Source organism: Bos indicus, chromosome 14 (genome assembly GCF_029378745.1).
Source record: "Bos indicus isolate NIAB-ARS_2022 breed Sahiwal x Tharparkar chromosome 14, NIAB-ARS_B.indTharparkar_mat_pri_1.0, whole genome shotgun sequence".
Lineage (NCBI taxonomy): Eukaryota > Metazoa > Chordata > Mammalia > Artiodactyla > Bovidae > Bos > Bos indicus.
In genome coordinates this window covers 37,102,317-37,679,032 of record NC_091773.1, presented here as the reverse complement: position 1 = coordinate 37,679,032, position 576,716 = coordinate 37,102,317, and the positions used below count along the sequence as shown (strand labels likewise).

At 39.6% G+C, this 576,716-nt stretch overlaps 5 protein-coding genes, 1 long non-coding RNA gene and 2 other non-coding genes across 18 annotated transcripts; 3 read left to right on the top strand and 5 right to left on the bottom strand.

Moving 5' to 3' along the window:
- Positions 1 to 2,993: 2,993 nt before the first annotated feature.
- On the bottom strand, positions 2,994 to 21,309 carry LOC139186928 (uncharacterized). The gene is made up of 2 exons (XR_011570608.1): positions 10,906 to 21,309; positions 2,994 to 6,597 (listed from the first exon to the last, which is right to left on the bottom strand). It is a non-coding gene; the product is annotated as an uncharacterized lncRNA (long non-coding RNA).
- Positions 21,310 to 52,548: 31,239 nt separating this feature from the next.
- Positions 52,549 to 85,483, bottom strand: LY96 (lymphocyte antigen 96). Its single transcript, XM_070802713.1, has 5 exons — positions 85,221 to 85,483; positions 69,619 to 69,708; positions 63,941 to 64,069; positions 53,623 to 53,675; positions 52,549 to 52,680 (listed from the first exon to the last, which is right to left on the bottom strand). Exons 1-5 carry the CDS (start codon positions 85,330 to 85,332, stop codon positions 52,582 to 52,584), a joined length of 483 nt encoding a protein of 160 aa, XP_070658814.1. The 5' UTR covers positions 85,333 to 85,483; the 3' UTR covers positions 52,549 to 52,581.
- A 6,879-nt stretch (positions 85,484 to 92,362) lies between these two features.
- Positions 92,363 to 100,401, bottom strand: TMEM70 (transmembrane protein 70). The gene is made up of 3 exons (XM_070802712.1): positions 100,099 to 100,401; positions 98,692 to 98,797; positions 92,363 to 93,222 (listed from the first exon to the last, which is right to left on the bottom strand). Exons 1-3 carry the CDS (start codon positions 100,399 to 100,401, stop codon positions 92,765 to 92,767), a joined length of 867 nt encoding a protein of 288 aa, XP_070658813.1. The 3' UTR covers positions 92,363 to 92,764.
- A 5,842-nt stretch (positions 100,402 to 106,243) lies between these two features.
- ELOC (elongin C) lies at positions 106,244 to 129,850 on the top strand. Of its 3 annotated transcripts, XM_070802711.1 has the most exons (5): positions 106,534 to 106,603; positions 107,934 to 107,980; positions 117,251 to 117,304; positions 119,322 to 119,465; positions 125,458 to 129,850. In XM_070802711.1, exons 3-5 carry the CDS (start codon positions 117,301 to 117,303, stop codon positions 125,646 to 125,648), a joined length of 339 nt encoding a protein of 112 aa, XP_070658812.1. In that variant the 5' UTR covers positions 106,534 to 106,603; positions 107,934 to 107,980; positions 117,251 to 117,300; the 3' UTR covers positions 125,649 to 129,850. The 3 variants fall into 3 exon arrangements, with proteins under 3 accessions (XP_070658811.1, XP_070658810.1, XP_070658812.1); XM_070802710.1 differs by lacking the exons at positions 106,534 to 106,603; positions 107,934 to 107,980 and adding an exon at positions 106,244 to 106,430; XM_070802709.1 differs by lacking the exon at positions 107,934 to 107,980 and having other exon boundaries at positions 106,456 to 106,603.
- Positions 129,851 to 159,675: 29,825 nt separating this feature from the next.
- UBE2W (ubiquitin conjugating enzyme E2 W) lies at positions 159,676 to 229,598 on the top strand. The gene is made up of 6 exons (XM_070802708.1): positions 159,676 to 159,792; positions 190,279 to 190,370; positions 196,018 to 196,120; positions 210,601 to 210,756; positions 214,349 to 214,424; positions 222,421 to 229,598. Exons 1-6 carry the CDS (start codon positions 159,691 to 159,693, stop codon positions 222,432 to 222,434), a joined length of 543 nt encoding a protein of 180 aa, XP_070658809.1. The 5' UTR covers positions 159,676 to 159,690; the 3' UTR covers positions 222,435 to 229,598.
- A 35,331-nt stretch (positions 229,599 to 264,929) lies between these two features.
- STAU2 (staufen double-stranded RNA binding protein 2) lies at positions 264,930 to 572,588 on the top strand. Of its 9 annotated transcripts, XM_070802699.1 has the most exons (16): positions 265,615 to 265,705; positions 272,473 to 272,538; positions 289,074 to 289,184; positions 293,605 to 293,735; positions 305,177 to 305,336; positions 314,961 to 315,096; positions 375,535 to 375,694; positions 376,897 to 377,004; positions 379,051 to 379,263; positions 384,053 to 384,190; positions 393,673 to 393,804; positions 406,835 to 406,895; positions 435,101 to 435,408; positions 452,451 to 452,564; positions 570,248 to 570,336; positions 571,499 to 572,588. In XM_070802699.1, exons 3-16 carry the CDS (start codon positions 289,145 to 289,147, stop codon positions 571,590 to 571,592), a joined length of 1,884 nt encoding a protein of 627 aa, XP_070658800.1. In that variant the 5' UTR covers positions 265,615 to 265,705; positions 272,473 to 272,538; positions 289,074 to 289,144; the 3' UTR covers positions 571,593 to 572,588. The 9 variants fall into 9 exon arrangements, with proteins under 9 accessions (XP_070658807.1, XP_070658805.1, XP_070658802.1 ...); XM_070802701.1 differs by lacking the exons at positions 265,615 to 265,705; positions 289,074 to 289,184 and adding an exon at positions 265,027 to 265,045; XM_070802700.1 differs by lacking the exon at positions 289,074 to 289,184 and having other exon boundaries at positions 265,614 to 265,705.
- TRNAS-GGA (transfer RNA serine (anticodon GGA)) lies at positions 459,636 to 459,707 on the bottom strand. Its single transcript has one exon. It is a non-coding gene; the product is annotated as a tRNA-Ser (tRNA).
- TRNAG-UCC (transfer RNA glycine (anticodon UCC)) lies at positions 497,350 to 497,422 on the bottom strand. Its single transcript has one exon. It is a non-coding gene; the product is annotated as a tRNA-Gly (tRNA).
- Positions 572,589 to 576,716: the final 4,128 nt, after the last annotated feature.

The following is a 576,716-nucleotide window of genomic DNA, read 5'->3' as shown; positions in this document are numbered from 1 at the left end:
CACGTGCCTAGAACGCATGCTCTATGACAAGAGACGCCACTGCAAGGAGAAGCCTGTGAACTCAAACAAAGAATAGCCCCAGCTTGCTGCAACTAAAGAAAGCCCGTGTGCGGGCAAGGAGACCCAGCATAGGCAAAAACAAATAAATAAAATGAAGTGTAATAAAACAATGTATGCCTATATATCTTTATGATGGAATACTATTCATCAAAAAAAAAGAAATGAACTCCTGTTACACTCATCATGGATGACTCAAAAACGTTATACTGGGTGAAACAGCACAGTCTATATAATTCCATTCATATGAGACCTGGAAAAGGAAACTCATTTATAATGACAGAGAACAGACCATTGGATTGCCAGAGCACCAAAGGACACCGACCAAAAAGAAAACAAGGAACTTTGTGAGGAGGGTGGGTAATGGAAATATTTTATATCTTGGTTTTAGTATCGGTCACACAAACGCATATAGTTAATCAAAGCTCCTCAAACTGTATACTTGAAATGGATGTATTTTACATAAATTATTTCTCAATAAAGTTGGTTTAAAAATACTAGCAAACTGAATTCACCATTGAAAAAAAAAATTCATTCAAAACAAAGCAAGAAGATTCTCAAGACCAAGTTAGTTGTGGTATGTGAGTAAAAATTAGCTTCAGTTCAGTTCAGTCGTTCAGTTGTGTCTGACTCTTTGTGACCCCATGAATCACAGCACGCCAGGCCTCCCTGTCCATCACCAACTCCTTAAGTTTACTCAAACTCATGCCCATCGAGTCGGTGATGCCATCCAGCCATCTCATCCTCTGTCGTCCCCTTCTCCTCCTGCCCTCAATCCCTCCCAGCATCAGAATCTTTTTCAATGAGTCAACTCTTCGCATGAGGTGGCCAAAGTATTGGAGTTTCAGCTTCAGCATCAGTCCTTCCAATGAACACCCAGGACTGATCTCCTTTAGAATGGACTGGTTGGATCTCCTTGCAGTCCAAGGGACTCTCAAGAGTCTTCTCCAACACCACAGTTCAAAAGCATCAATTCTTTGGCGCTCAACTTTCTTCACAGTCCAACTCTCACATCCATACATGACCACAGGAAAAACCATAGCCTTGACTAGACGGACCTTTGTTGGCAAAGTAATGTCTCTGCTTTTGAATATGCTATCTAGGTTGGTCATAACTTTCCTTCCAAGGAGTAAGTGTCTTTTAATTTCATGGCTGCAGTCACCATCTGCAGTGATTTTGGAGCCCAGAAAAATAAAATCTGACACTGTTTCCACTGTTTCCCCATCTACTTCCCATGAAGTGATGGGACCGGATGCCATGATCTTTGTTTTCTGAATGTTCAGCTTTAAGCCAACCTTTTCACTCTCCTCTTTCACTTTCATCAAGAGGCTTTTTAGCTCCTTTTCACTTTCTGCCATAAGGGTGGTGTCATCTGCATATCTGAAGTTATTGATATTTCTTCCAGAAATCTTGATTCCAGCTTGTGCTTCTTCCAGTCCAGCATTTCTTATGATGTACTCTGCATAGAAGTTAAATAAGCAGGGTGACAATATACAGCCTTGATGTACTCCTTTTCCTATCTGGAACCAGTCTGTTGTTCCATGTCCAGTTCTAACTGTTGCTTCCTGACCTGCACATAGGTTTCTCAAGAGGCAGGTCAGGTGGTCTGGTATTTGCATCTCTTTCAGAATTTTCCACAGTTTATTGTGGTCCACACAGTCAAAGGCTTTGGCATAGTCAATAAAGCAGAAATAGATGTTTTTCTGGAACTCTCTTGCTTTATCGATGATCCAGCAGATGTTGGCAATTTGATCTCTGGTTCCTCTGCCTTTTCTAAAACCAGCTTGAACATCTGGAAGTTCACGGTTCACATATTGCTGAAGCCTGACTTGGAGAATCTTGAGCATTACTTTACTAGTGTGTGAGATGAGTGCAATTATGCGGTAGTTTGAGCATTCTTTGGCATTGTCTTTCTTTAGGATTGGACTGAAAACCGACCTTTTCCAGTCCTGTGGCCACTGCTGAGTTTTCCAAATTTGCTGGTATATTGCACTTTCACAGCATCATCTAGTGTTAGTTGAACAATTAAAGTCATTTACCATATTAACAAATTAAAGGAGAAAATATATGATTATCTATAGAGAGGTCACAATAAAATTCAACAATCATTCAGTGTTTTTGGCCACACCACATGGCTTGCAGGATCTTGGTTCCCCAGTCAGGGATCGAAATCAGGTCCTGGTGGTGAAAGCGCAAAGTCCTGACCACTGGACACCAGGGAATTCCAAACAATCATTCATAATTTTTTTTAAGTTTGGTGACCTAGGAACAAAAGGGAGCATCTTTATTCTGATAAAGTGGATTCACAAAAAACCAACAGGAAGTTTTTAGTTAGTATCAGCCATAAATATACATGTGGGGGCTACCATTTTATAGTTAATGTAATTTGCTCTATAATTCAATAAGCATTATTGGACCTACCAAATTCCAGATCCAGGGTTCAAGGAAATATAATTTATAGATCCTGACTTCAGGGATAGAAAAAAAATCTGGTGATGGAGTCTTAAGCAAAGTCATTTAAGAAACATCCTCATTTGGAGTGAGATTTAAACATATTCACTTGATTTATATTTTTAAATTAAAGTGTAATTGACTTACAATATTATACACAATATATTACATATACTCAATTGTTCCACATAGTGATTTGATAGTTTTTACACAACAAAATGACAGCATGAGAAGTCTCATTACCATCTGTCACCACAGAAGTTATCACATTACTGACTATGCTATACATTACATCCCTGAGACTTATTTAAAATACATCCAGAAATTTTATTTGATCCTCCCAGAGAAACATGCACAAAAATGAATCAACACATCCACACAAAACTTATTCATTTTAAATGCAAAGCAACATGTGATTAATACCAAATGGTGATGACCAATATTTATCTTGTGCCAGGCAGTAGAATGAATCCGAGCTACAACAATGAACCAGAGTTAGGAGGTTTTATTTAATGAAATCATGTCATGCTTCAGGGATTCAGTTTGTCATACAGGAGAGGTAAAATTGTCTCCTTAATTATATTTTATTCTCTACATTTTGTGTTTATCACTCAAGATTTGTATTATTGAATAGGTTTTCCACAATGCACAGTCTCATGAAAAATTCAGTAGTTCATTAAAAGCTGAGAATTTTCACATCAAAATTTCTGACTTAGGATATAAATGTATTATTTATAGAGATGCATAAAATTGTTTTCTCAGAAGAATATTCAGAAGAGGGAAACAGAATCAGTTGATTTTGTCACAAAATGGGGAGAGACTGGCTAAACATGCACCAGCCTCTCATTCCAGAACATGACCTAAAATGAGTTTAAGGAAATTGTCAGCTGCGGTCAGTTGTGAACAATCACATTGTTAATCACTCAGCGTCTCTCTCCTTTGAGTCTCTTCTCTGTTCAAAAAAGCATGATCTCTGGGCCCCAAGCATTTTGCATTTATCTTTCCTTCTGGCTTCTGCTTTGCAACACTAGGCTGAAATTGTTCTCTGTAAGATCGCCAGTGGGGGCATCCCTGGTGGCTCAGACTGGGAACCTGCCTGCAATGCAGAAGACCTGGGTTCAATCCCTGGGTTGGGAAGATTCGCTGGAGAAGGGAACAGTTACCCACACTCCAGTATTCTTGCCTGGAGAATCCCATGGACAGAGCCTGGAGGGCTACAGTCCATGGGGTCGAAAAGAGTCAGACACGACTGAGCAACTAACAGACACACACAAGATCACCAGCAGCACCCTAGCTAGCCAGTGGTCTCTTTTCAGCCTAACCTCTGGCTAATTTCATAGCTGGCTCCCCTTTTGTTACGCCTTTCCTCACTTAGTGATAGCTTCCCAGGTCCCTCTCTGGTTCTTCAAATATTCAGCTCAGGTTCTTCTCTCCCAGAGGGAATCTCAGGGACCCTGTGGCTTCAGCGACATTGGACAATGATGGTTCCCACCCCTAATCCCCAACTTTCTCCTGCTTCTGTTCCAGGAAATGCCACCTCTGAATGCCCAAAACGGAAGGCACTCTCTCTCGCCAAATCCCTTCTTTCACCTATGCCTCACCATGGTTAATATGGCAGCGTATCTGAATGCCAAGGCTCTGGGCTCAGAATCCCCGGCGACATTTCCATCTCCCTTACCACCAACAGATCCAAGGGCTCTCAAGTTCTGCCAGGTGGGCTCCTGAGCGTAACTAAGTCTGGGTGCTCCTCTTCTTCCACTGTTTCTTTTCCTTTTTCTTTACTTACTTCTTTGGCTGTACCGGGTCTTGGTTGTGGCACACAGGATCTTTTGTGGCACATGGACACAGGCTCCAGATCGTTCAGGATCAGTAGTTGCAGCATTGGCTTGGTTACACTACAGCCTGTGGGATGTTAGTTCCCCGACCAGGGATCAAACCCACATCCCCTGCAATGCAAAGCAGATTCTTAACCACTGGATCACCAGGGAAGTCTCCACTGTTTCCATTAAGCCTCCATCCTCTTACCCAGACTGCTTGCCTAGACTGCAGCTGCTGGTCACCCTGCCCCCAGCTTCTTGGCTTCAACCCCTTCTGCCTCCAGAAAGACCTTTTAACACAATAATCTGAGTACCTTCTTGGTGCAATGGGCAGCACATTAGTCTCATAATGCAATCATCTCTTCTTGTTCCTTCACTGCTTTGCTTGAATCTCTCAATGCTTCTCTAATGACAGCAGGTTAAAGTACAAATTCCATAGTATAAAATATGAGGCTTAAAAAACCTGGATTCCACCTCTTTTTCAGCTTCGCTTCATGCTTTTGTCCTCCACACGTCACCCCCACATGAAATACAAATGCACATCTACCTCTGCCACCCCATTATGGTGCTGCTGCTACTGCTGCTAAGTCGCTTCAGTTGTGTTCGACTCTGTGCGACCCCATAGACGGCAGCCCACCAGCCTCCCCAGTCCCTGGGATTCTCCAGGCAAGAACACTGGAGTGGGTTGCCATTTCCTTCTCCAATGCATGAAAGTGAAAAAATAAAGTGAAGTCACTCAGTCGTGTCTGACTCCTAGCGACCCCATGGACTGCAGCCCACCAGGCCCCTCCGTCCATGGGATTTTCCAGGCAAGAGTACTGGAGTGGGTTGCCATTGCCTTCTCCCGCCCCATTATGCTAGGCCACACTGAACTCTGTGATACTCCCCAAAGTCAGCTTTCTCCTTCACGCCTCAAGCGCTCTTCCCTAACATCCAGGGTCGCCAGATTTAGCAAATAAAAACCTAGGCTACCCAGATGGATTCGAATTGTCCTATATGTCTAAGTATTTCACATAAACCATGTTAACAATTTCACCTTTGTACTCACCTTTATATCCCCTATGATAGGTAATATTGTCTACCTCATACCAGTCAGAATGGCCATCATTAAAAAGTCTACAAATAACAAATACTAGAGAGTGTGTGAAGAAAAGGGAATCCTCCTACACCATTGGTGGGAAAGTAAGTTGGTGCAGCCACTATGGAAAACAGAATGGAAGTTCTACAGAAAACAGAATTACCGTAAGATCCAGCAATCCCATTCCTAAGCATAAACCTGGACAAAACTATAATGTAAAAAGATACATGCACCCCTATATTCACAGCAGCTCTACTCACAATAGCCAAGACATGGAAATGACCTAAATATCCATCGGCAGATAAATGGATAAAAAAGGTGTGGTACATATATACAATGGAATTCTACTCAGCGATAAAAAAAAAGAATGAAATAATGCCATTTGCAGCAACATGGATACAACTAGAGATTATCATACTATGTGAAGTAAATCAGAAAGAGAAAGACAAATGCCATGTGATATTGCTTATATGTGGAATCTAAAATGTAGCACAAATGAACTTATCTACAAAACAGAAGCAGACTCACAGACACAGAGAACAGATTTGTGGTTGCCAAAGCGGAGAGGGTGAGGGAGAGGGATGGAATGAGAGTTTGGGGTTGGTAGAGGCAAACTATTACATTTAGATGGATAAACAGCAAGGTCCTACTGTATAGCATAGGAAACCATATCCAATCTCCTGGGATAGACCATAATGGAAAAGAATATGAAAAAAGAATGTATATATGTGTATAACTGAGTCATTTTGCTGAACAGCAGAAATTAGCACAACAGTGTAAATCAACTATACTTCAGTAAAAAAAATAAAGAAAAAGATAAATAATGTTACTAAAATTCATTTTATAGACAAGGAAGCTAAGGCATAGACAAGTTACAGAACTTGGCCAAGGTTGTATAGTAAGTGAGGAGCACCAGAATTTAAACCCAAATAGTCTCACAGCAGATCCCATGCGATTAATCTTTCTACTTTGACAGCTGCTTCTGTCTGCACGGTGGAGGTGGTTTATGTCTGCATGGCGGTGATTTAGTCATTCAATCGTGTCCAGCTCTTCCAACTCCATGGACTGTAGCCCACCAGGTTCCTCTGTCCATGGGATTTCCCAGACAAGAATGCTGGAATGGGTTGCCATTTCCTTCTCCATCTGTTGGTATAGTACTTTGCAATTCTCTTTTTTCTTGTCCTTGTGTGATATCTTAGGAAAAGATAAAATATGACCAAGACTCATGCACCACTGTACACAAGAAATACAACACTTAAATAAAGCTGAAACCCCCCAGCTGCATTTCCTTCCCCTGGTAAACATCATGTTTAGTTGGTCCTGATCCTCACAATTTGTGTATATGTTGTTTACAAAATATAATATTATTTTGTATTTTTAACATATGGTCATGTGGTATATATTCATCAGTAATTTGCATTTTTCTCTCCTATTGTATTTTTGGGACTTAGCTGTGTTGACACATATAGTCTTATTCATTAATTTTCACTGCTGCATAATTTTTCATTGAATGACTATATCACAACTTATTCATTCTCTTATTAATGGATATTGTTGCCAATTCTGGGTTGTTTTTTTTTCTTGCTTTGGCTTTTATTTTATTTTGTTTGTATGAGTGTTTGGTTGATTCTGATTGCTTTGGTTTTTATTGACTAGCAACAAAAGCTTTTATAAACTTCTTGCACATAGCTCCTTAGGCAAGAATTTCTCTTTAGTAAGTACTTAAGAAAGGAATTTCTCTTAAGAGTGAGTATGTGCATTATTATATTGGAAGTCCTAGCTAACAGAGGGAAACAAGAAAAAGAAAAGCCACAGGGAATAAAAAGGAAGAAACCAAAAAGCCAGTATTTACGGTCAATCTAGCTGACTATACAGAAAATAGAAAATTTAATAAGAGAGTTCAACAAAAATGGCTAGCTCGGTCATATCCCACCCTTTGCCACCCCATGGACTATACAGTCCATGGAATTCTCCAGGAAAGAATACTGGAGTGGGTAGCCAGTCCCTTCTCCAGGGGATCTTCCCAACCCAGGGATTGAACACAAGTCTCCCACATTACAGGCAAATTCTTTACCCACTGAGCCACCAGGGAAGCCCAAGAATACTGGAATGTGTAGCCTATCCCTTCTCCAGGGAATCTTCCTGACCCAGGAATCAAACTGGGGTCTCCTGTATTGCAGGTGGATTCTTTACTGGCTGAGCTACCAGGCAAGCCCAGAATTTAATAAAAGAGTTCAACAAAAATGGCTAGATATTAGCTCAATGTTTTAAAATTTATTATATTATTATACTATAGCCAAAAATAATTAGAAATATAAATTTTAAGAATAGGAATAAATTTTACAAAAGATGTATAGGGCCTTTAGTGAAGAAAATCATAAAAATTACACGATGCATTGTATAGCTAAATAAATAGATACACTTCCCTGGTTGTTCAGTGTTAAAGAACTCACCTGCCAATGAAGGAGATGAGGGTCCGATTCTTGAGTTGGTAAGATCCCCTGGAGAAGGAAATGGCAACCCACTCCAGTATCCTTGCCTGGGAAATCTCAGGGACAGAGGGCCCTGGAGGGCTACAGTCCATGGGATTGCAAAGAGTTGGACACCACTTAGCTACTGAGCATGAGCATGAAACAGATTCACAATATTCATGAATAGAAAGACTCAATAGTATAACGTTAGCTTTCCTCAAAGTAATCTGTGAATTCATTGCAATTCCAATCATACTTGCAACAGATCTGGGAGAAAACTTGTGCAGTGCATTTATTCAACAAAGAATGGTATATCTGAAGTATATAAAGAGCCACACAAAATAGACATAGTGTTGTAAGTAAATTATACTTCAAAATTAAATAAACAAACAAACTTATAGAAAAACTGATTAGATCTGTGGTTACCAGAGGGAAGGGGGAGATGCATGAAGGCAGTCAAAAGGTACAAACATCCAGGTATGATGCAAACAGGTACTAGGGATGTAATACACAACATGATATAGAATTAACACTGCTGTATGTTATCTAAGAAAGCTGCTAAGAGAGTAGATTTTAAGAGTTCTCATCACAAGGGGAAAAAATTTGTATGTATGTGAGATAATGGATGTTTACTAAACTTATTGTAACAATCATTTCATGATGTACATAAGTCAGATCATTATGCTGTACACCCTAAAAAGTGCTGAATGTCAATTATATCTCAATAAAACTGAGAAAATTTCTAATTAAAAAAAAAGAATCACACAAGACAAAGTAAATAGACAAACAAAATCTTAGGAATATAGACAGTATATGTGGTGGTTTAAAATCTGCTCCCAGATTCTGTCTATATTTCCTTCAAAAAGTAGAGCTAATTTCCTTCTCCTTGAGTGTGAGTTGAGTTTGATAATGCATTTCAAACAAAAAGAATAAGATGGGAATGAAGGGAGGCTTGTGTGTTATTTCCATGACTAGGTCATAAAAGGCATCACGATTTCTCTGTTATCTCTTGGGTTACCTGATTTGGAAGATGCTAACCACTGTATCAGAACTGGACATGAAACAACAGACTGGTTCCAAATAGGAAAAGGAGTACGTCAAGGCTGTATATTGTCACCCTGCTTATTTAACTTCTATGCAGAGTACATCATGAGAAATGCTGGACTGGAAGAAGCACAAGCTGGAATCAAGATTTCTGGGAGAAATATCAATAACCTCAGATATGCAGATGACACCACCCTTATGGCAGAAAGTGAAGAGGAACTCAAAAGCCTCTTGATGAAAGTGAAAGTGGAGAGTGAAAAAGTTGGCTTAAAGCTCAACATTCAGAAAATGAAGATCATGGCATCCGGTCCCACCACTTCATGGTAAATAGATGGGGAAACAGTAGAAACAGTGTCAGACTTTACTTTTCTGGGCTCCAAAATCACTACAGATGGTGATTGCAGCCATGAAATTAAAAGACGCTTACTCCTTGGAAGGAAAGTTATGACCAACCTAGACAGCATATTCAAAAGCAGAGACATTACTTTGCCAACAAAGGTCCGTCTAGTCAAGGCTATGGTTTTTCCTGTGGTCATGTATGGATGTGAGAGTTGGACTGTGAAGGAGGCTGAGCGCCGAAGAATTGATGCTTTTGAACTGTGGTGTTAGAGAAGACTCTTGGGAGTCCCTTGGACTGCAAGGAGATCCAACCAATCCATTCTGAAGGAGATCAGCCCTGGGATTTCTTTGGAGGGAATGATGCTGAAGCTGAAACTCCAGTACTTTGGCCACCTCATGCGAAGAGTTGACTCATTGGAAAAGACTCTGATGCTGGGAAGGATTGGGGGCAGGAGGAGAAGGGGATGACAGAGGATGAGATGGCTGGATGGCATCACGACTCGATGGACGTGAGTCTCAGTGAACTCCAGGAGTTGGTAATGGACAGGGAGGCCTGGAGTGCTTCGATTCATGGGGTCGCAAAGAGTTGGACATGCCTGAGCGACTGTATTGAACTGAACTGAACCACTGAGTCATGAGGACAATCAAGCAGCCCTAGGGAATGGTCCATGTGGCAAGGAAGTGAGGCATCCATCCAATAGCCATATGTGTGACCCATCTTGAAAGCAGATTCTGCAGCCCCAGTCAAATTTTCAGATGACCACACTCCCAGATGACATCTTGACTGCAACTTTATGAGAGATCTTGACACAGAACAACATAGCTAAGCTACGCCCAGAATTTTGACACTCAGAAATTATGAGTTAATAAATTTTTGCTCTCTTAAGCTGCTGTATCTAGTAGTAATAAGTTGTGTAGTAATAGATAACTAGTACATGAAGTTATATAGTAACAGCATAGTGACTACAAAGCCAAACACCGAGTCAAACTGTCTAGATTCAAATTCTGGCTTCACTGCTGACTAATTATGTGACTGTGGGAAGTGACTAGCCATCTAACTACCTCAGTTTACTCATCTGTAAAGTGGAGATAATGCCAGCATGCCACACAGGACTACTGTGAGGATTAAGTGAGTTGATGCAATAAAGCATCTGGAAGAATATCTGGCACACAGGAAGCATTCAAGAAGTGTTAGCTGCTGGTATCAATTTACAAAAGAGTAAATCTGAATGTAAATTGGATAACCAACCTCATTAGGAAAACAAAGTAAAATCACCATGAGACTTCCTTGTTCTGCATAGAGTTAGCAAAAAGCATACTCAGCCTGAGTGATGGTAATTGGGCATCTTCACCGTAGGATAATTTACCAAGATGTCTTACTCTGGTGTGAACACATTTTTTGTGAGCACGTTATACTTCAATTCAAAATTTTAAATTAATAAATAACACAATACACACACAAAGCCAATACTCTCCCTCACTCTACCCTTACCCCCAGAAATGCTCTGTTAATATGGGCGAATATTGGCAAAGATATGGAATACAAGAACTCTCACATCTTACTGGTGGAAGTAGAAATTGGTATAGCTATTTTAGAGAGCAATTTGGCAATACTAGCAAAGCTGAAAATTTACAAGTAAGGTTTTACCTGAGTGATAGGATACAGGCTTTCACTATCCATTTTTCTGTATCTTCTTTAAACTTTCATTCCTGTCAAGATGTCAAAGTGGGGGAGAAGGAAAATATTCAACCCAGCCATAAAATTCTGTGACCTGGACCCATTTATATTCTTAAAAAGCCTAACATAACAGAGAGGAATGGTTATTGTGCTGCCAGCCTCCAGGACAGCATGTAAAACATGCCTGGCATGCTGAACACTTTGTTATGGGCCTCTGAAAAGGAGAATTCCTAGATAAAACAGTAATCAGGGATTTTTTAAAAAGCAGAAGGACTCAAAACCTGAAAAGAAATTAAGAATGAGTTGTATTAGGGGCAGGAAAGAGAGTAGAAAAAGAGGTTGTCTTATAAGTAATTCAGTATTTAAAACAATTTTTTTAATTGTGGTGAAACATATAAAATTAGCCTTTCTAACAGTTTCTTAAGTGTACAGTTCAATGCCACTAATTATATTCATAACGCTGTGCAACCGTCACTACTATCTATTTCCAAAACTATCCATCACCCCAAACAGAAACTCTTAAACATTAACCATTAAATAATAAATTCTCCTCGCTTCTCTCCACAGCCTCTAGAAACCTCTGTTCTACACTCTGTATCTATGAATTTAATTACTCTAGGTACCTCACATAAGTGGAATCATGAATTATTTGTCCTTTTGTGTCCAACTTATTTCACTTAGCACATTATTTTTAAGGTTCACCCATGTGTAGGCAATGGCAGCCCACTCCAGTACTTTTTGCCTGGAAAATCCCATGGGCAGAGGAGCCTGGTAGGCTGCAGTCTCTGGGGTCGCGAAGAGTCAGACATGACTGAGCAACTTCACTTTCCCTTTTCACTTTCATGCATTGGAGAAGGAAATGGCAACCCACTCCAGCGTTCTTGCCTGGAGAATCCCAGGGACCGGGGAGCCTGGTGGGCTGCCGTCTATGGGGTCGCACAGAGTCGGACATGACTGAAGCGACTTAGCAGCAGCATGTGTTCAAAGGCAAGCTCAGAATTCCTCCTAATGGTTAAATAATATTTCACCTGTGAAGTGAAGTTGCTCAGTCGTGTGCGACTCTTTGCAGTCCAATGGACTGTAGCTTACCAGGCTCCTCCTTCCATGTGATTTTCTAGGCAAGAGTACTGGAGTGGCCTGCCATTTCCTTCTTCAGGGGATCTTCCCGACCCGGGGATCAAACCTGGGTCTCCCATGTTGCAGGCAGACGCTTTACCCTCTGAGCCACCAGGAAGCCCAGCAGGCCACATTTCGTTTATTCTAGTGAGAACCTACTGTATAACACAGGGAGCTCAGCTCAGTGCTCATCTATCGATGGACACTTGGGTTGTTTACACCTTTGGGCTATCATGAATAATGGTGTGATAAACATTGGTGGACAAGTGTCTGCTTGAGTCACCTGAAGTAAAGTTGGTCATGAGTTCCACCTAGGGGTGGATGTTGAAGACGGGTGAGCCTATGAGGTGCTCAGGGGTCAAGGACGGACTCAACTTTATTCATTCAGTTGGTCAGTCTTGGAACAACTAGTTATCAAACACCACAATGCAAGAAACTGAGGTTCAAAAGTGGGGGAAATCAAACACTGTTCCCTCCTCTCAAAGACTTTATTCTCTAGGTACTAAACAAAAAAAAGATGATTTAAGAGTGAAAAGTAGAATAATTAGTGATGCTGAGCATCTTTTCATGTGACTCTTAGCCACCCGTATGCCTTCTTTGGAAAAAGGTCTATTTAGGTCTTCTGCCGATTGTTTTATTGGGTTGTTTCCTATTTTAATATTGAGCTACATTAGCTATTTGTATATTTTAGAGATTACGACTTGGTCAGACACTACCTTTTGTAAAACAGATAACTAGTGGGAACCTGCTGTATAGCACAGGGAGCTCAGCTCAGTGCTCTGTGATGACCTAGAGGGGTGGGGTGGGGTGGGAGGGAGGTTCGAGTCTTTATGACCCTAAGGACTGTAGCCCAACAGGCTCCTCTGTCCATGGGATTTTCCAGGCTAGAATATTGGAGTTGGTTGCCATTTCCTTCTCCCAGGGATTTTCCCAACCCAGGGATTGAACCCATATCGCTGTTGTCTCCTGCGTTGGCAGATGGGTTCTTTACTACTAGTGCTACCTGGGAAGTGCCAAGAGGGAGGGAATATATATATACACACAGCTGATTCATTGTACAGCAGAAACTAACACAACATTGTAAAACAATTATACTCCAATTTTTAAAAAAGGAGTGAAAAGTATTGTTGTGATATAACAACCAAATTGAGGGTCAGGATGTCTGGGGGTAGTAAATTTTAAGCCAAGACCTGAAGGCTGAGAAAATTCCCAAGAGAAGCAGGTGAAGGTGAACGTTGTGTCCAACTCTTTGCAATCCCATGGACTGTAGTCAGGCTCCTCTGTCCATGGAATTCTCCAGGCAAGAACACTGGAGTGGGTAGCCATTCCCTTCTCCAGGGGATCTTCCCGACCCAGGCATCTGTTGTCTCCTGCTTTGGCAGGCGGGTTCTTTACCACTAGTGCCACCGGAAAATCAAAGAGGGGTAACATAATGTTTCAGACAACAGGACAATAGGAATAGGAATTATTCACATAGTACAGCAGGCAACAGGAATACCTTGTGTGAACCGGAAGGTAGAGAGAGCAAGGTTCTTCAGAAGAACGTTCAAAGGCTCACCATGACTAAACACTGAGAACAAAGAGTAGTGGTGGCAAAGATTCCAGAAACAGTAGATGCAGATCAAAATCTGGGGCTTAGGTGAGTGGAAAAGCACTGAAGGACTTGAAGGTAGAAGGATGAGAACCTGATCTGTAAAGCAGAGATGACTGTGAAGGCTGAGCCCCAAAGGAAGATGTGGCTGCATATCTGGCTTGGGCAAGCAGGTCACAATGATCTCCTTCCCCGTTGTCAGGATTGGCCTGGCTGTGGATGGGTGACCAAGTTCTGCCCAGAGAGACACAAGGCAAAGTCTCATAGGGGAGCTTCTGAGAAAGATTTCCTCCCACCGGGGGGAAACAACGACATGTTCCTGTCAGAATTCATCACCTGAAACTCATCATGAAGAACATTGGAAAAGCCCAAATCAAGAGACATGGGAACAACTGACCTATATCCAGGGATCATCTGGAAACAAGTGTGAAGAGGAAAGCTAACGTGCTAAGGAATGGAAAGATGGAAATCTTCTGGGTTCCTAACAACTGTGTTTTGCTACTGAATTAACCAATCCTAGAATCTAACTTCAATCAGAATTTATGCGGTTTAATGTTTAAGCCAGTCCCAAACTTTTCTATTTCATAGTACATATTAAGAAGTGATGCTCATGTGACACACTTGGGTAGGCAGATGAGGATGCTCGTGGCTAGAGGTAACTGTCTCCAGGGTCTCCAGGCCGCCCCAGGCTGCCACCTGGTTGCCCCAAGGACTAATTGGGTCAGTATTTCAGAGCATCTGGAACACACTTGCTGTGCGCTATTGTTCTAGGCACACTGGTTGGCAAATACTGTCTTAAGCCACTATTAGCTGGTCTTTTTATTCCTTGCAGCTCAAAGCATGACACTATCTGGCTGACAAATACTAAGCATTATCCTCTTAGCAACCCAGCTTAAAAACTCGAGAGTCATCCTGCACTCATTCCTGTCCTTCACTCTCACTTCCCTTATATTTTTTGTCCGGGTGCCTCCTTGAAATCTCCACCTTCTGCCCCTCACTTCACCCCTGCTGCTATGGCCTTCATCCAGGTTACCACAAGACTCAGTTGTCCCCCCTCTAATCTCAACGCCCTTTCATCCATTCTAACATGGCCAATGATCGCTCTAAAATATAGGTTACAACTCTCCTTTAAATCATTGCTTAGGTCCCATCAGTCTCAGTCTTATGTCATGTTCATTTGTGATGAGGGCCATAGATAATTTGTTAAGAGGGAGAATACTGAAGTATGGTGATGATTTGCTATTTAACATGACTTAGAATGTATTCCAATTTGTCCCAGTTCTGGTATTTGTTTTACTTTCTGACATGCTCTCCTGAGTTACTAGAAGAACACTGAGAATTTCTGCAGCAACTGTTTACCTTCCCAACACCCACGCTGGAAGAAGGGGTGGAAGTTAGATGAAGAGAATGATTTTAACCTTGAAAAAGAGGAACACTTTCTGTGGGCTATGAGTGAAAGAGAAACAGGATGGATAAATATCCAAAGATTTGAAAAAAGAATCAGAAACATCTAAACTTTGAAAGGCTTAATCTTTTCAGAAAAAAACAGGTCTTTGTTGGGTCGAGAGAAGAAACACTGGATATCTTGTTTGACCTCCAATCTTCTCCACCTGCTCTGAGCCTGGGAGGCTGAACTGTGTAAACTCAGTCAGCAACACTTGTCTCCAAATAGGGATGGGGTCAGCCAATGACAGACCTTGCCAGGAGATGCAGGGGTGGAGTAGACTGAAGGTGGTTATGTTTCCCCCAGCTCTCTCCCTGCCTGGTACTGCGTGTGGGCTATGTGCCTGTACCCAAGGCCATATATGTTGCCAGGCTGCCTCTCCATGTAACTACCCTCCCAGTGTTCCGGTAACCATTTCTTATGGTTGTATCTTCAGGATTAAGGTGGCAATAGCTCTCCTACTCTCACTACCTCTGAGATTCTGCACTCTCTCCCATTGGTTTTCTTAAATCTTGCACACGGCTTCTATGAAAATCCTTTTGTTAAACTTTTAGAGTTGGTTTGAGAGTATTATCTGTTTCTTGCTGGGTCCACCAGTGATTTTAAGTCACATAATGGGGTTTGGGTCAGGCTGGAGGGGAGTGGAAAGTTTTGAAATGGTCATAATAAAGAATCTTATAGGAATCTGCTAAGCAAGCCTTGTGAATGCTTGACACACAAGCCTCCTATCTTTGGGGAAGGAAAATATTTAAGAAACCAGTGGTTTGCTGACTGAAATAATCAATTACCAATAAAAATTAAATTTTATAATTATTAATCAATATTATTCGTCACATATTATTATATATGCTGCTGCTGCTGCTGCTAAGTCGCTTCAGTCGTGTCCGACTCTGTGCAACCCCATAGACGGCAGCCCAACAGGCTCCCCCGTCCCTGGGATTCTCCAGGCAAGAACACTGGAGTGGGTTGCCATTTCCTTCTCCAATGCAAGAAGGTGAAAAAAGAAAGTGAAGTCGCTCAGTCATGTCTGACTCTTAGCGACCCCATGAACTGCAGCCCACCAGGCTCCTCCGTCCATGGGATTTTCCAGGCAAGAGTACTAGAGTGGGATTATTATATATGAATGACCACCAAATGAGCAATAGTTTTCACTGTATGCCTACTGAAGTTAGCTGTGTTGACACACTTTTCTCTGATTGTGTTTCCTCATCCATAAGTAGATGATCTCTAAGGTTCCTTTTAGATTTCAGAATTCTGTGATGATATGATGACAGCATTGAACCCGGGAATAGACGAAAACAAGGGAGAGAGATGAGAAAGAAGTGGAGGTGGCGAGGAGGAACCAAGAGCATATTCCTCGTGTGTATCCATGAAGCTGCTGACAGCCAGTCCCAACCCTGGATAGTTTCTCTTCTCTACATGTTGATAGCACATGACCTGTATCACAAAATCTCACACTCCATCATGTGACTTTATGCCACTGTTTCATCTCTAAACAGTATAGACATCAGTTTACCCTTGCCTCTGTGCTTCCCCAGGCTTCCCTGGGATCTCATCTGGTAAAGAATATGCATGCAACACAGGAGACCCTGGTTCAATTCCTGGGTCAGGAAGATCCACTGGAGAAGGGATAGGCTACCCACTTCAGTACTCCTGGGCTTCCTTGGTGGCTCAGATGGTAAAGAATCTGCCTGAAATGTGGGAGACCTCGGTTTGATCCCTGGATTGGGAAGATCCCCTAGAGAAGGGGACAGCTACCCACTCCAGTATTCTAGCCTGGAGAATCCCCATGGACAGAGGAGCCTGGCAGGCTACAGTCCATGGGCTCCCAAAGAGTTGGACACGACTGACCAACTTTCACTTTCACTCTTCACTATGCCTCCCCACTCAGCCACAAGCTCATCAAAAGTAGAGACTACATAATATAATTCTGTATCCAGTGCTCCCAAAGCGCAATATATTTTTGCAGATATTCAATATATGTTTAATGAGCTAAAAGGATGAATACACACTGACTGATTTCCATGTATTTCTGCCAAGAACTTTTCCCACACACTTCCAGCTTCATTTAATTTTTGTTTTCATTGTAATGTTTTTATAGGAGAAAAAAGTAGATGGCATTTGGGGGCTATTTTGTAAATATTTATATTTACAAAACTAGTACATTAGCTAGGATAAGCTAGGAACTGGTTACAGGTGTGTGTGTACATGTGCTCACTCATGTCCAACTCTTTCTGACCCCATGAACTGTAGCCTGCTGGGCTCCTCTGTCCATGGGATTCTCCAGACAAGAATACCGGAGTGGGTTGCCATTTCCTCCTCCAGGGGATCTTCCTGACCAAGGGATCAAACCCACATTTCCTGCATTCTTTACGGCTGCACCACTTGAAAAGCCCAGGAGGTGGTTACAAGTAAACTCAAAATTCCAGTGGCTTAACACAAAGGAGCCCATAGCTCAAGTAACACACATGTGCTGCTGTTAAGTCGTTTCAATCGTGTCCGACTCTGTGCAACCCCATAGACGGCAGCCCACCAGCCTCCCCCATCCCTGGGATTCTCCAGGCAAGAACACTGGAGTGGGTTGCCATTGCCTTCTCCAAAGCATGAAAGTGAAAAGTAAAAGTGAAGTCGCTCAGTCGTGCCCGACTCTTAGCGACCCCATGGACTGCAGCCTACCAGGCTCCTCCGTCCATGGGATTTTCCAGGCAAGAGTACTGGAGTGGGTTGCCATTGCCTTCTCCAACACACACATTTATTCCCTCACAATTCTGTAAGTTAGTAGACCAGTGGGCTCAGCGACTTCCCTTCTCTGGGTCTCTCAAGGCCAAAATCAAGCTATCAACCAGCCTGAGCTCTCACCTGCAAGCTCTGGGGGAAATTCGCTACCAGGTTTATTCAGAACCCTGCTTCCTTACTAGCTGTCAGCCAGCATCACCTTTTAGATCCTGGGGGCTTCTCTCCATTTCTTGAGCATGGACCCCTACCTTTCAGGGTCAGCAATAGTGCAGATTCTCAGGTTTAGGGTGCCACTGATTTCCTGTTCTGCTGCTACTATTCTGCCTCTAGCTAGAGGAAGTCCTCTGCTTCAGGGGCTTCTGTGATTCAATTGGACCACACTGGACAAACCAGGATAATTTTCCCTATTTTAAGATCTGCCACCATCACGTCATGGGAAATAGATGAGGAAACAGTGGAAACAGTGTCAGACTTTATTTGGGGGGCCTCCAAAATCACTGCAGATGGTGATTGCAGCCATGAAATTAAAAGACACTTACTCCTTGGAAGGAAAGTCATTACCAACCTAGATAGCATATTGAAAAGCAGAGATACTACTTTGCCAACAAAGGTCCATCTAGTCAAGGCTATGGTTTATCCAGTGGTCATGTATGGATGTGAGAGTTGGACTGTGAAGAAAGCTGAGTGCCAAAGAATTGATGCTTTTGAACTGTGGTGTTGGAGAAGACTCTTGAGAGTTCCTTGGACTGCAAGGAGATCCAACCAGTCCACCTTAAAGGAGATCAGTCCTGGGTGTTCATTGGAAGGACTGATGCTGAAGCTGAAACTCCAGTACTTTGGCCACCTCATGTGAAGAGTTGACTCATTGGAAAAGACTTTGATGCTGGGAGAGATTGGGGGCAGGAGGAGAAGGGGATGACAGAGGATGAGATGGCTGGATGGCATCACTGACTCAATGGACGTGAGTTTGAGTGAACTCCGGGAGTTGGTGATGGACAGGCCTGGTGTGCTGTGATTCATGGGGTCGCAAAGAGTCAGACACGACTGAGCGACTGAACTGAACTGAACTGAACCTGGATTAGAACTGCCAAGTCCTTTTTGCCACGTGACACGCTCCAGGCATGAGAGTGTGGACACAAACCATACATGGTGTGGTTTATACATGTGCCACACACTGTCTTGGTGTTTTACATACATCAACTGATTTGATCATCACAAAAACCAGACGATGTGGCACTTTGAATATCATAACCATCTTGAAGGTGGGGACTAAGGCAAAAAAGTTTAAATAACTTGCCTAAGGTGACACAGCTTGTCGGTGGCACTAGTGAGTCTAAAACACCAGGGACCCTGACTCGCAAGGCTGTACCCTTTACCTGAAACCACATTCCCTCTATCTGGGATATATAAATGTATCCTCTCTTTGTGTCTACATCCATGAACATGTGTTGTCACAAAATGTCAGAGGACCACATGGATGGTTCAGATTTCTAAAATCATCCTGGGCTCAGCCAGTCTCCTGACTGGCTTTTCTTGGTATATTCAACAAAATTATATTTTTCCTAAAATTCTTAATACAGTAGTTGTTTAACTAAAACTATTGTACATCAAACTTACATTTACAAATAGCCAATTTGCCCAGAATGGCATTTATTAAAAAACTAAATAAGATAATTACTCATTTGTGCTTGCTGCGTGCTAAGTCACTTCAGTCGTATCCAGCTCTTTGTTGGCCTATGGACTGTACTCCACCAGGCTCCTCTCTCTGTCCTTGGGATTTTCCAGGCAAGAATACTAGAGCAGGTTGCCATTTCCTCCTCCAGGGGATCTTCCTGACGCAGAGATCCAATCTGGGTCTCCCACGTTGCAGACAGATTCTTTACCATTTGAGCCACCAGGCAAGCCCCAACTAATCACTTACTTAATCTTAAAAGAGCAATTCCCTAAGAAATATATGCTGATTGTAAAGAGATTATAAAATTTGGCTTTTAAATACACGTATATTAAGACTTCCCCCAAATTAAGGAATCTATTTCTAGTGTCAAGGAAAAAAGTTTTCTAAGGCTTACATATGGTCATAAAAGATTCCTGGATGTCCTTTCAGTGGAATTCTGGTGTAGCATATTCTTTTCATTATCTATTAGTGAGTAACACGTGACCCCGGAATTTAGCAACTTAAAACACCTATTTTTTTTTTTTTTCCTGTGGGTCAGGAACCCAGGAGAGGATTACCCAGGGGGTGAGAGCTCAGAGTCTCTCATGAGGGTCCAGGGAAGATGCTGCCAGGACTTTGATTATCTGGAGACTTGACAGGAGCAGCAGATCATTTTAAGATGGCTCATCCATAAGCCTCCCTTTAGAGCTGCCTCAGCATCTTTATAACATGGTGGCTGACTTTTCCAAGAGAGAGTGACCTGAGAGGGACAGAATCAGGTAGAAGCTCCAGCTCCATCAGAGAAGCATTATGGCTCCAACTACAGGAAAGACCCAGAACAGACAAATCCATAGAGACCAGAAGTAGCTTAGTTGTTGCCTGGGGCTGGGAAGGTTTGAATGAAATGGGGAGTGATTGGGTACAGGGTACAGGGTTTCTTTTTAGGGACTGATGAGTATGTTCCAAAATTTATTGTGGTAATGATTGCACAACTCTGTGGATATACTAAAACCCGCTGAACTGGATATTTTAAATAAGTTAACTGTGTAATGTGTGAATTACAAAATTATATGTAAATAATGCTGAGAAGGAGGAGGAGGAGAAAAGAGACAGAGGAAGAGGAGGAGGTAGAGGACGAGGAAGAGGAGGAGGAAAAAGGAGAGGAAGAGGAAGAAGACAGTTGCAATGTCTTTTATGTCCTGACCTCAGAAATTACACACTATCACTTCCATCGTGTTGGTGGTCAAATCCAGTCCACACTCAAAGGGACGGGAATTAAGCTCCACCTCCTGAAGGAAGGAGTATCAAAGAATTCATAGGCATGTTTTTAAACACTATATAGACCCTCCCTAGATAATTGATTCTGTATGGTCATCTGTCTATTGATTCATCTATCTTTCAACTCTGTAGAAATAAAAGTTAAGATATAAGGCACATGTTCCTGTACATAGCAATGCAAATGAATTTTGCCAATAGAGGTACAACTGATTTCCCCTCTGTAGAAAGGATGACCCCCAATTATTTCAGTTTATTGGCCTTTAGTTTTGCATCCTGTACTATACTCACTTCAGAAGTCCCGATTGCCTCTGCATTTCTGTCCTTCAAATTCCCTTTGAACTGGTTACAACGTCTTACTGGTTCTCTCATTAATTAATGTATTGAATAAAATGTATCACATATTTATTTTACATTTGCACAAAAGCCATACCTTGTAACCTTTTGAAAATTATAATTTAGTTTTACTATTCATGTATGCACCCAGCTCTTTCTGCCAAAATTATCGTGGAGGGGCAGAGACTGGAACACTCTCAACATTACACAACACAAAAGAAAACAAGAACATTACCTTGGCTAAGAGGTTACACATGTCCAAGTTCCTCTATTCCTAATCTTCATTTAATGTGTATCCAGAGCCATACACACTTTCAGAGCTTATCAGATGTTTGGGATGATAAAATTGCTGAGAAAGAAAATACAATACCCATCTTAGGGTCTCAAGTTTGAGAGGAAAAGTAACTTACCACAACTGTTATTTTGTCTATAATTTACTTCCAAATGCTTCAGCATAAATAAGGTAAAACATGAGTGTTTTTATTATTCCTATTAACTTTTGCTAGCTACAATTCTTGATTGTTTCTATATCACATGATTTTCATTTTGAACAAGCTCAATATATGAAAATCTAGGTTTTTCTGAAAAATAAATGGTATAATGAGAATTTGAGATTCTTCATTTTGCAAAGGATCTAACAAGATTTGATTCCCTTCAAAAGGAAACTCTAGCTTCATTTACAATGTGATTTAACTCTCAAAAAATTAATATAAAGAGAATATGAGCAAAGAAAGGAAGTGAGAAGGATGAAATGTTCAAGGAATGATGAGTAATCCAATTTGGCTGGAATGAAATGTGTATGTTGGGGAGTGCTAGAGATAAGTCTGTGAAGGTAATTTCATTATAATTAATCATATATAAAACTCACACATGATTGTGTCTTATTAGGTTACATCTGCTCAGTCTCAGAACTACCTTATCAAAAACACAGATGCAAATCCAATTACGAATGTACTGATAAGTAAAGTAGGATTTTTTTAAATTGCTTTGTTGCTATAACTCAGATATAAAGGGCACATATCTTAATTGTACAAAGATTTTAAAATATGTTTACTTCCTTATAGTCCCTACTCAGATTGAAATACAGAACATTACTAGCACCCCCAAACCCCTCTTCATATACTCCAGTTAACACTCTCCCATGAAACAAAAAACAAACAACCCACTATTCTGACTTGTATCACTACAGATTAGATTTCCTGTTTGTTCTTGAGCATTGTATAAATGGAATAACACAGGGTATACCGTTCCATGTCTCCTTTCACTCGCTTTTCTGTCTGTGAGATTCATCTGTGATGTCGCAAGCAACCAGTTTGGTTCTTACTGCTGTGTAGGCACTCTGTTATATTAAAAATATGTGTTTATACACATATACACACTCAAGCACACACACACAAGGGGCTTCCCGGGTGGCGCTAGTGGTAAAGAACCTGCTTCACAAAGTAGGTAGACATCACAGACCTGGGTTCGATCCCTGGGTTTGGAAGATACCATGCAGGAGGGCATGGGCAACCCACTCCAATATTCTTACATGGAGAATCCCATGGACAGAGGAGCCTGGCGAGCTACAGTCCATAGGGTCACAAAGAGTTGGACACAATGGAAGCACCTTAGCACATACACACACAAATACATCATAAATTATTCTTCCATTCAGTGGTTATTGATATTTGATTGTTTCCAGTTTGAGACTATTATAAGAATATTTGATTATTTCCAGTTTGGGACTATCATAAAGCTGCAATGAATACATGTCTTTTGCTGAACTAAACATTCATTTGTTTGGGGCATATACCCAGGAGTAGAGTAGAACTGCTGAGTTATAAGTTGTACATGATTAGCTTTAAAGGTATTCTTACAATATACTTCCCGCCAGTAATATGAGAATTCCAAGTGCTTCATGTCTTCTCCAACACTCATAATTGTCGATAAGTTTCATTTTAACCATTCTGGTGAAGTTATAATGGTATCTTATTCTGGTTTCAAGTTGCATTTCCTAAATATGGCGAGCACTCTTTTGTGAAGTGCCTGTTCATAGAATGTGGATTTTACGCAAAGTTTCCTAAAGAAATAAAGGTGTGAGCTACGTTATACAACATAAAGGTAATTGACAAGGAGATGGAAAAGCAAATGTTTGGTCAACCAATATTTGCTGGGCCAGGCAGGGATAGTGGGACTCAGAGAGGAATTTTAACAGACCTTGCTAGGTTCCTCCCTGTCCATACACCTAGTTCATATATATATTAATAGTATGTATATATATGATATATATATACCATATATATATATGGCTCCCCTTTTTGGAACAAGTCCTCTATCCACATTCTCTAGGCAGTTAGAAGGAAGGTCAAAGTTTCTTCTTGAGTCCGTTGGGCCTTGATTGTTCTCAGCTTGAAATAATCTGCATATCAATACAACTTTGGGGGGCAGCAAATTTTGCTCCCCTACAGTAAATTGATAGCATATTAAAAAGCAGAGACATTACTTTGCTGACAAAGGTCTGTATAGTTAAAGCTATGGTTTTTCCAGTAGTCATGTATGGATGTGAGAGTTGGACCATAAAGAAGGCTGAGCGCCAAAGAACTGATACTTTCAAATTGTGGTACTGGAGAAGACTCTCTTGGACAGCAAGGAGATCAAATCAATCAATTCTAAAGGAAATCAACCCTGAACATTCATTGGAAGGACTGATGCTGAAGCTGAAGCTCCAATATTTTGGCCATCTGATGCGAACTGCCAACTCACTGGAAGAGACCCTGATGCCGGGAAAGATTAAGGGCAAGAGAAGGGAGTTACAGAGGACTCATGGTTAGATAACATCACTGACACAATGGACATGAATTTGCGCAAACTCTGGGAGATAGTGGAGGACAGAGGAGCCTGGTGCACTGCAGTTCAAGGGGTCTCAAAAAGTCAGGCATGACTTAGGACTGAACAAAAACAACAGTAAATTGTAATTGTCCTTGTGTTCTTCTATTGACAATAATCACACTGCTCGCTATTATTTTACATGCTACAGGCCCTCTTCAGGATCTGAATTTACAATGCTTCATGCTGATGCAATTGATGCCAGAGAAGTAAGTCTCACATGAATCAAGCTCCCATCACTCCCAGGTAACTCATTTTCTAGGTGCGTTCCTAGAACCATGTGGAGCCCTTGCTACCACTCTCTTTCCAACTGTAGTTGAACTTAATGCTTCAAGTCTGTCCCAGAAAGAATGCCTGGTTTCCAGGTCCCACTGCCTAGAAACAGCATTTTCCACTTCTTGTCTTTTTAGCCCTTCTTCCTTCCAATACCAGAGGAGTAGTCTTCCATCAGTCTAGGAAATGAAGGGTCAGAAATGGATCAGCCTAGTCAGGGCAAGCTGGGCTAAACTGGAAGAAGCTAGTTACAGCTTTCCAGGTACATCTATCTGTTTATGAGGGGCTGCAGCCAGTGCTTTAATAATATTGTGATGGAGGCAGTTATGTCACAAGTCTCTTTTCTTAGCCCCTTTTATGTGCTACCTCCACTACCCCCTGCCCTGGTGTACCACACACACACATTCCGATGCACATGTTCATGTGATTATCCTCTTATTGGCCAAAATTGCCCATCTACCAAAATCTCCTCCCCATCTCTGAAATAATCTTCTCTCCCCAACCATATTACCAAGTCTTTTTTTTTTTCTTTTCCCTTTCTGCATATTCAGCCTCTCTAAACATCCACATGAGTAAACTTTACTCAGTCAATAGTTGAACTTCAAAACCCAGTTATTTGAATGGAGAAGTGAGCAAAATTGAACCCTGCTAAGATTTTGACATTATGAAAGAGAAGCTTCCTAAACTACATGACTAGTGGGAAATACAGGCTCACTGGGTCATCTACAGTTAGGCATGTTTCTGAGCAGCCACTGAACAGTTTATTAAGAGGTCACTCTCTGTGGTGCCCAACTTACAGCAGGAGCAAACTGCTGAGCTCCTGAGTGCTGATGTTGTACTAGGTATCTGCACATAGAAGCCTGGCTCCCACTCTTGTCTGAAAGCATGCTGTTCTCATCAGCAGTAATGTCAATACCAGACCTGCTCCTGAACACTAAGCAAATAGAAGCCTGTCACTTCCCTTCCATGGAATTATTGCTTCCTCTCTTGGCCTTCAGAATTATAATTAAATCTTATACAGGAAAATGTGTCTTCCGCACATCAGCCACATTTGTACTCATATTTAGAACAACCTCTCTTCTTCTCTCTGTTACCCATAATACCTTATAAGTCTTGTATGTGTGCGTGATTTTTTTTGGCCATGCCGCATGGCTTGTGGGATCTTAGTTCCCCCACCACAGACTGAACTCTGACCATGGTTTGAATTCAGGCCCTGACAGCGAAAGTGCCGAGTCCTAACCACTGGACCTCAGGGGATTTCCCAGGTCTTGTGTATTTTTAAAAGGACATTGCTAATAGAATTGATGGTGGTGGTGATGTTTTGGTGATGGTAATGGTGCTATGATTTCATTAGTAATTAATTAATTAGTAATTAAATTAGTAATGAAATTCATATTTCATTAGTAATAATATGGCAACAATATTTTTTAAATGTTAAAATAAGGACTTCCCTGGAGGTCCAGCGGTGAAGACTCCATGCTTCCAGTGCAGGGAGCACCAGTTGGAACCCTTATCAGGAAACTAAGATCGCACATGCTGAGCAGCCCAGTCAAAAAAAAAGTTAAAATAGTAGTACTAAAATCTAAATCCTACCACCCTTGATTATTTCCATTTTTTTCATATAGCTTCATTCAGTGTGTCCATATTAAATATAGCATTTTATATTGTTAATACTTTTATTTATTTCTTAATAGATGAAAAGTAAAACATCTGTATCTAGTATTGGGTGGTGTGGGGATAGGTGATTATGGGTAAGTTGGCTGTCGTTCACACCATGTCTTAGTTAGACTTATTCAGTGATCAGTACAACATTTATCTTTACTGACTGCTGAAACACATGGATATTCCTTCAAATAGCAATTTAAAATACCATCCCCAATGTGTGTGTTTCTTCCACACCATCAAGAAACTAATTTAATTCTCAGAGGACACAGACAAAGTAGCCCACAAATTTAATTCAGTTCTAACACTATCTGCCTGGAGAGAGCATCAGATTCCACAGGTTAGTAGCCAAGTCCAACCAGACTGCACCCACTTCATATGCCACTTATATATCTAGCTTATTACCTGTGCTTCTGACCAATGGCTGTAAATCAGAAGTTCCCACAACCTCCTCCTCAGTTTGGGTTAACTTGCTAGAGTACCCCAGAAAACTCAGGAAGCCAGTCTACCTACTAGATTACAAAGGATATTAATGGTTTTTACAAAGGATATTAATGGTTTTTACAAAGGATATTAATGGTTTTTACAAAGGATATTAATGTATATGAATGAACAGCCAGATGAAGAGATTACACAGGGTGAGGTCACCAATCCAGGACCTTCTGCCCCTACAGAGTTTGGAACTTGAAATGTAGATGAGTTCTGGTTCAAAAACCTAAAAAGTTCTTGGAAGCCCTTCTTTGGCATTTTTATATGGTTTCATTACTTCAGTTCAGTTCAGTTCAGTTCAGTCACTCAGTCGTGTCTGACTCTTTGCGGCCCCATGAACCGCAGCACACCAGACCTCCCTGTCCATCACCAACTCCCCAAGTCCACCCAAACCCATGTCCATTGAGTCAGTGATGCCATCTAACTATCTCATCTTCTGTCATCCATTTCTCCTCCTGCCTTCAATCTTTCCCAGCATCTGGGTCTTTTTCAATGAGTCAACTCTTCGCATGAGGTGGCCAAAGTATTGGAGTTTCAGCTTTAGCATCAGTCCTTCCAATGAGTACCCAGGACTGATCTCCTTTAGAACATGATTAAGTCACTGGCCACTGGACCTTGGCCAACCTCCAGCCCCTCTCCCCTCCTTTCCAAAGGCACTTCATTAACATAAGCTCAGGTGTGGTTGAAAGGGGCTTTTTATGAGTATCAAGACACCTTAATTGCTCTTGTTGTTGTTGTGTTGTTCATGTCTGACTGCAACCCCATGAACTGTGGCACACCAGGCTTCCCTCTCCGTCACTATCTCCCAGAATTTGCTCACATTCAAGTCCATTGAGTCAATGATGCTATCTAACCATCTGATCCTCTGTGACCCTCTCCTCTTGCCTTCAATCTTTACCAGCATCATGGTCTTTCCCAGTGAGTTAGCTATTTGCATGAGGTGACCAAAGTATTGGAGCTTCAGTTTCAGCATCAGTCCTTTTAATGAATATTCAGGGTTGATTTCCTTTAGGATTGACTGGTTTGATCTCCTTGCAGTCCAAGGGACTCTCAAGAGTCTTTTCCAACACCACAGTTCAAAGGCATCAATTCTTCAGTGCTCAGCCTTCTTTATGGTTCAGCTCTCACATCCATACATGACTAGTGGGAAAAAACCATAGCTTTGACTATACAGACCTTTGTCAGAAAAGTGATGTCTCTGATTTTTAATGCACTGTCTAGATTTGTCATAGCTTTCCTTCCAAGGAGCAAGCGTCTTTTAATTTCATGGCTGAAGTCACCGTCCGCAGTGATTTATTTCTTTTAATTGCTCTTAACACTTAGGAAATGCCAAGGGTTTTAGGAGCTCTGTGCCAGAAATGAGAGGAAGACCAAATATATTCATAGATTTCTTATTATAAATCATAACATCACACCAACTTTCGAGATTCTAAACAGGAAATGTAACCTTTAACTCTTTGCTACTTAACTCTTGTGGAAAGCTCAGATTTGTGAAATAGCATTCAGGTAGAATTGCATGAAAGCATTACAGTTTACTCCTCATCAAGTGAGTGCCTGAATCTGCTGCCTAACTTTGACTAAAATCTACTGTGTTAAACTCTTAGTGCACTTCAAAGGATATTGTTAGAATTTGTCATTTCAAATCTCAAAACAGGAAGTATAAATGGAAATACATGAAAATGTATGTAATCTCAAAAATCAGAGAAATTTCAACAGTGAGATGAATATTTTTACTTACTATATTAGCAAAAAAAAATTTTTTTAAGTAGAGAATGAATTAAGGAAATTACAAGTGGTTTGGTCTGGCTGGAGTGTCAGATGTGACACGGGAAATAGCAAGAGGGAGTCAGAAACCCAATCTCTTAATTCATTCAGGCAGTCAACAAATATTTATTAAGACCTTCCTATATATCAAACACAGGGATAGATGATGAGAACAATGGTGAACAAAAACAGATATGGTCTATGCTCTTCTAAAGATTATGGTCTGGTGGGATAGACGTCAATCAAATAATTGAAGTAATTAACGTAGCATTGAAGTCAAGGTTGGGTGTTATGCCATGGGGACCACTAGGTGGCCCCATATCCATTCACTCCATCTATAGGAACAGATCTCCAGGTTCATCACCAAAGCATACGGCAGCCAAAATAAAGGCTACTTTCCCCAGCCATCCTTACACCTAGGCGTGGCCACATGACCAAGTTCTGATCAGTGAGAGGTAAGGAAAAGTAACAAGGGCAACTCCTGAGTCATGCACTTAAAAAGAGTGATTGTACCCTCCCCGCCTTCATCTCCCTTCCAGTGGCTGGAATGTGAGATGGTGGTACATCATTTTAGAGCAGGCTGGTAGCTAACAGTCTAGAGACATCAGCGCAAGGAGCTAGAATGATCCTGGGATCCCGAGAACATGGAGCATCTAGACAAGTCCTGGGCTACATAGGCACACGCTGTATTGTAAGCAAAAAATAAACTTCTATCATACTAAAGTCATCAGAATCTCTGTTTCAGCAGCAGATCTCAATCCTAACAAATATGTGTTCTAGAAAAAAGAGACTTCCCTGGTGGTCCAGTGGTTAGGACTCTGCGCCTCCACTGCTGGGTGTATGAGTTTAACCCCTGTTTGGGGAACAAAGATCCCATGTGCCAGTACAGTTCGGCCAATAAAAAATAAGCTGAAAAAAATAAAATAAAAGAGAGTTCTCTGAGGAGACATAGCCAGGACCTATGCAGGGTCTGAGAAGGTGGGTTTATATGAAGAGTTGAGGTGAGAGCTTAGGTTGATGGATGGGTGGATTTAACCAGCTGGGGTGGGGTGGTAAAAGTGACCTGGGCAAGGCTCGTTTAAGACACTGGAAGAAGACCACTGTAGCTGCAAAGCCTTGAGAAAAAAATGGGTAAGAATGATGGCGAAAGCTGATACTGGGTTTTATAGGGCTTGAAAGCTGTATCAGAAATATTGATCTTTAGCCTAAGAACAGCTGGAAGTCATTAAAATGTTCTAAGCGGGAGAATAAGATGATCAGATTTGTGTTTCAAGCACATTGCTCTAGTTGGGATTAAGGTTAGTCTTAGTGTTTGGGTAATATTTTAATAGTTGAGGGAATTCCCTGGCAGTCCAATGGTTAGCACTCAGTGCTTTTGCTGCCGTTGCCCAAGTTCAGTCTCTGGCTGGGGGACTAAGATTCTTGTAAGTAGTATGGCACAGCCAAAAATGGAAAAAAAAAAATTTGCAATAGTTGAGAGGGAAATTATGGTGCCTTTGCCTAGTGCTGCAAACCCTGTGAGCCCAGGGTTTGCACACAGAAGACTGTTCATGGCAATGTTGTTTGTAGTATGCAACATGAACAAGTTACAGTTGCTTGCAGCAACGAAGTGAAGGGGTCTCAGAAACATCCTGCTGATCCAAGAACAGACAGAGGTAAAAGAACACGTACAAGGGAGCTCATTGTGTGTTCTGTGATGGCCTAGAGGGGTGGAATGGGAGGGTGGGAGGGAGGCTTTAGAGGGAGGGGTTATACATATATGTATGTGACTGATTCACAGTGTTGTACGGTAGAAACTAACACAACATTGTAAAGCAACTATATTATTCCAATAAAAAATAATAAAAATGAAAAAGAACACACACTGTATAATTTCAATCATATGGTTCAAAAATAACCTACATCAAATCTAAGGTACCACTGATGGTAGTACACACCATTACTTTATGCTTTTGTATTTTTATTTTATATTTCTTCTCCTAGGAAAGAAAAAAAAGCGCTGCCAATTAAACCTTGCCAGGGCATCATTATAAGCACATCTCCACTTCAGATATTCTCAAATACTGGATTCAGTAGTGTGAGGTATATGGTCTAGTGGTTCATACATAGGTGGCAAAGCTAAAAAGGAAAGCAAAAACATTATCACAGAAGTCAGGATAGTGGTTCCTTCTTGGAGAGAGGGTGGGTTTTGTAACCAAGGAAGGGCACATGGGAGTGTGGAGGGTGCTGGAGAGCAACAGCATTGCATTTCTTCATCTAGAGAGTAATTTATGAGCGTTCCTTAAACTGTGTACAGATTTTATACATTTTTCTGCATGTGTGCTGTATTTCACAAGCAAGAAGGAAGGAAGGGAGGGAGGGAGAAAGAAAAAAGAGCTAGAAAAGTGGGTAAGACAGATGGAGAATTAGAACTACATTGAAAGATGCAGTAAGTAGGAAGGGCATGAGAACAAAGAACCTGAGGCTGCAGAGCGACGGACAGGTAAGAGGGGTCAAGTCTAGAAGCAGAAAGACCAGTTAAGCAGAGAGAGATATTTAAGCCTGGTCTAAGTAGGGCTTCCCTGGTGGCTCAGAGGGTAAAGCGTCTGCCTACAATGTGGGAGACCCGGGTTCGATCCCTGGGTCGGGAAGATCCCCTGGAGAAGGCAATGGCAATCCACTCTAGTACTCTTGCCTGGAAAATCCTATGGACTGAGAAGCCTGGTAGGCTACAGTCCATGGGGTCACTAAGAGTCGGACACGACTGTGACTTCACTTTAAGTAGCAGCATGAAAATAGAAGAAAGGAAGCAAATGGGAAAGATGCCTGAGATTTTAAATGGACTTGACTCTGACTCAATATATTGGTTGACTGAATTATCTTGATTATCAGAGCCATCCTCACAGCCATCATTTGTGGGGAGATTACTGCATCTCAAACAAGGGCACTTTAATGCATTGCTTTGTTAGTCTTCACCACCACCTGTGCTGGTCAATATTATTATCAGCTGTATTTCAGAGTTGAAAATGGAGGCATTTGTCACACAGTTAGTGGCTGAGCCAGGATGCGCAGCCAGGCCTGACCAGTACTCCCAGTTTCTTTACCAGTTCTCTTACTGGACTCAGGGAGCAGAAAGCTTTTCTCTGTGTCTTGTGCACAAAGATCATGTTACCCGGCATGATGCTTTACCCAGCTTTCAAAACTAGGCCAGCAATTTGATCCGCTGAGATCGTCCATCCTTCAGTCACAACACACTGAGTCTCCCTACTATTTCTAGTGGAGAAAGGCGCCTGGTCAGCTCTGTGCTCACGCATAAGCTATGGGGCCAGAAGCACTTGTGAGGGCAGACCGTTTGACTTGCCTCTTCGGCTGTGTGGAGAAGTCAAATGGTAAAATACAACTAACACATCTAGACTTATTTAAGTCATGATATATAAGCAATAGTGAGTATTTTTAAACGCATGGTCAAAATCAAAACTTCAATGAGATACCACCTCACACCAGTCAGAATGGCCATCATTAAAATGTCTACAAATAACAAGTGCTGGAGCGGGTGAGGAGAAAAGGGAAGCCTCCTACACTGTTGGTGGGAATGTACGTTGGTACAGCCACAATGGAAATCAGTATAGAGGTTCCTCAGAAAACTAAAAACAGAGATACCATATGATCCAGGAATCCCACTCCTGAGCATATATCCAGGCAAAACTATAATTCAAAAACATACACGTACCCCTCTCTATGTTCAGAGCAGTACTATTCACGATGGCCAAGACATGGGAACAACCTCAGTGTCCACTGACAGGTAACTGCATAAAGAAGATGTGTTACATACATACAGTGGAATACTACTTAGCCATAGAAAGAAAATAATGCCATTTGCATCAACATGGATGGACCTAGAGATTGTCATACTAAGCAAAGTAAGTCAGAAAGACAAAGACAAATACCATATGATATCACTTACAGGTGGAATCTAAAATACAATACAAATCAACATATCTACAAAACAAAAATAGATTCATAGAGAGAGAGAACAAACTTGCCAAAGGGGTGCGCAGATGAGAGGGAACCATTGGCAGTTTGGGATTAGCAGCAGCAAACTATCATATACGGGATGGATAAACACTGTATAACACAGGGAACTATATTCAATATCCCGTGACAGACCGTAACGGAAAACAACATGAAAAAGAATAGATGTATGTATAACTGGGCCACTTTGCTATATAGAAGAAATTGGCACAACATAGTAAATCAACTATACTTCAATATAAAAACTTTTAAAACATAAAAAATAAAAATAGAATGCGTGGTCATAGACAGTGGATACTCATTAAAATGAAAAAAAAAAAAACAAAACAGTGCTTATCTCAAAAAAAGAGGCCAAATGATGTTGTTTAAACCCTCTGATTCTGTGCTGTTGTTCCAGGGGGCTCCTTAGGGACAGGAACTGGGGGAGAAAACTGGTTCTTCCATTAAATTAGAACAAAATCTTTTCATGTAGAAAATCCCCAGAGGATGAATGGGTCAGGAAACATGCTCACCAACCCCAAAAGCCCACGAATTTCTAACACACAACAAACACACAAACAGCCATGTAGGAAAGGAGACAGAGTATTGCTGAAAGAAAAAAGGTTATGAAGGCAAATTCGTAACTTGCCCTTCACCATTTAGCAAAGCCTTCTTTAAGAACAGGCTTCCCTGATGGTTCAGGCGATAAAGAATGTGCTGGCAATGCAGGAGACCTGGGTTCCATATCTGGGCTGGGAAGATCCCCTGGAGAAGAGAATGGCTACCCATTCCAATATTCTTGCCTGGAGAATTCCATGAACAGAGGAAAGAACAGCCTGACTTTCTTAGTAAGGGTTTCCTGGTCTTTATTATTGATCATACAGTACGAAAAATACATTCAGGAGAGCTTCCTGTCTATTGTTAGTATGGAAGTGGTTTTTCTCACATGTTCATGGAAGATACAAATAGAAAACACTTCCTTGGCTGCCACATCTTCACAGCCTTGTCAGTTCAGAAATTAGGATAAAAAAGTGATGCAAGTTAATGTGGTTAATTCATGACTGTTAAATGGAGTCTGTGCATCCTTTTTCTTTAAATCACCCTGCCTTACTGACTAGGGAAATGTGCCCCTAATACGTGGCAGAAGTTCTGGTGGATGTTCTGGCAAGGTGTGCCATCCAAATTCAGTAACCATGAAATGACCCATCCTATTAATAGGATTTTGTCAGACGTTGGCTAGGAAGGTGATCCCTATCTGTCAACGCTGACATGCAAGTTCCTATCATGGAGTTGTTCTGGACATCTTCCGCTCACCTCTCCCTTCTCCACCCTCCTCTGTGCCCTGGGAGCTGACCTGTAAGGATGAAGACAGCTTGCTTCCTTGCTTTTTGGTTCCTCTGTGTTCAGCCATCAGGGAGCCCCACTGGGATCTGAGGGAGGTAGCAGGGTGCAGCCCCTCCCTGTGGGATTACTTCTGGCTAGTCTCGCTGCAGAAAGGATGTAGGGGAATCTCAGCTTACATCAGACAGAACTCTGCCCCCCAGTTCCTGTCCCTGGTCCCCTATCCTTAACCTAGAGCTGTAACAGAGCCCATCTTCTTCTAGCCCTGGAGTCCTACACTAATCTCCATGGTCTCCCCACACCTGGGCCTCTGTAAACTGTTTCTTTACTAAATTATCCTAATTCAAATGCATCAAGTTTTCCACTGGGACCCTAGCATAAGCGCTAAAGGCTTTTCAAGTTTCTCATTAATTTATTCACACTTAGATAACATGTTCTGAATAATAGACCTAGAAATGCAAGTGTCTATGTTTAATTTTGAGTCACTGTGCTACAAATAGAAAGGAACATTCTCTTTATTCTTGTCATTGGCATTTTTGGTAGCCTTTGTGTTTTTATTTGTTTTCATTTTCGCCTGTTGTTCCCCGAGGGATTTTTATTTTTAGGTAGTGTTAGTGCATCAAGCCACTCTTTCCCATTTGATCTTTGCTTGATTCACTTTTTATCCTCTCTAATTTCTGAACTGACAAGACCCGTGAAGGCATGGCAGCCAGGGAAGTGTTTTCTATTTTTATTCTCCATGCACAGCACTTGGCACTGAATGGAACTCAGGACAGATATTTTGAATGAATGGAGAATCACATCTATTCCTGATAGCAGTTATTAGGGAACAAAGATCACCAGACAGTACTCTTCTTAGAAAGATGAAGAGGTGTGTCTGGGTAGAGGGCAACAAGCATATAACAGCTTGTTCAGGGATGATCCAAAGCTGAGACACTCTTGGACTTATGCAACTGGCCTTGGCAGGCGGATTCTTTACTGCTGAGCTACCAGGAAAACCCCATTGCCTTGTAATTCCCCTTTAAAAATGCAAAGATGACCACTTTTTCCCCCTCTTTGCAAATTACTCCACTGAGCAGTCATGAATTAACCACATTAACTTACTTTTAATAAAAAAGAAGAAATGGCTTCTGTCTCCTGTATTTCAGCTGTCTTACACTCAGTGGATTGTCAGCTTGAAAAATTTCTTTTACACTTTTAACATTCTGCTATTCTCTATGAATAAAACTTTACTTTAAAATGGAAAGTGAGGGTTTGGGTTCATCTCTAATTTTGATTCATATTCTATAAACTCTCTATGTATAAGAACATTTAATACTCAAGTTAAAATTAGAAACTATACAATTCTTTAAGAGGTTAAATCATGTTTTACGTTTTCCTGTGCATCAAGCATACTCTACATACATTTAGGAACTTGCTTCTTTTTAAACTTCGGGTTGCCCTGGGTCTTCGTTGCTGCACCTGGATTTCCTTTAGTTGTGGTGAGTGGGGGCTACTCTTTGTTACAGGCTTCTCATTGCAGTGGCTTCTCTTGTGGAGCACCGGCCCTAGGGGCCTGGGCTTTAGCAGTTGCAGCACACAAGCTCAGTAGTTGTGGCACACGAGCTCAGCTGCAACTTGCCTTTTACTCTTAATATATCCTGCAAATCACTTCCTTTCAGTTCATAGAAATCCCTTTCATAGAATTCTGTCATATGTATATACCACGTTTATTCAACCAGTCTTCTATGTTTGGTTACTGAGGTAGTTTCCAATATTTTCCAATTACAAAGGATGCTGCAACGAATCACCTTGTGCATTTATTCTTGTATTATTGGAGACATGTTTATATTGAATCTACCCAGAAGTAGATGGCTGGGTGTGTTTCTCCTGTGCTCTGTTGCTAAGTCATATCTCTTTTCAGCCCCAGGGACTGTAGCCTGCCAGGTTCCTCTGTCTTTGGGATTTCCCAGGTAAGAATACTAGAGTGGGTTGCCATTTCCTCCTCCAGAGGATCTTCCTAACCCAGGGATCAAACCTACATCTCCTGCATCGGCAGGTTGATTCTTTACCACTGAGCCACCAGGGAAGCCCCTGCTGGGTTTGTTAGATATTGACAAATTCCCTTTTGTAAGCCTGGTGTCATTTGCCTTCCCAGCAGCAATGTTTCCTCCTAGCCTCACTAACAGAATATATCATCAAGCTTTTGAATCTTTGCCAACCTAAAAAAGGGAGAAATAGTATCTCAATACAGTTTTATTGTAGGAAAGGAGACCCCTCCCCAGGCCTAAAACCGGGCTCTTGTCTAAAACTAGGAAATGAACTGTCCGAGAAGACACATGTGCTGACAAAGCAAGAGATTTTATTGGGAAAGGCCGCCAGGGCAGAGAGCAGTAGGGTAAAGGAAACCAGAACTGCTCTGCCACATGGCTCGCAGTCTCGGGTTTTATGGTGATGGGATTAGTTTCCGGGTTGTCTTTAGCCGTTCATTCAGACTCAGAGTTCTTTCTGGTGGTGCATGCCTTGTTCAGCCAAGATGGATGCCAGCAAGAAGGATTCTGGGAGGTGGTCAGACATGTGCTGTCTCCTTTTGACCTTTCCTGAACTCTTCCAGTTTGTAGTAGCTTATTAGTTCTGTTTTCCTTACCAGGATATTCTGTCTTAAAACAACTCATGCAAATGGTTACTATAGTGCCTGGACTGGGTGGGCGGTTTCAATCAGTGTGCCTACCCTAACATCAGTTCTCCTGGGTTCTCTTACCCTGCTGCTCTCTGCCCTGGCGCCCTTTCCCAATAAAATCTCTTGCTTTCTCAGCACATGTGTCTCCTTGGACAATTCATTTCTGAATGTTGGACAAGAACCCAGTTTCGGGCCCTGGGAGGAGTCCCCCTTTCTGCAACAGTTTTAACTTCAGTCTTCCTTATAAGTGAGCATGAACATTGTTTTATATCTTTATAGGCTTTTTTATATATGTAATTCATGAATTTATTCCTAAAAACTTGAAGCACCCTTTTATGTGGATCACAACAAACTGTGAAACATTCTTAAAGAGATGGAAATACCAGACCACCTTACCTGCCTCCTGAGAAATCTGTATGCAGGTCAAGAAACAACAGTTAGCACTGGACATGGAACAATGGACTGGTTCTAAATTGGGAAGGGAGTACATCAAGATTGTATATTGTCACCCTGCTTATTTAACTTATACGCAGAGTACATCATGTGAAATCCTGGACTGCATGAAGCACAAGCTGGAATCAAGATTGCCGGGAGAAATATCAATGATCTCAGATATGCAGAGGACACCACCCTTATGTCAGAAAGCAAAGAGGAACTAAAGAGCCTCTTGATGAAAGTGAAAGAGGAGAGCGAAAAAACTGGCTTAAAACTCAACATTCAAAAAACAAAGATCATGGCATCTGGTCCCATCACCTCATGGCAAATAGATAGGGAAACAGCGCAAACAGTGATAGACTTTCTTTTCTTGGGCTCCAAAATCACTTCAGATGGTGACTGCAGCCATGAAATTAAAATACACACATTCCTTGGAAGAAAAGCTATGACCAACCTAGACAGCATATTAAAAAGCAGAGGCATTACTTTGCCAACAAAGGTCCATTTAGTCAAAGCTATGGTTTTTCCAGTAGTCATGTATGGATGTGAGAGCTCAACCATAAAGAAAGCTGAGCGCCAAAGAATTGATGCTTTTGAACTGTGGTATTGGAGGAGACCCTTGAGGGTCCCTTGGACTGCAAGGAGAGCCAACCAGTCAATCCTAAAGGAAATCAGTCCTGAATATTCATTAAAAGGACTGATGCTAAAGCTGAAGCTCCACCTGATACGAAGAACTGACTCATTGGAAAAGATCCTGATGTTGGGAAAGATGGTGAAGGCAAGAGGAGAAGGGGATGACAGAGGATGAGATGGTTGGATGGCATCACCAACTCAATAGACATGAGTTTGAACAAGCTCCAGGAGTTGGTGATGGACAGGGAAGTCTGGCGTGCTTCAGTCCATGGGGTCGCAAAGAGTTGGACACAACTGAGCAACTGAACTGAACTGAACTGAACCATCACCCACAGTGGGACTTCCCTGGCAGTCCAGTGAATAAGATTTCACCTTCCAATGCAGGGGATGTGGGTTCAATCCCTGGTTGGAGAAATAAGATTCCATATGCCTTGCAACCAAAAAACCAAAACATAAAACAGAAGTGATATTGCAACAAATTAAATAAAAACTTAAATAAATATATGTCCCTGTAAAAAGCATACTGTATACTTGGTAGGTTTTTTTCTTTTACTTTTCTTAATGTATCATACCGTATACGTCTGTCTGCAGCATAAACATCTTTTATGAAGAAGTAGAATACCAACACTATTTCCAATGTTTTAAATTACAGTGTACTAAATAAATATGAGTTTTACTATTTTTGCATTTGCATATATATTTATAAGCCACAAAATTTTCAATGTTTTGATTAAAAGTTCTTATTGTGGTATAAGACACAAAACATAAAGCTTACCATCTTAAACACTTTTAAGTGTACAATTGGGTATATTCACATTGTTGTGAAACAGCTCTTCAGAACTTTTTAATCTCACGCAACTGAAAATATACACATTAAACAATTCTCCTTTTCCCTTTGCTAAACTCCTGGTAACCACCAATTCCCTGGATTTTAGTTACTTTAGATACATCATATAAATGGAATCATAGAGCATTTTTCTTTTTGCAATGGGTTTATTTCACATAGCATGTCTCAATGTTCATTCACGTTATAGCACCTGGAAGATTTCCTTCCTTTTTAAAGTTGAATCACATTTCTTTGTATGTACATACCACATTTTGCTTCTCCATTCATCTGTTGAACATCTGAGTTGCTCTTGCCTATTATGAATTAATGTTGCTCTGAATGTAGGTGTGCAAATATTCTCTTTGAGACTCTGCTTTCATTTCTTTTGGATACATACCCAGAAGCAGGATTGCTGGATTATATGATAGTTCTATATTTAATTTTTTAGGAACTTCTTTACTTTTTTCCATAGTAGTTGTTACCATTTTATAATCCTGCCAAAAGTGCAAAAGGATTCCAGTTTCTTCACATTCATAAATAATGTCACAAATAACACATTTTTTTTTTGTTAGTAGCCATCCTAGTGGGCGTGAGGTGTTCTCTCAGTGTGGTTTTGACTTACATTCTCTGATGTAATCCCGTTGACCATCTTTTCATATGCTTGTGGCTATTTGTATGTCATCTTTAGGGAAATATTCAAATCCTTTGCCCATTTTTAAATCAGATTGATGGAGTTTTCGTTGTTGAATTGTAGGAGGGAGTACTTTGTATGGGTTTCCCAGGTAGCTCAGTGGTAAAGAATCCACCTGCAATGCAGGATATGCATTTTCAGTGCATGGGTCAGGAAGACTCCCTGGAGAAGGAAATGGCAATCCACTCTACTATTCTTCCCTAGAGAATTCTATGGACTGAGAAGCCTGGTGGGCTACAGTCTATGGAGTTGCAGAGTCAGATACAACTGAGTGACTAAACAACAACAATAACAACAGCAAAAACAGTACTTTACATATTCTGACTATTAACCCCTTGTCAGAAATATTATTTGCAAATAGTTCCTCCCATTCATAGGATGCCTTTTCAGCCTATTGACTGTGTCTTTTGGTGCACAAAGGTTTTTAAGATTATCCCATTTTTCTATTATTGCTTTTGTTGCTTATGTTTTTGGCATCTTATCCAAAAAATCATTGCCAAGTCCAAAGTAACGAAGTTTTGCTTCTACGTTTTCTTCTGGTAGTTTTATAGTTCTAAGTTTTGCATTTAGTTCTTTAATACATTTTTAATTTTTGTCTATGGTGTAAGGTGTGGATCTAGTTTCATTCTTTTACACGTGGACGTCCTGTCCTTTCCTCTTTAAGTAGTTTTGGCATCCTCATTGAAGGTCATTTGACTGTATAGACAAAGATTTATTTCTGGGCTGTTTATTCTGTTCTACTGGCTGATTTATCCATCTTTATGCCAGTACCACTGGAGAAGGCAATGGCACCCCACTCCAGCACTCTTGCCTGGAAAATCCCATGGACGGAGGAGCCTGGTGGGCCGCAGTCCATGGGGTCGCTAAGAGTCAGACAAGACTCAGCGACTTCACTTTCACTTTTAACTTTCATGCATTGGAGAAGGAAATGGCAACCCACTCCAGTGTTCTTGCCTGGAGAGTCCCAGGGATGGGGGAGCCTGGTGGGCTGCCATCCATGGGGTCGCACAGAGTCGGACACAATTGAAGTGACTTAGCAGCAGTAGCAGCAGCATGCCAGTACCACACTGTTTTTATTACTGTGGCTTTATAAATCATTTTGAAATAAGGAAGTGTGGAGTCCTCCTATTCTGTTCTATTTCAAAATTATTTTGGCTACTCAGGAACTGTTAATATACCATATAATTTCAGGAGAAATTTTGCAGCTTAATTTATTAATATTTCTTGGAGATTTATCCATATTAGTACATCTATGTCTACATCAATCTCATTCTTTTAAAATGCTGTATAATACAAATAAACAGAGCCATGATTTACTTCAAACATTATCCATAATGATTGTCACATTGTTTCTTTCACTGCTTTTGACTAGGAGTGCTTAAGAGTTCCTTAAATTTAAAATAAGTCAGTGGGCTTAGGTGCTTATTAATGAAACAGTCTTTTTAATGTCATTTTTATCTGAATATAAACATCAATTCATACTTTTAAAATTTTATTTATTTTTAATTGGAGGATAATTGCTTTATAATATTGTGTTGCTTTCTGCCATATATCAACATGAATTGGTCATAGGTGTATGTATGTCCCCTCCTTCTTTAGCCTCTCTCCCACCTCCCACCCCATCCCACCCCTCTAAGTTATCACAGAGCTCCCTGTGATGTAGGAGATAGATACAACTGGCCTCCTGTTTACATTTCATGGGGCACAAAGAAATAGGCTTCACCCTGGATACTTACAACTGTTAGCATTTCTTGAGACAAGAGATAGGTGGGCTCCAGTTAAGGCATTTACAATCAGCCTCCTGTTTGCCCTCTGAAATGGAAGTAACAACAGAAACCGGGTAAATAGCCAGTGTTTGTCTCTTGTAAACACCTTAAGTAATAGTCATGGCAAGGACAAAGAGGGGCAAAATGCTGTGTGAGTAAAGGATTAAGAGATCTCCTCCTCTTTTAGGACAAGGGAGACACTACACATGCGCAGAAAGGCTCCTTGTGGGTCAAAAAGTCAAGGGATAACACCAGGCCATAATGAGCCTTGCTCCTCCCAGAAGCCTTTGCTTCGAGATCCATCCTGGCTGAAAGGTGCATGTGCAACCAGGGGAGGGTCCCAGGGTAGGTCAGATGTGGAAAAAGAAACCAGATAATTGGCCTGAAGGAAGGCAAAGACCCAGAAGAACTCACCTTACATAAATGACTTAGCCTCTTCTTCACTGCACTCCTCTTCACTTGGGGAGATGCCCACACTCTTTCTCTCTGGGTGTGCATCTCTGCCTTGCTTTTATCTTAGCTAAACAAACCATTTCTCTGTATGCTTTCCCACTTGTTGTTGTGCTACATCTCTAATAATAAACTTTGCACCTGCATTTACAGTTTCTACTTCTGTGATAAATGCACTTTTCACTAGGGGCAGAGATCCAGGGAAAAATAACTCTAGCCTCTAGCCCTTGCTGGTCTGGTGGTTAGGATATCTGGTTCTCATCCAGGCTACCCAGGTCTAATTTCTGAGCTGGGAATTAAGAACTTGTTTTATTCCACTACTCACTGCTGCCTTGCTGAGATCACCTGTGTCATACAGTAAATTTCCACTGGCTATCTAAATTTACATATGGTAACAATACATACTTATTATAGAAAACTATGTGCAGAAAGATACAAAAACAAAAAAAATCTAAAATATTCATAAACCTACCAAAATGATAGGCAACACCTCACAGATTTGGGAGATTTACAATACAGAGATTAAATCCTAGATCTTCCATCTACTGTGCAACCCTAGGCAAGTTACTTAACTTCACTAAACACAGTTTCCTCACCTATAAAATAAAGACAATCTACCTCTTGGGATTTTGTGAGAATTAAATGAGATAAGAATTTGTTTAGGGTTTACCACTATGTTCTACATCTATGCTATATCCTATACTATTGAATCTCTAGGGAAATGAGTAACTAAATTATGGTACATCCAAACAATAGAAACTTATTCAACCATTAAAAATAATGAGGTAGCTCTCTATATATACTGACTTGGAAATATTTCCCAGATTCAAATTAAAAAACATATGTAAGTAATTTCATATTTAAAAATGTGCATGTTTATATAGTGAAAGTTGCTCAGTTGTGCCTGACTATTTGTGACCCCATGGACTACACAGTCCATGGAATTCTATAGGTCAGAATACTGGAGTAGGTAGCCTTTCCCTTCTCCAGGGGATCTTCCCAACCCAAGGATTGAACCCAGATATCCTGCATTGCAGGCGGATTCTTTACCAGCTGAGCCACAAGGGAAGCCTGCATGTTTGTACACACATATATATATAAATGTATATAAGCCTGAATATTCATTGGAAGGACTGATGCTGAAGTTGAAGCTCCAAAACTTTGGCCACCTGATGCGAAGAGCTGACTCACTGGAAAAGACCCTGATGCTGAGAAAGATTGAGGGCGGGAGGAGACAAGGATGACAGAGGATGAGATGGTTAGATAGCATCACTGATGCAATGGACATGAATTTGAGCAAACTCCACGAGAAAAGAGAAGGACAGGGAAGCCTGGCATGCTGCAGTGCATAGGGTCACAAAGAGTAGGACACGACTTAGCAACTGAACAACAATATAAAAATAGTTTGCATAGAGTAATATACATATAAAACTAAAGTCTAAAATGTGACCCACTAAACTGTAAAAATGGTTTTGGGGAAGCAGTGAAGAGAAAGAAATGAAAAGAGAAATTTCACTTGCTTTTTGCATTTATGAACTATGAAACTGTTACAATGATACACACTATTTTGCAATAAAGAGGCTTACTTTTTTTGTTGTTTTTTTACTCTAAAGAGAAATTCTAACTGTAATAAGAATTAATATCTTTCAATTATAGAATTGCTTCACAGAACATTCCACCTGTTGTTTTTTGAAATTTGACAATTCCTTATGAAGAACAATTTAAATTAAATACAGCAAATAGGTCATCTAAAACCTTCTAACTAGGCTCATCTTAAAGTAATATCAGGAGAGGTTTACATTAATGCGGCTCTGCAGGAGGACTTGTGAGACTGACCTGAATCTTCTGACCTACCTCAAGAAATCAACTTTGCATAGGGTGAGCACCATCTAAGCCTCTCCTGGCTTTTGTTAACCTGGGCCTTCTGGCTCGTTTGAAATGAAGCAGAGCAATCCATGTAAATCTCCTAACCTCAGGTGCCCAGGGCCATACAAATTAACCATTACGATCATGGTCTTTTCTTAATCCTAAAGGAAATCAACAGTGAGGGAAAGGTTACTTCCACAAACTGTGGGACTTTCCATTGAGAAATGAAATATTTCCTGCCGTATCAGTAAATAAGAATGTCAGAGTCATCAGCGATTTCAGCCCTCCAATATGAGCCTAAGAGCACTCAGGAAGGAGAAAAATACCTGCAGTCTAACAGCCATCAGATTGCAGCCACTCCCAACAGTGAACCCAAGGGAGTTCCAAAGGGAGCAGAGGATACCGGCCCCAGGATAGTTGAAATGCATATGAAAGAAATGATTTTGGTAACCCCAGAAGCCTGCCTCTTCCCATACTTAGAAAAGCGCTACATTTTTTAAACTGGGATATATGAAATGAAATGAAAGTGAAGTTGCTCAACGTGTCCAACTCTTTGCAACCTCGTGGACTGTGGCTTAGCAGGCTCGCCTGTCCATGGGATTTTCCAGCAAGAATATTGGAGTGGGTTGCCATTTCCGTCTTCAGGGGATCTTCCCGACCCAGGGATCGAACCCTGATCTCCCACATTGCAGGCAGATTCTTTACCATCTGAGCCATCAGGGAATCCCTGGAATATATGGTTTTCTTTAATTAACAATAATCTTTCAATGTTCAGATTACTTGCCCTTTGTTGCAAAACTTCCATATAACCTGCCTCCTCCCCTCACCTCCTCTGAGCATTTCACTCAGGGTTACTTGAGATGCTTTTAGGATTTTAAGTCCCCCACACTTAAAGTCCTAAAAATTCCCACCAAATAAAACATATCTCTCAAATTTTAGGTTGTGATTATTTTTTAAGACAACACCATAAAAGTTACGATGCTGTCATAAATTAATAAAAGAATTGTCATTTTCAGTATTTCCTTGAATTATGTTTGTAGATCAAGAAGAAGTTTCTAAAAACAATTACATTTATGCACTGGAGAAGAGATGAAAATTAAGAAGAACCAAGAGCATCTTTTAAAATAACTTCAGAAAGCTAGCACAATGTAATAGCTGCAGATTACTTTATAACTTTACAAATGAAATTTACTCTTTCACAGGCAACATGGAAATCTCCAGGAATAATTCTTATAAAACTCAATTGAGGAATTCATTGGAAAGTGAAACCAATCAGTTGAAGGGGGCAAGGGAGAAGATTAGTAGGAGAAATATGAGCTCATAAAATAGTTCAAATGCAGGGAAAAGTTCAGCCTCATAAACTTTTATTAATCATGGAACATATGGGACAAATTGAAATCTGAGACCAACTAAGCCAGTTTGTTGTTGTTTAGTAGCTAAGTTGTGTCCAACGCTTTTGTGACTCCATGAACTGTAGCCTACCAGGCTCCTCTGTCCATGAGATTTCCCAGGCAAGAATATTTGAGTAGGTTGCCATTTCCTTCTCCCGTGGATCTTCCCAACCCAGGGATCAAACATGCCTCTCCTGCATTGGCAGGTGGATTCCTTACCACTAAGCCACCTGGGAAGTCCAGCTAAGACAGTTGCTGCTGCTACTGCTGCTAAGTCACTTCAGTCATGTCCGACTCTGTGTGACCCCATAGACGGCAGCCCACCAGGCTCCCCCATCCCTGGGATTCTCCAGGCAAGAACACCGGAGTGGGTTGCCATTTCCTTCTCCAATGCATGAAAGTGAAAAGTAAAAGTGAAGTCGCTCAGTCGTGCCCGACTCTTAGCGACCCCATGGACTGCAGCCTACCAGGCTCCTCGGTCCATGGGATTTTCCAGGCAGGAGTACTGGAGTGGGGTGCCATTGCCTTCTCCGACTAAGCCAGTTAGGATAGTATAAAACACAATGAAGAAATTCAAAGGACAATTATACTGAAAATCCTAAAATGACTCCAAGAGAAAGAATAAAAAGTCAATATCTAAGCAATGTTCTTACAAGTCATTTACTTTTTATGAGCAATGAAATAGCAGTGATAAGCAAAAAAAGTGATGTCTGATGACCTTACAAAATTTTCTTTTAAATGGCATTGCTAATAGAAAGGTGCTATCTGGTTGACAGATATAGTGAAGAGTTGTTTGGACCACTCTGACCATCCAGGGCCAGCTGGATGGTTCCTGGGTCGTCAGGGTGCCACATTGGTCCTAGATGAGAGACAAATAAGCTTCTATCTGACTAAACTCACTGTTACATAGGGTCTTTGCCCAAGGAGCCAATCTTGGATCCCAACTAGTATTGATGAAGTCTGATTTACTGAAGAAATTGAAGGGTTATTTCACCTGTAAAACAAAGAATTGTGCTCCCAGAACATGGTGTTCTTACCAAGACATTACAATCCAATTAGCTGGACATTTCTCTTCAAAGTTATCATCCATGCTGCAAGAGAGGTTTGTAAATGAGCTGTCAGTAAAATCAAGGTGACTCCCCAGCATCCATAACTCAAACTGAAAGACACCTAATGACTTTATATATATATTTATATTTATATTTAAAATAAATATGCAATGTACCAGTAAGGGATTTTATATATATTATTCCTTACTAGTCCATTAAAATTAGCTCCTCTCTTAGATTGTCCTATTTATGTTTGGGGCACTGTGATTCTCCCTCATCACACAAACTTGAAAACTCAATGGTCTTTGAATTCTTCTCCTTATGCCCTTATAATAAGCAGTTGCTGCATATGTTAAGACTGTGTTTGGGTTTGGGTTACATGTAAGTGAAAGTGAAAGTCATTCAGTTGTGTCCACTTTGTGACCCCATGGACTATTCCATGGCCATGGAATTCTCCAGGCCAGAATACTGGAGTGAAGTAGCCATTCCCTTCTCCGGGGGATCTTCCCAACCCAGGTTTCCTGCATTGCAGGCAGATTCTTTACCAGCTGAGCCACCAGGGAACCTTGGCTACGTGTAAGAGGAACCCAACTAAGGTCTTCAAAACCAGAAGACAGGAGTGGGCAGTCTAGAGCTGCTATGACATCCAACTCCATAACAGTATCAGAAACTCAGGCTCCTAGTTGTCAGCTGCACAGTTATTAGCATGTGACTTTCATAGAGCTTGAAAGATGCTGCTTCCTATCTGATACATTCTGTGTCTGTCTTAGCCTAGGAAAGAGAGAATGAAGCAAGATAGAATTGCTCCTGCGTTATTAGGTTCTATAAGCCCAGAGCATAGAACAATAACCAAAACAAAACTCCTGCCCTCAGTGAGTATATTTTAGTGGCAGAATCAGATGATAAACTAGTAAATAGATATTATATGCTGTGAAATCTAGAGAAGGTAGCAGAAAGTGAGTTCAATATTATATGGACTGATCAGGGAAAGCATCTCTGAAGAAGTTAAATTTGAGCAGAAAATTGAATGAAAAAAATGAATACATTATGTGACTATCTGGTAGACATTCCATGCTCAAGGGAGGATGATTGAAAAGATCTGAGATTTAAATGTGTTAAACATTTTGGAGGAAAAGAAAGGAAATCATGCGGCCAGAATCAAATGAAAGATGCCGAGAGAAGTAGGCCGTGAAGTTGGAAGGGTGGACTTGGAGACAAGAAGATGTCAGGTCTTATGGTCCATATGGAAGGGTTTCATTCGAAGGATGACTAGATGGTCCACTGGAGGGTTTGGGGAATGAGAGACAAGAGTAGAATAGTAGATGTCAGTTAAGAGGGTGATTGCAATGGCCCAGGAGAGAAGATGTGATGGATGTGGTGAGACAAACATGGAGGTCATGAAGGAGCAGGGATGGGGGTCAGGAGTACGACAGCACAGCAGTGCAGTACTGTCTCCTGCCTCACCTCCATCAATTCTCTTTTTTACCTTCTACCTCCCAGCTGCACCTGAAAAGAAGATGAGAAACCTAAACCTGGAGCCAGACTGTCAGGACCCAACCCCAGTTCTGCCACTTACTAGGTATACAACCTTGCCCAAGTTACATTAATTTCTGTGCTGCTTCTCTATATGTCCCATCTGTAAAATGGGGATAATACTAATATCTATCTCTTAGATTGCTGTGAGGATTAATGCTTTTTTACTTGCAAAATGTCTATAAAAGTGGCCACCATCTGGCATGATAAACATCAGGAACTATTGGCTGGTCATATCATTAAACATTCTCAACATCTTGAATATGCTGAACCTCCCTCACTTCTAAACCTGTCACTTCTCTTTCCTATGCCTGGAATATAGAACTTTAATTTCAAACTCAACTTCCAACTCTCAGCCTCCAAGTCACTGCCTCCAGGAGACCTTTTCCTATCCCCTAGACAAGGCAATGGCAACCCACTCCAATACTCTTGCCTTGAAAATCCCATGGACAGAGGAGCCTGGTGGGCTGCAGTCCAGGGGGTCAAGAAGAGTTGGACACGACTGAGCAACTTCACTTTCACTTTTCAGTTTCATGCATTGGAGAAGGAAATGGCAACCCACTCCAGTGTTCTTGCCTGGAGAATCCCAGGGACAGGGGAGCCTGGTGGGCTGCCATCTCTGGGGTCGCACAGAGTCGGACACAACTGAAGCGACTTAGCAGCAGACTAGATTCAGTTCTCCTCTTGTTTCTTGCCCTATCACACTATACTTCCCCTCCAGCAATGACCCCCGCATCATATTTTACAATAGTCACTTGTTCTGTTGTAAGATTTTCCTACTAGATCAAAAACTGTGAAGAGAAGAACCATTCTTATTTGCTTTGTTTCCATGTATATCTTTAAAGCCAAGCACAGTGCCTGGAAAACAGGAGGCATTAACTAAATACTGAAGAAGTCTATTCACCTAGCAACCTTCTAATATTAGCAAAAGTCCCCAAAGCAGAGAATGTAGTAACCACACACCAGAGCCACATTATGACTTCCCTGGATCCTACCGCTTTTGTTTTCACAGGCCCCCATTCTGCATTAAAAATACATATATTAAAAAGTATATTTTAAAACTGCCTTGGCATAAAGATGAATATAACCTGGACTAGATTCATTATTATATATTCATTGTTATTATACCCATTTTTAAAATTCTTATTTTAAGGGAAATTAAAATTTTAAAACATTTTTGAAAGCCTAGGCATTGTGCCCAGTATGCATAATAGGTAAGTTGCCACACAGTGTCAGCAATGGAAGGATTAAAGCCATAAGAAAAATGAAAACAAACTGTAGATACAGAGAACAGAGTAGTGGTTACCAGAAGGGGAGAGGTGGGGAGGGTGAAATGGTAAAAGAGGTTATCCATATTCACACAGATGGAAACTAAACCTTTGGTTAAGAGCAGACTGTAGGGTATACAGAAGTAGACATATAATGTTGAACACATGAAATATATAATGTTATAAGTCAATGCCACCTCAGTTTTTAAAAATTAATTCTAAAAATAAAATTTAAAAAATAAAACAATGGAGAAAGCCAGAAGGGAACAAAGGGAGGGATAAAATCTGAAATTAGGCTGACTTCCAGGATGAGTCAGACCATGTAGCTATAAATTAACTAGAATGCTTTCAGCTGCAAGTAATAGAGTTCTGATTCCAACCCATTAAACCAATAGCAGGACTGTTCAGAGGTAGGCTGGGTCTGGCTTAGTTAATCCAATGACTCAAGTGTCTGCAGAGTTTCAGGTGCTTTCTAACTCTCTATTCCTCTGTCCAAAGTACTGGCTTCATCCAAAGTCAGGTTCCCCTTATGGTCATCAGATGATTGTCAGCACAAATGGAGGCAACATCCTTCTGGCTTATATCCACTGAGACAGACGAGGAATTCTAGTTCTTCCCTGTAGTCTGACTGAGCCAACTTCAGTCAAGTGCCCAAATGGACCGATAATTCCCTGGAGATCACCCCACACTAGCTGATCTAGCAAATCAGGATCCATGGAGCCAGGACTACAGCATACACCAGGCAGCATCAGGGAGTAGGGAATATCTGATCACCGATTTTGCAGCTCTGGAATCCTCTCAAGAGTTCAACAGTTACAGAAAGAGCTATCACACATGAAGTACATAAAAAATATTTACATCAAGCATATAAAGAATTTACCTCAAGTACTAAAAAGGTCAAGGGATCTTTCTGGCAAGGAAGGATCTTAAAGGGGAAGATTTATGGAAGTGTTTTTAGAGGAAGCTATGCTGTGACCCTCATCCCCAAGCCCCTCCCCTTAAGGGATGAAATAAGAGGTGGGTAAAGACCTGCCCTCCTACCTCAAACCTTGGTGAGTGGGGATTACACAGGGCACCACAGAGAGCATAGTCAGTTCAGTTCAGTCCCTCAGTCATGTCCGACTCTTTGTGATGCCATGGACTGCAGCACGCCAGGCTTCCCTATCTATCACCAACTCCCGGAGCTTGCTCAAACTCATGTCCAACAAGTCAGATATGAGTCCGACCAACCAATGCCATCCAACTATCTCATCCTCTGTCATCCCCTTCTCCTCCTGCCTTCAATATTTCCCAGCATCAGGGTCTTTTCCAGTGAGTCAGTTCTTTGCATCAGGTGGCCAAAGTATTGCAGCTTCAGCTTCAGCGTCAGTCCTTCCAATGAATATTCAGGACTGATTTCCTTTAGGATGGACTCATTGGATTTCCTTGCAGTCCAAGGGAGTCTCAAGAGTCTTCTCCAACATCACAATTCAAAAGCATCAATTCTTCAGGGCTCAGCTTTCTTTATAGTCCAACTCTCACATCCATACATGACCACTGGAAAAACCATAGCTTTGACTTAGACGGACCTTTGTCAGCAAAGTAATGTCTCTGCTTTTTAATATGCTGTCTAGGTTGGTCATAGCTTTTCTTCCAAGGAGCAAGTGTCTTTTAATTTCATGGCTGTAGTCACCATCTGCAGTGATTTTGGAGCCCAAACAAACAATGTCTGTCACTGTTTCCATTGTTTCCCCATCTATTTGCCATGAGGTGATGGGACCAGATGCCATGATCTTAGATTTTTGAATGTTGAGTTTTAACAGTATGAAAAGGCAAAAAAAAAAAGGAGAGAGAGAGAGAAAGAGCTTAATAATGACCCCCAGATTTGAATGGCACAAGATTGCAATCAATGTTTGGGGACCCTCTATTGGTGATATTATCAAATCACAGACCCCCACATTGCAAAATCCAAAAGTCAGCACTCAGTCTTCATCTTATTTAACAGATGAGCAGATCAAAATCATTGAAAGAGCTTCTTCACCTGACTTCCAACAGGCTAGCATTCCAGGTTTTCTCTTACTTCCATGGCCACTCCCTCTCTTCTGCTGACTTCTCCTAAACCTCTCACCCCCACCCCCGATGAGAGAGAATCCCAAGGCTCAATCCTTGGACCTCTTATTTTCTCTGTCAACCCTTCTCTCTACATGTTGGCAACTTCCAAATGTCCATCTCCATCTCCAACTCTCTCCTGAACTTCAAATTCATTTATCCACTGCCTTCCCAAAGTCTCCACTTGGATTAATAGGTATCTCAAAGTGTCCAAAACAAAGTTCTTGATTTTTCTCCCCTAAAACATGCTCCTCCCTGACTTCCCCATCTCAAGTAATGGCAACTCTATCCTTCCATTTGGAATCATCCCTGACTCCTCTCTTTGTTTCATACTCTACCATCCAACTCATCAGCAGAAGTATTTTTGGAGTTGTCTCAACTTTCAGAATATATCCAGCTTAGATCATTTATCACCACTTCCTCCATCACCTTTCACATGGATTACTCAAAATCCTCTCAACTTCCTCCTCCTTCCTTCCCTACTTAGATGGTCGCAAGAAGCTCCCTGTTTTTTCCCACATCTAAGTAGACAGCTGCCTTTTTAAAATGTGAGCCAATGTCATTCTCTCTCAAAGAAACCTCCAGGAACTTTCCATCTCATTCAGAGCAACAGTCAAAGTCCTAAGAATGGCCCATCAAACTCCACAGCACATGCCTACCACCCCCAATACACACACCTCTCTAACGGCATCTCGCCATATGCCCTTCGTGTGAACAGCTCCCTGTTCCTCCTCAAGGAAGAACACACTCCAACTCTGGGCCCTTGAAATCAGCTTTCTCTCAACTACAAAGCCTTTACTTCTAAAAAGCCACATGGGCTGCTCCCTCATCTCTTTCAAATATCATCTTCTTGGTGGGGCCTTTCCTGACCACCCTATCTGAAAGTAAAACCATATCACCTCCCCACCTCCATCCCTACCCTCTTCCCTGCTTTATTGTTGTTTACGGTGCTTAGCACACTGTGTTTGCTTCTAAAGTAACTTAGTTGCCAGTCTCTTTCCACAAAAATATAAACTCAATAAGAACTGGAATATTTCTTACCTGGGTTGTTAAATGCTGTACCCCAGCATCCAGCCTGACATATAGCAGGTGCTCAATAAATTTTCGTTAAATGAGTGCGTGAATACTGTTCTACAGATAATGTATTATTTGAATATTTTATAAGAAGAAAATGTTTGTTTAACCATTCAACAAATATGGATTCAGAGCAAATTCAAGCTTAAGTACTATGCTAGGTGCTAGTCAAGAGTGGTAAGCAAAACTGAGCTGACTACCCTGCCTGTGATGACAAAAAGAGTGTTAAGAACTGGAGGAAGTAACCTAGGTCAACAAAAGCATTATCACAAAGTAAGCCAGCCCCTGCCTGGATGAGGTAAAGGTGGGTGGAGGAAAGGGATCTGGGGGACCAAGAAAGCCACAGGAGATTCAAAGCCTGGCTCCACGTGACACAGTTTCTGTACAGTTTTACTCAGGACTGCCCCTGCCCAGTATCAAAAGTGTAATAGGTGTACTGTATGCTACCTGATGAGAATTCCCTGAGAAAGTAGCATCTGAGCCAATGAAGATCCACACCTATTACTGATAGGGGATAAGGGTCAAGTAGGGTGCATGCATGTAACTGAAGCAGAAGGAACTCTGTGGGTGAAGGCTCTGGAGTAGGAGGGAGTATGGCACATTCTCGAACACAGAGAGCAAGGGAAGGGTGATGGGAAAAGGGGCTGGGGAGGGAAAAGGGGGGGAGGGACTAGCAGACCCTCCAAAAGAGTCCAGCTTTAGCCCAAACAGGATCAAAAACCCCGTTTAGGAGGGGCTTGTTTTTGTTTTCTTCCGTGTGCGCCATGAGCTGTATTTTGAAAGTATTATTGAAACTGCCTCTGTGAAGGATAACTTACCTGAGGTACCTGACCAGGTGTAGGGTGGTCAGTCAGGAGGCAGCAGAGGAGTCCAGTCAACCAATGCTGGCAACTTGTTCCAAAGCAGATGCAGAAATTGGAGAGAAGTTGGGCAACTGGAGAGATTATATTTATTACCTGTGTGATACAGGCTGAATTGTGAATTCTCATAATTCACAAGCTGAAGTCCTAACCCCAGTACCTCTGAAGGTGACTAGATTTAGAGACAAGTAAGGTAAAATGATGTCACTCGGGTAGGCCCTAAACCAATGACTGGTGTCCTTGTAAGAGATTAGGGTCACATGCCCAGAGGGAAGATGATGTGAGGACATAGGGAGACAAAGGCCATCTACAAGCCAAGGAGAGAGGCCTCAAAAGGAACCCAATCTGCTGACAATTGGATCTCAGATTTATAGCCTCCAGAACAAAATAAATCTTGTTTAGGCCACCTAGTCTGTGGTATTTGCTATGGCAGACCTAGCAAACAAATATACAGTGTAAAAAATATTTTAAGTGAAGAATAAAACTTTTGAAAAACAAAAGCAAATACTTGATTTATTCTAATTGAAATCAGGGTAATGTATGATAGTAAAGTTCAAGCAAAAGAGCTTTTCTTCAGTGTTCCCCTCGATGGCTTCTGTAATACAGTTGTACTGTCCCTAAAATGAAATACAAGTAATATAAAATGTTAGATGCTTCTATCTTGTAAGACTTTTATAAGAATTTTGTCTTACTAGCAGGAAGCTACTTAATACTTTCTCAGTTTTCTAGACTAGCCTATGAAATTTTCAAACATTAGAAATATTGATAATTTGAAACAAAATAGGTAAAGAATATGTATTATTAATGTTTATTTTAAAATAGTTAACCAAAAGTGAAATGTACAAAGTTTCATTGCACTTCTAATGCAAATATCTAACATTGCCCATCATTATTACTCATGGCGGCAGTTACTGAGTTACACACAATGGTCACAACAATGCTTTCACCCAAAGATCACTCATCATATTAACAGTGAGCATTTGCATTACTTTTAGCAATATACGTTGGAATTTAAAAAGAGTTTTCTTGGGCTTTCCTTGTGGCACAGTGGTAAAGAATCCACCTGCCAATGCAGGAGACATGGGTTTGATCTCTGGTCCAGGAAGATCCCACATGCCACGGAACAGTTAAGCCCGTGTGCCACAACTGCCGAGCCCACGTGTGTCAACTACTGAAACCTGCATTAGGGCCCACACTCCACAACAAGAGAGGCCGCCAAAACGGGGCACCTGCACACTATGACTAGGCAGTAGCCCTCGCTCGCTGCAGCCAGAGAAAAGCCTGCACGGCAACGAAGACCCAGCATAGCCAAAAGTAGATAAACAAAATTATTAAAAAATAAATAGAAAAGGTTTCCTTTGGTGTAAGTTTTCTATTTTTCCATATTCTACAGAAAGAATAAATAGCAAAATATACAAAATCAACAAAAGTTAAAAAAAAATTTTGAACATCTTAATTTTGAATCAATATTTTTAGAAGTTGTGGATTGCTTTTCTCAAATTCTTAACACATCTGTTACAACAAAACATTAAAGAAGTACGAAACGACTTGAACAATACCTTAGAAAATCGTATTCCCCTGAAGGAGAATTGTATTGTTGTGTTCACAGTCTCTGCAACCAAAATACAAAAAGTTATTGGCAAATATTAGGTAATTTTGTTTTTTTGTAGTATGACATGCATGCAGGAGATGTAAGAGACACAGGTTCAATCCTTGGGTCAGGAAGATTCCCCTGGAGGAGGGCATGGCAACCCACTCCAATATTCTTGCCTGGAGAATCCCACGGACAGAACAGCCTGGTGGGCTGCAGTCCATAAGGTTGCAAAGAGTCAGACACGACTGAAGCTACTTAGCACACACACACAGTATGATATGTACCTTTTATAATTTTACTACTGGCAAAAGTAATCCAAGCAAAATTGTAGAGAAACAACAAATCTTATCCCCTGTCTATGATTCCCCCGTGGCTTCCTCTGCCACCCTGAGCCCCTCTCAGTATCAGCCTGTATCTCATCCCCTAGTGGACACAAACTTGTAAGGCCCACTGGTCTCAGTAATAAATGAATGATGAACAAGCTAGTGCTAATATGCTTCATCCCACGTTACACGTGTGCATCTCTGTTGTTGCTGCGTCTCAGCACGAAATGATAAAGAAAAATCTTCCTAAAGGTGGAGGAGAGTTTTGGGAGGCAGCCAGGATATCAAAGCTCCTTTCAACCCCACCACTGAGAAGCCTAGGTATATAGTCACTGTTGAAATGCATAGTCATGGGCCTGGCCCTGCAGAAGCTGTGGGAAACAGTTAGAAATTCAGGGAAAACCACTGACCCGGTCAGAAACAACAAAGGAGTGAACTTAAAGGGCAGGGATAGAAAGAAAAATGCTTTGAATCTCTAACAAAAGCAACAGTGACCAAAAATCTTTTTTAAAATTTGAATTTACTTATTGTTATCTTTGGCTGTGCTGGGTCTTCGTTACTGCACAGGCTTTTCTCTAGTTGCAGTAAGTGGGGGCTACTCCCCAGTTGTGGGCATGGGCTTCTTAGTTCAGTGGCTCCTCTTACTGTAGAGTATGGGCCCTAGAGCATGCACATTTCAGTAGTTCACACACACGGGCTTAGCACTTGTGGCACATGGGTTCTAGAACATAGACTCAATAGTTACGGTGCACGGGTTTAGTTGCTCTGAAACATGTGGGATCTTCTGGGATCAACAACTGAACCTGTGTCTCCCACACTGGCAGGCAGATTCTTTACCACTGAGCCATCAGGAAAGCCCCAAAAATCTTTTTTAAAGTAATAAAAATAGCCAAATGCAAACTATAATGATTACTGTTCTCTGAGTTGGCTAAAGACAATCCTTAATAGCAAATGATTGGATAATGTCTGCATCTGTACCTTCTTTTTCCCAAATAAGGATTTATTTATTTGCTTCTGGGGGTATTCTTATTAGGGGTGCTCATACATTGAGAAAATTGGCTCTTGAATTCAGTAAAGTGACCATATCTTAATGATCTTAGGATCTTTTATTCAAGATTAATTGAATTCAAATTTAATAGTTCAACAAATATTTATTGAAAGCCTACTCTGCACCAGGAGAGACACGCTTAGTACAATACCATCCTTCCCATCAAAAAGTTAAAGTCTCCTGGAACACAGACATGCAAATAAACCAGTACAAATTCACCGTGTGATGAAAAGTGCAGTAAGGATGAAGGCAGGATAGTTTTTTATTAAGAGTGATGCTTCTGCGGCCTGACCTGCTTGAGTTTGAATCCCAGCTCCTCAACTTATTCAGTATGTGACCTTGGGCAAGTCACTTAACTTGTCTGTGCCTCAGCAAAATGACAATGGATAATAATGTCTATTTCATAGGATTACTATGAGGGTGTCGAGTAAAAAAAAATGCACAACCTATAGTTGAGAACTATATTTTATGCAGTAGACATACTGAGGACTTAAGCCCAGAAGATGGCCTCTCAGATAGCTCAGAGGGACTGCTCCAAAGAGATAAGGGAGGAGCGAGAATACATAGGAATTCTTGCAAAAAAAAAAAAACACCGAGGTAGTTGGAACATCAAAAGATTTCTATTAAAGAAAATCTAGACATCTCAGGTTCATGAATTTAGCACTTTTCTATGTATGGGAAGATGCTCATCGAATCTTTCCTTTGATATGTACCTCAGACATGCCCTAGATCTGAGGGCCAGTATCATGGGCCAGTATCTTGTTTTCTCCATCCTCAATCCCCTCACAGTCTACTTTAGAGGGAAGGGGTGGGAGCAGCTGCAGTGGCTGATGGCTTAATGGCCACAATATCCTCTGTTTACTGATATGGCAGGTGACATTCTTTGTAGACAAGAGCTATAGAAGTTAATACATGTAAGTGCTCAGAACAATGTCTCATTAAATATTATTAACATTCAAATGTTATCTATTATAACATTAAATGTTACTCCTTTCTACAACCCTCAGAGCATCTTGTGAATAAAAATGATGATGGTATTGTCAATGATGTTGTTAATATTCTCATTGATGTTAATGTTATTATGACAATTGAACTGACATAAAAAATGGGAAGGTAGGTAGGGGGTATATTCCAGGTGGTTGGGAAAAGAGGAGCAAAGGCAGGAAGGTGAAAATCAATATTCTGATAGTTTACAGGTATGCCTGAAAGGGGCTCAGTGTCATTAAAGCAAAGAAGCAGCAGGAGTGCGAAGAAGTAAAATTGAAGAAGTTAGCATGAATTGACTTAGACTCCACGGGAAGAGAATGGTGGTGATGGGGAAACAACCAAGGGTGTGAATTAGTCAGATTTTGTTTGGAGAGTTGAGTCACATGACTGTACAGTAGCTGGACTTAAGGGGACACTGAAAGTCAGGGAGACCAGTCAGAGCCCAGGAGGCAGTGATAACGGTGAAGAGACAGGAGGTAAAGGCCCCTCATGACCTCCACCTCAGGTAACCTCCCTCATCATGCTCTACCTAGTTATCCTGCTGCTTTCCTTGAGAGCACATACTGTAAAATGAACCTTATTTCATTCTCATCTTTATCTTCTTTCATGACTTGGTGACCATCTTGTTTCCTCCACTGCTCTACAAACTCCATGAGGACAGGGGCGGTACTTTGGTCACTTCTGAATTTCCAGCTCTTGGTACTACCTGGTCCCTGCATACCTGGCTCTAAGACCAGTTTCATAATTTGCAAGGCTAAGCACAAAATGAAAATAGGGACCCAGGGACTTCCCTGATGGTCTACGGGCTAAGACTTATCGTGTAGGGGGCCCAGGTTTGATCCCTGGTCAGGGAACTAGATTCCACAGGCCACAACAGACCCAGCACAGCCAAATAAGCAATTAAACATATTTTTTAAAAAAAAAGAAAGTGGGAGGGGGTACTTATTTAGAAAGCTGGGGAAACATCCATTAAAGATACTAAAATATAAAGTTTTTCCTTTCTTTCACAGTCTCTCTTTCTCCCTATAGATTTGCCATGATACTTTTTAAATCTTTTTTTCTTTCAGTTTTACTGAGATATAATTGACACAGCACATAAGTTTATGGTGTAGAGCATAATAACTTAACTTACACATGGCACTAAATAATTACCACAGTAATTCATCACCTCATAAAACCAGAGTTTTTTTTTCCCTTGTGATAAGAGCTTTCAGGATCTACTCTCTTAGCAACTTACAAATAAACCACACAGCAGTGCTAACCACAGTTACTGCCATAGTTTTAATTTGCTATTTAATCTATTCAAAATAAAACAAAATTTTAAATTATTAGCATGAATTTTACCATTCCTCATTATATTGTATAATATCAATTGTAAACACAAATATCAGAGCATTTAACTCCAAGGCAGAATCACTGAAGTTTCACAATTTGTATTTCATGGCTCATGCCCAGAAGGTGCCTGAAGCTGGTGAGAAGAAACTGTTACAAGCCAGACTCAGAAAATTCAGAAGGAGGTTGAGAAGGTCCTCCAGGCATAGAAGAATCTGAGAATGTTCCCTGCACCAGTCGCAAGGTAAATATAGAAGTTCACATGCACCCAGGGGCTGCTCCATAATGATGGGAGATGGCGTGAGGGTAGGGGAAACCTGTGCAAACTGTAGCCCTGACAACTGGTTGCCTCATACTCCAGAGGAGGGCAGGGAAGCCAAATAAGGCATCTTTCTCTACCACAGGCCTGCAGACCCACACATGACCCTCAAAGGCTTTGCAACCTCCATAAAATACCTCCATAAGTTACCTGCTGTAGGGGAAACCATCTGGTCCTCATCTAGTCACCCACTAAACAGTGCCATGGTGCAGCCAGTCCAGGTGGGGTGGTCACTGCCATACCCCACCCCAGACACTGCATGACACTGTGCCTGACCCTGACCCTCCCAGCTCCAGGCCTCCACCAGGGGTAGAGGGTAACAGATGCCACCAGATGGGACAAGATGGGGGATGCCAGGAAGGGACCAGGGTGCTAACAGGGCAGTGAACAGCAGGAAGCCAAGAACCTGTCCGGGGTAGGTGGGCACATATACCACTGGCCCATCACACTTTGTGTACAAAACACACACTCAAAGATAAAATGACTAAGAATCTCAAGATTGCAATCCCAGAATAGTAAAGCCCAAATGTGAAGACCTCCTGAGTATACGGCCCTGGTTGTGAAGTGAACACTGCCAGCTTCGTAAGAGAGAGTGATGGATGGGACTACAGTTTGAGGAGGAAATCAAGAGTAGCTTCCAAGGGACTCTTCTGATGGTTAAGACCCCGTGCTTCCACTGCAGGGGGCATGGGTTTGATCCCTGGTCAGGGAACTAAGAATCTGCATGCTGCATGGTGCAGCCAAAAAAAAAGTAACCCCCAAATTTCTATTTGGGAAATTTGCCTGAATGTCTACCAGGTCAGGTGAGAAGGAGCTCTAACCTCTTCTGTGGGGCAGCCCTCTTTTTCAGCTGCTTTTATTTCCAAGAAAGATATATTTCCCATTCTCCTCTTATAGGGAGTTAATGTGAAGCCTCTTGAAGAAGCCAAGACAGAAACAAGGCAGAGTCAGAGACAAGGAAGACAGAACCTCAGCTTAGACCCTTCTCTGCTCTTCCCAAAAGGTACCACGTAGCTCACTGGTGGTCCAGTCCAGGTTTCCCTGCACCTATGCAGCACATAGGACCCAAGCCTCAGATGGTGTTATGGGTTGCAAAGTGTCCCCCCAACAGATATTCAAGCCCAAACCCCCAGTACCTTGAGCACAGACTTATTTGGAAATAGGATTTTTGCAGATGGTCAAGTTAAGATGAGGTAATTAAGGTGGGTCCTAACTGAATATGACTGTGTCCTTATAAAGAGGGATAATTTGGACAGGCAGACCAACACGTATAGAGGGAAGACCACACAAGGAGACACAGGAGAAAGATGGTCATCTACAAGGCAAGAATCTCCTCAGGCCCCCTGAGCTAGGAGGGAGGCCTGGAACAGATCCTTCCTAACCAAGAGGCTTCAGGGGAAGCACAATCCTGCCAACACCTTGGTCTCTGACTTCTAGTTCCAGAGCTGTTAGACCATAATCTGTTCTAAGCCATCCAATTCTTGGTACTTTGTTACAGAAACCCTAGCGAAATCCTGAAAACAGGGTTGCTGCTGCTAAGTCACTTCAGTCGTGTCCAACTCTGTGCGACCCCATAGACGGCAGCCTACCAGGCTCCCCCGTCCCTGGGATTCTCCAGGCAAGAACACTGGAGTGGGTTGCCATTTCCTTCTCCAATGCATGAAAGTGAAAAGAGAAAGTGAAGTCGCTCAGTCGTGTCTGACTCTTCGTGACCCCATGGACTGCAGCCCACCAGGCTCCTCCATCCATGGGATTTTCCAGCAAGAGTACTGGAGTGGGGTGCCATTGCCTTCTCCAAAAACAGGGTTAACAGACATTAAATTTAAAATGCCTTTGAAATATCCCCTTATTTATTCAAAAATGTGTTTTTGAAAGAAATGAAGATGTGTGTGTGTGTTTATGTGTAAGAAGTGGAAAGATTATGTGTAATTTTTATCTTCAGTTCAGTTCAGTTCAGTAGCTCAGTCATGTCCGACTCTTTGCATCCCCATGAACCACAGCACACCAAGCTCCCCTGGCCATCACCAACTCCCAGAGTCCATCCAAACCCACGTCCACTGAGTTGGTGATGCTATTCAACCATCTCATCCTCTGTCGTCCCCTTCTCTCCTGCCCTCAATCTTTCCCAGCATCAGGGTCTTTTCCAATGAGTCAGCTCTTTGCATCAGGTGGCCAAAGTATTGGAGTTTCAGCTTCAACATCAGTCCTTCCAATGAACACCCAGGACTGGTTGGATCTCCTCGCAGTCCAAGGGACTCGCAAGAGTCTTCTCCAACACCACAGTTCAAAACCATCAATTCTTCAGCGCTCAGGTTTCTTTATAGTCCAACTCTCACGTGCATACATGACCACTGGAAAAACCATAGCCTTGACTAGACGGACCTTTGTTGGCAAAGTAATGTCTCTGCTTTTGAATATGCTATCTAGGTTGATCATAACTTTCCTTCCAAGGAGTAAGTGTCTTTTAACTTCATGGCTGCAATCACCATCTGCAGTGATTTTGGAGCCCAGAAATATAAAGTCAGCCACTGTTTCTACTGTTTCCCCATCTATTTCCCATGAAGTGATGGGACTGGATGCCATGATCTTCATTTTCTGAATGTTGAGCTTTAAGCCAACTTTTTCACTCTCCTCTCTCACTTTCATCAAGAGACTCTTTAGTTCCTCTTCGCTTTCTGCCATAAGGGTGGTATCATCTGCATATTTGAGGTTATTGATATTTCTCCCAGCAATCTTGATTTCAGCCTGTGCTTCCTCTAGCCCAGCATTTCTCTTGATGTGCTCTGCATATAAGTTAAATAAGCCGGGTGACAATATACAGCCTTGACATACTCCTTTTCCTATTTGGAACCAGTCTGTTGTTCCATGTCCAGTTCTAACTGTTGCTTCCTGACCTGCATACAGATTTCTCAAGAGGCAGGTCAGGTGGTCTGGTATTCCCATCTCTTTAAGAATTTTCCACAGTTTATTCACTTGCCCATATTCTCTATGTATCACATCCTAAAAATGTAGGACCTTTGTAACAGCAACAAGTCGTTGAGTATTTTCCTTACTCATTTGATTTGCAAATTTTCAAAGGTCTGTTGATAACATCAGTGCTTCTTAAATCGGAATGTCCTGATCTCTAGGCCCATGTACTTAGCTGCCAAGTGAGTTTCTTTATCTGAATGTTCCCAAATTCCTTGAGCCCAACATGCCAAACCAGAACCCACTGTCTTTCTCTTTAAAAATCTGTCCCTTCCTTTTACACACATCATTTCCAATCATGGCACTTCTATCCATCCAATCAACACCCTGGAGCAGTTCTTGATTTATTTGATGTTTACCTGCCACATCAAATCAGTCAGCAGTCCCACCACTCCTGTCTCCCAAAATACACTCTTTCGTCTCCTCTTTACTCCCAGGGCCTCCTTCATGGTCCCTTACACAGCCTCCCAGCTGCATTTCCTTCCATCCAAGTTTCTTACCTCAGCCAAAACCCACCTCCTTCTGAGACAGGCTGGGACCTGGGAACCTTTGCTGTAGTACCTACACCTGGACAAATATCTCCTCTAGAAACAAGACAGACAGAAACTATACGGGACTAAAAATAATTGCAGGCATGCACAGTTGGGGCAAATTATGGACAATAGGATACAAAAAGGCCAAAAAACCCAACTGCCACTTCTGAAGAGCCAGGAGCAAAAACAGGATGTTGGGAGCAAAAACAGGGTATTCTGCTTTTGTCCCCTGCACTCAACACCACCAAAGGAGTAGGCAAACTACGTAAGTAACTCCTCCGTCCTACCCCAGTGTGTTAGGTGCTCAGTCGTGTCTGACTCTTCGCTATCCAATGGACTGTAGCCCACCAGGCTCCTCTTGTCCATGGAATTCTCCAAGCAAGAACACTGGAGTGGGTAACCATTCCTTTCTCCAGGGGATCGTCTACTCTCACTGCATATAAGGAACCAGCTGGCCCCTCCTCAGAAAGTGAACAAAGCAATTTGTTACTTATTTTCACTTCCCCTGGCTGCAACAGGAGCCCCAGTGAGGACTGCCCGAATTTCCTGCCTAGCCTCTTATCTTGGCTAACACTTCCACAGGGACACTAGTTATCTGCAAAAACGGAAATCTCCTTGGGTCACCCCTACCCACTAACAACAAGATTAAGGCTGGTATTTAACCCATGACTTACGCTACCCTGGCCCCTTTTCTAGGTTCATCTCCAATTTCCCACAAATACATTCTGCTCGAGCTACAAAAAAGCTACTCTCCAGGGACTTCCCTCGGGGTCCAATGGCTAAGACTCCAATTCAGGGGCCCTGGGTTTGATCCCTGGTCAGGGAACTTGATCCCACATGCCACTACTAAGACCCAGTGAGCCAAATAATTAAATATCAACTTTTTTGAAAAAGCTACTCTCCAAATAAACTGTATTCTTTCCTGGCTAAACAAGTTTGCATATGCTGTTTCATCTCAGGGTATGTCCTTTTTTCTTACTCTCTAGGGTTCTTAGATTTAAGACTCTAATAAAATAGTCTCTGAAGCCTCATGAAGTTCTCCTGTCACAGTAAATTGATAACTATGCAATTAAAACTAAGAGCATATAATCTACTAGCATTTATGACATTTCATTGTAACATTTGTTACCATGACTATCTTTCCCAGAACAAGGTGACCTGAAGAAAGAGAACCTACCCATAGACTTTGAATCACCACACCCGAAATCATGATTTTCTCAGATTAAGTTCAACAGATGTTTGTGGAAGGAAAGGAGGGGAAGTGGGAAGAAGCAGGCAGTCTGGGTTGAGTCTGATACATCTTCAATCATAAAAAAGTGAGACTTCGAAAATTCATATAAATGTCAACATAATCCCACAGAGATTAAGTAATTGTAAAACTGTTGTATGAGAGAAAAGGACACTTTATAAACAGTAATCTGCCAAGAGAATATCTTTCACTCTTTTGTTGTCATTGTTGCTTTTTTGGTGTTTTTTGGGGGGTGGGGTGGGAGGTGGGGTGGGGGGTGGGTTTTGGCCATGTCATGCAGCTTGTGGAAACTTGGTTCCCTGACCAGGGATCAAGCACACGCTACCTGCAGTGGAAGTGCAGGGCGCTGACCACTGAACCACCAGAGAATTCCCAGGGATTTCTTTCAAAGAGAAAGAAAGTATGGTCCAGTGGAAAAGCAGTTCTAGAGGCTACTCCATTACCAGATCTCCAAAAGACCAAGGGCACATTGCTGAACCACTGCAGACATTGGTTTCCTCCCTTATAAAAATGACAGGACTATAAAGTCAGGAACAAAAATGCATACTTAATCACCATAATTCTTGAATTCTCACACTGAGCACTCTACTAAAAATTTTTTTAAACACAGATTCTCTAATTTTATCCTTAAAGCCACATAAAATAGGTTTCCTTGTCCCCATTTCTCAGAGGAGGAAAGTGAGGTTGAGAGAAGTTAAATAACACCCAAGGCCACATTGCTGGTCGGCAGAACAGCTGGGACACTGGCTCAGGTCTTTATAACTCTGAACCCAGACTCATAACAATGCCACCTCCACAATCTGTATGTGGCGTGGGGGTGGCAGACAAGTTAGAGATGAGGAGAGATGGTTGGTTGGGAGACACATTTTAAAGCTTCATTTGTGTAGCAAGAGATTGATTCACTTAGAAACATTTTGTTTGGGGAAGGGGGCATGCTGCTGTCTTTTGGAATCTTAGTTCCCTAACCTGGGGTAGACTTTTCTAATTGTTTATGCTTTCCAATTTTAAGTAATGTGAAAATATAATATATAGAATTTTTTAACTATTTAAAATACTACCTTAAAAATTACTATGGAAAAATTCATAGGTTTGCAATAAGTGATCTTTAAGGTCCTAAACTTTGAAATTTTATGATTCTGTGACTAACTCCAGGTGAGAAAGAGGAAGAAAAGACATTGAAGGAATCATTGTAACTGCATAGAAGAAGCTGCTGTGTTTTTATGAGAAATACTAAATGCAATGTTTAGAAAACAAGAGCCATAACGAAAGGTAAACGTACAGTGTTAATCTAAACAAGGTAAAAATTTTAATATCTCTTCAAACACACCGAAATAAGTGTCATCTTAATAATAATCCAATAACATAATTGTAAAATGTTGTTTAGCCTGCTAAAAGAAAAACATTGGGTGGAAATGAACAATTATTATTAGAAAAGGAACTTCACATTTTTAAAGTATTTAATTTTCACAGCACTCTCATAAGACATTATATTCTATTCTGAGAGTAATGTGAATTGAATGCTTACCTCCCTTCAGAGCTCTGCAAAAGGAAAAATCATCATCATATCCTCGGCAAATAACTTCTTTGCGCAATGGGAAATTCATGGACTTAGTAGATAGATAGATATTGAAATACAAGCTCCTTATATCTCTTCCTTAAAGAGAAAAAAAATTCATTAGCCCTTCAAATAAGGTATTTTTTTATAAATGCTTAATAACCAACACTGACTGTATACTTAAAATATGCCTTGTGCTTTTCCTACATTATTTCACTTAATCATCATAACTACCCGTAATATGGATATCATTATCCTATTTTGTAGATGAGAAAACTGTAGTTCTGAGAGGCCCACTAGTCGATTGTAATCAAATAGAATGTTCCACAGTGAGAATTATCTGTGCTATGCCAAACAATAGAAGAATCTATATTTTTGAGAAAACTATCAAACTGAAAATACAAAATTTCCAACTGTTGTCACAGTTTCACTAGGAGATTCAAAAGAAAGGGAAGGGAGAGGAAATAACAATTATAATCAACTCATGCCCATGTTTTAGTAGTTTTGATGAAAGATTTCTTGGAGGATAAAATTGAACCCGTTGATTACAACTTAAATAGATGAACTTTTTATTATTTCCTTATGAATCTCCTTATTACCAATAAACATGGAAAATTCCAAGAAGAAATGCATTTGGCTCATCTCTTCTAAGTTATTCAGTTGGCCCAACTGGACAAGATGTACAATCTTTTTTATAATGAAAACAAGTATTGTAACCACTACTTTGTGGAAAATACTTTCCTAATAAGGTCACCATGACTCATTGCAGCCATAGTAAAACAAAAATTTTTCTATCTTTACCTTGAACTTGACTATGCTTAACAGAACTGTCACCTCCTTTCTCAAAACACTGTTCTTCCTTTTGTGTTGGTGCTGCCACTCTCTCCGTGTCGTCCTTGAACTATTCTGACTCCTCTCCCCAGTCTAGCTCATTGACTCATTGTTCTTAGGGTTTTAACTTCAGTGCTTCTTAATTTCACACTGCACACTCTTCCCAGCTTTAAATACCACAAAGGGTAATAACTTCTAAATCATCGTGTTTTGTTTCAGCTTTTCTTTTGAGCACCTGTCCTCTGTGCTCATTCAGTATCTCTACTCAAATGTCACTTATTACCACCCCCAATAGATCTCAAATTGATTTCCTCATCTTCATTACCAAATCATCACTAGAATTCTTAATCCTGGTAAATTCTACTGGCCTCCCTGGTAAATTCTACTGGCCTCCTTTCATCCCCATTACCACTATCTTAATGCAGGTCCTCATTACTCTGAGCCTATAGTACCAGCAAACTTCCTTGTTGGTCTCCATTTCTCTACTTCCAGGGTTAAATGTAGAGAAGGAGAACATCATACAGTCTGTTTCAAATAGTGGCCCCCATGGTCCACTCCATGGACTTGGACCTGAACCTTTCTCAAAGCAGGAATGACTATGGAAGCTGAAGACCTGTTTCCATGGGGGATGTCTTGAGATAAAGGCACATGGTAGCATGGCATCCAATGATGATGCAGAACAGAGAACCTTCTTCCATTTGTGTGTGGAACACACTGGTTCTACGCTTCAGTGATTCCAAGAAAGAAAGTGTTGCTTTGACATCTCGATACTTTACATCTTGAGAAGCTTCTTGCTCTTAGACATCACTGTGGTCATGTTAGAGTTCACGGTGGTCACTGTGAACAGTGGTTGAAGTGAAGTATCACTTGCGTGCCTCAGCAGATCAGGGATATCAGTATGGATATTGGAGTGAGAGATTGGGACATGGTGGCTCTTGGGGCTTCGGTGAAGAGGACTTTTTTTGAGGTCACCTATCGGAGAAGGCAATGGCAACCCACTCCAATACTCTTGCCTGGAAAATCCCATGGACGGAGGAGCCTGGTAAGCTGCAGTAAGCTGCAGTCCATGGGGTCACTGAGGGTTGGACACGACTGAGTGACTTCACTTTCACTTTTCACTTTCATGCATTGGAGAAGGAAATGGCAACCCACTCCAGTGTTCTTGCCTGGAGAATCCCAGGGATGGCAGAGCCTGGTAGGCTGCCGTCTATGGGGTCACACAGAGTCGGACACAACTGAAGCCACTTAGCAGCAGCAGCATGACAACTTTGGGAACTTCTGGAAATAACTTTGAGGAAGGTGTATGATCCAGCTGTATTTGTCAATTAGTTAATAGTGACACACAATTCTATTAGCAAGGCTACAAAGTCTTAAAATAAATAATTTCCATTCCTAACCTATTTTTGGTTCAAGATTACAGTTATAGCTCTTACTGAATTTAAGTAGAGATAGGGCCACAAAAATATGGTTGATTTCTATTAATATGGCCCACAATTTCACATAGATGTTCTAGTGTATTCTAGGGAAACGCGGGTCATAAAAAGAAAGCATTATAAAAAATATGACCAAATAATACTTTAATTACTGAATTAATATAATGTTACATAAATGTCATATCTACTAAATGATTAAAGTATTTGTGGTGGCCTTGGAGCTGTACTGCTCAAAACTCCCTTCCAAAGAATCTATGAGGAGGAGGGCAGTAGGCAGATAGCCTCCAGCTACTGCACTTTCAGAGACCAGACGCTCACAGTCGGCTCCTGTAATGACGGTGGCACTAGAACCAGTCCACTCCAGCCTGTCATGGGACACGTGTGACATGGAGAAGGCTCCCCACTTACCTTGCTGATGGTGTCTCAAGGATTCATTTTAATCTGATGATCATCCTATCAAATTCTCCTTTCTTCTCTCTCATTTCAAAACTATTAGGCCAATCCAATATCTCAGTCTGAATCTTCTCCTTGCCTGCTCTGGCTTCCTCTTTCCTTTACTGTTCATAAGAATTTCCCTCCTCCACCCCCATACCCTGCAAAAAATCCCTTGTATGTCTAATTCTTTCTTGGTATCTGAGTTTCAGAGAACCCTAAGTAAAACTGTGTTGTATTATTATCACTTGGATCTGGAAGGTCTGCTTCCTGTGTCTAAGGGCAATGGGCTTACTTGAAAATGAGGTCATTCATTATGTAAATAATCACTTCTGCAAACACACACAAATACCACAAAGGCATCTGTGGTCTGTGGGGTAGAGCACACCACACAGACCAGAAAACAAAACCTGAGAAAAAGAGGAAGAAATTGTAAAGCTTTCATTGGGCAAAAATTTAGATTATTTTAGGGGATTAAGGGATACACGCTACTATGTGTAAAATAAGCAACAAGGATATACCATACAGCACAGAGAAATATAGCTATTGCTTTGTAATAACTTTAAATGAATTATAATCTATAAAAGTACTGAAACACCATGTTGTACACCTGAAATTACTATAATATTGTAAATCAACTACACTTTAGTAAAAAAATAAGTTTAGATTATTGCTTTCACCCTTGGCTAAGAAAGTAGAGCAAACAGTTCATTATTATTTCCTCTGTGCTACCACTAAGCCTTATTGCTATCATTTCATTTACGGTGATATATTATCTCAGAGAAGGCGATGGCACCCCACTCCAGTACTCTTGCCTGGAAAATCCCACGGGTGGAGGAGCCTGGTGGGCTGCAGTCCGTGGGGTCGAGAAGAGTCGGACACGACTGAGCGACTTCCCTTTCACTTTTCACTTTCATGCACTGGAGAAGGAAATGGCAACCTACTCCAATGTTCTTGCCTGGAGAATCCCAGGGACGGGGGAGCCTGGTGGGCTGCCGTCTGTGGGGTCGCACAGAGTCGGACACGATGAAGTGACTTAGCAAATAGCAATAGCAAAATATATTATCTACAGCTCTGTCTCTCCTACTGCACTGAGAGATTCTTGACGGTCAAGAGAATGTCTTATTTATCAATGAATTCACAGTACATATCATAATATTTGAAATAAACTACACAATTACTAAGTATTTTTAAGTGAATAAATTAATGCAGAAACACAGTGTCAGGATACAGGTTAAATGATTAGATGCAGGAAAATTAAAATGTAAGTTTATTGTCTATCATTTCTGGATTCTCAACTACCCTTTTTCCTATAAGCTGGAGAACTAAACTCAGGAATAAATGTTTCTTAAGCTTATATATATAAAAGCAATTTTTTAAAGTATAAACTCCAAATATAAGCTAGGACGTAGATGATAATGGTGATGATGAAAAACAATAATGACAATGATGATGATTACAACTGAAGTTTCCTGGGATCTTTACAGGCCACAATTGACTGGTAGGAAAGGATGAAAGTTGGTTTAGGGGGATTTTTTTGGCTATGCTGGGTCTTCACTGCGGCACGTGGTCTTCCTCTAGCTGTGGCAAGCAGGGGCTTCTCGTTGCAGTGGCTTCTCTTGTTGCAGAGTATGGGCCCTAGAGGCATACGGGTTCACAAGCTCTAGAGCACGGATTCAGTAGTTGTGGTGCACAGGCTTAGTTGCACGGTGGCTTGTGGGATCTTGTCTGACCAACCAAAGATCGCACCCGTGTCTCTTGCATTGGCAGGCAGATTCTTAACCTCTGGACCACCAGAGAAGCCCCAGGAAGAAAGTTTTGTGTATTTTCATGGAGCCTTAGATCCAGCCCAATGCTATCACCATCATCCAATTAACTTTTACTAAGATGATAGCAAATAAAATCATAAAGAGGAAAAAGAAGAAATAACACAAAACAAAACAAAGAGCATTGCTTCTTTTCATATCATCATCACCGTATTTTTTTTTTTAAGTTCACCTTTTGGGAAAAAAGAAGTCCTGGATTGCTGCTGCTGCTGCTGCTGCTAAGTCACTTCAGTCGTGTCCGACTCTGTGCGACCCCAAAGACGGCAGCCCACCAGGCTCCCCCATCCCTGGGATTCTCCAGGCAAGAACACTGGAGTGGGTTGCCATTTCCTTCTCCAATGCATGAAAGTGAAAAGAGAAAGTGAAGTTGCTCAGTCGTTTCTGACTCTTAGCAACCCCATGGACTGCAGCCTACCAGGCTCCTCTGTCCATGGGATTTTCCAGGCAAGAGTACTGCTCATATACAAATCTTTGACTAATGAAAACCCAACTTTACTTATCAGCTGAATAGCTAATAACTGACCAAGGATATAGATAGTAGATGGTTAGAAGTTTCAAATTGTTTCCATTTTTACCATGCCATTATATAATCCCTCCACATGAGTGTGAGCAAGCCTAGTGACTTGATTCTAAAAACTAGAAAATAGCAAAGATAATAGGGTGGCACTTTCATCATTAGGCTATATAAGACTGTGACTTCTATCTTGTTAGCTAACTGTCCCCCTTGTTAATTTCAAGGACACAAGAAACTATGTTGCAGAGGCCCAGAGGGCAAGGAACTGAAAGCTGGCCAACAGCCAGATGGAAACTGAACACTGTCAACAACCACCTGAGCTTAGAAGTGGGTTCTTTCTAGCTGAGCCTTCAGAAGAAACCCTGGCCAACATCTTAACTGCAGCCTTGGGGGAGAGACCTTCTAAAGCTGACACAGCTAAGCCATGGCCAGACTACCGACACACAAAGACTGTGAGATAAAGAATATACGTTGTTTTAAGCCATTACAATTATGATAATTTGTTACATAGCAATAGAAAACTAATACACGTACATTTAGAACTTCATCATTTATCACTGATATTTATGGAGCCCCTTTAATTGATCTACAAGAACAAAATTTTGGACTTACTTGGAATGTAGTAGAGATAGAGTATTCCACGGCTTCCCTTCAATGTTATACAGGGCTCAGAACGTATTGAAACAGGAAATTTCAAGTTATCTAAATAGAATAAAGAAAATGTCAATAAAATTAAAATAATTTTACGTCATTTATGATAAGTATTCTGAATATCAGGGCCCCCTCCTCAAAACTACCTTTTCCATTAAAATTTTATAATGAGCAAAATTGAGAGTAGTTAAAAATATCGTCATCCCCAGAAGAGTGAAGTCAGCCAGAGGGCAGATAAAGTCTTCCTTCCCCCTACAAACACACCAATACAGCAATAATTTATAGACAATTTCCCTTTGTGAGAAATCAGAAACCAGCCAACAGTTTCGTGCATCCCGGAGAATGTAAAACCAGACTCACCAAGTCAATAGTGAGGTTCAAGACATCTCTCACCAGAGACACTGCTCCTGGCTTAGCATAATGAGGAAGAGATACCCTACCCCTTAATTTCACTCAGAAGGGAAGAGATGGTTTATGCATTCAGAGCCCCAAATTTTCCAAGGAGATCCCCAGTGGACTAAATAAATAAAGTCTGAACAGTCTTAGAACTAGTAAGGAGACTGAATCAGTAACTGCAAATTTCCCAAAGAAAAGTCCAGGGCCAGATGGCTCCACAGGAGAATTCTACCGAACATTTAGGTCAGAATTAACACCAATTCTTCTCAAACTGTCCCCCCAAAAATGGAGGAGAGGGCACACTTCCAAACTCATTTTATGAAGCTAGCATTATAAAGCCAGACAAAGACACCACAAGAAAAGAAAATTATAAGCCAACATCCCTGATGAATTTACATGCAAAAATCCTCACAAAATACTAGCAAACTGAATTCAATAGCACATTAAGAGGATTACACACCATGACTAAAAGGCATTTTTACCTGGGATGCAAAGGATAGTCCAATATACAAAAATCAATTAACCGATATGCCACATTAATAGACTGAAGAATAAAAATCACATGACCATCTCAATAGACAACAAAATTCAACACCTTTTCATGATAAAAATTCCCAACAAACTATAATTAGAGGAAATGGCCTCAACATAATGAAGGCCATATATGAAAAGTTCATAGCTAATATCATACCCAACAATGAAAAATTGAAAGATTTTCCCTCTCAGATCAGGAGCAAGACAGGGATACTCACTCTCAACAGTACTGCAAATCCTAGCCAGATGAATTACATAAGAAAAATAAATAAAAGGCATCCATACCAGAAAGGAAAAAGTAAAATTTTCTGTTTGCAGATGGAAAATTTTATATAAAGAAAACCCTAAAGACTCCATTAAAAATTGTCAGAACTAATAAAAAAAATTCAGTAAAGCTACAGAATACAATATCAAAATACAAAATACCAGTTGCATTTCTATATACTAGTGATGAACTATACAAAAAGGAAATTAGGAAAACAATGCCATTTACACTATCACCAAGATTATAAAATATCTAGGATTAAACTTACTTAAGACGGTAAAAGACTTGTATGTTGAAAACTACAAAACATTGATGAAAGAAATTAAACAAGGCACAAACAAATAAAAAAAAATCTTATGTTCATTGGGCTTCTCTTGTGGCTCAGCTGGTAAAGAATCTGCCTGCAATGCAGGAGACCTGGGTTCAATCCCTGGGTTGGGAAGGTTCCCTGGAGAAGGGAATGGATACCCACTCCAGTATTTTGACCTCGAGAATTTCATGGCAGAGGAGCTGACAGGCTACAGTCCATGGTGTTGCAAAGAGTCAGACATGACTGAGCGACTTTCACTTCACTTCCTTGTTTAGAAGAGGTAATGCTATTAAAATGTCCATTTTATGCAAGACAATCTATAGAATCAATACATTTCTATCAAAATCTCAATGACTTTTTTTTACATAAATAGAAAAAACAACTCTAAAATTCATATGGAACCATAAGGATGATAAATTTGAGAAAGAGGAACAAATCGGGAAGCATCACATTTTCTGATTTTGAACTATATATCAAAGCTATAGTAATCAAAATAGTATGGTAATGTCAAAAATATGGCCATATAGACCAGTGGAACTGAACAGGGAACCCAGAAATAAATCCACATATATTCTGCAAACTAATCTTTGACAAGGATGCCAAAAATGCACAATATTTAAAGGAAAGTCTCTTCAACAAATGGTGCTGGGAAAACATGCAAAAGAATGAAACTGGATCTTTATCTTATACCACAAACAAGAGCCAGTTCAAAAGGGATTAAAGACTTAAACATAAGATTCAAAACTATAAAAACGCTAGAAGAAAACACATGGGAAAAACTTCATGACATTGGATTTTACAATGATTTAATGGATATGACACCAAAACAAAGGCTGCAAAAATATAAATAAACAAGTGGGACTATATCAAACCAAAAATCTCCTGTACAGAAAAGGAAACAATCAACGGGGTGAAAAGGCAGCCTATGGACTGGGAGAAAATACTTGCAAACCATATATCTGATAAAGTGTGGGTCTCCAAAATATATAAGGAATTCCAAAAATTCAATTGTAATGAAACTAACAATCTGATTTTTAAATGAGCTAAGGACTTGAATGTACATTTCTTCAAAGAAAATATACAAATGACCAACAGGTATATGAAAAAATGCCTGTCACTAAGCATCAGGAAAATGCAAATCATGAAACCACAATGAGATGTCACCTCGCTCCTCTTTCTTGTTTTGATAGTAGTCAGATTGGCTACTATCAAAAAAAGTTGAAAAGGATGTGGAGAAACTGGAATGTTTGCACACTGCTTGTAGGAATGCAAAATGATACAACTGCTATAAAAAACAATATGGAGATTCCTCAGAAAAAAATTGAAAATATTACTACTATGTGATCCAGCAAACCTACTTCTGAGTACTTATCCAAAATAATTGAAATCAGGATCTTGAAGAGACATTAGCATTCCTACATTCATTGTAGCACTATTCACAATATCCAAGGTGTGGGAACAACCTAAATGTCCATCAACAGATGTATGCATAAAGAAAATGTGGTATATACATACAGTGGGATACTATTTAATCTTTTTTAAAAAAGGAAATTTTGCAATATGCTACAATATGAATGAACCTCAAGGACATTGCTGCTGCTGCTGCTAAGTCGCTTCAGTCGTGTCCGACTCTGTGCGACCCCACAGACGGCAGCCCACCAGGCTCCCCTATCCCTGGGATTCTCCAGGCAAGAACACTGGAGTGGGTTGCCATTACCTTCTCCAATGCATGAAAGTGAGAAGTGAAAGTGAAGTCGCTCAGTCATGTCTGACTCTTCGCAACCCCATGGACTGCAGCCTACCAGGCTCCCCCATCCATGGGGTTTTCCAGGCAAGAGTACTGGAGTGGGTTGCCACCGCCTTCTCCGTTATGCTAAAGGAAATAAACCAGTCACATAAGGACAAATACTGCATAATTCCATGTATCTAAAACAGTCAAATTCATAGAATCAGAGAGTGGCTAGTAGTTGTCAGGGGCTTAGGGGATGGAGAAATGGGGAGTAACTAATCACAGGCATAGAGTTTCAGTCAAGCAAGTGACTAAGCTCTAGAGATCTGCTATACAACTTCATGCCCACAGTCAACAATAATGTACACTCAAAAATTGAAGAGGGTAGAGTCCATGTAAAGTGTTCCTACCACAGTAAAATAAAATTTAAAATTCTGTACAAATACAAATACCAAAAAAAAAAAACTCCCTATAATGTAAATAGATTAGTGTTTTAGTGCCCTTACATTGGTCCTTATATTGTTAAGGTGTAGTTTGAAGGTAGTGAATTACTTTAAACTGTGTGGAAGTGGGTGAACTCCTCAAAACATATTTTCATAAAATTACTTGTTCCATTTTCATACTTTTTAGCCTGTTCTTTTCTACATTGCTCTTCTTTTCTCTACTCTCCTCACCTTTTTGTATGTTTCACTGGTTAAAAATAGAAAATACACATCAAGTAGAGTTCTAGTAAATGTTAAGAGACTGAATACATGAATGAATGAATGAGTTAATAAACAAATCTTCCTAAATAAGAAATTTCAAGAAGAACTTATAAAAGCACCGAGGAGGAGGAGAAAGAGACTAAACCAGTTTTATTTAATTTGCCCCTAAATGCAACCCTTAAAAATTAATGTTAACATCTCTCATTCAATGAATTGAGTTTCCCTGCAATAAAATTCTCACAGAAGGAGCTATATTAACAGTCATTTCACCAAATCATGGATGTTGACAAATACTTGATGAAAGATGCTCATTCCTGGGACAATTACGACCAAAGAAAAACACCCTGAATTTGCAACAGCACTGATGAAATTTGAGGGCATTATGCTGAGTGAAATTAGTCAGACAAAGAAAGATAAGCACTATATGACTTCACTTTTATGTGGAATCTGAAAAACAAACAAACACAGAAAACACACAAAAACCAACTCAGAAAACAGACTTGTGGTTGCCAGAAGCAGGGGGCCGAAGGTGGGAGAAATGAGTGGAAGGGGTCAAAAGATACAAACTTCAGTTATAAAATAAGTAAGTAATGGGGATATAATGTATAGCTTGGGTGACTATAGTTAATAATACTATTTTGCATATTTAAAGGTTACTAAGAAAATAGATCTTTTGGGGGCTTGTGGGAGGAACATGCTTGTGGCATTCAGATTCTTGGTGCCCTAACCAGGGGATGAACCTGGGTCACCACAATGAAAGTGCTGAGTCCTGAACACTGGACTGCCAGGGAATTTCAGAAAAAAAGGTAGATCTTAAAAGTTTTCAGCATAAGAAAAAAGACTGGTAACCTATGTGAGGTGTGTGTGCTAGGTCACTTCAGTCATGTCCAACTCTTTGCGATCTTATGGACTGTAGCCCACCAGGCTCCTCTGTCCATGGGATTCTCCAGACAAGAATACTGGAGTGGGTTGCCATGCCCTCCTCCAGGGGATCTTCCCAACCCAGGGACTGAACATGTGTCTCTTATGTCTCCTGAATTGGCAGGTGGGTTCTTTACCACTAGCGCCACCTGGGAAGCCCAACTATGTGAAGTGATGGATGCTAACTAAATTTATCATGGTGTTCACGTCACAGTCTATACAGATATCAGATCACATTGTATACATGAAACTATTATAATGTTATATAGCAATTATACCTCAAGTTTTTAAAAAATGCTCAGAAGTGAGTGAATAAATACTAATTCTCAGTCGCTAAGTCACGTCCGATTCTTTTGTAACCTAATGGACTGTAGCCCACCAGGCTCTTCTGTCCATGGTATTTCCCAGGCAAGAATACTGGATGGATTACCATTTCCTTCTCCAGGGGATCTTGCTGATCCAGGGGTCTCCTGCTTTGACACCCGGGTTCTTTACTGTTGAGCTACCAGAGAAACCCAACTGAATAAATATTGTGCATCTATTTATTGAATTAATGTAAAGTCATTAAACCCCTGGTGACTCAGATGGTAAAAAATCCACCTGCAATGCAGAAGACCCGGGTTCGATCCCTGGGTTGGGAAGATCCCCTGGAGAAGGAAATGGCCACCCCCTCCAGTATTCTTGACTGGAGAATTCCATGGGCAGAAGAGCCTGGTGGACTACAGTCCATGGGGTCACAAAGAGTCGGACAAGACTAAGTGACTAACACTTTCACTTTTCACTTTCAAAGTCATTTAAATAAATTTTTAAGATATTTAATGATATAGAGGTTTGTGGCATACTATCAGGTTTTAAAGCTGCTGGTTACCCAACAATATACCCAATATGATTCCATTTTTACTATTTTTAACATGTTATTATATATCTAAAAGAATATTTACCAAAATAACAAACTGTTCATAGTGGTTAACTCTTAACTGATTGACTTATGTGCCTTATTGTCTTCTTTTCCACCTAGATTTTTGAAGGTTTGCATAATTAGTATACTTATTTATTTTCTTGCCATTGAAAAGGTTGACATGGTATTGAATCAACATGGGCACTTTCATATGCATTGCCAAGCACAGTGCAATGTGTCTCTTCTTTCTCAGTGATAAGCTTGTAGAAAACCATCAAGACCCTGGAGTAAAGCTGGGAACAAGTTAAAAGCAGTGAATTACCAGTACCAACTGTCATAAGGGCAATTCTCTACTTTCAGTTAAGGTTCCTAATGTCTGAAGTTGGTCTGATTATGATGAAACTATCAAGTCAATCCAATCAGACAAATGGTCAGAATACCCCTATTGGTGCTCAGTATTGAGCCAGCACCACAGCAAGGCAGGGTGGAGTATAGAAATGTAACCTTAATCTTTACATCAGGAAGCCTAAGATTTTTCTAGAAAGACAAGACCACCATACATTTAAAAAAAATTAGATGTAAGAGTCAAAAAAAAATCACATAACAGTGTATAATAAGTGATTCTTCATTTATTTGCAAAGGTTTGGGAACTAATGGAAAATAGTTTTATTACTTTAAAGTCACCATGTTTATGGTAAAATTCTACATTTGGTTTAATAAATATAGAAAGTAGTGACCAGGTCCAGCATAGAATAAGAGCCTCTAAGTTCCCCTGCAAATGTATCAGCATTGCTAATCCATCGTAGCACTTTTCCCCTGAGTTCTGCCTTAAGAGTCCTTCTTAACATCCCAGGCAACTGCAGTTAGCACATGAAATGAAATCAGTGCCACTCTGAGTGTTGGCAGTAAGTACCACTGGAGATCACAAGAGAAAGCCTTGGTTGGAGTTGAACTATCACAGCACTTCATTTTACTCCTTTAACAGGATTTCCATTACATAAATACGCAGTTCCTTCTGACAGGAATGCCCTTGTCCTCATCAGTCTGTAAACTCCTTCATATGCCTTCAATATGTACTCAAATATCAACAATTCTGTTAAACCTTCCTTGACTCCTCCACACCTTCCCAGCCCAACAGCCACAAACACACTGTCATTCACAGTACTTGATCATCCTTGAATGGTCATTCAAAATGTTTACTACAGTTATTTGCTCACACATCATTCTTCTTCGTAAAAATAGTGCAAGTCTTGAGGGCAGGAAGCACGTCTCTATTCATTTTGCATGACTCTGGCACATAGCACACTGTAAATAATAAATGTGTGCTTATTCACTTCTTAGCACCAAATATTGCTCTAGGCACTACAGGAACAATGAACAATTGATAAATGCACATTCTAGTAAAGAAATCTAACCCGGCCATGAGAGAAAGACTGAGTATGTGGTAGGGACAGAGAAGTTGGGGGAGTGGCAGTGGGTAGAGATACCTCAACTATAGTATCCATTAAGTGAGTGACAGGAAGCAACCAACTCTGTGGACGCTGTGATCAGGAACGCAGACTCAGAGGTGACAATGACTTTGATATGTTCAAGCCACAAAAATAAACATACATGCATATATATACAAATAATGTTTCATGAGATACACATAATAGGCAAATTCACAGAGACAGAAAGTAGAGTAGAGGTTATCAGGGACTAAGGGGAGGAAGAAATGGGGAGTTACTTTTTAATGGGTACAGAGTTTCAGTTTGGAATGATGAAAAATTCTGAAAATTGGTGATAGTTGCAAAGCAATGTGAATGTATTTAATATCATTGAATTGTACACTTTAAAAGTGTGAGTTTTATTATGTTGGTAATACAAATAATGATAGTAATAATAATAATATAGGTCAATGTAAATGGAAAATAATGGGGGGGTGGTGGGAATCATAGAAATCAGACAGGTAGGCAGGGCCATCTTGAAGGGTCTTAGAGGCCTTGGTATAAAGTTGGGGTTTCACTCTAACTGTAGCGAAAAACCACTGGGGGTTTTAAGCAATCAAAATAGTCTTATGTAACTTATTTACATTTTCAAAAGATCTCTCTGGTCTCCATGATGAGAACTGATTGTATGGGGGAAGGAATTAAAATGGAGAGAGGCCAGTTTAAGAGGATGTTGCAGAGGCCAGAGAAAAGAGATGAGGATGGCATAAGTGGTGAGCAGTGGACAGTGAAAAATGGTTGGCTTTAATTATTTACAGTGGCCAAGACATGGAAGCAACCTAAATGACCACTGACAGAGGAGTGGATAAAGAAGATGTGGTGCATAAATACAATGGGCTATTACTCAGCCATAAGAAAGAAAGAAATGATGCCATTTGCAGCAACATGGATGGATTTAAGACATTTATTAAACTAAGAGAAGTGAGTCAGACAGAGAAAGACAAATATCATATGATATCCCTTATATATGGAATCTTAAAAAAACCGATACAAATGAACTTATTTAAAAAATAGAAACAGACTCACAGACTGTGAAAACAAATTTATGATGACCAAACGGGAAAGGTAGGAGGGAAAGATAAATTAGGAGTTTGGGATTAACATATACACATGCTATAAATAAAACAGATAATCAACAGGGCCTACTGTATACAGGGGATTCTACCTAATATTCTGTGATAACCTATATGGGAAAAGAAATTGAAAAGGAATCAATATTTGTATATATATAACCAAACTACTTTGCTGTACCTAGCACAGCATTGTAAATCAATTATATTCTGATATAAAGTAAAAATTAAATTTATAAAAAAGGTAGTTGGGGAATTCCCTGGCAAGCCAGCAGCTGAACACATACATGCACCAGTGGTTAGAACTTAGTATTTTTACTACTGCAGCCAGGATTCAATCCCTAGTTGAGGAACTAAGATCCCACAAGACAAGCAGCACAGCCAAAAAAAAAATGTAGTTGGCTTTAAAATATGTTCTGGGGAAAATGAAAATGGAGTCATTGATAAATCCAATGTGAAAGTTACAGGAAAGAGATAATTAGGGATACCTCTGGTCTGGGGGCTAAGGAATTAGGTGGATAATGTCATGAGGAAGATTTCGGAAGAAACAGATGTGGAAAGGAGTATAAATGAAAAGTCCTAGCTCCAAACGGCTATTAGACTTCCCAGTGGAATGCTGAGTCTGTAGAATAATAGACGAATCCTGGTGATATGTATAGTTAACCTTCCTACTGTTACTGAAATGCAAGTCCATGCACCCAATGCACAATGAAGCCAAATAATACAAAAACAGTCTGAGTGTTCATTGGAAGGACTGATGTTGAAGCTGAAACTCCAATACTTTGGCTACCTGATGCAAAGAGCTGACTCATTTGAAAAGACCTTGATGCTGGGAAAGATTGAAGGCAGGAGGAGAAGGGGACAACAGAGGATGAGATGGTTGGATGGCATCACCGACTTAGTGGACATGAGTTTGAGTGAACTCCGGGAGTTGATAATGGACAGGGAGGCCTGGTGTGCTGCAGTCCATGGGGTTGCAAGGAGTCGGACACAACTGAGCGACTGAATTGAACTGAAGTAAATACAAAAACGTTGGAGTCTGGGGCAGAAAAAAGTTTACGGCAGGACTATGCAAGGAGACGGGTGGCTCATGCCTTTAAAAATCCCAATTCCCTGAAAGCTCTCAGGAAAGCCCTTTTCTAAGAAAAGAGAAGGAGGGTTGTGGGTAGTTGTTGCAAAGGTCTTAGTGTCAGAGCCTTTGCTCTTCAGGTCAGGTAATGGTCAGGTAAGCATGTTCCTATAAACCTCCATCAAATGAATGTGATTCTCTGTCCTGACAAGAAAGGCCAGGTCCCCAGACAACTCCTACCCCGCCGAAGTCCAGTCCTGGCTGAGAGGAGGCGAATCTCAGCTGCAGGCTCCCTCAAGGCCAGGTCCCCAGATGCTGCCCAGCCGCCATCGCTGAGGGAGGCAAACGCCCAGAATCCAATCTGCCCTCAGGCCGCCCAGGCGTAGGGGGCAAGTCCCCAGACTGCATCCCAGGCAGACGGCTGCTGCCTCGAGGCCACAGGGATGGGGATGCAGGAGAGGTTCACCGCTGCTTCAAGGCCTAGGCCTGGCCAGTGCGTGGCCTTGGTGAGGACTCTGGAGCCTGGCAGGACACAGCCACCAGCCTGTTCCTGGGTCCCAGCTCTCACTCTGGCCCAAGGCTGGGTGGGCTAGAGGGCCCCCAAGGGAGAGGGGAAAAGGCTGGGATCCGCCTCTTACCTCAGACTCAGCCAGACAACCGCCACTCCACCGCCTGTTGGCTGAATGGACCACTAATGGTCACTGGTTGATTTGGTCACTTGGAGGCGGGGCCATTGCGGCACCGACCAATGGCTGAGCAGGACCACTAACGGTCAACTCAGAGGCGGGTGAGGCAAGTAACCACGAAGGCCAACCGGCCACATACCAAGGGATGCACACAACAGTGCTCTATTACACTGTGTGTGTGTGTGTGTGTGTGTGTGTGTGTGTGTGAATTCAGTCGTGTCCAACTCTTTGTGACCCCATGGACTGTAGCCCACTAGGCTCCGCTGTCCATGGGATTCTCCAGGCAAGAATACTGGAGTGGGTTGCCATGCCCTCCTCCAGGGGATCTTCCCAACCCAGGGACCGAACCCACAATCTTCTGTGACTACTCCAATGCAGGCGAATTCTTTACCGATGAGCCACTGGGGGAAGCCCTCTATTACACTAACACCCATAAGTAAGACAAAAGTCAGGAGTTCCTTGAGGATGCCAGCTATATTGGTTTTTTTTTTTTAATATTTATTTGCCTGCACCAAGTCTTAGTAGCAGCATATGGGATCTTTAGTTGTGGCATGTGGGATCTATTTCCCTGACCAGTGATGAAACCCAGGCCCCCTGAGTCTTAGTCACTGGATCACCAGAGAAGTCCCATACCAGCTATAACTTAATATGCCTCTTCAGCATTCCTCAGCATAATAACTAAAATAACTAAACATAATGCCTATTAAAGACATTAATAAACTGAATTAAATTCAACTTACTTGACTAGTCTCTGTAAGGCAAGTAGGACTTTTAATGGACCTCAAAGGTTTCCAAAGAACAGAAAGATACAGAATATTTCAGGTTAGAGAATAGTAGAAATATAAATAAAGGTCAGTCAAGAGGCTGGCCTGCCTGGAGTCGGGAGCTAGGGGGAAGAGAGGGAAGATCAGATGCCAAGATACACACAGTTAGCTGGGAGGACCATGCAGCAACCACATATCCAATCAGTCAGCAAGTCCAGTGGCTCCATCTTCAGAAGACAGTAAGTCCCCTACATACGAATAAGTTCTGTTCCAAGAGTGCATTCATAAGTCCAATTTGCTCTTAGGTCCAACAAAATTAGCCTAGGTACCCAATTAACATGATTGGTGATAAAGTACTGTACTGTAGTAGGTTTATAATACTTTTCACACAAATAATACATAAAAAGCAAACAAAAAATAAAACATTTTTTATCTTGTAGTATAGTACCTTGTGGAGAAGGCAATGGCACCCCACTCCAGTACTCTTGCCTGGAAAAATCTCATGGACGGAGGAGCCTGGAAGGCCACAGTCCATGGGTTTGCTGAGGGTCGGACACAACTGAGCAACTTCACTTTCACTTTTCACTTTCATGCATTGGAGAAGGAAATGGCAACCCACTCCAGTGTGCTTGCCTGGAGAATCCCAGGGATGGCAGAGCCTGGTGGGCTGCCGTCTATGGGGTCACACAGAGTCGGACACGACTGAAGTGACTTAGCAGCAGCAGCATAGTACCTTGAAAAGTACAGTAGTACCATACATCGGCTGGCATATAGGAGCTGGCACTGAGTGAACAGGCAAGAAGAGTTACTGAGGACGGAGAGGAGGTGGGAGACATCAGAGCTGAAGGAATGTCAGCAACAGGAGATGGAGGGAAAGCTGCAATTTCACTCATGCCTGACATTGATGGAACACATGTTCGCATCTCTGAAAGTTTGCAATTTGAAGGTTTGAATGTAGGGGACTTCCAGCACCAACCCCACCTCATCACCTCCACTGCTCCCGCTCTGGCCTGAGTCACCAATCTCTCATTCACTTGGACTATTGCAAGTCTCCCCACAGGTTGTCTGCTTCCACCTTTGCCATTTTACAGATTACCAATCCATGAGACAGACCAAGCTTTGCTCACAGTAAAAGGTAAAGTCATCTCCTGACTTACAAAGCTGTCGTTCCTTTCCCGTTCCCTTCTATGAGGTCATCTCCTACTGCTTCCCCAGCACTCACTCCATGGCACCCACACTGGCCTCCTTGCTATTCCTTCCTCACCACCTCTAGGCCACTGGGCTTGCTCTTTCCCCCACCCCTTCCCCTGGGTATGGTCGTGGCTCACTCCCTTTACTATTCCTGTCCTGGCTACGTGTCACCTCCTCAGTGAGGCCCTCTTTGGCCATCCTAACTTAAAATGCAACCCCCACTCCCATCTTTGCACTCTCTATCCCCTCCCTCACCTTACTCTTTTCTCATAGCAGTCACCACCATCTGACATGCTGAATATTTCACTGATCAAAACTCCAGGAGGGCTGGGACTTTTGTTGTTCACTGCTACATTATCCTCAATGTCTAGAACAAGCACATGCCAGATGCTCAGTGAATACTGGCTAAATTAAATAATCCATGAATTCCTTACATTTCAGGATGACCTACAGCCAAAAACACATTACAACTGAGTCTAACAACTCTAGGCTACAGGACAGTGCCTGTCCAGGACTGTGTGGACTGACTCGCACAGCCATGTTTTCTGCCTTTTCCAGAGTTGGAGAATAAAACAGCCAATTATTCCCATTTCTGTATGTTGCGGGCTGAAATGTGCTCTCCCTAAATTCATATGTTGACATTTTAATCCTTAGAAGCTCAGAATGTGACTGTCTTTGGTTGTTGTTTAATTGCTAAGTTGAATCTGACTCTTTTGCAACTCCATGGACTGTAGCCCACCAGGCTCCCCTGTCCATGAAATTTCCCAGGCAAGAATACTGGAGTGGGTTGCCATTTCCTTCTTCAACTGTCTTTGGAGACAGTGCCTTTAAGAGATGATTAAATTAAAATGAGCCCATTAGAGTAGGCTCTAATCCAATGTCATCAGTAACCTTAGAAGAAGAGGTGATTTAGACATACAGGGAGTCCCCAGGAATGAGCGCACACAGAGAAAAGGTCATATGAACACATGGCAAGAAGATGGTCATTTACAAGCCAAGGAGAGAGTCCTCAGAATGAAATTAAACCTTGAACTTGGATTTCCCACCTCGAGAACTGTGAGAAATAGATTTCTGCTGATTAAGCCACACAGTCTGTGCTGTTTAGTTACAGCAGCCCTGGCAAACAGGTACACCATGTAAGCCCAGTAGTTAGGCCAAATGGGAATCATGCTCACAGAAAGGACTGAGTTATTGTCACCAACATCCTGACAATAACACTGGAGGGATCAATGCTTCTAACACATGATCCGCTTCCATGTTGGCACAGATGAGGAGGGTCAGAGAGGCCTGGCAGCCAGGAGAGTCTTGCTGTAGCTGTGTGCCCCAACCTGCTCCCCATGATCCCTACATCCGTGGGGCAACAGAAAAAGACCATGAAATTTCTCAGCATTGGAGAGAAGCAGGTAAGATCCCTCCTCAAGGGATTTCCCTGGTGGTTCAGTGGCTAAGACACCAAGCTGCCAATGCAGGGCACCTGGGTTTGATCCCTGGTCAGGAAACTAGATTCCATATGCTGCAACTGAAAAGAACCTACATGCCGCAACAAAGATCAAAGACCCCGAGTGCCACAACTAAGACCCGCCTCAGCCAAATAAATAAATAAAATAAATTTTTTTAAGAAAAGAAGATCCTTTCTCAAAAAAATCAAATTAAAAGACAAATTGAGTTAGCGTTACTAGAAGATTAAGAGTTAAATAAATTGGGACTTCCCTGGCTGTCCAGTGGTTAAGACTTCACCTTCCAATGCAGGGAGTGTGGGTTCAATCCCTGGTCAGGAAGCTAAGATCCCACGTGCCTTGAGGCCAAAAAACCCAAACATAACAAACAGAAGCAATATTGTAATAAATTCAATAGAGGCTTTAAAAGTGGTCTACACCAAAAAATATTTTTTTAAAAAAGCTAGATAGATAGTATAAAGTGTTACATAAATAAAGGCCATATGAAACACAGCACAGAAAAGGTGGTATAATCAGTGTGTGTGGAGCAGAGAGAAGGTTCTGTCTTTGGTTCTCTCAGCACGAAAGCAGAGAGAAGAGGGCTGAGTGCACTGAGGAGGTCCTGGGACACAGGAGTGTGAACTGACCTCCCGGGATGGGGAATTTTCAGGGATAAGTTGAGCAGGAATTCAGTACAATCACAAACAGGAAAAAAGCCATCAGTCTGAGACTGGTCACACACTTAGACTTTGTTCCCACATCTGGGATTACTTCTAATTCCCCAGGAGTAACTTTATATTAATATTTGCCAGAGTGTATTTGGCACACTCAAAAAATTAGAGAAAATAAAACTGAAAATTGGGAGATTAAATAGATTTATTTACTGCAGAACTTCTCAGAACTCAAAGTACATTTGTAAATCTCCCCCATATGATTAGACCATAAATCCTTTTTTCCCATGAGAATTTCAACTAACCAGTATTTTCAGGAGCATCCCTTTAAGACTTCCTGATATTGCTAGTCGGTAGAAAAGGCCAACCAACCCATGGTGCTTTGGTGTAAAGCACCAAACCAAAACAGTGGTCAAGCTCCAAAGCTGTGCTTTCAGACCAGCAGATATTTGTAGAGAAAGGGGGGAAGCAAAACAAGATAGAACAAAACAAACAACAGTGATCCAACCAGTGAATAGCATTCGACTGTGGCTGATTTCTTTTTTTAAGTAATTAATGTTATTGTTTCTATGTGGCTCTGGGCTGAAAATTCTACCTCAAAATAATCCTTGCAAAATGGGTTTGAAAATCACTTTCACTTTACAGATTAAAAAGCTGGAGCACAGAGAGGCTGAGACTTTGCTGACGATCTCACAGATAGTAACTGACAGAATCAGCCTTACACCCAATTAGGGAGGTTCTACCAAAAGCCTTTAACACAACAGCCTGGAACACTTGAACACGCCTGTTATACACCCAACACGGTGCTAGAGGAAAAAAAAAAAAATCAAAGCCTGGAGATAGAACCAATTCCAAGAAGCAGCTAGGACTGTTCTACCTTCTCAAGAAGAACCAGTCAATCTTATGTTAGTCACTCAATCGTGTCTGACTCTGCAATTTTATGGACTATGGCCTGCCAGACTCCTCTGTCCATGGAATTCTCCAGGCAAGAATACTGGAGTGGATAGCCACTCCCTTCTCCAGGGGATCTTCCCAACCCAGGGATGAACCCAGGTATCCTGCATTGCAGGCAGAGTCTTTACCATCTGAGCCACCAGGGAAGCCCCCAGTCTTGGGCTGAGACAAAAATCTCAGAAGCAGATGTTCTGCCAGAACAGGGAAGAATCTGAAACTGGGTTCAAGGTAAAGATAGCTGACCAAAGGAAAGGACAGAAGTGCTTGGAAGTCAAGAGAAACGCAGTTCAGAGACTCATGAGGTCTATGATGGATGGAGAAAATCCACAGAGGGCAGGAACCAGACATCCCTTTTGCTGCCAGCAGCCTCCCCAAAAGCTGGAACACACGGTCGTTTCCTGTGTCCTGGTGACAGCAGAGGAAGGTTCCTGTGAAAACACCCTTGGAATGGTTGACCTGTTTTCGCCTTTGTACTTACCACAGTAGTCGTACCAAACGGTGGCGTCAGAGGAGTTGCAGACCCAACGATTCTCCCTAGGTTCAGTAAATATGGAAGAAAACAGGGTGGAAAAAAGCACAAATGGAAACATGATTCAATCTCTCCAAAACTTTAAAAATGTAAGGAGAATCTGTAACTAATCTTCAGACTCTTCCCCTTTATTTTTAGTAAAGGGAAAAAAATGTAACTTAGTCATCAGTCACATGATTTGAGTTCCTATCCAACTGTTTCCTCTTTTGAATGTGTGTGTGCGCGCGTGTGTGTGTTTAATATTTGAGCACTTCCTGCGAGAGGAGAGGAAAATGATTTAGAATGTACTCTTCGACCATGTGATACAAATGAGAGCACAGAGCTTTAAAAACAAAATGAGGTACTTCCTGGTCAATAGTAACAAAACCTGTCTTCTTTAGAAACTCAAAAGCCCAGCACTCTTTATCCCTCTGTGTTGCTTGCTATTCTCCCAAGTTCTTTTTCTTTTTTCTTTAAACCCTAAGCACACCCTCCTATTCTTTCTTTATTTATGGCTGTGCTGCTTGGCTTGGAAGCATGAAGTCCTAGACAGCCAGGGAATTCCCTCCCGCACGATCTTTATACATCAATTCTTACAGCCCAGAGAGCAGGACCGTCAGCTCTGAACTGAACAGTGTTCACGCACAGTGTTTTTGCTCGGCGACAGGTTGAGCCAAAGGGTAGAGACTGGCTGGATGAGACCTCAGACACAGGACACTAGCCAGAGTCCTGCATTATGGGCATGGGTCCCACCATGCTTGAGAATGCCCTCACTTTAGCCAACTACAGGGAATTTCAAGGGAATACCTTGAAATAGTCATCATTTTGGGTGTGGAATGTATTTCATTCCAAACCTCTCACTCTGCTCTAGAAAAACAGCTAACCCTTTAGATACTTTGCTACCTGAAATCCTTTAAAGGACAATGGCCTGTGGATTAGTAGCCAAAAATAGCATAGAGTCAGAGCCTTCAAATTTACAAGTTTAGAGGAAAATAATCATATTTGTAAAAGTTTTTTTTTTTTAACTGAGGCATGGTCCTACTTTACCATTTGGTTTTTTTAAGGCAAAAATTCATGGGGTAGGGGTTGGGCTAGTGAAATGGGGAGTTGCTCAACTGGTATTGTTTCAGGTTGGCAAGATGAAAAGTTCTAGAGACCTATTGCACAACAAGGCAAATACAGTTAACACTAGAGTCTTTGTTCCTTTCAGTGTGTTCTGAGAGGACTAGGAGCCTGCATGGGTGTGTCCTCTTTCTTCCCCCGACTTTTAAAATACATTTTTATATTATGGAAAAAACACAGAAAATTTACCATCTTAACCGATTTTTTTTTTTTTTCTGGACACACTAGGTATGATCTTAGTTCCACTAAAAGGAATAAAGACTCTAGAGAAAGTGCTGTTTCAGGTCTGAGGCAGAAAAGGTATAAGAAGATCATATACCTAGAACATCTTACTGTATTAGATAACCAATCTGATGACAGTCCCATTGACCAAAGAATGGTTTCCTATTGCTGTTGTAACAAATAGCCACAAATTTAATGCCTTAAAAACAATACAAATGGGGGCTTTCGTAGTGGATTAGTGGTAAAGAATCTGCCTGCCAGTGCAGAAGACATGGGTTTGATCCCTGATCTGGAAAGATCCCACACACCACAGAGTGACTAAGCCTGTGTGCCACAACTGGTGAGCCTGTGCTCTAGAGCCGGGGAGCCGCAGCTATTAGCCCATGTGCTCTAGAGCTGGTGCTCCACAAGAGTAACCCCATGTCCCTGCAACTAGAGGAAACCTCGCAGCAACAGAAACCCAGCACAAATCCCCCCCCAAAAAATGCAAATGGGGGATTCCCTGGTGGTTCAGTGGTTAAGATTCTGTACTTTCACTGCTGAGGGCCCAGGTTTGAACCCCAGTTGGAGAACTAAGATCCTAAAGCCGCCTGGAGCAGCCAGGAAAAAAAAAATCTCTTAAAATTCTGAAGGTTGGAGTCCAAATCAGTTTTTAATTAATTTACTTATTTTAATTGGAGGCTAATTACTTTACAATATTGTAGTGGTTTTTGCCATACATCAACATGAATTAGCCATGGGCACACATGTGTTCCCCATCCAGAACCCCCCTCCCACCTCTGTCCCCATCCCATCCCCCAGGGTCATCCCAGTGCACCAGCCCTGAGCACCCTGTCTCATGCATCAAACCTGGACCGGCGATCTGCTTCACATATGATAAGATACACGTTTCAGTGCTACCCTCCCAAATCACTTTCAGTGGACTAAAAGCAAGGAGTCAACATACCTAGTTCTTCTGGAATCTCCAGGGGAAAACGATTCATTAACTTGCCTTTTCAGCTTGTGGGCTGCAATCCTTTCATTCCTCCATCTTCAAAATTCAGCACTGCATCATCTCTGCTTCTGTCATCACATCACCTTCTCCCCTGATCTCCTGCCTGCCTCTTATAAGGACCCTGTGATTTTACTGCAACCATTTGGACAGTACAGGACAATCTTCCCAACACAAGATCCACCTATAAAATCCCTTTTGGCATTTAATGTAACATTCATAGCTTCCAGACTTAAACATTCAGCCTGCCTGTAGACTGTATGATCATTAATAAGACAGTAACTTTGGTGTATTGAAATACATCAAATATATTCAAATCCATGAGCTCATAATACTTGTTTAAAGTCTAATCAGCCAATGGTACTAGGAAACTAATTGTATTTTGAAAACTGATAAAGGGAAAGAATCAAGCATTTATCCTGACCTTTCTATGGAGATTGAACTACTGGTAACCAAATAGTACAGAGAGGCACGTTTCCCTTGCCTTCTCATGCTCTTTTCTCTTTTAGAAGTATTAGAGCTAGTACATGAAAAAGGAATGATAGAATAGAACCATTTTGCAATATCTAATAAATTAGTGAACTTAGAAAACACATCAGAGGTTGCTAATATCACAAAGAGAGATAAGAACACATCGTATACCTCTCAATGGATGAACAGGGTGGTAGCCAATCTCTAATACAGCCCCCAAATATCCTTACTTCTTGGTATGCAAATTCTTGTGTAGTCCCCTCCAACAATGAATAAGGGTGACTGAGTAAATAAGAAAATATTGCACAATGATAAAGTGCAACTTCCAAAATAGATCATAAAAGCCTCTACCTTGTTCTCCTGGATCAATTGCTCTGGGGCAAACAGTAGCTCTATGGGCTTCCCTGGTGGCTCAGAGGATAAAGCGTCTGCCTGCAATGCAGGAGACCCAGGTTCGATCCTTGGGTTGGGAAGATACCCTGGAGAAGGAAATGGTAACCCACTCCAGTATTCTTGCCTGGAGAATCCCATGGACAGAGAAGCCTGGCGGGCTACAGTCCACGGGGTTGCAAAGAGTCGAACACGACTGAGTGACTTCACTCAAACAGTAGCTCTAAAGAGAGATCCATGCAGTAGGAAACCAGATCTCCTCCCAAAAGGCCAGCACCATGTATAGATGTGAGAGTTGAACCATAAAGAAGGCTGAGTACCGAAGAATTGATGCTTTCGAATTGTAGTGCTGGAGAAAACTCTTGAGAGTCCCTTGGACAACAAGGAGATCCAACTAGTCACTCCTAAAGGAAATCAACCCTGAATATTCATTGGAAGGGCTGATGCTGAAGCTGAAGCTCCAATATTTGGGCCACCTGATGCCAAGAGCTGACTCATGGGAAAAGACCCTAATGCTAGGAAAGACTGAGGGTAGGAGGACAAGGGGCAACAGAGGATGAGACGGTTGGATGGCATTATTGACTCAGTGGACATGAGTTTGAGCAAGCTCCAGGAGATAGTGAAGGACAGGGAAATCTGGCGTGCTGCCCTTCATAGGATCGAAAAGAGTCGGACAGGACTAAGCAACTAAACAACAAAAAAATGTGTCAGTCACATATGTGAGCCACCTTGGAAGCAGTTCTTCAGATGACAGGAGCATCAGCTGATATCTTCACTGCAACCCCATGAGAGAACCTGAGCCATACCCACTCAGCTGAGTCATTTCCAAATACCCAACCAACAGACACTGTGCAGTTGTGTTTGTTTTAAACCACATTTTAGGGGCAATTTGTTATACAACAATAGATAATTAATACAAACATCAGCTATGAATTAGTTCTTGTCTAACTAATCAAACCTCAGTCTAATGAAGCCTAAAGTCCAACTACCAATTTATAGCAAATACAGTAGACAGAGAAATATTAACTACACCTTGGGAATATAATAAAAAAATCTAGACTGTGAAAACATGTATAGGACGAAAAACTCAGTTTATTCAACAGATGACGTGCAAGGGGAAGAAAAAAAGAAGATATTCCCTGCTGGTCCAGTGGTCAGGATTCCTCACTTCCGTTGCTGGCCGTCCTGGTTTGACTCCTTTTTGAGGAACTAAGATCCCACAAGCCACGTGGCACAGCTTAAAAACAAAGTGAAAGAAATAGAAGGGCCCACGGATTAGGAGTCTTAAAAGACATTTCAAAAGTAGGTGTAAATAAGGTGAGAACTTTACTTAGATCTTAATCCAAACAGAGGGGGGAAATTATGAAACAATTGGAAATTGGTAGACTGGATATTTGATAACTTTGGGATTAGGGACAGCTTAGGTATAATGGTATTGCTATTTAAGTCCTTATCTTGTAGATAAGGGGCTTCCCTGGTGGTTCAGACAGTAAAGAATCTGCCTACAATGCAGGAGACCTGGGTTCAATCCCTGGTCAGGAAGATCCCCTGGAGAATCAAATGGCAACTCACTCCAGTATTCTGCCTGGGCAATCCCATGGACAGAGGAGCCTGATGGGCTATAGCCCATGGGGTCACAAAGAGTCCGACACAACTGAGTGACCAACACTTTCACTTGTAGAATTACAAAATTAAATATTTAAGAAAGAAATGCTATGATGTCTGCAACTTGCTCCCAAATAAAAGTAGAGGGCAGGAGGTCTAGAGGAAACAATACTGACCACAAATTGGTAATTGCTGAATCTGGATAACCATCCTTTTTCTGAAAAAATCCTAATACAATTTTAACAAACGAGTCATTCATAACTAATGACCATTTTGTTACTTTTGCTATTATCTTTCAACGTGATGTAATTATTAATATACCGAGGGGAAGGATTACATTTTACTGTCAAGGGTATGCTATCTGATGTAACCCAGATGTTCAAAGGAATCACCTTGTCTTCTGAGACTCAAATAAACCTTACTCAATATCCTTCCCATAGATTGTAGGAGATTCATCAGGGTCTCAATCTTTCCAGCATTACTCTGCCGGGGGAGGGTAGTAGAGTGGCATGGAGGGATGTGCATGTATTTTCCCCTTATCTTGGCCTGAGTTGCTTCTGCAGACTTATTTCACTGATGAATCATCATGGTATCCTACATATGCTGATCCTTTTCTAAGCTTGGTCTCAGTCCAAATCGTGCCCTTGAGAAGACATCTTTCTCATGCAGTCTTTTAAGCAACCATGCTGTCCTCTGAGGAATTATTCTGATACTAACAAAAATAAGTTTTTTCACTCCACTACACAGGAGACAAAATGACTGCACGTATACAGGACATTTCGGAGAAGGCAATGGCACCCCACTCCAGCACCCTTGCCTGGAAAATCCCATGGACGGAGGAGCCTGGTAGGCTGCAGTCCACGGGGTCACAAAGAGTCGGACACAACTGAGCGACTTCACTTTCACTTTTCACTTTCCTGCACTGGAGAAGGAAATGGCAACCCACTCCAGTGTTCTTGCCTGGAGAATCCCAGGGATGGGGGAGCCTGGTGGGCTGCCGTCCATGGGGTCGCACAGAGTCGGACACGACTGAAGCGACTTAGCAACAGCAGCAGCAGCATACAGGACATTTAAAGAAACAGGTATGATGTACTCAAAACAAATTATGAAAAAAGTGACCCTCAAGAGAAAACTTTAAAATGTTAACAGTGCTGTTTTCTTCTATGTATCTAATGTTTGATAATGAGTATTTGACTATGGAATACCTTTTTACAGAAAGATATAAACCACATTAATTGTTAAGACAGCAACACATGTATACCTAGGTGACAGAGGACAGAAGGGCAGGCAGGCAGAGAAGTCCAAGCAGAGGCCAGAGGTGGTGGCAGCCTGTTCATCTCTGAGAATACAGCCCGCCCTCTACTAGGACCACAGGCTGGCTGATACTAGCAGAGGGCAGGCTCTAAATCTCAGAAAGAGCACTTTGCTACCTTAAGCTGTCTCCTGTAACCTTCTAACAACTTGACACTTCATCTTTCCAAGAACTAGTGATGCTCCTGACATGACTGAAGCGACTTAGCAGCAGCAGCAGCAGCAGTGATGCTCCTACTGCTTCTCCATGCACTTCCCTCACACAGAAGGAAATCATAAAAATTAGATTTACTATTGTAGCAGGTGATAGGAGGCCTTGGGTAGCTCTGTAGACTCAGTGTTCACCTCCCTCTCATACACAGTTAAGCCATAAAGATTAGATTAACCATCATGGCAGGTGATGGCTATTACACAGCTTTATACAGACTGGGTGTTTTGTTCCTAACTGTGACTCTGGCAACTTGCCCAGTACCCAATGCATTCTAGGCACATAATCAGCATTACCAATCTAAATAACGATGTGAGGCCATTTGTTCCTGGCTGAAAATCCTTCACAAGAACCAACTTTCTACAATTAGAGGTAAAAATCTTAAAATGCCAATACGTGGTAAGTTAGCATGAAGACTGCTATTTTATAAAAGGTACTATCCATCTGTATGGATACGATCGTACCAAAGTAGATAGGATTTTCCCTATGTGTGATAGAGTGTACCAAAGGAGAGTACATGTGGAGAGACAAGCAGAACCACTGAAGACAAACTCCTCAGGTAACCACTTGCCTTCAAGCTAACCACACTCTACTGTATACAATCTTTAAAATGGGCAGCCATGTCAGAGAAGATAGGCAAAAACCTGTATTCAGAGCCAAAGGAAGCAGATTAACACTTGCTTTCTATAACGTGTGAATTTTTAGAGTTTCTACTGTGGGAAAAGGTAGTATCTATATCCTTAGAAAAGTTCATACACAAAGGAAAAATAACTTTCCCACATGCTTCTGATACCCAATTCCCAGGTGAGACTCATTTATTATATAAAATTAACCATGCATACATCAGCATATACATGTATTTCACACCCTTTTAAACAAAATGGTAGAATGTTACATGTTTTCTTTTTCAAACATAACTTTTTTTATTATAAAGGAACACAAGTCTCTGAATTAAAAGTTCTGATACAACTTAAATTATTTAACAATCAGTCACTAACAAAATCAAACATAAAGGCAATTATCGTACACTGGAACACAAATCACGTTTAAGCACAAACATAAAAATAACAAACTCAAGACTTTTCCAGCAGTCCAGAGGTTAAAACTTCACCCTTCCAATGCAGGGGGCATCAGTTCGGTCCCTGGTAGCAGAACTAAAATCTCACATGCCATGTGGCATGACAAAAAGCAGACTCATTTCTCTTCTTTAAGCTGTTTCTTTTCACTGGCTTCTTCCAGATCAAAAGTGAATGGTTTGTCATAACCCATTAAATGGTTATAGTCTTCAGGGTTTGGAAAGAGTGCTGGATTAACTAACAATGATTTCGTTTTAGCATAAAACGTAGTAAACACATGCGTGCTGTTTGGAATCTTCACATCATTCTGGTGAAATACTGTACTTTTTTCCGAAAGTACAACACTGTAAGTAATGGCTTTGTAAGTGTCTGTTCTGGCCTCATGGTACAAGCGAATGACATAGCCTTTTGTAAGAAAGTGAAGCAGTGCTGGAGTGATCACTGTAAAGCTTCCTATGGTGCCATAAAATAAGATTTGCAAAGGGAGACTTCCAAATATAACATTATTTTGTGCAAAAATGTATGGTAGAAACGCAAGGCTGATCAGACTTGTAGAGTAAGAAAAACACTTCACACCTAAAGAAAGAAAATAGGAGAGGATTAATACCATCCCATTAATTCTTCTTTCTTCCTACCATATCATTACCAAAACAACAAAACCAAAACACCAATATAGTGCTTATTATATTCCAGGCTTTATTTTAAGCACTCTGCATATTTTATTCATGAAATCTACAAAAAATTCCTGTAAGATAAATGTATAATTATCATCATCACCACTCCCATTTAAAAGATGAGAAAATATCAGGCACTTGCTCAATGTCACAAAGCTACCAAATAGCTATGTGAAAATGTAAAGTCACCAGTCATGTCCAACTCTTTTCGACCCCATGGACTGACTATAGCCCACCAGGCTCCTCTGTCTATGGAATTCTCCAGGGAAAAACACTGGAGTAGGTAGCCATTCCCTTTACCAGGGGATCTTCCTGACCCAGCATTGCAGGCAGACTCTTTATCGTCTGAGCCACTAGGGAAGCCTCACCAAATAGTGGTGTTGGGATTCAAACCCAGACAATCTGACTCTAGGGTCGAGTCTGTTGGCTATTAAAATGCACTACCCAATTAAAGATTTAATATTACTCAAAAATCCTTATGAATACTATAAAACTTACTCCAGTCAGCAGATAATCAAATAAAATGCTCCGTTAACAAGTACTTCCACAGATCTAAAACAAAATGCTCAAATACAGGCCTAACTTTATCAGGCTAAGTGCCCAACATTAAAATAGCAAATTTAAAAACAAAAACTCCCCACTGGTGGTTAAGAAACGTGTGGGAGAGGTAAAATTTCCTTATCAAGGAAAAACACTCAAGTTAAAATAGTGACATATTTTTACTTAGAAAGATTTTTTTTAAATCACTGACTTCTGAACTATATATTTAAAAATGGTCAAAATGGTAACTTTTACATTATGTTTACTTTACCACAGTAAATAAATAACTTAAAATGAAATTTTTCTTACTTTGAATGTATAATTTTAACATGATTGAACACCATCTGTTTGGAAAATGGACAAGCTGAAATCCTAGATGAGCTGATTATAAAGTTAATTTGGAACAACAAAGGAAGCAAAAAAGAGAGGGAGAGTTAGATACTAAAACATTAAAATAGTGTTGTATAGGCTCAGTACTGAACAGATCAATGGAACAAAAGCACAAAATCTAGAAACCTCACTGCGTATGGAAATTTAGTGTAAAGATATAATTTAAAACTAGTGGTGCTGGGGCAACTGGATAGCCACACAGAAAAAAATAAAATTCAATTGATCCCTCATATCATATACCTGGAAAATTCCAAATAATCCAGAGATCTAGGTGTATAAAATAAGAAAGCTATAAGAAGCCCTGTGAAGGCCTTATATACCTGTGAAGGCCTTATAATCTGAGAACAGAAAAACTTTTCTAATTATGACTTAAAATACAGAGGCAATCAAGAGGAAAGTTGATAAATCTGATCACGTTTTTAAAATGTACACAGACATAAATACCATAAACAAAATAAAGAAATGAATGAGAAAAATACTACAAACTTGTATCACAAAGGATTAACATACCCAAGATATAAAAGGTTGCCAGTATATGAGAAGAAAAAGATCAACAACCCAATAAACAAATGAGTAAGTTCAATGAAACAAAAAATGCACATGGCCTTTAAACAGATTGTGTGTGTGTGTGTTTTAGTTGACGCTCAGTCATGTCTGACTCTTTGCGACCCCATGGACTATAGCCCACCAAGATCCTCTGTCCATGGAATTCCCCAGGCAAGAATACTGGAGTGGGTTGCCATGCCCTTCTCAAAGGGATCTTCCCAACCCAGGGATAGAACCTAGGTCTCCTGCACTGAAGGCAGATTCTTTCCCATCCGAGCCAGCAGGGAAGATTGCAAAAGATTAAATGATGCTAAACTTCTAACATAAGAAACATGTGATTAAAACCACAGTGAGATATTACTTTTCCCCCAAATTGGCAAAAACAAAAAAATCTGATACCATACATGTTGATGAGGCTGTAACACAACAGTCACTCTCATACATCACTGCTGGTTGAAGGCTTCTTGTTTGTACCAGTAATCTAAAAATAATTTCTTCTTCTCACAAGTAGTTGTCATGACATTGGTACAAATGGGATTTAATGGGGACCAGACTCTTGAGAGTCCCTTGGACTGCAAGGAGATCCAACCAGTCCATTCTGAAGGAGATCAGCCCTGGGTGTTCTTTGGAAGGACTGATGCTGAAGCTGAAACTCCAGTACTTTGGCCACCTCATGCGAAGAGTTGACTCATTGGAAAAGACTCTGATGCTGGGAGGGATTGGGGGCAGGAGGAGAAGGGGACGACAGAGGACGAGATGGCTGGATGGCATCACTGACTCGATGGACGTGAGTCTGAGTGAACTCCGGGAGTTGGTGATGGACAGGGAGGCCAGGCGTGCTGCAATTCATGGGGTTGCAAAGAGTCGGACACGACTGAGTGACTGATCTGATCTGATCTGATCTGAAGCTGTCTTCTGCAGAAAAACCACCTCTTGTTTCCCCATTATTCTTTTCACACTATAGTAGTATGAGTGGTATCCCTCAAATTCACATCCACCCAGAACCCCAGAATGTGACCTTATTTGGAGACAGGGTCTTTGCAGACAATTAAAAGTTGAGATGAAATCATCCTGGATTAGGGTGGACCCTACATCCAATGTGAGTGTCCTTAACAGGGCAGAACAGGACAAGCAGAGACACAGAGAAGGCCTTGTGAAGTAGCAGGCAGAGACTGAAGTTATGCAACTACAAGCCAAGGAACACAAAGGATGGCTGCGAGCCATCAGAAGCTGCAAGAGACAAAGAAGAGTTCTTCCCTAGCGCCTTCAGAGCATGTACATGCCAACACTGTGATTTCAGACTTCTGGCCTTCAAAACTGCGAGAATAAATTTTTGCCGTTTTAAGCCACGAAGTGTGTGAAAATGAATTTTAAAAGCCCTAGGAAACTAATACATACATATACTTTATTATGCCTGGTGGTGGTTGTGGTTTAGCCACTAAGTTGTGTCGAACTCTTCCAACCTCATGGACTGTAGTCCACCAGGCTTCTCTGTCTATGGGATTCTCCAAGCAAGAATACTGGAGTGGGTTGCCATTTCCTTCTCCAGGGGATCTTCCTGATCCAGAGATCAAACCTGCATCTCCTGCATTGCAGGCAAATTCTTTACCTACCGAGCCATCAGGGAAGCCAAGCATCAGTTGCTCAGGTTGAAGTAATTGCTATTTCTAAACATATTCTGGGTTTTCCCATCCTGATGCCTTTGCTCATACGACTTCCATGCATGGGATGTCCCGCTTTCACACCTCTTTATGTTCAAATTCTACTCATCTTAAAATGAGAATACAATGACATCAGTAATTTTTGTTGCTGAATTAACAAGAACTGCCAACTCAAAGTCCCCTCAAATGTCTTTACAGTAGGATCCAATTTGGTAGTTTAAAGAATTTCCAGGAATGGTACCTCTATGTCAATGCCTCTCACTCAGTTTTACACAGAAAAATTATTAATTCCTGATAAGCATATATAATGACTTTCTATTTTAATATGGAAGGAACTCAAACATCAAATTCTGCTACAATTCTAGAACTTTGAATACCATGCAAAATTTTGCTGCTCCACAAATATTGTATTATAACCATACTAAAATTAGGAGGCTTCCTAGGTGGTGCTAGTAATAAAGATCCTGCCTGCCAATGTAGGAGACATAAGAGATGTGGGTTCGATCCCTGGATCAGGAAGATACCCTGAAGGAGAGCATGGCATCCCCCTCGAGTATTCTTGCCTGGAGAATTTCATGGACAGAGAAGCCTGGCAGGCTATAGTCCATAGGGTTGCAAAGAGTCAGACATGACTGAATCAACTTAGCACACACACTAAAATTAATTCGTATTTATATTCTCTTCAGTTCAGAACTGAGTCAAGCGGGGACATGAAATAAATGGATAAACCTTCCCTTCATTTGAATGAATGGTGTCTGTGTTCATAAAGAAGGGTATCATGGGGGTCACAGTTGACACATCTCAAGGGCATCAATCCAGGTATCCAAGGCTCAATCCAGAGATTGACACAGGCTCAAAGACCAACTCATGTTGTAACTTCTGAAGAAATTACTACCATCCAAAACTGATTCTTCAACAACTCCTCCCAACAGTGACTATAATCAGTCTTTATTCCCAAAAAGTTTTAAATTAGCTGAAGTTGTATTTTAAATATACTCAATTTTAATGTCACACACACTTGGGAACTTACAGATTTTCAGGTTAAATTTCAGACAACCAAGTAACATCAACATGATCAAAAACACACATGTCAATGGGGCACTGAAATCTTGTGGCTGTAAGGTAATCCTCCAAATATTTCAGGTTATACTTTTTTATATAAGGATTATTGAAATGAAATACCACCTCAGAAACCTGAACAAACCACATACCTACATTCTTCGTTTCTAAATTATCCCATACTACATACTGAATTATGACCTAAGGAGACAAAACAACTTTAAATTTGTAGTTATTTAATACACTGTCTTTTCCTACTCCATAACTCCCTACCTACCATGTGCAAAAGTCACTAAGTAAATACATTTGCTGAAAATTCTAAGATCTAAAAAATGTAGACTTAATATATCTTTGAATCATAATTACTCTATAGAGTAAATGTCTACTCACCCAAAATAACTACTAAGTATTCATTCATATTTGCTTCTCTGAATATTCAAACATTATATAAATATACGTTTTGTTGCTAAACATCCTGAGAGGTGACCAAAGGATGAATCTTTGTGCTCAGTCATAAGACCACAAAGTCGTAAGAGTCTTCAAAAACCTTTTAAAAGCCTCCTAAAGGGACTTTCCTGGTGGTCCCGTGGTTAAGAATCTGCCCTGCAATGTAGGAGATTCAGGTTCAATCCGCAGTGGGGAACTACAATCCCACATGCAGGGAGGGCAACTAAGGGGACTGTAGATGCAATTGCAGGGGGCCTGCTGCAACTACTGAGACCAAATGCAAGAAAAGATCCCACATGACACAACAAAGATCCTGAGGCAGCCAAATAAATAAATGAATAGATAAATAAAAATTTAAATTTCCTAAAAATGCAAAGGTCTCAACCTCCAAATCCTTTATTAAATCTTATAACCTTTCCTCTGTCTTGCAACTGAGGTGGTGGCTCAGGGATAAAGAATCCGCCTGCCAATGCAGGAGATGCAAGAGACATAGGTTTGATCCCTGAGTCAAGAAGATCCCCTGAAACACTGGCAACCCACTCCAGTATTCTTGCCTGTGAAACCCCATGGACAGTGAGCCAGGCAGGCAACAGTCCATGGGGTCTTAAGAGAGTCAGACAGGACTTAGCAACTAAACAACAATAAAAATAGTAAGTATCATATGCTCAGAACCTTTTTTATATTCAAAAGGTTGAAAAAAGGAAGTACCCTCATTTATGATTACCCACCAAATACTGTTCGGGCCAAATTCCCAGTATAAATCAGCCTTCCATCTTCTGATTTGTCAAGCTGTGTATGTGAACATCGAACACCTCTTTCCCAACAAACAGGTATCTATTGAAAGAGAGACCATGATGTGAGTGCATAATAAATTGCATTTTAGACCAACTTTTAAATTTTTTTAAGTTTATTTTGAAAAATATAATAAAGAGAATGTCTCATATGGGGTGATTTAAGGAATTCTTCCAAATAATCTAGAGCTAAAGAACTCAAATTGAGTAACAGAAAGGCTTTCCTTAATCCCACTCACAAGTAGACACTGAATTGGGAGTTTAAAGACCTACGTTTGCATGCCAGCTAGAAGCTTGTTAGATAAAGTGTGACCGTAAACAAGTAAAAAGTTAGTGGAGTAGTTTCTTCTATTGCATGTCACTATCACTCAATTGCAAAGATTTAAATACATTAGTTTTTGTTTAAAAAAAAACACACATCACTTTATTTAAGCAAAACACTGCAGATTCAGTGTTTATAAAGCCCAGGTAGTTTTTAATACTTCTAAAATATTTATACCACAGCTATTATTAATATATATATATATATATTCTTTCCCCAAACTCTTTATATCCATTCCTTGTTCCTTATAAGGAAAAATTTCCACTTGAACTCCTACATCAAATTTCACAGGAACAAGAGTTCCCAGAACCTCTGAAAATGACTTTCACTACACACCCTCTTGAAGATGTAAAAGGCATGCCTAATTCCTTTAGGCTGAAATTTAATTAGATTTCAATTCCCGCACTGGCTTTCCAAGTTTCGGCATGTTTGCTAATCCTAATATTTTACAGGGCAGGATTAGGAGACAATTTATTCAGATTAAAATAAGAAGGATTAACGTCTTTATCCCGTTTCCCGCCCGCCCTCCCCACCCCCCACCCCCCACCCCCTGCCAGGGAGCATAGTAACTCCTAAAAATAGGGCCACCTAATAAAAAATTGAAAAAACTCAGAGGTTCTCCGAGTTTTTTCAGTTCCATCTCCACGTGGCACATCTAACTTCCTTGAAGATTAGTTCTTACAAGCTTGCGCTCAAGGACAGAAAAGGCTCAAGGACAGAAAAAACTGAGTCCTCGCTGGATTTGCAACCATCTGTAAAGTGACTGGAACCGCCCAGAAAATAATCACTTTCCAAGGGGCACTTGGATCCGCGGGTGCTGTGAACCCCGGGATGCACCGGCCTGGTCCCGAGGCCCAAACATACTATTCCCGCCAGCCTGGGACTGGGCTCCTTCCGTACAGGAGCCGCGGGGCAGTAGGGGAGAAGCTGCGGGGAAGCCGGGCTCCCCAGGCCGGATGCTACTTCCACCACCCGCCCCCCTCCCCGCCCTCACACGGGTCCGAAGCCCTCTATCCGCCGACCTGGGCTCGCACCCGACGCAGAACAGGCGCGGCAGCCGACAGCCCCGTGCCCCCGACGCGCCCTGAGGAGCCTCTGCAGGAGGCCGCCCTCGAGACAGCCGCCCTGGGGTCTCGGAGCGCGCTGGAAGCCCACAGCGCTGTCCTCTTCCCGCTGAGCCGCAGTCCGGCCGCCCACGGGCCGCCCAACGCCAGAAACAGCATCCCACACCCAACCAGGAAAGGCGACCGCACTGCGGCGGCACCGCGACACCCTAAACCGCGGCTTCTCACCAGTCCCGGCTGGAATGAACCGCGCAGGCGCATCCCCCAGAAGGCCCACCGGCAGGGTTGGCCGCCGGCGCGTGCGCAGAACATTCGGCACGCCTGCAACGTGCCCAACCTCGCGCGTTCCCTCCGCGCTGAGCTCTGCACCGGATCAGACCGTTGCTGCGGGGACCAGCACACGCCCAGCTTCCATGCTGCTTCCCCTTGTCGGAGTGTGGGGTTCTTTATAACAGTGTGGAAGAACTGAAGGGAGTGTGTGTGTGTGTGTGTGTGTGTGTGTCTTTATAACTGTGGAAGAACTGAAGGGAGTGTGTGTGTGTGTGTGTGTGTGTGTGTGTCTTTATAACTGTGGAAGAACTGAAGGGAGTGTGTGTGTGTGTGTGTGTGTGTGTGTGTGTGTGTGTGTGTGTGTGTGTGTGTGTGTGTGTGTGTGTGTGTGTGTGTGTGTGTCTTTATAACAGTGTGGAAGAACTGAAGGGAGTGTGTGTGTGTGTGTTGGTCGCTTAGTCGTGTCCGACTCTTTGCGACCCCATGGGCTGTAACCTGCCAGGTTTCTCTGTCCCTGGGATTCTCTAGGCGTGGACGGAGATGCCAGGCAGGCTAGAGTCTTGGCCTCTTTATAACAGTGTGGAAGGATAGAGGGGAGAGCCATGCTCAAAGGACAAATCCTGGAAGCCCGAGTTAAATGTTTCATTCTCCTGGGTGTCATTTTCTAGGCTCCCTTAAACATTTTCTTTATGGAAAATGTTTCTAATCTATTGGCACAGAGGAATAATACATTACACGTTTGCACAAAAATGAATGGTAATTTGATCCAACCAATGAGTTGGTAGAAGATAAGTAGAATTTGCTCATTGTTGATACTTGTCAAATTTGTTTTCTGAAATCATTCTTATTCGTGTACCGGATAGTTTATTATTTGTTAAAGAGGTATTGAGTGCCTTGCCTATTGCCAGGACTAACTCAGAAGCTGAGGCTATAAAGATACTGAATAAAACTGGGAATCCACAGCGCTTTATGTTGCAGGAAGTAGAATCCCTTCCAAGTTAGGAGAGAGGGCGCTTGTCTAACACTGAAATGAATTGCCCGAGGACACGCATGAACTGGGAAAGCAAAAGATGATTGGGTAGGGGCATCTGGGTGGAGAGCAGTAGGGTAAGGAAACCCAGAACTGCTCTGCCATGTGGCTCACAGTCTGGGGTTTTAAGGTGATAGGATAAATTTCCAGGTTGTCTTTGGCCAATCATTCTGACTCAAGGTCCTTCCTGGTGGCTCAGGCATTGCTCAAGGAAGATGGATGCCAGGAAGAAGGACTCTGGGAAGTGGTCAGACATGTGGTGTCTCCTGACTTTTCCCCAACTCTTCTGGTCGTGGTGGCTTGTTAGTTCCACGTTCCTTACCAGGACCTCGTGTCATAAAACAGCTCACACAAATGGTTACTATAGTGCCTGGCCAGGGTGGGCAGTTTCAGCCAGTATGCTTCCCCTAACACATAGTGAAGGCAACCCTAAAAAATAAGTTGAAATATAATGTTTTATTATAATTGAAATATACCAATTTATGAAATATTACAGAAGCCCAAGATGCAGAATGATTAATTTAGCCTGAGAAGGCCCAGAGGTTCAGGTTCAGCTGAGTATCGAGAGATGAGCATCCAACTAGTCAATACGCTCTTTTGTTTATTTCAGAACCATATGTTTTACTCAAAATGTTATTTGCATAAGAGAGGAACAAACTAATAGTCTAAACTAGTACCACCTTCACAACTCCAAATCCTGTCTACCTTTTTCTGGGTATCTAGAAGGATAAAATAATACTATCTCTTTATGGATAATTTCACTTTCTTTTTTGTTTCGTTTACTGAAGTATAGCCAATTTACAGTGTTGTGCTAATTTGCCGTACAGCAAAGTGACTCCATTATACACATATATACATTCTTTTTCATATTCTTTTCCCTTCTGGTTTATCCCAGGAGACTGGGTATAGTTCCCTGTGCTATACAGTAGAACTTTGTTATTTATTCATTCTAAATATAGTAGTTTTGTCTGAGCGTGTTTTATAGATATGTTCATTGGTGCCATATATTTGATTGCACATAAATGATACCATATGGTATTTGTCTTTCTCTTTCTGGCTCACTTCACTTAGTATGATACTCTCTAGTTCTATCCATGATGCTGCAAATGGCATTATTTTGTTCTTTTTTTATGAATGAGTAATATTCCTTTGTGGACTTCCCAGGCGGCTCAGTGGTAAAAAATCTGCCTGCAATGCAAGAGATGTGTTTTCCATCCTAGGGTTGGGAAGATCCCCTGGAGAAGGAAATGGCAACCCACTCCTGTATTCTTGACATGTCGTTTCCATGGCTTGGCTATTGTAACTTTATTTTCTTTATCTTCTGCTTACCTTTTAACGTCTCTTGACTCTCCTGGGGGGTCCAGTGGTTAAGACTCTGTGCTTCCAATGCAAGGACTGCCAGTTCTATCCCCAGTTGGGGAACTAAGATTCCAGATCACCTGAGACCAAAAAAAAAAAAAAAAAAACCAAAATATTCTTTAGTGTAGTGCATATTACAAACATCAATTAGCCATTCTTGTACTGATACATATTTAAACTTGCTGTTCACATAGTGTTTTTTAATAGTTTTAATAGCTTTAAAAAGATAAACTGAGGCACGCTAAAATTTGAGAGTTTATTTGAGCAAAACTTTATTCCAATCGTACATCAAACTTGAAACAGTCATGAGCACTCCACTGACAGGAGCTAGAAGATGATGCACATGCAAAGCAAGGAAATTATTTGATTGTTATAGCTTATGCTGTTGCATTATTTGAGAAAAATCTCATTGGATGTTTTTGATTGGTTGTTCCTACTTTTGAGGTATTCACAGGATTGAATATGGGGTTGCTCATTAATCTACCAAGACATCAGAGCCATCTCAGTCTAATGCCTCTTTGTATGATTACTTCAACAATATATTAAGAGAACCTGAATTTTTATCTTCTGTTAAGCTTAGTTTCTTCCTACAGAAACTGTGGGCAAATGGAAATACTACTTGGTCTGCTCAGAGTTTCTAAATAGCTGAAATGAGATCATATTCTGAAATTTTTGTGCTATAGAATTATATGAAACTATTATTCATGGTTAAAGATTTCCCAGTTCTAGTAGTTCAGAGATGTTTTTTAAATATATACTACTTGAGTGGGATTTTAGAATGATACTAAGGCTGTTTACAAAATAATCCTTGATTTCCCCATTCATACCATCTGAGAGGGTTTTAAGATGGAGGCTCATGGAAAAATTGAAAATGGGTATCCCTTGTAGAATGTATGGCCACCATTATTACATGTAATTTTTGTTGGGTTTTTAGCTGTCTTTCCTTCCCATCCACCACGCCTTTTCCCCTCCTTTAATTTAAGCTTAAGGACAGAATTGTGTGATGGAAAAAAGAAAAGAAAATTTTTGGTAAAGCCAGTATTTGATAAGAACCCTAAATACTTCTTTATAGTGGGTTGGAAGTTAAACCAGGAGAGTCTTTTAGCAAAAGAATTTGTCAGTAGATAATCAAGAACTTTTAAAATGTTCATATTCTAAAGAAACGGAAACATGGTCAAAGATTTCTACAGATCCTGAATACAGCATTACATAAAGTGACTTAAAAATGAAAATAAGGTCAATGTCCAACATTTAAGGAAGTACTTAAGTGACTCACGGTACATTTAGACAATGTAATTCTATAGACATTAAAAATGATGTTGTGGAGATTTGGGTTACAAAAGTGTGGGTTATTGAGGTTTGTTAAGTAGGAAAATAAATAGTATAAAGAACCATGTAAATACATGTAAATATAGTCTACGTAAAAGTATATTAAAACACCAAATGTATCTGCAATTTCTACATTTTTATAACCATGTATTATACATTTACTATATGTAAATAATAAATTATTATTTACATAATAAATAATGCCCTAAGTAAATTTTGCATTTTTAAAAAACAATCCTTGACTAGATTTTAGCCCTAAATCTGGCATTAGTTAGCCTCAGCATCCTCACCTGAAAAATTCTATCATTCTCTAGGCAACTAACAAAGGCAATGAGGAAAGGGAAGTTTTAAGGGGAGAAAACAACACTCCTGAAGTAAAGGAGGAAAAGTTCAGTCGAAAATGAGCCCACAGCCTCCTCTTCTTAGCCCATTGCCTCTCCTCTGAGCTGCTGCTGCTGCTGCTAAGTCGCTTCAATCGGGTCCGACTCTGTGTAACCCCATAGACAGCAGCCCACCAAGGCTCCCCCAACCCTGGGATTCTCCAGGCAAGAACACTGGAGTGGGTTGCCATTTCCTTCTCCAATGCATGAAAGTGAAAAATGAAAGTGAAGTCACTCAGTCGTGTCTGACTCTTAGCGACCCCATGGACTGCAGCCTACCAGGCTCCTCCATCCATGAGATTTTCCAGGCAAAAGTACTGGAGTGGGGTGCCATTTATAACCAAAAAACCTTAATTATTTTTGCAAAGGCTGGGAAAAATTAACCTCCAACAGTCTGTCCGGTATTGCTTTTGCAACACTTTTTAATCTGCCAAATGAAGTAAAAGTGTCTTTCAGGCAAAAGTCACTAATTAGGTCAACAAACTCTGGGTCGCCTGTGTTTTCCTTTTGTGGACATCATTACACAACAGTCCTAGTTGAGCAACTTGCAATGGTGAGAGTCTTGGCCCTACATTCTTTTCATGCTTCAGTCCGGTAAACAGAGGGCGAACTTTATTTAGCTGTTTCACTCTTCCTGGAAGGGTGCCTAAATTTCACCACAGGAAAGCAGATAAAGGCGGCTCTGACTTATGATAGTTCAATTTATAATTGACTTTATGATGGTGAAAAAGCTGTAAGATTCAGAAGAAACCGTACACAATTTGGAATCTTATTTAATCTTTTCCTGGGCTATATGCAGTATGAAAGATGCAGTATAATACTCTCTCCTCGGTTTTGAAGCTTCTAATCACTTACCCAATCAGGAGGGTAAACCACCTATATATTTACAATCATTCTGTTTTTAACTTTCAGTACAGTAATCAATAAACTACCTGAGATAATCAACACTCTATTGTAAAATAAGCTTTGTATTTGATGATCTCTGCCCAACTGCAGGTTGGATATAAGTAGGCTAAACTGTGTTGAATAGGTTACGTTTATCCAGTGCATTTTCCACTGATATTGTCAACTTCCCATGAGTTCTCAGGATAGAACCCCATCTTAAGTGGAGGTAAGATCTGTAAAAAGGATAGGCAGATGGGAGGAGTGGGGAGATGGTGCGCCGAGGAGACAGCGGGAGAGAGAGCAGAGGAAGGAGAGGCAGAGGGGGCGTGCAATGACAAAGATGGTGTCAGAAGTGGGTACTGGTGGCCGTAGTTTCTGTGAATGATTGCCTGGGGGGGAGACAGGCGACGGGGTGAAGGCCTCCGAGTGGGGGTGGGGGGCGTGGTTGCTTTCAGTAAACACTGAAAAGTACCGGGAAGAGAGGAAATGAGGCCAGCGATTTCGCGAGCTGCCGAGATGCTCTTCAATAAGCTCTGCAACTTTTCACAAAAGACAGAAAGTGCTTCATAAAGAGCACGGTCTTGTTAGCACAGAAACCGCACCCCCACTTTCCGACCTTTCTTCTGCGGACGTCTGCTACGTCTAGGCTTACCCGCAAAGGAGGGGTAGGGACAACCTCCAAAATTACCAGACTCTTTAAGACTCGGCGTAAGAAACTACAAGTTCCAGGTTGCAGCGCTGACTCCGCCTAACACGGCAGTACCCGCTAGAGAAACTACAAATCCCAGGATGCAATGGTGCCTCGGACCCCCGACCTCCTCCACTCCCAGCACCGCTTCAAGGATGAGGTCCCTTCGGAAATCAGATTAGGGTCGGCGCTGCATGCTGGGAATCAGAAGACCCAAAATAGGATTGGCTGAGACTTTTCCCGGCACCGCCGTCCTCGTAGGCTGGCCCGTGGAAGAAGGGAGGAGGGCGCTGCGCACTTCCTGTAGACGCCGGCAAGCAACGGCCTCGGAGCGTCTCCGCCTCACCAGGTACTAATCTCCCGCGCATAGAAGGCATCTGTGACCCAGCGGAAGTGATTCCTCTTGCTGCCCCGGAACCCACGGCGGCAGGCAGCTGGGGGTGGGGGGGCGGCCCTGGTGTAGGGGCTGTGGCGGTGCGCGGGGACCCGGTGCGGTGGCTGCGGTAGCTGCGGAGCTGACGAGTGAGTCTCGGGCTGGGGTGGGAACGGAGCTCTGGGCCCGCGTGGCGGACGGGGGAGGCTCGTACTGAGTGCTCTCGCCATCCCACTTCCCACCCCTTCCCATTTGGGCGGGGAAGGAACGGAAGCTTAACCTTGCCCTGCCGCTTCGGCTCCTGGTTTGGGGGAGGGGAGAGGAGGGCGGCGGGACGTTCCCTGGCGCCGCTCGGTGGGCTTGGAAAAGGGAGGAAGGAGGGGCGGCGGCTGGCGAGACTGGGCCTCTTCTGGGTTGAGCGTGAGGAGGGTGGAGTTAGGAACATGGCAGCCCTGTGGCTTTTCCTTTTTTGCTTTCCCCGGGTGCACTCAGGTTCGTCCTTTCCTTGGAGCCGGTCCCCACTCACAGAAGAGGGCCTTCGCTCTTTCCTGTAGCGGGACCCCGAGAACTTTACTTTCGGGGCAACTTGTTGGGTAATCTCTGCCCGACTTGGTGGTTTGGGTCTGTCGAGCATCTGCCGCCCAGTCTTATCTGATGGAGGCCTCCAGTGTCAAGTACGGTGGCCATTAAGTTTCTCCTGTGGACCTCTTTAGTTTATGGAGTTCGAGTTACTAGTGCGAGCATTTCTACTCTGCGTCGCCTTCAGTATAGAAAACAACCGAAATCCTTTAGAGTTTTAAAACCTTATTTTCAAACTACCAAATTTGCTTTTTCATCGCCAGGTAGTTTTCCTGTTTTGTTTAGTGGACTAAAATGAGACATCTCCGATCTCGTTTACATTGTAATTGTGGTATAATTCATGATGTTAAAACACCACTGTTCACACGTGGATTCATTCATTTCGGAGATACAATGGCAAAGAGACAACTATGGCCCCTGTCATCGTGGATATTAAGTGTTTATTGCCAGTGATGATTTTGGCCTCTTAATTTTTAAATGACTGTCCTTTTTTCCTTAAGTATGAGATCGACCTAATAACCAGTAACTACCATTCCAAGTTATATATATATAAATTTATTTCAAATGGAAGATGCTAGTTTCATTTCATTATAGTAATTCTGTAATATGATTAGGCAATAGTTTGTAGTCAGAAGTTAGAGTCAGTTCTATATATCAAGTTCTAAAGTATTTGTATCCTATAAATTGCTTTTTTGGTTTTTTTTTTTTTAAATAAAAATGGGAAACAGGTAATGGCCTAGACCAAGCTGGGTTTGTTTTTGTCTTGAAGGAACTCCAGCACACAACCTGTTTCGACACTTCTACAAATCAGAAATACACTCAAAACATGAAAAAAATAGAGGCACTCAACCACACATTGAAAACAAGGTGTAACTGTTTATCTTTTTTTTCTTTTTGTAGATTTTTCAGTATTAGAAAATATCTGAAAAGTCTTTGTATTTACACTGGTATGTATTAATGCATTTTAGCTAATCCGTCCTAAATGTTTACTGTTCTATTATTAAATAAGATCAGAAAAATCTCATCAGTGATTTCAAGCTTTGGTGATTAAGAAAACTACAGTGCCATTCACTCAAATATTTATTGAGCATCTTCATCTTCTATATGTTAGGCACTATACATGAAGCCTGCCCTCTTGGAGCTTGAGGAAAGAGACTGTACATTAAGTAAGCAAACATAGTTTCAGATGGCGATAAATGTAAAGAGAATATAACTAGATTTAGAGTTAGATTAAGTTAGGGTGACTAGGGTGAGAGTGTGTCATTTTGAAAGAGAAGTGCTCAAGGAAGACCTGCTTCTCTGAAGACTTAAGGTTTTGCCTGGAGACCAAAATAATGAAGAGCTGAAGGAAGAGTTTTTGAGAGAGCAGTAACTGCAAATGCATAGACCTTAAGAGAAATGAACTTGACCCATTACAGTACTTAGAAGGTCATTGTGGCTGGAGCGTAAGGAAGAGTGATGGGAGGTGAGAACAGAATGGTTAGCAAGCAGTAAATGAAATGGAACTTTATTGTCTTTGTTCTGTTTGTAATGAGAAGCCATTAGGGGATTTTGTATAGGGGAATGCTTTTGATGACTAACTGCTGAGTGGCAAACTGAGTTGGAGGAAAGTGGAGAAACCAGCTCCTAAGGCAGCTTGTAGTAGTTCAGTTGAGCTGTAGTTGAGCTGTAGTAGCTTGAACTAGAGATGTAGAGTTGGAAGTGAGAAGCGGTCTGATTCGGAGTATAATTTGAAGATGGAGCCAAATGGGTCTTACTAACCCCAGGACAAAAAATCTGGAAGAATCACCTTGTTTTGCCCAAACATCTGGGAGAACAGTAGCACCATCTCCTGGAATGAGGAAGACTGGGGAGGGTGCACTGGTTTCTAAGGGATAAAACAGGAGTTCTGTATAGAGTGTACTAAATTTGATAATTTTATACAGCTCAGAATATGTGCAGTAGTAGGCAATAGAATACCCCTACTGTTGCTCAGAGCGGAAGTCAGGCTCGGGAGATAATCCTGGAGTCGTGTTTTATTGGTGGTACTTAAAACTACAGACCAGAGGACATCAAGAGTATTAATGGAGAAGAAGCAGATGGCTGGGAAGGGAGCACTCTGGTTAGAGGAGCAGTGATGGGAACCGAAAGGCCAGGAGGGTGTGGCATCTGTAATACTAATGGAAGAAAAGAGGTTGGAGTCAACTATAAAAGAGTAATATGAAGATTAAAAATTGACCTAGTGACTGAGTAGTTGAAATCTGACAAGAGCACTTTGATTGGACTAGTAGTCTAAAAAGACTGATTATTGTGGGTTATGGAGAAGTGGGTGGTCTTGATGATGTTACAGCATTTGATGTGTTGATGGGAATAGGGGTGGAGCAAAGTTCTTGGATCACTGTGGTAGGAAGGATGATTTTTATGCAGCTTTTGAAACAGGAAAATGGACAGAGTATATGGTATATAGGTATGCAGGTAGGATGAAGGTGGAAAAGACAAGGCATTTGAAGTGATTTGTTCTGTTTTCTTGGTGACATAAGTGAAGTGGTTAGGGTAGGGAGGAGAGGAATGTGGGAGGTTTAAGAGCTGTAAATTTTCTGAGTAGGAAAGCCAGTTAATAGTTAGTTAAGGGGATTACTGTGATACCAAGTCCCTGTTTAAAATAGGTTTAAAATAGAGACCAGTCAAAATGGTTGTGACTTTTCTTTAGCCAGTTGAGCTTTTTTATTTGAGGCCTGAGCTAGGTGGAGAATTGGGTTTGGCCAGGATTGGGATTTTGGGTGGGTTAACTACATCAGAGGAGGGTCAGGGAGTTAAGTATAAAGACTGTGAGGTGTGTATGGTGCCAGTCCTCATGTTAACAATGGAGTGAAGCAAGCTCTGGCTTTCCTTTGTATTTGTTTTTTATTTTTAGTCCATCGTTGAAAGGTTTTTATAGTGCATAGAATGTATAATTGTTGTTTAGTCATTAAGCTGTGTCCCGCTTTTTGGGACCCTGTGGGCTGGAGCCTGGCAGGCTCCTCTGTCCGTGGGATTTCCCAGGCAAGAAGACTGGAGTGGCTTGCCATTTCCTTCTCCAGGAGATCTTCCCAACCCAAGGATCGAACCCGTGTCTCCAGTATTGGCAGGCTGATTCTCTACCACTAAGCCACCAGGGAAGCCCTTTTGCTGTTGCGTTTTAGACTAAGACAAAGGAGTTTGGACATCATTGCCTGAGAGGGAGATTAGATTGGTTACAGGGTGTGGCAGACAGGACAGCCTCAGTGGAACACACAGCGCTCTGAAGCTCTTGAGTTCTGTGCTGTGTGGGAGCCACTCTGTTTAATAAAGATGAGAAATTGGGAATTATGGGCACTTGTAGAGGGAGGGTGAATTTCAGATGGGTTCAGTCATAAAATAGTAGAGCTGGAACGGACTTTAGACACAGTTTAGTCCAGTTTCCTCATTTGGGAGATGAAGAAACAGAAGTCTTATTACTTAAACCTATCTGAGTCTCAAGATAGAAAAAAAATGTTTTTTCTTTTTTTAATGTTTCAGCTGTGTTGGGTGGCCTGTGGGATCTTAGTTCCTCTATCAGGGATTGAACCCATGTCTTCTGCATTGGAAGCTCAGAGTCTTAACCACTGGACCACCAGGGAAGTCCCAGAATGAGCATTTTATATCATCCTGAGACATAAATTCAGCAACACTATAAGCATATTCTAGGCAAAATATTCTAATGTCTTTTTACAAACTAGAATTGTGTAACTTCTGTCAATTTGTATTAATGGCCAAAGCCTCTCTAATAACATTAGATAATTTTTGGTTAATGTAATTTACTTCATTTTTCAAATCAGTCATATTCTTACACATTATTGTTAAGAACAAATTATCAGGCTGACTGACCATTGTTTCCTTCAAAAGCAGCTTAGTTCCACATACTTGTTTCTTTTTAAAAAATCAGTTTTAAATTATAGTTTTCTAAATGACTAGAGATAACTAGTACTTTCAGACATGTATTTCAGTGCTCTTTAAAAAAAAAAAACTGAAGTGTCATTGACCTACAATAATACATTAGTTTCAGATGTACAGCATGTGCTGTGCTTAGTCGCTTAGTTGTGTCCAGCTGTTTGTGACCCCATGGACCGTAGCCCACCAGGCTTCTCCAGGCAAGAATACTGTCCATGGGGCTCCTCCAGGCAAGAATAACTGCAGTGGGTTGCCACGCCCTCCTCCAAGGGATTTTCCCTACCCAGGGATCAAACCCAGGTCTCCCACGTTGCAGGCAGATTCTTTACTGTCTGAGCCACCAGGGATGAGTCAGTATTTCTATACATTACAAAATGATCACCACGATGATAAGTCTAGTGCCATCTGTTACTATACAAAGATGTTAAAATATTTGACTGTATTCCCGATGCTTTACGTTTTATCCACGTTTCATGACCAGAAGTTTCATGACTGGAAGTTTGTTACCTCTTTTTTTTTTTTTTTTAATTGAAGGATAATTGCTTTACAGTATTTTGTTGGTTTCTGCCAAATATCGACATGAATCAGCCATAGGTATATGTATGTCCCCTCCCAAGTTTTGTGCCTCTTAATCTCCCTTGTCTGTTTGACTCATTCCTCCACCCAGTTCCTATGTGGCAACCACTGGTTTGTTCTGTGAGTCTGGTTCTGTTTTGTTATGTTTGTTCATTCATTTTGGTGTTTAGATTCCACATGTAAGTGAGATCATACAGTTTTTGTCTTTCACTCTCTGACTTATTTTACTTAGTGTGATATCCATCTTGTCACAGATGGCAAGATCTCATTCTTATGACTGAGTAATACTCTTTTGTATGAGTAATCTTGAATTGTGTATGTCCTGTCTTTATCATCTGTTGATGGGCACTTAAATTGCTTCCACATCTTGACTATTGTAAATAATGCTAAAATGAATGCAGGGGTGCATGCATTTTTTTGAATTAGCATTTTTGTTGACTTTAGAAAAAATCTGCAGAAGTGGAATTCTGGATCTATGGTAGTGCTATTTTTAATTTTTTGAGGAACTTCCATGCTGTTCTCCGTAGTGGCTGCATCAATTTACAGTCCTACCAATGCTGTGTAAGGGTTCCCTTTTCTCCACATCCTTGCCAGTGCTTGTTGTTATTCATTGTCAAAAATAAGGATAGCCATTCTGACAGGTCTCAAATGGTATCTTATTATGGTTTCAATTTGCATTTCCCTGGTGATTTTTGATGTTGAGCATCTTTTCATGTGTTGTTTGGCTGTCTGTGTGTCTTCGTTGGGAAAATGTCTATTCTGGTCCTCTTCCCATTTTTCAGTTGGGTTGGTTGGGGGTTTTTTATTTTGAGTCTCATGAATTCTTTAAATATTGGATTGGCCAAAAAGTTCATTCTGGTTTTTCCATAAGATGTTAGTGAACTTTTTTGTTGTTGTTCAGTCACTCAGTTGTGTCCTCCTCTCTTCGACCTCATGGACTGCAGCACATCAGGTTTCCTTGTCCTTCACTATCTCCCAGAATTTGCTCAAACTCATGTCTATTGAATTGATGATGCCATCCAGTCGTCTCATCCTCTGTCACCCTCTTCTCTTTCTGCCCCAGTCTTTCCCAGCATCCGAGTCTTTTCCGGTGAGTTGACTCTTCACGTCAGGTGGCCCAAGTATTGGAGCTTCAGCTTTGGCCAACCCCATATCTGGGGTGTTAACCCCTTATCAGACATACTGTTTACAAACTTCTCCCACTCAATAGGTGGCCTTTTAATTATGTTGACAGTTTCATTTGTTTTGCACAAGCTTTTTCTTTAATTTGCTGCAGTCCCATTTGTTTACTTCTGCTTTGTTTTCCTTGCCTAAGGAGACATATCCCCCAAAATACTGCTAAGACCAGTGTCAAGGAATGTACTGCCTATGTTTTCTTCTAGGAGCTTTATGATTCAGGTCTTACGTTTTAAGTATTTAATGCACTTTTGAGTTTATTTTTGTATATGGTGTGAGAAAGTTCAGTTTTGTTTCTTTTGCATATAAGCTGCCCAGTTTTCCCAACATCATTTATGGAAGAGGCTGTCTTTTTATCACTGAATATTTCTGCTGCTTTTAACATAGATGAATTGATCATGTAACTGTGGTCTCATTTCTGGGCTCTCTGTTCTGCCATTAGTCTGTGAGACTGTTTTTACATACTGTTGGGATTACTGTAGTTTGTAGTATAGAGAAAGAAATGGCAGCCCACTCCAGTATTCTTGCCTGAGGAAGCCCATGGACAGAGGAGCCTGACGGGCTCCAGTCCATGGGGTCGCAAAGAGTCAGACACAACTGAGCAACTAAGCATAGCATAGCATGCCTTCTGCATCATACATGTAAGACTCCATTTATCGCTGAGTGGCTAAACAGCAGCACAGCAGCTTGTAGTGTAGTTTAACATTAGGGAATATGTCACCTCTGACTCTGTTCTTCTTTCTCAGAATTGTTTTGGCTATTCAGGGTCATTTTTATATATTTTCCTGCAGAAAACATGAGTTTAATAGGTAAGAAATCATTTATTTTTCATAAATGGCATAAAACTATACCTATCATTCTTACCTGCTTTTAAAAAAGTTAAGTTTATCTTAGTGGTATTTCCATGTTATTACATACATATATTTAACTTAATCCTTTTCACTGCCCCAGAATATTTTGTAAGTTTATACTATTTTTGTTTCATATTACCCATTTCCCCTCCTGTTCAAATCATGGTTCTTAGCAAGTTTGTTTTTTTTTTCTCTTTTTTTTATTTTTTAACTTTACAATATTGTATTGGTTTTGCCATGTATCAGCATGAATCCAGCACAGGTATACACGTGTTCCCCATCCTGAACCCTCCTCCCTCCTCCCTCCCCACACCATCCCTCTGGGTCTTCCCAGTGCACCAGCCGCAAGCATCCAGTATCGTGCATCGAACCTGGACTGGCGCATCGAACCTGGACTGGCGACTCACTCGTTTCCCAAATCATCCCACCCTCTCCCTCTCCCACAGAGTCCAAAAGACTGTTCTATACATCAGTGTAATATTTTAGTTTTCATGTTTCCTTTGGAACCAAACATTTTTATAGGGGTCTGTGAGCTATTTGTATTTTTTTCTTCTGATATGTTTCTAGAGTTCAGTGGGTGTGTGTTTGTTTGTTTTAACATTTGGTTCTTTAATTGCTATTATATTCTTGTGAGTAATGCGTTAGACATCTACAGAGCTGTAGATTTGCAGCTGTTGCTCTCATCTACTTAGCTAATCCAAGCAAGTCAGCTGAAAAACTGTTAGAACTAGTAAGAGAGTTCGGTTAAGATGCTAGAATACAAGATCAACTTACTGAGTTTAAAAGGTTTTCTTTAAAACACCAGCAATAGCCTTTCAGAAAGTATAGTATAAGACAGATCTCATTCATAATGGGAACTGTAAAGTGCTAAAAGTAGACCTAACAAGAAATGTGTGATCACAAAATGGGGACTTGCCCAACTCTTTAGCAAAAGCATATTTATCACACTATTGTAATTAAAACAGTGGGAATATTGGTCAGGTATAAACAAGATTGATGGAACAGAATACAATCTAGAAATCCGTGTAATATAGTGTATGATACAGCGTATGATAGTAATATAGTAGTAATATAGTGTATGTAGTAATATAGTGCATGACAAAGGTAACATTTCAAATAAGGGATGGGCTGTTAAAAGATCTTTTTGGTGTTCAGTGACACTAGGCTGAAAACTGGCTTCAGTACAGGCCTTAGGCTCACCAGAATTTCTGTTTTTTTACCAAAACATTAAAAAAAAAATGCTAAAAGTAATTTTATATATGACTCTCTAAAACACAATGACATCAAGCCTTTGTTCATGTCTTCCACTGTTCATGTCTTCCACTGTTTAATCACTTCCTTTTACCTACCTAATTCCTATTTTGAAACTTGCTCAGTTACAGAGTAAATGTTCACACTGAGCTTTTGTAACCCCAAACTTAGATTTATATAGGTTATCTGTGGGTTAAGTCCAAATTTAATCATTTCAATTATTTTAACTTCTTAGGTATCAGAGTCTACTCTTGTTGATGTTGATTTACTCTTTGTTAGTCATGGGGAGCTCCCTTTCCCACTCAGCCATTAACCCTTGTATAAATTATGGAATTTATTTACTATATTAAGAAGTCCATAGAAAAACTGTTGCTACCCAGAAGGCTTCTAAGGTGTGACTTTTCATGGTTGCTTAGCTACTGCTAGTTAAATAAACATCCTAAAGCTTTTACTCTGGAGATTTTTTAAAGAAAAGTTAGCACTTGAAATTCTACCTTTTCTAGCATTTTTTCCTTTTGTGTGTGTGTGTGTTTGTTTTTTAGGATGAGTACAAAGCAGTATGAACAGAAGAAAGTAATAATGACTGAAAAATTCTTTAAATTGCTTACTATTATTACCATAAAATGAACAGAAGAAACTAATAATGACTGAAAACTTCTTTAAATAGCTTACTGTTATTACCGTAATGACATAGTACTGGAGAAGGCAGTGGCACCCCACTCCAGTACTCTTGCCTGGAAAATCCCATGGACGGAGGAGCCTGGTAGGCTGCAGTCCATGGGGTCAAGAGTCAGACATGACTGAGCAACTTCACTTTCCCTTTTCACTTTCATGCATTGGAGAAGGAAATGGCAACCCACTCCAGTGTTCTTGCCTGGAGAATCCCAGGGACGGGGGAGCCTGGTGGGCTACCATCTTTGGGGTCGCACAGAGTCGGACACGACTGAAGTGACTTAGCAGTAGCAGACATAGTACTGGTTTTAAATTTTAAATAACTTATCTAAGGATTTATATCGGCACCTCTCAGCAGTAGTCGAAAAGAAGTTTTAATAGGAGCCGAAATTTATTACCATGGCTTTATGGAATAATGGAAGGGAATGTGGGCTCTAAAGCAAACCTATCTAGGTTTAAATTCTCATGTTGCCACTTAAGCTGTGGAAGCCTTGAGCAAGTAGAGCAGCCTCTTAGTGTTTGCTAGTCTCTACAATGGTAATGACAGTTTCCCTGTGGAAGTATTGTTTTAAAATAAGATAACGTATGCAAGGCATTTAGTGCAGTGTTTATACTCATTAGACCCTCAACTTGGTAATAATGTTATATTGCCTGCTTTAGACATAGCCCTTTAAATATCTCCCTCCATTCTTGGAGAGGGTTCTAGACTAACATTTAATTTTTACTCCTACTTTGTCACTACCTGGAACGAATCATTCAGCCTCGCTGTACGTCAATGGTATCATTTTTTTAAGGTGAGGGATTACATAGGTTTAGGGCTTCCCTGGTGGCTCAGATGATAAAGAATCTGCTTGCAATGCAGGAGCCCCAGGTTTGATCCCTGGATTGGGAAGATACCCTGGAGAAGGGAATGGCTATCCACTCCAGTATTCTTGCTGGGAGAATTCCATGGACAGAGTAGCCTGGAAGGCTACAGTCCATGGGGTTGCTAAGAGTCAGACACAACTGAACAACTAACACTTTACCTTGACATAGGTTTATTGGTCAGAAATTTCTTAGAGAACAGGGTAATTAGAATATGCTGTTTTCCTGGCAATGACATAAAAATAATGGGACAAATAAAATCTTCTTTGAAGAAATGCTGTTAAAATACAAATTGCTGAAAATATGAGCTCTTTTCCTTTAGCAGTTATTTCTTTTGTAAAATTTAAGATTTCTCAAGAATTAATTTTAAACTCCTTCACTGTTAAATCTCAGAACTTTGGTAGCCTCTGTGCAGAATGGATGGAACATGTATTATAGATGTGCACGCTTACCTAAGAAGAGAGCAGGCCTTATCTTTTTTATTCTCATGAAAGTCACATCCTTGGGTTGATCATGTTGTCATTCATTTAGCAAATACTTGCTTTGGTGTCTACCAGTGTCTAGCAGATATAATATACAAAGATGATTAAAGCCAAGAGTCTCTTTCAAGTTCAGTTCAGCTCCTAATGAACAACATCTGTATGTTTAAACTGTTGTCAGAATAGTTACCTTAAAAGAGTAGGAGACAAATCTGTATTTAGAATTCCCTGTCCTGCAGGTGATCATCTTCTCAGATGTTCAGAAACTTGATACTCTTCCCTATTGTGGTGACTGGGAAATTTACCTAGCTGAGAGAGACCGAGTCCTTGCACTTGTAACACGAAATGATGTATTAAATAATAATGGGCGAAAACATGTTATTCTGGCATTGATCTCAATATAGCATTGTTATATTTTCAGGAAACTACTAAAGTTCCTGTGGACGCAAAGTAGAATTTCATAAGAACATAATGGGTAAGTTATATAAAAGTAATTTTGTCATTCAATTAGTTGAAGCTTTCTTCTCAAAGATAGACCTTCAGAGTCGGTGAATGCAAGTAAGAAAATAGAGTGGATTGAAAATTAGTTGTTCGTATCAACAGCTGTGTTTACTATATATTTCTGAAAGCCAGATCAGTAACATTATTGTGCCAGATTTAATTTGTGATTGCTAGTGAGTAATTGTTACTTAAGAAATTAGAAATTCTCCTAACGACATTGAAAATGGTTTTGTTTCCAAAAAAAAAAAAAAACCCAAAACCACTAAACGTATAAATTTAAATACTTGATAATTATTTTTATTTTTGTTCTTAGAGGTTGGCAAAAACTGCTAAAAATCTGTATGCTTGAATAGTCGAAGATTTAGAAGTTACTTGCATTTTTGAGTCCCCCAGCTTTTTACTATGAAAAATTGTAAGAATAATACACTGTGGCCTTTACCAGTTAATGTTTTGTCATATTTGCTTTTCCTGTGTGTGTGTGTTTATATACCCACATATACATACAAAAACACACATAAGCCTTTTTGCCTGTATTATTTATTTAGTTGTACATGTAATACTCAAGGAGCCTCCCATTTGGTTCAGTGGTAAAGAATCTGCCTGCCGATGCAGGAGCTACAGGAGACTCTGGTTCGATTCCTGGGTTGGGAAGATCCTCTGGAGTAGGAGATGACAAACCTCTGTAGTATCCTTGCCTGGAGAATTTCATGGACAAAGGAGCCTAGTGGGCTGCAGTCGATGGGGTCACAGAGTTGGCCACAACTGAACATGCAGCACATAAAACTCCATACTAAATCCTTAAGCATACATCTCCTAATTTGGTCCATATTCAAAATTTCAGTTTCTTCAATAGTGTTCTTCACAGTTTTTAAATCAAGGATCCAGTCAAGGATTACTTACTGTATTTATTTATCTCTTTGTCTCCTTTAAATAATTTCCTACTTTAGAGATTGGGTGAAGAGTGAAGTCTTTCCTGGCACATTTAAGTTTAGATTTGTCTGAATGGTTCCTCCCAATTATATTCAGATTAAACAATTTTGGCAGTGGTAGAACATAAGTAATTTTGATCTTTATTAATCTCAGTTTTAGGAATTTGTATTAACAGATGAATGAGTAAATGTATGTTTGTAATTAAACAGTGCTTCAGCTTCTATACTTCTCACTAAGGCTTCCTGAGTTTTTAGAATAAGCCTTAAGATGTTTTCTTTCAAATATTGGTAATCATAAAAATTAAATTTCTGTCAATACAAACTTGTAAAATTATGTATGTGAGAAAAGATTGTAAACAGATGTATAAAAGTACATACTCCCTCAAAAAATTATATTGCACAAACTCCTCTGGCTAAAGCCAGCATGGTGGTAGTGGAGGTAGCTGCTAGCTACCTCACCTGTGCTTTGAATTTTTAAAAATACTTGCCTATATTCATTACTTCAGTATTCATGCAATAATTTAAACTGAGCAGTAAAATGTTTTGATCATTTTTTAAGTAAAGAAAGCCCTAATTTTGAGAATATGGGCTTGTCAGAAGTTGCACTCACATGGCCTACAAACATCTATTCCAAAACACCGTATGCATTTTATTTTTAAAATGAATATTTCAAGTGACAGGTTTAAAGTTTTACTATTTGAATGTTTTCTTTTAGTCTTAAATTCGAATGTGCTGCTATGTTCACAAATTGTTACTATTCCCTTGAAAACACTGGTACATTTTCATCTAAAGTAAATATACTTGGGAGTTCCTTGATGGGCCAGTGGTTAGGACTCAGCACTTTTCACTGCCATGGCCCAGGTACAATCCCTGGTTGGGGAACTGAGATCCCACAAACTGTGTGGCCAAAATATTTAGAGACTAGTTATACAAGAAGTTAAAAACTTTAAAATCTCGGGAAATGGTCCAGGTCTGAACTATTCAAATACTAACTTTGGTAAACCTGTTTGTTTTTAATCCATTTTGTGAGTCAGAAATCATTTTACTACTTCCTTACTTTAGATGGAGAAGAGAAAACCTATGGTGGCTGTGAGGGCCCTGATGCCATGTATGTCAAATTGATATCTTCAGATGGTCATGAGTTTATTGTAAAGAGAGAACATGCGCTAACATCAGGAACAATAAAAGCCATGTTGAGTGGCCCAGGTAGGTACATTTCTTTATTTCCTCTTAATATACTGTATCTTCACTTTCAGTGTTTGATGAGTGTGATTTAAGTTGAATTAAATAGCTCATAACATTAAAAGAGAGAACAGTTCTAACATTAAAAGTTAGAACAATAACTGTTCTAACATTAATTATTGCATGGTTATGTTGCATTCTCTGGTGGCTCAGATGATAAAGCATCTGCCTGCACTGCAGAAGACCTGGGTTCGATCCTTGGGTGGGGAGGATCCCCTGGAGAAGGGAATGGCAACCCACTCCAGTATTCTTGCCTAGAGAATTCCATGGACAGAGGAGTCTGGCGGGCTACAGTCCATGGGGTCGCAAAGAGTCGGGCACGATTGAGCAGCTAACACTTTCTCTACGTTGCATTGGGGGGAAAATGGCATCTGCTATTTCCTGTTTTCAGTCATTTACTGCAGTTTTATTAAGACCAAATTGTTTATTTTGTAACAGGAAGGATCATTTTCCCTATGTTAGTTTTCCATGGTGAGTTCACCATAGAAGGACTGTGGTGATATGTGCTCCTGGTTACATGTGAAGTTTATTTAAGTTACTGCCTCCCAAATACCTATTCTTTTTTTTTTTTTTCCCCAAATATCTATTCTTAACATTTTACCTCAAGAAAGTTTTTCTTGAGGATTGGAATTTCTGGAGCATACAGTAATTCTATGCTTAACTCTGAGGAAATGCTGAACTGTTTGCACTGTGGCTGAACTATTTTACATTCCTACCAGCGGTGTTTGAGGGTTCTACTTTATCCACATCCTCTCTGACATTGGTTATTTTCTATTTTTCTGATTCTAGCCATCTTAGTGAGTGTGAAGTGGTATCTCTTTACATTGTCGTTTGGATTAGCAATTCCCTAATGACTAACAATGTTAAACATACCTTTATGTGCTTTTTGGTCATTTGTATATCTTCTTTTGAGAAACATCTGTTCAATTCTGTTGCCCATTTTTTAATTGACTTGTGTTTGTGAGTTGTTAAGGGTTCTCTATAAATTCTGGGGGGCTTCCCTGGTAGTTTAGCTGGTAAAGAAATCAGCCTGCAATGCCAGAGAACCCAGTTCGATTCCTGAGTCAGGAAGATCCCCTGGAAAAGGGATGGGCTACCCACTCCAGTATTCTTGGGCTTCCCTGGTGGCTCACCTGGCAAAGAATGTGCCTGCAATGCCGGAGACCCCTGGGTTGGGTTCGATCCCTGAGTTGGGAAGATCCCCTGGAGGATGGCTTGGCAACCTACTTCAGTATTCTTGCCTGGAGAAACCCCATGGACAGAGGAGCCTGGTGAGCTACAGTCTGTGGGATCGCGAAGAGTTGGACACAACTGAGCAACTAAACACAGCACATAAATTCTGGTCACTAGACCCTTACCAGATACATAATTTGCAAATATTTTCTGTATTCTGTAGGCCGTGTTTTTTCTTGATAGTATCTTTTTCTGAGAGGATTGCTGCATTGGATCTTCACTGCAGCACAAGGAATCTTCGTTGCGACATGGCAGATCTTTTGTTGTAGCACAAACTCTCTAGTTGTGGCATGTGGACTTAGTAGACTCAGCAGTTGTAGTGCCTGGGCTTCAGTGCTCCACAGGCGTGTGAGATCTTAGTTCCCCAGTCAGGAAATGAACCTTCATCCCCTGCATTGCAAGGCAGATTCTTTTTTTTTCTTTTTAAACTTTTAAAATCTGTATTGGGGGATAGCCAGTTAACAAACAATGTTGTGATCATTTCAGGTGAACAGCAAAGGAACTCAGTCATACGTTTGCATGTATACATTCTCCCCCAAACTTCCTTCTCATCCAAGTTGGCAAGGCAGAGTCTTACCCATTGGACCACCAGGACAGTCCTTTGATAGTGTCTTCTGATGTACTAAACCTTTTTTATTGTGATGAAGTCCGGTTTATTTTCTCTCGTTGTTTGTGATTTATGAGTCCTGTCTAAATATCCATTGCCAAATTCAGTGTCATGAAGATTTACCCTTATGTTTTCTTATGAGCTCTGTAGTTTAAGCTCTAACATTTAGGTCCTTGATATTATTAATTTTTTATATAGTATGAATCAGCTTCATTCATGCTTGTGGACATCCCATTACTGTTTGTTGAAGAGACCATACTTGACTCCATTGAATGGTCTTGGCATCCTTGTTGATATCGGTTGACTGTAAGTGTGTAGGTTCATTTCTGGACTCTCAATTCTTTCCTGTTGGTATATGTATCTATCCTTATACCAGTATAGCACTGTTTTGATTTCTGCAGCTTTGTAGTAAGTTTTGAAATTAGGAAGTGTTAAGCCCCTTTTTCTTTTTCAAAATTGTTTTGGCTATTTGGGATCCTTTGCAATCCCTTTTTTATATTTTTTACTATGGAAATTTTAAAACATAACCCAGATGTGGAGAAAATAGCATAACATACCTTCCTGTACCCATCAACCAGCTTCAGTAGTTATCAGTATTTTGCCAATCTCGTTTCATCTATTCTGACTTTTTTTTTAAGAGTATTTCAAGCAAACTCCTGACATAATGCCATTTCACTTGCAGAAATCTATGATTGTTCCCCTGCAAAACTCTTTTTTTTCTTTCCTTGTCTTACTAGAGACAGGTTATTTGTATACTGTCGACATCCAGATTAGACTTAAGTCATGTTTCATCTTGAAAACTCAAAATTAGATCTCTGGAGGCTTGATTAAAATCCAGTTCATCTCTCTAACAAGAGTACTTTATAGGTAGAAGTCTTGTATTCCTGTTGTATTGTGTCTTTTAGCAATGCCAAGACTGGTTAGTGGGTTCCAGAGTTATCAAGCTGATTGGTCCATGAGCAGTTCCCCAGTCAGTCTTTCATATAATAGTTTTAGCATTCACTGGGGCTATTGCTGAAATTTACTTCATTCAGAATTATAAAACAGGGATTTTCTAATTCTGTCGTTTCTTCTACATTTATTACTTAGAATTCTCCAATAAAGAACTCTTTGGTTACCCTGAAATACAATCTGTACAGGGGGGAAAAACGGATAAACACTTAATTTTTTTTTCCCTTGTAATTTTTCAGAGTAGCAAATTGGTTCTCCAGCATCTTCCAATAGTAAAGAATGTTTGTTTTGTTTGCATGTATGCATATATATTGGATATTTTTCAGTCCTGTGCAGTCATTTTCACTGATGTTCAGATTGCTCCATTTGCTCCATTTTTACGCCACAGGGGGCACATCAAGTTGGCTTCTGCGTCCTTGTGACATGGCTTTATTAGTCTTGGATATCCACTGCTTTCTGTAATAACAACAGTTCTCAGGTTCATTTTGTACATTATTTCTCAATCCTGAAAGCAACTTTTTCTAGAGAGCCCTGATTTTTTTGTTTTTGGTTGGTTGGGTTTTTTTTTAAGTGGAAAATGGTACTTAGAGACCCCACTGTGGGTGCTAGCGGCACTTGTTGCTCCCGAGTTGCATGGCTTTAGACTTTTCTACGAGACAGAACGAGGATGTACTTGAGGGGGGAAATTCATGAATGCCAACAAAATCTTAGTTAAAACTTAAGATTAGAGAATTTTGGCTTATTTTGTAGGCCTGATCTCCTTTAACTTAAAACCAATTTTCACGTTTACGTGAAAAGGAATGTAATGCTGATACATGCACCTTCAAAACATTATACTGAGTGAAAGAAGCCAGACACGAAAGATCAAATGTTGTATAATTCCATTTGTATGAAGTATCCAGAATAGATGATTTCGTAGAGACGGAAAGTGAATTGGTGTTTTCCAGAGACCGGGGGTGGAGGGTGGGAAATAATTGCTTAAAGGGTGTGTGCATGTGTGCTCACTTGCTCAGTCGTGTCCTACTCTTTGTACCCCGTAGATCATAGCCCAGCAGGCTCCTCTGTCCATGGGATTTTTCAGGCAAGAATACTGGAGTGGATTGCCATTCCTACACAAGGGATCTTCCCAACCCAGGGATTGAACCTGGGTCTCCCACACTGGCTGGAGAATTTACTGCCACCTGGGAAGCCCTGCTTAAAGGGTACAAGGTTTTATCTGGGGTGACAAAAATGTTTTGGAACCAGATAAGAGTGGTTGGCTGCTCAGCACTGTGAATCTACTCTGAATTACACATCTTAGATGGGGACTTTTATGTTATGTGCATTTCACCTCAAAAAAAAGCACTAATGTGATCTGGTGTCAAAGGCTTAACAACTGCCTATTGGTAATATTTCATGCATATGTCCAAGCAAGAGAGTTGTAGTTATTGGGAAAGAAAAGCTAACTTCATTGCTGTGAATTATTTGTTGGCTCCTTCTCTCCTTTTTCCTCAGCCTACCCCTAACCAATAGACGTTAATAGAAAACTTTTAAAATGCTCTCTTCTCAGAAAGTACATTTTCCTGTCTTTTTTTATTCAGTGCACAGTGCTAATGCTAGACGGTCAAGAAAATATTTTATCCCAATAATAAAGGGTAAATTATCTTAAGTTTGTATAGCTAAAGAAATTTTTAGAGATCACTAAAAAGAATTTATGAACTGTTATTAAAGAGAAATATAATGGCTTATGAGATCTCATTAACATGGTCATGTTTTTAAAAACTAAAGAGGAAAACAGTGGATTTACTTCCTTGAAAAGATTTTTTTAAATTAGTGTTTCACTTATTGTTTATATTTACATGGCAACATAGCACAGAGCTCCTGATTATCCATAAATACTCGATTCCCTAGACTTGTGGTCCCCAACTTTTTTGGCACCAGGGACCAGTTTTGTGAAAGACAATTTTTCCACAGACTTGGGGGCTGGGGTGGGGGAGTGGTTTGGGTATGATTTGTGTATTACATTTAATGTGCTCTTTATTTCTATTATTATTGCATCAGTTCCCCCTCAGATCATCAGGCATCAGGTCCTGGAAGTTGGGGACTCTTGACCTAGACTAAATCTTAATAGTATTTTTTTTTTGTTTCTGCTCAGAAATCAGAGCTAGCTACTTCATTTGATGCAAGTTGGGTTTATCCTTTTTGCACTGTATTAGTCTGCCATAACAAAATATCAGTGACTGGATGATTTAAACAGAAATTTAGTTTCTCACAGTTCCAAAGGATGGGAATAAAGATTTGGTAGGGTTGGTTTCTTCTGGGGCCTCCCTCCTTGCCTTGTAGACAGCTGTCTTCTCCCTGTCTTCACATTGTTGTCTAACCTCTGTGTGTCTGCAACCTAACCTTCCGTTCTGATAAGTGAAAGTCCCTCAGTCGTGTCTGACTCTTTGCGACCCCATGGACTGTAGCTTGCCAAACGCCTCTGTCCATGGAATTCTCCAGGCAAGAATACTGGAGTGGGTAGCCATTCCCTTCTCCAGGGGATCTTCCCAACCCAGGGATTGAACCCAGGTCTCCCGAATTGCAGGTGGATTCTTTGGGCTATAAGTATATATTTTACTTTATAAGATAGTGTCAGGCTGTTTTCCGAAGAGGTTTATACTGTTTTACATTCTATCTGGCAATGTCTATAGAGTTTAAGTTTCTTGCCATATTTTATTTTGGGGAATTTTAATTTACTTTATCTCTTTCTCCATATGTGTACGTGTGCATGCACAGTCATCTCTGACTCTTTGCAACCCCACGGAATGTAGCCTGCCAGGCTGTCCTGTCCATAGTGTTTTCCAGGCAAGAATACCAGAGTGGGTTGCCATTTCTTACTCCATTCTCCAAATGACTGGAAGTTTCTTGGTTTGTTTTACTGGATTAGCACTTTGATGATAAAGTTAAGAATTTTCAAACAGCCAAAATTCTCTTTGCAGATGAACAAGGTGGAAGTCTAAAGTCAAAACATGACATGAAAAGTTCTGATAAGGATACCAATTAAGTTGGTCCAGGGCCTTAAATACTTGTCTCCAAATATAGTCCCATTTGGAAGTATTGGGAGTTAGGAATTTTGGAGGAACATAGAAATTTGGAGGAAAACACAGTTCAGCCCATATATCACAAATTCCTTTTCTTTTCCAGGTCAGTTTGCGGAGAATGAAACTAATGAAGTCAATTTTAGAGAGATCCCTTCACATGTGCTATCGAAAGTATGCATGTATTTTACCTACAAGGTTCGCTACACTAACAGCTCCACGGAGATTCCTGAATTCCCAATTGCACCTGAAATTGCACTGGAACTGCTGATGGCTGCGAACTTCCTAGATTGTTAAATAAAGTAAATTATAATAATAAACTGTTAACTCTTTTTCAGTATTTAATACCTGTAGTTCAGTTAGTAATTTTTTCATATATAGCATGTTGCCTGTGTGCAGTTGAACTTTAAAGTTCATTGCAAAGCAGATTATCTTCTGTTCTTTTGCATAGCAATCAGAGTTGAAGTTTGTTTGCTACATCAACGAATTAAGGACATTTTCACAAATTGAGAAATAAACAAATATACCAATTCGTAGGTGGTTTTGCCTTATCCTTTGGATGTGATTTTTTTTAATTAGAGAAGTGATGATAAAATAAATGCTGAAATTTAGGCATAAATTGAACACGTTCTACAGGTAAATAATGGGGCTACATATTTTTATGTTTTTAGTGTTTTTTTTAAAAAACCTATTCTGATCTTATAGCTGTCATTAGCATTACTAGAGTTATGCAATTGCATATAATTGCATTATAAACATGTTTATAACTTAGCCAAAATACTGATTTTTATAACTGTCAAAGACATGAGAGTTGAAATTTCTTATGTGTCTTTTGATAAACTGCAGTATTGTTTTAAGTGTATCTTGTCTTTTTGTTTATTGCTACAATTAAAAAACTTTATTTAAAATCAGTTTGGAAGAGTACTAGGTACAGCTTTTGGAGCAGGGACTTTTTGAACCATAGCCACATGGTCAACAAGTAAATTACACGTGCATTTGGTTTCATGTACATTGTGCATTTCGGCCAATCCAAAGTACTGTACTTTCACTGACTATAAAGTTTCCTTTACAATATTCATTCTTAAATAGTCCCTTGTAGGTACACTTCTCATTATTTAAATATGCTTTAAAAGACTCCTGAACTTCATCTAGATCCTAAGAACAAGACTTCTCTGAACTATTTTAGTCTTCCTCCACTCGGCTGAAATGTTATAAAATACTGAAACCTGAAGAGATGCAGTGCAGATCTTATAATGCACTTTGATAAGGTTTATCATCTTCTTTTAATGCATTTCCCAGTAGACAGGATGTCATAATCTGGGTCTTCTGCTGAAGTCAAACTTAGAAGAGAGGCCTTTCAGCTTCTATACTAAGACAAAATTTTTTTAAGAACTATAAGAGTGTCTCTGCTTAGTCATGGGAAAAGCAGCACTAGAGTTGGATTTACTATAGTCTTTATCTTAGTAGCAAAACAAAGCTGTCACTACAGGGTCTATAAATTAAAACCTTTAGCTTCTTTGAGACTGGTTTAATATGGACCAGTTTTTCTGGAACTTGCAAAGACCACAAACAACCAAGATCTATAAAAGTAATTTTTCCACTTAGAAGACCTAACATTGTACTTTCCAGCTTATTGAAAGCAGTTAAATATAAATGTTAATTGCATATATTTTAGTAACTTCTTAAGACATACTGGTACATATTTTAGTATAGAAGATTATCAAGTACAAGAATTATATTCTGCTACTTGGTGACAAATAATGCCAATTATAAACCTAAGTGATGATCTTAAAGGTCAAGGTAATAGCTAGAATAAAGTTTAACTTTGACCCACTTTAGTAGGTTACTTTGTATGTTAGATCCAGAAGTAACCTCAAATTTAAAATATTGAAAAAGAACTGAAAGATTAGGAAAACTGTGTATCTTGTGGCAAATGACACTTGCATGTTAATAAAGATTATTGACTGAAAGGTTTAATGAACACTTGGTGTTTGATCTTTTTAGCCTTAATTTTCTGTTTTTCTGAGGATGTATGAAACTATTTGCTTCAGTACATCTGTCACATGACTGAATAGTAGGAATTTTTATTTGGTTAAATTTAACAGATGATTTTATATAATATTGAAACCTTAATGGTTTTCTAACCTTGGTAATTAGTTTACTTTTCGAATTATGTGCAAATCCCCGATATTTTTTTCTGCACAGAGAATAGCACCACAAAATCCTCTTGTTTTATTCAGTTAGTATTTCATTTTGTATTGTCTAGATTATTTATGCTTTTAGATTGCTTATCTTTCTTACAATTATTATTGGCAGATAACAGTCTCCTCTTGAAGACCTGTTAATATTGAGAGATACAGTTTACTATAAGCGGTAAATTTAGCTCTTGTTAAAATAGACGTTTAGAGACATCATGCTATGTATGGAGCTGTCATCTTAGCTCTGAATCATGTTGCTGAATTTATTATTCTTTCAAAATAGTACAGATATTCTGAGAAATACTGTAAAATTGCTGTTAAAGATTGAAGAGTGTTTAACCCTCATAATTCCTACCTATGTAGAGGAAAATTCGTACAAATTAACAAAGCTGGGATATATTTAGACTTCGCAGTGCTAAGTTGAGCCTCTATTTAGTTTTATCTAATTTTGGTAAAACATAAGATCTGGAAATCAATAGATACCATCAATTTTATATAGTGTTTTACTTGCAATTTTAAATCTGGTTTAATTCCAGGCCAGTCATTTGTGCTAAGATTTTGTATTCCTATTAGATTAAACTCTTAAGTATGATACCCAGTGGTTTGTTGGTTTAAACAAATTATGGGTCTAAAAGATTCTGGTAGATCATAGCACCAAACTAAGAGTTAAAAAGTCTAATGTCTTGTGCTGATAAGCCATGTGATCTTGAGCAAGTGACTGGGTCTTAATTTCACATCTAGGAAATTAGGAGACCACACATCGATAAGGTTATGTTGGCCACATTTTTTAATGAACAAACAAGATTGTGTTTGTTGATGTTGCTTAAATCTAAAATTGTAACATTCAGAAGATCAGAAGAATTAGAAAAAAGCTTTCTTGCTGCATTTTCTAAGTAGCAGTCTATAAATTTCAATTTTTGCTGCTTTTGATTAGGCATTAAATATTACACATCAGTACTAAATAAGTTACCTAGATTAATTTAGAATCCTTGTTTTCTATTGCCTGCTATATAAAGAAAATTCCATTTTAGCTATGGTCATCATTAACTTTGTGATACAAAGGGAAATTTATATGCTGTTCCCCTAACAGTAATATGCAATGCCAGGTCAATCCAAAATTCAGTTTTCATTTATGCTCAAGTTTATTAATTTATCCTGAATTAGTTACATAATTTTTTTACTTGCGCCATGTTTCTTTAGCTGAAAACAAGACCGTTTCAAAATGCCTTGTAGAATACTCCATTTCCTTTCTCATTTCCTCCCCCTGCACACACACATTTTTTTTAATTTGGAAAATTTTTAAGTTGCTTTGAGGTAGAACTTCCTGGTCTTAATGTAGGACACAACTGTATCAGTATTTGGAGTTTTCCCCTTTCTAGATGCTTACATCATTTTTAATACAAAAGTGTTACATTTATCTAGATATATATATGCTAAGACCTTTATTTGTGACAGCATCTGTTGCTTCATTATTTACAGAAGTATGCATAAGATGATAGGTTGTGATAAGAAAAATTCAAATTTCATGACTTTTTAACCAGAATTGTCTAAAATTTTTCCGTTTGAACCTTTTATATCATGAAGTAAAGCTTGTGATAAAATCTGTCTATGCATACCAACTGGCCCAGGTCCAGTGTTATGATTTTTTTTTTAATACATCAGAATTTTAACTAGGCATATAAAATCTTGATGCAAATTTACAAATGTATTTTTCTTTTGAATTAGTATATACTGTATCATTTCTGCTCTTGAAAACTTCAAGAGTCTGTGCATCCATCTCAAGTATAATTTTGAATTGTAAAATACATTTTCTTCAGACCATTAAAGACCATTTTTGTCTTTCCATAATTTTATACAGCTGTTTTTGAAAATGCATGTTTCTTTCTTTTCCTATAGCCACCATTTGAATCAGCCAATATATTCCTTTTTGATTTTTGTTTTAGTGAGGATTAGTTAGGTTAGTCCAAGGTTACAGGCTAATTTACAGTGCGATTCTAGACCCAGATCATAGTTCAAATTAGAACAAACATGGTGCTTAGATTCTAGAAACATCCTATGAATGCTACGTTCAGAAAAGTCATTGTATTGAAATAATATACAGAATATTGAAATGGTGGAATTAGGATAGGGAGTTAATGCATGCGATGCATTAAAATAATAAATGCTTATAATAAATGCTTTTTAAGGTATATGACATTTCTATCCAAATGAACATCATCCTTCACTTAGTAGGGCTATTGTTGCTCAAAAATGTTTCTGGAACTGACTTCAGAGCTTATAATAAATGTTCTTTTGAATAGCCTCAGTGTTGGGAGATGCTTTTCTTTCTTTTTTAGATTCTTTTCTTTAAATGTTTTGCAACAGTCAGTGTTTTTGATCTAAAACTACTGAATAAAGATGAGTGGCCAGGCAGAAGATACATAATTAAAGGAATTAAGAGTAGCTTTCTCATGCAACCAGTTACCATGCCAGCAGCATGTTGCTAAGTCGTTTCAGTTGTGTCCAACTCTGTACGACCCCCTAGACGGCGGCCCACAAGGCTCCCCCGTCCCTGGGATTCTCCAGGCAAGAACACTGGAGTGGGTTGCCATTTCCTTCTCCAATGCATGAAAGTGAAAAGTGAAAGTCGCTCATGTCCGACTCTTAGTGACCCCATGGACTGCAGCCAACCAGGCTCCTCCATCCATGGAATTTTCCAGGCAAGAGTACTGGAGTGGGGTGCCATCGCCTTCTCTTGGGGTTGTCCAAATCCGCATGGCATGTCACAAAGCCAAATTTAAGAAAGTGGCCACATCAAAGTTGTGATTAAAATGAGTTTTTGTTATCTTACAGTGTAAGACATCATCTATGTTATTTTGTTCAATGCACCAAGGTTTACTACAACATCATACAGTTTCTCTGTTATGGGCAAGAGTATGATCTATCTGATAAGTACTATTTCATCCTTAAACACTGAATGAAAACCTGCATACCTAAAGAATGGAGTCCATGAAGTTCCATTGACTGGTGGAATCACAATACAAAAGTCATAAAAAGCCAAGAGCTCCTTAAAACTGATGAAGTCACAATTAATGTGATTATTCATATGTGTAACTATACTTTTGTGCTTTTCCTAGTGGCAATTTTTGCTTTATGTATATCAGCTAAAAACTAGGTTATAAAGCAACAAGGAGGGCATTTTGTATTTTGTGGGGATGTTATCACTTCCAGTGCTTAGCAGGCTGATTTAAACATGGTAGATGTTCAACGTGTGAATGCTAAGTCACTTCAGTCATTTCCTTCTCCAGGGGATCTTCCTGACCCAGGGATCAAACCCGAATCTTAAGCCTTCTGCATTGGCAAGCAGGTTCTTTACCACTAGTGCCATATGAGGTTATTATTTACAGCAAATTTTAAAGTTGTGATTGCATGAGTTTCTAAGGAAAATATAAATTGTGAAAATTAAACCGAGACAAACTCTGAATAACCATGAGAGGAAAATGAAGTAGTTGTCAAGATATTTCTACCAAAGAAGCATAACATTCTATTATTCTTACAGTTAAGTATTTTTTAAAAATCTTCAAGGAGCATGATTCACACAGTAAACTGTTCTAACATACAATAAAAAACAGCAAATTTACAAGCCTCTGTTACAAAGCTAGTATAATCCTGATAGCAAATTCTGAGATAACATAGACCCCCACCTTAAAAAAAAAAAAAATCCTATAGACTATAACACAGGTATATAGAGACAACAATCCTGAATAAAATACTAGCAAATCAAATCTGGACTGTCATCAGAGAATATTCCACTGTAATTGTTTAAGAAAGCAAAGATGGTTTAAGGTAAGAAAATTCATTTATACACATTTACTGAAGGAAAAATGTAGGAGCATTTCAAAAGAGGTTTAAAAATAATTTGGTGAAGCATCATGTCCATGCCTGATTCTAAACTAATACACTAGGAATAGACTTTCATTTTTTGTTTTATTTTTCAGCTGCATTGCACAGCAAGCAGGATCTTGGTTCCCCTACCAGGATCGAACCCATGCCCCCTGCTTTGGGAGCACAGGGCCTTAACCACTGGACCGCTGGGTGAGTCCCTCGTTTATTATTTTAAAACAACCTCAAGCTAAAGTTATCACAAAAAACATTGATCAGAGACTCATTAAAAATGAGGACCAATGAACAAGTGTGGCTGAGGATGTGGAAAAAAGAGACTCCTCATGCACTCTTGGTGGGAATTTAAATTGTACAGCCACTAGGGAAGACTTGGAGGTTCCTCAAAAAAACTAAAAATACAACTACTGTATGATCTGGCATTTCCACTCCTGAGTATTCATCCAAAAAACAGTAACTCAAAAAGGTACATACACCCCCATGTTCACTGAGGCATTATTTATAATAGCCAAGATATGAAAACCTGTGTCCACTAAAGGAATGGATAAAGAAACTGTGGTATATAAATACAATGGAATATTATTCAGCTTTTAAAAAGAAGAAAATCTTGCCATTTGCAACATTATGGATAGATCTAGCGCATTATGCTAAATGACATAAGGCAAAGACAAAAAACTGATCTCAGTTCATTCAGTTCAGTCGCTCAGTTGTGTCCGACTCTTTGCAACCCCATGAATTGCAGCACGCCAGGCCTCCCTGTCCATCACCAACCCCCAGAGTTCACTTAGATTCACATCCATCGAGTCAGTGATGCCATCCAGCCATCTCATCGTCTGTCGTCCCCTTCTCCTGCCCCCAATCCCTCCCAGCATCAGAGTCTTTTCCAATGAGTCAACTCTTCGCATGAGGTGGCCAAAGTACTGGAGTTTCAGCTTCTGCATCATTCCTTCCAAAGAAATCCTAGGGCTGATCTCCTTCAGAATGGACTGGTTGGATCTCCTTGCAGTCCAAGGGACTCTCAAGAGTCTTCTCCAACACCACAGTTCAAAAGCATCAATTCTTCGGTGCTCAGCTTTCTTCACAGTCCAACTCACATCCATACATGACCACTGGAAAAACCATAGCCTTGACTAGACGGACTTTTGTTGGCAAAGTAATGTCTCTGCTTTTCAATATGCTATCTAGGTTGGTCATAACTTTTCTTCCAAAGAGAAAGCGTCTTTTAATTTTATGGCTGCAGTCACCATCTGCAGTGATTTTGGAGCCCAGAAAAATAAAAGTCTGACACTGTTCCCACTGTTTCCCTATCTATTTCCCATGAAGTGATGGGACCAGATGCCATGATCTTCGTTTTCTGAATGTTGAGTGTTAAGCCAATTTTTTCACTCTCCTCTTTCACCTTCATCAAGAGGCTTTTTAGTTCCTCTTCACTTTCTGCCATAAGGGTGGTGTCATCTGCATATCTGAGGTTATTGATATTTCTCCCGGCAATCTTGATTCCAGCTTGTGCTTCTTCCAGCCCGGTGTTTCTCATGATGTACTCTGCATAGAAGTTAAATAAACAGGGTGACAATATACAGCCTTGACGTACTCCTTTTCCTGTTTGAAACCAGTGTGTTGTTACATGTCCAGTTCTAACTGTTGCCTCCTGACCTGCATACAGATTTCTCAAGAGGCAGATCAGGTGGTCTGGTATTCCCATCTCTTTCAGAATTTTCCACAGTTTATTGTGATCCACAGAGTCAAAGGCTTTGGCATAGTCAATAAAGCAGAAATAGATGTTTTTCTGGAACTTTCTTGCTTTTTCCATGATCCAGCAGATGTTGGCAATTTGGTCTTTGGTTCCTCTGCCTTTTCTAAAACCAGCTTGAACATCTGGAAGTTCACGGTTCAGGTATTGCTGAAGCCTGGCTTGGAGAATTTTGAGCATTACTTCACTAGCGTGTGAGATGAGTGCAATTGTGTGGTAGTTTGAGCAATCTTTGGCATTGCCTTTCTTTGGGATTGGAATGAAAACTGACTTTTTCCAGTCCTGTGGCCACTGCTGAGTTTTCCAAATTTGCTGGCATATTGAGTGCAACACTTTCACAGCATCACCTTTCAGGATTTGAAATAGCTCAACTGGAATTCCATCACCTCCACTAGTTTTGTTCGTAGTGATGCTTTCAAAGGCCCACTTGACTTCACATTCCAGGATGTCTGGCTCTAGATGAGTGATCACACCATTGTGATTATTTGGGTCATGAAGATATTTTTTAAATGATCTCACTTATATGTAAAAACAAAACCCAAGCTTACAGAGAGCACATTGGTAGTTGGTAGAGGTAAGGGGTGGGGAGTGAGCAAAATGGGTGGAGGGGTCAAGAGATAAAAACTTCCCATTATAAAATGTCATGGGAATGTAATGTACAGCATGTATGTAGTTAGTAATATTATATTGCTAAGAGAGTTCATCTTAAAAGTTCTCCTCAAATGAAAAAAATTTTTCTGTGTATGGTGAGAGACAGTAACTAGATTTAATGTAGAGATGATATTGCAACATATACAAATATTGAATCATTATGCTTTACACCTGAAAGTAATGTTACATGTCAATTATACATCAAAATAAAACACATAGGAATACTTGCTATCAGTACACTCTAGCATTTCTTGGAAATATCTGGACAATGTTTTTTTAGTTTTTTTTTTTAAGTTAGGTATAAATCAGTTCAGTTCAGTCACTCATTCGTTTCCGACTCTTGTGACTCCATGGACTACAGCATACCAGGCTTCCCTGTCCCATCACCAACTCCCAGAGCTTACTCAAACTCACGTCCATTGAGTTGGTGATGCCATCCAACCGTCTCATCCTCTGTCGTCCCCTCCTCCTCCCACCTTCAATCTTTTCTAGCACCAGGGTCTTTTTCCAATGAGTCAGTTCTTCGCATCAGGTGGCCAAAGTATTGCAACTTCAGCTTCAGCATCAATCCTTCCAATGAACACCCAGGACTGATTTCCTTTAGGACTAACTGGTTTGATCTACTTGCAGTCCAAAGGATTCTCAAGAGTGTTCTCCAACACCACATTTCAAAAGCATCAGTTCTTAAGCGCTCAGCTTTCTTTATGGTCCAACTCTCACATCCATACATGACTACTGGAAAAACCCTAGCTTTGACTAGATGGACCTTTGTTGGCAAAGTAATGTCTCTGCATTTTAATATGCTGTCTAGGTTGGTTATAGCTTTTCTTCCAAGGAGCAAGCATCTTTTAATTTCAAGGCTGCAGTCACCATCTGCAGTGATTTTGGAGCCCCCAGAAATAAAGTCTCTTACTGTTTCCATTGTTTCCCCATCTATTTGCCATGAAGTGATGGGACCGGATGCCATGATCTTAGTTTTCTGAATGTTGAGCTTTAAGACAACTTTTTCACTCTCCTCTTTCACTTTCATCAAGAGGTTCTTTAGTTCCTCTTCGCTTTCTGCCATATGAGTGGTGTCATCTGCATATCTGAGGTTATTGATATTTCTCCCGGCAATCTTAATTCCAGCTTGTGCTTCTTCCAGCCCAGCATTTCACATGATGTACTCTGCATGTAAGTTAAATAAGCAAGGTGACAATATATAGCCTTGACATACTCCTTTCCCAATTTGAAACCAATCTGTTGTTCCATGTCCAGTTCTAACTTGCTTCTTGATCTACATACAGATTTGTCAAGAGGCAGGTCAGTTGGTCTGGTATTCCCATCTCTTGAAGAATTTTCCACAGTTTATTGTGATCCACATAGTCAAAGGCTTTGGCGTAGTCAAGAAAGCAGAAGTAGATGTTTTTCTGGAACTCTCTTACTTTTTCTATGATCCAGCGGATGTTGGCAATTTGATCTCTGGTTCATCTGCCTTTTTTTTAAATCCAGCTTGAATATTTGGAAGTTCACGAGTCCTTTTCATTATAGGGGACTGGAATGCAAAAGTATGAAGTCAAGAGATACCTGGAGTAACAGGCAAATTTGGCCTTGGAGTACAGAATGAAGCAGGGCAAAGGCTAATAGAGTTTTGCCAAGAGAACGCACTGGTCATAGCAAACACCCCCTTCCAACAACACAAGAGAAGACTACACATGGACGTCACCAGATGGTCAACACCAAAATCAGATTGATTATATTCTTTGCAGCCAAAGATGGAGAAGCTCTATACAGTCAGCAAAAACAAGACTGGGAGCTGACTGTGGCTCAGATCATGAACTCCTTATTGCCAAATTCAGACTTAAATTGAAGAAAATAGGCATAAATACTGGAAAAGAGTAGGAAAAAATATCTGCAGGCAATATAGAATCTCATAGAAAAATTCCAGAAGTGTGAACTGAAAAATTCTGAAATCTAAAAGAGAGAAGTAGAAAATGTAGTGGGCATTGTGGAATGTTTTGTTTTGTTTTGGCTATACAGCATAGAAATCCCCACCCTGGGTTTAGGAAACATCCATTATCTACATCCAGGTGAAAGTGGCGCCCCCACATACTGCTACAGAAATCGAAAAAGTGACTTCTTTCCTGCCTCCTGCCTGCCTGGGCATAGGAACATGACCAAGGAACCCTCCATGTCCTTCCAATAATTGCCTTTTCTACTTAGGCTTTCAGTTGAGAACTACAACTCTTACAGAAATTGATATTGACGGTAGGTTGCAGGCAACAAATCCTCCAGAAAATGGGGGATCTAATTTTGATTATCTTGCTCAGGTAGAGCCAAAAGTGGGAACAATTCCACAATATTCATAAATGAGAATCTGAAAGCCAAGAGCTCGGGAGGGTTAAATAGCTATTTGAGTTACTTCTTATCTATTGAGAACAGGGATTTGTGAGCATTCAATGCACCGATCAAAGAACAGAATAGAAGACAATGGGTTTTTATTTTTTATTTTTTTATTTGTTGGCCAAGTGGCATGCGGGATCTCAGTTTCCTGACCAGAGATCACACCCATGCTCCGTGCAGTGGAAACTCAAAGCCCTAACCACTGGACCCCCAGGGAATTACCCAAACATTGAAAATCAGTGGTGTGAATTTATATAGCCTGAGAAGTGGAATGGCTGCTTTTAATGATACCGGATAGCTTAAAGAAAGAATATAACCTCAAATGCCTCAGATTTCATTTCAGGGCACAGCAGGATCCTGGGAAATATCTAGTATTCTGTTCTTTAACCCCAGATAGCTTTCCGATCATTGTAAAACCAAACTTAAGATTGGTCCAATAAGTTGCTAAGTTACATGTAGTTTAGTTAGTACTTTGGCCACCTGATGCAAAAAGCCGACTCACTGGAAAGTATCCTGATACTGGGAAAGATTGAAGGCAAAAGGAGAAGAAGGTGGCAGAGAATGAGATGGTTAGAGGGCATCACTGACTCAATGAACATTAGTTTGATCAATCTTTGTGAGATAGTAAAGGACAGGGAAGCCTGGCATGCTGTAGTCCATGGGGTCACAAAGAGTCAGACACGACTTAGCTGAACTGAACTTATCTCAGTACCATGTAAAATTTAGGATACTGATTGAGATAAGGTGGTACCTTAAGAAAATGAGCAGGGGGTCATTTTGAAACCCTTATGATCCTCCTGGACAGTTAAATCAATCTGCCACCATCTTTTGGAAAGAAGCAGGGTCTCCGCTATACCTGAAGATACCCTCTGGGGACAGGTAATTCTCATCTCACCTGTCATTGTTTCAGACTAAGACTACAAATGGATCCCTGAGGACTCCTAGAATTCAGCATCGAAGTTATCAGAAGATTACTGCCAGTTCCTTGAAGACAAGACCGCTTGGAGCTCAGATCCTTCAGAAATAAAAGTTCAAGTCACCCCTCTGGGTAAAACTCCAGCCAGAAGGTCTGCTGCCTGAAGGCAAAGGAAACATGGTAATGGAAGAGGGAGATCATGAAAATCTGCTTCAGCCTTACTGTGAAGGTTGCTCAGTCATGTCCAACTCTTTGCAACCCCATGGACTATACAGTGTATGGAATTCTCCAGGCCAGAATACTGGCGTGGGTAGCTGTTCTCTTCTCCAGGAGATCTTCCCAACCCAGGTCTCCTGCATCGCAGGCAAATTCTTTACCAGTTGAGCCACCAGGGAAGCCCTCAGCCTTACTACTCATTCTACTACTACTGCTGCTGCTGCTGCTGCTAAGTCACTTCAATCGTGTCCAACTCTGTGCGACCCCATAGACGGCAGCCCACCAGGCTTCCCCATCCCTGGGATTCTCCAGGCAAGAACACTGGAGTGGGTTGCCATTTCCTTCTCCAATGCATGAAAGTGAAAAGTGCAAGTGAAGGCGCTCAGTCGTGTCCAACTCTTAGCAGCCCCATGGACTTCAGCCTACCAGGCTCCTCCGTCCATGGGATTTTCTAGGCAAAAGTACTGGAGTGGGGTGCCATTGCCTTCTCCTACTACTACTACAGCCTACTTACTACTCATTTACTCTACTTATGTAGAAATGACAATTACAAACTCTCCTTTATATTCTTCTCTGCTATGTCCTGCGTATGTTTATATGTGAAACCATTTGGGTCTCATTAAGGGATTTCCAAAGACCTCCAGCACCAGAGTCCTTTATATCTCAGAGCAAAAAAGAATTCAGCCAAAGGCAAAGTGAGAGATAAGAAGTGATTAATAGGACACTTGTGAGGTTTACAAGCAGGCAGGCAATGGGGTTGCTGCGCCCTAAGAACTTACTGGGCTACAGTTTTATAATCAAAGGAAAAGTGAGAAAGAAGAACTTCTCTGTCTTTTTCGAGCAGGTTGGGCAGGAAAGTTTTCTTGTCCCTACATCATTAAGCTGCTGCTGCTGCTGCTAAGTCACTTTAGTCGTGTCCGACTCTGTGCGACCCCATAGACGGCAGCCCACCAGGCTCCGCCATCCCTGGGATTCTCCAGGCAAGAACACTGGAGTGGGTTGCCATTTCCATCAAGCTAGGTCCACAAATTATAATTTTTTTAATGTGTGCAGAGAGTGTGTCCTAGGGACCATTAGCTTACTGAGCTCACCGCACAGGATGTGGGGCTCATGCCATCATCGTTTCATTATTTGGGAGCATGTCTCCTGCTTCCGTTGCATGGTTTTGTTAACTTAAGCAAGCCTGCTTGGTTTTGTGGTGAAGCAAACCTGCTTTCTTGAGTAATCATTAGCTTACAGGGGTCTCTCATCTTTTTTTCTACTCACAGTCTCCTAGTGGGATTCACCAGTTAATCATCTACTATGTCCCTTTACTCTGTCTCTATCACATGTGTTAACTAATTCCCTTCTTTTTTTCCCCCTGCTGCTGCTGCTGCTAAGTCGCTTCAGTCATGTCCAACTCTGTGCGACGCCATAGACGGCAGCCCACCAGGCTCCGCCATCACTGGGATTGCCAAACAGGCAAGAACACTGGAGTGGGTTGCCATTTCCTTCTCCAATGCATGAAAGTGAAAAGTGAAAGTGAAGTCGCTCAGTCGTGTCTGACTCTTAGCGACCCCATGGACTGCAGCCTACCAGGGTCCTCCGTCCGTGGGAGTTTCCAGGCAAGAGTACTGGAGTGGGTTGCCATTTCCTTCTCCGTTTTTACCCCCTACCATCTCCTTTTTCCACCTAAGTGTTAGTTGCTCAGTCGTGTTTGACTATTTTTGACCCCGTGGACTGTAGCCTGCTGCGCTCCTCTGTCCAGGGGATTTTCCAGGCAAGAGTACTGCAGTGGGTTGCCATTTCCTTCTCCAGGGGATCTTCCCAACCAGGGATCAAACCTACATCTCCTGCACTGGCAGGGGGATTCTTTACTGTCTGACTCATGAGGGAAGCCCACAATTAAGGCCTTACAGAGGTTTAACTTTATAATTAGTCCTTGATGGGGTCACAAGAGTACTAGACAAGAAACTGATATCGTTTAGAGATCTTAGATTTTTTTTAACTCAATACTTGGCTAGGTAGTTGCTCCTCTTCAGGAAAGGAAGGGTTATTGCTGATTTTTCCCAGTTTTGTTAAGATATAATTGACATACAGCACAGTATAAGTTTATTTATTCATTCCACTGTTGATGGACATTTAAGTTGTCTCCAATTTGGGGCTGTTACAAACAATACTGCTATGAAATTTTTGTACATGGCTTTTAGGGCTCATATATACACATTTTGTGTAAAACACAGAAGTAAAGTTGCAGATTCGTAGAGAATGCAGATGTTTGATTTTGCATGTTTTTGGTTAACGGTTTCCTAAGTTGTCCCAATTTATGCTTTCACCCAGCACTGTATGAAAATTCTGGTTACTCTACATTCTTACCAACCAACACTCAGTACTGACATTTTTATTTTAGCCACCCTCCTGGAGGTGTAGTTGTATTGCATTTATTTAGTTATTCTCACCCATGCACCTGTGCACTTGGTAAGTCACTTCAGTCGTGTCTGACTCTTTTGCAATCTCATGGATGGTAGCCCACCAGGCTTCTCTGTCCATGGGATTCTCCAGGCAAGAATACTGGAGTGGGTTGCCATGCCCTCCTCCAGGGGATCTTCCCAACCCAGAGATCAAACCTGAGTCTCTTTAAGTCTCCTACATTGGCAGGTGGGCTCTTTACCACTAGCGCCACCTGGGACGCCACGGTCAATTAATCGATGACAAAGGAGGCAAGACTAAGCAATGGAGAAAAGAGAGTCTTTTCAATAAATGGTACTGGGAAAACTGGACAGCTGCACATTAAAAAAAATGAACATAGAACATTTTTTAACACCATACACAAAAATAAACTCAAAACGGATTAAAGACCTAAATGTAAGACCGGATATTATAAAACTCTTAGAGGAACAGATAGGCACAACACTGACATAAATCATAGCAATATCCTTTTTGATATGCCTCCTAGAGTAATGGAAATAAAAACAAAAATTATTATCATTTGCCACACTGCTGGCATGTGAGATCTTACTTCCCTGACCATGGATCAAACCTGGGAACCCTGGAATGGAAGCACACAGTCCTAACTGCTGACAGCCAGAGAATTCCCTGACTGGAGGTCATATTGCTCACCACAGAGATACACAGAAAAAGGGCCTCAACCTCAACTGATTCTCTATTCTCAGGATTTCCTAGTGATTTCGATTGAGGTAGATTTTACAATTTTCATTTTTAAAAGGCATGACAGATGACCTGTGGGAAACTAAATCCTCAAAATATATTTATATATATTATATATATAAATATATATATATATATATTTCTTCTGTCTCTACCAACTCCCCTATTTTCAAATCAGAAACCTGGGATGCAACTCCTTCCTTGTCCCACACCTGCCACAAATCTCAGTCCTGTCTGTTCCCCTTCCAAAACATCTTAAGGAATTAATATCCTTTCCCTACATGCTCTACTCCAAGCTCTCATCCCTTACAAATAGCCTTCTTTTCTGATCTTACCTGACCAAATCTGTTCAGCCACCAGAGCAGCCATTTCAAAATACAAATCTGGCCTCACCATATCCACTTGAAGATAACTTGTATTTGCCAAATGGTTTCTCAGATAAAGTCCAGGCTCGCCAGCCAACAAAGCCTTCCATGACCAGATCTTGCCTGCCTCTTGTCTCCCACCTCCTTCCATCAATTTCTGCTGGGTGACACCAAAGTGCTTGTCATCCACTGTAGACACCATTTACATGGTTCATGTTCCCTCTGCCCGGCACACCTCTTCTGTTCAGCTCTGCTCAGGCCTTAGCTCTTGCAGGCAGTCATCTTCAGCTCCTAGGCAAGCTCAGGTGCCCCTCAGTTATAGCACCAACATAGCCAGGAAGTAGCCTTTTCCATATTCTTTCAAAATCCCCTCTTTCATCTGTTTCCCTGTTTGCAAGTGATGTAAATAAGGTGACTATCATCTTGCATCCCCAATGCCTGGCATTCAATATATGCTTTGGGGACAAAATTGCCACATTTTTAAACATTTTGTTAAATGTCTGAAAATTCACCAATTAGATCTATTTAGGGGCATCAGATATTCTTAGCACAATGTAAAGTCTACCCTCCCTATCAGGTTTCATAGTTTAAAATGAATCAGTTTGTTTAGAGTTACTTTCATTTTAAAACCTCACTGGTATGGGTCATTAAGAGAATGGATTTGGAAGGACAATAGGTGCACTAGTTAAAGAACTCAATCTGTAATGCAATAGAGTTAGTTTTCAAGGTAAAGTTCTGACTCTTCAGAAGCTGGGTGACTCTGACAAATTACCTAGCCTCACTAAGCCTGTTTCCTCTCCTATAAAATGGGAATTGTTTTATGTCCCTTACAGTGCTGTGTTACAGATTAAATCACACAGGAAATATAAGTGCCTCTCATGTGCCTGTGTGGCACATATAAATATTCAATCCCAGGCAGCTGTCCTTGTTATTCTCAATAAGGGCAGTTCTGGGAGGATGCCATGTGGAGAAGCACACTGAGTAAGGCAGAGAGAGACAAGATTTCAACCTTGAATGCTTGTCTATGGCAAGTTCAGTTCAGAGCAGTTTGTCTAGTCTCTTCCATGTTCACAAAGTGGTATGAAATTTGGGAATCTTGGTATGGGTATTTCTTAGTCACTGTCATACACCCCGTTTCTCATCTCTACCCAACATCTCATCTGTTCACTGCACAAAGAACAGAGTAATTCAGAAGAAAAGCTAGGCATTGGACTTCCCTGCTGGTGCAATGGATAGGAATCTGCCTGCCAATGCAGGGTTTGCTCCCTGGTCAGGGAAGATTCCACGTGCCATGGAGCAATGAAGTCCATGTGGCAAACTTCTGAGTCCACGCTCTAGAGCCTTCGAGCCGCAACTACTGAGTCCGTGTGCTACAACTACTGAAGCACTCGTGCCTAGAGCCTGTGCTGTGCAACAAGAGAAGACACCACCATGAGAAGCTCATGCACCACGAGAAAGAGTAACCTTCATTCGCTGCAACTAGAGAAAGCCTGTGCGCAGCAAGGAAGACCCAGTTCAACCTTCCCACCGCTGAAAAAAAAAAAAAGGCTGATGCTGAAGCTGAAGTTCCAATACCTGCCACCTGATGTGAAGAGCCAACTCACTGGAAAAGACCCTGATGCTGGGAATGATTGAGAGCAGGCAGAGAAGGGGATGATAGAGGATGTGATGGTTGAAAGGCACCACTGACTCAACAGACATGAGTTTGAGCAAACTCTAGGAGATATTGAAGGATGGGGAAGCCTAGCATGCTACAGTCCATGAGGTCACAAAGAATCGGACATGGCTTAGCAACTGAACAATGAACAACAGGCTTCGCCTCTCATCAGTGGGTACTGTATACTTTACCAAGCCCCTTCACATCCACGATCATACCTGCCAACACATGCTGACATTTTTATCCCCATTTGGCAGATGATGAAACTAAGGTTCAGAGAAATTTAAGTGACCAACTGCAAGTCACAGAACTAAGAGGTAATTGAGTTAGAATTCACAGTCTAGCTCTTCGGAGGTCAAGTCTAGTGCCTTTTTGAACATGTGTTAAATGGTGATCAGGCAAAAAGGAGCAGAGAAAAAAGAGCGGGGGTGGGGGGGCAGGGGATGAAATAATGGGGAAAGGAGGCAGGAGGTAGAGTCAAGATAAGATAAGTAGATAAGAAAGAACTGCCAGGCAGGGACAGAATCACCAAGGCTGCTGTCCCTCCTAAGCAGCCATGTGCGTCTGTGCTAAATCACTGAGTTGTGTTCAACTCTTTGTGACCCCATGGACTGTAGCCCACCAGGCTCCTCTGTCCATGAGATTCTCCAGGCAAGAATACTGGAGTGGGTTGCATGCCCTCCTCCTGGGGATCTTCCTGACCTAGGGATTGAACTCAAGGCTCTTACCTCTCCTGCATTGGCAAGTGAGTTCTTTACCACCAGTACCACCTGGGGAGCGCCCTAAAGCAGTAGAGGAAGGATATATATGTGTTTGGGCCATGACAGCTTAATAAGCAAGTGAAAAAGGACAATAGGAAATATGATGTGTCTTGAGAACAAGATGGCGGAGGAGTAGGTGGACATGGAGTCCATCTCTCTCCATGGATACATCAAGAATACACCTTCAGACACAGAAGTACATGCAGAACACCAGCTGAGAGCGGACAGGAGCACCTGACCAGTGGAAAAGAATATACAGAACCATGCAAAACTTGGTAGGATGAAGGAACTAGGGGGGAAAATAAGAATGTTAGTAGGACTGGACCTACCCTCAGCAGGTGGGGGAACTGAAGCAGGGGTCCGATCCCCACATCAGGGCAACTGTCTGAGTCAGAGGAGACACATTTAAAGCTGAGAGTGAAACAGCTAATCTGTGGCAGCCTAAATGGAATGAGAATCGGACAGTCCTTGTTGCAAGCATGCATACCCTGAACAGGGAGGCTGGTCCCCTGGAAGGCACAGCGGCTGGGAGCTGGAGATTAGGGATTGTGGAGCCATCCCAAGGTGAGGGCTGCTGTTGACTGTGGAGAGACGGATCAAGGGGATGTGAGGGAGGAGATCGTGGTGGGAAATGCCTGTGGAGGAAAGCTGGGCAGCCATGGAAGCAAGGCGATACTGCTGAGTCACGCACAGAGGGCGGAGCCATCACCATAGCCTCTCTTTCCCCACACGCCAGCATCTGGCATCTGAACAATAGCGAGGCTGGCCCATCAAATGTGCCTGACACACTGAACTACAGAGTAGGACCCCAGCCAGTGGGGCCCTCTATGTGCCTGATACGCCAAACAACAGAGAAGGACCCCAGGCAAAGGAGCCCTCTAAGTGCCTGAACAGGCAGAGCTGCAGAGAAAGACTGGCTAAAGAAGTCTTTTGATCGCCAGCTACAAGAGGCTTGAAAAAAGACTAAGATAGGGCTGTAACTCCTAGGGCAGAGGCAGTCCATGTCCCTGCACACTTTGTGCCACCAGGGTACCCACAAGGCAAGCAGCCATGCCACTTTCATGCTCAACTCTCATGGGGGCACAGCTGCCACAGGCAAAAAAAAAATCTTGTGTCTGTGTGCACAAGGTCACTTCAGTCGTGTCCAGCTCTTTGCGACCGTGTGGACTGTGGCCAGCCAGGCTTCTCTGTCAGGGGATTCTCCAGGCAAGAATACTAGAGCATATTGGCCAATAGTGGTTACCATACCCTTCTAGAGCACTGTCTTTCCTGCTGCCCTAGCCGCCAACTCCCCTGAGTACTGCCAACTCCCCTGGTGCTACCAGAACCCCTGCGACCCAGGCAGCTGCACCACCTCCACACCTGGCCCTCACAGGGGCAAACCCAAGTCCTCCAGGGCACCCTCAGGAGCAATCCCCAGTGGGAGGCCCACATGCAGAGGTGCAAATAAAACCACAATTGAAACCCAGGGGCAGTGTGGCTAAGGAAGACGACTCAAACCCTTCCCACCAGCTGTACAAACTGCAGATTAAATCCACACAATCAAACTAAGCAGACTCTGTGTCTATGGAATACATAAAAGGACATTGAGAGTGCCTACAAAAGAAAGTGCAGAAGTTCTGATAGCTGTGGACACTGGAGGCAAGAACACACAGGAGTAGGACCAGATTAGAATCTGAGCTGTCCCACAGCAGGTCCAGAGATCAGCACAGTGTTGGAGGGCATCCTAGGGAGGGGAAGTGGACTGTGATTCCCAGTGAGGGAAAGGACTCTGACAGCAGTGACTCAAGAGAAACATTTATTTTTCTTATGTTTTGACTTGTTCTGTAGATTCTTTTGGATGTTTTTTTCTTTTTCTTTTTCCCCCCCAGCTGTTGTAGTTGTTGGTTTTATTGGCATTATGAAATCTAATTAAGCTTTTGAGCCTTTTCTTTTTTTCTTCCTTTTTTTCTGTCACATTTTTTATTGTTATAAACCTCTGTCTCTACATTGGGCTTTTGCAGGTCTTTGGAGTTTTCCTTTTTTTATTTTTTCTTTTCTCTTTTTTTTTAATCTTAGTTTAAAAATTTTAAACCTATCATTATTTTTCTACATTTATTCCTTTGTTTGCTTTTCCTACTGTTCTTTTCCCCTTGAAGTTAGTCTTTAATGTATATAAATCTTCTTTATCTACTTCTATTTAACTTTGTATATCTTTCTTTCCTTTCCTCTCAACATATTTGTTAGTTTTATTTTCATTGCTTTATTCCCCAGTTGGGACCTTGATTTAGTTTTATCTTCCAGTTTCTGCTTTAGTTTGTTTTGTTCTTAACTGGTATATATAATTTTTGGTTTCGTTTGTTCTCAGGGTCAATGTATTGTACTTTATTTTTGTTGGACTGTTTTGATTTTGTTATGGGTGTATATGTGTATATTCAGTTACACTTTTTATTGTTGTTATAAACCTCTGCCTCTGTGTTGGGTTTTTGCAGTTCTGTGGAGTTTTCCTTTGTTTTTTTTTTTTCTTCTTTACTCTTTAATTTTAATTTTAAACCTATTATTCTTTTTTCTACATTTTTTCCTTTGTTTGCCTTTCCTACTGTTCTTTTCCCCTTGCAGTAACCTTTAATGTACATAAATCTTCTTTATCTTCCTCTATTTAACTTTGCATATCTATTTCTTTCTTTCCTCTCCTCTCAGCATATTTGTTAGTTTTATTTTCATTGCTTTATTCCCCAGTTGGCACCTTGTTTTAGTTTTGTTTTCTAGTTTGTGCTCTAGTTAGTTTTGTTCTTAACTGCTGGATATAATTTTGGGTTTCGTTTGCTGGGTCAGTCTATTTTACTTTATTTTTGTTGGACTGGTTTGATTTTCCTAATGCTGTATATGTGTATATTCAGTCACACTTTTTATTGTTGTAAACCTCTGCCTCTACATTGAGATTTTGCAGTTCTGCGAAGTTCACCTTTTTTTATTTCTTCTTCCTTTTTTCTTCTTTTCTCTTTTTTATAATTTTAAGATTTAATTTTTTTAAACATATTTTTTCTACATCTATTCCTTTTTTTGCCTTTCCTACTGTTTTTCCCCCCTTGCAGTTATTCTTTAATGCATATAAATCTTCTTCATCTACCTCTATTTAATGTTGCATATCTATTCTTTCTTTCTTTTCTTTCTTTACTTTCCTCTCAACATATTTGTTAGTTTTTTTTTTTTGTTATTGCTTTATCCTCCACTTGGAACCTTGCTTTAGTTTTGTTTTACAGTTTGTGCTTTAGGTAGTTTTGTTCTTAACTGGTAAATATAATTTTGATTTCCTTTGTTTGCCAGTTCAATCTACTGTATTTTATTTTAGTTGGACTGTTTTGACTTTGCTTATGGGTGTATATGTATATGTGTATATTCCATTATTTTAATTATTATTTGCCTGATTTTGTAACTGCTATTTGTCTGAGTTTCATCTTTGGTTTCTAGTTTTTGGGTATTTGTTTTAATCTCACTTAATGCCATAACAAACCACTCCTGAAATCTTCATTCCTGACCAGAGATCAAGCCCTGAGCCTTTGGAGTGGGAGCACTGACTCCAAGACCCTAGACTACCAAAGAACTAACCCTCAGTGCAGTTCAGTCACTCAGTCATGTCCAACTCTTTGCGACCCCATGAACCACAGCACACCAGGCCTCCCTGTCCATCACCAACTCCCGGAATTCACCCAAACCCATGTCCACTGAGTCGGTGATGCCATCCAACCATCTCATCCTCTGTCGTCCCCTTCTCCTCCTGCCCTCAATCTTTTCCAGCATCAGGGTCTTTTCAAATGAGTCAGTTTTTCACATCAGGTGGCCAAAGTATTGGAGTTTCAGCTTCAACATCAGTCCTTCCAATGAACACCCAGGACTGATTTTCTTTAGGATGGACTGGTTGGCTCTCCTTGCAGTCCAAGGGACTCTCAAGAGTCTTCTCCAATACCAGAGTTCAAAAGCATCAATTCTTCAGGACTCAGCTTTCTTTATAGTTCAACTCTCACATCCATACATGACCACTGGAAAAACCATAGCCTTGACTAGATAGGGAGTATCAAATAGAACTCACATTAAGGAAACAACTTGAATACAAGACCCAGCGTAACCTGACCACCAGTAGCATCCTGTGCAGGACGCCTCATTTAAACAACAACAAAACCAAAATACAAACCCAGTCATCAGCAGACAGGATTACCACCTCACTCAGTCTTGCACATCAGAGGAAAAACAAACAAGCAAAAACTCAGCACAAATCTCACCCTATAAGAAGCTTACACAAACTACTGGACCAAACTTAGAGGGGCAGAAACCAAAAGGAAGAAAGAATTCAACCTTGAAGCTTGGGAAAAGGAGATTGCAAACACAATAATTAAAAAAAAAAAAAAAGGTATAATGAAAAGGTAGAGAAATACTACACAAATGAAAGAACAAATTAGAAACATAGAAGTCCAAATAAATGAAGAGGAAATGGGCAAACTACCTGAAAAAGAATTCAGAATAATGATAGTAAAGATGATCAAAAACCTTGAAAACAAAATGGAGAAAATGCAAGAATCAATTAACAAAGACCTAGAAGAATTAAAGAATAAACATACAGAGGCAAACAACACAATTACTGAAATAAAAAATACTCTGAAAGTAATCAATAGCAGAATATCTAAAGCAGAAGAACAAATCAGTGAGCTGGAAGATAAAATGGTAGAAATAACTTCTGAAGAGCAGAATAAAGTAAGAATGAAAAGCACTGAGGACAGTCTCAGAGACCTCTGGGACCATATCAAATTCACCAACATTCGAATTATAGAGGTCTCAGAAGAAGAAGAGAAAAAGAAACAGTATGAGAAATTTTTTGAAGAGATTATAGTTGAAAATTTCCCCAACATGGAGAAGGAAATAGCCAATCAAGTCCAAGAGGCACAAAGAGTCCTGTATGGAATAAACCCAAGGAGAAACATGCCAAGACACATACTAATCAAACTAACAAAGACTAAACACAAAGAAAAAATATTGAAAGCAGCAAGGGAAAAGCAACAAGTAACATACACAGGAAACCCCATATGCTTAACAGCTGATCTTTAGCAGAAATTCTGCAGGCCAGAAGGGAATGGCAGGATATATTTAAAGTACAGAATAGGAAAAATCTACAACCAAGATTACTGTAACCAGCAAGGATCTTATTCAAAATTGATGGAGAAATAAAGAGCTTTTCAGACAAGCAAAAGTTAAGAGAATTCAGTACTACCAAACCAGCTTTACAACAAATATTAAAGGGACTTATATAGTCAAGAAATACAAGACAAGGAAAAATGTCTACAAAATCAATCCCAAACAATTAAGAAAATGGCAATAGGAATATGTACATCAATAATTACTTTAAATATAAATGGATTAAATGCTCCAACCAAAAGACACAAACTGGCTGAATGGATACAAAAACAAGACCCATATATATGCTGTCTACAAGAAACCCACTTCAGACCTAAAGACACATATAGACTGAAAGTGAGAGGATGGAGAAATATATTCCATCTAAATGGGAAGCAAAAGAAAGCTGAAGTAGCAATCCTCATATAGAAAAAATAGACCTTAAAATAAAGATGATTACAAGAGATAAGGAAGGACACTACATGATGATCAAGGGGTCAATCCAAGAGGAAGACGTAACAATTGTAAATATCTATGCACCCAACATAGAAGCACCTCTATACATAAGACAAACACTAACAGACATAAAAGGAGACATTGACAGTCACACAATAATAGTAGGAGAGTTTAACACCCCACTCACACCAATGGACAGATCATCAAAACAGAAAATCATTAAGGAAACACAAGTATTAAATGATACATTAGATGAGATGGATCTCATTGATACCTTCAGGACATTTCATCCAAATGCAGAATACACCTTCTTCTTAAGTACACATGGAACATTCTCCAGGATAGACCACATCTTGGGTCACAAATCAAATCTCAGTAAATTTAAGAAAATTGAAGTCATATATAGCATCTCCTCTGACCACAATGCTATGAGACTAGATATCAATACAAGAAAAAAAAAAAAAAAACTGTAAGAAACACAAACACATGAAGATAAAACAATATGTTTCTAAACAGCCAACAGGTTACTGAAGAAATCAAAAAATTTCTAGAAACAAATGACAATGAAAACACGACTGCTCAAAACCTATGGGATGCAGCAAAAGCAGTTCTAAGAGGGAAGTTTATAGCAATACAATCCTACCTCAAGAAAGAAGAAAAACATTGAACAGACAACCTAACTTCACACTGAAAACAACTGGAAAAAGAAAACCAAAAAAAAAAAAAAAAAACCCACCAAAATTAGCAGAAGGAAAGAAATCATAAAGATCTGAGCAGAAATAAATGAAAAAGAAATGAAAGAAACAATAGTAAAGGTTAATAAAACTAAAAGCTGGTTCTTTGAGAAGATAAACAAAATTGACAAAGCTTTAGCCAGACTCATCAGGGAAAAAAGAGAGAAGAATCAAATCAACAAGATTAGAAATGAAAAAGGAGAGGTTACAACATACAATGCAGAAATACAAAGGATTATAAGAGACTGTTATGAACAACTATGTGGCAATATAATGAATAACCTGGAAGAAATGGACAGATTCTTAGAAAAGTTCAATCTTCCAAGACTGAACCAGGAAGAAATAGAAATTATGAACAGCCCAATTACAAGCACTGAAGTTGAAGCTGTGATCAAAAATCTCCCAAAAAACAAAAGCCCAGGACCAGATGGCTTCACAGGAGAATTCTATCAAACATTTTGAGATAGCTAATGCCTATCCTTCCAAAACTCTTTCCAAAAATTGCAGAGGAAGGAACACTTCCAAACTCATCCTACAAGGCCACCATCACCCTGATACCAAAACCAGGCAAAGACAACACAAAAAAAGAAAACTACAGGCCAATATCACTGATGAACATAGATGCAAAAATCCTCAACAAAATTTTAGCCAACAGAATTCAGCAACACATCAAAAAGCTCATACACCATGATCTGCTGCTAAGCTGCTAAGTCACTTCAGTCGTGTCCGACTCTGTGGGACCCCAGAGATGGCAGCCCACCAGGCTCTGTCGTCCCTGGGATTCTCCAGGCAAGAACACTGGAGTGGGTTGCCATTTCCTTCGGTTTATTCCAGGGATGCAAGGATTCTTCAATATATGCAAATCAGTGTGTGATACACCATATTAACAAATTGAAAGATAAAAACCATATGATAATCTCAATCGATGCAAAAAAAGCCTTTGACAAAATTCAGCACACATTTATGATTAAAACTCTTCAAAAAATGGGCATAGAAGGAACCTACCTCAACATAGTAAAGGCCATATATGATAAGCCTACAGCAAGCATTATTCTCAGTGGTGAAAAACTGAAAGCATTCCCTAAGATCAGAAACAAGACAAGGGTGCCCACTTTCCCTGCTACTATTCAACATAGTTCTGGAAGTCCTAGCTATGGCAATCAGAGAAGAAAAAGAAATAAAAGGAATCCAGATCGGAAAAGAAGTAAAGCTCTCACTGTTTGCAGATGACATGATACTGTACATAGAAAACCTGAAAGACAGTATCAGAAAATTGCTGCTGCTGCGTCGCTTCAGTCATGTCCGACACTGTGCGACCCCATAGACAGCAGCCAACCAGGCTTCCCCTCCCTGGGATTCTCCAGGCAAGAACACTGGAGTGGGTTGCCATTTCCTTCTCCAATGCATGAAAGTGAAAAGTGAAAGTGAAGTCGCTCAGTCGTGTCCAACTCTAGCGACCCCATGAACTGTAGCCTACCAGGCTCTTCCGTCCATGGGATTTTCTAGGCAAAAAGTACTGGAGTGGGGTGCCATTGCCTTCTCCGTCAGAAAATTACTAGAGCTAATCAGTGAATTTAGCAAAGTTTCAGGATACAAAATCAATACACAGAAATCACTTGCATTTCTATATACTAACAATGAAAAATCAGAAAGAGAAATTAAGGAATCAATCCCATTTACCATTGCAACAAAAAGAATTAAATACCTAGGAATAAACTTACTTAAGGAGACAAAGGTAATGGGCTTCCCTCATAGCTCAGTTGGGAAATCATCTGCCTGCAATGCAGGAGACCCAGGTTCAATTCCTGGGTCGGGAAGATCCCCTGGAGAAGAAAATGGCAGCCCACTCTAGTATTCTTGCCTGGAGAATCCCATGGACAAAGGAGACTGGCAGGCTACAGTCCACAGGATCATAAGAGTCAGACACGACTTAGCGACTAAACCACCACCACCACCAAGGAGACAAAAGAACTGTATACAGAAAATTATAAAACACTAATGAAAGAAATCAAAGATGACATAAACAAATGGAGAGATATTCCATTTTCCTGGGTAAGAAGAATCAATATTGTGAAAATACCAAAAGCAATCTACAGATTCAATGCGTTCCCTATCAAATTATCAATGGCATTTTTCACAGAACTAGAACAAAAACTTTCACAATTCATATGGAAACACAAAAGACCCTGAATAGCCAAAGCAGTCTTAAGAAAGAAGAATGGAGCTAAAGAAATCAACCTTCCTGACTTCAGCTTATACTACAAAGCTACAGTCATCAAGACAGTATGGTACTGGCACAGAAACAGAAATATAGACCAATGGAACAAGATAGAAAGCCCAGAAATAAACCCACGCACCCATGGGTACCTTATATTTGACAAAGGAGGCAAGAATATATAATGGGGCAAAAACAGCATCTTCAATAAATGGTGCTGGGAAAACTGGATAGCTCTATGTAAAAGAATGAAATTAGAACACTTCCTAACACTATACTGCTGCTGCTGCTGCTCAGTTGCTTCAGTTGTGTCCGACTCTGTGCAACCCCAGAGACAGCAGCCCACCAGGCTCCCCTGTCCCTGGGATTCTCCAGGCAAGAACACTGGAGTGGGTTGCCATTTCCTTCTCCAATGCATGAAACTTAAAAGTGAAAGTGAAGTCCTCAGTCGTATCTAACTCTTCGCAACCCCCTGGACTGCAGCCTTCCAGGCTCCTCCATCCATGGGATTTTCAAGGCAAGAGTACTGGAGTGGGGTGCCATTGCCTTCTCCTCCTAACACCATACATAAAGATAAATTCAAAATGGATTAAAGACCTAAATGTAAGACCAGAAATTATAAAACTCTTAAAGGAAAACTTCAGCAGAACACTCAATGACATAAATCAAAGCAAGAGCCTCTATGACCCACCTCCTAGAGTAATGGAAATAAAAACAAAAGTAAACAAGTGGGACCTGATTAAACTTAAAAGCTTCTGCACACCAAAGGAAATTATAAGCAAGATGAAAAGACAACCCTCAATGGGAGAAAATAATAGCAGATGAAATGACTGACAAAGGATTAATTTCCAAAGTATACAAGCAGCTCATACAACTCAACACCAGAAAAACAAACAACCCAATCAAAAAGTGGGAAAAAGACCTAAACAGACATTTCTCCAAAGAAGACATACAGATGGCTAACAAACACATGAAAAGATGCTCAATATTGCTCATTGTTAGAGAAATGCAAATCAAAACTACAGTGAGATATCACCTCATACCGGTCAGAATGACCATCACCAAAAAGTCTACAAACAATAAATGCTGGAGAGGTGTGGAGAAAAGGGAATGCTGTTGCACTGTTGGTGGGAATGTTAATTGATACAGCCACTATGGAAGATGGTATGGAGATTCCTTTAAAAACTAGGAATAAAAGCACCATGTGACCCAGAAATCCCACTCCTAGGCATATACCCTGAGGAAACCAAAACTAAAAAAGACACATGCATCCCATGGTTCATTGCAGCACTATTTTTAATAGCTAGAACATGGAAGCAACCTAGATGTCCATCGACACATGAATGGATAAAGAAGTTGTGGTATATATACACACAATGGAATAATCCTCAGCCATAAAAAGGAATGCATTTGAGTCAGTTCTCATGAGGTGGATGAACCTAGAACCTATTATAGAGAGTGAAGTAAGTCAGAAAGAGAAAGATAAATACCATATTCTAATGCATATATAGGGAATCTAGAAAAAAATGGTACTGAAGAATTTACTTACAGAGCAGCAATGGAGAAACAGACATAGGGAACAGACTTATGGACATGGAGATAGGGGAGGAGAGGGTGAGACGTATGGAAAGAGTAACATGGAAACTTACATTATTACCATATGTAAAATAGATAGCCAACAGGAATTTGCTGTATGGCTAAGAAAGTCAAACAGGGCTCTGTATCAACATAGAGGGGTGAGATGGGAGGGAAGTTCAAGGGGGAGGGGATATATGTATACCTATGGCTTTCACTTTTCACTTTCATGCATTGGAGAAGGAAATGGCAACCCACTCCAGTGTCCTTGCCTGGAGAATCCCAGGGACGGGGGAGCCTGGTGGGCTGCCGTCTATGGAGTCGGACACAACTGAAGCGACTTAGCAGCAGCAGCATGGCTGATTCAGGTTGAGGTTTGACAAAAAACAAAAAAACTCTGTAAAGCAATTATCCTTCAATAAAAAAATATGTTTTAAAAAAAGAAAAGCAAGGAAGCAAATTAAAAAAAATATATATATATAAAGAAATATGACACAATAATGGGTTTTTTTGTTTGTTTTGGCAAGGAAAAGGATTATCTGGAAATCTTTACAGAAACCATTTTACAGATGAAAAAAATGTAGACCCAGGGAGACACCTGACCAGCCTTTGGTCTCATACCATTAATGGGAGAGCCAGTCTGAAGGCCAGCCAGGACTTACTGTTATGGCTGTGTTAAAATATTGAAATGTTCCTTTCTGTTTTTAAGCAGTTTTTAGTAGGGTATAATTCACATATCATAAAGGTCACCCAGAATAATTATTCAATAGTTTCCAGTAAATTTATACAATTGAGCAACTATCACCATAATGCAGTTTTAGAACATTTCTGTCACCGCCAAAAGAAAACACTGAAATACTTTCATGTTGTTATTTAATCACCAAGTCGTGTCTGACTTTGTAACCCCATGGACTGTAACCCACCAGGCTCCTTTCTTCATGGGATTCTTCAGGCAAGAATACTGGAATGGGTTGACATGTCCTTCTTCAGGGGATCTTCCCACCCAGGGGTTGAACCCGAGTCTCCTGTGGCACCTGCATTGGCAGATGGATTCGTCTCCACTTAGCCATCAGGGAAGCCCATGAAATATATCTATAGCAGTTAGTTAATAGCCACTGCCCTCAGACCCCCAAAAGAACCTCCTTCTGTGGTCTTGGAATCCCCCCACACCTCACTATGATCCAATTACAGATACCTGGCCCCCAGGGCAGGGAGCATCCACACCCTAGCTTCAGCACTGAGCAGTTTCTGTTATGCGTGGTTGGTACCTGTGCCGCATCTGTTGTTAAATAAGTTGAGTTATCCCCTCTGAGAAGGATCAGGCAAGTGGTCAATCTTTTCTGGTTCCTGATCCAGAGCTCTGCACACAGCAATCTGCTTTTGAGAAAGACTAGAAAATAAACCAGTGAATGGAAAGCAAACAAGTGCTCTGTGACATTATGTGTACATGAAAGGCAGACAAGTTTTGCAAAGGGCAAAGGGTATCCATCATTGCCTCTTCAGTAAAGGCGTTCTTACCTTGAGGTTGACACACCTCTGCCAATGGATGTATTTCTGGGGGGGGGGGTCAGGTAACCCCTAAACTACAAATTTTATGAGTATGAATATTTTCTTGTCAAGTGGGTCCATAGTTTTCATTCGGTTATTTATTTATTTTTAGCTGTGCTGGGTCCTCGTTGCTGAGCGGGCTTTTCCCTAGTCACAGCAAGCGTGGGCTACTCTCAAGTTGTAGTGTGAGGGCTTCTCATTGCAGTGGCTTCTCTTGTGGAGCATGGGCTCTAGGGTGTGCGGGCTTCGGGAGTTGTGGCTCGAGGGCTCAGTAGCTGAGGTTCTTGGACTCAAGAGCACAGGCTTAGTAGTTTCAGTGCATGGGCTTAGTTGCTCTGAAGCAAATGGATCTTCCTGGACCAGGGATGGAACCCATGTCTTCTGCATTAACAGGTGGATTCTTTATCACTGAGCTGCCAGGGAAGCCCTTCACTTGGTTTTTAAAGGGCCCCCTGTCCCCCTCAAAAGGATAACTTTCTAAGAGGTCTAGGGGAGAAGCAAGGAAGAAAGGTGCTCGAGGTCTACACATCTGGGAAAAAGAATTCTTGACAGAAAGGCTTGGGGGAAGGGGAGAAAGTGAAAACAAAGTTTTCCTGAGAGTCACTCTTATTTACAAACCAGGCATTATATAAATCAATTGTTTCTGACATGTAGAATAGGTCACACATACAAACCATCTGTTATTTTGTTAATTTTCTTTGTCTCTTCTTAGGAGATCCACATGAAATGACTAGTTTAGAATTATAAAAAAAATACACTTTTTTAGATATGCTTTTCTTTTTTGGCTGCACTGTGCAGGATGTGGGATCTTAGTTCCCCAACCAGGGATCGAACCTGAGTCCCCTACATTGGGAGCCCAGAGTCTTAACCACTGGACAGGGAAGCCCCAAATATGCTTTTTACTCTATCACTCTAAATTGTGGATTTGGAGTTTTTGATACTTTTTGAAATCCCTTTTATAGCTCAATTGCATTATATTAGCATTTTAAAAATCTAGAGCTCAATTCTTCCTTGGTAGCTCAGATGGTAAGGAATCTGCCTGCAATGCAGGAGACCAGGGTTTGATCCCTGGGTCAGGAAGATACCCTGCAGAAGGGAATGGTAACCCACTCCTATATTCTTGCCTGGAGCATTCCGTGGACAGAGTTGCCTGGTAGACTACAGTCCACAGGGTTGCAAAAAGTTGGACACGACTGACGGACTTTCACTACTAACATTTTAAAATTGTTAACTAAAGCACCCCAGTATTTCTACATAAATTACAATGAAGCCAAGTTCCTTCTTCATTTTACAATTTATAAAAGTAATTTTTTTAAACTCAAGATAGTATGTCATTTCCATTGCATTTCATCTTAGACTTTAAACAGTATCTTAGACAAATCATTGAAAATTTAGATTTCCTCTGATAGGTGCATGGAATTTGAAATCTGGAAAGAAATCATGAAGATTATACAGTCTGACTTGCTCGTTTTATTGATAAGGAAATAAACCCAGGGGGGTTAAAAACCTTGACCAAGCTTGCCAATGACAAAGCTCGGACAAGAATACAAGCCTTGGATTCCTGGCTTGGTGCCTTTCCCAACAACCAATAAACAAGCTGCTGGTTGTTGAACTGCCTCTGTTTCTCTGGTGAGATCACCCAGTGGGAGACTAAGAATAAACTACTCTGGAGAGACACAGACTCAAGTAAGGACAAGTCGACTCTGCCTCTTTACGCCCCAACAAGCATATTCTCACAGGACTGCTCCTAACTCACCAATCTACTGAATCTCTAGAATTCAAACATTCATAAATCATGTGACATTATCAATATTGCAGGATTTGCCCACTGATCCCTCTCTGGATCCTTCAACTAATTCATCAATTTGTTTTCCCATATTTCTTTCCCTTTTCTGCAAGAAAGTCTAGTTGCTTTTAGTCTTCTGTGTTATAGACTGTTTCTTTTCCTTGGCTGGGAAGACCTCAGGCACATATACAGCTTGTGTCCCTTCTGGTTTTTTTCTTACAGGAAAGTGGAAGTTGGGGTAGTTTGTGAGATGAAGGAGAATGAGCTCTTTGAACCTGATGATCATTTCTTTCTTTCTTTTTTTAATGTACAGGTCTTCAATACACAGTTTGATAAGTTTTAAAAAAATTTTATTTATTATTTATTTGGCTGTGACCAGTCTTAGTTGCAATGTGCTGGCTTCTCTCTGTGGTACTTGGGCTCAATAGTTACCCCTCAACACATGGGATCTTAGTTCCCTAGCCAGGGATCAAACCGCATCACCTGCATTGGAAGGCAGATTCTTAACCACTAGACAACCAGGGAACTTCCCTGACGGTCATTTCTAATTGCTGTGGAAATTTAAAAATGAACATCATTATCAAATCTAACACAGTAATTATTCCTTACTATTATATAATACCTATTTTATGTTTAAATTTCTCCAGTTGTCTCCCAAATACCTTTTATACAGGGGTTTGTTTGAATCAGGATCCAAACAAGATTAACATACTGCATTTGTTTAATATGTCTCATGTCTCTCTTACTGCAAATGATGCTATTAAAAAGATACTTTAAGGGTGAGGGAAGCTTTATTGTTGCTGAACTATTTTCTGAAGAGACTGTACCAATCTTACTTGTTTAGAGTTTATAAGAGCTCCATTTCCTTTCCTACTTTTGGAATTGTCAGGCATTTTATCTTTTGCCTATCTGACAGCAAGCCCCACTCTGTAAAGAAATGAAATGTGTGAAAAAAACAAACAAAACAGAACAAAAACTGAAGAAATGAGATGTGAGTCTGGTCCTCAAATGTTGTATAATCATTTTAGATATAAACATTTCATGTTTCCTGGAGATAATGATATGTTCCCACTCCATCTGATAGTCACTGCTTTAGCTCCTGAGTACATCAGGATCTTTTATGTACCAATGAAAGAATAAAGAAGATAGTGAGGTAATTATGTCCTATTTAATATTTTCTAGAAAGATATGACTGGTACTGACTTTTCCCTCCTGTGACAATCTTAACACATATAACCCCCAAGGGGCCAGATGTTGATTTTATTGTGAGGAGTGTTAAGACTCCTGTAGTCCCTTTTCTTCCTTATTAGTATTTGTCATGGCAAGGTGTTGATTCTGATGATGTCATAATGCTTTGTTTGTGGGGTTATTTAAAGTCACTCACACCTTAAGAAGAATCAGCTTTTTAAGTGAACTGCAGGTGGTTACCTTTGATCTTCTAAGATCATAGGGATAAAGATCTCCAGAAGAAAATATATCTGGAAAAGCTCTCATGATATGAGATTTACTCAGCTGAAATGTAGGCAACACAACAGGGCTGACATCTAATATGTTCCTCGGTCATCCTTGGTTGCCGAGAGCCTCCAAACATTCCTCAAGGGCATAGTCATTTTGTACAACAAAGGGGAAACCGGTCCATTTCTAGGAATCAGGTGGAAGTTTGAGAGAAAAAAGGTATATCAATATAAATTCCTCTTCAGTGATGAAGAATAGAGTGTTTAACATTATCCCATAGAATAATTAGTGTATTTTAAGGATCTTTCCCCGTTTTGAACACGTTTTACGTTAGAGAATTTCACAGAGAACATTGTGATATAGAGTGGGAAGGATAGTGTCCTATGTTGCCCTTATATTTAAATCTTATATACATTTCTAAAAAGAACTTCAAGTTAATGATAGATTTTAAGGTTTCATTCTGGTAAAGTAAAAGCTTTCTACTCAATGTATCAGCCACCTACATGGGAAAAAAAAAAAAAACAAACAAACCAGGAAGTGCAAACCTTTGGCTTCCATTTTCCTGTTATAAATCAACAACATCTTCAGTTCTGGAACAGCGTTTAAATGCGTGGCTTCTTATAAACGCTGGGAGAACTAGTGCATTTCCAGAACAAATTCTGTGTATTCAGCTCTCCCTACTCAAATACATTCCTGCGTCAAATGACCACAAAATTGCCCACCATGAAACAGGCTTCAGAGGAGTCTAGAAGTGATACAAGTGTATACAAGTGTATATTGTAACATGACACTGATACATTAAAAACAATTTCACGTCTAGGGTCAAATCGCTATAGCCAAATGTCAATGCCATTAGAACAACTACTACTGACACACGGGAAGTTTCAAACTGAGGGTCTAGGGTTATGGGGAGAAACTGTACAAGAAAGAAAAACTTCAAAATGTTCTCTCTCCCCTCAGGCAAGTTTCGGCTCTACAGATCTACCCTTTCATTTAAAATATCCAAGTGCTGTTCTGTCCCCAATTCTTATCCTATTGTAGAAGGAAATCTGTGTCTCTCTCTTCCCCAAATTAGGAATATGAGAAGCCTTCCGGGTCCGTAAAGAGCAGAAAACAGCCCAGCAGGAAGTTTCATCTTGCCCAAAGCTGTGAAAGTGGGCATGGTGGTGTGGAAAGAGAATACGAAAGGTAAAATCTGTAAATCTTAACACCTGTGGTTGGGAAAACAAAAACCTCACGGGCCTGGATATCATCAGGATCTCGGGGTATAGACAGAAAAAAATAACAACCGTGGTTCGGGTCAGAACCCGGGCAGCGTTTCCTAAGTGATCAAGGTAGACAGTGGGGTCTGGTGGAGGCCGGAGAGCTCTATGCGACCGAAGGTAGGGACAGCGCCATTCACTGTGCCCTCGCTTGCCCCTCCCCCGCCCGGGCGCCTAGCCCGCCAGCCAATCCCCTGGCGCTATCCCCTTCCCATCGGAGGCCCCGCCCCCCGCGCCCGGGATGCTGGGGCCCCGCGGCGTGACGCGAGCACGGCAGCTCCACCCCCTGCGTCTCTGGCCTCGCCGGCCTTGGGGGGATGGTACCATCATGGCGTCAATGCAGGTAAGAGGAGTTTGCAGCATCTGGGCGGGCTCCGTTGCCGCGGGGAGGATGAGAGCCTTTCCTCCGGGGGTGTGTCTGGGTCTGTGGGGCACCCGGGCGGGCTCCAGAGCGGCCCCGGAGACCGGTCCTTCCCACCTTCAGGGCGTTGGGGAGGGGTGAGAGGCGGCGAGAAGGGGGGGGTGGTCTCGGTCGGTCGAAGCGGACACCAGCCGGCCGGGAAGTTGGGGGATAAAGAAGGCTAAAGGGGAGGAAGGGGCGAAGTTTGATGTTGGCTCCGCGGCGTTGGTCTCGAATCACCTACGGCTTACACGGACGACTGTCGCCTGCCTGCCTCCGGGCCCAGGGATGCCTTTTCCACCGCGGTCCCCGGCTGGGCGGAAACAGCTGCTCTCGCCGTTGTCGCCGGGGCAGGGGCGGCCCCGAGAGGGGCTGAGTGTGGGGAGCCGAAAAGGCGTTCCGGGAGAAGGCGGCTGTTCGCAAAGGCGTTTCGCGGCCTCGACTCAGGCCTCCCACGCCCGGCCTCCTTGGCTGCTCGGTCCCTCGACTCTCCTTTTGACTCTTAGTCCTATGCCCCAGGGGTACCTTCCTCTGTCAGCCTTCTCACTCTCAACCCACAGAGGTCCCGCAGCTCATTTTCTCACTCGCTGAAGCTGCCCTGAACCCCTCAGAATCATTTGCCGTCTAACTGGCTATCTCCCCGAAGGACGGATCACCAGCCCCCTATACCTCCCGGGATAGCTCACCCTCCAATCTTTTTATTTCCTACAGTGCCCCACCCTTGCGGTCGCGGTTAGGCTACAGCCCTTTGCCCTTCTTCCCCAGACCTTAGTGGCACCTTAGTTTGGTAAGAGGCGTTTGTTAACCCATGTTATAGCTACCTGACTTGGCAACGCGTGGTTTTCTGGTTTTCCAACTTAATAGACTCTTTTTTCTTTTTCCAAATCCAAAGAGTTGTGTGGTTTTTTTTTTTTTAACAGACAAAGATGGCATCCACAATTGCAGTTTTGTAGAGATTAACTCTGCATTATCTATAGCTTGCATTTAATTTATAGATGAAGACTAGCTCTGTCAGAACATAGAGAAGGCAGAACTCCCCTTTGAAGTGTCAGCTGAGCGCTTTTTAGTTTTAACAGCATCTTAAAGAGACCACGTTTTTCTTAGAAGGATTTTATATGCTTTTGTTTCTAGAAGAATAAGCAAGTTTCCTTATCCCCCTGCCGATTTTTTCTCTTTTTAGGCGAGAACAGTGCTTTTCTTTTAGCTCTTTTCTGAATCTTCTTCCTCTTTTGTGCACGTATTTGCTTCGCATTTACTTCTCTGCTTTTGTGTTATCTGTCCCCTTTCTGCCTGTTCTCCGTACAAGACTCTTTTTACCTTTGCTTCTCCCTCTGGACTTTACTGCAGAATAGAAAAAAAAAAAAAAAAAGCAATTGTATATAACATTCCTAGTTGAAGAGATGTCATGAAACAGTCCAGAGAAAAAACAAAAACAATTTCAGGAAACATTATACTTTACCGTAATCTCCCCAGAGACGTTAGAGAGGTTTCGTCATTTGAGGCCAAAAAAGGAACGGTAGAACACGAGTTGAATAGTAGATCGGCTATGTGACCAATTTAAGATTATTTGTGTTAAGATTAAAACCATTCTCTTTAAGAATAAAAGGATTAAAAATCCACAGTACTAGTGATGATATTTGGCAGAGGAGTATAGGGATAACTGATTTGCTGATTAAAATTAGACCTTTAGTGTCTGGAAAAAAGCAGATTTCAAAACTGAGTGAGTACAAAACTTAATGTTGATAGTCTGGAATTTTACATGGCGACTTAAGCAATAGACACAATACTTGGCAGTGTAATATTGCATTTTTCTGTGTCCCAAGTACCTCTGTCTTTTCACCCTTTATTCCTTTATGTCTTCTGATTAGAGGAATGGAAAACTGGTATTTTCCCTTTTAATTAAAACTAAATTCTTCCTTTTATTTGTATTTTAGAAGTACCTGATACAGATTCTCTGGTAGTATCTTTTTATTTTTTAAGTTTTTTATTGAAGCATAGTTGATTTACAATATTTTGTTTCAGGTGTTCAACATAATGATTCACAACTTTAAAGATTATTCTCCATTTATAGCTATTAGTAAATATTTGCTATATTCCCTGTTCTGTACAATATATCCTTGTAGCTTATTTATTTTATACATAGTAGTTTGTACTTTAGCTTGTACCTGTTAACCTTGTCTTCCAATGTCGCTCCTGTCACTTTCCCTTTACAGTGGTAACCACTAATCGTATCTGTGAGTCTGTTTCTTTTTTGTTATGTTCACTAGTTTTACTTTTTAGGTTTGATATGTAAATGATATTCTACAGTGTAGAATATTCTATAGAGAATATTCTATTTCTCTGATTTATTTCACTGAGCATTATACCCTCCACATGCATCCATGTTGTTGCAGATGGTTCAGTCTTTTTTTATGGCTGAGTAATACTCCATCATGTGTGTGCGTGCACGTGTGCACATGCATGCATCAGCATCTTATTTATCTCTTCATTGGTTGATGGACACTTACGTAGCTTCCCTATCCTGACAACTATAAATAGTGCTGCTGTGAATATTTGGCTGCATGTATCTTTTCAAATTAGTGTTTTCGTTTTCTTATACATACCCAGTAGTGGATCATATAGTACTTCTAATTTCCATCTTTTTGGGGACCTTTCCTACTGTTTATGATAATGGCTGTACCAATTTACATTCCCACAAATAGTGTGCAAGGGTTCTCTCTTCTTTTATGTCCTCTCCTGATAGTATTTGAAAAATATTTAGTATAGATTAACCAGGCTTTTTGAAACACAGCACTTCTCTGTGTGGTTATTCTTTGTCTTTGCACAAAATTTTTTCCTGACCATCTTAATAACAGAGTTTAACTCTTCAAGACAAATAAATTATACATCAAACAACAACTAGGTTATATTTGTTCATTTACGCATGAGTTATTTTTTGAGGGCCCTCAATATCAGGTATTCATCTAGGTGCTGAGGATACAGCGATGAACAAAAGCAGATGAGGTTTCTGCCTTTGTGGATGTAATAGTCTGGTTATGGATGATGGGTAAGAAGAAAATATTTAAGTTAATTGCTATTATGTTAGACGGCTATGGTGCTATAGAGAAAACTTGTGGAAGGAGGCTACTAAATGTTTTTTGAATTTTAGTTAGAGTTCTTAGGAAAAAGTAAGCTATACATGAATGCTGCTTTAACCATGTCCTTACCTAAAACGTTTTCAGTAGGTTTCTTCATCTTACCCACACCAGGGTATGACTGCTGATGAAGAGGTTACTTAACCTGTAAGAGGAACTGTGTTTTAAAAGTATGCATATTATGCAAATGTATATAAGACTTACTACCTGTATTGATAAAGATGAAATAATTTAGCCGTAAGGATCATCAGGATAGCAAGTAAGGGTGGACTTTCAATTTCTTTTTTGGAGAGTATGTTGTTTTGTCTTTTTAAAAAAATTTTATTGAAATATAGTTGACTTACAACGTCATGTTAATTTCAGGTGTGTAGCATAGTGATTCAGTTATACATATCTATATGTAGATAGATAGAAAGGGCTCCCCACGTGGCTCAGTGGTAAAGAATCCATCTGCCAGTGCAGGAGACACAGGTTTGATCCCTGGGTCCGGACCGTACCCTGGAGAAGGAAATAGCAATCCACTTCAGTATTCTTGCCTGGAGAATCCCGTGAACAGAGGAGCCTGGCAGACTACAGTCCATGGGGTCGCAAAGAGTTGGACATAATGGCACCCCACTCCAGCACTCTTGCCTGGAAAATCCCATGGATGGAGGAGCCTGGTGGGCCGCAGTCCATGGGGTTGCTAAGAGTCGCACACGACTGAGCGACTTCACTTTCACTTTTCACTTTCATGCATTGGAGAAAGAAATGGCAACCCACTCCAGTGTTCTTGCCGGAGAATCCCAGGGATGGGGCAGCCTCATGGGCTGCCGTCCATGGGGTCGCACAGAGTCGGACATGACTGAAGTGACTTAGCAGCAGCAGAGCACACCTGCACATAGTGACTAAACAACAACAACAGCATGAGATATACAGTTATATCTGTTGTTTTTCAGATTCTTTTTGGAGAGTATGTATCTTAAAGCTGACATTGTAACTACTGTAGTATACTCTATGGGTGCCTTACAACCTTTTTTTACATTGTAGCACACATAGAAAATAATTTTTGAATTGCACACCAGGGTGGATGAGATTGTTGGAGGCTGGAAGCACCTGGCTGGGCAGCTCACAACAAAACATTGGGAATGAGGATCAGTGTTCTGGTACACCCATAATGCTGGGTAAACTTCTGCTCCATTTGCTAGAGTTGTTCAACATACGATTCGAGATTATGGTTTTCAGATTTCTGTGAGCCCTTTGAGATTTTTTTTTCCTAGTTTTGCTTTTTTTTTTTTCTTTGATTTTTTCCCTACTGTTTCTTCCTAGAACAGACACAAATCACCAAGTAAGATATGGTTAGATTCTGTTTTAAGAAACGATTTGTTCTTCAACATACGATTCAGGATTGTGGTTTTCAGATTTCTCTGAGCCCTTTGAGATGTTTTTTTTTCCTATTTTTGCTTTTTTTTCTTTCATCTTTTCCCTACTGTTTCTTCCTAGAACAGACACAAATCACCAAGTAAGATATGGTTAGATTTTGTTTTAAGAAACCATTCTTAGAGAATGGTGGGCTCATGATGGTACTTAAACTTAACAGGAGTTGAATAAGTAGATTTACATTAATTCTGATGATTCTAGAAATCTTAAACTATTAAGTGGAAAGTTGGTCATACCAGTTGTTTAGATTTAGCATTTTAGGGACTTAGATTATTTGGTACAGACTTTCTTAGAGTATTATTAGAGTGAATTTTTTATGTGATTCAAAACATTTCTTAAAAGTGGAGCAATATTAGGGCGTTCTGTTTTCAGCTAAACCATAAAGTTGTATTTTTTGTGTATGTTTCTTTTTTTATTTTGTTCTTAATCTTTTTTTTTCTTCCCCATGGGCTCATTTCATATTATGAAATGATTAATTAATTTTGCCTCCTGGATATATTTTCTGATTTTAGATTTTAGCTGTTTCATTCAGACTTCTTTATGTTGGAAGTTTTTTAGTACACCTGGTATACTTTTCTAATTTGACCACCTAGATTTATTAATTTTAGATAATAAGCTACCTTTGTTTTATGTCTAAAGATCTTAGAACGTCACTGTATAGTAGTTGATACTTTAGCAGTGATATAATTGAGAGAAATGATCAGTTGAATTACTCTGTGGATTTTCTTCATTTTCTTCCTCTTTGTTAATTGAGTCTTATACTGACTCTTGATTTGGCTAGATGGAGGGAAATTGATTTTGAATATGTGCTTATTTTTAGATGACTTAGAAACAATAAATTACTTCGGGTTATTCACGACTCTGCATTGTTGTTTACTCAAATTGTTGGTTCTAGCGATTGAGGGAGAGAGTGTGGGTTCTTGAAAGTGAAAGTGTTAGTCACTCAGCCACTCTTTGTGATCCCATGGACTGTAGCTCACCAGGCTCCTCTGTCCATGGAATTCTCCAGGGAAGAATACTGAAGTGGGTTGCCATTTCCTTCTCCAGGGGAACTTCCTGACCCAGGGATCAAACCTGGGTCCTCCTGCGTTACAGTCAGATTCTTTACCATCTGAGCCACCAGGAAAGCCCCAGGGAAGTGATTGAGAGATAAGAGTATGAGTTCTTTCTGACATTATTATTATAGTCATATTACTTGACAATTAGATTCCATATGACTATTTGTTGATATCATCATGAAGGGTTACAGCTTAATCAAAAGTGAGAAAACTGACTGTCATCACGGATCCTGAGGCTTACTAAGCACTGGAGGCTTGTGGAGTATACCTAGAATTATAGTACCTGAGAAGGTTGGCTAGATATTGGCCGGGAATGGGGCCAGCACAGAGCTGTTGGAGCAAGTGCTGAAGGAAAAGGGAAACAGCAAAGAGTAGAATTGAAGATGTTCTGTGTCAGTGATAAACTTAAGTAGATAGTAGACTTCACCGAATAAAAGCATAAAGCTGGGGTCATTATCTTTTCTTAATTCTCACAGCAGTCATTGTGGTATTTTTCTTTTTGTTATTAACCAGTTGTTGCTTTACAAGATGCCTTCTATTTTTTGTCCTAAAAGTGTTGGTTTGGATCTCTTATTTTAACTTTTTAGGTCTCTTCCACTTCCTTGGCCATAGATTCGATAAGAACCAAAAAAAAAATCCTCTCTCATTGTCCCCTAAATGTGCACATAGTGATTACAGTGCGTGCTTGTCCATCACGTGACACAGCAGATTCTGCGTTAATTCTATTTTAGAGAAATCTAATAAACAGTTCTCTTAATAGAAAGGTCGAGTACCTATAAAGAAATACTTTAAAGTTCATTTTTATATTACATGTATATTCCCCTCAAAGTTGGCTGATTTTCTTGATTTATGTGTGCCATAACTTTGGTGTTTTTCAAAGTATTTACATTCTCTTTGGATTCTTACTCCAGCCTTGTAAAATGGGAAGTCAAATCCCATTTCAGTCTAATAAATAGAGTGATTTTTGATAAATAATCACTTATTTGAGTGGAGAAGGCAATGGCACCCCACTCCAGTACTCTTGCCTGGAAAACCCCATGGACGGAGGAGCCTTGTAGGCTGCAGTCCATGGGGTCCCTAGGTCGGACTGGACTGAGCAACTTCACTTTCACTTTTCACTTTCATGCATTGGAGAAGGAAATGGCAACCCACTCCAGTGTTCTTGCCTGGAGAGTCCCAGGGACAGGGGAGCCTGGTGGACTGCAGTCCATGGGGTCGCACAGAGTCGGACACGACTGAAGCAACATAGCAGGAGCAGCAGCAGCACTTATTTGAGAAGTGACTTACCCAAAATTGTATAGCAACTGAGTAGTGAAGCTGATGCTGTTAAGATGAACATACTAACAAGTTTGATCTTGTAGAGAAATCATGGAGATACTTATTTAACTCTTTAATCAATAATTTACCATTCACTAAAATATTTTATTGCTTCTATAGCTAAGAAAATGAGAGGGAAGTGTTCCTTATATTTTAAAATATAAAGTTACTTTATCAAAATTTTTACAAAGGTTCTGTATGCATATACTTGATTGTTGAATAAAACTATAATGGCAAACCTTTAGTGTTCAAAGATACTCTTTATTCTTAAGGAGAGTTTTTAGAAGGATGACCTGGCACTTTTATTTTTTAAAAATATTTTTTCTTATGATGAGAACTAATTTTACTTTTGGCTGTGCTGGGTCTCCCTCGCTATGTGGGCTTTTCTCTAGTTTCAGAGAATGGGGGCTCCTCTAGTTGCGGAGCGCAGGCTTCTCTTGCAGTGGCTTCTCGAATTGCTGAGCAGGGGCTCTAAGGACTGTGGGCTTCAGTAGTTGCAGTTTCCCGGCTCTAGGTCACAGGCTTGTTAGTTGTGGCAGAGGCTTAGTTGCTCCGCAGCATGTGTGGCATGTGGGATCTTGCTAAAGGATCGAACTTGTGTTTCCTGCATTGGCAGGTAGATTCTTTACCACTGAGCCACCAGGGAAGCCCTGGCATTTTTTCTGAAAATACACTTCTACATAGTATTTATCTAGGTTGAGCCTTTGCTTAGATGAATTTTATTGCATCTTTTATATCATTGTCTGCTTCATTGTTTTATCTGCGTAATACTTGTTCATGTTTGTCGGGTATTTTTAAAATGTCTCTGTTTGATGGCCTTTATTTGTGAATGCTGTTTTTGGAGTACCAGCAAATGGCGCATGCCTTTGAGTTATTTTTCTCCTGAGAAAAATTGTATTCTCATTCAGTTACTTTTATAAAAACTTAATTAGAAAAAAGCACCCAGGATCTAGAATCGAAAGACCTGGATTCAGGCTCTGTTTCACTGCTTAACAGCTGTGTTGCACAAAACCCAGTGTGTAGTGTAGTGATTAAGACAAAAGTAGTTGAGCAGAGAGGTAAGCATTTGTAACCTTCCCAAACCTTTCTATAGTATTCCTCATATGGTGCTTGGCAAAACTTGATTCTTCCAGTTGTTCAATTAGAAACCTTGGTTTCATCCCACTTCATAGTCAAACCATCAGCAGTTTCTGTTGAGCTCTACCTTCAAAATAAACAAGAATGCAGCCATCTACTCTTCTGCATCATTGTGTGTGTGCGTGCTGAGTCGCTTCTGTTGTGTCCAACTCTTTGAGACCCTGTGGACTGTAGCCTGCCAGGCTTCTCTGTCCATGGGATCTCCAAGCATGAACACTGGAGTGGGTTGCCATGCCCTCCTCCAGGGGATCTTCCCAGCCCAGGGATTGAACTCATGTTTCTTACGTCTCCCGCATTGGCAGGCAGGTTCTGTGCTACTGGAGCCACCTGCATAATTACCTGATGTAAATCATCATCATCTGTCATCTACATTATATCAATAGCTTCCTAACTGGTTTCCCTGCTTCTGCACTTGTTCCTTTACAGTCTTTTCTCAACTCATCATTTAGATTCTTTCAAAACAAAAGTCAAATGTTACTTCACTCACATCCATACTGTGGTTTCCCTATTTTATTGAAAATACAAGCTAAAATCCCTGTTAGTGATCTAGAAAGGCCTTACATTATCTCTTTCACCACGCTCCACCTTGCCCTCCTCACTTCTCTGCAGCTATATGGACCTCCCTTTTGTCTTTGCTCCTGTTATTTCCTCTACTTGGAGTGCTGTTCTCCACTTATCTGATGGCTCACTTCCTTTTTTTGTCTCAAATCTTTTTTCAAATGTAGTTTTCTAAGAGAAGCCGTCCTTGACCACCCAGTACAAGATAGTCCTCGCATCCCTGGCATTTGCAGTGCCCCTTAACCTGCTAAATTTGATCTTTATATGCCTGGCATATTGTTAATTAATATACTGTTTCTGCTGGACATACCCCAGTGCCTGGCATGTGGTAGACCTTCAGTAACTGTCAGTGGAATAAGTACAGGTTTGAATTCAGATAACCTGTGTTTGAATTCTAGCTCTGCCACTTAAAATCTGTGTAACCTTTTTTAAAAAAACCCATCATATGGGGTAAAATTACAAATCACTTCATGCCATAGATCTTTGGAATTGTTTGTGAGTTATATCTTATAATTCTGTAGGCCTCTTTATTTGTGTAAACTACCTCTGTCAGATATTCACTTAAAAAAATTTTTGATTCCTGGTTCTTTGTTGCCTACCAACAAAGTCTACCAAAAAAGCAGATTTCCTTTATATGAAGTCTCTCCTTGTGTTTACACACCACAGGGAGCAGAAAGGAAGTACGATTTCTAATCAGCGTGTATTCTTTGCCAGTCCTCTTCAAAATTTGAGAATTAGCCAAGTAAAATTTTGAGCCTTCTATATCAATTTTAAATGGCAAGTTCAGTTTTTTCCCTTTTTTAATTGAAATACAATTCATGTATCATAAAACTTAACCTTTTTTTAAAGTATAAAAGTCAGTGGCGTTTAAAACATATTCATACCCATGGTCACGAAAAGAATATATTCATAAACTCACCCCTAAAAGAAACCTCTTAGCCGTTATCAGTCACTTTGTTCCCAGTGTATCATGTTACCTGGTCCCCTTCTTCCTCTGTCCCCACCCTTGGAAATCACTAGTTTGTTTTCTATCCTTATAGATTTGCCTATTTGGGGCATTTCATATAAATGGAGTCAGGCAATATACGGCCTTTGGGACTGGCCTCTTCCACTCAGCATAATGTTTTTGAGGTTCATCCATATTGTAGCTTGTATATCAGGACTTGGTTCATTTTTAGGCTAATAGTCCATTTTATGGTTATGCCACAGCTTGTGTATCCATCAGTTAATTGACATTTGGTTTGTTTCCTGTTCCTGTCAGTTAATTGACTATTTGTATTATTTCTACCTTTTGAATAATGCTGCTGTGGGTATTTATAAACATGTTTTTGTGTGGACATGTTTTATTTGTCTTAGGTGTATACCTAGGAGTGGAATTGCTGAGTCATTTGGTAACTTACGTTTAATGTTCTAAGAAACTGCTGGACCTTTCCGTGTCTGCTGCATTGTTTTACTTTCCCATGAGCAGTGTGCAGAGCTTCCAGTTTGTACATATTCTGGCTAATATTTGTTGTCCATTTTTTTAACTGTAGTTGTCCTAGTGGGTGTGAAGTGGTATCTCATTGTGGTTTCTCTTTGCATTTCCTTAATGACTAATATTGGACATCTTTTCTTGTTTTTATTGGTACATTTCTTGGAGAAATGTCTATTCAAATCTTTTGCCATTTAAAAAATTATCTTTTTATTGTTGACTTGTGAGAGTTCTTTCTTTGTATATTCTGAACTTATTAGACATTTGATTTGCAAATATTCTTTTATTCTATAAGCTATGTTTGCACATTCTTCCTGGTATCCTTTGAAGCATAAATATTTTTAATTATGATGAAGTCCAGTTTTTTTCTTTTTTCATTTGTATTTTTGTTTTGTATCATTACTTAATTCAAGGTCATGAAGACTTGCAGTTTATTATACTTTTCTTCTGAGAGTGTTATGGTTTTAGCTCTTACGTTTACATCTTGATTTATTTTGAGTTAACTTTTGTATACAGTTTGAGGCATATTTAGCTTTATAGCATTAATATGGCAGGTTGTTTTGTTTTCAAAGTTGTATAGATCCATGATGAGGATCCATCAGGTTTGATAATACTCAACTGGATTCAAGTTATTTCTTTTGGTGAGTGCAGCTACTATCTGTTTTTCAGATAAGATTTATATTGTAGCCCTACTACTAAAAAATGTGATTGTAATCCTAATAAACTATTACTAAGAATATAGTCATATGTTGACTTTTACTGTAATTAAAATAGACATATATCAACTTTGGTTTTTAAACTTGCAAAAGCATTGAGCCACTGGACATTTTTAGAGGTCATCTAGTCCAACCATCATACCTTTAAATCATTGCTGAATTTTGTGATTAGTGATCGTTGGTAAAATGTTTACTTTTGTACTTCATGGAAGGCATACGTTGAGCAAATTGAGTATATAGTTCTTTTTTAGTATATGGATTTTATATGAGAAAAAATGTTATAGAAAAAATGTCCCTTAGATAGAAGAAACCAATTTAAAGATTGTAGTGGAGAAAATTATGTAGCTGGGCATATTGGTGCCATCTTTGCTCTTCATATTGCTTAGTGGAAACCTCATAAATTCCTGTCTTTTGAGCTACCTTGATTTGATATTTCTACAGTCTATCCACATGATTCATGGATTCTGTACTTGTGAATCCACCTACTTGATAACATTTATTTGTAACCCTGAAATCAATCTCATGGTGCTTTTGGGGTGATTTGCACACATGTGCAGAGTGGGAAGATTTGAGTTGCTGGGTGTGCATGTGCCCTGCTCAGGTGAAACAGAGCAACACTGTCTTGTTTCAGCTGTTATATAATAAACAAATATCCTTCCTTGTATCTGTTGCCACTTTTTTCACATTTTTGTGCTTTTGGTGATTTCACTGTTTAAAGTGGCCCTCAAGTATACTGGAGTGCTGTTCAATCTTTCTAGTTCCAAGAAGACTGATGTGTCTTATTCAGAAAATCTGTGTATTAGATAACCTTCATTTAGGCATGTACTGTTGCCCTTGGGTTCAGTGTTGAGTCAGCAATATATATTAAGAACTCTTTAAATAGGAGCACACAAAAACTAAGGTTATTATTAATTGGTTGGATGTGAGCAGAGGATTACAGGAACCTAACCCTGTTTTCCCCTGGGAACAGTGGTTCACTATTTGCTAATTAAGTATTTGCTGTGACTTTATAGAATGTTACTACTGTGAATAATGAAAAAAGTAAAATGTCTATATTTTGATTTAAATTTCAGTCCCCCTTTGATCTGAAATGTGTTGAAGCCATGTTAAAACTGGTAGAATGTAATGTCACTCTGGTCAGGTTCCTTGTTTCCCTTCTTCCATTTTCTGCTTTAGATACTGTCCCTCAGTTGTTGGTGGTGGTGTTGTTTTTATTTACCCACATAGTGCAAGTCAGTGATTTTCACTGTTGGAATTATGTTGAAGACACCTAGGGAGCTTTAACAACAACTATCCCCAGAGAGTAATTGGTCTGGTGTTCATCCTGGATATTGAAATTTTTCTCAACACCTTGTTAAGCCTTATCTGCTACCTAAGTTGAAAACTTATCTAGCTACAGTGGGAAATTTTAGCTGTGCAAATTATGTAAATTGTATAAGATATAATACTTATCCTTGGGCCAGATTTAGCGTTCAGGAGATGGTAGACCTTTCAAAGTTGATGCCTCTGGAGAGATCTTTTTAAGAACCAAAGTTGAGACTAAAACTGTTTTATGTTCCTGGCTGATTAGGGTTCTATCAGAAAACATGGGTTTTCTGTATATCAGAGCAAATGTTGACTACCTTGCAAAAATCTCTTGTTCTGATGGCTACTTTATACAAAGAAACAAAATATCTGCTGTAAGAGTTTTTCTGGAGGAGGATTAGTAAAGGAAATGCGTTTGAAATGTGGCTGCTGGGAACTTGCCTCCTGGATGCCACAGGCCAGAACTAGGAGTTCACATGCCTCCACTGAACACCCTGCATGCTGCAGCCGAGATCCAGTGCAGCCAAATACATACATACATGTTTTTTAAAAAAGAAGATGTGGCTGCTGGGTGACCCTCCAGGCTTAGCTGTGAGCTGAGTGATTCTTCTGTGCCAGTTGTGTATCTGGACAAACACATTTTATATCAGGAATTTTGGGAGTTGAATGTGAATAGTTACCAATCTAAGGTTGTTGGGTTTTGGGTTTGTTTTGTTGTTGTTGTTTTAAATAATCTTAGGGGTCCTATATTAAAATGTAAATAGCCCTTGGAACATTAGTCTTGTTTTTAGTCTTTTGGCCATTATTGTTATCCAGTAATGCATAACATCATGCAGCTCCCATGTTAGGCCTATGCCAAGAGCTTTTTGTCTTAAAATCTCAGAGAATCAGGCTCTTTATGATTCTGGGGCCTGAGTCTATTTTTTTTCCTGTCTTTAGGTTGAACTGGGTATTACTGTAAACATGTAGATTCTGTCAGTAGCTTTTACTTGCTATGAATCCTTAGCAGCTCTTAGTCTCTTTTTATAGTGAGCTTCCGCTTTGCATTCTGGGTAACTTTCACAGTTCCCAATTTTGTTTTCTCATTGTTCCTGAGTTTTTTGTGTGTGTTTTTTTTTTTAGACTTATCTAGCTAAGTTACATACTGTTTCTACTGTCGTTTTGAATTCACGTTTTACTCAAAATCTCCATTAGTTCTTTAAAACTTTGTACCTGGCGTCATGAATCCACCGAACTTAGTCTCAGTCTCACAGCTGTACACACTTTTTTACCTCGTATGTCCTCATAGCACTCTTTACCTCTTTCATAGAGTTTTTCACTTCCGCCTTGTACTTTTATAAAGGCACTTTATTGGTTTTTAAGTCACTGAGGGCAGTGTGCTACTAGTAGTAAGCACTCAAGTAAAAGTAAAGAAATGCTTTTTTCAAAATAGGTCAGAAGTGATATCAAAACGTTGCCTTTTTGCCCTATCCTTTGTTTTGGCTTCTGCCCTGGCCTAATTAGGGCTTCCCAGGTGGCTCAGACTGTAAAGTATCTGCCTCCAATGGGGAGATTTGTGTTCGATCCCTGGGTTGGGAAGATCCCCTGGAGAAGGGAACGGCAACCGACTCTAGTATTCTTGCCTGGAGAATTCCAGGGGCAGAGGAGCCTGGTGTGGGCTACAGTCCATAGGGTCGCAAACAGTCAGTCATGACTGAGCATCTAACACTGGATCAGTTAAACTAAAGAATAGGAAAAAGTATATAGTATTTTAAATTAATGTTCATTTCCTGTTAATTAAATGCATTGTTTCAACTAGGTTAATGTTTGGTTTGTAACTCTTTACTTTGAAGATAATGTTTCAGTGAAAGTCTTATTTGTATCCCCTTCTCCCCCCCACCCTCACCCCCCACCCAACCATGGTAGGTTTTTCCCCTTAAGCTTCCAATCTACAACATTTATTTTGACAACAGTAATCTTAGGTCTTGCTTCATGGAGACTAAAATTATGTGATTGCCCTCTCCCTAAGCCCAACTATGTTGTGTCTCAGGATACTTCTTCTCATTTCTGGAATTGTATTCCTTTTCCAGTTGTATTCCTAGGGTGTGTCTAGGTGTGGATCTGTCTGTCTCTGCCTGTGGGAGGAGAAAGTATGAGGTTGTATGGGTGGAGGAGTTTTGGTGTAAGGAGTCTCATTCTCTGAGAAGTAGCAAAGAACAGAACATCTGTTGATGTCTGAAGTTCAGGCTGGGCTTCTGATCAGCCTTATTACACTTAAACACAGTGTTGGCTTAAAGAAGACACAAAACCTGAGAGTTGTGAGTTTAAATATTATTCAGGGTTTCACTGAGTACAGTAGCTCAGGAGATAGCCACTCAGCTCTGAGGAAACTGCTCCAAAGAGGTGGGGGAGAAGCCAAGTTATGTATGATTTTTGGCTAGGAAATATTAATGCATGCATTCGGGCATATGTCTTGGTAAAAGATGACTGCTAATCACAAAGAACAGATATACCAAGTGATGACTTTTAGTGCTTGTCTCTTTATGGAAAGATGCAAGAATCTGGCATCATTGCAGTTCTTCCTGAGGGCCTGTTTTATCCAGGGAACAGAGTTCCTTATCCTATTTTTCACTCTGAATTCCCCTCAGATTGTACTGTTGCTGGGCACACCTTAACACTTGTAGAACTGGGTGGTGAACATCAAGCCCTTTGTTCTTTGTGTATGGTAGTGGTGGTGTTTTCCTAGTGACAGAGCTTTACTTCAGATTTTTTAAGTTTAAAATATAATGGAAGAATTGGTCAATTTGGACTACGTCTACCAAAAACAAAACAAACATTACCTCAAAAAACAACCCCTATGAGGATATAGAAGCCCAGTTCAATCTTGGCAAGCCTCTAGTTTTCATATTAATGACAGTGATGGAAGTACTAGAGAAAGCCAGGACAGTTAGTGGCATTGCAAAAGTAGCATTATTAGCTACTGCTTCTTCCTTTTTTGTATCACCTGTTCTAAAATAGACTGTTGGATTGGGTTCTGACTGAAACCAGATTTTCCTATATAGATACATTGAATTTTTTTTTTTCTTCCTTTTTTGGCCATGGATCTCAGTTCCCTTACTAGAGGTTGAACTCAGGCCGTGGTGGTGAAAGCCTGGAATCCTAACCACTAGGCCACCACGGAAACCATGCTCCCACATTAAATAAGTTTTATTAACTTACTTTAGATCCTCATAAACTGGCAAAAATTAAGACTAAATTTTAAAAAAACTCAGCAGCTCTTCTTTTTGTAATTGGAAAAACAGTTGAAAGGTACATAATCTCTTAAACTAATATCGTAGAATGCCAAAATTGATTTTATAAATTATAGTCGTTTATACTTTCATATTTCTGCATTCCTTATTAGAGTGAATCTTGGTATAAATACATTTGATGTTCTCTTTAATTTTATTTTTTTTTCAAGAAAGTAGAGTTTCGTGTTATTCTGAAAAAAACCTGGTTGTTGGTTTTATGAAAAAAATAATTGTAATGGCCTTGTATTGTAAGTTGTTGACTTCTGAGTTTGTTTGGAGTAAAAAGATATATGTAGGGATATGAATGTATATAAACAACACTGCTCACATTAGATGAGGATATTATGTATCACACAGGATTTATAATACTGAGAAGTGCTTAAAACCATAATGAGAATATTTACATCATTTACATTACATTGTAAAACTACAGAAAAATAACTATAGGTATATATGATTGAATTGGACTGAACAGTATATGGAGGAAGCTTTAACTTGTGAAAATTGAAATAGAGTAACCTGTGTTCTGGAATTTTTGATTTAAAAGAACTCAGAGATAATCCTTTTTTAAAACGAAAAAATGGACCCAGAACTTAGGTAACTTCCCTAGATATGATACTTAGGGTATACTTGCAATTTGGGAAATGGTCTCCCTAACTTAAATTTATTATTTGTGCTTTCAGATAACTCTACTTGACAGAATAAAAAATGTTCTTAAATTATCTGTAGTATCTTTTATTTATCTAATATGGATTCCATTGCAAAACCAGATTTTATGTTCATTGAAAAATGTTGAACCTAGAACAGTAAAATTGTAGGAGGAATACAGTACATCTTTAAAAATATGTATTTGTTAGAAGAGTATGGTAACATTACTCAGTATTATAACTGAGTCATACTCAGTAAATTATAAATAACCAGATGTGTGCTCCTTTGAGACTAAATCTGCAAGAAGGATATATCCATGTAACTAAGATCCATCTCGTCTTACAGCTTACAAAGAATCTTATAAAATCTTTTTGAAGTTGTAAAACTTAAAAGATAAAAGCTGTGGAAGCTGCCCTTTGGTATAGAGAGTTGAGCATCAGTATTTGTTCTAACAGTATGTTGCGCTCTAAGTAGCCATATTCCTGTGTCCACACTTTCACCATTACAAGCTGCGTGTGTGCTGCTTCCTCTCCCTTGCACCCCCAGTTTTGTGTTATTCTTTAAGGTAAATTTTCAAGAATGGTGTTACTAAGTCATAGAATCTGTGTTTTCTAGCTTTCAAAATATCTGATGATAGTGAGTTGAAAGTTGTGGCATCAAAAGTACCAGAAATTTTTGCTGTGTGAGTACCTACAAAAAGAAGGCCCAGCAAGTAAAATGTAAGAACCATAGCAAAAATAGGAAGAGAAGCCAAGTTCGGCATAATAGAATCAAAGAGGGAAAGCTCTTCACATGAAAGATTGTAACTGATAAATCTGTGAAATAAGACCTCCAGTAGATTTAATCAGCAAGTGGCTTGAACTCTCAGAAGCTTGCAGGAATTGAAGCTTTAATTGGATATGTTAGAGGGGAAGTAGAGGCAGTGGATATTGGCTCACCCACTTCTTTCATGGAGTTTTACAATGAAAGAAAAGGAAGAAATTGACAGAAAATAAATCATGGCTCTTTTAAAGCTAGGAGAGACCCAGTTGATGACTGAAGGAAGGGGTTATGGACTGGGAAAGAGTGAAGTTACTAGAAACCACCTTATTGACTCTGAGAACAATATCCTGGATGAGTTGGTAAGGCATGAGGTCCAGAGAGAGGTGGAAGGATTCGAGAAGGGGAGAGAATCTTCTTTTTCAGTTGAAAGAAAAGCTGAAGTTTGTTATTTAAAATATCACTCCAGGGAATTCCCTGGCAGTCCAATGCTTAGGACTCAGAGCTTTCACTGCCAAGGGGCTGGGTTAAAAGAAAAAAAAAAAAAATTCCCCCAAATAAATGAAGTTGATACATATTTTCATGCACTTTCTAATAAAGTTCTTTCTACTATCCTAATTTTAGGATATTTTTATTTCATATCTTTGCTTTAGTTGCTATCTGTAATTTTAATACTGCCTTAGTGTGTTTATTTAAACTTTTCAAAATATTGTTATATTTGCTGACCCATCTCATTCTGTTAGCCACAATCCACAATCTCAGGTGGCTCAGTGGTAAAGAATCCACCTGCTAGTGCAAGAGACGTGGGTTTGATCCCTGGGTTGGGAAGATCCCTTGGAGAAGGAAATGGCAACCCTCTCCAATATTCTTGCCTGGGAAATTCCATGAACAGAGAAGCCTGGTGGGCTACAGTCCATGGGGTTGCAGAGTTGGATGCTACTGAGCATGAGGTAGATATTTAATTATATAGAAATTAAGACAGAATATTATTTATCCAAAGTCAAACGTACTATACGCTCCTGGAAAGCAGATGTTGAGTGTTCCAGTTGAACATACTCCTTTTAGCACTTAAACTTTTTCTTCCCCCTCCTGGGATGCTCCTTGTGGCTTCTAGGATCTTAGTTCCTTGACCAGGGACTGAACCCCAGTCCCCAGCATCGAAAGTGTGGAGTCCTAACTACTGGACCATGCACTTTTACTCTTAAGGCTTGACTTTTGCTTACATTTTTAACAAATAAGTAACCAGTTCTATTACCCTATATCCTAACTCTTGCCTCATGTGATAGATCTGCAGTTTGGTTTGTAGGTCAAACCAGACTTTGCACTCAGCTTATTTATTTAAGACTTGAGGGCTTCTCTCGTGCCTCAGTGGTAAAGAATCTGCCTGCCAATGCAGGAGACACAGGTTTGATCCCTGGTCTGGAAGATCATACATGTTGTGGAACAACTGAGCCTGTGGGCACAATTACTTAGCCTGTGCTCTAGAGCCCAGGTACCACAACTACTGAAGCCCGCGTGCCCTAGAGCCCATGTTCTGCAACAAGAGAAGCCACCTGCACACTGCAACAAAGAGTAGCCCCTACTCCCTACAACTAGAGAAAAACCCACCACAAATAAATAAATTAAAGGGGAAAAAAAAGAGTGTGTGCCAAATCATGTATAATCTACATTCTCACTATATAGTTGTCTTATGCTTTATGATATTTTATTTGCCTCAGTAGCTTTATTAATAGTTATCAGAATCTCTGAATGTAGCCCAGCATAGCCAAATCTGAAAGGTAAAAAATTTTGAATTGTACATTTACAAGGAGGGAGGAATTTAAATATTCCTCCCCTGTCAAAAAAGGTTACCTAAAATGGGACCTTGACTCTATCAGACTTAATGATAATTACTGCTTTTCACTTAGAGCTTGAAATGTAGTGATCACAAGGGCAGGACAGTAGACTCTCAACTGTATTTTATTTCATCCAGAGTCAAGGTTTCTGGGTAGCTTAAATATTTTATTTAGAGTGTTAATTTCCAGAACACCAGACAGATAACTTCTGAAGTAGCTTGAGAAATTTGGATATGATTTTATCATTGTAAACTCATTGCCTCCTGGAGCCAAGCTGCTTTAAAGTATATATCATGGATCCATTGGGCCTATGGTAGAGAGGATACCTAGCCTAAAGAGTTCATTTAAAAGGAGCAGCCAGACTTCAGCTCTGGTTGATTCAGTTGTTTTTGTCTGTCCTTCTGAATGTTCTCAAGAAGCTTGAATCTGCACATCCAAAACTGATTTTAATCTCATCTGCCTCCATCCCCACGTAGACTAGCTTCCTCTACCTGTTCCTCCTGCTGTGTATGTTTCAAATTAATATTTCTACCATCACTTAAGCTAACCTGGAGTCTTTTTTTTTCCCTCCTTCTCACTTCTCTTGATCATTTACCACTAAATCTTGTCTGTTCTGTATCTTGGTTGTTCACTAGTAATGTCTCAACTTCTTATCCTTCGATCAGTTTTCAGTTTGGCCTCCTGGGCTTCATTCTGTCTTAAACTTCTCTAGTACATCTGCCACACTGTTTTCAGTTATAAGGGTTTGAGAGGGAGAGGGAGATTACTGTCTAAAAAGCTACTCTCTGTGGGTGGAACTAAAGAGCCTGTACTTGTGCTAAGCTGCTGGAGATACTGGTATGAGTTCCTGCTACTTCGTAGAACCATGCACACTCCTGGTTCTACAGCTGCCTGGTCTTGACTTCAGTAGGAGGAGACTCATTCACTTGGGTGTATCAGAACCAGGAAAGAATGGGAGGGGAAATGACATTTTTCTTCTCCTTTTGTCTTGTGTTTTTTTCCCCCCAGTACCTTCTGTTGGCAGAGTGAAAGACAGGGGAGTCTGGCAAAAATAGTTTATAGGCTTTTTTGTCTCTATTACTTGGAGAGATGTTAATAAAATCTCCTACTATGAAGGTAGATTTGTTAATTTTCCTTTGTTTTTGAAGCTAAGTTGGATATATTTATACTTTTGATGAACTGAACCTTTTACCATTATGTAGTTTGTTTTTTTTTAAATCTCTGTTAGTATTTTTGGTCTTAAAGTCAATTTTACTTGATACTTGTGCAGCTATTATCAACTTTTCATTTGACCTGATGTCTTTTTCTGTCCTTTGATTTTGAACCTTTCTTTGTCCTTACGTTTTAGTTATGTCTTTTAAAAATCACAGAAACTATATATTTTCACCATCCATTTAACTTTTAACTAAAGAACTTACCCATTTTTTAATGTTGTTCTTGTTTGTTGTTCAGCTGCTAAGTCATGTCCAGCTTTGCAACCCATGAACGACAGTACTCCAAGCTTCCCTGTCCTTCACTATCTCCTGGAGTTGGCTTAAACTCATGTCCATTGAGTCAGTGATACCATCCAACCATCTCATCCTCTGCTGCCCCCTTCTTCTTTTGCCTTCAGTCTTCCCCAGCATCAAGGTCTTTTCCAGTGAGTTAGCTCATCACATCAGGTGGCCACAGTATTGGAGCTTCAGGATCCATACTTCCCGTGAATATTCAGGGTTGATTTCCTTTAGATTGACTGGTTTGATCTTCGTGCTGTCCAAGGGGTTCTCAAGAGTCTTCTCTAACGCCACAATTTGAAAACATCAATTCTTCCATTCTCAGCCTTCTTTGTGGTCCAACTGTCACATCTGTGCGTGACTACCGGAAAAACCATAGCTTTGACTATACGGACCTTTGTTGGCAAAGTGATGTCTTTGCTTTTTAATATGCTGTCTAGGTTTGTCATGGCTTTTCTTCCAAGGAGCAAGTGTCTTTTTTAATTTTGTGGCTGCAGTCACCATCTGCAGTGATTTTGGAGCCCATGAAAATAAAATCTGTCACTGTTTCTGCTTTTCCCCTATTTGCCATGAAGTGATAGCATATATAAGTATATATGTATATAAATATATATATAAAAGTATGTAGTGCAAACATGGGTAGCCACTTCTCTATTTATACTGCTAGGAGGGAACTACTATAAAATGGTTGGATGTGCTTGCTTCTGGTCTTTTCCATATGCATTTATATGATGTTTGTGTAACTCTTGCTTTTGTTTTAATATAAAGAAATTACATGTATTTTTGAGGCTTGCTTTTTTCCATTTCAGTATGTTTGGGGATTCTTCTGTTGGTGTTAGTACACAGAAATCCACATCATTCTTTTTCTTTTAAAGACATAGCTTAAAAAAAAGTTATTTATTCATCTATTTTTGGCTGTGCTGGATCTTCTTTGCTGTGTGCAGGCTTTCTCTGTTTGCAGAGATTGGGGATTACTCTTCATTGCAGTGCTCTGGCTTCCCATTGTGATGGCTTCTCTTATTGCAGAGCACAAGCTCTAGAGTGGGGGCTCAATAGTTGGAGCTCACAGGCTTAGTTGACCCACGGCTTGTGGGATCTTCCCAGATCAGGGATCAAACCCATATCTGCTACACTGGCAGGTGGATTCTTAACCACTGGACCACTAGCCAAGTCCCACATCATTCTTAATGATTGTGTGTGTGCTTATGTATGCTGAGTTGTGTCTGACTCTTTACAACCCCATGAATTGTAGCCCATTGGGCTCCTCTGTCCATGGAATTTTCCAGGCAACAATACTGGAGCCGGTTGATGTTTCCTACTCCGGGGGATCTTCCAGACTCAAGGGTCAAACCCACATCTCTTAAGGCTCCTGCATTGGCAGATGGATTCCTTACCACTAAGCCACCTGGGAAGCCTAATGGTTGTATAGTCTTACTTCTATATGCCACAATTTGTATACTTATTGATAGGCACCTATATTGTTTCTGGATTTTGCATACAGTGAAGCAGTCAGCATCCTTACTAATTAAAAAAAAAATTTTACTGAGGGAAAGCATTATGTGTCAGGCACAGTTTTGTGGCACAGTGGTAAAGAATCCACCTGCCAGAAAAGATGGAGCTTCAGTTCCTGTGTTCAAAAGATCCCCTGGAGGAGGAAATGGCAACCCACTCGAATATTCTTGCATGAAAAATTCCATGGATAGAGGAGCCAGGCTGACTGCAGTCCGTGGGGTTGCAAAGAGTCGGATAGGAGTGACTGACACATACAGTTTTGGATGCTAGGATTACAAAGGTAAATAGTAATCTCTGCCTTAGAGTTGCTTACAGTTATACAAATGCTACAAGAACATAAAGTAAATTGGGGATCTAGTGCTTTTCCAGCTAGAAAAATCTTTATTGCATCAGGTATTTTATGCTATTTCTTCTGAATAACTTCTCATTTGGGTCTTATTACTTTTTTAAGTTTCTAGATTCTGAAAAAAGAATTGTTGCCTCAGTGGATAGAATTTATATTCCCCAGGATATTTTGTTTATTTCTGCCTGTTGCCTGGGGTGTTACTTCCTTGACCACTTGATTAAATTCTTGCCTTAGGTTCTCTGCGGGAATTCAGACAGAGCCATGTGGGTATCTGCTTGAGATTCAGACATTTCATGGGAGACATTTTTTTCTTCTTCTAGCCATTGCTAAGTTCTGAACAGGCAGATTTCATTGTTATCTCTTTCTGTGCCCTTTATCTTATTCACCATTGGTTTGAGGGATCATAGTTTTATGCAGGTCTTCTGAGAGATTCCATATTTCTTGGTCTTGCACCCCTTGGGTTTGGTAGAGAACTCCAAAATGAAATCCAGCCCTGATCGTTTGAATATTTCAAAGTTCCTGCGTTCATTTGATTTTTGTTTTCTTTGGAAGTATTTAGAGTATCTGCATTGTGCTAGAAATAAAATTCTGTTTAGTCTTTTTATTTATCTGGCTGTGTCGGGTCTTGGTAGCTGCACAAGGGATCTTGCGTTGTGTTGTGCAGAGTCTTTCACTGTGATGTGTGGATTCTCTAGTTGTGGCCCTCGTGCTTGGTAGCTGCAGTGTGAGCTTAGTTGTTTGGTGAATTGTGGGATCCCAGTTCCCCAACCAGGGATCAAACTCAGGCCCTTGGCAGCCCTAACCACTGGACTGAAAGAGAATTCCCAAAAATATTAACTTTAAAATAAGAGTGAACACCTTGATTTGTTGAAGGCTACCCATTTCCTAAAAGGCTACCCATTTCCTTAAAGGGGGGAAAGTTTCAATAAATAAATGTTAGAATTAAGAGCTGTAGAAGTATACTAAGGAAAGGAAATATTTTCTTAATTTGCATGAATCAAATTCTACCGAATTTTTAAATAAGGTAAAATCATTTCAGTGCTGTGTCATCTCACCCTTTTTCATTTGAAAAAAGAAAAATGTTGTAATTGTTTAATATCGTTGGGGGAAGTAGTAATTTATTAGTGTAATGATATTAATTGATGATAACAATGATGTTACGAAGTCACTAAGTCATGTCCGACTCTTTTGCAACCCCATGGACTGTAGCCCACCAGGCTTCTCTGTCCATGGGGTTTCCCAAGCGAGAATACCTGAGTGGGTTGCCATTTCCTCCTCTAGGAGACCTTGCCAACCCAGGAATTGAACCCTCCTCTCCTGCATTGCAGGTGTATGCTTTACTGCTGTGCCATGTTAATGTGTATGATGTTCTAATTTTTTTCCATCATACCCTCCTATTGTTTATTTTCCACCTTTAGTTGATTGTTAGATAAAATTAAGAGAAAACATGTTGGGCATTTTAAGTACAGTTGCATTAGCAATCATTGTCGTATATCTCCACATTTTTAATGTTTTCCCCCCTTTAGTTTGTATTTCTTCCTACCCTAAATAAGGATTTCTACCGTTTAGTTTCTCAAAATGTCACTTTTAAATAAAATTTAACAAGATGTGAGACCTAACTCTCCAACGCCTTAGCTTGCTCCATTTTTCGTCACATTTTAATATACCACACATGTACTTGTTTTTTAATTATTTATTGACTGTCTCTTCCTTCACTAGAGTTTAAGCTTTACACAACCAGGGATCTTGTCAGTTTGTCCATTGATACATTGTCATTTTTAGTATCTAAGAGGGATATATTATTTTCTTTTTTTGATTGATAATGTCAGAGTATCATTTAAATATTTTGTACCTTGGTTTCAACATGTATTAGTGTTGGATAGTACTTAACACAAACCCATTAGTTTAGAAGCTGAGCCGTTTTCTGAATGAATGAACTTTTTAGGATGCTGTTTAAAATAGTCCTTTTTTTGTTTGTTTGTTCAGAGTATTTCACTGAGTGTGGTATTCCTCAACTTGAACAGTGTTGTTCACTATCAAACAACTATAGTGGTACTTTTTTAATACAGTAATACCCATCATCCTCAGCTGTCTGAAAAAGCAAAAACTTGAACTAATATATAAAGCACTAGGATTGATGAAAATGATCAGGAGCCGAAGAGGCAAAGATGGCCTCATTGGGATGAAACTTCATGGCTTAGGACCATGCTTCACAATGTGGTCTGTGGACCTGTTAATTACTGGGCTGTGCTTTTCATTTTTATGAGGACTTGGTAAACTTGTTCCTAATTTCTCCAGTTAGTCTCAACAAGGAAGTATAGTCTGGTTTAAGAGCAAACGAAGCAACAAATGTTAGTCAGTGTTAATGCCATCACTGAAGATTAGTTGACATGTGTTATACCAAAAAAAAATGTAATGTAGTCACCAAAATAAGTAAACCTTTTTGCTTGGTAAGGGAGGTTGTGGCTCCAAAGTAGAAAACAGCAAGTAAAAAAAAAAAAAGAAAACAGCAAGTAAAGGAGAAAGAAAGAGAATGTCTGTGCTTAGAGGTTAAGTATTAATGACAAGTTACTGATAATCAAAGAGCAGATGACAGTTTACAATGTGAGAACTGGGGCTATCAAGCTACTCTAACTATATGCTGAAGGGTCAGGTGGGCTTGTAGACCTCACTGTTGTCTGAGGCTGTCACAATAATCATTATTAACAGGTTAAATTATTTTCAGTACACATAATGTCAGGGATCCGTATTAGAGTTTAGAGTTTTACTACTTTCATTTAAAATTTTTTGATATTTAAAAGTATTCATTTTTATCCATTATATATCATTCCCTGGTCATTCCAGGGAAGTACATGGCATATTCAAACTTGGTTTAACATTATGGGTCTATACTGGGACGGGCATTGATAATATCAGTTGGGGAAAATGGAACAGGGCTGATTAGAATATATAGCGATTACTGTTTTGTTGTGTGTGTTTTTTTTTTTTTTTTTGCCATGCTGCACTGCATGCAGGATCTTAGTTCCCTGATGAGAGAGTCAGCCTGTGCCCCCTGCAGTAGAAGCATGGAGTGCTAACCACTGGACTGCCAGGAAGTTCTCACAGCAATTGCGGTGGTTTTTTTTTTCCATTTAAAAGAAAATACTATTTTTGATGGTACCGGATCTTCATTCCTGTGCACGGACTTTCTCTAGTTGTGCGAGTGGGGGCGCTTTGTTGCTGTGTGTGAGCTTCTCGTGGCTGTGGCTTCTCTTGTTGCGGAGCTCAGGCTCAGTAGTTGTGGCCTGAGGGCTTAGTTGCTCTGGCAGCATGTAGAATCGTCCCGGACCAGGGGTCAAACCCATGTCCCCTACATTGTCAGGTGGACTCCTACCTACTGTACCAACAGGGAAGTCCTGATTACAGTTTTTTACTCTATTGTATAAAAACTGTGGCTTGAGCTTTTCAAAGGCTTTAAGTCTCATAAAGCCAAAAGTAATTATGTATCTGTTTTATTCTTTTGGGCTTTTTCTGTCCTACACTTGACCTTTGGTGTGAAACAGCTGCTGTAGTGATTCTTGGAGTGGTGGTAGTGGAGAAGAGGGGGTGTTAAGCTCCTGGGCTGCCTTTTCATGTTACACAAATACTTTCCTGGACCCCGGGAGTAAGCCCCAGTTCTAAGGGAGAGTAAATCTCAAGAATAATTCCTCACAGCGCTGAAGTGGGAAAAAGTTTTAGGAACTGAACTTCTGTCACTCTGTCTTGAGTGCAGGGTGACACATCCTAGCTGTTGCAGTAGTCTGGAGTTTCTCAACCATAGTATTATGACATATGGGAATGTCATTCCGTTGCGTGGTGCTTCCCAGTGTCTTGTCGTTGACAATAGTTAACTCCAAAATTGGTCAGTGGTCTTCTTACCCCCCAAAGTTGTAAATTACGGTGGATTCATATCACTTTGATTCATTTGTATTCATAAGGAAAGAGAGAAAGGAAGGTGCTGTCTAGACTGTAGAGCCACTGGCCAGTTCTGAAAGCGTTAAATCATTTTTTTTTTCCACCGTATTTAGATATATCAGGATCTTTCATACTGGGTGTATAAACCGTTTGGATCTCTTAGAATAAGAGCTCAAACTCCTCTGAGTTTTCTAGACTTGAGCTAACACACGTGAGGGCTAGATAGAATTTTCAGGTTATTCTAGATTTGGGATGCTCTCAAACATTTAGATTGTGGGCCTGCCTGGTCTTTCTGCCTTGGAGCACAGGTGTGCTTCTGTTTTATGCAGTCTGGGAATAAAGTGCGTATTTACAGATCGACTGAGATCATGCATTGTGGGGTAGGTGTTAAATATTGAGAGAAGAATCATTTTAGGCATATTAAGTTTACTCAGAAAATTAATTTTTACTCTTCAAGTAGTTCTGATACTTAACAGTTAGGGAAATCAGACCTTTATTAACAATTTTGAATGCACATATTCCTCCCTACTTTAACATATCTGAAATCAAGATATGTCAGTGGAGGGTTGTCGTTTAATTGGTAGCTGTTTTCTTTTCTTAGTGTTACATAAAATAATACAATTGATGGTGTGTCTTAGATTCAGAGAACCATGATACATTTGTAATATGTGTAATTACTTTTCTCGTACCTCTCCGATTCAGGAAGAGACAGGGTGATATTTGGCTGTGAACCTTTGGAACTGTTAATTTTTCAGCCCCCTTCAGCTCCCAATGGTTTGTGGGTAGTTCTGCTTCTTTAGTTACCTTCTGCAGATATTTTCCAGTTATCTCCCGTTACCTCAGTTCGAGGCTGTTATTTTACCTCTGCCTAGAGAAATAGCCAGTGTTGCCCTGATGGTCTAATGAGCTGGTATTTTGCTAGAGTTCAATCCTAACACAAGTATTTCACATCTACTTTTAACACTTAGTCTTCAAAGTCAGGAGGTGAATGCTTCCTCATGTGATAATAGCTTTCTGTTGATGTTGCTTGGTATGATTTCTAAACAGTTATACTAGTTCTTCATATCCTGGAGTATGAATTTTCATTTATTTTTATATTGAACTCTTTAAGTCCTCCTTTTTTAGCTTCTTTGCTCATAGTCAGGGTTCTTAGAACCAGTTTTTTAGAAGAGCCAGAGGACCATTGGGGAAACTGTTGGCTTACTCAAAAACACTTCCTGCCTTCTCTAATGAATTATTGTTCTGGGAAGGATACACCTAAGAGTGAATTCCCTGTTTTTATGAACCTACCAAATACACTGTTTGACCTTCTACCTTATCTTTTTTTTTTTAGTACACGGGTGAATCATTAGTTTTTATTAGGGTGCTTAGTAAGTACTCATTAACACCTCTCCCCCATGTTAGTCCTGTTTTGTCTTTCTACTGCAGAAATATGAATGTGCAAGGTAGTTTATTGCCTGGTAGCAGAGACTGCTAAGGGACTGGCATGGCTTGTCTTTTAATGTAGTGACTCCACCCCCTCTGTTAAAAACATGCACCAGCTAATGTCTTGAAATGTTTGGAAAAACATGCGATGTTTGAAAGAACAAACACTTAAAATCCCTTGTAATTCCAGAGTTGAATGGTTCTCATTTGAGTTTGCAGGCAAAGTATTGGCCCCAGCGGCAGTCGTCTGAAATCTTGGCTAGAATTGGAGATTCCAGATTGGAGATTCTTCCAAATGACACGTGGTTATTGGCAGGAGGCCCTAACCTACCCTGCTGACCTCTGAATTGGGTTGTTCACAGTATGGCAAGTGATTCTAGAGAGAACAACCAAGACATAAATCACAATCTTTTATAACCTAATCTTGGGAGTGACATACCTTCCTTTCTGCTGTATTGTATTGGTTACACTGACCAACTCTGGTACTGTGTGGGAGGATGTGACTACCAGGAAGCAGTTACTTGGAGATTCTCTTGGAGTTTGGCTACCACAGGCCCCTTTCTTTGTGGACATACAAGTAGTAGTATTACTGCTACTGCTAAGTCACTTCAGTCGTGTCCGACCCTGTGCGACCCCATAGACGGCAGCCCACCAGGCTCCCCCATCCCTGGGATTCTCCAGGCAAGAACACTGGAGTGGGTTGCCATTTCCTTCTCCAATGCATGAAAGTGAAAAGTGAAAGGGAAGTCACTCAGTCGTGTCCGACCCTCAGAGACCCCATGGACTGCAGCCTTCCAGGCTCCTCCATCCATGGGATTTTCCAGGCAAGAGTACTGGAGTGGGGTGCCATTGCCTTCTCCGAGTAGTAGTATTGGGGTAGGAAAAACTTTTCTTTTTCGTCAGCACTGGTCATGTTGTCTTTTAGGGATAATTACACCAAGGCAATTCTTCTTAGCTTGCCTTTGTATCCTGTTTCTTTTGGTAGCTGGTTATGCAAGTTGACCTTCTTTTGTATCCTGATTCGTGGACAAGGGCTGTCTTCCCTGTTTTATATGAAGTTCTCAAGGTCTGGAGGATTTCCACAGCATTGTTTCCCAAACTGTGGTCATTGAAACAAGACTTGCCCAAGATGCCCTACACTGAGAGGATTCCATTACTTTGGAAACCTGTATGTTATCTTCCTCCCCTTAGAGAATCGTCATGCAAGTTAGTATATCAGACGTCTTAGAATTCCGGCTTTAAAAAAAAAGCAAAACCTTTTTTTTTTTCACTCTAGTGTTTTTGAAAATTGACTTAATCACAAAACCTTCAGGATTTGTTGACTTTAATTGAAAGTGAAAAGTGTTAAACGCACAGTCCTGTCCGATTCTTTACAACCCCATGACCTATATGTAGCCTGCCAGGCCCCTCTGTTCCTGGGATTTCCCAGGCAGGAGTACTGGAGTGGGTTGCCGTTTCCTTCTCCAGGGGATCTTCCTGACCCAGGGATCAAACCCAGGTCTCCTGCACTGCAGGCAGAGTCTTTAGTCTTGAGCCACCAGGGAAGCCCCTGTTAAGTAAATTAAAAACCCTCTTCTACATAGACACTTTTCACAAATATATTCCCTCTTTATTCAAAACATTGTTTAGGCAGCTTTATTTCTAAGTTTTCGATAATTAAAAATTTTCTAAACTAATTTTCAGTTTGTAATTTTGCGTTTTGGAAGGCAACTGAGATCAGAAACTGCAGTTAATATCTTATTTTCTTTGTTGCTAGCGATTTTGGTATTGTACCATTTGAGGAAAAGTTTTCACTTTTGCCAAGTAAAAGAGCCATTGAGTCTCAACAAAAAAGGGAGGAGTTCTCTAATCTCTAGAGGTGTTAGATGTTGGTAGGCTTATTGAAAGATGTTATGAATTGAAAAGATCTAGAAAACTACAAACATTGATATATTGATAGTGATATTCCACTATTTTGAAAAATCAGAAACTAGTTTTTAAGTAGAGTTGTTTGAAGTTCTGAATAGGAATCCATGCTTGTGTGCTTGCTTTTTTTTCTTTCCTGAACACTTACTATGTACAATTTTATTTATTTTTAAACAAACTTGTAATTAGTGGCTGTGCTGGGTCTTCATTGCTGCGCTCAGGCTCTCTCGTGGTGCTCAGGCTTCTCATTTTGGTGGATTGTCCTGTGGAGCGTGGGCTCTAGGGTGCACAGGCTCAGTAGTTGTGGCACATGGGCTTAGTTGCCCCACAGCATGTGGGATCTCCCTGGGGCAGGGATCAAAACCCATGTTCTCTGCATTGGCAGGCTGATTCTTAACCACTGGACCACCAAGGAAATCCTGCTTGTGTACTTTAATCCAAAAAAAAGATATTCACTAAGAATCTTTATAATGTTGCATGCACTTCTAATAACGGTTATTTTGCTTTTAAACCCATAAATTATGGACTGTTGTGGTTTTTATTTTGCTTTGTTGTGTCCTGAAAAAGAATGTCGAGTGATAATAATAAGGGAAGAATTGAACAATAAAAGCTATACAAAATAGAATGCAAATACATAGCCATTTCAGGGCATCTAATGTGTGAAAAAAATAACTTTATGTAATCTCAGGCTCTGATATATTCTGGTGTTGAAAGATTAAATTATATGTGGATGATACTGTTTTAAGAAGACAAATAGCTGAAAATTTAAATTATTTTAAACTTTTTCAAAAGACGTTTTCTATAGTTCTTCTGGAAAACCTATTTGTCTGAAATGATGCATTCTTTAAGAGTTATGGAAAACTATGATTTTTATCATTGAAAACCAGTAAAGGAAGCCCTGCTAAAACTTTTAAGCATTTATAACCTTATAACTTGGTAACTATCTTATAGCATCAATGGTTACAAATATATTTAGAAATAATTTAATAATTGTGAATTATAGGAAAACAGTAAAAAATGTGAGAGTCAGGCATGTAAAATATATAGATGTAAGGGGTTTATAAAGGAAAAGGCACGAGCATTTGGAGGAAATTTAATCAAGGATTTCAGACTTTATGACTACAAGGATATTATGTTGTAAGAAAAAAAAAGTACAAAGTTATTAATGATACTCTTTTTTTTTTTTTTTTAGAAACGACTACAGAAAGAACTGCTGGCTTTGCAAAATGACCCACCTCCTGGAATGACTTTAAATGAAAAGAGTGTTCAAAATTCAATTACACAGTAAGTATTTTAAGTTTTAAAGTACTTGTTTTTCTTTTGTTATCAATGTAAGTATGAATATATACTCATTTTAAAAATACAGAATTATTTTCTGTGTGTCAGAATTATTTTCATATTTTATCTGATTCTCTCCCACTGAGAAGTAAATACAGTAAACATATCTTATTCTGTGCATTTAAAAACACAGTTTTGTTTTATGAAAGTTTCCTGCTGATGAAGTAGCGTGTTAAAAACTTTAGCCTGACTTTGTTAGGGAGTATTCTTCACCTGTGATAGAGTAGTTTGGTATGAGGTTATTTATCAGATTTTTCAAAAACATTTGAGGCTCTGAAGTGAACTTTAGCCACCTGATGCGAAGAGCTGACTCATTTGAAAAGACCCTGGTGCTGGGAAAGATTGAGGGCAGAAGGAGAAGGGGATGACAGAGAATGAAATGGTTGGATGGCATCACCGACTTGATGGACATGGGTTTGGGTGGACTGCAGGAGTTGGTGATGGACAGGGAGGCCTGGTGTGCTCTGGTTCATGGGGTCATGAGGAGTTGGACACAACTGAGCGATTGAACTGAACTGAAGTGAATAAACTGTCAAGAGGCGCACCTCTGTCCTTGTCCCCTGAACATACAGCATGGTTGCTTTCTTTATAGCAGCGTTAGCTAAGAGAATGTCACACCCTCAGCATTCTCATTCGATAAATTAGAGACTTGCATGAGGATGAAATGTGAAGGGTAAGAGAAGGACACAGAAGTATCCTCTGATTCAGCTCCTTCCTTGGGAGTGGAGCAGAAGTTTCTTCCCAGATATGTGCCAAGAATAGTAGAGAGATACAGGTTCCTTTACAATGAGCATTAAAAAGAGAGCATTCCCCCTCTTGAAAATGAGCATTTGAATTAGTTTGAAATGTTTTTGAAAGTATCATCCTAAGATTTCACAACTGACTATTTGGTCTGTCCTTACCACTCCTTTGATTTAACAGTTCCATTGGAAAAAGGTAAATGTAGTAAAATGGGAGATTTTTAAGTAATTGACTCTGTCCTTAAAAAAGAAAGGAAAAAACCCTAAAATGAAAAGGGGTATAAGCCAACAAGATAAAAATTTCCTGTAAACCAACTTGTAGAACAAATTGAACAATTCAAATATTTAGTGATACAGAGACCAGAGAGCAGGAATAACCAAAACGCACACAACAGGGACATACTTATTTTCAGAAGAAACAATTTTTGGTTACCTTTGACCATGACATTTGGAGTCAGTGATTAAGACAGGAGTTAAGCTTTAAGAACAGTATTATTAAGAAAGGATCTTTTGAATGAAGTGAATTGCAAACCAAATATTAATCTAGTTAAAAGAGATGCATGTAATTAACAGGAAATAAACACTAATTTTAAAATAATATACTTTTTCTGTTGAGTAGTTTCTTTAATCAGGGCAGGGCAGAAGCTGAAACAAAAGATAGATATTAGAGGAATCAGAGATAGGCGAAAGAGCAATGTTTTGATATAACTTCTAACCTAGTTTGAAAAAACTATGGAGGGAATTCCTTGGCTGTCTGGTGGTTAAGACTTGACAACTCTCAACTGCTAGGGCCCAGTTTCAGTCCCTGGACTGGGAACTTAAGATCCCATAGGCTGCGCAATGTGGCCAAAAAGAAAAAAAAAATTGTTGAAGTGGGATCCTATGAAGTGGGGGATATGGGTAAGGAAGATGGAGTAAGCCCATTACGCTTTATGGAAGACAGTTTGGTAGCATGTATTAAGACCTTAAAAATATTAGAATCATGTTCTCTGACCTAATATGCTATCCTTTGACCTCTATGCTCTCCGAAGGAAGGAACAGAGATACTAAAAGATCGACTTAGATCTGTTGTGGTCTCTCAGTGAAATGGCACCCCTCGAGTTAACAGTCCATAGTCATCATGTAAGGCAAAAATTTTATGTAGTCATGATTGCCTTTGAAAACTCTTGAGAGAGGCTGTATTGGTATATATCCTATCTTAATATATCCAGCAAAGCTAATTTCCCCTTCATATATTTGTCTTTTTCTGTCTGACTTCACTTAGTATGATAATCTTTAGGTCTTTAGGTCCATCCATATTGCTACAAATGGCAATATTTCATTCCTTTTTGTGGCTGAATAATATTCCATTGTATACATGTACCACATCTTTATTTTTTGATTTTTTTTTGATTGAAGTATAGTTGATTTATAATATTGTGCCAATCTCTGCCGTACAGCACAATGAATCAGTTACACACATATATATATCATTTTTTAATATTATTTTCCATTCTGATTTATCACAGATATTGAGTATAGTTCCCTGTACTGTACTTTAGGACCCTGTTGCTTATCCATTCTGAATGTAACAGTTTGCATCTGCCAACCCCAGATTCCCAGTCCCTCTCTCCCTCCCCCACCATGTCTGTGCTCTTTATCTATGAGTCTGTTTCTGTTTCATAGATAAGTTCACTTGTGCTGTATTTTAGATTCCACATATAAGTGATACCATGTGGTATCTGTCTTTCTGACTTACTTCACTTAATATGAAAGTGAAAGTGTTAGTCACTCAGTCACTGAGTTAGTCACTCAGTCACTCATCTGACTCTTTGCGATTCCATGAACTGTGGTCTCTCAGGCTCCTCTGTCCATGGAGTTCTCCAGGCAAGAATACTGGAGTGGGTTGCCATTCCCTTCTCCAGGGGATTGTCCCAACCCAGGTATCGAACCTGGGTCTCCTGCACTGGGGCCTGGTTCTTTACCATCTGAGCCACCAGGGAAGCCCATGATAATCTCTGGTTGTATCCATGTTGCTGCAGATGGCACCATCTTGTTTTTATTTATGCCTGAATAGGATTCCGTTGCATGCGTGGACCACATCTTTATCCATTCAGCTGCCGATGGACATCCAGGTTGTTTCTGTGTTTTGGCTGTTGTGAGCAGTGCTGCTGTGAACATAGTGGTTCATGTATCTTTTTGAATAATGGTTTTGTCCAGGTATATTCCCCAGAGTGGGATTGCTGGATCCTATAGTAATCCTGTTTTTAGTTTGTGCAGAACCTCCATGCTTTTTTCCAAAGTGGCTTTACCAAATTACATTCCCACCAACAGTGTAGGAGGTATGTATAGATGATATACCACATCATCTTTATTCATTGGTCTGTCGATAGGCTTCGAGGTTACTTCCATGTTTTGGATGTTGTAAATAGTGCTGCTATGAACATTGGGATGCATTTATCTTTTTTGAGTTAGAGTTTTAATCTTTTCTAGCTACTTGCCCAGGAGCGAGATTGCTGAATCTGGTAGTTCTTTTTTTAGTTTTTTAAGGAAACTAAACTTCATACTATTTCCTTAGTGGCTGTACCGATTTACATTCCCAGAAATAGTTTAAGAGAATTCCCTTTTCTCCACACCCAACATTTCTTATTTGTAAACTTTTTGATGATGGCCCTTCTGGCTTGTATGAGGTGACATCTTATTATAATTTTGATTTCCTTTTTTCTAATAATTGGCAATTTGGAGCATCTTTTCATGTTCCTTTTCATCTGTGTGTCTTCCTTGAAGAAGTGTTTATTTAGGTCTTTGCGTATCTTTTGATTGCTTTTTTTGCGGGAGGAAGTTAAACCCCCGTCAGTCTCATTGCTTTTTTGCTGGGGGTGGGGGGCACGGGCGTGGTGCAGTTAAGCCCCTGGCAGTCTCATTGTTTGCAAATATTTTCTCCCAGCCCATAGGTTGTCTTATTTTGTTAACGGTTTCCTTTGCTGTGCAAAAGCTTGTAAGTTTGATTAGGAGGAATGACCTGGTTTTTATTAAAGATAGTAGGTTTTTTGTTTTTGTCTTTTTAATGCAGTTTTTGCATTGCATTTTATTTACTATGTACTGGTTCTGGTGTTAGGAATATACTGAATTTTTTGCATATGCAATATCATTTATCTTTCTAACAAAACTTTAAGGTGACTTTTTTATTAACTTTAACAATTTTTTATAATAACTATTTTAGAATTTAAGTACTTAAAACAGAAGAGCGTACTGAGGGCCACACAGCTAACTAAGGGACGTCTAATTTTGCTGTAAAATACTGCCTCTTGAGTCTGTGGTCATATCTTTTCTATCTTTACATATCATGTAAAGTATTCAGCATGCCTTCTGAGAATGAATAGTCATGCTTTTAAGGATCTCTATGTGTTCCAACCTGGTTACTTTCAGAGAGTAGCCACACTTACTATTTTATATATTCCTGAGTTTGAGTGAACTCCTGGAGTTGGTGATGGACAGAGAGGCCTGACGTGCTGTGATTCATGGGGTCGCAAAGAGTCGGACACGACTGAGCAACTGAACTGAAGTCCATAATATGTGAGGTGCTCAATAGTAGCCCAGCAGTGTATCCTCAACCTTCTTTTTGCTTCCCTGTATTTAATATAATAAATTTTTATACCTGAAAAGTATAGGATTTAAGGAATTGACCAGGTATACAGTAATTATAAGTGGCATGGTTGTAATTAGAAACTCAGATTTTTACTTCTAAAATCTGCCCTGTCATGTATGTTGTAATAAACTGTGTTCCTCTTTTTTAAAAATAATTGGAGATAGTGTGCAGTATATTATTATAAACAGATTTATATTCATGATTATTATATATGAAAATAAAGTAAGCTTATATAGATGCCATAGAAATCTATTCTGGGGTTTTTTTTTAATTTATTTATTTTAATTGGAGGCTAATTACTTTACAATATTGTATTGGTTTTGCCATACATCAACATGAAACCGCCACGGGTGTACACGTGCTCCCACCTCCCTCCCTGTACCATCCCTCTGGGTTGTTCCAGTGCACCAGCCCCAAGCACCCTGTATCCTGCATCGAACCTGGACTGGCGATTCGTTTCTTATATTATACATGTTTCAGTGCCATTCTCCCAAATCATCCCACCCTCTCCTTCTCCCACAGAGTCCAAAAGACTGTTCTATACATCTGTGTCTCTTTTGCTGTCTTGCATACAGGGTTATCATTACCATCTTTCTAAATTTATTCTGGGTTTTATTAAACGGTTGAAACATAATGAGAGACAAAGGAAAGGCCTTTTAGAGCCTTGAGTAGCCATCAGAGTAAGTGGACTGATGGCAGCTTAGCTTCCTTTTTCCTGGTTAGCTGTCTCTGGAATACTCATGAGAAAATTGATCTGACAGCTGCTGTAGTCATTGCTGACATCAACTTCTCTCAAACTAATAGCTTCTAAAATAATTGATATCAGGAAAGCAGTTGATTAGCTTGACTTTATCTATAAAATCTTTTCCATAATTGTAGAGATGGTCTGAAAAAATAAGGTACCATAAATTGAGTAAGAAGAGTGTAGACTTTGGTGTCAGTACACCGAAGTTGAGTTTTATTTTATTTTTTTCCGAACCTGAGTTAAAACTTGGCTCTGTCCTTTTTAGCTGTCTGACCTTGGTCTAGTTTTTTAACCCAGGAGTGTCAGAGAAGGGAATAGGGCCAGGAGTGTTACTACCTACTCCTGTTGGGAGGATGAAGTGTGTTGTTACACATGGGTGACTCCTGTTCCATTGCCTGGCATAGATGCGTATCTGGTGTTCTTTTTCCTCCTCACCCCAGTCCTTTATAACTGAAGTTAAATTTTTTTTTTCTATTCTAGGTGGATTGTAGACATGGAAGGTGCACCAGGTACCTTATATGAAGGGGAAAAATTTCAACTTCTATTTAAGTTTAGTAGTCGATATCCTTTTGACTCTCCTCAGGTAACTGTTTTGCTTTTTAAATTTTTATTGTATTTTTAGATTATAGACAAATGCCAAATTCGTGATTTTTGACTAAGTAAAAACTTATAATCATTACAATTATATTAAGTAGATTTGTTTCTTTATCTTATTTGTAATATAATCGAGGTCATATGGACAATTTACTGTATTGAGATTTACTGTATTGAGATTAGGCTTTGCTGCTTTTGTACTTCTAAAAACTTAAGACTATTTCTGATCCATTCATGTTAAGTAGACCAAAGGGCATAAATCTAACCCCTAGGCCCACAGGTTTTGCGAGAACTTCGCATTTTGGAGTAGCTGGAGCCATGTCTTTCTAGATAAGATGATGATATTGATAGAATGACATCATTAAGAGGCAAGTGCTGTTTTGAAAGGAGCACTTCTTTGATTTCTCATTGCTGTGCTGTCTCTTGTAGCCTTTCAATACTGCAAGGGCAAAATATTAAGATATTAAATATCTAGACATCAGCCCCAAATTTGATCATTTTAGTGTGAAGCACTGTCAGTTTAGTTAATGTCTGAAAACTTGGACAAAGGGTAGTGGTGGTAGATAAAAATTTTTGAGAGCTATTTAACTGTGGTAAATGATTAATCCTTGGAGGTTAGAGAAAAGGAGAATTTAGGATGAATTCCAGCTTTCTGGGTTGGTAAGATGGATAATGAGTTACTTGTAGCTAAATGATAAGACAGTGACTAATTCTGTGTAGCACTGCTAGGTGATCAGGTGTTGTAGATCATGAAATTTCCCAAATTACCTGAAATTCAGTGTGTTAGGTGCTGCTGCTGCTGCTAAGTCGCTTCAGTCGTGTCCGACTGTGCAACCCCATAGATGGCAGCCCACCAGGCTCCTCCATCCCTGGGATTCTCCAGGCAAGAACACTGGAGTGGGTTGCCATTTCCTTCTCCAGTGCATGAAAGTGAAAAGTGAAAGTGAAGTCGTGTCCGACTCTTAGTGACCCCATGGACTGCAGCCTACCAGGCTCCTCCGTCCATGGGATTTTCCAGGCAAGAGTACTGGAGTGGGGTGCCATTGCCTTCTCCGTGTTAAGTGCTAAAATATGCTATTTTTGAGGAAATTCATATTTTATTGCTACTTTTAAGTTGTTGTTCACTTGCTAGGTCTTGTCCTACTTTTTGCAACCCCATGAACTGCAGCATGCCAGGCTTCCCTGTCCTTCCCTATCTCCCAGAGTTTGCTCAAGCTCATCTCCATTGAGTCAATGATGCCATCAAACTATCTTCTCTCTCCTCACCCCCTTCTCCTCCTGCCCTCAATCTTTCGCAGCATCAGGGTCTTTTCCAATGTGGCCAAAGTACTGGAGTTTCAACTTCACCATCAGTCCTTCCAATGAATATTCAGGGTTGATTTCCTTGAGGATTGACTGATTTGATGTCCTTGTGTCCAAGGACTCTGAAGAGTCTTCTCTGGCACCACAGTTTGAAAGCATCAGTTCTTCGGCACTCAGCCTTCTTTATGATCCAACTCTCATATCTGTACATGACTACTGGAAAGACCATAGCTTTGACTAAATGGACTTTTGACGGCAAAGTGATGTCTCTGCTTTTTAACACGCTAAACTTTTCTTCCAAGGAGCAAGCGTCTTTTAATTTTGTGGCTGCTATCACCGTCCACAGTGATTTTGGAGCCCAAGAAAAGAAAATGTCACTACTTTAAGTAGTGACACAAATAGCTTAATCTTCTTTTAGCCATGTGGGAGTATAGATGGAAGTCAACTTTTGTATTGTGCTGTAGTTAAAAAGATAATTGTTTCAAGGCATAGTATTAAATGGAAACTGATTCCTTGAGTTCTGAAGTTTCTATGTGAGCAGAAAAGTAAGATGTTGGGGGCTCATTTTTATGTTTTTCTAAAAAAAGTGAAGAAATGTGTCTTGTCGTGATCTCTGGGTTTCTATAATAACCACACATCAACTGTAATCAGAAACCAAATGTATTCCTTCTCTTCAGAAAATAATCTTCACTTTCTGTTGTTGCCTTTGGCTTATCAGCATCATCTTAACTGTTTTTGCTTGAAGGCAGTGAGGTATCCACTTGTTCTCAACCTGTTCCTCTACCTCACTTCAGCTAAATCCCTTGAAGGCCTGTGAAGGAAGAATACGAATCATGGAATCAGAAACTTTGCCTTAGGGAATACTGGAGAAGGTTAACTGTGGAAACTCACAAATCTTAAAAAAAAAAAAAAAAAAAAAATTCTCTAACCATGAAACTAGGTCTAAGGTATTCTCTAAAACTGTGTTCTTCATTCTAAATCAAATGTCAAACTTAAGCATCATTTGAATTTCATCTTTAATATTTTTGTGAGAGCCTTCGTCATAAATCCTATCAGATTGTATTCGTTATCCTCTTCCCTGATTTCACTCCTGCTTACTGGTCTGATTTTGGTGTCCTCTAGCTTCTTTATCGGAGAAGGCAATGGCACCCCACTCCAGTACTCTTGCCTGGAAAATCCTATGGACGGAGGAGCCTGGTGGGCTGCAGTCCATGGGGTCGCTAGGAGTCGGACACGACTGAGCGACTTCACTTTCACTTTTCACTTTCATGCATTGGAGAAGGAAATGGCGACCCACTCCAGTGTTCTTGCCTGGAGAATCCCAGGGACGGGGGAGCCTGGTGGGCTGCCGTCTATGGAGTCGCACAGAGTCGGACACGACTGACGAAACTTAGCAGCAGCTTCTTTATTCTTCTCACACTTTAATGTCTTTAACCATCTTAAGCCACTAACTCCCAGATTTCCAGCTCTGTTTACACTCTCTTCCTTTTGAGGTTTAATTTCATGCCCTTGTTGGGCAGCTCTACTTGAACACCTCCTGACATCCCAAATTTAACACAGCTAATAAACTCAGTTTTTTTCCTAATAACAAAATAAGAGAATTCTCTCTTTGGTTTCTGTTCACCCATCTTCTTGTGTTAAATTTCTTTCCTTTCCCTCATTCTTAAGTGTGGTTTTTCAGATCCTTTCACAGACGTAAGGCAGTCTGATCACTTTTCTTAAGTTATCATCAGTGCTGTGTGGTCCAAGTTTATAGTTTTCATTTGGACTATTACAGAGTAGCCTTTAATTCTTCCCACTCCTAGAGATCCTCTCACATTGCTGTTGGGTTTCTTTAAAGGTGCCATTACCTCATTGGTTTTCCCACATACATCGACCACCACCATCCTCACCCTTCTCAGTAAATCCTGTGATGGTTCTTACTTCCTGTGGAGTCAAGCTTAACAGTCCAGTCTCTTTATGGTCAAGTCTGAACTGAAGCATTTCAGCCACACATTAACCTCCATGCCTTCTATTGTATTGTAGTATTTGCATCATACTTTATTAATGTAACTTTCATTCTGATTTTATCTTGAAACAGCTCAATGAAATAGAGGAAATAGATTCATCCTCCTTTAATGTGAGGGAATTGAAGCCTGTAGAAGTGAATTGTCTTGTTTATGGTTTAAAAGCTAGTTATTAGAACAATCAAGAATCAAACCCAATTTACTTTTCTCCCATTCTGCTGATTAGATGTAAATACCAACATGGAAAATATCTGCTTATTCATTAATTGGCTCAGTGGTAAAGAATCTACCTGCTAAATGTAGGAGATGCAGGTTCAATCCCTGGGTTGGGAAGGTTCCTTGGGAAAGGAAATGGCAACCTACTCCAATATTCTTGCCTGGGAAATCTCATGGACAGAAGAGCCTAGTGGGCTACAGTCCATGGGGTGGCAAAGCAGTTGGACACGACTTAGCAACTAATCAGCAACAAAAAATTCATTAAGTAATGTTATTTCGGAAAATTAAAGACTACATGTAGAATGATGTGGAAACCCTAGGGCAGTTGTTCCAGTCCTTTGAAATACGAAGATCCCCTTTTAACATCAGTTAATTTTATGGTCCTTCCCATGTCATAGAAGTTATATGTTCTGTTACCCATGATTGAGAAAATGACAGAGCACTGGAAGTCCAGTAATACTTTTAAATGATTTTAAAGTTATTTTAATCATATTATCTATATGGTTATAAAATAATTATAAAGGGTCCAGTACTCAGAGCTTAATGTACATATAGATTTGAAGATTTTTCTGATAGCAAAACTTTCCTGAGGTCCATTGCTCTGGACAAGTGGTTGTGAAATTCCCCATTCACTGAAAATTTTATTTGATGAGATGTGGAAGCACACGGTTTTAGGGAGGACAGATAAGCGATGTCATTGACCCAGGTGAGAGGTGATGGTGATTTGGACCAGAAGGGTAACCATGGAGGTTGTGAAAGTGGCCATATTTTGGACCTATTTTAAAGGTGCTAAAAAATATACTTGCCTTGATTGTAAAGCTTTAGAAACATTGTAGCAAATAGTGTCTTCATCTTTTTGTGGTCTGATTCTCACACTGCTTTGTGAAAACTATTAATATTCATTCCACTGATCCATATGAGATGACTAAAAAGGGGAGAATTGAATTGAAAACTATTTTAAAATTCTTGTCCCCAACCACTTTTGTCAAATATTTATCATATATGCTAGACTATCTATGTCATATATATTATTCATAATTAGATTATTTTAGTTTATGAAACTGTCTACTTGTATGTTCAGTTTTTATAGTTGCCCTTTAAGTATTCTCATCTACTTGCAATTTTAATCAGAGAACACATTCCCTCTTATTGTCCCTATAGAAACCTTGGTGTCCATGTTGTAGATTGGCTTTTATAATTATAGCCTGTTTTGTATTGCTCATTCTATGTATATTGTATTTTGACCTATCTTGACATACCATATTCAGTGTCTGACTTTCTAATCACTTGTGGAGCATTAGTCTGAACACATTAGTATGCCTGTGTTGTGTAAGATCTTAGTACTGTGAGGTCAGTGAGTATTGAGCTTGATGTTTAAAGTCCTCAGGTATAACAAGTAACATGAATTTCATATTAGAAACAGTTAGCTAATATCCACCCTTTATATTATCACTTTCGGTAGCATTCAGTTTAGATCTTATTAGTTTTATGAACAAATAATACATTTAGTACCCAAAGGTTACCCAGAGGTTGATTTGCTTAAAATTTTAGGTTGTATGTGGGAAATGCGTTCTTACCTCCAAAAGCATAGTTCTTTCTCAGCTCTCATTTGCTTTTGAATTTGAGCCACACAGATAGTTGGGTATTTGGAAATTTAGAGACACTTGAGAGCTGCTTCTTATGCAGACTCAGAATTTCAGATGTGGTTCACATACATTAGATCTAAGATCCTTTTCTAAATTTTTTTCCATTAAACAGCTTGTTCTTGAAAGTCTGTAATTCCATTTTATTCAGTTTGATTTACGTAATGGGGAATATGTGCAGTTGTTTAATCTGAATGACGACTTTGAATCTGAAAAAATTGTTTAAAAAAACAAATTAGCAAAACCCTTTATTCCCTTTGGTTTCAAATTCATTGTATTCAATTTTCTTGTCACATCTGTGTTAGATAGTTTATCAGCTATTTGCAACTCCCTTGGCCCCCCAAAAATAGGTTTTCAACTCTGAAAAGTTTAAAGACTCTTAAGTTTTCAGAACCTATTTAGCTGCATTAAAAAAGCTTGAAATGTCCATTTCCTCCTCAGGCTTGTACTGCATATTAAATAAACAAGGACAGTTAAGAGTGTGGCCTTGAAAAATTTCACCTGTGATTACGCTTGTGTCCTGTGCAAAGAACCAGAACAGCAAAGTTTACATCAAAACTGTCTGTTCAGACAGCTTACCAGACTTCTACGTGAATAAACTGTTGAAAATGTTTTTTCTTCTATCTCAGGAATTCTCCTCTGGCGTGGAAACTCAGCCTTTCTCTCTTTAGACAAACTCCTAGGGGTTTCCTGTACCGTGTGTGCCGTGTGCAACACGTCACTTTGCGTGTTTTGGGTTGTTGGAAGTTTTAGACTGGCTGCATTTGTCCTGAATGCAGCATGTTTAGTCTCCGGCCATACCACCCTGATCTCGTCTGATCTTCGATGCAGCAGGTTTAAAATCCCGTGTTTTTCGTTTTCTTTTTTTTTTTTTTTAAGCATTCAGTTCAGTTCAGTCACTCAGTCATGTCCGACTCTTTGCGACCCCATGAACTGCAGCACACCGGGCCTCCCTGTCCATCACCAACTCCCAGAGTTCACCTAAACCCATGTCCATTGAGTCAGTGATGCCATCCAGCCATCTCATCCTCTGTCATCCCCTTCTCCTCCTGCCCTCAATCTTTCCCAGCACCAGGGTCTTTTCAAATGAGTCAGCTCTTTGCATCAGGTGGCCAAAGTACTGGACTTTCAGCTTCGACATCAGTCCTTCCAATGAACACCCAGGACTGATCTCCTTTAGGATGGACTGGTTGGATCTCCTTGCAGTCCAAGGGACTCTCAAGAGTCTTCTCCAACACCACAGTTCAAAACCATCAATTCTTTGGCACAAAGCTTTGTTTAGAGTCCAATTCTCATATCCGTACATGACCACTGGAATAACCATAGCCTTGATTAGACGGACCTTTGTTGGCAAAGTAATGTCTCTGCTTTTTAATATGCTGTCTAGGTTGGTCATAACTTTCCTTCCAAGGAGTAGGCATCGTTTTATTTTATGGCTGCAGTCACCATCTGTGGTGATTTTGGAGCCCAAAAAAATAAAGTCAGCCACTGTTTTCACTGTTTCCCCAGCTGTCTGCCATAAAGTGATGGGACCAGATGCGATGATCTTAGTTTTCTGAATGTTGAGTTTTAAGCCAACTTTTTCACTCTTCTCTGTGACTTTCATCAAGAGGCTCTTTAGTTCCTCTTCACTTTCTGCCATAAGGGTGGTGTCATCTGCATATCTGAGGTTATTGATATTTCTCCTGGCAGTCTTGATTCCAGCTTGTGCTTCCTCCAGCCCAGCGTTTCTCATGATGTACTCTGCATAGAAGTTAAATAAGCAGGGTGACAATATAGAGCCTTGACGTACTCCTTTTCCTATTTGGAACCAGTCTGTTGTTCCGTGTCCAATTCTAACTGTTGCTTCCTGATCTGCATACAGATTTCTCAAGAGGCAGGTCAGGTGGTCTGGTATTCCTATGTCTTTCAGAATTTTCCACAGTTTATTGTGATCCACGCAGTCAAAGGCTTTGGCATAGTCAATAAAGCCGAAATAGATGTTTTTCTGGAACTCTCTTGCTTTTTCCATGATCCAGAGGATGTTGGCAATTTGATCTCTGTTTTCTCTGCCTTTTCTAAAACCAGCTTGAACATCTGGAAGTTCACGGTTCAGGTATTGCTGAAGCCTGGCTTGGAGAATTTTAAGCATCACTTTACTAGCGTGAGATGAGTGCAATTGTGTGGTAGTTTGAGCAATCTTTGGCATTGCCTTTCCTTGAGATTGGAATGCAACCTGACCTTTTCCAGTCCTGTGGCCACTGCTGAGTTTTCCAAATTTGTTGGCATATTGAGTGCAGCAGTTTCATAGCATTATCTTTATTGAGATCTAATTTATTTCATTCTGCTCAGGAGACTTGGCTTTGATCTCTGGGCCAGGAAGATCCCCTGGAGGACAAAATGGCAAGCCACTCCAGTATTTTGCCAGGACAATCCCATGGACAGAGGAGCCTTGTGGGGTACTGTCCATAGGGTTATAAAGAGTCAGACATGACTGAGACACTGAGCACATTGTTACTGATAGATATAATTGAGTTAAATGGTCCTTCAAACACAGCTGTACCCAAGTCTCTCAGGGGGTCTTCTGCAATTGGGCAGGACAATCTCTTGTTTTAAGACTTTTCCTTTTAATTATCAGGTTTACTTTAGCTCTCTTCATGGAAATTGGAGAAGGCAATGGCAACCCACTCCAGTACTCTTGCCTGGAAACTCCCATGGACAGAGGAGCCTGGTAGGCTGCAGTCCATGGGGTCGCTAGGAGTTGGACACGACTGAGCGACTTCACTTTGACTTTTCCCTTTCATGCATTGGAGGAGGAAATGGCAACCCGCTCCAGTATTCTTGCCTGGAGAATCCCAAGGACAGAGGAGCCTGGTAGGCTGCCATGTGTGGGGTCGCACAGAGTTGGACATGACTGAAGCGACTTAGCAGCAGCAACTTCATGGAAATGGAGGGTGAATGTCCAGAATTTAAAGGACAAAAAAAATGCAGTGTATAAAGTCATTCCTTTGAGAAAAAATTCCTCTTTCTGTCTTATATTCAGTTCAGTTCAGTCACTCAGTTGTGTCTGACTGTATGCGACCCCATGGACTGCAGCACGCCAGGCCTCCCTGTCCATCACCAACCCTCAGAGCCTACCCAAATTCATGTCCATCACATCAGTGATCCAGCCATCTTATCCTCTCTCATCCCCTTCTCCTCACGCCTTTGATCTTTCCCAGCATTAGGATCTTTTCAAATGAGTCAGTTCTTTGCATCACGTGGCCAAAATATTGGAGTTTCAGCTTCAATATCAGTCCTTCCAATGAACACCCAGGACTGATCTCCTTTAGGATGGACTGGTTGGAGCTCCTTGCAGTCCAGGGGACTCTCAAGAGTCTTCTCCAACACCACAGTTCAAAACCATCAATTCTTCAGTGCTGAGCTTTCTTCACAGTCCAACTCTCACATCCATCCATGACTACTGGAAAAACCACAGCTTTGACTAGACGAACCTTTTTGGCAAAGTAATGTCTCTACTTTTTAATGCTGTCTAGGTTGGTCATAACTTTCCTTCCAAGGAACAAGCGTCTTTTAATTTCACGGCTGCCCTCACCATCTGCAGTGATTTTGGAGCCCCCAAAATGAAGTCTGTCACTGTTTACATTGTTTCCCCATCTGTTTGCCATGAAGTGATGGGACCAGATGCGATGATCTTTTCTTGTTTTCTGAATGTTGAGTTCTAAGCCAACTTTTTCACTCTCCTCTGTGACTTTCATCAAGAGGCTCTTTAGTTCCTCTTCACTTTCTGCCATAAGGGTGGTGTCATCTGCATATCTGAGGTTATTGATATTTCTCCTGGCAGTCTTGATTCCAGCTTGTGCTTCCTCCAGCCCAGCGTTTCTCATGATGTACTCTGCATAGAAGTTAAATAAGCAGGGTGACAATATAGAGCCTTGACGTACTCCTTTTCCTATTTGGAACCAGTCTGTTGTTCCGTGTCCAATTCTAACTGTTGCTTCCTGATCTGCATACAGATTTCTCAAGAGGCAGGTCAGGTGGTCTGGTATTCCTATGTCTTTCAGAATTTTCCACAGTTTATTGTGATCCACGCAGTCAAAGGCTTTGGCATAGTCAATAAAGCCGAAATAGATGTTTTTTTGGAACTCTCTTGCTTTTTCCATGATCCAGAGGATGTTGGCAATTTGATCTCTGTTTTCTCTGCCTTTTCTAAAACCAGCTTGAACATCAGGAAGTTCACGGTTCACGTATTGCTGAAGCCTGGCTTGGAGAATTTTAAGCATCACTTTACTAGCGTGAGATGAGTGCAATTGTGTGGTAGTTTGAGCAATCTTTGGCATTGCCTTTCCTTGAGATTGGAATGCAACCTGACCTTTTCCAGTCCTGTGGCCACTGCTGAGTTTTCCAAATTTGTTGGCATATTGAGTGCAGCAGTTTCATAGCATTATCTTTATTGAGATCTAATTTATTTCATTCTGCTCAGGAGACTTGGCTTTGATCTCTGGGCCAGGAAGATCCCCTGGAGGACAAAATGGCAAGCCACTCCAGTATTTTGCCAGGACAATGCCATGGACAGAGGAGCCTTGTGGGGTACTGTCCATAGGGTTATAAAGAGTCAGACATGACTGAGACACTGAGCACATTGTTACTGATAGATATAATTGAGTTAAATGGTCCTTCAAACACAGCTGTACCCAAGTCTCTCAGGGGGTCTTCTGCAATTGGGCAGGACAATCTCTTGTTTTAAGACTTTTCCTTTTAATTATCAGGTTTACTTTAGCTCTCTTCATGGAAATTGGAGAAGGCAATGGCAACCCACTCCAGTACTCTTGCCTGGAAACTCCCATGGACAGAGGAGCCTGGTAGGCTGCAGTCCATGGGGTCGCTAGGAGTTGGACACGACTGAGCGACTTCACTTTGACTTTTCCCTTTCATGCATTGGAGGAGGAAATGGCAACCCGCTCCAGTATTCTTGCCTGGAGAATCCCAAGGACAGAGGAGCCTGGTAGGCTGCCATGTGTGGGGTCGCACAGAGTTGGACATGACTGAAGCGACTTAGCAGCAGCAACTTCATGGAAATGGAGGGTGAATGTCCAGAATTTAAAGGACAAAAAAAATGCAGTGTATAAAGTCATTCCTTTGAGAAAAAATTCCTCTTTCTGTCTTATATTCAGTTCAGTTCAGTCACTCAGTTGTGTCTGACTGTATGCGACCCCATGGACTGCAGCACGCCAGGCCTCCCTGTCCATCACCAACCCTCAGAGCCTACCCAAATTCATGTCCATCACATCAGTGATCCAGCCATCTTATCCTCTCTCATCCCCTTCTCCTCACGCCTTTGATCTTTCCCAGCATTAGGATCTTTTCAAATGAGTCAGTTCTTTGCATCACGTGGCCAAAATATTGGAGTTTCAGCTTCAATATCAGTCCTTCCAATGAACACCCAGGACTGATCTCCTTTAGGATGGACTGGTTGGAGCTCCTTGCAGTCCAGGGGACTCTCAAGAGTCTTCTCCAACACCACAGTTCAAAACCATCAATTCTTCAGTGCTGAGCTTTCTTCACAGTCCAACTCTCACATCCATCCATGACTACTGGAAAAACCACAGCTTTGACTAGACGAACCTTTTTGGCAAAGTAATGTCTCTACTTTTTAATGCTGTCTAGGTTGGTCATAACTTTCCTTCCAAGGAACAAGCGTCTTTTAATTTCACGGCTGCCCTCACCATCTGCAGTGATTTTGGAGCCCCCAAAATGAAGTCTGTCACTGTTTACATTGTTTCCCCATCTGTTTGCCATGAAGTGATGGGACCAGATGCGATGATCTTTTCTTGTTTTCTGAATGTTGAGTTCTAAGCCAACTTTTTCACTCTCCTCTGTGACTTTCATCAAGAGGCTCTTTAATGCTTCTTTGCTTTCTGCCATGAGGGTAGTATCATTGCATATCTGAGGTTATTTATATTTTTCTGGCAATCTTGATTCCAGCTTGTGCTTCATCCAGCCTGGCATTTTGCTTGATATACTCTGCGTATAAGTTAAATAAGCAGTGTGACAATATACAGCCTTGATGTACTCCTTTCCCAATTTGGAACCAGTCTGTTGTTCCATGTCCAGTTCTAACTGTTGCTTCTTGACCTGCATACAGGTTTCTCAAGAGGCAGGTCAGGTGGTCTGGTATTCCCATGTCTTTCAGAATTTTCCACAGTTTGTTGAGATCCACACAGTCAAACTTTGGCATAGTCAATAAAGCAGAAATAGATGTTTTTCTGGAACTATGTTGCTTTTTCCATGATCCAGCAAATGTTGGCAATTTGATCTCTGGTTCCTCTACCTTTTCTAAATCCAGACTACACATCTGGAAGTTCACAGTTCACATACGTTGAAGCCTGACTTGGGAAATTTTGAGCATTACTTTACTAGTTTGTGAGATGAGTGCAATTGTGTGGTAGTTTGAGCACTCTTTGGCATTGCCTTTCCTTGAGATTGGAATGAAAACTGACCTTTTCCAGTCCTGTGGCCACTGCTGAGTTTTCCAGATTTGCTGGCATATTGAGTGCAGCACTTTCACAGCATCATCTTTTAAGATTTGAAATAGCTTAACTGGGGTTCCATCACCTCCAACTAGCTTTGTTTGTAGTGATGCTTCCTAAGGCCCACTTGACTTTGCATTCCAGGATGTCTTGCTCTAGGTGACTGATCACACCATTGTTATCTGGGTCATGAAGATCTTTTTTTTTAATAGTTCTAATGTGTATTCTTGCCATCTCTTCTTAATATCTTCTGCTTCTATTAGGTCCATACCATTTCTGTCCTTTACTGTGCTCAGCTTTGCATGAAATATTCCCTTGGTATCTCTAATTTTCTTGAAGAGATCTCTAGTCTTTCCCATTCTATTGTTTTCCTCTATTTCTTTGCATTGATCACTGAGGAAGGCTTTCTTATCTCTCCTTGCTATTCTTTGGAATTCTGCATTCACTTGGTATATCTTTCCTTTTCTCCTTTGCCTTTCGCTTCTCTTTTCTTAGCTGTTTGTAAGCCCTCCTCAGACAACCATTTTGCCTTTTTGCATTTCTTTTTCTTGGGGATGGTCTTGATCACTGCCTCCTGTACATTGTCATGAACCTCATCCGTAGTTCTTCAGGCACTCTGTCTATCAGATCTAATCCCTTGAATCTATTCTTCCACTGTATAATCATAAGGGATTTGATTTAGGTCATACTTGAATGGTCTAGTGGTTTTCTCTACTTTCTTCAATTTAAGTCTGAATTTGGCAATAAGGAGGTCATGATCTGAGCCGCAGTCAGCTCCCAGTCTTGTTTTTGCTGACTGTATAGAGCGTCTCCTTCTTTGGCTGCAAAGAATATAATCAGTCTGATTTTGGTATTGACCGTCTGGTGATATCCATGTGTAGAGTCTTGCTTGTGTTGTTGGAATCTTATATTAGCTTCAACTGAAGAAATGGGTCCCATATGTTAGCAGTAGAAAAAAATAGTAGAAGACACCTACTCATATGAAAGCGTGCTTTGTTAAATGTAAGTGTTTGTAAAATTGTACTAAAATCAGATTTATAGGTAGATATTTAAAAGCAAAACTTATGGTAGTTTACTGTAATATATCCTGTATTAAAATATAGCATACCTTATTGTGGCTACACTTTTTTTACTGGCTCTCTTCTGCTTTATAAAGGAAAAAAAGGGGGGATATACCTAGAGCGGTATATTTCATCAGTTTTTTATCACTTAAGGTAGGGTTTTTTCCTTATGAAGATTTTGCTGTATTCAAGTATGAGGCAATTTGTGGGGCTGAGATACACTTACTGTTAGGTCTGGTTTGGGAACTACTAGTTTATGTTTGATGTGCTAAGACACTTCAGTCATGTCCCACCTCTTTGCGATCCCATGGACTGTAGCCTGCCAGGCTCCTGTGTCCATGGGATTCTGCAGGCAACAATACAGGGATGGGTAGCCATTCTCTTCTCCAGCGGATCTTCCCAACCCAGGGATCAAACCCATGTCTCTTATGGTTTCTGCATTGGCAGGCAGGTTCTTTACCACTTGAGTTTTATAAAAATACCATCATACCTAGTGAATCAGAATCTGTCAAAGTGGGGCTCTTGAATTTGTATTTTTAGCCAGATCTCCAGATGATTTTTTTTTCCCCCTAAGAGCCAGATGGGGGACTTTGCTGGCAGTTCAGTGGTTAGGACTCCATGTTTGCACTGCAGGGTGCCTGGGTTCCATCTCTGGTCAGGAAACCAAGATCCTGAATGACACGAGGCACAGCCAGAAACTTTTAAAAGGGGTGAGGGGGCAGATCAAGAAATAAGAGTTACTGCTAAGAATTGCTGGAACAGTAAAAATGGTGCATCATACTGCAGTATAAAATTCACTTAGAGGATTGATGGTTAATTTTATGTCAAAGTGGTTTATTATGAACTAACATATCCAAGCTTTGTTAAATATGAGACTTCTACTTTGATCTAGTTTGGCCTGTGCCTACAGATTCCTTGGAATATATGAATTTACTCTCCTGCCTATTCAGATGCTTAGACAGATATGTTTCAGAAGCAGCACTATTGATATTCTGAATGTATTAGGGCTAAGGAAGGAAATAATAGATTTATTGTCTTTCAAAACAGTGCTAAGGGAAGATGGATAAAGGAGAAAACTGGTAGAAGAATTGAGTCAAAGAAAAAGCAGAGAAAAAGAGCAAATAATTGGGAGACTCATTCAACCTTTGCTTTTTTATCCAAGCACATAGGTCTTTACTCCTTAATAAGTAGTAATTTGAAATTGTTCATCATACTGAAGTTTGAGTTTAGATGAGGTAGAATATATAGCAGTCATTTCCTTTTATGTATATGGCACCTTAGATAATAGCATTGTCGTCAGTAGGAGGAGTGTTCCTATTACATGTAATTTATATTGTCCTAAAATTGAACACTAGGATTTGGAATTTTAGTGTATTTAATTTCTGTATGTGGAGAACAATGAGTAGAATTTGAAAAACCGTTCTTGTACATACAGTTGTCTTTCACTAGTCTAAAAATGCTTGGTAATTTAGAAAATTTAAAAGTAATTTGTGAAAAATAGCTGAAATATAAACTAGATAATCTGAAGGTTTTTTTCCTACTACATGGTTATTCATATTAGTAAAACCATTACTTATTCAATTAATAAGAATAAAATACAAGCAGTTGTTTATCTTGTTCCTGGCATTGATTTTGTTTGTTTTCAATTTGGTTTTTAAAATATTAACTTATATGGAGAATATTTTATTTTTTGGTAATACAGATAAAATTAATGGTTTTTGTTCTTTCTTAGGTCATGTTTACTGGTGAAAATATTCCTGTTCATCCTCATGTTTATAGCAATGGTCATATCTGTTTATCCATTCTAACAGAAGACTGGTCCCCAGCGCTCTCAGTCCAGTCAGTATGTCTTAGCATTATTAGCATGCTTTCCAGCTGCAAAGAAAAGGTAGGACTTTTCAGAACTATTCAGGTAATAGCTTTTCTTCTAGTTCAGTTAGAGAAACTATTTTAATATAAAATTTATTTGAAGAAAGTACTTAATGCTTTTTACTGTGAAGTTATAGAGGATGTTTAGTAGTAGATTGGAAAATAATTTAATAATAGACATCAGACTTTATATTTCTTAAATAGGAAATGCCTTCAGATGTTCTTAAATAATCTAAGTTTTATTTCTGTAAGCATGCACAGGGCAAAAGTGTATAAGAAATTATGGTTTCTAGATTTCACTGTGGGAAGCCCCAGAAACAAGCCTTCTGGCTCCCCTCGCCTCTCTGCTGGTTTCTACTCTATAAGCCTGCTTTAGGGAATTTTCCAGGAACCGGAGCTCTCCTATCATAAAGACTAGACTGAAGGCAGCAGACTGAATTACTAATAGAATTTTCAGGACTTTTCCTCTTATTCTCCTTTACTAATCTACAGATTCTGTCTGATGGAGAAAGGGGGAAAAGACCAGAAAGAAAAATCATGTGAGTTAAATTTAGAATACCCTTTTAAAGTATCTAAATCCTCTGTTTCCAGCCCTCTTTGTCATTCCTGCTTGATGGTTAGTGTCTCAATATTCTTGTATTTCTACATTTTAAAGCTTCTCTTCTCCATAGTGAGGGTGAGGGGAGGGTTTTGTTTTGTATTCTGTTTAAAGGAGAAATGAATTTATCTTAGAGATCAGGGAGCTGTAGGGTTATTCATTTATTGTAGCAGAGCTTTTTTTCCATTTGAACTGTCACTTTTACCAAATAACTATTTAGAGAACATTGAAGAGAGTACTTCATTTTTAAATGGTAGCTTATCTAGATTTTGAAACACTCTAGGTCACTTGTTTGCAAAGTGAGTTTCTTAGAATGTGAGTTCCATAGGAGGTTTCATGGTGTTCAGTTTATAAGAAAAAACTTTGTTCAAATAAGAATGGGAAATAATGGGTTAAATTGCATATATATTTATTAATTCTAATGTGAGAGCCTTTAATATGCAATTTTATGTACCACAAGAGAAGGAAAGAAACTTCTTGCAGTTAAACTATCACATACCCTTAGTTGAAAGACAATCCCCATATGGGTAAAATAATAAGAAAAAAAAATGTACATCTTAGAATAGATGAAAGAGGGTACATTTCATCTAATGTTGCTGCTAAGTTGCTTCAGTCGTGCCTGACTCGGTGCGACTCCATAGACAGCGGCCCACCCAGGCTCCTCCATCCATGGGATTTTCCAGGCAAGAGTACTGGAGTGGGGTGCCATTGCCTTCTCCGATCATCTAATGTTAGTATCACCTAACTTGAGTTTCCTCTTGGTTGTTGGTTTTTCTTGGCTACATTTTAGGCTACACTTGAGCTTTTGTTAACCCCAAGGGCTTGGAAACAAGTTTTATTCATTTATTGCTTCCATATTTTCTCCTCTCCCGGCCTCCAACCCCAACACATACTTAGGTGTGGCGCAGAGCAGTTTACAATTACAAAGGTTTCTCTTAATTTTAATGCCTATAGAAAGATGAGGCAGTAACTATATAGGATTTAATAAGTTAAGATTAATGCCAGTGGTGTTTGTGCATAGTTCTTACATGTGCCTTATGATTATTAGATCTGTTTACATTTAAATGCAATGATTTACTATTAAAAACTAGAAAATGGTTTTGTTCTCTAACTCCTTCATCCTTTTCTAACCCTCATCTTTCCCCTCACTTTCTAGTTGTCTCTTAGTGTTTCTTGCATAGTGTAAGACTAATCATTCCATTTAAATTATTGATAAACTATATTATATAATATAAACTATAAATTATAATTTATTCAACCAAAATGATAATCTGGAAGTTAGATTCTGACAGCATTAGTTTTGTGAAAAATGATAAAATTCAGACATTATTAGGACCCTACTATGTGCCCTTGTTACTGTGCTAAGTACCAGGTTACTAAGATGAAGAGGAAGCATGCTCAGGCATGAGAGGAATCTAGCATGAAACAGACTTTTAAAAAAGTCTTTTAAAATTCACTGGAAATTGTTCTGTTAAAACAGGTGAGTTTTATTCTGTACTGGACATGGATATATGAATTTCACTTTAATAGTCAACTCTCAGAATACAAATTTTAATTTTACCAGAGACATTTTTTAGTCATAATTCTTCTGTTCCAATTTCCTTTTTCATAGTCAAGAATGGTTCCCTAGACTGAAGGCTTTTAAATCCATTATGTCTGCAGATTAAAGATCATTTCTGATATTGAGATCAGGGACCTTTCAGTAACCTACACTTTAGTCTCAGTGATCTTGTGATATAGATAGTCCAAACTTTCCAGCTTGTATTCCATTCTTAAAACAATTTAGCTAATCCAATTTTTTGTATACTTTAGTTTTTTAAGAAACACATCTCCTAGTCATTTACTAATTTGCTTATATTCTTGATGAAAGCAAACAGAATGAATTTTCCCCCTTTCTTTTGATTTTTGAAGATTGGGTTGTGGTAAATGAGTTTATAAGATTGTTACAGCAGTAGCAGTTTATTCTACATGAGCACAGGTTATGACTTTACAAGACAGGCAATAGCAGACCATCAGTTCTTTGAAGTAGGCATCTAATTTCATGGTAATTTTTCAGGAATTTTCTCTAAACTGTATAAATAGGATGATCTTGGAATAGCTGTTCACTGTCTTATGCTCTACTTGTTCTGTTAAATTACTATGATTGCTATCTCATAAGAGTTAGATCATAGTTTTGTATATGGATTTTGGAAGCATCAAGTGAGACTGACTGTCAGTTTTGCTTTCTGCTGCGTCGGTAGTCCTGTTCACCATTGCTATTTAGTTGGACCTGTCATATATCCACTAACCTGCCTTCAGTGGCTCTAATACGCATTTCACATGTTTCCAAATCTTTGTAGAGAGGCACATATTTCTTGTGTTTGATCCACATCTAATAGTTTTCAAGAAAATTCTTTTACAACCTATCTTCACTGTTGTTGGCATCACTGTTTCTGATGTAGCTCCCCTGTAGCGCTGCCATATGCTTCTAATAGTGTGCTGGCCTGGACATATGTATAGCAGAAATGCTAATGTATCTCTCCCTTCATTTCCTCTTACATACATTTTGGAAACTGAATCCTTTAGTTTCTCCTTAACTATACTTTTTTTACAGGAGCGCAATAATCCTTTGTTTATAAATTGCTAGAATTTCTCAGACAAAGCTAGTTAGGTAGACTTTTGTTTTGACTAGCTCATAAAAGTAATTATTAAATTATTTCTAGGGAGACAAGATAAATAAAACTAGAATTCTTTAGAACCTAATGCTGCCACTATGGTTGATTGTCATTCTCGAGTAATCCCACTGGAAGCTAACCCAAATCACATATGCATATCTATGTTGAAAAAAAAAAAAAAACAATTTCCGTGTTTTAGAGGCTACATTTCCTGGAATATATTTTTTTTCAGTTGTGACATCAGCACTTATATCGTTTCTTATACATTCTATAATAATTTTGCCTAGAGGTTTTTATTAAAACTATCTCCTTATGTTTTCCTGTTTTGTAACTTACCTATTTACACTTTTTCATTTCAGAGACGACCACCAGATAATTCTTTTTATGTTCGAACATGTAACAAGAATCCAAAGAAAACAAAATGGTGGTATCATGGTAAGCAGTTTTATTTAGAATGATAATTTTTCAGTACTTATGTTTGAAAGATTATAAATCTGCTTGGGAAAAAGAAGGAATTATATAATGGATGTTGTGGATAAGTTAGACCAGATTTTTAATGGAGCATATAAAATCATGGCCATCATACAAGTAGAATCTAAAATTGCTTGAATATTCTGCCCTACTATTTTATTACAAAAAAGAAGTACTTAATAATAATAAATCAAATTAGAACTAGCCTATTTGGAAACCTATTACTGGAGATAGAAGTTATGATGCCAGTGTACTCAGTTGTGGTACTGTTGTTAGTGGGTAGAATGTCACGTTGTTAGAGATGGCCTATTAACTTAAAGAAAGCTGTTCCTAATCTAATAGTTATTCCTAAAAAAATCTGAGGTTCTACTGATTGTAGCTTTATGAATACGTTATTTTTAATATTTTAATTTCTGTTTTTGTTGGGTGATGGTCACTTAATAATTGAAGGTTGCTAGCACGTTTTCTAAACTGCTTCCTCAAAGAGGTGTTTGAAATTAAAAACAGAAAAGAAGAAACCATAAAATTATTATTTTGAAATATTATAAAAATGTATATTCTTTACAAATTATTGCTTTAATGTGTAGTTCAGTAGAAATTCAGTTCAGTGATAGAATGGGTGCTTTTAAGGTTTGGAAGAAAGATAAGAAAGCAGGTTTTTTTTTGTTTTTTTTTTTAATTAAGATATTGAAGGAGGATAAGTCTACCAAACACCAAAAGATAATAGTGTAAGAACAGACATCAAAATAGAATTACTCTTTTCTAGGCCTTATTGTATATAAGTTTTGAATATGTGATAAATAAATGTATCACAAACGAATGAGAAGGGAAAAATTATTTAGTAAGTAATCCTGTTAGAAAATTGGTATTTTGGGGAAAGAAGATTTTATCTTTTCATATAGAAAATATTTCCTTGGATTGAATTAATAAGCCTTTTAAAAACTACATACAGTAGAATTCTGGAGGAAGGAAGAAAGAACTTCTGAACTTAAAAGGAGTCACAGATTAAACATTTAGATATATGAAAATGTAAATCTTATATAAAAGCTTGGGGAAAAACCTCAAATCACAGTCAATGTAAAGTCAAAAAATAAAATGTGGAAAACAGCTTTGTAAAAATAAAGAGCATTTATAATTGCTACTCAAGAATAAATTAATTACAAGCATGGGCAAAAAAGTTCAACATGGTAAAATAATTAAATTTTAATATTTTGAAACTTACTGGCAGTTTTATAAAATTAGTGTGGTGTTGAAGGAGGAGGATAAAGAGCTTACTAAAACTGCTTATTCGCTGGTGGTATAGCAGTGGTAGTCGCTCAGTTGAGTCTGACTCTCGCAACTCCATAGGCTGTAGCCTATCAGGCTCCTCTGTACGTGGAGTTCTCCAGGCACGAATGCTGGAGTGGGTTGCCATTCCTTTCTCCAGGGGATCTGTCTGACCCAGGGATCAAACCTGGCTTTCCTGCATTGCAGGCAGATTCTTTACCATCTGAGCCACCAGGGAAGCCTGGTGGTATAGCAAGTTGAGTTCATCTCAGTCGTGTCCGACTCTTTGAGACCCCATGGACTGCAGCACACCAGGCCGCCCTGTCCATCACCAACTCCTGGAGTTTACTCAAACTCATGTCCATTGAGTCAGTGATGCCATCCAACCATCTCATCCTCTGTTGTCCCCTTCTCCTGCCTTCAATCTTTCCCAGCATCAGGGTCTTTTCAAATGAGTCAGTTCTTCACATCACATGGCCAAATTATTGGAGTTTCAGCTTCAGCATCAGTCCTTCCAATGAATATTCAGGACTGATTTCCTTTAGGATGGACTGGTTGGATCTCCTTGCAGTCCAACGGACTCAAGAGTCTTCAACACCACAGCTCAAAACCATCAATTCTTCGGTGCTCAGCTTTCTTTATAGTCCAACTCTCACATCCATACATGACTACTGGAAAAACTATAACCTTGACTAGACAGACCTTTGTTGGTAAAATAAAGTCTTTGCTTTTTAATATGCTGTCTAGGTTGGTCATAACTTTTTCTCCAAGGAGCAAGCGTCTTTTAATTTCATGACTGCCCTCACCATCTATAGTGATTTTGGAGCCCCAAAAGTGAAGTCTGTCACTGTTTCCATTGTTGCCCCATCTGTTTGCTGTGAAGTGGTGGGACCAGGTGCCATGATCTTAGTTTTCTGAATGTTGAGTTTTAAGCCAACTTTTTCACTCTCCTCTTTCACTTTCTGCCATAAGGGTGGTGTCATCTGCATATCTGAGGTAGCAAGTTAATCTTTTAAGAAAGCAACAGCTTCTCTTTCTTTCACATCCTCTTGTCTTTTAGGACTAAGGACTGAGTTGTCTCTTCCCTCTGTGCCTTTACAAAAAACGTTTTCCAAAACAAAACAAAAACATTCCTTGAGTGTCACAGTCCCCTTTACTTTTCATAAGTTCTTTAAATTATCAGAGATTAAGATGAGTCAATCAAGAATGTTGAGAAACCTAAACTACATCAAACATTTTTTAAAATGTCAAAGTTGGCAAGATAGTTGTCATTCTATTTCTGACCCAACCTCACTAATAATAGAAAAATTCCCCTATTATCTTTTCCACAGTATTTTTTTTCCTTCCCCCCCCCCCCACAGTGTTCTAAAACCACTTTTAAGTTTTTGTTTTTGTTGTTAAGCTTGAGAAGAAATTGTCTTAGAGTGATGGAATTTAGAAAATACATATATTTTGAAAGTATAGTCCTCTTTGCCACTCTGTCCCACCCCATTGTTAGATAATATATTTCCATTTTCTTTTCTATTCCACAGGGAAATTTCAAAAAGATAATCATCTTTGAAGCTCTCTAATGTTGTCTTGTTATGTTGAAAGCACTTACAAGAAGGCCTTTACTTAAGAATACTTCTAGAATTTATTACTGCCTGCTTTTGAATAAGAAAACTTACATAAGTCAGGAAATATAATAATTCTTTAAAATATACTTCATAGATGTTGTTTTTCATAGTTAGTAGTTTTTATGTGTTACTTGAGAAATCTATTTTTATAACTGAAGTAGAAAAGTCTTAATTGTTTAAAGATGGATCATCTCCAAGTTAGCGAAGAATTTTTTTCTTTTAAAGGCTTTTTAAACTAAACCTCTTACTTAATGTAAAATAGTATAGAGTTTGTGTAGGAATTCATCTTCCCAATAAACAGATTGAAAGTATCCCTGTCCCCATACGAATTAGCCATTTTAAAAAGGCACCTGATTCTAATTCAACTAAACCATGACTTTCTTGGTCTTGTTTCTTGTTGCAGATACAGATACTTTTTTTTCATTTACAGATAATCTTGTTTAAAACATCCTCAGTTTATTCTTTGGGCTTCCCAGTGGTAAAAAGTCCATCTGCCAGTGCAGGAAACGCATGAGACGTAGGTTCAATACTCGAGTTGGGAAGATTCCCTGGAGGAGAAAATGGCAACCCACTCCAGTATTCTTGCCTGCCAGTCCATGGGGTCGCAATGAGTCAGACACTGGAAAACACTCACCCCCACTCACCCTCCTCCGCACCCCCATTCTTACGTTGATAGTTTTCTGCTCTTGGCTTGAACCTTGTATGCCTGGGTCATTCGTCTCCTGCATTCTCCGTTAAGTGGATGGTTTTCCTCCATGAATGACTGTCATATGAAGTCAGTGAAGGGTAGTGTTCATTACACTTTGAGATGATAGAGCCCCCACCCTGTCATTCAGGTAGTTGAGTACAGGGACTCTTCCTTGAACTCTTCCTTCATCTTTCCATAGCTAAAGCATTTCAGCTGTTTAGTTTCTATTGTCTTTTCTACATTCCACGATAACAGTTACAAACAATATGAAAAATAGTTCACCTTGGCATTATAGTTGAATTTGGAAGAATCTTATCAAAAAAGGTAATCATACTCATTCATTAAGCACAACCACATCAGCTTTGTTTTGAAACTTTGGAAATTTCAGCTTACATTTTTCTGCTTAGCCGCTTTAGTTCCAAAAGATCTGTAATGGTTGTGTTCTCTTTAGAATGTGAGTTCCAAGAAATATGGGCTCTAGTTATTTTCTTATCATCACCTTAATTCTGAAAGGATTGCAAGGTCAGAGCAATGTCAAGATGTGACCTGCAATGGTAAACAAAAGATCAGACACTAAAAGGCTTGCTTGGTGTTGGAAGAACTCACTGAAACATTTATCATTCTAGTTTCTAGAAACCACGCAGAATTGTAAGCCTCAGGTGTCAAACTCCACAGCCATTCTGTGTGGTGCTGACCAACATACTTGGGTCAGCATGGGCCAGGGTGTTTGTCAGGTGTAATCAAAGAGGCAAGAGAGATTTGGGTTCAGATTAGTGACATCTGTGTACCTTAGAAGGAGCTTCCAGGATGTATAATGGACTCATTATTAATGAAAAACAACAAATCTGAAGTTGAGTTGATCTCCTTTTGTTTAGATGAGAAGGAGTCAGCTGACATACCACAATTGAGCTGCCCAATACCAGTGTTGAAATGAAGCCCAAGTTTAAATTTGTGATCTTCCACATTATTAGGACTCCTTGAAAATTAGGCCAGTCATCCTAGCCCACTGTTACTTTGTACACATCACACCTTATATTACATTTCTTTTTAGATTTTTCTCCAGCACGCCATAAGTTATTAAAGTATAAAAAGTCATTGGTGTGTGAATATATATTGTTTTGTTAATTACTTGAAGTTGACTATCAACCTGTTGCCCAGAACTCTTTCACTTTCTATTCACTAAGAAATTAAGGCCATACCTGCATTGGAATGTAAATATTCTGTGTTGCCAGTTAAGGTAGGGGTCCATATGCATTGAAAAATCATTTGAGCTGAGAATAGGGTTAAAAAATTAAAGGGACCTAACCAAAATAGGTAATAAGACAACTCTCCTCAGCATACAAAAGGACTGAGGAATTAATCTACAATTCAGATCTAGAATTTTCCTTAGAAAATAGATCTATACCCAGTCTAGTGTACAGATTAATGATTGAACCTGAGTTTTAGATCATAAAGCAAATGTAATTGTTCTTGAAAAAGATAAAAAAAATACCTGTTTATGACATCATAAAAATATTTCAGTGAGATAGCCAAGTAGAATCCATTGATAATACCTGTCTGTTTCCTGGGATCAATATTAAATATAAACGACTTAGTGTCATAAATGATCGCTTTTCACTGATGAGAGTGTACATCTGTGGTTCCTGAAACATTTTCCTTAAGGTGATAGATAAATGAACAGTATAGTTTAAGATGACTGTTGAGTATTGGCTCCAGAAAACTAGACTTATAAGAACTAAATTGACATAATGTTTAGATATTATGTCCAGTAGACTGATGAGATGGTAATTTGGGGAAGAGTAGAGGAATGTTTTTGTATAAAACTACAGAGTACATTCTGGTTCCATTCAACTGGAACATTTCCTTTAGGACAGTAAGGATTATAAGGGGATAGGAACGCAAAATTATCTCAGGGTAGTATAACAATTCCTTTTCTCCTTGCTTGATATGTATCTGAAGGTTTACCTCTGTTAGTTGTGAACCTTTTTATTTGTACTACCTTTTAGTGTTATACAACCACTTTCTAAATTCCTGAGTCCAAACTTTCACTCAGTTTAATTCTTTGCCCTTTATTTTCTGTGGGATAGCAGTTCTGTGATCTACTGTGTAATCTTTCTTGAATCAGTTCATCAGAGGAAAACTTTTAATTCCCTAAACTGTTGAGACACAAACTTAACTGTAAAGATTTATTTTTGTTTTTCTTGGAAGTGGAATCCCACTTCATATCTACTGACCTCTTACTCTGTTCCTTTACTTCTTGTCTTCTGTCCATGGGTATATTCAGGGAGGTGATTTCCAATAAAATGTGATAGTTTTTATACTTTGGGGAAAATTAAGTGATCTTCTAATGTAGTTCTCTCATTCATAATTTCCAGAGACCCAGTGAAGTTAGCCATGGTAGGTGTCACCTTTTAAGAACTGCTAATTTGTATATTATATTTGAGGATATAATTTTAGTAGGGTCTTCTCTAGTTCCAGAAAAAGTTTAAGTGGTTTATGATAAGATTTTTTTTTTAGGCCATAATTTTGCCACAAATATTGTAGCCAAGAGGTTAAACATAATTGTGTTCTTTCACCACCTTTTATAGACCTATACTTGTCTTGACCCAAGATAGGTTAACTCTAACAACCTTTTTTGGGGGGGAAAGCCAAAACTAGGAAACTATTCCCTCTGTTAACAAATGAATTTTTTCCTTCTTAGTGATTCTCTTATTTAGGGAAAAGGTCGACAGGGGTTTGGGTCATTACCTGTCTCCATATTGAACTTTTACTTATAGATTCCTTATTAGCCATATAACCATCATGAGTATATAATGTTTCAGTCTATGGGTCCAGCTAAAGTTCCTCCCCAGTAGTTTGACATCCTAGGTAGATTTTAGTGGCATCTCTTAGCTTAGCGATTTAAATGTGATTAGTTTTAGTACTTTGAAGAAGGAAATGGCAACCCAATTCCAGTGTTCTTGCCTGGAAAATCCCATGGATGGGGGAGCCTGGTGGGCTACTGTCTATGGGGTCGCACAGAGTCAGACATGACTGAAGTGACTCAGCAGCAGCAGTTTTAGTACTAATTTCAAGAACCCTAGTGTTATAAAATACTCTACTGGAGAAGTGAGGTTTTAAGAAACCTCCTCATATTCTGAAGCTTGTTCTGCTCCATGACAAACATATCTTCTTTATTTCAAGATCCGCAGTCATTCAAGGAACAGATATGTGTATATATATTGGCTATTCTCTGCGGCGTGCTGGATTTTAGTTCACTGACCAGGGATCAGACCTGCCTCCCTTGAATTGGGAACACAGAATCTTAAACACTGGACCACCAAGGAAGTCCCATAAGACATACACTTTAATGTGGCAGAGGCTGTAAACTATTTACTTGATCTCTTCTTAAAGATGTTATTTACTTATTTAAAGGATTCTAATGACTTAGATACAGCTTATTTTTAAAATTTAGTCTATTTCACCATTTATATTACCCTTAAGGTATATAGGATTGTGAAATGTTTCACTAATTTGCCCAGCATAGAAGTCAGATTTACTGCTTTTTAGTTCTCATTGCGTCTTTATGAGCAATATATCAATCCTAATAGGGGGTGGTTTGTGTGTAAAACATTCTGGCCAGTTTTTCAGAATTTTCTCCTTGAGAGCTTTCACAACTTTGAGTTAGTTGCCACTGGTCTTAAATCTTTCTAAATGTACTTCATAAATAATAACTAATCGTCACGATCCTTCAAATATGTTTTGTGAGGTAAGTGTTGTGAAATAAGTGATGAACCCACCAGAATTTATGTTACATAAATGTGTTGAAGCTATCAGAAGGTGTCACTAAATCTTTGGGATTTTTTAAAATGACCTCCTTTGCATATATATATATATATATACTTCCTGAAAATTTATTTTCTGAAGAGAAGTTAATAACATTTACTGTTGATTGAGTTAGAGATTATTCCTCATTTGTAAAGTTACTTCCTTCAGACACGACTTGTATTAGTCTTTGTTAAGCAGTGTGACAGTGTTGGTTGTGAGTTTACTTGCCATCTCATTATAGTTTTAAATTGTTACCTGTAAAAAAATTCTCTGATGACTGGTAATCATTAATAGGTGCTAACACATATCAATTTATTATTTTAAATAGAACTTAACGTACTGATAATATCATTTTAAAATTTTTGCAAACTACCACTTCTCTGAAAACCTAGAGTTTGATTTGTTTGTAAATATATACTTGAACACAAAATGGACTCCTTTGCAGGGGATTCAGGGAGATGAGTCAGAAACGTAAACCATGTTCTTCTTGCTACTTGAAATTTTCGCTGTATTAGACTGACTTGTAACTTTTACTTATGCATGCTTGACTGTTTTAATTATCTTTTTTTTCCTTTTCTTAAAGATGATACTTGTTGATGCCACTGTTCTCATCCTCCTAGCAGAAGATAGTCCTACTGAGAAAATGAGCACTTTGATCATTCAGTCTTTGAACTTTAACCTTTGACTGGAAGTGACCTATAGGCAATGAAGACTGCTTCCTTTGACTGCATTTTTACTCGTGTGCATTCGGGGCGCATGTTGATCGCTGGTTGAGTCCAGGCAACTGACATGCTTTGATTAGTCATACAGTATTAATGCAGGTGTCAGGAAATGTCAAATATAATTCCATTTTTTATTTTTATTTTTTTAAGCTTTTGAAAAGTTCCAGGTCCTCATGTATTGTGCAATAACAATGACTTCCTTGGCGGTTTTGTGACGTTCATTGCCGGCAATGGACGTTGTAACAGGAAAAAATTTCACCCTTCTGCCACTCAATGATTAATGCGTGATAGGGCCTATGACATGAACTTAACGGTTAGAGTGGGATTATAAATAAAGTGAGGGATCCAACATTACTCTGAAAGTCACCCCAACTGCTCATATTTGGATTCTATGCACTGTGAACCTAAGGTTAACAGCATGACTTAACATGCGTCTTTAAAGGACTGTAATGAAAGATCATTGCGTATTTATTGAATTGTTTATATCTGTTGTCAAATTGTTTTGACATGGACGGTTTTCAAGTAACATTGGCAGAGAGGTACAATATGTTATCCCTATGGTGAAAATAAATTCGTTTGTTGTACATAGTTCCTCAATCTCTGAAGTAAAGGTATGAGTAATATAGGGTATAAGTGGTTTAATCAAGGCTTTATTTTGGAAGTAAGAAAAATGGCAGTGATTATTAAACTGCTATAGTCCATAATTTGGGCTTATTGTTTGTACATTATCAATTTTTTCCAAATAGATGACACTCTGTTACTTCCTGCTAGCCATCAGCATGAGCCCTACTGCCTAAACACTATTTCATTTATTTATGTTTGGAAAATCCATAAACATTTTTGTTTGCAATTTTGTTTCTTTTGTTATGTTTGAAGTCAAGTTTGAATGTTATGATACTTTTAATTGAAAAACTTTTGTCAAGTTTTTTCTTGTAAATTTTCTTTACTTGTAAGTATCATCTTGTCCTACTATCCTGTACCCTAAAATAAGAAATACATTTTTGACAGAGGCTTAATGTTTTAACAAAAGAGTGTGGACATTTTTATTTTAAATTTTAGGCAAAAGTACACTATAGAACGGTATGTTTGCTTATTTGTCTCACACAACCATACAGGTTTTTTTTTCTAGAGGGATTTGTTTGTTTTGTTCTGTTTTGTTGTTATTTAAGACTTCACTTACAGGTAGACAACATTTTCCTATAGAAAAAAAATTGTTTGAAAGGTCCAACTCTCAGTACCATGTAAGTTAATGATACTGCAACTAGGTTCTCTTTTTAAAAAGCAATTAATGTATTTTATAAATTACCTTTTCGCATATGCAAAATCTGTTTCTACTACAATGTTATTTTTACTAATGCCTGTTGTTGCACTCTATGACATAGCCTACAGTGAATATATGAATCAATTTGGGCTTAAAAATGAAAGCCAGTTGGCTGAAAGGTTTGAAATATGTACCCCAGCAAAACCATCCAATCAATAATTGGCAGATAATATTTTAAAAATTGTTTTTAATCTCTGTATAGATGAAATTTTGTAGCTTTGTACATGTTGTTAATTAAGGGCATATAATTTTACACTCTAAAAGTATAATTGTTGAACTCAGGGGTGGGTAGACTTCAAAAATACGTCTGCTGTAGAAATTAACTTGAAAAAAATTTTAAACTATGGCCAGCCACCAAATTGTGGACACTGTTTATACTGCTAGTTATTAATAGCAACTACCACTGTTCAAAATTAAAAACATTTTTGTTCTGTCTTGCCTAGATGTACGTAAGTTCTCTCAGCAGTCTCTTCTCAGTCCTGTTAGTTGGCCAGTTTAGCTAAGACAAAAAAAATGTTTTTTGGAATGCTTTGAACTGCTCTTAGTTTTTAACTGCTTTTTAATATGAAAATTGCAGCTGTAAATGATGTATTTTTCATATTTTACATAACTGCTCTAAACTACTGACTGATTCACTTGGTCATTTTCCTGGGTGGGGTGGGGGAAATCTCTCTCCATACTGCTGGTCCTCTTACTAAAATCCTTTTATAAGGAAATGACCTGTGGCATTTATTCACCAAAGGAATTAATATACCAGGTCAAAGGATAACATTGCTATCATATAGATTAATAGGTCATATATAGTCTCAATTGAATTTTTTAATATGAATAATAATATTTTAACATACCTCTCTCTCTACATAGAGATACCATAAAATAAATTAAGATGATGAAAAGGAAAGTAGAGGAGAACCAAATAACTCTGGTACATTTTATGGTTTAAGGGAAAGAAGACAGGACGAAATATTCTAAAACATAGATGCACCAACCATTCAGAATTTGCAGTCTGATAACACCTGCGTTACTTCCTTGAACTTTAGGAATCACTGAAAACTCATGTGCACTTAGATTTAGTTAATTTTAAATATGTTACATTATTAAAAGACGTAAAGATGTTTACCTAAGTCACTGCTCAAGAAGGGGCAATTACCGACTTTGTAATAATAAAAAGAATATTTCTCTGTAATACGTTGTTGAATAACAACCAGAATACCAAGCAAGTGTGTACATAGGAACATGCTACTTCCCTCTTGCCCGCATTCCCTCTGTGAGGCACTGTCTGCTGTAGAGCTCTACAGAATTAGACCTTCAGATTTAGACAGCATGGACTCTCTTCCTTTTTATTTATTTATTTATTTATTTTAAGGCCATTTTTCTGGTTTGCCAAATTCTGTTAAGGCAGTGATACATTCAGTTCCTTATTTTGCATGCTTAGATCACAAACTTGGTGCCCTTTCAAAAAAAAAAAAAGTCAAGTAGGTAATTAATGCCATAGATTTTAAAGAGAGAAATGGTTTTCAGTTTTTTAAGATAAATTTTTAAAAACAAATTTTATGGCAGTTCTCTTAAGGAATTTAAATTCCTCCTTTTTAGCCAGCAGGGAAATAAGACTTTTTTTTTTAATCCCTGGAAGAAAATGCTAAAAATAGCTTTTATATACAGTTCATCTGGAGAAAGATCTTGATCTTTATTGTTTTGACTAGGTATATAAATATTTGGTACAAAGTAATGAGAATAGTTAGCTACTTTTTTCCCTTTTGAAATTTTAACTATATGCAAAAACATATATCATTAGATTCCTGTGGTGGATAATAATTTCTTCAGATTCTAAAACAGGTATCTAGTGACTGCTTAATTGTTCCCAGGTTGCATCAAAGATAAATTGAAATGAGTAATGGTATGAAAATGGTATGTAACCACATATTACTTGTTTCTGGTAATCAAGTCTTATTTTTTAAAAAGCCTATTGTTTTTGAGAATTGAGACATTTAAAACTTGTTAAAGCTTCTTCCTAAAAATAGAAGAGAAGAGGAGGTACTGTGTGTTTAAAAAAAAATTTTTTTTTTTTAATAAAGAATTCGGTGTCACTAGTTCTCAGCCTTTATGGTTACTGCTGCTTATATTTCTCCATCTCACTTTTATTTAGTTTTTTTGTACATATTTTAGCTGAATGCATAAGGTTTGTAACTTGTGTATGCACGTTTATTTTCAGAAAGAGCTGAGGCTTGACTGAATGTCCCTTTGAGGATTCTTTGCTACCAAAAGCCAGCTGCTGCACTATTCCTTTATGCTGATACCTTTGCATAATTAAGGTCTGTGAAGAAGGTGACTTTAATCCGCACCTCCTGGCTCTAGTCCTCTTTGCAGTCTTTGTTTTTATTCCTCCTTTATTTTTCTACCTTCTCATCTCACAGGTATCAGTGGATCAGTCTTCAGTGCCCCTCTGACCACTCAGTTTTTCTCCCCTCTTCCCTCCCTTCCCCTTTACTCTCCCTCTCCCATTCTTGAGAATAGGAAATCCAGAGGGTTATTAAAATTATATCCAAAAAAAGTTTTAATAAAAAGACTCCATCCTACAAAAATTTCTGATAAATAATTTTAGTCCATCAGTAGATGGCTAAACTTGTTGAATAATTGCTTGATAAATACGCTGTCAGTTAGCTCTAATTTAGTTCTTAAATACTGATATTGAGGGAATTTTGTTTACTTTCTGGATGTGACTCTCTCAAAGCCTTTTTTTTTTTAAGATTTTTTTTTGATATGAACCATTTTTAAAGTCTGTTTTGAATTGGTCACAATACTGCTTCTGTTTTATGTTTTTTTATTTTTTTGGCCCTGAGGCATGTGAGATCTTAGTTCCCCAACCAGGGATCGAACTCACACCACCTACATTGGAAGGTAAAGTCTTAAGCACTGAAACACCAGGGAAGTCCCTCGAAGACTAATTATTGCCCTAATGAATTAAATTACTTATTTTGATGAACATGCTTTTAAGTTTTTAACATTTAATGATTAAATGTTAATCATTTTTGAGAGTTGGATGGAACTATTTTTTAAAAATAATTTGTGGGAGATTTTTATCTTCTCAGCAGAATTTAAAGACAGACTTATATACACCCTTATCACTAAGGTCCATGGAATCTAAATTTGTACTTCAAACTTAGATCTCTGTCCTTCAAGTTGAAGTTCTAGTTCTGACTGTGCTCCTGATAATTTAGATTTTTTTTTTTTAATTTCATTCTCTAATGGTAGTATTGCAACTTTTATTTGGGGTTGAATCTCAAAAATTATTACATGAATATCTTTTTTATAAAAAATTTTTTGTTAGTAAAACAGTGTGATATCTGAAGCTATTTTGACTACGTGGCAGGAATGTCTGAATAGACGTCAGTACATCCTCACGTACCAGAACTCGAGTTTTGCAAGTTCAATGCAGTTGATTGGAGAAAGGAGAAGCAGTTCTTGTTCTGTTTCTTGGTATACACATCATCAGGGGTTTTGAGAAAACTGCTCCTACAATAATTCTCAGAGCTGTTTTCTCAAAGGCAAAAGTGTGGCTTCAAAACTCACAGGGCTTTGGCTTGTCAGGTGTGACTTGTCAGATTTCATGGCACATCAAATAATTGAAGAATCCTGCCTCTCTAATTAAAAACCTGAAACAGGGCAAACAAAGAATTTGGTAGATTGTTTCAGATACCTAGAAATGCAAGTCTCTTCATGGTTAACCACAGATTGTTTACATAATGCAAATTGTTTGTCAAGCTCAAGGTAACACAGTTATTTGAATAGATTATTAGGTCAGTTATCTAGTAGCCAAGAGTTAGATGCATGTTCAAGTTATAATGAATTTTTTATTTTTAGTTGGTACCATTTTTCTCTTAATATTCAGAAATACAAATTGTGCATTTTATTAATAGGAATGAAAGCTCATGCTGGAAGATTTGCATAGGGTGGATGTATATATTTTATAAAATCAAGTTGTAAAATATGTAAAGCTACTGCTTTTTAAATAGAATATAAATGTTGACAGATAAATCTATATATTATATATTTTTAAATACATGTATGAAACTTTTGTTAGTTGAATATAAACTACATTGTGTGCTTTATGGAACTCAGTAACTTTTAATAATAAAGCAGTTGTCATTGATTTCTTTTTTTGTAGACTTCAATGCTAAATTGGATAGATATTAAAACTTTTTGTAGTTTATAATAATGTGAAAAATTACATAGTAGTTCCCCTTTGCAAAAGACTGTGATCTTTAAAAGATTATGGAGATAGTAATGTGTCCATTTCCAAAATGAATACAACAGAATGAAGATAGTCACTAAAGCACTTTGTTTATTTAAAGATCATCTTTGCTTATTAGTGTAGCCTAGTATATTTGAGTGATTCTTCATGCTTCAATTAATTAAGTCCTGGTTAAAGACTGGGCATTTTCAGAAAAGATGGAAATTGAGACCAGACTTCGAGTTAATCATGAGTCTGGTGCTCCTGAACTTCAGGCTGGATATGCTGTAAAGAACTTGCAGATACTTTACCAAGTGTACAGACAGATCAACTAACTTATATAACTGAGGGGCTCTTGAAGCTCTGAAAAGAAAGAAATAAGCAGAAGGGAATATCTCCACATCTCAGATATTCCTGGCAGGAAGAAATTCAGTGTGCCCTGCTGCTAGTCTTAAGTTTTCTTTGCACAGGAGATCTGCTTGCCCAGGAACACCGTACTCCTCCACTGGGGCAGCCAGGCTACCATAAAGCTCTTTTATCTCTGCAAGCTGTTTTTACAGCCCCAAACAACTAGATGAGTAGCTGACTAGATAAATGCAAGGTTTGTCTTTGTACTTTGATGGCCCTCTCTCCCTCTTTTATAATCCTTAAAATAATTTCTACCTCTCACAGAAGGGATGACTTTTCTCCACTAGTTTAAGCTATGTGGATAAGTGGTCTTACTGAAATCCTCCCTGTATTCCATAGTACTTTTCACACTGAGGTAACACATGGCAAAATTAAACATTGACTGAATAAAAGTGTCAAATAAGGAAAGCTGAAATAAGGCAGAAAATACCTTTCATACATGTACTTGACCTTCAAGTGCTTAATGTAGGTAAATACATGTAATCATACATGATGCTAATATGGATGATTGTCCTACAGAAGAGGTATCCAGCTTAACATTAAAAATCTCTTTATCTCTACTTTCAACCTCCCAAATGTCTGTTTCTCTTTTCTGTTATAGTTAATTGCATTCCTATCCAACCTAATTATACAAATGAAGAATCTAGCACTATTTACCAGTCTGCTCTGACATTTTTCATCAAGTCCTGCTGAGCCTGTCTTTTTAAACCATCTCTGGTATTTTCTCCTTTTCTCCAGTCCCTTTGTTGACTTTTCATTGCCTGGCCCTGTGTTCTCAGGCTGCTCTTCAGCCCCCTACACACCTTGTTCCATAGATAACAGCACAAAAAGACTACTGTGTTCTTTAATGTTCTTCCCTGTTGCTGGAATGTTCATTATCTCCTTTTCTACTGTCAAGGTCCACTACAAATTTAGTTATAAGGTTATCATCTTTGTCCTTCCCTTTTAGAAGGCTGTCCTACCAGCCTTCTGTCCTGAACGCTTTCCACTGGGACGATGTCTCACTTGTGTTTGTGTACCCAGCACTGTGGCACACGGTACCTATCACAAAAGCTTTTAATAAATGTTAGTTGAATTAACCTGATTGTACTTGTATTTTTATCCCAGCTTTTTCAAGGAAACATAGGCACTAGCAGTTTTTGAACAAATCTAAAGCAAACCATCATCTGTGTGAAATGTTAGAACACCCTACCTTTACTGTCCCAGACAGTTTGAAAAAATTTGCTTTACTCATGAGTCATTCTTAATTGGCTTTGTTTTTTTATAAAATGCCTTATCTTTGAGGTAAATTGCTTGAATATGTTCACAAATTAAGAATATGATTATTTTAAACAATATATCTGCGGAACTCTGAGATCATAAAAATAAGCCTAACAGTCGTTAAGGTTAAGAATGGGCATTAAGCAAATACTTAGTGATGACCTATCCTATATCAAGAAAGGTGGCAGGTAAGAAAAGTATATATCTTCCAAGGGCCTATAATAAGGAAGATAGATAATACAAAAGTGCTGAATGTGAAGGGGTACAGATAAATGGCATGCATGCATGTGTGTGCTCAGTCTTCTATGATTCTCTGCAACCCCATGGACTGTAGCCCGCCAGGCTCCTCTGTCCATGGGATTTCCCAGGCAAGAATACTGGAGTGAGTTGCCATCTCCTTCTCCAGGGGATCTTTCTGACCCAGGGGTCAAACCTGCATCGGCACACTGATTCTTTACCACTGAGCCATCTGGGCCCACAGATAAATGGTAGTTTCTGACAATCAGAGGAACAAGTTATGTCATGGCTTGAAAAATACAAACTTCATGGATGAATTCTAGGCAAGTACAAAGGTTTCAAGTACAGAAGCTCTAGGACAGGACTTGTCTGAAAGTCAACCCAAAGGATGGTGTGGCTGGTTTAGAGACGGGAGCAGAAGCCAAAAGCCAAATGCTGTAGGACTTCATGAATCAGGGTAAGACTAAAATTGATTTTTCATGGCTTCCATGGGCCTAGCAGGCAAAGTTGCCATTGTTCTCAGGGCATTTGCCAGTTAGGAGGAAATTAGGAAACTGAGCCCCTGTTTGGGCAACATCATAGGGATGTTTGCCTAGCAAAGTCCAGAACATCCCCAAATGGGTCTAAGCTACTCTGCCAACATCCCACCCATCAAAACTAACATAAAGCCAGAGCCCAGTAGAACTCCACTCCCAGAGGAAGGATCACTTGGGAAAACAGCCCTGATTCAAACTTGCACCCTGGAGTGGTTTGGGGAATGTCAGACTGGATGTATATTAAGATGAAGTCCCTGACTGGCTGTGTCCTCCCGAGGAGATCAAAAGCAATTGGAAGTTTCTCTCTGAAGAAAGCCTCAAGTTATTCCTGTATAACTTGAGTGATTCATTTCAATTCAGTGATCTGTACACAAAGATTACCTGGAAACAAGATACCAGGGTAAAAAAGCAGAAAAAATAGACCTAGAAAGCATTTAAAGTGGGGGGGTGGGGAGTGACACTATCTGATATGGTTTACTGCTCTGCACGCCATCCCATGTTGCTAGCTTCTCAAGAACAAGAACCTGTCTTGTTTAACTTTTTACACATTCAAATACCGAGTCTGTGCTGGGTCCCCAGGAGGTTATGATCTGGCAGGGAGGGGAGGACAGGGATGTCATAGGGTAATAATAGGATGCAGAGTGAGCATCAAAGCAGGCCCAATCATAAAATAGATAACTAATAACCTACTGAACCAGTCCCTCCTAAAGGAAATCAATCCTAAATATTCATTGGAAGGACTGTTGCTGAATCTCCAATACTGTGGCCACTTGATGCAAAGAACTGACTCACTGGAACAGACCCTAATGCCAGGAAAGATTGAAGGCAGGAGGAGAAGGGGGTGACAGAGGATGAGATGGTTGGGTGGCATCACCGACTCAATGGACATGAGTTTGAGCAAGCTCCAGGAGTTGGTGATGGACAGGGAAGCCTGGCATGCTGCAGTCCATGGGGTTGCAAAGAGTCGGACACGACTTAGCAACTGAACGACAAGAACTACTGTGTAACACAGGGACGCTACTCGAATGACGTACACAGGAAAGACTCTGAAAGAGTAGATACATGTGTATAATTGATTCACTTTGCTGTGAAACATCAGAAACTAATATGACACTGTAAGTCCAACTATACTCCCCCAAAATAATTTTTTTTAAAAGGAATAATCAAAGCTAAGGGAGTCTGGAAAGAATTCCAGGGGAGCTGAAGAGTATTTGCATCTGAGATAAAGCATACAGCAAATACAAAAACCAAGGGTGAGAGGGAACTGTGCAGCGTGAAATTTGAATGAGGGAAAATACAAGATAAAACTAAAGCTAGAACATGAAAGACCAGGTTATAGAGTTTTGATTTTATCTTATGGGCAGTAGTGACTGACAGAATCAGATTTGCACTTCAGAAAAGTTACCTTAGCCATGGGTTGGAAGAGTTACAACAGGAGGCTTAATTGTAACGCAGACGGCAGATGACCCTGATGTGAATTGATTATAAAGCATTGGCATAAATATATACATCAATGGAACACAACAGAGAGTCCAAAGGTAATTTTCAAAAGAAATGCCATGGTACTTCTAGGGGGGAAGGTTAATCTATTCAAAATGTGGTACTAGTGCATTTGAAGAATCCTACCTCACACCATATACAAACATTAATCCCAAATGAATCATACACCTAAATTAAGAGTAAAAACTGAAATTTCTTTAAGAAACTGAGAAAATCTGAGATCTTGAATTTGGCAAAGACTTCTTAACTATGACACAAATCATCAAAAGCAATTGATTAAAAAAAGATGCTCAATGTTGCTTATTATCAGAGAGATGAAAATCAAAACTCAAGATTGATCACCCCACTGTAGTCAGAATGGCCATCAGAAAGTCTACAAGTAAAGGCTGGAGAGGGTGTGGAGAAAATGGAACCCTCCTACACTGTTGATAGGAATGTGAATTGGTACAGCCACTTTGGAGAACTGTGTGGGGGATCCTTATAAATTTAGAACTGCCATACGATCCAGGGCATGTATCCAGAGAAAACTCTAATTCGATGGGATAATATGCATCCCAGTGTTCATAGCAGCACTGTTTGCAGTGGCCAAGACATGGAAGCAACCTAGGTGTTCATGGACTGATAGAGATGATGTGATGTATATATATATACACACATAGGGATACATGCTGCTGCTGCTAAGTCACTTCAGTCATGTCCGACTGCGACCCCGTAGATGGCAGCCCACCAGGCTCCCCCGTCCCTGGGGTTCTCCAGGCAAGAACACTGGAGTGGGTTGCCATTTCCTTCTCCAGTGCATGGACAGCAGCCTACCAGGGACTTTCCAGGCAAGAGTACTGGAGTGGGTTGCCATCACCTTCTCCGATATATATACATACATATATATATGTGTGTATACACACACACAATAGGGTGTTAACCATAAAAAAGAATGTAATAATGCCATTAGCAGCAACATGGATGGACCTAGGGATTATCATAGTAAGCCAGTCAGTCAGTCAGTTCAGTCGCTCAGTTGTGTCCGACTCTTTGCGACCCCATGAATCGCAGCACGCCAGGCCTCCCTGTCCATCACCAACTCCCGGAGTTCACTGAGACTCACGTCCATCGAGACAGTGATGCCATCCAGCCATCTCATCCTCTGTCCTCCTCTTCTCCTGCCCCCAATCCCTCCCAGCATCAGAGTCTTTGCCAATGAGTCAACTCTTCGCATGAGGTGGCCAAAGTACTGGAGTTTCAGCTTTAGCATCATTCCTTCCAAAGAAATCCCAGGGCTGATCTCCTTCAGAATGGACTGGTTGGATCTCCTTGCAGTCCAAGGGACTCTCAAGAGTCTTCTCCAACACCACAGTTCAAAAGCATCAATTCTTCGGCGCTCAGCATTCTTCACAGTCCAACTCTCACATCCATACATGACCACAGGAAAAACCATAGCCTTGACTAGATGGACCTTTGTTGGCAAAGTAACGTCTCTGCTTTTCAATATAAGTCAGAGACAAATATCATATGATAGCACTTGTATTTAAAATATGATACAAATGGACTTATTTTCAAAATAGAAACAGACTCACTCAGACACAGAGAAGGCAATGGCAATCCACTCCAGTACTCTTGCCTGGAGAATCCCAGGGACGGGGGAGCCTGAGGGGGGTGCCGTCTGTGGGGTCGCACAGTCAGACACAACTGAAGCGACTTAGCAGCAGCGGCACAGACCGACCTAGAAAACAAACTTAGGATTACCAAAGGGGAAAGGAGTTGGGGGTGGGATGATGCATGGATAAAGAAGATGTGGTGTATGTATATATAGACATATATATGTACACATGTATTACACACAATGAGATGCCATTCTGCCATAAAAAGATGAAAATTTGCCATTTACAACATGGATTGACTTGAAGGGTTTATGCGTAGTGAAATGGGTCAAAGGAAGACAGGTGCTGTGTGTTGTATGTAGAATCCGAAGAATGACATAAAGTAGTGAATATAACAGAAAGGAGTGGACTCGCAGATACAGAGAACAAACTCCATTACCAGTGGGGAGACGGAAGAGGAAGGGGGACAAGATGTGGATAGGGGATTAAGAGATGCAAACTACTATGTATAAAATAAGCTACGAATTGTATAGCACAGGGAATATAGCCAATATTTTTAATAACTATAAATGGAGTATGAGCTTTAAAAACTGAATTATTGTTTTCTATACCTGAAACTTACATGCTGTTGGTAAATCAGCTAAACTTCAATTAAAAAAAAAAAACAGGGATTTCTGGGGCAGTTCAGTGATGAGGACTGTGTGCTTCCACTTCAGGAAGCATGGGTTCAAGCCCTGGTTGGGGAACAAAGATCCTGCATAACATGTGGCCAAAAAAGAAATCAGATACCTGTTTGATACCTATATTCTCCAGATACCTGGATAATATAGAGTGATGAGAAGAGGTGTGAATAAACTTACGGAGGTGATGGATATGTTCTTTTTCTTATCTTGATTTCACAGATGTGCATATGTGTGTGTGTGTATACATATGTATATATGCCTATATATAAACTCATTACATTGTACATTTTAAATATTTGTAGTTTATTGAACACCTTACCTCGATTAAACAGAATTAGTAAGCTTTTAGTAATAAAAAACTAAGAATGAAAATGGTCTGAAATAGGTATGAGAACATGAACAAATTTAACTGTCATCAACTTGCTCAAAATCACAGCTTAAAAGTGATGGAGCTGGAAATTTAAATCTGAATCTGACACCACTCCCTGCCACCAGAGGAGGAAATGGCAACTCATTCCAATATTCTTGCCTGGAGAATGCAATGGACAGAGGAGTCTAGTGGGCTACAGTCCATGGGGTCGCGAAAGAGTCAGACACAACTCAGCGACTAAACAACAATAAAACCAGAATTGATCTCACTACCTCAAATAAGAGAATGGAATTTACTTTCCGGTTTAGGTCAAAGATTTTTCAAGCCATTTCTCACAGCTCTAGGAATTCCTTGGAATTACCTCAGGGAAATATTTGAATATGTTTCACATTGATGGTCTGTATATGTTTGCATTAGGAGAAAGGGTTTGCTGTTTAGAACAAGTTTGAGAAGCACTGTGGTTGAATTCACTTTTTCCGGCAGCCACATCACACTTGATTTTGATTGGTGAAGCTGTATTTTTCATGTTGCTTATATCTGTGTAGGGTTTTTTTTCCCCCCTTAATTGTATTGTTTTGTCCCCAGTAAAGTTCATTACTTATTTGAGGAAGCTTCCACCTTGATTGGGCTTCCCTGGTAGCACAGCGATTAAGAATCCACCTGCCAATGCAAGAGACGCAGGTTCGATCTCTGGGTTGGGAAGATCCACTCCAGTTTTCTTGCCTGGAAAATCCCATGGACAGAGGAGCTGGGTGGCGTACAGCCCATGGGGTCAAAAAGAGTTGGACACAACTTAGCAACTAAACAACAACAACAAAGTGTGTTACTTATTCATGTCTTTTCAGCTTTAGTCCTGCTGTGCGTTTTTTTGTTTGTTTGTTGAGCCTTGTGTTTTTTTGTTTGCTTTTTTCCCATCCTGTACCATATTCTCTCTCCTTCCTTTTCAATATCACCTCAGAGCCTCTGTTCTACATCTTTCCCATGTTTAAAACAAGCAAAGGACAGCAGGCTACAGTATCTGTAGCCCAGTGTGTTATTTAAACTACTAATACTTTTCTGTCACACATTAAACTATCACCTCTTAGGCCATATTTCTGTATAGTTTTATCAAAGAAAGGAGATGCTGATTTTCTGGTGCAACTTGTTTTTGGTGAGCTTCTGCTGGTTCCAAATGGTCATTCCTTTGGTTTGTATTTGAATAAGTAAATTCTATGTATTGTTATATAATTTTTAATCTGCTGAAATGTACATTTTCACTCTAAAAATATCTCAGAGTGACCAAATAGTGATGGTGTCAGTGAGGGTGCACTGCTCCCATCTCCTCTTCCTGAAGTAACTTGCTGGTCAGCTGCAGACAGTGTACTTAGCTGGTACCTACCCCTAACTGAAGCCCTTCAGGGATAATCTGCCTTGGTTTTAGAACCAAAGTCACCCTTTTTTCAAGCATACATGCATGCTAAATCACTTCAGTCATGTCTGACTCTTTGCAACCCTATGAATTTCAGGCAGAAATACTGGAGTGGGTTGCCATGCTCTCCTCCAGGGGATCTTCCCCACCCAAGGATCGAACCCTTGTCTCTTACATCTCCTGCATTGGCAAACGGGTTCTTTACCACTAGTATCAACTGGGAAGCCCCTTTCCCAACTATCTCCCAGCCAATAACTAAGCATGTCCCCTGGCCCATTCAGCCCAATGTGGGACCTTCTCCAAACAGGTAATACTTGCTCTAGATCTTCCCTTTAGGGGAGATCTGCATCTGCATCTCTCCATACCCAAATTTGCTATCTCCCCTTGTTCCCGTCACAGGTTTCATATTTGCATCATAGTTTGGTTTTCCCAGCCTCAGCCGACTTTTGTCTTCCACAAACTACACGACAAACCTCCCATGCTCCTAAATCAGTGTCTGCTTCCTCAACAACCCGAATCAGCACAGTTCGCACTGGGTGTTGTCAAAAAGGTGGTAAGATGGAGTTTTGAGACCTCATCGCTCACTGTCAGCCTGACAGGTGATGCCTGGGAATAATGTTCCATTGGAGGCCGTCTTGGACAGTACAGTGGTTCGTGCCTTTGGAAACTATGAGAGAACAATGGAATTGGCTGGCTTCTTAATTTTGTTGACCACTGATGGCCTGTTTGGGCCCCTATAGCTAAATCCCATTGATGAGTGGCCGAAACAACAGGAAATGATTTCTCACAGTGTTGGAGGCCGGGAACTCCAAGATCAAGGTGTTGGCAGAGTATCTGAAGCCTCTTCTGTTAGGCAGCTGCCATCTCTGCCCCCGTGACCTCTTCCTGCACTCACAGAGAGACATAAGAAGTGACACACTGTTCTCTTCGTTGTTGCGACCCCATGGATGATAGCCCACCAGGGTCCTCTGTCCAGTCCAGGGCTAGGCAAGAACACTGGAGTGGGTAGCCATTCCCTTCTCCAGGGGATCTTCCCAACCCAGGGGTCAAATCTGCCTTTCTGCATCAGGCATATTCTTTACGCCTGAGCCTCCTCGGAAGCCTCCAAAACCTAATTATTTCTGTACCCAACACTAGCACATTGGGATTTAGGACTTTAACATACGAATTGGGGATTGGGTGAGAAGGGAAACACAGTTCAGTTCGTAGCACCCCCAATAGAAAGATAATGCAAAATTGAGGGCAGTTAACACACAATGGAAAAATGTGTCTGAACACCAGAGGGCCTCTTTGTTAACTGCCAAGGACGATCTTATTTCCTGCAGTGGGAGAGAAGGAAAAGCTGGAGACCAAAGTTCAAAAGTAAAATAGCCTTCAGTTTCAAGGATATTTGAATGCTCAGCTGAGAGAGGTTTCTTATGCCAGGGTCAAAGCCCCAGCTGGGATAGTTTGAGACTTTGACACTTGGGATGGAGACATCTGGGTGGATAACTCCAAATATTTTGGCTCCCTTGACCTCTGTGAAATTTTAGAGCCTGTAGAGGTGGCCTGACCCTCCCAATAAAGAGCGAAAATGCTGGGAATTCCCTGGCGACCCAGTGGTTAGGACTGGGTACTTTCGCCTCAGGGCCTGGCCAAAAAAAAAAAGAGCTAAAATGCTTTCCCATGTGTAAGTCTAAGGTACAGCAGAACCTTCCTGAAATGTGCTGCAGAAATGGAAAGAAAGAATTATATATTTTTTTAATTTAAGTTTTCCCAGCGTTTGTGATGTAATTGACATACAACTGTATTAATTTCAAGTGTACAGTGTGGACTTCCTGGTGGCCCAGTGCTTAAGACTCCTCACTTCCACTGCAGGGGGTCTGGCTCTGATCTCTGGTCAACGAACTGAGACCCTGCCTGCCGCACGGTGTGGCCAAATAAATAAATATGCAATATGGTGATTTTATATATTTACATATTGTGAAATTATTACTTCAGTGTGGTCAGTTAATACTTCCATCACCTTACATAGCTACCATTTCTTTTTTGTAATGAACACATTTAAGATGTACTTTCTTAGCAACTTTTAAGTTTATAATATGTTTTGGGGTTTTTGTTTTTGGTTTTGGTTTTCTTTTAGCCTCAACACACAGCTTATGGAATCTTAGTTCCCCAACCAGGGACTGAACCTAGGCCACAGCAGTGAAAGCCTGGAATTCTGAACACTAGGCCACCCGGGAATTCCCTATTATACGGTATTATTACAATGTTGTACAGTCGCTCAGTCGTGTCCGACTCTTTGAGACCCTGTGAACTGCAGCACGCCAGGCTTCCCTGTCCTTCACCATCTCCCAGAGTTTGCTCAAACTCATGTTCATTGAGTCAGTGATGCGATCCAACCATCTCATCCTCTGTCGTCCCCTTCTCCTCCTACCTCACTGTATATTAGGCCCTCAGAACTTTTTCTGTGGTGCTGGAAAAGACTCTTGAGAGTCCCTTGGACAGCAAGGAGATCAAACCAGTAAATCCTAAAGGAAATCAACCCTGAATATTCACTTGGAAGGACTGATGCTGAAGCTGAAGCTCCAGTAGTTTAGCCACCTGATGTGAAGAGCCAACTCACTGGAAAAGACCCTGATGCTGGGAAAGATTGAAGGCAGGAGGAGAAGGGGGCAACAGAGGATGAGGTTGCTGGATGGCATCACTGACTCAATGGACATGAGTTTGAGCAAACTCTGGGAGTTAGTGATGGACAGGGAAGCCTGGTGGGCAGCAATTCATGGGGTCACAAAGAGTTGAACACAATTGAGCGACTGAACAATAACAACAACAATTTATTCATCTTACTGGAAGTTTGTACTCTTTGATCAACATCTCCCCATTTCCCCCACCTCCAGCCCCTAGTAACCACTCATTTTCTACTCTCTGTTTCTATCAGAAAGAAAGCAGGACCAATTTTAAAGAAAGTAAAGAACAGAAAAGAATGGAGAGAACTAAATGCATGTGTGCTAAGTCTCTTAGTCTTGTCTGACTCTTTTGTGATCCCATGGACTGTAGCTTGCCAGGATCCTCAGTCCATGGGATTCTCCAGACAAGAATACTGGAGTGGGTTGCTGTGCCCTCCTGCAGGGGATCTTCCTGACACAGGGATTGAACCCACGTCTCTTATGTCTCCTGTATCGGCAGGCAGGGTCTTTACCACTGAGCCACCATGGGTTTGAAATGTATGAAGTAACAGTTTCCCAAACGTGGGCTATCAGCCAAGGAAGGACAGTGCTCCTGAGAGAAAGGAAGCAGCTGTGGTGAACCCTACATGTAGCACAGCTTCCTGCCTGGAGAGGGTCTTCCAGGCTGCCTTGTGGGCAGGGGAGCTCGGTGGAGCCCCACCACCTCCTCTGTGAGGAGACAAAGCTGGAAGGCAAGGGGGGCCCAGCGTGACTAGCATTGTCAGGTTCAAGCGCTGAGAAACAGGAGCAATGTGCAGAGAGTTCCAGCGTGGAACAGCGAGTTCCAGGTTGCAGGTGGCAGCCAGCAAGTCCTCAGCCTGTGAGAAAACCACATCTGAGTCTGAGAAAAGAACTGCGCCGAAAAAGGGCAACCCTAAGAGACGACAAAAGGCCGAGAAGAGTTTGTATTCTCCCCAGCCAGAGAGGGGAACCCTGTAATATCTGGGACATAGCATGAAATATTCAGGAGAACATTGCCTAAGTAGTAAGGAAAAATGGATTCCCAACTCTGCTCCCACCACAAAAAACCCAAAGGCAAGTATCAAAAAGGACTAAACTCTTTCCAGGCAACTCAACTGCATCACAGAACAAAGCTCTAGAATATTTCTAGGACTGTATCTGTGTATTCTCATTTCCATGTCGCTCGAATTACATCTGTTGCTCAGTCTTCCATGGTCTTTTCCTCTAGTCACAAAGCTGAACAGATTCTCATGAGCTCATGGATGCTGGCCAGTGACAGAAGAGATCGTGTTTTGTATCTTTGTTTCTTTAAGAAAGAACTATAACTTCATTCACTAGAGCAGTGCGTGTGCTTATTTGCTCAATTGTGTCCGACTCTGACCACATGGATGGTAGCCCGTCAGGCTCCTCTGTCCATGGAATTCTCCAGGCAAGAACACTGGAGTTGGTTGCCATTTCCTTCTCCAGGGTATCCTCCAAACCCAGAGATTGAACCTGGATCTCCTGCATTGCAGGCGGTTTCTTTACCGTCTGAGCCACCAGGGAAGCCCATATAGCATTGCTGAGTGTTAAATCAATTCAACTCAATCTTCTTCCAGTGAGATTTGGAATGGAGCCAGAATTCATACTTTAGGGGAATAAAGCTCTCCTAGATGAATCTGAGGCACAGCCAGGTTTCAGGATGACTGGTTTAACTCACTTCCAAGTTTCTTAGGTTACGAGCAATGTTATTTCTCTTTCTTTTCCAGGAGGACGGAAGACAAATTTTGCTGTAATTTAGTATCAGGAGTGTAAATACTCGTCTGGGAGAATAACACAGCAAGGGAACAACAACAAAATGTACAAACTGTAATTCTATTGCAGAAACAGAGGAAGATATATAAACTGCTAACCAAATATTAAGAGGAAAACACTTCCTGTTGGGCTTCCCAGGTGACGAGGTGGTAAAGAATCCCCTGCTGAGGCAGGAGATGCAGGTTTGATCCCTGGGTTGGAAAGATACCCGAGAGTAGGAAATGGCAACCCACTCCAGTTGCCTGGAAAATTCCATGGACAGCCTGGTGGGCTACAGTCCATGGGATCGTAAAGCATCGGACATGACTGAGCACACATGCGTACTTCCTGTTTAAAATAAATACGGGATTTTAGTGGAGAGAATTGTTTTAAGATCAGTGACAAACTCTCCAGTCATCAGAAAGAAATCAGATTATGTTTACACTTCATCTTAGCCAAAAGGCCAAGAAGTGTTCAGATTATTTTTAATGTTCATAAACATCCTTCCCATTTCTCCGTATTTCAAGCTGAACCTGGGCTTTGTATTAGGGCTATTTTTGTTTTCAAGCAAAACTAGCTTTAGCTAAAAGAGATTAGTGGATTGATAAAACCAGAGTCAAAAGTGGCACTAGCTTCAGAAAAGCTGGAAACAGGACTCACAGGAGGTAGTCAGGGCTCTGTCTCCCTCTCCCAGCTCTACTTAGCTTTATTCTACAAATTCTCCCCAAATGGTGAGGAAGAGGATCACTGACAGCTATACTTTCCAGCCTCGCACCTCCAAGAAAACTAGTGTCTCTTTCCAGTATTGGTAAAGCTGTCTTAGAGTGGACTCTCCTTAAACTTTTTTTTATCCTATGTCTGCAACACCCCTCAGTTATCACTGAGCCTGAGGGTACTGGGAACTTTGGCAGGTATGAGTCTCATGGTTTTGCCTGTGGGACTGAGTTTACAGCTACAACAGGACCACATGCAGTTGGGGAGGAGTTTCCCAACACAACAAGAATGAGGTTGGGGAATTCTAATGGACAGAGAATCTGCCTACCAACGCAGGAGATGCGGGAGACATGGTTCTGTCCCTGGGTTGGGAAGATCCCAAGGAGGAAGAAATGGCAACCCATCCCAGTATTCTTGGAGAATCCCATGGATACAGGAGCCTGGGGGCTACATTCCATGGAGTTGCAAAGAGTCAGACACAACTTAGTGACTGAACAACAACAGCAACAACAATTTATTGGCCCTTTCATGGCTGGGTGACATCAGCCAAGTTATTTAAACCTCTGTACCTGGGGTTTTTTGTTTCCAAATACTAAGAAGGGATAGTAATGACTTCAGAGCATTGTTGTAACACTTAAATGAGCTATTACATTAAAGTGCTTAAATAGTAAATTGTCTATAAATGCCAGTCAATAAGAATTTAACCTGCTCCTTCCTCAATTAAGATGCTTCAAATAATTCTCATTCAATTTTACAGTATTCTAAGTTTTGGTATTTTAACTTTACTGTAATCATGGTGTATTAATTTCCTGTGGCTATTGTAACAAATTATCACAGACTTGGTGACTTAAAACAACAGAAATTTATTATCTCACAGTTCTGAAGTCAGAAGTCCAAAACCAAGATGACAGCAGGACCATTCTACTCTGGAAGCCCCAGACAAGAATGCTTCCTTGTCTCTTCCACCTCCTGGAGGGTGGGGGCAGGTATTCCTTCGCTTCTGTATACTAGGCTTCCCTAGAGCCTCAGATGGTAAAGAATCCCCCTGCAGTACAGGAGACCCGGGTTCTATCCCTGAGTCAGGAAGGTCCCCTGGAGAAGGGATTCGCTACCCACTCCAGTATTCTTGCCTGGAGAATCCCATGGACAGAGGAGCCTGGCTGGCTACGGGTTCACAGAGTCAGAGTCGGACACAACTGAAGCCATTTAGCACCCACTGTCTAAGAGACAGGACAAAATACTCTATCAGCTGTTCTGGAATTTGCTTTCATTCCCCTTCCCTACACCTTCCCTCTCTCCCTTCTCCCTGCCGAATTCCTATTTTCTTTCCTTTCTTTTCAAGTTCTTTGTCTACTTGCTTATTATCTGTCATTGTTTTCTTCCCACCTGGAACATAATTGGTCCTTGGTACATGATTTTCAAATAAATCATGAGTGAATGTATGAATGAACTAAGGTAAAAATTTCCCCCTTTATGTCCCTTTTCTTTCCTAACCTTTTCTTTCTCTTTTTCTTAACCTTTCTCTTTCTTTAACCTTTCCCTTAAGGTTAATGAGTATAAAGTCTAGCCCTATCTTTTTTTTTTTTTTTTGGTTGCACTATGCAAATTATGGAATCTTAGTTCCCTGACCAGGATTGGAACCCGTGTTCTCTGCAGTAGAAGTGAGGCATTCTAACCACTGGACTACCAGGGGAGTCCCTAGATATTTTCTACCCTTTGCTATGCAAGTACACACATACAGCCTGGGCCCACTCTCTAATGTATATAGGCGTGTATGTGCAGTCACCTCAGTCGTGTCCCATGCTTGGCAATGCTATGGACTGTAGCGTGCCAGTCTCCTCTGTCCATGGGCTTCTCCAGGCAAGAACATAGGAGTGGGTTGCCATGCCCTCCTCCAGGGGATCTTCCCGACCCAGGGATGGCACTCTCGTCTCCTGTGTCTCCTGCATTGCAGGTGGATTCTCTACCACTGAACCACCGAGGAAGCCCAATGTCTGTTAAATCTAATAATGAAAATTTGGCTTTGTAGCTTGTATGTATTCATTCCTTAATTTCATTTTTCTAGTTATTCATTTTTATTGTATTTTATACAAGCCATTAGTTTGAGTCACATTGATCTAGAGTGCTTGGTAAGTACTTTATTTCTGATAGCTTTATTCTTATCTCCATTTGGAAATTGAAGGTATTTTATAACTTAATGGCTCCCTTTAAAAAATGTATTTATTTGTTTGTTTTTGGTTCCACTGCTTCTTTGCTGCTTCTCTCGGCCTTTCTCTAGTTGTGGTGAGTAGGGGTTACTCTGTGTTGCGGTCGCTTCTCTTATTTCAGACTGCGGGCTCAGTAGTTGTGGCTAACGAGTTTTATTGCGCCACGGCATGTGAAATCCTCCCAGAGAAGGTATCCAACCCATTCTCCTGGCATTGGAAGGTGGATTCTTAATTCCTGGACCACCAGGAAAGTCCAGTGGCTCCCTTTTTCCAAGCTCATTTTCAAGCATAACCATTTAAATCGATTTTATAAATAAGAAGCTCTTGACTCATTTAAATTTCCCCTTGATTTTAGATTTTCATTGACTTAAAGTTAACTAATGCCACCTCTATTTCTGTGCCATCCTTTCCCCAAAGCTTTCCTTAGTCTTAATTCAAGAAAATAGAGTTCAGGCAAGATTCCACTCCCTTCCTATCCAAAAGTAAAAAGTCATGTTTTTTGAAGAGGATTGCATAATTCATTAATGATGTATTTTCATTCCATTCTCAGACTCCACTGAGACCTTGAATGGGGTTGAGATGCAGTGATTTTTTTTTTTTTTTTTGAGATGCAGTGGTTTTTAAAATAAGTTTTTAAAAATCAAAGTAATCAATATTTATAGCATTGAATGCCAGACATACTAAGAGATGCAAGAAAAAGCAGTAGTTATCAGCTCACTCTGTTTGTAGAGAAGGTAGAGCTCTCTAGAAGTTACCACTGTCATCTCTGCTAGCTGTGTCTACTGATATTTTCTCTCAATGTTTACAAAAATTAAGGTATAATTTACACATTGTAACACTCACCTTTTTAAAAGTGTACAAGTCAGTGGTTTTCAGTATTTGGTGCCACCATCACCACCATCTAACACAGGACTTTTTTATCACCTCAAAAAGAAACCCCGTGTTAACAGTCTCTCCATTGCCCTATGTTTTAATTGAGTTATTTATCATTTTGATGTTGAGTTGTGAGAACTCTTTATGTATTCTGGATACTGCTGCTGCTGCTGCTAAGTCGCTTCAGTCGTGTCCGACTCTGTGCGACCCCATAGACGGCAGCCCACCAGGCTCCCCTGTCCCTGGGATCCTCCAGGCAAGAACACTGGAGTGGGTTGCCATTTCCTTCTCCAATGCATGAAAGTGAAAAGTGAAAGTGAAGTCACTCACTCGTGTCCGACTCTTGGCGACCCTGTGGACTGCAGCCCACCAGGCTCCTCCGTCCATGGGATTTTTCCAGGCAAGATACAGGAGTGGGGTGCCATTGCCTTCTCCCATTCTGGATACTACCCCATTAGATATATGACTTGCAGATATTTTCTCTCACTTTGTATGTTGTCTTTTTACTTTCTTGACACTTTCATGCACAGAAGTTTCTAATTTTGGTGAAGTCCTATTATTTTCTCTTTTCTTTTGCTTCTGGTTTTGGCATCATATTTATAAATCAGTTGTCTGATACAAGGACACAAAGATTTACATCTATGCTTTCTTCTGTGAATTTTTGGCCATCCCAATATTAATTTTGTACGTGTGAGGTAGACATTCAGGTTCATTCTTTCACTTGTGCACATTCATGTGGCCCCAACACAGTTGTTGAAGTGACAGTTCTTTCCCCATTGAATGATTTTGACACCCTTGATGAAAATTAATTGACCATGCATGTGTGGATTTATTTCTGGCCTCTCAAGTCTATTCCATTGAGTTACATCTCTAAGTATCATTATGCCAGTAACACTGTTTTGACTCTATAGCTTTGTAGTCAGTTTTCAAATCAAGAAATGTGTGGTCTCCTGCTTTGTTCTTTTTCAAGACCATTTGGTTCTTTGGGATCCCTTGAATTTCCACATGAATTTTAAGATTGTCATTTCCTGCAAAGAAGCCAGCCTGGATTGTGATAGGGATTATATCGAGTCTGTAAATTAATTTGGGTGGTATTGCCATCTTTACAACAAAGATGTAAACAACATATTTATAACAGCATTTTTACAATTGTTGTTCTTCAGTCGCTAAGTCGTGTCCCGCTTTTTGTGACCCCATGGACTGCAGCACGCCAGGCTTCCCTGTCCTTCACTGTCTCCCTGAGTTTGCTCAAACTCATGTCCATTGAGTCGGTGATGCCATGCAGTCGTCTTATTCTCTGTCACCCACTTCTCCTGCCCTTAATTTTCCCCAGCATTAGTGTCTTTTTAATGAGTCAGCTCTTCACATCAGGTAACCAAACTATTGGAGCTTTCACCAGTCCTTCCAGTGAATATTTAAGGCTGATTTCCTTTAGGATTAACTGGCTTGATCTCTAAGTCTTCCAATTCTAAACATAGGATATATGTCTTTACTTCCTTTATCAAATTTAATCCTAAATATTTTATTCTTTTTGATGCTGTTTCATATGAAATTGTTATTTTATTAATACTTTCTTCAATTTCACATTACTTATTGGTGTATACAAATACAATTGAGTTTTATGTATTGATCTTGTATTCTGCAACCTTCCTGAACTTATTAACTTAGTTTGTGTTATTTTTTTCATAATATGTTTATAACTTATTTTTTGATTTATCAGTTTTAGATATTATCCCATTATGGTGTATTAGGATTTAGATTACTACTTCCATACCTCACTGCTTACCCTCCCTTTATTCTCATCAATTCTTATATGGTAACTATGTGAACATTATTCTCTGATGAGGCAAGAAGTATGTTATGATTTTTTTCTCTTTCCTATAAGCATTTTTTGAAATTAATAATTACTAATAATCACCTCCTTGGGCTTCCCTTGTGGCTCAACTGGTAAAGAATCTGCCTCTGATGTGCGAGACCTGCGTTTGATCTCTGGGTTGGGAAGATACCCTGTAGAAGGGAAAAGCTACCCACTCCAGTATTCTGGCCTGGAGAATTCTATGGACTGTATAGTCCATGGGGTCGCAGAGTCAAGCACGACTGAGCGACTTTCACTTGGGAATTCCCTGGCAGCCCAGTGGTTAGGACTCTGCACTTTCACTGCCGAGCATATGCTGTGTGACATTGCCAAAAAAAATTTGTCTCTTTAACCTTCTTGTTTTTCATATTCTTAGTACCTTAGGAAAAAATTCCTGACACATGCTAGGAGCTAATAAATATTTTTAAATAAATGAATGTAATCGCTTAATTTTCCAGGTACCTCTCACTAAGTCTTCCCACATTCTTACATTTTTCCACATGGTCAAACATATCAGATGATATATCAGTCAGAACATAGGTCAGGCTGTGGTAACAAATTACCCACAAATTCCAGAGATTTACAAGAGAGAAGTTGTTTTGTTTGATTTTTCTCATGATAGAAGTCTGTCCGAGTTTGGCTGCATGCTGTCTCTGCTCTGGGACTGAGTGAAGAGTAGCCTCTTTTTGGAACAGAGCCAGTTGGTGGGACAGCACACACTGGCTCTTAAAGTTTCCACTCACGTAACTCATCACGTTTACTCGCAATATGTTGGGTCAAGTAGGTTCTTTGGCCAGGCTCGCCATCCCAGGGGGCAGGGGTCTATAATCTCAGGAGTGGGCACTGAAAGGAGGGGTATCATGGAAAAAGCCAAAATATTTGGCAGAAGGGGGATGTAAGTTGCTCAGTTGTGTCCAACTCTTTGCAATCCTGTGGACTGTAGCCTGCCAGGATTCTCTGTCCTTAGGATTCTTCAGGCAAGAATACTGGAGTAGTGGGTAGCCATTCCCTTCTCCAGGGGATCTTCCCCACCGAGGTCGAACCTGGGTCTCCCGCATTGCGGGCAAATTCTTTACCATCTGAGCCACCAGGGAAGCCCAGAAGGGGAATAGTCTTCCACAGATGATTTATCAGGTCCGTTTTCTCTAGGAGTCATGCCCCCAAGGCCCGTGTCTCCTGTCTGCTCCGGGTTGCTTGTGCTTGGGCCGCCCCACAGCCGTGGTGGATCGTGCAGGCATTTCCCTTTACTTCATCCTGGGAACTCCCTTTGTGTGTCATGTAGACTGGACCCTGCTTACTGGATCCTGTGTTTTTCTTCTCCTTTGTTTACTTTATCATTTGGTTTCACTCTCCCTGTAGGAAGAGAAGGCAGGCACAGGAGGTAAATTTTGAAACCCTTCAGGTTTGAAGATGTCTTTACCAGAATTCCCTGGCGGTCCAGTAGTTAGGACTGTGCACTTCCACTGCAGGGAGCATGGGTTTGATCCTTGGTTCCTTGGTCAGGGAACTAAGATCCTGCATGCCACAAAAAATTGTCTTTATTCATTTTTTTTGTGCGTGGGTTTTTTTTTTTTTTTTGTCTTTATTCATGATTAACAGTTTCGCTGAGTATAGAATTCTAAGTTGGAGATCATTTTTCCAGAATTTTTTGAAGGCATGTCTTTACCGATTCTGGATTTCAATTTGTGTGTGTGTATGTGTGTGTGAAGCCAATGCCATTTTTTCTTGTTCTTTTGTATGTGATATGTTTCCTCTTTGGAAACAAAAGTTCCAGAAGATTTTTTTGAAGTACTAATTTCATGACAACATGCCTTTAAATGGGTCTCTTTTTAAAATTCTTTATTTTTAAAATTTATTTATTTTTAATTGAAAGATAATTGCTTTACAGTATTGTGTTTGGCAATACTGATGTTTCTGCCAAACATCAGCTTGAATCAGCCATAGGTATACATATGTTTCCTCCCTCTTAAATAGGTCTCTTTTTCAATCATGTGTGGGGTGCTTGATGGTCTCTTTCAATCTAGAAATTCCTATCCTTCAACTTGGGGAAATTTTCTTTTACTGTTTCTTTGGTAATTTCCACCCCTCATCTTCTGTTTTTGGAGCCCTCAGTAGAGGGATGTTTCATTTCCTTAACTGAGTCTCTATTGTTTACCTTTTTGCTTATTTATTTTTCATGTTTTATATTTGTTTTTCATTCTTTTGCTTTAATGTTTACTTCAGTTATTTTAAATTTCTAAGAACACATTCTTTCAGATTATAATTTTTTTTAAAGCATTTAATTCTTTTTTTTTTTTCCCCTTCACCATTTTTATGGCTCTGAAATACCAAAACAGGAGGGGCTTGGCTGACTTTCTGTTCCATACAGGGGGAGGGGTAGCTCAGACGGCTCAGTCAGTGGGGAGACTTTGGTTAGGTCCTTAGTTTCTTCTGCATAGACAAGACTGGGGTGTGGAGACATGGTCACACTCTGTGAAGTCCCTGGCTGGCTGGACCCAAGCCCGGAATGGTGTGTTACCTCACTCAACCACCAGGAGGCGACTGTTCCCTCTGGGTTTTTTTTCCTGTAGGGAAGCATCCAATTCTTTTTCTATATAATTTTATGTATCTATTTGGCTGTGCTGGGTCTTCCTTCCTGCAGAGGATTTTCTCTAGTTGTGGTGAGCGTGGACTACTGTAGTCACAGCGCACGGGCTTCTCATTGTAGTGGCTTCTCTAGTTGCTGAGCAGGGGCTCTAGGGCTCAGGTTTCAGTAGTTGCAACACCTGGACTCAGTAGTTTTGGTTTCCTGGCTCTAGAGCAGAGGCTCAGTAGTTGTGGCACACTGGGTGGGCTTAGTTACTCCATGGCAGGCGAGATCTTCTTCCACCAGGAATTGAACCCATGTCTCTTGTATTGGCAGGCTGATTCTTTTTCACTGAGCCATTGCTGCTGCTGCTACTAAGTCACTTCAGTCGTGTCCGACTCCGTGCGACCCCATAGACGGAAGCCCACCAGGCTCCCCCGTCCCTGGGATTCTCCAGGCAAGAACACTGGAGTGGGTTGCCATTTCCTTCTTCAATGCGTGAAAGTGAAAAGTGAAAGGGAAATCGCTGAGTCGTGTCCGACTCTAGCGACCCCATGGACTGCAGCCCACCAGACTCCGCCGTCCATGGGATTTTCCAGGCAAAAGTACTGGAGTGGGGTGCCATCGCCTTCTCCGACTAAGCCACTAGGGAAGCCAAAACATCTAATTCTTTTTAAAGGATACAGTATTGACTCTAAACTCTGATTAATGGTAATTAAAAAAAAGCAAACTTCTGTTCCTTGCATTGTCTCTCGTCTTAGTCCTGTTTTTCCCCCTGTTTTCATTTTCAGTCATTTTCTTTCATGTTAGATACTTTCTTCCTGTGTCTGGTAGGCACAAAAAGCTGGCTAGGTCCCTGGGCATATTGTTGTTGTTATTCAGTCACTAAGTTGTGTCCGACTCTTTGTGACCCCAGGGACTGCAGCATGCCAGGCTTCCCTGTCCTTCATCATCTCTCAGTTTGCTCAAACTCATGTCCATTGAGTCAGTTGCTGTCATCCAACCATCTCATCCTCTGTTGTCCCCTTCTCCTCCTGTGCTCAATCTTTCCCAGCATCTGGGTCTTTTCCAGTGAGTCACCTCTTTGCATCAGATGGCCAAAGTATTGGAGCTTCAGCTTCAGCATCAGTCCTTCCAATGAATATTAAGGATTGATTTCCTTTTGGATTGACTGGTTTTATCTCCTTGCAATCAAGGGACTCTCAAGAGTCTTCTCCAGCACCACAGTTTGAAAGCATCAATTCTTTGGTCCTCAGCCTTCTTTTGGGTCCACTTCTCACATCTGTAGGATCTTCCCTGGTGGCTCAGATGGTAAAGTGTCTGCCTACAATGCCTACCATGTGGGAGACCCGGTTCAATCCCTGGATCGGGAAGCTCTCCTGGAGAAGGAAATGGCAGCCCACTCCAGTATTCTTGCCTGGAAAACCCCATGGATGGTGGAACCTGGTAGGCTACAATCCATGGGGTCGCAAAGAGTCGGACACGACTGAGCGACTTCACTTTCACTCACATCTGTACATGACTACTGGGAAAACCGTAACTTTGACTATGTGGACGTTTGTCAGCAAAGTGATGTCTCTGCTTTTTCATACTCTGTCTAGGTTTGTCATAGCTTTTCTTCCAAGGAGCAAGTGTCTTAATTTCATGCCCTGTGCATGGGCAAGGCTTATTGACGTGTAGGATTTACTGCATATGATAAGGCGATAAGCCTGAGTGTTATTGCTTTTGTTTGTTATTGGGTAACTCCAGCAGTATCTGTAAATTGTTTCTCTGCAGCCAACCAAATTCTATAGGGAAATCTCTAGTCTCTTGCCTAGGTGTCAGCTTGCCTGCCGCAGTTCCAGAAGCGAGGTGTGGCTGTTCATAAGGATAGAACGCCAGATAGGGATCCAAAGTTCAGTGGCTTGAGGAACAAAGTTCTCTTTTGAATATCTGTCAAGCTTGGGTAAATAGACTGTTCCTTCCATCTGATTGTTCAGGGATCCAGTTTCCTTCTACTTAGGTACATTTCTAGGGTAATGGTTCATTAGCATCACCTAGAATATTGTTAGAAAAGCAAATTTTCTGGCCTGCTACCGTATCAGAACCCTTGAAGGCTCTGGGTGGGGCTCAGTGTTTTCATAAACTCTCAGATGATTTTGATCCTCGTCAAGGCTTCCCAGGTGGTGCTTCCAGATAAAGAACCTGCCTGCCAATGTGGGAGACAAAAGACATGTGGGTTAGAACCCTGGGTCAGGAAGATGCCCTGGAGGACTGCATGGCAACCTACTCCAGTATTTTTGTCTGGAGAATCTCATGGACAGAGAAACCTGGTGGGCTACAGTCCATAGGGTCTCAAAGAGTCGGACAAGAGACTGAGAACACACCAGCACAGGAGGTTTAAGAACTGCCCTAAGGCATTGTCCTCTGTAATTGAAACAGGATCTCAGACTAAGCAGATTCCAGCCTAAGTAAAGGGAAAAAACTAGGGGCAGTTCAGGTACAAGAAAGTGTCTGCTGACTATACTCTGGAGACAGCTTAGTCGTCTGGTCACTCTTAGCTGCTATGGATCAATTTCCCTGGAGAATAAGCCTCCCATCTCCTTGGGGGACTAAACAAGAGTTGTTCAGCTGTTTGTTGCAGGAGTACAAACTCATTTAATGGCTCCTGTTTTTCAATCACTTCTTATGCTGTGAGCTCAATGCCTTATCCCCTTTAAGCACTACCTGATGCCTCAGTTTCTGGGCTGTTCCTGGATTCTTCTTGTTAAATAAGTTCATTTTCCACTAGGCACTTAGGTTCTGCTTTCTTGGCTAACAGGTGATGATATTTGTCAGCACTTCATCCACTGTACATATTCTCTACTTTCTTAACTATTTTTTGTTTACTGGTGTTTTTTGAAAATTTTTCTTCATGAGCTTAGAATTTTCAGATTCTTTGACTTCATCATAAGAGGATGTTAGGGAGATGAGAGATAAATGGATGTGTTCAACCTGCCATTTATAACCAGAAATATTAATTTGAAAAAAAAATGGTTTCTATGTACCTTTCATATTTAGGAGGGAGGTGTATTATGGGAATATGGCAAGATAATGTTGCCTGCCATTCCGATAAACAAAGAATACTGCCATCAAGCCATCAGCCAGTGCAGCCACCAATCCCCACTCCCCACATCAGTGTGTCCTTAGGGGAATTCAGAATAGAGACAGACAGGAAACATTCTGTGTTCTGAATACTGGCCCCAGACCGTGAAGATGCATATCTAAGGAAAATTTTCAATGAGCCCAGACTCCTGTATCTTCCCAGACATAAAAAACCACTAAAATCATTAACTCAAGATGTCTGTTTCTGTGATTAGCAGTAACCTTTTGATATTTGACCACGTTTTTTTTTTTCCAGCAAAACTCAAATATATCCTGGCTCCTCCCTGATTTCCTTGGAGCAATTCTTCAGAGCTATATGAGAGGCTGCCTCCCCGGCTATCGTCCCCAGTAAAGTCTCCAAGTAAATCTTAACTTGCAACTTTTATGTTGTACATTTGTTAACATTGGACTTAACCACTGGACTGCTGGGGAATTCCTAGGTTGTGCTTTTTTTTTTTTTTCCAGTTGACAGAAGAAGGGGAGAGCTCTTTGAGAAAAGAGGAAGGAGGAATTTCCCTGGTGGTCCAGTGGTTAAGACTCTACACTTCCACGGCAGAGGATGCATGGGGTCTGGGTTCAATCCTTGGTCAGGAAATTAAGATCCTGTGTGCTGTGGTGTGGTCAAAGAATGAAAAAAAAGAGAGAGAAAGGAAAACTTGCAGAATACACAGAGATGGCTAATGCAAACAAAATATAATTAATCGCATCATTTCAAGTGTAAACTAGCAAAATTCACTGAAATATGATTTTGAAAAAGACTGAATACAGAACTAACACCACCTTCTATTTTCTCTTTTCAGTGAGGGCTGGCAAACTTTTTAATAAAGAGCCAGATAGTAAATATTTTCAGTTGGTGGAGGGGACGATCCTACAAACTCAATTGCAACTACTCAACTCTGTGGCGGAGAAGGCAATAGCACCCCACTCCAGTACTCTTGCCTGGAAAATCCCATGGACAGAGGAGCCTGGTAGGCTGCAATCATGAGGTCTTGAAGAGTCGGACGCGACTGAGCAACTTCACTTTCACTTTTCACTTTCATGCATTAGAAAAAGAAATGGCAACCCACTCCAGTGTTCTTGCCTGGAGAATCCCAGGGACGTGGGAGCCTGGTGGGCTGCTGTTTATGGGGTCCCACAGAGTCAGACATGACTGAAGCGACTTAGCAGCAGCAGCAGCAACAACTCTGTAGATTCATGAAAGCAACCATAGACAATATGTAAATGAAAGTGTGTGGCTGTATTTTGAATAAACTTTATTTACAAAAACAGGCAGCAGGCTAATTTTGGCCCATAGGCTGTAATTGCTTTAAAGCATCAAACTTTATATTTTTTAGACATTGGGCCATCAATAGTGCTTTCAAATTTAACATTTTAGATCTTAGAGTTAAGAAAATGGAGTACCAGGGACTTTCCTGGAGATCTAGTGGTTGACTCTGCCTTGCCAATGCAGGGGGGCATGGGTTCAATCCCTGGTCAGGGAACTAAGATCCCCATGTGGCGGCCAAAACAAAACAAACGAAAAAATGGAGTACAGAGAACGGAGAGAAGACCTATGAAAACATGGTCAGTTGGTGGATGTAGGTCATTATACCTTTGGCCAGACCCTTGAAAAGTACAACATACACAGTGACCCCTAATGTAAGCTGTGGACTCTGGGTGATCACGAGGTATCAGTCATCACAAATGTAAACAGGATGTTGGCACAGGTGTAGATGTTGATGATGGGGGACGCTATGCTTGTATGGGGCAAGGGATGAATGGGGAACCTCTGTACCTTCTGCTCAACTTTGCTGTGAATCTAAGACTGCTCTAAAAAAAAAATTTTATTTTTAAAAATGATCTGTTGATAAGTAAAGATACCAGGGGAATTAGCAATGTCTTATTTTACCAGTAGTCTTCCAGTACCTAGCTGGGAATTGGTTTCTTTAGCTCCATCTACAGGCAGAGTCTCTCTGTTTGATTTTTCAACCATGCCTAAATGTTTCCCAAAATGTGCTCCATGGATGTGCTCCCTGCCAAAGAGGTCCTGTAGCCAAATAAGTTTGGGAAACAGAACATAACCTATCCCTTCTTGGAGACTTCATCTATATTGGCAGAAGAAAGTCTCTGAGAAATTCTGCAGTAAAGAATCTTCTCTAACTTTGTTAAAGAATGTGTCTAACAGCTTCTTAGACACATTTAATCAGAGAACCCATTCGCCACATAACATCTATTAATGTCTGTTGAAATGATTGCATGGAATTATAGTACATGGTATTCTGGATCAGTCCTATTTAAGGTCTGGAATTTGCTCAAAAGATTCCATACTTGATATTGTTAACCCTGTTTTTGACTGGTTCTGGCTTTATAGTCTGAATTTAGGGGATCCAAGAATAATTCTGACGGTATCCATTGAGTCTGCTGCTAAAAGAAGTGCTGGAAAAACTGACCTGATAGGATCCAGTGATGAGTGTTTTGATTCCTTTTGTTCTATAAGGGGAGACAGACAGTCACTCACTGAATGGAAGTGGAAAAATGGCATTAACTTGGGAGTGGAATGGGAAGGGTTAGATCATTTCTGACCTCAGGGTATTGTCAGCCACCAGCTGGCTTCAGACAACTGACTGAGTCCGCAGCATGGAAACAGAGCGGTTACCATTTCTGGCTACCCATTCACAAAGCCCTAGCTGAGAGCCTAGTGGGGTTGGAGATCCATTGCATCTTCTCCTTATACCCATTTTCTTGGCACAAAGGTGATATTTACTCAATAACATTTGCGTCTGTGGAACTGTGACCACCCAGAGGAGTTATATTTTTTAAATTCTCACAAAAGGCATTTGTCATATAATAAGAAATATATATTTGATCTTTGCCCCAAGTTTCTGACACAGTGCTCCTGAAACTCTTGTAATTTCCTAAATGATGGGGGAATAGGAGTGTCTTTTGTTATAATATTTAGTCTTCTCTGACACCAGAAAGGGCTTCCCTTGTGGCTCAGTTGGTAAAGAATCCGCCCGCAATGCAGGACACCAGAAAGATCAAGCCAGTTAAATCTAAAGGAAATCAACCCTGAATATTCACTGAAAGGACTGATGCTGAAGCTGAAGCTCCAATACTTTGGCCACCTGATGCAAAGAGCCCACTCACTGGAAAAGTCCTTGATATTGGGAAAGACTGAAGGCAGGAGGAGAAGGAGACGACAGGATGGGATGGTTGTACGGCATCACAGACTCCATGGACACGACTCTGGGAGATGGCGAAGGACAGGGAAGCCTGGTGTGCTGCAGTTCATGGGGTCACAAAGAGTTGGACGTGACTTAGCGACTGAACAACAACGACACAAGAACTTCTAAGATTCTTGGAATGTCCTGAGTGATGAGTGTGTCTATTTTTTAATGTTAATGAGATGATGAGTAGCTGGGTTGGTCACCAGGAAAATCAAGTCTTAGCTAAAGTGTTAGAACTTTTAGCCTCACACTCTCAACCCCCTGACCGCACACCTCCATGTGGGAGAGGGCACAGCCAAGCATGGAGTACAGCGTGACAAAATTTCATTTTGTGGATTGGTATCAGCAGCTTTAAAAAAAACCAAAAACTATTATTTACTTTTTGGCTGTGCTACACGGCATGCAGGATCTTAGTTCCCTGGTCAGGGATTGAACCCATGCCCCCTGCAGTGGAAGCATGGAGTCTTGACCATTGGACCACCAGGAAAGTCTCTCTGCAGCTGTTGAAGAACCTTTACTAAAACATATTGTGAGAGTAATGTAGCAGGAGCATCTTTGGTTTTGAAGGCTGCAAATGCAAGAGCCTGTTTGGGTTTATCCATGACCCACAGCTCACTATGGCACAGGCCAGGTGGTGCTAGTGGTAGAGAACCTGCCTGCCAGTGCAGGAGTTGTAAGAGATGTGGGTTTGATCCCTGGTTCTGGAAGACCCCTTAGAGGAGGAAACGGTAACCCATTCCAGTATTCTTGCCTGGAGAATCCTATGGACACAGGAGCCTGGTGGGCTACAGTCCATAGGGTTGCAAAGAGTTGGACATGACTGAAGTGACTTAGCCAGGCACACACGCCTCACTATTAAACTGTGGACATAGAATGCCACCTGTTGTATCAGAAAACAGCCATCAAGCCGTCAGCCACTGCAGCCGTCCCCTTCTCCACCCCCAATGGATTCAGGATGGAGAAAATGAGGATTCTGTCCCTAGATAGTTAAGGTTGTTGGCTGGAAAAAAAAATGCATAACCTAAAAGTTGAGAATCATGTTTTATTTGGTAGACAAAACTGAGGACTTAAGCCCAGGACACAGCATCTCAGCTCTGAGAGACTGCACTGAAGAGGTAAGGGAGGATCACAATATAAAGGACTTTTTGCAACAAAGACAATAAATCAGAACATTAAAAGATGACTATTGATTAAAACAAACCAATCATCTCAACTTAAGGAATTTAATGCCTTTCTCTATATGGGAAGATGCAAAAGTCTTAAGGAATTTAATGCCTTTCTCTATATGGGAAGATGCAAAAGTCAGGACCCATTGAAACCATTCTTTTGATGTGCACCTCAGCTGTCTGGGGTCAGGATCTGTACTTTCTCACCCTGAGTCTCAGGGTGCTCTGTGGTGAGGGTGTCGGCTGCAGTGTCTGATGGCTCGGCTTCCTGTTTCTGCCCTGAGCTCCCTTAGAGCTCACCATCAGGCCAGCTGCAATGTGATGACTTGATGGCTGTAAGATTCTTTTTTTTTTTTTTTTACTGATAAGACAGGCAACTTTTTTTTTCCTTAGTGATAAGGTATATATCTACATATCCAAGGAATGATTTCAAAGAACCCAGACTCTTGCATCTTCCCATACAAAGAAAAGTGCTAACTTCATTGATTTGAGATGTCTATTTTTCTTTAATTAACAGTGATGTTTTGATGTTCTTACCACCTCATTTCTTGCAAAAACTAAATATTCTGGCTCCCCTCTTACCTCTCAAGAAAGCCCCTTGGAGCTATCTCCTGGGCTTAAGTCCTCAGAGTTTGCTGAATAAAATATAATTCTCAGCTTTTAGGGTGAGCATTTTTTTTAGTCGACAGATCATAGAAAACTATACTTGATCAAGACACAAAGCAGGGTATTCCTGAGGGAACAGCCAGGCTTGTGAACTGGATACAAGCCACGTAAGGTCTGTTTACCCTGAGAAGAAAGACTGCCAACTCCCTCTATAAACACCAGTGGAGCACTCTAGGTGAAGCGCTGCTGTGCTTCATGTGCATCCACGTGGAAGTGCCTTCCTGACAGGATATTCACCTGCTGACTGCCCGTCACCTGAGTCATGGTAAATGTTGGCGTTAAGGGGGCCACTTTTGCCTAGGTACCTCAAATAATCTTGTTGTTGTTTAGTTGACTATGCCAAAGCCTTTGACTGTGTGGATCACAATAAACTGTGGGAAATTCTTCAAGAGATGGGAATACCAGACCACCTGACCTGCCTCTTGAGAAACCTGTATGTAGGTCAGGAAGCAACAGTTAGGACTGGACATGGAACAACAGACTGGTTCCAAATAGGAAAAGGAGTACGTCAAGGCTGTATATTGTCACCCTGCTTATTTAACTTGTATGCAGAGTACATCATGAGAAACACTGGGCTGAAGGAAGCACAAGCTGGGATCAAGATTGCTGGGAGAAATATCAGTAACCTCAGATATGCAGATGACACCACCCTTATGACAGAAAGTGAAGAAAAACTAAAGAGCCTCTTGATGAAAGTGAAAGAGGAGAGTAAAAAAGTTGGCTTAAAGCTCAACATTCAGAAAACGAAGATCATGGCATCCAGTCCCATGACTTCATGGCAAATAGATGGAGAAACAGTGGAAACAGTGGCTGACTTTATTTTTCTGGGCTCCAAAATCACGGCAGATGGTGACTGTAACCATGAAATTAAAAGACGCTTGCTCCTTGGAAGGAAAGTTATGACCAACCTAGACAGCATATTAAAAAGCAGAGACATTACTTTGTCAACAAAGGTCTGTCTAGTCAAGGCTATGGTTTTTCCTGTGGTCATGTATGGATGTAAGAGTTGGACTATAAAGAAAGCTGAGTGCCAAAGAATTGATGGTTTTGAACTGTGTTGGAGAAGACTCTTGAGAGTCCCTTGGACTGCAAGGATATCCAACCAGTTCATCCTAAAGGAGATCAATCCTGGGTGTTCATTGGAAGGACTGATGTTGAAGCTGAAACTCCAATACTTTGGCCACCTGATGCAAAGAGGTAACTCATTTGAAAAGACCCTGATGCTGGGAAGGATTGAGGGCAGCAGGAGAAGGGGACGACAGAGGATAAGATGGTTGGATGGCATCACCAACTCAATGGACATGGGTTTGGGTGGACTCCTGGAGTTGGTGATGGACAGGGAGGCCTAGCATGCTGTGGTTCATGGGGTCACAAAGAGTCAGACACAAATGAGTGACTGAACTGAACTGTTGTTTAGTTGCTGAGTCGTGTTCAACTCTTGTTCAAAGCCATGGACTGTAGTCTCCCAGGCTCCTCTATCCGTGGGATTTCCCAGGCAAGAATACTGGAGTGGGTTGCCATTTCCTTCTCCAGGGGGTCTTCCCCACCTAAGAATTGAACCCACATCTCCTGGTACCTCATATAAACTTAGTGATGTATAATCAAGCGAGAATCTGGAATTGGCTTTCTTAGCTTCCCCTCATGGGTCTTGCAGATGCTTATAAAAACATTAGGTTAATTAGCAGGAGAATGGGGAGAGGCAAAGGCAAGAGGCAAGGGACTGGTCTTAGAAGTATGAAAACTGTAACATTGTTATTGAGAAAGAATCTGAATAAAGGAAATATTGATGGAGTGTAAGACAAAAGAAAAAGAAGGGCCATGGAATTCATCTCAGCCAGGTGGAAAGCTTTAGACGGTTATTTAAAAATGGGTTGCATAAAACTGACATTGATGGGGTTAAAACAGAGGTCTTACCACTGTGCTCTCAAAGGTTGGCCAGGCTAGTGAGACACCCAAATAAGTCAGCTCTGTTTACCCCAGTTTGGAGACATTTTAAAAGCTGGAAAGCAAAGTTTATAATGAAAAACCTGACTTGCAACCACTTGATGCAAATCTCAGGCAGATTAGTTAAGATAAAGATTGACAGAAGGGCCAGTGTCCATAGGCTCAACCCCCTTCACTGGGGACCCAAAGCCTAATGCACAAGAGTGGTAAAGTATGTCAGAAGACGGAGAAGAGAACTTTGCGAGTCTTGACGTGGGAGCCCTGTGCACTGAGTACCAGCCAGTTTGGTGAAATGCTGCCTCTCGGACCACTTAGTGGAGTGAATGGAGAAACGTGAGTGCTGATAGAATTATGATGACCGGAATGTTTAAGTGGGTTTATGGAAAGACTCCTTTACCTTCCATAGCGTTTAGCCTAGTGGTGGTCTTGCCAGTGTGAGTCTTAGAAGGTCAAGGAGACACTCCTTAGTGCAGTTGCAAGCAAATTAGGGAGCTAGGAGCATAGAGCCCTGAAAGGTTGGAGTGGCAGAGGGTCAGCAGCCAAGTGTTGAGGCTGCAGTGAGGCTGCGGACAGCTGGGATCACTTTTAGGGGAAGATACCCTAAGAGATGAGGATGCAGGTAAGTGTAGGCTTAGAGGTCAGCAGGTACTGGACAGAAGCTGTATATCAGGTCTTAAGAAATGAAATGTGTGTGTGTGTGTGTGTGTGTGTGTGTGTGTGTGTGTGTGTGTGTTGGAAGGCAGTTGGTAGGATGGATGTGAAACCAGACAGGACCCTGTGTGTATGTGTGGGTGTGTGTCTGTCAGAGGGCAGTTGGCAGGATGAATGTGAAACCAAACAGGACCCTGTGGGGCTCCTGGGCACAGAGGCCTTTCTGTGTTCCCTGCTTCTAGCTTGTAAGTAACAGGCTTCAGCTTCCATGACCTTCCCTGAGTTTCAGAGGGTAGGTTCAAACAGTTACTAATCAGGGAAGGGAGGGGAGGAGAAGACATGGGAGGAGCAGTCAAGAATCAATAATGCAGCCTTGGGAGAGAGTCTTGGTTCTGCCTCAGAGAATATATGACAATATCTTTAAACTCTTCTATAGAACTAACCCCTAAATGGGAGATACTCGATGAAGCATTGTTCATTCCAAGGAAAGTCACAGTTTGAGCATTCTGAGAACCACGGAAGCTCATTAGGAGACCACCTGAGGCCAAATTAAAGGCGTGCTTACCCCGCACATACACTGACCCTTATCAGCAACCCCACCTTTGAAGCTCTGCTATAAGACTCTTCACCAAATACTCCCACCCCCCTACCCTGGTGGAAGACACAGTTTTTGAGGGCACAAGTGTGCTGTGTCCCTTTTTGCCCATGGAAGCTATAAAGCTATTATTTACTATTGCACCTCAAAATCTGTCTCTGAGATTTGATTTGCACAGCAGCTAAGTTTTCAGCATCAGAGGGTAGCACACTGGAACTTGGGTCGGTGAGGCAGACAAATCTGCTGGCCCCGTGTAGTGGCAGGGGTACAGAGTGGCAGCAGACAATTTTAATACCCTGACAGACATCACTGTCACTGGCGGCTGTAGTGCAGGAAATAGATCTTTGTCTCCCCACTGCCAAGTTCTCGACTGGGACCCCGATAATAAAAGGCAGATCAGCAAGAGAAAAGCATGCAGATTTATTGGACACAAGTTTTACACGACACAGAAGTTTTCCTAAGGCAATGAGGACCCAAAGAAACAATTAAACCTGCAAACTTTTATGCTAGGTTTGATGAACAGTGGAACGTTGGGGAAAGATGTGATGGGACAGAGGTTATGAGGTAAGGGGAGCAAACTGGCCGAAGCTGAGCAAGGCTTGTTCATGCAAGTTCCTCTCCTTGTCCTTTCATCTTTGGAAGATAAGGATGCTCTTTCCTCTGGGTATAAAGGGGGCATGTTTCACATGAGGGTTTTATGACCTGTTTCAGGGGAAGGTCAGAAAGTTTTTCCATTACATGCTGTTTCTAAAATTCCTTTAGCTTAACATACTCCTCACGCCAAGCTGCCATATTTTGGGGTTGCCCCAGGCACAGCATGAACACTGAATGAGTAAATGAAAAAATGCGCCTGCCTGGTGGCTTCCCTGGTGGCTCAGACAGTCAAGAATCTGCCTGCAATGTGGGAGATCTGGGTTCAATCCCTGGGTTGGGGAGATTCCCTGGAGGAGAGCATGGAAACCCACTCCAGTTTTCTTGCCTGGAGAATCCCCAATGGACAGAGGAGCCTGGTGGGCTACAGTCTGTGGGGTCGCAAAGAGTCAGACATGACTGAGCGACTAAGCGCAACAGAGATGCTGAGAAAGGGATGGGAGAGGAAGGAGTAGCCCCTGTCCTGGGTGATGTATCCTCTTGACATTGCCAGTTGGCTTGACCCTGTCTTGACCCTGCCTCTGTCGGTCCCTCCCTGGGTCACTTCTCACCTCCTCGTTGGCCGCATGGCGCACGGCCAACTGCACACATTCCAGAAACACAGCGTGACTCGGTGTTACAATTGCACGTTACAGCCTGGGCCTCTCCTCCAGCATCCAACCTACCCGTTTCTCTCTCCCATTGCTGCAGCTGCTGACTACCTGACTTGCCCGAAGTCTCCCCCTTGACCTGAGGCAGGGAGTGGACTAGAAAAGTTTACTAAGCCCTCTGGAACCTGGTTTTTGTAGCCTCCATCATTCAGGTGTCTTCAGTGGGCGAGGGACACGTTCAATGAGAAATCAGTCGCCATGATACACACAGACCCAGGTGTCCATGAAAAGATATTTTCAATGCCATCGTTATTTTAACACAAGAGCAAAAGAGTGAACAGACAAGGAGATATATTTCAGTGAATGTGTAGAGTTTAAATGTGACTCTAAAATTCTTTGGCAGTCTGGTCTCACCCCTTGAATCTGGGCCCTGGGACTCTTGGACCAATAGAATATGGCAGAGTTCACAGCACAGTTGTGCCAGCTGCTGAGTCCAGGCCTTAAAAGAACACGTGTCTTTGACTTCTTGTTGTTTGGAACCGAGCCACTGTGCTTTGAGGAAGCCAAGCAGCTCACAGGCCACAGGTAGGTGTTCTGGCCGACAGCCTCGGATGAGGTCCCAGTAGACGGCCAGCATCAACCACAGGTGTGGCCTTACCCGGTTTGGGCTCCCAGCCTGTGAGCTGTCCTAGCTGATAACTGTGGGAGCAGTGAAATATAAAGTTATTGAGCTTTGTCCAGACTGCCTGAACTAAATAAACCTCTGTTGTTTTCAGTCACTAAATGTGGGGAGAGCTTATTTTATTCATTCATTCCTTTCCATGCTGCATAACTTGCGGGATCTTAGTTCCCTTACCAGGGATGGAACCTGGACCCCAGCAGTGAAAGCGCCAAATCCTAACCACTGGACTACCAGGGATTTCCCTGGGGATGGTTTATTACAACTGCAATATATTACTAATTCAGAATGCAATCACAAGTACCAAAGAGATGAAAGAGTGAGAAAGTATAAACAGCTAGAATGTTTATTCTCCACCCCCCACCCCCCGCCCCGCTCCTTTATAAATGGGAAGGGAGAAAGAATAATGAAGCCTTTTGAAGAGGGGATAGGACACGAAGGAAAGATGACAAAGTGCTAAATGATACCTTTCAAAATAGACACAATTAAAAAGGGTTAGGAGAAGTAATTGAACTTATTTAAGAAGAAACACCTGCTATCCCACGCCCCTGTGTTCAGAGATGTTACACATTTTTTCTATTTCAAGAAAATTTAAATAATTACAAGCAAGGCACAAAGAAAAGTATCAGGAATTAGAGTAACAATGGTAGAATAAAGCCAGATGATAAATTCTCTCTCTGGAATTTTTTTCCCGCACTACCAGCCGATTTTCTGGTTCTCTGCATGCCAACTTAATGAGAAAAACGAAACAGTCTTTTACTATTCATACAAACATTTCTAATACTGCATATATGGATTTTCCCATGTCTGGTGTTTTCACTGTAAGCATGTTTGTCACATGCTGCCTAGTGTAGCCAAAACTAAATTAAATAAATGAAATTTAAAAAATTCATTCGATTTGGGGCTTAAATGTAACACACCCATGGTCTCTCTCCCACCCCTTCAACATCTCTTAATTAGCAAGTGGATAACCAAAGCCTTAAAATTAATTACAAGTTACAGCAGAGATAAAGTTTTCAATCAACTATAACGACCTGAATAAGAGGGAATGACACTCCTGACCACTTCAGCGCCATTTCTAAAAGCATCAACTCATCCATTTATTCTGAAAGCATTTACTTCCACCTGTTGGCTGTTGGATGCTGGGACTACAAAGATGAATGAGACACAGAGCCTGGCCTTACACAAGGTACTGTTTGGCATATAGAATCAGGTTCAAAAACAATCTAATACACCTATCATGTCAGAGGAGAGAGAAGAAAAAGCTGGCCTGCTCAGAGGAGCTGCAAAATGGTCTCAAGAAGGTGATTTTGGAAGGATCTGAAGGATGACTTTTCCAATGAGTCAACTCTTCGCATGAGGTGGCCAAAGTATTGGATGGCTGGATGGCATCACTGACTCGATGCACATGAGTTTGTTTGGGTGAACCCCGGGAGTTGGTGATGGACAGGGAGGCCTGGCGTGCTGCGATTCATGGGGTCGCAAAGAGCCAGACACGACTGAGAGACTGCACTGAACTGAAGGATGACTTGCTCACAGGAGGATGGACTGCAGGGAGCGGGAGGAGCCCAGCAAAGGCACAAATGTGGGAGGCTTGTCCTTCCATATTGCTGGTATGAAGGGCATGTTCTCATTCAAAGCATTGAACAAGTATTTGAATGCTAGGCTTGAGCGCTAGAAGTCATTAACCAAGGACTAGGGCACATTTAGGGAGGATGCGCCACGTTAAGTTTGAAGGAACTGGCAGAGGTGAAAAAGAGGGAAGAAGCATAGGAAAGAGTTCTAGGAGGAAAACATGGCAGGAGATGATGTCCTTGCACGGGAGACCTACCACGGGTCAGGCCCTGCTTTAAAGGGCTTTGTGCATACTATGACATTAAACACACGTTATAGGGCTTCCCTGGTGGTCCAGTGGTTGAGAATTCGTCTGGCAGTGCAGAGGACACTGGTTCCACCCCTGGTCTGGGAAGATCCCACATGTCGCAGAGCAAGTAAGCCCATGTGCCACAACTACTGAGCCTGTGCTCTAGAGCTGGGGTATTGCAACTACTGAGCCCACCTGCCCTAGGGCCCGTGCTCAGCAGCAGCAGAAGCCACCACAGTGAGCAGCCTGCACACAGCAATTAGAGAGTAGCACTCACTCACCGCAACTGGAGAAAAGCACATGCAGCAAGGAAGACCCAGCACAGCCAAAATAAATAAATCCTAAAAAAAAAAAAAAATACACATTGCTGTCTCCTGGGCAACAAAAGAATAAAACTCATCAGGTAAATAACATCCCCATGGTCTTCTACTTGGTAAGTGGATAACCTGCCCTGGTTATCTAGTTAGAATGCCGTTTCTTGTAACCTGTATGCTACACTGTCTTCCTAGCTGTTCAGAGAACTATCGGTTTTACGCGATGACTGAAAGAAATCACAGGTCTGGTAGACATGTCTCAGGCAGAGAATTGATACTGGGAGAGGAACCCTGGGAATAATAATGCAAATAGATAAGTTTGTGAAACACAGTAATAATTCTATTTTTAGACGTACTTTATTACCAGATTATTTATGGTGCCATTTACTAAATGGAGTGTTGGATTTCACGGGGCTTAACTGGGTTGAAGTTATCCAGACATCAGTAACCCACATCAAAACCAGGACGAATCAAGAAGTAATTCGAGTTTTCTGGCGTTCTCGCCTCAACAATCTAGAATCTAGGGCACTATTCTAGGATGATCCTCCTCCTTTTTGGTTCGAAAGATATATCTTTTCGTGATTTTTCTGGTCGAGGAGGCTGTCTGGCCACGCTGCGGCTCTTGGAGAGCAGGTGATTACTGATCACTAGTGTTTTCTGGGCGAGACAGTTGCGCTAACCCCCTCCCCTTCCCCCGCCCCCTCCTCCTCCCAGTCTGGAAAGGTGCAGGATCCGCTAAACCGTGCATCGCACAGCGGCGGCCGGAGCAGACGCGGGATGGTAGCGCGTCCCCAGCAGAGCAAAGGGGGGCAGCGAGAAAGCCTGGGGAAGGTACGGGCGGGGAGTCGGGGTGCAGACACCGCCGGGAAAGAGCAGAGGGTCCATTGGGCGGGGGAGGCAGTGGCCGAGTTGCAGGTGTGGACGAGGCTGCCCCAGGCCCACCCTTTGCAGCCGAGGGGGCGGGGAACCGGGCCGCGGGGGCCCGGAGACTGCGGACGGGGCGCGATCACAGGGTGCTCGCTCGCCCCCGTTTTCCAAGGACCCGGGGGACGGGGCCTTCGCCCGGGGGCCCGGCCTGCCGGCGCCAGCACCGCAGCGCCCGGGACGGCCGCCACTGCGGCGCACTGCCGGCCGCCAGGGGGCGGGAGCGGAGCCTCGAACAATGGCCGCGCTCGGCCGCGGGCCGGCGAGAGGAGGAAGGGAGGGAGGGTCGGTGCCGGGCGCGCGGCGCAGGTCCGCGGGGGTTCGGGGGCGCGCGCGCGCGCGTGCCGGGAGGGCTGGGGCGCGGGAGCGGCTGCGTCGGCGGGAGCGCGCGGCGCGGGCCCGGGAGGGCGCGGCGGGAGCGCCCGAAAGGCGGGCGGAGGCGGGGGGCGGGGAACCCGAGGGGTGGAAGCCGGCGGCGGCGGCGGCGGCGGCGGCGGCCGAGCGGGGTCAGTTCTCTGTAGTGTTTGCCAATGTTGGAGTCGTCTGCAAAGTGTCCCCGGCGAGAAGGTAAATACCCTCGTTGGGGGCGTCCTGGAGGCCCCGACTTCCGCCCCGCCGGCGGAGGAGACAGAGGGCGCTGGGGAGCTCTGCGGGTCCGCGGCGCGCGGCGAACCCCGAGAAGAGCGGCCCCTTGGCGGCCTCCCCTCCCCCGCGCCTTCCCTCCCTCCTCGGGCCCTCTCGGGGCGGGAGGGGGAGGGGAGGAGGATGGCGGGGGGCAGGGAGCCGGGGAGGAGGTGAATGAATTGGGGGGGGGCGAATGTGGAGGGGGTGGGACGACACAGGTGTCCAGAGGGGAGGAGCCGGGAGGGAGGCGAGGAGGCCGGCACGAATGGATTGAGGGGGGCCAGTGGGTGAGGGGGAGCAGGGACCCGGGAGGTGGGGGTCGTAGGGGGGCCGGGGGGGTGGGAACGGCCGGAAGAGGGGACTGCGGGAGAGGCGACAGTGCGGGAGAGGGAGGGGGAGGGTCCCTGCGGAGGGGAAGGGAGGGGAGACGGTTGGGGGGGGTCCATCCTTGGAGTGTCTGCCAAGAAGGGGCCCGGGGGGCGCGGGAGGATCGGTGGGGCGGGGCGGGGGCGCGCGGGGGGCGGGCGGTGGTGGCTATTTCTGTATAATGGGCAAGTGATGAAGACGTAAGGCTCCGAAATGGGGAAGGTAGGTGGGGCCGAGGGGGGCAAAATGTATCCTATGATACGCAAGTTGTGCCGTGGCTCCTACGAACTACTACGGTGAGAGCTCGGCACAGAGGGGTGGTTGGCAGCTAGTGACCTTGCCGAGGTGAAGGGAGTTGGGCGGAGAGACAAAGATCGGTTACAGAATCCACCCGGAGAGGACGGAGCCTCCCGTCCTCGGGGGAGAGCCGGGCACTGTGTGGATTGGGTCCAGGGGGGTGTTCCGCAGAGGCGATCGGGGAAACGCTTCAGCTGGGATCCTTCTGGAGAGGGGGCGGGGATAATGGCCTTGGGATCTGAAAGTCCCTGAAAATATGTGCAGAATTTTGCACTTGCTGAGAATTTTCTTTGGAAAGGATCTTTACTTGGGGTGACGCGTTTCCCGCACCCCCCACCACCTTCCCCAAAAGGTTTAAATCTCCTTGGGTAGAGAAGGACCATTCAATTAGCGGAACATACTAAAGGATTTTAAGTTGGGTGATTCCTGCAGAAAAGATGAGATGATCTTTTAAAGGTGTTTAACTGTTAGCTGAAAACCTTCAATTTTAATGTTTGATTTCACGATTTGGGGGAACTTTGAGCATTAATCACTTTTTCTGATGCATCCTTATGTTTTAAGGAAGTATGATGAATATTTGAAATCAAAACTGTGATGGGCACGCGGGATAATAGTAACCTTGTAGGAGAAAAGATTGCAACATTGCTCCTGGAGGCTATTTCTTCTCTGTCCTTGCGTTCTCAAGATGATTCACACATACCACGGTGTACTGAGCTGCAGTAGGAAAAAAAAATCTTGTTTAATAAAACCATCAAAATCCAGATACTCTTGTTTTGTAATTTGGCAGGTTTTTCATTTTTCAATTTGTATTTTATTGCAAACCAGAGATAACACATACCACTTGAATTGTAAATTTGCTGCATTTTGCAGCAGGCCTACATTAAATTTGTGAAACTTAAAACAAACTATGTGATGTCTACGGTTTTATCCTAATATGTTTTCAACTCAAGGCACCGGTTGCCACATTGCATTCCATGGCAGTGTAGTTTGAAATTTATTCCTGAGTGATCATTAGTTGGTAGGACATGGTTCAGATTTCTTCACCCATCACTAAAATTTTCTTTAAAAATCTGTGATTTGTATTTGTGACAATGTTGCTGTATATTCCAGGTTTGCACTGTTAACTTCAGATAGACTGCCATGTAATTTTTAAGTTACATTTTTTTATTTGGAAATAATTTCAAGTTTACAGAAAAGTACCAATAATAAGAATAATGCAAAGAGTATTCTTGTAACCTTAACTCAGAGTCACCTGTTACCATTTTACAATTTATCATTTACTTTCTTTCTGTCACACACATAATGTATTTTTTCCTAGACCATTTGAGGATAAGTTACATACATCATAGTTCTTTACTCGGACGTAATTCAGCATGGAAGACCATGTAAATTTCACATTTTAGCTTACTTGCCATGCCTGGAATGAAATTCTAGGAAGGAGAGGCTTGGTCTGGTTTTCAACAAAGCATAAGACTATCAAAAATATCTAAGCTGATTATCAGTTATTAGTATACAAACAGTATAGAAAGTGAGGTTGAGTGGTTTTTCTGTATTAGAATCAGGTTCTGAAAGTTATAATTGGCCAATGTGTTGGGTTTTTTTTTTTCTCTGTAGTTAACCTCCTCTTTACATCTATTTCTGTGTCTTCTTTTCTTTTGTATACTTTGAGCACTGGATATCGGATCATTTATGTGTATAGATCATAATAAAAGTCTAGATATTGCAAAATTGAATTTTGTTATTATTAGACTGAATAGTGGAGAAATACACACTATAATCAGATCATATCTAGATATATTCATGCCTTTTCTAGATACTCAAAATATTAGGTATGTGTATAGAATTCATAATAATTATAATTTATATTTTTGTGTCATCGATTTTGAGTAATTCCCTGAAGTTCTATATAGGATCCTTGCCATTATTGTTTTAGAGATCAGGCCCTTTGTTACAGGAATATTTTTAAGGACTTGAGTTCTTTATAATTTAACATATAATGGAGGGAAGGGGACTTTGAACCAGACAAAACTGAGTTTTAATCCTAGTGATGTGACCATGGAGGAGTGACCCAACTTCTAGAAAAACGGAGGTATCACCTGCATTCCAAGGTGATGAGGATTAAAGGAGGTAATATAAATATGGCAAAATATGGCACCTGATATTTAAAATTGGTGTCTGATAACTATTTTCTTTTTTATTTGGCTGGTAGTATGTATGTGGATGTTTTCCACTGGAATGGTTCATAGAGTGAAACTTCTCTAGAATATATCATAGATTCTTTGTTGTTATTTAGTCCCTAAGTTGTGTCTGGCTCTTGCAACCCCATGGACTGTAGCCTGATAGGCTCATCTGTCCATGGGATTCTCCAGGCAAAAACACTGACGTGGGTTGCCATGCCCTCCTCCAGGGGATTGTTCCAACCCAGGGATCAAACCCAGGTCTCCTGCATTGGCAGGTGGATTCTTTACCACTAAGCCATCTGGGAAGCCTTCATAGTCTCTAGGGCACTGTTAAAATATGTACCAAATTGTTCTGTTTTTCTTACAGAAAAATAGTTATTTGTGGTACTTTGAAAAGAAATGAAAATGAAAAACTTTTTTTAAAACACTTTTTAAGAAGCCCATGAAAATTTTAGAGTAAGAAGCTTTGAGTTGGTATTCAGTTTTGTAGTGGCTTGGAATCTAAGAATGGGAATAGTAAATGTTTTGCTTTTCATATTGTCATATGAGACACTGAAGTGAGGGTTGCCTGTCGGTTGTGGGATAGGTGTCAATATAAGATGTTGTATAGATATAATAATTTAATAATGCCATTTTATAAAGCAGGATTTAATTGTTGAGGATTTTATATTTAATTTTGCACAGCTTTCAATTAATCAGATGAGCAGAATGTGATTCATAATACACCCAGCAAGTGATAATAGCAGTACATTTCAGATTCACGATGGACCTTTAATTCTTCATGAGTGGCAGGTCCCCTCCAGGTAGTGGTGCCTTGTATCCATAAACCATCCTGCCTGTTTTCACTTAGTAGCTTGGAATCTGGAACTACATGTCCTGATGTGCCTGACAGGGTATCACTGTAGGGCAATTTTGGGACACGTGAATAGGTTTCTCTAAAAGCACATAGTTGTAATTGGAATGAAAGGTAGCTAGAAACTTTTTGACAGATGAAGGGAAGGTGGATTTTATGAAGCTGTAGGCAGTATAAAATGCTCTTCATTGTATTGATATGACTTGATATTTTTATCAGATTCTTTTAAATATAGGACAGTAGATGTGGCATGTCTTTAAAGAAGAAATGAAGTTAAAGAGATGTGCTATGGTGGGCATTCCAGATTGTCTGTGGAATAGTTGAAATCTTTATATTGGTATAAATCTAATATAACTTGTTTGTGAAAAAAACTAAGTTCAGAGTTTTTATCCTGTGACTTCCCAGAGTGCTGTTACAGACTGATAGTTTCATGTTTTAATTTATACAGATCTTTATAATTGTGAAGGAAAGGCTTACAGAATTTTTAAAATTGTATCGTCAGTTTTGAGTGAATAGGTGCTTTTGTTTTTGCTTCTTCATAAAACTGCCTTTTGTATATCGGAAGATTAGAACTTCCGCTGTATTTTATTGTGCCTTTTTCTCAGGATCAGCCACCAGTGTTGCCAAACTCTAATATTGAATAAACACATACAGGTCTATAGATAAGCATTGTTAACTTGTAGAGGCATACATGAAAAACAAAATGAGATTTTTTTAACTTTGGTAAATTCTTATTAAATAATGTTAAATTCTGGGAAGTAAGGGATATTAGATCACTGAGAATGCTTTTAGTAGTTAATTCATATTTTAATGTCCAAGTGAACTTTTTTCGATTAAAAAAAGAAAATTGGTTTGGTTTGTAGTTTTACATATTGGTGGTGTATTTTAACACCATTTCACTAATGCTGTACTTTTTAATGATTTTCTCTTGAATAAAATGTAAATGTTTAAGTTTCATAATTTACCACTTTCATATTCTAGCATTAATTATTTATTAATGTTGAACAGGGAATTGATTTTTTGGGGTTTGCCTAAATATATTAGTTAACATCTAAAGCATCATAGAATTATAGAACTTTAGAGTTGACCAGGACTGTATTACTTATTGCCGCATAACAAATTACACCAGAAATTAAGAATTTAAAACAGCAAATATTTATCATCCCAGTTTCTGTGGGTTAGAAATCTGGGTGCAGTTTATCTGGGTGCCTGTGGCTCAAGGTCTCCTAGGAAATTGCAGGTAAGCTGTTTCTGGGGCTGTGATCTCATCTGAAAGCTTGACTAGAGGAAGATCTGCTTCTGAGTCATTCATGAGACTCTTGGCAGGACTGAGTTCTTGCAGTGTCTTGGACCAAAAGCCTCAGTTTCTTCTGGGTTGTTGGCTCAAGGTGTCCCTCAGTTCTTTGCCACGTAGGTCTGTTTACAGGACAGCTTACAACGTGGCACAGGCTTCCCACAGAGCAAACAGGTGAGAGGGAATGAGAGCAGGTGACTCGCAGGAGGGTAATGATGGTCTTTTTATAACTCAGTCTTGGAAATGGTAGTTTGTTATTGCTGCTTTCCTCTATTCATTAGAGGCTGCCTACCAGAGGACTTGCATTTACTTTTCAAAAATTAAAAAAGAAAAAAGAAAATAGAAGCAAGGGAAAGAACTCTGAAGATACACAAAGTAATTTACCAAGGCTCAAAAGGCAGTCTCCTGAAGAGCTTGGACTAAAATGCAAATTCACCGGTACTCAGGCCTTGTGCTATTTCTACAACATGCAGTTCTCTTGAAAAATGTAAAAACTGACATAGATGCTGAGGTCACTATTAGATAATTGAAAACTTTCAAAGGCATTTTGAATTGACTCTAGTTTGTCATCTTGAAAAAATGGTAGTCAGAAATGTATATACATATAAACACATGCATATTCATATGGTGTCTGTATATACGTATCTCAAGAACCTTTGCTTCAGAGGGAAAGTTCAGTATTAAAATTTTTTAGTATAAAAGTTTCTACACAAGTGATTGAATTTAACTTGCTGTATATAAAAGTTGTGATAATTTTTTGGGGGGACTGTAGATAATTTTGTGTCTTAACTTCTACCATTACAAGGTCCATTTATTTATAAGTTTGGGTTTTCCTGCCCTTCTTTGCTATCTTTCTTTTTGGTCACGGGATTTGTGGGATCTTGTTTGAGCCCTGGTAGTGAAACTATCGAACTGTGCCCCCTGCAGTGGAAGCACGGAGTCTTAACCCCTGGACTGCCAGGGAAGTCCCTGATAGCTATTTTTAAGTTACATGTAGAAGAGATTTGCCACATGAAGATAATACAGCCATCGCAAGGAGGTCAGACCCATAGGGAAACAAATCCAAATGTAAGAATGGGATGTGTCACAGTGGTGATTTTCTTTTTGAAAATGTTATATAAAGCTTTAATATGCATGCAGTTTTTTGGTAATGATATTAAAGCCAGAAACAGGAAAAAACCAAAACTAGGTAGCCTTACCATGTGCTCTTTTCCACTCCACCTAAGAGAGTATGCATGTTACATCTTCAGGCTTAATTTATCTTTTAGAGGATGGGAACAGAGCTGTTTAAAACCTTACTGGAGCAAGGGAAGTATATATTCAATATTAATCTGAAACTTTTAGATTGTTTTAACAGCTTCACTTTTGCTGAAATTGTTGTAGAACTCTAGAACCAGAAGAGACTTTGTTCAGCCTAGATCTGCTCCATCCAGTATGGTAGCTAGTCGACACTTGTGGTTAAGTTTAAATAACATTAAAGGAAGTTTAAAATTCACTTTCTTATTTGTTTTAGCCACATTTCAAGTGTTCAGTAGCCACATGTGGCTACCAGCTTGGACAGTGAAGATCTAGAATATGTTTATCATCATAGAAAGTTCTACGCTGATCTAGATCTGCTCCATTATATATTTGATTTTTGGTCACGAACATGTGTTTAAAGTGCTAATCATTGTGATCACCAACTAAGTTGAACTTTTATTTCTTCATTTTCGTTTTCTAGTTTTTGGAGCCGTGAGGGATACAGCACTTTGGTCAATATTGTTTTAACATGCTTCAGATAAATCAGGTGAGTTTGTGTTAAGGCATGTCACTCTTATATGGTGCTTGGGCCATAAATTGTAGAGCATTTTAACTCAGCTTTCCTATAACCACCACCTGACCACCAGTTTATAGAGCAGTTACATACTATATATTTGTCATAGGAAGGCTGCAGGGCAGGTTGTGTAAGAATTATAGCAATAGTCCTGAACGCTGGTAGATTTTGAGTGTTAACAGCAGAAGGTTCGTCTGTTCTTTCTGGTGTCACATCCCTCCAGGACTTGGTGTATTCAGGAGTCATGATCTAGCTTCAGTAGGTGGCAGTTCTGCAGACTGGAAGTACTTTCAGTGACAAATCTTGTGAAGTAGTTGTATCAGTGCTTTAGAAAAAGATTGCTTTTTCTGGGGTGCTGGAGAAGGCTAAAAGGAAGTGCTCTGCTAAATAAACTATAGCATATAATGCCTTAGACTCACTGTAAGAAATAGTTTCCTTAGGTCTTGGCATTTCTCCAAGAACTTTATACATTTAATCTTACCCTTTCTGAACAAAAAAGGGTATTGTATCATAACTGTAATTTTACAAAATTACTTTATTTCACATTTGCAAATCAAGAGAGGAGTAATTAATTTCACTGCAAGAAGAAATTACATTTTTTTGTGATTTGAGGGAGTAATCCATGACCTCCCCGCTAATCCCCGCTCCATGAAGTTCACCTTGCCTAAGAAATCTCCAGTTCCTCTGCCTCACGTATCATTTCTGAGTCAATGACTTTTAAGTTTATACCTCATCGAGACCTCTTTTCTGAGCTTCAGACTTAGGGAGCAGTTACCAAGTTGATCTCTTAGCTTGGATATCTTTCTGCGTCTCAGACTTAATGTGTGCCTAGGAAACAGTCTAAATGCTTCAGTGAAACTAGACTCTTTTAGGTCCTAGGTTAAGCATGGTTGTTCCTGCTTTACCTCTCCCTGGCCCTCTTCTCACTCTCCCCCCACCCACCTCTTGCCCTGTGCTTGGTTCAGTTGACTCACAGGCCTGGGATGTGCTCTCATAACACCCTGCCCTTTTATTTAATGACGCTCTGACATTTGAAATTCTGTTCAAATAGGTAATGTTAATTAACATCTGTCTTCCTTGTTACTTTGTTTACTGCTGAATCCCCAGGTCCTAGAATAGTTCTTATTGTCTGTGATATTTACGTATTTGCTGGATGAGTGGGTGAATGGTGCTAGGGTTGCCACTAAAGCAGGGAGATCTCCATCCTTGTCAACAGTAACCATAATTGTGTTGTAAGTTTTGGTATTGTATGATGCTGCTTCACGCAGATGCCATTAATGTAAATCTCTCCTTTATGCAAAGTTATCTTTGATTTTTTCCTTGAATTAGGCAGTTTTCTTGTGTAGCAAATACTGCTTTCCTCAAAGACATTACTCCACAGGCTAAAGGGAAGGTACTGTGCTTAGCGCTTCCTGTGCCTTCAGGGTTGCCGTCAAGTCCCACTGGCTGCATTGATGGCGCTTTATGGGATGTGACTTACAAACGGCGCTGTAGGTGTGAAGTTCCCCCTAAGTGACTGTATGAATACCTGCTGTTAATTATATGGGTACAGTAATTCTACCATAGATAGATAGAAATTATCATTTGTTTTATGTCAGACCACGTCATTGAAAATTATGGTTTATGGATCAGTCCTAATGAGGATTTACTAACCCTCAGTGCTGCTGGTCATGTTGAACCAGGCCTTGCAGACAAAAACTAGGCAACATTCTGCATGGCCACAGCAGTTCCCTGCACCTTGGCTAGAAATTGTCCACAGGGCCAGGAGACAGACATACTTTGCTTGTAGCAAATAAGTATTTCTCAGCTCGCTTCAGGACCCTCTCTTGTTATTGATTAAGTTTTATCCTCCCAAACTGTTCAAGTCTGAGAGAAAAAACTAACCTAATTTAGAATAGTAGAAGTTATAGAGAACATTTCCTCTTTGGCCAAACCTAAAGTCACATTGAATTTTTAAACTTACAAGTGATTTTTATGTTTTGTTATTTTCATGGTGATTGCTTTCGTATTAGAGAGAGAGTTCTCAAGATAAATGTGAAAAGATATGAAAAGGCGATTGAAGCTGGCATCTTGCAGCAGTTGAGATTTTTCACTTTGTGATTTTCAGTATTATCTTTAGGATTAGTAGATAAATTTTTATTCGGGAGGTGTTTTGTTTCTTAAAATGCCTGATTAGTACTAGCAAATTATTCCATATATGTTCCTAGAACTAATTAAAAACTAGAGTATTGAATACCGAGTTACTTGGTATCCTCTTTGATATTATATTGTCTCTAGCTGACATTATTACTAAGGAACATAGGAATGTACCATGTTCTGCTGCCATAATGATACTTCTGCCTTTAAATTGTTCTTCACAATTTTACTTTCACCTTTTAAAAGTGTGTGTTCTTATGCATGTACAACTCATGCAGAAAAATTAGGTGGTATAGATATGTAAAAAGGAAAAAAAAATCACCAGTAATTCCATTATTCTTTTACAGAAGTAATCACTGCTAACATTTTGGGGTGTATACTTCTAATTTTTTTTCTATGCAGTTATGTTTTTATGTGAATATGTATTATTTTTAAAAAACTGGAATTATGTAATACATAATACTCAAGTGATTTAATCCATAGTTTGAAAGTACTAAAATTTATTTAATCAAATCCTTATTGTTGGACAGATTTTGTATTATAGTTAATGCCACCATGAGTATTTTTTTATATACACCTGTGTTCCTTTGTCCATTATTTTCTTGCAATTAATTATTAGAAATGGAAATACTATTCAAAGGAATATGCAGATTTTAAAGATATTTGATGCATAAATACCAAAAATACAAAATTATATCTATTAGAAGTTTATCAGAATGCCTGTTTCCTTATTTCTGTGACAAATTTTCTGTCTCTGTCAATCTGTCTGACAAAAAGAGATATTTTAATTTGAATTTCTATGATTTGCTTACATTCTTCTGTATTTTGGCTTTTGTGAATTGCTTATGTTTTCACTGGCATCTTTATCTTTTTATTTGTAAAAATTCTTTGGATTATATCCCCTTCAGAATTTTCTAAGTTAGTCATTAGTTTATTTATTTTTTTCATTCATTCAACAAATAACTGATGGTAACCTGTGTTTCCAGCATACTGTACTAAGAGTTTGGATCTTTCTTCCTGATGTTTCATTACTAGCCCTTAGGGCTTCCTAGTGGCTCAGATGGTAAAGAATCTGCCTGCAATGCAGAAGACCCAGGTTTGATCTGTGGGTTGGGAAGATCCCCTAGAGAAGGACATGGCAACACCCTCCAATTTTCTTGCCTGGAGAATTCCATGAACAGAGGAGCCTGGTCAGCTATAGTCCATGGGGTTGGGAAGAGTCATACACGACTAAGTGACTAACACTTTTACTTTGAGGGAAAGGAAACCATTTCAGCATTAAGCTGCAGCAAATATAAATTGAGAAGCCACATGTGCTGTGAAATGATACTTGAAAATTAGTGACTGAAATAGGGCAAATGTTTTCGGATTAGTTGGTGAGGCACACTTGATTGGGCAGTTTGTCTCAGGGGGTTGGGAAGTCTGTGTTAGGCAACTGTAGTATTGGGAGAGCCCAGCAGCAGGGATTTAATAGAAGTCTAAAGTGGTGATTCCTTCTAAAGAGGTTTGGTAGTTGCTGTTGGGAACATGGAAACTAAGGGGAAGCTTTAAGGCCTGATTGAAGTGAAGTAGGAGAATAGGGAGGACAAAATAGAGTTTCAGTGCCAGAAAAGTTGAGAATCCTATAGAACAAGAGGGAGCCAGGTATTATAGAGAAAGAATAAAGTTGTATCAAGGTATACTGTAAAGTGTAAAGCCAGGGTTTGGTCATTAAGAAACAAAAGGTCTAAAGTTTAAGGGATAATGATAGTATCCCACAGGTCTGTTGTGAGGAATAATTGGGACAACAAAGGCCAGATGCTTAGCATTGGTCCTAGCACTCTTGTTACTTCTGTTAAAATTACTATGACTGGTATTGTTGCTATTGTTGCTCTGGAAATTGTTGGGAAAGGAGGGCAGATGTTTAAGTTGGTCATTAGAGTAAGTAATTGTTTGGGGGAGTGAAGCACTTGAATGTTTCTCAAGGCAGGTCAGCTGCAAGTGCTCTCTTCTTTCTTACCATATGCCCCAGAACTGTCCTTTTCACTTAAAAGCTGCTGGTACTTACTCTTAGTTATTTTTCTTCAAAGTCTGTCTTTGGAGTAGGGTCCACAGTCTGCCCATCCCTTTTTAAAGTCACAGGATGCAGTTTACAGTTAGGGGATTAAAAAAAGTAGTAATCACAGGGAGGATAAAATGTTTAAGAAAGATTTTGCCTTTCTGCCATGCTGGCGTAACAGGATTTGTCCTCTGGATAGCCAGCTTCCAAGATAGCCCCCAGTGATCTCTGCCACCCTTGTGTTAATGCTCTGCCAGGTCTGGCCAGTAGAATATGGTAGAAGTGACGGATCGTTTCCAGGGATGGGTTATAAAAGACCTTGTGGAAGACTTCCCTGGCAGCCCAGAGGACTGTGCTTCCACAGAGGGGGCACAAGGTCAGTTCCTGGTGAGAAACTAAGATTCTGCATGCTGCGGAGTGTGGCCCCCAAAAGAAAAAAAGCTTCTCTTCTCTTTCTCTCTGTGTCACCCTGCATTGCTCACTCTGAGAGTAGTTAGCTGCCATGTTGTGAATAGCTCACTGGAGAGGCCCACATGGTAAGAAATTGAGGTCTCCTGCCAACAGCTAACAAGGAACGGAGGCCTTTAGCTTACATTGTGTGATTGAGCCTTCTTGGAAGCAGGTCTTCTAGCCCTTGTGAAGCTTCCACCCCAGAGACTGCTGGCCCACCACCATTTGACTGCAGCACCATGAGAGATTCTGAGCCAGAACCACTAAGCCAAGCTGGTCCTTGACTGCTGAACCTTAGAAAGTAGATTTAAAAAATGCTTATTTTTTAAGCCACTAAGTTGAGGGTAATTTGTTATGCAGCAATAATATACTCTTTCTGCTTAAAAAACTTGAAAGCATATATATGTGTGTGTGTGTATGTATGTGTGTGTGTATATATATATATATATGTGTATATATATGTGAACAATGGTTTTTAGACATTGGATGACAGGTAGCAACAGACTGTGGTCTCTGAGAGAATAGAAACACATGGAAGTAAGCCCTTCTATTGCAGTAGTTTGAAACAGAGCCAGAGGTTGTTTGCATGCTGCAGTAGAAGGAGGAGGAATCAAAACAGAACCAAGTTTTGTTGGGATTAGGAAACAAAGATAAGAGTTCGGGAAGGCCAGGGTGGTTAGAATTGTAGGTCGGAGTACCAGAGAGAAGGGAGCTGTGGGGAGAAGTGGCAAATATATAATCAAGAGTGCACTCAAGCATATATGCATTCTAAAGTGCTTCAGAGGGTTCTTCTTGAGTCTTTGGCTCAGTTATGATCTGTAGATGCATGACAGGACCATATCAAAGTCAGGGAAAGAAGTACTGGAGAGTAGTAAGAAAAGAATTTCTGGAGCTCACACGAGGCTGGGAATAGTTTGTGTTTCCACTGTCTAGTTTATAAAGACCTTGTAATACATAGGGTATTGGAAAGTCTTCAGAAGACTCCAAGTGATCCCAAGTAATTTAACTCTGCACCACAACAAAGTCCAAAACTATATAGAGGAATGCCACACAATCCAGAACCTAACATATAAAATTCAGTGTTTGTCATCCAAGATTAAAATGCTGCCTCACCTTGAATAAGGGATAAAACATCTAGACAGAAGATCAGTAAGGACATAGAGGACTTGAACAGCACTATAAACTAATTAGAGCTAATGGACATATACAAAGCATTCAGCAACATCAGAATACAAATTCTTACCGAGTGCACATAAAGCATTCTCCAGGAATAGGCCATGTGTTAGGTCACAAAACAAACCTCAGTATGTTTTGAAAGATTGAAACCGTACAGAGTATCTTCTCTGGTCACAGTGGAATAAGGCTAGAAATCAATGACAGAATACAAAAAAACACACAAATATGTGGAAATTAACCAACATACTCTTATTAAACAGCCAGCAGATCAAAGGAGAAATCATAGGGTAAATAAGCAAATAATTAAAGACAAATGAAGGCTGTATATTGTCACCCGGCTCATTTAACTTATATGCAGAGTACATCATGCGAAATGCCAGGCTGGATGGAACACAAGCTAGTATCAAGATTGCTGGGAGAAATAATCAATAACCTCAGATATGCAGATAATACCACCCTAATGGCAGAGAGCAAAAAGCCACTAAAGAGCCTCTTGATGAAGGTGAAAGAGGAGAGTGAAAAAGCTGGCTTCAGAAGCATTCAAAACAATAGGATCATGATGTCCAGTCCCATCACTTCATGGCAAACAGATGGGGAAAAATGGAAACAGTGATAGACTTTATTTTATTGGGCTCCAAAATCACTGCGGACAGTGACTGCAGCCATGAAATTAAAAGACACTTGCTCCTTGGAAGAAAAGCTATGACAAATCTATACAGTGTATTAAAAATCAATGAAATCACTTTGCTGACAAAGGTCCCTATAGTCAAAGCTATGGTTTTTCCAGTAGTCATGTACGGATGTGAGAGTTTGACCATGAAGAAGGTTGAGGTGCTGAAGAATCGATGCTTTTGGACTGTGGTACTGGGCAAGACTCTTGAGAGTCCCTTGGACAACAAGGAGATCAAACGAATCAGTCCGGAAGGAAATCAACTCTGAATATTCATTGGAAAGACTGATGCTGAAGCTCCAATACTTTGACCGCCTGATGTGAAGAGCCAACACATTGGAAAAGACCTTGATGCTGGGAAAGATTGAGGGCAGGAGGAGAAGAGAGCGACAGAGGATGAGATGGTTGGATGGCATCACTGTTTCAATAGACGTGAGTTTGAGCGAACTCCAGGAGACAGTGACGGACAGGGAAGTCTGGTGTCATGCAACCATGGGCTTGCAAAGAGTTGGATATGACTGAACGCCTGAACAACAAAGACAAATGAAAATAAAAATACAGTATACTATAACTTAGGGGAGTCAGTAAAAGCAGTGCTCAGTGGGAAATTTATAGCAGGAAACACCTACATTTAAAAAGGACAATCTCAAACAAATAACCTAACTTTTCACTTTAAGAAAACCAGAAAAAGAGTAAATTAACCCGAAGCCAGCTGAAGAAAGAAAATAAGATTAAAGTGGAGATAAAATAGAGAATGGAAAGCAGTATAAAGAATCACTGAAACTAAAAGTTGGTTCTTTGCAAAGATAACTGACAAGCTGGACTGACAAAAAGAGCAAAGATGCATATAACTAAAATGAGAAATGAAAGTGGGGACATTACCATGACCTTAAAGAGGTAAAAGAATTATTAGAGAGTACTATGGCTCATAGTGGAGAAGGCAGTGGCAACCCACTCCAGTACTCTTGCCTGGAAAATCCCATGGATGGAGGGGCCTGGTAGGCTGTAGTCCATGGGGTCGCTAGGAGTCGGATACGACTGAGCGACTTCACTTTCACTTTTCACTTTCATGCATTGGAGAAGGAAATGGCAACCCACTCCAGTGTTCTTGCCTGGAGAATCCCAGGGACGGGGGAGCCTGGTGGGCTGCCATCTATGGGGGTCACTCAGAGTCGGATACGACTGAAGCGACTTAGCAGCAGCATGGCTCATAGTACAGTTGTATGCCAACATATTGGATAACCTACATGAAATGGACAGATTTCTAGAAACACAGATTACCAAAACAGACTCAAGAAGAAATAAAAAATTTCAACTGACCTATTAGAAGTAAACAGATTCAGTTTTTTTTTAAATCCCTCCCAAAGAAAAGTCCAGAACCAGATGGCTTCACTAATGAATTCTACCAAACATCTAAAGAAGAATTAACACCAATCCTTCTCAGACTTTTCCAAAACATAGGAGAGAAGGGAATACTTCCTAATTCATTCTATAAAACCAGTATTACTCTGATATCAAAGCCAAAACAAAGGCACCATGAGGAAGAAAAAACTGAAAATCAGTATTCCATATCAGTATAGGTGTAAAAGTCCTCAACAAAATGCTAACAAACTAAATCCAACAATATATTTAAAGGATTGTATACCACAGCCAAGTGGAATTTACTCCAGGAATGCAAGAGTGGTTCAACATAGGAAAATCAATCAGCATTAATAGACAATGGAAACCCACACCACACACAGATAATCACCTCCTGTGTGATACAGAAAGCACTTGGTAAAATTCAACACCTATTCATAATAGAAACACTCAAAAACTAGGAATAGAGGGGCACTTCTTCAACATGATAAAGGGCATTTATGGAAAACTCACAGGTAGCATCCAGTTTAATGGTGAAAGACAAAAAAGTTCTCCTTATATTCAGGAACAAGGCAAGGATGCCTGTTCTTACCACTGCTTCAGCATTGTACTGGAAGTTATTGCCAGGGTAATTAGACAAGAAAAAGAAAAGACATCCAAATCTGGAAGGAAGAAATAAAACCATTTCTACTTGCAGATGACATGTGCCATGTATATAGAAAATCCCAAAGAATCTATGAGTACAAAGAAAAAAAACAGAGCTAACGAATTCAGAAAAGCTGCAGTACAAGATGATACAAAATACAGTTCTGTTTCTCTATACCAGCAGTGTAGAATCCAAAAAGGAAATTCAGAAAACAGTTGCATTTATAACATCATCCAGAAGCATACAGAAATTGGAAGACCTGTACTCAGAAAACTATATAACAGTGTTGAAAGAAATTAAAGAAGACTCAAGTAAATGGAAAGATATTTTTTGTTTATGGATTAGAAGACTTAGTATTGTTAAGATGGCAGTACTATGCAAAATTGTCTGCATATTCAGTATAAAGTCTGTCAAAATTCCAGTGACCTTTTTTGCAGAACTTGAAAAACTGATCTTCAGCTGCTTATAGAATTGCAGTGGGCCCAAATAGCTAAAGCAATCTTGAAAGAGGACAGAGTTGGACAGCTCCTACATACTCCATTTCAAAACATACTGTAAGTCTACAGTAATCAAAACAGTGTGGTTCTGGCGTAAGGAAGGAGGACCAATGGAATAGAATTGAGAGGCTAGAAATAAGCTATTACGTATATGACCCACTGATTTTTGACAAGATTGCCCCAAACCACACAGCGCAGGAAAGAATAACATCATCAATATATAAGAGTTCTAAGACAACTGGATATCTGTATGCAAAAGGATAAACATGGACCCCTATCTCACACCACATACAAAAATTAACTCAAAATGGGTCAGTGACATAAGAACTATAATTCTTGTAACTCAACAGTAAAAAGAAACCCAACTGAAATGGGTAAAGGACTTGAATAAATAGTTCTCCAAAGAAAATGTACAAATGACCAACATGAATGTGAACAAAAATACTCAGCCTCTTTAGTAATTAGGGAAATGCAAGCGAAAACCACCATGAGTATCCTTTCTTGCTCTCTAGGATGGCTGGAATCAGAGAGACCGACAATAACAAGTGTTGGTGGTGTTGTGGAGGAAGCAGAACACTTGTACTATACTGGTGGGAATGTAAAGTGTTTTATTTTCTGTAGAAAACAGTTTGGGATTTCTTTAGAGTGTTTAGCATAATATTACCATGCAATTCCACTCCTGGATATATACCCCAGAGAATTGAAAACAGTTATTCAAATATATGCACACACATGTTCATATTAACACTATTTATAAGAACCAGATGGTATAAGCAGCCCAAATGGATGGATGAATGGGTAAACAAATTGTGGTACATACACACCATAGAATATTATTTATCTGTAAGAAAAGATGACATACTGATACATGGTATAATGTGATGCTCCTCAAAACACTTTTACTAAGTGAAAGAAGTCAAACACTAGAGTCACATATTATCTGATTCCATTTACATGAAATAGCTAGAATAAGTAAATCTATAGAGACAGAGTACAGATTGGTGGTTGCCAGGTCCTGGGGGGTAAGGATAAAAGAGGAATAACTGGCTAGTGGGTATGGAGTTTATTTTGGTGTGATAAAAACATTTTGAAACTAGGTAGAGGTGGTGGTTGCACGACATTGTGGCTGTACTAATGCCCCTGATGTCTTCACTTTGAAATGGCTAATTTGATGTTATGTCAGTTTCATTTCTATTAAAAAATTAAAATGCTTGCAAAGAAGCATGAGAATATAACCATAACTAGGGTAAAAAAATTAATCTCTAGAAAGAGACCCAGAAATGACAAAGATGATTGATTCAGCAGACAAAACTGTAAAAAGAGTTGCTATTAATAATGCTGTCAATGTTCAGGAAGGTAGAGGAAAATAGGAAAACGATGAGAATATAAATAAAAGGTATGAGTAGACTTAAATGGGAATTCTAGCAATGAAGAATGCAATATCTGAAGTAAAAAATACTTGATGGAATTAATAGCAGACACTGTAGAAGAAAAGGTAAGTGAGCTGGAATATGTAGGGAATAGCAGCTAACCAAAATGAAGCAAAGAGTGAAAAGACAGGAAAAAAATGAACAGAGCATCTGTGAGCTATTGGATAACATCACAAGTCTAAGATAAATTAATTAGATGTTCAGGAGAAGGGAGGGGGAACAGGAAAACATTAGACCAAATAATGACTTTTCCCCTGGAGAAGGAAATGGCAACCCACTCCAGTATTCTTGCCTGGAAGATCCCATGGACTGAGGAGCCTGGTAGGCTACAGTCCATGGGGTCGCAAAGAGTCGGACACAACTGAGTGACTTCACTTTCACTTTTCAATGACTTTTCCATTAAATATTATGGAAAAACCCAAACCAATTTATTGGCCAATCCAGTATAAACTTCATAACTGTGTAAAGCTCAGTGAATCTAATTTGAGAGAAACAATATTCAAATGACTGAAGATCAGTGATAGTAAAGGGAAATCTTCAAATCAGTCAGGGGGAAAAAAGACATTATATATAGAGAGAAAGAGATAAGGATGACAGTTTTTGTTGGAATGTACAAGCCAGAAAAGAGTCAAATGACATTTTAAACATACCATAAAATACTTGTCAACTTTGGATTCTGTTCCCTCTGAGAATGTTTTCTGAGAAGTTACTTGTCATACAAAAGAACTTACTACAAAACAGACTCACAGACATAGAAAACAAATTTATGGTTACCAAAGGGAAAGGTAGGGGAGGGATGAGTTAGGAGTTTGGAATTAACAGATACATGCTGCTGCTGCTGCTGCTGCTGCTAAGTCGCTTCAGTCGTGTCCGACTCTGTGTGACCCCGTAGACGGCAGCCCACCAGGCTCCCCTGTCCCTGGGATTCTCCAGGCAAGAGTACTGGAGTGGGTTGCCATTTCCTTCTCCAATGCATGAAAGTGAAAAGTGAAAGTGAAGTCGCTCAGTCGTGTCCGACTCTTCGCGACCCCATGGACTGCAGCCTACCAGGCTCCTCCCGCCATGGGATTTTCCAGGCAAGAGTACTGGAGTGGGGTGCCATTGCCCTCTCCACGCTACTATGCTTAAAATAGATAAATAACAAGGACCTACTATATAACACAGAGAACTGTATTCTATATCTTGTAATAATCTATAATTGAAAAAGAACCTGATGAATATATGTGTATATTTTTTATATAAAACAATCACTTTGTTGTACACCCGAAATTATCAGAACATTGTAAATCAACTATACTTCAATAACAATATATTCCAGAGGAAATGAAAAATAAGTGACTCTTTTGTTTAAAATTTTTTAATTATTATAAAATATTCAGTATATAACACAGAACTTAACATTTTAACTATTTTTAAGTTTTATTGTTATAGAGTTGTTAGGTTGTATCTGACTGTTTTGTGACCCCATGGACTGTAGTTCACCAGACTCCTCTGTCCATGGGATTTCCAGGCAAGAATACTAGAGTGGGTTACCATTCCCTTCTCCAAGGGACTTTCTCGACCTAGAAGTTGAACCTACATCTCCTACATTGGCAGGTGGATTCTTTACCACTGAGCTACCAGGGAAGCCCATTTTTAAGTGTATAGTGACATTAAGTACATGAACAGTGTTATGCAGCCATCACCATTATCCATCTGCAGAAATTTTGATACTCCCAAACTGAAACTCTATACCCATTAAAGCCCTAATTCCCCATTCTTCAATCCATCAGCCCCTGTCAACCACCATTGGCTAATACTCTGTTCTATGTGTATATCTCATTTTGTTCATCCATTCATCTGTCAGTAGATATTTGGGGTGTTTCCACCTTTTGGCTGTTGTGAGTAATACTGCAGTGAGCTTGGGGGTGCAAGTGTACGTTCAGATGCCCACTTTCTGTTATTCTGGGTATATATCCAGAAGTGAAATTGCTCGAGCCTATGGTAGTTCTCTGTTTAATGACTGTTTCCCATAGTGGCTGCACCATTTCACATTCCCACTAATAATAAACAAGAGCTTCAAGTTCCCCACATCCTCACCAGTGCTTATTTCTCTCCTTTGTTCCTTCCTTTTTCCCTCCTGCCCTCTCCTCCTTGCTAATGGCCATCGTACTAGATATGAAGTGGCATCTTAGAGTTTTTATTTGCATCTTTGATATTAGTGATGTCTAATGTCTCTTTATTTGCTTGTTGGCTTTTTGTATGTCATTCTTGATGAAATGTCTATGCAAATACCTTACCACTATAGGAAAAATTTTAAAGAATGTCCTTCAGGCAGCAGGAAAGTGCAAAAGATGAACAAAGAAAAAAGCAGAAATGGTCATTACTTGGGTAAATGTATAATCTTTTTTTATTAATCTTTTTGAAAGGTAATTTATTATTCAGAGCAAAAATATTAAACTATTGTAAGGCTTATAGCATACAAAAAAGTACAGTGCATAGTAACAGCTTGAAGGTTGAGGGAGAAATGGAAGATATTATTAAAGATTTTAATGCCCTTCATTAGGTGGTACAATATAAAGGTAGATAAGATATATGTCATAAACTCTAGCAGTTAGTAAAACAGCAAGACAAAAACTTATAGCTGATAAGCCAAAGCAGTAGATAGAATTGAATATATAAAATAATTAAGTCAACAGAAACCATGAAAAGATGAAGGGACCAAAGACCAGATGGGAAAAATATAATAATATGATAGGTTCAAACCTAGTGATATTATATAATCCCATTAAATGTAAATAGTGTTTGCTTCAGCAGCACATGTAAAATTGGAACGATACAGAGATGTACAAAGATGATACATAAATTTGTGTGGTGTTTCATATTTTTAAAAAAGTAGTGTTAAAAACCATCCTGATTTGAAGGCTGAAATTGAATTAAAAAGCAAGATCTGACCATATACTTGCCTCTAAGAAATAGTAACTGTAAACACAAATAGATTAAAATAATGGAAAAAGACATAACAGATTGACTTAGTTGAAAGAAACTTGGACTGGTTTTATTAGTATTACAATAGGTTTCAGAGCAAGGAATATTTCCTACCTGGGTTAAAGAAGATCACTTCGTAACAATAAAGGGATCAGTTAATTAAGAGGACTATTAGTGCCAAATGTTTTGTTGTTGTTGTTGCTGTTTAGTTGCTAAGTTATGTCTCACTCTTTTGCAACCCCATGGACTGTAGCCCACCAGGCTTCTGTGTCCACAGGATTTCCCAGGAAAGAGTACTGGAGTGCGTAGCCATTTCCTTCTCCAGAGAATCTTCCTGCCCCAGGGTTTGAATCCAGGTCTCCGGCATTGGCAGGCAGATTCTTTGTCACTGAGCCACTGGCAGCTAGTAATAGAATTTCAAAACAAACGAAGCAAAAACTAATAGAAATTCAAGGAAACACTCACAATTGTGGTCAGAGATTTCAGTGATCCCTCTCAATAACTGATGTAACAAATTGACAGAAAAAAAAGTTTCAAAGATGTAGTTGACTTGAATAACACTGTCAACCAACTTGACCTGGCTGCGTTTACAAACCACTTTATACAAGAAGGTCAGGATACCCATTTGTTCACAAGTTCATACCGAACATTTACCAAGATAGACTGTATTTTGGGCCATAAAACAAATCTCAATAATTCAGAAGGAATCAACTCCTAAAATGAACCTTCTCAGATAACAGTGCAGTTGAATTAGAAATTATTAATAGAAATATCCTTGGAAAATCTACAATATTTGAAAATTAAATAGCATCTTATAAGTAATTCATGATTAAAAGAAAAAACAAAAAGGGAAATTATAAAGTATTTTAAATTAACAGAAACACAATATATTAGATGTTGCTAAAACAGTACTTACTGGGAAATCCATAGCTTTAAATATTTATATTAGAAAAGAATAAAGATCTCAAATAAATGACCTTAGTTTCCACCTTAATGATGTAGAAAAAGGATAAATTAATGCTAGAGGAAGCAGAAGAGATTAATCTGAATAGCTATATATGTATTAAAGATACTAAAGTTGTAGTTAAAAAAAAAAACTTCCCACAAAGAAAACTGTAGGTCCAGTTCACCTACTGGACCAATTGGTGAATTTACTAAATACTGTAGGAAGAGATAATATTAGTTCTACACCAACTTTTCAAAAATATTTGAAGTGGAAGGAGTGGTTTCTAAAGACCTCAGTGTCAGCATTACTGAGATGCAGAACCAGGCAATAGGTTCTGGAATAGCAATAAAAGAAAGTCCTAATAAACAGATGTGACCTGATTTTCTATGTAGAAAATCTGATGGACTCCTACTAGACCTAATGAAGAAGTATAGTAAGATTGAAGGATACAAGATAAATGTGCAAAAATTGATTGTGTTTCTATACACTAGCAAGGCTTCCCAGGTGGCACAGTGGTAAGGAATCCACATGTCATTGCAGGAGACACAAGAGACGCAGATTTGATCCCTGGGTTGGGAAGATCCCTTGGAGTAGAAAATGGCAACTCACTCCAGTATTACTTGAAAAATCATATTGACTGGGTAGCCTGATGGGCTGTAGTCCATGGGTTTGCAAAAGAGTCTGACATGATTGAGCGTGCGCAGCAAGGAACAATCTTTAAAAAAAATACTATTTAAAAATAGTATAAAAAATATGAAATATTTATGGATAAATCTCACAAAGTATGTTAAAGAATACTGAAAGCTATAAAATACTGCTGAAATGAAAGAATACCTAAATAATTGAGATCCATTTGATCCTTATTATTCATGGATTCTGTATTTGTGAATTGGTCTATTTGCTAAAATTTATATGTAATCCCTAAATAATCCTTGCAGTGCTTTTGTGATCATTTACTGACAAGTGCGGAGTGGTGAAAAATTGAGTTGCCCTGTGTGCACAGTCTGAACTGGGGTTGAACCAGATGACAGGCTGCTCTCGTTTCAGTTCTCCTGCCATAAGCAAGTGTCCTTTTCTTGATTTATTTAGTGCCACATTTTATTTTTGTGTCTTTTGGTTGGTGATTTAGCTATTAGAATGGCTCCCAAGCATAGTGCTGAAGTGCTTTGTAGGGTCTTTAAGCACAAGAAGGCTGTGATATGTCTTATGGAGAAGATATATCTGTTTAGCTAAGCTTCATTCAGGAGTTATTGTTGGCTCTGAGTTCAGTATTAGTGAGTTCAACAGTATATATTAAGTAAGGGATCTTTAGCTAGATAAAACACATATAAAACAAGGTTATTTATTAATTGACTTTAAAAAAATGTTACGCCCAGATGTTTACAGGAACCTAACCTTTTATTTCCCCAGAAGCAATAACTCAGTATTTAATAATTCACTGTTTTGCAGGAATGTTAAAAAACATAGCTATCACTGAGATATCATCATCTCAATAAAGAAAATTGAGATTTTCATGTCATGTACATGGATTATATGTCATGTACATGGATCAGAAGCCTCAGCTTTGTTAAAATGTTGATTTTCACCAAATTAATCTGTAGATCCAGGGGAATTGTCTATGTTGACAATTTTTTAGTATCATTCCTGGTGTGTTCTGCTCTACAGAAGTTTTACATTTTTGTGTTGTTAAATCTATCAGTTTATCCCGTCATGATTTTTAGGTTTCTTTCTAGAAGTTTTCTATGTTGCAGGATTTTGACATACCTTTAGCCAAGTTTTCTTGTGCTTTTGACATATTTTTATACTCTTCACTTTAATGCATTTGGAATTAATTTTTCTGTCTATTTGAGATAGGGACAGAGGAGCCTGGCGGGCTATAGTCCATGGCGTCAAAAGAGTCAGACGACATAGTGACTAAAATACCACCACAACCATATGAGATAGGAACTTTAATTTTTCCTAATTAACAGGCAATTCTAGTACAGCAGTTTGATCCTTGGGTGGTGATTTTGCTTGGACAGCCTTAGGTTATGGTCTGATGTGAAGTTATAAGCTATGTTTTAGTTGCAGCTGTGGACAGACAGTTACATTTCTCTTAGAGGTCAGGACTCTGTGGAAGGTAAATTCCTTGTTCTATTTTGACTCTGTTCTTTCTTTTTGTTTTACTTGGGAATTCGGATGACCCCCTTCCAGTAGCAGGGAATAGGGAGAGGGGAGCCAGCAGAGAGACATAGACTGTGTTCCAGTCACTTTCTGTACCTGTGATGGACACGGATTCTTCTATGGAGAGACTTGCTTTGGCAGGTGAGGTTAGCCTCTGGTTTCCTGGCATCACTTCAGCTGTAATTTAACTACCTTAAAAATGGTGCTACTCTTGAGTTCTGGCTTAGGCAGCTTTTGGTATTTTGGTGGATTCTGGTCACGTATTTTTTCTGCTACATCCTACTCTGCATTCTACATTCTGCCAGTGGTCTGCTTGCATTTTCCAGAATGTGATGTGTTTAATGTGCTTTCTTCTGCATGTGTGCTCTGGAAAAGCTCTGCCTCTTTCTCTTTCCCTCCCTCACTAACTCGGTGAGTGCCTGCTTTCCTTAACTAATGTAGTGTAATCTAATCACACCCCTTGAAACCTGCCTTTCAACACCCCTTCACCTAAGGAGTCCCTTTAAAGCCTTATCTCAGCACCTTCCATGTTGTAGTCTAGTGTGTGTGTTTCTTCTCTCTGCGTGTTTTCTCACAGACTCTGAACTCCTTTGGAACAAGTATTCTTTGCCTGTTGATTGAAAACTGTCAACTGTATTATTTTGGCATATTTTGAAGATCAAGTCCCAGAGAGTTTAGGACATTTTATTAAGTATAGAAACAGTCTGTCTCAAAAAGCAGGGTAGGCCTCTGTTTTGCTGAGTGTGCAGATCCTGTTGTTACAGCGATTTTACCAACGTAACTTGTCAAAGTTACGGAGAGTTACATGTAAACAAACTTTATATCCAAGGTAAACACTTCCCCAACAGAAATATGAGAAATCTTACATGTAATATATATCACACTTGGGGATTTTTCAATGGAAGCAAGCTTAATATGTTATAGTAAGTCAGTGGAAAAATAATAGCAAATACATGCTTTTTATAGAATAATAAAGAAGTATAATAGTATGAATATAATCAACTTATCCTAACAAACATTTTAACTCTGAATATTTTAGCTTAGGAAGCCATGAAAAAAGTTTATGAAATCATATCATTTTCAGTGATAGTGTGCTAAAGATTATTTATATGCAGAGTAATAATGGATTCTTATTGTTAATAGTATCTTACATCATTTGATTCAACCAATATACTATAATCTAGTAAAAAACAATTATTATTTCTATTTCACTGTCCAGGAAAGTGAGATTTAAGTACTTTCTCAACGTTATGTGTAGAAGTCAGTCAGTGGCAGAGATACCCAAAACAGGCTCTTAGGCTCTTAAATATATGGCATTTGTTCTCTCAGAAGCAAAGTTTTAAAATTGTGAAATTCATTGTCATTAATTTTATTTACTTCTAAGTAGGTATCTACTATTCCAGCCACCAAATTGAATTGAAGCTTTCTTCAGTCTCTTGAAAACATATGAAACAATGTGTGTATATATATATATATATCTCACTTTTTGTACTATTGACTTTTCTAAAAAATAATAAAGTTTATGGATATCAACTTTTATAGACCAATTTGTTTTATAATTTTGTAGATATTTAATCAAAATTTTGGTTTAATTTTTTGTTACTACTTTGTCATTGAACTCTGTTAGTATTGTTAGTATTGTTAATAAGATATCTGATTGAATGCAGGAACAGCTATGGAAAATAAAGTTTTAATCATTTTGTAAAATAAAATCTGAACCAGGACTAATTATTTTTGAATTTACTAACTAAACATTTGGACTTGGAAGTTTTATTGATCTTACATGTATTTTGCACATCTTTCACACCAAAACTTAAACATTAAATCCATTTTTGGATTCCATTCTGTGAATCCATTATTGGATTCATGTAATTTTTATGAAGCAGAAAGTTAGAATGAGTGGAATATAAGTTTTAGTGCCATGTTATTATCATTTTCCTTTAAGGAATTTAGATCAGATTTTCTTACCAAACAGAGCTAAGTTTATAGAGCTATAAACATATTTTAAACACATTTAAACATGCTTAAATCCAGTGCTGTTACTTTTTATACTGTAAAATCTTCACATTATTCTTGCTATGATCTTAATATTTTTTGTATCATAACAGATGAATATGCAGCATTGCTGAGTTACGAAAATTGTCATAGTAGCAGTATAAATGCTGTTTTAGTATTATGCGAAATAACTCATTTTTACCAGGCTTAAATATTTTCTCATTTTCATTCTTCTTTTGCTTTTTGGTGTTCAGGTAGCTGTGTGATCTGTTGTACTTTAGTATTTAACACTATGGTTGCAAGGATCAGAATCTGACTATGGTCCCAGATCATTTTGTATTTTATATAATAACTGACTTCCTGGCACAGAAATGTTTATAAAATGTTTATAAATGCAGATTTCCTCAACTTTCTTGACTAGTAGTCTTTGCCTTTTTTGTGGTGTTCCTTATTTGTTTATTTTTGCTTTGCAAGCCATTTAGAATGGTTTAATTGTAGGATTAACTGTCAACTGTATTGGTCCTACAGTTGGTTGCTTATATTCTTTTTTTTTTTTAACTTATGCCTTACTAGGTATTTGTGTAGTATTGTTACAAAATATTTCTTAATAATGATTGAGATCGTTATTATACCAAATTATTAGTCCTGTAAAGCGTATTAAAAAGTAAATTAAAAGTATTAAAAAAGATGCTATTTTCTACATTAAATCTTGTCATAGAAAGTTTATAGATGAAGTTCCTAAAACCAGCTATTTCTGTTTATTTAATGTATTCTTTATATATTGTGGCTCCAGTTTAATTGAGCAGGAAGTAATCCATTTGCATGTTTTATGCTAAGGTTTTTTTTTTTTTTTTTTAAGTGTTGGTCCATACCCCATGACATGTGGGACCCTATTTCCCCAACAAGAGATTGAACCCCCGCCCCCTTTTTGGAAGGCAGAGTTTCAGCCACTGGACTGCTGGGGAAGTCCCTATGTTTAAGTTTTAAAATTGGAGGTAAAAGAAAAACTAAAAAAGCAGTTAAATATGTCTGTAAATGAGATGAAGGAAAAATACAGGATAAGATACTATAAAAATATTCTGAAGCTGTAATTGTGGTAGAATTTAAAGTACTATGTATTTTAAAATTGTAACCTTAAAACAACCTGTTAGTTAAGTAGAATATACTTATTACTCTTACTGTATAGATAAAAAATAATAGGCTTAGTAAATTTAAGTAAAAATAATTAAGACATTTCAGATTAGGGGAGAGTTTCTTAAGGTAGTAAAGTCACAGACCACAAAAGAAAAGATTGATAAATATTATACGTAAAATAGTCAGTAGAAAAAAGGACAGAACTAGTTCCCAGAAGAGGAAACCCAGATAATCAAAAACAGTTTTGTCAGACATCAGATTGTCAGAGATGAAAATATCTGACCATACTACACATTTTCAAGGTTGGAGGGAAATAGTAATTACCATGCTGCCGAGGAAAGGTACAATCCTTTTTAGTGATGTTTGGGGTAGTGTAACTTTAACTTGTAAGAGTGAGAAATTGAAGACAATCTATTAATAAAAGTCTTCTATCAGTAAGGAGGGTTAAAACATGGCTAAGGTATTGTGATGAAAATTATACATCAGTTAAAAAGTAATACACTGGATCTATGAGTTAAATCTCAAAAACATAATGAAGAGTGAAGAATGTTGTGAAAATGGTATGTCTGTTATATTACTATTTATATGAACTACAAAACCACATATGTCAGGATTATGTATTTCTTTGTGGATATATATGCATGCATATAAATGTATCTTAGATTATCCGAGAGGGATATAGTTTAAATTCACATAGTGGTAGTTTCTGCAAATGATAAAGGGAACTTAACTGGAATGTAATACTGTTTTTCCTTTTTTTAAAAAGTAAGACTAAAAGCAAACAAAATACTAATTTTAATTTTGGGTGGTAACTGGTCATTTGTTAAATTATTCTAATTTTTTCCCCAAAATTTCATTAAAAAAAAAAGTTATGAAAACATAATAGTCAGGAGAGCTAGTAATTAAACTTAGGACTTGATTCCCATGTCTGGAGCTTTTTCAATTTAATATGCTACCTTAGAATGAGAAGGAAGAAAGGAAGATTACATGATAAAACAGTCAGATAAAATTTAGTTTTATAGCAATAAGAATAAGAATTATGTGTTTATGCTAAAATTTCTTGAGAAGAAAGTTATAGGATAAATTAAAAGTTATTATATAATCTTATACTGTTTTTCAGTCTTTAAGCATGCTGTTATTCATGTTTATGTATAGAGAGCAATTTAGGTACTCAGGAAAAAAGTTACCTTAATTTGTTTTAAAATGTGATACATATTTCTATTGCATGTAATGGAAATTTAGATGATTTGAATGATGATCAAATGGTTTGATGATTTGAAATTTAGATGATTTGAAACTTTTATCTAAAATTCATGAAAATAATTTAGTCCAAATATACAATCTGATTTCAACCTGAAAAAGTCAAAACTAGTTTTTCTTCCATTTTGTAAAGTCATTCTTCACAAAAACTTTACAGCCTTTTTATTTACAGCTTCTCTCCAAGATAAAATGGCAAACCCCAAAGAGAAAACTCCAATGTGTCTGGTAAATGAGTTAGCCCGTTTCAATAGAGTCCAACCCCAGTATAAACTTCTGAAAGAAAGAGGGCCTGCTCATTCGAAGGTAAGGTTCCGAAGAGAGGTGGTGAGCCATGCTTATCAAATCTGTGAGATTTATCATCTCAGGTTTTAACTGTGCTTTATTTTGGGGGGAGGGGGTACTGGATGGCCTAAAGGGTCTCTTAGTTCTCTTTTAAAAGTATTTTAAAGTCTGTAACTGTATAGCTCATTATGGTTTGCAGAGTTCATTCTGATATAGTACTTCACAAAAATCTTAATGCAACCACATGAGATACGAATTTTTGATTTCCATTTTGTAAATTAAGAAACTCAGGCACAGAAAAGCTAAGTAACTTGCTTAGTAGTTCATGAGTGCCAGCGCCAGCACTTGTCCATGTATTCTGTGACCTCCAGGTATGGTGCTTTTCCCATGACATAGTAACTGATAACCTAAAAATGGATGCAGAGTAAAAACAGCAACAGTTACTTAGTGAGACGCCTTTTCCAATAGGATGTTTAATTCCGAGATTCACCATTTATAAAAGTTGTATGTGCCAGTTTTGTTGTTAGCTGTGTATTCATTTATAATATTGTTCTTTTAATGTAAAATTGATTTATATTTTTATATAGCCTCATGCATACATGTTTGCTTGTGTATACATTGCAAAGAAATTATGACTAAAGCGTTTATGCTTGAGCTCTGTCATCCTGTTTTTAAAAATACCACTTGTGCACACATATCCTTGGTACATTTTTAATCTTGGATATTGGAGATTATGATAATGATTATACATTTTTGTATGCAATGTGGAAGCAATTGATTCTCTAAAAGTTGGTTAATCTTCATACAGTACAGGCTATTGGATTATTTAATTGTCTTCTAGCATCTCCTTCAAAGTAAGGGAAATGAGATGAAACTGAAATCTGTCCATTTTGTTCCATATTGGAGACTTCTGTGAAGGATTTCTGGGCAGCACTTTAATTTGTTCAGAATATCTTTTGTTCAGAGACAAAGGTAGTAGCCTTTCTCTTCCATACCTGTTAATTCATATCTATTACACACTCTTTCTTTCTACCCTTAATCTTGTTGAAGTGTTTGAATTTCTTACAGTGTCTCATGGTTTTTCACATCTGTCAGATTTGAACACACATCTCACATCTTCCAGACCTTTGTGAAACTTCTCTGCTGCCTCCACTGGGCCTCTGGCAGGCCTTGACCTTCTTAGTTGTAGTTGTTGCTGTGCTGTGCTACTGTGCTGTGTGAGACCATTTCCTTAGAGCAATAAATACTTTATCCTACTACAATTCATAATTCCTGTAGTATGTCTCCTGTTTTTTTATTCTCATTGCCAATTCCAGGAATTCTTCCTTGAGATAGACCTCCGGGTTTGAATTTCATGTTAATAGACTCACCGCCCATGTGACATCACACTAGACATTTGCTGACCTCTGAGTGATTCCATCACATTTCTCATGGCTCACTTTCAGTCTCTACAATATTCATTCTTAATTTTTGGTGATACTGCCTAAATGATGGTTATTTCAGCATGCTGACATTTTAGTGTCTTACATTTCTCCAATTATCTTGTCTTCCATTCTCCTTCACCCACTCATTCCTATGATCAAAGTCTTGATTTTACCATTACCAGTAACTGCAAGACCCTCCAGAATTAGAATCGCAAGCATTCATTTGTCTCTGACACCCAGTTCATTCGGTCTAGTAGTCTGCCTTCAGTAGTCCTTCCACAACACAAGTCCATTGATTCTACCACCTTTTTACTATTTCTCAGTTACCTCAGTCTTCGTTTCCTTTTTCAGCTTTAATTCCATACACTTGGTATGTACCCTTAACTCTCTTCCATTCTTGATTAGAACACGCTTAGCAAAATGCCAACCCAAATCCCAACTCTGCCGTCCCTTCTGAGGTATGGATGAACGACTTGTAGAGGACAATGAGTAGTTGTTTCTATTTCTTTACCAAGTCCCAACTCCTCTTTGCCTAGTCAAGGTCATTCCTCCAGCTTTGTCTCCCCTCTCCTCCCTTAACTTTCTTCTGTGTCATCAAATTCTGCTTCTAATGGACCGGATTCTGCTTCTAATTTGGCCCACATTCTTCTTTGTAGACAGTCCTAGATTCCTTTGGGTTTTAAGGAAATGTGGAGATTCTTTTGGCAACCTCCACCTACTGCTCTGGGTCTTTGATCATACACCACACCATTTAGCCTGTTGCTCGTCTTAAAAAGAGTGAGAACAAGAATAAGTAGCATATTCTTGAATGAAAGGTAGTACTTACAAGTCTTAGTTCAGTTCAGTTCAGTCGCTCGGTCGTGTCCAACTCTTTGTGACCCCATGAACTGCAGCACACCAGGCCTCCCTGTCCATCACCAACTCCTGGAGTCCACCCAAACCCATGTCCATTGAGTCGGTGATGCCGTCCAACCATCTCATCCTCTATTGTCCCCTTCTCCTTCTGCCCCCAATCTTTCCCAGCATCAGGGTCTTTTCAAATGAGTCAGCTCTTCACATCAGGTGGCCAAAGTATTGGAGTTTCAGCTTCAACATCAGTCCTTCCAGTGAACACCCAGGAGTGATCTCCTTTAGGATGGACTGGTTGAATCTCCTTGCAGTCCAAGGGACTCTCACGAGTCTTCTCCAACGCCACAGTTCAAAAGCATCAATTCTTCGGTGCTCAGCTTTCTTTATAGTCCGACTCTCACATCCATACATGATCATTGGAAAAACCATAGCCTTGACTAGACGGACCTTTGTTGGCAAAGTAATGTCTCTACTTTTTAATATGCTGTCTAGGTTGGTCTTAAGTCATAATTAATTTTAATGTTAATATTAGTTGGCTAAGTCTGAGTCTTTTTTGTGGAAAGTAAAGTCATTTGCATTTATGCATGTATGCTAGTGGTTTTAAGTGAGACATAAAATATATTTGAGTGAAATAAATGATTATCTCTGGCATGAAAAATTTAAACCTAGCCCCAACTCATTAATTTTCTTGGGACATTAGCCGGTTATATGGCAACTTCCATAGGTATGTAAAGATGTGTTTATGTACACACACACATGTTTAACAGTAGTGGTTCCCAACCTTGGTTATTCATTGGAGCTTTAAAAAATACTTAAGCCTGAGTCTTACTCCCAGAAATTCTGATTTAATTGGTCTTGGATGAGGCCCAGATACCAGGACTTTTTTAAAGCTCTCAGATGACCCTGATGTGCATCCAGAGTTGAGAAACACAGGACAGAGATTAATATCTTCAAGGTGGTATAGAACTGTCTTCTCATACATACTTCTTGATGGGAAGTATTGATCTATATTTACATGCTTTCTTCTTTCCTCATTGAGTCTTACAGAATGTGAACAACTTGCAGAACTTTCAATGTGTGACTAGTAAATAAAAACTATTTTAATGTTTGCCTTGTCCCCTTTTATTTTTGTTATTTGTTATTCCTTATATTTATGTGAGTTATTATGACATTGCTGTATTGTATCTCTTAGGTACCTAAATCTAGTTCTTTATTTTCTTATGACTTGTTTAGATTTTCTCAAATCTCAAAAGAAGGCTATTATAATGCAGACAGCCATGAATAACATAAAGTGGTATTTTCTTTTTTTTACTTTATTTCCCTATTTTGATGAGTTGTAGATATGCATGGCTGAGTGTTAAGAAAGCTGCTGTCATAGTGACACTTGAAGAAAGTTTACTCTGGAATAAATATTGCTGAGGGAGGCAGTTCTACCCAGTGGCCTTGAAGTGAAGTATTTTTCTTCTTTTAATTCTTGCTAGATTTACCAGGCTTGATCTTTGCCTTACGTTATCTGGCTTGTGTGGCCTCAAACAACTTAGAATCTCACCTGTAATTTGAGAACTATTGTACCTGTTCTAGTATAGTATAATAGGATGATAGTTTGTAAATTCTTAGCAAGTATGTTGATAATGGAGATACCTGGATAATTGTCTCATTGTATGTTATTAATAGTTGTATACAGGATTTAAAAATCCTTGGTAAAATATCTGTTGAGTATAATATGACAGACACTGTTCGTTTTTGGAGCTTTCTGCTCTGCTGTTTTGCCTCTTTGTATATTCTGGATTCAAATCCTTTATTAGATACGTGCCTGACAATTATTTCCCCCTCTTCATGGCTTATCTTTTTCTTTCTTTTTTTACAGTGTCTTTTGAAGAGCAGGAATTGTTAATTTTGATGAACTCCAGTTTATCCATTTGTTCTCTTATAGATTTCGTTTTTGGTATCATACCTAAGAAATCTTTGCCCTATTAGAGGTCATAAGATTTTTCTTCTGTGCTCTCTTCTAGATGTTATGTAGTTTTTACATTTGGGTCTTATAATTAGATCTAATTGCCACCTTGAGTTAATTTTTATAGATGATATATGTAACAAAATTTATTTTTTATTTCTGTTTTTTGGTTACAGATGTTCAGTTGTTGAAGAGATTGTCCTTTTCCTACTTCATTGCCTTTGCACCTTTGTCCAAAATCAGCTGTCTATATATATCTTTATTTCTGGTCTCTGTTCTGTTCTGTTGGTCTCTTTTTTTCTGTCTTTAGGCAAATACTATGCTGTTTTGATTGTTGTTTTACTCACTAAGTCGTGTGTGACTCTTTGTGACCCCAGGGACTGTACCCTGCCAGGCTTCTCTGTCCATGGGATTTCCCAGGCAAGAGTACTAGAGTGGGTTGCCATTACCTTCTACAGGGGACCTTCCTGTCCAGGGATCGAACCCATGTCCCCTTATTGGCAGGTGGATTCTTTACCACTGAGCTACCTGGGAAGGACAACTATTTTGATTACTATAGCTTTATAATCTGGTAGTACCAGCCTTCTACTTTTGTTCTTCATTTTCAGAGTCGTTTTGGCTATTCAATACACTTTGCATTTTCATACAGATTTTAAAGTCCACTAGTCCATTCTATAAAGCACCTTGTTGGGATTTTGAATAGAACTGCAGTGAATAAATAGCTCAATTTTGGGAAGAGTAACATGTTAGAAAAATTGAGTCTTCCAACCTATGAACAAAGTATCTCTTGTTTACTTAGACATTCTTTAATTTCTCTCAATATTTTGTAGTTTTCAGTGGACAGGTATTTCTCATCTTTAGGTTTATTTCTAAATATTTCATGTTTTTGAAGCCATTGTAAGTGGTATGGTTTTTAAAAATTTCAATTTATAATTTTTCTTATTAAGCATTGCTAATATATAAAAATACAGTGATTTTTTTGTTCTGTATATTTTCTTTTATAAATTTTAAATCATTGAAATATGTATAGCATTTCTGTATAAGTATGCACACATGAGAGTGTGAAGAATAAAAGTACAAATAGAGAAATCTGAAGATTCCTAGTTTTTCCATAGCAGGTTAACTTTAATTTATACTGTCAAATAGTGCTAAAAATAACTGCCTTTCTAATATAGGGAATCCATACAGTGCCAAAGAATGTAGAAGAGAGTGAAATATATCAGATTATTTTTATGATACATTAAAAATTCTTTTTATAAATTTTTAATGTAATTAAAAATTAATATATTTATTTTTGGGTATGCTAGGCCTTCGTTGCCGTGCAGGCTTTTCTTTAGTTGCAGTTAGTGGGGCCTCGTCTCTGGTTGTGGTCACGGGCTTCTCATTGCGTGGCTGCTGCTGCTTGCGGAGCACTGGCTCTAGGGCGCGGGGCTCAGTAGTTGGGATTCCCAGGCTCTAGAGCACAGGCTTAATAGTTGTGGTGCACGGGCTTAGTTGTTGCACGGCATGTGGAATCTTCCTGGACCAGAGATCAGACCCATGCCTCTTAATATTGGTAGGTGGATTTTTAACCACTGAGCTACCAGGGAAGCCCTTTTATGTATTTTTTAAAGGTTACTTTCCATTCATAGTTATTACACAATGTTGGCTCTATTCCCCATTTGTACAGCACAGCGTTAAGTCTGTTGTATGATCAGTAGTTTGTACCTTCCATTCCCCCATCCCTGCATTTCCCCTCTTTTACCCCTACCCCAGAACCACTAGTCTGTTCTTTCTGTGAATCTGCTTCAAAAATACACTGATTTTTCTATATTGATCCAGCATCTTGCAGTCTTGCTAAACTCACTTATTAGTTCTAGTAGACTTTTTTTTTTTTTAAGATCCTGCTGTGTGTCCCACAAGCTATTTGTGACAGTTTTAAATCTTATTTCCCAACCTGATTGCCTTTTATTTATTTCTCTTGCTCAATTGCATTGGCTAGAACTTGCAGTGCAATGTTGAATAAAAGTGATCAGCACAGACATCTCTAACTTGTTCGTGACTTAGTCATTCAGTTTTCCCTCATTAATTGTGATGTTAAATGTAGCTTTTTCTATAGATGTCTTTAATTAGATTGAGGAAATTCTTCACTACTTTTATTTTTTTTGCTGAGAGTTTTAACATGAATTAATATTGGTTTTTGTCTTATGGTTCTTCTACATTGATTCTGATGGTCATATGACCTTGCTGTTCTTAATCTCTTATTATTGTGAATTACATTGTTTGACTCTCAGATGTACAATCAGTCCTTGTCTTTGTGGAGTGAAATGCTTGGTTATAAAGTATTATCTGATTTCTGTATTGGTGGATTCCATTTGTTAATGGAATTTTGATAAGGACTTTTATGTTTTGTGTGGTGTGTAGTTTTGTTTTGTTTTCCCTGGTAGTATCTTATTGTGGTTTCATTGTCAAAGTTATGCAAACTTCATAACGTAAATCAAGAGGTGTTCCTTCTGATTCAGGTTTTGGGAAGAGTTTTTATAAATTGGCATTATTTCTTCCTTAAACGTTTGGTAGACTTTATATCCAAATAATCTGGGCCTGGAATTTTCTTTGTAGGAAAGTTTTAAACTACAGATTCAGTTCCTTTAACATGTATTAATATAAGGCTATTCACGTTGCCTGTTTCTTCTTGAATGAGCTTTCATAACAGTGGCCTTTAAAAACTTAGGCTGTTGAGTTTATTGGCATAAAGTTAAATATTCCCCTGTTGTCTTTTTAATATTGTGAGAATCTGCAGTGATGTCCTCTCTCATTCCTGATGCTGGTAATTTGTGTCTTCTCTCTTTTTTCTCATAGAGGTTTACAAATTTTATTGATCTTTGCAAAGTACCAGCTTTTGGTTTTTTGGGTTTTTCTCCATTTTTTTCCTATTTTTTATTTTCTTATGTTTGCTTTTACCTTTATTACTTTTTTCCTTGTTTACCTCAGCTTCGATTTACTCTTTTTCTAGTTTCTTCAGATTAAAACTGAAGTTAACTTGAGACTTCACTTCTTTTGTGGTGTAGGTATGTAGTGCTGGAAATTTCCCTTTAGTATTTTTAATAGCATCATCTTTTGAGATACAGTATTTTCATTTGCATTCAGATTAAAATACTTTCTGTTTTCCTCTTTGATTTCTTCTTTTCTCCATGGGTTATTTAGAAATGTGTTATTTATTTAGGAATGTGTTATTTATTTTCTAAATATTTGGAGATTTCTAGAGATCTTTCTGTTATTAGTTTCTAATTTAATTCCATTGTGGTCAGAGAATATACTTTACATCACTTGAATCCTTAGAATTTGTTGTGAGTTATTTTATAGTCCAGAATATTGTCTGTCTTGGTAAATATTTTGTGAGAAGTTGAGGACAAATGTATATTTGCCCCTTTTGGGTAGAGTGTTTTAAAGACATTGCAGTCAGTTTATACTGGTTGATAGTGTTGTTCAGCTCTGTTCTGTTCCACCTGATTGTCTGCTGTCATTGTTATATCAATTATTGAGAGGGGATATTGAGTCTTTGACTTTAATTGTGGATTCTTTATTTCTCTTTGGAATTCTGTTCATTTTTGCTTCATGTATCTTGAAGCCGTGTTGTTAGTTGCCCGAGTGTTTTTTTTTTTAATTAATTTTTTATTGGAGTATAATTCTTTGCAATGTTCTGTTAATATCTGCTGTACAGCAAAGTGAATCAACTACACATATGTCCCCTCTTTATGTAGACTTCCCATTTAGTCACCACAAACATTGAGGAGAGCTCCCTGTGCTGTACCGTAGGTTCTCATTAGTTACCTGTTTTATACCTAGTGGTGTATATATGTCAGTTCCAGTCTCCCAGTTCATTCCATTCTCCCTTTCCCGCCTTGGTATCTGTAAGTTTGTTCTCTACATCTTTGTCTCTATTTCTGCTTTGCAGATAAGTTCATTTGTACCATTTTTTTAGATTCCACATATTAGTGATATTATACAGTATTTGTTTTTCTCTCTCTGACTTATTTCATTCTGTATGACCATCTCTAGGTGTATCCATGTCTCTGCAAATGACACTGTTTCATTCCTTTTTATGGCTGAGTAATATTCCCTTGTATATATGAACGCATTGCCCAAGTGTTTAGAATCTTTAGTCCTCTTCTTGATTAGTTGGCACCTTTGTCATTATGAAGTGACCTTTGTTATTATCGGTAGTAGTCTTTGCTCTGAAATCTACTTTGCTTAATATTATTATAACCAGTCTGACTTTTCATTAATTTATGTTATCATGATATATTTTTTCTATCCCATTGCTTTTAAACCATGTGTCTTTATAGTTGAAGTGCATTGCCTGTAAGAAGCATGTAGTTGGATTTTGTTTTCTTATCCAGTTTGACAGTCTCTACATTTAAAATGGGGGTATTTACACCATTTTAACTTTCATAACCATTCTGTGGTTATTACCCTGATTTCACTAAAGAAGTAAGAAGACAAATGGAAAGAGTAAATAACTTCCTTACTGTGACACATAGTAAATGGTGGATCTGTGACTTAAGCTCATAAGCAGTATGTCCCAGGACTCCTACTCAAAATTGCTACTAAATGTTTATTATAGTGGGACTTTTTTTCCTCTCCAGGTTTTTTTTTGGTTTGTTTTTCTTTTGAGATGTAGTTCATGTATAATGTTGCATTGTTTTTAGGTGCAGCATAGTGGAATTCTTAAGAGGTCTCAGAAAGCAGAGAATTGATTTGGATACATTTGCATTTTATAGCATGTTCATGTTGATGATGGCATGGCTTTCTGGATCTTAGTTTCCCAACCAGGGACTGCACCCAGGCCCTGGCAGTGAAAGCACCAAGTCCTAACCACTGGATGGCCAGGGAATTCCCAAGAGGGACAGTTTGATGGGAAAGTCTTATGTGAAAGAAATGGTGTTAGGGTGGTCTTGTAGTAATTTAGGAGAGAGATACATTGATACTCTTAACTGAGAATACAGATAAAGGCCAGATATGAGAAGTGTTTTTGAAATTGAATCAGTTGGATGCAGGGGAGAATGTAGAGAGAAATGGAGCAGACAAGGAGGACCATTCAAAGGTGTTTGGCTTGTGAACTGGAAAAGTGGTGACATCTCGAAGGTTAGGAGGCAGGAAACCTGAGTTTATAGGGCCTTAGACTAAGGTGGTGACAAAAGAAACGTCAGGGAACAGTTTTGAAGTGTTGCGAAATAAATCTTAAGAAGACAAGGATAAACAAAGGAGCTGTTGAGGTTTTGAACCTGAATTAATGAAAGAAAAATGGATGAAACATTCTGGAGGATGAGCTGATTTGGAAGAAATGGGAGAGAGAATATATCCTTTGTGGCAGAGTTCTCTGTTACATACTATATCATTTGAAAACCAAAAGACCTAGTCACTGAGAAATCATTTTAAAATTGGGCAAATATTTAAAATATGTTTTAGATAAAAATTTTACACTGAATCAAAAGAAAAATTACTTTTAAAAGATATGTATATATTTTGAATTTCAAATGATTGTAAATATTTTCAGCTGTATATTTTGAAAAATTGAAAATCTATGAAAAAAATTGAAAATCTGTGAGAAGAATTGAAAATCTGTGAGAAAAATTGAAAGAGCAGTATAATAATGAATCTTTCATATTTACTAGTCATTAATTTATTCAGTACATTGCTACATTTATCTCTTGCCTTGCTCCTTCTGTATAGAAATATATATACTCTTTCCTTGAACAGTTTGAAAATAAATTCCGACTATCATGACATTTTTATCCTGAATACTTGTATATCTGTCTTGTGAGACCAAAGACATTCTTCTTCATAACCATAATACTATCATCACTCAATTAATTGAAAACTGTAACTGAAGACATTATTTATTATATAGTCTATAGTCAAATTTCCCTGGTTTCCCCTGATTGTTCTCTAAATATGCTTTGTACTTTTTTTCTTTCTAGTACAAGTCTGATCAATAGCTTATTGATAGCTTATTGTGACCTTCTATATCTCTTTAGCATCCTTTCATCTAGGACAGCCCCTTTGCATTCTTCTGTCTTTCTTCTTTCATAACATGGACATTTTGAAGAGTTTCAGTCAGTTTCTTAGAGAATACACCATAATACAGATCTGTCTGATTGTTTTCCTATGATTAGATTCACAGTAAGCATTTTTGGCCAAGAATGCTACATATTTCTCATTGGATCCTGTCGGGAGGCGTGTGATGTTCATTTGTATGATTATTGATGATGCTAATTCTAAACACTTGGTTTTTAAAGGTATCTTCTACCTGCTCTCTTTCCTGTAAATTCACATTTATTTCTAAATAATTAATAAGCATTTTGAGGTTCTTACCTTGTATTCCTACAGAGCAGTGGGCTATCTAGAGAGGCAAACAGCAGATTGTGTGTGTATACTGTAACTTGATCCTAAATTTTAGAGGTGTTTGAGCCCATGTGGAAATACGGTGTAGATGGAGTGTTAGGATGTGCAAGGGGAGGGGTGTGTGTGAAGTGAAGATGGACAGGTCACTCCTTTGTGGCTTGCAGCACTGGGGGCAGTTGAAGGTTTTCAAGCTGGTGGTGTTCTGGGTGATGCAATGGGATTTGAGTTTTAGAAAGATAGCATTAGCAGCAATCAGATGGGAGATTATTACATCCAAGCTAAGATGATGAAAGACTGTAGCCAGTGCAGCAGAGTTCCTGGCAAAGAGAGGAAGGAGATTTGAGAAATATTTATGAAGTTAAAACTGATTGGATTTGGTGACTGGCTAAAGGTTGATTGTGGAGGATTGAGAGTTTCTAGGATTTCCCGACTCATTGACTAAATTGTGTTAAGTATAAAGTTTAAGTAATTAGTTTTTGTGACAGTTATAGAGACAGGTTCTTTTGGATTCTCTTACAATTTCTCTTATTCTTTGTTCTTATTCTACTTTTTTTGAGGACTATTTGAATGGCATTAACAATATGATTCCATTTAGGGAAGCTCTTTCTTCTTGATATAGTCTACCAAAAATGTACACTTAGAGCTGCCTTTCTAAGCCTCTGGATAGAACAGAATTCGACCTCTTAACATTCTTTCACTAGAGAGAATAAGATTTTTGTTACAAATGACCTATAAACTCAACCCTAGCTCTAACATTTTGATTCTGTGGTGTGTCTGTTTTTCTCTCAGACAGCACATTTTATTTCCTGAAAAATTTCAATGTTTTCCTGGTCTCTTTATGTTTTTCCAAGATGTTCTCAGTGCAACTGAGTCTTGGGGAGCAGACATGGGAATCCGAAGGGAGCAGTATAAAGAAGGCCCAGCAAGCCGTCGCTAACAAAGCTTTGACGGAATCCACGCTCCCCAAACCAGTTCAGAAGCCACCCAAGAGCAATGTTAATAATAACCCAGGTATGGCCCTGACTTGGTTCCTTGTGTTCTTGTCCTCTGCATGTGCTGTTCTTGTATTTTCCTTCATGCAGGCCTGTTGCATAGTCAATGGGTATTCAGACAGCAGTATAGTAACTGAAGATGAGAGAATGAAGAATGTAATTGGAGTTATTTTAAAATTCTGCTTTAATGGCTACTCTAAAGGTGTATTATTTACTTTTTAAATGTGACAAAAAGGCATTTGGATACAAAGACATGAAAACAGGACTGAGGTTTTTTTCTAAAGCAAAGATAGAAGTCATCAATTTCTCTTTCTAAGTATATAACATATAATTATTAATTAAAATAGTCTATATTTTAGTTTAATAGAAAATTATAAAATTAGTCCTAAGCATCTTACTATTTTGTTTGCTCATGTAGAGATGGTTGCCATTTACATTTAAAAACATTCATATGAAGTTTGTTAAGAAACCCACAAATCCAGTAAAACCTCCTGTGTATAATATTCTAAGAAAATGAGAGTTCTAGTTTTAAGCTCCTAAGAATAATTTTAAAAAGTTGTTCCATGCATCAACTTTAAAAAGTCGATTGCATGCAGTACCAGCAGCATTATATGTCCAGTTATCTATTGGGAAGAACAAACCTGTATTGGACACCATGCATGAATTGATAGCATCAAATTAATAAAGTTCTGTAAATTTAGTACCAGCGTTATGCCATTTACTCATCTGTTAACTTACTAATGCAAGTGGTTACCTTCTGACCAGTGTTGCTTTAGGTATTTTTGTGATGGAGTGAAAAAAGACATTTTGCCTGCCAACACTGACTCCATAGGCTGTTTAGTTAGAGTCCACATGCTCATACTCATAATCAGGTCAGCACTTCTTTCCCATGTGGCATGTGCTCTGTAGACAGTCTCCTTTTTCAAGGACTGCTCTTTTCAGAACTTTGTGACCTTCCTAATGGTAGTCCTTTTACATATGTTCAGCTTATTCCAGTATTTGTTAAGTATGGGTAAATAAGCCAAAATACTGTTAAAATTTAAAAAAAGACTCTTTTAGCTTAAAGCTAGGTAGAGGCTATATTTAACTTTCAAACTCTGTTCAGATTACTGGTTGATCATTAGCACCATACTACTAATTCTATTTATTAAGCATTTGTTTTAATACATCTGAGAGATGTAAAATAAAACCATTGTTCTTTTCTGTAAGGGTTTTAGTTATTTACATAAAACATGTAACCCAGTGGTAAAGATTAAGTACCAAGTGGGTAATAGCAGATTTCAGTATTATAGGTAATGATACACATGTACTGAGGTGGTTGAGGTGAGGTATAGGTCTTGAATAGAGAGCAGGCAGGCGTAGGGCAGAGGAAAGGGTATTCCAGGCTACGGGAATACTGAGGAAACTCCTTGGAATAGGAATCTGGACTGTGGGTTTGGCAAAAAAATATTTTCTTTATAGATGATTTTTTTCTCCCCTCCCCCTGTAGATGATTTTTAAGTAGAGTAGCTAAGTGGCTCGGAGAAGACAATGGCAATCTACTCCAGTACTCTTGTGTGGAAAATCCCATGGACAGAGGAGCCTGGTAGGCTGCAGTCCGTGGGGTTGCTAGGAGTTGGACACGACTGAGTGACTTCACTTTCATGTATTGGAGAAGGAAATGGCAACCCACTCCAGTATTCTTGCCTGGAGAATCCCAGAGACGGGGAAGCCTGGTGGGCTGCCGTCTATGGGGTCGCACAGAGTCGGACACGACTGAAGCGACTTAGCAGCAGCAGCAGTTAAGTGGCTAATAAGAGATAAGACTAGAGATGTAGTTAGAAAGCAGATAGTGATGGACTGGAATGCAGCTTTAGGAAATAAATGTTATCTCTATTCGGGGATTAATTTTTACCAGCAGGTGGATGATGTGTTCCAAAGAGCAATTTAGTTGCTCATGTTGAGTTTGACATATGTATGGAAGGTGGAAGATACTAGAAGCTAAATCAGTTAGGAAACCACAGCCATAGTTGATGGGTGAAGAGAAAGAGAAGAAACTCATGTTCATGGAATGGGCAGAAGGACAAGTGTTACTGATCCACTGGTGGGAGCCAGGCCTGTGGACCTGCCCCCTGGGGCAGAGGCTGTGAAGCACGAGCAGCTGTGTGCGGAGCTTCGGTTCAGGTCCACTCCCAGGGGCTATAGCAGGAGACCAGCGAGCAGAGGAGTCAGAGCAAGGGAACAGGAGAGTGTGAAGGCCAGTGGAGATGTTCCCACCATTGAACGTTGAACTGAGCTGACAGAATGAGTAGATTTTGGGGGGGTAAATTAGTTTTTTTAACTGAATTTTTTTTTTTGTATGACATTTTATACATTTATTTGTTGCTGAGGTAAAATTTTAAAATAAATATAACTATGTATCTGCAAGTGCACAAACTATGGTTGTGGAGCCTTGATGGGATTTTGCACTGTGAATGCTTTGCAGGGTTTCCCAGAGCCTCAGAAGCCTCTCTCATAGGGGTTAAAGCCCTTCTAGTTAACTAGGTTAAACAACTCCAAAGGGAACCGCTGTTCTGCGTCCTGTCATCCTAGATTTGTTGTGCCTGCTTGTTGGAATCGTCCGCCAGAGTCTTCTGTCATAGCTTATTTTTTTCAGTGTCATGTGTGTGAGATTCATCTGTGTTGTTAACAGTATAGTATTTTTTTGCTATGTAATATCCCACTGCATGGCTATACCACGATTTATGTATTTATTATACTGGTGGTAGACATTTGGGTTGTTTCCAGTTTGGGGCTGTTAGAGATAAGACTCCTGTGCTGTGAACTGGAGAAGGAAATGGCAACCCACGCCAGTATTCTTGCCTGGAGAATCCCATGGGCAGAGGAGCCTGGTGGGCTACAGTCCATGGGGTCGCAAAGAGTCGGACACAACTTAGTGATTAAACAACAACAATGCTATGAACATTTTTGGATGTATACATTTCTTTTGGGGGTGTAGCTAAGTAGGTTATGTATGTGTTCAGCATTATACATAATGTTCAACCTGACACATTTTCCTCCCTCTAGCAGTATATGCGACTTTCCCATGTCCTTGTCCACAAAGGGCATGCTCAGCTTTCAAAATTTCTGCCTATTCTTCTGGGGATATAGTAGTATTTCATTGTGATTTTAATTTGCATTTCCCTAGTAATTAAACTGAACATCTTTACATATGCCTGTTGGCAATAGGATCTTCTCTGAGGTTGATATATTTTTCCTGTTAAAAACCTGCATTGGCAGGTTGTTTATTTCTTTTCAGTTCTTTTATTGACTTACAGGTTTCTTAGATATTCTGGATTAATATCCTTTGTCAGATATGTGTATGGCAGATATCTTTCTGTATTCCTAATGGTACATTTTAGTAAACAGATTTTTATATTAATGAAGTGTAATATATTAGTCTTTCCCCTTATGGATAGTGCTTTTTATTTTTTTATTTTTATTTTTTTAAAATTTTATTTTATTTTAAACTTTACATAATTGTATTAGTTTTGCAAATATCAAAATGAATCCATCACAGGTATACATGTGCTCCCCATCCTGAACCCTCCTCCCTCCTCCTTCCCCATACCATCCCTCTGGGTCATCCCAGTGCTCTAGCCCCAAGCATCCAGTATCGTGCATCGAACCTGGACTGGCATCTCGTTTCATACATGATATTTTACATGTTTCAATGCCATTCTCCCAAATCTTCCCACCCTCTCCCTCTCCCACAGAGTCCATAAGACTGTTCCATACATCAGCGTCACTTTTGCTGTCTCGTACACAGGGTTATTGTTATCATCTTTCTAAATGCTTTTTAAAAAATTGAAGTGTAATTGAACATAGGTTTATATTAGTTTCAGCTGCACAACACAATGATTTGATATTTGTATATGTTGCGAAATGATCGTCACAGTGTCTCATTAACATCCGTCCCCATAGTTATGTTTTTTTCTTGCGATGAGAAGCCTTTAGATCTACCTTTCTTAGCTGCTTTCAAATATAAATTACAGTATGACTGTAGTCACCATGCTGTCATTGCGTCCTCTTGATTTGTTTGCTTTATAACTGGAAGTCTGTATCTTTTGACCCCTTTACCCACCTCCATCTCCCACCTCTGGCAACCCATCAGTCTGTTCTCTGTATCTGTGAATTCTGGTGTTGTTTTTGTGTGTTTTCTTTCTTTTAGACGCCACATATAAGTGAGGTCATGTGGAATTTGTCTTTCTCTATCTGACTTATTTCACTTAGCAAAATGCCTTCAAGAGCCATCCTATTGTCACAAATGGCAACTTTTTTTTAAATTGCTGATTAATAGTCTCTTGTTCATGTGTATCACCTCTTCATTGTCCATCCATCCATCAGCGGACACTTAGCTTGCTTCCGTGAACATGAGAGTGCACATATTAATATACTTTCAAGTTTTTTATTTTGGGGAGATAAATACTCAAAGGGGAATTGCTAGAATGGTAGTGGTTTTTTGTGTGCTATTTAAGACACCTTTGTCTCCCACAAACTTGTGAAGATGACCTCATATTATTTTTATTATTATAAAGCTTATTATACTGATAAATAATAATTATTTATATAAATATTATTATTATTATAAGTTTTATTATTTCATCTTCTAAATTTAGATCTAAGTTTGTCAGGAATTGAGGTTTATGTATGAGCTGAGGTAGGGTTCAAGATTTTTTTCTCCCTTTTAATACATAAACATTCAGTTAGCATTATTTACTAAAAAGGTAATCCATTCACTCCATTCTTCTCTGCACTGCAGAAGAGGGGAGATCCAGGCCTGACTTCATAGGAAGTAGATGGGCCTTAAATAGTAATTACATCCAAGAGAGGAGTTAAATTTAGTACTGCATAGGTAATCTGCCAGTTAATGAGGAGTGTATCTAAGAAGTATTTGCTTTCTTCTTCCTCTTTTTTTTAAACTTTTTTAAATAAATAATTTCTTTTATATACACACACACACTTTATAGAAAGAGTACATAGAGCTCTCAGGTAACCATCACCCAGAAATGATTAACATTGCCAAACCAATTGCGAATAAGTTATGGACATGGTGTCCCATTATCCCTTATTCCCTAAGTGCACAGAGACTGTCCACTCAGGATGCTGGCATCAATCTGGTATCACCAGACTCGACTCCCACAAACCACCAGCCCACAGACTCTCCTCACTTTTCAGTGATGACCCCAATACCGTCCTTTATAGGAGCAGCATCTCATCAGGATCACTGGCCTACTGTGTCTCTCCATTCCACTTACGTGAATGGAACTGGAACAGTTCCTCAGTCTTCCTTTTATGACCTTTACATTTCCACACACTGTATGTAGAATGCTCCTCACTTGAATTTGTCTGGTGTTTCCTCATGACTTACGCATTTTTAGCACAAACATCACAGAAGTGACCTGGGGTCATCTCAGTGTTTCATGTCTGGAGATCCAGGATGTTGAAATGTCCCATTAGTGATGACGTTGGTTTCTTGGTGGAGAGTGTGTCAGCCAGGCTTCTGTTTTGTAAAGTTAATTAATAAGTATGTTTTATTATTTTTTTTCTTTTTTTTTTAGTATGTTTTATTATTAAACAGTATAATTAATAAGTATTTTCTGAGGAGATACTTTGAGACTATGTAAACATTCTTTTCCTTATCAAACTTTCATTCACCTACCAGCTTTGGCATCCATTGATGATTCTTGTCTGAATCAGTGACTACTCTGAAGGTTGCCAAAGGGTGATTTTTAATTCCGTATTCTTTTTTGATTTATTAGTTAGTTGGAATTCTACCCAAGAGCTTTCTCATCCCCCTCATTTTTTTGTTTGTTTATATCACTATCGATTCTTGGATTCCTGTTTTACCTACAGGCTTATGATATGTGTATATGTGTGTGTGGTCACATGCTCAGTCATCCAGTCATGTTACACTCTTTGTGACTCTATGGACTGTAGTCCGCCAAGCTCCTCTGTCCATGGGATTTTCCATGCAAGAATACTGACGCAGGTTGCCATTTCCTCAGGCAAGGGGATCTTCCCAACCCAGGGATTGAACCTGTGTCTCCTGCATGGGCAGGCAGATTCTGGTATTTATCACTGAGCAACCTGGGAAGCTCAGGTTGCTTCCTGAATAAATAAATATTTATTTATTATTATCATTATTTATTTTGATGCTCAAATTGTCCCAGGCTTGGCCAGTGGTATGGCCCCTCAGGTTGACTCCTGTGTCCTTCAGATAGTTCCTCCTCATCCTTTGGGCATTGCTTTCTGGCAGTAGAAGTTGTCTCTAGGTCATCTTGCATTTTCTTTTCCCTGGTTACAGTCATTTTTTTAGGAGCCCTGATTGACTGACTAATCAGTTCATTCTTTCAGCAAATATTTATTGAGTGACTACTGTTATATGTTCCAGGGACTTTTCTAACTTCCTACAAAGTTGTTTCTTTAAATGTTAGCAATATGTTGCTCCTTGAGAACTAGTTGTGGCATCTTTTTTAAATCTGTCTCATAACAGGAATCCGCAATTGTTGTTATGTACTTCTGTATATTTAATTAATCAGTCTTTTTACGTTTGTCATCAGTAAATGTAGAAATTTCCTTTGATGTATCTAAAAACCACTAAAAACTGATGATGTGTTTGCAATGTTAACTTTATAGCCATAAAATATATGAGGATTTCTATGTAATGGTCATCTTTATGCAACTTGGGTCTTAACCCACACATGTTGAAAACCATGGTACTACTTAGCAGTTCCTGGAGGCAGCACATAGTTCGATTATTTAAATGTTTTCTGTGACAGCGTTACTGTGTAAGTATTGGGCTGGCCAAAAAGTTTGAGTTCTCTCATAACATCGTATGGAAAAACCTGAACAAAACTTTTGGCCAATCCAATATCAAAAGGTGTTCTCGTGTAGAAATGTCAGTCTTGTTCTGTAGGAAACAGATGGAGTCCCTCGCTCTAAAGGAATTGGGACCTTTTCCGTATGGTTTGTGCTTTTCTGTTTCTTTCCTCCTCTCCTTCACACCACCAGTTTCTAGCATTTCTGTGAAGATAATGTACTGTAGCCTTACTTTCAAGTGAGGAATTTACATGGGATTATTTCTTTATTTAAATAATATGAATACAGTACTTTTACCAAGTTTAAAATATAATTTTGGTGTGGGTGGCAGACATGCTGTATCCTGCCAGTGTGTTAAAATCATTTCACTGATCATTTTCAAAGACATTAGTTTTCTGTTCATGGTCACACTTAAAGGATGAGGTCTTTCAAGCTGCTGCTGCTTCTTCTTTTTTTTTTTTTTTTTCTATTTTTCCCCTTTGAACTTTATGCTGTTTGTGTCTGTGTGATTGTTGCAAAGAATTCATAATGACATAAATCATACAAGTGATTAGTCTGTTAATTAGTAAACAAATCTTTCTGAAATAAGAAAAGTCTAAACTTCTAAAGGCGTTCATGGCTCTTGGGGGTTAAAACATCTTTGGAAGACTGTTCGGCAGTTTCTAATGAAGTTAAACATAAGCCTACTCTGTGATGTAGCCGTTTCACTACTAGATGTATACCCAGCTAAAAAGAGTGTATGTATCTGCCAAGAGGCTTCTTGAAAAATGTTTGAAGTGGTTTTATACTTAATAGCCTCAAACTGAAAACAACCCAAATACTCCATCAATAGCAGGTTAGATAAACTGAGCAGAATATTATTCAGTGACAAAGTCTGAAATAGTGATATTCAACAAAGCCTTATTTTGAAGGAAAGAAACAAGACAAACTAATACACATTCAGAGTTGAAAAACAGGCAAAACTAATCTATGATGGCAGAAGTCAGAACAGGTAAGGTGGGGAGGTGGGTTTTGACTGGGTATTTCTGGGTGATGGAAATGTTCAGATCTTAATCTGAGCGGTGGTTATATGCGTGTGTACATAGATAATATTTCATGGAGCTGTATGCTCAAGATTTGTGTATTTTACTTATACCGTGGTAAAATACTGTAAGAAACAAGGAGAAGAGAATCCCTTTGTGCTTGACATACTCTTCCTCTGCTCTGAGTGTGTGCATTAAATTTGGGTTTGGACTAATTGGACTTATTTAATATGTTAACTTTTTCTTATCCTTTTTCTTTTTCTGCCTCCTCCTTTGTCCTCCCACCTCCTTTATTCTTTTTTCTTAGATCCTGTTCTTATTATACTCTTCAGCGATTTCATGTGAATTCCTTAGAAATGAGACATAAAATTAGCAGCTCATGACTCTTGGTGGCTTGCTTTCGGCCTGGCTGCCAGTTGTGCGTTTATGTCAGGCTCTACCACCCCTTAGCTGATACTGTGCCCCAGTTTCTCTTCTGCAATAAGTGGACCCATTTTTGTTAGTGATGAATGGAGTCTTAAATCTGTGATGCAGAAGGCATGCTATGTTATGCTCAGGTTGCTCAGTTGTGTCCGACTCTGTGCGACCCCATGGACTGTAGCCCTCCAGGCTCCAGTCCACTGGAATGGGTTGCTATGCCCTCCTCCAGGGCATCTTCCGAACCCAGGTCTCCTGCATTGCAGGTGGATTCTTTATTGTCTGAGCCACCAGGGAAGCCCAAGAATACTGGAGTGGGTAGCCTGTCCCTTCTCCAGGGGTACTTCGTGACCCAGGAATCGAACCAGGGTCTCCTGCATTGCAGGCAGATTCTTTACCAGCTGAGCTATAGGGGAGCCTGCAAAAGGCATAATTCAAATGAAATAATACAGAATTAGACTGGAAATACATTTTACTTTCTATTAAGGCTTTAGGTTCATTTTTGTAGTTTGTTATAATGTGTGCTGCAGCCCATGGGGTTGCAAAGAGTTGGACATGACTTAGTGACTGAACAACAACATGTGGAACATATATGTATATATTTTTAACTAAATAACCTTTTTTGCTGCTTAAAGTTGACGTAATAGTTGTACATTATTTGTGAATTATTATGGGATTTTTCAAACTTTTGTAAAAGTAGAAAGAGTAAGATAGTGAATATCTCTGTACTTGTCGTCAGGTGCAACAGTTACCTACACGTCCCATCTTCTCATCTCTCTGTCCTCTGAATTGTTTTGAAATAAATCTCAGATATGTCACTTCATCCATAAATGCTTCAGTATCTTTAAAGATTATTCACAGGGCATTGTTTTATGTACTATTTTTTCCTATTGTTGTAGAAAAAATTTATTTTCACTAGATAAGTGCAAGAATTACTGATAACCCTGTATTTTTTGCTAATTTTAGTTGCTTGATTACCAAAATATAAATAAAAATATTCAGATGATAATGGTTTTAATGATTAAAAATCATAAGCTTTCTGGAGGAAGTAACTGTCAAGTTCAACGGTTTTTATGACGTACAAACTAAGCGATTTATGAATGTTTGTTTCTCTTCTTTTGAAATAGTGTAACTGTAAAGTTCAATTTTTGGCCATTACTGTACAGAAAATGTTGCAAAAACCCTGAAGAGATTTCATTAGAAATGACTTTGCTGTTTATGCAGCTTGTTTATGCGCCTCCTTAGACAAATCAGACAAGGGGCCATCCACTCCTCTGTGCTAGTTATATGTAAAATAAACATACACTTGATGATTTATTATGGAAATATTTCATTTCTGTGCCTTTAATATTTCTTTTAAACAGGTAGTATCACTCCAACTGTGGAACTGAATGGGCTTGCTATGAAAAGGGGAGAGCCTGCCATCTACAGGCCATTAGACCCAAAGCCTTTCCCCAATTATAGAGCTAATTACAACTTTCGGGGCATGTACAATCAGAGGTTTGTATGTCTTCTTTGGTTTTGTTCTTATTTATTATTTTATGCATATTATCAAAGTTTCTGAAACTCAAAAGGTATTTTTGTTGTAAAGAAAGTTCACTTGGGGTATTTTTCATGGAATATAGATATATCGGGCTTATAAAGAAAAAAGTAATACATTAAAAAAAATAACTTTTACAGGAGCTCATGAAAGCCCTACGTTTGCTGCAGGCAGGACCACGTTTTAAAGTTGTTCCACAGTGTGCTGTGGAATTTTCAGTTGTCTTGCTCATTTTTTCAGCAAGCAGATGCTTTTAGCTTAATTAGTACTTTGCTTAATTTGTCTGAATACATTGCAAACATGACTGTTTATAACTTACAGGAAAGTTATTAGGAGGATTTACTAAGTGTTTCTGCACATGGAATAATTTTGGGATAGTTTTAAGTGTAACAGAATTTTCTTTTGCACATGTGGCAGAATTCTGTAAAAAATCTAAGGGTTTTTATTTTTTCCTGATTATTTATAAAAGTCATATGGCTCATTGTAGAGAATGTGGAAAATGCAGAAAGTAAAAAAATACAGATAATTTGCAAACCTAGAATTAAAGACCTGTAATATTTTGATGTGCTTTACATTCTTCTTGTTCTTTTCACACAAATATATTTAACCAAATATAAATTATCCTTTATATGCAATTCTGTCTTAGTTTATGGAAGTATAATATAGGAACAGTAAAATGCACGAGTCTTAAATGTACATCTTGATGACTTTATTGTATTATTTATGGACCTATGTATTTATAGTTTATTTGATGGCCTTTCACATCTGTGTGTCCTCATGTGATCATCACCTGTCAAGCTCCAGAACATTTCCATCCCCCTGAGAGTTTCCTCATACCTATTTGCACTTGGTATTCTTCCTCCTAGAAGTAATAACCACTCTTCTATCTCCATAGACTAGTTTTGCCTGTCCTTGAACTTACATAGACTCCTACAGCTTTTATTCTTTGTGTCTGGCTTTTTTCACTTCATATAATGGTTTTCTTGTTTTGTTTGTTTTTAGTTTTTGATTTTTGGGATTCATCCATGTTGCTTATACCTAGGTTCTACCGTTTTTTTAATTGCTGAATAATGTTCTTTGTATGAATATATCATCATTTGTTCATTTTGAACGTGGAGTATTACACCTTCTTTTCACTTAATAGAGGTATCATTTTTCATATCTTTAACCTTTGAAAAACAGTTTTGATGGCTATATTCATATGGTTGAGGTATACTTTACAAGAATTTAGTAAAGTGTAAACAAGACTTGTTTACAAGACTTTAATATACTTATCATTAATATACTTAATGATAAGTATATTAAAAAACACCTGTTTTTGATCATCTAGATTGTTCCTCCCCCTATTTTTGGACAATTATAAATAATGTTTCAGTAAAAAATCTTTATATGCAAGTTTTTGTTTATATCATTGATTATTTCCTTAAGATAGATTACTATAAGGGGAGTATTGGGTTAAAAAGAGTAATATAAAACCAATACAATATTGTAAAGTTTAAAAATAAAATAAAATTAAAAAAAAAATAAAAAGAATAATATATTACCCAATTACATTGAAGTTTATACTAATTTCTTATAGTGTATTTCATACTATTCTGACAACATTGAGCTTAAAACATAGTCCTGATAGTTAAAAAGTGGTATATTTTTTGGTTTTATTGATAACCTGTTATGCTCAACAGTTTTTTAAATAAATATTTATTAGTTACTTGTCCATTTTAATTGGCTAATTTTGATTGCATTGCTTAATCTGTCTTCAGATGTTTGTGTGTTGAGGATATTAGCATTAAGAATATTTGTTTGATTTTCCTGTTTTTTAAAAATGGCTTTTTTAGTTTTGTTTTTTAATGTACTCCAGTTTTAAATGTTATATGGCATAATCTATAAAATTTTTGGTGTGATTTCTCCCACTGCTTCTATGCTTAAGAAATTATTTCTCATGTTTGATCAGACATTTGTTGATGCTTAAAATTTTTTTTTAAATTGAGGCATAATTGACGTGCAACGTTGTGTAAGCTTAAGGTATAGAGAACACTGATTCGATGCATTTATATTGCAGTATGGGTGCCATTGTAGTGTTAGCTTATAACCTCTCTCCAGTCACATGATTATCATTCCTTTTAGTGTTGGGATGCTGTTGCTTTTAAAAGCATTTTGTGTATTTGCTGACAAATTATTACCGTTCAGATAGGACAAGTTATTTGTTTAATCAATAGATAATCTAATACTTTTTGGTGTCTTGCTTGGTAGTGGAAAAATTACCATTCACGATTCAGTCTTACTCAAATAATAAATGGCTCATTTAAATATTGTTGTTCAAGTTCTCTAAGAAAAACGTCCGCCTCTTTATCTTTCCTCTCCAGTGTGTCTGGGGGGGTTTACTTTATTGTCCTGGTGAGAAGGGAGGGTGCCTCTCCCCCCAACCCCCTCTTAGTGCTGGCTCATGTGGTCTTTGTGGTGTGATGTCTCTTGTCCACCAAGTAGCTGATTCCTCTCTTGTCTGCCCTGCTGAAACCTGCAGTTGGTGACTTGTAGTCCGTCTTTTCCCCTCAGGTAATGCTGTGGGAGAGTATTGACCATCTTCCTCTTGCCCTTTTGGAGTAAGCTCTTAGCTCTCCTTGTCTCCTTTGGATGTGGTTCGATTCTTATCCTCTTCTGTCTTACTGGAGCATACACTGCCAGGCTTACCAGCCCTCAACTTGGTGTCCACGCTGCATGGGAAGCACGAGAGATATACCATTTCTCTTATGGTTGCTTTGCTTCCCTTTTTTCTGTTACATACCCTTGCCTTTCTCATCAGTTTGAGGTTACCGAATATAAATACAATTACTTGCCTACTTGAGCACAACAGATAGGTTTGATCACCTGAGATAGGAACACCTTGTCAATTTTATACTTATAAGATACTTTTCTTTTAATGTACTATAATGAATAATCAAGAGAATATTATATTTAAAGCTTAATGTATTTTGATATCTGTAGTCCTTTATTTGAAGTGAAGTTTTTGATTAGTGAACTTACTACTTTTAAATGAAAGCAGTCTAGTGCTAAAGCAATGAAAAAATCAGACAGTAATTTCTGTCTTAGGTGAGGTGACTATTTTGATCAAGGCCTAGGAGCAGAGGGAATAAGCAGTGTCAATGCTAAGAGAGAGGGGAGAACTTTGAGGCAGAAGAAAAAGCAGCACAAAGCCCGGTGCCTCGATGCCGCCCCCAGGAGGCCAGTGTGGCTGGACCGCCCTGGGCCTGGAGGAGAGGAGTGGGGCTGTGAGGATGTGACAGGAGTCAGGTGGTTTGCTGATGGTTTAGTTGCTAAGTTGTGTCTGACTCTTGTGACCCCATGGACTGTGGCCTGCCAGGCTCCTCTCTCCATGGAGTTCTCCAGGCAAGAATACTGGAGTGGGTTGCCATTTTCTTCTCCAAGGGATCTTCCGGACCCAGGAATCGAACGCAGGCCTCCTGCATTGCAGACAGGTGGTTTGGTTTGATTTTTTCCCCCGTTTTAGATTTTCTATTAAGTGAGTGCCTGCATTTGTGCTAAGTTGCTTCAGTCATGTCTGACTGCGATCCTATGGATTGTAGCCTTCCAGGCTCCTCTGTCCATGGGATTTTTCCAGGTAAGGATACTGGAGTGGGTTGCTGTGCCCGTCTTCAGGGGATTCTTCCCGATCTAGGGATCGAAGCTCCGTTTCTTGTGTCTCCCACCTTGCCAGGCCGGTTCTTTACCACTAGCACTACCTTAAGAACATTGTCATTTTTCCGTTCTTGGCAATTTCTGGTTTCAAGGTCTGATTCCATGGTTGTCATGAGGCTGTGAGAATTTTTTAACGACTTCTCCAAACGATTATGCCTTAGGCGGTTCCCATTTAATGGATCAAGTGGACTCTTCCTTCAGATTTTTGAAGAGTCTTTAGAATTTTCTGCAGATCATAAAAAGGGTAAAAAGAAAATAAGGAAGTACTGGTAAACAACCAAACCATGTTTCAACCTAAACACTCTGCTCACAAAAGGGCAAACCTACCCATTACTTATTAGGCTGTTAACATTATGGTTTCATATATGATCTTAATTTGCAGGTGACAACACCTGTGTGTGTGACAGGGAATTTGGAACCAAAGATCAGAGGAGACGCTCTTCTCCTTGTCAGACTCCAGATGAATTGGTAGCTTTTTACTAAGGCAGGTTCTGAAAAGTTAAGAAGTCAAAGAGACAGGTGTCATTTAGAGGGAGTTTTGAAAAGATCTTTTCATTTTCTGTTTAAAATAATATTATTTAATAATTAGATATTACTCATGCCTTTTTTGTTTTAAATTCTTTTCTGGTTAGGTTTCTCACTTGAACTTATTCAAAGGCCTAAACAGGAGCTCATGAAAAGGTCTCCCTCCCCGAGCCTGCCTCATTTTATGTTGATTGAGGGAAGAGGATTTATCCATGAGCAAACTCGGTGTATACAACTCGAATTCTGAAATACCTGGGTCTCCTTCTAATGTACCCAAGATGTTTGAAAATGAATACATCCAGGATATCTTTTTCTTTCTCATTTGGGGTAGTGTTAACTGACAGATAGGAAGTTGAATGCACACAGAAGTTTATATGACAGTACAAGATGTAAGATTGGTGAACATTTTATACTTTTGTTTATATTTTTGTAATAAAGACTTACATTATCTCAAGGAGTAGAATGGCTGAAATCAGGCCTCCTGCAAATAGTTGATTAGTTTTTTTGTATTCACAGATTAAAAAAGCCTTATTGCAGGGCTAATGGCCAGAAAGCCCCTTGGTCTACTGATGCAGATAGTCAAAGGGCCACAACTCAAACTGTATAGGCTGAACATGGGAATTTCTCTGTGTGTAACTGGACGTCTCTTGGGGAAACCTTCAGGCCTGGTAAACTGTAGGGCTTTCACCCTCATTTTCCCTTTCTCTTTTTCTAGCTCTTGTCTCATTTTTCTTCTGCTTGACTTGATTTTCAAAAACACTGTCTTCCATTTGCTATACCTCATAGGCCACATAGCCCTTAGACTTGTACTAGAGGAGGAACACATTTTTGTTTGTGGATAGCTCTTAGGCAAGTTCCAGGTAATCTGTTCATCCCAGAATTTGTCAACCTAGAGAAACAGGGTTTAGTCCCATCCAAACTGCTCTTCAGAGCACAGTTATTTTATAGAGTTGCTCCCTGAAGGCAAAGATGCAGAGGGAAAATTATTTCCATTATAGTCAGAATATTTGGTTCAAGTTCTTGTTCTGATGCCTTCAATCATATGATCTTGGGCAAGGCTCTCGACCTCCCTTACTTTCCTCTTTTGCAAGATTACACTCATTCAGCAAACATTTATCTAATGACTACTCTTTGCCACATGTTGTGTTAGAGTAGATAATTTGGTGAAAGACAATATGGTAGACTATAGTTGGCTAGAGGAGGAAGACAGTGAAGAGGAACTAACAGAGTGATAGATGTCTCCATAGACTGCTATGGAAATGTTGAGAGTAAGCACCTCACTCAGATTGGGGAATTAAAGAAGCCAATTGACTTGGAATTGGCTTTGAACTGAATTGACAGAAGGAATTGACACTTGAACTGAATCTTCGAGGTTAATAAGGCATCAGCCAGCTGAAGAAGGTTAAAAAAGCAATCTAGATTTTGGGAACAAGGGCAAGGAATCCTGAGAAGTTTAGTTTATTCATGGACATGCAGGCAGTTTGGTTTGAATGGAATAAAGAGGCTGAAGTTCAGGCAGGTCGCTAATCTGGATGTCCTCAAGCAGCATGCCAAGAGATTTAGAGGTTATCCTGGAGTTGATTGGGAGCCTTGAAAGGATTTTAAGTTGAGAGATAAAATAATTGTATATTTGTCTTCGAAATAATTGCTTTTGCACTATATGGGAAATAGTTTGGATAGGCTTAAAGTTTAAGGGAGAAGATGCATTACAAGGATGCTGTAATTCAGGCTTAATGTGATGAGAACCTGAAAGTGAAATGTAATTAATAAGCTATTTCATAACCTAAAATCCAGTTATTTCTAGTTTTACTGATAATTAACATAATGAAATTAAATCAGCTCAGATGCTTCAGAAAATCTGGTTCACCTATCAAATTTCTACTAACAGCCACAGCGGTCCACAAAGTTCTAAGTCTCACAGATTTATCTCCCAGGGAAAACGGGAGACCATGAAGCCTCAAGCAGTACCTGGATCTGCCTATAGGGACAAGTTTAACTTGCTGTGACTCATACTACACATGCTAAGAGAAAGCAACTTTTCTAACCTAGCTACCAGTGACTGGACCAGGACCTGGACACATTAGCCAAAAGCAACCAAATACTGTCTTGACACAAACATACCAAGCACACCTGATGACAAGGGGAACTTGGCACAGGAGCATGCTATGAAATTGTTCTAAATGGAACAACAGCAATCCAATATAACCAAACTCTTTGAGGAGAGATGCTTAAATACTAGATGAATGAATAACAGACGTGTCACTCAAACTTAGGTTGTATCCTAAACAATGCCATTTTATCCAAGATAATATTACACATCCCTATTATGGAAGCTGCTAAGTTGCTTCAGTCGTGTCTGACTCTGTGCGAGCCCATAGATGGAAGCCCACCAGGCTCCGTTGTCCCTGGGATCCTCCAGGCAAGAACACTGGAGTGGGTTGCCATTTCCTTCTCCAATGCATGAAAGTGAAAAGTGAAAGTGAAGTCACTCAGTTGTGTCCGACTCTGAGCAACCCCATGGACTGCAGCCCACCAGGCTCCTCTGCCCATGGGATTTTCCAGGCAAGAGTACTGGAGTGGGGTGCCATTGCCTTCTCCATATTATGGAAGCCCTAGACCCTAAAACTCCTCTTTCCATATGTACTCCCAACAAACCCTCAATGCCAAAGATAGATCTTCTAATACCCTTCACTGAGGCTTTAAAGAGTGATAAAATGGACTCTTTATAAGGATCTCATATTCAGTTGAAACTGAACATAGTCAAAACTGAATTCCTTCTCTCTCCAAAGGTCTACTCCAACTCCTCTCATTGTGAACACTATTACAGCATATGTGAAAGTCACCCTTCATGGCCTCTATCGTGCAATCCCCAAGTCTGCCTCCTAAATATCTAGTCACTGTCCCCTCTTCTCCATCTTCAAAGTTCATAGGCTGATGACTAGCTGCTAATTATTGTGATGTTGGCTTACTAGGTATTTTGAACCTGTTTAAACAATCAGTCTAAGTGTTACCAGTTTGTAATGCCTTTCTCAAAAGTCTGTTGGAAAGTAGAACAGTTGGGAAATTGAATGTTTGTAAGGCAATGGCACCCTACTCCAGTACTCTTGCCTGGAAAATCCCATGGACGGAGGGAAGTGACTTAGCCGCAGTAGTATTAACAAGTACAGAGCTACAATTTTGCTTTCTGCCACTAGATGGCGCTTGTGTACTGATAAAACAACCTACACACTTTTTAAGTTCTGTTTGGTTAATACTCCAAGGCTTATGTTTATTGATTAGTGACAGGTTAAATTATATAAAATTGCCAGTTTTGACCTTGCTTTGACCTGTAAATATTACAGTTTCGTATAGTTCAACCTAATAGGAAAAATTTAGCTAAGTACATAATTCTAAAGCCTCTTGGATAAGTGAAATAAATCAGTTCAGTTCAGTCACTCAGTCATGTCCGACTCTTTGCAACCCCATGGACTGCAGCACGCCAGGCTTCTCTGTCCATCATCAGCTCCCGGAACTTGTTCAAACTCACGTCCATTGAGTCGGTGATGCCATCCATCTCAAATAAATATGAAGTGGTAAAAAGCAGAAATTCATTCTAAATCTGATTTTACCTGTTATGTATTATATTTCTTGATTTGTTGAATATATTCTTTCTCTTTTATCATATGCTTTATTCATGAAATGTATGTCAGAACTTTTCAAAATGATACTTCTTTTAAAAATAGTATTTTTTTATGAAGATATCACTTTATAGAATAGATGTAGAACTGAAAGACTGCAAGACAAAACTTTCAGTACTTCCTCATATTTTTATATAGGATTATATTAATTAAATTAGGGATGCTTTTCATTTTGGGAAATAAGTCTAAACCCATAATAAAGAAAGATTAAACTCTCATAAGCCAGAAAAGAGAATTTGAATAGGTTACCAAAGCAAAAATGAGGGAGAATGAACTGGAATTCAGTGAAGCCAGGAATCAGAGAGCCAGGGAGATAAAGGTAAAGGAAGAATTATTTGGGTCAGAAGCTCTTGTCTTAGGCAGTCTTATTTAAAATTAAGAAGAAGAACTAGTAACTGAAAGAAAAATAAAGAATAGGAACTACTGTACATTGTAACCCTTTAAATAAAACAAAACTAATTGCTTAGTTAAACTAGATGCAACACTCTTCATTTTATGAAATCGAAATATAGCTTTTTTCTTTAAAGTGCAATATGAAGAGGGTCTCTCAACATCTGTTTCCCCAAGTATAGGATTAAAAATCAAATTATTAAAAAATATTTTGGGGGTTTATGTTCTGGCTGTGATGAAATAACTGGGACTAGATTTACCCTCTCACTATAAAATCTAGAAAACCTGGATATGTTTTTATATTATATATGAACTGATATGATATGAAGAGAAGTTGTGAGTTAAAGATGTATATTGATGCAGGGCAAAAAATAGTTAAGAATACAATAGTGGAGATAAAAATGGGATCATAAAATGTAATCTAGAAGAAGGCAGAAAAAAGGTAGAAAAAGGAGTAATGAACTCATAAATAGAAAACAAAGAACAATGTGATAGATCTAAACACAGTTATATTGATAATTATGTTAAATGTAAATGGTCTAAAATACTGGTTAAAAGTTAGAGTGTCAGATTGTATAAGACAGCAGGAGATATAACTATATGATGTATAAAGAAATCTACTTTATTTAAAAATATTAAAAAAATTTTTTTTAATTTTTTATCAGGTATAACCAATTAACAATGTTGTAAGAGTTTCAGGTGAACAGTGAAGGGGCTCAGCCATACATATACATGTATCCATTCCCCCCAAACTCTGCTCCCATTCAGGCTGCCGCATAACATTGAGAAGAGTTCCCTGTGCTATATAGTAGGTCCTTGTCGGTTATCCATTTAAAATACAGCAGTGTATACATGTCCATCCCAAACTCCTTAACTATCCCTTCCATCCATCCTTCATCCCCACCCTGTAACCATAAATTCATTAAGTCTGTGAGTCTGTTTCTGTTTTGTAAGTAAGTTCACCTTTATCTAAAGAAACCAATTTTAAATATAGAGACGTAGATTGGTTAAAAGGATGGGAAATGATATTCTGTGCAATCATTAATTATAATAAAGCTGGAGTGGCTATATCAGATAATGTAGACTTCAGGACAAGGAATATGACAAGGTATAAAATTATCAGTGATAAAAGGGTAAAATCATCAAGAAGACTTAACAGTTCTAAATATACATGCACCTACTAACAGGCTTTAGAGTAAGTTAATAGAAATACGTACTGCTGCTGCTATGGACTGAATTATGTACTCCCAAGATTCACACCCCCCAAAGTAATGGTATTTGGAGATAGGATCTTTGGAGGGTAATTAAGCTTAGATAGATCATGAGGGTGGGGCCCTCAGCGTGGAATTAGTGTCCTTATAAGGACAGCCGCAGACAGCTGGCTTTCTGCACTTTGCCCCTCTCCCTATGTGAGGACATAAGAAGTTGGCTGTCTACAAGCCAGAAAGAGAGCTCTTTCATCAGAAACTGGCCATGCTGGCACCTTGGTCTTGGACATCTGGCTTTCCACAACTGAGAGAAATTTAATTCCTGATTAAGCCTCCCAGTCAATGGTAAGTTACTAGGACAGCACAAGCTAAGACATTGATAGAATTCATTAACACTGTCATCCAGGGTTATGAAACCCTCCTTCAATAACAGCAGAATATACATTATTTCCAAGTGCACATGCAGTGTTCAGCAAGACAGGATATGCTGTGCTATTAGACAATTTTCAGTAAATTTAAGAGACTTGAAATGATACAGACTCTGTCATCTGACCACAAAGGGAAAAAGTTAGAAATACCATAAAAATATCTGGTAAATTCTGTAAATATTTGGAAATTTAAGGACACATTTCTAAGTAATGCACGAGTCAAAGGAGAAGTCACAAAGAATACTAGAGAAGTATTTTGAACTAAATTAGGGTAAAAATGAAACATTGAAATATGTGGGTGCAGCTGAAGTTGTGCTTGGAGGAGAATGTGTATTTTTAAATGCTTACATGAGGAAAAACAGATCCAAAATTAATGCTTTAGGTTTCTACCATAAGAAACTGGAGGAAGAAGAGCACATTAAATATCAAAATACAGAGAAGGAAATGGGAAAAATAGGAGCAAAAGGTGATGACATTGAAAACGGATAAACAACTGAAAAAAAAATCTCAGTGAAATCAATGAAATAAAAAGTAATTCTGGGAAAAGATCTATAACATGATAAATTTCTAGCTAGACCAACAAGAGAGAGATTGTGAACTTATATTACTGCCAATATCAGGACTAAAAGAGGGAATTCTACTGATACCAAAAGAATTATAAGGGAACCTTAAGAATGACTGTTGCTAGATTTGATCACTTAGATCATTGGTTGGCAAACTGTGACCTGTAGGTTCGTTGCCTGTACTTTTATTCGAACATAGCCATGTCCATGTATTCATATATTGTTTTGGGCTGCAACTGTAACAGTAGAGTTGAGTAGTTGTGACAGACTATTTATATATGCCCTGCAAGCTTAAAGTGTTTACTGTCTGGTTCTTTAAGGAAAAGTTGACTGACTTAGGTGCAAATTTGTAAGAAGGCACAAATGACCAAAACTGACTTAAAGACAATTAGAAAAATCTCAGTAAACCCTATTAAAGAAGTTGAGTTTATTTTAGAAACTTTGCCAGAAAGAAAATTCAAATTGCAAACGAGTTCACTAATAATTTCTACCAACATTTGAGGAGGAAATACTGTCATTATCTCAGAAAACAGAGGAAAAGAACACTTCCCAATTCATTTTATGAGGCCAGTGTTGTCTTGTACCAAAATCAGTCAAAAGACTTAAAACTTGAGATCAGTATCCTTCATCATCACAGATAGAAAAACCCTTAACAAAATATTAGCAATTTAAATTCAGTAATATTTAAATCATACAATACACATGATTAAATGGAGTTTATCTTAGAAAAGCATTAACCATATTTATAAAGGTGAAAAACCATATGAGCACCTTATTAAACACAGAAGCATTTGATGAAAGTCAGAAATCATTCATGATATAGACTCATCAAACTAGGAATGCCAGAGAACTTAGTCTAATAAAGGACTTCTCTAAACAACCTTTAGCTAACATGTTTTGTAGTGAGAGATTGAATACTTTTTAAGGTAAAGAACAAGACAGCGATGCACACCATTTTCACTTCTGTTCAACATTGTGCTTGAGTTCTAGCAAGTACAGGAAGAAGAAGAAATAAATAGAAAATATTGGAAAAGAAGAAATAAAACTGCAAATTACATGATCATATATGTAGAAAATTATAAGAAATCACAAAAGCTACTGAAATAGAGGAGTTCAGCAAGATCACAGGTTACAAGATCAAAAAATTACAGTATTAATTTTTATACAAAAAAATCAACAGTATTTCTGTTTAATAGTAAAGAACAGCCAGAAAATTTAAAAAGCATAAAAACATATACTCAGGCTTAAATGTAGGAAAATATGTGCATAATCTGTATATTGATTGTGAAAAAATATTGCTCAAGCTAAAGAACAGTTGTATTATTAAGATATCAATTTTCCTAAAGTTAACATGAAGATGTGATAAAATCTCAATCAAAACCCTAGCAGGTTTTTTTTGTGAAATAGTAAGATAAAATTAATGTTCAAATGGAGATGCAAAGGATCTAGAGTAGTGAAAACAATTTTGAAAAGGATGAATAAATTTGCAGAGCTCACACCACCTGACTTCAAAATTTACTGTAAACCTACAGTAATCAAGACAGTGAAATATTGGCATGGGGAATAATATATGATCATTCCTAGGTATCCGTGGGGAGTGAGTTCTAGAACCCCACTCCCAGCCCCTGCAAATATCGTAATCCAATGATGCTCTCAAGTCTTTTATATAAAATGATGCAGTGTTTGCATATAATCTGTATACATTCTCTCATACTTTAAATCATCTCTAGATTACTTATAATCCCTAATACAATGTAAATGCTATATAAATAGTTGCTAGGGCGTGTGGTAAATTCAAGTTTTGCTTTTTTGGGACTTTCTGGAGGTTTTTTTTTTTAATATATTTTCTGCACATGGTTGGTTGAATCCAAGGATGTGTATGTAACCCACAGATAATGAAGGCTGACTGTGTAGATCAGTGGAACAGAGTAGAACAGAAGTTGGCAAACTAGGGCCCATGGACCAAATCTTTCCTGCCTGCTTTTGCATGGTTTGTAATCTAAGAATGTTTTTTACATTTTAAAATGGTTGAGGAAAAGAAATCCAAAGAGTGATATTTTATAACATGTGAAAATTAGATGAAATTCAGATTTTAAGGTCTGTTAGTGAAGTTTTATTAGAACACAGCCATGATTATTTGTTTGTGTTTTCTCTGTAGCTGCTGTCTTGCTGCATTAGCAGAGTTGAGTAGGTATAGCAGAAGTTTTATGGCTTGCAAAGCCCAGAATATTTATCATCTGGCCCTGTATAGAAGTTTGCTGATCCCAGGAATATAAAGTCAAGAAATAAACATACCCACATATGGTCAATTTGTTTTGTTTTCAAAATTAATTTCAGTGAAGGTGTTAATAGGCAGAGTCTACTCCTTCCAACAACCAGTGGTAATACAGTTTAGTATCCAGATGGGAAAAAGTGATCCTCAACACTTACCTCACACCATAGACAAAATTAATTAGAAATAGATCATAGACCTCCATGTAAAAAGCTGTAAACTTTCTAGAAGAAAGTGTTTTGTTACTTTGGAGACCGAGATTTGGAGCACAAAGAACACAAATCATAGAAGAAAAAATTGAGATACTGAACTTGATCAAAATTTAAAACTTCTACTACCCCAGAGTCACACTTTTAAGAGGGAAAAAGTCTGCTGCACTCGCACGCTGTGATGGCCCTCTTGTCTGTGGAGTGTGTTTCTCTCTGAATAAATTCACCTCTTACCTTAAAAAAAAAAAAGTGCAAAAGTGACGGGGAAATTCCTTGGCAGTCCAGTGGTTAGGGTTTCCCTTGCCTCTACTGCAGGGGGCACAAGTTCGTCACTGGTCGGGGAACTAAAATCCCACGTACCATGTGGTGTGGCTAAAACAACTCAAAAAAGCAGGACAGACTGGAAAAAAAAATTGCAGTGCTTATGTTGACAGGATTTGAATCCAGAATGATATAAACGAACACAGGAAGACAAGTATGAGCAAAATATTTGACTAGACACTTCAATGAAGAGATAAAGAATGGCTAATAAGCACATGAAAAGATGCTTGAAATCACTAGTTATCAGGGAAATGTGGCATAAAATAGCTAAAATTTTAAAAGGTTGAAAGGAATTTCCTGGCGGTCCAGTGGTTAGGGTTCTGTGCTCTCACAGCGGTGGGTCCAGGTTCAGTACCTGGTTGGGGAACTGAGATCCCACAAGCCATGCAGCCAAAACAAACATACTCCCTCCCCAATTGAAAAAAAGCCAAAAAGGCTGATAATACCAAGTATCAGGGTGGAATGACTGGCGCCCTCGTAATTACCGCTGGGAATATTAATGGTATGGCCATTCTATCGTGGTTTCTCACTCTAGTTAAATATACACTTACATGCCATCCAGCAGTTCCACTCTGGTATTTACCTAAGAGGAAAGAAAATATGTGGCTATTCAAAGACTTGTTCATGCATGTTTGTAGCATTTTTTCTTTGTAATAGCCCTGAGAAGGGGACGACAGAGAATGAGATGGTTGGATGGCATTACCGACTTGATGGACATGAGTTTAAGGGAACTCCGGGAGTTGGTGATGGACAGGGAGGCCTGGCGTGCTGTGATTCATGGGGTCACAAAGAGTCAGATACAACTGAGTGACTGAACTGAACTGAATAACCCTGAACTGGTCATATCCAATAGCCCTGAACTGGTCATATCCACCACCAGGTAAATGCTTAAATTGTGTCATACCCATGGCATGGAATACTACTTGGAAGTAGCACTTCTGGTCCAAGTCACAGTATGGGTGAGTCCCCACAACATTATGCTGAACCAAAGAAGCCAGATGCATAGTGTATATACTAGAAGATTCTATTTTTGTGACATTTTAGAAAAAGCAAAACTAATCTGTTGTGACAAAAAAAGTGGGAATTTTTTTTCCAACATACCAGTGCTTTTCTCTGGGTGATAGAAATATTCTGTATCTAGATTTTCAGTTCAGTTCAGTCTCTCTGTCGTGTCCTACTCTTTGCAACCCTGTGGACTGCAGCACGCCAGGCCTCCCTGTCTTTGGGTAAACTCCCAGAGTTTACCCAAACTGTCTAGATTTTGGTGACTGTTAAATGGATGATGTAAAAACTCATTAGTTATGAGTTTTGAAGTAGGCCTATTTCATTATATGTAAAATACACCTCAATAAAGTTGACTTAACAATACATTTTGTAATTCTCAATTTTCTTTGATGCTAAAAATATTTCTCAGAAAGCATCTGATTTTTGCCTCTCAAGCATTTGGCTAAAACCATTATAAATGTCTTACTAGGGGCTAAAGTAATATTTACCTCATAGAGTGAGGCTAAAATGTCTATTAATTGCTTAGCTTCTGCGTTTCTTCAATAAATGGTATTTAATTGTTAGCCTTTATTATATTATGGGTAATATTGTTTGGTTACAAATGCATACTCTGGAGTTGAAATGGTAGCTGTGTGGATTTGAGCAGGTTACTCAAACATTCTCATTCTCAGTTAACTCACCTATAAATTGGAGAAAATAAATTTTGCATCCTCATAGGGTAGTTTTCAGAATTAAACTAACAATTCCGTGACTGCACATGGCCCATTACCTTACTTTACCATAATGTTTTTAGTTCCTTAAAAATAATTTAAATAACTGTGTATTTGTTCCAGGACATTATTTTGAGAGGTTTTCAAAGTTTCATTTCTATCCAATTAAAAAAATTACACTATAATTCTATTATTATTTCTGAGTATATGCTTCAGAGAAGGGATGGCTGATTCTGTAATACGGATATGCATACTCTTGGCCGTTTGTTGGAATTCAGTTGGCCTTGGATAATGCTGTCATTGCAGCTCAGAGTCATTTCTTTGGAAACTACTGTGTATTTCGGCGGTTGTTAACTTAGGGTTTAAATGCAGGCCTCGGAGAACCTGTGCCTTTTATGTAGTTGTCTTATGCACATCCCACTGCTGCCTCGCCATGGCATTATAGCCATCTGTTTTACCTTTGCTCTTTCAACTTTCTCACTTTCATTCCTGAAAAATGGCTAGTCTGTGTTTCCTTGCCACTGAGTTAGTATTCAAGTACTAATAACTTGTTAATGAATTTCCCATGATACACATCCAGAACTTCCTATTCCTTGGCTCTGCTGTTGAAGGCAGTCAGGCAGGCAGGCTCAAGGCTCACCACATAACTAGATTAGGAGGGTTTAAATGATCTGGTAGGTTTATTAAATAAAAAGTATTTTCATGCCACATGAGTTTAACATTTTTTGTGTCCCCCCCCCCCAAAAAAAAGTCCCCAAACAAAAGCAGACGTGAACAAAGCCAATTCTTAAATTTAAAAAGTTACTTTTTATAATTCTTGCTTGACCTTTGTCTGAGTTTTGTTTAGTCTCTTAAAAAAAATGCTCGTGAAATCCTTTCTGACTTTTTTACTTTTTGTCTGCTGTGTAGCGTTCAGGATCTTATTAATAGTTCCTCAGCCAGGGGTCAAATCCATCTCCCTGCATTGGAAACGTGGAGTGTTAACCACTAAATGTTGAGGGGAGTTCTGTTTTTGAGTTCTTTATACTAAAAGTTTATGTATTATTTTCCATAAATGTGAATATAAGGAAATTGCATCAAAAGAATAATTGTTTTTCCCTTCTCAAGTTCATCATGATTCTTTAGGAAAATGCAACCATGATTTCGGAGAAGGCAATGGCACCCCACTCCAGTACTCTTGCCTGGAAAATCCCATGGACAGAGGAGCCTGGTAGGCTGCAGTCTGTGGGGTCGCTAAGAGTCGGACACGACTGAGCGACTTCACTTTCATTTTTCACTTTCATGTGAAGGAAGTGACAACCCACTCCAGTGTTCTTGCATGGAGAATCCCATGGATGGAGAAGCCTGGTGGGCTGCCGTCTATGGGGTCGCACAGAGTCGGACACTATTGAAGCGACTTAGCAGCAGCAGCAGCAGCAGCAACCATGATTTAAATGTGATAAATGCTAAATTTATTATATTTAAACAATTTTTACCCTAGTTTAGGGGAAATAAACCACATCCTCTATTGAGACATTTTATTAATCTGTTGTTCAGTCTCTGAAAACCAAGCACAATACTTAATTTCCTTTGTGTTTGAAGCAGTACGGTCTCACAGATGTCTTCTTTTTGTTCACTTGAACAGAATCTTGCTTCAGCAGTGCATATTATTTATTTATTTGTGTTTTAAGGAAATATCTGGGCAAAATGACAGATCAGTTTACAAAGCTCTTTTTAAGGTGGCGTATCAGGTGAATGAGGGGCTTTCATTTTTCAGAATTGTGCAAAGAAAATTTGTATAGGTTCCTTATATTAGTTCTGAGAAATTTGAAAATTCTGAATCTTTTTTTCCTTTGTTTTGGAGAGTTCCTTTATGAATTGAGAAACAGTGTCATCTGGTGTTTCTCATTAATAATCACTTTTTATATATCTCCTTCAACTATGGGGGCTTCCCTGGTGGCTCAGACTGTAAAGAATCTGCTCGCAATGTGGGAGACCTGGGTTTGATCCCTTAGTCGGGATTATCCCTTAGAGAAAGGAGTGGCTACCCCTATCCAGTATCCTTGCCTGGAGAGTCGCATGGACAGAGTGGCTGGTGGGCTACAGTCCTTGGGGTTGCAAAGAGTCAGACACGACTGAGAGACTAACACTTAATGATATTTAGTGAGGGGTTTGTGAAGTTTTTAACTTTAATTGGACTTAAAAAAGAAATTGAAGTATAGTTTTTAATGCAAGTGCTATGACTTTTAATAATAAGACTTTATGCTATATGTTTATAGAAGTTTATGTAATAATAGGACTTCTTGGAAATGGAATATTGTGTCTCATAAATTCTGGGCAAGATTTGGGTGATCGTCAAAATAGGCCATGGTGCAGAGTTTGTTTTTATGTTGGTGACTGGAAACTTGAATGTATTTTATCATAGAAAGATTGTGATAAATGGTAGCAAAGTTCCCAAGATAGCCTATAAAAACTCGTTTTAATTACAGTGAGCAGCATACTTTGTAAACAGTTCTAACTTCAAGGAACATGTTCTTAATGCCACCTGATCTATAGTAATGAGCTTATTGCAACTCTAATAGTAAGTATCAGGAGTAGAAAAGAAAGGGGCTGATAGAGGGAGTTTCCTCCTCCACGGTTTTAATTCAAATTGTTTATTAATGGAAACAAATTTAGTCAGTCACAAAGAAGAGCCTTAAGGTTGGCTGTGCTTTAAGAGAAGGCTTAAAGACAGCAGTAGGCTAAATAACCAGATGTAAAAATTGTAGAAAGGACCTGAAGATGAAAAAGTGATAATGGCATTAATTTTTTTCCAGGGTGTTGTGGCTAAGACATGCCTTATAGCAATAGTATGAAATATAATGTTTAGTGCAGTGTAAAGTTGTTAAGAAGTGGGAATGGCATGTTGGAACAAAACAGTTCCCATATTTTGTAGGGAAATTTCTGCTTTATAAGATAAAATCTACATCATCCAAATTTGTTTTTGTGCAAGGGTTCTAATTTCTCCACCTTTCCCATACTTTTTTTTCTTTTTTTTAATAGTCATCCTAATGGATATGAAGTGATCCCCACCAATTTTAAAACCACTTCTCCATTCCTGATTCTTGTCTGGGGACATGTTCTTTCTCTGATTCATTGACAGAGGAATATATTTATTAGTAAATTGATTCATTCAATATGTCAGTGTCAGTCAGTGAGAGCTCTTGAGGAGCAAGATGGTGGTGAACATGAAGATGAGTAAGACATCACCTTTATTCTTGAGTTTATAAGTTAGTGGGAGAGGGTAGATGATTATAATTCAGAGTGATACATGCCATGACAGCAATTACCACATACACCTCAAAAATAGAGTGTTTTTAACTTGTTTAAAACATTTCCGTTAAGATATGGAATTTAACTTGTTTAAAACATATCCATTAAGATATGGAATAAGGCACACCATCTCCAGAACTATTCAGCATTGGCCTAGAGGCATTAGTTGGTGCAGTTAGAGAAGAGAGAGAGTGAGCAATTTAGAGGCATAAGGCTTAGAAAATAATTGAAACCAAGAATTCAGCAAAGTGGCATGATAAAATTATATCTAGAATCAATAGCCTTCAAATATACAAGGACTTATAAGTAGACTTCCTGATGGCTCCATGGTGAAGAATCCACATCCGCCCATTTGGGAGATGTGGGTTCGATCCCTGTGTTGGGAAGATTCCCCTGGAGAAGGCAATGGCAACCCTCTCCAGTGTTCTTGCCTGGGAAATCCCGTGGACAGAGGAGCATGGCAGGCTACAGTCCTTGGGGTCTCAGAAGAGTTGGGCACGACTTAGAGACTGAAACAACAACAAAACAAATATAATGATAGAGAAAACTTCACTTACAACAACAACAAAGAGGAGAAAACACTGATGAATAAACTTACGAAGAAGTGTGTAAAAACGCATGAGGAAAACTTTAGAGTACTTTGGAAAGACATAAAAGTAAACTTCAATGAATGAAAAGATATTTTTTGTGTGGATAGGATGGCTCAACAACATAAAAGCCAGTTTGAAAAGTAAAATAAATGAAAGTATAGAGGAAGAAATAAAGAAGATGGAAACAGAAATAAATGAAGTAGAGAATAGAGGGAAGTAAATCTAACTGATAAATCAAAACTGTGATTTTTAAAATTGACAAAAGAGACAAACCACTAGCTAACTATCAAGGAGGTAAAAGGGAGAAAGAACAGATGAAAAAAGACAGAGAAATGACAAAGAGAAAATAACCATGGGGTTGGAGAAAAATGTGAACAAATTATAAGAGACTACTTTGCAGACTTCTGTAAAAATATGTTTAAAAACCTAGATGGTATAGATAATTTCCCAGGAAAATATTATGCACCAAATCAGCCCATTAGAGATAGAAGCTTAAATATGTCAATATACGCTGGAAAAAAATTGAGAAAGTTAATAAGCCCATAGAAAAGCAGTGGGCCCACATGGTTTCACAGGGGAATTCTATCCCTCAAATTATCAAAGACCAGATAGTTTTAATGTTATATTGACTAGACAATAGAGAGGAAGGGATAGAGAGGAAAGTGGAATTTCTAATTTTCTTTAGAAAACAAATATAACATTAATACCTAATCCTGGCAAGACAGGACAGAAAAAGAAATTGCAATCTAATATATAAACATATGAGAAAAAAACTTGAGCAAATAGATTCTGATACCAAATTAATTAAAGTGTATATCTCTCAGAAAATCTTCTTGAGTTGAATTCAACCCATTTATTCTAATGTTTTCATTTTTATAGCTTAACTGTTGACAGCTCTGCAGTTTCCTTGATCACTGCTTTACAGGTGTCCCTTAGATTCTGTTATGTAGTATTTTCATTATTGTTAACGATTCTATAGTTCCAAGAATTTTTTCTTGTTATAAAGTTGTTTTACTACAGGTTCAATTTCAGAGTTAGAAGGGTCTTCTTTATAAAAATTTTTAACTCATTTTTGGTTTATTATATTTTGCTCCTAGACTGTTTTTTTGGTAATATTTCTTTTTGTAGAAGCTTTCTCATGCTTTCTTTGAGATGTAGTGTAGGATCAGGGGGAATATTGCAGATGCTCTTGACAGCAAGTATAAAGGATGTGAAGTTTGAGATATATACGTGTGTGTGTGTCTTGGGGGCATTAGTTAAAAAGACTCTTTAGAACCCCATGGACTGTAACCCACCAGGCTTCTCTGTCCATAGAATTTTCCAGGCAAGAACACTGAAAGAGGCTTGCCATTTCCTACTCTAGGGGATATTCCCGACCCAGGAATCAAACTCGTGTCTCCTGCATTGGCAGGCGGATTCTTTACCACCAGCGTCGCCTGGGAAGCTCAATAAACCTGTAACACACCCTGTTGTAAGTCAGGCAGTTTCTGGTTCTTGAGGAGCCAGTCAAGTTGTCAATTGCCATACCATTAAAAATAATTTTTGATGATAGATCACAATGTAAGTTGTGATAGAAAAAATTTTTGCTATAACAAAACTCAAGGATGATTTACTTGTGAATAATTGTCAGTGATTATGCCTAGAAAACTCTGAAATAAGAATAAAATAGAGAAAATTATCTTTTTTAGTAGTAAGAAATACTTCCTTAGATACAGCTGTGTACATTTTTTTAAAAAGCCCTATCTATCTCATTGAGAAGCATGCCTATTAAGATTTTACATTTTTAGAAAGAGTTATTTATCAAAATTTGTAATATTCATGTTCCATTACTTATCTGCTAATACTAATTGGAATAATGGCTAATTCCACAAATTTTTTAAATGTTCATGTGTATGATCACAGGCAGTACAAATTTCTGAAAATTTGAATTAATATTCATGTTTTTGATGCATAGGTTTGTGAGAGTGAGCAGCAAAATGTAACATTAGAATAGAAATCTATGGAAAGTAGAATTAAAAGGAAGATCAAGAAGAAAAAATTGATGTAAAATTCCTAATGTATTTAACAGAATTTATGTATTTTTGAAGTAAATAAGGGTGGATATCAGCTTACTGTGATATTTAGATTCTTTTCAATACATTTAGAGGAGTGACATAGCGCCTTTATTTTGAAATATTAATATTTACAATAAGCCAGAAACTTCATCCTTTGTATTTCAGCTGCTAATGAAAAATTTTAGATACTAATTAAAATTTTAAATGTAATCAAAAATGTCGAGGAGTATATATATGTAGTTTTCAAAATTCTTTTATGAGGTATGAGCATTAAGTTTGAAGACCATTGCCATGGACTGATTTGAAGAGAAGCTGAGTTAGAGATGACCATTGCAGAATGCACAGAGGGGTGTACAGTTTCATTTTGCCTTTTACATACATTAGCAAGTGTGGCAATGAAAATGGATGGTGAAATGGATGATGAAAAGAAGTAGATGATGATTGGTAATTTAAAAAGTCTTGAACATGAATATGGCAGTCGTAGTTCATCTTTTGAGTTTAGTTACACCCAAAAGTGAAATCTTGTTTTCTTTCTATAGTATTTAAAATAATTCTCCCATTTATGAAATAATAAAATTGTATCCACCATTGATATTTCTGGCATAGTCCAGGTAAAAATATTTGTCTTGACCCATTAGAGGGCAGCATAAATTTACCTTTGGAATTAGCTTTCATGGTGTATGAATGCTTTTGAGTCACAGACGTAATGTCAGCATCAGTTAAATAAACTGTGAAGTTTCTTAGTTCAAATTAAAATCTTTCATTTGGAATTTTTGTAATATAATAAAAAATAGCTGTATAAAAGTGAACCTTTCTTTTTCTTTTTTCCCTCACTTTCCCTATCCCTGGTAAGCACATTAGAGCTTTAATAAATTTGTAAAACTACTCAATTTGATTCCAGACTTAAGATTTATCTTGATGAATTACCAGGTACTCCTTGAGAAATGGATTTGAAGATAAGTTTGCAAAATGCCGCATCCTGTATCCCTCTGAAGACTCCTTACAGATTCTTAAAGATGTCACGCAGAAAATGATTTGTCCAAGTGGTTCCTAACCCTGACTGAATGGCAGGCTCTCCTGGAAGGCTTTAACACATCTGATGGCAGGCTCTATCTGGACTAATTAAATCAGAATTTCTGGTTGGGGCATCTGAACATCAGTGTTTAAAAATGTTCCCCTGGTGATTCTAATGTGCAGTCATTGGAATACTAACCCAAACACACGGTACCCTCTGTTAATATCAAAGATTACTTTATGATATGTTGGTTTAAAGTAGTCATAGAACTTTTGAAAGAGCTAAGTAGAAGGTAAAAGTTACAGTTAACCACAGATCTCAGGGAATCAATTGTTTCTGGACAGCCAAGGGTTCCAAATCGTGGAGGATTTCACCCTTTTTTGAAAACTAAACTTTTTTTACTTCAGTGATTGTGGAGAGAAAATTTTCTAAAGGTTAAGGCATACCTTTTTCATGTTAAAAATGTTAACAGTGCAGTTATCCTCCCACTAAAAATAAATTAAAAAGATGCTAACAGTTATGAACATAAAGAATCTCACATGCTGACTCAGTCTGAACCATATAAATGGCAAGTGTTACTCTAAGCCTCATGAGACTGTGGCTTGTCCTTATGCTTGACATCAGTTTCTTGAGCACCTTGTTACTCTGTAAATCATCCTTGACAGTCAGGTTGTCACCTTATTTCTTGTTGCATGTCAGCACTTGTGTACACAGTGCTTGCCTGCTAATTTAATGTTCTTAAACTGCTATTGTCTTGGAAACTGATATTAGAATTGGGAGCAGAGTAAGAGTAACAAGGTTTTGGATTGGGCTCTGAGGTGCTCCTATAAGTATGAGGTTGTTTAATTGCTAAATCGAGTCCAACTCTTTGCAACCCCAGAACCCCAGGACTACCCCTGTAGCCCACCAGGCTCCTCTGTCCGTGGGATTTCCCAGGCAAGAATACTGGAGTGGGTTGCCATTTCCTTCTCCAGGGGATCTTCCTGACCCAGGGATCGAACCCACATCTCTTGCATTGGTAGGCACTGGTGGCTACCTTACGGTATTCCTTACGGCTAAGCCACCTGAGAAGCCCAAGTGTGAAGTTCATGAGCTTTATTTAGTTCATGAATTTTTTAATGTCATAAGTTTTCATGTCATGCATTTTGAATCTTTTATTCATTTTAGGTAGAATGAGGTTGCCAGCTAACTGAATACATGTTTGGATAATTATATGTTTATAAAATAATGTATTTATATATATATTTATGTATTTAATGACAGGAAGATTGGACAGAAATAATAATTGCTTTGATAAATTTCAAATAATGGCTTCCTCACAAGTTAATGAGAGGGTATCATTTGTGCACAATTTTTTCCTCTTCTTTTGAATATAATTCTTTTCTCTCTCTCTGTGGATGTGTGTGTTTAAAAAAAGATATGTCTCATTTCCAAAATGAGACTGTTTGCTGGTAAATAATGCGTAGTCTCATGAAATTGTCTGCAGAGTCTGATAGTTTTATTCATGTCATCTCTACAAAGATACTCCTTTATTGACTTGACCTTTTTATTCGGTATTGCTTTTTTTCCTCAAGTCAGGGTCCTTATGTACTTTCTCTGTTCCTTTATTGCCCTTTGTCTCCAGAGTCTCTTGGGAACCAAAAGAAAAAAAGTTGCTTTTGTAGTTTTTGAAATTTAGGTGTAACTGTCTCTGTTCATTGATTAAAAAAAGAAAAAGAAAAGAAACAGGACTGCAGAGTATTTTTCTTTGGAAGAAAAAAAACCTTTTTTCTCTGAATTGTGTATCAAAAATCAATAGAGAAAGATGTTGGTTCTACATAAAATATTTCCTAACATTACTGTCTGAAGTATAAGTAGTAAATATCCTACTTTTGATGATATTTAAAGAGAGGTGGCACTATCGTCTGGCAAGGATATCCAAGAGAGGTTTCTTTCTGTGGCTTGATGTAGGTGAATGACTTAAAACTTTCTTGACTAACCTGTGGTAAGGAATAATTTTTTCAGTAGTGTGACCTAGTACCTATTTATGTATACATACATACACATAGGTGGCTCAGTGGTAAAGATCAGCCTACCAATACAGAAGACACAGGTTTGATCCCTGAGTGGGGAAGGTCCCCTGGAGGAGGAAATGATAACCCACTCCAGTATTCTTGCCTGGAAAATCCCATGGACAGAAGAGCCTGGTTGGCTATAGTCCATCGTGTCACAGAGTCAGATGCAACTTAGCTATGAGCATGCATGCACATATACAAATGAAACAGAAGGTCTGTGATGCAGTATGTGTGTGTTGTAGTCTATAATATTTTCTATTTGGTTTTATTAAAAATGCTAGTTGTAATTCATTAAATTTATTTCATGACTCCTTGATGGGTCATCATTTGTACTTTAAAAACACTAATCTAGATGACTTCTAAGATTTCTTCCAACACCAAGAATCTATGTTACTGTGAATCCACATTCTTATGCAGAATCAAAGTTCATCATAGGGAACTATGATCTGAATTCATGAGATGGGAACCATCTCATCCTCTTATCGCCCTCAAATTTTCATCCTGTATTCTATTACCTTGCTGAACTCACTGGTTCTAGGTGATTTTTAAAATAGATTTCCTGAAATTTTCTCCATAGATAGCCAGCCATCGTCAAATAGTTTTGTATTTCTTTCTTATCTGTATGCTTTTTATATCCCTTTCTTGTCTCATTGCACTGACTAGCCAGCATTTATAGCACTATGTTGAATACAAGTGATGGGGCATACCTCTTTGCCTCATTCTTGATCTTGGGGAGAAAAAGTTTAATCGTTAATGATTAAGCATCATTTTAGCTGTGTGTTTTAACAGTAGATTTTTAAAAATTAAGTTGAGAGTGTTTTTCTTAACTAGATTTTTGAGAATTTTTGTAATGAATGAGTGTTGAATTTTGTTAAATTCTTTTGTTGCAGCAATTGATCTAATTATGTGACTTGTCTTTTTTAAGCTGTCATTGTGATTATATTAATTGACTGTTGAATATTGATTTTTGAATATTTTATGCTTTCAATATATGCCACTTGGCCATGATCTGTAATTTTTATGTATGTTGTTGAGTTCTATTTACTAATATTCTGTTAAAGATTTCTGCTTTTATAGTCAAGATGGATATTTGTCTATAGCTTTTTTGATTTGTTTAGTACATTGCTTGATTTTGGTATCAGGATAGTACTGGACTCAAAAGGATTGGAAAGTGTTCATTTTTCTGTTTTCTGGAAGAAATTGCACAGAATTTTTTAAATGTTTGATAGAATTCTGTAAAACGTATGGATTTGGACTTAACGTTTTTCAGGAACTTTAAAATTATGAATTCAGGTTCTTGAATACTTACAGGACTATTTAAGTCATCTGTTTCATTTTAAATCACTTGTGACAGTTTGTGCTTTTTGAGGATTTGGTCCATTTTGTCTAAGTTGTCAAATTCATGTGTGTAAAGTTGTTCTTAGTATTCCTTTATTATCCCTTTTATGTCTGCAAAGTCTGTAGTGATATCTTGTTTCATTCCTGGTATTGATAATTGTGTCTTATCTTACTTTCTTTGCCAGACTTGTCAGAGGTTTGTCAACTTTATCAGATTTTTCAAAGGACCAAGATTTTTGTTTCATTGCTTTTCTCTATAGTTTTTGTTGTTTTCAATTTTATTGATTTCCATTTTAGATTTGCATCTTACTTTGGGTTTATGTAGCTCTTCTGTGTTCTTTAGATGGAAGCATAAGTTATTGATATGAGAGTTTTCCTCTTTTCTAATGTACACATTTAGTGCTATAAATTATCTCTTAGCATTTCTTAGTTTCAGCTCACAGATTTTGATATGTTGTATTTCATTTGCATTCAGTTCAGTATGTATATACTTATTTCCTTTGATACTTCTTCTTTTACCCAAGGATTGTTTTAGAAGTGTGTTGTATAGTTTCCAAATATTTGGAGATTTTTCCTGTTACCTTTCTACTACTCATGCTTAGTCCGATTCTCTCGTGGTCGGAGAGTGTACTCTGTATGATTGTACTTCTTTTAAACTTGAAATTTATTTTATGGCTCAGGATATTGTCTTTCTTGGTTTATATTCCATGGGCACTCGAAAGGAATATATATTCTGCTGTTGTTGGTAGAGTGTTCCATAAATATTGATTAGGTCATATTGGTTAAAAGTGTTAAGTTTGTATCTTCACTGATTTTCTGTCTGGTTGTTCTGTTGACTGTGAGAAGTATATTAGTGTCTCCAAATAAAATTGTGGGCTTTTCCGTTTCTCTTCCATTTCTGTTTTTGCTTCACGTATTTTGTAGCTCTGTGGTTTGGCACATACACTTTTAGGATTACTGTATCTTCTTGGTAAATTGACCCTTTTATCTTTATATTGTTTCCCTTTTTGTTTCTGGTAATTTCTTTGCTTTGAAATCTACTCTTATATTAAAATAGTACTCTTTTATTACCTATCATTTTATTCTCAGCCTCCGTGTAATCTTATATTTTCAGTACTTTGTTACAGTATATATTTGGATAATGTTTTTAAATTCACTCTGCCAGTTTCTGTCTTTTAGTTGGAATATTTTGACCATTTATATTTACTGTAATTATTGATATGTCAAGGCCTAAACCTACCATTTTATTTTGTTTTTCATTTCATCAGTTAATTATTTTCTGTTTTTCTTTTGTCTGTTTTCTTTTTTCCTGCCTTCATATGGGTTGCTTGGGCCTTATGTATTCTATTTTGATTTACCTGGTGTTTCAGTGTGTATCCTTTTGTATAGATTTTTAAATGCTTGCTCCAAATATTATGTTATACATGCATAACTTATCAGAGTCTACTGGTATTTGCATGTTACCAGTAAAAGTAATGTTAGAAACCTTAGCCTCCCTGTAAGTCCCTTAATAGTCTTTCATTTGTAATATGGTTTTAAATGTGTACTTTGAGAACCATATCAGACAGTGGTATTATGTGTTTTTTTCCCCAAGCATTAAATACAGCATAGAAATCAAAATGGGGAAAAATCTCCTCAGTTTATCTATAATTATTCCCTTGTTCTTTTTTCCTTTTGAATGTTCCAAGATCTTATCATTTTCTTTCCATTTCAAGAACATTCTGTTTTTATTCTTTCAAGATAGATCCACTGACAACAGATTCTTTTAGTTTAATTTCATCTGAAAATGCTTTGATTTCCCCTTCATTCCTGAAGGATAAGCCTAGTTGATGTTGAATTTTGTGTTGATAGTTTTTTTCTTTTTTTCAGTACATGATAAATGTTATGTCACTTTCTTCTGGCCTCCATGGTTTCTGGTGTGATATCCACTGCAATTCAAATCGATTTTCCTTTATTGATAGGTTGTGTTAATGTGTCATTTCTCTCTTGTGGCTTTTAAATTTTTTCTTTGATTTAATTTTCAGGAGTTTGTCTTGGCATAGTCTTCTTTGGGTTTATCTTGTTTGGAGTTTGCTCAGCTTCTTAAATCTGTAAGTTTACATCTTTTGAAAACTGGTAATTTTCCAACCACTTTGGAAGAGGACTTACTTTCCAACCCTATACACTGTTTCTTTTCTTCTTCTGAGACACCAGTTATACAAATGTTTAGATCGTTTGTGATAGCCCTGCAGTTCTATGAGTCTTTGTTAATTTTTTTCTCCAGTCTATTTTCTCTCTGTTACTCTGATTGAGAAATTCATGTCCTAGGCTCACTTTTGCTGATTCTTATCTCTGTCATCTTTGTTCTGCTCTTGAGCCTTTCCAGTGACTTATTCATTTTGATTATTGTATTTTTTTTTTTTTCAGTCCTTAAACTTCTACTTGTTTCTGTCTTCTGGTTTTTGTTTTTCTGGACACAGACTTCCTATTTTTTATTTGTTTTAAGTATGTTTGTAATTGTTTAGTGAAGTATTTTTATGACAACTGCTTTAAAAATACTTGTCAGTTGATTCCGACATCTGCGTTGTCTTTCCTTGGTATCTAGTGATTGTCTTTTTTCATTCAGGTTGAGGTTTTCTTGGTTCTTGGTATGATGACTGATCTTGCTAGAATCTGGACATTTTGGGTATTATGTTGTGAGACTGTGGAGCTAACTTAAATCTTTTTAGTAGGCTTTTTCTGATACTGCACCAGCAGGAAAGTGAGGACTTTGTCATGCGATTGCCAGGTCTGGATGGAAATTCAGGTTTCCTGCTTAGTGTCATAGACACCTCATAGGGGAAAAGGAGGCTCATTACCTCTGGGTAGGAACGAAAGTCCCAACTTCACATGGCTATCTCTGACAGCATTCCAGCAGGGGGAAAAAGAGCTCCTCATTATAGCTGGGGAGAATGGAAATCTAGGCTCCTTACGTAAATCTTGCTGGCAGAGATGGGATGGAATTGCAGCTTTTTTGTGGTACATTGTTGGAGTATAGCAATTATTATCTAAAAGCTCTCTGTCCTGCATGATTGCCCTTTTCCTCATCCTTTGGCTGGAGAGAATAAGCCTTTCTTTGTGTGTGCGTGTGTGTGTGTGTTTTGTCTGTACACACTGACATTTCCAGATTGCTGGCTTCTTAGCACCCAGTTCAGGGTATATTAGGCAAAAAGAAATCCCGGTGTGTTGTTCGTCTGGTCCCAGTTTCTTTAGCCAGCTTCCCTTCTCCAACCTTCAGAATTTTCTTAAGTTTATGGTATGTGTAACGATCTGGAGTTTTAGTGTACTTAGCGTGAGGGGAGGAGAGAAGTACATCTACTCTGTCTTATCCTGGAACCCATAATTTCCTTTTATGTGTATAAATTTTATTAGACTTCAGGAGTAAAGCATCATACATAGCTAATTTAATGTTTCAGTAAAGATAGAAGTTTGTATTTCATTGCTAGAAAATTTTTCACAAAAGGTTTTTGAATAATAAGACTACCAAAAGTGGAAAGTAGGTGTCAGAATCTGTTTTTAGTAAAAGACTACAGTAAGTCTCATAAAATGTAGTTTTAAAAAATCTGTGTCTGATTTTGTATTTTTCCTTCTTAGCTCCACATTTTCTTAGCTCCTCTTGCTACCTTCTAGGACAAGCATATATACAAACCTTTGATTTAACTATCTCTACTCTTACCTTTCAGAGGTGCTGCTACTAATATTTTGTTTGGAAATCATATATTCCTCTTTCACTTAAAATGTATTAAGATTTTCCATGTAGCTGTCTATCACTTAATAAATTTGCTTAGCATTCACTGTAGTAATACACCATAATTTATTGTTATTTTTGTGTGAAGTTGGTTGCTAGTCACCATGAAGTAATAATAACACAAATAATAATCATGGGGAAGTTTCCAAGCAGTACGGTAGTTCCTGGTCTGTGGTTTCCATTTCTTTTTAGAGAGTGTAAAAATAAAGCAATTTGGGACATTTGATCCTACTGGATAGGGTTCACTGGATCTCTCTTGTTTAGACTTAAGACTGTCAAAGGCTGTAGGGTCCCCTTCCTCTGTGACTGCTGCCTCCTAGCCTGAAGCTACTGTTAGGGTTGAAAGCTAGGTGATGTTCCATTTTTGTCTTAGGTGAACATGTGGCATTTCAGGGACACCCAGGTTAAATTTCCCACTTCACCCAGCCTCTGCACCTACAGGAATGTTAATTCCTTCCCGTGGGAATCAGATGCAAGTATGTGTGTAATATATGCCTGGAGGCAGTCATCAGTGGAATACTCTGTGTATGGGGTTAGGTTCTTCCCCAAGTTTGCTCTGCTAATCAGAGGAAATGGCCACTGAGCATGGAGAATGTTCATTACATTCAATTCAGTGGGAGGCACTTTCAAGTTTCTGGCTTTTGCCAGTGTGTGGAAGTCATTGCCCTTTGCTGAGATGGGGAAGAATGGAGGAGAAACTGATTTGAAATGGAAAGTAAGACCTCAGATAAACGTTCCAGTAAGACATCCAAGAGGAGCTGTCAAATCTAGATTGATACAGGAGATGACCCCGGAGGCGGTAGCAGCTAGCTGCGTGCCCAGTGCCCTCGAAGGTCCTGGTGTACTTTTCTGACCTCATGGGCTGCTCTCCACCATGTCAGCTCCCCTGTAGCCACACTGGCTGCATGTTCCAAATGAGTTGTCCAGTCTCATAGTTTCAAGCTGTTTTTCTGTTCCCTGTCACTAGTGGAACATTTTAGTCATGCCATTCATGGCCGCACACCTGACTTCACCCTGACATTCCCAGTCCCTGTCCTGTCCTTCTCGTGTGTGCCATTTAGTGGCATCTGTACTGTCTTTGTGTGACTGCAGTGTATAAAGCAGAGAGGAGCAAAGATGCAAAGTGAAGCTGGAGAAGGGTGGATGAAGGTGAGCTCCTCCAGGGCTGTCCTATGGCATTTGGCCTCTATCTTAAGAGGAGTGAGAGATGAAGGTTTTCAAGGAGGAGGAAACGTAACCATAGTTGCATAGAGAGGCGATAAGAGAGGGGTTAAGAGTGGTTATGAGTTAATCAAATAGGAATCTGTTGCATTAGAATAAAGACAAAAGCAAAATATTTAATAAGCCATGCACCCTGTTAGGTGTTGAAGAAACAAGAATGATGGAGTATGATTCTCTCTCCCAATTAAGGAGAGTCTAGATGATTAGAGAGGTGATTTCAATCCGAAGGTAAGTGCTCCAAAAGAGGAAGGGCCCAGTGTTGTGGGAGCATAATGAGTTTGTTTGGCCCAGAGGGTTCAGGTTTGTGAACTTGCATTAAATATTGAGCAGCTTTCACAAATAATCTCTCAGAATTTTATTTTTTTTTTTTTTTTTTTTTTTTTAAATTTTATTTTATTTTTAAACTTTACATAATTGTATTAGTTTTGACAAATATCAAAATGAATCCACCACAGGTATACATGTGTTCCCCATCCTGAACCCTCCTCCCTCCTCCCTCCCCATACCATCCCTCTGGGTCGTCCCAGTGCACTAGCCCCAAGCATCCAGTATCGTGGATCGAACCTGGACTGGCAACTCGTTTCTTACATGATATTTTACATGTTACAATGTCATTCTCCCAAATCTTCCCACCCTCTCCCTCTCCCACAGAGTCCATAAGACTGTTCTATACATCAGTGTCTCTTTTGCTGTCTCGTACACAGGGTTATTGTTACCATCTTTCTAAATTCCATATATATGCGTTAGAATACTGTATTTATGTTTTTCCTTCTGGCTTACTTCACTCTGTATAATAGGCTCCAGTTTCATCCACCTCATTAGAACTGATTCAAATGTATTCTTTTTAATGGCTGAGTAATACTCCATTGTGTATATGTACCACAGCTTTCTTATCCATTCATCTGCTGATGGACATCTAGGTTGCTTCCATGTCTTGGCTATTATAAACAGTGCTGCGATGAACATTGGGGTACACGTGTCTCTTTCCCTTCTGGTTTCCTCAGTGTGTATGCCCAGCAGTGGGGTTGCTGGATCATAAGGCAGTTCTATTTCCAGTTTTTTAAGGAATCTCCACACTGTTCTCCATAGTGGCTGTACTAGTTTGCATTCCCACCAACAGTGTAAGAGGGTTCCCTTTTCTCCACACCCTCTCCAGCATTTATTATTTGTAGACTTTTGGATCGCAGCCATTCTGACTGGTGTGAAATGGTACCTCATAGTGGTTTTGATTTGCATTTCTCTGACAATGAGTGATGTTGAGCATCTTTTCATGTGTTTGTTAGCCATCTGTATGTCTTTTTTGGAGAAATGTCTATTTAGTTCTTTGGCCCATTTTTTGATTGGGTCGTTTATTTTTCTGGAGTTGAGCTGTAGGAGTTGCTTGTATATTTTTGAGATTAGTTGTTTGTCGGTTGCTTCATTTGCTATTATTTTCTCCCATTCTGAAGGCTGTCTTTTCACCTTGCTAATAGTTTCCTTTGATGTGCAGAAGCTTTTAAGGTTAATTAGGTCCCATTTGTTTATTTTTGTTTTTATTTCCAATATTCTGGGAGGTGGGTCATAGAGGATCCTGCTGTGATGTATGTCGGAGAGTGTTTTGCCTATGTTCTCCTCTAGGAGTTTTATAGTTTCTGGTCTTACGTTTAGATCTTTAATCCATTTTGAGTTTATTTTTGTGTATGGTGTTAGAAAGTGTTCTAGTTTCATTCTTTTACAAGTGGTTGACCAGATTTCCCAGCACCACTTGTTAAAGAGATTGTCTTTAATCCATTGTATATTCTTGCCTCCTTTGTCGAAGATAAGGTGTCCATATGTGCGTGGATTTATCTCTGGGCTTTCTATTTTATTCCATTGATCAATATTTCTGTCTTTGTGCCAGTACCATACTGTCTTGATAACTGTGGCTTTGTAGTAGAGCCTGAAGTCAGGTAGGTTGATTCCTCCAGTTCCATTCTTCTTTCTCAAGATCGCTTTGGCTATTCGAGGTTTTTTGTATTTCCATACAAATTGTGAAATTATTTGTTCTAGCTCTGTGAAGAATACTGTTGGTAGCTTGATAGGGATTGCGTTGAATCTATAAATTGCTTTGGGTAGTATACTCATTTTCACTATATTGATTCTTCCAATCCATGAACATGGTATATTTCTCCATCTATTAGTGTCCTCTTTGATTTCTTTCACCAGTGTTTTATAGTTTTCTATATATAGGTCTTTAGTTTCTTTAGGTAGATATATTCCTAAGTATTTTATTCTTTCCGTTGCAATGGTGAATGGAATTGTTTCCTTAATTTCTCTTTCTGTTTTCTCATTATTAGTGTATAGGAGTGCAAGGGATTTCTGTGTGTTGATTTTATATCCTGCAACTTTACTGTAGTCATTGATTATTTCTAGTAATTTTCTGGTGGACTCTTTAGGGTTTTCTATGTAGAGGATCATGTCATCTGCAAATAGTGAGAGTTTTACTTCTTCTTTTCCAATTTGGATTCCTTTGATTTCTTTTTCTGCTCTGATTGCTGTGGCCAAAACTTCCAAAACTATGTTGAATAGTAATGGTGAAAGTGGGCACCCTTGTCTTGTTCCTGACTTTAGAGGAAATGCTTTCAATTTTTCACCATTGAGGATAATGTTTGCAGTGGGTTTGTCATATATAGCTTTTATTATGTTGAGGTATGTTCCTTCTATTCCTGCTTTCTGGAGAGTTTTTATCATAAATGGATGTTGAATTTTGTCAAAGGCTTTCTCTGCATCTATTGAGATAATCATATGGTTTTTATTTTTCAATTTGTTAATGTGGTGTATTACAGTGATTGATTTGCGGATATTGAAGAATCCTTGCATCCCTGGGATAAAGCCCACTTGATCATGGTGTATGATCTTTTTAATGTGTTGTTGGATTCTGATTGCTAGAATTTTGTTAAGGATTTTTGCATCTATGTTCATCAGTGATATTGGCCTGTAGTTTTCTTTTTTTGTGGGATCTTTGTCAGGTTTTGGTATTAGGGTGATGGTGGCCTCATAGAATGAGTTTGGAAGTTTACCTTCCTCTGCAATTTTCTGGAAGAGTTTGAGCAGGATAGGTGTTAGCTCTTCTCTAAATTTTTGGTAGAATTCAGCTGTGAAGCCATCTGGACCGGGGCTTTTGTTTGCTGGAAGATTTTTGATTACAGTTTCAATTTCCATGCTTGTGATGGGTCTGTTAAGATTTTCTATTTCTTCCTGGTCCAGTTTTGGAAAGTTGTACTTTTCTAAGAATTTGTCCATTTCTTCCACGTTGTCCATTTTATTGGCATATAATTGTTGATAGTAGTCTCTTATGATCCTTTGTATTTCTGTGTTGTCTGTTGTGATCTCTCCATTTTCGTTTCTAATTTTGTTGATTTGATTTTTCTCCCTTTGTTTCTTGATGAGTCTGGCTAATGGTTTGTCAATTTTATTTATCCTTTCAAAGAACCAGCTTTTGGTTTTGTTGATTTTTGCTATGGTCTCTTTTGTTTCTTTTGCATTTATTTCTGCTCTAATTTTTAAGATTTCTTTCCTTCTACTAACCCTGGGGTTCTTCATTTCTTCCTTTTCTAGTTGCTTTAGGTGTAGAGTTAGGTTATTTATTTGACTTTTTTCTCGTTTCTTGAGGTGTGCCTGTATTGCTATGAACTTTCCCCTTAGGACTGCTTTTACCGTGTCCCACAGGTTTTGGGTTGTTGTGTTTTCATTTTCATTCGTTTCTATGCAAATTTTGATTTCTTTTTTGATTTCTTCTGTGATCTGTTGGTTATTCAGCAGCGTGTTGTTCAGCCTCCATATGTTGGAATTTTTAATAGTTTTTCTCCTGTAATTGAGATCTAATCTTACTGCATTGTGGTCAGAAAAGATGCTTGGAATGATTTCTATCTTTTTGAATTTACCAAGGCTAGCTTTATGGCCCAGGATGTGATCTATCCTGGAGAAGGTTCCATGTGCGCTTGAGAAAAAGGTGAAATTCATTGTTTTGGGATGAAATGACCTATAGATATCAATTAGGTCTAACTGGTCTATTGTATCGTTTAAAGTTTGTGTTTCCTTGTTAATTTTCTGTTTAGTTGATCTATCCATAGGTGTAAGTGGGGTATTAAGGTCTCCCACTATTATTGTGTTATTGTTAATTTCTCCTTTCATACTTGTTAGCAGTTGTCTTACGTACTGTGGTGCTCCCGTGTTGGGTGCATATATATTTATAATTGTTATATCTTCTTCTTGGATTGATCCTTTGATCATTATGTAGTGACCTTCTTTGTCTCTTTTCACAGCCTTTGTTTTAAAGTCTATTTTATCTGATATGAGTATTGCTACTCCTGCTTTCTTTAGAACCCGAAGCGATATTTGTCTCATCTCTACTGATGAGAAAATTTCCCAAATTGTGGTTTAAGGAAGTTTAGTTTGGGGGGATGTTAATGACTACTTCTTTAAAAAACCAATTGAGTCACTTTGGAGAATCTGGATTAAACCAAAAAGTTTCTTTAATGCACAGCTTCTCAGAATTTATGGTATGCTTGTGTGTGTTATAAATCTAGAAATATATCTAGTGTATAGTATTTCCCAAATTCATTTGGTGATGGATTCTGTTATTTTAAAGATTATCTGTGGATATAGAACAGACTTTAGGTAATGCTGGTTTATGTGATTCCCTTGGGATCTTAACTAGTTAAAGGTAACCAGTGTGGTTTCCATGACTGTGTCTCGATTTTTTTTTCTAAGACATTTCAGTATTAACATACAGAATGACATTAATTATGAAAATGCCAGAATTATTGTGGCCACGTTTTAATACTGTTTTACATGTGGGGTAAATGAAACTCGTTGCTTGCAAAGTCGCTTCAGTCGTGTCCCACTCTGCGACCTTGTGGACCATAGTCTGCCAGGCTCTTCTGTCCTTGGGATTTCTCCAGCAAGAATACTGGAGTGGGTTGCTGTTTCTCACTCCAGAGGATCATCCTGAGTCAGGGATCAAACTCCTATCTCTTGCCTCTCCTGCATTGGCAGGCAGGTTCTTTACCCCTGCGCCACTGGGAAGCCCCTTACAATGCTATAGACTAAATCTTTTTAAAAAATAATTATTTCAAATGATCTTATAATCAGCAGAATAATATTCTTATTGGATTTTGCTGGCCTAGCAAATCACTAATTGACTTTTCCTCCTAAAGTAGCCAGAGTAAATTTTCTTAGATTAGTTCCTCTTTGATATATGGTGCTACCAGTTCAATGGCACCCCACTGCAGTACTCTTGCCTGGAAAATCCCGTGGACGGAGGAGCCTGGTGAGCTACAGTCCATGGGATCATGAAGAGTTGGACACGACTGAGTGACTTCACTTTCACTTTTCACTTTCATGCATTGGAGAAGGAAATGGCAACTCACTCCAGTGTTCTTGCCTGGAGAATCCCAGGGACGGGGGAGCCTGGTGGGCTGCCGTCTATGGGGTCGCACAGAGTCGGACACGACTGAAGCGCCTTAGCAGCAGCAGCAGCTACCAGTTTAGTTTTGCATAACTTTGTTTCTATTATGTATTCTGTTTGATAACTCTCTTCTTGACTCTATAGAGAGTTGATTTAATTTTTGTTTTGAAATATATGAACGCTTTTATGGATGAATTTATTTCTCTTAACAAATTTTATGGTTTGGGAGAAACAAAAACAATATCAAACCAGAATAAGAATAATGGAATTGTGCCTGTCTTGTTCAAAGTTACCTAAAGCATGATGTTTTTAAGAATCAACTTGGAATATGTAGATACCTCTAAAGTGCTTAAACATTCCTTGTCAATATAATTTTTAGTTTAATTTGTAATACAGAAACTTATTTTCATTCTGAGTCATCTGAGAGGGTTGTAGAGAATAGCTATCAAGTATGGGTTAACACCTCACTATCAACACTTCATTTATGAAGAAGAAAACCAGCCAAATATAGTAGGCGTCTGTTTCTTTTATTTTAGCATCTCATCCCTTTCCCAAATTTTTTCATAATAAATTCTCATTGTTAGCACAGATGAAACTGGGATCATGTCCTCTCTTCAAATAGCATAGAAACATATACAATCTCCTGATTTAAAGAACTTCTGAGTATTCACATACTGTGGTCTTACTCCTTTGTTCATATAGGTGCAAAGAGAAATTGCATAAAATACACTATTAAAGAAGATTGAGGGCTTCCCTGATAGCTCAGTTGGTAAAGATCCGCCTGCAATGCAGGAGACTCTGGTTCAATTCCTGGGTTGGGAAGATACCCTGGAGAAGGGAAAGGCTACCCACTCCAGTATTCTGGCCTAGAGACCATACAGTCCATGGGGTCTCAAAGAATCGGACATGACTGAACGACTTTCACTCACTCACTCACTCAAAGAAGATTGACTAGTGGATTATTTAAAATCCAGAGGAACCCAGAATCCAGAGAACTAGTAAAATGAGTGTATTATCAGATGGAAAGATTATATATTAACCTGTAACACCAAGATGGATACATTCTAATAATACTAATTGAACTTAAATTTTTTCATCCTTACACCAAAATAATGGTCATAATTCATATCAATCTTTAGGAAGTAAAACTTTAGGAATTAAAAATGTATTGTGGCATTTTTAATGGAACCTATTTGTTCAACAAACAAAGTTTCTGTGCTTTCAGAGATAGTTAATTCATTCAGTTTGGCCAGGAATGTCAGAGACACCCAAGACAGACTTTTTAAAATAAATAAGTCATGGGATAGTGACTGCTTTTAAGTGTATCTTGGAAGATACTGAGTTTAGACTTTCAGTGGATGCAACTTTGTTCAACTGCCAGTGCAATTGCAATTATAATTAGAGTTACTCGGGTGGTCTAAGTCTTTTTTAAAAGTAGTATTTCAAATGACCTGAGTAGTTTTCTTACTGTATTTAGTTAGCTTAATTAATCCAAGATTGATTTTTTTTTTGAGTGATTTTTTTTTAAAAAGCCACTACCTACATCACTAACCCCTCTTGAGATAGAATAGCTGTTATTTTAAAAAGGGAAGGGAGTGGCATTCTTTTAGTCATATAGGTTTGGGAAATGATGAATCAAGGACACTGTAAACATTTTCTTACTGTGTAACTTCTCAGAGCTTTTGCTTTTTGTGTATATTATTTTTAATTTTTTGGTATTACTTTTATATATTACAAAATTTTTAAAAGTTGAGTATTAGTGTGAACACTGTACCACCCATGCATTCCAGTACCCAACCTGCCCTTGCCAGATTCATGCTTATCCTTTCAGGATATCCTCTGGCTGAATGTGTATATTTACTTTAACAGAGCATCATTCTGTAACAATATTCTGAATCTTTTTAAAGTTTGAGTTACGCCTTAAAGAATATTCCATGTTACTACACGGAGTTGCATCATTTTTTATAACTTAGTGTGAAGATGTTAGGAACTGATAACTGTGGGGGTTTATTTAACCCCTCAGCTCCTCTGTTAATTGTATTGTTCTTTGTATTACGTGTGCATACCCTATGAACTGCCACAATAATTTGGAATTTAAGTAGTCTGCATATCTTAAAGAAAGTTAAAGGAAAAAAAAATAGTCTTTCACATTTTCTCACAAGTTCACCATTTTCATTCCTTTCTCAGGATCCAGGTTTCCATCTGGCTTTACTTTAGCCTAGAGTTTTCTTCTTCAGCATTTCTTATAGTACTACAGGTTTTCTGGCAGTAAGTTCCCTCAGTTTCATTAAAATAGATGTCTTTATTTTACTTTTATTTTTGAAGTATATTTTCAGTGAATATAGGCTTTTGAATTGACAGCTTTTTTATTTTTAGCACTTTAAAGATGATGTTCCTCCACTGTCTTTGGGCCTCACTTTTTTCCCTCATGAGAAGTCAGCCATTTAAAAACAACCATATTTTTTCCTTAACTGACAAAGAAGGAAGTCAACCATCCTTTGAATGATCATTTCCTGTGTATAGTGTTTAGGTTTTAACAATTCAAGTATATGTGTCTTGTGTGGTTTTCTTTATATTACTCACTGAATTTGTTGACTGTGTACTTAACATCTTTTGCCAAGAGATGTTTTTGGCTCTTATGTCGTTTAATATTTTTCTGCCTTCTTTATCTCCTTTCTTCCTGGTAGACCTTTTAATATTGTCTCACAGATTCCTAAGGCCCCATTCATTTTTTCCAATCATTTTACCTCTGTTGTATAATTTCTGTTGATTAATTATACAGATTGTATAATTTCTGTTGATTAATCTTGACTCTGTCATCTCATTTCTGTTATTTTGCCTATCTAAGTGAATATGAAAATTTTATTTTTCAGTTTTGGAATTTCCATTTTTGTTTTAATAGTTCCCTTCTGAGATTTCCCATCTGTCGTTCAGTCACTAAGTCGTGTCTGACTCTTTGCGACCTCGTGGACTGCAGCATACCAGGCTTCCCTGTCCTTCACCATCTCCTGGAGTTTGCTCAAACTCCTGTCCATTGAGTTGGTGATGCCATCCAAGCATCTCATCCTCTGTCATCCCCTTCTCCTGCCCTTAGTTTCCCAGCATTAGGGTCTTTTCCAATGAGTTAGCTCTTCTCATCAGGTGGCCAAAGTCTTGGAGCTTGAGTTTCAGCATCAGTCCTTCCAATGAATATTCAGGGTTGATTTCCTTTAGGATTGACTGGCTTGATCTCCTTGCCGTCCAAGGGACTCTCAAAAGTCTTCTCCAATATCATAGTTCAAAAGCATCAGTTCTTCAACACTCAACCTGCTATCTAGTCCAGCTCTCACATCTGTACCTTACCATTGGAAAAACCATAGCTTTGAGTATATAGCATTTGTCAGTAAAGTGATGTCTCTGCCTTTAATATGCTGTCTAGGTTTGTCATAGCTTTTCTTCCTTGAGGTCACTGATCATGCCAAGTGTTGGGACGTTCTTAGAGTCCACTGTCACAACTGAGCATGTCTGCTCCTGGCACGCTCCCTCACCGGACCTCACAGACAGTCGTTTAGTTTGAACTCAGCCTGCTGCAAGGGCTGCTTTGTCCTCTCACCTCTCCATTTGTCCTCTCTTCACCCATTATTCCCATAGACTTAGAGCCTGGCCCTTGCTTGGCCAGTTCGCTCCCCCAGCCGTCCACTCTCATGTGGAGAGGACTGCAGCGTATGGAGGAGCCGTCACGGAGGCTGTGGAGCTAGTCTGACCTCCCTCGTCCAAGTTACTTTAGCTTCTCTCTTCTTCAGTTTCCTCAGGTGTCAAATGGAAGGGAGAATAGTATTTACCTTCTAAGGTTCTTGTGTGGACTAGATGAACAGTGCTGGTGTAGGGTCACTGCTTAGTAAATGCTAACTGTGGTCTTTTCCCTTAGTTAACAAAGATTTGTTGGACTCCTTTTTTTAAAATTCATTTTATTCTTTAAAAATATTTTTTATTATTTTATTTATTCATTTTTGGCTGTGCTGGGTCTTTGTTGCTGCACATGGACTTTCTGTAGTTGGGGCAAGTGGGGGCTACTCTAGTTGCGATGCACAGGCTCCTCATTGTGGTGGCTTTTCTTGTTGCAGAGCACAAACCCTAGAGTGCCTGAGCTTAGTAGTTGTGGCACAGACTTAACTGCTCTGTGGCATGTGGGATCTTCCCGTGTTCCCTGCATTCTCAGGTGGATTCTTACTCACTGCGCCACCAGGGAAGTCCTGTTGGACTCCTTTTAAGTGCTCAGCGTCACGCCAGATAAGAGACACTAAGACTACAATGAATAAGATTCCCCTTTCCCCTGTGTTTGAGCAGAAATCAGTCCATTTACAGCTTTCCTAGAATATCACCTCCAGAAGAGTATGTGAATTATTCATTCTAAACATTTCTTTTAGTAAAGGAGTTTTATGGTTGGTTACAGGGTTCACAGGCATTTTCAGGGGCGGCCTTGCCTTCTTAAATTTGAGAAGTAAAAGAATGTACTTATTTTGGTGTTATTAGAATTACATTTTCATAGAACAAGAGTCAAATGACAACCAAGATGATAAGATTCGCTCTTCATCTGGTTGACGTCATCATAAGTTCCCCAGCTCTGAAGTGCTCAGTGTCTGGCCGGGATTTCTCCTGCATGTGTGGGTGATTTTATTCCCTGGGGATCACTGCACTCATGCACTTGTCAGTCTTGTTGCCTCTATGACTGGGGAGTTCCCAGTTTTACCATCTGAGATTATACTGCAAGTTTCTCTCCTTGTCTTGCAACAGCTGTCACTCTCCACAAGTAAGACTCTATAGTCTTTGTGTGTGTGTGTGAGCCTTTCTTCTGTTCTCTTCAGTGAACTTTTCAGAAGAGTGATAAAAGTAAGAAAAAGAGAATAACGGAAATAAGTAAAATTTGTTCAGGGTGCGTTCTTACTTTACTCCCATGTGGGTCTCAGGTTTTCAGAATTCTCTTGTGTTCCTCAGAATTCCTCAGATACTTCTGGAATGTTATACACACTAGGTTTGAATGACCCATTGATTGACATCCTGTCTTTTTAAGATCATATGGAAGACTTTGTTGAAATCAGAAAAGTCAGCAGGTCATTTTTTTTTTTAACTGTATTGAACTTTTTAGATGTCTCCATATCCCACTGTAAAACAAAAATAAAACTCTCTCATGTTCTGATCTTTCCTAAATCCAGTACTTGCTTATGTTGTTTCAGTGGTCTTTATTTCTAATGGAATATAATAAAATAATTTAATACCATACCTAGCGTCATCAGGTATTTTCCACCCTGTTGCCTTCATGCTTTTTCTCTGCCATTTCCTCATCCCTTGTCTCTCTCATTGAGATGGAAAAAAGCACCCTCACCTGTTTAGTTGTTCTCCTTTACCTCTGGGTCAGGGCTTCCCTGGTGGCTCAGCTGGTAAAGAATCTGCCTGCAGTGAGGGAGACCTGGGTCTGATCCCTGGGTTGGGAAGATCCCCTGGAGAAGGGAACAGCTACCCACTCCAGTATTCTGGCCTGGAGAATTCCATGGACTGTATAGTCCATGGGGTCGCGAAGATTCGGACACGACTGAGTGACTTTCACTTTCTCTTTCCCCTCAGAGTCAGGTTTAGGATCCTCTGCTACTGTTTGGACTATATATGTGATTATCTCAGGTGTTATTGTTATGATGGTTTGCTGCTTTTCTCAGTGCAGGTTTCCTGGGAGCTTACTGCTCAATAATTTCCCAGGCTTTTTCTTGGCTTCAGTTATCAGAACCTTGACCCACTCGCTTTCTTTATTTCCTCATTATTTGTTGACATTCTCACAGTCTCTGGTCAAGATGCACTTCTTCAAAGATAAATTAATTACTAGACTCCTACACTGTGGTTGACTGACACAATACAGAATAGTTTATACGGATAGAACATAACCCCAAACATGTAAATAGATGTCCTTGAGACATAAGACAGAATTTTCAAAAGTATAGTAAAAGTAATGTTCATTACTTTACATTAGATTCATCGGAAGATTTATGTAGTTGATTTTTCCTGGTCTTTGTAATATCCGGACATGTCATTATGCCTTCTGAACACCACCTGATATTTTGATGTGCATCAGCATTCTCAAATGACTGATGAACCAACTGGCAGTGTTCCTAGGCAGTCACAGAGTGCTGTTCTCCCTGATGTGGTGAGTCCTGACGGGGGCACCACCCAGCACGTGAAGTGAAACGCTAGAGACCCACCAGTATCACTGCCTCACCTCCCTCCTGGGCTCCCCTGGCAGACATAGTTACATGGAGCTGGTGGCAGGGTCCCTGGGTTTGAGGAGCTGGTGGCAAGGCCCTTAGTTTAATTAAGGGGAATAATAAAAAGCATGAGAGGTGCTGAAGTATCATAAAAGCACTGTGGAATGTCTAAGAAGGACGATGGGTTAGTTGCCAAGAAAGAGGAGGGCAGACAACCATGATTTCTTACTGTGTTCCAACCCCGAGTGTAACTTGCTGTGGGTTATAGGCCAGTAGAGGACCAAGGTGGTCCTCGAGCCCAGGATTACATGTCTGCAAAACTCATGCTTTATTTCTGCTGCGTTATGCTCACTCTTATAAATGTCACCACTTTTGGAATATTAGGAGATCATGGCAGACTGATTCAAGGATAACCTCAAAAGCTGCTTTGCCTACAAAAGAGAATTTGCAGCGCGTGACTGAAGTATAGTCTCTTATCCATACTGTGATCAGGAATAAACTATCTGAATAATCAGAGGTTAGAACTGCTAATCTTTTATTTTTTAAATTGATTTGTTTTTAAACTTTTTAGTTGGTATTGAAGTACAGCTGATTAACAATGTTGTGATAGTTTCAGGTGAGCAGCAAAGGGACTCAGCCCTACATATACATGTGTCCATTCTCCCCCAAACTCCCCTCCCATCCAGGCTGCCACATACACTGAGCAGAGTTCCCTGTGCTATACAGTAGGTCCTTGTTGATTATCCATTTTAAATGCAGCAGTGTGTACATATCCACCCCAAACTCCCGAACTGTCCTTTACCCCAGCAACCATGAGTTTGGAACTGTTAGCCTTTTAAAGTTCTAAGTGCAAAACTAATACAATATTGTAAAGTTTAAAAATAAAATAAAATTAAAAAAGAAAAAAGCAAAGACATCACTTTGCCAATAAAGGTGCATATAGTCAAAATAAATAAATAAATAAATAAAGTTCTAAGTGTTACTCAGCCTGTTCCTTTGTGCAGTAGTCATACTGAGTATCAGTGTCACAGCTTTCAGTATGATCATCTGATTTGTTGCCATGCCATGTTTTTTCCTCAAAGTTCATGGCAGAAATGAAGATTTCATGTTTTGCAGGTTAGTGCAGATTCTGAAGTAAGGATGTTATTTTTTTTAATTTATTTTTTATTATTGATGAAAAGCATACCTAGATCATCTGCATCTATTGTGGAAAGGGGTACATAGACAGTTGCAGTCCACATAGTATTCCCTGGAGAATTTGTGCAGAAAAATTAACAAATTAATTTAAAATGACTGAAAATTGAATTGCTTAGCGTTACCTGAAACTATTTATAGTTAAAAGCTGGCAAATTTTGTAAAAGTCCCAGGTACTCTTCTACTTTAGCAGAAGGTGCTTTTCACCCTTTTTATACTGTAAAAGGATCCCAGGTAGTTGAGCATGTCCTTTTTTCCATTTCTTTGAAAAGTAATCTTTGAGTCAGATGATGGTGTTGGCTCCAATGGTCAGTATAATTCCAGTAAGTCATCTGGTATGGATTATAATAAAATGCCAAGTATATTACCGATAACCAGAAGAAATTTCTAAGACCCTTTAATGATTATTATCAATAATCTGAGACTACTTGCATTGCCTGAATCTGACAACATGTCTCCCTGTGGCAATTTTAGGTAATAAGTTATATTTCTACTTTCAGTTTCTATGAAGTCACCCAAAACTCTGCATTTGTTGTTGTTATTTTAATGTACAAGCCCTTCTAATGATTGTAGGAATGTGAAACAAAATGGCTATCCATTTGATTAATCTTTATTGCAGGTGAGAGGATAAAATGTATTTTGTAAAATAATTGATTAAATGTACCTATTCTTTGGCATACATCTTTAGATGTTTAATTATAATTTTTATGATGTGTTGGAGCCAACATTTTCCTGTAGAAATACAACTCAAGATTTAATATTGGGCAACAGTGGGAAAATGGGATTTAGTATGAAAATATTTGCTTTATGTAAACCTTTTTATGAATGCAGCTAATGCATAAGTGAAGTCAAGCTGTAAAAACAATTAGCTGGGAAAATGCCAAATAAATTTTTATATTCCAGTGAATATCTGTTAACTACACATTTTTGTTGTTATTAAACTATATGCAAATATACAAGTAGATTCACTTAGATTTAGGTAAAAAAGGCAAAAATACTGGAAGTATGCAGTAAGTATAATTACTGTTTGCATCTCCAAACAAAGCACATTAATCTTCCTGCAATGACGCTGATGTAATGTCTCCATGTTACTTTTGGGAGTATTTGAAGTGGGCAAGCGTCCAAAGTTGATAGTTAATTCTGATCAGTAAAGGCACTGGAGTAGATGTCTGGGTTCGACATTGTAACAAAGCAAACAGTTTCTAAAGCTCTTGGAAGATTCCAGTGCAAACAGTCATGAACTTGAATCTTTTGTTCTAGACATTACAAAATTAATTTATCCACAAAGCATGTTAGACCCCTTTTAGAATTATAATCTATTATGTTTGTAACATAACATACATCGTTGGGGCTTAAGCTAATGAAGAAACAGAAGTATTTAAAATATTTTCTGGAACTAGTCTCAAGAACTGGAAAGGATTTGAGAGGTTCTCTTCACCAATGGTTTTCAGAGAACACTCTCAGACAGCCCCCAACCAAAGCTGATCTGTTGATGGAATTGAATAAGAGAATCTTTCAACTCAAAGAAAAAATAAGCCACGTGTTCCATAATTTCCTTAAGCTAAAGGATCTGCTGTTAGACTAGTAGCGTGCAGTATTTAGTAAATACATATTAAAATTTTAAATTGTGTTTCTTTAAATGTTTTACAAAAGTTTTGAAGTGCAAAGTGCACTCGAGGTGCTTGCATACACACACACACATTTGAAAATTGTTCCTGAATAAATACACAGATGTGCTGTGATATTTCATGAAAACTGCAGTCATTTCCCTCTGGTTTGCCACTTGAATCAGATGAAGAAAGTTGATACAGACAAAATCTTTCATATTATTGATGAGTCTTAGAAAAAGTTCCTCCTCTTAACCCAAAGAGCTTATAGATGAGAGAGAGATATATATATGAGATATGTATTGAGATGGAGCCTCAATCCGATTGATCTTAATGTAATCTAAAGATCTCTGTTCACTCTCTTAGTGTTTATCTAATTTGATCAATCTTATAAGTGTACTTGATAAATATTTTTAATTATATTTCTTAAAATATTAAGTAATCTTTATTACATTTAAGATAAAAAGCTTTAAGCAGATTAAGCAGTAACCCAGAGGGATATGCAGAGTCCTAACTAACGCAGTATGTCTCTAGGTGTGTTTTGTAGAATGCTAGTTCACTAGAAAGGGAGTTTCATTACCAAAAATATTTAGGAAGCACTGTATTGTGTATTTCCCTCTTGAAGACATTACAGTTCCGACAACATAAGGCCTATTAGAAGGCAGGTTCATTAACCTTATATCTATGATAAATAGTTACCTTGAAAATTAATTGTATGTCCAACACAAGAAGTTAGGAAAGGAGTAACAGAAGTCTGAGGAAGGAAGATGAATGTATTAATAGATAAATTAGAAAACCGAAGAAAAATAGAAAAAAACATGTATAATCCAACATCTTATTCTTAGAACCAATACAATATATGAATAGGTGACTTAAGGCAAGCCATTGTGAGGCAAAAGCGCAGATACGCATAACACAGTCTGAGGATGGGAGAACACTGCAGATGCAGAACTGAAACCCCTCCTGACAGGCGGCTGTGTGCAACTCAGCGGGAAAGAGTTCAGAACCTACGATCACGGGTGGGCTGCTTTTGTAGGAAAATAGACAATCAAAACTGACCTCAAAAGGAGAAAATAAAGATGCGATGTCTATCCATGTTAAAGGATAAGTAGTTGAAGAGCTAACTCCCGCCACCTTCCGCCACTGCCTTGAAGGAAAGGCACCCGGCCTCAGTGCTTTCACAGAGGGATTTTACTGAACCTGTGAAGAATAACCTTGATGTCTAGCTCAACAACCCAAGTTTGAAACAGCAAAGGACAGAGCTTCAGATCAATATTGTGTGTTAGAATACCAGTGGAAAAATCTTAATTGAAATATTGGCCAACAATTGTCAGTATGTAGAAGTAAGTACCCTTACTGAGTGGTATTTATTCTTGGAATGTAAAATTGTTTCACTATTAGAAAATATGTTAATAAGATTCACCTTATTAAAAAGCAAAAATTGTTAATTACACAGATGCTGAAAAGACATTTAAAAACCCATTCTTGACTTAGAAATCATAGTCTCTCTCTCTTTCACACACAACCATCCCATTCCATCTTGACCCAACCCAAAAGCCAGCATTATGCTTATAAGGACACGCTAGTCACATTCCCATTAAAATAAGAAACAAGACCATCCGTTATCAGTTCCTCTTCAGTATTCAGTTGGAGGTGAAAGTGAAAGTGTTAGTTGCTTAATTGTGCCTGACTCTTTGCAACCCCATGAATTGCAGCACACCAGGCCTTCCTGTCCATCACCAACTCCCAGAGTTCACGAAAACTCATGTCCATTGAGTCGGTGATGCCATCCAGCCATCTCATCCTCTTTCGTCCCCTTCTCCTTCTGCCCCCAATCCCTCCCAGCATCAGGGTCTTTTCCAATGAGTCAACTCTTCGCATGAAGTGGCCAAAGTATTGGAGTTTCAGCTTTAGCGTCAGTCCTTCCAATGAACACCCAGGACTAATCTCCTTTAGAATGGACTGGTTGGATCTCCTTGCAGTCCAAGGGACTCTCACGAGTCTTCTCCAACACTACAGTTCAAAAGCATCAATTCTTCGGCATTCAGCTTTCTTCACAGTCCAACTCTCACATCCATACATGACCACTGGAAAAACCATAACCTTGACTAGATGGACCTTTGTTGGCAAATAATGTCTCTGCTTTTTAATATGCTATCTAGTTGGTCATAACTTTCCTTCCAAGGAGTAAGCGTGTTTTAATTTCATGGCTGCAGTCACCACCATCTGCAGTGATTTTGGAGCCCCCAAAAATAAAGTCTGACACTGTTTCCACTGTCCCCATTTATTTGCCATGAAGTGATGGGACCAGATGCCATGATCTTAGTTTTCTGCATGTTGAGCTTTAAGCCAACTTTTTCACTCATCAAGAGGCCTTTTAGTTTCTTTTCACTTTCTGCCATAAGGATGGTGTCATCTGCATATCTGAGGTTATTGATATTTCTCCTGGCAATCTTGATTCCAGCTTGTGCTTCTTCCAGCCCAGCGTTTCTCATGATGTACTCTGCATATAAGTTAAATAAGCAGGGTGATAATATACAGCCTTGAGGTATTCCTTTTCCTATTTGGAACCAGTCTCTTGTTCCATGTCCAGTCCTAACTGTTGCTTCCTGACCTGCATATAGGTTTTTCAAGAGGCAGGTCAAGGGATCTGGTATTCCCATCTCTTTCAGAATTTTCCAGTTTATTGTGATCCACACAGTCAAAGGCTTTTTGGCATAGTCAGTAAAACAGAAATAGATGTTTTTCTGGAACTCTCTTGCTTTTTCCATGATCCAGCGGATGTTGGCAATTTGATCTCTGGTTCCTCTGCCTTTTCTAAAACCAGCTTGAACAGATATCTGGAAGTTCACAGTTCACGTATTGCTGAAGCCTGGCTTGGAGAATTTTGAGCATTACTTTACTAGCGTGTTCTGATGACTGCAATTGTGTGGTAGTTTAAGCATTCTTTGGCATTGCCTTTCTTTGGGATTGGAATGCAAACTGACCTTTTCCAGTCCTGTGGCCACTGCTGAGTTTTCCAAATTTGCTGGCATATTGAGTGCAGCACATTCACAGCATCATCTTTGAGGATTTGAAATAGCTCAACTGGAATTCCATCACCTCCACTAGCTTTATTCGTAGTAATAAAGTTGGAAATATAGACCCATTTAATTTAGGGAAAAATGAAAAGAATATGGAAAGAAGTAGAGAAAGTTACCAGTTTTTCGCAGATGTGATTATCTAGAAAATTGCGAGAGAACTAAAATCTTGTTACAGGCAGCGGGAGAATTCGGTAAGGGAGATAGGACAAAGTTAACATTTAGAAATTGAAATCCTTTGCATTCATAAGCAGGGGAAGGGAAGAAAAATAAAAAAAATCACCAAGGCAGTTTGTTAATGGTGTTGATTACTGGACTCACCTGAAGAGTCTGATTGTCAGTCTTGAATCTGCCTTTTAACTGGTGTTCCTCGACCCCTCCAGGAGAACTCTGATGATTTTTTTCTTTTTAATCTTTTGGCCACACCAGGCAGCATGTGGGATCTTTGTTCCCTGACCAGGGATTGAACTTGTACCCCTGCACTGACAGCTTGGAGTCTTAACCACTGGACCACCAGGGAAGTCCTGGACTCTGGTGGTTTTTATGTGGGCCTTTGAGGGACTTCCCTGGTGGCTCAGATGGTAAAAGTGTCTGCCTACAATGCAGAAGATCCGGATTTAATCACTGAGTCGGGAAGATCTCCTGGAGAAGGAAATAGCAACCCACTCCAGTATTCTTGCCTGGAAGATCCCATGGACGATGGAACCTGGTAGGCTACAGTCTATGGGGTCGCAAAGAGTCAGACACGACTGAACAACTTCACTTTCACTTCACTTTGAGACACTCTGTCCTGAGGGCCCCAACCCCATTCTTGTACCATCACTCCTCACATGGCTGGCTGCGGTGCCAGTCATTTACCAGTCTCAGACGGTGTGCCTCAATGCCCAGAGGGACACAGCAGCAACACACTCTGGCAGGGGAGCTCCCTGCAGCTTGCTCTGCTGGGGACCCTTCTTTCCAGTCACAAGTTCCAGCACTGCGTGTCGGCCATCACACGGGAGGCGCGCCTAGCTGCCCTGGTCCACGCCCGCCGTTCATCGGGGTGGCAGGAAATAGAGGGTGTCCTCTGTTACCCGTGCTTAGGGCACACGTTGCACAGAGCTCCAGGACAGTTGCAGCCTTTAGTAACCTGCCAGATTCTGCAGGGCTGCATTTCATGGGCGCTTATCACTCTTTTCTTACCATCCTGGTCAGTCACTTAACTCCTGTGCTTCCTGCTTCAGTGATCACTGATGCTTTGCAGAACTTTAACTGGTTAAGTCCAGCTCTTCTGCCTCTGTATTGGGCTTCCCTGGTGGCTCAGCAGGTAAAGCATCCACCTGCAGTACAGGAGATGCAAGGGATATGGATTTGATCCCTGGGTTGAGAAGATCCCCTGGAGGAGGGCATGGCAACCCCCTCCAGTATTCTTGCCTAGAGAATCCCAAGGACAGAGGAGCCTGGTGGGCTATAGTCCATAGGGTTGCAAATATACCTCAGAAAGTATAACTGTGCTGACCTGTCTCATCTTAAAATAATGACCATAGTCTTTAGGTGGGCTTTCATCTCTGCTGCAATTCTGCTGTATCCTCCTGGGCAAATTCAGTCTCATGTGCTCAGAGATGACTTCTCTGGACTATGCCATGTCCTGCCAACCACTCTCTTCTTGCCTTTCTTTGGACAAACAGCAGTGAGAGACTTTTCAGTAAGAAGTCAGACCGTGTCACTTCCTTGCTTACCTGTCTTCCCCCGCCCGCATGGCTCCTGTCACACGTGGAGTGAAGGTATGACTAGTTTCCTACCACTCACCCCTTGACTCACTGCTTCTCAGGTACAAGAACACTTGCTCTTTCTCAAAGAATGCCCCCCTCTGTTACCGCCCCAGGGCCTTTGCACTTGCCGTGCTATTTGCTTGAGACACTTTTTCCTCCTGGCATCTGGATGCCTAGAATTCTTACTCCATCTGTCTCTTTATTCAGGTGTTACTTCCTGAATGAGCCCTTTAACTTTGTTCCCTTCCTCTGCATTACTTTTCTTCCTAGTACTCTTACCAGTAGATGCTGTTTGATTTATTGTCTCCTGAGTCCTATCCACCATCCCTAGGACTAAAACAGTGCCTAGCACAAATTAGGCCCTTAATCAATATTTGTTGAGTCAATAATTTGATTCATATACCCCACCTACCCACACCCCTGGCAACCAAACAAGGGCAGGAAGAGAACCAGGTTATTCATTCCTGAGCGTTCAGAAGGGAGGAATGGTTTTATTCTCTCTCCCCTGTGCTCCCCCAGTTTGGCAGGCTAATTTCTGGGAGTCTGCCAAGAATGTAAGTAGGAACAGGTGACATCACCTAGGAAGACTGTCTCGTCTATGAGAAACAGAAGATTGAAGCCTAGGGAGTATGAACATTTTTTTAAATTGTTTTTTATTGAGGTAAAATCCACAGTAACATAAAATTCGCCATTTTAACCACTTTGTAGAGTTCAGTGCATTGTGAATTACTACATTCACAGTGTTTTACAGCCATTACCACTATCTAATTCCAGAACATTTCATCACCCCTGTAAGAAACCCCATACTCCTTAGCAGTTACTCCCCACCTTCCCTCTCCCTAGCCCTTGACAACCGCTAATCTCCTTTCTGTCTCGATGGAGTTGCCTGTTGTGGACATTTCATCTGAATGCAGTCATACAATATGTAGAGTTTGTGTCTAGCTTTCATTTAGCTTAATGTTTTCAGAGTCCATCCACATTGTATCATATATCAAGATTTCATTCCCCAGTGGTGTTAGTGGTAAAAGAACCCTCCTGCCAGTACAAGAGATGCAGGAGACATAGGTTCGATCCCTGGGTCAGGAAGCTCCCCTGGAGGAGAGCATGGCAACCCACTCCAGTATTCTTGCCTGGAGAATCCCCATGGACAGAGGAGCCTGGCAGGCTACAGTCCATGGGCTCATAAAGAGTCAGACACCACTGAAGCAACTTAGCACCCACACATTCCTTTGTATGGCTGCACAATACTCCATTGTTTGGATATGCTACATTTTGTTTTTTGATTCATCAGTTGGACAGACCTTTGGGTTATTTCCACTTTGGGGCTGTTACGAATAATGCTGCTATGAACATTTGCATACCCATTTTTGTTTCAGCACCTTTAACATTTTCTCTTAGGTTTTATACACCTGGGAGTGAATTGCTGGGTCAAATGGTAATTCTGTGTGTAACTTTTAAGGAATGCAGTGGCTGCACAACTGTTTCCATCCTGGTGGATGTGAGGTGATATGTCCTTGTGGGTTTGATTTGCAGTTCTCTGATGGGAACTAATGCAGTTCCCTAATGGGACTTTGGAAAAGTCCCTGATGCTGAGAAAGATTGAGGGCAGAAAGAGAAGAGGGCATCAGAGGATGAGATGGTTGGACGGCATCACCCATGCAGTGAACACGAACTTGGGCAAATTCTTGGAGATAATGAGGTGCAGGGAAGCCTGATGTGCTACAGTCCAAGAGTCATACATGACTTATCAACTGAACAGCAACAATGGGGTTGTTAGCGTTTAAGCATGGATTCCAACAAGGTGGGTTAAGAGAGGAGGCAAAGCCTGAGAAAGATCAGTAGGCTGGTGTCAGCTCCATCTCCTGAACTTACCGCCCCCAGCTTTCTCTTTGGAACCGATGTGAGCACTGATTTCTTATATCTAGTTTGACTTAAATTGCCTTGATGTCCTAGGTCTGTCATGATCTCTCCAAAGTTTAGGGTTAGTAGCTTTGAAATTTATAGTGCTCATTTATCCATTTCATTCAGAGGCTGCATAATACAGGCATTAAGATCTTGACTCTAGAGTGAGACTGTGGGTGCTTAGTCACTCAGTCGTATCCAAGTCTCTGCCACCCCATGGACTGTAGCCCTCCAGGCTGCTCTGTCCATGGAATTCTCCAGGCAAGAATACTGGAGCGGGTTGCCATGCTCTCCTCCAGAGGATCTTCCCAACCCAGGGATCGAACCGGGATCTCCTGCATTGCAGGCGGATTCTTTACCAGGTAGGCTACCAGGAAAGCCCCTATCTGGGTTTAAATGCTGACTCAAGTGGTATGGCCTTGGGCAAATTAGTTAACATGTTTGTTCATTTCCTCATGTGTGAAGTGATGTTGAGGTCGTTATGGTGACTGAATGAGTTGAGTATGCACACAGCTTGGAATAATGACTGGCACGTAGTGAGTTTTGTGTGTTTGCTGTGATCACAGTGATGGTGGTGATGATGATTTATCTAGATAACCATTTAGGGAAGGGGCAAGAATAGTTTCGTGCTGGATCCAAGTTTGGGATTGCGGGTGCTGATTATGTGTTTATAAAGTGGGGCTCTTTGATAACATGCTCTGGTTTCCATAGTCCTGGTCCTGGCATCAGTGACCTGGTACAAATCACTCACTCTTAATGGCTCATATTTTATATTCTACAAGTCATTCCACTAATTCATCAGATTTACATTTTGAACACAGGTTTACCTTTGGACAGCACCTAGACTTACTTCAGTTCAACATTTTCTTCTGTTTATACACCAGTACAGCTATATTATTTTAAAACATTTGGGATTATGAAAGAAACTATCATTTATAATTCAATCACTTCAAAACATCCCATCCCAGCTTTTAGTGCATATCTTTCTGTATTTTTCTTTATGCATTTTAAACATAACATTGGGTTGGCCAAAAAGTTTTGTTCGAGTTTTTCCATAAGATATAATGGAAAAACCTGAATGAAACTTTTTGACCAACCTAATAATTTAACAAATAGAATAGAATATTCTAAAAACTCTTTTAAAGCTTGTTTTCAGCTGCCCTGTGAATCTTTTCTAATATATGTTCATTTTTGAAATTTCTCAAGACTAAACATTCCCATAAAAGATATATTTTCAAAATTTATAGATGTGAATAGAGAAAGAACTCTCTCCTATCTGGACATTTTATATACATACAAGCTTGAAAATGTGCCAGGGACTATTTTATAGCTTTGTGATAAAGCCTATTATTTTTCTATAGCAAGAAAAAGAATGCTTCGTTGTGCCAAAAAGTGTACAGAGCATCAGAATAATCAACAGGACATTTGAATTCTCAGTTTTGCTTTTTAGAGTCCTTTAAACATAAATTCTGCCAACATCTTACAGCTAAGTAAACTGAGATAGAAAGATTAAGTGACATTGCTGTTTTCAGTCCATGTTAGAAGTAAACACAGAAATTCAAGGCCCTTCTTTATTAGATCAGAAGATAACATGTTCATATATTTAAGACATAAACCTGTAGGGGAGATATGAACACTTAAGCTGGACTGAGATTTATGAATAAGGCTATCAAATAAAATGAGGCAATTATTTTTCAATTTTTAAGAGTTATAATGTTATTTGGACTATATCTTTCTCACCTTGTAAAAATGATACTTAGAAGAGTGGTGCTGTTGGAGAAGAAGGCAGAGAATAATCGGGAGGATTCTGGTTGTTTAGAAAGATAAATATAAAATGAGTCTGCAAAGAGAGCATTAATGAGGTAACTTTAGGGAGGATGGCAAGGATCTATGGTATGGAAAGTCATTATAACTGACAGTGAGATATAAGACTAAGAATATCATGTTCTCACGAGAATATATAAGAATGTAAAACCTTCCCTTTGCTCAGAAACAAAGCAAAACTGTATAAGGAATGTCAAGTACTAATTCAAAAGAACCAAGTACCATTCTTTTCTTTATTGTTGTAGTGACTTGTGAAATGTTGAAGACAGGCCAAATCTAAAGACTTTTGAGGTCTAAAGAAAAGGGAAGCTTTTATTTTATTTGAAATTGTGCTTGTTTGTTTTTTATAAGACTATTAGCAGACAGAGGACAAAGAGGAATGGGGGGAAAATGTGGTCTTACAAACAGCCTTTATAAAATTTAAGACTGTTAGGCAGGGTGGTACTTGAGCCCATTTTTCTGATCGTTTGCTCCTTTCGGTGTGTGTGTGTGTGTGTGTGTGTGTGTGTCCATTTTTCTGATCTTTTGCTCCTGGGGGTGTGTGTGTGTGTCCGTCCGTATGTGTGTCTGTTGGACTCTTTGTGATCCCATGGACTGCAGCCTGCCAGGCTCCTCTGTCCATGGAATTTTCTAGCAAGAATACTTGAGTGGGTTGCCATTTCCTACTCCCGGGGATCTTCCCCGCCTAGGGACTGAACCCGTCTTTGGTGTCACCTGCATTGGCAGGTGGATTCTTTACTACTAGTGCCTGGTAGGTTACCCAGTTGTGCCTATTTTTGTCCCTGCTTGGCCTGACATACCATAAAAATATAAAATCTCATTGTGGAGTTCTGTTTGTTCAGCAGCTTGTCAGTAAAGCACAACTGACATCTGTTAGTAGACCTTATTATTAGGTTTAGAAAAAACCCAGTATTATATTCTCTTGCCTGCTAAGGATATAACTAGTATCATAAATATATGTGAACAAAAATAGAAGAAGATAAGGCAGATTATCAGCAAATGACTTGAGCATCCTACGCTCTGAAGTTAGGAAGACTGAGTTTGACCCCCCAGTAACTGTTGGGGAGTTTTGCTACATCTCAAAGTGACCATAAAACCTTCCCTAGTAGCTCAGATAGTTAAGAATCTGCCTGTAATGCAGGAGACCTGGGTTCTATTCCTGGCTCTGGAAGATCCCCTGGGGAAGTAAATGGCAACCCACTCCAGTATTCTTGTCTGGAGAATTCCATGGACAGAGAAGCCTGGTGGGATACAGTCCATGCATTCGCAAACAGTCGTACACGACTGAGCGACTAACACACACACAAGGTGACCATGGAGACGTCAATCTCACCAAGCTGCCTTTAGGATTAGATGAGAAAGAGATGCAAGAAACCTAACTGTGGCGATATAGGGAGCGAGTTCAGTCCTTTGCTTGCACTGGGTTTTGAAGCAGTCATCAGGTTGCATCAGCCATCCTGTAGGCTGCAGGTACTCTCAGACTATAGTGTGCACGCTCACCAGGGCAACTTGTGCAAGTGAAGCCTTGTGTTCCGTTCTCAGAGATGGATTCAGCGCATCAGGGTTGGGACACAGGAACTTGCATCTGTAACAAGCACCAAAGATGCTTATGAAAGCAGAATCATGCTTTACAAAACATACTCTGGAAGAAGCGGTGGGTAGAAATCATTTGACCTTGAACGTTTAATAGCCTGGATGGGTGAGTTTTCATGGCTCATCTTTTAACAGTAATCACTATGGGGATTGAAGCATTGATCACAAAATCCTAATTAAGGAAGATCATTCAAGAAGAGCAGCGTAAAATGGATAACCAACAAGGTCCTACTGTAGAGCACATGGAACTCTGCTCAGTGTTATGTGGCAGCTTGGATGGGATGGGATGAGGGAGAAGATACATGTGTATGTACGGCCGAGTCCCTTCACTATTCACTTGAAAGTAGCACAGCATTGTTAATCAGCTGTGCCCCACTACAAACTAAAAAGTTTTCATAAAAATAAAACCAAACTGATGAATATTAAAAGAGAAAAGAGGAGAATAAGATTAGGTAAGTATATATGTACTAATTTGTAAAAAAACATGCATCACTTATTATACACACTTTATCAAAAATAAAATAGAAATAAATAAAAATAGAAAAAGGAACTCCATTAAATGGACCATCAGTTCAGTTCAAGTCGCTCAGTCGTGTCTGACTCTGCGACCCCATGAATCGCAGCATGCCAGGCCTCCCTGTCCATCACCAACTCCCGGAGTTCACTCAGACTCATGTCCATCGAGTCGGTGATGCCATCCAGCCATCTCATCCTCTGTCCATACCAGCTTTTAAAGTTAAATACCTGAGTTTTTTTTTTTTTATTAACCACGGGAAATGAATATTTAGAGACCAGGACCTAACATACAAAACGAATTCTTCATCTTCTCTCCTATAATTCAATCTGGGAGCCATTAATGAGAGTGCTCTGGTTAATCGTAATAGTCATGATGGTATGAGGAGATGTGATATATAAGGTATTCAAACCACGTGGGGTAAATTATTAAGAATCATTGTTAAGTAAGAGGATGGAATGAAACTGGAATGAAACAAGTCAGTCGTTGGGTCTTGGTATTTCCTGCTGTTAGTGCTAGAGCATTTTACTTTTTACGTTAAAAATACAACATAGTTTTCCCTCTGATATTTATGTGATACTATTTATATATATATATATGTATACACACACACACACACACACATACACACACATATCCACATCACACACATACACGTACATAGAGCCATTTTTGATGGCCAAAAAGGAAGAGGCCCCAAGGGCTCTTTAGTGTGCAATTAATAATTTGGTCAGAAAATCAGCAGATTGTTTCAGTATGGTTATGTGTTATGACATCATATTCCAGTAAAGTTATAATGAACAGAAATTTTGTTTGTCTCTGTGGCAAACCAAAATGAGTTTTGTAATTGTCAGCAGGCCTTAGTGATTATAGTGGCGCCCGCTCCCTCCACTGTAGTTAAAGATCTGTTAGCATTCCAGCCGGGGACCTCTGTTTTCAGAAGTGTATAATTAATTGTAAACATTTGCTCTATGGTGAAAGCTTGCCACATAAGATCTCAGTCCAGGAGTAAATTTCTGATTTCAGGTTGTCTGTTTTCAAGTTTTATAGTGGAACCAGTTAGAAATATGCATAAAGTTCTGTGAAGATAGGAAAACTGAATCTTGTGAGAAGGAAGATAACCTGCATTCATGATATTAGTCTGTCAAAATTTCTGCATTAAAGGGATCTAAGGTAAAATAGGTATTAGGAAATTATATAATTCAATACATCATTAGTTTTTGCAATCAAAGAGCAAAAAGAATTGTGGCTTTAATGCTTTGTAGTCTCTGCATGTTAAAAATATCTTTTACTATAAGTGATTTTTCTTCCTTTAACTTTTTTATATTTAGCAATTAAAAATGGGAACATATGACATATAATGAAAACACGTTTAACATATTTTATCTTAATAGAAAACTGTGGGCCAAGAAAATTGACTTTAAAAATGTAAAACAGTGCCATTTTTTTCATACTCACTCTGGATTTCTCTGCTACATTTGACATTGTTGATTATCTCTTCCTCTGACATTGTGTTTTAATTTCTTTTCTAACTCTGACCCTCTTTCATCTCCTTCACTGCTGTCTATTATTTCCCCTGCCTTTTGATCATGGGTATTCATCAGATCCCAGCCTTAGGCTCTTTTTTTCTTTTTTTTTTTTTTGGTGCTTTTACACTTACCCTCTCCAGGTGCTTATCCACTCAACATGGTTTCAATTATTACCTCCCAAATCTCATCTTCAGTACTGATGTACATTTCTAGTCCTTCACCTTCAGTAAACCTTCACTGATGAGTCCCATCTGCCTGTCAATTCTTATACAGTGGGCTGTGTGCAATTTATCTCAGGTTGACTATAGAGGTCTGCCACTTGGACACCAATAATCGTCTAAACCTTAGTGGTAACTTGATTGGCTTTTCTTTGCTTAAAAAGAGACATTTTCCAGCACTGGAGTGATTTTTAACTTACTTTTCAGTGTTTCAATGATAAATTCAGCATTCCATCAAAATTGATTCTGTTAGTTTTGCTCAGTTGCCCAATTCAGCGGTCATAGTTCTGTCTTCATTTCACTTGACTTGTAAAGTAGCATTTGATAGGACTGACTCTTCCCTCCTCCTGGACATTCTTGTCCCCATTTGGCTTTTAGGAAGGATATTCTGCTTGCTTGGTTTTCCTCCTATCACTCCCTCCCACAGAGTTCTCACTGTCTTGTAGCTTTAAATTTCACCTATATATATATATATATATATATATATATATATTATGGAGAAAGCAATGGCAACCCACTCCAGTACTCTTGCCTGGCAAATCCCACGGACGGAGGAGCCTGGTAGGCTGCAGTCCATGGGGTTGCTAGGAGTTGGACACGGCTGAGCGGCTTCACTTTCACTTTTCACTTTCATGCATTGGAGAAGGAAATGGCAACCCACTCCAGTGTTCTTGCCTGAAGAATCCCAGGGACGGAAGAGCCTGGTGGGCTGCCGTCTATGGGGTTGCACAGAGTCGGACACGACTGAAGTGACTTAGCAGCAGCAGCATATATGCTGCATTGATGATTCCCAAATTTTATCTCCACCTTGGACCTCTTTCCTGAAATCCAGACTTATTAGATCTGACTGTCTAACATCTTCATTTGGATGTCTAAAAGACTGAATAACTCAACATCTCCAAACCAGAGCTGCTGGTATTCATCCCCAACAAACCCATTCTTTTTGCAGTTTTCACCAACTTAATGTGTGGGCACTCCATCTTCCAGTTGCTCATGTCAGAAATTCTGGTGTCTTCCTCGACTCCTCTCTCATATTTCATAGCCAGTGCTTCGGTAAACCCATCTTCTCTACTTTTGAAATTCGTCCAGAATCCAGGTACTTCCCATTACTTCCCTTGCTGTCACCCTAGTTCAGGCCCCCGTATTATTGCAGTAGCTTCTTTACAGATATCCTGTGTCTGCCATCATTCCCCTACAGTCTGTTTTCAACATAATAGATGATCTTTCCAAGGTCTAAGTCAGATTATGTCACTTCTCTCCTTAAAGCCTTCTGGAGGCTGGCCATTTCACTCAGGGTAGAAGTCAGATCCTTGCAGTGATTTCTAAGGAAGGCCCTATGGCATCTGGGCACCGGTTCCAGCTCGTAGCCTACCTTCCTTTACACCCTCAGCTCTCACCGGGTGGGAATCCTCCGAATTGCTTCAATGTTCCTGACGCTCGGCTGCCTCAGAGCCTTTGTGCTTGGTGTTTTCAGTGCCTTATATGCCCTGTTCCGGATATCTGTATGGTTTCCTTCTTCACTTGCTCAAGCTCTTGTCACAGTTGTCACCTTCTCAGTGAGATACTCACTGATCACTCTATCTGCCCCTCTTTCCTCACACCTCAGCCCAATCAAGGGAAGAAGAAACAACAAGAATTTCATATTTTACGTTTACTGGGACTCCAGGCAACAAATATGAACGACTTCAAAAGAGTAGTTGGCAAAAAAGGAGAAAGCCACTGAAGGTACAAACGACACCGGAAGACCATATTGCAATCAGATCTACAGCTCTTGGATAATTGCTTGATTCTCTCCAGAGACTTTCACTATTTCATTCACTGCCATTACTAGTGAATGAATTAAATCACTGCTTTTGTTCAGATGGTGTCACTAATGTTTCTATTGTAATCTTAATATATGCAATTTTTAAAAAGTTCACTTTTGAACCTTTCCTTCTTTTTCTGTTTAAAATGTATATGGAACTTCCATGATGATCCATTGGCTAAGACTCCATTCTCCCAATGCAGGGGGCCCAGCTTTCATCTCTGGTCAGGGAACTAGATCTGTGTGCCTCAACTAAGAGCTGGCACAGCCAAACAAATAAATATTAAAAAGCAACATGTATTTCTAACATCCTAGATATTCTGCCTATTTATTTTATTTATTGTCTGTCTTCTCCACTGTAGGGTATGTTTTTGTTTGCTGTGATAGTCCCTCATCATAAGAAGGTGCCCCATAAATAATTGTTAATAGATTATATTGCAAAGCCTCTTAATTTCGTTTGTTTGTCCTTTCTTCTTACAACCCCCTTACAATCTCCCCTCATGTTGGCATCATTGCAGCTTTCTAATTATGCTTCCTCTCAGTCTCATTAAACACAAACCTGCTAAAAGTTTTCACCTTAAATACATTTTATTATGGTTCTTTCTGCTTTAGAATTGGCTGAAACTCCCCATTCTTTCTTGTGTTGAATCTGCTCTCCTTAGTACTTTGCAGAGTGCTTATTACTTTACAGTGGTAGTTCCATCTCTCTGCCCTTCCCATGTCTAATCATGGTTACCCTCTGCTAAAAGCATGGCAGTCTGCATATTCACCTGGATGGTCTCGCCTGTTTCTGTCTCTGTGGCGGGTCCCCATCCTTCAGCCCCAGACCATATGGCTCACTTCCATCAAAATGTAACTGAAAACTTGTTGCCAGGAAGTCTTCTGTGATATAATGAAATAATTTTTACAGTATTAAGTTATGTTTAATGTTTTCCAAAATACATTTTTCATGGAGATCAGCATACATGCTGTATTATCAATATATATGCTGACTCACATTTTATCTTTTATAAATACATTTGTGAGGTAAAACTTTATTGAGGTTAATAGGAGGTTATAATGGATCTGAGCTTCCCAGGTGGCACTCGTAAAAAAACCTACCTGCCAGTGCAGGAGACATAAGAGACTTGGGCCTGATCCCTGGGAAGCTCCCCTGGAGGAGGGCGTGGAAACTCACTCCAGTTTTCTTGCCTGGAGAATCCCCATGGACAGAGGAGCGCAGCAGGCTACAGTCCATGAGGTCACAACAGTCGTACACGACTGGAGTGCCTTGGCACACACACACATAGTGGATCATGCCTGTTTATTAATATTTCAAACAAAACACATTTTACTAATGATTACAGAGGGATTTTTATTGAACTTATATTAACATTTTTATTTTCTTATTTTAGGTATCATTGCCCAGTGCCCAAGATCTTTTATGTTCAGCTGACTGTAGGAAATAATGAATTTTTTGGGGAAGGGAAGACTCGACAAGCCGCTAGACACAATGCCGCGATGAAAGCCCTTCAGGCACTGCAGAATGAACCTATTCCAGAAAAATCAGCTCAGGTGGGTCCCTGCGGTGTGTGGCAGCCTATCTAATAGCCGCACAAAGACAAAGAAATGCTCCTTTACGAATAGAGGACGTCTCTGCTAATAGAAGGGAACGCTGGATCGGCTGTGGCGGCGCCTCAGTGCACCTGTGTGTTCGGTTAGACTCGTGTCTTGTTGGGATAGCCTTGCCTTTGAGCACTTTGGCTCAGCCTAGGGAGTCCACTTCCCAGGCAAGTCAGGATTTGGGAATGTGAGCAAGGGTGAGAAATAACGTTCATTTACTTTGCATTGAGTGCTTGTTTTATTGAGCATGAATTACATTGTGTTAATTCACCTAGAATCAAGGAGTTTAAAGTGGAGGAGATATTTATGGATTTTTTTAGTCCTACTTTATTTTACCAGTGAGGTTATTCAAAGTAGATATTCAGTAATTTTACTCATTCCCATGGTTTCAGCTGCTTTCTCTGTTGACTTCAAAATGGTATCTTTAGTTCAGGAGTGTCTAATAAGTCCCCTTCTTGTTGAGTTCTCCACTTCGTTATTTGAAGCTAGAGGTCCAGCCTTTAGTTTGCCTTTCCTCAAGCCTGTTGTCTCTCCCCCTTTGAGATTTATCTTAGTTAATGGCAGACTTAGTATTTTTGTCCTTGTGCACTCTCATCATGACTCTTATGTTTGCTTCTCAGTCTTTCCACTAAGTCCTAAGCTTCTTGACAGCAAGAATACTGTCTCTTGATCTCTTTAAGGCTTACATGGTGTTCAGCATGTGTAAGGCTCCAGAAGTAAGTGTTAAATAGGTGCAGAGCCAGACACAGAGCTCCAGCATCCTGGTTTGCATCCTATACTCTTTCTGCAACTTAGTCTTCATAGAAGATTAAATATCACACACTTGTGGAGATACTATGTGTGTGTATGTGAGAGAGAGAGAGAGAGCAATGGAGGTCTGTAAAGAAAACTAGGTCTGGGGATATCTATATCAGATTAGTGTTTGAGTAAAAGGTTTCCACACTCAGCATTTATCCTTCTACTCTGAGGGAAAAAAAAACAAATCACAAGAAGCCTCTCAGCAAAGCCCTTGACTGCGGTGGTTCCATGGGAATCCACAGGATCCAGTCTCTGGTTTCCTGTGATGTGTAAGATAGGTTCTCTTGATTGTTCAGTACATGTAAAGTTTGTTACAAAGTGAAGATTCAATGTCGTCCTATTTTTTTGTGATTTAGAATTGCGAATCAGGAAAAGAAATGGATGATGATAAAGATGCAAATAAGTCTGAGATCAGCTTAGTGTTTGAAATTGCTCTGAAGAGAAATATGCCCGTCAGTTTTGAGGTATGTGTTCAGCAGCGATCTCCCATTTTTTTCCCTCCTTGCTCCTCATTGTTTTAAACAAACAAACAAATAAAACAAAATTTTATTTGACAAATAAAATTTTAGCATCCTGAAAGAATTAATGTGCTCCCTTCTGTTTGAGCTGTCTATCATGAAATGATGCAGGCCCTAAGAAAACAGAGCTTACAATATCATGGAGTCCTCTTGATCTCTTTGGCTTTTCTGTATTCAGCCATTTGTTTCATCATAAAATTTATTTTCCAAATTTAAGATAATTTATAGTAACCTATAAGATTTGGCATTTTGACAAGGTCACATTGAAAATGTTCAATATATAATTAATATTTAGTCACATTTATATATTAATATTTAATTTCTTTTAAAGTTATGGAGGCCAAAATATAAATTTAATCTTTTAACTTTACATTTAACCTTTACTGATAAGTCACTAAGACATAATTAAGCAGTTCTCTAGTTTAAAACTGGATAAATATGTCATAAAATATTTGTAAAACTATGTGGCATTTAAAAAAGAAAAAATATTAAATTGTTATAATACCTCCTTTATTAAGAGATCACTAATTTTGCAACTCAAGTATTTAGGAAATAGGCAAAACCCAGGAATAAGCTGAAACAGTTGAGGAATATTTTCCTTCAAATTATGTTCTGTTCCCCAATTGGAAAGCTCACGCTTTACTCACTGGCAGGATCTACTCACCTCAACTGAGAGCCTGTTTTCTTTCTTAAACATAATTCTGTTACAAGTTGTGTTACCTGATTTCTCGGCCCATAGCAGATTAAAGGCAGCAGAATGAAGAAGGCAGGAAGAGAATGTACCTGAGGGCCTATTGGTCCCAGCGAGAAATGATAGGGAAAATATGGAAAACCTATCAAAAGTAACTGCATTTACTTGAAAGTCTTTGGAAGATGGGGCCTTTTAAACGCTAGATGAACAGGAACAGTTTTAAAAATGTTAGATGTCCCTAGAGGCCTTAGATGTCCTTAGTGTAGAATATTTCATGTTTATAATGGTGATCTAATGTGAGCAGTAACAGGTTGAATATTTAGTCAGTAAAATATACATGTATATTTTTTTAATTGAGAAAGATGTCCATCAAAGTGGTTAAACAGTTTTGGTGTTTCAATCTGTAAGCTTAAATTACTTGAAAAGTATGCTTATCATAAATTCCTTTATCCTCAATAGTACTGGATTATTGAGATACTGTATCTTTTCTTCATTGGTATCCAATATTAGAAGATAAAATTTTAATATAATGGTCAATGGTAAACTATTTAAAGAGGGTATTTTTTTAATAGGTCAGGCTTTTTGACAGACATAATGAAGTTTTGAGCACTTGGGTCTTAGAAGGCATTTTGCTTTCCCAAATTGGCATAGTTTAAAAAGAGCATGTTAAATACAGGATTTAGGAACATTCATAGCTGACAGATTCATAATCCTTTACTCTAGAAAGCTAGGTATTTTTATGGCAAACTTACCTATTTAAGACCATGTCACAGAGAGTAAATATTCCTTATTGTAAAATAACCTTTGAGGTCTCCATCAAAAATAGGTGATTTTTCATCTATCACCTGTTTGTGAGAAGCTTCCACATGCAAGATGTTTCATAAGTTATAGAACTCCAGTGAGACATACTCCTTATACTCCAGTAACTTATTCGCACAGAGGAGAAAGTTAGATATGTACGCAGTAATGGTATGTTTTATGATCTTAATTTTCTGTCCCATAAGAAACAGGGCAACCATAATTAGAATTGCCTTTTTTAAACTAGTAAAACACAATTTTGACCATGACTTGAATATGTTTATTTAGATTTCTATTTTTTCCAATGTAATTCATTAAGCATCATAAGTATAAATGAAGAGTCTCTGTATAATGAGTTCATAATAGCTTTATTGAAGAAATCCATAATTTTGGTATAATTCTTAATAATTTCAATTTTGATTTTTATATGAACATTAAGAAAGATTCATGCCATAAAACCCATCTTAAGTCCCTGTATTGAATCTTTTGCCTATATTTAATAGGTTATTAAAGAAAGTGGACCACCACACATGAAAAGCTTTGTGACTCGGGTGTCAGTGGGAGAGTTCTCCGCTGAAGGAGAGGGAAATAGCAAAAAACTCTCCAAGAAGCGCGCTGCAACCACTGTGCTACAGGAGCTTAAGAAACTTCCACCTCTGCCTGTGGTTGAAAAGCCAAAACTATTTTTTAAAAAACGCCCTAAAACAATAGTAAAGGTAAGTATATGCTTGTGAATGTTAGACTATATATATATATAAAATATATATATATTTATTATAGTGCATGCATGCTAAGTCGCTTCAGTTGTATCTGACTCTTTGCAAGCCTATGGACCGTAGCCCGCCAAGCTCCTTGGTCCATGGGATTCTCCAGGCAAGAATACTCGAGTGGATTGCCATGCTCTCCTCCAGGGGATCTTCCCCTGGTAACTCTAGCTAAAAGTTTTTCCATAGGGCAGGCACCTAAGCCTGTGGGTTATCAGCAGAATCAGGGTTGGACATGTGTCTGTAAGTGAATAGTAATTCTGTTTTGCTTTTAGACACTTGTATACTTGGGTTCATTCATTAAATAATAATACCTTGCGTATTTATAGTTTTTTATGGTTTAAAAAATACTTTCTCAGTCATAAGCACCTTTGGTAAAATTCTCATCACAATGAAGGCAGATGTTGCCCCTCATTTTACAAATAAGGTTTTATGAAACACGTTCAAAGACTTTGCTTGCTTGTGTTCACCGATCACGTGTGGCAACCTGAACTGCTGATCCATAATCCAGCGTTCTTTGGGCAGTCCACACTGCTGTGTGGCAACTTCCCAAGATTTTAGGACATGGTGATAGGATGCAGAGTAATAATTGTATGAGTAACACTCACACTGATGATAGCAGCCGCAGCAGCAGACAGCAAATATAAAGCACTTGGTGTGCCAGATGGGGCTCCAGTGCTTCATGTGCTGTATCACGTTTAATCTACAGAGCAGCCCTCGGGCTTCCCTGTTAGCTCCGTCGGTAAAGAATCCTGCAATGCGGGAGACCTGGTTTGATCTCGGGGTTGGGAAGCTCCCCTGGAGGAGGGCATGGCAACCCACTCCAGTGTTCTTGTCTGGAGAGTCCCCATGGACAGAGGAGCCTGGCGGGCTATAGTCCATGGGGTCACAGAGTCGGACACGACTGAGTGACTGAGCACACCTGAGGGTCATGGGATGGCTTGGTTTCTGTTCTCTCAGGCGTGAGTACCTTTTCAGAAAAATGTAGAGCCACACGGCTTTTCAGGAGGTTGTGATTCTCTTTTATGGAATCAGATTTTGCGTACATTAATCAAAAAAAAAAAATTAAGGCATAGTTCAGAGGAATGAGGTGAATAATAATTGAATTATTGTTACATGTTACTCAAGATGATACATAGAATGCATTAGTTATTATTAAATATGTATTAACAGTAGAAATAGTAAGTACTCAATAAATATTTTTTGCATGTTGTTTAGTCAGTAAGCTATGTCCAACTCTTTGTGACCTCATGGACTGTAGCCTGCCAGGCTCCTCTGTCCATGGGATTTCCTGGGCAAGAATACTAGAGTGGGTTGCCATTTCCTCCTCCAGGCCACCTTCCCGACCTAGGCCCAGACTCCTGCTTGGCAGGTGGATTCTTTATCACAGAGCCACCTGGGAAACCCATTCAATAAATACTAGCTTTTGTTATTTTGTATCTCATTCTGTCTGTTCATATTTTATATGTATATGAACATATCCGTGGTCTGTTTTCCTAAATTCCTTTGTATATAAAATCTACATAAAACTTCTTCATAGTGGAAGAACAGTGCTCTACATTACTGCAAAACTAGTCACATTAACTTGCACCTAATCTATTAAACTAACTCTAATCTCAAATTAAGAATAACCAGCCTTTAGTCTAAAAAAAGATCTATCATTTTTATAGTAGACTAAAAATATAACTCCTGTTACTTTTAACTGTAGCCATTAAAAGCAAGAATATTGTTGAAATGTTATTTCTGAAAGAGGGGAGAAACATTTTGAACTTTAAAAATGATTTTTTGCTACTACCTCTATTATATATGCATTTAATTGCAGAACTTTCTTCTTGTCCACCATTGAGATCTCAGCTTACACTTGACTTCCTCAGGGAAGTCTTCTCTAGTTCTCTCTGACTCCCACATTCATTTAGCCCCCTGCATTTTTCCTCACATACATCACACTTGGAATTACTTGTATCATATCTGTCTTATGTTAAAGTCTATAGATATTCTCTGAAATATAAGGTTATTTTGAGAAAGCAACACGGATACAATGAGTTGAAATTTAGGTTAATTTTGAGTATGATCAGACCTTATAATGGGCCAGTAAGTGGATCACCTTGGATAGTATCTTGGTTTTCAACATTTTAGTCACTTCCTTAAATGTCTTTTATATCTAGGTTCTACCATTCCTTATTATGCAATAGAAACAGGGAAGATATCTGTTGATGATTTACCTTGATTTTATTTAGAATAATGAAGCTATCACATTGTCTCATTTGAACCTCCTAATCACTCTGAGATGTAGATATTATCCTCATTTTAAAGATGAGGTTCTTGGTGTTTAAGAAACCTCCCTCAGATCACAGAGCAGAGTCAGGTTTCGAGTCCAGTCACGTCTGATGCCAGTGCCAGTTTCAAACTGGGTGGTTGTGAACTCCTTTTGGATTTTAATTTACTCTACAGAGTTACCTTGTTAAAATGTAAGACTACCTGATGGTGTCTTTGAATTTATATTCTCAATTTTAATGTAATTCTCTTCTACAAGGTAAGGCCTCAGAGAAGGTTTTCTGCTGTTGGAGATAAAAGTTTTCTGGATAAGATTATCCTTACTGGTTTGTTGTTATTATTATTATTACTGCTGAATGTGATTTTGGTGTTGTGTCTAAGAAATAGTTAACCTAACCAAACCAGAAAAATTTCTTCTGTATCTTCTTTATGAAGTTTTAGGTATTACATTTAAGCCTATGAGCCATTTTGAGTTAATTTTTCTGTGATGTGTGGATTGAAATTTATTTCTGCACGTGAATATCCAGTTGTTCCAGTACCATTGGTTGAAAGGCTACTTTTTCTCCACCGAATGGCTTTTGCACCCTTGTTGGCCACGTGTGTATGGATCTATTTCAGGTTGCTGTTCTGTTTCATTGATTTCTTTCTCTCTCTTTATGCCAGTACCACACATACTGTCTTTTTTTTTTTTTTTTTAATTTATTTGGCTGTGTCAGATCTCTTAGTTGCAGCACACTGAATCTTTGTTGCATCATGCGAGATCTTTTGTCGCAGTGCATGGCCTCTGGTTGTGGTGCACAGGCTTAGCTGCCCTGTGACATATGGGATATTAGTTCCCCGACCAGGGATTGAACGTGCATCCTCTGCAGTGCAAGGCAGATTGTTAACCACTGGACCGCCAGGAAGTCCCGGTACCACACATACTGTCCTGATTATTATAGCTTTATAATAAATCTTGAAATCAGGTATTTGGATTCCTCCAACTTTGTTCTTTTTTTCCAAGGTGTTTTGATTATTTTTCCTTTGTATTTCCATGTGAATTTTAAACACTGGCTTATTAGTTATTACCCAAAAAGAGCATGCTGGGGTTTTGATTGGGATTGCAGAGAACTGGTAGATCAGTTGGAAAACAATTGACTTTTAAAAAATATTGGATCTGTTGCTCCATTCACCTGTGCCTGTCCACCTATTGAGACCTTAGTTAATTTCACCAGTTTTTTATGTTTTAATGGAGTGTATCGGAGAAGGCAATGGCACCCCACTCCAGTACTCTTGCCTGGAAAATCTCATGGAGGGAGGAGCCTGTTAGGCTGCAGTCCATGGGGTCGCTAAGAGTTGGACGCAACTGAGCAACTTCACTTTGACTTTTCACTTTCATGCATTGGAGAAGGAAATGGCAACCCACTCCAGTGTTCTTACCTGGAGAATCCCAGGGACGGGGGAGCCTAGTGGGCTGCCGTCTATGGGGTCGCACAGAGTCGGACACGACTGAAGCGACTTAGCAGCAGCAGGAGTGTATATAAATTATATTATAGTTCATATATTCTTCTGTACTTGTTCTTGCCACTTAACTTTTTTTTTTCTTAAATTCATTCATCTTGATGCAGGTAGCAGTACTTAAATCTTAATTTCCACTGCTGTATGCCTTTTCACTGTATGAACATGCCATAAGGTTATTTTAGTTTTTCTTTTTTGCTATTTTAAATAATGCAGCTGTGGATATTCCTGTACAAATGAATTGGCACATTTGGGTAACAGTTTTTTAGATGAATAGACTACTGAAGAATGGGTCATGGGCTTTAGAGACATTGCCAAATTGTTTCCTAATTTATATTAGGATCAGCACTGTATAAGTTTTTGTTACTCCCCATCTTCACCAGTTGGCGTGGTCAGACTTCTTAATTTTTACTAAATTGATAAGTGTGAAATAGTACCTCACTATGGTTTTAATATGCGTTTTGAATCTTAATGAGATGAATTATCTTTTTATATGTTTTTTTCTTCTGTTAAATATCTGTTCATCTCATTTGCTCAATTTTTTTAGATTGTCTTTTTCTTAATAATTTTTAGGAGTTTTAAAATATATATTTTGGATACTGGATACATCTTTTTTTAGTTATACATATTGCAAATATCTCTTCTCAGTTGATAGCTTGTCTTCTTTCTTTTTGGTGTTTTTTGATGAATACAAGTTGTGAAACAACTCCCACTGTATTAAAGCGTTTAAAAGGATAGTTGACCCAACTTACCAATAATACCCGTGAGCCCTAAATCCTCTAGAAACCCTACTTTCAGATTCACTTTATGATTTTCCTTTATAAACTGTCTTGATTTTCATTTATTACCTCCAGTCACAGTTTTGGGGTGCAGGGGAGGAGGTGAGAACCATGGTTTCTTTAAGGATCCAGTAAGAAGTTTTACAAGCATGTTTCATATTTTGAAATTTTTTTCTTCAATTATTTTCTAGGCTGGACCAGAATATGGTCAAGGAATGAACCCCATTAGCCGCCTGGCTCAGATTCAACAGGCCAAAAAGGAAAAGGAGCCAGATTACGTTTTGCTTTCAGAAAGAGGAATGCCGCGACGTCGGGAATTTGTGATGCAAGTATGTCTCACTTTCATATTAAAAGATTTTTTCTAAACTACTGAAAACATTTAGAAATCCTAAGGCTAGAATAAAGATATGGTGGGAAGGAAGACTAGGAATTAATAGTAGAAGATAAAACTGTTTACACTTAAAGTGTTCATTCCCTCCAGATCCATCTACCAACTTGGTTGGAACATTCAAGTGTCAAGGACATGTCAGACTGGAGAGTGTGAGGTTTCAAAGGGACTATGAGCTCACCCAGAGTTCCTCATTGAGAACGCCTATCTCTAACTTAATGTGTTGCAATTTGCAGCTGGAGTCTGTTAACTACTGGGAATAAAAGACAGATGGAATTAGAAACATAATTTAGAAGGATGGAGGTAGTAGGTGAAACAGGGCCAAGAGCATGAGGTTGCTTGTCATTGGAGAAATCGAGAAAAGAGGGATAGCTGGCTGCCTGGTGAGCACAGAGGGGCTCTGAGTTGCTGAGAGATTTAAGTGCTGCTTTGTACAGCCTGGAAACTTGAAGAGTGGCTGCTGGTGTATTGGTCTAGGGATGGGGACTGGGAGTGAGGTAGAATGCCTGAAATGCCCTCCTTTTTAAATGCTACCTATCCATCTTCATTTACCAACTCAAGTCTCAGTATCATAGAAACGTTTCATTTTTATTATGAAAATTTTAAGCATATCCAAAGGTGGATGGATATGTTTAATAGTACACAATAAAGGACAGTATAATGGAAGAGCATAACGGCCTCTTGGGGACTATGCCCATCATCCAAAAACAACAGTAAAGATTTCTGCTGTGCTTGGCTTTGGCTATCAGTTTTTCCTTCTTCCCTTCCTCCCTCCTTCTTTTCCTTCTTCTGAAGTTTTCTAAAGCTAATTTGTAACCACATGTCATTTTAGCCTGTATGCTTAGTGTGTGACTCTAAAACACATAGAAGGTTTTTACTTTTTCTTGCATTAGGTATGGCTCATTAGAATCCTCTAGCACCCAGTCTATATTAAATTCTCTTTATGGTCCCAATTGTTTCTGTTAGGTTATGGGCTTCCCTGGTAGCTCAGCTGGTAAAGAATCCGCCTGCAATTCACGAGACCCCAGTTCGATTCCTGGGTTGACAGGGGAATGGCTACCCACTCCAGTACTCTTGCCAGGAGAACTCCATGGACAGAGGAGCCTGGCAGGCTAGAATCCATGGGGTTGCAAGGAGTCGGACACTACTGAGCAACAACAGGCTTGTCAAAGAAGCTTTTCCAGCCAAACCTGTGGATCTCACATTTGATATAACCCAGTTACAATCAACAGATGTTAATTAAGTGCTGACCATATATGGCAGACATCTAGACTCAAACATGGTATCTCATGTTGACTAACTTCTTGTGCATGTCTAAGTTTTACCTTCCTTCCCAATTTATAACCTCCGTGTTTCTTTATCTCACAGTACCTAATATGGTGGCATGTGTATAGTAGGATCTTATAAACCTATAAGGTATATTTGTTGCCTGCCTGACTGAGAGCTAGTATGTTTGACTTTTGTTGGAGATATAAACTTATGTTGTAGTTATAAGTAAACCATGGTTGTTAACTTAGATGTCCAAGGAGGAGGGATTCTGCTGTGGTTACTAAACACGTGGTTTTCTAGATGTCATTAGGACCCAGAGCAGTGTTGTTCTAGTATTTTTTACTCTGTAAAGAATGTGCACCATTTTTCTTTTTACATTCTTAACTTTGAGGAATTCTAGAAAGTATTTTTTGAAGTCCAAAACTTGAGGGAAAAAAGATCCACCCACCCCCACACACACATTTTAGACCTGTGTTACAAATAAAAACTGGCTTTGACTTTATTAAACAATTCCTTTCCTGTGGAATATACCGAATATCCCTTTTGAAAGAGGAATTTAGAATATCTTAGGCCAGCTTCCATTTTATGGGTATTCATAAACATTCTAGTCAAACAGGAACATTTGGCTGTGCTTTTAAATGTTTTCACACTGAATTCATATTGTTTTTTCCTTCTTCTCAAAGCCCCAGTGGATTCATTACAGTGTTGCTGTAACTTCATCAAAGTAAAGGGTTTTGTATAAACTGCTTAAACAATGTTATCATTTGTTATAATGGAATCATTATTATTGAATGTGGAAGTAAATGATGTAAAGATAATATGCTCATATTTGTCTATCACCAGAAAAACGCCACAAATAAATGTGTGTTATAAAATGGATGTCCTTACTTGTATTGATTACTAGGTACAGGAAAATTTCCAGTGACACTATTTGGGCATTTAGGTCCAGAGGAAATTTTTTCATTTTTTGGAAAGGGGTATTTTAATTTTTCAAAGAGAAAATAATGATAACTAAATTAATTGTGTGTCTGCACATTTTATTATTATATATCATATGTTAATTTTTCTACCTGTCTGTGATTAAGATCTCAGGTTTGGGTTTTTTTTTTAAGATTTCAAGTTTTAAAAAATATGTATTAAGGAAATTTCATTAATTTTTTGGTAAATGCTATTTTACCAGACTTCTTGTTAGTTTTTTGTAGACTTCATTAATGAATTAATTTATTATTATTATTTTAAAAAATAGTATCTTGAATTTTTGTTGAGGAGGGGACTGCACTGTATGGCATGTGGGATATTAGTTCCCTGCTAACTGCTAAGTCGCTTCAGTCGTGTCTGACTCTGTGCAACCCCATAGACCACAGCCCACCAGGCTCCCCCGTCCCTGGGATTCTCCAGGTAAGAACACTGGAGTGGGTTGCCATTTCCTTCTCCAGTGCATGAAAGTGAAAAGTGAAAGTGAAGTTGCTCAGTCATGTCCGACTCTTAGCGACCCCATGGACTGCAGCCCACCAGGCTCCTCCGTCCGTGGGATTTTCCAGGCAAGAGTACTGGAGTGGGGTGCCATCGCCTTCTCTGACCAGGGATGAAACCCATGCCCCCCCAGTGTGGTAGTGCAGAGTCTTAACCACTGGACATCCAGTGAAGTCCAGAGGATTTAATTTAAATGATTTGTTTAAAGACAAAAATCTAGTCATCATAAAATTATTGCATAGTAAAATAATTGAGCTTCTTTGTAGAAAAATTTACATTTTAATGTAAAAATCTTACAGTAGTCATAAATCTTGGAAGGTTTTTAGGAAGATGACTTTTGGAGGTTTACTTACATGCTTTGTTGTTATTTGGTCACTAAGTTATGTCTTACTCTTTTGCAACCTCATGGACTGTAGCCTACCAGACTCTTCTGTCCATGGGATTTCCTAGGCAAGAATACTGGAGTGGGTTGCCATTTCCTTCTCCAGGGGATCTTCTGAACCAGGGACTGAAGCTGTGGCTCCTGTATTGGCAGGTGGATTCTTTATACCACTCAGCCACCATGGAAGCCCATTTACATGCTTACTGACTTTTATAATGCGGTAAATTTTTTTTTTCTTTTGAGTGCTCATTGTAAGTGCTGGCAGGGAACCAAAGTCCTTTAGCACAGTGGTCTTTTTCAGTCCTAACAAATAACTCTGGGGTAACCAGCTACTCACAAGCTATTGAACTATGGAACTATAAAAGCTCGTGTTAGGCAAGGGGCGAATGAATAGGAAAAATGAATCTGAAAGTACTTATTCTGTAAGTAAGTCTTCAGGTGTCAGAGTAGGTCAGATGGAAAGCCAGCAGACTCAGATCTAAAATGAATGCTGTGATGGGAACCCCCTGTCCCAAGAATAGGAACCTAGAGGCAGAGGGTCTCAGGCTTGGGCAATAACTGAGATTTAAGGATGAAGGAGCCAAAGATTTGAATGAGAATGAGAAAAGGTATATAGCTTGTGAAAACAGTTGAAACATTTTTTTGCTGCTCCATTATCTTTCACTGCCATTTACTTTGGCAAGTCTTTTGACCCTCAGAGCAGTAGCAGAAGCTTCTTTCCAGCTTCAAGTTTTCCAGCAACAGCACAGGGTCTCGTGAAGCCAGGGAACAAACCAAGCACTGGAAAAAACAACAGGCAGCAGAGGCTGGCTCTAGCCAGGGACTTGAGACTTTGTGTATAGGGCCTGCTATTCGGGTCAGGAGCAGGCCAACAGATACGGAAGGTGGTGCGTGTTCATCCAACCCCAGGCACTAGATCGGTGCTTCTAAGTGGGGTCCATAAGACTACTGTTGATTTGTTATAATGTGGTTTCAGCAGAAAAAGCAAGATGAAATGTTTCAAAAACATTGCACAGATCTGAACTATAAAATTTCTGATAGCTGTTAAGACATCCTTTAAACATTTTTTTTTATTTGTTTATTTTTATTTTTTTTCTAAATTTTATTTTATTTTTTTAACTTTACAATATTGTATTGGTTTTGCCATATATCAGCATGAATCTGCCACAGGTATACACGTGATTTTTTTTTTTTTTTTAGCAAGCATTCTGAATTTATTTATTTTTAAATTTTATTTTATTTTTAAACTTTACAATATTGTACTAGTTTTGCCAAATATCGAAATGAATCCGCCACAGGTATACCTGTGTTCCCCATCCTGAACCCTCCTCCCTCCTCCCTCCCCATACCCTCCCTCTGGGTCGTCCCAGTGCACCAGCCCCAAGCATCCAGTATCGTGCATCGAACCTGGACTGGTGACTCGTTTCATACATGATATTATACATGTTTCAATGCTATTCTCCCAAATCTCCCCACCTCTCCCACAGAGTCCATAAGACTGATCTATACATCATTGTCTCTTCTGCTGTCTCGTACACTGGGTTATTGTTACCATCTTTCTAAATTCCATATATATGCGTTAGTATACTGTAATGGTGTTTTTCTTTCTGGCTTACTTCACTCTGTATAATAGGTTCCAGTTTCATCCATCTCATTAGAACTGATTCAAATGTATTCTTTTTAGTGGCTGAGTAATACTCCATTGTGTATATGTACCACAGCTTTCTTATCCATTCATCTGCTGATGGGCATCTAGGTTGCTTCCATGTCCTGGCTATTATAAACAGTGCTGTGATGAACATTGGGGTACACGTGTCTCTTTCCCTTCTGGTTTCCTCAGTGTGTATGCCCAGCAGTGGGATTGCTGGATCATAAGGCAGTTCTATTTCCAGTTTTTTAAGGAATCTCCACACTGTCAGTTGTATGCTGGTTTCTACCAAACAACATGAATCAACCATAGGTTTATCTATGTGCCCTCCCACTTGAACACCTCTGCCGCCTCCTTCCCCATCCCATCCCTCTAGGTTGTCACAGAGCCCCGGTCTGAGTCATACAGCAAATTCCCATTGGCTCTGTATTTTACATATGGTAATGTATGTTTCCATATTGCTCTCTCCATACATCCCAGCCTCTCCTTCCTTCCACCCCCCAGCTACGTCCTTAAGTCTCTTCGCTATGTCTGTGTCTCCACTGCTGCCCTGCAAATAGGTTCATCACTACCGTCTTTCTAGATCCTATATATATGTGTTAATATGTGGTATTTGTTTTTCTCTTTCTGATTACTTCACTCTGTATAATAGGCTCTAGATTCATCCACCTCATTAGGACTGACTCAAATGCATTCCTTTTTGTGGCTGAGTAATATGAATGAATGTTGAGGTTTTGCAAATGCTCTTGTTCAATTTATGTGGGTGATCATATGATTTGTCTCCTTAACTGATTAATATAGCAAATAACATTGATTGATTGAATTCCGAATGTTAGACCTACCTTACGTTTTTGAAATAAACTTAACTTAGTCATTATTTTTCTTTTTTTTTCACATTGCTTTGTTCAGTGTACTATTACATGGTTTAAACTAGCATTTATGTTCATGAATGAAACTAGTCTTTAAATTTTTTTTCTTTTTTTTATTTTTTAAACTTTACATAATTGTATTAGTTTTGCCAAATTATACTTTTCTTGTTGGATTTTGAAACCAAAGTGATGCTTCACTGAATAATTGGGGATGGACTCCTCTTTTTTTTTTTTTTATTCTTGGATGCATTTTTGTAAGAGTAGCATTATTCTTCCTTAAATATCGGGTAGAACTTGCTAGAAAAACTCTCAGAAGTTTTCGTTGTGAAAAAGTTTTTAATTGTGGTTTTAACTTCTTTGTAGTTATAGATTTATATAGTTAGGGGTTTATTCTGTGCCAGTTTTGGAAATGTGTATTGTCTAGAAATTTTCCATTTTATTTAAATATTAAAAAATGTTAGCTGAATTATTCGGTATCCCTTATTATTTTGTGATGCTGTGGAAGGTTCATAATCTCCCATCTTCATTCTTGATTGTGTCTTCTCTCATTTTTTCTTGATCAGCCTCACCTTTGGTTTATCACTGTATTAGTCTTTTCAGGGAACCAGCTTTTGGCTTTTTGAACTTCTCTGTTGTACTTCGTTTTATATTTCCTAAATTTTTGCTCTTGTTTTTAATGTTCTGTTTCTTTGGATTTATTTTGCTGTTAGTAACTACTTAAGATGAATGGTTAGCTCATTACTCTTTCTAAGCTTTTATGGCTTACATGTTTTCTTCTACACCCTCTTTAGCTGCATCTTTCAAGTTTTGACATATTGCATTTTCATTATTACTTATTTAAAATATTTCCAGTGAGATGTCTTTTTTGCCCATAGATTATTTAGATTACATTCTTTAATTTCCAAAATTGTTATGATCTTCTTGTCTGCTCCTTCTATCACTTACTGAGAACAATCTGTAAAAATAAATCCCACTTTCACTGTGTATTTTCTATTCATATAATTTTTTTCCTTTTTTGTTTGCTGATTTAATTTTTATATTTATATTATCTCAGCATATACATGACTAAAAAATCATTACCCAGCTCAGGAAATGTACATGTGGACATAAGATGACTGATGTATATTTGAATGTATGGAAGTACATACATGTGTGCATCTTGCTCACAAAAGAGAACTGTGGGATAGTTCTAATGATAAAAAGCTACTGTTTATTGAGCAATTACGCTATAATACACACTGTAGTTTACATACATTTTCTTGTTTAATTTTCAGAGTAACACTATTAGGTCATTGTATTACCCCTCTTTTACTAATGAAAAAACTGGGGCTTAGAGATATTAAATAATTTGAATCAGTTCATGGGAAATAATGGAGTTAGATTTCATACCCAAATCTGACTCAGAAGTCTTTGTTTTTAACCACAGTATTGTATTAATCTTTATATGTACTCTTCAGAAACTACTTAATGTAATCCTTTGTAAACTATATAATTTTTTAAATTTATTTTTTTGGATTAAAGATTTTTTATTGTATATAGTTGATGTACAATAGTATATGTTACAAGGGTACAGTATAATTTATAATAATTTTTAAAGGTTATATTCCATTTATAGTTACTATAAAGTATTGGCTATATGGTCTTTTCTGTATAGTATATCCTTACAGCTTATTTTATATATAATAGTTTGCACCTCTTAATCCCCTGCCTCTATAGTGCCCTTCCCTGCTTCCCTCTCCCCACTGGTATCTACTAGTTTGTTTTCTATATCTGTAAGTCTGTTTATTTTTTTTTTATATTTACTAGTTTGTTGTATTTTTAGATCCCACATATAAGTGACATCATACAGTATTTGTATTTCTCTGACTTATTTCACTTAGCATAATATCCTTCAAGTTCATCCATGTTGTTTCAGATGGCAAAATTTCATTCTTTTTATGACTGCGTAGTATTCCACTGTGTATATAATTACCACAACTTCTTTATCCATTCATCTGTTGATGGACATTGAGGTTGCATCTTATCTTGGCAGTTGTAAACATTGCTGCTATGAACGTTGAGGTGTGTGTATCTTTTTGAATTAGTGTTTTTGGCTTTTTATATATATACCCAGGAGTGGAATTGCTGGGATATATGGTAGTTCCTTTTTTTTTTTTTTTTTTTAATGATTTTTACTGGAGTATAGTTGTTTTACAGTATTGTATCAGTGTTAAGTGTACAGCAAAATGAATCAGTTATACATATACATGTTGTCGTTTAGTCGCTAGGTTATGTCTGACTCTTTTGTGACCCCGTGGACTGTACAGCAGGCTTCTCTGTCCATGGGATTCTCCAGGCAAGAATACTGGAGTGGTTTGCCATTTCCTTCTCCAGGGCATCTTCCAGACGCAGGGATCAAACCTGCGTTTGCTGCATTGCAGGCAGATTCTTCACCACTGAGCCACCTGGCAATCATACATATCATATATTTACTCTTTTTAAGGTTCTTTTGGAGAAGGCAATGGCACCCCACTCCAGTACTCTTGCCTGAAAAATCCCATGGACGGAGGAGCCTGGTAGGCTGCAGTCCATGGAGTCGCACAGAGTCAGACACGACTGAGCGACTTCACTTTCACTTTTCACTTTCATGCATTGGAGAAGGAAATGGCAACCCACTCTAGTGTTCTTGCCTGGAGAATCCCAGGGACGGGGAAGCCTGGTGGGCTGCTGTCTATGGGGTCGCCGAGAGTCAGACACGACTGAAGTGACTTAGCAAGGTTCTTTTCCTATATAGGTCATTACGAGTATTGAGTCGGTTCCCTGTGTTATATAATAGGTCCTCACTAGTAACCTGTTTTATGTATAGCAGTGTATATATCTCTAGTCCATTCTCCCAATTTATCCCTCCCCCCATTCTGTTTTTAGTTGTTTGGAGAAACTGCCACATTGTGTTCATAGTGGCCGCACCAATTTGCATTCTCAGCAGCAGCGTACAAGGGTTCCCTTTTGTCCCCATCCTTGCCGGCATTAGTTATTTGGGATATTTTTGATGATAGCCGTTCTGACAGGTTTGAGGTAATATCTCATTGTTTTTTGATTTGCATTGCCCTCATGATTAGCAGTGCTGAACATCGTTTCATGTGCCTATTGATCATCTCCGTATCCTCTTTGGAGAAATGGGTATTCAGGTTTTCTGCGCATTTTAACGTTATTTTAAATGGCAGCAATGTGAATTTTAGTCTTTTCAGTTTATTAATTTAAGTGAAGAATACTAAATGTAGTCATGATCAACTCTCTACAATGTGAATTTTTTTTTCTTACATAAATAAGTTTATTGTTTAAAAATCAAAGAATATAGAAATATGTAAGGAAATAAAAATGTTCTAAAACTGTTGGTTGGATGGCATCACCAACTCGATGGACATGAGTTTGAGCAAGCTTCGGGAGTTGGTGATGGACAGGGAAGCCTGGCATGCTGCAGTTCATAGGGTCGCAAAGAGTTGGACACGACTGAGCGACTGAACTGAACTGAACTCAAGATTCTGTCATCCTGATATAACCCCTCATAATGTCCTCAATTTTGAGGACCAGATTTCCATACTTTTCTCTGTGTATGCATTCTCATATATATATATATATATACATATATATATATAAAAAATATAAAAGGGATCGTAATTGCTATTTTATTATGGACTGAACTTTATATTTTTGAATGCTAGAGAGCAGAACACATTGCTTAGTGATGTTAATGTTTGTTACCAAAGCAGCTGTCATTACATTTCTTACTTTATTCCTACCAGGTCAAGGTAGGGAATGAAGTTGCTACTGGAACAGGACCTAATAAAAAGATAGCCAAAAAAAATGCTGCGGAAGCTATGCTGTTACAACTTGGTTATAAAGCATCCACTAGTCTTCAAGATCAGCTTGACAAGGTGAGAGTTAAATTTACATGGAGAAGTTCTGTCCTGTCAGAATATAAAAATAATGAGCAAGTTCTGTTCCAGTGTTCTTGACTCAGTATTGTCTTAACTAGTGTAAAGTAGATGTCAAGTTTTAACTTTTCCAAGTTGGTACTCTTATCTTCATATCTTTAAAGATACAGATTCTCCTGGTACAAAATAACCACTGTTTAGGGGTCACAATAAAATATTATAATCTTACAATTAGAAAATATTAAAAATTTGCTGTATAATTGTATATATTTTATATAATATTAGTACCAGTGTAGTGAGTTTTACCATACTGACTAATGATATATATACCCAGTTTTTTAATTTGTGCTTTTTAAGAATGGAGGTTGTTAGCCTTTATTTCTGGAATACAGCTGAAAACCCTGGAAATAAAGATCCTGAGTTATCCCTTTAGGGCAGGAGCTATATAGGACAGACATTCTATAAACTGATTTTTCTATTTACTTTAAATTAAAGGTAAACTCAGAGGGTGTTTATTTTCTGCCAAGACTTGTGTTCATGGTCCCCTATTTCTTCTGCAGCAGGTAATGACATCATTAACACCTGCCTGCATTGCAAGAGAAGCTGAGAACCCTGAATTCAGGCCTTGGCAGTTAACTTGGCAGGAACTGACTTCATTTCACTTTGTATTCAATTATCATTTTATCTATACATATGTAGAAATTATTTTTATTAAACATTTCATTTGTATGAACATTCCCAAAACAAGCTTAATAATTATTTCTGTCATAAACAATACGGTTTTTTCCATGCCATTTTCTCACATATGGATTCTATTTCAGGGATATTTTCAGTTTCTGCAGGAACACCTTTGTGAAGTTTGGAGTAAAAATGAAATTATCTATTAAAAAATACTTAGATACACTTTTTAAGGTGCTGTAAATATCTAGGCAGTTATTTTGAGTGATTAAAAATTATTTATCTGTGTGATATCACTGGAGATTTCAGTTCTGTTTTTATAACCTGGCTAGTGAATGTGTTTTCTTGTTTTAAAAGTACTTGTAACATGAAACCTAACACGTGTTCAAATTTCTGTAGTTCTTACATTGTGTATATGTTGTTTTAACTTAACACATTTATATTGACTTAAAACTGGTAAGTGATTTATAAAAATATGTCAGAATAAATCTCGTAGACCTTTATTTGTAAGTTAAATGAAAATAAAACAAAAAAACACCGGCATTAATTTCATTAATAAGAAAAACATATTTTTGCATACCCACTGTGTTATTAGTTAGGGTTCTCCAGAGGAACAGAGTCCCACAGGGAGTGTGTGTGTGTGTGTATGTGTGTGTATCACACAGAGACTTATTTTAAGGAATCGACCCATGAAGTTTTGGATGCTTGGCTACTCCAGAATTTGCTGGGGATGCCAGCACGCTGGAGACTCAGGAAGGAGCTGCAGAGTCTGGAGGCCATTGACTGGCAAGCTGCCTCTCGTTCCAGGGAAGGTCAGCCTTTGCTGGCCTTCAACTGACAAGGCCCACCCACAGTCTAGAGAGTCAGTTTTTTTACTCTTTAGAGTTCAGTGATTTAAATGTAAATCTCTTCCAAAAACACCCTCACAGAAACACCCAGAATAACGTTTGACCAAATATCTGAGTACCTTAGCCCAGACAAGTTGACACATAAAATTAATCATCACACTCACTAAATGCCAGACACTTAAAACTGAAGATAAGATGACTGGAATTTGGTCCCTGCACTCACGAAACTGACCAGTAAGTGTTAGGGGTGAGGAGCTTATATCACGTAACAAAAGTTACAGTATAATTAAAATTCTAGATATGTGAAGATGAGTCTGGAAAGTCAGGAGTAGTGAGATGACTATTTTTATGTGAAGTAATGTGCTTTTGAATTACTGAGATTTGAGCTTGAAAATGGCATGATCTGGTTTGCTTTCTACATAGGACAGTCCTATAAGTAATGTAGTGAATGGATATGGGCAGGACAGGACTGAAGGCAGGGAGGCCATGCTAGCAGAATTGTTCAGGTGAAAGATACTGAGGGTCTGAACTAGGGCAGTGGTGTAGAGAGGAGAGGGAAAAGACACCAGCCATGCTTCTTAAGTGTATGTGTTAAGATTTCAGTAGCAGATACAGTGCATGGAGGATACAGAAAGGAAGAATACCTGTAAAAAAGAGAGTAGCAAGAGACTTTACGGAAGAGGTGCCTGTACTTCCTTGGTGGTCCAGTGTTTAGGACTTGGTGCTTTCACTGGCCTGGCCCTGGGTTCATTCTTTGGTCAGGGAACTAAGATTCCCACAAGCAGCATGGCATGGCCAAAAATAAAAACAGTGGTAGTTGTATGCTGCAAAGATCAAGTAAGAGGAGTTAGTTAATACCTTGATTTGTCAAAAGAAGAGCTTTTGAGAATGTGACAAAAGCAATTATAAAAATAAATCTTTAAAAGTAGCTTTTGAAAAGTTGGCTTTTTAAAAAAATAATCAAGGTATGTACATAACTGAGTGATGATGGTGGTGGTGGTTTAGTTGCTAAGTTGTTTCTGACTCTTGCGATCTCATAGACTATATCCTGCCATGCTCCTCTGTCCATGGAAGGATTTAAAAGTGCAAAAGAGTGGACAGTGAAGAAAAGATTAGCCTCACTTTACCCTGAGACCCTCAGACTTGGTCTCTTCCTAAAGGTATCTCCCATGTTTAGTTAATGTTTGTGCATCTTTTAGAATAGTGTCTGAATATAGTGAATCTTGTATAAGGATTAAAAAAAAAAAGAAGATAAATGTCCTCACAAAGATATTCTGTATGTATGCACGAATATATCTCCACTTTAAAAACATTAAGATTTAGTGAATTGCAGCTTAAAGAATTTTGACAAGTGTGTGTATATGACCACATCACAATTAAGATTTATAACATTACTGTTACCCCAGTTTCTTAATGCCATTTTATAGTAAATGTCTTTCCTTTTCCTCAGCTCCTGACAAACGCTGATCTGATTTCTGTCTCTACAGTTTTGCCTTTTCCAGAATGTTGAATAAATTGAATGGTATATTGTGTAGCCGTTTGTGTCAACCCTTAATTGTTGAGATTGATCCATGTTGTTGCATTTATCATGTTTATCATTTGTTATCATGTATCTTTTCTGTTTGTTATTGTTTTATTCTTTACCAACATTTAGGTTTTCAGTTTGAGGCTATTGTAAATAAAGTGGTTATGAACATTCATGTACAAATCTTGACTGTATATATTCTCTAATATAGCCTGTTAGGTACATATTCATATAATAGTGCACATGGCACTTTATTAGAAACTGAAGATGTTTTCCAGAGATGTTGTACCATTTTCATTTCCACAAGCAATGTTTGAGATTTCTGCTTACTCCACATCTTCTCTAGCTCTTGGTATTGTCAGTTTTTATAGTTTTGATGATGGTATTAGGTGTTTAATGTTGTTTTATTGGATTTCATTTCCATTTTCCCTAGTTAATAATGCTGACTAGTTCATCATATATTATTTACCACTCGTGTCTCTTTGAAGTATCTGTTCAGAATTTTTGTCTTTTAAAAAATTGGATGGTTTACTTTCTTATTATTGAGTTATAAAAGCTCTTTATATATTTTAGATGCCAGTGCCTTATCAGATAAAGGATTCTTGTCTCTCACCTTCTGTCTTCTCTTCTTCTTTTTTTACATATGTTGTCCAGTTGTCCAAACACCACTTGTTTAAAAGATTAATGCTTTTTCCATTGAGTTCGTTAGACCTTTGTTGAAAATGAGTTGACCACTTATGTGTGGATCTGTTTCTAGATTTTCTGTTTGTTAATCTGTATGTCTATTCTTCAACTGTACAACTGTATATAGAGTGTACCTTTTTTGGATAAGGTTTGAGATCAGATAAAGAACTTCATCTTTGTTCTACTTTTAAAAAATGGTTTTGGCTAATCTTTGTATCTTCATAATAAATTTTTAAATCAATTTCTACCAAAAAAATATCCAGTTGGAATTTTTCTTTGGGATTATGTTGAATAGTACATAGATCATGTTTGCATTTATTAATATATCTTAAAAATATTGAGTCTTCCAACCTTTGAACAAGATCTTGATCTGTTTATTTAGGTTTTTTGAAATATATCCCAACAGTGTTTGTACTTTTTTATAGAAATATCTTCCACATTTTTTATGTTTATCCCTAAATGTTTCATGTTTGTGGGTCCTATTGGTAATGGCATTGGTTTTTAATTTCAGTTTCTAATTCTTCTTTTCTAGCATATAGAAATACAGTTGTTTTCATATATTGACTTTGCATCCTATGACCTTGCTGAACTGACTTATCTGTTAAAGTAGCTTATTTTGTAGATTTTTTGCAATTTTCTGCATTGATGATTGTGTTATCTGTTAATAAAGACAGTTTATTTTTTTCTTGCTAATTTGTATGCTTTTATTTACTTGTCTTGCTTTATTGCCTTGAGTGAAACATCCCATTCAGTGTTGAATAGAAAGTTGATTGTTGAAACAGAAAAACAGGTATCTTGACTTTGTTCCTGATCTTACAAGGAAATTGTTCAGTGTTTGCTATTATATACATGATGCTTGTAGGCTTTTTATACACGCTCTACATCAGCTTGATAGTTCCTAGTGTTCCTGCTTTGTTGAAAAGTCTCCCCACCGTAACTATCAGTGAATGTTGAATTTTGCTGAATGTTTTCTCCGCATCTGTTTGATACTTGCATGATTTTTCTGTTTAGTTTGTGGATATGGTGAATTTTTTTTTAATTGATGGATTTTTAAAATTTATGTGATACAGGTTTCCCCCACTATCTGAAAGTAAAGCAATTCCTGTGAAACCTTTTGTAAGCCAAAATGGCCTGATACAAAGAAGCAATTACCTTAGGACTCATCTTGCTAATGAATGGACAAAATAAATCCAGACAGAACACAGATTCTCACACACGGTTCAAAGCTGTGGTGACTGGATGCTGAGATACTGAGTATAGTTGCCACTCTCCCTGCTCCTGGTGTGTGCTGCCTCAGTAATGGCTAGCTGGGAAGTAAAACACTGAATGCTATTTTTTGTTTTTCCATAAAAGTGAAAATCCTCTTTGGATTTCTTTTAGTTAGCAAAAACAGGTATTAGTGCATGCCTTTCATAAAAGCAAAGTGACATAAACTTTTGAAAAGTGTGAAATACCTGTATATACATACACAGCAAAAAATTACCATTTTAACCATTTTTAGGTGTACAATTCAGTGGCATTAAGTACATTTACATTGTTTTACAACTATCTCAACTATCCACTTCCAGAAAGTTTTCATCATCTGAAGTAGAAATACTGGTTTTAGTATCATTATCAGGGTAGTGCTAGACTCATATAGTAAGTTTGGAAGTATCTCCTTTTCTTTCATCATCTCAGAGAGTTTGGTATTCTTCCTTCATTAATCGTTGAGTAAAATTTACTGGTGGAGCCATCTGGGTTTATAATTTTTTTTGTAAGAAGGTTTTAAGTATAAATTGATGTAAAAATAGATATAAGACTACTCAGATTTCCTACTGTTGAGCGAGCTTTGGCAGTTTGAATCTTTCAAGGAGTCTGTCCATTTCCTCTGAGCTGAATTTAATGGTATAAAATTGTTCATAGGATTCCTTTGTTATTCTTTTAGTGGCTATAGCATCTATAATGATATTTTCTCTCTCATTTCTGATATTGATAATTGTTTCTTCTCTTTTTATATCCTGATGAATCTAGCTAGGGGTCTGTCAATTGTTTTTATCATATTCAAACAACAAGATTGTGATTTCATTGATTTTTTTCCCTGTTATTCTGTTTTCAGTTTTATTGATTTCTGTTCTTTATTTTATCCTTCCTTTATTTGCTTTGGGTTTAATTTTCTGTTCTTTTTCTAATTTTGTAAGCCAGAAGGTTAGGCTGTGGATCTGAGAATTTAGTGATATATATTTCTCTTTAAGTACTGGTTTAGCCCTGGCCCACAAATTTTGAGAAGTTGAGTTTTTACTTCATTTCATCAAAATATGTTCTAATTTCCCTTTGGTTTCTTCATTCAAGTCCTATATTTCTTCTGATTTTGTTTACTTCTTTTATCAAGTGCTAATGTCACCAACTATAAATTTGAATTTGACTACTTTAAATTTTATCGGTTTTGTTTTATATACTTTGAAGCTATGTTGTTATATACATATACATTTAGGATTGTTATATCTTTTTGATAACTTTACAACTTTATTATTATGTGATTTTCTTTCCATCCCTGGTAATATTCCTTGTTCTAAATTCTTTTTGATATTAATAGTCACTTCAGTTTTATTTTTATTAGTGTTTGCATGGGGTATTTTCCCCCCACCATTTTATTTTTAGCCTATCAGTGTCTTTATGTTTAAATTGATTTCTTTTAGAAAGCATATAATTGAGTCTTGTTTTTAAAAATACCCTTTGACAATCTCTACCTTTAGTTGGGAGTGATCAGACCATTTGTACTTATTGTAGCTTTTGGTATGGTTGGATTTAAACGTTTCATTTTTCTAATTGTTTTCTATTTATTCCATTTATTCTTTGTTCACTTTTTTCTCTTTGACCTCTCATGTAGTCGTGCATTTTACTTACCTTTATATGTATAAAACCCATAATTCATTGTTACAAATTTCGCTTTATATAGTTAATTTTCTTTCTATGTGGTTAGAATCACAGAAAATACATTTACCCTCATTTTTACCATTTTCAATACTGTTCATTTGTTTAGATCCAGATTTCTTTCTGGTATTATACTCCTGTTTGTAGAACTTCCTTTAATACTACTTGTATTAGCAGGTCTGCTGGCAGTGATTTCTGTCAACTTTTGTTTGATGAGAAATTTATTTTGTATTCATTTTAGAAGTTACTTTTGTGTGGGTATAGGATTCTGAGTTTTTCTGTTTCTTTCAGCACTTTCAGAGATCTCATTCAATTGTCTTATGACTTGCATAGTCTTGTATGAAGTCTGCTGTGATTATCTTCTTTTTCATCTTGACATGCTTTGTTCCTCCCTCTAAAGGCCTTCAGAAATGTCCTTTTTTTATTAGTTCTTAGCAGTTTAACTGTGATGTATCTAAATTTGATTCTTTCCTTTCTTTCTCCTCTTCTTCCCTCTCCTCCTTCCTTTTCTTTTTTCCCTGTCTCTTCATTTTCATCCTCTTCCTCCTTCCTTTCTTCTCCTTTTTGTATTTTTTTCTGCTTAATGAATATGAATATATTGGATCTGTGATTTGTTGTTTTTTTTAATTTTTGTCAAATTCTCAGCTGTTATCTTTCTTTTCAGATATTTCTTCTTCCTTGTTTTCTCTCTCCTTGAGAGTTTACAGTTATATATAACTGAAAATGCTGGGGAAAATGAAATGTTAATGAATTCTAAAAGACTGTGTGAGGGACAGCACAGCAGTTTAGAAAAATTAGACCATTAGTATTGTCTTATGGATCCAGGATTTTCTGTTCCTTTTTATTTTTCACTCCGTTTTTTTTTTGTGTGTCTCAGTTTGAGTAATTTCTATTAATTTATCTGTAATATTACTGACTTATTTCTTCAGGTGTGTCCATCTGTTAATAATGTTATCAATATTAATTTTCATCTGTGGTATTTTCCCCCTAGGATTTCCATATGCTTTTCTTATAAGGTTTCTGTTTTTCTAATGAAATTCTCCAAATATTCATGCATGTTGTCTGCCTTTTTCATTAGATCTTTTATCCTGTTAATCATAGATATTATAAAACTTATTTCTTAGAGTTCTAGCGCTTGGGTCATCTCTGGGCTCTGTTTTATTGACTTGTTTTCTTTTTAATTTTCATTTATTTATTTTTAATTGGAGGATAATTGCTTTACAATGTTGTATTTGTTTATGCTATATAACAACATGAATCAGCTATAAGTATACGTATATCTCCCCCCCACCACCACCCTTGAGCCTCCCTTTTATTGACTTCTTTATCATTTGACATATTTATTTTTGCAATTTTGGGTGTCTTATAATGTTTGAATGAACACTGGACATTGTGTATTGTGAAACAGTAAAGGCAGAGTTAAGTAGTACTTATGTTAAGAAACAGGCATGTCTCCCTTTCTGTCAGACTGTTAACATGGAGGGTGACATCAATCCAGTTGGTAATTAAGCTCATTTTGGGTGTTTTGTTTCCACAGTCACTATTAACTTCAGGTTCCTTTAGCTTTGGTTTGCCAGTGTCTTTGTTTTGTGTGGGGTGAGGTTTGGGGAAGATTTTCCTCAATATTTCTGCTCCATCCTCTGGTTTTATCAGTCCTCTCTTTGCTATGCCATGAGGTGAGGGATAGCTCTATGCTCCATAGTCAATTGCTGTTGTTTGTTATTTGGTTGTAGGATTGTGTTGGGTATAGAAGCATAGCTCTTGATTTTCTTGTACAGCTTCATTCTCAAACTCTGTGTGCCTGAGTCTCAGAAGTGGGTTTTTCCCTAATGTTTCTACCTCCGTCTCCATGACAGCCAAATTTTACTTTTGAACTGGAGGTTGTCTTAGGTGCAGTGGAGTTTTCCAGCCCCTTCCCCAGCATTTTCAGAAATCTGCTTAATATTGGTGCAGGGATTTGCTCTCAAGGTTTTCACCTCCTTCTTTTTTTCCTAGGAGCAGGTAACTTTTGCTTCTAGTCTTTTTGCAGAAACAGTGAGTCCTTGCCTGAGCTTTTGGAGCAACAAAATTTCTTGCCTTATCTCAGAGGCAGACAGGATTTGTTTCTTCCTTTTCTCTTGTAGCTTGTGCTGTTTGCTTTGTGTAAAAGAAGAGTCTAGTGAGTGAAGTCGCTCAGTCGTATCTGACTCTTTACAACCCCATGGACTGTAGCCTACACCACTTCTCCATCCATGGGATTTTCCAAGCAAGAGTACTGGAATGGGTTGCCATTTCCTTCTCCAGAGGAGTGTGCAGATTTCTGAGCTGTTCTCTGTGCTTCACACCTGCACCACTGAGTGAGGCTCTTTGGTTCTCTGCTGTATCTCCAGTTGTCCTGACTTCCCAAAGGAAGCCCATAGAAAAGAACTTCTCTCTGGAGTTCCTAATTTTTCTAAACTGCTGTGCTGACCCTCACACAGTCTTTTAGAATTCATTAACATTTCATCTGCTTTCTTCTTACCAATATTTTTGATATTCATCTCTTTTTTCTTTGCCAATGTTGAAATATTTTGTGAGCTGAACCTCGCCTCAGAGGGCTTTGTCACTCTCTAGAATTCATGTCATCTGTTTGCTTTACAATCTCAGATCTCTGATGGGTTTGAGAAAAGTTATGATTTCTTACATTGTCTGAGTCATTGTTATATTTCTACATTCTAAGGAAGAGCCGAACACTCTTTACTTTTTAAAAAATACACTGTTCTAGCATCTTGGTTTTTTTTTTTTTTCAATTACATGGGGTTTCGGTTACAACTTAGAGCTTGTTCCGCATCAAGATGTAACTGGCATGTGCTTCATTCTTTGTTATATTTGATTATTATATATTGTTCAAAGTAATACTCATATATGCATAACAAATCAAGACTTAGTCAAGATTAATGATATAAAGACTCAAGATTTATAATAAACCATGCTGTCCTGCCCTGGGACTGCCCATTTCTGTTACCTTTTTTATAGAGGCAACCACTTACTACCTGTTTTAGCTGTTCTGTTATTTTGTACTGTTAATAACTTACACTGCAGTTTCTTGATTTTTTTTCTTTTTAGATGTTATCTGGGTTCCTGCTTTGAAAACCAGAGAGTTAGTTTTCTTACTCAACATGTATAGTTTTCTGTGTCTCTCTAACTTATCCCTGTTACCCTCTGCCAAGTAAACGCTTCATGTACTGTTTAGTTTCTTTGTTTTTTCTTTGTTGGAGTTCTTTATCTTCCTCTTCTGTGTTGGATTATTTGTTTGATAGATCTGCTGAAGACCCAGTGTTTTGGTTCTTCTCTTCACGATTTCCCTGTTAATTCCTTTTGCCTCTCTCTTGTTGAGTTGCCTGCTTTCTGGACAGTTTCCTTGTTCTTAATTTATTTTCTTGTGTTGATGGAGTACACATTTTCATCGTTTCCTGATAGAGAATGCATGAGTAATATAGTTTTTTGAGACCTTGTAGTTCTGATATATCTTTCTATTTCCCCCACACTTAATTGGTAGTTTTTCTGAGAGATAATTCTAAATAGGAAATATTTTTTCCACAGTTTTGAAGGCATTGTACCAATGTTTTCTATCTCTCAGCATTACTGTTGAAATTCCAAAGTCTTCAGATTCTTTAGCCAATTTATGAAACTTTTACATTTCCTCTCCCTCGTGATGCTTTTCTCACATCTTTTCTCGGAAGTTCTGAAATTTCTTGAGCGACTGACTGTATTTGTGTATTCTTTGATAAATTGTTTTTGGGTGTTTGGGTTTTAATCCGAAAATTCGTGTACTTTAAAAGTGGAGAAACTTATATTTTTTCTCTGATGATTTCTTTCCTTCCATTTTTGCTGTTGGTTCTTTCTAGGATACCTGTTAGTCTAAGGAATGATTTTTTGCTTCTTTCTTTCTTCCTTTGTTTCTTTTCTGTTTCTCTTTTTGTTCTGTTTACTGGAGATTTTTTCAGTTTTGTCTTCCAGTCCTTCTTTGAAATATTTTCCTTTGGATACTGTATTTTTTATTTCCCAGAGCTATTCTTCATTCTCAGAATATTCCTTTTATAACCTCTTGTTCTTGTTTAATGGGTATAATACTTATGTCTCTCTGAGAGCTTTTTTTATTTTAATGATTTTTGAGGTTTTATTCTGTTCCCTGTGTTATGCTCACCATTCCTTGTGGATTGGGAGACTGATTATTGTCTTTAGAGGCCCAGTGATAAAGGGAGCTGGGGATCTTATCTTCCAGGATGTAACTTTGGAATCCATCTCTCTTTTCAATGTGGTGTATAGATCCATCCCATCCTCAGCTGTACCTGGTGTCCAGAGTCTCTTTGTTTTAGTCCTTTCTGAAGAGGCAACATTTTAGGAAATTTGTCTCCTTGGGGTCACAGAAGTGACCTGAAAGTTTCATAACATTTGAAAGACTTCCAAACAATCTTCCTATTTTCATACTCTTCCAGGATTCATCTTTAGAAGTACCAGGTGTGCTTCTGATTCCTGAGGCTTTCTGGGGTCCTGAAGCACAAATCAGTTTACTCTTTGTAAGCTCTTTGTTAGCTTCTAGCTCTGCAGGTGAGGTTTCAGCCGGCCCACACCTGCTAAGTTAGTTATAATTAATCTACTCTCCATGTTACAAATTTTGACTTTTCTCTTCTCTTGATTCCTTTCATATTCAGGGGAGGCTAGGGGCAGAGGGAAGGAGAGAGAGTTTATGGATTATTGGATTATCAATTTAGAGTTGTTTGGGGAGAGAGAAGAGATTACTCTTAATGTTTACTCTGTCATGTTAAAGCAGAAACCTTAGAAAAGCAGTTTCATTAGAGTGTTGAGATAGAAATCAGAGAGCAGCAGGCTTGGGATTCAGTTGATGAAAAATCAGGCTTAGGGAATAAAACAATATTTAAATAACTTTGGTTATTAGTGGAAGGAGAGAAAAGGAGGAATGAAGTGCTAAATATATTATTACCAACTTCAACTGAGCCCTCAAATGCCTGAGGATCTGTATTCTTCTAATCGTTGAGCTCTTTCTTTCCTAGACTTTTTGCTTACTGTGTACACTTTCCTTAGATTTATAACCTCCCTCCCTCCCGCAGCGCCCCCCTCTCTCTATGATCCTGTCTTGTGCTTCACAGAGAACATGTGTGTGGGAGTCTCGTCAGGCCTTCCCATCCATGTGTATCTGCATTTACACACGTTACCTTCTCTTCCACCCTTTCACAGTTGCAAGCTATTTGCTAGAAATGTAGTTTGTGTTTGGAGAAGGCAATGGCACCCCACACCAGTACTCCTGCCTGGAAAATCCCACGGACGGGAAGCCTGGTGGGCCGCAGTCCATGGGGTCGCTAAGAGTCGGACACGACTGAGCGACTTCACTTTCATGCATTGGAGAAGGAAATGGCAACCCACTCCAGTGTTCTTGCCTGGAGAATCCCAGGGACGGCAGAGCCTGGTGGGCTGCCGTCTATGGGGTCACAGAGTCGGACACGACTGAAGCGACTTAGCAGCAGCAGCAGCATAATATAAAATACCGATTATAAAAATAAGTATGTCTCCCCCACCCCGAAGTACTTTATATCAATAATACCAGCTCCACAAAAAGAGAACATAACCAGTTAATGTCACTTATAATTTGATTAAAATACTACTTGAGAATGTCTGAGCTCAGAGTGTATTTTTTTTAATTAAAATTTTTAATTTTTTTAAATTTTATTTTATTGTTAAACTTTACAACATTGTATTAGTTTTGCCAAATATCGAAATGAATCCGCCACAGGTATACACGTGTTCCCCATCCTGAACCCTCCTCCCTCCTCAGAGTGTATTTTACACTAAATGTTGACCAAATCATCTGGCAAAAGCCAGGATATTCCAGATTTTGCTTCGAGTTAGGGTTTAGTTTTCAGTTTTTTGTACCTGTCATTAGCAGTATTCAGTGACCCTTATCATGACGTTTCCAGAACAGACATAATAATATTTCTATCATTAATTTAACTTCAGAAGTGATAAAAAATCTCTTTTAGTTACTTTAGCACTTGCGATGATTATTGTTTACTGTTTGAAAACAAATTATTTACTTCTTCACCACCTTGATAGTGCCCATGTTATACATAATATATATACTAAATATTATGCTAAATACAGGGCTTTCTTGATGATGTAAATTATAAATTTAAATAGATAAAATCAGGAGGCATAAGAAACAGATACGAATGTAGAAAAGGGATAGATGTTATAGTTCTTGTTAGTAATTCTTGTGTCCGTGGTCCTGGGGTCAGCAGTGGAGAGGATGAACAGAATAACCTGTACCCTTTTTTTATTAATTAGGATTAACTTTTTTTTTGAATTTACATTTCTTTCCTGAATTTAAACAATCGGTTTAATTTTTCAGACAGGGGAAAACAAAGGATGGAGTGGTCCAAAGGCTGGGTTTCCTGAACCAACAAATAACAGTAAGTTTCTACGTTTATATTAGCTACACTTGGTGTTCGTCAGTGGTTCCATGACATGTCCCTCACTGGGAATTTACTGGGTCTGAGATGCTATGCTAAGTGTTTTGAAGGATGCAGGAAGTTGTGGTGTTTGCTTTCCTGCAACTGACAGAAGACACAGCAACTTATATCTTTAACATGGTTAAGTCATTGCAGACAGAAAACCATTTTATCCATAAAGTGATGATGTTGTTTTTTTTAAAGTTGTTTTTATTGTGACATTATCACAGTAGAAAAGAATCAAGAAAGAGAAACAGTTATCTACCAGTCCAATGTAACCCAGCATTAACTGTATTCACAGTTCTACTTTTTTAGGTACACACACAGGTACTTTAACATAATTAGAATATAGACAAAAATTTGTAGTGTGTTTTCATTTAACACTGTAGTACACATTTTTTAGGTTGTGCTGAGTCATTAGAATTTTTGGTATTTTATTAAAGTAACTAATTGAAATATCAGAAATGTAAGGATAAAATTGCTCACAATTTTATTCCAAATAATAGTATATCATCATTTAAAAATCCACTTCAGTTCTGAAGTGGGAGAAGGGAGCTGTGGTGATAGCTCCCTTCCTGGAGTGAATCCTCTAACTAAATACTTCTAAGTAGTTAATGGGAAGATGAAAGGGTCTTCCTGAGTCTTTGGGACCTTGATTGTTTTCAGCTCAAAATAATCTACATGTCACAGAGAAACATTTTAGGATGGCAGGCAAATTTTGCTCACCTAAGATAATTCCCAGTGTTTGGAGCATCCTCCTGGTTGCTAGATAGTATGCTGCCTGATTCATGAATCATCGAATAAAGCCAATTCGTTCTTCAAAAAAATTTTTAAAGAATAAAAATAAAAATCCACTTCAGGTATTTCTGTTTTCAAAGGTACATGATCAATGTTATACATTGAAAGTGTAGACATTTTTAACTTCCTCCCCGCCTCTCCCCAAAAGCATCTGTTTTCACTGAAGTGACCATTTAACTGTAAATCAGTAAAATGAAACAGCCAGCCAGTGAAGACCCTGGCAAAGTGAAGTCCCCAGTAAAGTTGGATCTCTCTCATCTCTAACCCCAGTTCTCTTCCTGATAACCTTCAGAAGCAGAATTAGCTTAAATACGTAAATTGTTGTCATGAAGAGTATATTCTTTCATATTAGTAGCTCATCTTTTGATGTATAATGAAATTTGTGACAATTCTTATCAGAGCCTGCTTATGAGAATTGAATTCTTGGATTATCAAAACTAGCCTCTTGAAAAAACTGTTTCAGTGAGGCAATGGTATTCATGAATTATTTTCTGGGAATAATTTCAATAATTCAGTATGAGTCTGGGCCTTTTGTCTGTGTATGTAAGGATGTTGAATGTGATAGGCTCAGCACATTGCCCGAAGGAAAAATGGAATCAGTTCAGGATTCTCAGAGAGTTTTTAATTCCTTTGTTGTTTGAATATAGAGGATTGAATTTACTTGGGCTTCCCTGGTGGCTTAGACAGTAAAGAATCTGCCTGCAGTGTGGGAGACCTGGGTTCGATCCCTGGGTTGGGAAGATCCCCTGGAGGAGGGCTTGGCAACCCACTCCAGTATTCTTGCCTGGAGAATCCCGTGAACAGAAGAGCCTAGCGGGCTACAGTCCATGGGGTTGCAAAGAGCTGGACATGACTGAGTGACTAAGCAGAGCACATAGTTATTTGGTCAAGGAATGTGAGAAACATTCAGTTGATTTCAGTTTTATGTAAAGTACTTAGCACAGGAGCTATTTCTTAGCAAACACATAATGAATGTTAGTTTTCTTCCATGCCTTCTTCCCCCCCACCCCTGTTTTTTTAATAAAAATTCTATAAATTTATGTAGGCTTGCCAAAAATGTCATTCTTAAACTTCTTATCTCAGATTTTTCTGCATGTACACGTGACCAAAGAATATGTATGGTTTGTATTTGAATGATTACTTTTGACATTAGATTTTTTTTCAGAGAACATGAACATTACATATTTAAATATGGAAGTCAGATAGTTGTTAATTTGGTAGTTTTAACATGAAAGCACATTATAGATGACCTGAAGCCTCCATCACTAAACAGTGGTATTTTGACCCTCATCTTTACGTCTGTTGATTTTTTTTTTTTTACTTTCTGAAGGATTTGGAGCTCCTTTGCAATTAGGGGAAGAAATATCACAAAAAGGCCAGTGAGTTTCACTGATGAGAAATGTATAAGCATGTCTAAAAGATTTGCTTTAAACATAATGTTGGAAATGATAAGCTGTTTGAAGCATCCTTAAAATTTAACCAAATGTTAGCACTTTAGGACTTTCTCTGGTCTCCAGTAGTTCAAAATCTGAAAGAAGAATGCTCCCTGGCCCCTTCCCAATATTGTGGAGGTGAGAAAGCTGATACAGAGGTTCTCTGAGTGGGCCCCGCCCAGGTTACCACAGACAGCGAGGGCAGTCCAGCTCTGACAGTCAACTGTCTCTCTTCTCCTGAGAGAAGTGTAGTAAAACCCCTGGGTTCTGTGTAGTGGAACCCCTGAGTCCTCTGGAGCCAGCTCCTAGCTACTTTAAATACAAGAAAAAGTAGATCACTATGATGACTCCATCACTTAAAAAGTAATTTAAATTCACATAGTATGATAGCTTTTAGGTTAAAGTCTCTTCTACTTAATCAGTTCCTTAAGTTTGAAATTCTGCCCTAGGTGTTTCCTGTCCTGTGGACAATATGTGTCTTAGTGTTTTGCAGGCAGAAGTTAGAGCAGGGGTTGCTCAGGATGGCATGTGAGGGGAAGACAGGAGTTTGAGACTGCCTGAGCTGTCCGCCTCACTACCCGCCTCACTACCCGCCTCACTGCCCGCCTCACTGCCCGCCTCACTGCCCGCCTCACTGCCTGCCTCACTGCCCGCCTCACTGCCTGCCTCACTGCCCGCCTCACTGCCATATTGTATGACCTTGAGCAACTCAGTTTACATCTTCTTGTTCAATGTGCTCTGTTATGAGTTACACATATCAGTTTATAATGTTAAGTGTCTTTGATTTTCTAAACTTGACTAATCACCCTTGAATAACATCTAAAAAGGTAACATTACTTTGTAAACAACAAAATGTCATAAGGTGACTCTCTTCATTGTTTTCTTGGCTAAACTTTACTTCACAAATTGTAGTTAAAAAGAACAAAATTTTAACCACTCATTATTTGGATAAATACTATGAAATTAACTTGAAGCTATAGTATACAAAAATTAAGAGAATGCAGAATTGTAAAGGGGAAAGAAGACAATTTTAGCCTGGTGCAGTTAGCACCTAACTGTCTGCTGCTGCTGCTGCTAAGTCACTTCAGTCGTGTCTGACTCTGCGACCCCATAGATGGCAGCCCACCAGGCTCCCCCATCCCTGGGATTCTCCAGGCAAGAACACTGGAGTGGATTGCCATTTCCTTCTCCAGTGCATGAAAGTGAAAAGTGAAAGTGAAGTCGCTCAGTTGTGTCCGACTCTTAGCGACCCCATGGATTGCAGCCTACCAGGCTCCTCTGTCCATGGGATTTTCCAGGCAAAAGTACGGGAGTGGGGTGCCATTGCCTTCTCCAGCGCCTAACTGTAGGTAGACAAAAAAAAGTTAACGTACATGTGCATTTAATATTTGAAGTGGGAGATATTTTTTTAAAAAGATTACAGTCATAAGAAACTGCTAACAAGTACAGCTAAGAAATAGTTTAAATGGTTTTGCAAGTGATTGTGATTGCATAGCCGGGTTCCTGGCTTGATTGGCTGCAGATTTAAAATATGGACCTAATTTTTACATCCTTCCCAGGCTTTCTTCATTGTCCTGAGTTGCAGAACGTAGACCATTCTAAGTGTATTTTCACCTTGTGAATCACTGTCATAGTCATGTCAAAGTGTAAGAACACATAATTCTGTAATGTGAGGTTTGTGTTAAATTTAGCATGGGGGCAATTTTATGCTTGGCATGCACATAAAAAGCTAGATTTTTACAGATGAATGACTAGCAAGTTTTTTAAAAGATCATGTGTTTTAAAGACTTACTGATGGCTCATGGAAAATTTTGTAAAATACTTAGATACAGTTCAGTTGATAAAATCTTTTTTTTAAATTCACATTCCATGTTTCTTATTAATACAGGATTTTACTTAAAAGCAGGTTCATTGTTTCTTAAAGGTAAACTCCAGCTTAATTCAGAATTGGACTCAGCTCAAAGGTATTCACTGGTATGTGCCGAATCCACCCACTAAAACATTATTTGGAGGCATTTTTCACATAAATATTTTTCCGTTAACCTTTTAAAAAGTTTTATTTAGCCCCTGTGAAATATGCTGACTCTTCTAGGTTCATTAGAGATGACCCAAGACAAATACTTTTGGGATGGGAAAGAATTCTTATTAACCTTTGCAGTATTGAAGTTGACTTACCAAAATTTTGTCACTTTTGTGTTATGCTTAAGACACTTCACTCATGTCCATTTCTGTGCCTGCCAGGCTCCTCTGTCCATGGGATTCTCCAGGCAAGAATATACAGTTCCCTTTGGGGCCTTCCATAATAGAAGCTTCTTTGTAATGAGACAGTTAAATTACTTGGAGCCAAAACGATTTAAATATAAAGCCAAGTGATTCAACTTAATTATTTACTTGAACATAAATACTGTGTTGGAAATCTAAGAGTATAGCTTACTTGTGGCAATCTTATTTCTTTTTTCTTCTTCCAGTTTTACTGTTATAATTGACATATAACACTGTATAACTTTAAGGTGTACAGCATAATGATTGACTTGCCTCATGAAATGATCATCACAATAAGTAATGTTGGTGACTGCTTTCTAGTCGTGGTGTGCAGGCTTCTCATCGCGGTGGCTCCTCTTGTTTGTGGAGTACGGGCTCTAGAGCACAGGCTCAGTAGTTGTGGCACACGGGCTTTGTTGCCCCATGGCCTGTGGGGTCTTCCTGGACCAGAAATAGAACCCATGTCTTCTGTATTTGCAGGCAGATTCTTAACCACCAAGGAAGTCTCAATTCATTGGTATTTCGATTAGGGGTATGAGAGAGTGTTAAACTTATCTGTTTAAGGCATACCAGTTGAGTTAATAATCAAATGCCCATTTATTTAAGGAAAAATAACCTGAAACTGGAAGGAAAGTCTTTAATCAGATTAACACAGTATATTTTTCTGAAATATTCTCAAGAAAGATCGAATGAATTTAAATTTTCGTGATTTAAAAAACTTGCTTGACTTACATTTTTACATGCAAAACGATTTCGGATACATGTTTTTTGAAAAAAGGAAACCACATGCACAATTTAAGGCTGCATCCCTTGATTACAGGATGACAGTGTTCTTAAGCATAAGAGCAGAGAATGAAATCATAAGAAAGGTATGGATTTAGATATATGAAAACCAAAAATGAATTCAAGGAACAGCATAAGAAAGTAAAAAGTCAAATGATAGAAGGCATAACTTGCATCCTATATAGCCACAGGTAAAAATACACAAAGGACACTTAGAGATTGATAAACTGGTGGCTCAGTAGTAAAGAATCTGCCTTCAATGCAGAGGACACTGGTTCAGTCCCTGGGTCAGGAAGATCCTCTGGAGGAGAGAGTGGCAACCCACTCCGGTATTCTTGCCTGGGAAAGCCCGTGGACAGAGGAACCTGGCAGGCTGCAGTCCACAGAGTCGCAAAAGAGCTGGACACACCTAGCTGCTGAACAGCAATAGAAAAATGACCAAAGAACTTAGGGAGCCATTTAAAAAGAACAGAAATTAAATAATGAAATTGTTCAGCAATCAGGAAAGTCCAGTTTAGAAGTAAATGTTCCATAATTTCTGATCCATATAATTGACGAGAGTTAAAAAATGATTATTCCAACCATTGAAGCAACAAGCACTCACCAGCTGTTAGAGGATCGTGAATTAGCTGTGCCTTTCTGAAGAAGTAAGAATACAAAGCTTAGGCCCACTTTTTCTTATAACTTAACTAAAAGATATGGAAAAATATAAGAGAATTTTTTTCTGTAATAAACATACCCTGGTTTATAATCAGAAAAAAAATTGAAGTATATTTATAACACTCACAGATGTACAAACTTTGGCCTGAATTGCACAATCTGTTTGAATTTAAACAAATGATATATATACTAAATAGCTAGGGAGGTAGTTATCTGAATACCTAAGGCTCTCCACTTGAGCCTTTTATGACTTTTTTTTTAAGAAGAGAAAATGAGTAGTTTTCTAAAGTTTGAATGCAATTTCAGTTTCTGAAATGTGTTTTGGAAATGTGAAATATGTGCTCTGTATTCTCAGAGGCCTATGGGGATCAAAGGTGTTTGGAACTAGGATTTTTCCAACTGAAAAAGAGCAGAGCAGTGACACACAGATGAAAGTCTCCCAGACTGAAAGTTGAGGTATTAAGAACTACAGTGTTGATTTTCTCTGTTATCAGAGAAACTCTACAATAAACAGAGGAGAAAATAAGAGTAGTAAGTACTCATTCATCAGCATGTCTAGAAAGATGGAGGTTTATAAACTCCCAGATAATATATTGTAATTTTCCAAGAGATGTTAAACTGTGTGTTATTTTTAAAGAAAAAATATAGGTAATGCTTGCTATATAGTAAATTTAACACAAATAAGTTATGACACATGATAATAAACACTTGAGATTCCTACCACTCCATTTGAGACCCACAATGTTGCCAGTGTCGTTACCTTCTTTCACGTCTCTTGGCTGGCTTGCCTTTTCCCACGTGAGGTCACTGCTCGCTCTGGATTTTACATATAGTCCTCCCAACTTGTTAAGTATGTGTCTTTAACAGTATTTGTTTAGTTTGCTATTTTAAACTTTAGGGAAAAAATGACATTATGTTGTATACTTTCTGGAACTTTGTTTTCCCACTTCAAATTGTGATTTAAGACTTTGGTTAACATATGGTTATTCCATCCACTGTGCCACTGTGCGCATATTCTGTAATTGATTTATCCTCCTGTTAAGCCACTGAGGTTATTTGCAAGATTCTGTTATTATAAACAGCATCACTGTAAACATTTTTGACCGTGTCTCCTGGTACACTTGTGTAAGAGTTTCTGGGAACACACCTTGGAGTGGTATCTGTGTATAACTGGGTATGTGTAAATTCAGATTTACAGGAAACACTGGTTGTTTTATAGAAGAAGAACTGGAGTGCCCTTCAAAATATCTAGTAGAAATAGAAACATTTTAAACTCACTTTTATACCTTTGACTTCATTTTGATGATGTTTTAGTTGGATTAGTTCAAATTTAGTTCAAATTCTATTCTATCATTGTTAGTCTCTCAGTTGTGTGCTACTCTTTGCGACCCCATGGACAGTAGCCCGCCAGACTCCTCTGTCCATGGAATTCTCCAGGCAAGAATACTAGAGTGGGTAGCCATTCCCTTCTCCAGGGGATCTTCCCAACCCAGGGATTGAACCTGGGTCTCCTGCATTGCAGGTGGATTCTTTACCATCTGAGCCACCAGGGAAGCTGTACTATATAAGAGTAAAATAAATAAGACTATATCATTAATCTTATTTATTTTACTCTTCTATTGTTACTTAGTCTTTTGAATGGATAAAAATTTTAAGTGCAAAAAAGGTCAGAAATCTCCCTTTTGTCCTCTTTGGCGCAATTTCCACCCTGTCTCTCAAACAAGTAACTTTTGATTAGTTTCTTATATATTACTCCAGAATCTTTTTATACATATAGAAGCAAATTCAAATATGGATAAAATAATACATACCTTTATTTAATATGTTTTCTAGACACACTCTTCTACAATTTTCTTTTCATTCAGTGATATGTCCCAAAGATCCTTCCAAATTGATTATATGTAGGACTTTAGTCTTATTGAACTAGTTTTGAACTGACGGGCATTGGGATTGTTTACTTCCCAGGCATCTCAGTGGTAAAGAATCTGCCTGCCCAGCAAGCAACTTAGGTTCGATCCCTGGGTTGGGAAGATCACCTGGAGAAGGGACCAGTTACACACTCCAGTATTCTGGCATGGAGAATTCCATGGACTATATAGTCCAGTGACCAGGGAAATTGCTCAGTCATGTCTGACTCTTTGCGATCCCATGGACTGTAGCCTACTAGGCTCCTCCATTCATGGAATTTTTCCAGGCAAGAGTACTGGAGTGGGTTGTCATTTCCTTCTCCAGGGGATTTTCCCAACCCAGGGATTGAACCCAAGTCTGCCACGTTGCAGGGAGGTGCTTTCAGTTCAGTTCAGTTCAGTCGTCAGTTGTGTCCGACTCTGCGACCCCATGAACTGCAGCACGCCAGGCCTCCCTGTCCATCACCAACTCCCGGAGTCCACCCAAACCCATGTCCATTGAGTTGGTGATGCCATCCAACCATCTCATCTTCTGTCATCCCCTTCTCCTTCTGTCCTCAATCTTTCCCAGCAGCAGGGTCTTTTCAAATGATTCAGCTCTTCACATCAGGTGGCCCAAGTATTGGAGTTTTAGCTTCAACGTCAGTCCTTCCAGTGAACACCCAGGACTGATCTCCTTTAGGATGGACTGGTTGGATCCCCTTGCAGTCCAAGGGACTCTCAAGAGTCTTCTCCAACACTACAGTTCAAAAGCATCAATTCTTCAGCGCTCAGCTTTTTTTATAGTCCAACTCTCACATCCATACATGACCACTGGAAAAACCATAGCCTTAACTAGAAGGACCTTTGTTGGCAAAGTAATGTCTCTGCTTTTCAATATGCTGTCTAGGTTGGTCATAACTTTCCTTCCAGGGAGTAAGCGTCTTTTAATTTCATGGCTGCAATCACCATCTGCAGTGATTTACTGTCTGAGCTACCAGGGAAGCCCACTGTATAGTCCATTGGGTCGCAAAGAGTTGTACACGATTGAGTGACTTTCACTTCACTGTATTTTTATATCATAAATAATCCTGTTGCATAAAACCTCATACCCACATCCATTTACATGTTTGCTAGTGTTTTGGATAAATTCTCACAAGTGGAAATAGTAAGTCAAAGAATACATGCACTTATAATTTTGATAAACATCGCCAGATTATGCTCAATAGAGATTTCCCTGTTTACATTCCTACCAGCAGTGTATGGGATTTCCTGTTTCCCCACAGCTTCAGTAAGCATGTGCTCTCAAACTTCTGGATACTTGCCAATCTGATAGCTGAACTATGTTATTCAGCGTAGTTTTATTTTGCATTTCTCCCATTGAGAGTAGGATTGAGTATATCTTTTGTACATTTATGAGCCATTTCGACACTTTTTTTTGTTTCTAAACTAGTTTATGTCAGTGATATGGTTATATCTGTTGCTCATTTTAAAATTAGTTTGTTGGTCTTTTTTTCCCCCTTACTTGAAAAGAGCATGTGTGTGTGCCTTTATGATATGAATTGCCAATATTTTTCTTGGTCTCTTTATTTATGGTGGAATTTTCTTTTAAATTTTGGTTTTCTTTTTAATGTATTTGAATGGCCTTTATTTTATGATCTTTTATAGCATTTGTAATCTTAGCATAGTTAATAATGCCTGCTCCATTCTGAGATTATAAAAAATTCTTTAATTGCCTTCTGGAAATTCTGTAGTTTTTTTTTTTTCTCTCTTTTTTGTCCTTAAATCTTTGATACCTCTGGGATTTATGCTAAAAGTATGGATTCAGCTTTCATCCCCGTTGCATTGACATGACTATTGTATACTAAGATTCTTGTGTGTATGTGGTTTTATTCTGCACTTTCTGTTGTCTTCTGTTCATTTGACCATGGTGTATGTGCATGTTCTCAGTTGTGGCCGACTCTTTGCGACCCCATTAACTATATAGTCAGCCAGGCTCCTCTGCCTGTGGGATAGTCCAGGCATATCCTGAATACTGGAGTCCAAGAACCCATAGTCCAAGAATACTGGAGTGGGTTGCCATTTCTTTCTCCAGAGGATCTTCCCAACCCAGGGACAAACTCGTATCTTCTGCATTGGCAGGCAGATTCTTTACCACTGAACCTCCTGGAAAGCCCTCATTTATCTATGCACCAGTTTTAATCATTATTTTAATATGAGTAAACTTAACTCCATTACTCTTGCCTGGAAAATCCCATGGACGGAACAGCCTGGTAGGCTGCAGTCCATGGGGTCACGAAGAGTCGGACACGACTGAGCGACTTCACTTTCACTTTTCACTTTCATGCATTGGAGAAGGAAATGGCAACCCACTCCAGTGTTCTTGCCTGGAGAGTCCCAGGGACGGGGGAGCCTGGTGGGCTGCCGTCTCTGGGGTCGCACAGAGTCGGACACGACTGGAGCAACTTAGCAGCAGCAAACTTAAACTTTGTTTAAAACATATGTGAATGAAGGTATGTTTGGTCTATGTTCTTTTCTGCACATACTACATGGAGTATAAATAATTGAAAAGATAAAAATCCCCTTGATAAGAAATGAGAGGAGTGTGGCTAGTCACGTTATCAATTAAGAGCACTGAAAGAGGCGGCAGGGGACTGTATGGTTGAAGGCAGTTAGGGTCTGGAAAGGCAGCGGTGATGTCTCCCTAAAACCTCTTTGTGTAATGGGTGTAACATTCATTCATTCCTTCAGAAGGTATTTATAGACTACATTGTAGTATTTTGGGGCTTCTCCAGTGGCTCAGTGGTAAAGAATCTGCCTGCAGTGCAGGAGATGCAGGAGACCTGGGTTTGATCCCCGGGTCAGGAAGTTCCCCTGAGTAGGAAATGGCAACCCACTCCAGTATTTTTGCTCAGAAAATCCCATGGACAGAGGAGCCTGGCGGGCTACAGTCCATAGAGTGGCAAAGAGTTCGACACAACTGAAGTGACTGAGCATGCATGCATGTACTGGTTTTGGTATTATTGCTGATTTTAATGAAGTTTTTAAAAGTTGAAACTGCTAAAAAAAAAAAAAAAAAAGTTGAAACTGCTTTTTGAGAAGCTACTCAGTCTGTAAGATAAACAGGGTTAACTATTCCTCTTCTGCCCATAAGAAAAGGAAAGAAAACTTAAAAAGTGGAAAGTGTAATTTGAACAAAAAAATCAATTGCTTTTATAATTTTAAAATAAAATAATATAGCATAGTACCTGACATTGTCAGTGTTTAATATTCGTATAAATGAAAAAAAAGCAGTGTTTCACTTTTCTTCCCACTGTATTAATGGTCTTAGATATCATCTAGACTTATAGTTCTCAGCATGGTGTTGCCAGACTCTTACATATAATAGGTATCATTATTGGTATTTCAACAACCTAGTAGAAATAATGCATTCATTCTTAGTAGACTGCTTTGCTTTGGGTTAGAACAGTGTATATCTGAGTTCATATATCAAGCTGTTCTGAATCTCACATTGGCAGTCTTTGGTGGAAGAAACAGAAAGATCATTTATTGTTACTAAAGAAATGCAGTCTGTCTGAAAGACAGATCCTTGAATCGTGGTATTCATAGAACAAAAAGACAACAGAAGTCCTAAGACTGAAAAGATTGGAGAACATCCAGCTCTTATACTTTATAAACAGGAAAATTGAGGTTGCAGGTGATTTTATAACTTGCCTGAGGATACTCAGTTAGTTAGAGATAGTGAAAACTTGAACTCGTGTCTTCTGATTCTAAGATCTGCGTTTGCTACTTGACAACGTATTTATTTCTTAGATATATCACTTGCTGATAATTAAGGGAAAATTGAATAATGTTTTCTTAAAGAAATTCCACTAAAATTAAATACGCATTTTCTTGAAAGGATGTTTTATAGGATGTTTCATAATGTGGAAGATGTCCAAACTATTGTTTCAGATACCAGTTTGATATTTGGGTGGATCATGTAAAAACACTAAACGGCTGAGAAAGCACGTGCAGTGTTTGTTTTACCAGTGAAACCACCATCTGCCTTATATGACTTTTCTTAAGACCTAAAAACTTTAGTAATAGTCCATTTTTAAAAACACTCAACAGGCTTTTGGGGTGATGTTATTCAAGCATATTGTTTTATTCCAAGCTTTCTGGTTTGTGTTAAGATGATTCATAAACTTTTAGAGCTGAAAGAGATTTTCAAGTTCCCTTAGTATAATTCATTTTACAGATGAAGGAAACAAGGTAAAGAGGCAATTTGTAACTTGACCTCTGATAGCTGGGCTTCATTCAAGTATGTTTACCACTGAACTGTATCATCTTTCCTTTGTTACATTCTGTGCTAATATTTTTTTGTTGTTGTTACTTAAAAGCATTTTAGTTTTTTTAGAGCAGTTTTAGATTTACAGAAGAATTGAGAAAGAGATATAGAGATGTCTCATATACCTTCCATCATCATATATGCATAAATTTTCTCATTAACAACATAGCTCAACAGATGGTACCTTTTTTTAAACAAATGATGAACCTGCATTGGCATATCATGGTCACTCAAAGCTCATAGTGAGCCTTAGGGTTCACTCTTGGTACTAAACATTTTATAGGTCTAGACAAATGTGTACTAATGTATATCTGTCATTACAGTATCATACATAATATTTTGACTGTTCTCAAAATCTTCCCTTTTGTCTTTGTGGCTCTCCTAACCTCACATCACCCCTGGCAGCCATGTTCTGTCTCCGTAGTTTCGTCTTTTCCAGAATATCATGTAGTTGGGATCACAGACCTGTAACCTTTTTATATTGACTTGTTTCCCATAGTGATACGCATTCAGGGGTCCTCAGTGTCTTTTCACGACTGATAACTCATTTCTTTTTAGCTCTGAAAAGTGTATCACAGTTTATTCACCTACTGAGAGACATCTTGCTTGCTTCTAAGTTTTGGCAATTATGAATAAAGCTGTTATAAACATCTGTGTGCAGATTTTTATGTGGACATAAGTTTTTAACTTTTTTGATTAAATACCAGGAAACATATGCTAGTAAGAGTATGTTTAGTTTTGTGAGCAACCGTCAAATGAATTTCCAGAGTGGCTGTACCATTTTGCATTCCTGTCAGCAATGAGTTAGAGTCCTTTAACTCCATGTTCTGACAAACACTTGGTGGTCATGTCAGAGTTTCAGATTTTAGCCATTCAAATAGTTATGTAGTGATATCTGTTTGTTTTTGTTTGCATTTCCCTGATGACATATGATGTGAAACATCTTTTCATATGGTTATTGGCCATCTTTGTATCTTCTTTGGTGAGGTGTCAAGGTTTTTGGCTCATTTTTAAAATGGATTGATATCTTATTTTTCAGTTTTAAGAGCCTCTCATAAAATATTTTTAGATAATAGACTTTTATTAAATGTATCTCTTGCAAGTATTTTCTCCTAGTCTGTAACTTCTCTTCTAATTCTCTTGATAATGCCTTTTGTGGAGCAGAAATTTTAATTTTAAGAAAGTCCAGCTTATCGGTTATTTTTTTCATGGATCTGTGGTGTTATATCTGAAAAGGCATCACCATACCCAAGGTCATCTAGATATTTTCCTGTGTTATCTTTTAGGAGCTTCATAGTTTGAATTCTACGTTTATTACTATGGGTTTTGTGACGGGTATAAGGTCTGTGTCTAGATTACTTTTTTTACGTGTGCATGTCCAGTTATCCCAGCATCATTTGTTGAAGAGGCTGCCTTTGTTCCATTGTATGCCTTTGCTCCTTTATCAAAGATCAATTGGCTGTATTTATGGGTGTCCATTTCTGGGCTCTCTCTTCTGTTCCATCGTATATTTGTCTGTTCTTTCACCCATACCACATTATCTTGATTACCATAGCTTTGTAGTCAGTCTTGAAGTCAGGTAGCATCAATCTTCCAACTTTATTCTTCACTTTCAGTATCGTGTTGCCTTTTACAGGGTTTTTTGCCTCTCCATATAAACTTTGGAATCGGTTTGTTGATATCCATAAAACAACTTGCTGGGATTTTGGTTGCGATTATGTTGAATCTATAGGTTCAGTTAGGAAGAACTGACATCTTGACAATATTGAGTCTTTTTATCCATGAACATGGAATATCTCTTCATTTATTTAGTTTTTCATGATTTTGTTCATCAGAGTTTTCTTCATATAGATCTGTACATATTTTGTTAAATTTATACCTAAATATCTCATTTTGGGGCAGTGCTAAAATAAATGGTATTGTGTTTTTAATTTCAAATTATACTTTTTCATTGTTGGAATGTAGGATATTTACTATAAGTTTCACTATTTTTTATTGTGATAAAAATAACATGAGCTCTTTCCTCTTAATAGTTTTAAGTGTACAATACAGTATTGTTAACTGTAAGCACAGTGTTGTACAGCAGATCCCCAGAACTTTTTCACCTTGTCTGACTGAAACTCTGTACTCAATGAACAGCAGGTCCCCATGTCCCCTCTATCATCGTGCTTCGTGTTTCTATGAGTTTGACTGCTTTATATACCTCTTCTATGTGAAATCAACTAGTTTTGTCCTTCTATGACTGGCTTATATCACTTAGCGTCATCTCCTCAAGGTTCATTCATGTTGTTGCATATGATAGGATTTCATTCTTTTTTGTGATTAAGTAATATTCCATGGTGTGTATAAATCACACTTCCTTTATCCATTCAACCATCGATGGGCATTTAGATTGTTTCCATTTCCTGAATTTTGTGAATTATGCTGCAGTGAACACTAGAGTGCAGATATCTCTTTAAGAACTTGTTATCAGGTTCTTTTGGGTAAATACCCAGAAGTGAGATTGCTATTTCATGCGATAGTTCTTTTTGTAACTCTTTGAGGTAGCGCCGGCCATAGTGGCTATACCATTTTATATTTCCACCAGCAGTGCACAAGGGCTCCAGTTTCTTCCACATCTTTGTCAGCACTTATTTCATTTTTGTTAAAATAATGGCCGTCCTACCAGGTGTGAAGCAATACTACATTATGGCTTTGCCTTTGCATTTATTTCTCTGATCATCAGTGATGTTGAGCATCTTTTCATATCTATTGACCATTCATATGTGTTCTTTGAAGAAATGTCTATTTAAGTCCTTTCTTGGTACATTTTTAACCAGATTAGTTTTCTTGCTGTTAAATTATAGAAGTTCCTTATATATCTTGGATATTAACTGATTATAAAATAGTTGGTGTGCAGATATTTCCTGTCATTCTGTAAATTGCTTTTTCACACTGTTCATTGTTTCCTTTTCTGTGTAGAAGCATTTTAGTTTGCCATTGTTCCACCTGGTCTATTTTTGCTTTTTTTTTGGTGGGGTTGGGGGTGCTGTGCTTTTGGTATCACACCTAAGAAATCATTGCCTAGACCCATGTTGTAAAACCTTTGCCCTATGTTTTCTTGTGAGAATTTTACAGTTTGGGATCTTAAGTCCTTAACCTATTCTGAGGTGATTTTTGTGTTTGGTGTAAGATTGAGGATCCAGTTCCCTTCATTTGTATGTGGATATCCTGTTGCCCATTTGTTAAAGAAAACTGTTCTTTCTTCATTGTGTAGTCTTGGCACCATTGTTGAAGATCACTTGACCATAAAGCATGTCATTTCTAGGCTCTCTAACCTGTTCCGTTGGTCTGTATGTCAGTATTTATGCTTTTATCCTTGTGTTTTAATTACTACAGCTTTCTGATATATTCTGAAATCAGTAAGTGTGATGCTTCCGGCTTTTTTCTCCTTTCTCAAGATTGATTTGGCTATTCAAGGTCTTTTATACTTGTATATGAATTTTAGGATTTTTTTTTTAATTTCTATAAAAAATGCCTCTATGATTTAGATAGGAATGACATTGAATCTAGAAATTGTTATGGTAATATGAACATTTTAATAGTATTATTAACATATTTCACTATCCATGAACACAGGATCTCTTCATTTGTGTGTTCTTTAATTTCTTTTAGCAGTATTTTATAATTTTCAGTATGAAAGTTTTACTTTTTTGGTTAAGAGAATTCCTAAATATTTTATTCTTTTTGATGCCTTTGTAAATATAATTATTTTTGTAATTTCCTATTTAGATTGTTTATCTTTCGTGTATGGAAAAAACAACTGATTTTTGTCTATAGATTTCATGTATTGCTACTTTGCTGGAATTCATATATTAGTTCTAAGCAGGTTTTTTTTTTGTGGAATCTTTCATGTTTTCTACATGTAAGAAATCTGCAAATAGAGATAATTTTACTTCTTTTCCAATTTGTGTGTTTTTTTTTCTTGCCTAACTGCTTTGATTAGCACTTCCAGTATTTGTTGAATAGAAGTGTCAAAAATGGGGAATTCTTGCCATGTTCCTGATTTCAGAAGAAAAGCTGGACTATTTTTATGAAGTTTATTTCTCTTGTAGAATGAAGCCTCTGATGTCACCTCTCAGGAGGGAGCATCTTTAGCATGCTCATAGTCACATGGAATGACAGATTTAGTAGGGCTCTCTTTTACTCTTTCTCACTCTAATGTGATAAACGTTTTGCCTGTTTTGTGACACGACACTCAGCTGTTTGATTCCACTGATTGCGTGCCTGCGTTCTAAGTCAGTTCAGTCATGTCTGACTGTGTGAGCCTATGGACTGTAGCCCACCAGGCTCCTTTGTCCATGAGATTCTCCAGACAGGAATAATGTAGCTGGTTGCCATGCCCTTCTCCAGGGGATCTTCCCTACCTAGGGATGGAACCTGCATTGGCAGGCAGGTTCTTTACCATTGGTCCCACCTGGGAAGTACTGCTGGTTATTGGCATAAAACCATAAATTGCTCTCATTCGGATACAATCAAGTTTGAGTCCCTTTTCAGGATAGTTTTTGAAACCAGTATTTCAGATTTGTTCAGTCCCTAGAGGCGCTTTTCCTAGCTCTTTCCCTGGTTCTTTCTGGGAAATTAGCTGGTTTATGTTGGAGCTCACTGCTAGAGCTCATTGGCTGTGAATTACTTACTACCAAAACCTCCAGTAGAGCTTCCTAGGTGGTGCTAGTAGTAAAGAACCCACCTGCCAATGCAGGAGACATGAGACCTGGGTTCAATCTGTGGATCAGGAACAACCTCTGGAAGAGGAAATGGCAACCCACTCCAGTATCTTTGCCTGGCAAATCCCATGAACAGGGGAGCCTAGAGGGCTCCAGTCCATGGGCCAGCAAAGAGTTATGCATGACTGACTGCCCCTAGGCTTGAATTTTCCTATCTTCTATTTAAAATAAAGTCAGTTCTTTTGGGAAAACTTCAGAACTCTGTTCTTATGGACTACCTCAGAATTTCTGAGCTACTGTTCTGGAGTAGGAATGGGGACAGTGGCCCACTTCTTTGAGTTGACACTGCTGCTCTGTGAGCAGAGTGTTGGTCAGGGGTGGTAGTCTCTGGTATTGTTGGTTTGCCTTTTCTGACGTGAACTTCCATCCCATGAGCAAGCTGAGGAGAGAGCAGTCAGTTCTCAGGTGCTCTCAGCTTTCACTGTGTGAGTGGTGGCTGGGTGTAAAAAGGGACTGCCTGACTTTTTTGGCTGTATACGTGAGAAATTTAACTTCTGCAGCTCGGAGCTGGGGGAAATGAGAAATTCTGGTGACCTGCCCTTCTAGTGAGTTACCATATTACTTACAGGTGGTTGAGGAGAAAAAGAGCCCCATCTTTGTAGCTGCAGGTGGTGGAAGGAATGAGTCATAGCTCAAGTACCAGAGCCTTTTATTCTGAGATTTATTACATTTCCCTGAATAAAGGTGCAATGACTAATGATACAAACCCTGGAGCTAGGCTAGGTATCACAGGTTAAGGGCATAGTCTTCTACAACACTGCTTCACTTCAAAAGACACCAACCAGGGCTTCCCTGGTGGTCCAGTAGTTAAGAATTCTCCTGTCAACATAAGGGACACAGGTTCAATCCCTGGTCCAGGAAGATCCCACATGCTGTGGAGCAATTAAGTCCGTATCCCACAAATCCTGAGCCCGCACTCTAGAGCCTGTATGCTGCAACTACTGAAACCCACACACCTGGAGCCCGTGTTCCAAAATGAGAAGCCACTGCAATGAGAAGCTTGTGCACTGCAGCAAGAAAGTAACCCCAGCTCTCTGCAACTAGAGAAAGCTCACTCACAGCAACAAAGACCCGGGGAGGCCAAAAATTAATTACAAAAAAAAGACACCAGCCACTATTGGGAGGATTTCCAGGGCCACCCTCACTTCTGACCAACTGACTATAAAGTCAGGGCTTCCCACTGCCCTTTCAATTCAGTCCCTCAGTCATGTCTGACTCTCTGCGACCCCGTGGACTGCAGCATGCCAGGCTTCCCTGTCCATCACCATCTCCCAGAGCTTGCTCAAACTCATGTCCATCAAGTTGGTGATGCCATCCAACCATCTCATCCTTATTGCCCTCTTCTTCTGCCCTCAATCTTTCCCAGCATCAGAGTCTTTTCAAGTGAGTTGGCTATTCTTATCTGGTGGCAAAAGTATTGGAGCTTCAGCTTTAGCATCAGTCCTTGTAATGACTATTCAGGGTTGATTTCCTTTAGGATCTCCTTGCTGTCCAAGGGACTCTCAAGAGTCTTTCGATACCATAGTTTGAAAAGCACTACCCTTCAGATAAGATAATTTACTAGAATGAATCACAGAATTCAGGGAAGTCTTATATTTATGATTACAATATTGTTACAGCAAAAGTGATTCAAATCAGAACCAGCTAAAAGAAGAGACACATAGGGTAAGATCTGAAGAGTCCCGGACACAAATCTTCCAGTGTACTTTTTCTGATGTCCTTTCCCATGAAGTCAGGAACATGTTGCTCCCTAACTCAGTGATGTGTAATATGCACAGAGTATTGCCAGGTGGGGGTTCACTCAGTTTCCAGAGTTGTGCAGTTTTTGTGGGGATTTAATATCACAGGTGTAACTGATTGAATCATTGGTCATAGAGGTTCAGTTGATGCCACGTGACTCAAAGCTTCAACCCTCTACACACATGATTGATCTTTCTGACATAGCCATCCCCCATTCTGAGTTATCTTGTTGGCATAAATCCTGACATGTCCGAGGGGTGCACCATGAATAAAGAAGACACTTGTGTCACTCACAGAATTCTAAGGACTTAGAAGCTGTCTCCCGGGAACGGGGGACAAAGTCCAGCCAAATTTTTTATTACATGGGAGGATGTTTTATTTGTTATATGCCCTTAGAATAATTTCCAGAGACTTAAAAGTATTTTATAATTAATATTCATAACTTATGGTTGTTTGTTGGGGTGGGTCCATAGACCTCCATATGTCATTATTTAGAAATAGAATGTCTTGCTTTCTTTTGATTAATATTTATAAGATATACATCTTATCTCCTCATCCTTTACTCTTAGCTTGCCTATATCAGTATATTTGGAGTGAATTTCTTTTAGGCAGCATGTAGTTGGGTCATGTTTTTAATCTACTTTGCTAGTTTCCTGTTAATTGATATATTTAGATCATTTACATTTAATGTAATTATGTGTTTAGGACTTAAGTCTGCCATCTTATTTACTTTTTCTATTCTTTTGCTTTCCTTTACTCACTCCTTGTGGGTTACTTGATCACTTTTCAGAATTCTACTTCAGTTTCCCCGTTCTGCCTCCATTGGTGTCCAAGGTGGTAGATTCCTTGTTATTGCTGGGTGGAGTAGGAATTCTGGTCCTTACATGATCTTCACTGATATCACAGAGAGGATAAGCTCTTTATCCTCTAGGTGATGATTAATGTCCTGACTTCCCACTCTTTCTCTTATGACACTACTCATTATTGCTGGCTGGGAGTAGAAGTCCAGTCTCCCTGTGGTCTGCGTTGATATCAAGAAGCAGTATCAAAGTCCCAGCTCTCTTCTAGGCTGTGTGCAGCACTACCACAGGGTCCAGGGGAACCTCATTACAGCTAATGTGAGTACGCATGTATGTTAGTCGCTCAGTATCCAATTGTTTGTGACCCCATGCTCCTCTGTCAATGGGAATCTCCAGGCAAGAATACTGGAGTGGGTTGCCATTTTCTTCTCCAGGGGATCTTCTCAACCCAGGGATTGAACCCAGGTCTCCTGCATTACAGGCAGATTCTTTACCATCTGAGCCACCAGGAAAGCTCCAAAATTGACCATGGATCTGTCCATGGAATTCTCCAGCCAAGAACACTGGAATGGGTGGCCATTCTCTTCTCCAGGGGATCTTCCTGATCCAGGAATTGAAACTGGATCTCCTGCATTACTGCCTGATTCTTTACAGTGAACCACCAACGAAGCCTTGGTGAGGTTCAGAGCCTAGGCTCCCCACTTGTCCTTTGGTGGCATGGTGCTTCCCTGCTAAAGAACAGAAAGCCAACCACGAGGTCCACACTCCCATCATGTTCTTCCTTATTATCATGGAACCAGAGTTCAAGCAGCCAGAGCCCAGGGAGCCAGGGCTGCACATTAGGCAAGGCAGTGGCCGAAGCTGGAGCTGTCAAGGTTCTCTCCACCTTGAGGTCTCCGCACAGCCTTGTTCTAGGTCCTCTGTCCTGGAAATGCCCAGAGCAGCCTAACAGTGCTTTCATGTAGATGGGTTTTTAAAGCTTTTTAAAGCTGTAAAAATGGTACAGTGTGTACCCATCACCCAGCTTCTCCCTGTGGCGACATCTTATAAAATCATAGCACTTTATCAAAATGAGAAGATTGACACAGGAATGATACAGTGACCTAGACTATAGACCTTACTTGGATTTTTGTGAGTTTTCATATAAATGATTTTTAAAATCACTGTCAAACTGATAAATCTTGCTGTTCCTGCTCATCCTTTTCTCACATTTCCTGTTTTGAACCAGCAGTTTATTTTTCCAAGTTTTAAGAATTTTTTAATGATAATTTTTTGATACCTTAAAAATAAGGTTTATTCAACATTGGAATGATGATGAGATTTTGCCACCATCAGGACACCCTAGGGAAATTCACTGAGCAGCAAATGCCAGGAGAGGTGGACTTTACAGCAAATGCTATGAGAGGCGGATTTCACTTTCACCATCAGGAAGACCAGTCACAGAATGTGTTTATATCTTCCTGGCTGTCACTTGAAACTTTGAACAAGAAATGTTAAAATGAAACTCCTCATTAAGAGTCTATTTTTTCCAGTAACAACCAAGTAACTTTTCAGATATCCAGTTCTAAATTGGCAAACCTCAAAACTAGGTTGTGGTTTAAGATAATTGATGCCTATTAGGAAGCAAGACTCTGTCTTCTGAGATAGTATCAGTACTAAACAAAATGTTCTGTCTGATCAGAGGAGGAGTATAATTCTAAGTCCTCAGCTTTCAAACCATATACAAACAATTGACTTTCTTCTTAACATTTGGTGAGTCATCCTTGATAGTATCTGCATTGAAACAGTCATACATCTACCCACATGTCGTAAATCTCAATCAGAAGAACCCGTCATCACTGTTTCTGCTCTTTTTTTGCTATGAAAAATCTCACTGAGACAGAAGTAGATGAATATTGTTGGGTACTTGAGTATTTATAAATAAAACATTTAGTCCAGCAGTATTGTGGCAAGATTCAAGCTGATTTATGGAAACATACAGTAAGATTTTTCTTTTGAAGCTTTGGTATAAAAAGTGACAAGTTCATTTTATTAAGCGATAGCTAGGTACTCATTCCATGGCTCAGTAGTAAAGAACCTGCCTTCCAATGCAGGAGATGCTTGTTCAATCCCTGGAAGATTCCCTGGAGAAAGAAATGGCAACCCCCTCCATTATTCTTACCTGGGAAATCCCACGGACAGAGGAACCTGGCGGGCTACATTCCACGGGGTCACAAAAAGTAGGATGTGACTTAGTGATGAAGCACACACAATGCATTCATTCAATGGATGTGCATAGAAACTCATTTTTATAGACTAACATTAACCGCTTGTACCAGTGAAGTGACGTTATCTTTCTTACTCCTTTGGTTTGCCCTGTTGTTCTGATACCCCTAGTACCAGTTACTACTCATTTATGTTCTTCAGCCTCTCAAAGAGTTACGATGTTAGTGAACATCAAAAGGCAAGGTTCTGCTAAGTTTGCTGATCTATACATATGATAAGACCTTTTAAGAGATCTCAATTCAGAATGTCCTCTTCAGCCCTTCCAGTAAGAACTGGAGCACTGGGAAAACGCTGTGGGAGGCTAGAGGGTTTACACACCCATTTGAGAGAAGCATAAACCTAGTGGGGAAAACAAATAGAAAGGGCACCATGGCCTGGCATTCCTCATTTGTAGGATGTCACTGTCCCTGGCACGTTGGGGCTTTTAAAATCCTGTATGACGTCATATAATTTAGGGAAGATTTTGGTGAGGCTATCTCTGGAACATCTAAGAACAGCCATGGTGGCATGGATCAACTGTGGAGCCAGTCTGGGTAAACTTCACATGTGGAGTTCACTTCCTGGATTAAACCTGGGTGTTTAGAACTGGCTGGACTTTTCACTTTTTTCCCTCTACTTGTTCTTTTAGGAAGTCATTTAATGTAATGTGTCCAGACTCGAGTGATAGACCACCTGGAGTTAAAATCTAGCATTGCTAAACATTACCCATACCCTTAAGCTGTGTTTCCTGACTTTTCTGTGCTTCAGTGTTTTCATCTATAATCTAGAGAAATAAAAATCCGTTTCATGTGGTGGTTGTGTGGATTAAACGACATATGCGTGTAAAGTGCTAGAATAGTGCCCGTGTTGTCTCTGCAGTGCAGCTGTGTACAGTGGTTACAGATTGACAACACCAAGATGGGAATATTAAAGGCCACATCAGGGACAAAAGGTAGATGATGGAAGAACGGTTCAGAACATCTTCAAATAGAGGGTGAAAAGAACAGACGTTACAAGGCTGAGCAGGGGAATTCTTTTCCAAGTCCATGAGCAAAACTGAGTTCAGAGCCAACAAGAAAGAAGGCATGGGCCTAAGGGGGTCACATGAGAGAAAGTTTATCTGTGCAGTAATCAAAAAAATGTAAATTAATAGAACAACAAAATGTTGTAGAGTAATAGTAATTATTTAGAATAACTAAAGCCTGTTTTGACAGATGTGTAAGAAAGCAGGTTTAGTCACACATTGCTAATAGCAGTATAAATTGAGATGGGTGGTTTTTCAGGAGACAGTGGAAAGTCCTTAAATATGTATACTTTAAATTACTCGTTTTATTGTTTTTATTTATTTTTAGCTCGGCTGAGTCTCCACTGCTGCACACTTTTTGTAGTTGAGTGAGTCGCTGCAGAGCATGGGCTCCAGGTGCACAGGCTTTCAGCACTTGTGGGGCACAGGCTTAGTTGCCCCATAGCATGTGGGATCTTCCCGGACCGGGGATCAAACCTGTGTGCCCTTCATTGGCAGGTGGATTCTTAACCACTGAACCACCAGAGAGTCCTTAAATTACTCTTTGATTCTTGTTTTAGGTCTTTACCCCCACTGAAAAGTGACTTAAATTTACAACAGAAAGAACCTAAATGAATTGTGACTGATCCAAACAGTTACTAATATTCACATTGAAAATCATTCGGTAGTTGACTGCAGACATCTACACATATCTTTACTCTCTCTGTGACTATTATATTAGTTGATCTCCATAGAAAGGAATCTTCTTTATTCATGAAGTCAATTCAGGCTTTACAGTGGAATAAGGGAGCCTGTACCCCACATGAGTTCTTCTGCTGTGATGTAATCCCTCTCCAGAGTGCTGGGAGAGCATTTTTGTTGCTTGATAATATTGCTATTGGCAAGCCCGTTATTGCTATATAATAACATTGCTGAAATAATGCTCTTAGCTTCTTGATTTCTTAAATTAAGTGTAGAATTTAGAGTCATACGTTAAGTTATCCTTTAAATAAGAATTGTGTCTGGTGTTGGTACACCTAGTGAAAAAGTAATATGTCATCTCACTTATCAAATTGGCAAATGTTTTTTGTTGAGATAAAATTGAACATGAAACTGCACATACATGTCTAGTTTGATCAGAGTTGACATATGGCTGTTTTTACCGCATTTCTGACACTAACTGTGTAGGGATTCTTTTCCTCCATAGCAACCAGTTCTCCAACTTTCTGGACACTAACAGGGTGTCCTACAGTTTGGTTCCTTTGCTCCCTGGAATCAGTGCAGACCCCACAGATTAAAGGCTCAGGCTCACAAGATGCCCCACTTTGCTAGTCACAAGCCCCATATTCCCATCTGTACTCCTGACCGAAATGGTGTAAATTCAGGGGGTTCCCACAACCGTCTTCTCAAGTTGGATGACTTGCTAGAACAGCTCACACAACTCAGGAAGATACTATCATGGGTTTATTATAAAAGATTTAAAATGAAAGCCAGAGGAAGAGGTAGGTACACAGGGTGGGGCTCAAAAGGAGCTGGAGCACAGAAGCGTCTGTCCCAGTAAAGCTGGGAGACACGACCCAAACTCAAACACTGTTCAAACCTCCTCGTTTATGGGCGTTTGGGGCAGTTCCATTATGTAGGCATGATTGATTAAACCATTGGTCACACATGAAAGTGAAAGCGAAGTCGCTCAGTCCTGTGCAACTCTTTGCAACCCCATAGACTGTAGCCCGCCAGGCTCTTCTGTCCATGGAATTCTCCAGGCAAGAATACTGGAGTGAGTTGCCATTCCCTTCTCCAGGGAATCTTCTGAACCCAGGGATCGAACCCGAGTCTCCTGCATGAGAGACGAATCCTTACCATCTGAGGGCTTACCAAGGAAGCCCTCAAATCTCCAACCTCTCTCACCTCCCCAGATATCATGGGGTGAAGCTGAAAGTAGCTTTTTCCCCCTATTTTTATATTAGATATTATTATTTTAAAAATCTTTGCCACTTATCTATACTAACAGCAGTGGCAAAGGTTTTTTAATAATAATATCTACTACTGAAATAAGAAGGAGAAACTTTCACATATTTGTATGGAGGTGTGAAATTGGCACAACTACTAGCGTTTGTACCAATTTAGAGCAATTTATTAGTGTAAAAAAAATGCATTTTCTTTGAAATAGCGGTTCTGCTTCTGAGTTAAGGAAATCAATTTTCATGTGAATAAAGATGTAATTTTAAAAAATGTGTCCCCCTGTGTTGTTTTTTTTTAAAAGGAAATAAATTAGATGTCCAGCAATACGAAACTGTTTAAAGAAACAACTGATATAATGAAATTTTAAGCTTAAAGTTATTAATGAAAGTACATAGTTTTATAAATAACAAAAGGATCATGTTGTATTTCTGTCTTTTAACTTCTTTTTTCAATTAACAAAAAATGTATAGGAAAAAAGACTAAAAGTATATGTTTAAAGCAAAATGTTAAAAGTAGTTTACTCTGGCTAGTGAGATTTATCTGTAATTTTTCCCCAACGCATATGTTTTCTTTTTAATTTTTTTGTTAAAAATTTTCCTGAATGTAAAGCTAATACAAAGATAAATTAAATCCATAAAACATGTGTGTGTTAGTTGCTCAGTCGTGTCCAACTTTTTGAGACCCCATGGACTGTAGCCTGCCAGGCTCCTCTGTCCATGGGATTCTCCAGGCAAGAATGCTGACTGAATTGCCATTTCTTTCTCCAGAGGATCTTCCCTAACCAGGGATTGAACCCACGTCTCCTGCATTGCAGGCAGATTTTTTACCATTTGAGCTACAGGGAAGTCCTTTAAATCTGTAAAATAGGATGATATTTTATGCTGTATAATTTATGTATTTATTCATTTGGCCATGCCATGCGGCATGTAGAACCTTAGTTCCCCAAGCAGTTTCAAACCTGTGCCCCCTGCAGTAGAAATGTAGAGTCCTAACCACAGGAATGTCAGGGAAGTGCCATATATAAATTATTTTTTAAAGCAACCCCTTTATGTTTTGGGCTTCCCTTGTGGCTCAGCTGGTAAAGAATCTGCCTGCGATGCTGGAGACCTGTGTTCCATCCAATGAATGGTAACCACCCACTCCAGTATTCTGGCCTGCAGAATTCCATGGACTGTATAGTCCATGGGGTCACAAAGAGTTGGACATGACTGGGCAACTTTTACTCACTCACTTTATGTTATAACACCATCAGGGTGAAGTTCCCTGGAGCTTGGCCCCTTCCAGCCCTCCACTTTTCCTTGTTGCAGTCCACATTTCCCCCTTCTTGCTCCAGGGCAGAGGTTCCCAGGTCTGCTGATCCCTGTGTCTGTTCGTGCCTCCCCCTGCCTTCAGTTCTCTCCCTCCTGGGCCCAGTTCTCCTTGTCCCTTGGGATGTGCTGACAGTACCATCTCTAGGAAGCCTTTCCTGAGCTCCCAGTGCTTCTCCCTTCTCATTCCCACTGCTCCCCAACCCGTCTCTGCAGAGGTACCTGCCACACCATGATATTTATCCCTTTCATTTTCATCTGAGAGACTGAGGGTGACTTGAGGTCAGGACACTATTGGTTAGCACGGTGCCTAAAACCTAACAGTAGGAGGCTAACTGGTGTGTGGGGGAGGGTGTGGGGGGGGTGGGGGGGAGGGTGGGTGTGGGTGTGTGTGAGAGAGAGAAAGAGAGACTGAACAATAGAAATAAGGATGTGATGAGATCAAACAAGCCAGAGTATGGGGAGAGGTGTGACTATATTTGCATGGGTGGAACATGGGGTCTCCATGAAGATTTTAGTAGGATGGGGAGGAAAGGAGGAGCCGGAGCACTCAGGGCCTCATTTGTCATCTGAGGGATTCTGATTTGATGTGTAAGTGATGGAGAGCCAGTAAAGATTTTAAAGTGAGAGAATGTCTAGCCTTAGCATTTCCTAGGGTGTTGTTATTAATGTTACATGGGAAGCCTGGATATAATATGAATCTGGGAAATCCTGGCTTAAACCAAGTTAAACGGATTTCTGTTCTTCTGGATTTCTCAGAGTTTTTACTGTGCTGACATGCATTTTTAATCCTCCCAAAGGGATGTTTGTGTGTGATATAATTTGCAGTATTTCCCCCATGTATTTATCATGGAACCCTTATATTTGGGGATTATGGTATAGACCCACTTTGGGAAATGGACAGCGGGGAGAGCAGCAGTGTGAAGCTTTTAGTGATGGTTGCAATAGCCCTGTCAGAAACACTGAGGGCCTGAATCAGGAGGTTAGTGGTGGGAAAGGGAGTGGCAGGATTTCTTTCTCAGAGCACATTCTCCAAAACTGGTGATTGATCAGTAATTTTAGAATATGGTGTCATGATTTGAGAGTCATTAATATCTGACCCAAAGATGTTAGAACAAGCATGTGAAATGTGGTTTGAAATATCTCTCAGACAAATGGAAGTCAAGGGAAATATGTTTACAACTCTGCCAACTGATGACACAGCCCCAGGCTCACTCCTCTTGATGTTAGAATCTGCATATGGCCTGACTTGGGCTAATACACTTGATAAGCTGACAGGGCACATTCTAGACTGCACATAGTGGCTACTTGTTGGTGAGTGAGTCAAAGCTGGTTGCCAGGAGTCTAGGTTGGGCAGCTGAGCAGATGGATTGTGGTATCATGTTGTTTAGTCACTAGGTCGTGTCCAGCTCTTTTGTGACCCCATGGACTGAAGCCCACCCCATGGACTGAAGCTCCTCTGTTGAAGGGCTTTCCCAAGCAAGAATACTGCAGTGAGCTGCCATTTCTTTCTCCAGGGAGTCTTCCTGACCCAGGGATCAAACCCACATCGCCTGCATTGGCAGGCGAATTCTTTACTACTGAGCCGCCAGGGCAGCCCTGTCATGATGAGATAAGCCAGATAGGAAACAATTTGGGGGAAGAAGATGCTCTGTCAGTTTTTAACATGTTCATTAGGTAGAGTTGACAGTGGGACATCTTTGTGGAGAGAGGAATACCAGCAGGCCATTGGATGTATGAGTTTTTTTGCTCAGATAATCTGGACTGACCCAGCCATCATTTTACCTCTGTGTCTCAACTGCTGCATACGTTAGGGATTTAGTGTCTCTTTTATGAAATCATAAAATATTAAATTGCAGGCTGAAGACCGTACACATTCCTAATCTTACCCCCAGTGCACTTCTACACATCAGTAACCCATCTTCCTCCATAGCTTCTCCACCACATATGCTTCCCCTTGAAGTCACTTTTGTGATTTTTTAAGCCAATGATTTTTAGGAATATTGAAACGTACATTTTTCGCCTCCAAAGAGGGGACTGCAATTGCCTTTGCAAGTATGGGGAAGACGGGTGCTTAACAGTGTTTTTCATTGCCTTGTTTCATGTGAAATCCTTGAGTCACTAATGCTCTAACATGTTTCTGTTTCACTTATTTTAAGTGTAATAACAATGTTCCTTTATTTTACTTATAGCTCCAAAAGGAATTCTTCATTTGTCTCCTGATGTTTATCAAGAGATGGAAGCCAGCCGCCACAAAGTGATCTCTGGCACGACTCTAGGCTATTTGTCACCCAAAGATATGAACCAACCCTCGAGCTCTTTCTTCAGTATATCTCCCACATCGAGTAGTTCAGCTACAATTGCCAGGGAACTCCTTATGAACGGAACATCTTCTACAGCTGAAGCCATAGGTTTAAAAGGAAGTTCTCCTACTCCCCCTTGTTCTCCAGTACAACCTTCAAAACAGCTGGAATATTTAGCAAGGATTCAAGGCTTTCAGGTATGAATTAAAAGCAAAACCAAGAAAACAAAGCACTTCATTAGCCCCTAGTCCTCCATCTCTCTCCATCAGAAAGCTCATTCTTGCCTGCTAGCGTGACTTCTGTGCCACTTACATTGTAAATCATTAGGAACACGGAGGACAGAAAAACGAGCCATGTGCACATGCCTCATTTTAAAGATTTTTCATTCTCTCCAGTAATTATTTTTTGCTGCCTGGCTCTCCTCCATATTCTTTCTTCCTCCTCTATTTTTTTTTAAGACATTTTTCATCCTCTGTTCTGTCTTCTGATTGGTCTCAATTGGGCGCATCTATTCCCTCCACTCTGTTCTCCCAAGTAAAGATCCTGCCTTCATACATTTGGTCTTAGTATTTAACACTAAGTGCTCCCTCAGTTTACAGTAAGGTTGAGTTTTTCTAATGCTGATTTTACTGTCATAGCAATTTTCAACTTGGCATTCTGTTGCTAGTAATGATCCCGAGATGCCACTAAGGTACAAAATCCTAGAAGCCTGTTGTCTTAGGAGTTCATTAACCATGGTGTTAGAACAGTAATAAATGCTTTCTAGCTCTTTGAGGCATAAAAACATGTATTGTTTTACTGGATTGTGTTTGGAACCATCTAGGGTAGCACCTACCTCAGATGGTACCAATAATTCTATTTCACTGGGCAGTCTACACCTAGCTTATAGGCCTCTTGTTGTGTATAAGAATTTGGGGCTGGAAACTCTCCCCCTCCCCCATTTAGTCATTGTTCCCTTTTGGAAAAAAACAAACCACAATAATCCTCTGTGGGTAGATCTTTTAAAAGAATTGTTAACTCTAGGAAGAGGAAATACTTGTGTTTTGACATCTTAGTTGCCTTGAAAATCCTGTACTGAACTGTAACCACTTGACTGGATGAACAGCAGCATGCCTGTGTGTAGAAAGAACAGACTGTCCCCGCAGAGTTGACAATTTTCACACCCCTTTCCATCTTAGTCTTACTCCCTAAGACCAAAAACTGTAATTTCCTTTAGAAATGCTCTAGAAGGTCTGTATTGTCTAAAATGATCATGTATTTATACATTTTTTTCAAATTTAGATATGAGAGAAGATCATGTGGTTGAGGGGGTGGAATTTTTGCATGTTTTTTTTTGTTTGTTTATTTCCCTTCACAGAAACCTGATTCTTTCCAATCTCTTGCCAGGTAGTGGTTAGTGTTTTTAATTAGATTATTAATATGAAATCTAAAAAGCTGTTACCAGTTTTTGGCTCTGTCATCTGAAATTTTAATCATTTAATTTAAAAATTAAAATTTTAGGGTTTGTTTTGTGGTTTACCTTAAGAATAATAACTCACTGTTTAAAAGGACCTTCATTCACACAGTTAAAGTCCTGCAGAAAAAGAACTAAGCAGTTAGTTCTATCTATAATGTGCATGGATGAACTAGAAATAAACTGTGATGGAAAGGAATTCACTGTTTATTTACAAATCTAGTTGTCTAAAAATGTCCAAAAGTAATACTACATTTGGATTTTTATAGAAACAAAGCACAAATTGATTCAAGCTCTGAATTGAGTTTTTTGCTTGGAGAAGTTACTGTGGTAGATGTTCATTTAGCTGCCAGAAGAACTACTTAAATTTTTAAATTTGTATTTATTTGTTAATTCTTGGCAGTGACAGCAACTGTAATTTTAAAATAGTTTTGCTTTAGTCAAAATGTAGAATCTGTTACTCCTATATTTGGGCTGACTACTCAGACCCTTTTTTTTTTCTTTTAAAGTTTATGCTGAGATATTACACTCTTATTTATGGGCAAGTTAGTAAACATTTCCAAATTGTGTTTGGTGATTTTTACATACTAATGAATATAAGCAGATGGTTTGAAACATTACTGTGCTTCTTTGGTCAAACGAGCTTGATGTTGATAAGAAATACTGTGTTGCTGACAAGCTGCAACCTGCAGCTGTGCAGTGAACAGACTGTGGGAAATGGCTCCATGCCCTGACAGGTGCCCAGCACATCCTCATAATGTCACAGTAGAAGAGTCTTTGTGGTTAAGAGTTTTAAAGCCTATTTCTTTATAGGTAACTTTCTCAGGTGTATTTACCTGCTAGAAAAACATGTAGGATTGTTTCTATTTCTTAAATGTTTTAATTGGACCATAGTTTAGAAATGATAGGGCCAGCTTGTTACGGATTCCATGCTATTGTGTTATTTTTATTTCTGGAACTTAAAAACAATAAATTCTTTCTCTGTGTCTCAAGGTTAGTACTTTTAAAATTTTGTTATTGTACACTGAATAGATATTATTGCTTATTGAATATTGTATAAACTCTTCTCTGGCCTTCTGTGCCCATTGACATTTGATTTAAGCCTACCAGAGCCATTGTATGTGACAGCTATATTGTATTAAAAGTAAAAAATATATTAGTGTACTGAAAACTATGTTGTTTTAACTTTAAATTTTTTTTCATTACCCACTCTTTAACTGAAATTTGAGTGACAAAAAGCTTATTTGCTCACCAGAATGCAAGTATTAAGCACATCCTTTCCCTTAAGTCTATAAAATAATTAAAATTATTATACAATTAAAGTTATTATTAATAAAGCTGGCTCCGCAGGTCAGAAGATGACTGAACACTTGCATATTCTCAATAATTCTTTTATCCTTGCTTGGGCTAACCTAAAGTTTTTAATCACATTTTAGATGCAAGCTTTTGGATTTCTATCATAAATGAATATTTATTTTTTGAAGTTTTATTTAGTATTTTTTTTTAATTTTCTTTTAGAACTTGAATGTTATTGACTTATTACTTTTTAGGAAAAAAAAACTTTATATCAGCAGTTCTGTGAACCTCAAGCTTTGTCCAGCCCAGTTAGTATGCTTCTTTAACTTCTATGCATTTCATGAAAATTCATTTGAAATACAGGTATACCTTAGTGTCTAGGGTTCCTTGGTGTGTACTTGATACTCTCTCATTATAATGCCAAAATGTTTCAAAATCATTCAGCTTTTTAAAGAAAATTATTATGGAGAAGACATTTTTGAAATGCTCATCAATTTTTGAGCTGAAGTAAATTTTGTTTCGTTGTGTTATAATTTACATTATTCTGAGTTTTTGCATCATAAATATGTTTTCCCATACTAATTATATTAGAAATCTCTCTGTATAATTAACTGTAAGCAATTTCATTGTTTAATTGAGTCATTAGAAAAATTAGACTGGAAATTAAAATGAATTATTTTAGTAAATTATCCTTTCTAGATGGGTTTAATTTTAATCCTTTAGTCTGTACCCTTCCTTGTGATTATCATCCAGTGAGCAGTATTGTTTTTAAAACCTCCAGAGTGAAATATAAAAAACTAGATTTGTCTTTTTCATATAAAGAGTGTAAAGAAAGTACTTAGTATCTTAGTTAAACCATATTTAATTAATTTTATAAAAATCAGGGAATGTTTTACTGGACGGGGTGCCTTTTCATTATTGTGAGTTTTAGATGTTGGTGCGATTTTTAGCAAGATGAGAATGTCAGTAGAAGGCTCAGAAGTATCTATTTAATTAAAAACTTTCTTTTCAAGTACAATTCAAACATAATACCTTTCAACTAATATGTCTTCTTTTTTGAAGTTTAGTATGATTACAGCAGGTTTCTTTATGATTATGGGCTTCTCTTAAAGGCATGAATGACATAACATATTTCAACAGTTTGGTCTTAGTACAGTTTACACTGAGATGGGACATGGGGAGTGGGGCTTACCCAACTCGAGAATAAGTGTTTGTTCTTTCTCTTTTTTCTTATTTTCCCTATACCTCACTTTTTGTAATCCATGTGTTTATAATCAGAGTTTTTTTGATTTATAATCAGGCTGTTTGCGGCTAGTTTTTTTGGAGTAAGGGGTCCATTTTTCAAAAACCAGTATAAGTAAAATTTTGTAGACTTCTAATAGGAAAATATGGAGAAAGAAATCATGCATGGGCATATACTCCTCCACTTAGAAATGTTTTCCCCCATTTCTAATTTGTCCTCGAAACATAACTTACCGTGTCACTTCTGAGCCCAAATTTTCACCTACACTGTTAAACAATGTATATAAAGTGATGAGAAATTACTGAGTACAATGAGCAAAATACATTTATGGGTTTGGCATGGGGTCAAGAGATTTTGCTGATTTATGGTCACTTCCTACAAAGCCCTCTTGGATTTAGCCTCAACTTTCCAAAGACCTTGGAGAAATTGGAAGAATTCTCCTGAAGTCTTTGGTCTTCCTGTGGTGACGCTAAAACTCAGGTTTGTTCTTCAAATGGGCAGCCTGTTATCTGCAAACTGACCTGTTGTCTGGTTTCTTCAGAGTTTGATATACTTGGTCAAAACCTCAAGGGCATACAAACTGTCAATACGTTTCACATAACTATAGTTCATAAAAAGCATTAGAATTACATATCAGCTCACTTGGCTGAAATTTCCAAATATTTAGAGAAAAATATTACATTTGAAGAAAGAAATCCTGATGCCTATAAAAACATAGTGTGATGAATAACAGTTAAGAATCGATCAATTCTTAAATAAAATAGTCCATTTGTTGTTTAGTCGCCAAGTCGTGTCTGACTCTCTGTACCCCATGGACTGTAGCCTGCCAGGCTCCTCTGGTCCGTGGGATTTCCCAGGCTAGAATACTGGAGTGGGTTGCCGTTTTCTTCTCCAGGGGATCTTCCCGATCCAGGGACTGAACCTGCATCTCATGCCTTGGCAGGCGGCTTCTTTACCACAGAGCCTCCAGGGAAGCAAAATAGTCCAGTACTACCACAAACTATTCAGGACTAACTCCACCCTGAATCACTGCGCAGTGTAATCAGGGCAGACATGCTCTTGAGCCTTGATACACCAGCATATACACAATAAGACACACTTCAAAGAAAGAGTAATACTTAGAAGAGCTGTCCTAACACAGTGACTTTGATGTGGATCTGAAATGAGCCACTGATGTGCAGAAAAAATAGTTGTCATTATGTGTCATCCCCAACTAGAAATATCTGTAGCCTTTTTTGTTTGTATTGCAAGAGAGTTCAAGAATTCTATTTGAAATTATTTGAAAAGCAATAAGCAGTTATTTCTTCAATCAAGTTGAAGAAAAGGAAATTATTTTTCATCTAAAGGTGAATTTCATTTCTTTTTGCTAGAAATGGTTGGCAATGATGTGATTTTTTACTTAGTAACAGAAGATTAATTGTAGTACCCATCATGTACTACATCATGTCAGACTGATGTGTATATATATATATATATATATATACCTATTTTTTTCTAAGTCATGTTGAAATGGTCTATTTTCCTCTCTTCAGCATTCAGCTACAGCTGAAGTTTTGTTTTTTTTTTTCATGAATGACAGCATCTAAAATTTCAAATGTATTGTTCTCTTCTCATCCAGGACAACTCTTGAGAAAAAGAGAGCAGTATGTGGAATGCTGCCTGTAAAGATATCTGCACACTGAAAAAAAATACTCTGACATGCCAGGGGTATTAGAAGATACATGAGTAAACAAGGAAATGAAACTGACATTTATTGACTGCCTTGTTATGTATCAGATAGCGAAAGAGGAATTACACACATTATTTTATGACACAGCAGAAATGCCAGTACATTTTTGCTTCTTGCTTACAAATCTTTATTTTAAATCCAACTATTGTATAGTGTTTGAAGCCTGATTCCTGAAGGTAGGATTAGTGTTCATGGTAATCTGTGGTCTTTGGTTTAGTCACAGATTGCATTAATAAATTTATTTATGCCTTCCACCCTGGTGGCTCAGATGGTAAAGAATCTGCCTGCAGTGCAGGTGACCCAGGTTTGATCCCTGGAGAAGGGAAGATCCCCTGGAGAATTCCATGGACAGAGGAGCCTGGCAGGCTATAGTCCATGGAGTTGCAAAGAGTCGGACATGACTGAGCTACTAACACTTTCACTTCTTTTTTCTTTCATGCACTCCACTGTGTACACAACTGAGTCTGAGTCATTTAAGAGTTAATTCTCTTTTGAGCTGGAAGGAACTTTAGATTTTATTCAGAGAGATAACTTTATGATGTAAATACACATTTGCGGAACTGCACAAATAAAACATCCTATTAGTAATGCAGGTTACTCATGTTCACATAGAGAATTATTAGTTCCTTCTAATCCCTGGGAGATTTCAGGTTCAGGGAAGTTCTGTCTTCACATAGTCTCATCAAAAAGCAGATTTAACTGTTAGAAGTAAGAGATGTTTGAAAAGCTTCTAAAATGTTTTTATCTGTAGTAGTATTTTTTAAAGTACAATAAAAGTTCAGAATCAAGTCCTGTAGTACTGTGGTCCCCAACCTTTTTTGGCATTGGGAACCGGTTTCCTGGAAGACAGCTTTGCCATGGATTGAGTAAGGGCTGGTTTCTGGGTGATTCAAGTACATTGCTTTTATTGTGCACTTTATTTCTCTTATCATTACATCAGCTCCACCTCAGGTCATCAGGCATTAGATCCCAGAGGTTGGGGACCCCTGCAGAGAACATTTGAAGAAACAAGGACTACAATTGGAGAAGAATACACAGTCCACAACTTCAAAAATTCTAGAAATAGTAGATAGTACATTAAGAATAGTTTTCATTAATTTCAGTATGTATGTGAAGAACAGATGGATATGAAGTTAATTCATTTATAAAATATTATTGAATGGTAGAATTGATTTAGTTAATAAATAAATTGAATATTTATTTATGTAATCACTCTGGGCAGATACTTAATAAGTACCTACACATGCCAGGTAGCATACTAAGCAGTGGGCACAGGAAGTGTTATGGTCAAATTGGGGTCAGACAGGAAAATAAAATCAATACACAGAAGATTGGCCATTATTACAATTGTGTCCAGTTTCCAGGGATCAGTTTTTGAACATAATGTGACAATTCAATTAAAAAATTACATATTTGTAGTAAATATGTAACATGCTACAATATACTGCAGGCAATAATGAAATGCCTTCCTCACGTAATAAGTGTCATTATAGGTGTAATATGGTAAGTGATCGGGGGAGGTGTGGTCAGCCATGTAAGAAAAATGGGTGGGAATGAACAGCTCTGACTGATTGAATTAGGAAGAGTTCATAGCAGAGGGACTTTTGAATAAATTTTAAGAAGTACATAGAATCTTAAGGTGAATTCTAAGAAGGAAAGGAATTGTAGGCAGAAGGAGGTAAGTACTTGAGACATAAAAGGGCATGTGCTTTAGAAATGCTTAGAATTCAAAGCGGAAGTGTCAGCAAGGAAGCTGAAAAGACGTGTGTTGCTGAGAATTTGAAGTTAGCTGTTAGAGACCACCAACTTCTTTTTTAAAGGATGGTGACACTGGTTTTTTATTTTAGAAAGATAATTTTGTAGGCATGTGGAGGAGGAACTAGACAAAAAAATGATTGGTAGCAGAAAGACCAATTAGAGTGACTTTGCTTGAATTCAGTAGAAAAATAGCAAAGATTGAATTAAGCAAAGCTAATGGTTGTTGGGGCTTCCAAGGTGGTGCGGTGGTAAATAATCTGCCTGCCAATGCAGGAGATGCAGGAGACTCGAGTTTGATCCCTGGGTTGTGAATATCCCCTGTAGAATGAAATGGCTACCCACTCCAGTATTTTTGCCTGGAAAATTCCATGGACAGAGGAGCCAGACGGGCTACAGTCAGTGGGGTCTCGAAGAGTCAGAACAACTGAGCTATGAGCACACAGTGGTTGTAGAGGAGTGGGGCGGAGGTGCACGTGTCCATGGTACAGATAAGAGGATTAAATGGTCTCTTGTGCTGACTTCTGTGAGGGCACTTTCACTGGTCTGATCAGGAGGGAAGCTAGATTCAATGCACTGAAAAGTGCTGCTACTGCTAAGTCGCTTCAGTCGTGTCCGACTCTGTGCGACCCCATAGACAGCAGCTCGCCAGGCTCCCCCGCCCCTGGGATTCTCCAGGCAAGAACAGTGGAGTGGGTTGCCATTTCCTTCTCCAATGCATGAAAGTGAAAAGTGAAAGTGAAGTCGCTCAGTCGTGTCCGACTCTTAGCGACCCCATGGACTGCAGCCCACCAGGCTCCTCTGTCCATGGGATTTTCCATGCAGGAGTACTGGAGTGGGGTGCCATTGCCTTCTCCGGCACTGAAGAGTAGTTAGAGGCTATCTGAGGATATGTTGAAAGTGAAGTCTGTCAGTCGTGTCTGACTCTTTGCGACCCCGTGGACTGCAGCCCACCAGGCTCCTCTGTCCATTGGATTCTCCAGGCAAGAATACTGGGGTGGGTTGCCATTTCCTTCTCCAGGGGATCTTCCTGACCCAGGAATTGAACCCAGGTCTCCCACATTGAGGGCAGACGCAGGCAGACGATATGTTGACCATTCCAAGAATTTGAGAATAAAGTAAAGTAGGAAGATAGTATGAATGTTGTAGGAAAGGTTCTATTTTTTAGAATGAATGTGATGTATAGACTTAGAGGAGGTTAATAAGTTCCATTTTAAACATGACGAACAAGTTGCCTTTGGGACTTTCAAAGTCAGCTGTCTAGTAGGCATTCTTCAGTGGTTCTGGTGAACAGCAAGAGGGTGTAGGACACAGATATTCGAGAGTCTTCAGTGTGCAGATGTAACTGATTCCATAAAAGTAGGTAAGACTGACCAAGAAAAGTGGGCAAAGACCTCGGAGATATTCCCAGTGAATACTAACAGTTGAAGGGATTGGTTCATTCATTTAGTCAGCTGAAGTCTATTGAGCGCCTGCTGTGAACCGGGTGTACTTTTTGGCACTAAGGATATAACGTAAATGACAGTCAAGTGTTCTGTCCTCCTGGAGCCAACATCACGATGGGATTGATGGGAGTGGGATGTGGAATATGGCCAGGGCGAAGGGAACAGGACAAGTGGAAGTGTACACAGTCACATCTGGACACAAGATAAATTCAAATGATTAGTCTCCTAAGGTAATAATTGGAAATTAATTGGGAGATTAATTATGATTATTTATGAGAGGTAGTGAGCAATAACTTAGTGTTGCCAGCTGTTGTATCAGTGTATCAAATAACTATACCTTTTAATTGTTTAATCGATTGCATTGAGGTATAATTTATACATGATAAATTACACCCATTTTAGTTATATAAATTGATGAGTTTTGAAAAATGTATGCTATTGTGTAACTACAACCAGGGTCAAGATGGGAATATTTCTATTACTGTGAAAAAATTCCCTGTTGCCTCTTTGTAGCCTGTTTTTCTCACCTCTCTGTGGCTTGGTAACAACCAGGCTATCCTTGGTTAGTATTAGATTGCTATTGCTATTGCTAAGTCACTTCAGTCGTGTCCGACTCTGTGTGACCCCATAGACGGCAGCCCACCAGGCTCCCCCATCCCTGGGATTCTCCAGGCAAGAACACTGGAGTGGGTTGCCATTTCCTGCTCCAATGCATGAAAGTGAAAAGTGAAGGTGAAGTCGCTCAGTCATGTCCGACCCTTAGCGACCCCATGGACTGCAGCCTTCCAGGCTCCTCTGTCCATGGGATTTTCCACGCAAGAGTACTGGAGTGGGGTGCCATTGCCTTCTCTGAGTATTAGATTAGTATTGCCTAAAATTTCATAAAAATGGAATCAGACAGCATGAACAGACAGTTTTGTTTCCTGCTTCTTTCACTCACTCAATGTTTTTGAGATTGTTCACGTTGTGCATATCAGCGGTTTGCTCCTTCGTATTGCTCAGAAGTAGTTCATTGCATGGACGTGTAGCACAAACTATCATTTTGTCTGTCGGTGGACATTTGCGTTGTTTTCAGCTTGAGGCTACTATGAATAAAGCTGTTTGCGGCTATTCATGTACAAGATTTTGTGCAGAGTTTCCAGTTCTCTTGAAAAAAGTACCTCAGAGTGCAATTCCTGGGTCACGTGGTAAGTATCCTTACAAGCTTACAAGGAACTGTCCGATGCTCTTTCAGTGTGCTGTACCATATGGCATGGGCTTCTCCAGTGGCTCAGGGGCAAAGAATCCGCCTGCCAGTGCAGGAGACGTGGTCAGTCCCTGGGTCAGGAAGATCTCCCCGAGAAGGAAGTGGCAACCCACCCTGTATTCTTGCCTGGGAAATTCTGTGGACTGAGGAGCCTGACGAGCTACAGTCCATGGGGTCGAAAGAGTCGGACACAACTTAGCAACTAAACAACAAAAGCAGTGGGTTTCATACATTGATATGGTTCTTATTCTATGAAGGATACAGTGCTGTCTCATTGATAGTTTAGTTTGTATTTTCCTGTTGACCCGTAATATGCACTTCTTTTCTTGTGCTTGTTGGCCAATTTTCTATCTTTGTGAAATGTCCACATTTGTTTCTCAGTTTCTGGTATTGATTTTTTTTAATTATTGTGTCATCAGAGCTTTTTTTATATATTCTAGATACAGATCCTTTCTGTTGCAGATATTATCTCCCTGCTTGTGACTTGTCTTTTCAGTATCTTAATGGCATCTTTTAAAAAGTGGGGAAGTTTTCAATTTTGATGAAGTTCAATTTTTTGTTTTTTTTTCCCATAAATTACACCTTTTTTTGTCCTATCTAAGGAATTTTTGACTACCCCAAGGTTGCAAAGATTTTTCTCTGATTTTTTTCCAAATACTTTACGGTTTATGCTTTTGTGTTTAATTCTGATATTCATTTAATTTTGTGTGTGTGGTATGGGTGAGAGTGGAAGTCTGTTTTTCCCACAGGATAACCAGTTGTTTCTGTACTGTATATGCAATGTGTTGTTTTACTCTAGCTGCTCTTAAGATATCTGTTCACTTTTGGTTTCACCAGCTTGGCTGTGCTATGTCTAGGGTTGTTTTTAATCCTGCTTGGGATTCATTTAGCTATTTAGATTACCATAATGTTTCTCATTAGTTTTGAAAGATTTAGGGCTAGTTTCTGTTTGTTTGTTTTTTTCCAAAAAAATTTTTTGCCCTTTTCTTTGTCTTCTCCTTTCGGGACTCCAGTTATGTATGAGTTGAGCCTCTTGATATTGTCCTGGAGGTCTTTGAGACTATTTACAGTTTTTCACCATCTTTGGATTGTGTAACTTTGGTTGGTTTATTTTCAGATTTACTGGTTCTTTGCTCTGTCCTCTCCAATTTGCTGTTGAGCGCATATAATAAATTTTTCACTTCAGTTATTCTATCTTTTTGGAAATGGGGCTTGATCTCTGGGTTGGGAAGATCCCCTGGAGGAGCGCACAGCAACACACTCCCATAGTCTTGTTTAGAGAATCCCATGGATAGAGAAGGAGCCTGGCAGGCTACAGTCCCTAGGGCCGCAGAGTTGGACACGACTGAGCGACTAAGCACAGCACATTGTATCTGTTTGATCTAACATTTCTATTTGATAATTTTTTAATTGGTGATGCTATCTACCGTCTCATCCTCTGCCACCCCCTTCTCCTTTTGCCTTAAAACTTTCCCAGCATCAGGGTATACAGAGTGCCTATATAACTTATTTTCCTTTGACCGTGGAGAAAGTTTTCGTTGTTAAAAAGTTATTTCTTTGCAAAGCCTGTAGATTTTCATGTAGCTTGTTTTACATATGTAAATGGGTGTGTGTGAGCACATCAAAGCCTTAGTACAATCTACAGAAGAGAGGAACTTCTTTTCTGGTAGATGTGTAGTAGACTGTTAAAAATTATGTGGTGTTTTGTTTTGATGGAAGTGAAAGTGAAGTCGCTCAGTCATGTCGGACTCTTTGCGACCCCATGGACTGTAGCCTACCAGGCTCCTCAGTCCATGGGATTTTCCAGGCAAGAATACTGGATTGGGTTGCCATTTCCTTCTCCAGGGGATCTTCCCCACCCAGGGATTGAAACCGGGTCACCCGAATTGTAGGCAGATGCTTTATTGTCTGAGCCACCAGGGATGTAAAACTAAAATAATTCTGTGTGTGTATGTATAATTTATATATTAATTGGCTGCCTCTTTAGACCTTCACTGGCATAGTCAACGAAGCAGAAAAGCAGTGAACAAAGATTTAGGATTTGTGTCATGTACAAACTCACCACTTAAAGTAAGAATGCAATTATCTTCCTTAACAATACTGAGAACACATCTGTTGTTGCATTTGTTAGACAGTTTTTTTGTGTGTGACTTTATACTAGAAATAAATCTGTACATCACTGCTGGATTTTGTATACCAAATAAAGCCATGTAATTTTCAAATCTTTTCCTAAGCATAGAGTTTCCAAAAGAGAGAAAAGATAATTACAAGTTGAGGCTCAGTCTGTATAATGTGATTTCATTCATTCACTTATCCCTTTAGAGGCATTAATGTGTCAAGCATATTGTATGCAGAGTAAAATAGATTACTCATCCAGCTAAAACACTGGTACATGACTGAGCATGTTAAATATATGTTTACATTTTAGTTATAAAGGACTTGACTTTAGTTATGAAAAGTATTGAGGAAATAATTATACATAATGTCATATCTTAATTTTAAACATTATTATGGGATGTGTTATTCTAATAATATCTATTATTTATTTTAATGGTAACTGTGAGCTAGGCATCATTCTAAGTACTTTTCCTGGGGGAACTTCTTTTATTTATCACTTATAAATTTGTTTGTTCTAAATAGATAACAGTGTGGATTTGTATTACTGCCTGGGAAAGTGAAAGTGTTTGTTGCTCAGTCATGTCCAACTCTTTGTGGCCTCATGGACTGTAGCCCACCAGGTTCCTGTCTTCATGAGATTTCCCAGGCAAGAATACTGGAGTCGGTTGCCATTTCCTTCTCTAAGGGATCTTCCCGACCTTGGGATCAAACCTGTGTCTCCTGCAGTGGCAGGAGGATTCTTTACTATTGGGCCACCTGAGAAGCTTCCCCCCGCCCCCCCAAAAAAACGATGTAGTTAAGAAATGTTTATTACCAATTTACTCTACATATTTATCAAGGAGTATTGTTTTATGCTTTGCCAAGAATATGCTGATTTTCATGTTAATAAAGATTTAGATCTTTTGTACAGCTAGTGTGCAGACTGCAAGAATCAAGCATGTTTGGAGTATTCTAAGATCTAGTACTAAGTTGCCACCCTTCAGCTTTTTGCTGTCTTCACCTCTCCCTGGAGGCAATAGCTACAATGTGATCTCTGCCTGCTGCTGTGGAGTAAACTCATGAATGGGAGGTGTGCTCATCAAACATGTTTTCTTGACACAATGATGATGTTAATTATCAGACATCAATGTACACACCTTTATCTTATCAATCTACTGAGTAGCTTTCTTTAAATATGGACCTTTTTTACACTCTTCATTTTTGTCCCACAGCAGGTGACCTGTAAAAATATGTAACAGACAAGCGGTTAACCATTTCCCTGATGAGATTAGTAAAATAATAGTCCCACATTAGGGAATTTCTCAACCTCTGCAAGTAACAATTTGATTCAACTTTTTTTAGAGATAGGGGGTATAGAATTAAAATTTTTCATTTGAATGGTCCCTCATGTTTTCAGAAGGGCATGAAAAATTCACATATCTAGCTTTTTATGTAAGTTATTTTATAGCTTATAGTATTTTCCCTTATTTCATTTTTTTTAAGGAATGAGGATATTATTCAAATCAAAGCAAGATTTGCCATTTAAACATATCACAAATTGAGGTTTGAATTCTTATTTCTTAAGTTATCTGAATATGAGTCTCAGACACAAATCACTTCTTTCAAGAAGAAGAAATCTCTAGACTGGCAGAAATTGTTAACAGAATGCACAATTATAGCATCTCATCTGGCTTTATGCGATTACAAATCAAACTAGGAAACTTATTTTAACATAAAAATTATTATAGATTTGCAGATTTCAAAGGAAGCTGCATTATTTAATTTGCACATATTGGAATTTCTGACCCATTATTTTTAGTGGAATATTTTTTGTAAGCCCAAGAGAAAGAAACAAAATGTCAATTTTCTGTGGTCAATGGTGTTATAAATCCAGAACTACTGCTACAATAGTGTAAGAGTCAAGATGAGTTGTGTACATTTTAGAATACAAAAGACAGCAAAATGATATCATAAATCGTAAATCTTAAACAAACATAGGAGATGACTTCTGTAGTTTTCTAAAATTATCTTTACTCATTTCTCTCTGATCAAAATCAAGATCTATGACACTGGAATATTATTATTGTACATTGGAAATTTTAGGACCACATTTGTAGAAACAACTGTTTTGTTGTAGCAGAAATATTTCACCCATCAATCCTGAAGATTTTGTACATTGTAGAATGCAGTGGGATATTATTACCCTAATTATTTTAGAGTTCTAAGATTCCTGGTTTCGCTAATGCTTTGAATCATCGGAAGCATTTTTAGAGTTAGAAAGGTGAATTTTAAAATGTCATTCATACATTATTCTGCTTTAGAAATTCACAGTTTTATGAACTCTAATGTTTCTATGTCCAGGAAGAGAATAACTGAAGAGCCATATCCAACCTGTTTTATTAGTGATTGATTATGTAAAATATGATTCTTTCTTAAGGCCTTTTGTCTGTACATTGTAACTTTTTATTTAATTTGAAACCGTGTCCTCAAGCAGTAGTTTCCTATATATATTTTTGTACATATTTTTATCTGTTTGGAGGGAGCAGTCTCAGTGCAGTGAGGGTATAAACCTGGAATGATTTTATTTCTCCAGCCACCACTTTTCCCCATGATCGGTAATATCTCTCATTCGTGTTTCTTTTCATATTTGGCAAATCCCGTGGTTTTCTGGTCACCTTTAGTTTTGAAAAATTTAGTGCAGTTCACTGTAAAACTACACGTTCATGTTCCCCCCCACTGCCCCGGCTCCCCCACTGCCAGCCGTCCGTTTTGGCTCAAGACGCATAGAGGAGGAAGAGTATGCGGTGATTTCTTCTTGTCTTCCTCATACTCCAGCACCTTTGAATATTTGTGGTTGGTGGACTGGGGACTTAATCTGCTTCTGAGACATGTTCTTCCACATTCTACCTCTGTTTCAGGCCTAGTCACTCCTCTGATGGAAGCCCTGCAGAATGAGGAGGCTAACACTTAGCCCAGTTTCATCCATTACTGGTTTCCATGTAGATGATGTTTACTTTTTTTTTTTCCTTGGTTGAAGTATAGTTGCTGTGCAATATTATGTAAGTTGCAGGTGTGCGATATGGTGATTCACAGTTTCTACAAGTTATACTCCATCTACAGTTATTGTAAAATACTACATGTTTTTCCCAGTTCCCTCCGTCCCTGAAGGGCAGCTATGTTTCCTTTGGACTTTACCATGGTCCATGCCCCTAACCTTGTTCTTGGTAGATGTCACTTTGCTTGGCCTGAGTATCCCTTTGGCTTCTGCTGAGACTCTTTTTCATTTAGTCTGACATGTATTGTTCTACCAATATTCAGTGTCTGTAGGATGTCTTAATATTTTACAGGATATTGCAGGCTCATGGTGAGTTAGAAGAAAAGTTAAATCTTTCAGTCCTAGTATCCAAGCCACTGATGGAAATGAAGTTTGAAATTTATTTTTTGGCTGGAAATGTCTTGTGCTCTTTTTGTCCTTCCTAATTTTCATTTATCTAGAAGAAAAAAATAAAGCTGCAGTAAGTTTGCTGACATATGAGCGTGTTCACTATCAGTTTGGGTTTTTGGGAGAGTGACTTGTCTTTCATATAGACTTTCAATTGATGTCAAAAGGTGATTATATTTCATTTTAAAAAGCATGTTTTATGATAGCACTATATCAGACATAATATTTTAACTATACCATAAATGGTTGTGAGCTGTAGCTATTATAGTGTCACCATTGATTGACTTTTGCATAAACCTGTTATGTGGTAAGTTTCATTTCCACCCCCCCTCTCATATTTCACTGCTGCATAGTAAACAACAGGCCCACATTCTTGAACTCGTACACTGAGTGAACTTTTAATTTGCTCAGGAGGTACAGTGAATTCGAACTGTCATCAAATCCTTTTCCCCAAAGTTAATTTGGAAAAAATATTTTTATAACAAAATCTTTAAAGTGCTTTGGAAACAAAGCTTTGTATGTTGGCTTGATTTGAACCCTAAACTACTTTTAATAGATCCCAGGAAGTTTCCCTGCCTTAAGGGACACTAATGGCGAATCTTAACCTTACTGGTTTAAAAATGATGTTAAACCGTTAGATGAGGATTTGTATCATCATTTTCTGTCAGATCCATATTATAACTGTGTGTGTTATATATATATGTATGTTTGTTTATCACAAAAGCAACACGATTTTTACTTTATTAGCTTAGAATTAAACACTGCTTGATAGAACTTTTTTGAAGGATGGAAATTTTTCCATTGGGCAGATGGACTCACATTCCCCTACTCCCACCCCTCATACCTTACCTCTGATAGAGTGTCTTACACATGGTTTTAATAATGGTTGGTTGTATTCAACTAAAAGAAAAATATTATAATAACTTTATTTTGGTCTGTACATTATAAGTCATTTCAGTTTAATTCATTTTGATTTTAATGTCAAAATTCCAGACAGACATGGTATACTGAGATACATACATACATATATATATGTATATGTGTGTGTATATGGATAACATTGGTTTTATAGGGACTATAATGTAGAAATAGAAGAATGTCAGACCAATCAAGTGGCAGTCACACACACATAGAGTCAAAGATGAGGCAAATTCAGGTTGACAAAATTTTATTGGATTCAAATGAACTTGACTTATGTTGACCTTAGAGTCCTTTATGCATTATGAAAAGTTGGACAAAAAAGATGAGTGTAGCATTTAGTTGTGAATTTTTTTTTTCTGGCTGTACTAATGTAGAGCACTCTGCAAAGCATTTCCTAATAATCTTTTAAAGAATATTAATATAAAATATTAATTAAACTTAATAGAGTCTCCATAGATCTTCGAGTCCCAATAAGGTTTTAAATATTTGAATTGTGTTCTGCATAAGTTACGTGAAATTTCTTCTTGAAAGCTAGAACCTTTGCAAAGGACCAGTTGCATCTGGCTCCCTCTTACTGGTGGCGTTCAGCAGCTTGCGTGTGTTCTGTTATAGGTGCACTACTGTGATAGACAGAGTGGCAAAGAGTGTGTGACCTGTCTGACATTAGCCCCTGTGCAGACGACCTTCCATGCTATTGGAAGCTCCACTGAAGCCAGCCATGACCAGGTATAACGTGCCACTACCATTTTGCTGTGCTGTGGCCCAGCTATGACATCCCAGACCATCAACGTGGAAGCTATGTGCACACATACAGCTTTGCTCACCCTAATATATCAGCCACTAGTGCCACTTACTAGGCTTTTGAGAAATCAGAATTCTGTGTGTGTGTGTGTATGTGTGTTGGTAACCTGGTATCTTAGGACATGTCGATTATTTTAGACTTCTGGTTTGTGATTCATTATTAAATATAGAATTCTCTTATAAGGAAGAAGTAATGGCCCTATGTTATTTTTATTTTTAATAATTACATATGGAAAGAAGGGTCAGCAACACAATATAGATAACACTGGAATCTCACTACGATAAACTCACTAAGATACATATGACTTAGTTCTATTGAAGAGAGTTTCATGTTACAGAATATAAAATAACTGAGTAAACTTTTACAACCATCCATTTATTCTCATAACTTGGGATATTATTAAAATGATGTTCCAATGTTGTTTTTACTGTTAAAAGTTTTAGTTCTGAAATAAAGCTAAAAATCTGAAAAGTGTATTTTCTGAAAAGACAAATGCCTTTGATTGTTTAGACAGCAGCTTGAGAATGCATCCTGTTTATAATACATATTTTCAATTAAAATAATCATGAGATTAGACTAAACTAATGATCTAGGTCATAGAATTTCTAGTTTGGAATCAAAATAAATAGACATATAGAGCTTACTGTATGACTAACCAGCTTTGCCTTTTAAATTAACCATTTTCATGCATAACATTCATAACACACTTTCATATCCTTTTCTCAGTAAATTTGAGAATTTCTAATAGTCTTGCCTTACTCTTCTTTTCTAAGTAGTATCGTTGCATGAACAGAATAAAAGAGCATAATAGTGTTATCTTCTCAAATACATGGTTTATTGTCCAGCCCAAACAAGACCTAAGAAAAACATTCCTAAGGGCATACCTTTGTAGTTCATGATGTCCCTGACATTATGGATTTCCGGTCATCATTTGCTTGGTGACAAGGCATTGTGGTGTTTCGGAAGGAGCAATAATCAAATTATAACTAATCTGAGTGTTAGTTACTAACCACAGCATACATAAGCTGCTACAGCCACCTGGGTGAATACTGTCATCTCTTTGGGACTCTGTTTCCAAGGATGCTAAGTGAGGGAGTTGAGTTAGTTGACTTGCAAGATTCATTCTAGTAATCTTTGTGCTCTTGGTTGAATGTGCCCAACCAGTTATTAACAGATAATAGCATGCCAGTCTGGGAAGCAGCTTAGAGGTCTCGCTAGTGCTTCTCAGGGTTCAGCACTGATGTTAGCTCCAGCTGCAGAAGAGACTATAGCAGGGCTTGGAGGCACAGGGTTCGACCTAGATAATGGAATGTTTTGTGTTTCCCTGTATAAAACTGTAGCTGAGCTATATGTCGGGTGCCACAGAGGCATGGTATGAATGGTAGACATGGTTCCTGCTCTTATGGAACACACACTCCAATACTTTCACCCCTCTGAATAATTTGCAAGAAGTCTATCTGCTGCTTATCCAACTCTATATATTCACTCACGCCAAAAAACAAAGGGCAACAGCAGCATGAGATATCCATCCTGCAAAGGTCTCTCCTTAGGCAAAGCAAATAAATAAAAGCATTCTCAGAAACCCACACACTTGAGAAGAGCAGCTCACTGTTGGTAGAGGTAGCTTGTTGCTATAAAAGAGTATTGGACTGGGAATGGAGACCGGAATCAAACCCAACATTGCTGTGAACTAGCTGTGGGACCTTGTCTCTTCACCTCTGGAATTTGGCTTCCTCAAGAGTCAAATAATGAGGCTGGTTCAGGCTTGTACCAAGTCCATATATGTGGATATATATACCAAGTGGCAGGGCTACAGTTAGCCCATAAGGCATTTTTACAAATTAGAAAAAAAAAAAAGACACCTCTGACTCAAAGCATGCAATAGAAAATTGTCATAATAGACAAACCCACAGTAACTACAGTGCAAATGCCCTCCCAGTCGTGATGTGTCGTGCACAGCCTGCACGACTGTACGCAGTGGTCTTAGTCTACATTTAACTGGAATGTTAGCTACTCAGTGGTAAGTAAATAAAGAGATTTTTATACTACAGGAAATACAACTATATTACAGGGGACAAATTTACATGAAATTTTAAGATGAAAAAAAAGACTTCTAGGAAATACATCAAATGGATGGGCAGATAGACAGATGCATAAATGGAGCCATGACTAGAATGACCATCCTGTTTATCAAGCACTCTGCTTTGGTGGCCTCAGAGGTGCAAAGTGGGGGTGGGGGTGTGATCAGTGCCCCTGCCTTGTGCTTGGGTAATTGGGCTTCTAGAGGAGAGCAGACACAGAGGAAACCTCTGCTCCATGTCTTTTCTACATTGTGTTGCCATTTCCTCATACCGAGGGTCTGTCTGAGCAAAAGTTACTCCCCTCACCATACCAAAAGCCTAGGCTCCCAACTCATCAGGTAAAAACATGGCCACTGAATGCTTTTTAACCTATTTTGTTCTTTTTTTTTTTTTTGTAAATATTAGAAAACAGGAAAGTAAAGCAAGAAAAATTACTATTATTTAATAAGTGTCTTCTATTCTTAATTCATCTGAACCACTGCAGTTGAACAAGAGAATAAGTATTTGGAAAAAAAAAGAGCATATGTAAAATGTAGCGGCAGTCCTTCCTAGGAAACTCAGATTGTTCTTATGTATGTAGAAGATGATGGTGAGAAATGGAAGACATCTCTAGCCTTAACCTTTACAGCTGTCTTCCTCCTCCTCCTTTTTTGGGTGTTGGAGCTCCAAGTATTTGTTTTAGATCGACATTGCCGGCATCATCAAGCATCTTAGTACAGACTTCGCTCCCTGTGATACCTCATTTTCTAAAATTCAGCTCTGTTGTAGTATAGTTGGTTTACAACGTTGTGTTAGTTTCCACTGTGCAGCAAAGTGAATCGGTTATGCAGATACATATATCTGCTCTTTCTTAGATTCTGTTCCCACGTAGATTACTACAGAATACTGAGTGGAGTGTACAGCTTGTCTTCTTCATAAAAATAAATGTAACTCTAGAAACCCAGTAAAGTGGAAACTGAATGTGTGGTATACCAGTGCGTTCCCCTCTCTGTACCAAGAGTAACAGGATGGGGAACAGTAAGTGAAATTCTCTATCAAGGTCAACATAGATACGCAAAATAGTCGGGAAAGAGATTCAGTATTTATATGCTGGTGATATCCAATTGTACAGAGCTCTTAATTCTCCCTTTCCCCCATCCCAAACCTGCTCTTCCCTCTTTTTATCTTTTATCTCCTTTCTTTTCTATCCATCCTGGTAAATGACCATCTGCCTTGTTGCTCATGCCACACCCTTTGAAGCATCCTTGCCTCCTCTCCCCCCTTCACATGCTGCATCCAGTCCTAACTTGTCTTCCTCTAAATTACATCTCCAATCCGAACGCTTTTCACCACCTCCAGCATTACCATTCTGGTTTAAGTCAAGAGCATTTTTAACCCAGACCACTACAGTAGTCTCTAAACTGGCTGATCAAAATTATTTTTAAGGTACTCAGATCATATTGCTCAGCTGCTCAGAAACTTCCACTGGCTTCTCATCACACCTGTTGTAAACCCAAACTTTTGTTATGGCCTCCCAAGTTCCTATGTGATGTGGCCCCACTAGCTCTCCAGTTTCAAATCCTGCCACTCGCCTTTTCACTCTGTCCCAGTCTCACTGGCCTTGTGGCCAGTTGCATCATAATAGATGAAAGAAACTAGACTCAAAAGGCTGAGTTCTGTAGATGTGATATATGTGCTGTTCTGGAAAAGGCAAAACTAAAGAGGTAGAAAATACATCGATTGTTGCAGAGGATGGCAAGGGATTGACCGTGGTGGGGAGGGATTGACCATATATCATCATGGAGTTTTGGGGGGTGATTGAGATGTACCATATCTTGATTGTCGTGATAGAAGCATGACTGTGTACATTTGTCAAATTCACAGGACTGTACACTCAAAGACGTAAATTTTACTCTATGCAGATTACACCTCAATAAACCTAACTTTAAAAAACCTCAGACTCATTATTTTATCAGTTACTCATGTGGTATTGATCCCAGGGAAACGTGGAAGGATGTCATCCCCTTTCCTATGTTCTCTGAGTGTTGGGTCCACCTTGGGAACGTGCTGTGTTTAACTAATAGCCTGGGTTAGAGCTCCTCTGAATACCAGTGGTTGATTAAGGCCTCCTAAAATAATTATTAGTTTCCAAAAACTGGTCTGAGTCTGCCCTTGTCTGACTTTAGGGAAAGGGTCTGTAGGCCATTGTTTCCCACTTGGGAACTCTGAATTCACATCCAGGCAGTGGACAGCCTCATTCAGGGCGGTATCTGCCTGGAGGTCCCCACCTGTTTGGGTGAGAATGTTCTACATGTGTTTGCCTTATTCGCCATAAGAAATGTGATATTATACATTCACATTAGTTTAGAATGTTTAATTGTCCAGAATATAAATATAGTTTAAATTTATAGGTGTTGAGTTTTGTTTTAGAAACATTTGTTAACAACTATGTAGGAATCCTGCACTAGATATGGGAGCATCCAAAGATAACTGCCTTAACAGTCCTTATAGTAAGACAGTCCTCTCTGAACCAGTCATCTTGCAAAATTTAAAATTTATAGATCATATGGTGATTTCAAGAACCATCATCCTTATTCATAAGCCAAATTAAAAAAAAACCCACTTATTTGTTAAGGTTGAGCTAGTGAGGATTTTGGTCAGTATTTTTCAGAATATCTTATTTGGAAATTAAATTTATATTGTAGAGTATATATTAGTAAAAGCAAAAATAATACTGCAGAAAGGTTTTTAGAATATCCTATCTTGGTATAACTCAGAAGATGCTATCCGTCCTCTCTCCTGGCCTGATACCCTTCTGCATCTTTATATATCATTCCAAGATGTTACTGAGTACCTCTCCCTCTCTGTCTCTCTGAATTACATCAGTCACCTTCTATTGCAGCCTCAAAATCATAAACTTCCTTACTTGTTTGTATATTTTCTATCCATTTTCATTCAGACTCATTATTAATCTCACGAATTTCACAAATACTGGGTAAGCAAGATTAGTCAAAATACTGTAGCTAAATTTCTGGTTAACAGTGTTACCACTGCCTACCTTAATTTTTTCAGATTAACTCTGAAACTCACCTGCTTTGTATAACTGAAAGAATGAGTTAATAAATCAACCACCTAACGAAGCACTAACTACCCAATGAAGTGTAACCTGTCTGCTTATATTTGCTGTAAACTGACCTGTAGTCATTATCACTAAATGAGATTATCTTACAGAGCAAATGACAATGCATATTTAACACATTACTTAGAATCTTAGAAATCAATTTTACGAGAGAAAAGGAACACAAGCCAAATTTAGTTTCTTTTTTAAAAAAATTGAGGTGTATTTTCAAGTGTACAACATAGTGATTCACAATTTTTAAAGGTTATACTCCATTTATTGTTTTTATAAAACATTAGTTTTATTCTCTGTTTTATACTATATATCCTTTTAACTTATTTATTTTATGTATAGTAGTTAGTACCTCCTAATCTCTTACTCCCAGCTTGTCTCTCCTCCCTTCTTGCTCCCCATGGGTTATTACTAGTTTGAACAATAACCAGATTTATATATAATGTGTTTACCGTGTACTAGATACTGTGCTAGACCCGACTTACATTATTTAATTCTTCTGATAACTTGAGGTAGAAACTGTACCATTTGCTTACTTGTTTCACTTGCTATATTGCCTTTAAGGGTTTATGTCCAGGTTAGTAAAATCAAGTGTAGTTGTTCTCAATACATGCGCTTTGACTAGAATTCAAGGCAGACTTCTCAACGAAAGGGCAACCAACTGTTAAACTGAGAATTTACAAATCTTAGGAGTATTTTCTTCTACTTTTGATTAAATCCTGTTCATAGTTCTTTTTTGGACTAATTACAGATCTCTTTGAGTAATTGGGGCTTCCCTGATAGCTCAGTTGGTAAAGAATCCGTGGTTGGGAAGATGCCCTGGAGAACGGAAAGGCTACCCACTCCAGTATTCTGGCCTGGAGAGTTTCATGACTATATAGTGCATGGGGTCCCAAAGAGTTGGACACGACTGAGCAGGTTTCACACTCACACACTCACTTGAGTAATTGTGTCATAATGTCTTACAGTTGTATAGTAATGTAAAATTAAAAGAGAAAAATACTTGACACTAAGTATATGCTATCCCAACGATCAATACTATCACACTGTAGATTGTAGATTATGTAAAGAATTTCACAGTGCTTGAGTCCTAAATGATAATACATATATTTCCTTGCCCTTTAGTCTAATGGAGTGTATTAGCTCAGATGCTTTTGGCCACAACTAACAGAAAAACTGACTCATTTTGGCTTAAAAAATAAAAAATCTTGTTATCTCGCATAACAGGAAGTTCAGAGGAAGGGTGAACTCCAAGGTTGTTTGATAAAGCTGCTCAGTGATGTCAACAGGGGTTTGGGTTTTACTTCATTTATAAACTCTGCCATCCTCTGCTTTATCCCCTGTGTCATGGAAAGATGGCCACAGTGGTTCTCTGTGTCATTGGTCATATAGCCACATCTTAGGGGGAAAAAAAAAAAAATGAGTTCTGGTCTCCATCTGTCTCCTTTCTGGGGCAAAGATACCTGTAGCTGGAACTCCTCCTGCCATCTTTCCTTCCCAGCTCAGGCCTGGATTGTGTCCATGACATGCCCACATCTAAGCTAGTCACTGGCAAGAGAAAAAGAGATCCCTGCTAGTGTAAATGCTTGGGGTGAAAGGGTTATTGAGGAATCAACCACAAGGACTATTACATGAGGGATAAAATCTCACATAAATAATTTACAATTTTCTAGTGAAAGTGAAGTCACTCAGTTGTGTCCGACTCTTTGCGACCCCATGGACTGTAGCCTACTAGGCTCCTCCCTCCATGGGAATTTCCAGGCAAGAGTACTGGAGTGGGTTGCCATTTCCTTCTCCAGGGGATCTTCCCAACCCAGGGATCGAACCCAGGTCTCCTGCATTCCAGGCAGATGCTTTAACCTCTGAGCCACCAGGGAGTCCTACAATTTTTTTTTTCTAGTAGACCCACTTAAAAACTAAAAAGAAACTAGTAAGTTTAATCTTCATAATATTTTTTTATTTAACCCAATATATCTAAGTTATCACTTCAACCTGTAATCAACTTTTTAAATTATTGAGATATTTCATATTTTTTTATACATCCCATTTTGGACTAGCCTCTTTGAAGTGCTCAGCGTGTTAGAAAGGATGAACTCCAAGGGCGTTATGACTCCGTCCTTGTTTGTGTCTCCAGTCTCACCCTTGACCGCTCTCCATGTGCCTAACTTGTGCTCACACTTTATGCCTTGGAATGTTTGTTCCCACATCTCTTGCTCTCTTGTATCTGTCTGTCTTTGCACTGTTTCCTCTGCTGGGGCTATTTGCTCCTTGCTTATAAGAGAGATTTTGTTATGTCCATCAGATCCAGCAACATGTCACTCCAGTCAATAAGCCTTCTCCAAACCTACTTCTTTTGAAAATTTTTCATTGGAGGATAATCACTTCCCTGTTTTATACAGCAGCTTCCCACTCGCTATCTGTTGCATATTTGGTAATGTATATGTTCGGAGAAGGCAATGGCACCCCACTCCAGTACTCTTGCCTGGAAAATCCCATGGATGGAGGAGCCTGGTAGGCTGCAGTCCATGTGGTCGCTAAGAGTCGGACACGACTGAGCGACTTTACTTTCACTTTTCACTTTCATGCATTGGAGCAGGAAATGGCAGCCGACGCCAGTGTTCTTGCCTTGAGAATCCCAGGGACAGGGGAGCCTGGTGGGCTGCCATCTATGGGGTCGCACAGGGTCAGACACAACTGAAGTGACTTAGCAACAGCAGTAGCGGCAGTGTATATATTTCAGTGCTACTCTCTCAATTTGTCCCACCCTCTCCTTCTGCCACTTCCCTGGTGGCTCAGATGGTAAAGCATCTGCCTGCAATGCGGGAGACCTGGGTTCGATCCCTGTGTTGGGAAGATCTCCTGGAGAAGGAAATGGCAACCCACTCCAGTATTCTTGCCTGGAGAATCCCACGGACGGAGGAGCATGGTAGGCTACAGTCCATGGGGTCTCAAAGAGTCAGACACGACTGAGCGACTTCACTTTCACTTTCACTCCTTCTGTTACTGTGTACAAAAGTCTGTTCTCTGTGTCTACAGATAGGTTCATCAGTACCATTTTTCTAGATTCTGTTATATATGTGTTAATACAATTTTTTTTCTCTTTCTGATTTACTTCATTCTGTATAGCATACTTTAAGTTCATCCACCTCACTAGAACTGCCTCACATTCATTCCTTTTTATGGCCGAGTGATATTCCATTGTATATATGTGCCACAACTTCTTTACCCATTTATCCGTTGATGGACATCTAGGTTGCTTCCATGTCCTGGCTATTGGAAATAGTGCTGCAATGAACATTGGGGGTACATTGTCTTTTTCAGTTATGATTTTCTCAGGGTATATGCCCAGTAGTGGGATTACTCAGTCATGTGATAGTTTTATTCCTAGTTTTTAAAGAACTCTCCATACTTTTCTCCATAATGGTTGTATCCATTTATACTCCCACCAACAGTGCAAGAGGGCTCCCTTTTCTCCACATCCTCTCCAGCATTTATTGTTTATAGATTTTTTGATGATGGCCATTCTGGCTGGTGTGAGGTGATATATCACTGTGGTTCTGATTTGCGTTTCTCTAATAATGAGCAATATTGAACATTTTCTTCCTGTGTTTGTTGGCCATCTGTATAGCTTCTTTGGAGAAACAAAACCTACTTTTTACATCATCCCACCGTTACATTGATGAAATGATTTTCCCATTACTTTTTTCCTTATCAGTCTACCCCTCTGAGCACTGAGGTCCAGGGTGGTGTCTTCTTTGCGTGAGTGTTCTCTGTGACTTTGCTCTGGTGTGATAAAACTGACAGAGTTAGTCGCTCAGTCGTGTCTGACTCTTTGTGGCCCCATGGACTGTAGCCCACCAGACTCCTCTGTCCATGGAATGCTCCAGGCAAGAATACTGGGGTGGGTAGCCATTCCCTTCTCCAGGGGATGTTCCCAACCCAGGGTTCGAACCTGGGTCTCCCACATTGGCAGGCAAATTCTTTACTGTCTGAGCCACCAGGCTCCTCTGTCCATGGGCTTCTCCAGGCAAGAATACTGGGGTGGGCAGCCATTTTCTCCTCTAGGGGATCTTCCTCAGCCAGAGATCAAACCCAAATCTCCTGTGGCTGCTGCATTGCAGGCAGATTCTTTACCACTGAGCCACCAGGAAGCCTAGTTAGGAGGCACTCAATACATATTTATAGCATGGAAATGAATTTCTGAGAAAATTTAGAATGACTTGGATTTGGTAGGATTCATTTGATAGAACTGAGGAGAGAAATAGAATGTTTGGCCCGGGTTGTTTCCTCTGGTGGTGGCTTTATAGGTACGTATTCTATGAAAGCATCTTGAGGCCCTCCAAATGTGACCTCAGAGTATCTAAATAATCTGAATACATATAACTGTCTTTGGGAATCCATCATAGATCTCCATTAATTTCTTTACTGATCTATTTGTAACTTTGAATTTCTCTAACCTGAGTACATCCTTCTCAGTGTCGAGATTCCTTTTTTCAAGTTCCAACACTGCTTTCTGGTTCTAGCATTTCACAATGTAATCTACACATCAGTAGGGCTTCTCAGGTGGCTCACTGGTAAAGAATCCGCCTGCCAGCGCAGGAGACACAGGTCGATCCCTGGGTCAGAAAGATCTCCTGGGGAAGGAAACGGCAACCCACTCCAGTGTTCTTGCCTGGAGAATCCTATAGACAGAGGAGTTGGGCGGGCTACAGTCCATGGGGTCACAAAGAGTTGGACATGACTGAGTACAGGCGCCATTTAAGTCAATATTCACTGAATAGTGTCATGGAGGAGTGCATCCCTCTGAATATAAAGAAGCACGGGCTTCAGAGGTTTGAGCCACAACAAACAGGGCTTTGTATTACTATAAAGGGCACTTAAAGACTGACATTGTGTAATAGCAGGCCTCACTGCATTGTCCTAGGCATAGCTGCAATAGAGTTGTGGCATTCTTTGTATTACATGGACTCAGTATAAGTTTTGAACTTCACTTTTTCACTTGCTCCACTGTCAAACCACAGTGCTGAGGACCATAGGGTTTTGAAAGAGAAGGTATAAACACTGCCATTGGCAGCTTCTAGGAGGTTCTGGAGCTGCCAAAATTCAACAGGAAACTTGATTTTTGTTTATTTTTTATGAAATAGGATGCTGAGAGAGATACTAAAAAGACACATCAGTCTTAATGTTTGTTTTGGGAAAGTGCTTTCATACTTGTTGTTTTTGTATTTTAAGATATTTCTTTTATCTGAAACTTATCCCGTGATTATAGGAATAAAATTTGTTCTGCTGGCTTTCCATTTGCAGTATAAAATTCCCATATGTTTTTCCTTTACGTTTTGTATGTCAGTAATTAGTCCGGTAGTTCGAATAGCATTTTTGTGGTTTTCCTTTTCTTTTTAAATTTTATTTCTTTTTAATTGGAGGGTAATTGTGTTATAGTATTGTGTTGGTTTCTGCTTACATCAGTGTAAATCAGCTATAGGTACACATATATCCTGTCTGTCTTGAGCCTTTCTCCTGCTTACCCAGTCCCACCCCTCTGGGTCGTCACACAACACCAAACTGAGCTCCGTGTGTGATTCAGCAGCTTCCCATAGCCCTCTGTTTACACGTGGCAGTGTATATATGTCAGTGCTACTCTGTCAGTTCATCCCACCCTCCCCTTGCCTTGCTGTGTCCACAAGTTCCTTCTGGTTTTGTTTTTTAGCTATTTGTTTTTTAATTGAGATATAATTGAAATATAACATCGTATTAATTTTAGGTGGATATATGTATATATTGTGAAAAGATTGCCACAAGTTTAGTAAACATCCATCACCACACATGGTTACATATTCAGTCATATCTTCAAAAAATACTTCAGGAGGGAAGGTCACCAGGTAAAGCTTCTTATCACTGGGTAGTTATTACTTAATGGACTAGAACGGGAATCAGGAAACTACAGCCCATGGGCCAAATCCAGCCTACCAGCTGAACTGAGAATGACTTTTAGACTTTGAAATTTTGGGGGAAAAATCAAAAGAAGATTAATATTTAATGAGATAGGGGCTTCCCTGGTGACTCAGATGGTAAAGAATCCGCCTGCAATGCAGAAGACACAGGTTCAATCCTTGGGTTTGAAAGATGCCCTGGGGAAAGAAATGGTTACCAACTCCAGTATTCTTGCCTGGAGAATTCCATGGACAGAGGAGCTTGGCGGGCTACTGTCCATGGGGTCACAAAGAGACACGACTGAGCGACTAACACATTTGTACACACATTTCATGAGATAAGAAAACTACATAGAATTCTAATGTTAATAAGTTTTATTGGAATACAGTCATGCCCGTGTGTTCAATATTGTCTGTGACCACTTTCACTACAACAGAAACGAGTAATTACAACAGAGACCTTTAGCCTACAACACCTGAAATACTTACTGTCCTCTCCTTTATAGAAAGTTTGTTGATCCATTCCTGGAACTAGAAGGAAGAAACATCAGGCATGCACTTTTTGAATTTTGTGTCAAATGTTACTCTAAACATGGTCATTCAGAGTTCATTTTCTTTCAGAAAGGTGTCGTTTTACTGAAAATGTAGCCTGTATTATAATACAGTTAGATTTGGTTGTGAATTTTGGATTTATTTACATTAGAAAGCAGTTTAATTCACTAAGGGAAAAATAATTATCTTTATTCATCAGTATTCACTGAAGCATTGAAAGAAAGTTTACTAATAGCAAAAGGTTACTTTGTGTCATTTTTGAAATCCCATTAGAAATGCTTCTTAACTGAGTTTTGTGTGTAGGTTTTAAATAATAGAGAATATTCTGTTGTTTCCATAATGATCTTTCATCTCTTCATTTCAAATATATAACCAGTTTCCAGAACCAACAATCAGTTACAGGGGAAGGTAATGGGAAGATTGAATATTATACATTTTATAGTATGTGAAAGTGAAAGTCGCTCAGTCATGTCTGACTCTTTGCAACCCCATGGTCTGTGTAGTCCATGGAATTCTCCAGGCCAGAATTCTAGAGTGGGTAGCCTTTCCCTTCTCCAGGGGATCTTCCCAACCCAGGGATCGAACCCAGGTCTCCCACATTGCAGGCAGATTCTTTAACAGCTGAGCCACAAGGGAAGCCCATGCATTTTATAACTGACTCATAATTTTATTTATGCTTAGTGCATCATGACCACGTTTCCAAGAGGTTGTATATATCCTCATATTGGACACACAAGTGACTTACTAACTTAACCCATAAAATAATTTTGGACTATAGTCAAAACCCACGAGTTTATGTTATTGTTTTCTTTCTTTTTTTTTCTTGAAATGATGGAAGCATGCTGAGTTGCTTCAGTTGTATCCGACTCTTTGAGACCACATGGACTTTAGCCCACCAGGCTCCTCTGTCCATGGAATTCTCCAGACAAGAATACTGGAGTGGGTTGCCATGCCCCCCTCCTCCAGGAGATCTTCATGATCCAGGGATCAAACCCGCATCTCAAGTCTCCTGCACTGACAGGCAGGTTCTTTACCACTAGCACCACCTGGGAAGCTCCCTATAGTGATGAAGAACAACTATTTTCATTAACAGTCTGAAATTTTAAGTTTTACAAAACATGACTTTCCAGTTGCACCAAGGAAAAAAATATTTTCAATGTGGTTATTTGCTCTGTACTTCACCTTACCTGTAGCTCAGTGTTTCAGAACAGATTATCTCTTTGAAGATAATTTCAGGTTTGTGATCTCATAGGAGACAAATAGAGTCCAAAAGTGTTTCCTAAAAATTTTTCTCTAATAAGTTTTGTTCTGTTTTGGACCTGTATACATATTCCATTTCAGTAGTTCTATAATTTTCAGCTCAGTATTCTAGTTTTAAATTATTTAAGTAGGAATTTAATATTCCAACTTTTCCTAGGGCTAGATGTTTGATGTTGATTTGAAGATTGTTGGGGAAATATCCTAAAAACCTTTCTGTTAACAGTTCATACTGGTGAATTATAACCAGATACATTATTGAGTCAGTAAATACCACATGTGTATAATTGGCTAAATGGATATGAAAGTTATAATGGAGAACTGTTGCCTATATAGACCTTTTTAAAGTGACGATCAATAGAATATAGTTCCCTCGGTCACAAATTTGAGAGCATTATTGCCCACTAGAGGTCACTTTTATAACCTAAAGAGTATTACGTTCCTCATAAACTCAAATTATGGTGTTGTGTATGATTTATTACACTATTTAAAACTGAAAATCGGTCACCTTCTCTCTCTTAGCAATGCACCTTCAATTAAGTCACGCCTCTCCCCATTTCCAAAACTCGTTTTTAAACAGGCAAGTCACTGGTTATTTTTCCTAATTCTCAATTTTATTCTGTCATCGCTAACAGTTATTTGACCTGCTCTCCTTGTTTCTAAGTTGATAGCTAATGTCTCTCCACATATTTTTAAAATACTCTTTGGTTCATTGGTTGTTTTTTTTTTTTTTTTTTTTTTTTTTGCATCCTCTGATGGGAGGAATGTAAAGACATTTTTTAAAGCCCCAAATATTTAATGGGTGTGAAATTAAACAATAGGGGCCGACACAGTTACTTTAAAATGTCTCTGTTGCCCTTCATAGCCTGTACAGTGATGTACTACCAGCAAACCTGGTACCTTTGGTAAGAAGCATCATCAGTCTACCAAGACCCACACCGGTAATACTTCTCACTCTAACAGACCGTCAGCTGATAGGCTTTGTAGCTGGGTCACCTAACCTCATATGCAGATAGCACCTGCTTTTGTATAGCTTCTTGCCATAGTAAGAAGCCATTCCCTCCTCCAGGGGAGTCTTCCCCACCCAGGGATCGAACCTGGGTCTCCTGCATTGCAAGAAGATTCTGTACAGTCTGAGCCACCAGGGAGGGATGAAACCCTAGTAGGACGCACATAGTAAGAAAATCTCCAGCTCAGGGACAGAGTTGTCTGGCTGCCGTCTCCTTGTTGCTTATACATTTCTGCTTCCTAGACAACTGCTTTCAGAGATATTTGCAAGAGTTAAGTTCTTCAAGGGAGTAGGAAGGTGGGGGAGATACCCTAAGGTGATCATTTTTCTTGAAAGAGTCTTGAAAATGTCCCTGGGAAATCAGAAAGTGTTTTAGTGTAGCATTCAGCTGTCATGTACCGAGCACCGGCTGTGTTTCCACCACTGTTGTTTAGTCACCAAGTTGTGTCCCAGCTCTTTTGCAACAAAGTAGGAAATTCTTCTTTAGCATCCGGTACTCTACCACTGTACTAGATGCTAAAGAAGTATTTCATATTTTGTAAATAAGGAAAGCCCTCAAATTGAGTGCAATTAAAAGTTAGAGACCGGGTATATGACAGCTCTCTGTGCTCCTTGCTCCATTTTGCTGTGAATTTAAAACTCCTCTAAAAAGTAAAGTATTTAAAAGGTAAAAAGTTGGAGAAACAACAAGACATATGCAGAAACAGTTGAGGATTGATTGCAAAGCGACATGATTTAGTGTCAAGAAATGTTTTAAAAATCTATATATGTATATGAATTTTGAAGTTTGACTGTAGCTGATGGAAATGATCAAGAGCAGAAGAATTTACCTGATTAAGCTTCTTTTAAGAGTTGATGGACTATGAAGTGAAAGACAAATTATAAGGGCTTTCCATATAGGGAAAACATGAAGGAAAACAGAAGCATGGAAATTGGCGAGGAGTATGTGGGTGAAGAAAAACTCAACTTGGAGGAAGCTCCAGGAATAAATCCTCCATAAGATCAAGACCGTTGAGTAAGTTCTTGACAGCTAGATTGAGCAGTATGAATTATATGTTCTTTGCATCAAAGAAGCATACTTCAGTCAGAAGCAAGGGATATTATTATACTGGTGCCTGTAAAGTTATTCTATTAGCCACATGCAGAATTGACTGTGATGAACACTTCTGTTGTTGTAATTCAAGAATGAATGGGTGCTAATTACCTTGGTGGGTGTGACTAAATACAGCATTGTAGAGAAAGAATCAGCAGACTTTGGTGACCAGCTGAGTATAGTGGAAAGAAACAGCAATTAAAAATAACATTTAAGGCAAGCTACCAATATGGCATAGTGAGAGCTGAGCAAATCTTCCAAAAAAAACAACAATAAACCTGGACTGAATTGTCAAAAATATCAACTTTAGGACTTGGAAATGGGTCAGAGGCATTCACCAAATTGAGAAATATTTATTGATGGAAAAACTACTGAACTTCAGATGAGAAGGATAGAATTCTTTGGTGTTCTTGCCTGGAGCTGATCTCTTTCCCATCTCTAGGCTCAGCCCACACATTAGTTCTGCAAAGGCAAAGCAGCCATGGAAATCAGCAGTTTCACTGGAGGAGTGGCCTTACTTGATTTAAGTGGAATGTGAAAAACCCATCCCAGTGGCATTGTGAATAAAAGTAAATATCTTAGTAGCAAACCAACAGGAAAGGCTAGCTAGCAGCTCAGTGAAACTGAGCTTATAGTCTTTGACCAATAGACTAGCCAGAAATTTGTTAGAGAGACTTCGAAAATGAACAGTGATAAGGGGCTTCAATAAACTCAACACAGCTGATTAAAAGACTTCATACACATGCAGGAGAGACCAGAGAGGGCTCATGCTATCTACGCATCCCTGGCTGAGTGTACATCCCTGATTTATCTACATATCCCTGCAGAGGAAATGTAAGAGGGCCTGGCAGCAAGTAGAGCCAAAGTAGACCTGAGAACTGCCTGATCTTTGAATGTAATCCTCAACCCAAACACAAATTCATTGTCAGAGAGTAGAAGCTTTGTTGGCTTAGGGTGTTGAAGTACAACCACTGCCCAGTCATTGACTGCCACTAAATTGTATAGACACAAGATGTTTTAAACCCTAGGAGACTGGGTTTAAAAATAGAAAAGGAAAATAATTTTTTTAAAAACTGAGAAGAGACACAAGCAGCCACATGCTGTGAGGGAAATGGAGTCCACAGATTTAATCTAGGCAAATTAATAAATAAGAAAACCACAGCAACAGCAACAATCCTGGAGAGAAACATTAAAACCCCGAGTAACTAAAGTGTATTATCTAAATTTCTAGTTTTCAATAAAAAATTACAAGATATACAAAGAAAGAAAAGGGTAACCAGTATTCCTTGGAAAAAAGTTGTGGGCCCAGATGTTGGACTCAGCAAAGACTTCAAAGCTGCAGTAATAAATATGTTCAAGGAGGTCAAGGAAACCATGCTGAAAGAATTAAAGGAAAACATAGTGATAATGACTCAACAAATAGAGATTTTCAATGAAGAGATTAAAAAAAATTTTTAAGGCCAAATAGAAATTCTAGAGGTAAAAAGTAATTGCTGAAATGAAAAATTTAGTAAAGGGATTGGATTCAATAATATATTTGAGATGGCAGAAAAAAGAATCCATAGGCTTCAAGATAGTTCAAAAGAAATAATCTAGTCTGATTAACAAAAAAAAAGAATAAAAAAAATTAACAGAGCCTCATAAATTGTTTGACAACATCAAGCAACATATAAAAGGATTAAACACAGTTATCAAGGTTGATTTAACATCTGAAAATCAGTTGTTGTTTACATCATATCAATAAAGGAGAAAAACCACATGATAATCTCTAGACAAAAAAACATTTGACAAAATCCAACACCCATTTCTTTCCTTTTATTTAAAGAGTAAAACTCAAAGGTGTGAGTCATTTTTATTCAGCTTAACCAACACCCATTTCTGATTAAAAACTCTGAACAATCTAGGAACAGGAGGGAACTTCCTTAACTTGATAAAGGTCATCTACAAAAAAAACTATAGCTAATGTCATCTTCATGGTGAAAGATTAAATATTTTACCTTTAAGTTTGGGAACAAAGCCTGCTTTCATCATTTCTACTCAACATTATTCTAGAGATTGTATCCAGTTCAATATGGAGAGAAGGAAAAGGAAAGAGAAAAAAAAGACATGTGTTTTGGAAAGGAAGAAACAAAACTACCTTTATTTGCAGATGATATGGTCCTGTGTGTAGAAAACCCTAGGGAAAATACAACCAGCCAACCAAACGAAAGCCCTATTAGGGCTTAAAGCAAGTTCAGTAAAGTTACAGGATATAAATCAATATACAAAAGTCAATTTTATTCCTGTATATGAGAAACAATCCAAAAATAAAATTTCCTGTGTCATTCATTATAGCATCAGATAGAAAATGCTTAGGAATCAATTTAACCAAAGAGATGTTGACTTCACACTATAAAACATTGCTGAGAGAAATTAAGGATCTAAGGTGGCTCAGTGATAAAGAATCTTCGTGTCAGGCAGGAGATGCAGGTTCTATCTCTGGGTCAGGACAATCCCCTGGAGAAGGAATTGGCAACCCACTCCAGTATTCTTGCCTAGGAAATCCCACTGACGGAGGAACCTAGTGAGCTACAGTCCATGGGGTCATAAAGAGTTGAACATGACTTAGCAACTAAACGGCAGCAGCAAATATTACATGAGAGACATTCAGTTTTCATGGATTATAAGACATTATTGTTAAGTTGGAAATTCCCCAGATTGACCTATAGATGCAATGCAGCTGCTAACAAAATTCCAGTAGGCTTTTTTTTTTTAAGTAGAAATTGATCAGCTGATCCTAAAGTTTATATGGAAATGCAAAGAACTCAGAGTAGCTAAAACATTTTTGAAAAGGAAGGGAAAAAAACTGGAAGGCTTGCACTACTGATTCACATTTAACTATAAAGCTACATTATTCAAGTTAGTGGCTTAAGGATAGGCATATAAATTAATGGAACAGAATCAAATGGAATAGTCCAGAAATGAGACTTTATAATTTATGTTCATTCAATTTCAACAAAAATGCCAAGGAAATTAAATGGAGGAAGGATAGTCTTTTCAACAAATGGTACTAGGAAAGTTAAATATCCATATTAAAAATAATAATTTAGATTCTTATCTCAGCCATATATAAAAATTAACTTGAAGAATAGACTTAAATCCTAAAACTGTAAAACTTCGGAAAGAATCGTGGGAGAAACTTGGCTTGAGCTTGGGTTAGGCCAACACTTCTTAGATTCATCATCAAAAGCACAATCCAGGATTTCCCCGGTGGTCCAGTGGTTAAGAATCTGCCTGCCAATGCAGGGGACATGGGTTTGATTCCTGGTCTGGGAAGATTCCACATGCTGTGAGGCAACTAAGCCTGTGGGCCACAACTCTGGGCCCATGAGCCACAGCTACTGAAGCCCATGTACCCTGGAGCCCATGCTCTGAAACAAGAGAAGCCCACACACTGCATCTATATAATAGGGAGTAGTCCCTGCTTACCACAACTAATGAAAGGCATCATACAGCAATGAAGACCTACCACAGTCAAAAAAAAAAGCACAATCCATAATAGGAGAAATTGGTAAATTGGACTTTATCAAAACTTAAAACTTTTGTGCTTCAAAAGACATCATTAAGAAAATGAAAACACAAGCCACCAACTTGTGAAGAAAATATTAAATCATGTGGAAATATGAATTGTGTCTCAGATACACAAAGAGCTCTTATAATGTAATAATAAGAAAGCAACTCAATTAAAATTATTAAATTATATGTATAGACAGTTCATCAAAGAAAATATACAACTGACTAATAAATACCTGAGACGATACTCAGTGTCAATAGCTATTAGGGGAATGTAAGACCACAGTGAGATACCACTTCATATTCACTAAGATGATTTTGCTAAAAAAGGCGGGCAATAACAAGTATTGGCAACTATAGGGAGAAACCAAAACCTTCACAGATTGCTGGTGGGAATAGAAAATTGAACAGCCACTTTGGAAGACAATTTGGCAGTTTTTTAAAAAGTTAAACAAATTTACAACATGATCCAGCAATTCCACTCCTACATCTGCCCTCCAAACATATGTTTTCACAAAGATGTATATATGAATATTCACAGCATCAGTGAGTATTCAAAATGGCCAAAAAACTGGGAATGATCTGAATGCCCACCAACTGACGAAAGAATAAGCAAAATGTGATATAGCCATGTGGGCTTCCCAGATGGCTTAATGGTAAAGAATCCACCTGCCAATGCAGGAGACGCAGGAGACATCAGTTCCATCCCTAGTTGGGAAGATCCCCTGGAATAGAAAATGGCAACCCACTCCAGTATTCTTGCCTGGAAAATCCCACGTAGCATGTTTCTGAGCTTTGTCTTTGTTATGATGTGTATCCGTTCATTCTTTATTGCTAAATAGTATTCCATTGTATGGCTGTATCCTGTGTGTGTGGACTCAGTCATGTCTGATTCTTTCTGACTCCATGGGTCATGGGTCAAGAATCAGACATGATACACATTGTAACAAAGACAAACCTCAGAAATATGCTACCTGGAGAATTTCCTGGTGGTCCAGTGGCTAGGACTAGATTGTGGTGATGTTTCTACAACTTTCTGTTTATTGAAACTACTCACATGAGATGAACTTTGTGGTGTATATATAATTATGTTTTATATAATTATATCTTAATTTGTGTTTGTTTTTTAGTTGCTAAGTCATGTCTAACTGTTTTGCAACCTCATGGACTGTAGCCCCCAGGCTCCTCTGTCCATGGGATTTCCCAGACAAGAATACTGGAGTGGGTTGCCATTTCCTTCTCTAGGGGATCTTCCCAGCCCAGAAATTGAACCCATGTCTCCTGCATCTCCTGCGTTGACAGATGGGAATCTTTACCACTATGTCACCTGAAAGCCCCATCTTAATAAATGAGTTAAAAAAAAAAACAACCTTCAAAGCCTCAGAGACCAACAGGATTAAAGGGCTGTTCATGATCATGGCAGTTTTGGTAAGCAATCATTTATTTGGGTCAGGAACTCTGGAAGCTCTCCAGAAGCCTCCATGGCAGTTGGGCTTGGGGTGGGTGTGGGGGTTACCTTATCACCACGTTCCTCCAGGTCTGAGACCCCACTAATCTGCTGGTCCTCACCCTCTTAGTCCTTGCATGTGCCTAAGCCTGAAGGCTTGAGCTGTGATCGTTTTCCAAACTCTCTGTCCTTTTATTTCCAGTTTTCTTTGTTTTAAATTTCCTATGTTACTGACCTCAATTCCTGTTCATTTTTATTGCTCCACCAAACTCATGTTCATCGTGTTTCCTCCCACCCTACCCAGTAAACTGATCCTGACTGTTCCTTTTGCCTAACTTTTTTCATTAATTTTCACACACTTGAAAAGAAATTTTTTTCTGCCATTTTTAACCCCTGGTACTGCTGCCTAGCTCTGATTAAGCGTGCCACACTGGCTGTAAAGGAAAGCCCATTATTTGATTCTTCTGAAGGATGATGGCAGGTTTTTTGACATATTCAGTGTCATTTCGAGGGATGATATTCAGTAGATAACTGAAGATTTGAGATTAGAACCTCAATGAGAAATTAAGGGGTGAAGACATAGATTTGGTCCCCACCTAAGTATGTAAAACAGGAATGAGGGGCTTCCCTGGTAAAGAATCCCCTTGCCAATGCAGGAGACATGGGTTCGATCCCTGATCCGGGAAGATCCCACATGTTGTGGAGCAACTAAGCCCACGAACTACAACTATTGAGCCTGTGCTCTAGAGCCCAGGAGTCGCAACTGCTGAGCCCAGTGGGCACAAATACTGAAGCCTGAGTGCACTACAGCCTGTGCTCTGCAACAGGAGAAGCTCACGCACCGCACATAGAGTACCCTGTGCAACAGTGAGCACCCGACACAGCCAAAAGTAAATTTAAAAATGTTTAATTGCTTTAAAAAAAAAAAAAAAAAGGGAAAATGAGGGAAACATGAAAAAGAAAAAAACAGAAATGAGCAAAAACACAGACTGTTTGAAGCTTTGTGAAGTCCTGTGAGGTAGAAGGATGGAGAATGATTGGAAACCAGGAAGAGGTCAGTGTTTTTACAGTTACAATAATACATGTACATGAGGAGGCTTTATTTTACCTTGCCTCCTCAGGGTTGATCATTGTAGTAACAACTGACTTTTCAAAAGAAAATCAGTGCATATGGGACAGACAATTTGGAGATATTATTTATGGCTATTCCCAAACTTTCTGGGCTTCCTAAGGTAGCACTAGTGGTAAAGAACCCACCTACCAGTGCAGAAGACAAAAGAGATGTGGATTCGATCCCTGGGTTGGGAAGATCCCCAGGAGGAGAGCATGGCAACCCACTCCAGTATTCTTGTCTGGAGAATCCCATTGACCGAGGAGCCTGGAGGGCTACAGTCCATGGGGTCGCAGAGTCGGACACAACTGCGGTAACTCAGCACGCACCAAACTTTCTAAAATCCCCAATATGAAAGAGAAGTGTGTTTGATCATATTGAAGTGTGTTTGATCATATTCTACTAAGAAGCTCACCTTTGCTCTCAGAGTCCTGCAAAACACAAACGTAACTAGGAAACTGCCTCCCCACTAGGTGGCAAAAGCAAGCTGCTGGAGAGAGAGAAAACAGCAGGGCTCCTGCACCCAGCTTGCCATTTCTTCCTCAGTGATGTGTCCTTAAAAACCGTCATTTTGAAAAAAATCAAACACTCTATACATTTGAAATACATAGTCTATGTAATCCTGAGGTTTCCTGTGAAGTGGAGGGTGAAGATACACCTTGTGTTGATTTTTGGCAGGAAACAGTTATGAATGCTTGGGGATGCACACAAAATACTAAAATAGGTATATAAAGTACAAAGACAGAATGACTGTGGCCATTCACAATTTTGTCCCTAAAGTTCTTGGGAAATGCTGTCTTTAATTTTTTTTAAAATTTTCTATTGGGATATAGCCGATTAACAATGTTGTGAAGGTTTCAGGTGAACAGCGAAGGGACTCAGCCATACATGTACATGTATCCATCCCCCCCAAACTCCCCTCCCATCCAGGCTGCCACATAACTCTGAGCACAGTTTCCTGTGCTCTACATAGATCTTTGGAAAATACTATTAAAGAACCCTGAGCTAAACGACCAACTCTGTTTTAAGTAAGCTTCTATATCTAGTGGTAGCTTGTAGGAAGCTCTCAGAAGTCCTTTTTCAACCAATGTCTATCACTGTAGGTTGCATTTCTCTCTTGCATGAATACAAAAGTTTCTGGAGGTTTCATTAATTTCATAGGACTTAGGATATGCTTCAGAATAACCTGAGACAAAAAGCAGTTTATAAACTGTGCTATTCAAAAGATTTTCTTCGTTAGAGTCAGCAAGTAATGATCCACTTTTATTTTCAACATTGACACTGCTAGTGATTTCCCTTCTTTTAGGTATTGTTTTTTTCTTTTCATATATGTTTTTACTTTGTCCTTCTTGTATCCAGATGTCTTTAAAAAGGCAACAGACCGTTGCTTTTATTCTAACAGAAACGGACTCCCCCACACTAAAGTTTGTATGCTCAGGCCAGAATCACAAAGAGCAATGGAGTTCCCCTGGAGCTGTAGTTGCACAGAAGCAGAAATAGTATAAAATTGGGGGAACATTTCTCGAATTGCACCCAAGAAGCCAGTGTTTGGTTTCTTCCTCTTAAAGTTCGTGCTCAGATATTAGCATCGCATCACTAGTCACAGTGTTCTCATTTAATATTTTGATTTTAAAAAGCAACCAGTCATCTATTCATCCATTCAACAAATATTTGTTCAATATCTCTATGTGCCAAAAAAAAAAAAAAGCACTCTTGTGTTTTAAACCAGAGGCAAGGAGCTTGGATGTTTTATGTTTTGTTGTTGTTTTAGATGAGTAACTTTCAAATTGTGACTCACTGTTTCAACCAGTTCTGTGAAAGAAAACCCGATTTTATTAATTCTTTCATTACAAGCTTCTCAATTTATGCAGATGACAGAACTCTGAACAGAGAATCATGTATCATCCCAGGAAATGAGCCTTGCTATTACTTTAAGCCTCATTGATTTAGAGGTTTTAAAATTTGACCACTTCAGTAGCGTAGGAAAGAATGTATTCAGCAAAACTTCATTATCAAGCGCTTCAGTGTACCCTGTATTCATTCCTGTCTTACATCAAATGGCATGTCCCATGCACGCTTTGATATGCAGAGTTATGAGGAAACCTATCATTCAGGGCCCCTTGCTTAGTCCCTGGTTGTCAGTATTGTTATGGGCTTCTACTGTCTCATTTTATGAATGAGGCTGATCTCTAGTCTCACCTCCAATTGAATTTATAATTGAGAGATTCATCATTTCTATTGTTTGCTTTTGAAAGGAGATTATAGGCAGTGATGGTTTTTGACGCTGGTTTCTACAGTGACTGCTCATGTAAGAATAAATCCAGAATAAAAGATTATGATTACATAAAAGTTAATTCACTCCATAAACCTTTACTGAATGTCTGATGCATCCAAGCAGTGAGGGGATATGTGTCTCAAGGTGTGTAGGAGAAATGGATGCTGCCCCTAAAGATTGATTACCGTGATGACAAGAAGATCTATAATGCAAATTAAAGACAATGGACCTATGAGAAACATCAGCAAAATGTTTAAGAAATCTGGGGGACCCTTAAGGATGATTTTGACTAAGACAATTTTATGCGGAAAGTGGCCTTCTCTAGAAAAGGAGGATAAATCAGATTTCCCAATAAACAATAGAAAAGGCATTTAATAAAAGGTATTTTTAATAAAATGTGGCAGCTGGGCTAGTAGGAGCCCAGGCACTGGCAGGGAGCGGGGAGGCTCGTTTAGGGAGCAGAACTCTTTGGTTGAAGTGTAACGTTGGTCTTCAGATCTTAGTGAGGAAGGGGCTAGAGAGACAGAGATCAGACTGTTAAGTGTCTTGGATGCCAGGACAGAGAATTTGGATCTCATCCAGCAGGTCATGAGAAGCCAGGAAAATTTGCAAACATGCAAGCCAAACATGGCTAATGTACTGGCATAGGACATACCCAGCCATTAATATTAAGCCACAAATAATTCAGCAAATTCAAGAAATATCTTTTTTTCTAGTTCTAAAATTCTGTGGAATAAATAATATAATGCTTCCCTTGATAATATAATTTATTATTATATGGCTCAAATGGTTTAGGTTTGTCTTTCATTAAGAGCATAAGTCCTAGAATATCTAGTATGTGGTGGAGGAAAATCCTAGTGTAACAGTAGGATGTTACTTCTGTTGGTAACACAATAGGTGTTACTTCTATCCCTCTATCATTAGCCATAAAAAGATCGAAGAATTAGATCCTGGGTCTTTTGAATACCATTGAAAGGAGCCTGAAGAATCATCTACTGTGGCCACTTCTGGACACCCTTCTTTCAGTGACTGTAGAAATGGAAACTCCTTCTTTCTTGTTCCTTTGTGGAATAAGAGGTACTTTCCCAGGATTAGCTGGTTCTGGAGAAGAAACAACAGATAAGTGAACATGTCTTAATTTACATTTATATTTTGCTTGACATTTGTAGGCCAAAAGACAAATTGCAAATGGCCTGTGTCAACGAACAATAATCTTATTAAACATGTTTGGGAAATACTTGTTGAATTTTGTATGGCTTTTTTTTTTTTCTTCCTATTAAGGCTGAAATTATGGATTCCATGATAGGTAAGAGAGAAAAAAGGCAGAAGTCTAAAGTTTCTTCCTCTGGAAAAATATGTTAAACAGTATAATACAATATGATCAGGAAACTGACCTAAGTCTTTACCTTCAGAAGTTTAGAATCTGGGAAATATTTTACCTATTCTTGCTGGGGAAGATTTATAGAAAAGTGAAGTGTACTACTATACTTTTTTCATAGATAATGTACCTGGAGTGTGTGTATATAGAGTGTATAACATAAAGCAACAGATGTAATAGATATTTAAAATTTGAAGACATGAAATATAAATGCATTGAATATAAATACACAGTTCTAAAAGAGGTCATACTTTGCCATTAATATCTATTTTCTTTGAATAGAGATATATTTCCATTTAAAAGCCTAAGATACATTTTTAAGACCTAAAGTACTTAGTCCTCTTTTTCTTATTAAATAGCATTTTTAATGAGACTTCAACACTTCTATTTAGTAAATATCCAACTGGGAAGGTTTCTGCAGTTTTTTTTAGTAGGGAATTTTGCACAATAGAAGTGTTTTCTTATTAGCAAATTAGTTACTTTGAAGTATCTGGCAGATTACATCAGTCTCTTATTTGAATTGGTACTACAAGAAGACATCTATTGTACATTATTAGTGATGCATTAAATTGGTTATTTATGTTTTAAAATCTAAGCATGGAAGAATCTTTTGTGTTTGCCTTCGAAAATTGCTGTTATAATAAAACATTTTGAAATGAGTAAAGTTGTCCTTTTGGTTTAGTTAATGCATCACTGGAAAACGTAAAGATTTTAGCCTCTAACCACCCATCTCATAGTTTCACAGAATGTGAGAAAAATGTTCAAATTCCTTTGTTTTAAGGAAAAAATGTTACATATTATTTGTCTAATAACTTTACATTCACAGTTGTGAAAATAATAAAGAAGAAGTCTTATTGATCATTAGTCTCAAATGTAGTCTTCTAAACGTTTGAACATGGTAAGATCAAAGAATACTGTGCTATTTTATTATGCTTTTATATGTAATAGTGATCTCTTCATATAGACACTAAGATCACATAGTTATTTTTTAATTGGAATTATAACTAAACTGTGTGTTGTTGCTTAGTTGCTAAGTTGTGTCTGACTTTTACAACCACATGGACTGTAGCCTGCCAGACTGCTCCCTCCATGGGATTCTCCAGGCAAGAATACTGGAGTGAGTTGCCATTCCCTTCTCCAAGGGATCTTCCCAACCCTGGGATCAAACCCATGTCTCATGCATTGGCAGGTAGATTCTTTAGCACTGAACCAATAGGGAAGCCCCAAACCGTGTACTGGAAATTTTATTTTCAAGCTTCTATTTAAAAATTTCTACAAATGATGAAACACAGAGGACCAATAGTAATTTTTATTAATTCTTGACAGAAATGAGTGTATTTTGCTAAAGGTTTCCCACAATATATTGTATAACCCCATACTGCTGCTGCTGCTGGTAAGTCGCTTCAGTCATGTCTGACTCTGTGCGACCCCAAAGATGGCAGCCCACTAGGCTCCTCTGTCCCTGGGATTCTCCAGGCAAGAACACTGGAGTGGGTTGCCATTTTCCTTCTCCAGTGCATGAAAGTGAAAAGTGAAAGTGAAGTCACTCAGTCGTGTCCGATTCTTAGCGACCCCATGGACTGCAGCCTACCAGGCTCCTCCGTCCATGGGATATTCCAGGCAAGAGTACTGGAGTGGGGTGCTATTGCCTTCTCCGATAACCCCGTACTAGTAATAATTTAACTCTAGGAATGGATAAAAACTCTGTTCAGTGACTCAATATGTACTAGGTCATATTAGCCAAACAAGTAGACTGGTAGCTAATGGGTCTCATGCATCTTTGAATCCCTTATAGTACTAGACTGGGCTTCCCTGGTGGCTCAAATGATGAAGAATCTGCCTGCAATGCTGGAGACCTAGGTTTGATCCCTGGGTTGGGAAGATCCCCTGGAAGAGGGCATGGCAACGCACTCCAGCATTCTTGCCTGGAGAATCCCATGGACAGAGGAGTCTGGCGGGATATGGTCCATAGGGTTGCAAAGAGTCAGACACAACTGAAGTGACGTGGCGTGCACACGCATACACAGCTCTCCTGTTGGGCCTTTCTGCAGGATTACTTCCCTCTTTTATGAAATCCTCTTTTCCTTTGACTCACCTCTTATTTTTGACTCCTCATCTTTTACTGGCCCCTTGAATGCTGCAATACCCAAGTTTTACCCTTGATTCCTTGGTTCATCTGTGTCATTCCACTTCCATGAACTGCATCGACATCCATACTTTGATGCTTCACCAACCTCTGTACTTCGCTGTGACTTCTTGTATCAGTGAAAGTTCTCCAGAGAAACAAAATCCAGTAGGATGCATACATAGAGAGACATTTTAAACAGTTGGCTCATGCAGTTGTGGGGGCTGCCAAGTCCAAAGTCTGTAGTTCAGGTCAGCAAGCCAGAAACACAGGCAGAGTCGATGTTGCAATCTTAAGTCTGAAATCTGAAGGGCAGGCTGACGGGATTTCTGTGTTACAGTGTTGAGACAAAATTCCTTCTTTGAAAACTTAATTTTGCTCCTAAGATCTTCAACTGATTGGATGAGCCCCACCCACACTATTGAGGATAATCTCCTTTACTTAAAGGCAACTGCTTATGAATATTAATTACATCTACAAAATATTATCACCACAGTATCTAAACTAGTGTCTGATCAAGCAACTGTGCACCACAGCTTAGCCAAGTTGACACATAAAATTAACCATCACATTTCCTTTCCAGCTCTTGGTGTGTTTCAGCTCTGGGAATAGTTGGAAGACATTTAGATTGAGTTTTGACCCTTGATTCTTGCACTCATAGGCTGGGTTACCTTGGGCACATTTCTTAATTTCCCAAATAGCAATTTCTTTGTTTATAAAACAATAATGATTGGTCTGTGTGTTTGTCTCCATGATATACTTATTCTTTTTGTATCAGCCCTGTGCCTATCGTATGCCGGCTACCTAAATATGAATGAACGGAGTTCTTAATGAATGAAAACAGGAAAAAGACTTGAGTTTTGATGTCACCCAAATGGGGAGCTAAGATTCAGACTTTAGAATCAGATTAAAAGTTCTTACCAACAAATTTCTCTAGTTAGAAAAAAAAAAGGAAATATGCATATAGAGTACATACACTGTGTGTATGTGTATATGTGTGCTTCTTTATAGATAGAATGAATGCAAGGTACAGTGTTTATACACATATACACTATATATATACTATATTATATATACTATATACTGTATAGTGTATGTGCTGTATGGCCATTCACACAGCAAACATTACACATCCCCAAAGTGCCAGGCAGTACAGTAGGAGTGGACCACATAACATTAAGGGTTTTATGACTCTGCCTTTGTTAGTTTTTCCATTGGCCACTGACATGTAAAAGATAATTGCCTGGCGGGATTAGTTATAGTAACTGCAGAATAGCAATAATGCTTATCTTTTTTCCTCCAGACATGACAATATTATGTGTCAGACTGGCTCTGCTGAATGCTCCTTGAATAGTATAAATCATGTAGGAAATTGACTCCAAATAACATGATTTTATCCTACTGACAAATTTACAAACATAATATGCCTGTGTGCATGCTCAGCCCCTCAGTAGTGTCCGATTCCTTGTGACCTCTCGGACTGTAACCTGCCAGGCTTCTCTGTCCATGATCTTCTCTAGGCAGAAATACTAGACTGAATTGCCATTCCCTTCTCCAGGGGATCTTCCCCACCCAGGCATCAAACCCGCATCTCCTGCATTGCAGGTGGATTCTTTACACTGCACCACCTTGGAAGCCCTTATAAACACAGTGTATGTTATGCCCGTTGTTAAGGGGTCACTGTTGTTAGGTTGCTACCTATAAATTAGTATCATCAGCTTTCTCTTTATACAATGTTGAAATACATTTTAGAGATTTGCAGAAACACTTATTACATAAAGCATATAGGATGTTTTATTAGCAACTTTTTTTTAAAAAATAAGAATTTTGCTAAATAAATGCCCTCCTCCAGGGGATCTTCCTGACTCAGGAGCCGAACCCTCATCTCTTACTTCTCTGGCATTGGCAGGCAGGGTATTTATTTACTACCAGTGCCATCTGGGAAGCCCCAATGATACAGAAACACTTGAATGTTCTATTATTATGAATTTGAGGAGGAAAGAGACAGTTCAGAAGATTATACTAATCAGAGAGTACATCTATATGATTTTTGTAAATTTTGGTGTAACAAACTCATAATCAATTGAGATGATGTACAATTGTACCTGGAGATAAATAACTTGTAAGAATCTGTCATAGGTGTAATTGATAATTAAACAGTTGTCCTGTGATGCAAGTAGATTTTGCTCCAGCCTTTAAATGACCAAATGATTAATGATACTGCATAGCTAATGGCTTAATTCTTTTTCTCAATTATTATTAAGAAAATATTGGGGCTTCCCTGCAGTCCAGTGGTTAAGACTTCACCTTTCAATGCAGTGGGTATGAGTTTGATTTCTGGTTGGGAAGCTAAGATTCCACTTGTCTTGTGGCCAAAAAACCAAAACATAAAATAATATTGTAACAAATTCAATACAGATTTTAAAGATGGGCCACATCAAAAAAATCTTTCAAAAAAAAGAAAATATTATTGGATATTATTACCTGTTTTAATGAACATGGCTTTTCCAGTAATAAACTCCTAATAATCGACAAAATGGTATCTTATTATTGAACACTAATTCACTTGTGCTATGGTTTACTGATATAAAACCCTGATAGTGTTAGTCATTTGGGCTACATGAAACAAAGCAAAAATTAAGTAGACTTTATCATTATAATAGTAACTTTGGATGTTTATTCATTTGCAAAAGAGTCTTATGATTTTTATGATTACATAAAGATCTAAGCTTCAGATTAAGGCCAAATCTGCATCACATAATATGAAATGGGGGACTTGGCAATTATTAATAGACTTAAGCCAGTTTGATAGATTAAGTAATCCGCTCTCTATGGGGTTGAGTCCAGAAGGTAATTGCTGTTCTTTACTTCTTAATGATTGTTCAGGGTTGGGAAAAATCATCCGGAGTTTAAAAATGCCAGATAAGACAGGAAATTAATGAACCTTTCCTGAGTAGGAATGCTCCTACTCAGGAAGGAGATGCTCCTTGGAAGCATTTAATCTATGGTTTTCATACGTTTGTGCTGAACTTTCTATTAATTCTGATGCTAATATATTAATTTGGGCAGCAAAGTAACAGTAGGTTTTTAAAATAGAAAGAATTGTTAGCAACTATTTAGAGCCATGCTATCCAAATTGTTAACCATTAGCCACATGTGACTACCGAGTGTTGGAAATGTGGTTTGTTCACATGTGATGTGTGCCATTAAGGATTTCAAAATTCATTCAGTCAGTCAGTCAGTTCAGTCGCTCAGTCATGTCCGACTCTTTGTGACCCCATGAACTGCAGCACGCCAGGCCTCCCTGTCCATCACCAACTCCCGGAGTCCACCCAAACCCATGTCCATTGACTCGATGATGCCATCCAACCATCTCATCCTCTGTCGTCCCCTTCTCCTCCTGCCCTCAATCTTTCCCAGCATCAGGGTCTTTTCAAATGAGTCAGCTCTTTGCATCAGGTGGCCAAAGTATTGGAGTTTCAGCTTCAGCATCAGTCCTTCCAATGAACACCCAGGACTGATCTCCTTTAGGATGGACTGGTTGGATCTCCTTGCAATCCAGGGGACTCTCAAGAGTCTTCTCCAACACCACAGTTCAAAAGCATCAATTCTTCAGTGCTCAGCTTTCTTCATGGTCCAACTCTTATATCCATACATGACCACTGGAAAAACCATAGCCTTGACTAGACGGACCTTTGTTGACAAAGTAATGTCTCTGCTTTTTAATATGCTGTCTAGGTTGGTCATAACTTCCCTTCCAAGGAGTAAGTGTCTTTTAATTTCATGGCTGCAGTCACCATCTGCAGTGATTTTAGAGCCCAGAAAAATAAAGTCAGCCACTGTTTCCATGTCTATTTGCCATGAAGTGATGGGACCAGATGCCATGATTTTCGTTTTCTGAATGTTGAGCTTTAAGCCAACTTTTTCACTCTCCTCTTTCACTTTCATCAAGAGGCCTTTTTAGTTCTTCACTTTCTGCCAAAATGGTGGTATCATCTGCATATCTGAGGTTATTGATATTTCTCCCGCAGTCTTGATTCCATCTTGTGCTTCTTCCAGTCCAGTGTTTCTCATGATGTACTCTGCATAGAAGTTAAATAAACAGGGTGACGATATACAGCCTTGACATACTCCTTTTCCTATTTGGAACCAGTCTGTTGTTCCATGTCCAGTTCTGACTGTTGCTTCCTGATCTGCATACAGGTTTCTCAAGAGGCAGATCAGGTGGTCTGGTATTCCCATCTGTTTCAGAATTTTCCACAGTTTATTGTGATCCACACAGTCAAAGGATTTGGCATAGTCAATAAAGCAGAAGCAGATGTTTTTCTGGAACTCTCTTGCTTTTTTGATGATCCAACAGATGTTGGCAATTTGATCTCTGGTTCCTCTGCCTTTTCTAAAACCAGCTTGAACATCTGGAAGTTCGTGGTTCATGTATTGCTGAAGCCTGGCTTGGAGAATTTTGAGCATTACTTTACTAGTGTGTGAGATGAGTACAATTGTACAGTAGTTTGAGCATCGTTTGGCATTGCCTTTCTTTGTGATTGGAATGAAAACTGACCTTTTCCAGTCCTGTGGCCACTGCTGAGTTTTCCAAATTTGCTGCCATATTGAGTGCAGCACTTTAACAGCATCATCTTTGAGGATTTGAAATAGCTCAACTGGAATTCCATCACCTCCACTAGCTTTGTTCGTAGTGATGCTTCCTAAGGCCCACTTGACTTCACATTCCAGGATGTCTGGCTCTGGGTGAGTGATCACACCATCGTGATTATCTGGGTTGTGAAGCTTTTTTTTTGTACAGTTCTTCTGTGTATTCTTGCCACCTCTTCTTAATATCTTCTGCTTCTGTTAGGTCCCTACCAGTTCTGTCCTTTATTGAGCCCATCTATGCATGAAATGTTCCCTTGGTATCTCTAATTTTCTTGACAAGATCTCTAGTCTTTCCCATTCTAGATCCAGTACCAAAAATAAATGTGTAGGATCTCATTAATGACTTTTTATTGATTAAATATGGAAATGAGATTATTTTGGATGTATCAGGTTAATAAATATATATTCTTAAAGTTAATTCCATCTCTTTCTTTTTACTTTTTAAAATGTGGCTGTAAAAATTAGAAATGTATCCCATTTTATATTTCTATTAGACTGTGCTTGTCTAGAAAAACTTTTAAAGATGAGAAAACGGAAACCCAAAGAAGTGAAGGGACTTATCCAAACTTGCACAGCTTATAAACTGTGAGGTAGAGCTGAGATTCAAACCCAGGCTTTCTGATATTTGACCCAGTTCTTTCCATTCTGACACTTCCTTCAGATGTGGGAGTTGTAACACACACACACACACACACACATGCACACATTCCAGAGCATGTATGTTTCAGTATGTGTTGGTTCTTCCAGTACTTTCAATAAGAAGTGGCCGTCTTAGCATCTTGGGAGGCACTGTATGTTTGTTTATTTTAGTGATACGTGTAAGTTTCCACTTTCAGAAATGTCTTCAGAATTTTCCAAACATTCTTTTGGTAGCAACTTGATTACTTTTTGTGGGGCTTTGATTTTTAGAAATAACTACAAAGTATTTCCAGAGTCCCTGGTGGCTGAGACAGTACAGAATCTACCTGAAATGCAGGACACGTGGGTTCGATCCCTGGGTTGCGAAGACCCCCTGCAGAAGGGAATGGCAACCCACTCCAGTATTCTTGCCTGAAGAAGTCCACGGACAGAGGAGCCTCGTGGGCTGCAGTTAATGGGATCGCAAAGAGTTGAACATGACTAAGTGACTGACACACACACAAATTATTTAGAGGTGTTTGCAAAGTAGTTTTATTGTGTCTGAAAGTATGATTTTAAAAGAAGATAACTTCATATTTGTGCACCTGTGTGTACGTATGTGCCTATGTGTGTGTGAGAGAGAGAGAGCGAGCGAGAACACGTATGCTTGAGGTAGACAGTCTTGTGAAAGGTAATTCCAAAATGGACTTCTCCAACTATATTAATTGCTGTTTCTGTTGATGAATATTAATAAGAGTGCTCATTTGTATACCTAATTTCTGAGATACCTTAATCATTGTTATTTTATAGTCACATTTTTTATGAGATAAACCCAAGAATTAGTGTTAACTATTCAAATATATATTATATATATGGAGCTTTATAAGTTATTCTTACTGGTAATTTATAATTTAAGGTCTCTTGTCTTTAAATGTGGCAAATTAAGTAATGAAAAAAACGTGACTTTTTATTGGCATTTTTGTTTAATGACTGGAAGACTCTGTAATGTTACATTAAATAGAGAGGACATTAAATAAGTAATGAATTATTTGGTAAAGTAACTGATACGTGTTTTTTAAAATAACAAGTTAGAAATATAAATGCTTAAAATAAACTTTTTAACATTTTAGCCATTATTTTTACTCATTAACCAGAAAAAAAAAAAAAGAAAAACCAAAGACCTCACTTCCAATTAAATGGCAGAGCACTTTTACTTCATTGACCTTTATTGATATGTGATGCCATGTATTTGTGTGACTGAGAACAAAAATATTGTATCACCCAAGAAAATGAAGAAATCCTGCTGAGGCTTGTTATGTGGTTTTTATAATATGAAGTAGCAAACAATATCTGTAAATTAATGAATACCATAATCATATTCCCCTATATTTCATTAAATTTTATACATAGTGATATATTTAGTGCTTAATGGCAACCTACTCCAGTACTCTTGCCTGGAAAATCCCATGGATGGAGGAGCCTGGTAGGCTGCAGTCCATGGGGTCGCTAAGAGTCGGACACGACTGAAGCGACTTAGCAGCAGCAGCAGCATACCGAGACCAGTCCATTTCTAATTTGAACAGGTCAGTTTCCTTGCATGGTATTTTGGGTTATAGCCAACCAACCCAGAATGTGATATAAAGTAGATTTATTGTTTCAATTGCAAATAAAAAATCATACCCAACAAGAGTAAAAACTCTTCCTTTTATCAATAGAATATATTACTTTAGAAATGGGAACAAAGTTAAGGTTTTATACTAAATATATGATAAACTCTGAGATTGTAATAAAGTGTTCTTATTATACATTACTCTGGGCGATTCTACAATGTCTTGTGATTTTTTAATCTCCATTTTGTTGACATAACACAACTGGAAAAATGTTTTTCCTTCTGTATGCATATAAATAATAATCTGCTGCTGCTGCTGCTGGTGCTACAAAGTCGCTTCAGTCATGTCCAACTCTATGCAACCTCATAGACAGCAGCCCACCAGGCTTCCCCGTCCCTGGGATTCTCCAGGCAAGAACACTGGAGTGGATTGCCATTTCCTTCTCCAATGCATGAAAGTGAAAAGTGAAAGTGAAGTCGCTAAATTGTGTCCAACTCTTAGTGACCCCATGGACTGCAGCCTACCAGGCTCCTCCATCCATAGGATTTTCCAGGCAAGAGTACTGGAGTGGGGTGCCATTGCCTTCTCCGAAATAAGTAATCTATAAGATTTTAAATGTTAGTTGTAATCAAAACTTTCCATTAAAATTTAAGTTAATGTTATTTCTTAAAATTTTTTATATTTCTAATTGCAGTGCAAATGGCTTACAATTTATTGATAATACAGATCATTTTAAGAGTCTTAGGGACTTCCCTGGCAGTCCTCTGGTTAAGACTTGCCCTCCGATACAAGGGATGTGCTTTCAAGCTAAGATCCCATGTGCCTTGAGGCCAAAAAAACAAAGGGACAAGACAGAACCAATATTGTAACAAATTCAATAGAGACTTTAAAAATGTGAGACTTTTCTTTAAAAAAGAAAGAACTCATAAAAAAAGTTTTTACTCTGAATAAAGATTTTTAGATTTTTAATAGAACTCAGATATTCAGACCTATAGATCAAACTGAACTAGTTTTACTTAATATCTTCTTTTGAATTTACCATAGATGGACTTGAATATCATTCAGTCATCAAACTTGATTGCGTACAAAGATGAGAGAAGTATCTATTCGTAGAGGCAAAACGTCAGTTTGCAAAAATGTTATTTTGAAAAATTCTGTGCTTTCATTGTATCACCTGCAGTTGTGACTACTATACTTGCTTCATCATATATGTCTCTAAGCATCTATTAATCTCTCTTTGGGAAATAACATCTCAAAAGAGTAGACATTCATGTACTCCTCCTCCTCTCCAGTAATTTAAAATGCATGTTATGAACTTGAATTCAGTGTTCGTTGATGGTTCTTCTGTTGCCTTTTGAGGTAAAATTTACATATAATAAAATGCACAAATCCTAAAGTGTACCAGCTGACAAGTCTTAACTGTATGCCTGTGCAACTCAAGCCTCTATCAAGATATAAAATATTACCATCGCCACAAGAAATTCCCCAAGGTCCCTTTTCCATAAATCCCAGCCCTTGCCACCATCAAAGGTAACTATTGTTCTGATATTATTCCATGATCTATTAGTTTTGCCTGTTCCAGAACTTCATATGAATGAACTCATATAGCATACACTTGCTTGTGCATTGCTGCTTTTTATTCAGCAACACGTTTTTGGGGTATATCCATGTTGCTCTGTGTGTCTGTGGTTTGTTTCTTTTTACTGCCGAATAGTTCAGTATTTTATTGTAGGAATAGACTACAGTTTGTTTATTCATTCTCCTTTTGATAGACATCTGAGCTCTTTCCAGTTTTTAACTACCATAAGTATAGCTGTTATGAACATTCATCTACGAGTCTTTTATGTTTTCATTTCTCTTGAATCAGTCCCTAAGAGTAGAATTTCTGGGTCATAGGGTAGGTGTGCATTTTGTATAAGACACCATTTGATGCTCCCACCAATCACATGCAGAGTTCAGTTGCTGCACATCTTTGCCAACATTGGGTGTGTCCTTTTAATTTTATCCATAATGTGGGTGTGTAATGATATCTCATATTGGTTTGAGTTTGTTTTTCCCTGATGACTAATGATGTTGAATACTTTTTCATGTGTTTATTGGTCATTCATATATCTTTCTTTGTGAAGAATCTGTTTAAATTTTTGCCCATTTTAAAATAGGTTGTTTGTCTTTTTATTGTTAAGTTATAGAAGTTCATTATTGGTATCCTAGATACTAATCCTTTGTCATATATGCTTTACAAGTATTTTTTTTTCTTAGTCTTTGGCCTCCTTATTCATCTTCTTTGCAGTGTATTTTCATGAGCACAAGTTTTTTATTTTGATACAGTCCATACATTTTTACTTTATGATCATTTAAGTCTGTTTTAAGAACTTTTGCCTAGTCCCAATTTGTGAAGATATTCTTTTTTTCATGTAAGAGCTTTATAGTTTCAGCTTTTACATTAGTCTAAGATAGACCTAAAGTTAATTTTTGTGTGTGGTGAGAGAAGTCTAAGTTCTGTTTGTTTCTTTGTTTACACATGGCATTCAGTTAGGGAATGCTAGCAAAGTTGGATTACTTTGATGTTTTGTTGAAAATCAAATGACCAAATTAAGTGTGAGTCTATTTCTGGTTTTTCTATTCTGTTCCATTCATCTATTTGCCAATCTGTATGCTAATATTTTTGTTGTTTAGTCGCTAAGTCATGTTTGATTCTTTGTGACCCCATGGCTGCCTCATATCAGGCTTCCCTGTCCTTCATTATCTCCCAGAGTTTACTCAAACTCATGTCCATTGAATCAGTGATGCTATCCAACTATCTCCTTCTCTGTCACCCCCTTCTCCTCCTGCCTTCAGTCTTTCCCAGCATTGGGGTCTTTTCCAATGAATGAGTGGGTTCTTCGCATCAGGTGGCCAAAGTATTGGAGCTTCAGCTTCAGTCCTTCTAATGAATATTCAGGGCTGATTTCCTTTAGTAAATATGCTAACATTACTGTACTTTATATAAAATGAATGGTGATTTTAATATCTTTATCGTAGCTTTGTATTAAGTGAATGACCATGTTTAACAGCTGCATGTATGCCGTTGTATGTATGTACCTTTATTTTCTGGCCAGTTTTTAATTTAATTTAATTTTAATTTAACTTAATTTCCAACTTTGTACTACCATAAAAAATACTGCCTCGCACATATATCTTTCCCTACTTGTTGAATTATCTCTTCAGGGTTAATTTCTATATATGGGAATTCTGGGTCAAAAGATGAGGACATTTTTCATTTTGATGTATAAACCCAATCTGGCTTTTACACTCCCGTCAACTTTAGTATCAGAGTACCCTGCTTCCTCTTACCCTATGAGGAGTTAAACTTAATTTTAATAACAAGAATTAGTGAACTTGGACTCTAAGAGCTTGTGTATATAGTTGTGTGTGTGTTTATGGATTGTCATTTACTTACAAATCCTCCTGATTTTTCTCTCCAAATAAAGTGGAAAGTATTTTCTAACAGGGTATGTCTTGTCTATACGAAATGATTTCCTAAGCCTCAGGTTCTATTTTCGCTTTTGCTGATAATGACTGTGTGTTAACAGAGCTGTAGGTGAGGTTGACTAAGCTGGTGAGCATCACTCTGACTGTGGAGTCACCTCCGAGAACTCTCACTGAACTCTGTACTTAGGCTTTCAAAACAACGAAAAATCCTTGAACAATAGAAAATAGTCTGGGCTCATTTAATGGATACCTGGTAATTTTCTGACATAATAGTAGCTTGTATTGCACAGTTTACAGTGCCAATCTGAATCAGTAACAATGCAATGCTTTATTATTTTTGTACTCTATATTTGTACTAAACTCTTAAATGTTGAGAGTTGAAAACAAAACTTGGTACTGGACCTCTTTTCATGCCCCCCTCCTCCTCCCCCATTTCTTGGTGATGTGGGAAGGAATTTTCCATTAACTCTCTTTGTGGCCAGTTTAAAGGAAAAAAAAAATCAAAACATGCCAGATCAGGAAAACACTGAACCATGAGATCTTGCCCAGCTTAACGGTTTCTTTCCTTAAGTATTTTACATTGCTAAATGAGGCTTAAATCTGATTTATTTCTTAAGGGTAAGTATAATAAATGTTGAGCTGAGACATCAGCAGATGGACATTCTAAGTCCTAAGACATAAAGAAATACCTGTGTGATCTCTGACAAATTGCTGATGTGTGTGTGTGTTAGTCACTTAGTCATGTCCAACTCTTTGTGACCCCATGGACTTGTAGCCTGCCAGGCTCCTCTGTCCATGGAATTCTCCAGGCAAGAATACTGGAGTAGATTGCCATTTCCTTCTCCAGGGGATCTTTCTGACCCAGAGATCGAACCTGGGTCCCCTGCATTTCAGGCAGATTCTTTACCATTTGAGCTATAGGGAAGTCCTGAAATTTCAGACAAATTGTTGAAATCTTTACTAAATCTTTGTAGGTCTCCATTTGCTCATCTGTAAAACAAGGAACTTGATCTTTGGTATCTCCAAGACTCCTTGCTGTTCTATAATTCTTTGATTGAATTGTCCCAGATTTCCAACTTAGGATAAAAGTTTATTTGAAAGTCAGTGGATTTTAAATATAGCTTAGCTAAATATTTTGGGTTAGAAACGAACATAAGTACCGAAAAATTTTTAATGTATTTAAACCCCTGAAACTATAATTTCCTCAGCTATGCATGCTGTGCCGTCCTAAATAATGTCAGAGCAGAAATCTAGGATTTTTTTTTTCCATGCAAGCACACACAGAAATGTTAGGGGAAATAGACTGTGTGCTTTTTTTGAATCACCTGTTGAGAAAATGGGCAACTATTGACAAGTCTGATTCATGGTTGAATGACTGCTCTGCTAGTCTTCACATGATCCCCACTGAGCAAAATCTTTGACCGCCTGCTAAAACGAGGTCTGTTTGAAGTTTCTTTTTAACATTTCCAAAACGTTAATTCAGCAGGATGTCTCCACTGGGGTTCTCCATGTCACCAAGTCAGCAGCTGCTGAAATCCATTCACTTCAGCATGAAATGTTTTCATAAGTGCTTTTTCTATTTGTGACAACAGCAAAGTAAACAAAAGACTAAAATTATACCTCATTCAACATTTACATGTGTTAAAACTGCTTCTGATTGCAGTTTACATTCATGGTATTTATTTGCAAGCATTGATACCAAAAGACAGGTTTACTGCAGAGGATTTGAAAGTAGCCTGGCCTGCAAAATACACTACACCGTGTGCCTCTTTTTAAAGTAATGTATCTAAACATTCAGACTTTGAATAAATAAGAATTTACACTGTGTTTTTAAAGCAAAAGTTTATTTTTCTTCTGAAGCTGTGATTTGTGTGTGTGTACTTGTGTCCATAGTTGGTTTAAGATACGTTTACATCCCCACATGAACTGTTCGTTAATTTTGCAAATTGAATAGTATAATTGTAAAATATAGTAGTATTTATAAATTCTTTCAGAAATGTTCTACTTTAAAAGGAAAGATATTAAGCTTTCAGGGGCATAATTTAACAGGATAAAGTAATGTACAATTCTTGAGGTAAAGAATTGAGGACAGAAAAATCTGATGGTAAAGATAAGGCACACCAAGGTCTACAGATGATATCGAATTGTTTAAATAGGGCTGTACTCCTTAGAGCAAGGATCTCTTATTCACTGTCAGTAAAAGCCATATATATCTCTCTCATTGATTGCAGAGTTAAGCATGAGAACTGCTGTATTTTCTTGGTATGGTTTGAGCTAATAAGTCCCTTTGTCTGTTTATTCAGGCTTTAAAAGACTTAAGTGTAGTTTTATAAGTTCATTAACCCACTTCAGTCTTTGAGATGCATTTCACTTTCATATTATCAAATTTCATGACATACAAAGAATTATCAGATCAACCCATTATACAGCCAAGCAGCATGAAGTCTTTTTCCATCTACAGGGAGAACATTGTATAAATCAGGCTCTCAGGTTTCAGTGGGAGGCAGAGGGTTGCACCGTGTCCATTTGTCAAGTTGATCGCACCGCAGCGAGGTTACATTAGCTTGTCTTTGAACAGAAGTGAAATCGTATGCGAAGCTCCCCTTTCTGTCATCTACACTAACATCCATCCTCTTAAACCAAGGCCTTGGAGAAAAACAAAGTGATGGTCCAATATAATCAGTCACTCAAGTTGTCTGTCATCTGTTTTCTTAAGGAAATGACTTTTAAGTCAGAGCAGAGAATTGTAGAAAATTAACAAGGTTTGTAGTAGTAAAAGTAGGTGGAATTTTTTTTAAACTGCAGATGTCTTTTTGAGAAGATTTGATATGTAGAATGCCAAAAAGGACTCCCCCGCCCCAACCTCTTTCTTTGATAATGAACCTCCTGAAATTTATTACTTCTGGAACAATAGACCTACTGCTGTTAACAACCAGAGTCTTTTTTGCTTAATGTGACTACCGGTTAATGCTCCTGAGAAACTTTCTGTAAAACTGAGTCTACAAAATGTTCAGCTTCAGTGGATCCTCCAGCAGCTAGCTCACCATCTTTCAATTTAGAGCTATCTGAATTTCAGTTGTGTAATGGCAAATCTTGCAGCTAGGAGTCTGCTGTAGGGTAAATGGTACTTTACATTTAAAGTATTAACATTTCGTTATCTAGTATTACACTTAGACAATTTCTTTGAAACTGTTAGTCTCTGTGGAAACCCTAACTGTATTGCCAAATGATAGCCAATCTGAGGGGGGTGATCAAATTTGCAAGTTTTATTTCCCTAAGCCTGTTTTATGGGCTGAAACACTCAGGTCATTTGCACCCTGTCTCATTCATCACAAAGTAGTTAAACTCAGATTGTTAAACCAGGAGAGATTAGCTGACAGACAGTGGTACATTAGATTAAGATTCCTTCAGTTGTATTGAACTATTTAGCCATTCCATTTGTGTGACATTTATAGCAAACTGTGTTTGGGGTGGACTTTAAAAGAAGCAGGAAGAGAATTTTAAAACAAGGGGAAATAACCAGTCTTTTTTTTTTTTTTTTCGGTAATGTGATTCATATTTTTTAAAATCTTTTTCATTTGCTCTATCAGTCACTAATATTGAAAACCTCTTGAAAAAGAAGTAAGTGTGCTTAAATGTAAAGGAAGTCTCCCTTGTGTTTGCTCTGTAAACATACTTAATAGTTTAAATGATTGTTAGATTTTTTAATTTGGAAAAAACACCCTTTCTGTCAAAGTATTGCTAAAAGCACATTCAATTTGTTCTTAAAAAATATTCTAGAAAGCCCCCAAAGATTTGGTAGACAAAACTGATCCATACTTCTCAGTACTGGAGAATAGAAACTTGGATTTTTCAAAAAGGAAAAGAAATGCACATTTATGTTAATTATAGTTAATGCATTTTACAAAATGCAGGAGTAACCCCTACATTACCACCCTCCGTGAGTTATTCACCATGCTACTATAGAGAAGCTTTATTGTTTTCTTCCCTTGTGAAACGTATGTGAACATTTGGAATTGGTGAACTTCTGAGAAATCCACAAGATCAATCTTGATTCGTTTATTTTTCTTAGCAAAGATTTTGATAGCCTGGTCTAGCTTTTTTCTCTTCTAAGAGCATTCCTTATTCTCTCTGTTAAGGAATGAAATGTTATTAAAAGCAACTCATAAATGAAAGAGCGAAAAACAGTTTAAGTAACTGAATCTTTCATTATCAGTGAGGAGGCCTCAAATTTAAAAGACTGATCTTTAATTGCCCTTTTCCTCATATTTCTTCCCAATGTAACCTCAAGGTGATTTTTAGAGTTATGTCTTAATTGAGTGGTCATTTTACCTTTGCTTTAGAGCAATTTATTACCACTTTATTTCCTTTAGTACAGCTTTATTTCCTTGGACTAGCAGAGACATAAATGCTGGATTCTTTGTAATCAAAAGCTATTTTATGATGAATTTGGTCTTCAAATAGGAAATCTGAGCATATTTTTTTAACCTTGCATCCACAAATGGATGCAAACCTGATGTCATTCGCACAGAAAATATATAAAAAATATATATGTTGTTTTCTGAATTTTAGCTCCATCTTTTTATTTGGAATTATGTTTATAAATAAAAATAATTTAAAAATTATGTGCTACATCAGAGTCTACTTACATTGCCCCACTGTTCTTTTAAAGGACAAAATTGTTCATAGTAAAGTTTTCATTCATTGACCCAGATACTCCCGTAACACTTACCTAGTACAAACTTTGTGCGACAAAACCGAAACTGTTTTGCCTGGACTAAATATTTGCATCACACAAAATGTTTTTTGTTTATAGTAAAAACTGATTTTTTCCCCCCAAATTAGATTAAAAATTTTCTATTTCAGAATCACTCATTCTCCCAAATAATTTCATCACTATCAGTTAATACATGTTTTGACTCATTATAAAGCATGAATTCATTTTTATGTTAAATACAGGTTGCACCTAATGAAAATTTATATCTGGTTTTTAAGTAACTTTGCCCTTTCCTTTCTTAGATCCCAAATGTTGGTTTTCTTTTCTGGTATCAATTGTTAATTGGAATTAAGCTAATTTGGTCTGGAATTGTTTAAACCACTGTTCAGCATTAATATTTCTGACACAATATTGCCTTCTACAGATATATTTAAAGCTCTTAAAGATGTGCCAACATGCTGTATGTGTGGAGTTGGCAATGAAAGTGTTCCTTTTTGTGTTGCAGAGTGCAGCAGGAACAGGCAAGAGTTGTACATTAAACAAACAAACAAATCAGATCCTTTATCATCCTCTTTATCAAATAGAAGGGCACTCCTGGGTGTTTCTGTGAAGGGAGAGAAAAGTGCATTCTTCATCCATAATCACTGCCATGTTTGGGAACCTCCTCTATTATTGCAGAAAACTCACTGTCTCTTCACCTCTTTATTAATTTCCAAAGACAGTCAGAGGTTTTCAGTTTGGGGAGGAAACACCAGGGTCCCTGTCTTCTATCAAGACAACCAAACTCCACCCCCACCACCCACCAGAGTTAATAGCAGGCACTGAGGCCCCAGGTCTTGTCCAGAGGTAGTGTCTGGGGAAGCCTTTCAGTAAGACGTTCTCTGCATCACTTCCTTGACTGCCCTATGGGTAGCACTGGCAGCTTCATGGACAAGAGAAGTCTTAAGCTAGGGCTCCATTAAAATGCTTCCTTCCTTGAATGATGTCACAAGTAGGGGTGAAGGAGCATATTACATTTGTCACTCACACCAGTTTCAAGAGTTACATGGCTAATGAGAGAGGAAAATTCTGAAATATTAGGTATGCTTTTCTGTGATCATTATAAGACATTTTCTTGGATTCCTAGCTTAAAACAATTGTTTAAAAGCAGATATGGAGAATAGATATTTTTCAGGAAAAACTGATGAGTATTTTCTGTTATTAGAGCTCATGTTTAGTAAAAAAAAAAATTGTTTTGCATTTAATACAGATGCACATAAATAGTTAATCGTACGCAAGAGCAGTCTCCAGTACAAACTTGTAACATCCACTCCTTGCACATAGAATTTGATCATTTTTCTCTATTTACATGGTATTTTGAGTAGCCTAGTCTCAGGTAAGATGTCTGTGGAGAGAGGTCTTGCCTCCATTTTTTTTTTCCTGTCTGGACTCCTTATCAGAAGAATCCAAGATCCTAAACAGTAGACCCAGACGTCCTGGCAGCCTCTTCACCCACCATCCCACAGACACTCTTTGGCTTTGGCCAAACCACCTAGTTTTCCTTGGGCTTTCGTGATGGTTTATTTTGTTCTTGCTTTTTCTTTCATATTTATATCATCATACTTGAAATCTCATTGCAGAGGTCACCTTTTTCCAGAAACAAGTTTCTTAATTCTCTGTTGTTGTTGTTCAGTCACCAAGTCGTATCCAATTCTTTGCGACCCCATGGACTGCAGCACACCAGGCTTCTCTGCCCCTCACCACCTCCTGGAGTTTGCCCAAGTTCGTGCCCATTGAATCGGTGATGCCATCCAACCATCTCATTCTTTGTCGCCCTCTTCTCCTTCTGCCCCCAATCTTTTCCAGCATCAGGGTCTTTTCCAATTTTTTTCTAAGTTCTATAGTTTTTTAAATCAATTTTTATTGAAGAATAGTTGATTTACAATGTTGTGTTAGTTTCTACTGTACAACAAAGTGAATCAGCTGTACATTTTAAATATTTTAAATATATCCCCTTTTTTTGGATCTCCTTCCCATTTAGGTCACCACATTTAGGAACTAAGTAGAGTTCCCTGTGCTGGACAGTAGGTTCTCATTCATTATTTTATTCGTAGTATCAATACTGTGTATATGTGAACCACCATGCATTTTTCACTTCTCTCCTGGAGCCACTTGGTTGTTGGATTGTAAATTCCCTGTTGGGCTGAAGATCATTTGTCTCCTAAGTACACAGAGTGGGGCGGGATGGGGGTGGGGAAGAATGTCAATGCTATATGTCATATCAAACTGATTGATTATTTTAGAACCAATTATCATTTTAAAAGTGTAGGGATGTGGTTTTCTAAAAAGCAAAACAGAGCAACATTTAAAAAATTGCCTGTAATACCAGTTGCTGGTGTTGAGGACACATTGTGAATTCTAGTAACAGGGACTGCCCTGGCAATGCTGGCTGACAAGCTGCTTCTTTGTGCCCGTGGGATTTGGAATGTGTCCATCTGAACTTGGTCTTGGAAGAAAGATGAAGTACAATTATGATGTAAAATTACTAATTAACAAGGTATGGAAAAAGCAGATACCTTAAGGTTATGTCTTTTACTTCTGTTGGGGCCAGTTGTTAAACATTATTTAATTAGAGAACATTTTGTAGGAAACCTTAAACTTCCAATGTGTGTAGTTTTTGCATTTTTTTTCTTTCTTTCTTTTACCTTTTTGGTCATAAGCATGCTGCATGTGGGATCTTAGTTCCCTGACCAGGGATCGAACCTGCACCCCCTACAGTGGAAGTGTGGCACCTTAACCACTGGGCCACCAGGGAAGTCCCAGTTTTTGCATTATTAATTGCCGCAGAGAGTGAGCTAGTAACAGAACTAGGAATCCCAGACTGCTTCGTTCTTCTATATGTACAGCAGAAGTCATAAACAGGAAAGCAGGATCTTTTCTCTATAACTTGGGTGTTGGTAAACAGAACTAACATCCACCTTACAAACCAACCTATTACATGTGTGTGTGTGTGTGTGTGTGTGCGTGTTTGTGTGTGCTAAGTCGCTTCAGTTGTGTCTGACTCTTTGCGACGCTATGGACTGTAGTCCACCAGGCTCCTCTGTCTATAGGGATTCTCTAGGCAAGAATATTGGAGTGGGTTGCCATGCCCTCTTCCAGGGGATCTTCCCAACTCAGGGATCGAGTCCGTGTCGCCTGCATTGCAGGTGGATTCTTTACCACTGAGCCACTGGGGAAGCCCAAGCTATCACATACTTACTTTTATTGTAAGTAATAGGTGAGTTTGGTAAAACATTATTGAACCCTTCCCATATCAGAATTCATGTAATAAAAAACCATCCCTTAACAAGATTGTATTGTGCTAGATTTCCAGTGCTTCACTGATATTCCAGAAAGAATATTTTAAAAACTGAGAATATTCAAATCCAGCCGGCTGACCTCTATTCCACTATATGATCACTTACAGTAGATATATATTCTCAGAATGAACCTTTGTCTTTTAACATTTTAAGGATGTTGTGTTGTCGTTGTTCAGTTGCTTAGTTGTGTCCAACTCTTTGCCATCCCATGGACTGCAGCATGCCAGACTTCCTGGCCCTTCCCCATGTCCCGGGGTTTGCTCAAGTTCGCATCCATTGAGTCGGTGATACCATCCAACCATCTCATCTTCTGTTGTCCCCTTCTCCTCCTGCCCTCAATATTTCAAAGATGTTATGTTAACTTGAACTAAAATTCCAATGCTCTGTAGCCATTCTAGAAGCAGCTTCAGAACAATGACTTCTTCCATACTCCCATACTCATAAATATCAAATTTGTGAAATTGTTTTTATATCATGTCATTCTGCTGGCTTCTAAAATATTACCATTTATTAGCAATATCCAAAGGGACCTACTGATAGGAACATGGGAACTTGATGAGCTCATGGGCATTGTCATCCCTGTCTTTGTATGAAATGTAGCCTTTTAAATTGTCATTGACACTAAAAGCGAACACTAATCGCATTTTAATATGAGACTTAACTCTGGGCATGACTATATTTTTCTTTTCCTCACAAAAAAATGCTCCCTTGCTGATGCCATCGGTAAAACAAAATCCTTAGCCTTTAAAAGAAAAGGGTAAGAGCAGTGACTCTGTAAACATCACTTCAGTCAAACTCTGATACCAAATATCACGTTATGTTCAATGTGTGTAGGCATAGCCTCAGAATGTCCCACACAGTTAATCTCCAAGTCCCACATATCAATCACACCTCCTTCACATACCTGGCCTGGAGCCTTAATGGAATTCCTCCTCGTTATTGCAGTGATAGCTCACTTCCTCTGTTTTTCCAATTGGCTGGTCATTGTGCCAACTTCTTCAAGGAGCCTTTTCTTACCTACGCAACCCTGTAATGTTGTAATATATGCTGACAGTTCATTTATACAGCCCTTCTGGTTCCAAATGTTTTTATGTTTAATTACTGACATTTAATCATCAGAAGAGATTGCATTTTCTCTAGATCCTGCAGCTTGGCTTAAAAATGCTAATAGTACATTACTGAACTGTAATTTCAAAGGTTTAAAAATTCAGTATTGAGAAAATTCATTAAACTTTGAACTGATCACCTTTGAAATTATAGATAAGAGCTGTGTAAATGGTCACATATAAATAACATATTTTAATGAGGAGTGAATTTGAAATTATAACAAACCAAGTCAATGATTGTTCATGATTGTCTAGACAGTTTGTGAAGTTTTTTTTCCTGATTTCTTCAAGTTCTTGTGGACATGCTTTTGCTTTCATATGACAGCCTCCTCTCCCCTTAATATTATGTTGTTAAAATTCCTTCAAGGCATGTGATCAGCATGTTGAAAACACTTTTTTCTGTGACTCCACTTTTATGCTACTAGAAATAGATACCAAAGAGGAAAGATCTACCACTCTGTCTTTCAGTGTTGTTTCTTGTTTGAGGCTTTCAAATTCTTTTGCTGACCACTGACTACTCTGTGCATGGGGCTTTTAAAAAAACAATTTCTTGTATAAGGTACAAAGCAAATATTAAATATTATATTTGGTTCTGATACAAGGAAATTAGAAAAGGTATGGGAGCTCTGTTTACCATTCTTTGTAGGGAAAACCACCAAGTAAGCCACCCTAATTGACTAAATAGCTCCCATATTTAATATGAACCTAATTCTCCCTGTGATCCCCAAAATGAAGTTCTTAAGTTTTATTTAGTGAGTGGTTCAAATCAATATATAAAAATAATTACTTAATTACTGCTATATGATAAAATTTCTGTACCACAATTAATGAGTCTTGATCTTTCTGATTGCAAAAAATTAAGTAATATGTAGCTTGTAACCCAAATAAAAGACTTCTGTTAAAAATAAAACTTAGGACATTTCATATAAGTATATAGTCTAGACCATATTAAATGAGAGGCGAAACACTGAAATGGCTTTTGCTACCGTTTCTTTTTTTAACTTTTTATTTTATATTGGAATATAGCCAGTTAATGGGGCTTCCCAGGTGGCACTAGTGGTAAAGAACCCGCCTGCCAGTGCAGGAGATGTAAGAGATGCAGGTTTGATTCCTGGGTTGGGAAGATTTCCCTGGAGGAGGGCATGGCAACCCAGTCCAGTATTCTTGCCTGGAGAATCCCATGGACAGAGAAGCCTGGTGGGCTACAATCCACAGTGTTGCAAAGAGTCGAATGGACACGACTGAAGCGACTTAGCACGCATGCACACACAGCTGATTAACAATGTTGTGGTAGTTTCAGGTGGACAGCAAAGGGACTCAGCCGTACATACGCATATATCCGTTCTCCCGCATACTTCCCTCCCATCCAGGCTGCCACATAACATTGCCTGTGACTGTTTATTGAAAGAACTCTTGGCTTAGGGTGTTTGTGTGAGGGTGTGTGTAGTCAGTTTACAAAGTGCCAAGGCAAGGAATATCTTCTCCTTCCTTTGGATTCCTTTAGTACCTAGAATATGTCATGTAGGCTAAAATATACCACCTTGTTTACCATTCAAATGTCTATTCAATTTTTGAACTAAAAAAAAATTTTTTTTGTAGATTTTGAGTCTTTTTCTTTGTCCTTTGTGTTTTAAAGTTATAACTTGTAGCTCTGGTGGCCCCAGTGGGAATTCTCTTGGATTTGGATTCAGAGTAATCTTCCACCTCATCTACAGACTCCCTGGCAGTGGGATCATAGGTCAGCTGTTCTGTTGGTCAGTAACATGGGTAGTACCTGCCTGGCAGGGTGATAGGGGCCATTAGATGAGATCATATGTATAAAGAACCAAGTGCAGCCCCACACCCGAGAGGAGCTTTAAAAATGGTACAGATCAGAAGTAGCAGCAGAAAGTAGTGAGGGGGTATAAAAGTACATTTATACGAAAGGAAGAAGAGGGAATTCCTTGGTGGTCCAGTGATTAAGACTCCACACTTCCACTTCAGGGGGCACGGATTCAGTCCCTGGTGAGGGAGCTAAGATCCTATAGGCACACAATGTGGCCAAAAAATAAATAAAGGGAAGAAGAATCCCGCTTCTGTGGGATAGCATTTGATAGAGTATACATACACCGACCAACTGCAGGATAAGGAAACTTCACTCACCTTCTGTACTAGACCTTAAGGGAAACTAAAATCATGCCCTGTAGAGCTGTTCCTAAAGGAGGGAATTGTTGAGTCATCCTGCCTTTGATTGATCCCCAAGACTCTAGTCATGTGCAGTGAAAATTCATTGTTTCCACAAGCAGCATTGCCTACCTTTAAAGATCATAGCAGAAAACTCAAAGCAATGAATGTTTCCCCATCTTCCTGAAATGTGATTCTATTTAAAACAAATTTTAGTTCTTTGCATAGTTATTTATTCTGTTATTACACTTTAATTAGAAGTTTTATTATATAACTAACATTCAAAAATGGGTCTTTAGTTGGGGCTGCTGCTGCTGCTGCTAAGTCGCTTCAATCGTGTCCGACTGTGTGACGCCATAGACGGCAGCCCACCAGCCTCCCCCATCCCTGGGATTCTCTAGGCAAGAATACTGGAGTGAGTTGCCATTTCCTTCTCCAAAATGCATGAAAGTGAAAGTGAAGTCGCTCAGTTGTATCCGACTCTTAGCCACATTATATAAATGTAGGGTGGCAGAAATACCCTTCTAGCTTGAGAAAGGGGTTTTGGGTTCATATCTACCACAAATAAATATTCTCATCCAAATACTTATTCCTAGAATCAGAAGTGAGAATGGGCTCTAGGCAGGGACTCTCAAACTTTGGCATGCACTGAAATTCCCAGGTATACTTGTTAGAACATAGATTTCTGGGTCGTTTCAGTAGCTTTGGAGTGGAGCTAAGAATTTGCATGTCTGTCGAGTTCCTAAGTGATGCTGATACTGGCAAGTCGCAGTATCCTGCTCTGAATGTCATCTTTTCAACCACACAGAACTTGTTAATATATTAGCTTTATGACTTTTGTCAGATGTGTTACAGAGATGATTGTTCTGTACATGGCCATCGGTTTTTTGCACTCAAAGAAGATAAAAAAAAAAAACTGAAATGGCTATATTAATATGAGACAGAGTAGATTTTAGAGCAAAGACTATTACCAAAGATAAAAATGATCATTCATTGTAGTAAAGAGACCAGTTCATCAAGAGGCCACAATCCTAAATGTGTATGCACCTATCAATAGAGTTTCTAAACATATGAAGCAAAAACTGATAGAATTGCAAAGAAAAATAGACAAATCTACAATTATAGTCAGAGATTTCAACACCCTTGCTCAATAACTGAGGAAAAAACTAGACAGAAAATCAGTAAGGATACAGAAAGCTTAAATACTATCAACCAACTTGACCAAATTGACATTAATAGAACACTCCACCGAGCACTAGACACATTATTTTCGGGTACACGTGGAACATTTACCTCTACAGACCATATTCTGGGCTGTAACACAAGTCTAAATAAATTTGAAGGGACTCAAGTCACACAACTATGTTCTCTACCACAATAGGATTACATTCAAAATAAGTAACAGGACAAAATATGGGAAATCAAAACTTGGAAGCTACAAAGTACACTTCTGAATAATGAATGGATCAAAGAAGAGATCACAAGGGGAATTAGATCATATCTTGAATGAAAACAAAACTACAACTCATTCAAATTTGTCAGCACAGCTAAAGCAGTAATTATAGGGAAATTTATAGCACTAAATGACTATATTAGAAAAGAAGGGTCTCAGATGATTGGCCTCAGCTTTCATCCCCAAGGATTAAAAGAAGGAAAGCGAATAAGCCCAAAGTGAGTAGAATAAAGGAAATAACAAAAATCAGAGGAGAATTCAGTGAAATAATAAACAAAAAGAATAAAGAAAACCAGTGAAACAAAAAAACTGATTCTTGAAGATCAATACAATGATAAACCTCTGGCCAGACTAGAGGTCAGAACAACAAAAGAAAAAAGGAAAGACACAAATTTTACTATCAGAGATGAGAGGTAATATCACTGCAGAGTCTACAAACATTAAAAGGATAATAAGGAAATATTATGAACAGCTTTATGGAAATACATTCAATAATTTATATGAAATGAACAAATTCTTTGAAAGACACATTCAAGATTTTAGGGCTGGTAGAAATTTCTATTCTTATGTTGGAACATGGCGTCTTCAGGGAAGAAATGTTTTTGGCTGTACAGCTTGAAGGATCTTAGTTCCTTACTGCTACTGCTAAGTCACTTCAGTCCTGTCCAACTCTGTGCAGCCCCATAGACGGCAGCCCACCAGGCTCCCCCGTCCCTGGGATTCTCCAGGGATCAAACCTGGGACCATGGCAGTGAAAGTGCCAAGTCCTAGCCACTGAACCCAGGGAATTCCTCGGGGTGAAATTTTATAGCAAGTCCTCTAAGCAGAGAACAGTTGAGGAAAGCTGACTATTCAGTAGACCCAAAGAATTAGCCGCACGCTGCACTTGCAGTAACTTCACCTGGTCTTACAGCTGCAACTGCTCTTGGGAGCGTTTGGCCCCGTTTTCCTTTTATGCCTGGCCTGAAACTTTTGCTTAGAAGGTGTTCCCTAGTCTTTACTGCCATGTGGCATACAAATATGATGAGGCTATTTCCCAGAAATATGCTTTTGTTTGCTAATAGGAGGATTAGTGGATAAGACAATGGCACCCCACTCCAGTACTTTTGCCTGGAAAATCCCATGGACGGAGGAGCCTGGTGGGCTGTAGTACATGGGGTCTCGAAGAGTTGGACATGACTGAGCGACTTCACTTTCACTTTTCACTTTCATGCATTGGAGAAGGAAATGGCACCCCACTCCAGTATTCTTGCCTGGAGAATCCCAGGGATGGGGGAGCCTGGTGGGCTGCCATCTATGGGGTCGCAGAGTCGGACACGACTGAAGCAACTTAGCAGCAGCAGCAGCAGGAGGATTAGAAAATAAAGTTGAGAAACATTGTGAAAAAGCAAGACAAAAAGATAAAGAGATGCAAAATAGGTGTAGGGAAACAAAAATGTCCAAATATTATGGGTCTCAGAAAATAGAGTACGGAGAAGAGAAAAACGTGAGTTTCCATATTAAAAAAAAACAGAGTATATCATGAAATGGGTGAAAATCGCTCCCCATGAAAGCATATCATTGTGAAACTTCACAACATCAAAAACAAGGAGAAGAGCTACGAACTTCTAGAGCTTACATGTAAAGGCTCGGGAATCATAACAGCTCTGGGCTTCTCAAAAGCAATGTAGGAAGATGACACTAGAACAAAACCATCAGAGTTCTTAAGGAAAATAGCCACCAACTAGATTCTCTACCCACCCAAACTATTCATCAATAATGAGTGAATCAAATATAGTTTCAGACCTGCAAAATCTCAAAATATTTACCTCTTGTGCTCTCTTTCTCAAAAACCTTCCTGAGGGCTTTCCTGATGGTCCGTTGGTTAAGCGCCTCAAGCAGAGGCTCTTGAAAATCCTCAAAGAACCTGAAGCCAGGATAGGCTCCCATTGAGTCCCTCTTCTCCTGGCCTTCCACCTGCTGCTGCTGCTAAGTCGCTTCAGTCGTGTCCAACTCTGTGCGACCCCATAGACGGCAGCCCACCAGGCTCCCCTGCCCCTGGGATTCTCTAGGCAAGAACACTGGAGTGGGTTGCCATTTCCTTCTCCAATGCATGAAAGTGAAAAGTGAAAGTGAAGTCGCTCAGTTGTGCCCGACTCTTAGAGACCCCATGGACTGCAGCCTACTGGGTTCCTCCATCCGTGGGATTTTCTAGGCAAGAGTACTGGAGTGGGTTGCCGTTGCCTTCTCCATCTAGCAACAGCAATATTGCTTGAGTTTCCTTAGACTGTTAGGTCCGTGCTTGCTGTGTGTTTTCCTACACTAAACCCAAGGCTTGTTTAGGCAGTAGGATATAGATGATAAAGTTAGAATAAAAACCAAAGGAATGATTAGCACAAAAAACAAGATAATGGTCACCACTCATAGGAAAGGAATGGGAGGCAATGGGGGAGGGAGGTTCTTCGGGCTTTCAAGATCGCAGTCATGTTCTATTTCTTAACCTGGGAGTTAGGTACATGGATGCTTGTTGACTTTTTAAAAAATGAATTTGTATATATGCACTCTTTGTTTTATAATCTTCCTAAGAATTTTTAAAAATATTGTTTTTAAGTATTTAAATAACATCAGAGCGAATATAGCATTAAGTATGTTTGTGTGCTGTGTGTGTGTGCTAAGTTGCTTCAGTCGTGCCTGACTCTTTGCGACCCCACGGACTGTAGCCCACCAGGCCCCTCTGTCCAAGGGATTCTCCAGGCAAGAATACTGGAGTGGGTTGCCACACCCTACTCCAGGGGATCTTCCCCACCCAAGGATCGAACCCACGTCTCTTACATCTCCTGCCTTGGCAGGTGGATTCTTTACCACTAGCGCCACCTGGGAAGCTAGCAAGTAAGTATGGCGAATCAAATTTACAATAGAAGCTTTACTTCTCAGTGTCACATTGAACTACAAGAATCATGAGTCTGTATTTTAGCATGTGTGGTACTCTATTGGAAGAAATTGCTTGAGTCTCTCCGTGTGTAGGTCACAATGCTTGGCCTCCCTTTGCTATCCTCCACTTCCACTTTGGTTCCCACAGATTTTGTGTTTATTTAGTAACAAAGACTTCTTAAAGTAAAGCAGTTATATTTGAGTTTGTGATTACAATCTGTCCTCAGCCTTACCTGTAATAAACTGTGAACGCTTTTAGATGAAACTCTTGAATATAGCCATCCCGTGGCCACATGTCATTTCTCCATCCTTAATTTGGGAGGTGCTTAAAGCATAGGTTGGACCTCCTTTCTCCATGTGTTTGTGTGTGTGTTGTATTTCTCCATGCTGACTAAGAGTCTCATATCCGTAACACAATTAAGTCCTCCCTTCTTTATGTCACCACCCAACCTACTATACATATTAATACGTCTATACTCATCACATTTCTATTGAAATTTATTCACTTATCTGGGTTTCCCATCAGGTTGTGAGCTCCTTGAGAGCAGTGATCATGCCTTATGCCTAACTTCATTGCAAGATCATATTTATTACCTGCTGAATAAATAGTAAATATTGTATTTGGGGCAAAGGGAACAACACCGAGGTGTGAAGACCAAGGGCGTGGAATGATTGCCACACACAGAGGGACTTGTGTGGGAACACAAGGTGGGGTACCAGGTTGCAAAAGCAGGCTGGGAGTGGATTGTAATAACCATGGACTCCCACGTACAGAAATTTGAACTTGGTTTTATAGACAGTTGTTAGCAATGGATGATTTCAAGAATGATGTGTTCGATCTGGGTTTTAGAAAACTAGCTCTGTCAGCATCTATGTGTTGGGTGGCATGGAGGAAAGACGGGAGTGAGAGAAACCAGTACAGAGGCTGACCAGAGCCAGTGGAAGGAAAGACATTTGTGTGCTCTTTTTTTCATTCCCCTAAAGCCATTCACTTCAGTATGTCTGTATTCCTAAAGATATTTTGAAAGGGAGATAAAATTTTTCAGAAACTTTGGGGTATTTTACTTTGAATATTCACAGTAAAGTGTTCTTTTTTGGCCCCCACACACATACATAAATACCTACATATGTATGTAGATACATATGCATGTGCGTGCATGCTGTCACTTCGTCATGCCCAACTCTATGTGGCTCTGTGGACTGCAGCCTGCCAGGCTGCTCTGTCCATGGGGTTCTCCAGGCAGGAATATTGGTGTGTCCATGGGGTTCTCCATGCCCTTCTCTAGGGAATCTTCCCTACCCAGGGATTGAACCCATGTCTCTTGCGTCTACTGCGTTGGCAGGCAAGTTCTTTACCACTAGTGCCACCTGGGATGCCTGTAGATATATATACATACATATATATATGTGAATAGTATTTATATATATCAGGGTTAAAAAATAGGCTGCTCAAAGATTTGATAATTGTTATACATTTCATAATCCTTAACAGTGTTCTTAAGGACTTGCTTTGCCTGTTTCTCTGTTATATTACAATTTTCAGTTTTATATCATTTGTTTTTATGTAAAAAAAAGTTTCAGTAAGTTTCAAAGCTTCTTCCATTGTGTGTGTGTGCATGTGTGCATATGCACTCGTGAACTCAAGTTGTACACAAAGAACATGAGCAGATGGGAGGACTACAGGAAGAGAAAAACAAATTTAAGGAAGAGCTGGAGGAATCCAGCTACAGGCCAGGAAGAGAAGGTTCCTTTGTAAGTTTCCCTTCCTGATCCTAAGCTGAACTTACTGAGGAACTGTGACTTCCCTGGTGGCCCAGTGGTTAGGATTCTGCCTTTCGGTGCAGGGGGTACGGGTTTGATCCCTGAGCAGGAAGCTATGGTGTCACATGCCACATGGTGCTGCCAAAAGAAACTAAAAAAAAAAAAATTGTCCAATATAACTTATCGAGGAACTGTTTTAAAATTTGATCCAGAAATAATCTGTGTCTAAAATTCAATTTGTTAAAAAAAAGTTTAAGAAACAATTTGGGGGAAAACTTGAACACTGGCTAGTGTTTGATGGCATTAAGGAGTAATTGTTAACTGTTTTTAGGTGTAATAATGGTGTTATGGTTATGTTGTTAAATAGTCCTTATCTTTTGGAAATTCATACTAAAACATTTATTAATGCAGTGATACAGTGGTTGAGATTTTCTTTAAATTAATCCAGGAATTTGGGAAGTGGATGAGGGTTTAGATGAAACAAGATTGGCCATAAGTTGACAATTGTTGAAGCTAGCATGTGGATTCATAGGGACTCATTATACTAGTCTACCTAGTTCTGTATATATTTTTAGAAGAAGAAAGATCCAAGGCTCAGTGAACTAATTCAGCTACTCAAGCTCATACACCTTTGATTAATAATTAATCATCACACATGCAGCCATCCATGAATTTGGGCCATTTATCCATTTGGGCTTTGACTTGTTTCAAAAAAAGAGTTAAAGTGACTTTAAAAACTTCTCAATGATATTGTGTAAGTGGAGGAATTGAGGAAAAGCCCTAAAAATAAGACTGAGGTGAAATAAAATTCTGAAAGAGATGGGAATACCAGACCACCTGACCTGCCTCTTGAGAAACCTATATGCAGGTCAGGAAGCAACAGTTAGAACTGGACATGGAACAACAGACTGGTTCCAAATAGGAAAAGGAGTATGTCAAGGCTGTATATTGTCACCCTGCTTATTTAACTTATATGCAGAGTACATCATGAGAAACACTGGGCTGGAAGAAGCACAAGATGGAATCAAGATTGCCGGGAGAAATATCAATAACCTCAGATATGCAGATGACACCACCCTTATGGCAGAAAGTGAAGAGGAACTAAAAAGCTTCTTGATGCAAGTGAAAGAGGAGAGTGAAAAAGTTGGCTTAAAGCTCAACATTCAGAAAACAAAGATCATGACATCTGGTCCCATCACTTCATGGAAAATAGATGGGGAAACAGTGGAAACAGTGGCTGACTTTATTTTTCTGGGCTCCAAAATCACTGCAGATGGTGACTGCAGCCATGAAATTAAAAGATGCTTACTCCTTGGAAGGAAAGTTATGACCAACCTAGATAGCATATTCAAAAGCAGAGACATTACTTTGCCAACAAAAGTCCGTCTAGTTAAGGCTATGGTTTTTCCAGTAGTTATGTATGGATGTAATAGTTGGACTGTGAAGAAAGCTGAGCACTGAAGAATTGATGCTTTTGAACTGTGGTGTTGGAGAAGACTCTTGAGAGTCCTATGGACTGCAAGGAGATCCAACCAGTACATTCTAAAGGAGATCAGCCCTGGGTGTTCTTTGGAAGGAATGATGCTAAAGCTGAAACTCCAGTACTTTGGCCACCTCATGCGAAGAGTTGACTCATTGGAAAAGACTCTGATGGTGGGAGGGATTGGGGGCAGGAGGAGAAGGGGACGACAGAGGATGAGATGGCTGGATGGCATCACCGACTCAATGGACATGAGTTTGAGTGAACTCCGGGAGTTGGTGATGGACAGGGAGGCCTGGCATGCTGCAATTCATGGGGTCGCAAAGAGTCGGACACAACTGAGGGCCTGAACTGAACTGAACTGAAATATACAAAATGCCCATGATGAGTTTCTGTATACTTACTGGAGGTACATCATGGTTTTGCTCATTAACTTCTTGGTAGCCCTTGTAAAATAAAACACATGATCAGTTTTGTGAATGAAACCATCATTTGTTAAATCTAATTATCAGATTATTTGAAATATACTCACGTAAATAGTTCAAATCTTGCTATATCTTGAGACCTGTTGACAAAATATAAGAAAGCAGAGGGAAAGAAAAACTAACAGATGCTGGAGCATCTACTGTGTGTCAGGTGCTATGTGTGCTTATATGCATTGTCCGTAATCATTAACCTTATTCTATTAATGAGTCTTCTTTTGGTCTTTTTTAAAATGTATTTTTAATTGGAGGATAATTGCTTTACAATGTTGTGTTGGTTTCTGCCATACATCAATAGGAACCAGTCACAGGTATACATACGACCTCTCCGTTTTGAACCTCCCTCCCATCTCCCTCTCCATTCCACCCCTCTAGGTTGTCACAGAGCACCACATGACCTCCCCGCACATTATAAAAAATTCCCACTGGCTATTTTAGGAGTCTTAATTGCATTTACTTTAGAAAGTGTCTTTTTTCTACTTGTTCCTAATGTCTGAACACTTGCAAATCCCTTATGTACTCTCCTTACTGCAAATACACACACGCATATACTTGTATTTCTGACATTAATATCAATATCTGTGCTAACTTTTAGCATCAAACAGACACTTGATAATGATTGGTTTCTAGAAGTTCTTCTGTCACGTTATCTAAATTGTGTTCTTCATATTTTCAACGTTGTGCCTCGGCATGTCCTGACCTAATCATTTTCTCGTGCCTTCAAAACCACTTTGGCACTAATGTTTCTTGCCCCAGAGAAGAGAAGCAACACTCATCCGGTTGCTCAACCAGCCGCCCAAGGTAGAAGCTTGTGCAACCCAGGTTGCACTGATAACACCTTCCCCTCCTCCCTCCGGCCCGCTCAGCAGCCTGATACCCATCTACAGAAGGTCCGTTCATCCTCACGAGTTCCACCCTCAGGTAATACTGTCACTGCGTGTAGCCTGGCTGTGGCAACTGATCTTACTGTTCTCACGCCTCTTCCCTTCCAGTCCTTTCTATGTGGCAGCCAAATTGATTTTCCAAAGTGCAAGGCTGTTTGTATCATTTGTCCACTTAAATCCTTCAAAGAAGTGGCCTTTAATCTTTGAGTCTGCAGCTTACAATAAGAAGTAAATTTAACATCATAACCCAATACACACACAAGTATATAAACAAGTTTTATGTCTTTTATTCTGCCCTATCTCATTCTGCTTTGATCTCTTTTGTTATAAAAGTAATGCTGGTTGAAATCCATGAAAATGATTTTGGAGCTAACTAATAGATGAGACCCTATGGTGTGGAAGGCACTGCTTTTTGTGATTCTTACTGCACAAAGGATAAAAACCAACCTCTCTAACGAGAATGATGGGGCTCTTCGTACTCTGCCACCTGCTCACCTCTGTAACCCCGGCCCTTGCTCCTGCCACTTGATGTCTCAGCTTTGCCGGACCCCTGACCGTCCCAGAGGGCTGCCAGCCTCTTTTTGCCTTTGACGACTCTCTGCTTCCTCTACCTGTGTCTGCCTGGTTAAGTCTTTCCCTCCTTCCCATACCGGCTTCCGAGTCGCTTCCTTCGGTATGTGTCACCCTGATAACACCTTAAAAATTCAATTAAATTTTATTTTTGGCTGAGCTGGGTCTTCGTTGCTGCATGGGCTTCTCTCTAGGTGCGGCAGGCGGGAGCTGCGTTCTAGTTGCGGCGTGTGGGCTTCTCTTTGCAGCAGCTTCTCTTGTTGTGGAGCACGGGCTCTAGAGTGCGGGCTCAGTAGTTGTGGAGCACAGGCTTAGTTGTCCTTCTGGAAGATCCTATGTGGGATCTTCCCGGATCAGGGATCTAACAGGTGCCCCCTGCATTGGCAGGCAGATTCTTAACCATTGGACCACCAGGGAACTCCACCCTGATAACATTTATAAAGTGTTCATCACAGACCAGAACTATGCTAAACCCTTCACACGGCTTATCTCATTTAAACTCCAACTGACAGAATAGTTGTTCATGAAGTCTTTGATGGATGTGTTGATGTTATATCATGCCCACTCCCAACTGTTATTGAGGACTAGGTATATAATTAATATTACCTCTATGCTTGGATTTCTACAGTACTTAGAAGCCACTTGTGAGCATTTGTCTCTTTATGTCCCCTGAGCATGTGGGCCAAGGAGTCCATCCATGGGTACAAGTACCATGAGAAGTACCATGAGAGAGGTTACCATTTTTTCAGGCAGTGAGAGGAAAGTGCAGTTTATACCCAGTCATCCAAGAGCCTCAGCCTGAGAATACATCATATCCTAACGTCTGTCACCAAATGTTATGTTGTCAATTCATTCGTGTGATGGTTTCTTTTAACCTAGTCTTATCTAGCGATTCCTATTATTGAGCGTGTACTAAATCCGACTATAGATATTACACAGCCATGGTCAAGAAAACTTATATTTTTAATCTGAATAAGAGTCACAATGCCAAGTCACAGTACGTTACCCATAATACAAAGCCAGAAAGTATATTGGTTCAAAAATAAGGAAAGTACTTTTCGGTACAGTCAGTGAGTCAGAGTCGAAAGCATCCAGGGAAATGGAATGAACACCGTAAATGGTTTTAACTTCAGATAATTATCACCATTTACAAATAGTAAGGACCCACAGCAGGTAAACAGTCCTTGAAAGGCCACTGTAAAGTAAAAATAGGCCATAGGCCAAGTGTGTGTAAGTGTACACTTGATGTATTTTCAAAAATTGAAAACATCTGCAGGACCCATGGCCCGAAGCTAAGAAGTTAGAGATAACATCAAATCCATCTAAATATATGTCTTCAGATGTATGTAGAAGAGTCTGATAAATTTTGTTCTGGCTGATGTGAGGACATTTTGATAATATGTGATAATGTGTGTTCTTGAACAAGAAAATGAAATAGCCACCACAGCTCCCATTGATAACAATAATTTCCAATATGAAAGTATTTTTCAAAAAGATAGTATTAATATATGAGTTCCTTAACTGATATTAGCTAGTTTCTAAAAATCAGTAATCACTTAGGGTCACATAACTTTCTTGGACTTGATCTTTGGAGTGTGTAAATATCCCAATAAATTAAAATTTTAGTGTTGGCCCATTATAACTTCATTTCATACCATCTCTTTTTAGTTGTTCATGATTCTGTGAATCAACAGTAAAATAGAAGCCAGAAAGCTAGAATGAACATAAATTGGTCTACTAGTTAGAGAACCTGAATTCTAGTCCATATTCTGCGTTTGAATATCTGTCTGGCCATGGGCATATCATTTAGCCTGAGTCTCAGGTTCTTGATTTATAAACTGAGGGGGTTAAAAATCATAACATGATCATTTTCAAAAACATCTTCTATGATTCCAAATTAGCATTAAGTGAGACCCTGATCATATGTCAGTGGAAAAATCCTTTGTCAATTTAAATAAATTCAGTAGATAGTTTAGATTTCGGTCATATAGAGGATATGGCATCTCCAAGGTTTTTAAGACATCTCAAAAATAGAACAAAATCCAGATAACCAAAATAGCACCCACTGAATTCAGAGTACCTATTTGTAGATCCATTGAATTTACAGATGCATTTACTGAATCCATGATTTATAGTAGAAGTAAAAACCCTTATTTATAGATTCTGTCTCAACTTTAAGCCTTAGAAAACAATCAAATTTCTGTTGATCTATTGCTTCCTGATCCATGGGAACTGGAAAGTTTGGAAACAGGTGGTATCAGAGTACTGGCTAGAACAAATCTAATTGAATCCCGTCAACTTAGAGGCCACTCCACTTTTAAAAAAACATCTTTCTAAAATAAAATATACCACAGGGAAAAGTCTGTAAGTATACACTTAATATATTTTCAATCATTGAACACGTCTATCTAACCAGTAGCCTGATCAAAAAATACACAGGCACCCAGAAACCCCCACTGTGCCCCTTTTCAGTCACACCCCCACCCCCAAAAGTCCCAACATCATTTAGTTGTGCCTCTCTTTGTGCCTTGCATAAATGGAGTCTTGCTGTAAATGCTCTTATGTGATTTCTTTCACTCAATTTTATATTTCTGTATACTGTTGGGTGTTAGTTGGAGGTCATTCACTGTCATTGCTGTTTACTATCCCATGACTGGACTACCCACAGTTTATCTTTTTCCATTTTTGGCTATTATGAATATTGTTATATATATTCTTCTATATCTTTGGGCTTCCCTGGTAGCTCAGAGGATATGGAGACCATACATGCCCACTTCTACTGGGGAGATTGATCCATTTTTAAATGTAGCCTTCTGTGATATGTTGGCATATGGACTGTTGATCTGTTGGAATATTGGGTAGAAATTAGCTTTATAATACATCAAAAGGCATAAATTAATTTTTGTTCAATGCAGCCTACTTTCTTCTCCTCTCTCCCGGATAGACACACCCATTAAGATGGGAGGTAAACGGGACATACCTCCTGTGCCTAAGGAGTGACAAACAGAGCAAAGTTGAAGAGCACTCCATCCTAAGCAATGCTTAGAGATAGAACATGACAGTTTCTGTTTGTTAACAGAGCAGTGATTTGTGGGTAGAAAAAGTTTTAGGTAAGGTAAACCTACTTAAAGTTTCAGATTCATCAAAACTTTTTCTAATGTCTTTCCCTTACACATCATGGCAAGATGACAGTAATTAGATCATGAACTAACCCATCCCCCAAATTGGTCACCCAAATTTTATTTTTACTGTGTTAGACCATCTGCCTTTTACTGCCCCAAACTATGCAGTTCTGATGTCAAGCATTTCAAGAGAAAAATGCCTGCAAACTCTAGGGACACGATGAAGGCCTAACCATTTTCAGATACTCCTCTTCAAGCTTCTTGAGGTATTTTGGGGTTTGTGTTTTTAACCATTTAGACTGCATACCACCATAAATTCTAAGGGATTTATAGTTGTGAAATCATTCTTGTAGACAATATTTCATTTGATTGTCTTAGGACTCTCTGGGGGTAGACAGCAAAGACTGTGTGGGTCACAGAGCATATGAAAACGTTCTATTCCAATTTGGTAAGTGCCATCCATTTGTAAATGTTGAAGCTGAAACTCCAATACTTTGGCCACCTGGTGCGAAGAGCTGACCCATTTGAAAAGACCCTGATGCTGGGAAAGATCGAAGGTGGGAGGAGAAGGGGATGACAGAGGATGAGGTGGTTGGATGGCATCACCAATTCAATGGACATGAGTTTGAGTAAACTGCAGGAGTTGGTGATGGACAGGGAGGCCTGGCGTGCTACAGCCCATGGGGTCGCAAAGAGTCGGACACGACTGAGCAACTGAACTGAACTGATTATTTTTGTAACTGGAAATTTCCCAACTTTTTCCATCTCCCTTCTTCTCACGATACCCCTGTTATGTCCCCCTCGACATGTGGGTAAGGCAGCCAGTAAGTCGAACACTGCACTAACCTTTCTAGTGCTTTGTAGCCAGTAAGCACTTTATCCTTTTGGTGGTGTTATATTAGAAGGTGTTAGACCTGTCATATGGCATTGCTGGCAAATCCAGGCCTCCAGCTGTTTCTCTGTCTCCCAGGTCATGTTCAGATCACAAGACAGCATTAAGCCCCAGGGCCCCAGGGAGAGAGGGTGCTAGTCACTCCCTGGGGTCTTCTGGCATCTTTGCAGATCCCTGAATCTCAGGTCTGCAAAAATGCCCAGCATACATGTGACTTGATCTTGCTGCTGCAGCTGCTGCTAAGTCGCTTCAGTCATGTCCGACTCTGTGCGACCCCATAGTCGGCAGCCCACCATGCTCCTCCGTCCCTGGGATTCTCCAGGCAAGAACACTGGAGTGGGTTGCCATTTTCTTCTCGTGTGGATTTTTGCCCCATGTTCAGCCATGTCACTAAGACCATGTAAACTTGGATGAGATGATGCTTTTCAGAAACTGTATGGCGTGGCCACTCTGCTGCTCTTGGGTGGTATGTGTGTGCTCTTCCATTTGACTAGCCCATACATTTGCTTCTGCAGAAATATCATCTGATCTGGGATTTTCAGAGAGTCTTAAACCTATTTTTCCCAGTCTGCATCTTTATGTATTCCAGAAACCCAGTGTTCTCATTTAGATTATAACATGCAGCACGGTATTAAGGAACATCTCCGTTACCCATGTTAAGCCGCCAGAAGTTGGGGGGGGTGTGCTTTCTTACCTCCCCCGTGAACAGATTTCTTTGGCTGCGAGCACTGTCAATACTATAATTCACTACTGTTTGAAGAGTGACAGTTTTATGGAAGCACTTCCCCCTCCATCATGCTGGCATTCACCTTGGCTATTACAAATTATGTAGAGTATCGTTTTTTTCTGTTTCCGAAATAACTTAAACTGGGAGAAGATTCTATGGAACATTGTTTCATTTCTTAAACATGCAGCTGAGTCATTTCCCCTTCATAACTGGGCTCGTTTTCACCAATACCTTTAATTATATCAGTTCTTTTTTAATAAAGCTCATTTTTATTGACTTTCTTTCTACTTAATGAATTCTTCTTGGTGAAACAAGAGCTTACTGGCATAGCATATAAAATGACCCCTCATTACAGCTCAAGGTGGGTTGCATTTTTCTATCTCCTTTCTCTGTTAGCAGTGTATGTTTCTTTTTTTTTCTATGCTGAACTAAATTGATGGAAACCTTTAACTCTCTATTACATGGAATTACCTTATGAAATAGAATTCTTAAAAGCTATACTATACATTAAAAAAGAACTTTGCTAACCTGTGTAGTATTTTAAATGGCACTTAGGAAAATTTAAGAGAATTCTTTTGGTAAAGTCAGTAATCCCTAATTTATCTGTATATATTCTTTTTTTTAAAAACTGTTTAAAAATTTTATATTGGAGTCTAGTCAGTTAACAATGTTGCGATGGTTTCAGGTGGACAGCAAAGGGACTCAGCCATACATATACATGTATCCATTCTCCCCCAGACTCCCCTCCTATTCAGCCTGCCATATAACATTGAGCAGAGTTCCCTATTCTTTTATTGATGGTTTTCTAATAGTACCCACCTATAGCTAAACACATAGGAAAAGAAATTCATTCTATTGAAGAATAAGCAAACTAAAGTCACCTTCATTTTGCCCGGGGTATGTTTTAATATGAGGCCAACTTTTATCTTCACTGTTTCCTTCCCTAATTGTATTCTCCCTCTACCCACCCCTCCCCTCCTTGGTTATCATGTATAACTCACAGTTTTATCTCCATGCTAATAGTCCCATTAGCAGCAAGGAGTATTTTGATTGGGTGTTATGCAATTGTGTAGCTTTTTATGAAGTTTCATTTTCAACCCTGTGTCATCCCTCCTTAGCACATCAGTTTTCCTTCTCATGTTTGGACAGATCTGCCCTCCCCACCCAGTTCTAGTACACCACCACCCTGTGTGTACACTCTAGTACACTATTACCCCACACTCTGACTAGAGGCAAGTCCATTCTGCATTCCCTTCCAGCATCTCTGTTTCCAGATGGTGTGAACAGTGTTGGTCTTTGGCTTAACCAATGTGAGGATGTGTTAGCTGACAAAGTTAGGACAAGGTCCCCTAATCTGAAAATCTTCTTTCTACTGGTCCTATCCTGTAATGCCCCAAATCATGCTCGTTGTTCCCTGTTGCAGGACTTTGTATTCTGACATTAATGGCTACTATTAAAATGTAAATACAAGTAAATAAGAGAGGGTTAACCCATCTCAGCTTGGCTTTTCTTTCTTTATCCCTTCCTTCCCTCCTCCTTCCCTTCCTCCCTCTCTCTTGTCCTTCCTTTCTTTTTCAGTCACAGAGGCAATAACAAGAATTAGAGTCTGAGAAAATGAAACATGAGATAATTGAGTTCTTGAGGAAAAGAGACAGAAACAGAAAATCCTGGGAAATGGAGCCCACCCCAAAATGGCATTTAAGGGACTAAAAACCATCCAGGTTCGGGGTAGATGGCAGGGAGAAGTGAAAAGTGAAAAGCAAATGCTGACATCCAACCATGAAAAAGAGAGACTCTAAAAGGAGGCAGCTTGATCTCCTACTCAGTTTTCTTGGAAATATGCCTACGTGTTATTCCTGGAAACTCATGGTGGCAGCCCTTCAGCAGTTCCTCTTAATGGGCTTCTCCACCCACAGACTCTATTACTCTTAATTTACTATTTAATTAGATTCATTATCCCAAGCCCACGGCCTAGCTCTTGTCCCATGATTCCGTTCTGCTGTCCACTTAGGCAGGTGCTGTCACAGCTGGGTAGGGGGTTTTGAGGCAAAGGTTGACGAACCCAAAAACCTTTCTGAATTCCTTTCTGCCTGAAATTCTTCTCTTTATAGAAACAAAAACCAAACAGTAACAATAAAAACAGGAAAAAACCCTCAAAAACAAGACTGGTTATCATTTTCCCAGACTCCTTGCACCTGGCGGTGGTCATGTAACTGAAATTTGCCATCAAGACATAAAGGAGCGTCTGCCTTTTGAGAAAACTGACCAACAACCTCATCCAACCCTGAATGTAGTGATTTGCAAAACAATTCTGAACTTCTTAATGAAGAGTCAGTCCTCACAACAGCCCTATAAAATACAGCATGATATCATCTTGAGAAGAAACTAAAATTCAGAGAAGCTACATGACTTGCCCAAAGTGACAGAGCCTGTGAGTTTTAAGAGGGAGACCTAAAACCAGAGCTTCTGAATGAAAATGGGGCCAGCAGGCCCCTCCCACTGCCCTGTGCTGTCTGTCACCCTTACGTAAAAATAAAATACATCTGCACATTTAAAAGTCACATCAATTAGATAGTCACTCATAAATCAGTTCAGCTGTTTCCCATTTTTCCCAGGTTGTACCTTGTCCTCTAAGCAAAGAGTTTTTCTTTAACTCAAGCTTTAATATGATTTTTCTCAGTTGCCCTCTGGATATTTTTGTGTGTGTGTTATTGCCCAGCAGAAGTAGTCACTGGTTAATCTACTTTTCACCCTGTTTTCCTTTGGCCCACATTGTTTTCCTTTTTTGAATTGACATGGTTAGAATCCATGCAACACTCTCCACCTGTCTTCTCCAGAGATTACCAAAAATAACATTTCACTTACTTCCCCATTTTGTCAAATAGGATCCTACCATGTCTGTCCCAGAATCTTTGTATCTCCCCATCCTTCTCCTCAGTCTCCTAGCCAAACTCTCTTTCTAAGATGACACAGAAGAAACAGGCACACCTTTTTCTAATATCAAATCTGGTAACAGTCTGGTGACTAGAGCAGAAGATACGCCTTCTTGCCTCTCCCTGTGTATGCGTGCATTTCAGCCACATCCAACTCTTTGCAACACCATGGACCGTAGCCCTCCAGGCTCCTTTATCCGTGGCAAGAATACTGGAGTGAGTTGCCACGCCCTCCTCCAGGGGATCTTCCCAAGTCAGATCGAACCTGCATCTCTCATGTCTCTTGCATTGGCAGGCAGGTTCTTTACCACTTATGCCACCTGGGAAGCCCCTTTCCCAACCCTGCCATCATTTAAATCTGGAGCTGGGCCACTGATCCTCTCCATTTGTCTTAGTCAGTTTGGGCTACTTTCACAAAATATCATCGAGTAGATGGATTAAGTAACAAATATATTTCTCATAGTTTGAGGGGCTGAGAAGTCTAAGATCAGGGTGCCAGCATGGTCTGTTCTGGTGGGCCCTCTTCCTGGTTTCTCTTGCTGGGTCCTCACTTGGCAGAGAGAAAGAGATCTCTGGTGTTCCTTCTTGTAAGGGCACTAATCCCATTCATGAGGCCTCTACCCTCATGACCTAATGACCTCCCAAAGGCCTTATTTCCAAATACCATCACCTTGGGGTCAGGCTTCAACAGATGAATCTGGGCACAGTGTGGGGGGATAGGTGGACACCAACAGTCCACAGCACTGTCCCTTGCTTCCCACCTTACCTTAGAGGGACATATGAGGAGAGCTAATTAATTATTGGGATTCCCTGGTGGCTCAGTGGTAAAGAATCTGCCTGCAATGCAGAAGACATGGGTTCAATCCCTGGGTCAGGAAGATCCCCTGGAGAAGGAAACGGCAACCCACTCCAGTATTGTTGTCTGGGAAATCCCATGGACAGAGGAGCCTGATGGGCCCCAGTCCATGGGGTCACAGAAAATTCATACACAACTGAGTGACTAACACGCACACACATACACACACCATGGACCAGACATAGTCATTGACCTTAGAAAATCAAAGGGAAGAAGGCAAGGGTCCCACCCTGAATCCACTGGGGGAGATAGTTTTGCAAACAGAAAGTTTTGATTTATGGGAAGTGCTGAAGGGAAGTGTGTCTATGATGTGGGAACCCAGCCTGGCAGTTCAGAGAAACCTTCCTGAGGAGTTTGCACATGAGCCTTGACAGACAGAAGAAGGAAAAGGAGAAAAGAGTGTTTCAGGCAAGGGATACTGCACTGACAGAGAAATGACAGAGACAAGATGATGAGTCCCAGCAGGGAATGGGACTGGTGGTTTAGGCAAGGGCTGGGCCACCATTAGCCTCTTTTTTGTTGTTGTTTCCTTTTGATTCTGGGAATTATATGTATATAAACAGAGACTGCACTGGGTCTTAGTTGTGGCATTTGGGATTTAGTTCCCTGACCAGGGATTGAACTCGGTCCCCTTACACTGCAGGGCTTCCCTGGTGGCTTGGATGGTAAAGAATCGGCCTGCAAGACAGGAGACGCGAGTTCGATCCCTGGGTCAGGACAATTCCCTGGAGAAGGGAATGGCTACCCACCCCAGTATTCTTGCCTGGAGAATTCCATGGACAGAGGAGCCTGGTGGGCTACAGCCCATGGGGTCACAAAGAGTTGGACATGACTGAGCAACTAACACTTTCACTTTCCCCTATGCTGGGAGCACAGTCTGAGCCACTGGACCGCCAAGGAAGTCCCCCGTTAGCTTCCTGAAGGCAACAGTGATGTCCCAATCATCTTTGGACCTCTGGCATTTAGCAAAGCAACTGGTATCAAGGGAAGTGGGGCTCAGTAATCGTTTATTGTGTTGAACTAATGGAGGGCTTATAGGAAATCACACAAGTACCTATAATCCAAAGTCGCAATTGGCAAGGACTGTCAGGGAGATGCAGATAAAATGTTCTGGGACACCAGTGGTGGGGCTGTGTGAGGGTAAAGAAGGCAGGGAAGGCTCTAGGGAGAAGAAGACTTTGAAACAGGCCTTCAAGGATGGATAGTGAGATTTATCTGAGTGGCTTCTCTTTTCTGCTCTTCTGTGTCACATTCTTCTATTTACCGACCTCCTGACACTGGCTTAGGTTTCCCTCCACCCCCTTTTCTTCCTGGCTTCCTTCCTGGATTATTGCTTTCATCCTGCTTAGAAACCCTTCATCCTCTCTAACAAGCCAGAGGGTAGAAGGCGTTGTTCAAGCCCTTTCACCTCTCCTCTACAGGAATTTTATTACAAAGATGGGGGAGCTAATAGCTGGGAAAATAATTTCTTTTTAAGACTCAGAACTACAGTGTAAAGAAAGGAGAGCTCACGATTTGTAAGCCACATTAAAATGAATAGAACATACAAAATAGTAAAGAGGATTGAGTAACTGCATAAAGCACAGCTATGAGATTAACCCCATGGTGTTTTGGTTTAAAGCAATGTAATTTAGGAATGGCCATTCAGGTCTGTGAGATCTATAGGTATGCTCTTCTAAAATGCAAAAGCACTTCCCTAGCATTTGCTGAATTGGTCAAAAAATAAAGATGAAAACATTTGAGGATAATCCTACCATAGCATATGTGCTGTGCTGTGCTTAGGCGCTCAGTCGTGTCCAGCTCTTTGTGACTCGAAGAACTGTAGCCCACCAGGCTCCTCAGTCCATGGGGATTCTCCAGGCAAGAATACTGGAGTGGGTTGCCATGCCCTCCCCCAGGGGATCTTCCCAACCCAGGGATCAAACCCAGGTCTCCTGCATCACAGGCAGATTCTTTACTGTCTGAGCCACCAGGGAAGCCCAAGAATACTGGAGTGGGTAGCCTATCCCTTCTCCAAGAGAACTTCCTGACCCAGGAATGGAACTGGGGTCTCCTGCATTGCAGGTGGATTCTTTACCAGCTGAGCCACCCGGGGAGCCCACAGTTACATATACTGCGTTTAAACTCAGGGATAAGAAACTCAGAACAATGAAGACACAAAAGGCAACAAAGAATAACGGATGTCAAATTCCATTGTGATATAAGTAAGCAATACATGTACACGTATATATGTGTGTGTGCACACGTATATTTAAATCATGACAACTAAGTAAGGCTGTGATAGACATATGGAGCTATTCACATTTAGTATCAATTGGAACAGGTCCGAAGTGATCTTGCCTGGGAAAGGTTAGGAAAAGGAGAGTTTTAAACCATTGTCCTTTGAAAGCAAAGAGAGAAGTTAATCACCTTCTTCAAAAAATATAGACAGCAGCTACCTAAGCTTTATTTAAAAGAGATAATTAGTGTAAATAATTAAGAAATAAAAAATAAATGAGTCACCCCAATACCTCCACTAACAAAGAAGGTGGGTCTAACACATTTTCTGTTTGCTCAGTCACTGAGTCATATCTGACTCTTTTCGACCCCATGGACTTTAGCCCACCAAGCTCCTCTGTCCATGGGATTTCCCAGACAACAATACTGGAGTGGGCTGCCATTTCCTACTCTGGGGGATCTTCCTGACCTAGGAATCAAACCCATATCTGTTACATCTCCTGCATTGGCAGGTGGATTTTTTTTTTACCACTGCACCATCTGGGAGGCTCTGAACATTTTCTAGTCTCATATATTCCTAGTAAATGTGGAAATAAGTAAATAAGGAGGATGGAGATACTCTGCTGCTGCTGCTAAGTTGCTCCAGTTGTATCCGATTCTGTACGACCCCATAGACAGCAGCCTACCAGGCTTCTCCGTCCATGGGATTCTCCAGGCAAGAACACTGGAGTGGGTTGCCATTTCCTTCTCCAATGCATGAAAGTGGAAAGTGAAAGTGAAGTCGCTCGGTCGTGTCCGGCTCTTAGCGACCCCATGGACTGCAGCCTACCAGGCTCCTCCGTCCATGGGATTTTCTGGGCAACAGTGCTGGAGTAGGGTGCCGTTGCCTTCTCCCAGGGATACTCTAGGATACCATAAAGGAACTGTTTTTAAAACTGCCATCAAATACTTAGTGAAATATGATCACATGTGCTGGAAAACATAAAACATGCTGCCAAAAAGATATGAAATGTTTATCACGTCTTTAAACTGTTGAGCATCGGATAGGATACCTCAGCACTGTTGGGTCACACGGCCCGAGTGACCAGGGAAGTAGACCAGACCCAGGCTATCAGTGTGTGTGGGCTGGGCCTGGGGTCAGCTGTCTACCACCTCAATTTCCTCCTCTGCAGGTCTCTGCTCTTTGAAAAGCAAGACTGTCTAAAAATTCAAGAAGAAATATTAGTTTCTTGGCAACAGGAAAAAACATTGTGTTGATGTTTATTCTTCCATTGACTCTGGTTCCATACATAAATTATACTGAGAAAACAGCAGTATCCTCCAACAGGCAGTGAGCTCATTTGAGCTGTATCTTCCTAAAATGATATCACAAAAACAAATCCACCCCCTCTAAAACTGCTTACAAAGAGTAGATCTTTTCTCATTCTGAAAGAGGTCATTCTTATTTGCAGGTTGATGATATAACTCCATCCATCTTCCCAGCTTCCGCTCTTTTAAGCATGTTATTACAAGCCCTGTTCAACTTGGATCCCTTTTTTAAAGTTTCCTTTGATTCTTCTGTTTCCATTTTTTTTTAATGCTCTGTTTTTGAAAGTTTCCTTGCATTTCCTGAAACGCTTAGAGTGTTTCAAGAGAAACATTGAGCTATTTAGGCTGCCATTGTGTGTGTGTGTTTAAGCCCAATGCTCTCCCTGTGAACAAATGTCGTATTGTATATTCTATGGCGCTGCCTCCTTTCCGCCTTAAACAGAGCACCTGGTGTTACTGGTTTCAAAGAATATTTCGAGATTGGCAGTTGGAGTCTCTTCATAGAAGTGTAACAGCGTTTCCCAGAAAGCTTGAAAAATGATATTCAAAGTGAGGGAGAATCGAGAGTAGGTGTCACCCTCCAAAAGGATAGTGAGCAGCCCCAAGGACCTTCATTCAGAGAGGATTCAGAAAGGAAATGTAGACTCTGAGAACCAACTTATACTTGGTGTGAGCTTAGAAGATTGAGTGGTCTCTTGAAACAAGGCTCTGCCTGGTCCCTCTGCCAGCCTGTTTCTTGTGTGGGGGAAAAAAAAAAAACAAAAACCCACTAGGGCCTGCTGGTTCAGGCAGTATCCCAGAAGTGTTTCATTCAAAAGTTAGAAGTTGTTACAAATTATTCAGGCAACTTGGGAAGCATTGGTGCAAAAATCCTGACTCTTTATTAAAAGGAAAAAAAATGGTGGAATAAAAATATTTTCTAACGGGCACCCCACTCCAGTACTCTTGCCTGGAAAATCCCATGGACGGAGGAGCCTGGTAGGCTGCAGACCATGGGGTCGCTAGGAGTCGGACACGACTGAGCGACTTCACTTTCAATTTTCACTTTCATGCATTGGAGAAGGAAATGGCAGCCCACTCCAGTGTTCTTGCCTGGAGAATTCCAGGGACGGGGGAGCCTAGTGGGCTGCCGTCTCTGGGGGTCACACAGAGTCGGACACGACTGAAGCGACTTAGCAGCAGCAGCAACGAACGTGGCTGTCAGTAGAAAGAATTCTGATGTACCATCTTAAAGTCTTGACTTCGTAGCCACCAACCCCCTCTCCCTCTTCTGAGCACATCCAAGATGGGTGAACCTGCTGGCTTGCAGGGTTCCAGTTGACAATACTCAGACTCAGTTCCATGAGCCATGACACCCTTTCCTTCTCCTGTTCTGCATCCTACAGCTCATAAGTGTTCCCTGAAGCTGCTCGCTGATTAGAACTCATTTTGCAGAATTCAAACTTTTGTTCACCTCAGATATGAGATAAATCAGAACCAAAGGAAATTGCCTTCTTGAAAGTCACCTTCAGATATAGAGTCGATGGTTCCACTCCTCTGCTTGAATGTGCTTCCCATAAAAGTAAGGTCTGAATCGTGGATTATAGACAATAAATAAACTTCTAGCAAAGTTGTGGGAAGAGTATCAGGCTAACGTCTTGACGACTCAGAAAGACTCGGAAGCCTGAACTGTGAACATTTGTTTTCTGTCATCAGCTTACAGAATAATTATGGTGATTTATTTTTTTACGATCTTTCTTATGAAGCAATATCCTTTATAATCAAGTATCAGAAATTCATGGCTAAAGCATATTTACTCTTCAGAACTGGCACACATGCACTAGATGTCAAGAATACAATTGTTCTGGACAACATTGTTATAAAAGCCATTTTTATTTTGTTCATCACTGGTGCAAGTAGGTCAGGAAAGAGCCACATGAACCAGTTCAAGTCCAGCCAATGGACTTGGCCATCCAGAAAGACCTATGGGTCATTTTCACTTTCAAAGGTCAGGATATTGCCTTGATGAGGTATGAAGTAGGATAAAACTAGGCAGTATTAGTTTTATCACTCTCTAGAGAGTGTCACAATGACTAATTAACTTGTCCATAGTCACACAGCCAGGAGTCACATCCAGGCCTGTTTGACACACCCTTCTCCATTTTGGCTCAATGAATGCTGGCAGGTAAGCAGAAGCAGGCAGACAAGTAGACCGGAAAGAAAAGAAAGGAGCCTTCTCATTATCTTGTTGTTGTTCAAGCTAAGTCACGTCCAACTCTGCGACCCCGTGGACTGCAGCATGTCAGGCTTCCCTGTCCACTGTCTCCCAGAGTTTGCTCAAACTCATGATGCCATCCAGCCATCTCATCTGCTGCCACCCCCTTCTCCATTGTCTTCAATCTTTCCCAGCATCAGGGTCTTTTCCAATATGTTGGCTCTTTGCATCAGATGGCCAAAGTATTGGAGTTTCAGCTTAAGCATCAGTCCTTCAAGGACTGATTTCCTTTAAAATTGACTGGTTTGGTCTCCTTGCTGTCCAAGGGACTCTCAAGAGTTTTCTCCAGCACCACAATTCAAAAGCATCTCATTACCTGCTTCAAGTTAATTGTCTCTTGTGCAAACAATTTCCTTCCCCATCATTGACTACACACTCTGGAATCCCATAATCTGTATTGCCTGATCAATTGTGTACGTTCCAAAAGCACTCAAGTGAGTTGCATTTTTTTAATTAAAAAATTTTTTTATCATATTTATTTATTGTAACTAGTTTTTTGGGTTTGGGGCTGTTCTGAGTATTTGCTTCATTGTGGCTCAGGAGCTTTTCTAGTTTCGGGTGCCTGGGCTTAGTCGCCCCATGGCATATAGGGTCTTAGTTCCCTAACCAGGATCGAGCCTGAGTCCCCTGCATTGGAAGGTGGACTCCTAACCCCTGGACTTGCACATTTTTTTAACTAGTAGGTATCATTTAGACATTAAATTGACTAAAAACACATTTTGGCAAATCACAGTATAGGTGAGATCTGAAGTTCATGGATACACCAGGAATAAGGAAACATCCCTTACATATTTTTAGGTTTAACATTTTTTGTTATTTATCAGTAGATGTGGATAAAATAGCCTTATAAATGGAGGATAGTGGTTAAAAGATTGATAGAGAAGGTGATGTGACAGGCTTGGAACAGGTCATCACACTAGGCAAAGAAGCAGGGAGGCTGGATTGACCAAGGAGAAGGGTGGAAGCAGGCTGGGGACAATGGAGCTGGAGCTCGGGGTGGGGCACCGTGGCCAGGCAGAGACCTAAGCCTGAAGTCCCAGGTGACTGGGCCAGTTCCATTCCTGCAGGCTCGAAGTTTCAGAGTTCCCCTGCATTCCACAGATGGGAGAGAGCTTGCAGCTGGGGCCCAGCCTGACTCCTGCTTATCCCCACCGCATTCTCCCCTTCCTACACAGTCTCCATCTTCCTCCCACTGCTGTGTGCCATCCTCATGCTAGGGCTGCCACCAGCATGACATGATGTATGTGGTATCCTGTCCTTAACATACAGATGCATTTGCAAATACACAGGAGAAATTGTGTTATTGATTGGCGTATGTGCATGCTCAGTCACTCAGTCGTGTCCAACTCTTTGCAATCCTATGGACTGTAGCCCGCCAGGCTCCTCTGTCCATGGGGATTTTCCAGGCAAGAATACTGGATTAGGTTGCCATTTCCTCCTCCAGGGCATCTTCCCCACCCAGAGATCGAACCCACGTCTCCTGCATTGACAGGTGGGTTCTTTATCACTGAGCCACCAGCCTTTATATGCTAATATCAGAAGGGAAGTCCACTTTTGGTTGTTGAAGTTTCTTTCTGTGTATTTCTAATCTTGATTAGGTCTCTAATGTCCTTGCCTTTTTCCACAGGAAAAGTCATTTTTATACCTTTCTGTGTCCTTTTCTATGGCAAGAAAATGCCAAAGAGAATTATGAAAAAAAATTTTAATTCAAGAATATAACATGCCCTTGAGGAAAGCTCATATCATTTCAAAGGGGGTCCAGGGCAAATTAAAGAAAGATGTCAGCAGGGCTAAAAGAATGTCATTAGCAAGTTCAAGTAGTGAGGCATTTATTCAATCAGTGCAACAGAGATTTTGGAATAGATAAGAATATTGGTTTCACTTGCTAAATGTGGTTATTTAATACCCTGTGTGTGATTCACTATGAAATAAAGTTTTCTGTAACACTCTCCAAATTTGAATCCAGAAGCACTTGTACTGTTTCCATTTCTGATTTTTCTTAAACCAAAGAGAGAGGACATCTCCCCCTATTTATCCAATACGATATAGCTCAGGTCTCAATCCTTGAGCCTCACCTTCCACCTACTTACTAACTCAGGCTGAGATAAGTGTTGCTCCTTTAAAACCAACACTTAACCAGAACTATTGCAATGGCATGTTGAGTGTCTTCCTTTTCCACTAGCCCATGAGCTGTTTGTGGTCTGTCACATACATCTGTGTGATAGTGAGAACTGCTGTGTGTCACACATTTCCATAGTGTCAGACATTGGTAAACACTGGTGTGCACTAACTCCTTTGAGGACACTTACTGAAGGACTTCGCTGGAGGCTCAGGGAAGAATCCGCCTGCAGTGTAGGAGACCCAGCTTCAATCCCTGAGTCAGGAAAATCCCCTGTAGAAGGAAATGGTAACCCAGTCCAGTATTCTTGCGTGGAGAATCCCATGGACAGAGGAGTCTGGTGGACTGCAGTCCATGGGGTTGCAAAAAGTTGGACACAACTGAGTGACTAAACCACCACCATTGAAGAAACAGACTCTGAGAGGTGAAGCAGTTTCCCCAAGGTCTCCCGCCAGGGTGCAGGCCAGGTCAGTCTGACACCGCAGCCCGTACAGTCACGTACTACGTACCAAAGAACCTGGCACACAGTTATTCACTGAATGTCTGTTGAACTCAATTGAAAGAAGGAAAGAATAGGGGGGTGGTGCAGGAGGGGAGCAGGTGCACCCAAAAACTAAAACTCAGAGCTATGATTCAGGCTCCTAATGCAAAGCAGATTCTAGTGTTGACAGCTAAACCATTTGGAATGAATTCCTTTCAGAAGCGTATTGGAAATCTGTGGAATGTGACCAAGTCCTAAGTGCACAAGGACAATCATAGAGCTCCTTATGATATCAGTGTGAGGACTGTGAAAACAAAGCTGTGTGCAGTCTGGCAGTAAATCATCATGCCTCTCATCCTAGAAGCAAAGGACACTTCTGTGTCACCAGAGCCGACTCCTCTGAAGCAACTAGGGAAAAATCATAAGACACCTCCAGTCTAGAAGACCATGGGTCTAAGGGTCCTCAGAGCCTTAGCAGAGGACAGAAATCACCCCTCTTGCTTAAGTGATTTCCTCAAAAGCCCTTTGTAATTACCATCTAGCCATCCTTTCCCTCTGTTAGTTTACTCATGGCAATTTCCAGGAAACGCTGAAGGGCGTTCCAAAAGGAAGGATTGTCAAATGTGTTTAAACTTGCTCACAATCTCTCTCATCCCCTGTAGGGATTTAGCATACATGTTCAAAAAGAATTAACAGCCCCACATCTTGATTTTGGAGAAGGAAATGGCAATCCACTCCAATATTCTTGCCTGGAAGATCCCATGGACAGAGGAGCCTGGAGGGGTACAGTCCATGGCATTGCAAAAGTCAGACATGACTGAGCCACTGAACAACATCTTGATTTAGTCATCTGTGCTGTTGATTAAATCATGTCGCTTTTCTCACTTGGAGCAGATGGCCTTCTCCAAACCACCTTTATCAAAACAACAGCAATGCCCTTGTCCTCAAGTTCTTCCTTGGTTCAATATACAAACAATAGCCACTCCACAACACCCAGTCTGGGGGGTGGGTGGGGGGTGGTGGTGAACCAAATGCTTGCCAGACACATAACTCATCGGGTACCTCAGGTTAAGACACTGAGACTCCTAAGAAGATAAGGATACAAAATTGGGCAGGAGCTGGAGCTGGGGTTGGCAGCCACTGCCGAGGAGAGGTTGGGGTGAAGCGAGATGTGATGACCTGTATGAATGGTCTAAAAGGAGGAGAAGGAGCCCATTCATCTCTGTCCTAGATTCCTCCGGCAGCATTCCTCTCAACTCCATTGTGTATTCACGACTGGGGCTGGGGACCAAGAGGCCTCCAGAGTCCGGGAAGCCAGGCCCCAGAGGAGTTGCTCCCTCAGACACAGTGGCCACATTGAGCGCACAGAGATGTGGAGCCAAGGACTAGTATTCCTGAAATATGTTTTGAACTTCTTGAATACGTATATTCGGCCGCATACCAGGGCCCTTAGTAACAGCCCCGTGGGGTGTTGTGACAACAGCGTTGCTGTGAGGACGGCAGCCTGTGTGGGATGCGGCCACATCTGGGGGCGGAGCTTCGTGAGTCGGGAGTGGGTTTTGACTTCAGTGGGGAGCTCTGCGCATGCTCGGGCCGCCTTGGCGGGCTCTGTGGCGGGCATCATTTTCAAGAGATCAGACTTCAGGGAGGGGGCCCCACTTCCTGGCAGGAGAAGGTGCAGCTCCGGAAACCAGTGTGCATGTGTGCTCCGTTGTGTCTCTTTGTGGCCACATGGACTGTAGCTCACCAGACTCCTCTGTCCATGAGACTCTCCAGGCAAAAATAGTGTAGTGGGTTGCCACTTGATCCTCCAGGGAATATTCCCAACCCAGGGATCGAAACTGCTACTCTTGCGTTTCCTGCATTGGCAGGCAGATTCTTTAACACTAGCGCCACCTGGGAAGCCCCAGAAACCAGAGTGCCTTGGAACTGTTTTAAAGTTGCTTCTATTGATGTGTGTATTAGTGGCTCAGTCGTGTCCTGACTCTGCGACCCCATGGACTGTAGGCCGCCAGGCTTCTCTGCCCATGGAGTTTCCCAGGCAAGCATATTGGAGTGGGTTGTCATTTCCTTCTTCCTGACCCAGGGACTGAACCCAGGTCTCCCACGTTTCAGGCATATTCTTTACTGTCTGAGGCACCAGCTAATGACTAGTCTATAAGATGTCAGTTTAGAATTGTTATTGGCTATTTTACTTCAATAAAATGTTCTGCAGACATAGGCCTTTTTTCCCCTTATAGTACAATTGATTTGATAGTAAACAACATAGCTATATAGGTATTTTATTTCAGATTCTGTCTTTTAATAGAATAGTTTACTCATTAAAATGACTACTGTTTAAAATAAAATTGTCCCTATAAAAAAGCCTGGACATTCAGCAGGCTCTCAGAATGGATTTAGCAATTGCCAGTTTCTGTACGGAAAAGATATTCTCTAAAACTCTACGTCTTTTGTACGAATATAATGATAAAGACTTGTAGAAGGAAATGGCAACCCACTCCAGTATTCTTGCCTGGGAATTCACATGGACAGAGGAGCCTAGAGGGCTATTGTCCAAGGGGGTCACAAAAGAGTTGCACACAACTTAACTACTAAACAACAAAAAATGATAAAACCTATCAGAAATGGCTCCTATTCTCTGTGTTTGTTGGAAATTATCTTGTTTCATGCTAGGTGAGAAACAGTTCTGCTTCTCTTCTGTGTCGATACACAAAGTAAGAGCACCCTTTATTTGATTTTGTTTTTTATTTTTGTAAATTATATCTCTGCATCTATCTTTGTAGTATAAAAACCTTGTCAACTTAACATCAAATCAGCAGTTGTTAGTCATGAGAGAAAAATGAGTAAAGGAAACTTCTTTTAGAAAAAAATTTTTTTGGAGTCCAAATTTGATTACTTTCGCAAAGGTAGGCTTCTATTCAGTGAAAAGTTTTGTTAGGTTATTTAGTCATTGCAGGGAGCTGGAGTGATTAAAATGTTTTATAATGCACTGTTGTTTTCCATGAAACTTTAGTGTGGCCCTGTTTCCTGGCCACAGGAATGTAAGAACTTCTTGGCAAATACCCTGCCTCGGACCGGGTGGGTAGATGTATAATTAATGTCAAGTGTTATTGCCCTTCTCCGGTGCCATCCACCCACTGAACAGCATCAACTTCCTCCTGTTCTTTCTCTGTATTCAGAGCTTGGTTTACACCACTTTGGTTTTGAACATATCAGGATAAAATTCTGGTTTCCCCTTTGGAGAATACACATGACAAAAATCAGGTCACGTAACAATAGACACGTCCTTATATCTTTGTTAAAGAGGTTCAGAACGAGCCAATGTTTTTATTACAGTCAGAGGTGGTATTCGAGTGAGTAATAATTTTTTTTTAAAGAGCATTCTATAGTGACTTTTCTGTTGGTATTTTGTTGTTGCTGTTCTCAGTTTTTAACCTTTTTCCTTGAGCTTTCCTTGACAAGTATTGGGAAGAATGTCTGGCAACTGTTAATGAAACTGCAGGCTCTTTTTTCTCTCTCTCTTTATTGTTTCTATAAACTTCCTAGACAAGGTTAAGTCCAAAGAACTGATAAAGTGAAAAAGGTATTTGTGCACTAGAATGAGAACAGGAGTAAAAGTAATATTCCTAAATATCTTAGAATATTGAATCAGGATTAGAGTAGAAACCATGAGATTCAAATAGTTTATCATGAAGCTGAACTGTCTAATAAGGAAAACTATAATTGTGAAAACCGAGATTCCAGGTCAGTTCTAGGGCCAGTTTTATTGGGTTGGCTAAAAAGTTTGCTTGAGTTTTTCCGTAACGTCGTATGGGGGGAAAAAACCCGAACCAACTTTTTGGCCAACCAAATATTTTATGGAAGTAAAGCTGAGAATTTTAATTGAGTACTAGTTCCTTCCATGAGGTTCCTGGTAAGGAAACTTAAAAATCAGATTAAGGAATGAAATTTTAAAGTAGATCTTAATAGAGGTGATATTCCTCAGATGAATATTGGTGTACTCACACTGAACACACTGATGTGCTCAGTTGTGTCCAATTCTTTGCGACCCCATGGACTTAGTCCACCAGGCTCTTCTGTTCATGGAATTTTCCAGGCAAGAATACTGGAGTAGGTTGCCATTTCCTACTCCAGGGGATCTTCCCAACTCAGGAATCAAACACATGTCTCTGTGTCTCCTGCATTGGTAGGCAGATTCTTTACCACTGCACCACCAATGTACTCACTTTAACTGATCGTTAAAATATGGACACACCTCCATACCCATTGGTAATAGCTGCATTTTCAAGTTCTGAGTGCCTGCCACCAACCCCATGGCTGCCCAGGCCCCTCTCTGAGATCCCCCAACTCCATCTCCCCAGGACCCAGCTACCAAGTGAATTACACCCAGTGAAAATGGGATGTCGAAGGCCCTGCCCCAGCCCAGGCCAGCAGGCAGCTCTGCTTGGTCAATGCCCATGTTAACCTGTTAACCAGTTAACTTATCCTGTCATTCAGGACTTTGCATAGCATGCCTAACCTAGTGGGAAATCATATAAATTAACACCTAAACTAAGACATTTCAGTAGAAATTAAAGTCAGATGAATACAAATATGACATCAAAGAGAAAACTAAGACTGGTATTTAAAGCCCAGATTGAATAGATTGTGATAGATTGTAAGCCAAGCCTTGGAGACATTGGGACCCAGAAGATGAAAGTCACTGCATAGTTTCTCTCAGCTCATTGCCTTGCTGATTCACAAGTGTCTGCGAGAATTCTTTTCCTCCCCCATCCTCTTATTTTGGCAGCAAATCGTTTTTGTACCAAATCATTGGTCTGGAAAGTATAAAATGAAATTCCTTTATGACATTACAAATGGAAATATGAGAGGAAGCCTAGGCATGAATGGTTCATTTGAGATGAAGACCCAACCACATGTGTAAGAGCTGAGGCTGTTGGGGGGCTGCCTGGAGCCCCCAGGCACCTGGTACAGGCTTGTTGGTCCAGTAGCCCCCAGGGGACTATGCTTGGACACTAACCTCCAGTCTGTTGTGTTATTGATTGGCATTAGATGCTAGTATCAGAAGGAAAGTGCTTTTTTGGTTGTTGAGGTTTCTGTATATTTCTAAGCTTGATTACGTCTCTAATATCCTTGCCTTTTTCCATTGGCAAACTCATTTTTGTACCTTCCCATGTCCTTTTCTCTGGCAAAAAAAGGCCAGAGAGAATTATGGGGGAAAAAAAAACCTTAATTCATGGATATAACATGCCCTTGAGGAAAACTCATAGCATTTCAAAGAGGGCCCAGGGCAAATTAAAGAAAGATGTCAGGGCTAAAAGAATGTCATTAGCAAGTGCAAGTAGCGATGCATTTATTAAATTAGTGCATCAGAGATTTTGAAAAAAAAAAAAAGGATATTGGTTTCACTTGCTAAATGTGGTTATTTAATACGCTTTGTGTGGTTCACTACAAAATAAAAGGTCTCCGTAATACTCTTCAAATTTGAATTCAGCAGCCCTTGTACTGTTCCCATTTTTAAATGGATGCCCATGTGTTTGTGTATAAATTTTCCATATTTAAAAAAATGTAAATGTTGACCTAGAGAAAATGTCAGTGGCGATAAAAATATAGAATTGTACCAGCCCAGGTGACCTGCATATGAGTAATAGGAAGAGAATAATTATCTGGTAAGATGAAATGGAATGGAACCTCGCCAAGACCTCCAGCTCTGGGCCCCCTGCCCCTCCCCTTCCTGCCTGGAGGAGTGCCTGCTGCTCTCAGACCACATGACTAGTTCTTCCTTTCATGGGCGCTTTGCCTGTTTCTCTACCCCTTCCTTGAAGCAGAGACAATGCTGTGCACTTAGGAGGTGTTCAGAAAATAGCTGCCTGAATGAATGATTGATAACTCTGGGCGGATTTCAGTTATTCTTTCTCTGTGTAATGCAAGCTGAGAGGTTCTCTTTCTTAGCCTGGATTCATTTAGGCTCACCTATCTTAAACAGATCTTGTTTAAAGTCCTCTATACCACCAACTGGGATCTAAGTAGACCATGCTGTGTATTTTAAATATAATATACTTAATTTTTTTTAAATTTTACTTATTTTTAATTGAAGGATAATTGCTTTATAATAATCTTTTATTTTTTATGCTTAATCCCATGCAGTAATTATGGCCTGCTTAACCTTAGAAAAAAAATTTTTAATTGGAGGATAATTGCTTTATAAGATTAACTTTTAATTCAACAATGCTCAGTGGCAACAAGACTGAAGTACATCTGCTCCCAGATCTGAATATTATATGAATATTTTTTTATTGCTAAGCCTGATCCTGCCCACCAGAGAGAGTACATCTTCACAGTTAGTTTGTGCCGGTACCTGGCTTCCTTTTTCACTTGGACCTCAACACTGAACCCATCTTCTTAGACTCTAAAAATAGCCAGTGAAATTTTTCACAGGACTAGAATTTTAAAAGTCTCAAAATTTGTATGGAGACACAAAAGACCCCAAAAAGCCAAAGCAATCTTGAGAAAGAAAAACAGAGCTGGAGGAATCAGGCTCCCTGACTTCAAACTATACTGCAAGGCTACCATCATCGAAACAGTATAGTTCTGGCACAAAAAATAGAAATTTAGACCAATGAAACAGGATAGAAAAACCATAAATAAGCCCATGTGACTATAGTCAATTAATCTATGACAAAAAAGGCAAGTCTACACAATTTTGGAAAGACAGTCTTTTCAACAAATGCTGCTGGAAAAACTGGACAGCAGCATGTAAAAAAAAATGAAACTAGATCATTCTTTAACTCCATACACAAAATAAGCTCCAGATGGATTAAAGACCTAAATATGAGACTGGACACTATGTAATTCCTAGAAAACATAGGCAGAACACTCTCTTGACATAAATTGCAGCAATATCTTTTTTGATCTGTCTCCCAGAATAATGGAAATAAAAACAAAAATAAACAAAGGGAACCTACTTAAACTAAAAAGCTTTCACACAGCAAAGGAAACAATAAACAAAACGAAAAGACAACCCACAGAGTGGGAGAAAATATTTGTAAATGATGTGACAGATGAGGGATTAGTCTCCAAAATTTACAAATAATTTATGATACTTAACAGCATAAAAACAACCCACTCAAAAATTGAGCAGAAGACTTAAATAGATATTTCTCCAAAGAAGTATACAAATGGCCAATAGGCACACGAATAGGTGTTCAACATTGCTAATTATTAGAAAAATGAAAATCAAAACTGCTGTGAGATATCACCTCACACCAGCCAGGATGGCCATCATCAAAAAAACCGTAAATGCTGGAGAGAGTGTGGAGAGAAGGGAACCCTCCTACACTGTTGGTGGAAATGTAAATTGGTACAGCCACTATGGAGAACAGTCTGAAGAGTCCTTAAAAAACTAAAAATAGAACTACCATATGACCCTGCAATCCCTCTCTGGGGCATATATCCAGAGAAAAACATGGCCCCAAAAGATACATGCACCCCCAGTGTTCACTGCAGCACTGTTTACAGTAGCCAAGACATGGAAGCAACCTAAATGTTCATCAACAAAAGGAATGGATAAAGACGATGTGGTACATATGTTCAATGGAATATTACTCAGCCATTAAAAAAGAATGAAATAATGCCATTTGTAGCAACATGGATGAACCTAGAGAGTGTCATTTGGAGTGAAGTTAAGTCAGACAGAGAAGGAGAAATATAGTATGACATCCCTTAAATGGGGAATCTAAAGTGAAATAATAACAAATGAACTTACTTACAAAACAGAAACAGACTCACAGACTTCCATGATGCGGGGAAGGATGGGGAAAGGGATAGTTAGGGAGTTTGGGATGGAGAGGTACACACTGCTATATTTAAAATGGATAACCAACAAGGATCTACTGTACAGCACATGGAAATCTGTTACATGGCAGCCTAGATAGGAGGGGAGTTCAGGGGAGAATGGATACAAGTATATGTATGGCAGAATTCCTTCGCTGTTTTCCTGAAACTATCACAACACTGTTTATCAACTAGACCTCAGCACACAATAAAAAGCTTAAAAATTAAAAAGCCAGTGAACTTTGATTTGGCTGACACCTTCAGATACCAAGCCTTAGTTTCTCATCTATCTATCCATCCAATATTTATTGAACATCCACTATATTTCGGGTTTTGTGTTAGGACTAGAGAGATAAATGGGCTTCCCTGGTGGCTCAGACGGTAAAGAATCTGCCTGCAATGCGGGAGACCCAGGTTTAATCCTTGGGTCAGGAAGAGCCCCTGGAAAAGGGCATGGCAACCCACTCCAGTATTCTTGTCTGGAGAATTCCATGAACAGAGGCTACAGTCCATGAAGTCACAAGGAGTCGGACAGGACTGAGAGACGGCCACTTTCATTTTCAGAGATAAGTACAACACACCTCTTGACCTTCAGTAGCTGGTGGCCTGGTGGGTACAGAGATGTGTAGCCTTGCATATCATGGGTGTGATAAAGTCTGTAATGAATACATGGGCAAAACATTCTGGAATACAAAAAGCAGGAACAGCTCATCCTTAGGGAATGTGGGGAGTGTTTTAGGGAGGAAATGATGGTTTTGCTGAATCTTTAATATGTAATAAGTAGTGGTTTTTCATGGGGAGGCAGGTGGGGAAGGGCCCTCTAGGCAGAGAAAGTAGCCCAAGCAAAATCTTGGAGCAGTGCTGAGCCTCTCTCTGGGGGCTGTGACGACCCTCTTCCATCCTTGCCCTGATTTGTGGTTGCCTCAGAGCCCAGTGGGTTTCCCAGGTGACACTGGTGGTAAAGAACCCACCTGCCAATTCGGGAGACTTAAGAGACATGGGTTCAATCCCTGGGTCAGGAAGATCTCCTGGAGGAGGAAATGGCAACCCACTCTACTATTCTTGCCTGGGAAATCCCATGGACAGAGGAGCCTGGTGGGCTACAGTCTATGGGATTGCAAAGAGTTGGACAAGACTGAAGCGACTTAGTGTGCACATAGAGCCTATTGGGAATGTTTCCCACACCCTTCCCAGGTCAAGGGAGATCTGATCAGAGACCTCAGAGTCTGCTGTGGCTGGTGTGAGCCTTCTGGGCATGTTGGCCTTTGACTGGTGGTCCAGACTCTGGACCTTCCACTTGGCCACACAGCTCAAGAGAGAAGGAGTTTGACCTGAGGCCAAAGATCTTAAATTCTCCAAATCCTCAGGGCCTCTCCTTTCTGAACCTTTTCAGGAAGAATGTCCCTGCCATTAGGTGGCAGTGAGTCCCAGCCCCAGCCTAAGTGGAGCAGGCAGGAGACTCCCAGACCTGCACCTTGGTACAGAGAGATGGGAACCAGATGGCCCTTCTGCCTGCAGCAAGGCATGTGTTTGGTGGGTTTACACATGGGAGAATTCCAGTGTCATGCTACAAACACTGAATAGGATGACCTGGCTAAGTATTTCCATCTCTGCTCGAGGCTGAATCCTATCTTTAAGCATAAGCTGGCTTGGAAGAACTGCCCAAACCACTCCCCTTCTAGCCTGGGGGGAACTGTCCTCTCCACCAAAGTATTCTGCCTGCTTCACAGGCACCCACCCACCAGCGCCAACAATGACCGACCTGTGCGTCCACAGCTCTCATTGCTGTCATTGTTCCCTAGGGAGCACAGTCTCACTGTCAGCCTTATTGTAAAGTCACTGAAGCAGTCTTCTGTGGGCATGTGCCTACAGGCCATCCATCTAGAACTTCTACAACCAAGCTGAGATGATACTGAGTTGCCTTTGAATGAACGTCCTCATTAGTCTTTTCCTGGTCTCTTATCTTCTCTCTTTAAAAATAGTTAAATGGCAAATGCCATTCAAATGTAAGATTTCATCATGGACTATTATTATCTTTTTAATGAGATCAGGCACTGGAAATAAAGGCCCTGAATTTCATACCCACCACTATTACACTGACCATGTCTTGTTACTTTATAATATTTTTCAATAAATGACTTCATTTCATTTATAACAATTTAAAGGCTATAAATTGGGACTTTCCTGTAGCTCACAGGGCTTCCCTGTTGGCTCAGATGGTGAAGAATCTGCCTGCAATGTGGGAGATATGGGTTCGATCCCTGGGTTGGGAAGATCTCCTGGAGAAGGGAATGGCTACCCTCTGCAGTATTCTGGCCTGGAGAATTCCATGGGCAGAGGAGCTGACAGGCTACAGTCCTTGGGGTGGCAAAGAGTTGGACACGACTGAGCGACTTTCACTTCACTTTTCTGTTCTTCTGTTTATGTGTAAGTCAAAGTTGCTCAGTCGTGTCTGACTCTTTGCCACCTCATGGACTGTAGCCTGTCAGCTCCTCTGCCCATAGAATTCTCCAGGTCAGAATACTGCAGTGGGTAGCCATTCCCTTCTCCAGGAGATCTTCTCAACCCAGGGATCGAATCCAGGTCTCCCACATTGCAGGGAGATTCTTTACCAGCTGAGCCACAAGGGAAGCCCAAGGATACTGGAGTGAGCAGCCTATACCTTCTCCAGCATATCTTCCCACCCCAGGAATTGAACCAGGGTCTCCTGCATTGCAGGTGGATTCTTTACCAACTAAGCTACCAGGGAAGCCCAAAGAACAGAGAAGGGAATGAATGGCAACCCACTCTGAGTATTCTTGTCTAGAGAATCCTATGGACAGAGTAGTCTGGTGGGCTACAGTCCATGGGATCACAAAGAGTCAGACACAACTGATCGACTAACACTACTACGAAGTCTATATAACAGTCATGTTATTTGGATTTGGAATAACGTTCAAAGTATTATTTCACATTTTAGTATAGTAATGAAAACTTTTAAACATAGATAGCTATTTATGTTCAGTATGTGTTAGAGGGGGAAAATCCCGTCTCTAAATTGACAGTTTTGAAGTTGAATTTTTTGTTGTGGAGTATTATTACTTTTGTTATGTTGAAGAAGAGAGTGGATGAGTATATGGTACTATTGGGAAACGGGCCCCAAGGTCCCATTCCTGTGTATCTTGATCTTCGTTTTCCTTCTGTGTTGCCACCACTGCGTTAGGGTTTAGAATAATATTCCTCAATACAGGTGCAAACAAGCATCACATGAAGAAGTCTTTTAAATTCATTTCTATGGTCACATTATCAAGAAGCACACATAGAAAGCATAAGGAGTATAAGCAGAAAAGGGAATCCTTGTGTACTATGGAAAGGAATGTAAACTGGTGCAACCACTGTGGAAAACAATTTGGAGGCTTCTCAAAAAATTAAAGTAGAACTACCATATGATCCAGAAAATTTACTCCTGGGTATTTATCCAAAGAAAACAAAATCAGAAAAGGTACATGCACTCCCATGTATATTCACTGCAGCATGATTTACAATAGCCAAAATATGGAAACAACCTGTGTCCATTGACAAATAGACAAAATGTGATGTGTGTATATGTGTGTGTGTGTGTTAGTTGCTCAGTCATGTCCGAATCTTTGCGATCCCATGGACTGTAGCCCATCAGGCTCCTCTGTCGATGGGGATTCTCCAGGCAAGAATATTGGAGTGGGTAGACATTTCCTTCTCCAGGGGATCTTCCCCACCTAGGGATTGAACCTGGGTCTCCTGCACTGCAGGCAGATTCTTTACTGTCTGAACCACAGAGAAACCTATATATATATATATATATATATATATATATATATATATATATAAAACCAGAGAGAGAGAGAAGAATCCTATTCAGCCATGAAAAGGAGAACCTGCATTGGTGACAACATGGATGGATCTTGGAGGCATTTTGTTAAGTGAAAGTCAAATTCCGTATGATCTCATTTGTGTGTGGAATTAAAAAACAAACAAACAAAAACCCAGACTCATAGGTAAAGAGAACAGATTGGCAGTTCCTAGGAAGGGGTAAGAGCAGAGAGAGACAGGGGCAAAATGGGTTAAAGAAAAAAGCATAGGTAAATATGTGAGTTGAAGGTAGATCCACTTAACGTTTTTTTTTAATTAGGTCATATCTACAAATGAAATGGGCAAACAGACAATCCAAGGTGAAATCTTATTCTTCAGGGTCCTGTGAATCATGAATTTGTCCAGTGGGTGTAATATCCCAGTTACTGTTTAATGTTTCAGCCTGTGTAGTAAAAAGCAACTTTATGAATGTGTGGCATTTGAAGAACGAACATGCAGCATAAAGTGCAGAATTTGTAGCTGCTAACTTGGACGGGCAAACAGGATGCCTGTTTTACAGCTTGCTCTACTGAGAAACAAATTTAATGACCTCCATTTTATAGAGAATTTATTTATTATGGATAACTCATTTTTAAATAGTCTAATATTCTGGGTCATTTTTTCCCCCCTGAGGAGCATATTTAGAATCAGATGGTCTTAAGTGAAAGGAAGATACATTCGGCGGAAGTGCCCCTTTGTTTTCTGGCCATGCAGATGTGCCCTGACTGAAGGCACTCAGTTCTGCCCTCGGAGCAGAGTGGTCACTGGGGAAAGTCATTTGTTTCAGAGATGGGTACCTCAATGGGGAGAGTGGCCCAGCTGCTCTGACTCACACCTAGGACATTTGACTTTAAAAAGAAAAAAAAAAAAAGACATGCCTAATCAATATCTTTGTGTCTTTTAGAAAGAGATGTTGTGTTACCAAAGCAGAGTTTATATTTCTGTTCAGTATAAAATGAAAAATAAAATTGACCTATCCTAAGAATGCATTCCCTACTAGAAAACAAACAAACAAAAAACCTCTCTCCTTCTGATTTCTACGAAGAGCTATCCCTTTTCAAACTAGTTTCCCTGCTCTGGCCTCAAAACACTCAGGCTATGACAAGCCTCTGTGCCAGTTTTCATCAGCTTGGTTTGGGTAGTGAAGTGCCTCTCAGTTTTTCCCAGATAGCACTCTAAATCTAAAGAATATGTTTCTTGAATATATTTCCATCTTAGGTATAGATGCAGAGTAAAGTGACATGAATACTGAGCACAGAAATGGGAGTACATGTTTATACATGTATTTATACAGCGAATGATAGATTTTGCATTCTTGTTCGGGTTCAAATATTTGGGGAAAATAACTGCCAGTAAGTGTTCATGAATGTACAATATGTTATATGCTATTACCAGTGAATTTTTGCCTCTATGGAAATAAGCTTTCCCTTTTACAATAATTGCTAACCGCTAAGAGAAAAAAATCACAGGTGTGTCTTTTTTTTTTAACTTTTGTATTTTGTAATCACATCATTTTAAAGGTGAGATGTCAAGCTTACATTTTTGCTAAGGAACCTGCAGCTTCGAGTCTTATCTAAGAATTATTCCTGCTCTTTTGCAATGTTTCCTTAAAGACACTGGGTTTGAGTCATTTACTAACCACAGACACAAAATGCATTAGGTTTTAACAGCAGATCTAAATTAAAAACTCAGTAACTTGGAACAAATGGACCCTTTAGCTCATTTCCAAGCTAAAATCCTGGTTACATTTTATTGTTTCTAAACCTTTCTTACTGCAAACCATCAATCCACCAGCTTCCTTCTGGCTCGTCCGAGCTTTGAACTGTACCTTTACGGTGCTATAAATTAGCATGTGGGATGCACTGTAATTGGCATTCATTTCTTCCCAGTTGAAGTTGTCTGTCTTTGAAGACATCTTTACAACACTTCGAATTCACTCTGAAAAGTAATACCCGACGAAAAGATGTCAAACATAAATTTAAAAAACATGTTTTGGCTTTTATCTCAAGATGGAAAATAAAAGTGGTCATAGCTCTGTGATCCAGAACTCACTTTCTAAGACTTTAGTCCCATTGTCTTGGGCAGAGACGTCTTTGGCAGCAGGAAGTAGAAAGAAGGGCACAGTCTCACCCACCTGAAGACAACGAGTCATTTTAAAGATATGGTTACAGGGGGAAATGGTCAGGGTCGTAAAATTGTCAATGAAATGCACTCTCATCAGGGCTTTCTGTGGGACGCACGGCAGGAAAAAGCCAAAAGGCTCCGTGGAGGGGGCCGGAGGCTTCTCACTGCCCTGCCAGGGTAGGGCGAGCAAGTGTCAGCCCTCCGTCCTCAGTCACAGAGCTGCTGTCACAATGGGGCAGGAGAAGGGTGAGAGGAGAAGCAAGGGATACTTGCGGAGGGGGCGCTCCTGAGGGGGAAAGGCCACACTGCTGTCCTGTGTCCCTGAAACCCAGCCAGCCAGCCTCCTGGATGAGCAGGGAGCTGTGCGTCCATCGTGCACCTGTCCGTCAGTATGGCCGCCTGGACTCTGGCCTGGGCGCGTTCCCTGCCCCCGGCTCCTGGTTTCTACCCCTAGCCCAGCCTTTCTCCACACTGCATCCTGCAGCAGCCCATCCTCCAAGGGGAATTTGTTTTCCAAGCTTTAAAACCAAATTACCGGGAGGGTAAGAGAAAACCCAAGCCTCTAGTCCTTGGGCAGCTTGCCACCAAACTCCTTGAACTCCAGCCCTGGGTTTTTGTGTCCCTTTGAAATAGACACGGTTTGGGTTGAACCTGTACTTCCTAGCATCTGGAGCAGAGGAGGAAGAATATACTATTTTTAAAAGGAACTTTCTGGAAAGTGTACAAAACCCGATAATTAAAAAAATAAAGCCAAGCCCTCAGCTGCACAAACAGCCCTTGTTCTCTTCCAGCGAAGGTCTGTCAGGAGTGCCCACCTTCCTCTCCCTGAGAAGAGCAATTAAGGAGACCAGGAAGCATTGCTGGGTTGGGTCTGTTTTCTAGTAAAGCCTTTTCAATCACCTCCTTTGATGTAGCAGAGGGTGGGAGGGGAGTCCAACCAACCTGCTCCATGCCTCCAGCCCAGTTTTGGAGGCTCCGGGTTAGAAGAGCGTTTTCTCTCTCTTAACTTATTTTTGTGCATCAGAGTGTACACATCTGTCTTTATACCCAGCCGATTTTCTGGCCCCAAACAAGTTCTCTGTGAGTTTCTCCAACCGAGCTCAGTGGGATCTCTGTCAGCTGCAAGATTTATGTCATCTTGTTTGGTCCTGAGAACTGATCCTTCAGCTTTTCACATCTGGATTTAATTGGAAAGACATTAAGTGCACTGGAAAAGCATATTTTAGGGCAGCTCTTTATAGACACCCCTATTAAAGGGGCTGACGGCTATAGGTTCAAGTGCGATGAACACAGACAACATCTCAAAAGTAGAAAGCCCGGAATTAGGAAGGAGTGGCTAGGAAGAAGAGCACCCTGTTCAAGGATTCCATTTACCTGGTTCCTCTGGGAAAGAAATGCGACAAGATGCCCACCAACTTCATGCCTAGCCCAGCAGCATGGGGCACCAACTCATGGACCACTGGGCATTTTGATATTTTCACGGACGGTTCCTCCCCGGTTTGGTTTGCACGTCCTTTACACTGGCAATTGGACGTGTCATACACAGACGTTTCAGAGGGTGGTTGGCAACTGCAAAAGCCGTCACCATCTTGTTCCTGTCCTCTCTCCGGGTGGCGATTGAGTCCCCAGGCTACCACACCCTGCGGTGTTTCCATACACAACGGAAGCCTCTGGTCCGCTAGAAGCACAGAACGCTCACTCACTGACTGGTGTGAGTTTAGCAAAGCCCCTCACCCCGTTTGGCACACACTGGTAGGTTTTAAATAAACACATCCAGGGCTGAAGGCAGAAGCGACCTGATGATGATCAGTGTTTTACAAAAGGTCTCTCCATTTTCAGATTTGTGGTTTGTGTGCAAAAGGATAATAAAGAACTCAGATCAGTTGTCATCAGGGGAACACAGATATCTTTCTCATCTTGATCTGTGTTTTCTTTGGAGGCTCTGAACTTGCTAGTTGCTCAGGAGCTGCTTTAATTCTCTGAAGTCCTGGCTCCCAAACGCCTAATTATTAGAGGGTAAAATGCGCATTTAGTTTCCTGTCTTTGGACTCTGCTTCATCGTATCTGTGGCCTTGGTTTATAATGTGTTTTGAGCCGTGGAATCTAATGCCAGAGGGCTTCCCTGGTGGCTCAGTGGTAAAGCATCCTCCTGCAGTACACAAGGCTTGGGTTCAATCCCTGGATTGGGAAGATCCCTTGGAGAAGGAAATGGCAACCCACTCCAGTATTCTTGCCTGGAGAATCCCATGGACAGAGAAGCCTGGCGGGCTACAGTCCATGGGGTCGAAAAAGAGTTGGAAACAACTGAGGGTGGTTGGCAGTCTGAAACATCTGTGTATGACACCTCTAAACACCAACACAACTGAACAACAACAACTCTGTTGGTTATCTGGTGAAACCTGCAGACCTTTGCACAGAATACTGTGAACCTACCTAATATTAAAGTACATAAGATTTAAAAAATATTAAAATCAATTATCAGATATTCAGTTATCAAAAGAATAAAGCTGTGCTATAGCAATAAACCTGTTTATTTGCACACTGACTGACTAGATCTCGCAGTGGGTCTGATAACCATACATCTAATATAATTCATGCAATTCTCCAGGCAAGAAACTGGAGTAGGTTGCCATTTCCAAGATTTTCCAGGGAATCTTCCTGACCCAGGGATCGAACCCAGGTCTCCTGCGTTGCAGGCAGATTCTTTACCGTTTGAGCCACCAGGGAAGCTCAATATTTTGCTTAAAGAAGTGCTAAGTTTCTGTTAGATGTTAATATGCATAACTGAATCTCTCCCCTGTCTAAATTCATAAAGCTCCTAAATCCATGAGCCCAAAGTTAAACCCCTGGTCTGGTGGACAGTCTCTAAGCAGCAGCCCTGGGCTGCGACTTTGTTCTACTCAGCCCCTGGCCTCCGAGAACCTCAGCCCGTCTTTTGGCCCTGGACCTGCGCTGAGTAGCCTGGCAGGAGTTCTGGCCTCTGTCTGCCTCTGACCCTCTCTGCAGCCCCGCTGGGAAGGTGTTGCTGTCTTTGATGATGGCAGAAGGGGCCCAGCAGTCACCCAGGGGATAGCAGTGGACACCCAGGAAAGGCCTCTCTGCACCCGAACCATTTTGCCCTTGGCTGGGCCGCTTGGCCGAGCTGGACATGGACAGACTGGGTTGCAAATTGGGAAAGGAGTACGTCAAGGCTGTATATTGTCACCCTGCTTATTTGACTTATATGCAGAGTACATTATGCAAAATGCTGGGCTGGATGAAGCCCAAGCTGGAATCAAGATTGCCAGGAGAAATATCAATAACTTCAGATATGGAGATCATACCACACTTATGGCAGAAAGCGAAGAAGAACTAAAGAGCCTCTTGATGAAAGGGAAAGAGGAGAGTGAAAAAGTTGGCTTAAAACTCAGCATTCAGAGAACTTAAGATCATGGCATCTGGTCCCATCACTTCATGGCAAATAGATGGGGAAACAATGGAAACAGTGAGAGATTTTATTTTTGGGGACTTGAAAATCACTGCAGATGGTGCTTGCAGCCATGAAATTAAAAGACGCTTACTCCTTGGAAGAAAAGCTATGACTGACCTAGACAGCATATTTAAAAGCAGAGACATTACTTTGCCAACAGAGGTCCATCTAGTCAAAGCCATGGTTTTTCCAATAGTCTTGTATGGATGTGAGAGTTGGACTCTAAAGAAAGCTGAGAGCCAAAGAATTGATGCTTTTGAACTGTGATGTTGGAGAAGACTCTTGAGAGTCCTTTGGACTTCAAGGAGATCCAACCCATCCATCCTACAGGAGATCAGTCCTGAATATTCATGGGAAGGACTGATACTGAATTTGAAATGCCAATACTTTGGCCACCAGATGCGAAGAGAAGATTTGAAAAGACCCTGATGCTGGGAAAGATTGAAGGCTGGAGGAGAAGGGGAAAACAGAGGATGAGATGGTTAGATGGCATCACTGACTCAATGACATGAGTTTGAGTAAGCGGGAGTTGGTGATGGCCAGGGAAGCCTGGCATGCTGCAGTCTATGGGGTCACAAAGAGTCGGACATGACTGAGCAACTGAACTGAACTGGGCCGCTTGGGCCCAAACAGAGTGAAAGTGGTGTAACCACAAGGGCTGTTGGTGGAAGAAGAGCTGAAAAAGGATCAAGTCAGGAAGAGAAAGCTTGGTCCACTCTGCTGCTTCCTGACTGCATTCCCTGCCATGACCACCGTCCAGCTGCAGACGCAGGGCTCTTTCAGAAACGCAAACCTGAGCGTGTCCCTGTCTTGGTGAACGTCTGTGTAGCCCAAGTCCCTGCTCCTTGAAATGACACATAGGCCCTTGTTAGAGACTGGGCTCTTTCTTCTCAAAATCCATATATTGAAGCCCCATACAGTGAAGTACGGCAGAATGTGACTGCTTTAAGACAGGCCTTTAAAGAGATGATTAAGTTATAAATGAAATGGGGCCAAGAACGGTTTAGTCACTCAGTTGTAACTGACTCTTTGCGACCCCATGACTATAGACTGCCAGGGTCCTCTGTCCATGGGATTTCCCAGGCAAGAATACTGAAGTGGATTGCCATTTCCTCCTCCAGGGGATCTTCTTGGCCCAGGGATCAAACCCATGTCTCCTATTTTGGCAGGCAAGTTCTTTACCACCCGGGAAGCCCATAATCCAATCTGGCTGGTGTCCTTATGAGAAGAGGAGATTAGGACACACAGAGAGAGGCCCAGGGAGGCATGTGCACCGAGGAAAAGCCATGTGAGAATGCAGGGACAAGGCAGGCGTCTGTTTGCAAGCCTTGCTGCGGGGTGAGTGACCCTGCTGACACCTCGATCTCCGAGTTTCCCCTCCAGAGTCGTGAGAGAGTATGTTTCTATTGTTTAAGGCACCCAGTCTGTGTTACGCAACCCAGCAAACTAATAGAGCCTCACTCTCGGGCTTCCTGTGAGGACAGGCCCAGTGTCCCCTTGCCGCTTGGGAACACTGGTGCCTCGTCCTTCGCAAGGCACCAGGCATGCTGCTTATCACCCCAGTGTCTCTGCCTGGATGCCTTTCTTTACAAAAGCTCAGGCTGCACCTCACTCAAGAAGTTCCTCCCCACCCCCCGCACCCTGCAGGCCAGACTGCATACATCATCACATGCGCATTCGTGCTCCCTACCCGCCCGGGGCATCCCACGGGCAGGCTTGTCTGTCCTTCATCTCTGTGTGCCCAGAGCCTGGCCCAGGGCCTGGCACTCTGCTTGCTGTAAGTATCCGCTGAACAAATACATGTAGCCATCCCTCCAGCTGGACTGTACTCACTCTATCCTACTCCAGGATAATCTGGGTTCAAGGCTGGGGCGGGCTGTTCACGAGCTTTGTGACCTCAGAAGAGTCCATGACCGCCTTGAGATACAAGTTTCTGAGTAAACCATGGGCACAGGTCCCAGTCAGTGTTTCTCAGCCTTTCTAAGGTCTGTGTCTCCTGTTGGCAAATGATTTTTTAAAAAATCATATGGGAATTTTTCTCCAAATGATCTCTCCCCAGTGATCCCTGACCTGTGAATTTCAGCCAAGATGATTTTTGCCAACCTTTCCTTTCTCTAGTTAAGATTCAGTGATGCCTACAACTGAGAGAACTGAGTTTACAGTAGATTTGTTTTAGGGTTTTGCCCCGGGGTCCTCCTTGGGAAGCTTCCATCCCTTGACAGCTAGGCTGCTGCTGCTGCTGCTAAGTCGCTTCAGTCATGTCCGACTCTGTGCGACCCCATAGACAGCTAGGCTAGTCCAAGGTAAATTTCAAGTGGAATCACAATGGGGATGGGTCTGTGATGGAAACAAGAAAGAGGGAGGTAATGGCTGAGAGGGCCAGTCATTCCCCAGACCCAGCAGGGTGTATGCTTCTTAGGACTGTCGTTAACCAGTGGATCCTTTGGTGAATGTTGGTCAATGTGGCACTAGTGGTAAAGAGCCTGCCTGCCAGTGCAGGAGATGTAAGAGATGCGGGTGCAATCCCTGGGTCGGGAAGATTCCCTGGAGGAGGGCATGACAACCCACTCCAGTATTCTTGCCTGGAGAATCCCATAGACTGTAGCCTGGCAGGCTCCTCTCTCTGTGGGGTTGCACAGAGTCAGACATGACTGAAGTGACCGAGCATGCACATACTGTTACTTCTGGCAACTAAGGGTGGGAGAAGCGAGCTTGCCCTCTCTGTTTAACCATGCTGTCCGGTGGTGTGTTAAAATAAAAGCAATTATTAGACCAAATTCTCCCAAACACACAATGTGTTGTTTAGTAAACAAATGCAAACATTTTAATCCAGCCTGTTCTTTTAAATGCAGGGAAACCTGACCCTAGCCTCAGGTGCCCTAGTGGGTTCAAACTAGAGCAGATGTATCAGTGTCCCATCAGCAAGAACTGCCAAGCCTACAGGTGGCCAGACAACCACATTCCCAAAGAAAGGGGGTGCCCTTGATGACAGAGCTCCAGATCTTAAGAGAATTCCTCAAGAGATGGAATCAGGCAGCTGGGCTTGCAAATCCTTATTCTTCAGTAACGCAGAGGAGGACGGCCCATCTAATTTTAAACCACCTATCTAGAGTACCACTAAAGCAAGCTTCAGAAGAAGCAGCATAGCGATTCCATTTGAGGAAAACACAGAATTCACATATATGTATATGTATAAGTATTAAGTATTAGTCGCTAAGTCGCGTCTGACTCTTTGTGACCCCATGGACTGTAGCCCACCAGTCTCCTCTGTTCATGGGATTCTCCAGGCAGGAATACTGGAGTGGGTTGCCATGCCCTTCTTCAGGGGATCTTCCTGACCCAGGGATGGAACCTGGGTCTCCTGCATTGCAGGCAGATTCCTTACCGTCTGAGTCACAAGGGAAAGAGCATGTATATGTGTAAGGATATACCAAACAAAATACCTGGAAAAATGCACACCAAACTATTAATTAGCAGTTACTTCTAGTTTGTGGGCTTGTAGTTGATCGAAGGGTAAGATAATATGGGCGGCTTTTCCTTGACATTTAAGTATTTTTCAAAGTTTTACAATGAGGACTATTTTAAAATTAGGAATACTAATTTTTACAACCAGTACAGTCCAAATTTTGTTTCCAGTTTTTATTGCAAAATAAGTATAGATTCACAGGAAGTTGCAAAGATAGTACAAAAAAGCCCTGTATACTCTGTACTCAGTTTCCCCCAATTTTATGTATTATTTATTTTCCATTTTATTTATCTATAGTACAATATCCAAACCAAGATATTGACACTGGTTTGTTGTTGTTTAGTTGCTAAGTCACGTACTACTCTTTTGCAACCCCATGGACTGTAGCCCGCCAGGCTTCTCTGTCCATGGGATTTCTCAAGCAAGAATACTGGCGTGCGTTGCTATTTCCTGCTCCAGGGGATCTTCCCAACCCAGGGATCAAACCCACAACTCCTGCCTTGGCAGGTGAATTCTTTACCTCTGAGCCACCAAGGAAACCTACTGACAATGGACCACTTCTGTAATGTAGGTCTATGGCCAGTTTATCACATGCAGAGACTCATGTAACCACCACACAATCAAGACACAGAATTCTTTGATCATCACCGAGATCTCCCTAATGCTATCCTTTTGTGGTCTCACTCTGTACCCACTCCTCCTCCCACCACTATCACTCACTAATCCTTGGCAAGACTTTTGTCATTTCAAGAATGCTATATAAATGGAATCATACAGTATGTGACTCAGTATGTCTCAAAAGGAGACTGACTTTTTTTTCACTCAGCCCAATACCCTTGCAATCCATCCAAGTTGTTGTATGTACCAACAGTTCATCCCTGTATATTGCTGAGAAGTATTCCATGGTGTGGATGTACCACAGTTTAATAATTTATCTATTGTGGGGGTTTGGGGCTTTTTTTTCTTTTGACTAATACAGATAAAACTGCCTTGAACACTTGTGTACAAGTTATTGATGTGGACATAAATTTTCTCTTCTCTGGGACAGTTCAGTTCAGTTCAGTCACTCAGTCGTGTCCGACTCTTTGTGACCCCAGGCACCGCAGCACGCCAGGCGTCCCTATCCATCACCAACTCCTGGAGTCCACCCAAACCCATGTCCATTGAGTCAGTGATGCCATCCAACTCTTATCCTCTGTCGTCCCCTTCTCCTCCTGCCCTCAATCTTTCCCAGCATCAGGGTCTTTTCAAATGCGTCAGCTCTTTGCATCAGGTGGCCAAAGTATTGGAGTTTTAGCTTCAACATCAGTCCTTCCAATGAACACCCAGGCCTGATCTCCTTTAGGATAGACTGATTGAATCTCCTTGCAGTCTAAGGGACTCTCAAGAATCTTCTCCAACACCACAGTTCAAAAGCATCAATTCTTTGGCACTCAGCTTTCTTTATAGTCCAACTCTCACATCCATACATGACCACTGGGAAAACCATAGCCTTGACTAGATGGACCTTTGTTGGCAAAGTAATGTCTCTGCTTTTTAATATGCTGTCTAGGTTGGTCATAACTTTCCTTCCAAGGAGTAAGCATCTTAATTTCATGGCTGTAACCACCATTTGCAGTGATTTTGGAGCCCAGAAAAATAAAGTCAGCCACTGTTTCCACTGTTTCCACATCTATTTGCCATGAGGTGATGGGACCGGCTGCGATGATCTTAGCTTTCTGAATGTTGAGCTTTAAGCCAACTTTTTCACTCTCCTCTTTTACTTTCATCAAGAGGCTCTTTAGTTCTTCTTCACTTTCTGCCATAAGGGTGGGGTCATCTGCATATCTGAGGTTATTGATATTTCTCCTGGTAATCTTGATTCCAGCTTGTGCTTCCTCCAGCCCAGCGTTCCTCATGACGTACTCTGCATATAAGTTAAATAAGCAGGGTGACGATATACAGCCGTGACGTATTTCTTTCCCTATTTGGAACCAGTCTGTTGTTCCATGTCCAGTTCTAACTGTTGTTTCCTGACCTGCATACAGGTTTCTCAAGAGGCAGGTCAGGTGGTCTGGTATCCCCATTTCTTTCAGAATTTTCCACAGTTTATTGTGATCCACACAGAAAGGCTTTGGCATAATCAATACAGCAGAAATAGATGTTTTTCTGGAACTCTCTTGCTTTTTCCATGATCCAGCGGATGTTGGCAATTTGATCTCTGGTTCCTCTGCCTTTTCTAAAACCAGCTTGAACATCAGGAAGCTCGAGGTTCATGTATTGCTGAAGCCTGGCTTGGAGAATTTTGAGCATCACTTTACTAGCGTGTGAGATGGGTGCAATTGTGCGGTAGTTTGAGCATTCTTTGGCATTGCCTTTCTTTGGGGTTAGAGTGAAAACTGACTTTTTCCAGTCCTGTGGCCACTGCTGAGTTTTCCAAGTTCACTGACATATTGAGTGTAGCACTTTCATAGCATCCTCTTTCAGGATTTGAAATAGCTCAACTGGAATTCCATCACCTCCACTAGCTTTGTTCATAATGATGCTTCCTAAGGGCCATTTGACTTCACATTCCAGGATGTCTGGCTCTAGGTCAGTGATCACACCATCATGATTATCTGGCTCGTGAACAGTGTACAGTTCTTCTGTGTATTCTTGCCACCTCTTAATATCTTCTGCTTCTGTTAGGTCTATACCATTTCTGTCCTTTATTGAGCCCATCTTTGCATGAGATGTTCCTTTGGTATCTCTGATTTTCTTGAAGAGATCTCTAGTCTTTCCCATTCTATTGTTTTACTCTATTTCTTTGCATTGATCACTGAGGAAGGCTTTCTTATCTCTCCTTGCTATTCTTTGGAACTCTGCATTCAAATGGGTATATCTTTCCTTTTCTCCTTTGCTTTAACTTCCCTTCTTTTCACAGCTATCTGTAAGGCCTCCTCAGACAGCCATTTTGCTTTTTTGCATTTCTTTTTCTTGGGGATGGTCTTGATTCCTGTACAGTGACATTGTACGTTCCTGTACAATGTCACGAACCTCCCAAATGCCCCAAAATATGATTGCTGGGCTGTATAGTAAGTTTATGTTGTATTTTTTTATAAAACTGGAAAACTATTTTCCAGAGTGGCTGACCCATTTCAGAGTCCCATCACAAATGTATAACAATAGACACAGTTTCTCTGAATTCTCTCCTTCATTTGGTATTGTCACAAATGTTTGTTTTCAGTGTTTTAATAGGTTTGTAATGATATCATAATCTTAACAGCTAGTAATGTTAAGCATCTTTTCAGGTGTTTATTTGCCGTTTGTAAATCCTCTTTGGTGAACCTTCTCTCCGTGTCCTTTGTCCATCTTCTAGTTGGATTGTTATTTACTTTATATATTCTAGATACCAGTCCTCTGTCAGTCACATGGGGGCCGTTACTACTTTGTGTGAAATCAAATGGAGACAGAATAACATTCTATAAATTTATAACATTAAATAGTCCTACCTATTCACCTATCACTTCTGGCTTCTTTCTCAGTTAACAAGAAAGTCTGGTGTATCCTTGATAAAGATTTTTTAGTAGACTTTATTTTTAAAATGTATTTATTTATCTGGCTGCACTGGGTCTTAGTTGTAGCATGTGGGATCTAGTTCCCTGGCCAGGGATTGAACCCAGGCCCCCTGAATTGGGAGCACAGAGTCTTAGCCACTGGACCACCAGTAAAGTTCCCTTGACAAATATTTTGTTTCCACTTTTAGTCCCAAACTTTGGGTTCACAAGAAACCCTCTACCCTATCCTTTGTCATTCAGGAACCCAACAGCTCCCTCCCACAATGAAGCACCTCCTAAGAGACATAGGGTCCCTGGGAAGGCTTTTTGCATGAAGACACACTAAGAATTAACAGACTTAAGTGCCCCTTGCCCACTGTAGGCATGTGGTCCCTTTGCCCTCTGGAAATATCTTCACAGAGAGGCCATCTTGAGGAAGGGAGAAAGACCTGGGTGTTTCTTGGCAATATTCACGCATAGATCACCAGTCTTAGCATCTCCAGGCTGCTGTGCTCTGTAAACCAGGCAGCCCACGTCCCCTGACTACAAATGAGCCTTTGTATGTCATCGCTGGTGCTGTAGCTACTAAACAACATCCAGCTCTGCCCGATTCTGCTGCTGGTGATGCTAAGTTGCTTCAGTCATGTCCGACTCTGTGCGACCCCATAGATGGCAGCCCACCAGGCTCCCCCATCCCTGGGATCCTCCAGGCAAGAACACTGGAGTGGCTTGCCATTTCCTTCTCCAATCCATAAAAGTGAAAAGTGAAAGTGAAGTCCCTCAGTCATGTCTGACTCCTAGCGACCCCATGGACTGCAGCCCACCAGGCTCCTCTGTCCATGGGATTTTCCAGGCAAGAGTACTGGAGTGGGGTGCCATTGCCTTCTCCCTGCCCAGTTCTAGAGACTATAATTTCAGCTCTAGGAGATAGGCATGCAGATACCTCAGCAAATGCGTGTGATGACATAGTACCACTTGTGAGTGCTAATTGAGACTAATTGCTCACAACACCTGCTTCCTCTTTTCCTCAGCTCACAGCCAGATTTAGTTACCCAACCTGGAGTTGGGTGGAGTTGTGGAGTTCAGTATGGTCATGTCACTGGGTTCCGCAGCACGAGGGCTTTGAGATCTCTTTCATAAAATCTTCCTAAGTGCTATCTTCCATTTTATTTTCTCTTTCACTGGCTGAATGGAGAGGACCATAATGCAAGCCTAGAGGAGGGTGGAGTCACAAGATGGAAGGGGTCTAGGACCTTGATTGATCAGGGTCCGCTGTCCAGCAATGTGCAATAGGTCTTTCCATGAGCATTGAGATTCTAGGGGTGACTGTTTAGCAGTTTACTTTGAGTGACGCAGGGCATAGAAATCACCAGTCACTATTCTTTTCCAAATATAGAGAAGGCTTCATAGAGGAGGCTCCCTTGGGGCTCACTCCAGGTTGCCTCTCAGATGCTATATGTGTGTGCATGCTCAGTTTCTTCAGTCATGTCTGACTCTTCGTGACCCTGTGGACTGTAGCGCACCAGGCTCCTCCACCCATGGGGTTTCCCAGGCAAGAACACTGAAGTGGGTTGCCTTGCACTCCTCCGGGGGATCTTCCCCACTCAGGGATCGTACCGCATCTCCTGCAGCTCGAGCACCGCAGGCGAATTCTTTAGCACTGAGCCACTGGGAAGACTTTCAGATACTATAAATACTGCTTATTTTCACAGATCAGGGTATTGCCTGGTTGCTTTTCATGTTTGACTCATTCTTAAATTGTCCTCTTTTGTACGATCACTTTACCCTTATTTGGCTAACAATACCAGCTCTGCAAAGCCCTAAAGTTGAGTGCTATCAAATTCCAAATAGCTTATTGCTTTTAGCACCCTTCTCACTTTCAGTAAATTCTTCTAGCCTTTTGATAACTTAATTCCTATCCTTTCCACATATTTATCCAAAAGGCAGCTTTTAAATTCTGGACCCACTCTTCCTCCTGGCCTTTGATACTACCAGATGCTAGAGGAAAAACATCCCCAATATGCCTACAATCTATTTCAATATATAATTCTATCCAACTGAATGTCAGGCATTTCTAAAGAATGCTGTTGGTTGATATAGCGTCCCTTGCCCATGTTAAGGTTTTGATTTGAAATTGCGTTTTGGAATGCCTCATGTTATATTTTCCCCCAATTTATAAATCTATCACATATTTTCTCTCCGATTTATCTTGCCTCCTTAAAAGATTAACCATTAAGAATGGAGTCTGACATGATATCTTTAGAAAGCAAAAAAAGAAAAATATTCTGCTTTTGAAAGGGAATGTACCCTCGGGCAAAAAAAAATTTCTCTGTCTCTTAATTCACATTGGGAACTGCCAGTTGTCATGCTGACAGCTTAAGATGGATTAGGATTCCATCACTGATCATCGCATAAATTCTTATACTTATAACCTTACATCTTTATCTGCAGCCAAACAATTAGGGGGAAAAAAAAAAAAAAAACCTCTGTTTGGATATATTAGAATGTCAACCCTCAGAGTACTAGCTTGAAACAACTTAGAAGAATTTGGCAGACCTAAACTGCATCCCCAAAAGTATACTAAATTACTTTTCATTTGAGTGTGGAGGCAGGGAAAGGGGACTATTTGTGATCATAATTATTTATAAATCTCTTTGTTTGATTATATTGTCTTAATGAAGATGTTTTTAGGAAACCAGGATACTACTTTTTCCTTTAAGATGGCTATTTAATTATAAACCTTAACAATTACTTTTAATGGAGTTTCTAAAAATGACCAAACCAACTGTGATATTATTAGTGATGTGCTTCTTTCAGTGGCACCTAGAGAAAGAAGATAAAAGTTTACTTCTTGAACTTGACAGTGACAATATTTCTCTTAGTTGAAGAAAACAAAGAATTTCTAGGAAAAAAAAAAAAACCTAAAATTAATTCCAAGAAAGTTTCTTCCAATGTTGTAATAAAGTAATTGGCATAAAATAAGTCCACAATATATGAGAACACCCACCTTGGGGATCTATCATGATACTTAATTCCCTCATTTGAAAGACCAACATGTAGCAGCTACGTACTTCAGCTGAATAATCAGCCTTTCAACATCAAATGAATGCTTACTTCTGGATTACTTACTTCTGATCAGTGGAGGAAGTGAGCTACCCCTTAATTTCCATAAGGAACTTCTGAGAATTAATAAAACCGTACTGTATATACAGGACTTCCCTGGTAGCTCAGATGGTAAAGAATCCACCTGCAATGCAGGAGACCAGAGTTCAGTCCTTGGGTTGGGAAGATACCCTGGAGAAGGAAATGGCAACCCACTGCAGTATTCTTGCCTGGAAAATCCCATGGACAGAGAAGCCTAGCAGGCTACAGCCCTTGGGGTTGCAAAGAGTTGGGCATGACTGAGCAACTAACGCTTTTACTTTCACTTTACCGTATATATGAGGTAGCTAGATATTCTTGGTCACTGTTTTCAGCCATTCATTCAGTCATTCATTAATTCAACTAATAAAGTGAAAGTCACTCAGTGGGACCCAGTCAGTCCATGGGTCTTTGCAACCCATGGACTACACAGTCCCTGGAATTCTCCAGGCCAGAATACTGGATTGGGTAGCCCTTCTCTTCTCCAGGGGCTCTTTCCAACCCAGGGATCAAACCCAGGTCTCCTGCATTGCAGGAGGATTCTTTACCAGCTGAGGCACGAGGGAAGCCCAAGAATACTGGAGTGGGTAGCCTATCCCTTCTCCAGCGGATCTTCCCAATCCAGGAATCGAAACAGGATCTTCTGCATTGCAGACGATTCTGAGCTACTGCTGCTGCTAAGTCACTACAGTCGTGTCCGACTCTGTGCGACCCCATAGACGGCAGCCCACCAGGCTCCCCCGTCCCTGGGATTCTCCAGGCAAGAACACTGGAGGGGGTTGCCATTTCCGATCCAATGCATGAAAGTGAAAAGTGAAAGTGAAGTCTCTCAGTCGTGTCCGACTCTTAGCGACCCCATGGACTACAGTCTACCAGGCTCCTCCATCCATAGGATTTTCCAGGCAGGAGTACTGGAGTGGGGTGCCATTGCCTTCTCCATCTGAGCTACTAGGGAAGCCCTATTCAACTAATAAGTATTTATTAAATGAGTGTCTATTTTAGGTGTGGAGCACTTAGCAATGAACAAAACAGACAAATCTCTGCCCTCACGGAACTTACATTCTAATGTGGACGTGGGCAATAATTGAGGAGATGGTTAAATAGATAACATAAAATTTTAGGGCCAGTAAGCACTGAAAATTAGGCAGTGTAAGAAGATGCAAGAACGCCAGGCTAGGCATGGGATGTGTTGCTCCTGTAGGGTCACTGGTCTCAAGGGATGACAGTTGAGCAGAGGACTGGCTGAAATGGGGGACAGGGCCCTATGGAGACCAGAGAGAAGGGCCCCAGGTCTAGGGAGAAGTGTGTGAAGGTCCACGAGACAGCACTGAACTCAAGGTGCTCTACAAAGAGCAGAGGAGCTGATGTGGCTGGAGCTCTGGGGTTTGGAAGAGTGTGGTAATGAGGCTGCTGAGACTGAGCAGTAGATGGCGACGGTCACGAGGACGTCAGGGCCTGAGTCAGAAATTGGGATTTTGTCCTAAAGAGCAGCTAGAACATTTACATTTCACATCTATCTTTCCAGATATGTTCTCAATTCCCACCCAAAGCCCACAGCTCAGAAGAGCATAGAGGAAGTAAGGGATTGGATCAAAGAGGCAGCCCATATCCTCAGAGCCTGCACTCAGACCCTGTCTCTCACGAGGCTCCATACTCTTGGACTGGCTCATGCCATCCCTTTCTTTCTTTTTAAGCACCTCACCACACACAAGACCTACTGGCATATTTTTTAAAAATAATTTTTTGTTATATTTTGGCCACACCGAGAGGCATGTGGGATCTTTGTTCCCTAACCTGGGATTGAACTCGTGCCCCCTGCAGTAGAAGCCCAGAGTCCTAACCACTGGCCCACCAGGGAAGTCCATCAGGCCATTTCTTGAGCACTCAGATGGTGCATCCTATCACTGGATTGGCAGGTGGTACAATATAATAGTTAAGAATCTTGGCTCCAGAGCCAAACCATCTGTGTCCAGATTTCAGATCCATCAAGATCAAGTCCTATTGATCTTGCATAAAGTTCTTCATCTCTGTCTCTGCATCCTCCTCTTAAATTGGAGATGACAGTCAAGGCTCCTTGTAGCAACCATGAAGATAAATGAGTTAGGGATGGAAAGTTCTTAGAGTAAAGTGAGTGTTATGAACATGAGATGTCATTTAAGAGTTGAGAGTTTCACTTGCCTAAAGTCCTATTATGGTTGCCAGTTGGTGGAGCGGGTCAATAAGCCCGGCTCTTAAAACCACATTGCTGCCCCGCCTCCGAGCAGTGAGGAGGGAGCTAGAGGTGGTACCAGTTAGGGATTTTTCCCCACGAGGGTTAGTTGTTACACATTTTCCACGCAGCACAGTGTGTGGCAGACAACCCCAGGACACACCCATCAATTCACCCCTGTAATAGTACGGCTACTCCGTCTTCTAAATTGAGACATTGAGGAACGAGAAGGGAAAGACACTTTCTCACAGGGCCCATAATGAAGCTCAGGCCCAAACTCAGCTTTCCCCTGCAAACCACAGTCATCACAGGTGACAAACTCTACCTGTCACCTCTGCAACTGCCACCTCACTCTGCAGCTGTGAGGCGTTCTTCACCTGACTTAGAGCATCGGAGAGCCTGAGGCGCAAGTGGCCTCACAGGTACCTGCTCCAGCGAGGTGTCCCACCCAGTCCTTCCTCAGGGCCCAGCTTGCTCTCTGCAGACACAAGGTTCCTTCCTGTTTGGAGACCAAATCCCTTTGCCTATGGCTTCTGCCCCTCGGGCTTGGCTCAGCTTTTCCAGGACACGGAGCCTCCCTGGTCTATCACCCAGGACTCTGATCATGTACCCAAGCCCTCCTTCCCTCCCAGCCCCTGTGCAGGAGCAGTGCCCCCTGCCAGCATCACCCTCCGCCCACCGCTCACCTCCTCGAAGGAGTCCTTCTCACCCTGCGTACCCTGTGGCCTCTCCATGACAGCGTCTTCTCGAGGCAGACCTGGGTGCCCTTCCCAGGGCTGCTGTTGTCGGCGCTGTCTCTACAGCATCACCTGTCAGCCTGGTGTGGTCAGACAGGGACCCTGTCTGTTCAGCTGAGTTTTCCTGGTGCCCAGTGTGGTTCCCCGGTCTCAATGACCCTGTTTTCTTTTCTTTTGTATTTTTTTAATATTTATTTGTATCTTTATTTACTTGACTGTGCTGGGTCTTAATTGCGGCATGTGGGATCTTTAGTGGCAGCGTGTGGGATTTTGTTCCCTGACCAGGATTAAACCCTGGTCCTTTGCATTGAAAGCACAGAGTCTCAGTCACTGGACCACCATGGAAGTCCCTTTATTTTTTATTGATGAATAGTTGGTTTACAATGTTGTATTAATTTCTGCTGTAGAGCAAAGTGATTCAGTTATATACATATCTACATTCCTTTTCATATTCTGTTACATATGATTTATCACAGGATGTTGTAGTTCCCTGCACTCTACAATAGGCCCTTGTTTTCTTATCCGTCCTGTATCTGTCAGTCTACATCTACTAATCCCAAACTTCCAGTCCAACCCTCTCCCACCCCTGACCCCCTCGGCAACCACCAATCTACTGTTTATACATCTCTGATTAGAATTGCTGAATCATATGGTAATTCTACTTTTAGTTTTTTGAGGAACCTCCTTACTACTTTCCACAATGGCTGTATCAATTTACATTTCCATGAACAGTGTAGGAAGGTTTCCTTTTCTCCACACTCTCTCCAGCATTTGTTATTTGTAGACTTTTTCATGAATGGTCATTCTGGCAGGTGTGAGGTGGTACCTCATAGTACCACTGACTCTGTTGACTGACAGTACCCAGTTGTCAATCAGACAGACAAGGCCCCTCCCTCTGGGAAATAATGACAGGCTGTGACAAGTGTTATGAGGATAATGTGTGATTTGCTGGCGGTGGTCAGGCCTTCCTGGTCTGAGACCTGACTGTTGACAGGCAGCTGGTCCTGAGGAGAGGGTGGCTGGAGGGACTGGCCAATGTGAGTCCCTGAGGTCAGGGGGAGTTTGTCAAAGTCAGGGAACAGAAAGGAGGCCAGCACCGAATGGAAGGAGTGAAGGGAGAGAAGTTGCATGGGCCCCAAGGGCAGAGGGAGGTCCTAGAAGGATTTAGGTGACTTGATCTTGGCGACCTGATCCTAGGGTGAAGTCTGCTTTGAGAAGAGTCCTTTGGCTCTTGCCTGAGGAGGGCGGCCACTCAGCTGGCCCCTCTTCTCAGACCCCCAAGCCAGAGTCTCAGGCAGGCCCTCTGACCTCCTTGTCAGACCCAGCACCAGCCTGGTCCTGGGAAAGAACCTGGCGGCAGAGGTCACACCTCAGTGTGACTTCAGTCCCTCTGTTAAAGGCAGGGTGGTGTGAAACAGCACAGGTGGATTATCTGACACTTCTGTAGTCAGAAGTCAATCACGGTTCACAGGGCTGAAATCCAGAGTCAGCAGGGCTGTGTTCCTCTCTGGAGGCTCAGCGGGGAGAGTGTTTCCTTGCTTTTTCCAGCTTCTGTAAGCTTCCCCCATTCCCTGCTTCCTGGCCCCTTCCTCCATTGTCAAAGCCAATATGTCACAGCCCTCCGACCCCTCTTCCATCATTATGTCTCTCTCTGACTGGAGGTGGGACAGGTTCTCTAATTTTGAGGGCTCGTTGGATCAGATTGAACTCACCAGAGAATGCAGACTAATCTTCCCATCTCCAGGCCCTCAGTTTATCCCGTCTGCAAAGTCCCTTGAAAACTGTTATTCACAGGTCTCTGGAACAAGAACTCAGATGTCTTTGGGAGGCATTATTCTGCTGCCATGGAATGCCAGCAGATCCTAAAAGGTCGATCAAATACAACTGGTGAACTGTTGGAATATAGATTCAAAAACCAACTTTAAAATACATTATTGAAGTTATCAGGGAAATTTTAACATGACCCGGGTATTTAGATGATAGAAAGGGTTTATTGTTAGCTTGCTTAGGCCTACTCATGGCACACGGAAAACAAGGCTGTGAGAGATACAGTCGCTTGCATGAAGACACACAGCTGGTCTGCAGTGGAGCTGGCATTTCTTTCTCTTTTTTTTGGCCGTGCTTCAAGGCATGTGCGATCTTAGTTCCCTGAAAGGGACTGAATCCATGCTCCCTGCAATGGAAGCATGGAGTCTTAACCACTGGCCCACCAGGGAAATCCCATGGAGCTGGCATTTGAGTCTAGGCCTGACAGACTTCAAGTGCCATGCCCTCTCACTTCCTTGTCCAGGCGACCAGAAGAGTGTATCGTTTTCTCCTGCTGCTATAAAAAACCAACAGGCTTAGTGGCTCAGTTCAGTTCAGTTGTTCAGTTGTGTCCGACTCTGTGACCCCAGAGACTGCAGCACGCCAGGCTTCCCTGTCCATCACCAACTCCTGGAGCCTACCATGTCAATCTTATGTCAAACTCACGTAAATCGTGTCGGTGATGCCATTCGACCATCTCATCCTCTGTCGTCCCCTTCTCCTCCTGCCTTCAAGCTTTCCCAGCATAAGGGTTTTTTCAAATGAGTCAGTTCTTCTCATCAGGTGGCCAAAGTATGGGAGTTTCAGCTCCAGCATCAGTCCTTCCAATGAATATTCAGGACTGATTTTCTTTAGGATAGGCTCAGCACAACACAAATGTATTATCTTAGAGTTCAGACAGGAGTCTCAAGTCTCACTGAGCTCAAATCAAGATATCTGCAGTTCCTTTTTGAGGCTCTAGTATCTCCTTGCCTTTTCTAGTTTCTAGAGGCCACCCACTTGCCTTGGTTTGTGTTCCCCTTCCTCCACCTTCAAACTAAGAACATTGCATTTTGTTGACCATATTTTCGGCCACATCTTTCTTTCTTACCAAAGCCAGGAAAGGTTCTGTAATTTTAAGCACTTGTGTGATTAAATTAGGGCCTGGGTGGCACTAGTGGTAAAGAACCCACCTGCCAATGCAGGAGACAGACGTGGATTCTATTCTTGGGTCGGGAAGGTCCCCTGGAGGAGGGCATGACAACCCACACCAGTATTCTTGCCTGGAGAAGCCCATGGACAGAGGAGCCTGGAGGGCTACAGTCCGTGGGGTCGCAAAGAGTTGGACACGACTGAAGTGACTTGACACGTGATTAAATTGGACCCACTTGGATTATCCAGGATAACCTCTCCATCTCAATGTTCATACCTCAGTCCCATCTGCAAAATCACTTTTACCATGTGAGGCAGTATATTCAGCTTCTGGGGGGTAAGACATGGACACCTCTGGGAGGATTATCCTGCCAAGCTCAGAGATAGATGCTGTCACCATTCAGGGACGCTTGCCTTTGTGCCCAACACATGTTTCCATAAACGCCATTACAAAGGGGACTTTTCGTTGAAGCAAAAATAGAGACAACACACAAATTTAAAATGAATGCTCTTGGTAAAACACACCCAGCGTGACTGGACGGCGAGCACACGATGAGGGCGCCACTCGAGCTTGTTCTAAGCACGCTGAAAACACTCCTCTTAGCACAGCTAATCCTTTTTCAAATTTGATTCTGTATTATTGTCAAGGCTGGCAGCTACGTGGATTAACCAACAGTCAGAGCCTGATCACTGAAATAAAGATGATGCCTAAGTCTATAGTTTAAATGTCCCATTTTGTACTAATTCCCCAAAATCTCAAGCCAAAATCCCTATTCTTTGCCTTAGGAGATGGTCTAAAATGTGCATGTCTTTTGACCACCCCCACCTCTTTTTTTTCCCCAGAATGAGGAGTCTTCACCTTAGCTGACATCCCTTTGTTCCAACAGTAGGAGCTTTTTTTTTTTTTAATAAAGTACTAATTGTATTAAAATTACCCGAACTAACAGGATTGTGTAAGCACAAATGAAAGTGGGGACGATAGTGAAACTGTTAGAAAGCAGAGCAGCAATTGGTTTAATTAAAGCTCAATATAATCCTATTTTTATTTCTTAAGTCCAACCATGGATTCATCTGAAATGTAATACAGATTGAGGCTTCTATCATAATGTGATAAAATTTAGAAATACAATGTTCTCTTTGGGGTTTCTTTTATTTTATATAAAGAGAGACTTGGCATTTTGTTACAGACTTTTAAAAGTAAGAAAATGATAACTTAGAAACATTAAAATTCACATTCTTTGGGCAGTAAGGCTTCAAACCTACTGAAGAAAAGACCTTCTGGTTTTTCAGTCATTTAAGTGATTTCACAGAGTTGACCTCAAAGATGATTGGGAGGAGTGAGGGGAGTCCTGGGACTTCCCTGGCGAACCCATGGATAGACTTATTTTAATGTAGGGGGCGTGGGTTCGATCCCTGGTTGGCAAGCTAAAATCCCATGTATCTTGCAGCCAAAAAACTGAAATAGAAAACAGAAACAATATTGTAACAAATAAAATAGAGACTTTAAAAATGAGCCACATTAAAAAATAAAAAAAGTGAGAGGAGTCCTGAGCTCAGTTGAAGATGTTTGTAATTTGAAGCCTATGATTTTCTCATTAAAGGAGACTGATTTAATGAGCCACATATAGGTCCATTTGTGTGCGTTCTGAAATGAGTCCAGCAGTTAGATCTACTCCCAGGAAGAGTTCCATATGAGCAAGCACTTTAAGGGGGAAAAGGCTAAACAAAACAAACCTTGAACACTTAACTTCAAAATGAAGGCCACATTTGGACTTGTATGGTTACCATTGACTTTAATGGGAACAGCCTGTTTCTGGGGTTCAGGATGTGAAATCGGTGGGGAAAGTGTGAAATGGAAAAAAAAGAAAGGAATAAAAGGATCTATTGGGCATCCTGTTCAAAGACTCCTAAAAGTGCTGCGTGTCAAGAGGGGATGAGTTAAAATTCACATTTTGCTAATGAACCATTGTTGTCTCTCAAAGAATGATTTAACGCTGCTACATTGTCGTTACAAGCTATTTAATCCCTGCAGAAGAAAGCAGGAAGAGTAGGCACTGGTTTCAAGTCTGCTTAATTGCTCATCAACCAGAGGAAAGTTAGAAATGACAGAAATGACTGGAAAGGCTCACCCCTATCCTGTGAACACACACACACACACACACACACACACATGCGAACCAAGACCAACAAACCGGCATGGGAAGCATCTTATTGGCATTATGTTTCTGGCATTGCTATAACTACGCACAAAACAAGCCCTACATGAAATGGTAGCGACATCTGTTCTAGACCCTGTGGGGCTTTATTCCCAAAACAGTTGTAAAATCTTTGGGGGACAAAAATATTTCTTTGTATCTATGCAGATGCCCTCCTCTAAGGGAAACACACACACACACACAAGTGGATACAAGTGATGAGCTGGAAAGACACTAAGAAAAGGAAATGTCATCCACTTTTTAAAAACACTTAAAATTTCACCTTTCAAACAAAGCTACATCTACTGCCTTGGATAGACCTTTATCAGTGGTAAAGAATCCGCCCGCCAATGCAGGAGACAGAGGAGACATGGGTTTGATCCCTAGTTGGGAAGATCACCTGGAATAGAAAATGGCAACCGACTCCAGTATTCTTACCTGGAAAATTCCATGAAAAGAGGCAGGCAGATTTGTTACCACTGAGCCACCAGGGAAGCCCTGCCTGTGTTATAGAGTAAGCCCTTACTGTTTTCCTGTTTTATGTGTAGTAGTGCTCTTGCCTGGAAAATCCCATGGATGGAGGGGCCTGGTGGGCTGCAGTCCATGGGGTCGCTAAGAGTCAGACACGACTGAGCGACTTCACTTTCACTTTTCACTCTCATGCATTGGAGAAGGAAATGGCAACCCACTCCAGTGTTCTTTCCTAAAGAATCCCAGGGACAGGGAAGCCTGGTGGGCTGCCGTCTATGATGTCACACAGAGTCGGATACACCTGAAGCAACTTAGCAGCAGTAGCAGCAGCAGTGTGTATATGCTAATCCCAAACTCCTAATTTATCTTCCCCCTACCCTGACCACCACCACCCACTATCCTCTCTGGTAACCATAACTTTGTTTCATATGTCTATTTCCATTTTGTAAAGATGTTCATTTATATCATTTTTTTTTACATTCCACATATAAGTGACACCATATTTAACACTCACTGATACCTCACTGAACATGATAATCTCTAGGTCCATCCATGTTGCTGTAAATAGCATTATTCCATTCTTTTTATGGCTGTATGGGAGGGATTGGGGGCAGGAGGAGAAGGGGACGACAGAGGATGAGATGGCTGGATGGCATCACTGACTCGATGGACATGAGTCTGAGTGAACTCCGGGAGTTGGTGATGGACAGGGAGGCCTGGCGTGCTGTGATTCATGGGGTCACAAAAAGTCGGACACGACTGAGCGACTGAATTGACTGAACTGAATATTCCATTGCTTTACCACTTCCCTGGTGGCTTAGTGGTAAAGAATCCTCCTGCCAATGCAGGAGATGCAGGTTCGATCCCTGGGTCAGAAAGATCCCTAGGAATACATAGTATCAATAGTGTATAAATGTCAATCCCAATCTTCCAATTCCTCCCACCACCTCCTTCCCCTCTTGGTATCCATATATTTCTTTTCTACATCTGTGTCTCTATTTCTGCTTTGCAAATAAGTTTATCTGTATCATTTTTCTAGATTCTACATCTAAGCATTACTGAATGATTTGTTTTCTCCTTCTGACTTACTTCATTCACACTATATGACTGTCTCTAGGTCCATGCAGTTCAGTTCAGTTCGATCAGTCATTTCTGACTCTTTGCGACCCCATGGACTGCAGTACGCCAGGCTTCCCTGTCCATCACCAACTCCCGGGGCTTGCTCAGACTCACATCCATTGAGTCGGTGAAGCCATCCAACCATCTCATCCTCTGTCATCCCCTTCTCCTCCTGCCTTCAATCTTTCCCAGCTTCAGGGTCTTTTCCAGTGAGTCAGTTCTTCGCCTCAGGTAGCCAAAGTATTGGAGCTTCAGCTTCAGCATCAGTCCTTCTAGTGAATATTCAGGACTGATTTCCTTTAGGATTGGGTTGGATCTCCTTGCAGTGCAAGGGACTCTCAAAGGTCTTCTCCAACACCACAGTTCAAAAGCATCAATTCTTTGGTGCTCAGCTTTCTTTATAGTCCAACTCTCACATCCATACATGACCACTGGAAAAACCATAGCCTTGACTAGACAGACCTTGTTTAGACGTTTAGACTAGATGGACTTTGGAAGGAGTTATGCTGAAATTGGCTAGGCTGAATGTGAGCAGTTCTTATGTCTGAAGAAAATAATGTGAAGTGACCCAGGATGTGTGCTGGGTTCACGCCTCTGCTCTGCCACTTACTAGCCATGTGACCTTGAGTAGGTTATTGAATTCTTCATGGGAAGGGCCCATCTTGCAGGGCTGTGGTAACACCTGAGGTCACGCAGGTAAGGGACCTGGTCTCATGACTGTGGCACAGGGATGCTCATCAATTGGCAGCAACTGCTGTTTACAGAGAAGATAAAGTATCTTCATTGCCTTTTATAAATTAGAAAGAAGTCCTCTCATACTTAGAAGTGATTGTATTCAGGGTTATCAATAAGATGTGGGCTGGATTATCTCATCAGACAGATAAGGGAATGTTATTTGAAAGCCTTTAAACATACCTTTGGAGGGAACCAGCCACATAAGAATTCTGAAAATCCATTCATGGCATCAAGTGAAAGAGTATGCCGCCATTCCAGCTGGGAGGACATTCTTGGAGTGGTGACAGTCATCTTCACAGCACTTGGGGACCTGCCTGTCATGTTGATTAAATCATCCAAAAGCTTTTGCAAGAGCTAAAGCACGCAACCTGTTCCCTGAGACTTCACCTTCATCTCTTAGGGGCACCTCTATTTGGATGGAAGAGAATGAGTTTCATTGGGTCCTGGACTCTGTGAGCCAAGACATAGCATTTCTGGTATTGACACAACCTGTATTCCCTAAGCAACTACTGAAAAATGGGCTGAGCAGTTAGCTCATAAGTGAGTTTTGCTTTTATTTTTTAAGAATTTTTACTGGTGGTCATTTTGGCTATGCTGGGAATAAAGCAGGACCAAGAAGCCCTGGAGTGCTCAGGAGTCTCATTCAGGACTCCTGAGCAACAGGAGCCACGTGCAGACAGATGACTGTGGAAGGTGTTCTGTAATGTCCATTTGGGAAGAAATTGATAAAAGTCAGCATTCTTGCCAATAATTCACATACTGCGAGCAGGCCTGGTGCCACCCTCCATGCGAGTGCACAGGGGGTGGGACTTCAGGTTCACGTGACAAGCCCACAAGGATGTGCACACCCGAAGGGCCATGCTCAGCAGAGTCACGTGGGCAGGTTGCCGAGGCCCCCTGAGTATTTCAGGACTTGAAAGGACCACAGAGGTCACTTCATTGACTTTAAAACATTCTAATTCCTGTGTGAATTACTTTTTATTTTAAGGAGGAGAAATGTCCAAATCTGAGTCCTTTGAGGGTGAATTTAACTTTTGAAGGCAACCAAACTTCCCTCAAAGTTAAGTCTAGTGAATAAAGTAAATGCTTAGGATGGACAAATGAAAAATAAAGTGGGGCCATAAAATGACAAAACCGGTTGGCTCCAATGATCCACAAGTTGTTCTGAGAGGTAATTCCAAAAGGACCTAGAGAAACAGGTGCTCCTCAGAGCATTGTTGTGGATACAACCTCTCTGAGGGCAGAGGGAAGTTCATATCACATCTTTCAAAATATGCGTGCATTTTGGTCCAGAAATTCAACTTATAGGACTTTATCACAAGGAAATTATTGGGACAGTAGGCAATGATTTAGTATTAGAAAGCTTGGTTGGTGCAGTGTTTTTGGTTTTTTTGGGTCATGCTGTACTGCATGTGGGATCTCAGTTCGATGACCAGGGATGGAACCCATGCCCCCTGCATTGGGAGCTTAAAATCTTAACCACTGGACTGCCAGGGAGGTCCTGGTGCAGCGTTAATAAGAGCCTAAAAATTGGATGTGGTCTCAATGTCAACAGTAGGGATTGGTTAAATACAGGAAGGCACATAAAGTCAGTGAGATACTGTATAGTCCTGCAAAATGCCGTTGCTGAAGTGTTTCTGTTGCTATGGAAAATCGCTAATGATTCAATGGAAAGAGCAGGTTCTAAAACAGTGTTAGGATATGATCCAGGTTAAAGTGTGTACCGGTGAGGAGGGGGATAGAAGAGGATCGGAAAGACATGCACCAAGTTTTGAGTGGTGTGTAAGACTGAATATTTTCACATTCTTTTTGCTTGCTTACATATTATGATTTTTCTGTAATGAGAAACTATTTTTATAATAAAAAGACAATGAAGGAAATATTAAAGAGAGGAGAAAGAGGGTCCTTCCTTATAGAGGAATGATGATGTGCCTGTAATTGTTGTTAGGGCTGCCGTAACAAAGGACTACCCACAATAAATTCAACACTAAGTTCTTGTCTCACAGCTCTGGAGGCTAGGAGTCCAAGGGCAAGTTGTAGGCATGGTTGGTTCCTTTTGAGGGCCATGAGGAAAGAATCTGTTCCATACCTCTCTCCTAGTTTCTGGTGGTTGCCCGGCAGCCTTTGGTGTTCCTTGGCTTCTGTTGCATCAATTCAACACTTTCTTAACTCACTTTCTTAACACAGTGTTCTACCTGTGTGTGTTTCTGTTTTTGAATTTTCCTTTTTTTGTAAGGACATTGGTCATAATGGGTTGGGACCCACCTTAATCTAATTAATATGTGTGTGTGTGTGTGAGCTCAGTTGTGGCTGACTCTTTGCAAACCCATGGACTGAAACCCACCAGACTCCTCTGTCCATGGAATTTTTGAGACAAGGAAACTGGAGTGGGTTGCCATTTCCTACTCTAGGGGATCTTCCTGACCCAGGGATCAAACCCGAGTCTCCTTCATCTCCTGTATTGGCAGGCGAATTCTTTACCACTGTGCCACCTGGGATGGATGATCTAGTATGACTTAATCTTAATTAATTATGTTGGCAAAGATCTTATTTCCAACTCAGGCCATGTTCTATGTATGGGGGATTGGAACAACATACGAATTTGAGGGTGGACATAATTCAATAAATAATAGTAACCCCAATGAGATGGCCATACTGGTCCTACCCAACTGAGGTTAGTGCTTACGTGTCACTGTAGGCTACGCCAGCTACTGTGTAGTAGGAGCCTAGACCGAGATCAAGGGTAATGGGGCTGGGGCACTGCCATTCCTAAAGGACTCTGGGTTTAGAGAGATAGTGATGAAACACAGAGCCCAGCACAGCCGCCCCATCATCACCCTGCCCCTGCCCCAGCTCTCCCAGGCCAGAGCGGAGGCATCAGTGGGCATTCAGCTGAACTGGGAAGATCAGCTGAGAGATCTGAAAGGAAGAAACAGCCTGAAGGAAAAGATGAGGATATTTTAGTCCTTTTGGTTGAATATAGCGGTTGATATTTTAAAAATAAAAGGACTAAAAAAAATGTTACAAACATTACACAAAAATCTGCACATAGATGTTGATAGCAGCTTTATTCATAATCATCAAAAACCTGAAGTAACTCAAGATGTCCCTCAAACTGTGGTATATCCAGACAATAGAATATATTCAGCAATAAAAAGAGATGAGCTGACAAGCCATGAAAAGACATAGAGGAACTTTAAATGCATATTGCTAAGTGAAAGACACCAGTCTGAAAATGCTACATACTGTACACTTATAGCTGTATGGCATCAAAAAAGACAAAACTATAAAGATTGTAAAAAAAAAAAGGAGTTGCCAGGGATGGGGAAGTGGAAAGGGCTCGGAGGGGTGAACACGTGGAACATGGGATTTTTAGGACAATGAAATTATTCTCCATGATGTAATGGTGGGCACATGACATTGTACATTTGTCAAAATTCATAGAATGTACAACACAGAGCAAACCCTACTGTAAACTGTGGACTTAAGTTAATGATAATATATCAATATTTCATCAGTTGTAATAAATGTACCTCTGTAATGCTGGATGTTAATAATAAGGGAAATGATGTTGAGGGAGGGGGAAGGGAAGAGGGTTTCCCTGCTTCATGTTTCTATAAACTTAAAACTGCTCTCAAAAAAAAAAAAAAATTAAGTCTATTAACTTAAAAATCCGAACCAAAAAGATATATTACGTATAAAGAGATGCAGAAAAGATCATGCACTTAACTACCCAAAAGAAGCTGCTGGCAGATAAAAGTTTGAGCAGTGGCAGGAGTTAACTCTTTTACAAAGGCCTTTGAGAAGATGCAGATGACCAAAGTGTGACCCAGCAGGATCTCCAAGATACAAACAAGCCTGGCCGCTCACACCTATCTCAGACTCAACAAAGCCCTTCTAAATCGAGCTTAAAAGGGTGGGCTGTGGGGGAGGGGAAGAAGAACCAAATTCTTATTCAAAGAAATAACAGTTTGGACCGTGCACAAGAGTGTCAACAAGTTATGCAGATCTTATCAGCATCACATTTTTTGGTGCCTCCCAGCTATTCAGCGAGGCTCCACCAGCCTGTCAACACCCTTCGGCATCCCACGCATCCGGGCATATCCCTACCTCAGGAGGCTCTGCGGTGGCCATGCGGGCCTCCCCAGGGCCCCCACGGAGGCAGATTTTTTCTCTATGTACAGAGTACCGTCATCATACCATCCCATCGGAATTCAAGAGTGTCTTTGGTCCCTTTCACCGCTCACATTCTGTGACTTGGTTGGGGCTAAATGTCTATAAAATTGACCAGTACATTTATGCTAGCTTTGGACAGTTGGGAAAAAATATCTGATGCTTTCACATCTGGAAGAAGAGAACATGTAGTTTCAGGAATGTAAGGAGAAATGATGCAGAAATCATCATTGAACATAGATAGGCTTCTATGACATGTTTCTACATTTGCGGATAAAACGTTGTTGCCATCTTACAAAATTATGGATAAGGCATAAGGTTTATGCAGGTTCCTCTCTCCACCTCCCCACAAACACACAAAAATAAAGCCTTTCTCGGACATACATTGCTCCATCATAATATAGCCTCTCAAATGTAATTTTGTTAAGTGATACAAAAAAGCATTTATTTAGAGGAATGAAAATGATAGCCTTTACTATATATCACAGCTTTCTTTTACCATTGCATTCCTGTTTATTACATGAAAGTCAGTGAATGAATCTCCTTGTTTGTGTGTTTGTTTTCATTTTTAGGCAGCATTAAGTGCCTTGAAACAATTTTCTGAACAAGGACTGGATTCAATGGAAGGGGCAATGAATATTGAAAAAGGTTCTCTTGAAAAGTGAGTACATCTTCTGTGGTATTCTTACATTTGTAATTTTGTAACTTGTCTGGAAAATAAGATCAACATCATAATAAAGTGAAAAACTCAAGACAATAATATCTATATCCTGCAAAATTATTCATAACACAATTCAGTGTAAATAAAAGAGAACCAGTATATATGTTCATATTTGTTGCCTCTAAATATCTCTGTGAAAGTTTTAATCTACTGATGGATCATTATTTCTGCATTTTAATGCCTTTGCTGGAAATCGTTCTGTGAGTTTTATGGACCACAGAGACCTGCAAAACTTAGAAAAGATGACTTTGATTTCAGACTGTTGGGTGTTCTCTGACTAAACCATTTTCTGAGGTAAAATTTTGCCCTCAAAGCCCTGCTAGGTTGTAGGCACAACAGAGAAGGGGAAAAAAAAAAAAAGAAGATGAGAGCAGGGTTCTCTCCCTTTGGCTTCATTTTGTTTTTTCACGTTGTTATATGAAGCACTGGCGCACACTGTCACAAAACTGTGGCTTCTGAGGGCTGCAGAGGCCAAATCGCAGCTTTAAGAAGAATTTCTGAAATCCAGCTCATACCACTTTTATGATATTGAACATAACGTTTGATCCGAGGGACTGAACTTTAGGTCCCTCCAGAGACCCAATTTATACTAAAGAAATTGCAAGCCATTGTATTTACCATAGTGGAATCCAAATTCTTTCCGAGCAGGAATAATAGCAGGTGAGACTTCAGAACTCATACAGGAGATAACATTTTTAGAATGAAAAAAAAAAAAAAGGAAAAGTCAGATAACCCAGGAAGTCAAAACCAAATATACAGATCTTACAGTTAAAAAAAGCTTATCCACCCCCCCACGCCGACCAAGATAAAACAGCATTTGGTCATTAATATTTAAAGGGTGAGAGCGTGAGAAGAAAACATTTGGTAAACAGACGTGGCATTTTAAGTTGTCTATAGATTGGCAACCATTTATAAGCTAATTTAATCAAAACCATTTCCACATGATCTCATCAGTAGACTATCTGAACATAAATATTGTTGTTTCACTTTAAAATGTCACTTTTGTGGTGACCTTTGAATCCTGTGTGCCATCTGCTAATAAACATGTCTGAAGATGTGCAACCCTGGACCTTCAGCTCTTGTTAATGTATTAATCTTCCAGACAAGCCCAGCATCTGGGAGAGAAAGCGAACAATAACCAGACACACCCGGGCTCCATCGCTCAGGACTGCAAGAAATCAAGGTCGGTCATCTAGCAGCTCCCATAACCGCGCTGCCACCGCATCCTTATAAACCTGTCAGCACGCATGAGGGTGTCTGTGTTCAAGGAAATGAATGACTAATACCATGATTTGAGTCTTATGTGAAGACAACACTATTCTAACACAAGGGATAATAGACATAGGACTGTTTATTCAACTGGGGAAAAATAAAACTTTGAGCATTTCCCTTGGAACTTGAGATCAGATCATAACTCATTTGCCCAGAGGCAGCAGAAATCCGATCCTGCTACTGGAGCTTAAAATAACAATTAATGAAAAGTGTTAGAGAAATCGGGTTTGGTTTTTCAATGATGAATAGAGAAATTGGGTTCGGTTCTGTTGTTAGGATTGTTTTCTCGTGGCACTTGTGTTCGCTTCTATTCTCTCTCATTTTAAATAATGCCTGACGATTCCAAGATTAACCAACGATGTGCTGTGCAATGTGATGGTCGTTGTCTTCATATAGAGTCACCCCAGTTTCTCTTTCAATGCAGATGTTTGTAAGCTTCATCCTATATCAGTATGAATAACTTCAGGGTGCACCACTCAAAGATGTATGCCAACAACCATGGTGGAAATCAGTTCAGACTTGTGATTACACATATGAAATAAGGGTAGGAACAACTGGTTTCAATAGACACCAGGAATTCAGAAAGAAAACAAAAACCAGTTGTGGGTTTTGAACGCCATCATCCTATTAGCCACTGAGGAGGCGTCTTGCCTCTCCAGCCATTTCTGTGGATTCCACGTTCGTGGTGGACATCGCTCCCACCCCATCCATGTGTTGTAAGCTGCTCACTGTTTGCATCCAAAGTGTTCTTTGATAACTGCCTCTGCACTTGGGTCACGGAGTGGGATCAAAAGCAGTAATGTACACGGCGGGGAAGGAAGGCCAGTCAGAGGATCCACAGAGGTCTTGCCAGCCACGCTCTGGACCAGCATGTTGGAATCCAGGGTGAAGACAACGCAGTAAAAAAAAAATGTGGTCGGTTTCTGTGTGAAGTGTGGTCATTGTTCTTCTTTCCTTGTTTCGCTCTCCTCTCTGAAACGTCACCCCAGTGTCACCCGTCCCGAAGGCGGGCCCCGTCACTGCACAGTGCTGACAGTAGGGGACATCCAGGCTTCTCTTGCTACCAGGCTGCCTCTGTGAAACTGCAGGGCTGCCTCCCTGGGTGACTCGGAGCCGGGTTTCTGACCAGCCAGCGTCACCTCATTGTTCAGGTTTTCTCCCTATTGATCTGCCAACGTTGTGCAATGAGAAAACACTCTATGGTCTAACTGCTCGGCCCAACGTGACAATAGGCCTAGAATTATATAAGGTTTCACAAGCAAAACCACCGCAAGTCATGATCTGGCTGACTCACACGCGACTGGAGGATAAACAAACAGCAACAGAAGGAAATCACTGGAGGGTTGTTCTTAATGACTCCCAGGCGGGGAAGTCCGCCAGCATCGAGAGGGCTGGGTGCCCTCAGAGGAAATAGGTTTTGCTCCCTAAAGTCTGGGCCCTGGTGGAGATAACAGCCCATTTGTAAAGTTTGGATTCACAAAGATCAGCCAGGTCAAACAATAAGTCTGCTGCCTGGCACCAGGTGAGGAGGGTCCTACATGACACCCTGGGAAAGGGGGCAGGCCCCTCCTTCCCCCTGGGCCTTTCAGCACCTGAGGCTCTGGCTCTGGGCTGGGCAGGGACCATGCCCTGTCAGCATCACTCAGACAGGATCTTTAAAACACATCTTCAGTTTCCCAAACGCCATAAAGTGCCTCCCACAGCCCACGGTCCCAACACCACCAAGGCTGGCCGGGCTGTGGGAGATGGATGAGCTCAGGAAACAAACAAAGCTCATCGTTTCTCACAGCCCAAGCATCTGAGGTATTTACTCTGGAACCTTCCGACAAGTCATCCTTGGAGGTGAGCACACAGGAGTGGCCGTGGGGGTAGTGGATGGACATTTGCATCGAGTTTCAAGTTTAGTGAGACTCTATGTATTCAAATTCCCATCCAGCTACCTACTTGAGGAGCCCCAAAAGGCCTTTCGAATTTTTCCCTTTAGATGGTTTTCCAGCAGCCTTTCCTGGGAACTGGTTGGGTTTCCTTTGGGTTGAATTAGCATTGCAAATGATGGGTGGCCTGCCATGTTATATATCATTAGAGGGGAAACCATTAAGTAGATTTATTGAAAGAATGTTTCTTCAGCACAGGGAGATCTTTTTGATGAAAAATGGAACTCATTATTCTTTAAAGGACACAGATTGACTTATCTTCTTTATCAATTACAGTGTCTGCTTTCAGCTTTTCTCAATCAGCAGCAGGCTTTGTAGTCACTTCCCAGGGCTGAAGCCAATGTGTTTTATGGAAGAGGTTTGTTTTTACATTTTAATTGGAAATATAATATTGCGCTTTGGAACTCTGACCAGCCCTTTCCAGCACAACTTGCCAAAGATCAATGGTGAGACACCACCCTTCAGGCTGTGACAAGGACCCTCCTCCCCTCTCCTGGGGTGACCTCTCTGAGGTGTCCTAGTATTCTTTGGCCAAGCCAACATTCTCAATGGTGATTTTTTTTTGACAGCTTCAACCAATCTCCTGCACCATAAAATAAAAATAGATTAATGAAAAACTTACCTTATTATACATAGGTTTTTAGGACTCCTAGTGACCTTGGAAATGTGATCCAGACCAACTGATAGGTCTTTAAATCCTACTGCTGTTGAATTATCTGTGCAACTGGCCAGACTCTGTTCTGTAACTTTTAATTTCCAAAGGCCACTTGTTATCATCATGGCCAAGAATGGTAGGAAAAGCCAACAGTTTTTCATTAGCTGTCATTAATGGCAAAATCATGTGTCTTTGGGTCTTTCCCAACCTTCCCCATCACAATATAAGTCCTTGATAAATGGACAAATGATACACTGAATAAATGAACAAATGGACAAATGAATGATCTGTCAAAATGATAGATAAACCTGTTGAAGAAATAAAATTTAAATCTCACTGCTTAACCTGACACTTATGATAATATACCTCGTTAGTGTTAACAAGATGATTGTACCTTCAATCCCAGGGGGCACTGGGGCATTTCTTAAAAAACACAGCAAGTCAAAAGCCCCCCTTTACTTCAGAGGACTTTGGACCCACGAAGACCCACCATCTTGCCCCCAGCATCCCAGTTTTGCATGAACATCTCTTCCTTGGACCAGCAGATTCAATTCCAGTCCTCACCCCCAGACAGCTTCCTTTATTTTCCCAATCACAGAAAAATGTCCCATGGGGAGGGGCTTGTAATATCTGGCTCAAAGCAAAGACTTCCTTAGACCTGATTTCTGGTGGACACCACCCAAGTTCCAGCTCATCTCGCTGAGACTCATTGATCGATTGTCTTGCTGGGGAGGCTTTCCTCTTGTAGTCTAACTTCTTAACGTGACTAAAAGCTCCCTTGACTGGATCCCCAGCACACTCTGATGTATGCTGGGAATGCAGAAAGTAAATAAACAAATGAAATTACTTCACCCTCAAGAACCCACATTCTAGCTGGAGGGAAAGTCAGACCAGGAAGTGAGCATGAGAGGTGAGCGTGTTTTCCTCAGAAAGCTGCATTGTAGACTGTTGTTTGTCTCTCTCAGTCCCTAGTCAGTCCCTCACTTATCCCACTCAGCTTTGGGCAGCATGCTGTATTCTGGTGACACTGTCAGAAAACCCCACGCCTTTAGTAGTATACCTAATGTCACCTTCACACACTCTCCATGTTCACTGAGTGGTCCCACCTGCAGCCCCAAATATACATATACCAGGTAAAGCTCTTGAAGCTCACTTACCTCAAGAGGCTGACCAACTGAATCTACCTCTTGTTGTATCTCTTGATCTGGAACGGTGCCCACCTTAATATGGTACAGGTGTGCATACTCACTCAGTGGTGTCCGACTCTTTGTGACCCCGTGGACTGTTGTCCGCCAGGCTCCTCTGTCCATGGGATTCTCCAGGCAAGTATACTGGAGTGGGGTGCCATTTCCTCCTCCAGGGGATCTTCCTGACCCAGGGATGGAACCCAAGTCTCCTACATCTCCTACATTGGCAGGCGGATTCTTTACCACTGAGCTACCTGGGAAGTCCCTTAATATGGTAAGTACTTGATAAATGTTTGTTGAGTAGATGAATAACCCAAAAAACCCTGCCATGATGGATTTGCCACCTAACAGGATCAATGCTGGCCTGAACGCATGGACAGGGAAGTCTGGTCTATTGAACGGAACCTTCTGCCTGTAAATAAACTAGTTCTACTTCTGTTCATGTGCAGTCTTTTTGAAGTCATTTAACATCTTCAATTTTCAACGTCTCATCCAAAAGAGTAGGACTAAGGATATATGGAAGTTGAGAGTCTATTTTTTTTTAAGTGTTTAAGTTGTGAAAGTAAATAAAATATTTCAATCAAAGTTAGTGGGAATGAGGGAAAAAGCCAAGATCTAGGAGTCAAGAGTCTAGAGACATGGTTCAGACACAGATGTGACCTTGGAGAGGGATTTAGCCTTCCTAGGCCTCAGTTTTCACATCTGTAAAATGATGAGCTCTAAGAGCATTGCAGGTCTACATTTATGTTACCATTAATACCTCTATTACTAGTGGTATGCTTGAATTCAAATCTTGTCTCTAATATGTGAATTTTTAAAATCAAATACCTGCAAGGAAAATACTACTCATATCAATTAGGATTCTTTGGCTGTGAATTATAAAAACTTAAAAATCATCTGTTTTCAACTTTCAGTTCAGTTCAGTTCAGTCACTTGGTCGTGTTCGACTCTTTGTGACCCCATGAATTGCAGCACGCCAGGCCTCCCTGTCCATCACCAACTCCCGGAGTTTGCTTAAACTCATGTCTGTCGAGTCAGTGATGCCATCCAGCCATCTCATCTTCTGTCATCCCCTTCTTCTGCCCCCAATCCCTCCCAGCATCAGAGTCTTTTCCAACGAGTCAACTCTTCGCATGAGGTGGCTTTAATAATTACCATTTTTATTATTCTTATTTTATCTTCTCTGTACCTGAAAACTTGTTTCCTGGGGTATTTTTTTTTAAGTTGGAGGATAATTGCTTTACAATGATGTGTTAGTTTCTGCTATACAAC

Bases quoted from the DNA above. Each gene is read 5' to 3' on its own strand.
- LY96 (XM_070802713.1), bottom strand. From the start codon at position 85,332: ATGTTTCCATTTGTGCTTTTTTCCACCCTGTTTTCTTCCATATTTACT. The intron at 64,070-69,618 runs GTAAGTCCAAAA...TTTCTCTTTAAG, and splicing joins CTATCTCTACTACATTCCAA to GAAGAGATATAAGGAGCTTG. The intron at 53,676-63,940 runs GTAAGCATTCAA...TTTTGGTTGCAG, and splicing joins TTGCAGAGCTCTGAAGGGAG to AGACTGTGAACACAACAATA.
- STAU2 (XM_070802699.1), top strand. From the start codon at position 289,145: ATGGACACGGATTCTTCTATGGAGAGACTTGCTTTGGCAG. The intron at 406,896-435,100 runs GTAAGTTTCTAC...TTTTACTTATAG, and splicing joins TCCTGAACCAACAAATAACA to CTCCAAAAGGAATTCTTCAT. The intron at 435,409-452,450 runs GTATGAATTAAA...GTTCTGTTATAG, and splicing joins CAAGGATTCAAGGCTTTCAG to GTGCACTACTGTGATAGACA.
- UBE2W (XM_070802708.1), top strand. From the start codon at position 159,691: ATGCTGGGGCCCCGCGGCGTGACGCGAGCACGGCAGCTCCACCCCCTG. The intron at 159,793-190,278 runs GTAAGAGGAGTT...TTTTTTTTTTAG, and splicing joins CCATCATGGCGTCAATGCAG to AAACGACTACAGAAAGAACT. The intron at 210,757-214,348 runs GTAGGACTTTTC...TTTTCATTTCAG, and splicing joins TTTCCAGCTGCAAAGAAAAG to AGACGACCACCAGATAATTC.
- ELOC (XM_070802710.1), top strand. The intron at 119,466-125,457 runs GTAGGTACATTT...TTTCTTTTCCAG, and splicing joins AGCCATGTTGAGTGGCCCAG to GTCAGTTTGCGGAGAATGAA.
- TMEM70 (XM_070802712.1), bottom strand. From the start codon at position 100,401: ATGCGCCTGCGCGGTTCATTCCAGCCGGGACTGGTGAGAAGCCGCGGT. The intron at 98,798-100,098 runs GTCGGCGGATAG...CTCTTTCAATAG, and splicing joins TGCGTCGGGTGCGAGCCCAG to ATACCTGTTTGTTGGGAAAG. The intron at 93,223-98,691 runs GTGGGTAATCAT...TTCTTTCTTTAG, and splicing joins TTTGGCCCGAACAGTATTTG to GTGTGAAGTGTTTTTCTTAC.